The following is a 576716-nucleotide window of genomic DNA, read 5'->3' on the forward strand; positions in this document are numbered from 1 at the left end:
GTGTGAGATGAGGTCCATGAAGTTGATCTGGCCTTCGTTCCAATTACCTGGAGGTCTGTAAAACAGGACACAATTCAGGTGATCTTGTAGGGTTTTGTTACAGATTCTGATTGAGTTAATTTCAAGTAGGGGTGTTATGGACTCGGCAGTGGTTTCGGTGGTAAAGTGGGATCGGTATATTAGTGCTATGCCTCCGCCTCTCTTTTCTTTCCTGGTCCAGTGTGTGATTTTGTATCCTGGAGGGCACAGGTCTAGGATTATGGGGTCCTTTTGGTCGTGGATCCAAGTTTCAGTGAGGAAGAGAAGGTCATGGTTTTCTGACATGATCCAGTCTGTTAATATTGCTGTTTTATTTACAGCGGATCTGACGTTGACGTAGCCCACTTGGATTGTTTGGAATGGGTCATCTGTATTTGGTGTTGTGTGGACTTTTGTTAGTTGTTGTTTCTTTGTTAAGGTGAACTTGTTTGGGCCCTTCTTTCCCTTCTGTTGTAGTTGTTCGCATGTAGGTGTTCTTCCTTTGTTTAGGTTATCATCAGTTTGATGGGGTGTGGTGTGTTTGATTGGTCTATGGTGATCATGTAGTATGGGAGTGGATTATTAGGAGTAGTTTGAGGGTCTTCATTATGGTGTGTATTCCCTGTGGTTGCTATTAGGACCATGTTCTGATGATTGGATATGTGGTAGGGCTATGCTCTTTGGTGGGGGAACTGGTGTTCTGGTCTTTGTGAGGTGTGCAACTGGTTGTCTATGGTAGTTGGTAGGTTGGCCCAGGGGGGGAGGTTGCTCTTAGTTAGGGAAAGGTATTTGCGAGACAATGTTAGGGTATTTGGCTGAATTGCTCTTTGGAATGTGGAGAGAGATGAGTGCTGGTGTTTGAGCTCTGGGTTTGGGCTTCCACAAAATCTTTGCATTTGTCAAGCCTCTCTTCTAATATATTCACTTCATTAGACTCAAATATTGCTTTCTTAGTTAAAAGCTCGTTTGAGGGCAGACCAGTTAGCGTATAGGCTGATTTAGTCCTTTCTGGTTTGATCAGCTTGCACCAATCTGCTCGCTCACAAGTCTGAATTCTCTTGTTAATCAAATGCAGTGCAAAAGGCTCCTTTTCAGGCATGCCTGTCCTGCTGAAGGCGTCTTCAGATCACTAGCGATTATTTGGTTTTTACTTTGTTTTTGACTGTCAGACCTTTCAAGCCTTGTCAGTTGTAGAGTCTCTGCCCCCACCCCCCCCCCCCCCCCCCCCCCCCCCCCCCCCCCCCCCGCTCCCTTCCACCACTATCTCTTCTTGCCAGGGCCAGCTCCAGGGATAGTGGCACCCTGAACCAACTTGATTTGGTGTAATCCCCATCCCCATAGCATCACTTCTGGCATCCTCTCCCCCTGTGGGGTTCGACATCTCTCCCTCTTGTGGGCTAGCCGAAGGCAGCCTGTCATGCTTCTGCTCCCGCTGGTGACCAACATAAATTTTACAAGATGACGGGGGAGTGAGAGAACTGTGCCAGACCCACTGGGAGGGGGATAAAAGGCTTAACCTATAGATCAAGTGAGGTCAGAGGCTGGGTGTTTTAGCGCCCAGGCTTGTCTCTTGCACTCTTGCTCTCTCTGGGTCCTAGCTCCTACACCGGACTGCTGTTTCTCAAGTCTGCATACTGGCAAGGACAACAGCAGCAAATAAAAGGCAAGTGCATGGAACACTGTCTTACAAGAATCACTTCAGGCTCTTCTGGTCCCACCTGTCTGATGTAACTTCTACTTTTGGAAGGGTGGAACCATCAGAACCAGCAGTGGCACACACAGGGCAATGCTGTTTGCACATGCCATCTGTTTGTTGCTGCCTGCGTGTAGATCTGGGGAAGCAGGTTTAGAAGAGAGACTAGGACCAAGTGAGTACGGGAGGATTTTTTTTTCTTTTGTTACATTTGTACCCCGTGCTTTCCCACTCATGGCAGGCTGAATGCAGCTTACATGGGGCAATGGAGGGTTAAGTGACTTGCCCAGAGTCACAAGGAGCTGCCTGTGCCTGAAGTGGGAATCAAACTCACTTCCTCAGTTCCCCAGGACCAAAGTCTACCACCCTAACCACTAGGCCACTCCTCCACTAGGATGAGAGAAAAGACAGAAACTGTCAATGCAGGATGGTAGTGGAAGGGGGAGAAGAGATGGGCAATGCTGAATGGTTGGGGATGCAGACCTGGTGAGACAGTGGGCCAGGCAGATAGCAGAAGGTTGGGGCCATTAATCGTGTTAATTTTTTTAAACACAAATTAAAATTTTATGCTGGGGTTTACTAAGCTGCTAGCGTAGCTGGCTGTGTGCTAGTGCCAACACAGCCCATTCACTTTGAATGGGCTGTGTCAGCAATAGTATGTGGAAGCCACTTGCATGGCTTAGTAAAGAGACCCCTAAATGCTTTAATTGTATTATTAACACGTTATTTATGCAGCCCTTTTGTTTATATTTCTGGTTCCTGGAATAAGGCCTGCCGTAACTGTTCAAAAACCCTCTTTTCTTCCTCCCTTAGCCCAACTGATTAGGTCTATTATTTTTAAGCATATCAGACAGGGGAGCAGAGAGAGAAGCAAAATGAGGTATAAACCTTCTATAATACCCCCTTAGCTGCTTCTTTACAATAGGTAGCTGAAACTCCCTGATGCTCTTAACCTTATCTGGAAGTGGCCTCACTTCTTCTTGCCCTACCCTATATCCTAGGTATTTAACTTACCTTTGGGCAAAATGGCACGTCTGTGGGTTCAAGGTTAACCCTGCCTTCCTAAAGGCATTAAGAATGGTTCTCACTTGAAATGTGAGTTTCCCAGTCTGAACTATGAATTATTACGTCGTTCATATAAGCTGCAGCATATTCCTGATTAGGTCGTAAAACCCGATCAAGAAGGCGCTGCCAGCTAGCCGCTGCTAACTTTAACCCGAAAGGCAGGCGTACGAATTGGTACAACCCAATGGGCGTGCTAAATGTGGTTCCATATCATCAAGCTGATCAATCCATAGACTGGTGGGTTGTGTCCATCTACCAGCAGGTGGAGATAGAGAGCAAACTTTTGCCTCCCTATATGTGGTCATGTGCTGCCGGAAACTCCCCAGTATGTTCTCTATCTCAGCAGGTGGTGGTCACACACAGCAGCAGCTCTGGCTAGGCCTCCAAGCCTAATTTTTAGGTTTTGTTGAGTGCCTGGGGTTGAGGGCTCTTTTGAGCAAGTGCAAACCTGGTGGTGCCAGGTCCCTCCTTTTCTCCCCCCTCCCGCTGGCTCTGTTAAAAAAAAAAAAAAAAAAAATTTTTAAACGTCCTTAAAGGCGTTTATTTCGACGTTTATTTAAACGTTCATTGCAGCTACTCACTGGGACACCAGTTCGTTACAGCTCGGAGCGGACAGCAGGTAATTTTTACCTTTTTATAGCGGGCAGGGGGGTTCCCCGATTCTTCTCCTCGTGGCATATGGCGTCGGAGGGCGAGGGCGCAAAGGGTCGCTCCCCGGATCGCTTGAGCGCTTCTAGAGGGGATGCGGGGGTCTTACAGCCTGATTCGCCCTTGTTGGGTGACAGTTTCGTGACCGATGAATGTCCCGATCCTTCCTCCGGCGTGGCGGTTTTTCCCGCCATTAACGCCCATCCCCCGCTCCTCGCCTCCGCCATCTTGGCCGGCCACGCGGCTCGGACGGCTTCTTCGTGGGCCGCCCTTGAGGTTGGAGACATTAATGCCATGAACGCCCTTAATTTGGGCGACGGCACAAAGCGGCTAAAGTTAAGCGCCGTTCTTCCCGCGCGGCTCCTTCGCGGAGTGTCGCGCCGGACGCCATTTTGGATGCGCAGTATGTCTCTCCCCCGCTCTTGTGAGCGCGGTTGAGGGTGCGTCTAGGGCTGTTGCCCAGGCTGCGGAAGTGCACAGTCTGGGGGGTTTTTCCCCCGTGTTGTTTTGCTGCTGCATCAGGCTTCCTCATCATGCAAAACGCTGCCCCCTTGCTCCCTCGTCTGGTAAAGGAGGTTGAGGTTCCCAGAGGTAAAGGCCCTCGGGTTGATTCCCAGGCCTTGGAGGACTTTGTCTCCTCCGATGTAGATGAGGGCAGCGTGTCTGAGGTCTCCCAACGGTCCTTTGCGGATTCCTTGGAGGAGACGGATCCCCGCTCGCATGGAGCGGATGACCCCTCTGCAGCGGCTCTTTAGCTCAGAGGTTTTGCCCAACCTGTTAGTGCAGGCCATGGGCATTTTGAAGATTCCTCTCCGGAGGACGTCCTCTCCCTCAGCCCCTGTTGGCTCTGCCATTATGCTGGGGACGAAGCGCCCGCCTAGAACCTTCCACATGCATGATGCCATGCACTCCTAAATTTCGGCTCAATGGGATGTCCCGGAAGCGAGCCTTAAGTGGCTAGGGCTATGTCCCGCCGCTATCCTTTGCCTGAAGGTGAACGTGAGGCCTTTCTGTGGCCTACCGTGGATTCTTTAATCACTGCGGTGACTAAGAAAACGGCGTTACCAGTGGAAGGTGGCACGGCCCTAAAGGACCGCCCAAGACAGAGGATTGGAGGCGGCCTTAAGGTCGTCCTTTGAGGCGGCTGCTTTAAGTTTGCAGGCCCTCAGTTTGCGGCTCCTATGTGGCCAGGGCTTGCCTGACTATGGTGCAGCGGGCTTCCCCCTCGGATCATTCCTTGAGGGCTGTTTGGCCGGCCCTGGAATCGGGCTTAGCCTATTTGGCAGACTTGCTGTATGATGTCTTGAGAGCCTCAGCTAAAGGCATGGCTCAGACAATCTCTGCGCGGCGGTGGCTTTGGCTGAAACATTGGTCTGCTGACCATGCCTCTAAATCCCGCCTGGCTAGATTGCCCTTTTAAAGGCAAGCTGCTCTTTGGGGTCGAGCTGGACAAAATCGTGACCGATCTCGGCACATCTAAGGGCAAGAAGTTACCAGAGGTCAGGGCTCGGGCTAGTACTCGCCCTGGTACCTCCAGAGGACGGGCCCAGGAAGCCCGTCGGTACCGCCCGGGCAGGTCGGGCTCCTCTGCCCTCTCTTCCTTCAAGAGGAACTTCTCCCCCAAGCAGCATTCCTTTCGCAGAGACCGCCGTCCCGGAGGTGCTCCCTCCGGTCCTCCCCCAGGGTCTCGTACCCAATGACGGGGCCCTTGGTCCACGCCTCAGTGCAGATTGGAGGACGGCTGTCCTCGTTTATGGGCGAGTGGACCACAATAACTTCAGACGCTTGAGTGCTGGAAGTCATCAGAGACGGCTACAAGCTAGAGTTCTGCCGACCCTTAAAAGACGGGTTTGTACTCTCTCCCTGCAAGTCTCCGGTCAAGCTGTGGCAGTGCAGCAGACCTTGGACAATCTGTTCCGCCTGGGGGCGGTCGTTCCGGTGCCAGAGAATCAGCCTGGCAAGGGACGTTACTCCTTTTTCTTTGTGATTCCAAAGAAAGGAGGGTTCTGTACGGCCTATCCTCGACCTCAAGGGGTCCATTGGGCCTTGAAAGTTCGGCACTTTCGCATGGAGACCCTCCGCTCTGTTATAGCGGCAGTGAAGGCAGGAGAGTTCCTGGCATCCTTGGACTCAAGGACGCGTACTTGCATATTCCCATCTGGCCTCCTCATCAACGCTTTTTGCGTTTTGCAGTACTGGTCGACACTTCCAGTTCAGAGCCCTCCCGTTCGGGTTGGCTACTGCTCCGCGGACCTTCTCCAAAGTAATGGTGGTCATCGCGGCCTTCCTGTGGAAGGAAGGAGTTCAAGTCCATTTTTATCTGGACGACTGGTTGATCCAAGCCCCCTCTTAATGCAGAGTGCGGCAAGCTGTGAACCGGGTTGGTTGCTCTTTTGAGCTCCCTGAGGTGGATCATCAACTGGGAGAAAAGCCAGCTGCGCCCGACTCAGTCCCTGGAGCATCTGGAGTTCGATTCGACACCCAAGTGGGCAGAGTGTTCCTGCCAGACAATTGGGATTGTCAAGCTTCAGGCTCAGGTGGACTAGTTCCTAGTAGCCTCTCCTATTCGGACTTGGGACTATGTGCAGCTGTTGGGCTCTATGTCGGCCACGATGGATGTAGTGCCCTGGGCCAGGGCTCATATGAGACCACTTCGACAATCTCTGCTGCTGCGCTGGACTCCGATGTCGGAGGATTATGCTGTGCGCCTTCCCTTGGACCCAGCAGTGCGCAAGGCGCTGAGCTGGTGGACGCAGACAGACAAGTTGTCTGCAGGAATGCCTCTGGTGACCCCGGAGTGGATTGTCGTCACGACGGACGCCTCTTTGTCGGGCTGGGGAGCCCTCTTCTTGGGAAGCACAGCGCAGGGGCTCTGGTCTCCTGCAGATGCAAAGTGGTCTATCAACCTCCTGGAACTCAGAGCCATTCGGTTGGCGTTTTTGGAGTTCCTCCCGGTACTGGCGTTGAAGCCAGTACGGGTCCTGTTGGACAAATGCCACGGCTGTGGTCTATGTCAACCCGCCAGGGAGGTACCAAGAGCGCCCCTCTAGCCAAGGCAGCCGTGAATCTATGCCAGTGGGCGGGTAGCGAGCCTGGAGCAGCTGTCCAGCAGCCCACATTGCCGGAGTCATGAATGTCAAGGTGGACTTTCTCAGTCCGCCATTCCTTGGATCCCGGAGAGTGCCAGTTATCGGCTCAGGCGTTCTTGGATATCACGAAGCGCTGGGGCCAGCCGAGCCTAGATCTATTGGCCGTCATCGGCCAGTTGCCAAGTGCCCGCGTTTTTTTAGCAGAGGACGGGACCCTCGATCTCTGGGAGTCGATGCTCTCCTCTAACAGTGGCCAACACAAGAGCTTCTCTATGTGTTTCCCGCCCTGGCCCATGTTGGGCAGGGTGCTAGACCCGATTGGCAAAGCATCCGGCTGGATAATCCTGGTGGGGCTGCCAGTGGAGCAGGGTCTGTTACATCAGGGTCCCGTGGTGATGGAGGATCCCTCCCCCTTCGGGCTTACGGCCTGGCTATTGAGCGGCAGCGTCTGAGGAAGAAGGACTTCTCAGACAAGGTCATCGCCACTATGCTGAGAGCGAGGAAGCGCTCTACTTTTACTGCTTACGCCAGGGTTTGGCGTACCTTTGCAGCGTGCGAAGCAGGCTCATTTCTTCATTCGCTGCTCCAATTCTTCAGTGTTGGCATTCCTGCAAGAAGGTCTGGAGAAAGGCCTGTCGCTCAGTTCCCTTTAAGTCCAGGTAGCGGCCCTGGCTTGCTTCAGGGACCGCCTGAAGGGTGCTTCCCTGGCTTCGTAGCCAGATGTGGTGCGTTTTCTCAAGGGAGTTAAGCACCTGCGCCCTCCTCTGCACTCAATGGTGCCTGCATGGAATTTTAACCTGGTGCTCAGAGCATTACAGAAGCCGCCTTTTGAACCCTTGTTGAGGGCATCTCTGAAAGACCTGACGTTGAAAGCAGTCTTTTTGGTGGCTATCCTTCAGCCAGAAGAGTTTCCGAGCTCCAGGCACTCTCATGTCAAGAGTCTTTTCTGCAGTTCACTGAGGCAGGAGTGACTATTCGCACAGGGCCTTCCTTCCTGCCCAAGATTGTTTCTCGCTTCCATGTGAATCAGCAGCTCGGTCTCCCTTCCTTTCGTAGGGAGGACTACCCAGAGGAGTACTCTGCTCTTAAATATCTGGATGTGAGACGAGTCATCATCAGATACTTGGAAGTGACCAATGATTTCCGGAAGTCGGATCATCTGTTTGTCCTGTTGGCAGGTCCTCGTAAGGGTCTGCAGGCTGCTAAGCCTCCAGTGGCAAGATGGGTCAAGGAAGTCATTGCCGCGGCTTATGTGGCCGCGGGGAAGGTGCCGCCTATCCAGCTGAAGGCTCACTCCACTAGAGCTCAGGCGGCCTCGATGGCAGAGGCCGGGTCCGTCTCCTTGGAAGAGATATGCAAGGCGGCAACTTGGGCATCGGCCCATACATTCTCCAAGCATTACCGCTTGACTGTGGCGGCACGGGCGGAGGCCCGGTGTGGAGCTTCAGTGTTGAGTTCAGGGATTTCAATGTCCCGCCCTGGGTGAGTACTGCTTCGGTACATCCCACCAGTCTATGGATTGATCAGCTTGATGATATGGAAGGTAAATTATGTATAATCATACCTGATAATTTTCTTTCCATTAATCATAGCTGATCAATCCATAGCCCCGCCCAGATATTTGTATGGTTTCTATTCTGGTTGCATTTCAGGTTCAAGTTTAGTCTTCAGTTGCTTCAGGAAGACTTCGGGTTCAAGTTTTTTTCACTTGGATTCTTCAAGAGTTGAGACGAGTTTGTGTTACAGTGAGCTGCTGCATTCCTCTCCCCTCCGTTTTACGGGGCTGGATTGAGACATAAATTCTGCCGGCACTCCCTCCCGCTTCGTGCGGTTGTAGGGCAGTTTTGTACCCCTCCCGCTTCGGCGGTGCTAGGGTCAGTCAGCTCCTCCTGCGGTTGCGGTTGCAGGATAAGCCAGATCCCCCCGCATCGGCGGGTGTGGTGTCCCTCCCCCGCTCCACGGGGATGAGCTGGACGGATTCCCCTCCCCCACTTGTGTGGGGATGAGCTGGGTTAATTCCCCTCCCCCACTTTGTGGGGATGAGCTGGGTTAATTCCCCTCCCCCGTTTCGGCGGTGGTGAGCTGGGCAGAGTGTCCCTTTGTGGGTGTAATTCTCTAAGTGCTGAGTCCTGCAGATGGAGCTTTGATATCGACATACTGAGGAGTTTCCGGCAGCACATGACCACATATAGGGAGGCAAAAGTTTGCTCTCTATCTCCACCTGCTGGTAGATGGACACAACCCACCAGTCTATGGATTGATCAGCTATGATTAATGGAAAGAAAATTATCAGGTATGATTATACATAATTTTACCTTTTTGGACGTGCTTCAGGAATGAGGGGAATCTGCCAGTAACCTTTACTTTAGTCGAGCATCATAAGATATTGTGCTGGCCCCAATCTATCCAACAGCTCATCAACCCTTGGCATCGGATAAGCATCCAAGGTAGAGATGGCGTTAACTTGCCAGAAATCATTGCGAACCGCAATGTTTCCATCGGACTTGGGGTCCAGGACTAAGGGCTCAACCAAGGGCTATAGGATTCCTCAATGACCCCAAACTTCAGCATTTCATGCACCTACTACCTCCTGCTTTTTCTGGGAGGATAGCTTATAAGGCCGCTGTCTCACCACCCTCAGCTCAGTTATAATTTCATGGAATAAGAGGTGGGTTTCCCCAGGACAAGGGGTTAACACATCCTTAAATTCTTCTAGTATCTGTTTTAAATCCTCTTGCTGCCCCGTGTTTAGATGTGGACTAATAAGTGGCTTCCTCAGTTTAAAAATTTCAGATATCTCAGGGCCTAATTTTTCCTCCTGTTCTTCTCTTGTTAGCTAGGAGTGCTCTCCTTTCATGCAAAGGCTTCATTAAATTTATGTGGTAGGTTTGTTTTTTGCCCCGATCATTCCCACCTCGTAAGTGAATGGGCCTAATCTTCTCAGTGCTGTGAGTGGTCCCTTCCACCTAGCAGTAAACTTATGGGAGAACTCAACACCATGATTAGAACCTTATCTCCTACTTTTGAATTAATGCTGCCCTGCGCCCTGGTCATAATAAGCCTTTTGGCGCTCCTGACTTTGCTTCAGCTTCTCTTGCGAATATTTCCTACTCTTGTGAGGTGCCCCCTTAAGTTGTAGGTAATATAACTGTTCTATCCCCTGGTTCTGGAGGAACCCATTGCTCCCTCAGAATATCCAGGAACCATTGAGGCAGACGCCCATACATCAGCTCGAAGGAGACATCCCCAATGATACTTGCACCTTTCTCTATACGCGTACAGCACAAAGGGCAGGACTTGGTCCCAGTTTTCATAATCTTGTCCAAACCCTTTCCTGAGCATGGATTTTAATGTCTTATTGAATCTCTCTACAAGCCCGTTAGTTTGTGGGTGGTAGGCAGATGTATGTATGTGCTTAATATTAAACGCATCCCAGACTTGCGTCAGTGTGTGGGACATAAAGTTGGAACCCCTGTCTGTTAATATCTCTCTTGGGAAGCCCACCTCGCAAAAAATGCAAACTAATTCGGCTGCGATTAGCCTGGCAGAAATGTTACGCAAGGGTACAGCCCATGGAAACCGGGTGGCCATATCAAAAATGACCAAATATACGAATACCCCCGGCTGGATCTAATATTAGGTCCTACTATATCCATAGCTAGGCGCACTATGGGCTGACTCAAGCCTTTTGGAGGAGGAAGTGATGTCACCACACGAGATGGCAGCCTAGTTCTTTCGTTCCTTATCCACTCACACTACTAACAGCGATATATCTGGCCATCGGCTAACATTCACACCGTTAAAGTGCTAAGGACTCGTGACGAAGCTGCAAATATGAGTAAATTTTACTACTCAGAAAAAAGATGGGATGGCTGTCGGGCTGATCAGCGAGTAAAGCCCAGGCTTGCTGCGTGTCGCCGACACATCTTTCCCAACCTGATTCTGATTCGGCCTTGTCTTTGGCAGAATCATGGCTACCTCCCTCCCAAAAGAAGGGTATTTCTACTGAGCTTAAAAAATTACTTTCATCTATACAAGCGGACATAAAAGCTTCCAAAGAAGAAATTCTAGAACGCATTGAACCGCTCAGCTTTGACCTTCATGAGCTGAGGGGGTGGGAGGGTTGAGGACATTGAACTGAAAATGGATGAGCATGTGGACTCACTCTCAACACATGCTTCCAAAATTTAGGAGTTAGGAAAACAGTATGACGAACTTTCCTATAAACTAGATGATCTGGAAAATAGAGGATGCCGGAACAATCTGTTTTCGCAGTGTACCGGAGGGCGGAGCAACAGAGGATGTTCTGGCCATTGTTAAAGATCTCTGCATTACCTTGGTGGGGTCTGAACCGGGTGCTGCGCCAATTGGAACGTGCCCACTGCTCGATAGCCCAGTGTATGGATGGGAGACCAAGAGACATCATTGCACGATTCTTTAAATATGTGGATAAAGACTTGGTCTTAACACGTGCTCGCCAGATGCAGGATTTGGAATTTAATGGCGCCCGCGTGGCTGTGTACCAAGATATCTCTCAATTTACTTTGCAACAGCGGAGGGTGATGAGACCCGTTTTGGAGATTTTGAACAAGGAACAGATTCGCTATACATGGGGATTTCTGTTCTCCCTAAATTTCACTTGACAAGGATAGAACCATCGCGTACATTCACTGACAGGAGCTTGGAAACTACTGCAGACGGCGGGATTGCCTACTTCATCGGTCGCTCAGACCAGGCTGGCTCCTGCAACTAAAGCTAACTCCAGAACTGGCATAGAGAGTTTTCGGAGGCCTCTAAAAAGCGCTCGTAAAATGATGTTATCTTGCTGGACTGGAGTTGACTCTGGTTGCCTTTTTAGGGGGGAGAGGGTTTTCATTTTCCTTCTCCCCAAATAGGGGTAGAAAGGATTTATGCGTGAGTGTGAAAGCTGAGTTTGGTTTGGTTTTGGGTGCCAAGCATAGGGTGAGGATATGTAAAATGGATGTATGTTTTGGTAAGGGGAGAATCTGCTTTGATGGTTGGGGAAGAGGAGGAAGAGGGGGGGGGGGTGTAATGGACGGTGGTGCTTTCAGAGAGTGGATGTGTTGGGTTGAGATTGGAGTATCATAAGCTGACATTTTGATCTATTTGGGTGAGATATTATTTGGAGTATGCATATAGGGATGTGTGCGGGGGTGGTGAGGTTTGTGGATGGGGCTGCTGGGAGAGTGGGGGGTTGGTTCCTCAATATCCCATTTGGGGGGGTCTACCTCTTGATTGGTGTGATTTATGTGGAGGGATGAGAGGGGTAGGAGGGTGGGAGGGTATCTGAGTTTGGGAGGAGATGGGGAGATTGGGTACAGGACTTATAGATATTTAAGGGTTCCCACAGGGTTAGAGTTCAAAAACGTCAACACTGCTATAATTGTTACTTATGTGCTCTTATCCTCTTTTAATGACAGCTGACATAAAGGTTTTATCTTACAATGCTAAGGGTGTCAATATGACTCAGAAGCGTCAAAGGTTTTTTAAGGAAATGGCACAACATAGACCATATATATAATCTTTTACAGGAGATACACCTGTGTCGGGTCCATGAAAAACTTCTCTCTCATAAAAGTTACCCTGCGGTTTATTTTGCTTCTTCCGTGGATTCTTCTAGGAGGAGGGGAGTAGCTATCTTGGTCCATGCATCGTTGCCAGTTCGGGTTATTAAATCTAAACGGGACCAGGAGGGGTGATTCACCAAATCCTGTTTGGTCAAGTCCTATCATATATGAATAATCTTATTGAATTACCCCTTCGTAATGCTGTTTCATCATCTAGAGAAAATCTTGTCTTACATTTCCTTATCTGTAAGAAGGCTCTATGGATTGAGGAGCTCGTGTAGTCACGTACCCGAAAATTCAGCATGTCCTCTCCCCATCCTTCCAGTATCTTCTTTCTCTCCCTACCCTTCCATCATTTTCCCTCTTTCTGCCCCCTCCTTCCAGCATTTTCCCTCTCCCTCCTTTCATCCAACATTTCTCTGTCTGACCAGCTAGAGTCTCCCCATGTTTCTCTCCAGCAGCTTCTCTCTCTCCCTCCTGCCATTTTATATGGCCCCTCTTTCCCCATCTTTCCACTCATCTCTCTCTCTGTACCCCTCTTCCATCCATCATCTTCCCTCTTTCTGCCCCCTCTTTCTAGCATTTTTCCTCTTTCTCTCCCTCCTTTCATCCAGCATTTCTCCTCTTTCTCTCTCCATCAGACCAGCCAGGGTCTCCCCCTTGGTCCCCTTCCTTCTCCCCAGCAGCTTGTCTCTCCCCTGCCCTTTTCCATGTTCCCTCTTTCTCTCCCCATCTCTCTCTCTGTAACCTCCAGCGTCCTCATTCTTCTTTCTTTCTCCCTTCTGCTCTCTCCATTTATCACCTCCTGCCTCCCTCTGGACACCCTTTCCCCCTTCCCCTACCCTTTCCACCCAGTACCCCATGTTTCCTCTCCCTCCCTATGTTGCAGCAGCGGCACCAGCAAAACAAGAAAAACAAGTGCAGGGCCACAGCAGCCTTCAAGCATGTGCTGTCAATTCTGCTGTCCTCTGCCCCTGCTGTCATCATTTTCTGTTCCGGGGCAGAGGACCGGTAGAGCCGACAGCGCATGCCTGAAGGCTGTTGCAGCCCCATGTTTGTTTTTCTTTTTTTGATGCGGCTGTAGCTGCTCGAGAGAAGCAGCAGTGGCAATGGATCTCAGCAGGAGACTTTCCTGCTTTGGCGGGACTGTGGGAGATGACCCGCTGAATGTGGGAGACTTCGCAGGTATGGGTTCCTGTTCCTGCCAAGTCAAGCCCTGTTCCTGATTTTTGTTCCTGCTAAGTCAAGCCCTGTGCCTGTCAAGCCAAGTCCTGTTCCTGGTAGCTGTTCCTGCCAAGCCCTGTTCCTGTACATAAGTAATGCCACACTGGGAAAAAACAAGGGTCCATCGAGCCCAGCATCCTGTCCATGACAGAGGCCAATCCAGGCCAAGGGCACCTGGCAAAGCTTCCCAAACGTACAAACATTCTATGCGTGTTATTCCTGGAATTGTGGATTTTTCCCAAGTGCATTTAGTAGTGGTTTATGGACTTGTCCTTTAGGAAACCCTCTAACCCCTTTTTAAACTCTGCCAAGCTAACCGCCTTCACCACGTTCTCTGGCAACGAATTCCAGAGTTTAATTACGCGTTGGGTGAGGAAACATTTTCTCCGATTTGTTTTTAAATTTACTACACTGTAGTTTCATTGCATGCCCCCTAGTCCTAGTATTTTTGGAAAGCGTGAACAGATGCTTCACATCCACCTGCTCCATTCCACTCATTATTTTATATGCCTCTATCATGTCCAGAGGTGTATCTGAAGTTTGGCGGTAGGAGGGGGCCAGAGCCAGAGTGAGGGGGCACATTTTAGCCCCCCGCGGCCGCCGACCCCCCCTGCCGCCGTCACCTACCTTTGCTGGCGGGAGACCCCAACATCTACGTTGTACGTGCAGGACGTCAGACTCACAGAAACAAGAGTCTGACGTCCTGCACGTTCAAAGCGCAGCGACGTCAGACTCCGAAACTGGATTCAGCAGCTTTGAACAGCATGGAGGACGATCGAAGAAGAACTTAAAAGACCTTGGCTCGGCTGGCGGGGTTGGGGTCCCCCGCCAGCTGAAGGAATATTTTTAAAGGCAGTGGCAGGAGGAAGCGGGCCTTGGCTGGCAGGGGTTGGGGTCCCCCGCCAGCAAAGGTAGCCCACGGCGACGGCGGGGGAGGATCGACGGTAGGGGGTCCAGGGCAAAATCTGCGGGGGCCCAGGCCCCCGTGGCCCCACGCAGATATGCCCCTGATCATGTCTCCCCTCAGCCGTCTCTTCTCCAAACTGAAAAGCCCTAGCCTCCTTAGTCTTTCCTCATAGGGAAGTTGTCCCATCCCCGCTATCATTTTAGTCGCCCTTCGCCGCACCTTTTCAAATTCTACTATATCTTTCTTGAGATGCGGCGACCAGAATTGAACACAATACTCAAGGTGCGGTCGCACCATGGAGCGATACAACGGCATTATAACATCCTCACACCTGTTTTCCTTACCTTTCCTAATAATACCCAACATTCCATTAGCTTTCCTAGCCGCAGCAGCACACTAAGCAGAAGGTTTCAGTGTATTATCGTCGACACTACTACTACTACTACTTAACATTTCTAGAGCGCTACTAGGGTTACGCAGCGCTGTACAAAATAAACAAAGAAGGACGGTCCCTGCTCAAAGGAGCTTACAATCTAAGTAACGAAATGTCAAGTTGGGCAGTCTAGGTTTCCTGGGCAGAGGTGTAGAGGTTAGGTGCCAAAGGCGACATTGAAGAGGTGGGCTTTAAGCAGAGATTTGAAGATGGGCAGGGAGGGGGCCTGGCGTATGGGCTCGGGGAGTTTGTTCCACGCGTGGGGTGAGGCGAGGCAAAAAGGGCGGAGTCTGGAGTTGGCGGTGGTGGAGAAGGGTACTGAAAGGAGGGATTTGTCTTGAGAGCAGAGGGTACGGGGAGATGAGGAGATGAGGGTAAGGGGAGATGAGGGGAGATGAGGGTTGAGAGGTGCTGCAGATCGAGTACATTTGTAGGTTAGTAGCAGAAGCTTGAATTGAATGCGGTACCTGATCGGAAGCCAATAAAGTGACTTGAGGAGAGGGGTGGTATGAGTGTATCGGTTCAGGCGGAAGATAAGACGTGCGGCAGAGTTCTGAACGGACTGAAGGGGGGATAGGTGGCTAAGTGGGAGACCAGTGAGGAGCAGGTTGCAGTAGTCAAGGCGAGAGGTAACGAGGGAGTGGATGAGAGTTCGGGTGGTGTGCTCAGAGAGGAAAGGGCGGGTTTTGCTAATGTTATAGAGGAAGAAGCGACAGGTCTTGGCTATCTGCTGGATGTGCGCAGAGAAGGAGAGGGAGGAGTCAAAGATGACACCGAGGTTGCGGGCAGAAGAGACGGGGACAATGAGGGTGTTGTCAACCGAAATAGAGAGTGGAGGTAGAGGAGAAGTGGGTTTGGGTGGGAAGACAAGAAGTTCGGTCTTGGCCATGTTCAGTTTCAGGTGGCGGTTGGACATCCAGGCAGCAATGTCGGATAAGCAGGCCGATACTTTGGCCTGGGTTTCCGCAGTGATGTCAGGTGTGGAGAGATAAAGCTGGGTGTCGTCAGCATAAAGGTGATACTGGAAGCCATGAGATGAGATCAGGGAGCCCAGGGAAGAGGTGTAGATAGAGAAAAGAAGGGGTCCAAGGATAGAACCCTGAGGGACTCCAACAGAGAGCGGGATAGGGGTGGAGGAAGAACCATGAGAGTGTACTCTGAAGGTACGATGGGAGAGATAAGAGGAGAACCAGGAGAGGACAGAGCCCTGGAACCCAAAAGAGGACAGTGTGTCCAGAAGTAAGTTGTGATTGACAGTGTCAAAGGCGTCGGATAGGTCGAGGAGAATGAGGATGGAGTAATGACCTTTGGATTTGGCGAGGAACAGGTCATTACAGACTTTGGATAATGCCGTTTCTGTCGAGTGAAGTGGGCGAAAGCCAGATTGAAGCGGATCGAGGATGGTATGAGAAGCGAGAAAATCAATGCAATGGCTGTGAACGGCGCGTTCAAGTATTTTGGAAAGGAAGGGTAGGAGGGAGATGGGCGGTAGTTGGAGGGACAGGTGGGGTCAAGTGAAGGTTTTTTGAGGAGAGGTGTGACAACAGCATGCTTGAAGGTGTCGGGGACAGTTGCGGTGGAGAGAGAGAGGTTGAGGATATGACAGATGGGAGGGGTGATAGTAGGAGAGATGGTGACAAGTAAGTTGATGGGAATGGGGTCTGAGGAACAGGTGGTGCATTTCGAGGAGGAGAGAAGATGGGCGGTTTCCTCTTCGGTGATATCAGGAAAAGAGGAGAAGGAGGCATGGGGTGATTGGTTGAGTGGGTGATAGGATGAAGAGGAGGAGAAGGTTTAGAGGTGAATTCGAGGTTGATCTTCTGGATCTTGTCGCGGAAGTAATCAGCCAGTGATTGAGGAGAGAGTGAGGGGGGGATGGGAGCAGAGGGCACTTTGAGGAGGGAGTTGAGGGTGGCAAAGAGATGACGAGGGTTAGAGCTGAGGGAATTAGTCAAGTGAGTGTAGTAGTCCTGTTTGGTGAGGAATAGGGAGGACTAGAAGGAGGATAGCATGAATTTGTAGTGAATGAAGTCAGTATGGGTGCGAGATTTCCTCCATAGGTGTTCAGCCGATTGGGAGCAGGAGCGAAGGTAACGGGTGCAAGGGTTAAGCCAGGGCTGGGGAGTAGTGCGCCTTGTGGGACGGGAAACTGATGGTGCAAGGGTGTCTAGGGCGGAGGAGAGAGTGGCATTGTAGTTGGAAACAGCCTTGTCGACGGACTCGGAGGACGTGATGGACGGGAGGAGATCAGAGATACTAGCAGATGAGATTCCTGGAGGTAGTGGTTAGTGTTGGGCGGGACTGAGGGGGAGGGTGATGAAGTGTGAATGTGATCAGGTGATGGTCAGAAATGGTCAGAGCAGAGACGCAGAGATTAAAGGGCGAGCAGGTAGAAGAGAGGACGAGATCAAGACAGTGACCAGATTCGTGAGTAGGGGTGGTGGAGCTCAGTTGGAGGTTGAAGGAGGAGGTTAGGGTGAGGAATTGAGAAGTGTATGAATTGTATGGGTTATCATTGTGTATGTTGAAGTCACCAAGAATGAGGGATGGGGATGAGGGCTCAAGAAAAACGGAGAGCCAGGCATCGAACTCAGTAAGGAAGGAAGGGAGGGACTTGTCAGGGGGGGCGGTAGATGACTGCAACTCGGAGTGGCAGCGGGTAGAATAGATGGATGGAATGGACTTCAAAGGATGAGAAGCAGTGAGACTGTGGTAGGAGGAGGGGTTGAAAACTGCAGGAGGGCAAAAGTAGTAGGCCAACGCCTCCACCGCGGTTGGCTGTGCGGGGCGAATGGGAGAAAAGGTAGCCTCCGTGGCAAAGGGCTGCGACTGAGGCAGAGTCGTCGGGGGTGAGCCAGGTTTCAGTTAGGGCGAGCAGGTGGAGGGAATGGGAGATGAAGAGATCATGGGTGAAGGTAAGTTTGTTGCAGATTGAGTGGGCATTCCATAGGGCACACGAGAAGGGGAGGGAGGAAGGGGGGAGGAGGGGAATGGGGATGAGATTGGAGATATCGCGGGAACGTTTGCATAGATGAGACGAGGACGAGGACATGTGTGGTGGACCTGGGTTGGGATTGATGTCTCCCGCGGATAGCAGGAGAAGGAGCAAGAGAGAGCGGAGAAGGGTGGGGGAGGTAGGGCGACGAAGGCGGGATGCGCTGAGGCGGAATGGGGAAGGGTTCATGGCAGGAAGGAGGTGCTGGAGGTTGAGAGCTAGGAAGGAGGAGGAGGACAGTAGGGATGGTGAGGTGGTGGGGGATAGGGGTAGGTAAGGTATTGCAGTAGTAGGCGAGACGGGTGGGGATGGGTAGTGAGTTCGTGTGGTAGACAGTGGAGGGAGGGGGAAGAGATTGGGGAGGGATAGGGTGAGGAATAGAATGTGAAAGGGGGCCATAGGTAGTGAGGGAGGTAGGGAGGGAGGTAGGTAGTGAGAGAGCAGGCAGGTTGGACAAGCTGGTGGGGTGGAGCAGCTGATGTAGAAGGACTGGGAGCTGGATCGGTGGGCTGGAGCAAGCTGGTGCAGATTGACTGGATCCCTTTCTTGGTCTATAACTCCTAACGTGGAACCTTGCATGACTGGAACTGCAGGTAATTTTAGAAGGAGGAACAGGGCACTGGAGGAGGAAGGCATGGACATCGCTGCCACCGACCATGACACTTTGTTCCCACAACCTGAATACTGTTCAGGACTCATAACATCTCTGATTCTGGAGCTCATCATCTCTCATACCATTAGGGCTAATGAAAACTTTCAGAATCAAAATATCATGTTCTCATCTAGGAGTTGTCTCCAGACTAAAGAAAAGGCACACTAAAACTGGTTAGGAAACTAATAATTGGCATTTTGGGATCTTTAAGGAACAGCTAACAATTAATAATCAGATATCTCTATACAAAATTTCTCTCCAGCTACAATTTTACTATAGATTGAAACTATACAGAGTATTCACTTTTGTGATCTTTGGAGTATAAGCATTTGTGTCCCTTGGAGATGTTACACCCTCATCTCCCCAATGAGTTTTTCCTTCAGGGCCTCTGAACCAGCTGGAAATTCTGCAGTACCCATTCATGCCTGCCTAGACTATACATGTATGAAATTGTTGGATGTTCATTCTGCCTCCACTTGCATAGACATCCTACAAGAAACAGCTGACCATAGAAACAGATAAGTATCAGTCAGCTTCTTCCAACTGGCCCTGAAAAAGGTTCAGGTTTCCTTTGGTTTCAGCCAGCAGAGAGATTCTCATGGTGGAAGGCTCAGCTCCCTTATCAGCACATACCTCTGTTGTGCTATTCATAGGCACCAGACACGTCACAAGTGTGTGTGTGTTCTAGGGCTGGTAAGGGTGGAAGAAGGGAGGTATTCAAAGCAACATGAACTCATGCCAGATATGACTATTCACATATGCCCTGTAAATTTGTCTATTTTAAAAAATGAACTTTCTTTTCTGATAGAGGAGGTGGCATTGTCATAGTCTAATGGCATGCATGAATTTGTAGTTTTGATTTTCCTATTGATTTGTCTTTGGCTGTCACAGACACGTATAAAGATGTTTCTAACCTCTTTTCTTATCTGATTTTGAAGTGGGTGTGACCTATTGATGTAGTAAGCCTCAGTTGGTAACCCCTGGGTGTGATTGGTGTATGGCTGGCACTTGCCCACCCCATTCTTCCTTTTATGGGCAAAACTTAATCCCAGACTGCCAGGCTGATAATACTTATTGAGGACCAGTCACGTGGACCAGTTTTGACCAGAAGCTCTGGGCTAGAGAGCAGCAGCAGCCACCGCTGTGAAGACCATCAGGTTTTGACCCCCCCCCCCCCAATCTCTCACACAGGCACACAGTATATTGCTGTCATTAGCCAGCCTGGGACTTCTGGAGACAGACAGAGACAGTGGCTTAAGAGGAAAGTGTGACAGCTCTTAAAACAAGGAATCAGCAATCAAACACCTCAGGAGAGGAAGAAGAATAGAGAGAGAAAAAAATGACAACCATCATTGAAAGTCATACACAGTATCACCAGTCCTATGCAGTGACCGAGGACCACTATATGGCCCAGGAAGAGGACTGGGACAGGGACCTACTTCTGGACCCAGCCTGGGAGAAGCAGCAAAGGAAGGTGAGGAGGAAGGGTGAAACTGGGAATTGAAAAGGACAGTTCTGTCTCAGAGATGCCAAGTTTCCCAGTTCTAGGCTGGAGATTTTGGTACAGCCCTGGTTTTGAATTTATATCCCAAAGCAGTGTGGGATTTGTAGTGCCTGATCCTATCCATTGAAATCAGTACTGCAAGTCCAATAATGTACCAGGATGGGGTGGTCAGAAATCCAGGACTGTCCCAAAATCTGTAGCCTCGAATGGGGTAACCTGGCATCTCTGCTGTCTCTGTCCTGTATAACACACAGATCCACCCACATTCACACTTCATATTCTTTATGCTGTGTGCTGCTAGGCTTTGCAGCACAGAGCTCCAGTAGTGTGCAGTGTCTTTAATTAAACCAGTGTTATAAAATCTGCATGGACTTTCATGGATACATAGGTGCCATCATTAGAAGGGAGGTTTGTGGTGGATTTTGAAACAGGAGTTCATTGTGCACTGTCATCTCAATGACTCCTCTTTAAAATGATTCCCCCCCCCCCCCTCCCAATTCCTTCCTCTCTCTTTCACACTCGCATACAAACACAATACTGACTCACCTAACTGCCTGTCTCATAGAATTTTGAAGGGGAGTTTTGTGCCTGAGGTCTGGATTCTGCTCTATGGACAAGAGAGGGATTGGCAGTAAGAAAGATGATCTGGTTGGGAGGCAAATGCCTTTCAGCTGGTCTTCCAGGATAATTGACACCAGCTTGTGCAGCAGCGGCTTAGGGATGAGATTTCAGATGCTGAACTTGGTATGGGGTTGAGGGTGGGGGGAAGAGAAGAGTGACATTTTACTTAGATGCCTTACCAGTTGGAGGAGAGGTATTAGATTTCCTGCTGAAAAGACACTTTAAAAAGCAAAAAAGAATTATCTCCCAGAATTAAGATGAACTACTTTTCATCCTAGTTTTAATACTAATGGACTGAGGATCAGCTAGAAAGTTGCTGAGGCTGGAGGATTGCTTAAGAAGCTCTAGTAGATAACCTGAAATATGGGAAGGCCTTATATATATATATATATATATATATATATATATATATATATACACACACACACACTCATTATGTATGCCTTTCTGTATCTTCAATCACTTCAGAACATAAGTAAATGGTCTCGTCACACCAGTGGCATCTTTTCTGTCTGATTTAACTTAGTATTTCTAGTCATGAAGGACTTGCCCCTCCCTCACCCATGGGCTAAGCTTATTCAGTTGCATGCCATGATAAGTTTAGAAGAAGGTGGGGTTGGGGAACCAGTTTATTTTAGGATATGAATCTACCTAGGAGCAGTGACTGCTTCTTAGTAAATGTGTTCTGTTCTGTGTGTGGTTCAGTGGCGTAGCCAGACTGCCAATTTTGGATGGGCCTGAACCCAAAGTGGGTGGGCACAAAATTTTCTCTCTACCCCCTCCCCCAGCAAAATTTAGTCACGCTAATCAGATGCATTTGTCACACAGGGTAAAGTGCTGCTTTTCAGTGCATCAGATTTCAGAAAATTTATTTAATAGCCTAACACCCTTTTCAGTGAGCTTTCAGAGGCTAAAACCTCCTGCCTCAGGTCAGTATAATGCTGTTACGCTATCCTCTCCTGACCTAAGGAAGGAAGTATTGGTCTCTGAAACTTTATTAACACAGGTACCATATTACTTTATCCTAAATTAAAAATAAAATTATTTTCTTTACCTTTCTTGTATGGCCATTTACTTTTTCTCATTGTGTCGCTCCCAGTCTCTAGATTCTGCTTTCCTTCGTTTTCGCTTAACTCTTCTGCCACGGTTTCCTGGCCATTTCTCATTTTTCTCTCCTTTTTCTTTGCTTTCTTCAATATTTTTCTGCCTCTCTCTCTCTCTCTCTGTCCTGATTTAATTCATTCTTACCATCCATTCTTTAATTTCCTTCATCTACTTATGGCTTTTCATCTTTTTCTCACCCTTGTTCTCCCCATGCCCCTTCCTCTTATTCTCCAGTCTTTCACTACTCTCCTTTTCCATCCAGCAGCTCTCTTCTTTCTCTCCCCATCCTTCCAGTCTCCCCTCTCTCTCCCCATCCTTCCAGTAGTCTCCCCTCTTTCTTTCTGCATCCTTCCGTCCAGTGTCACCTCTTTCTCCCTACCCTTCCATCCAACGTCTTCCCTCTTTCTCTCCCCATCCTTCCATCCATTTACCCTCTCTCCTGATCCTTCCATCTAATGTCTCTCTCTTTCTAACCAGTGTCTCTGTATCACTCTACCCTTTTCTGTTCAGTGTCCCTTCTCTCTCCACATCCTTCCAGTCTCTCCCCTTTCTCTCTGCATCCTTCCAGTCTCTTCCCTTTCTCTCCCCATTCTTCCATCCAGAGTCTCTCTCCCCATCCATCCGTTTTCCCTCTTTCTCTCCCCATCCTTCCATCTGTTTTCCCTCTTTCTCTGCCATCCTTCCATCTGTTTTCCCTCTTTTCGCCCCATCCTTCCATCTGTTTTCTATCTTTCTTCCCATCCTTCCATGTTTTCCCTCTTTCTCCCCATCCTTCCATGTTTTCCCTCATCCTCTGCCATCCTTCCATCTGTTTCCCTCTTTCTCTGCCATCCTTCCATCTGTTTTCCCTCTTTTCTCCCCATCCTTCCATGTTTTCCCTCTTTCTCCCCATCCTTCCATGTTTTCCCTCATTCTCTGCCATCCTTCCATGTTTTCCCTTTCTCTGCCATCCTTCCATCTGTTTTCCCTCTTTTTCTCCCCATCCTTCCACCTGTTTTCCCTCTTTTTCTCCCCATCCTTCCATGTTTTCCCTCTTTTCCTCGACGAGGCCCGCCCTGCATGCCAGCGCCAGCCCCAGCTCCCATTGCCGGCCACTGCTGCTTTTCCTGTTGAGCAGCAGGGCCGGCGCTACAAAAAGAAGAAACGCTAACGGCGCTAAGGATGAAAAATGTTTTTAAAAAAAAAAGCGCGGCACCGGCAGGCACTGTCTAGGCAGCCTTGAGGCATTGGCTGCTGGCTCGCAGGCTCCTCCCGTCTCCTACATCACTGCCCCTGCAGGGGCAGTAACGTAAGAGACAGGAGGAGCCTGCGAGCCAGCAGCCAATGCCTCAAGACTGCCTAGACAGTGCCTGCCGGTGCCGCGTTTTTTTTTTTTAAACATTTTTCATCCTTAGCGCCGTTAGCGCTTCTTTTTGTAGCGCCGGCCCTGCTGCTCAACAGGAAGAAGCAGCAGTGGCCGGCAATGGGAGCTGGGGCTGGCGTTTGGCGGGCCTGGGCTGAAATTGGGTGGGCCTGGGCCCAGCCAGGCCCACCCGTAGCTACGCCCCTGGTGTGGTTTATATCACTTTAAAGGTTATCAATAGAAATCAAACAAAATAAAACATGGTAAAGAAAATAAGATGATATCTTTTTTATTGGACATAACTTAATACATTTCTTGATTAGCTTTCGAAGGTTGCCCTTCTTCGTCAGATCGGAAATAAGCAAATGTGGTAGCAGATAGTATATATAAGTGAGACATCCAAACATTACTTTGACAGTCTGACGAAGAAGGGCAACCTTCGAAAGCTAATCAAGAAATGTATTAAGTTATGTCCAATAAAAAAGATATCATCTTATTTTCTTTTCCATGTTTTATTTTGTTTGATTTCTATTGATAACCTTAAGAGTGGACTAACATGGCTACCACACCTCTCTATCACTTTAAATAAACTCTGGCATAAAATATTCCTGCTAGTTGAAACTCTTCTTCCACTCCCCAGCATTCCACTAGCTTTCCCAATTGCTTTATCATACAGTTTGTGAGTCTTAAGATTGTAAAGTATGATCTTCTAGTTCCTCTCCTGTTTGACACAAATCAGTATCTCAGCCCCTCTCATGTATTAGTCCTGTGGGAATGCTGAGTTGCTGGATTCACCTGGAAATGCCAGGATGCTATACAAAGGAAGAGCAGAAATAGGAAGTTTGCCATTTACTGATTTTTTTTTTTGTTACATTTGTAACCCATGCTTTCCCACTCATGGCAGGCTCAATGCAGCTTACATGGGGCAATGGAGGGTTAAGTGACTTGCCCAGAGTCACAAGGAGCTGCCTGTGCCTGAAGTGGGAATTGAACTCAGTTCCTCAGGACCAAAGTCCACCACCCTAACCACTAGGCCACTCCTCCACTCCTATAATGTTCAAATTTAAAGTAATGATATAGGGCATAAAGTGCATCTTGTTACTGCTCTTAAAACTGATATACCATTTGTGTAGTCCTTTATGTACGATGGAATAAGAAAAAAGGTCTTCCATGAGGGCTGTAACTTAGTTCATTCTTCAGGGGTTATTTTCTTATTTTCTCAAGTGGTTTAGCATATGATCTTGCCTTTTAGCTATGGCCATGCTTCTATGAAGAGTGCTTCAAAGTCCATAGACTTTGGAATCTTTGTTTCCACAGTTTCTCTGAAAGAAGGCATGCTCAGTAGAGTAATGTTCTTTAAATTGTGCTAGGACATTGTTTCAATTCATGCTCAGAGCTGGTACATTGAGAGTCTGATGTAATAAGCTGTGCAGAACATAGTTCCTTAGTGCACGTTAAAATAAGTTTTACTTCTGATGCAAATTACTGCAGCTTAAAAAATGAGAACAAAGAACTGTGCATACTACAGTTTTCTGTACTGGCAGAATTCTTTTTCTTTTTCCTTTCTCCTTTCCCACCACACAAGCCAGTCAATTTTCAGTATTGTCATGCACTGTTAAGTAAGGACCCCACTCTCCCTTTAAGGAGGAAATTAGGTTCAGGGAACCCAAGCCTGGGACCCTGCACAGTTAGGTCCTCAGCCAGAGAGTCCCCAAGGTTACAACACTCCACATGAGTGGACCAATAATACTTATTTTGTATTGGAAAAGCATACCTGCAGCATTCTCTTCTTACAGTGCTGCATCCTGAAAACTGGGACATCTGACTCTTGGTGAACATCAGAATGTACCACTAGAGGTCAGCCTGCCAACTTAGAGAGCAATTGCCTACTGTGCACTGGATCATCTGCTAGTTAAGAGGAAAGCATTCTCTCTAAATACTAGGGACCAGATGATAGAAAACCCCGTGCTGTTCCGAACAGCTCTCTAAAATTAGCGCCGGAACAGGGCAGGACAATAATGTCCCTATGACCAAAGCTAATAACATGCAAATTCATGCATGCTATTAACTCTGATAATAGGGGTATTTCTGCAGGAGGACTGTGCATTGGGCATGTGCCCAAGGCACAATCCTCATGCAGAAGTTGTTTCAGGTCTGGGCTGTCAAAAAAAAAAAGCCTAGACCATATCAGTATGTTATGGGCTGTAGGTCCGCTGGACCTCCAGAACCCCCAAACCCTCCCTGCACAGAGGCCCCAGAGGTCTAGCACCCCCCCCAACCCAACTAGACCCCCACTGACTGACAGACCCAACAGAAGAGAGGGCTGGAGGTCCAGCTGACCTCCAGCTCCCAGCTTCTTTTCACAGCAATGCATCCAAAATGGCAGCACCCTGCCCAGTGCATCCTAGAATGTGCTGGGCAGGGCTTCTCTACCATATAAGGGAGTTTCACCTTTATATGGTAGGGAAGCCTCACCCAGTGCATCCCAGGATGTACCTGGGCAGGGTGCCGCCATTTTAAAGGTGGCATTAGAAGGAGGAGGGAGTGCTACTTCCTCCTCCGTCATCTGAATGTATGGGGGGTGCGGGGCCACTAGATCATCAGGTGGGGGCCAGAGGTCCACCAGACCTCCAGCCCTCTCTTCTGTCGAGGGTGATGGTGGGGGGTCGGGTCTTTTGTGAGGGGAAGGGTTGGTCGGTCAGTCAGGGGGCCTCATGTCAGGGGGATGGGGGAGCTCTGCTAGCATGCAGATGCATGCTAGACAGGGCTCCCCATTCCTTCCCAATGATTTGTAAACCCTAACACCAGCTCCGAGCTGGCGTAGGGTTTACAGCAGTAGCCATACCCTTATTTGGCACGCTGCCTGCTGAGCTTTGGGAAGGAATACAAATGTCCCTGTTTAGCATGCATTTGCATGCTATTAGCATTCAGAGCCAGCGAGCGCATTGTTACATGCGCTTGCTGCCTCTGAACCTAGTCCTGTGCTAATAGCCTCTAGCGCCCGTGTTTGCTTTTGATCATCTGGTACTAGGTGGGGTATTGGATTAGGGCTGGCTAAGAGGGAAGAATGTCTCTTAACTTGTGCTGAACCATTGCATGAGTACTGGTTCAAACCAAAGAGCAGAAGAGCAGCCTAATGGTTAATGCAACAAGTGGAGAACCAGGAAAGCTAGAGTTCTAATCTCACTTCTCCAACAGATGTTCCTTGTGAGTTTTGGAAAGTTTATTCACCCTCTATTACATGTTTTCATGGTGAACCAAGGTTTTGTCTTCTTTTTTGTTATTTAAGATTACAGGGCACCCTTTGAAAGATACAGATGTTAACCCTAGTCTCCTGGTTAAATAAAGCACTTTCTGATGCAATTTTCTTATTGCCTGCATAGCTCTAAAAGGTCTGCAGTTACTTTTCACTAGTTTTTAAAGTACAAGTATGCACATACTTTTTCCTTCAGGAATTTTTTAAAATGTTATTTATTTATTAATTTTCAATGATTACAAACAAATACTAGTTTGTAAGGCAATACAGAGAAAGTATTAGAAGAAAAAAAAGGAAAATTCAACAGAATTATCACAAAATTTTTAACTCTTCCTTAGACCACAAAAGTTCCTGGGGGGAGTGGTACGAAAAAACTAAGGAGATTATTAACTTAGAAGAAAAAATTAAAGTCCAAATTGGCATAGTCCTGTTCTTTATCCCAATATCTTTAATTTATCGCTGATTCAGTTGTTCCCATCAATCGGCTAGATAGTTTTTTGAAGTCCAGGAAAATCCTTAACTGGTTTGGCTCGAAAAATACATATTTAATTCCTGACATATGGATCAAACATTTGCAGGGGTATACCAGTGTAAACGTTGCACCTAATCCTTTAACTTCTTCTTTTAAAGACAAAAATTGTTTCCTTCTTTGCTGTGTCATCTTTGTAACATCCGGGTAAACCCAAATTTTCTGACCGCAGAATAATGCAGAAGAATATTTAAAGTAGATAAAAAACAACAAAGCAGTGGAATCAAATGCATTTATTGGAACAATACCCGACGTGGCCGCGTTTCGCCCTCAGGCTGCGTCAGGGGTACAAACTATAAAAACAAAACATAAGTATAAAAACATGTATAACCATACATATTAACAATGTCATAAGCATGATTCAACTAATAAAAGGCAATTATTAAAATTCAACATATATAAAACAATCCTTTAAAAGTTCTAAAAAACATGTATAGACAAGATGCATATCTAAATGTACACAAAACTTTTATTTTTTATTGTCTGATGACACTTTTATTTTTTGTTTTTATATCTGTATAGAACTAGATTTTTGAAACTACTAGTGTGTATGATATATTTACATACACTTTTGATAGGTATGTATAAAGAAATTTCTTCCCCTCTTCATTGAATTGTTTTGATTCTAATTGTATGATTTTAACATTTTTTATTGAGAGTTATAAATGTGATATGAGTAATTGTAGATGTTCTGATAAAAATTTTATGTGATGTATGATTTTAATGATAATTATAAATATTTGTTTTACAGATGATATCATGTATGTCTATACATGTTTTTTTAGAACTTTTAAAGGATTGTTTTATATATGTTGAATTTTAATAATTGCCTTTTATTAGTTGAATCATGCTTATGACATTGTTAATATGTATGGTTATACATGTTTTTATACTTATGTTTTGTTTTTATAGTTTGTACCCCTGACGCAGCCTGAGGGCGAAACGTGGCCACGTCGGTATTGTTCCAATAAATGCATTTGATTCCACTGCTTTGTTGTTTTTTATCTACTGTTTTGTAAGCAGTTGTGTGCCTTTTTGTTTTTTTTGAAGAATATTTAAAGTACAATTTCATTATCATATTTAAATCCTGCTCGAATACCAAGGACACTATCAGAGTTTCTCTGGATGATATTTTAATCATAGAATCTTCCAATATTGCGGTTAAATTCTGCATATATACCAGCTTGTGATGGCATATTCACCAAATTCACTGATTCTGAAGCTTCTCCATTTTTTTTTTTCAAATATTCGGTAAATAATAAACTTTGCTACATGGGGGAATTTCTGTTGGAGATAGTTTCAAAATTTCTTGTAGGTATTTTTTGAGGAAATCCCGAGGGGTCAAAGCTGGTGATATAGGAAAATTCAACAGTCTAAGTGTAAGTCGTCGATTGTAATTTTCTATTTGCTCTATTTTGCGAGCCATTAACACTTTATCTTTAACTAAAGCATCAACAGTAGTTTTCACTGTATTAACATCTTCTTTTAACTGAGATATTTGGTTAGTAGATTCTTTTCTAACATGATCCAATGATTCTGACATTATTGTCAATTTACTCACAATTGTAGTCATTTCTATAGTTGACGTGCTCAGAAGTCAATCTCTGGACCGCTTTCCATATAGCTTCCATGATCACCTCCTGGGGTGTCTCTTGCTCCAGAATATTCTCCTCTGTCTGACCAGGGGAGATACCACCAAGCAGGCTCAAACTATCAGACTCTTTGGTCTGAGTTTGGCCTGCTATCTCCACTCTGGCAGCAGCAGGACATGGAGGTGGATTCAGCTCCGGCTGCGAAAGGGTGGTATCTGGCCCCAAGATTGGCATCACTCCTTCCACGTCAGTCAACACGGGGCTCGCCAATCCGTATTCCGAGGGTAAGCTCACAAAACGATCCAAAGTTTGCTGGATTGGGGACGATGTTATGGCTAACGGCGGTTGCCCCTTTGTCATCCCTTTCCTTTTTGTATGAGGCATCTCGAAAAATAGAAGAAAAAACCCCCCAAGAAAAATCGCCAGCAAGCAGAGGAATTGTTTGCGAGACCAGCTAGGACGCCATCTTGCCACACCCCTCCTTCATGAATTTTCAAAGTAAAAGTACTTGCAGACACTTAAACCCCATTTTTTGCAGATAATTTTTTCAACCAAAACCATATAAAAATACTAGGACTAGGGGGCATGCGATGAAACTACAGTGTAGTAAATTTAAAACAAATCGGAGAAAATATTTCTTCACCCAATGCATAAATAAACTCTGGAATTCGTTGGCAGAGAACGTGGTGAAGGCGGTTAGCTTAGCAGAGTTTAAAAAGGGGTTAGACAGTTTCCTAAAGGACAAGTCTATAAACCACTACTAAATGGACTTGGGAAAAATCCACAATTCCAGGAATAACATGTATAGAATGTTTGTACGTTTGGGAAGCTTGCCAGGTGCCCTTGGCCTGGATTGGCCGCTGTCGTGGACAGGATGCTGGGCTCGATGGACCCTTGGTCTTTCCCAGTGTGGTATTACTTATGTACTTATATGGATCAAGGAGGTTTTATGACAGGAGACAGCATGATATGAAAAAGCTGAAGCTGTCTCCCCCGGGCTGCTGTATTATTGGTGTACTTTAAACAAACTATCAGCTAACAGTTACCGAGAAGAAAAATCCAAATACCTGACTCCGTAAACATGCTAATATAGAATATATCTGGTGGCATACATTACCCATAAGTTTGAGCTAGCCAGTACTTTTGGTACTACGAGGCATCCCATGGTGTTATGCATGTGGTCTCCTTTTCAGACTTATTTACATTTATAAGAATGCACCTGTTCACTGGATAAGATATATCCCTCCCATGTTATTGTTTGTGTTTTGATTGTTATTCTCTTGTTCTGTTTTGAAACATGTTCAAAAACCAAAAAAGCTGTAAAAAAAAAAAAACACACATAGGCAATCATAAGTGTTTGCTATTGTTTTTTATATATGTTTTTTGTTATCATAAACAAAAATAAAGGCATATTGTGCAGCACTGAAATACACAATACAGCATTGCAAATAACAAAGCAAGCTCTGAACCATGGCAAACATTTTGGATATAATCCTGCCCCCTCTCCCTTCACAGACCCTTTGAAAATTCCCCAGCCCCCCGATCCCCTCCTAGCAGAAAGAATGCAAAACCAAGGAGCTTTACTAAAACAAAATAAACCTCACAAGTTTGCTATTGTTTTCAATATCTGTGAATGTTTGGGGTCACTCAATATGCCTTCAGCCCCAGATAATGGACCAGATAGGCTCATGCTGTCTCCTGTCATAAAACATCCTTGTTATGGATATTAAAGACAAAAATGTGCAAGTTTTTCAATTCCCACCCTAATTGCATCCTCAAGAACACTAAATATGGGTATAATTATGCAAATTGTCCAATGTCCACACAGAGGATGGGCATTTTTCAAATAGCCAATTACTGCTGCTGAAAATTCAGGAAAATGGGGTTTATTGGTTAGCAGCTGCTGTTAAACGTATACTTTTGAATATCCATCCCTGGGTGTTTTGTTTCATTTTATTTATCTTCAAAGCCCTGAATGATAGTGCAGACCTACCAAGTCTCCCGCACTCCCTCCAGAGCGGGAAAGTCTTCTGCCGAGACACTTCCTGCCACCAACGCACTACTGCCGCTGCTGCCACTGCTGATTTTCCCAATGAGCGGCAGCGGCCATGACAAAACAACAAAAAAATGGAAGCGCTGGGCCGCAGCAGTAGCCTTCAAACGTGCTGTGCTGTTGGCTCTGCCGGTCCTCTGCCCCCATCAGAACGTGAAGTTGATGTCAGTTGGGTCTGAGGACCGGCAGAGAAAGACACTGACTGTGAAAGAGAGTGTGTGTAAGAGTGAGTGTATGTGTGACAGAGATACCTCCCCCCCTCTGGTTTGAGGACCCCCTCCATCCCCACCCTCTCTGGTCTCAGGACCCCCTCTGGGGGGGGGGGGTACTGCTGAATTGGGAGGGGGTGGAGCTGCCGATAGGGGGGGCAGGGTTTAATTTCTTTCTTTTTCCTTCATCTACCTATGCCCCTTCCTATTATTCTCCCCGCACTTCCATTTTTTTTTGTTTTGCCACATCCGCTGCTGCACATGGGGAGAAGCAGCAATGGCCAGGAAACATACTTGGGGGAAAGGATGCGGAAATGGAGGCAGGAGGTGCTAAAAGGGAGCAGAGGGGAGAAAATGGTAGAAGAGTGGGGTGCTGGATGGAAGAGAGGTACAGAGAGATGAGTGCAAAGATGGGGAGAGAAAGAGGGGACATAGAAAACAGCAGGAGAGAGAGAAGCGGCTGGGGAGAAAGGGGGAGACCCTGGCTAGATGGATAGAGAAAGACGGGAGAGAAAGAGGGAAGATACTGAATGGAATGGTAGGGGGAGAAAGAGGAGATACACTGGAAGAAGGGAGAGAGGGGGACATGATGAATGGAGAAAAATAGGGAGAGAGAATGGGAACATGCTGTTCATACGCTGTTCAAAATTCTGCTGCACGACTAATATTCTGCCAGTGTCGTTATGCTCATATTACCCTCTCCTCAAGTCACTTCACTGGCTTCTTATCCGTTTCCGCATACAGTTCAAACTCCTCTTATTGACCTATAAGTGCATTCACTCTGCAGCTCCTAAGTACCTCTCCACTCTCATCTCTCCCTACATTCCTCCCCGGGAACTACTAGTACTACTATTTAGCATTTCTATAGCGCTACAAGGCATACGCAGCGCTGCACAAACATAGAAGAAAGACAGTCCCTGCTAACTCCAGACTCCGTTCCTTTTATCTTGCTGCACCATATGCCTGGAATAGACTTCCTGAGCCGGTACGTCAAGCTCCATATCTGGCCGTCTTCAAATCTAAGCTAAAAGCCCACCTTTTTGATGCTGCTTTTAACTCCTAACCCTTATTCACTTGCTCAGAACCCTTATTTTATCATCCTCACTTTAATACGCCCTTATCTCTTGTTTGTCCTGTTTTTCTGTCCTAATTAGATTGTAAGCTCTTTCGAGCAGGGACTGTCTCTTCATGTTCATGTGTACAGCGCTGCGTACGTCTAGTAGTGCTTTAGAAATAAGTAGTAGTAGAGACACACACACACTGGATGGAAGGATTAGGCGAGAGGGTAGATGTTGGATGAAAGAGGGAAGGTATTGGAAGGATGGGGAGAGAAAGAGGGAAGGCGCTGGATGGAAGGGTAGGGAGAGAGAGGGGAGATGCTGGATAGAAGGATGCAGAGCGAAAGGGAGAGTCACTGAAAGGGATGGGGAGAGGAAGAGGGGAGATGATGGAAGGGTAGGGAGGGAAAGAAAGAGGAGAGCTGCTAGATGGAAAGGGAGAGAGGATAGAGTTAGTGAAAGACTGGAGAATATGAGGAAGGGGCATGGGGAGTACAAGGGTGAGAAAAGGATGAAAAGTCATACGTAGATGAAGTAAAAAGAGGGAAATTGAAGACTGGATAGTAAGAATAAATTAAACCTGGAGGCAGAAAAAGAAGTTGAAGAAAACAAAGAAAAAGGGGAGAGAGAGAAAAATGACAAATGGACAGGAAACGCTGGCGAGAGAGTTAAGAGAAGACGAAGAAAAGCAGAATTAAGAGACTGGGACCAATACAATTAGAAGAAGTAAATGGATAGACAACAAAGGTACAGAAAATAATTTTTATTTTGAATTTAGGATAAAATAATGTGGTAGCTGTGTTAATAAAGGTTAATAAATGCAAATAAAACATAAAATAGAAAATAAGGTGATACCTTTATATTGGACTGGTTTTAATACATTTTTGATTAGCCTTCACAGACCAACACTTCCTTCCTCAGGTCAGGAGAGGATACCATAACAGCAGTATACTGTCCTGACCTGACTTGAGGCTGGAGGTTTTGGCCTCTGAAAACTAATTGAAAAGGGTAGTAGGCTGGTACAATAAAAAGGTATCATCTTATTTTCCATTTTCAAGTGCCTGAACAGAGCATATGCAGGAGGGCCGGATTTGGCAGTTGAAGCACTCTGCCGAGTGCTGAACTGCTCAAACAACACAGTATGAGGCTCATATAGTGAACCTCTTCAAACAGTGGAGCTTGGGCAGCACTGCCAGCGATTCAACCAGTGCCACAATTTTGGAGTGGCTTTAAGCTCAAAGTGGGGGGGGGGGGGGGGAGCTGAGGCCCCCTCATGGTTATGTCCCTGGGGGGGAACAGATGTTGGATAGGGGGTTTAATAGAATGAACAGAAACACTCCCTCTTATCCATCCCTGCAGTTACTGGTGTAAATAAAATATTTTCTGGAATGGCCAGCAGGTGGAGCCACGATGTACAGTGAGTGGAGCCAAGGCAGAGTGTGGTGGGGCTGGGGGCATGTACTAAAATCTCCCTCTCAAAAATCGTGACCCTTTGGCAGCTCTGATGCTTCTGTTTTGTCGTTGTTTTTTTGTTTTTTTGCAAATTGACTGTTCCCACTGTACATGTTGCAAAATACATATATTTTCCCCACAGCCGTATAAATATTTTACTAAAAGAGCCTTTTGTGAAATACACTGCAAATTGTGAATATGTTGCCTTTTTGAAGCTTATTTTATAAAACCAAGCTAGGTGTCTACGTGCTTTTATAAAACAGGCTCTCAGATCCAGTTCCAATAGCACACAAACACTAACACATAAATTTACATGAAGGTATAAATTTTGTGTATATGCCTGTGACACCTTGTGTAGAGGGTTGGGTGTGACTGGTGAAATAATGCAGTCAGACAAATGGATGAAACACAAAAATATTTATTTAAAGAGATTCTTGGGCCTGTTCCTTCATAGGATCCAAGATATAGGGTGGAAAACCCTCTGCAGTACAGCAACAGAGTCTTAGGATGGCCTCTGGCAGCAGGCCAAACACAGTCCATAGCTGTTGGTGTGGTCATGCCCAAAACGCAGCCCACAAGGTTCCGGGTTCCTCCATGGACTCCAGGTCTGCCTCCTGCCAGACTGCAAAACAGGCTTGCAAAGTCAATTTCAAAAGTAACAATGGCTTACCTCAGCCAGATAATGATTGTCGAAGGGGGCGCTTCAGCAGCACACAGTGGGGATTCATGTCTTTCCTCTCTGGGCCTCCTTAACTTCTACCTTGCCCTGTCTTTTGAACTTTCCAGTAGTGACTCCACCTCTCCTGGCTTGCTTCCTCCTGGGGTGGGATCTGCATTCTTAAGTTGGCTCAGGCTAATTAAAGGGAGACTTTTCTTAAGGGTGAGAGGCAGTGTCCTATAAACCCTGTCACATACCCTCCTCCTCAGCTCAACCGTACCCGGTTAAACGCCTGCCAATTCAGGGTCCACTTCCCTGGACAAAAAGTCCTCATTCACATGTTCTTGGCCCACCTGGCGTTGTACCTGATACTTGAAGAGGTGAAGGCTGAGGAACCATCACATTACATGTGCACTTGAATCTTTATGGTGGGCTATGCACTACAGGGGTTGATGATCAGTGACCAACATGAAGTCACGGCCCAGTACATAATACAGGAACATCTCCAGGGCCCATTTGACCACATGAGCCTCCTTCTCAATTACCGCATAGTTCTTTGCCCTTGGGAACAGCTTTCGGCTAATTAACATCACCGGGTGGTCTTCCACTTCCTGGGCCAGAACAGCCCTGAGCCCAACCTCTGATGCATCCATCGGGACAATAAAGGACCAGTTAAAATCTGGGCTGACCAGCACTGGTTTCGAGCAAATAGTCTTCTTTAGAGTTTGGAAGGCCACATTCAACTGTTCGGTCCAGTGTACCTTTTCACAGGCCTTCAGGAGGCGGGTTAGTGGCTCTGCTTTCTCTGCAAATCCTGGAATAAACTGGCAATAATACCCTACGATCCTGACGATGGCTCGTACTTGCTTCTTTGTCTGAGGGATTGGCACCTGGATGATGGTCTCTACCTTTCAGATCTGGGGTCTCACTTGTCCTCTCCTGACCGAGTATCCCAGGTACTGTACTTCCTGTCCTCCCAAGAACACTTCTTGGGATTCACTGTTAATCCAGTGGTCCATAGACTGTCCATTACTGCATCTACTTGGATAAGATTGGCTCTCCAATCTTCACTGTAGATGACAATGTTGTCCAAGAAGACAGCTGCGTAGTCACCATGGGGTCTAAGTAGGCAGTCCACAAGGTGCTAAAAGGTAGCTGGAGCTCCATGGAGGCCAAATGGGAGCACCATGAATTGGAACAAATCTTGAGGTATTGAAAAGGCTATCTTCTCCTTGGCATCTGGGGTGAGAGGTACCTACCAATATCCCTTGGTCAGGTTTAGGGTTGAAATGAATCGGGCATCTCCCAGTCGCTCAATGAGTTCATCTACCCTTGGTATTGGATAGGCCTCTAACTTGGAGACAGCATTCACTTTCCTGAAATCAATGCAAAACCGGATACTTTGATCCAGTTTTGATACCAACACAATGGAAGATGCCCAATTACTGGTGGACTTTTCAATCACTTCCCATCTTAGCATCTCTTCGACTTCCTTCACCACCGCTTGCTGCTGGACTTCTGGGATTCGATAGGGATGCTGCCAAGCTTATGGGATTTGATAGGGATGCTGCCAGACCACCATTCCTGGTTCGATGATAGTGTCATGAGTTGCAAGGTGAGTACGGCCTGGCACGCCAGAAAACACATCTTCATTTTAGCGTATCAACTGCTCCAGGTCAGCCTTCTGCAAGTCAGAGAGCTGGTTGCCAAATGGAACTTGCATAGGTCTGGAGTCTATCGGGACCTCTGGGCCAAAGTCATCTCTTTGGACTAGGGCCGCCGTCATGGGGACCCACTTCTTCATTAAGTTGACATGAAAGATTTTTGACAGGTCCTCTCTTTCCATGACTTCATAAGGACCCTGCCACTTGCATAACAACTTACTTTGGCAGAGCGGATCCTTGCCAATGCTGGGGGTTGGGTTGGGGGGGCGGCGGCGGCCACTGGACCACCAGGGACCATTTTTGGGGGGTTTGGGGGGGCTGGAGACCCACCGGATCTCCAGCCCTCCCTGAACCTGGGGGGGAGGGGGTGGTGGGATCGTCGGGAGGGACCTTCACTCCCCTGTCGCTGGGGGGGGGGGTGGTTTGCATCTTTGGGGGAATGGGGGCCTGCCAGCATGCAAATGCATGCTGGACAGGGCTCACCATTCCTCCCCAATGATCTGCAAACCCTAACGCCAGCTTAGAGCTGGCGTAGGGTTTGTCGCGGCCAGTGACCCAATCTTTGGCGCACTGGTCACTGATCATTGAGGATGAATGCGTTAAGCCTCGTTTAGCATGCATTTGCATGCTACTTGCGGTAAGAGCCCTCGAGCGCATTGTTTCACGCACTCGAGGGTGCTGATCATGCAGGGTTAGCAAACACCGGCGCTAGTATGGTGCTAACAGCCTCTAGCACTGGCGTTTGCTTTTGATCATGAGGGTACCAGAGCACTTTTCTGTAATCTGGACATTCCTGAAACAGGTCTAAATAAGGACGTCCTTCTTTTTAGACATGAACATTTCAACCCAATCTGTTATCGCTGTTGGACATCCAGATTTCAGGCCCTCCCTAGTCCCTCTCAAAACAAGCCCCCTTGCTATTTGGAAATTCTGCAGTGTTGGACATCCCTATTCTGCCTTTGCATAATTGGAATTTGGATGTTTCAAGCACACGGACATCCATTTCGGCCCTTTGAAACATCCATATGCTTCGAAAATGAGTGCCAAAGTCTCACAGTTTAAGATTCTGCTCCTAGCTGTGGGTTGCAGAGTGTCCCAAAAGTTCGCCCACATCTTCTGGAGATGTTCCCCTTCCGTAGAGGACATGTCAAATTCCACGTCTTTCCAGTTTCAAAAATTCTATCATTTGAGTTCTCCATGCTCTCACAGATGGTCCTTTCTTTTCTCGCCAGTGCAACAGTATGGTTCTCTTTCCCATCAGCATGGTTCTCTGCAGGAATGTGCAAAAGCCTGGAGGGACTGGTCGCGCATATTTGTACACCCCAATGTGGCTGGGGCTTGACTACACCACGGGCATGCATCTGAGTCTCCAAAGCCTGCCTTGAAGGCTCGTGCTGGCGAAATGTACAGCCTGAGAGTAAATTTGTATTGCATCTCCCAATATCGACTGAAGACGGAGCGTTTCTGTATGGAGGTCAGAAATCTGCACAGAATCTCTTCTGTTACTGCTGGTGTCAAATCTTTGGCCCAGTGCTGCGCTCCCGTGCGGAAGTCTGTATCCTCAGTCGAGTCTTGTAAAAATCTATGATGGAATTTGAGAGGTATCGAGTTCTGTGCCTCCAATGTCAGTGCTGTATTTAATGTATCCTGAACATCTTCACTCAGGTTGGTCCAGCCCAATGCTGAGACATAATGGCACATCTGAAGACATGCAAAGCGATCAGCCTCTGTGAGTCCAAACTCCTGCTGCAGATCTGCGAAGGGCCGCGCTCTCCCCTCATCCGACACCAGCTGGTAAACATACTGTATCCCAAGCTTCCGCCAGTGATGAAACGCCACCGAGGAAGATCCCTCTAGGAAATCTGGGTTATGAAGCAGCGGTAAGAAAGGGGTAGCTTTCCAATCAAATCTGTGCCGCTTGCAGAGCCACTTCCAAGCTGCCCTTGCTGATGCAACTAGTGGGTTCTGTTCTTTCCCGGTTCCTAGCCCCCCTCCCGGAACGTGTAACCTCCATCCTAAATGTACAGTAGGGACAAGAGCCCTCTCTAGCTCTATCACCGAAAAATCACCTGTCCCCACCAGCCAGTCTCTGATATGTCGCATGGAACATGCTATTGTGAGATATCGTATATTGAGCAGCCCCATCCCCCCCTGCGGTCTTGGTTTCTGTATAACATGGATTGGGAGCCTAGGTCTCTTCCTGTTCCACAAAAAGGTCTGTATGGAACGATGTAATGTCCGCTTTTCCCCCCTCCTCAGGTATAGTGGCAACATCTGAAACAGATACAGCCATTTGGGGGCTATCATCATGTTAAACAGACCTATGCGGCCCGAGAGGGATAAAGGGCAGGCTCCCCACAACTTCAACAGTCGCCTAGTGGTGGCCAATAAGGGTCTTACGTTTGCCTTATATAGTGTCTCCATGGCCCTGGGGATAGTTACCCCTAAGTATCGAAGCTGACCATCTGCCCATTGTAAGGGGAAATGACCTCTCCATTCTGATTTCAGTGTGTCATCTAGGGCCAGTGCCATTGATTTTGACTTGTTAAGCTTATAGCCCGAAAGATCACCATAGTCAGTAATAGTGTGCAGAAGGCACCCCAAAGAGGTCTGTGGGTCACTCAGGAGCACCATCACATCGTCTGCGTAGGCGAGCACCTTAAGCTCTCTCCCACTGACCTTAATCCCTTTTATGCTGTCCTGTGCACGAATCTTCATTAGCAGGGGTTCCAGCGTTAACAGAAAAAGTAACGGGGATAAAGGGCAACCCTGGCAAGTGCCTCTACCGATGTCAAATCCTGCAGTTTTAACCCCGTTGACCCGAATCATATCTTGCGGTTGCGTATAAAGTGTTTCTATAGCACTGAGAAACCACCCGCTTAACCCTATGTCTTTCAGAGTTTCAAACATAAATGGCCACTCTACCTGATCAAATGCGGGTTCTGCGTCTAGGCTCACCACCAATCTCTGAGCACCATGGTGTGGGCTAGCCAACATTGCAAGGATCAGTCTGTGTATGTTCAACACAGATTGGCTGCCCCGGACGAAGCCCGCTTGGTCCTCTTTAATAAGACGCGACATCAGGGGCGCTAGTCTCTCTGCCAGAATGCGTGATAACAGTTTGATCTCAACATTGATCAGAGAGATGGGTCTATAGTAGTTGGGTTGTAACGGATCTCTATCTTTTTTGGGGATCAAGCTAATTAGCGCCGTGTTGGCATGTGGGGGAAAGTGTCCAGTCTCCACCACAGTGTTAAGATACTCAGTCAGCGGCCCTACGATCTGTGTGTTGAGCATTTTATAAAATTCTCCAAAGAGGCCATCTGGCCCCGGCGCTGAATAGAACCTCAACGCTCCAATCGCCTTTTGAAACTCTTTGGCCGATACCGGAGCGTTGAGGGAAATTAATTGGGCTGCGGGTATTTTCTCTAATCCTACATCTTTCAGATACTGCTGTATAGCCTCTCGTGTTCCTACACTCTCCCGTTCCCTCCTGTACAAGGTGGTGAAGTGTTGATGGAAAGTCTGTGAGATCTCATGAAGGTCATGTGTTATTCCCCCCGCCGATGTGCGAAGCGCTGTAATGAAGTGGGCTTTTTGCACGCCTTTCACGAGTCTAGCAACCATCCCTCCCGCCTTGTCTCCATATTTGTGCAACTTATATTTCTTGTACAGGAGGGATCTCGTTACTCGTTCGTGCAGTAAACTATTAAGTGCTACCCTGGTGGACATGAGTGTTTCATAATTTGTCTGGGTCGGTGCTCTAGCATATGTTCACCTCGCTGCTCTGAGCTGCCGTTCTAGAGCTACAACCCCTTGGGCGATTTGCCGATTCTGCTTACTGACATAGGCTATAATCTTGCCCCGGAGCACGGCCTTGGCCATGGACCAGAACAAGACTACATCCTCAAGATGTTCCTGGTTATGCGAAGCAAACTCCTCCCATTTCTTTTGTAAATACGTTGTGAAGTCTTTAGATGAAACACTTTAAATGCTTTACCTCCTATCCATCCACATGGGACTGTTAGAATGGGTCTAGAGGCAGCACAGCAATACTGCTGAAGATATGTGAAGTGAGTGCCATGCTCACTTCCCTTTAAAATTTTTTATCTGGCCTGACTACCATGTTAAATGTGAGGGGAGGCGTAGTATTAATAAAGATAGGGAGAAGGAGGGGGGGGGGGGGGTCTACTGTTTGGTTTTGATTTCTGCTTGAGGAGTTTATTGCTTTGGATAATGGCTATATGGAGAAGGTTTGTAGTGAGGTATTTAATGAAGCATGTTCCTGCTTGGACTTCTCAAAATGGTTTTGATTGCTGTTAAAATAAATAAAAAGTACTAAAATTTTAAAAAATGTATGTGCTTGGAGGGAAAGGGAAGACAGAAGAGGAAGGTGTGGGGAGGGGAGTGTTCCCTGAACCCTCTACTGCATTTACCAAATGTTGTCTGCAGACTTACCTCAGTCTCCCTGTTCCTACTGCATTCTAGATCTCTGTCTGCAGACCCACCTCAGAGTCCCTCTCCTGCACTGCGCCACTGACCCAGAAGCTTTTTTCAGAACATTCTCCCCTGCACACACGCAATATGCACCCAACATCCCTTGACTTGCTCTCTTACACATATATGTACACCCCCTGCCTCACAAATCGCCACTGCCCCACATACCCTACCAACAACTGATACCCCTAATAGACACTCACTCTCACACATTACACTCTACTGTGCTCCCAACATACACAAATCTCTTCTCCCACACCTTATACATGTCACCCACAGCAGACAACTCCCCCATATATCTCTATTGTCTTAGGTATCCACCTGCAGACCACATATCAAAACCTTGCATCCATACTCATTCCACCCCAGATCCCCTTCAATTTCCATACAACCACTCTCCTCTGCTCTCTGACTGTATCTCAAGGGGTCATGTCCCTGGCCTCCATTGCCTTGGGGAAACATGGTATTAGGGGGCCATCTTTCCACTTGCTTCTGTGTCTTTCTAAAATTATCTCCATTTCCCCCTTAAGTTCTTTTCCTTAGTGTTCTCCCAGGGACAATGTCTCCATATAGGTTACTTTTTCACATACCAGTCATACTGTGACAGTTATGAACCTCTCTTCTTAGCCAAGGTATGTGGAGTATAATCTCTGCTTCTCAAATGTATTGCTAACACTCACCAAAGTACTTGCATCATGCCAAAGAGAGCTTCCTCCTGGAGTTCCTATGAGGTATATAGGTTTATTTATTTATTTTAGGACATTTATACCCCGCCTTTTGCCACAGGTTTGCAGCTCCAAAGCGGCTTACAATGAACCAATAAAATAAATTAAATACAGTTATATTTCAATAGTTAGGGCGGGAGAGCAGAATGAGAAGGGAAAGGGAAAGGTAAGGGAGACAAAGATGGGCAGCAGAAGTCCAGGTGGACCAAGAGGGATGATGGAAATCCAGCCTAACAAGAACAGGTCCAATGAAGATCTGAAGAAACAGCAGCAGCATGCAGAGGCAGGACGACACTGGAGGCAGGCTTCCTCTGCAACGGAGCCAGTAGCACAGGAGTCATGATGGCGGATCAAACGGTCGTCCTCCGCAGCACCAACCGTCAGACCTCCTCCACTGCACCTCCATCAGGCCAGCTGAAGAGAAGAGCCGGGGTACAAATCTGACAGGCGGGAAGGAGGATGCGAAGGCAGCAGGGGAGAGGCAACAGCGCAGCACCCAGCAGTCAACTGTCTGCCCGGCAGCAACAGGGCTCAGGCAGAGCACGGCGGGCCAGTCCCACAGAGCGGAGGAAACTGGCGGCACGGACGAACCGAGGGAGCCCAAAGACAGAAATCACCAGCTCAATCGAGCACCCCGCCCGACCTGGCACCCGCAACTGCTCCGGCAAAGTGAACAGGCCGTCCACTGGCACCGAAAACTTGAAGATCGCCAGCGGCCCCTCGACACAGCTTGCTCCAAGACAGGTGGTAAGAGGAGCCCCAGATCTTCACGGACCCCAAAGATCAGATTCGGGCCAGTGCCCTGCTAGACAACACAAAATGCCTAGCCACCTGCCTGGGATTGCCCTGCGGCCACTTTCCCCAGCACAGCTCAGGTCCTCCTTCACCTGCCGCTTGTGCTCTACACTAGCACCCTCCTCCCACCGACTGGGTCACAACCACCTCAGGGCGAGTCTCCCAGGCTCAAATTATCCCTAGTGATTTCTAGGCTACTGGGGCCACATTTCCAGTGGTCCCATGGTTCCCAGAAAGCACTCACAGACCCAACACAAAAATCACCAGGATTCTTTATCAGTCCAGACAGGCAGAACAAACAAGCAATTGTGTTTATTCTCAAAACAATGGACAAAAATGCAATTGGCAAACAATAACAGGTAATTGAAATAATAATAAATTATAACACTAACTAAACATTTGCATACTGGCTAAACAGTACCTGGGAAGATCAGGACATATAATTGTTCACACAGCCTTAGCAAAAAGATCTATCTCTTTATCCAGGCTAAAGCTGAAGCAACAATCAGCACTACTGGGTAATTTCAAACTCCAGGCCAGTCAGAAACCAGTCAACAAGTTTTAAACGTATACTGCTTCTTGCTTCCTGTTCGTGTCTCTCAGTTCAGTTCTCTGTAGCAGCTTTACAGCAAAGAAACACCACCTGCTGACCAAATAGGAGAAATACACTTCAGAACATAATCAGTGGAGGAGTGGCCTAGTGGTTAGGGTGGTGGACTTTGGTCCTGGGGAACTGAGTTCAATTCCCACTTCAGGCACAGGCAGCTCCTTGTGACTCTGGGCAAGTCACTTAACCCTCCATTGCCCCAGGTACAAATAAATACCTGTAAGCCGCATTGAGCCTGCCATGAGTGGGAAAGCACGGGGTACAAATGTAACAAAAAAAAAATCAATGCAGGAAAATATCCAATACATTTTACAGGCTTAAAACACACTGTTTCTTCACCCCCCCCCCCCCCTTAAGAGAGAGACCTGAACTGTGGCCTTCACAGATCGCTGATCGGGTCTCAATAGTCCAGTGTCAGGGTGGTTCTGGCTCTTCCTTTCTGAAGAGGCCATCAGCTTTGCAATGCTCATTGCCTTTCCGGTGCTTATAACATAAGTTTTTACCACACTCAGCACATGCTAATAGTTTTAATCCTGTATGCTACAATTAGTATCTTCTGATAGAAGCTTTTACTACACTCAGCACATGTGAATGGTTTTACTCCTGTGTGTATTCTCTGGTGTTTTGTGATTTATGAATAAAGTGTCAGGCTCGCCCAGTGGAGGTGTGAGCTCTTGTGCCCGATGGTGGAGGATTCCTCACCGAGCTGTTGGCCAACCCCGAGTTCCCCCTGTGTCCCCCTCCATTCCCCAGGGGTTGAGCCCCCAGGTGCGGGAAGCAAACAGCAGAGAGAACTGAGTCCAGAACAAAGTCCACGGGGCAAGGCCACGCAACGGCCAGAAGCAGGACCAGGAGCCAACAGAAGTCAGTACCGGGCAGCAAGCAGTGGCAGATCCAGGAACAGGCAAAGGTCAATACCAGGCAGCAAACAGTAGCAGATGTAGGAACAAGCAACTGTCAATACCAGGCAGCAAACAGTAGCAGATCCAGGAACAGGCAAAGGTCAATACCAGGCAGCAAACAGAAGTAGATCCAGAAGCACTGCAGCTACCCAGGAAACAGAGTAGAAGCCAAAGCATGGGAGGACAGGAGGCAGGGGACAGGAATTAGCCCAAACCTGCACAGCTGCCTTCAAGATGGCTGCCCCCACCAGAGACGTCCTCAAGCCCAAATATGGACTTTCTTCCTGAGGCTGCCCAGCTCCAAGATGGCTGCCCCATCCTAAGACGCCCACCTCTAAGATGGCCTCACTATCCTGGAGATGCCCACATCCAAGATGGCTGCCATCTCCTCAGATGCCCATATCTGCGCAAGCGGGGAACATGACAAAGTGTTTTGTAAATTCTGTGCATGTAAACCTATTCTTCCGTGAATGGATCCTGTGCTGCTTTGACAATAATTTCCGGCAACTGAAACTTTTCTTACACTCCTTACCTGAACCTAGTCTCTCTCCTGGGTGAAATTTTGCATTTGTTGTGGAGCTTTCTTCCTGGTTGAAGCTACTGTCATAACCAGGACATGAAGATATTCTATTATCGGTGTTTTTCTGATGTTCTGTAATGTTTACTTTATTGTTATAGCTTTTCCCATATTATATACTTTTACATAGTACAGTTTCTTTATTATTTTTCAGGTGCTGCATTAGCTCCTTTTTCATACTAAAATCTTTCTCATACTCAGGAAAAAGGAGCTAATGCAGCACCTGAAAAATAATAAAGAAACTGTACTATGTAAAAGTATATAATATGGGAAAAGCTATAACAATAAAATAAACATTACAGAACATCAGAAAAACCACTGATAATAGAATATCTTCATGTCCTGTGCTTCTTCATGTCCTATATCAGTATTCATATCTGGAAGGGTCTCTGCTGGTGACTCTGACAAATCAGGGTCATCAGTCTGATCAATAGGTGTGTCAGTTAAGTCAGGCTGTTCCATACTTACGGCCCTGGTCAACTGGTAGTGCTGGAAGCACTGGAGCGCTGCCTCCTGTCAGTCAGCTGGTCCCACCTTGACTAGCTCAGGATCTGGAACTGGAGAGGTGATCTTTGCTGCTTCTGCTTGTTGGGCCACCCAGGCCTTGACTACGGGTCACCATAGCAGAAATGCTGACTCTACTATCAAGAGTAATGTTCATTGGACCCATGTCGGTCCCACATAGCATTGGTACTGGCATGTTTTTCATTATGCCTACTTCTCTGAATCCAGGCTTGGTACCCCAATCCAGAAATACTAGAGCAATGGGTACATTCTCTCTGGATCCATTGGCTAGCACTACTTCTGCAGTGCACCCTGGTAGAATAGCATTTTCCGGCACTAGCTCTGGTTGTAACAAAGTTATGCTAGAACCAGTGTTCACAAGACCAGCCACCTGGGTCTGGTTCACACTTACTGGAATGCTGTAGTGTTAAGGAAACACATCGTCTTCCTTGCTTGATTAATGGCCAATAACTTTTGTGTTGCGGCAACTGTGTGGGTCTCCTTCATGGTACTGGAGCCACCACAAAAGCTGCCAGCTTAGGTGCAGGAACTGGAATGCTCTTTAGTACAGGCTTGGGATTATCTAGGCAATCCGCTTTGAAATATCCTGTGCGCCCACACTGGTGACAAGGACGTTCATGCTTGAAGTCTTTAGGTTTTGGGGGAACACTGGAGAGGTTGTTGAGAGTCTCTGAGGTTGCAAGAATATTTGGCTTAGGGCAAGATGACATTTAATGTGAGCAAGTGCAACGTTCTTGTGTACCCTGTTGCTACCTAGCCAAGTGCTGTTTCTGTTGCTTTGTATTTGCCTGTGTGCACTTCTTGTCTGTTCTTGCCTGTGTGCTTATTTCAGTTCTAGTTTGTTCCAGTCCTGCCAGTTCAGTTCATGTTTTCTGTGATTGGGTGGTTCACCTGCTGCTGACATTCACTAGCAGTGGTCCAAGGGCTCACTTTTCCTTGAGCTCATGACACATATGCACTGTGTATAGTCATTCATAGTTATTAGTATGTTGGACTTCTATAGCTTGATATACATTGCATAAAAACATAAGAATAGCCATACTGGGTCAGACCAATGGTCCATCTAACCCAGTATCCTCTTTCCAACAGTGGCCAATCTAGGTCACAAGTACCTGGCATAAAGCCAAATAGTACCAACATTCCATGCTACCAATCCCAGGGTAAGCAGTGGCTTCCCCATGTCTGTCTCAATAGCAGACTGTGGACTTCCTCCAGGAACTTGTCCAAACATTTTTAAACCCAGACACACTATCTCTCCATAGCGGAGAGATTAAATGAATTCTTTGTTTCGGTCTTCACCGAGGAAGATTTGGGTGGGATACCGGTGCCGGAAATGGTATTCGAAGCTGCTGAGTCGGAGAAACTTAATGAATTCTCTGTAAACCTGGAGGATGTAATGGGGCAGTTCTACAAACTGAAGAGTAGCAAATCTCCTGGACCAGATGGTATTCATCCCAGAGTACTGTTAGAACTGAAAAATGTTGCTGAGCTATTGTTAGAAATATGTAATTTATCCTAAAAAATCATGCATGGTACTAGAAGATTGGAGGGTGGTCAATGTAACGTCAATTTTTAAAAAAGGTTCCAGAGGAGATCCGGGAAATTATAGACCAGTGAGTCTTGATATCAGTGCCCAGCAAAATGGTAGAGACTATTATTAAGAACAAAATAACAGAGCATATTCAAAAGCATGGATTAATGAGACAAAGTCAACATGGATTTAGTGAAGGGAAATCTTGCCTCACCAATCTACTACATTTCTTTGAAGAGGTGAACAAACGTGGATAAAGGGGAGCCGGTTGATATTGTGTATCTGGATTTTCAGAAGGCGTTTGACAAAGTACCTCATGAAAGACTTCAGAGGAAATTGGAGGGTCATGGGATAGGAGGTAGTGTTCTATTGTGGATTAAAAACTGGTTAAAAGATAGAAAACAGAGAGTAGAGTTAAATGGTCAGTATTCTCAATGGAGAAGGGTAGTTAGTAGGGTTTCCCAGGGCTCTGGGAAACCCAGAAACTGAGACTGCTGCTTTTTAACATATTTATAAATGACCTAGAGATGGGAGTAACTAGTGAAGTAATTAAATTTGTTGATGACACAAAGTTATTCAAAGTCGTTAAATCACGGGAGGATTGTGAAAAATTACAAGCGGACCTTACGAGATTGGGAGACTGGGCATCTAAATGGCAGATGACGTTTAATGTGAGCAAGTGCAAAGTGATGTATGTGGGAAAGAGGAACCCGAATTATAGCTTCATCATGCAAGGTTCCACTTAGGAGTCACGGACCAAGAAAGGGATCTAGGTGTCATCGTTGATGATACATTGAAACCTTCTGCTCAGATCCAAGATGGCCGTCTGACCAGACGTGCTTGTCGGAGCTCCTGAAACTTACCGCCGTGAGTTGCTGACACGGAGCGCTCCCCAAGAGCAATGGGGAAGAGGAAAGGTAAAACTGCAGCTCTTGCCTCCCCGAGCGCAGTTGGAATACCCGCCATGTCTCAACCAAAGCTGGAAAGTTTCGGAATCCGAGCACTGAGAACGCCGACTCAAGCTTCTGGTAGCTCCATAACGCCAACATCAGAGCACAGCGCAGAGGGCGTCACATTGAGCCCTCCCTCTGGTTTGACTCCTCTGCAACCAGGGCGAACTAGCGGAGCTGAAGGGGAGTCGTTTGAGGGAGCATCCGAAGTTGATGACTTCCCAACAACGGTGGGAGGCCCAGCTTCTGCTTCTACACCAGGTACTTTAACAACTGAAGGGGGTTATTTACCCCCAGCTATAATCCAGGGAGGAACAGCTACTGGATTAGGAAGAGGTATGTTAAAGCCAGAAAAAGTCACTTTGGACAATCTCTGGGAGGCCATACAGGGGCTGAACACATCTCTCCAGCAAATGTTTAACTATACTCAGACGGAAATAAATCATTTAAAAGTTACTGAATCACAGATCTCCACCAGAGTTGAGAAGTTTACATCTAAAATTGAAAGTGTCGATTCTGAATTAAAAACTTTACAAACTTCAATGGTCTCTGTAATTAAAGACAATAATTTCCAGGCACGTAAATTAGAATATATGGAGAATCAGCTTAGAAGATGTAACCTAAGATTTCTAAACTTTCCATCTTCTATTTATTACATCTGTTGAACTTTTGAAAAAATATTTTCTTGAGATACTAGATATTCCAATGGAAAGTCACCCTTTAGTGACTAAAACAGTTTATCTTAGAAAATCGATGAAAGTACCTAATGTGGTTCCAGAATCTCCACAAAATGACCTGACTGATTTTCTTGAAAGATCTGAAATTTCAGATAGAGCTACATTGCTTGTTACTTTCACACTGGAATCGGACAAAAATTTAATATTGCGTACTTATTTCCAGAAAATGAATGCTGTCTTTATGGGCGCTAAAATCCAGATTTTTCCTGATCTTTCTAAAGAATCACAAGCCAGGAGGAAGGAAATGATGGTTTTTAAACCAAAAATCCTTTCACTTGGGGTTACTTTTCTAGTTAAATTTCCCTGTATGATTACTATGCATGGTGTTAATTACCTTTTTACATCCCCTAAAAGACTACAAGAATTTGTTTTGGCTCGAGAGATTGTAAGGGATACCCCTGTATCAGTATCTCCTAGTTAAATGTGCTGACTAGGCTGCTTGATTCTAACTTCCATCTGGTCGTTAATTTAAGTTGATTAAGTTTATTGCTTTGTATTATTTTCTCTCTTGGATCCTCTCCATTGTGGACTAATTATTTTGGTAGTTTCTTTTATTTCTATATAAATAGAACAATTCTGCTGGATTGTATATATTTTGTGAATTCCATGCATTTTGATGTAATATCATCTTTATGTATTGTTGAAAATTATAAATAAAAAAAAAAAAAAAAGAAACCTTCTGCTCAGTGTGCTGCTGCGGCTAAGAAAGCAAATAGAATGTTAGGTATTATTAGGAAAGGAATGGAAAACAAAAATGAGGATGTTATAATGCCTTTGTATCGCTCCATGGTGCGACCGCACCTTGAATATTGTGTTCAATTCTGGTCGCCGCATTTCAAAAAAGATATAGTGGAATTAGAAAAGGTGCAGAGAAGGGCGACGGAAATGATAAAGGGGATGGGACGACTTCCCTATGAGGAAAGGCTAAAGTGGCTAGGGCTCTTCAGCTTGGAGAAAAGGCGGCTGAGGGGAGATATGATAGAGGTCTATAAAATAATGAGTGGAGTTGAACGGGTAGATGTGAAGCATCTGTTCACGCTTTCCAAAAATACTAGGACTGGGGGGCATGCGATGAAGCTACAATGTAGTAAATTTAAAATGAATCGGAAAAAATATTTCTTCACTCAACGTGTAATTTAAACTCTGGAATTCGTTGCCAGAGAATGTGGTAAAGGCGGTTAGCTTAGCGGAGTTTAAAAAAGGTTCGGATGGCTTCCTAAAGGAAAAGTGCATAGAATGTTATTAAATGGACTTTGGGAAAATCCACTATTTCTGGGATAAGCAGTATAACATGTTTTGTACATTTTTGGGATCTTGCCAGGTATTTATGACCTGGATTGGCCACTGTTGGAAACAGGATGCTGGGCTCGATGGACCTTTGGGCTTTCCCAGTATGGCAATACTTATGTACGTTCTCTGGCAATTGGTTGTAAAAGTATTTCTATGCACCTTCATTGAGTGTCCCCTAGTCTTTGTACTTTTTGAAAGCGTAAAGAATCGTTCACTTTTACCCGTTCTACACCACTCAGGATTTTGTAGACCTCAATTATATCTCCTCTCAGCTGTCTCTTTTCCAAGCTGGAGAGCCCTAAGCTCTTTAGCCTTTCCTCATATGAGAGGAGTTCTATCCCCTTTATCATTTTGGTCGCTCTTCTTTGAACCTTTTCTAATTCCGCTATATCTTTTTTAAGGTACAGCGACCAGAACTGAACGCAATACTCAAGGTGAGGTTGCACCATGGAGCAATACAGAGGCATTATAGTATTCTTGGTCTTAATATTCCTTTCCTAATAATTCCTAGTATCCTGTTTGCTTTTTTGGCCACCGCCACACATTGGGCAGATTTCAGCGTATTGTTTACAAGAACACCTAGATCTTTTTCTTGGGTGCTGACCCCCAATGTGGACCCTAGCATTAGGTAACTATAATCTGAGTAATTCTTTCTAATGTGCATCACTTTGCATTTGTCTACATTAAATTTCATCTGTCATTTGGATGCCCAGTCTTTCAATTTCCAAAGGTCTTCCTGTAATTTTTCACAGTCCACATGTGTTTTAACAACCTTGAATAGTTTTCTGTCATTTGCAAATGTAATCACCTCACTTGCCATTCCAATTTCCAGGTCATTAATAAATATTGTTAAATAGCACTGGTCCCAGTACAGATCCCGATCTGAGAGATGGGAAACAAAGGGAAGGTCTATTAACATTTTATAGTGCTACTGGACCTAGAGTGGAGGAATAGCCTCATGGTTAGTGCAGTGTGCTGAGAACCTGAGGAACTAGCTTTGATTCCCTTTGTGGCTCCTTGTGACCCTAAGCAAGTCACTTGGCCTACCAAGGCCCCAGGTACAAAATTTAGATTGTGACTCACAGTCAGACATAGCCAGCCAACAGGCTGCAGCTGCTCCCTCTTCCTCTTGCAACCCATTGGTCAATTGGTCCAGTCATAGGCTGCAGGAGGAGGAGGGAGCAGTAGCTGGGATACAGAAGCACCCATGATCTCTTCATCTCCCGTTCCCTTCAACTGCTCGCCCTAACTGAAATCTGGCTCAACCCTGATGACTCTGCCTCAGTTGCGGCCCTATGTCATGGAGGTTATCTTTTCTCCCATTCTCCCCGCCCAGTTGGCCGCGGTGGCGGCGTCGGGTTACTACTTTCGCCCTCCTGCAGTTTTCAACCTCTCCTCCTACCGCAGTCTCACTGCTTCTCATCCTTTGAAGTTCACTCCATCCGTCTATTCTACCCGCTGCCACTCAGAGTTGCAGTCATTTACCACCCCCCTGATAAGTCCCTCTCTTCCTTCCTTACCAACTTCGATGCCTGGCTCTCCGCTTTTCTTGATCCCTCATTCTTGGAGACTTTAACATACACACTGATAACCCATCCGATTCATACGCTTCTCAGTTCCTCACTCTAACCTCCTCCTTCAACCTCCAACTGAACTCCACCACCCCTACTCACCAATCTGGCCACTGCTTTGACCTCGTCCTCTCCTTTACCTGCTCACCCTCCAATTTCTGCGCCTCTGCTTTTCCTCTCTCTGACCATCACCTGATCACCTTCACACTTCATCACCCTCCCCCTCAGTCCCGCCCAACACTAACCACTACTTCCAGGAATCTCCAGGCTGTCGACCCTCCCACCTTATCCTCTAGTATCTCTATCTCCTCCCTTCCATCATGTCCTCCGAGTCTGTCGACAAGGCTGTCTCCACTTACAATGCCACTCTCTCCTCTGCTCTGGACACCCTTGCACCATCCATCTCCCGTCCCACAAGGCGCACTAATCCCCAGCCCTGGCTGACCCCTTGCACCTGTTACCTTCGCTCCTGTGCCCAATCGGCTGAACACCTCTGGAGGAAATCTTGCACCCATACTGATTTCATTCATTACAAATTCATGCTATCCTCCTTCCAGTCCTCCCTATTCCTTGCCAAACAGGTCTATTACACCCAATTGACTAATTCCCTCAGCTCTAACCCCCGTCATCTCTTCGCCATCCTTAACTCCCTCCTCAAAGTGCCCTCCACTCCCACCCCCCTCACTCTCTCCTCAATCATTGGCTGACTACTTCTGCGACAAGGTGCAGAAGATCAACCTTGAATTCACCACCAAACCATCACCTCCTCTTCACCCTATAACCCACTCCCTCAACCAACCAACCCAGGCCTCCTTCTCCTCGTTTCCTGATATCACTGAAGAGGAAACTGCCCATCTTCTTTCCTCCTCGAAATGCACCACCTGTTCCTCTGACCCCATCCCCACCAACTTACTTAACACCATTTCTCCTACTGTCACCACCCCCATCTGTAATATCCTCAACCTCTCTCTCTCCACTGCAACTGTCCCTGACACCTTCAAGCATGCTATAGTCACACCACTCCTCAAAAAACCATCACTTGACCCTACCTGTCCCTCCAACTACTGCCCCATTTCCCTCCTACCCTTCCTCTCCAAGATACCTGAACGCGCTGTTCACAGCCGTTGCCTTGATTTTCTCTCCTATCAAGCCATCCTCGATCTGCTTCAATCCGGCTTTCGCCCCTTACACTCGACAGAATCGGCACTATCTAAAGTCTGCAATGACCTGTTTCTTGCCAAATTCAAAGGTCACTACTCCATCCTCATCCTCCTCGACTTATCCGCCGCTTTTGACACTGTTAATCACAATTTACTTCTTGCCACACTGTCCTCATTTGGGTTCCAGGGCTCTGTCCTCTCCTGGTTCTCCTCTTATCTCTCCCACCGTACCTTCAGAGTACATTCTCATGGTTCTTCCTCCACCCCCATCCCACTCTCTGTTGGAGTTCCCCAGGGATCTGTCCTTGGACCCCTTATTTTTTCAATCTACACCTCCTCCCTGGGCTCCCTGATCTCATCTCATGGTTTCCAATACCACCTTTATGCTGATGACACCCAGCTTTATCTCTCCACACCAAACATCACTGCGGAAACCCAGGCCAAAGTATCAGCCTGCTTATCCGACATTGCTACCTGAATGTCCAACCGCCACCTGAAACTGAACATGGCCAAGACCGAGCTCATTGTCTTTCCACCCAAACCCACTTCTCCTCTCCTTCCACTCTCTATTTCAGTCGACAACACCCTCATCCTCCCCGTCTCTTCTGCCCGCAACCTCGGAGTCATCTTCGACTCCGCCCTCTCCTTCTCTGCCCATATCCAGCAGACAGCCAAGACCTGTTGCTTCTTTCTCTATAACATCAGTAAAATTCGCCCCTTCCTCTCCGAGCACACCATCCGAACTCTCATCCACTCTCTCATCACCTCTCACCTTGACTACTGCAACCTACTCCTCACTGGCCTCCCACTTAACCATCTATCCCCCCTTCAATCCGTTCAGAATTCTGCTGCCCATCTTATCTTCCGCCTAGACCGATATGCTTGTATCACCCCTCTCCTCAAGTCACTTCACTGGCTTCTGATCAGGTACCACATACAGTTCAAGCTTCTCCTACTAACCTACAAATGCACTCAATCTGCAGCCCCTCATTACCTCTCTATCCTCATCTCCCCTTACGCTCCTACCCGTAACCTCCGCTCACAGGACAAATCCCTCCTCTCAGTACCCTTCTCCACCACCGCCAACTCCAGGCTCCGCCCTTTCTGCCTCGCCTCATCCTATGCTTGGAATAAACTCCCTGAGCCCATACGCCAAGCCCCCTCCCTGCCCATCTTCAAATCCTTGCTCAAAGCCCACCTCTTCAATGTCGCTTTCGGCACCTAACTATTGTATCTCTATCCAGGAAATCTAGACTGCCCCCAATTTGATTGACTGCACTTTTTTGTCCTTTAGATTGTAAGCTCCTTTGAGCAGGGACTGTCCTTCTTTGTTAGATTGTACAGCGCTGTGTAACCCTGGTAGTATAGGCAGTCGGTGGCCCAACTGTTTGGGGAGGCTAAAGGGGTGGGGTTAGGGGCGGAGCCAGGGGTGGTGCTTAAATCCATTATTGTCTGATAACACGCAGAAAAAAATAAAAATAAAAGTCACAACTAATAACTTTTATTAAATTTAGATATTAGATATGTATCATATTTCAAAGGATAAAGTGGTTGCTCAAAGCATATACTAACCACAATCGCTCAACTGCAAAACACTATGCACAACTTTGTGCAGAAACACACTCAGAACCTTACTGTACCATAAATATTACACCGGGCAGACCCTAATAAACCATATACCACCAAAACAGACAACATCACAGACCATTAACAATATGAAACAAGGGATCATATCACAATTCTCATGTCATATACAGCCACAAAACATCCTAAAAGGATGAAAATTTTAGGGTGGAAATTCACAATGAGCTCCTTTTATTAATGACCAGATAGAGAAAACAGTTTTCAAATTTCAATTTTGGCACAGTATAAGTCATCACAAACAAAAGGAACCCAAAGCATTAGGGGCTTATAGCCCATTTAGTTATGTTTAAACAAAGAGATCTGCATGAAACAAAATATTATTTTTTTTATTTTGACTTAAACCTTCAGAGTCAGCACCTACCTCCTGAAATCCAATGTGCGCTGCGTGCCACAGTTTCCTCTTCTTGAATTATTATGGTCTGGCCTGGGTCTGGGAAGGAAGTGGGAACACCTCAGACAACCATTGTAACCAGCCTTGAGCGTTGAGCCTTCCCTTCCATACTTTGATGGCCCCTCCCGTGGGGAACAGGAAGTTGCATCGCTCTCGCGTAGGGAAGGCTGACTGGCTGAGAGCCTGCACATCATGAATATCCCACCCGCTCCGCCGATCCATCTCGCCCCTTCCCCGTGCGAGCTCTGACTGTCCCCACGATCCCCGGCCTGCGTCAACGCAAGAAGAGGAGGAGGAGAGACGCAGCGCACCGGAACTGGGCATGGCGCTCAGCTGATGGTGAGCCGGCCAGCAGTGCTCAGATCACTGCAGAGAGGACGGACGGAAGGTGAACGGATCAAGAAAGATGGCGTGTCGGGCTGGCGTCGCGTCGGAGAATGAGACTGCTGCGGGTGGCTGGGGAGGTTTAGCCTACCCAAGCCTTTTATACTGGGCGCCTATGCCTGGTAGCGCTTTAGAAATGTTAAATAGTAGTAGTAGTAGTAGTAATGTGTCTATCAATCCTGATCATTATTCTGTCATGACCTCACTTTGTATTTGTTCATGCCGGTACTGGCGACTGCCACTACTGTACTATGTAAGCCACATTGAGCCTGCAAATAGGTGGGAAAATGTGGGATACAAATGCAATAAACAAATAAATTTATAATATGGTGCTTTTAAAAAAATAATTTAGCACCTTATAAAATTATACACTTGCCCTAAGAATATTAATTTCTTACTACTTCTCCTTTGGTAATTATCTTTGAAACTATGAATAGGCCAGACGACAAACCTCGCACTCCATCCTTCAATGCATGGGAAAGGGAAAACACAATCAAATATAAACACCATTATACAAATAATTTACCTTTTCAGTTGGACAAAAATCCTTTCTAGATATACAATTTCCTAAAACAAAAGGAATGAAGGAAGAATACTATGAGAGCTTATGATATATACAGTGGTGTGCTGGAGCAGGCTCGCACCAGCTCGCAAGAGCCGGTTGTTAATCTTTCTACCGGTTGTTAAATATCGCGAGCTGGCTCTGGCTCTCCTCCCTCCCTCCGGATCCGGTCCCACTCACCGATTCCTTTTTCTTCGAGGCGGCCTCGCGAGACTTCTGCTGAAGTCTCAGCGGCCATTTTGAAACGCAAATCGGCAGCGGGGGAGAGACAAGAGTCAGCTGGCAAGACTGCCTGCCCCAAAGAATTAGAAGAACAAGGAGTCGGTGAGGGACTGGATCCGGAGGGAGGGAGGGAGGAGAATTCACTGACAACTCGGGAGGGGGTGGCAGGGGAGAGAAGGGAGTCACTGGGCATGGGTGGAGGGAGGGGAGAGAACTAAGAGTCACGCTGGGTATGGGTGCATGCAGGGCAGGGGAGAGGAGAAGGAGGGTCACTGCTGGACATGGGTGGATGGAGGGCAGGGGAGAAGAGGGGAGAGAGAAGAAATGCTGGACATGGATGGAGGGGAGAGAAGAGTGAGGAAGGAGATGAGTTGAGGGGAAAGGAAGAGAGGAGAAAAACTGCACATGGATGAAGAAAATAGGCAGAAGCTGAGGACCAGAAATGAAGAAGAAAGGAGGAAAGGAAAGAAATAAATGGAAAGGAAGCCCTGGAAACGGAGTTAAGAGGACAGATAGCAGCAGAATCGGATACTGGGCCAGCATGATCAGAAAAACAGTCACCAGACAACAAAGGTAGAAAAAAATCATTTTATTTTCATTATAGTGTTTGGAATATGTTCACTTTGAGAATCAGGTGCTCAACATTAAAAGTTTATATTTATTTACTTATTTATGGCATTTTATCGCACATTAAACATGAATTAGATTGGAACCTGGGATCATTTATTTTTTTTTTCCTGGAGGAATGCATTGCCACCCCCCAGGCTCTCTCCCCGGCTATAGCCAGCTCTGTAATTTGGGGGGGGGGGGTGCAGAGGGGGACCGGGGAGAGAGCCTGTTGTTAAACATTTACCAGCACACCACTGTATATATACAGTGGTGGAAATAAGTATTTGATCCCTTGCTGATTTTGTAAGTTTGCCCACTGACAAAGACATGAGCAGCCCATAATTGAAGGGTAGGTTATTGGTAACAGTGAGAGATAGCACATCACAAATTAAATCCGGAAAATCACATTGTGGAAAGTATATGAATTTATTTGCATTCTGCAGAGGGAAATAAGTATTTAATCCCTCTGGCAAACAAGACCTAATACTTGGTGGCAAAACCCTTGTTGGCAAGCACAGCGGTCAGACGTCTTCTGTAGTTGATGATGAGGTTTGCACACATGTCAGGAGGAATTTTGGTCCACTCCTCTTTGCAGATCATCTCTAAATCATTAAGAGTTCTGGGCTGTCGCTTGGCAACTCGCAGCTTCAGCTCCCTCCATAAGTTTTCAATGGGATTAAGGTCTGGTGACTGGCTAGGCCACTCCATGACCCTAATGTGCTTCTTCCTGAGCCACTCCTTTGTTGCCTTGGCTGTATGTTTTGGGTCATTGTCGTGCTGGAAGACCCAGCCACGACCCATTTTTAAGGCCCTGGCGGAGGGAAGGAGGTTGTCACTCAGAATTGTACGGTACATGGCCCCATCCATTCTCCCATTGATGCGGTGAAGTAGTCCTGTGCCCTTAGCAGAGAAACACCCCCAAAACATAACATTTCCACCTCCATGCTTGACAGTGGGGACGGTGTTCTTTGGGTCATAGGCAGCATTTCTCTTCCTCCAAACACGGCGAGTTGAGTTCATGCCAAAGAGCTCAATTTTTGTCTCATCTGACCACAGCACCTTCTCCCAATCACTCTCGGCATCATCCAGGTGTTCACTGGCAAACTTCAGACGGGCCGTCACATGTGCCTTCCGGAGCAGGGGGACCTTGCGGGCACTGCAGGATTGCAATCCGTTATGTCGTAATGTGTTACCAATGGTTTTCGTGGTGACAGTGGTCCCAGCTGCCTTGAGATCATTGACAAGTTCCCCCCTTGTAGTTGTAGGCTGATTTCTAACCTTCCTCATGATCAAGGATACCCCACGAGGTGAGATTTTGCGTGGAGCCCCAGATCTTTGTCGATTGACAGTCATTTTGTACTTCTTCCATTTTCTTACTATGGCACCAACAGTTGTCTCCTTCTCGCCCAGCGTCTTACTGATGGTTTTGTAGCCCATTCCAGCCTTGTGCAGGTGTATGATCTTGTCCCTGACATCCTTAGACAGCTCCTTGCTCTTGGCCATTTTGTAGAGGTTAGAGTCTGACTGATTCACTGAGTCTGTGGACAGGTGTCTTTCATACAGGTGACCATTGCCGACAGCTGTCTGTCATGCAGGTAACGAGTTGATTTGGAGCATCTACCTGGTCTGTAGGGGCCAGATCTCTTACTGGTTGGTGGGGGATCAAATACTTATTTCCCTCTGCAGAATGCAAATAAATTCATATACTTTCCACAATGTGATTTTCCGGATTTAATTTGTGATGTGCTATCTCTCACTGTTACCAATAACCTACCCTTCAATTATGGGCTGCTCATGTCTTTGTCAGTGGGCAAACTTACAAAATCAGCAAGGGATCAAATACTTATTTCCACCACTGTATATATATATATATATATATATATATATATATATAGATATAGATATATATAGATATATATAGATATATGAAAGAAGAACACTATCTATCTATCTATCTATCTATCAAAACCTCTCAATTAGAACCTATACCACACAATACGTATATTTTTTTCTAAATGCCCTCTATTATCAGTCAGTGTGGCAATCATTATTTACACCTATCACTAAAGCAGAATACATTAATTCACAAACTAACTTTAATCTAAACAAAAAGTTTAAAGTAACATTTCATTTATAGAATAGCAACATTGAAAAAACAACTACTGTACCATTTATCTGTTACACACATAAAAACTACACTTGAAACAATAATACAGGTTATCCAGCAAGTTAAAGGTTGAGTCTAACGCCTGTGCCATTACATATTTCAGACGAAGGGCTGAAATCCCCTTCCCTTTTCCTTCCTTTCCTTCCTCCCATGACAGTAAGTGTAAAAGGAACACTTTACTCTTTCTTTACCGTTTGGCATCCCTAACAATTTAACTAAGGGAAGCAAGGCATCTGGGAACAGCATCTACTTAGCAACAGTAAAGAATGTTATACTAAGGTAGTTTAGCTTCTTAAACATCATAAAGAATGCCTTGACATGTGAAGGTAGGGGGTGGGGAAGGTCTGCTAGACCACCAGGTGGGGGGATTGACCTGCAGCCCACTGGGCCACCAGGGACATCTGAGGGATGCTGGGGGGGTTAGGGGGCTGGAGACCCCCAGATTTCCAGCCCCCCGAACTTGTGTCAGGGAGGGTCAGAGGGACCATAGGTTTGCTGGACCTCCAGCCCCCATTTCGCTTAGCTCAGGGCGGGGATAGTTGGGTCTGGTGGTCCCATGGACCTCCAGCCCCTGTGTTAGACAAAGTCCAGACCTGTCAAACAAGTATGGGAGGATTGTCAAGTGCGCTGAGGTACAATCCTCCCACGCTTCTACCCCATGATCAGAGAGAATTGCATGCTTAAATTTGCATGCAACTATCTCTGATCATAGGTGCGGTAAAGCCCTGCGCTGTTCCAGCGCTATTTTTAGAGCACTGTGGAACATCTGCCCATGAGGTTTATTGTCTCCATGATAGTTTCCTTCACCTCTTGACCATCAGATTATCCATAATATATTGGAGTCATAAATTGCAACCAATGTTTTTCCATTCCTAAAGGTCCCTAGGTCACTTAACACTCTGATCACTCTGTTCTTTATAGTTAAACAGTGAAGTAATACTCATTCAGAAAGTGATCATACTTACTAAATTCTAACCTATTATTAAAAATATATTTCTAAGGTAGAATATTTTCCACAGTACCATGGATGATTTTAATGACAATTTACAGATTTTCAATGGCAGATCTGCAATTTCATTTTTGAGTTCTTTCAGTATCCTAGGGTGTATTTTATCTGGTCAAGGTGATTTGCAGCCCTTTAATTTGTTGATTTGGCTTACAGCATCTTCCAAGTTCACCGAGATTTGTTTCAGGTCCTCCATATCACTCTTAAATACCATTTCTGGCAAAGTTAACTCTTCATCTCCTCATCTGCTGTTCCTAGGCCCTGCAGGCTGATGTTGGTCCTGGTACTCCTGCTTCCAGCCTCCATGGCTGCTTCTCTTCACATCTTCACTGCCAGTAGTGCTGGCCCCATCTCTTGATCGTTTCTGTTTCCAATCTGCGCAGTCACCTCCAATCCCACTTCCACAGCTGCTGCTTCTTCCAGCTTCAATGACTATTGATGTTGCTATCACCATCCCCCCATCCACTGCTGATGCTGCCTCTAAAGCAGCCTCTGTATCCTGCTTGTACAGATTATAGCTTCATGAAGTTTTATTTTTATCTCTTAATTGTGCCCTGTAATAGCCTAACAGAACCTTGAGGTCCAAAGACCAGAAAGTGGGAATCGCTGCACAAGGCTGTTCCATTTTAGATGCTTCTAGTCTTACAAGATCATTTTTGAATTCCTCACAATCCTATGCTGCTTTATTGACTTTGATTTTATTTTGTGTCATCTGCAAATTTGATCAGCTTCCCTCATTGCAAGCAGTTAGCTTAGCAGAGTTTAAAAAAGGTTTGGACGGCTTCCTAAAGGAAAAGTCCATAGACCATTATTAACATAGTAACATAGTAGATGACAGCAGAGAAAGACCCGCACGTTCCATCCAGTCTGCCCAACAAGATAAACTCATATGTGCTACTTTTTGTGTATACCTGACCTTGATTTGTATTTCAGGGCACAGACCGTAGAAGTCTGCCCAGCACTAGCCCCGCCTCCCAACCACTAGCCCCACCTCCCCCACCAGCTCTGCCACCCAATCTCTGCTAAGCTTCTGAGGATCCATTCCTTCCGAACAGGATTCCTTTATGTTTATCCCACACATGTTTGAATTCCGTTACCGTTTTCATCTCCACCACCTCCCACGGGAGGGCATTCCAAGTATCCACCACTCTCTCTGTGAAAAAATACTTCCTGACATTTTTCTTGAGTCTGCCCTCCTTCAATCTCATTTCATGTCCTCTAGTTCTACTGCCTTCCCATCTTCGGAAAAGGTTCATTTGCAGATTAATACCTTTCAAATATTTGAACTTCTGTATCATTTCACCCCTGTTTCTCTTTTCCTCCAGGGTATACATGTTCAGGTCAGCAAGTCTCTCCTCATACGTCTTGTAACGCAAATCCCATACTATTCTTGCAGATTTTCTTTGCACCGCTTCAATTCTTTTTACATCCTTAGCAAGATACGGCCTCCAAAACTGAACACAATACTCCAGGTGAGGCCTCACCAACGACTTATATAGGGGCATCATCACCTCCTTTCTTCTGCTGGTCACACCTCTCTCTATACAGCCTAGCAACCTTCTAGCCCACCGCCTTGTCACACTGTTTCGTTGCCTTCAGATCCTCAGATACTATCACCCCAAGATCCCTCTCCCCGTCTGTACATATCAGAATCTCACGGCCTAACACATACGTCTCCCGTTGATTTCTACTCCCTAAGTGCATCACTTTGCATTTCTTCGCATTGAATTTTAATTGCCAAACCTTAGACCATTCTTCTAGCTTCCGCAGATCCTTTTTCATGTTTTCCACTCCCTCCCGGGTGTCCACTCTGTTACAAATCTTAGTATCATCCGCAAAAAGGCAAACTTTACCCTCTAACCCTTCAGCAATGTCACTCACAAACGTATTGAACAGAATCGGCCCCAGCACCGATCCCTGAGGCACTCCACTACTCACCTTTCCCTCATCCGAGCGAATTCCATTAACTACCACCCTCTGGCGTCTGTCTGTCAGCCAGTTCCTAATCCAGTTCACCACGCCGGGTCCTATCTTCAGCCTGTCAAGTATATTCAAGAGCCTCCTGTGGGGAACCGTGTCAAAAGCTTTGCTGAAATCTAAGTAGATTACGTCCATTGCATGTCCATGATTCAATTCTCCAGTCACCCAGTCAAAGAATTCAATGAGATTCGTTTGGCACGATTTACCTTTGGTAAAACCATGTTGTCTCGAATCTTGCAACTTATTGGCTTCCAGGAAATTCATTATCCTTTCCTTCAGCATCGCTTCCATTACTTTTCCAATAACCGAAGTGAGGCTTACCGGCCTGTAGTTTCCAGCTTTTTCCCTATCACCACTTTTGTGAAGAGGGACCACATCCGCTGTTCTCCAATCCCACGGAACCTCTCCCATCGCCAAGGATTTATTAAACAAATCTTTAAGAGGACCCGCCAGAACCTTTCTGAGCTCCCTCAATATCCTAGGGTGGATCCCGTCTGGTCCCACGGCTTTGTCCACCTTTAGATTTTCAAGTTGTTTATACACACTCTCTTCCGTGAACAGTGCTATATCCACTCGATTCTCATTTGTACTTTTGCCAGGCAATCACGGTCCTTCTCCAGGATTTTCTTCTGTGAAAACAGAACAAAAGTATCTATTTAGCAAATTTGCCTTTTCTTCATCATTTTCTACATAGAGGTTTGCAGCTTCTTTCAGTCTCACAATTCCCTTTTTAGTCTTCCTCCTTTCACTAAAATACATGAAGAAAATTTTGCCACCCCTCCTTACATTTCTAGCCATTTGTTTGTCTGCCTGCACTTTCGCCAGACGTATCTCTCTCTTGGCTTCTTTCAGTTTCATCTGGTATTCCTCTCCGTGTTCCTCTTCTTGAGTTTTTCTGTATTTCAGGAATGCCAACTCTTTAGCCTTTATTTTCTCGGCCACTTGCTTGGAGAACCATATTGGTTTCCTTTTTCTCTTGTTTTTATTTACTCTCCTTACATAAAGGTTTGTGGCCCTATTTATAGCTTCTTTCAGCCTGGACCACTGTCCTTCCACTTCTCGTTCGTCCTCCCAGCCCATCAGCTCCTTCCTCAGGTATTCCCCCATTTTACTAAAGTCAGCATGCTTGAAATCCAGGACTTTTGAGTTTTGAGTGGCCACCCTCCACTTCAGCTGTCATATCAAACCAAACCATTTGATGGTCACTGCTGCCCAGGTGGGCACCCACTCGGACATTTGACACACTATCCCCATTTGTGAGCACCAGATCCAGCATTGCTCCCTCCCTCGTGGGTTCTGTCACCATTTGTCTGAGCAGAGCACTTTGAAAAACATCCACAAACTCTCTACTTCTTTCCGATTCTGCAGATGGAACCTTCCAATCTACATCCGGCAGATTGAAATCTCCCAGCAACAGCACCTCTCTCTTCTTTCCCAACTTTTGAATATCTGTGATCAGATCTTTATCTAGTACCTCCAATTGTGTCGGAGGTGTGTAGACAACACCCACGTGGACAGAGGTTCTATCATCTCTTTTTAAGGTGATCCATATCGCTTCTTCCTTTTCCTAGTTCCCTGTCATTTCAGTCGCTGCGATATCATTTCTCACATACAGAGCTACTCCTCCACCTTTACGACCATCTCTATCCTTCCTAAATAGATTATAGCCTGGTATGTTTGCATCCCATTCATGGGAACCATTTAGCCATGTCTCCATGATTGCAATAACGTCTAAGTCTGCCTCCAACATCAGGGCTTTGAAGGTCATGAACTTTATTTCTTAGATAGCGAGCATTTGTGGTCATAGCTTTCCATCTACATTTCCTAGTATGTGTTTCAACTTTAGTGATTTGGGGGTGTCTTTTCTCTTTGGGTACCTTTGATGCAGGAATTACCACTATTGTTAGCAGAATCTATGGTACTTCAGGAGTCAAATACCACACACCAGAATGAGAGAGAAATCTTCTTTATTTGCCAGCAAACAAAGTAGGACATCAGCGCTAACTCTCTCCTTCTCTTGGCTCTCTGTGTCTCTTCTTCTGAGCTCTCTCATCTCTCGGCTCCTTCTCTCTGTGTCTTGGCTCCTTCTCTAACGTAAGCTGCTTCTGTTCTCATTTATATATTGTTCTAAACCCCTCTAGCCCCCCTTTCTCACCAGATGGTAAGGAATAGATTGATTACCTTGTCTTGAACTAATTATCTCTATACATTTACTCCAAATATCAGTTACATAGGTTTCAGATATTTCCTAAACTGACCTACGACCTAGGGCCTCTCAAACTAGACAATGCGGCACCTATCTCCTGCATTTTATTATTATTAAATTCTCAGATTCCCAGTTAACTTCATAACTTAAAATGCTAACTGGGTTCATTAAGGGGCTAGTCCTACACTTAGCTATAATCAATCAAGGAAAAGAGTTGACTTTTCCTGACCTCTTTCACCTTTAGCTTCATACACAGAACTAGCTAGGACTGTGGATAATTCAAACCAGATGACCTCTTAAACTGCAGACAAAGACTGAATTAAAAATATATTTTACAGAGAGAAATAGAACTTATTAAATAAACAGAATAAAACATATTTTAAAATAAGCAGAGATCAGAATTCCTTAGAAGACAGAATCTAAATTATCAAGAAATTATTTAAATCTAAACTATCTCCTTCTCTCTAAACAGCATTCAGCCTAATCTTTTAAAACTGCCTGCTTGCTGATCCCCTCGAGACTGTCCAGTATGCCTTGCTTAGAATGGCATCCAGATGTGGTTTATTATTATGCCTATGAACTAGCCTTAACAATCCATCACTCAAAAAAGGACAAAGAAAGTTTTATTTCTCGCTGACCTTTCTAACCTCTAGTCTAGCAAAAGCTAGACATTTGAGTAATTAAAACCAGATGGCATTCTACCACTTACAGGACTGAACCAAAGTTAAACAGAATTAACAAATTAATATGATTTCTCTGTCCAGGCTGCCTCACCTTCATATCTTTTTGTTCCACCTTCATTGCTTTTTTTCTTCCGCCTTAGTTCAGGAACATCACAGTGCTGTAATGGAGCAAAAGAATTCAGTAGGGGCAACACTTGTGAAGGCAGATGCTTCTGTGTCACATAACGAAGTCTGCCTGTGGAATGTGTTTGCTGTAACCTATTGCTAGAGCTGCATTAAATTGGACTTGGGGAAAATCCACTATTTCTGGGATAAGCGGCATAAAATGTTTTGTAATTTTTTGGGATCTTGCCAGGTATTTGTGACCTGGATTGGCCACTGTTGGAAAACAGGATGCTGGGCTTGATGGATCTTTGGTCTGTCTCAGTATGGCAATATTTATGTACTTATTGCTCCTTTTTCTAGATCATTTATGAATATGAACTAAAACTCTATACAGGTAATGGAGCAAAATCAGAGACTGATAAACTTCTCCAGGCTGACCTGTGTGAGGTGGTCACCAGAGGTCAGAGAATTTCTGCTGAGATTGCTGCTTTGACAGAATGGGCTGGATCACATGTCTTACAGCTGCTATTCCAGACCTCTTGACCTTTTAAGGCAGTTTTGGAGCCAGGGTGCCTTCTGAGGAGGCAGGATGAGAAGCTGTGTTTCTATGTGATCTCACATGCATATTCTGAGACAGGAGGCAGCAGTTAATTAGGGTGTATGTGTGAGTAGAAAGTGTAGTGTTGACAGATGGATCCTGAAGGGGAGTGCCAGGGAATTGACAGGAAGGAGGAGAATGAGTGGTATGTATAGCCTTTCTAAACACTGTAGAAAGCAGGATGACCTGTTACCGAGCTACCCTCAACCGCCTATTAGAAAGGCAAAGTATCTTCAATGCTGCTATTTAAAGCATGCAAATTACACTTCATAAATTTCACAGGGCTGGGAAAGGAAGGAGCAAGGATGTGATTTATGTCCCTGCAGATACGGGAGAAAATGCTGAGCCTGTTTTAGTTTTCCTCTCACTGTATGTTGGGGCTTGTAGTTCTGATTTTGCCTCAGGCAGTAGAAACTGAAGGTCCATGCATGCATGTAGACCAGACACCACCTGTTGTGTGTAGGTATCTCTAGCTGGCTCTCTGTCTTCATTTATTTATTTTATTTATTTGTTACATTTGTATCCCACATTTTCCCACCTGTTTGCAGGCTCAATGTGGCTTACATAGTACCGGAGGGGCGTTCACCATCTCCGGAATGAACAAATACAATGTTGTATTATTGTAGGATAAGGTTCATGTGAAAAGACACATTAGGAATAGTAGAGCGGAAGAGTTATGTTGTGGGCAAAATGTGCTTTGGTTTCGTTGTGTTGCAGAGTTCAAGTATTTAGGTTACATAAGTACATAAGTACATAAGTAGTGCCATACTGGGAAAGACCAAAGGTCCATCTAGCCCAGCATCCTGTCACCGACAGTGGCCAATCCAGGTCAAGGGCACCTGGCACGCTCCCCAAACGTAAAAACATTCCAGACAAGTTATACCTAAAAATGCGGAATTTTTCCAAGTCCATTTAATAGCGGTCTATGGACTTGTCCTTTAGGAATCTATCTAACCCCTTTTTAAACTCCGTCAAGCTAACCGTCCGTACCACGTTCTCCGGCAACGAATTCCAGAGTCTAATTACACGTTGGGTGAAGAAAAATTTTCTCCGATTCGTTTTAAATTTACCACACTGTAGCTTCAACTCATGCCCTCTAGTCCTAGTATTTTTGGATAGCGTGAACAGTCGCTTCACATCCACCCGATCCATTCCACTCATTATTTTATACACTTCTATCATATCTCCCCTCAGCCGTCTCTTCTCCAAGCTGAAAAGCCCTAGCCTTCTCAGCCTCTCTTCATAGGAAAGTCGTCCCATCCCCACTATCATTTTCGTCGCCCTTCGCTGTACCTTTTCCAATTCTACTATATCTTTTTTGAGATACGGAGACCAGTACTGAACATTTCTGATTTTACAAATAATATGCACAGAAATGTGCCTTGTTTTTCATTGAAAAACTAAAATTGCATGTCTATAGATGCAATAAGACCAGATCAACCTTTCCCAGATTTTATTTTATTTATTTAAAAATATTTATATCCCGCACCACCAGAAAACCAAGATGGGTTTACACTTAGGGTACTAAAATCTCTATTTTATAAAGCACTGATGGAAACATTCAGGCAATAAGATTGTTTGACTGGCTGACAAAATCACTTTCTCCCACACTTTTCTTACTACACCTCTTTTTCTGGTACAGCAGCAGCTGGATTCAGTCAACTATGGGGTATCCCACCATGCATCCGATTTTAGGGGGTACTTCCATCTCAATTAGCAATGGCCTTTTTTGGGCTATGGTGCCATTAGCCTTCATTTACTGTAGTAGTGATTCTCAACCAATGTACTGTGGCACATTGGTATGTGTTCGGAAAGTTCTTGGTGTGCCATAGTGGTGACTGCCTGAGACATAGCTATGAGGCACCTATCCCATCTCTGTTAGTGGTCCAAAGAACAGCTTTCTCCTTTTAGTTCCAGCCCCATCTCCTCCCAGGCAAAAAGCAGAAACCAGGAGTGGAGGGGGTGAGCATGGAACAGATAAAGAAAAGCAATTTTGCTTCCTAATTTTATCTTTTTAGCTATCTGGTTAGCAGTCTGAATAACTCTGCTAACTGGATAGCATATCCAGCCAGGCAGCGCTGAGTCTGGATATTCAGCACTGACTGGTTCTTTAACTGTGGCTATCAGTGTTTAAAGAAAAACGCTGTCTGCTTCAAGTCATTGTCAGTGCTCTATTCTGTGCACCCATAGGCCAACATGGAGTGGAGGAGTAGCCTAGTGGTTAGGGCACCAGTCTTGATATCCAAGGTGGCTAGTTCAAATCACACTACTGCTCCTTGTGATCTTGGGCAAGTCACTAAATCCTCCATTAGATTGTGAGCCTTCCAGGAACAAAGAAACACTTAGTGTACTTGAATGTAACACACCTTGAGCTACTACTGAAAAAGGTGTGAGCAAATAAATAAAATATAAAAACATTGCACTCAATGTTTTTTTAAAATGCCAACCACAATGTTTAAATTAGTCACATATATATCCAGATAGCAGCACTGAATATATGTATAGAGCAGTCAGCAATATCACTATCCAGAAAGTGGTGGTAAGAACATAAGTATTGCCATACTGGGACAGACCAAAGGTCCCAGGCATCCTGTTTCCAACAGTGGCCAATCCAAGTTACAAGTAAGTGGCAAGATCCCAAAACAATACATTCTATGCTGCTTATCCTAGAAATAAGTAGTGGATGTTCCCCAAGTCCATTTTAATAATGTCTTATGGGCTTTTCTTTTAGGAAGCTATCCAAACCTTTTTTTAAACCCTGCTAAGCTAAGTAGTTATTTGGATAAATTTAGGACAGCTTTTTTGCTGGAACTATGATCCTCAAGCTATTTTCTGTGTCTTTACAGACATTCACTGCCTGGTGTAACTCCCATCTTCGAAAAGCTGGCACACAGATCGAAAACATTGAAGATGACTTTAGGAACGGACTGAAACTCATGTTGCTGCTGGAGGTCATCTCTGGTAAGAAAAAGGCTTCTCTTTTTACTACTACTCCAAATTATTATGTACCAGCCACCTGCAATTTAGAGAGATAAAAGACTAGAAAGGCCACGCGTATGAGAAAAGCAATTCTTTAATTTCTTACCAAGAGAAATTTACAATTACAAATGCTAGTTTCTCATGTGGAGAGCAGGGAACATAAACATGTGGTCTGCCTCTGCCTGTCCAACGTAATACTCTGATTCAATTGTTTATATACCTTTTGTGTTAAGCAAGGCTTCACATACTTTAGCACTTATCTTCCTGAGAGATCATTCTGTTCTCACCATATATTTTCCTTGTTGCTAAATCACACTCTTCTGTCCATCCATAATTGCACCTTTCCCACACCAGCTGTAAGGGTATCATAATAGATCATAAATGCCTGAGTTTACACAGGCTCATGTTCTTTAATAAATTACAGGCTTCTTAACCTCTGATAGATTCCAGAGTTGCACTGGCTTGTCAGACTCTGCCCTTTTTGACCTGTGCTGGGTGCTGACCTGTGCTCATGATTATACAGAAAAGAAGCCATCAATGAGCTTGTCGGAAAAAGGGCTAGGGAAGGGAAATGTAATGTGTCTCTATTCTGGGCCTGGCAAGGGCTGCTGAATAAAATCAGACTGGAAGCATAGGAGGCAGTTTTAGAAGAATTGCATGCCATTTGTACTTGCAAAAAGAGTATTTATATATGTAAATCTGCATGCACATGTAAGTTAAAATTTCCAGAAAAGGCATAACATATATATTTACACCTGAGGCATGCAGAGATTTGAAGAAGGCATATTCTGGACATGTTTTCAGTGGAACTTCAAGGTATTTGTGCATTTTGTACACAAATATACCCAAATTTCCCCATTGGCATTTCCAATGGCAAAGCTATGGGTGGACAGGCCCACCCCAGTCTGGTAGCCAATGAACACCCCAGAGCACCTCAGGTTGCCTCACTCCCCTGTCTCCCTCTCCTCTATCTCCAGATCTGGTATCTGCCCCTCCCTCACCCACGGCAACTCCACCTTGCTCTGACCCCTCCTTCCCTCCCCATTCTACCTGAGAACTGCAGGTGACAGCAGCAATTCACAAATGCAGCCTAAGCAGGCCCTGCAGGCTTGTTTCTGCCACATCCCAACAGAAAGGAAACAGGAAGTGATGTCATGAGGGCATGACGTGGCAGAGGAAAACCTGCAAGGGCTGGGACAACCTGCAGATATGAGAGTTCTTACCTGCAATGGTAGTTCTCCTTGGACAGATGGTCTTGTAACCACACAAATTGAACAACGTCCACGTGACAGATTTGACCTGGACCAGCGCCAAATCTGTGAAGCTTCTAGAAAAAGCTTTTACGCATATGCAGAGTTTCCCACCTTACTGTCTGTATTGTATGTACAGTTACCCCACCTACCTCTTAGTTACATCCGAAAGCTAGTGGCAAATCTGGGAGGACAGGGCGGGTTTGTGTGACTGCAAGACCATCTGTCCAAGGAGAAGCACCATTACAGGTAAGCAACTCTCATTTCTCCCTGGACAGAAGTGTCTTGCAGCCCCATAAACTGAAGACTCCCAAGCTGAACAGGTAACAGACATGTTAAGGTAAATATAGTACGTTACATATCAATGGGGGACTACCCCAAAAAAACAGTATATAGAAAATTAAAATGTCTGGCACCTGATAGTGGAAGAATGTAGGTGCAATACAGATAACACACTTTTGAGGTATTATTGGGATGCCTGACACTTAGTATAAATTCTGAAATAATGAATCCCAAACAAGACTTACATTAGTGAGTGAAGTGTCAGAAGCAAATGTGTTCCCCTTATCCTTAGATTCAAGCCCACCATGCCCAAATAATAGAAAGAACTAGCTCCACAACTAGCATCTCTCTCCTTGTCCCCTCTCTCCCCATCCAACATCTCTCCCCTTGCCCCATTTCTCCCATTCAGCATTTTCCCCTTGTCCCCTCTCTCTCATCCAGTACTCTCTCCTTGACCTCTCTCTCTCATCCAGTATTTCTCCCCTTCCCCCTCTCTCCCCATCCAGGATCTCTCCCCTTGCCTTTTCTTTCCCCATCCACCATATTTCCTTGCCTTCTCTCTCCCCATCCAGCATTTCTCCCCTTGCCTCCTTTCTCCCCATCCAGCATCTCTCTCCCTTTGCCCCCTCTTTCCCATTTAGCATCTCTTCTGTGGCCACTGCTGCTTCTCCCAATGAGCAGCAGCAACAGGCAAATCAATGAGTAAAATGTGCGGGCCTGCAGTGCTCAGATGCAAACTCAGCTCTGCTGATCCCCTGCCCCTCTGACGTCAGATTCCTGTTCTGGGGCAGGGGATCGGCAGATCCAACAGCGCGTGTCATAGCACTTTAGCCCTGCTACTCATTGGGAAAAGCAGCAGTGGCCATGGGAGAGAGGCAGGAGATGGGAGGATGAGCGGGCAAGGAAAAAAAGGTACTGGTATGCCATACCAGCACATACCGGCACAAAAAAAGCCCTGGTTATTATATTGTACCAATCCAAATTCCTAGGTAAATTACAATATAAAAACATACATATTTCATGCGTACAGATCTGCAACTAAAGTAATTTTCATCTGAGTATTCAGAAAAACTTGGGATGGAGATAGCCAGGAACAAAAGTATGTCAAAGAGTTGAAGACAACGTCACAGAGCTCAGGAACCTTATTTGCTTGATATGTTTATTACTCCAATGAATCCCATACACTGTGGTTAATTAGTAAGCTTAGTAACTACCTAGACTTCCTTCCAAAGTATCTTAATGTACCTGGATACTCAGGTATCTGAGAATTTGTTGTCTAATAGGCCTTATTGAAGCACCACAGATGTTATTCTGGATGTGAGCCCTTGAGCCCAGGCCGAGGCCTAGTATAGGATTTTGGCCAAGGCCTAGGGTAGACCAAACAGGCCTTATGCACCACCCCAGCCACAAAGCCCCGCACACACACAACAGTTAACAGGCACCACCAGAAAATGGGAGATAGAGCATGCAAGTGGGCCTCACGGCCGACCGGGAACCCAGTCACATTCTAGGAGGGGAGAAAGAACAACAAAGGGTCCCCAAGGGACTTAGCACAAGCAACGCACAGAGGAAAAGGGTGAGAGACAGAACCTCTAAAGGTAAACCCCAGGCTATGCCACAGGATGATCAAGAATACAGGAAGCCCCAGAAGGGAACACTCTAGGCTGTACTATACAGCACTCAAGGGAAAAAAAAGGGAACCAACTATAGGAATACACTTTAGGCTGAACCATTCAGCACTCATGGAAAGGGGAAGCCACTCAAGGGAATACTCTAAGGAATGCTACTAGGCACTCAAGGAAAAAAGGGAAACCACTCATAGGAATACACTAGGCTGTGCCCCACAGCACTCAAGGGAACTAGGCTGCACCTTACAGCATACAAAGATACAGGAAGCACTACAAGGAACACACTAGGCTGTACCATACAGTGCACAAAGGAAAAGGGAAACTACCTATAAGAATACACAAAGCTGGCCCCACAACACTCAAGGGAAAAGGGAACAGTAAGCAAATAGAGGAAGCTGCCTTGACACACATAGACCAGAAAAGCAGCACTGCTCACTGGGAACAGGAGACAGATTCAGCAAACAAAGAGAACTAAAACCAACAAACAGGTGCAATATATAAGGACAGGGGGACTGCCAAACGGAGGCAGAACCACAGGGAGCAGAGCAACAGCTCAGCAAAACAAAGGGAACACAGAGAGAGAGAAAACTAAAGAAACAAACTGGAACAATAGAAGGCATAAGCTTACCACAGACAGCACAACGTTAGAGCAGCAGAAAGCAGACCAGGTGTAGGGTAGTGAGGCAATCAAGGTCATGCTGGGAATACCCAGCACACACACACACACACAGAATAAACAAGCACCAAGGAAAACTAAACTCCAACGTGAACACAAGCGCCCAAGCACAGGCTGGCTTCAGTTGAGCAAACAAAGCAATCAAACGCTAAAGCAAGAATTGTAGGGAAAGGTAGGCTTAAGTAGATCAGGCTTCTGACGTCTGCTGCATCAGACATCAGCTCAGCCCCTGACCAGCCAATCAGGAGTGAGTCCCAAACATTCCCCTGCCATAACAACAGAAAGTTACAATGGAACTTTGTAAATGTATACTTGGATAAATCATCCATAAATCTCACTCATTAGGGCAGTTCATCCTTGGCACCTTTGTACTAGTGTTGCAGGAATGGATGCATGAATTACCCCTATTGTTAACAGAATCTGTGGTACTTCAGGAGTCAAACAGCACACATCAAAATGAGAGAGAAATCTTCTTTATTTGCCAGCAAACAAAGCAGGACATCAATTCTAGCTTTCTTCTCTCTCTCTCAGCTCTCTGTGTCAGCTCTCTGGATGTTATGGCTTCTGTCTGTCCTCTTCAGCTCTCTTCTCTTCTCTTCTGAGCTCCTTCTTCTTCTGTCTGTTCCTTCTGACGTAAGCTGCTTCTGCTCCCTCTTATATACAGTTCTAACCTCTAGCCCCCCTTACTTTCCAGATGGTAAAGAATAGATTGGTTACCTTGCCTCAGCCAATCATTACTTTAAAAATATCAGTTACATAGGTTTGATATTTCTCAAACTGACCTATGACCTGGAGCCTCTCATGCTAGACATTGTGGCTCCCATCTCTTACATTTTATTATTATTCACATAATCCCAGCCATAGCTTAAACTGCTAACTGGACTCTGGCATTCATTAAGGGGTCAAGGGCCAGTCTTACTTAATAGCATACAGCTATAGTTTGTTATTACTTTCAAGACCATTCCTATACTTAGCTAATCAATCAAGGAGAAGAGAGCTGACTTCTCTGACCTCTTAGCTTCATACACTGAACCAGCTAGGACTGTAGCTAAGTCAAACCATATGCTGACCTTTTCACTACAATCTTACTCAGAACGTAAGGCAAAGAGTTGAACAGACATTCCACACAGAATTATTAATTTACACAGAATACAGCATATTCTAAAGTAAGCATCCTTATAAGACATATCTAAACATCAGGAATATCTAGAATTATTTAGAATCTAACTATTTCCTTCTAAACATTTTAAACTAATCTTAAAACAAACTGCCTGCTTTTAAACTACTGTATGTCTGGCTCATTCCTTTGTTCATTCATAATAGTATCCCCTCAAGATTTAATAGTATACAGATGTGCTAGCATTAACAATCCATCATTCACAAGGGACAGAGTTTCATTTCTCACTGACCTTTCTAACCTTTAGCTTAGCCAAGCTAGACATTGAAGTAAATTAAATCCAGCTTGCATTCCTTCACTTGCAGGACTGAGAATTTAAAATAGTATTTGAGCACCTTTAAACAGAATTAACCCTTAATATGATTTCTCAGAATTAATCAATTTCTTTTGCCCACTGCCTCACTAGAAGCGATAGTTAGTGAAAATGACTTGCCCAACTTCCCTGGTTTTCACCCCACTGCTCCAGAGCTGCCCAGTTAACAGGTCCACTTGGGAGAATTTTTGGCCAGTACTGTGTTTTGAACTTATATCCCAATTCAGTGTGCTATTTGTAGTCCTTAATTCTACCCATTGAAATCAACGCTGCAGGTTCCGTAATGCACCAGGATGGGGTTGTCAGAAATCAAGGCATAACCTAAAATCTCTGTCCTGGAACTTAATGGTTCTCATGCCCTCCAGAATAAGAAATCCATTCCATTTGAAGCATGTTTTTGCCTTATCTCCATACTCACTCACAAATTATTACTGCTGCCATATCCACAGCTAAACTCTGCACTTTCTCTGCTACTTTTGGAGAGGTAAAATGTGGGGTAAGGACATGAATGGAGATTTTGGAGACATCAGGAAAAAGTGAATGTGACTCAGGAAGGGGTGAACCTTAATAAATAGCCGGGGGGGGGGGGGGGGGGGGGGAGAGGAGACACATGATAGGAGGGATCCACAAATATATGTTTGCCTAGGGCCCAATATAGAGTTAATCTGACCCTCATCACTGGCCATGGATGATTTTATACACCATAGTGCAAATCTTGAAGGGTATGCGTTCTTTTATAGGTAGCCAGTGTAGTTTTTCACGAAGGGGTTTTGTGCTTTCGAATCGTGTTTTGCCATAGATGAGCCTGGCTGCCGTGTTCTGAGCAATTTCTAGTTCTCTTAGGGTTTGTTCTTTGCATCATGCGTATATTCCATTGCAGTAATCTACATGGGATACCATTGTTTGAACCATGGTATGAAATGTTTCACTCGGGAAAAATTGTCTTATGCGTTTGAGTTTCCACATTGTGTAGAACATTTTCTTTGTAGTGATTGCGGCTTGAGTCTCTAGTGTTAGGTTGCTATCTATGGTAATGCCAAGGATTTTCAGATTATTTGAGATTGGGAGAGTATAGTCCCGAATGATTATGGTTGAGGGGTGGTTTGAGCAATGTTGGGAGGATAGTATGAGGCAGTGTGTTTTTTCTTTGTTGAGTTTTAATTTAAATGCTGTCGCCCAGGAATCCATGATGTTCATGCTGTTTGTGATTTTGTTAGCAATTTCCAATGGATTCGATTTGAAAGGTATTAATATAGTGACGTCGACTGCGTATAGAAAACGGTTTAGACCTTGATTGGATAGGGACTTAGCAAGTGGGGTCATTATTAAATTAAATAGGATGGGTGAGAGAGGTGATCCTTGTGGTACTCTGCAATCAACTTTCCAAGGTGGTGAGATGTTATCATTCGACTTTACTTGGTATGATCTTGTTGTTAAGAATCCCTTGATACATTTGAGTATATTCCCTTCAATTCCTATCTTGTCGAGTATTCTTATGAGTATATTGTGATCTACCATATCAAAAGCACTCGATATGTCGAATTGGAGCAGGAGGATGTTTTTACCTACTGCTATTTCCTGCTTGAATTTGGCTGGGAGTGTAACTAGTACAGTTTCTGTATTGTGGAGGGGTCTGAACCAGGGGCGTATCTGCGTGGGGCCTCAGGGGCCTGGGCCCCCGCAGATTTTGCCCTGGACCCCCCTACCGCCATCAACCCTCCCCCGCTGCCGTTCTTACTTTTGCTGGCGGGGGACCCCAACCCCCGCCAGCCGAGGTCTGCTTCCACCTGCCGCTGCCGTAAAAACTTCTTCTTCAGCCGGCGGGGGACCCCAAACCCCCGCCAGCCGCCCCGCGATGTTTAAAATTCATCTTCGGCCTCCGTGGCCGTGCTGCTGTGATAGGCGCTGTTGAAATCCACTTCGGAGTCTGACGTCGCAGCACGTACAACGTACAACGACGTCAGACTCCGAAGTGGATTTCAACAGCGCCTATCACAGCAGCACGGCCACGGAGGCCGAAGATGAATTTTAAACACCGCAGGGCGGCTGGCGGGGGTTTGGGGTCCCCCTCCGGCTGAAGAAGAAGTTTTTACGGCAGCGGCAGGTGGAAGCAGACCTCGGCTGGCAGGGGTTGGGGTCCCCCGCCAGCAAAAGTAAGAACGGCAGCGGGGGAGGGTTGGCGGCGGGAGGGGGGTGGAGAGAGTCATTGGTGGCGGTGGGGGCTCGGCGGTGGGGGCTCGGCGGCGGCGGGGGGGGGGGGCTAAAATGTGCCCCCTCCATCTGGCTCTGGCCCCCCCTACCGCCGGAGTCCAGATACGCCCCTGGTCTGAACTCAGATTGTGATTCATGTAATATTGAGAATTTATTGATGTATTCTGTGAGATGTTTTGCTACGATGCCTTCCATTAGTTTGGTCGTCAGTGGGATGGATGCTACTGGACGATAATTGGTGATGACCTCTTTCTTTATCTTGGAGTCTTTTGGTAATGGTGTGAGTAAGATGTTGCTTTTAACCTTGGGAAATAGATCTTGCTGGAACATGAAGTTTATGTGGGATGTAAAATCTGTAATGAATAGTTGAGGGGGCATGTTCATTAAGTAGTTGGGGCATACGTCCAGTGACCAGTAAGTGGAGGGCAACTTTCTGGTCGCTTGTGCAACTGTTTCAGCTGTGATCTGGGAGAAGTTTAACCAAGTGCGGTCTGCTGGGTTTTCTCCTAAGTATGGGTCTAGTTCATCGATGAAAGTTTCGAGGTTAGTGTCATCCTGAGGAATGGTGCTGCGTAAGTTGACGATTTTTTCTTTGAAGTATTTGGCAATTTTGTCTGCTGGTGGGGTGCCCATGTTTGATGATGGCACTGATCCGGTGTCAAGTAACTTGTCCAATAGCTTGTATAGTTTCTTCATGTCTTTAAAATCAGTACCTACCTGTGTCTTAAAGTAGTTCCATTTGGATTGTTTTATCTCATGTTTGTATTTATTTTTTGTGATTATTTCCACATGTTTAGGTTTTGTGTGTTTTTATTTTTTCTCCACGCTCGTTCAGATCTTCTGGATATTGTTCTTAGTTTTTTCAGTTCATCATTGAACCATGGGGTCTTATTGTGTTTGCATGAGGTTTTTGTTTGAATGGGGGCTATTTTGTTAAGGACAAAGCTACATCTTTCTTCCCATTCCATAAGGTAGTTTGTAGAGTTAGTTGGAGCAGACCGATTGTCATCATATATTGATTGCCAGAATATTTTCATGCCCACATGGCCTCTGGTGCTGTGTGATATATGTTTGTTTGTTTGGTGATAACCTTTCTTTAGCCATTGTACAGTCATGTGAAGTTTAAAGTGATCAGACCATGGTGTTTCTGACCAGTTATGTTCTATTATTTTGAAGATGGTGAATTTGTGTGCTATTATGTCAAGTGTATGACCTTTTATGTGTATTGCCTTTAATTGTGGCCATTTGAAATCCCATAGTTGTAGGAAATCCTTGCAGTCGCCTGCACAGTTTGAGTTCGGGTCTTCTAAGTGGAGGTTGATATCTCCTATGACCATCACATTTGAGTTAGATGCACATGTGGTTGATATAAAGTCCATGAAGTTTGTTTGGGCTTCATTCCAGATGCCTGTGGGTCTGTAGAATATGACGCAGTTCAAGTGGTCGAGAAGGGAATTGTGTTGAATCCTGATTGAGGCAATTTCAAGTAGAGGTGTTATTGACTCGGCGATGGTTTCAGTGGTGAAGTGTGATCTGTGAATTAGAGCGATGCCTCCACCCCTTTTACCTTTTCTGGTCCAGTGTGTGATTTTATAACCTGGGGGGCATAGGTCCAGTATTATGGGATCTTTTTGGTTGTGGATCCAAGTTTCATTGATGAGAAGTAGGTCGAGGGCTTCCATTGTGATCCAATCTGTTAGCGTTTCTGTTTTGTTTACTGCAGATCTGGCGTTGACGTATCCCACTTCGATTGTATGATGAGGTTCTTCTATGTGTGAGGTTATGTTGATTTTTATTAGTTGCTGTTCGTTCTTAGGTTTGTTTGTATTCTTTTGGGTAGTTTGAAGAATGTGTCCATATGTTGTTGGTTTTTCATTGAAGGTTCTGTTGATAGTTTGTCAGACAGTGGTATATTTGATTGGCCAGAATGGGTTGTGTAGTGTGGGTATGATGGTATTTCCATTGTGAGGTATCCCATAATTGCCTGGATCAGGGTTATGGAGTACATTGCAAGGAGTATATTTATGGTGTTCATTTTGGATTCTTCTGTAATGTTGTGAGTGTCTGTGGCTGTGGTCTATCTTGTGGTGTCTACACTTGCAGTCAGGACACAAGTTGAATAAGTTTAAGCGATGTTAACGTGTGCTGTCCAGCGCTATGAATTGGTTCAGGCAGTAATGCTGTTGGTGTTGTTTGTTGAGCTGCTTCTCTCTGTGTTTTTATTTTATTTTAATTTATTTATTTATATTGAGACGATATATGTGTGTAGGTGTTTGGGGTCTGTGCTATTTGTGTGAGTTATTGGGTGTCTCTTTTATCTGATTTTGTTTCAGATAATACTTCTCTATTTCTCCTTCTTATTGATTTCCCGAAGGAGGCTGGTGTTGGTGTGTAAATGTTGTGTTGTTTTTGTGGTTGAGTACTGGGTCTTCAAGGGTTCTAGAGCTGGAAGAAGAAATGTTTGTCTACCCTTCTCTGATGGTGGCCTTTCCTTTTGCCAATGGGGAACCCTCTGCCTGGTTAGCGGTTTGTGGTCATGTCTAAACCTGTGTCCTCTTCTCCTGCTGGATTCTCCTCTTGCTCAGCCTGTGATATTTGGTCCCAACTAAACTGGGGAGCTATGGATCCTCCTTTCAGTGTTGTGGTCCGATGTACCCTTATCTCCTGCTATCTCACAGGTCTTGGGATGAGTTGGGGCCGCGTTGAATTTTAACATCTGCCGTTCCCACTGCTGGCTTCTCCCCCAGTCAGTGGGGGGCCCCCTCCTAACAAAAAGTGACCAGTCTCATCAGGAGTCGGGCGCTGCAGGTCTCCTCTCTTTTCGTTTGCCACGCCGGAGCCTCACCTCAAAAACTCTGGTAGTGTGCTTGCTCCTTTGGGGCTGTGACTCCCGCCCACCACTGAATACAGGCTGTGTCGGAGCCGCGCTGACCTGTGTGCTTGCAGCAATCTCTCCTTCGGCCGGTGTTCTTTCATTGGAAGGTAACCGTCTCGTCACCTGGGCGTTAGGTTCGGCTGGAATCTCAGGCCCCTCTTTTTGCCTGGGTGACTGGCTGGACTGGCGCTTCGGTCCATGTGGCCTTCCCTCGCCCGTGTGGGCCACCCTCTGTCAGCTCCGGCGGTTTGCTGATTCCAAGTGGATGCGATCCTGAACCTCGGTTCCTTGTCCACCGAGAACCCCCCCTTCTGAGGTAGGTGAGTCTTAACCTCTGGGGACTCAGGAATTGGGTCTGCTTGGTCAGTGATTAGGAGCTATCTATAGGTGCATCCAGCCTGGACTGCCATCTTGGAAAATTCAGCAGCAGAATAGTTATGTGCTATTCTATAAACTTAGCACCTAAGTTCTATAAGCACAGAACTCTAAAGGGGTTCTGTGCTTAGAGGTTATTTTACTTTATTATAAAAAAAAAGAAAGGGGAAAAAATAGTAACTGCACCAGGATTAAAAGAGGAATACTTTACCGGGGTCATAAGAGAAAGACTACACTTCATATTCACTACATGAGATGACCCAAAGACCCTGACAAGAGACATACAGACAGAAACATGACACAAGGGAAAGGCTGACCAAGCCTGACTCCCGCTGGACTTTTCTTTTTTCTTCGCAACATGAGGTGGCCTTTAATAGTCTGCTTAGCCCTCTTGGACTTTACGATGGGCAACCTGCCTGAAGGCCCAAGCTTCAGTCAAATCCCAGCCTTACACAAATCACCTAGAAAACCAAAAGCTTGTAAACAACTAAGAGGCATATTTTCAAAGCACTTAGCTTTCCAAAGTTCCATAGAAACCTATGGAACTTTGGAAGGCTAAGTTAAGTCTCACTGCCAATTACACACTAGATGGTTCCAACGCTTGCTCGCAGAGTGCTATGATTATGTCAGGCCACAGGGGACCAACCAAGCCCAATCCCAGGCAAAACACACTGAACCCCCCTCTGTGGCCTAAAACTCGCTCCCTTCAGAACCTGACCAACAATCTTCTTACTCAGGGCCGGTGCTAGACATGATAGGGCCCAGGGCAGATGCTAGGGAGGGGGCCCCCAAAGGTTGCTTGCAGATTGTCCCTCTTTCAATGTTAAGTAGGCTTGGGGCCTCTAGTTATATGGGGGGCCAGGGCAATTGCCCTGTTTGCCCACCCCTAACTCCAGCCCTGCTCTTACTTAGAACACACAACTCACCCAACTGCTGCACCAGCAATTTATATCAACGCAAGATCCCTGATGAACAAGGTCTTATTAATAAGAGATCTTCTAGAATCTTAAGACCTGGGCTTTCTGTTCATCTTCGAGACATGGCTTACAGAAGCCAGTAGCCCGACACTACCCCACATGCCCACTTGGATATAACATTCTTCACTCTCCAAGATTAGGTAAAAAAAGGGGGCGGTCTCACCATCATCTACAAGAGCTTTCTACACGTATACTTAGTCAGCTCAGGGGTGTTCCCAGAACTGTAATATATGTTATGTAAATTCCATGACAGCTCTAAAGAAGCCAGTCAGATTGCTCTACTCCTCACTTACCTTCCACCAGGAGCCTGGACAAAGGCTGAATCAATTATATCGGAAGTTATCTCATCTGCCATGTCCTAATTTGGTAGAACAGTTGTCCTGGGAGATCTAAACATACATCTAGAGAATGAAGCTCATACCAAAGTTCAGAACTTTAAATCAATGGAGAAAAAGCAAAACCACTGACGATAGATCCAAATGGAAACTTGCCTTTTGTCACTATAAGCTAAAAGTAGCTGATTCCAAACGAAAATACTACAGCAGTTTAGTAGGACTGGATAACCTTGACAATAAAAAATTATTCACTCTAGTTAGAAGTCTAACCACCACCTACTCTGCTGGCAAAACTCAACAAGCTTGCCCTTCCACTTAGGAACTAGCGGACTATTTCGAGAACAAGATCAATCAAATCAGATTAGACCTAGCTAAAGGCAACCCAACAGAGGAAAACCCAAAAATCTCTAACTAGCGAGCTTGTTCTGCCCCAGACCTAATACAGGAAACTACAGCAAATCAAATTTGGGAAGTTTTCCAACCGCTGTCAATTGAAGAATTAAGATGACTACTACTGAAGTGCTCACACTCGCACTGCTTCCTGGATCAATGCCCAAAATTCCTGTTCCAAACTACTCTGCCAGAGGTGATTCAATGGCTAACAGACTGCCTTAACAAGCTACTTCCTTTAGACATGGGCAAAATAATTCTTACACTTCTATTGAAGGGCTCAGGGTTAGATACAATCTCAACAGCAAACTATCACCCAGTGACGACATACCCCTCTTTACAAAAACTACTACTACTACTATTTAGCATTTCTATAGCGCCACAAAGCTTACGCAGCGCTGCACAAACATAGAAGAAAGACAGTCCCTGCTCAAAGAGCTTACAATCTAATAGACAAAAAATAAATAAAGTAAGCAAGTCAAATCAATTAATGTGAACGGGAAAGAAGAGAGGAGGGTAGGTGGAGGCGAGTGGTTACAAGTGGTTACGAGTCAAAAGCAATGTTAAAGAGGTGGGCTTTCAGTCTAGATTTAAAGGTGGCCAAGGATGGGGCAAGACGTAGGGGCTCAGGAAGTTTATTCCAGGCTTAGGGTGCAGCGAGACAGAAGGCGCGAAGTCTGGAGTTGGCAGTAGTGGAGAAGGGGACAGATAAGAAGGATTTATCCATGGAGCGGAGTGCACGGGAAGGGGTGTAGGGAAGGACGAGTGTGGAGAGATACTGGGGAGCAGCAGAGTGAGTACATTTATAGGTTAGTAGAAGAAGTTTGAACAGGATGCGAAAACGGATAGGGAGCCAGTGAAGGGTCTTGAGGAGAGGGGTAGTATGAGTAAAGCGACCCTGGTGGAAGATAAGACGGGCAGCAGAGTTTTGAATCGACTGGAGAGGGGAGAGGTGACTAAGTGGGAGGCCAGCAAGAAGCAGATTGCAGTAGTCTAAACGAGAGGTGACAAGGGTGTGGATGAGGGTTTTGGTAGAGTGCTCGGAAAGAAAGGGGCAGATTTTACGGATGTTGTAAAGAAAGAAACGACAGGTCTTGGCAATCTGCTGGATATGAGCAGAGACGGAGAGAGAAGAGTCAAAGATGACCCCAAGGTTTCGAGCTGAGGAGACAGGGAGAATGAGAGAACCATCAACAGAAATAGAAAACGGGGGGAGCGGGGAGGTGGGTTTGGGGGGGAAAATGAGAAGCTCGGTTTTGGTCATATTTAATTTCAGATGGCGTTGAGACATCCAGACAGCAATGTCAGACAAGCACGCTGAAACTTTGGTTTGGATGCAAGGTGAGATATCAGGGGTAGAAAGGTAGATTTGGGAGTCATCAGCATAGAGATGGTAGGAAAAGCCATGGGATGAGATTAATGAACCAAGGGAAGAAGTGTAGATAGAAAAGAGGAGGGGACCAAGAACAGAACCCTGAGGTACGCCGACAGGCAGAGGGATAGAAGTAGAAGAGGATCCACCAGAGTGAACACTAAAGGTGCGGAGGGAGAGGTAGAAAGAGAACCAGGAAAGGAGAGAGCCCTGGAATCCAAGTGAGGACAGGGTATCGAGAAGTATGCTGTGATCGACAGTGTCAAAAGCAGCGGAAAGATCAAGAAGAATGAGGATGGAATAGAGACCTCTGGATTTAGCCAGTAATAGGTCATTGGAGACTTTAGTAAGCGCAGTTTCGGTTGAGTGGAGAGGGCGAAAACCAGATTGTAGTGGGTCAAGAATAGCATGTGAGGAGAGAAAATCAAGGCAGCGGTGGTGAACAGCACGCTCAAGTAATTTGGAGAGAAAAGGAAGGAGGGAGATGGGTCGGTAATTAGAGGGACAAGTAGGGTCGAGTGAAGGCTTCTTAAGGAGAGGTGTGACCACAGCATGTTTAAAGGCAGCAGGGACAGTCGCAGTGGAAAGTGAGAGGTTGAGAATGTGATAGATAAAAGGAATAAGAGCAGGAGAGATGGCATTAAGAAGGTGGGTGGGAATGGGATCAGAGGAACAGGTGGTACATTTTGAGGAAGAAAGGAGAAGTGTAGTTTCCTCAATAGTAACTTCAGGAAAGGAGGAAAGGGAATGAGGGGAAGGAGAGAGAGGGAGAGGTGGTGAGGTAGAGAAAGCAAGGTTTATCTTTTGAACCTTGTTGTGAAAGAATTCAGCAAGGGTCTGAGGAGATAATGAAGGGGGAGTTGGGGGAGGGGGCACCTTGAGGAGAGAGTTCAATGTGGTGAAGAGAAGTCGAGGATTAGAGCCAAGAGAGTTGGTCAGTTGGATATAATAGTCCTGTTTGGCACGTAAAAGAGCAGATTGAAAGGAGGTCAGCATGAACTTAAAGTGTAAGAAATCAGCAAGGGCCCGAGATTTCCACCAGAGGAGTTCGGCGGAGCGGGTACAGGAACGTAGGTAGCGGATATTAGAAGTCAGCCAAGGTTGTGGTTTTGCACGCCTTACAGGGCGGGTCATCAAAGGTGCAAGAGTGTCTAAGGCAGAGGATAGAGTATTGTTGTAAGAAGAAACAGCCTCGTTGACAGACGTGGATGGTGCCACAGTAGAGAGGAGGTTAGAAACATGGGAGGATAGAGATGAAGGGTCAATATCGTGAAGATTCCTAGATAAATTAGATAAGATAGGACGGGACTGGGAGGGAGGAGATTTAAGTGTGAAAGTTATAAGATGGTGATCAGAGGAGGGAAGATCAGAGGCAAGGAAACTAGAAGGTGAACAGTTGGAGGAGAAGATGAGATCAAGACAGTGACCATTTTGATGAGTGGGGGAGGTGGAGCATAGTTGGAGATTAAAGGAGGACGTTAAAGCGAGTAACTTGGAAATATAAGAGTTGGAAGGATCATTAGCAGGAATATTAAAGTCACCAAGGATGAGAGAGGGGGAGGAAGGATCATGGAAGAAGGCAAGCCAGGCGTCAAAGTCACTGAGAAAGGATGAAAGGGACTTATCAGGGGGACGATAAATGACCGCTATTCGAAGAGGCAGAGGAGAGAAAAGGCGGATAGAGTGGACTTCAAAGGAGGAAAAACAGTGAGATTGAGGTGGAAGAAGGGGTTGAAATCTGGAGGAGGGAGAGAGAAGTAGTCCAACACCGCCCCCACGGCCAGCAGGGCGAGGAGTATGTGAAAATAGATAACCGCCATGGCACAGGGCTGCGACTGAAGCAGAGTCATCAGGGCAGAGCCAGGTTTCTGTTATGGCGAGCAGATGGAGGTGACGCGAGATAAAGAGGTCCTGGATATAGGCGAGTTTGTTACAGATAGAGTGGGCATTCCATAGGGCGCAAGAGAAGGGCAGAGAAGAGGAGGGGAGTAGAGGAATAGAGATGAGGTTAGAGAGGTCACGGTGAGATCTGTAGAGTCTGGATAATAGTTGTTGAGGAGGGCCAGGATTGGGATTGATGTCACCAGCTGAGAGTAAGAGAAGGAGTAAAAGAGAGCGGAGGAGAGTAGGAGAGGTGTGGCCACGAAGGCGTCGAAGGCGAGAGGTATTTAGGTGGAATGGGGAAGGCAAAATGGAGGGAAGAAAGAGACGGAGATTAAAAGCCAAGAGAGAGGAAGAGGGTAGGAGAGAAGGTGAGGTGATGAAGTCAATGGATGAGAAGTGAGTTCCTGTAGCGGAGAGAGGTAGGGGGTGAGGGAAAAGATTAGGAAGGGACAGAGCAAAGAAGAGAATGTGAATAGGGGCCATAAACGATTAAGGTACTTTAGCAACTGGAAAAAGATTAGATACAAAGAGAAAAATGCCCCGCGCGCAGCACCTAGAGCGGAGGCCCCGAGTGGATCGGAGTGGACCTGGGTGTCACCCCGGAGAAGGCTGTAAGGATATGCAGATGAGCTGCAAGTCCTCCACAGCACCTGAAAGGCAGCCGGTGGTAGAGCTGGGCACCTCTCAGCTGAGGAAAGGCTTACCAGGGGTTTAGGCCGAAGCCAGCATTCCTCCCCCTGAGGGTCACCTGATCCTAGCCAAAAAGCACCTGGAAACTCTGTGCACTTGGAGAGAAGGCCCTGGGAAGATCGGGGTGGAACTGGAGTCACCCCGGATATAGCTCTGAGGAAATGCAGAAGGGCTGCAAGTCCTCCACAGCACAAAAATGCTGGAATCCTACGTTAGCAAACAATTTTCTGAATATCTGGACACATTCTCTATGTTATACCAGTCCCAATTCAGATTCAGAACTGCACACAGTACCGAAACTCTGCTTCTAGTTCTAACAACACATGTCAAACAATACCTGTGAAAGGGGAATCAGGTTCAACTACTTCAATTTGACATTTCGGCAGCCTTCGATGCAGTGGATCACACCATGTTACTTGAAAGGCTGAATCAGATTGGAATAACAGGTCAGTCTTCAAATGGTTCAACAAATTCCTCTCAAACCGATGTTACTCTGTAAAACAAAACACCTTTCCATTACCGAAAAAACTCTTTCTGAAGCAGCAACAAAGATTGTGAAACAAGACGTGCTTGTAGAAGAAGAATGTTTGTAGAGGAATGAAAAATGAAGAAAAAAGAGGAATAAAAAATTTGAATTGAAACTAGGAAGCTTCAGTGGATGGCAAGAGGCATAACGGGACATCATGGAGAAATACACCCCAACTGGTTGGAGGGTTTGTACCGAGGCGAACAATAACACAAGTACAAGATAAGTACAAAATATGTTGAAGAGGAGTACATAACACCGGGGGGGGGGGGGGGGGGGGGGGGGGGGGGGTGTAGCCAGTGTTGTTCAATATGAGAATAGAAAATTACAACTAGTGGAATATATTTTGTCTAAGGTTTATATGAGATACCTCTCTCACAGCATGAGTGTTTTGACATGACAGGTAGACTCAATAAGCAATGTTTTTTTCTTATTATTGAGTTTTTTTACATTGGCTGAGGAGAGCTCCTGTCAATAAATATATAAAAAATTACAAGACCAATGATAAGAACATAGCTCCAATTTAAAAGCGGTGGTGCTCTCAAATGAATATAAGAAAGAGAGCAAGTATTCCTTGCGGAATAGCCAAGCTTGGTAGCGTTGAGGTCTGGTGTTGGTTAAATAGTAAGATAATTTATATGCTGAGAGAGCGATATCCTATTACCACTTGGTAAAATCAGAGTGCAAGATATTTAGAACCAGTGGACCCTAGAAGATTAAAGTTGGACTAATAAAGTAGTATACCATGCCATACTTTGTATTGTTACTTGAATATTTTTACTGCTGTAATTGCCTATTGCTCATGTTTGATCTATTCTTACTGTACAACGCTTTGAGTGAATTCCTTCAAAAAGGCGATAAATAAATCCTAATAAATAAAATAAATAAATAAATAAATAAATAAATTGCATTGGCTACCCATAGCTGAAAGAATCAGGTTCAAAGCGGTCTGTCTAATCTTCCAGATTCTACAAGATACTACCTCTGAACTGCATGGGTGGGTTAGAGGCATGTTAGGCACTTACACATAAAGTTTACAGAATACAGTAGATTCCGGATAATTGGGACACCAGTTAATTGGGGCGGCCGTTTATTTGGTCCAAAACCAGGAGAATGAAAACAAAGCACATTTATAAGGAGGAAAAGTTTTGCTTATTTGGGCCAGTAGCGTACACAGAACGTCATTGATGCTGTCACTTTCTCATTAAGTACACTTTCTCATTAAGTATAAATGGGCAGCTGCATTTGTGTATACATGCTATTGCAGGGGATGTCATATTCTGCCTGTGACATGTGCACTTAAAATGCCAAGGAAAGATCTAACACTCGCAGACGAAACTGGCTTGCTTGAACAATTGAAAAAACAACCACCAGGCACTTGAAGCCTGTTAACAGCACAAGACCAGCTTCAACTGGCAGAGATTACTGGAGTGCCAAAATCTATAACAGCATGCATTGTACAACATCAAGTGTAATTGAAAAATGAATGGACATTACATGAGAGACAACAGGGAGTTTCCCAAAAACAGAAGCGTGAAGGTATGGATCCTGATGCTGAAGAGGCCCTGAATCAATGGTTCTCAATTGTAACTGGATGAGGTGTTTGTGTGAGTGGACCAATGTTAAGAAGCAAGTCAGAGGAGTTAGCAAGAAAACTTGGTCACAATGATTTTAAAGCAACAGATGGCTGGTTGTCACTGTAGAAATGCAGGTTCAGGATAAAGTTCAAGACAGCACATAGTGAGAAAGACAGTGCTGATGCTATAAGTGCTGAGCAATGGAAAGCCCCAAAACTTCCAAGTTTGCTTTGGAAATTTTGTGTGGATGATATCTACAATGCTGATAAAACAGGGTTATTCTATTGTGCCACACTAGATGGTTCCCTAACCTATAAACACAAAATACTGTTAGGCTCAAAGAAAGCGATGTATCTTGTCACAGTGCTTTGTTATTCCAACATATTGGAAAGTGATAAATGTAAACTACTAATTATTGGAAAAAGTGCAAAGACTCTTTGTTTTAAAGGGATCAGCATGGAAAGTTTACTTGTTCTGTATCAAGCTAAAAAATATGCATGGATAACATCTGAGGTTTTTAGGAACTAGTTAATGAGCTCTGACATAGGGTGGGTTGAGTCAGGAACAGAGAGCTGTGTGTCGCGTTCTCGAGGACCTTGGCATACTGTCAGGCTTCTTCCCCGGGAGCACTGGGTTCGTGAGTCCTTGGGCCACTACCGTGGAGCGGCAGTGGCAGGCAAGATCACCTTCACGGTAGAAACGAGACAAGACTGGACCGGAACCCCGGACTGGAGTTCTACACAGGAATACATGGGACTGGAATGCACCGGACGGGTGCGCACTGGAGTGGAGCCCGCTGGACTGGAACACACTGGAGTGGACCCACTGGACTGGAGCACACTGGAGCGGAACCCACTGGACTGGAACCCACTACTACTACTACTTAACATTTCTAGAGCGCTACTAGGGTTACGCAGCGCTGTACAATCTAACAAAGAGAGACAGTCCCTGCTCAAAGAGCTTACAATCTAATAGACAAGTGAACGGTCGGTCCGATAGGGGCAGTCAAATTGGGGCAGTCTGGATTCACTGAACGGTAAGGGTTAGGTGCCGAACGCAGCATTGAAGAGGTGGGCTTTAAGCAAAGACTTGAAGACGGGCAGGGAGGGGGCTTGGCGTAAGGGTTCAGGAAGGTTGTTCCAAGCATAGGGTGAGGCGAGGCAGAATGAGCGGAGCCTGGAGTTGGCGGTGGTGGAGAAGGGTACTGAGAGGAGGGATTTATCCTGTGAACGGAGGTTATGGGCGGGAACGTAAGGGGAGATGAGGGTAGAAAGATAGTGAGGGGCAGCAGACTGAGTGCATTTGTAGGTAAGAAGGAGAAGCTTGAATTGAATGCGGTATCTGATCGGAAGCCAGTGAAGTGACCTGAGGAGAGGGGTGATATGAGTATATCGGTTCTGGCGGAATATGAGAACTCTGCTGACTGGAACCCACGGGACCGGAACCCGCTGGACAGGAACACACTGGACCTAGGCTTCACCTACGCTTAGCCACCTTTCCCCGAGGGTTGAGCCCTCAGGTTTGGGCAGCCGGCAGGGCTTACAGGACAAACCGGAACTGGAACTTGCAAGCAGGAACAGCAGGAATCAGGATACAGAAGTGCCCCCAGGCACCTAGGCAAAAGCAAGGCAGACAGGCAGGGAATGTCCGGGTTCCGGCAGTAGGCAGGTTCAAAGCAATACACTAAGCAAACACAGGAGAACTGGTAAAGCTGTACATATTGGAAAGTCTTAATGTCCCTGCTAGCATGCTGTTTCCAGTGATGGGTGATTGGTCGAGCATGTTGTGCAATATCTCTTCTTGTGTACATCTAATTGAAAATTGAATTTCATGTAACCATTTAAAATTGAATTGCAAAAAGACCATATTTTTATGGCTAGGTCCTACTAACTCACCTGAGTTTTCTCAACCATTTTCTATTGGCACATTGAGGAAGTGAGTAGTGTAGGGGCAGGAAAAACTCCCTTGGGGGTCACGTGATGACTGCTTCCTGAGCAGCAGCAGGAGACGAAAGCTCCCCCGAATCCTATGCAAAAACCTGCTTTTAAAACCACTTCTTGTACCTAGAGGTGCTGTGTGATAGCGTGAAGGGTTGAAGAATTCAAAGCAAGTATCGGATCCAAATTTAAAATACCGGGACGAGCGGTATGCCCACAAGAAATCAGGGCGCCATAAAAAATAAAAGAGCTCCCGCGCCGAAACATACCAAGATGGCGTCGCCTCCAGTCTCTGAGCCCGGGATAGAGAAAAATGTGGGAGACTGGGCAAAGGAGATTTCCTCGACAGTGACTGCCACGCTGGAAGACCGCCTAAATAAGATTCACTCTGCAGTCGAGGAGATTCACGAAAAATTTGACACACAGGCTCGCAGACTAAGTGAAGTAGAGCAACGTGTGCAGGATCAAGAGGACGTAACGTCGGGCATGGCGGCACAGATAACAGCTTTGAAAAAGGAAGCGGCAGCACTCAAGGAACAGGTGGAAGAGCAAGAAAACAGAAACCGTCGCAACAACTTACGTGTGGTGGTGCTCCCAGAAGAGGTGAGAGATGGGGAGCTCTACAAGTTTTTCAGCGAGTGGCTGCCCAAAACCCTGGGCCTTGGAGGCGGAGCGGGAAACTGGCAGTGCGACCGGGCGCACCGCATAGGAGCCCGGAAGGATGGTGCTACTAAACCTAGAACCGCCATCGCTCACTATCTTAACTGGCGGGAGAAGGAAATGTTGCTGAAGCAGGGTCATGATCGAAAAGTGCAGCTGGAATATGAAGGACATAAACTTTTGTTATTTAATGACTATTCCATGGCGGTGGCACAACTCTGTCGAGCAATGGCTCCCACGTGCTCCCAGTTGTACAGCAGGGGTATCCGTTTTTCGCTCCTCTATCCTGCAAAGCTACGAGTGTGGCACGAAGGGAAGATACTGCTGTTTCAGGAAGCGTCGGAAGCCAAAGCGTATATGGAACGTATGAATAGAGAGGAGCCGAGGGAGAATGTTTAAAGCTGGAGGAGTGTCCAAGCAAGAAGGCTCGGTTGGCCCACACAGGTTTGCAGTTTGTTTATTTGTTTTCCCTCGGAGCATGGTTCTGGTCTGAAGGATTTACTGCTATAAAGAGAATCGCAGGGCAGCGGGCAGCTGCTAGACTGAACTTGGATCTGGCCCTTGTGCTGTACAAAGGGGCTGAACTCTTAAGCTCCATAGTGGCAGGGGAGGACTTTATGTTTTTTTTTTTTTCTCCCTTTCATCTTTGAGCTGGAGGTCAACTGGGCCAATGGAACAGTGAGACCTATAGTGCATGAACAGGAGAGCGCGTGAGGCCGGCAGGGAATCGCTATGACAATGCAGTGGAGATCTGACCAGATTTGATCGCAGCAGACGAGGCAGAGTTCTTACTTAGTGCCCTGGTTTTGTGAACTCAGCAGCCTTCAAGGACTCTATATAAATGATTAATGGTTTGTTTGTATTTGTTGTGAGGGTTAAGGTACTGGAAGAGGGGGTGTGTGTTAGAGTACGGATGCAGGGGGGGGGGGGGTTGTTGTCTGTTATTGCTGTCTGTTGGGGGAAGGGGCAGGATGGTGAAGTGGAAAATGCAACTAGTTTATGGGGGGAGGGAGGATGGGCAGGGGAGGGGGGGAGAGAGTGATGGAGTGGCCGGTAGGGAGGGGGGTCCTGAGGGAGGGGTGGGAGGGGGAAGGGTTGGAAGAGGGGGGGTTGGGATAGAGGAGCTGTTAGGGACAAGAGGAGACTATTCTATGAAGGGACTGCCGCGATGGGAGCTAATAGATGCTGGTGGGTTTAGCTGGGAGACTCGCTGGCTTGAACGAATGCATTGTGGGAACTTCTTAATCATTTGCATGTGGGATGGTTAATTTAAAGATAATATCCTTGAATGTGGATGGTATACATTCCCCTGTTAAACGCACAAAAATTTTATCCTGGTTGAAGAGAGAGGGGGCAGACGTTGCCTTCCTTCAGGAAACACACTTGTCCAGTTCTGAACACGTGAAAATGAAGAGAGGATGGGTGGGAGAAGTGGCGTACTTATCCTTCAACAGCAGGAAAAGGGGAGTTGCCATATTAATTCACAAACAGCTCCCTTTGGTCATCCATAAGGTGTTACAAGATAAGGAGGGCAGGTTTGTCATAGTGATGGGAGAGCTCTGGGGTCGAAAGCTCAGCCTTTGTAACATATATGGACCTAACGTATATAGCCACAAATTTTTTTCCGATATAGTAGCGCGGATGGCAGTCTATCCAGAATATCAGATGATTTTGGGGGCTGATCTAAATACATCTGCTGACCCCACAATAGATTGTAAACCAGGTAAACCTAAAAGCAAGGGGTGGGAACACAAGGGGGTTAATTTTCTGTTACACCAACTAGGGTTGGTGGATGTATGGAGAATCTTGCATCCACATGACGCAGACTATACCTTCTTTTCTATCCCGCACAACACATATTCTCGAATAGATTATTTTCTCATATCACAGGCTCTCTTCCCAGTGGCGAGGGCAGCACATATATTAGATAGCGTATTGTCTGACCACTCAGCCATTTCGTGTTCTATAGAGTATACTGCAGGAGGCACGGAGAGGGTGTGGCGGTTTCCCCCCTCTTTATATAGAGATGCTGCATTTCACACCTATCTGAGGGAAAAATGGGCAGAATACTAGAGCTATAATGAAACCCTGGAGGTAAGCTCAGCTATATATTGGGAGGCGGCTAAAGTGGTGTTGTGCGGGCATATTTTGGCCTACACTGCAGGGAAAAAGAAACAATTAGAGGCGGAATTGCTAAAATTATCTGCTGAATATAAACAAGCCCGACGACAGCATGTGGGTAGCATGGTTAAAGAACACAGGGAGACCTTGGGGCGGCTTCGAAAATGTATTGACCAACTGCATAATACAAGGGCGGAGCGGGATATATATTTTCAGAGATTTAAATTATTTCAGTGGGGAAACAAGGCGGGCAGGCTTATGGCGAATTTAGTACGGCCCTATAGGAAGAGACAGATTGTAACATCAATTCGGGATTGTGCAGGCCATGTGCACCATCAAGAGGCCCAAATACATAAACAATTTATTATCAGTCTTTGTATGCTGTGAGAGAGTTGGATCTGTTGCAGAGGGATGCCTTCTTTGAGGGTCTCTCTATGCCGCAATTTAGTGACGACCAGATACAAAGACTGAGTGCTCCTATCTCAGAACACGAGGTCAGACAGGGTATTAAGGCATTAAAGCTGACCAAGGCCCCAGGGCCAGATGGGTATGGACCTGAATATTATAAAATTTTAATAGATGATATAACAACACCTTTGGTGGAATTCTTTAATAGTCTTATAGGGGGTGGGGATAGGAGGCAACATGCTAAAAATTTGGCGCATATTATTTTACTTCCTAAACCAGGGAAAGATCCGGGGCAGGTGGGGGGTCATATCACCCCATTTCCTTATTAAATCAGGATGTGAAATTGCTAGCAGCTATTTTGGCCCACAGAATGAATCTATCATTATCCAAGGTTATACAAGAGGACCAGGCGGGTTTTGTTCCCGGTTGATATGCATCCATGAATATCATCAGGGCTTTGGCGGCGATACACACTTATAAAGGAACTGAGGGGAGAGAGGCAATAGCAGGGCTAGACATGGAGAAAGCCTCTGACAGTATATCATGGCAATATCTCTTTTGGGTGATGGAGAAGTACGGGATAAAGGGCAGGTTCATTGAGTGGATACAGGTTTTATATACGGAGCCCAAGACGAGGTTGATGATTAATAATACACTAACAGATAGCTTTGAGCTACAGAGGGGCACGAGGCAGGGATGCCCGTTGTCGCCACTCCTGTTCCTCTTGGCAATTGAACCGTTGGCGATAAAAATCCAGCAGAGTGACAAGATTAAGGGTTTGAAGGTGGGAGGGCAGGAGATCCGTATGAATTTATTTACGGATGACATTTTATTATATCTAGAGGATGCATCCCTACATTTGGAACAGGCTCTATCCTTAATAAAGAAATTCGGGGAACTTTCGGGCCTAAGGGTTAATTGCGACAAATCTGAACTACTTCCAATGTTGGGTACTCAAGCTAATTCAAGGTTTGGGAACCTGCCGATCCCACCGGTGACACAGGCAATGCGATATTTAGGTATTTACTTGAGCACTAACCCAATAGTGATGTATAGGAGAAATATACTAGATCAAATCGATAAGATCAGACAAGCATGTGCGAGGTGGAGGGAACTCCCTATATCGCTATTCGGTAGAGTAGCCCTGGTCAAGATGATTCTGTTGCCCAAACTGTTGTATCCCATGCAGGCAATGCCCATTTGGATTAAGAGACAAGATGAGCGATTTTTTAGGTCAACTATTAGATCATTTATATGGAGGCAAAAAGGTACTCGTATAGGACATTCAGAGTTAATACTCAACAAAGATAAGGGCGGTATTAACTTGCCAGACTTACGATTATATAACGTGGCTGCATTGATGCGTTTCATACATGAAGGTATTACTGATCAAGCTAAATTTACCCCAGCCCACTGGTGGGAGGATTGGTGCAAGCCATACAAGCTTATAAATCTAATTCATACACCTCCGGGGTTAGGAACCATTGCAAATAGACAGCTTAGCTTTCTCGCACCGCTCCGTGCAGCATGGAAGTGGTGGCGAGCACGACAGGATAGAAGTCTGTTTGCTTCGCCCTTTCAAAGACCGGTAGGGATGGTAAGATTCCCGGCGGGTCTGGGTCCTTCTGTATTTAAAAGTTGGGCAGAAAATGGCTGTGTAACATGGGGAGACCTGATATCCCCAGAAGATGCTAGTTTCCTCTCCTTCTCACAAGTGAAAGAAAAATGGCGAGTATCAAACAATCATATGTTACACTATTTACAAGCACGTCATTATTGGCAGCAAATGTGGGGGAAATATGGGACTCAATGGACATATGGGGGAATGGATGAGTTGGTGCTGCGCTTGCCACCGGGGGGAAACAGATTATCCACATGGTATAAGCTGACGAAAATGGTCATATCAGTCAAGCGAAGGGGTGGGAGTAGTATCTAGATGGAATAGGGAGATGGGGTCCGATTATACTCCTCCCCAATTTGATTTTCTGTTCGTAACACTAGCGGATTTCGTTAAAGCTGCAGACTGGCAAGAAACGCAATTTAAATTGCTACATAGGGCATACATCACCCGTGAAAGGGGGAAGAGAATGAAGTTGTGGGAGACAGACATTTGCCCTAAATGTCAGATAGGAATTGGTTCTTACTTGCATAGCTTTTTGGAATGCCCCAAATTGTCTTTATGGAATGATATTTTCCAGGTACTGAATACTGTTCTTCGGGTGGTCATAGAATGGTCGTATCCCTCGTTGTTGCTGGGAGATCAGACTGACCTTATCGAGCAGGGGCTCTCTCAACCACAACGGAGATTCTTATATATGACAACACTAGCTGCAAAAAAAGCTATTTTGCAGTTCTGGACAGGTGCGGAACCTGTACCTTATAATTGTTGGGTGACAAAGGTCAAAGAGTTGGCGCAGTATGAGAATCTACTATATATGCAGTCCTCTAATTTAGACAACAGGCAGTATGCCATGTTGTGGCAGAAGTTAAAGGAAACAGTGTGACAGCAAAGTTCCTTAATGGCTCTTTTGTCCAGGTGGGGGGGGGGGGGGTGGCAGGCTGGGGGACAACAGGTGGGAGGGAGGGAGGGAGGGAGGGAGGGCTGGGGGGGGGGTGAATATCCCTTGTTTCCTTTTGAAGAGTGTAGCTATTGGGAGAGGAGGGGGAGGGGTTCTACAGGTGGGGGTTTAAAAAGAAAATGTCAGTGCACACATGTGTCGTGGGCGGGCTCTGTTTGTGTTACTGGATTATATGTTTGGGTTCGCTTTTGGATTGCAAGCTATGTTAGCACAGGCATTGTTGGTCTGTTTCAGTTTTTTGTAGCCTAAGGGCATGTACTGTACTGATGACAATAAAAAGAAATAAAAAAAAAAAAAAAGGAAAAACTCCCTCACTGATGCAGTTCAGCCCCCTTTCAGCAGATGGCGTTATTCTGCCGAGGCTGAGGCTGACCCAGTTCAGCCACCTGGCAGTAGGTGGTGCTAGGCTGCAGAGCCTGAGCCTCAGCCAGAGGGGTGTGGCTCAGGCCAGGAGGGAGCTAAAAGCCCACAGGAGGTACAGAGGTCCCTATACAGAGGCTTACAGAGAAGAAGGAGTTGATGCTCCAAGGTATTATTAAGAATTGTGACCCGGCTGAGGTAAGCTGCTTTTTGCTTGGAACTGACAAGCCTTGCTCTGAGGTCTGGCTGGAGCCAAAATCTAGTAGTTGTAGAAGAATTGAGAAAGACTGTGTATTGAATTGCAAGAGGTGTTTTCCCTATGTTCCTGGCCCTGTGCTGTTAACAGGCCTCAGGATTCATGTAAATTAATACTTGTTTCAGTTATATCCCCTTTGTCCAGCTTGGAGTGCACAGGAGGGTCCAGACTGAGAAGTGCAGCAGAGTGTACATAAGTACATAAGTAATGCCATACTGGGAAAAGACCAAACGCCCATCAAGCCCAGCATCCTGTCCCCGACAGCGGCCAATCCAGGTCAAGGGCACCTGGCAGCTTCCCAAACATTCTATACATGTTATTCCCGAAATTGTGGATTTTTCCAAGTCCATTTAGTAGCGGTCTATGGACTTGTCATTTAGGAAACCGTCCAAACCCTTTTTAAACTCTGCCAAGCTAACCGCCTTCACCACATTCTCCTGCAACGAATTCCAGAGTTTAATTACGCATTGGGTGAAGAAAACTTTTCTCCTATTTGTTTTAAATGTACTACACTGTAGTTTCATCGCATGCCCCCTAGTCCTACTATTTTTGGAAAGCGTGAACAGAGTGTGTTTGGGTCTGTGTACAAGCCACTCCTAGCCAGGAGAGTTGGCAAGGTAGAAAGAAAAAAAAAAAAAAGAGTGCCAGAAAAAGAATTAAAAAGTGTACCTTGGAAGCTGTTCCCTGTTGAAAGCACAGTGAGAGAAAGTGTGTTGTGGCTTCAGATTGAGTGACAAACATCAGATTGCTGGAAGCTTGGTTGAGCTGCTGAATACACTTAGTGAAAAGGAAGCACAGTGTGTGAGCAGTACATGTGAGAGAAAGTGCTTGGGCTGGAAATGCTTCCCTAATTAAGCATAGTGATTACAGCTGAGTATAGCTGTCAGAGAGCTGCTCAGAAGCAGAGAAAGCTTCTGTGGAAAGGTGATACTAAGAATTGCTGCTGGTGCTGGAGCAGCCAAGAAAAGCCGGTCCAGACTCCAGGAGTGGAACTGGAACTCGAGCTACTATTGAGCAGCTGGATCTGGGAGACTGCAGAACAAAGAAGTATAAAGTTAAAAGCTGTGCACAGAGGAAAGCATTAAAGTCTGAACTGCTGCCAGAGAAGCTGCAGCTGGGGCAGTTTAGGAACTTAAGTTGGAGTGGAAGTTACAGCCAGAACTGCAGCTAGGTGTCCTGATACAAGGCAAGCTCCTGAATACACAGCAAACTAGAGGGAGTAAGACTCTCCAAGCTGTGGGCTAAAGCTAGAAGCTGCTGTAACTGGAGCAGTGGAAATCCTTGAGTGGAGTAGTTCCAAGACATTACTCCAGCATATACTGGTGGGGGACCAGTGAGTGTGTATTAAGGATTAAAGAAATAAAACTCCAGGATGGGCATTTGGGACCAGGAGTGGCAGGAAATCTTGGTTAGCCCTGCAGTAATGCTCTGTAAACTCAGACAGTTACCGGCCCTAGGAGTGGGGAATGGCTGAAGAACAGAGAAAGGCCAAGAAGAGGGCCATGGAACAATCACAAGGGGTGACTGGAAGAGAACTTACTGGGTTAGCTGAGAAATCCCCAGGAGGAAGGAAGATAACGACGTCTCCAAGAGGGAGCAAGATAAATGACCTGCCAGAAGTAAAAGGGCTTAAGAAGGTTAAGTGCTGTGACAAAAGCAGGAAGCCTGGAGCCAGAAATATGTCTGGACAGGAAAGGAGAGTGTTGCCTGAGTGAGGGAGTGAGTTACAACCCAAGCCCGGAAGTCCCAAAAAGAGAAAAAGAGGGCCTGTCATGCAAAACAGGTAGAGGTTAAGTGCCTGGCTCATGTGCAGCCCAAGAAGTGAAAGGAGACCTGGATTGGTTGTCTGCCATGGTATCTCAACCAGGGGAAGAGAGAGAACCCCTTAAAGATGACCCTATAGCCGTTCAGGACTCACCACGGGAGCTAACTAGTGAGTTGAAGGAGGCCGACCGCTATATTAAAATGCTGGAGGAAGAATTGCAGCAGGCCGCTGTGTATGTGCATCAGTTATGGGAGGAAAAGAAGACCCTCCAACAGCAACTGGTAGAGGTTAAGGACCTGTTGCAAAGTCAAGGAGAAAAGTGGAACGAAGACCAGGCCAAGCTACAGGACCTGGCAAAAGAGAAAGTGGAGCTAATGCAGCTCTCACACAGCAAACAGAAAAGTATGGGGAGGAATTACAGAGGATCCGTACTGCTGCGGAAGCAGAACAGAAAGGATTATGTGAAACCATTGAACAGCAAGCGGAAGAGATAAGACAACTAAGTGCCAAGTCTCAAGGAAGGGACCTACAGAGACAGGAATACAAGCAAGGCTGAAAGAGCTAGAGGTTTTGGAAATCTCCTTAGCTACAGAGAGGGGCAGCTGAAGAAAGAGAGAGAGAGTGGTCACAGAGCCAGTTTGCATGGCTGAGAGTTGAGTTGAAGGCTAAGACCCAGGAAGTATTGTCTTTTTTTTATTTTTTTTTTAAATTCTTTAAACATTTTAAATTTACATCCAAAGACATAAATGAAGAAATTCAGAAATATACAGAGAGGAATATTTCCCTACTAACAATAATAAATCTAAAGAAAACTTTATTAAATTTGACCACCACTTTAAAATTGAAGGTTAAAGGTGGATCAAGATACTAGGAAAAAAAAACATTCATAGCAATTCAAACTAATATTAACGGAAGTGTAGAGCAGAGTAGGAAGTATTGTCTTTAAACTGTGACAGAGAGCAGGAGATCACATAGTTGAGGAACTGTCTGAAGCAGAAGACAGAGGAGGTTACCCAGCTGCATTAACAGGTAACCTGTATGAAATTCTCCACTGAGACACTGCAGAAGCAGGCAGTAGTAGTAGAGGGTCTGCTTTCTGAAGTGGAGAAGGCAATGGAACTCTCCCAGGTTGCAGAGGAGCAATGGGAGAATGCCTTGGCTGAATGTAGCCAGTCACCTGAGCGGTGCCGGCTGCTAGAACATCAGGTGGAAGGGCTGCACTGCAAGAAGTCCAGCTCAAAAGAGAGTACCACATGCTGGCAGAGGAGAAAGCCAGTTGTGCAAGAGTAAAGGAGGAAGTAACCTTCAAGAACTGCAAGGACAGCTGGAGAGGAGTGTCCCAGCTGACCAGTTCACAGAAATGCGGAAGAGGCTGACTGAGGAGATAGCCAAGAAAGGCAAGCTACTGGAAGCCAAGGATAGAGAGCTGATACATCAGCAACAAGTGGTACAGGAGTTAAAGGACCAACTTAGCCTATTGACAGTCCGGACTGAGGGCTATCAGGCTAAAGCAGAGGCTGCAGAAGCTGAAGTAAAGCAGCTGCAGCAAGAGTTGGCAACAACAGTGCCATGGAGACAGTATGCTGAGCTGCAGGGGCAGCTAACAGAAGTCTTGCAACGTGGCGAGGAGCTGAAAGCAAGGACACGGACTCTGGAGGACCTGAGTGATAAGCTCCAGAGTAGACTGCAGGAGATGTGCCTCTGGGGGGGGGGGGGAGTGCATTCCTCTCTCCCTCCCCCCCCTCCATGTGGGCACACTAGGCATACCTTTGCTGGCAAGGATGCTGAGCCCCACCACCCAAATAAATGGACTGCTGCCTCTCCCCACTGCTTGTTTTTGGCTCTGAGCAGCATACCGGGACTTCGCGAATATTCAGTACAACACTAGTGCTTTTTTGGGCAATCTTCAAAGTATTTTCAATTTGAAAACTATTTTAAGTACTACAGCTAACAAGCACCCACTGGTTTGCACTTTTGGGTTTATGTTTCAACTTTTTTATTGATGGCTCCAGACAATAAACATATCCATTGCATTAATTGTCCAACAATGCAGGCTACAAACCACATTTCACAAGTAATGGAAAGAATTTTTTAACAAGAGAAAAAAGAAAACATTTCTCCCATCAACAGTTTTCTCCCCTTTTTTTCCCCCCTCCTCCTCCCTCCCTCCCCCTTCCCCTACTGACACCCACCTCCCTGCCTCCCTTCCCATTCCCATCTGCTAAACTCCCTCCCCCCCACCTTGTGATCCCTCTCATAGTCCCAGGATCCACCCTCCCCCCCACTCTCCAAAGAATGTCCCCTGGTGGAGCTCTATGTGTCTCGGGGGTATTCGCAGGGCTTTTGTTTAGTTCATATTACTTTTTATTAAGAAGCAGACTATGCCCTCTAGGGCTCAACACCAGCAAATATGAGCCCCAAATCTGTGTGAAAAGTGCCAAACACTTCAGGGATCCCCTTGCCTCCCTCGCCTCCTGTCATGTTCCCTGCCTGCCCAAGGTATGGGCATCTGAAGAGATGGCGGTCATCTTGGATTTGGGCATATCCAGGAGAGGGCGGCCATCTCAGAGGTGGGCGTCTTAGGATGGGGTGGCCATCTTGGTGTTGGGCAGCTGCAGGAAGGAAGCCCATGTTTGGGCTTGAGGGCATCTCCATTTGGGGCAGCCATCTTGAAGACAGCTGTGCATGTTTGGGCCTAATTCCTGCACTATTTAAAGCCAATCCTCCCACACTTCGGCTTCTATTCAGTTCTCTGGGCAGTTGCAGTGCTTCTAGTTCTTCTTCTGTTTGCTGCCTGGTATTGACCTTTGCCTGATCCTGGATTTTCTACTGTTTGCTGCCTGGTATTGACCTTCGCCTGATTCTGGATTTGCTTCTGTCTGCTGCCTGGTATTGACCTTTGTCTGATCCTGGATTTTCTACTGTTTGCTGCCTGGTATTGACTTTCGCCTGATTCTGGATTTACTTCTGTCTGCTGCCTGGTTTTGACCTTTGCCTGATCCTGGATTTTCTACTGTTTGCTGCCTGGTATTGACTTTCGCCTGATTCTGGATTTACTTCTGTCTGCTGCCTGGTTTTGACCTTTGCCTGATCCTGGATTTTCTACTGTCTGCTGCCTGGTATTGACCACTGTTTGTGCCTGGACCTTCTTTGTCCACTGCCTGGCTGTGCCCCATGGACTCTGGTCTGGACTCAGTTCTTCCTGCTGTTGGCTTCCCGCACCTTGGGGGCTCAACCCCTGGGGAACAGAAGGAGACACAGGGGGAACTCGGGGTTGACAGACAGCTCGGTGGGAATTCTTCCTCCATCGGGCACAAGGGCTCACATCTCCACTTGGCGCGCCTGACAGAAAGCCGAAGCCATGAGCTCGTCGGACAAGTCCGAGATGGCCGAGTTGACCCGAATTGTACAACAGCAGCAAGGACAGCTGAACCAACTATCCATGGCGCTGCAGAATGTCTGCTCCCAGATGCAGACCATGCAGGTGGGCCGCCAGGTTGTTCCTAGCCCTTCGGAGCCGGGGGGATCTCCCTTGGGACTCCGGCTGCCGGACCTGCCACGCTTTGATGGCACACCTTCTGCCTGCCGAGGTTTCATCAACCAATGCAGATTTCTATTTGAAATGCAACCTTGGGCCTTTCCATCTGACCAAGGTAAAATTACATACATGATGACTCTCTTGTCTGGACTAGCCCTGGCGTGGGCCACTCCCCTTTGGGAGCAGCGGCATCCCATTGTTAACTAATTTTAAATGAGTTCCTACGCCAATTCCGGATGGTGTTCGACGTTCCCGGAAGACCATCCTCCGCCGCTGGGGAGCTGTTGTGAGTGCAACAGGGTACAGACTCTGTGGGGGTATATGCTATTCGCTTCCAGACGCTAGCTTCGGAACTTGGCTGGAATCAAGAAGCCTTGACTGCCATATTCTGGCAGGGATTAAATAGCCGCATTAAATACGAGTTAGCCGGACGAGAGGTACCTGTATCCTTGGATGCAGTGATCTCCCTATGTACCTGAATGGATGTCCGGTTTCAGGAGAGAGCCCGGGAATGGGCAAATCAGCGTTCAGGAGCCCGGTCCACCTCGAGGTCACAGTTCCATCATTCCCCTCAGCGGGCACAGGGGTCTGTGGTGGAGAGTTCCGAAGAACCAATGGTAATGGGCCGATCACGACTCTCCGAGAAGGAGCGAGCTTTTCGTTGAAGGAATCGACTCTGTTTCTACTGCGGGAAGACCGGCCATATAGTGGCTTATTGTCCTTGAAAGGCGGGAAATGACCAGACCCAGGACCACTAAGGCAGGTGACCCTGGGTCATGTGTTTGCTAAGCCTGAACAAGTATCCCCATTACATGAAAAAAATTGGTTATTGTTCCATTGACTCTGCAATATCAGGATTTCACAGTGTCCACCTCGGCTTTGATGGATTCAGGAGCTGGAAGTAATTTCATCGCCGCCGCACTCTTGACGAAGTTAGGTAATCCTTGTGTAACCTGTGGATCGCCATTGCAAGTAACCTCAGTGCAGGGGATAGCCTTGCCTCACACTATCAAGAAAATCACCAAACCGTTACAGATGAGGCTGGGAGTAAGTCATGATGAGACGATCCAATTGTATGTTCTTCCTTAGGCTATTCACCCCGTGATCCTGGGCATGCTCTGGCTACGCCAGCACATGCCTCAGATCAACTGGAAGACCGGTGATGTGGCTAGTTGGAGCCCTCGGTGTCAGGATATCTGCCTTAAACTCAGGGTCTCCTTTGGAGGTAATGTGAAGGTGGCAATGGGAGGTTTGAAGGCTTGCTGTTCCCAGCTCCCCAGTGAGTATCAGACATTCCGGGACATGTTTGATGCCAGGGAGGTGGATGTTCTTCCCCCTCATCATCCTTTCTGGCGGGGCGCAGACAGAGAGGGCAGGGAAGCGAAGCGGACGGAGACGAGCGTGCCTGCTTGCTTCTTTTACTTCTGGTGCCACGGGTAAGTCGTTGTCGTCATTTGGGGGGGCATTGCCCCCTCTCGCCCCCCAGTCTACGCCCATGTCTGCCCCGGTTCTTCACAGTCCAGATACCCAGCAACCATTCATTTTGGAGGTGGACGCCTCGGCCTTAGGAGCTGGAGCTATCCTATCACAGACTTCAGGTGCAGGGAAAAGGCACCCTTGCTTTTTCTTCTCCAAACAATTTACAGCAGCAGAACAAAATTATACGGTTGGGGATCAAGAACTGCTGGTCTTTAAACTGGCCTTTGAGAAATGGCGATATCTCTTGGAGGGGGCAGTTCATCTGATCTCTGTTATCACTGACCACAAGAACTTATTGTATCTGCAGGAGGCGAAGAGACTTAATCCTCGTCAGGCCAGGTGGTCCTTGTTTTTCGCCCATTTCAATGTTCGTCTCAGCATCTGCCTTGCAGTTAAAAATATACAGGCAGATGCCCTGTCCAGAGCCTTTGACCCGCTGGAGGAGATTGAGGAGTGGAGTCCTATGTTGAATCCGGCCTGCATCGCCGTCTCCGCGCTATCTACTCAAAGCCCTTCCAAGATCCTCGTGTCCCCTCAGTTCAGGAGAAAGATACTTAGATGGGGACATGTTTCCAGGATTGCGGGACACCAAGGCTACCATAAGACGTTACAACTCATTTCCCGGTTTTACCAATGGCCTCGTATGGCCCAAGATGTCCTGCAGTTTGTCACCACTTGCCCTAGCCTTGAGGGTTGACCCAACCTATACCAGTGCCACAAGCGCCATGGCAAGAGGTCTCCATGGACTTTATAACGGAGCAACCCCCCTCTCAGGGTTGTATGGTCATTTGGGTGGTGATTGACCGATTTTCACGTATAGCACACTTCATTTCGTCAGTGGCAGTGCTACCCAGCAGTTTATCCTGCATATTTTTCGCCTCCACGGGTTACCCATACGTATTATCAGTGACCGAGGGCCACATCCAGATTCTGGAGGGCCTTATGTACAAGCTTTGGAATCACGAACCACTTCTCATCGGCATATCATCCCGCAAACAATAGTATGGTGGAGCGGGTGAATCAAACGCTGAAACTGTATCTGAGGATGCATGTTAATATTCGGCAGGATGACTGGGCCTTGTTGTTAACATGGGCAGAGTTCGCTTACAATAACAGTCTTCACTCGGCCTCTCACACCTCTTCGTTCTTCGCGGCTTATGGATGGCACCCACGATTGCCTCTCCCCATGCCACAAGTGATCGGAGATGTTTCAACCGCTACTCCACCTCAACTTCAAAGGACCTTAACTGACCTCCGGAAAGTTTGGGATGAAATATAGTCACACCTCCAACAAGCCACGGAGACATATCAACGATTTGCAGATCAGAAGAGGCGCTCAGCACCACTACTCTGGCTGGGACAACGGGTATGGCTCAACACCAAATACCTCAAACTCAAGACTGCCTTTTTAAAATTTTTCCCCCAGATTCATTGGATCGTTTGCCATTACTGAGCGAATAGGGGCCGTGTCCTGTTCCGGTAATTGGTGAGCCCTTAGGTTCCCTGAGGCCCGGTGAGACCTCAGAGGACCGCCGCGCACCCCGAATCTTCACCCGCGGCGACCGCCGTTCACCGAGGGTTGAGCCCCCAGCTGCAGGCGGCCAGCAGGACTGCTGGAACCACGGGGTGACGGCCGGCCTGGCTGGTAGTCAGCAACACAGTCTCTGAAGGGCAGCTAGCAAGGACGGCTAGCACTGAAGAGGAACACAATCCCTGAAAGTGGCTAGCAAGGACGGCTAGCTGGAAGAGGAACACAGTCGCTGAAGGTGGCTAGCAAGGGCGGCTAGCTGGAAGAGGAACACAGTCTCTGAAGGTGGCTAGCAAGGACGGCTAGCTGGAAGAGGAACACAGTCTCTGAAGGTGGCTAGCAAGGACGGCTAGCTTGAAGAGGAACACAGTCTCTGAAGGTGGCTAGCAAGGACGGCTAGCTGGAAGAGGAACACAGTCTCTGAAGGTGGCTAGCAAGGACGGCTAGCTTGAAGAAGAACACAGTCTCTGAAGGTGGCTAGCAAGGACGGCTAGCTTGAAGAGGAACACAGTCTCTGAAGGTCAACACTTCCTGATCCACTGCGTCGGCTTCTGACATTCGAAACGGAAGCACTGGACTCTTCCCGTTCCGTTGCTTAAATCTCCCGCCAGTCCATCCCCTCTCAACAGCTGGAGCCAATCCCCCCGGCCTAGGCAGGCAAGGGACGCCTGGATTGGCCAGCCTGCCTGGCAGGCGGAGTCTCCCCATCAATGCGCCAATCCGGCGCGAGTAGGCGGAGCTGGCTCACTGGTCCGCCCCAGAGCAGGGAGACGACGACGCCGGCGCCGCCATCTTGGCCGGCGTATCCCCCTCTCCGAGGCCGGCGCTCGCTCCAGCGGATCGCCGGCCTCGGACCGACCCGCGGCAGCGCCGGCCCCGTCGGCGGCTCGTCTTCGCCGCACTGGATCCCGCGGGCTCCGTCGACCATCGCTCCCTGCTGCGGGAGCCCAGGTAAGGGCCCGGGACGGGACAGTATCCTCCCCGGATGCCCCCTTCTCCCTGGGCCCGGGTTTGGAAGGCGACCGGGCGTGGAAAGCTTTGATCAACTCCGGCGCATGTACATTCGCCGCGGGCTCCCAGGAGTTGTCCTCGGGACCAAAATTCTTCCAGGACAATAAGTAATATAGCTTCCCCCGCCATCTTTTTGAATCCAGGTCCTCGTCCACTTCATACTCCGGATCGGGATCTGCTTCTAGATCTTCGGTTTCCTGTCGTTGGGGATGCCATCGAGACCCTCGAAAACTCTTCAATAAGGAAATATGGAAGGCGTTATGCACCCGCAGGGTACTAGGTAACCGCAACCGATATGTCACAGCTCCAAGTCGGGATTGGATTGCAAACGGTCCAATGTACCGAGGTCCCAATCTACGGGAGGTCACCCGGAGTCGGAGGTATTTCGTGCTTAACCATACCTTCTGCCCTGGTTGCAAGACGGGAGCGGTTCTCCGATGACGATCTGCGAAGACCTGTATTTGGTAGCTGCCCTCTGCAGTTGTTCTCGGGCCATCTCCCAGACTCTTTGCAGGTCTGCTAGAGTTACATTAACCATGGGGGTCGGAGATCCAGACGGGAAAGGTGCTGGAAGTCGAGGATGTCGTCCATACACCAAGAAGAATGGAGAGTCTCCCGAGGCTGAGTGGACACTGTGGTTATATGCAAACTCGGCCCAAGGAAGTAGGGAAACCCAGTTATCTTGGCGTTTGTTGACAAATGCTCGTAGGAACCCTTTTAATGTTTGGTTCGTCCTCTCAACCATGCCATTGGTTTGGGGATGGTATGCTGATGAGAAATGGGTCTTCACCCCCAATGCTGTACACAAGGCCCTCCAGAAACGCGAGGTGAATTGGGGGCCTCGGTCACTAATAATCCGAAGAGGCAGCCCATGAAGTCGAAAAATGTGTTGAATGAAGAGTTGGGCTAAGGCGACCGCCGAAGGAAGTCCCGGCAGGGGAACAAAATGGGCCATCCGGGAAAAACGGTCAATTACCACCCAAATCACCGTGTGTCCCCGGGAACTGGGGAGGTCGGTGATAAAATCCATGGAAAGCTCCGTCCAGGGGCCTGTCGATACGGACAGCGGTTGTAACTTCCCCATGGGGGTCCCGATTACCGGTTTAGTCCGGGCGCACACAGGACAGGTGGTGACGAATTGAAGAATGTCCCGCCTCATCTGAGGCCATTGATACTGTCTGGCAATGAGACGCAGAGTCTTTTGATACCCAAAATGTCCCGCCCATCTGGACGAATGCCCCCATTGCATTACCTTCGCTCGATCAGCGGCCGGCACTAGTTCTTTCGTAGGAGCGACCTCCCCCATGGCCGCGCTGAGGCATGCCGGATCCAACATGGAATGGATCTCCCTTGTCTCCTCTGGAACCTCAAATGCTCTGGAGAGAGAGTCCGCAGGGGTATTTTGAGCAGCAGCCCGAAAGACCAGTTGAAAATGAAATCTGGCGAAAAACAATGACCACCGGGCTTGTCGGGGATTGAGCCGTTGAGCCTCTTGCAGATACAGTAGATTTTTGTGGTCAGTGATCACCATGAACCGATGTTCCGCTCCCTCCAGCAGATGTCTCCATTCCTGCAGGGCTAATTTCAATGCTAAGAGCTCTCTATCCCCTACTGTATAATTACATTCCGCCGGGGAGAATCTACGAGAGAAGAAAGAACAAGGCTGGCGCCGGCCCTTGGAATTCACTTGCGAGAGGACCGCCCCGGCTCCCAATGCGGACGCGTCCACTTCCACAATAAAGGGTTTCTCTGGATCCGGGGCTAACAAAATGGACGCTGAGTTGAATGCCTCCTACACCTGGCGAAAAGCCACCTGCGCCTCGGGCGGCCAGTCCCGGACCTTCGCGTTTTTTCTAGTGAGCGCTGTCAACGGCGCCGTCAGTTGTGAATACTGAGGAATAAACTGGCGATAGTAGTTTGCGAATCCCAAAAAACGTTGTAGTGCTTTCAATCCCAGCGGTTGCGGCCATTCTCGAATTGCCCGGAGTTTGTCCGGCTCCATCTGTAGCCCCCCGGGTAACAGAATGTGTCCCAAAAATGGTAGCGACCTTTGATGAAAAGCGCACTTGCTGAGCTTAGCAAACAGGCGGTATTGCCGTAACCGCTGCAGCACTGCGCGAACATGACTCACATGTTCCGCGGGGTTTTGGGAAAAAACCAAGATGTCGTCCAGATATTCGATCACCGTGGAGTTCAGCAAATCCTCGAGCACAAAATTAATAAGTCGCTGAAACACCGCAGGGGCATTACATAGGCCAAACGGCATCACCCGATACTCGAAATGTCCCTCGTGGGTGTTAAAAGCCGTCTTCCATTCGTCCCCTCGCCGGATTCGAACTAAATTGTAGGCCCCCCGCAAGTCCAACTTGGTAAACATCTGGGCTCCTTGCAGCCTGTCAAAGAGTTCGGGAATGAGCGGTAGAGGAAAGCGATCCTTTACCGTGATGGCATTTAACCCCCGATAATCAATACAGGGCCTCAAGGAGCCATCCTTTTTAGTAACAAAAAAGAATCCGGCCCCGGCCGGGGACGTAGAGGGCCGGATGAAGCCTCTTCGCAGATTCTCCCGGATGTATTCCTGCATTGCCTTGGACTCCCCCCGGGACAGGGTATACAGTCGGCCCCGCGGTGGCATGGTATCTGCCATCAAGTTAATGGCACAGTCGAACGACCGATGAGGCGGTAGAACCTCCGCCTCTACTGGACTAAACACATCTGCAAAGTCTCTATAGTCCATAGGCAGGGAGCCCAGCTCAATCCGTCCCCCCCCCGGGCACACTAGCTAAGGCAGGGCAGCTGCCAGTCCGGCCCTTACAACAGTTCTCCCGACAGGAACTACCCCAAGCTCGGATGCTTCCCCCGGTCCAGTCAATAACCGGGCTATGACTCCGTAGCCATGGCAATCCTAAGACCACCGGATGAATGGTCCGGGATAGAACCAGGAATTGAACTTCCTCCTGGTGATCCTCCCCCACCTGTAATTCCAAAAAGGGGGTGATCTCTGTGACCGGCTGCGGTAATGTAGTTCCCTGGATGGAGGTTATTTGCAGCGCCGGCTGCCGCGGGAGCGTGGGCCAGCCCATCTGTTGCAGTAGTTCGTGCCCGATGAAGTTGCCCCCCAACCCAGAGTCCACTAGGGCCCGGGTCTGGATCATGGTCTCGTGCCACCGTAGTATTACTGGCAGTGTGATCAGGGAATCCGGCAGGGGAGCGGAATACCCCAAGACCCCTCCCCTCAAGGTGCCTTGGGGGAGACGTTTCCCGCCCGGGAGGGACAGGCTCAGATAAAATGTCCAGCCTCACCACAATAGAGACACAGTCCGTCCCACAAGCGTTTCTTCCTGTCGGAGGGAGCTAGCCGTTGACGGCCCATCACCATCGGCTCCTCCCCATTCTCCTTGGAGTCCCGGTTCCCACGGCGAGGGGACAGCCCCTTGGCAGTCCGGGACGTTCCCCGCGCCCACTTCTGCCGTTCTGCCCGGGCTCTAGCTCGCTCCTGGAACCGGGTATCTACTCGGATACAGAGCGAAATCAGGGCATCCAATTGGCCTGGGACCTCCCGTCCTGCCAATTTGTCCTTGATTCGTTCTTGTAACCCCTCCATAAAAATTGCCATCAGGGACTCCGGGTTCCAACGGAGCTCCGTGGCTAAAGTCCGGAAACGAATGGCATAATCGGCCACCGTCCCCCTGATGAATTCGCAGCAGTTCCGACGCCACGGAAGATGGTCTCCCAGGAAGGTCGAACACCATACGGAACCGGCGCTGAAATTCACTATAGTCATCCAAGATGGGGTCCTGTTGTTCGTTTAGTGGGGCCACCCAGGCTAGGGCCTTCCCTTCGCATAGGCCCATGATATATCCCACTTTACTTTGGTCCGAAGCAAATGTCTCCGGTTGCATCCGGAAGGCCAGGTTGCACTGATTGAGGAACCCCCGGCAACCTCCGGGGGCCCCATCGTATCGTGCCAGTTCAGGGAACCGAGGTCCCGTGCGGAACCCTCCCGAACGAGGAGCTGCTGCGGCCCCCTGGACCGCAGCGGCCTGGTTCTGTACCTGAAGCGTTGAAAGTTGAGAGCATACGTTCTGGAGCGCCCCTGACAGGGCGTTCAGCTGCTCCTGCTGCTGCTGAAGTACCTTGGCCAGGTCCCGTAGATCAGGCTGCGTAGGCGAGCTCATGGCTTCCGTTTCCTGTCCTGTTCCGGTAATTGGTGAGCCCTTAGGTTCCCTGAGGCCCGGTGAGACCTCAGAGGACCGCCGTGCACCCCGAATCTTCACCCGCGGCGACCGCCGTTCACCGAGGGTTGAGCCCCCAGCTGCAGGCGGCCAGCAGGACTGCTGGAACCGCGGGGTGACGGCCGGCCTGGCTGGTAGTCAGCAACACAGTCTCTGAAGGGCAGCTAGCAAGGACGGCTAGCACTGAAGAGGAACACAATCCCTGAAAGTGGCTAGCAAGGACGGCTAGCTGGAAGAGGAACACAGTCTCTGAAGGTGGCTAGCAAGGACGGTTAGCTGGAAGAGGAACACAGTCTCTGAAGGTGGCTAGCAAGGACGGCTAGCTGGAAGAGGAACACAGTCTCTGAAGGTGGCTAGCAAGGACGGCTAGCTGGAAGAGGAACACAGTCTCTGAAGGTGGCTAGCAAGGACGGCTAGCTTGAAGAGGAACACAGTCTCTGAAGGTGGCTAGCAAGGGCGGCTAGCTGGAAGAGGAACACAGTCTCTGAAGGTGGCTAGCAAGGACGACTAGCTGGAAGAGGAACACAGTCTCTGAAGGTGGCTAGCAAGGACGGCTAGCTTGAAGAGGAACACAGTCTCTGAAGGTCAACACTTCCTGATCCACTGCGTCGGCTTCTGACATTCGAAACGGAAGCACTGGACTCTTCCCGTTCCGTTGCTTAAATCTCCCGCCAGTCCATCCCCTCTCAACAGCTGGAGCCAATCCCCCCGGCCTAGGCAGGCAAGGGACGCCTGGATTGGCTAGCCTGCCTGGCAGGCGGAGTCTCCCCATCAATGTGCCAATCCGGCGCGAGTAGGCGGAGCTGGCTCGCTGGTCCGCCCCAGAGCAGGGAGACGACGACGCTGGCGCCGCCATCTTGGCCGGCGTATCCCCCTCTCCGAGGCCGGCGCTCGCTCCAGCGGATTGCCGGCCTCGGACCGACCCGCGGCAGCGCCGGCCCCGTCAGCGGCTCGTCTTCGCCGCACTGGATCCCGCGGGCTCCGTCGACCATCGCTCCCCACTGCGGGAGCCCAGGTAAGGGCCCGGGACGGGACAGGCCGTTACCTACAGACTACGATTGCCTCCTCACTTCAAGATACATAATGCGTTCCATGTATCTTTACTCAAGCCATTGGTATCCTCCAAGTGGCACCCCAAACCCAAAGTGGGTCTAGTCCCGGAGGTCTCCTCAGAACCTGAGTTTGAGGTACAAGAGATACTGGATTCAAAGTTTAAGCGGAGACGCCTGTACTATCTATTGACCTGGAAACACTATGGGCCTGAGGATAACTCATGGGAACCAGCGAATCAGATTCATGCTCCCAATTTGCTACGAGACTTTCATGATCGATACCCCTCTAAACCAGGCCCAGGACGGAGGGGGAGGCATTAGGGGAGGATACTGTCATGTTCCCTGCCTGCCCAAGGTATGGGCATCTGAAGAGATGGCGGCCATCTTGGATTTGGGCATATCCAGGAGAGGGCGGCCATCTCAGAGGTGGGCGTCCTAGGATGGGGTGGCCATCTTGGTGTTGGGCAGCCGCAGGAAGGAAGCCCATGTTTGGGCTTGAGGGCATCTCCGTTTGGGGCAGCCATCTTGAAGACAGCTGTGCATGTTTGGGCCTAATTCCTGCACTATTTAAAGCCAGGCCACCAGTCCTCCCACGCTTCGGCTTCTATTCAGTTCTCTGGGCAGTTGCAGTGCTTCTGGTTCTTCTTCTGTTTGCTGCCTGGTATTGACCTTTGCCTGATCCTGGATTTTCTACTGTTTGCTGCCTGGTATTGACCTTTGCCTGATCCTGGATTTTCTACTGTCTGCTGCCTGGTATTGACCATTGTTTGTGCCTGGACCTTCTTTGCCCACTGCCTGGCTGTGCCCCATGAACTCTGTTCTGGACTCAGTTCTTCCTGCTGTTGGCTTCCCTCACCTGGGGGCTCAACCCCTGGGGAACGGAGGGAGACACAGGGGGAACTCGGGGTTGACCGACAGCTTGGTGGGAATTCTTCCTCCATCGGGCACAAGGGCTCACATGTCCACTTGGTGTGCCTGACACCTCCCATGATGCCAGCAAATGTACCTGGTTCCTCCAGTGCCAGTAAGCCGGTGGCTCCGATACTGTCCAGTACTGTAGTATACACTTTTGGGCCACCAGGCTCAACTTTCGACTCAAGAGTTGAGCTCCCATGGGTTGATCACTGAAGGCCCCTTGTGTATCCAGTACAAAGTGGTCCCACAGGGGTCTCCCACGATTGAGACATGAATCTCCTAATGTCCCCCCAAAAAACCTTCACTCCTGGTTAGTCCCAAAAAGCATGAAAAAGTGTGTGAGGGAATTGACCGCATTTTACACAAGTAGCCCCATGCAAGAAGTCTGCGTGGGCTAGTTGCTGCCCCGACATGTATGCCCTCATAATTACCTGATACCCACATTCCCGGAGCCTCTCATCAGAGCTAAGAGTTGGAATTCTCTGCAGTGTGCGTCCAACATCCCATCCCGTTAAAGGGGCCCCCGATTCCTGTTCCCATCTTCTTTTGATATCTACATAGCTTTTTGAAGGCCTCCTTCGAACTAGTGCCTTGTGGTGTGCTGACACTGACATTCCTGTGGCCTCCATTTCCTGAAAGAAATCTCGTAGCCTATTTCCCAACTGCAGCCTCAGCATAGAAGGGTCCAATGATGAGATGTAATGTTTGACCTGAGCATACGCAAACCAGTCCCCCCAGGATGCCCCTATCCGAGCTTGCAACTCCTCATATCTTATTATATCCCCTTCCACCTTTAGCTACATGTTCGATCTTTACAATTCCCAGCCTTTCCCATAAAAGGAACACCGGATTATCCTGATCTGGTTCGAAGGCTGGGTTCCCCCGGAGGGTCAGCTGATCCGATGTTGTGGGAATCCCCCCCCCCCCCAGTGCCTTCACCAGCCCCCTCCATGCTTCCCTCCTTGAATTAAATAGTATACTATTTCTAAGATAACACGGGAGATGCCTACATGTCTGATGCAACAGCGAGAAAAACTCAAAAGAGGCAAGATACTCCCGTTCCATGTCTATTGGGGTGTAAACACTAGTTTGACTGAACCAGTCTCCTAGGTGACGCAACAAGCAGGCTTGGTTGTATAAGAACAAATCCGGTAGCCCTAGATCTCCCTGTCTCCAGCCCCCCAACATGTATGAGTACCCCAATTTAGACTTCTTCTTTGCCCAATAGAACTTGCTGAAAATCCCATACACGCTTTTCAAGTCTTTCTGTAGCAAGTGGAGTGGCAGTGTCTGCAGCACGTATAGCCAGCGAGGAAATATAATCATTTGTACCAGGTTCGCCCAACCCCGCAAAGACAACGAGAGGGCCCTCCATCTCTCCAACTGCCTCTTTGTTTCACCTATAAGGACTTATATGTTAATTGCATGCAACAACCTCAGATCCAAAGTCAGCCAAATGCCTAGATATTTAAAGAAACCCTCAGCCCAGCTCAATGGGAAGTCCAAGCCCATCATTCGCTTCACTTCCGGGGAAGATGCCAGTGCTTCTGATTTAGTCAAATTTAGCCGTAATCCTGCAAAATCTCCATATTCCTTCAATATTTCCATTAGGGCCTCAAAAGAGGCTCTCAGGTCCATCAGCAGCACAAGAAGATCATCAGCAAAGGCCGCTATCTTGAATTGGGATGCACCCATCCCTTTTACCGAAGGGCTATCTATGATATCTCGAATTAATGGGTCTAATGAAAGTACGAATAGTAGAGGGGACAGCAGGCATCCCTGTCTTGTTCCCCTAAGTATAGGAAAACTCCGAGACTCTATACCATTTACCAAGACCCTGGCCTGCGGGGAGTGATAGAGGGCTCTAACCGCTGACAAGAACCTTCTCGCAAAGCTGTACGCCTCCAGGGTTGCGAAGAAGAAGTCCCACTGTACCCTATCAAATGCCTTTTCAGCGTTGAAGCTTATGAGTAAAGATGGTACCTCTCTTCTTCTCCTAAACTCCAGTGCCGTCAGAATCTTCCCAAGATTCTTTGCTACTGTTCTCCCCTCCACAAACCCCACTTGCGCCTCATGTACTAACCCAGGTAATGCACCCGCCATACGGTTGGCCATGATCTTGGCTAAGATTTTCGCCTCCACATTTAACAACGAGATAGGGCGATAAGATTCCAGCTTAGCTGGGTCTTTGCCTGGTTTTGGCAGGACTACAATTTGCGCCAGAGCCAAATTAGACGGCAATTCCTCCAAGTCGACCACCTTATTGAGGTACCTAGTCAGCGTTGGCACGATCTCCTCCCCCAGCGCTTTATAAAACTCTATCCGTAATCCATCCGGACCTGGGGCTTTTAACAATGGGCTCCTCGCCACTACCAAAGCCATTTCATCCTCTTGCACCGGCCAATTTAGCTTCTCCACATCCTCCTGTCTCAGGGAGGGTAAGTTAACATTATTCAAGAAAAGGGTCCCCAGGAGCCCCTGATCTATAGGCTTTCCATACAATTGGCTGTAAAACTTATAGAAAACCTCGTAAATGGCCTCATCCGTCTGTACCATCTCCCCGTTACCATCGTTCAGCTGTAGTACCCTGCCTCTTCCCCCCCTTGGGCCACGCCAATCGAGCCAACAGCCGACCCGTTTTATTCCCATACTTGTATAACTTATATTTATAATAAACTAGCAATTTAGTGGCTCTTTGATGTAATAGCTCGTTAAGCACCACCTGCAGCTCCATTAAACAAGATCTACGGTATGTTCCTCCTTATGAGTCCGCCCAAAAAGTTTACGGGCTTTGCATACTTGGGCACTCAATCTCAAAATCTCTCTATTACGGACTGTATGAACGAAATGTGTGTAACTAATTATTTCACCACGGAGTACCGCTTTCGCAGCATCCCAGTATAATATCGGGTTTATTTATTTATTTATTGTGAACATTTATATCCCACATATTCCCACCAAGGCGGACTCTATGTGGCGTACAAGGCAGGAGAAAGTACAACAAATAACAGTAGCGTGAAGCAGAAGAGAAGAGAGAGAAAAGAAAAAAAAAAAAAAGGAGAGCAGGGGAGGGAGGGAAAACTGAAGGGAAAAGGAAGGAGGGGATGTAAGGATCAAGCTGCTGAGGAGAATGAACGATCACATAGGTAGGTCTTCAGGGATTTCTTGAATAGGCTATGATCCGTGGTCTCTTTTAACAATGATGGGAGAGCGTTCCAATAACGGGGACACTGGAAGCAAAATGAAGATGCAAAGAAAAGAGCAGCTTGTAACGTAAGTTCTTGCAGGAAGGAAAGTGGAGGTTGAGGTAGGTGCGGGAGGACTGCACAGCGTTCCTAAGTGGGAGGTCGACCAGGCTGTACATGTAGGAAGGAGCATCCCCATGAATAATCTTGTGTGTAAGGGCACAGACTTTGAACTCAATCCACTCCTTGTCTATATGTCCCTTATTCAAGACCGCATAATCACGCCAGCACTCCACAAGCTTCTCCTTGAAGCCCATATCCCCATACAATTCAACCGGGAACCTCCAAGAACTGTTCTTATAGGTCCCTGGGCCCACTTCCCAGTCCATACACACCCAGGCATGATCCAAAATTGTATAAGGCCCAATCTCCACCTTAAGTATTTTACCGAACAATTCCCTTGACGTTAAAATATAATCGATGAGTGCCTGAGTGAGATGAACCCGGGAAAGGTGTGCATAGTCTCTTTCCATAGGGTGTAATATACGCCAAGCGTCGACTAAATCCAGGAGTCCCCCCCAACCTTTTCAGGCCTCTATTGGAGGCCCCCAGATCCCGCCGGACCCCTTGCGAACTATCCATCTGGGGATCCCACATTGTGTTGAAATCTCTTCCCACCACCAACGGAGTCCCCGAATAATCAATTAGATGTCTTATCACTTCCTGGTAGAACTTTTTATCATACTGGTTAGGCGCGTATATATTACACAGCAGGATTTTTTGACCCTTACTTTCCACTTCCACCAATACATATCTCCCCCTACTATATATATATATATATGGGCTTGATTGCCGCTGCCACCCCCTTTCGAAATAACACTGCCACCCCTCCTTTCTTCCCTTGGGCTGCCGCCGCCACACACTCCCCCACCCACCATGTTTTCAGCTTGGCGTGCTCCACTTGACTAAGGTGAGTTTCTTGTAAGGCAATGTCAACTTTGTGTCTGTAGGGTCTGTAATATTTTCGTTCTTTTTATCGGGGAATTAATTCCTCCGACATTCCATGTTACCAGCTTTACCATGTTCTATATATTTATTTATTGCATTTGTATCCCACATTATCCCACCTCTTTGCAGGCTCAGTGTGGCTTACAATATATAGTGGATAGTGGAAATGAGAGGAGAGTTGACATTAGTGTTACAGAAGTATTTTGGGTTGCATGGTAATGGAAAATATAATAAAGGTATAATATGAGGCGCTTTTAACAATGCTTGCTAGATATATGTGGGGATTTCATATGTTTTAGTCATTGTGGTATGTCTTGTCGAAAAGATGGGTCTTCAGCAGTTTTTGGAAGTTGGTCAGTTCATAGGTCGCTTTTAGGTTACGTGGCAATGCATTCCAGAATTGCGTGCTCATATAGGAAAAGGTTGATGCGTGCATTAGTTTATATTTTAGGCCTTTGCAGTTTGGGAAGTGAAGATTAAAGAATGTGCGAGATGATCTTTTGGCATTCCTGGGTGGTAGGTCAATCAGGTCAGACATGTAAGCTGGGGCTTCGCCGTGGATGATTTTATGTACTAGGGTACATACTTTAAACGTGATGCGTTCTTTGAGTGGTAACCAGTGTAGTTTTTCTCGTAGGGGTTTTGCACTTTCGTATTTTGGTTTTCCGAATATGAGTCTGGCTGCTGTGTTCTGGGCTGTTTGGAGTTTTTTGAGTATTTGCTCTTTGCAGCCAGCGTATAGTGAGTTGCAGTAGTCTAGGTGACTGAGTACTAATGATTGTACCAGATTCCGGAAAATGGTTCTTGGGAAGAATGGTTTTACTCTTTTTAACTTCCACATTGAATGGAACATCTTTTTGGTCGTAATTTTCGCGTGATTCTCAAGTGTTAGGTGCCGGTCAATGGTGACTCCAAGAATTTTCAGGGTTTCCGAAATTGGTAGAGTTAGTTTTGGGGTATCGATGGTGGTGAATTTGCTCGTGTTGTGTTGGGAGGTGAGTATTAGGCATTGGGTTTTTTCTGCATTGAGTTTTAACTGGAAGGCATCTGCCCAGGAGTGCATGATATGTAGACTTTGGTTGATTTCATTGGAGATTTCTTTTAGGTCTTGTTTGAATGGGATGTAGATCGTTACATCATCAGCGTAAATGTATGGGTTGAGGTTTTGCTTAGATAGTAGTTTGGCCAAGGGTGTCATCATTAGGTTAAATATGGTCGGTGAGAGGGGAGAGCCCTGTGGAACTCCACATTCGGGTGTCCATGTGGCTGATGTAGTCGAATTTGATGTCACTTGATACGAGCGTGTAGTTAGGAATCCTTTAAACCAATTAAGGACGTTGCCTCCAATACCGAAGTATTCAAGTATGTGTAGTAGGATTCCATGATCAACCATGTCGAAGGCACTTGACATGTCGAATTGTAGAAGTAATATATTCTTGCCGGTTGCAATAGTTTGTTTGAATTTATTCATGAGCATAACTAGTACTGTTTTGGTACTGTGATTGGAACGAAATCCTGATTGGGACTCTTGTAGTATTGAGAACTTGTTTAGATATTCTGTGAGTTGTTTGGTGACCATCCCTTCTGTTATTTTGGTTATTAGGGGAATGGATGCTACTGGTCTATAGTTGGTTAATTCATTCACATTTTTCTTTGCATCCTTGGGTATGGGGGTGAGTAAGATATTTCCTTTCTCCTTTGGGAAGAGTCCCTTTTGTAGCATGTAATTCACATGTATCATTAGATCTGTTATAAAGTGTTGGGGGGCCGATTTCATAAGGTTGTTTGGGCAGATGTCTAGTTTGCAGTGAGATTTGGCAAATCTTTTAAGTGTTTGGGAGATGAGATCTTCCGATAGTGGCTCGAATTCGGTCCAGGTCCTATCTGCTGGGTATACTCCAGGTTCTGGGTCCAGGCATTCTAGAAGAGCTGTGTATTCGATAGGGCTGGCAGGTATTTTTAGTTGCAGTTGTACTATTTTCTCTTTGAAATACTTCGCGAGGTTATCGGCTTCTGGTATGTCTTTGCTGTTGTTCGTGACTGGTTTGGTGTCTATTAGTTTGTTCACAAGTTGGAGTAGTTTGTGTGTGTCCTTGTAATTTGGTCCAATTTCGGTTTTGTAGTATAATCTTTTGGTTTGTCTTATGGTGTATTTGTATTTTCTTTGGATTTGTTTCCAGGCATTGAGTGTGGGTTCATCTTTCTTTTTATTCCATGCGCATTCTAATTTCCTAACTTGTGTTTTGAGTTTTTTAAAATCTTCGTTGAACCAAGGTATTGAGTTTTTTCTGTGTGAGGTTCTGATTTGAATTGGGGCGATGTTGTCTAATATTGTTTTGCATCTTTTGTCCCACTCTTGGAGGAAGTTGATTGTGTCTGTCTTTGTTGTCCATTCGTTTTCGTAAATCTGTTGCCAGAATATTGCCGGGTCTATTTTTCCTCTAGTGGTGTAGGTTTTTCGTTCTTGTTTTTTGATTGTGGTTTTTGTCCTCCATTGGAGGGAGATGTATGCTTTGTAGTGGTCAGACCATGGTGTGGGTATCCATTTTGTATCTTCTAGTATAAGGTTTAGGTCTGGATCGAATTTGTATGTGATAACATCTAGTGTGTGTCCTTTCTTGTGTGTCGGTTGTGCATTTGGTATGTGAAGATCCCATAATTGTAGGAATTTCTTGCATTCTTGGGTACTTGTTAAGGTAAGATCTTCCAAGTACAGGTTGATATTGCCTATTATGATAAGGTTTGATGTTGAGATGCATGTGTTCGAGATGAAGTCCATAAGGTGTGTTTGAGTGTCTTGCTAGCTCCCTGGCGGCCTGTAGAGTAGGATTGTGTTCAAGTTTTCCTGTAGGTTTCGAGTTGAGGTAGGATGGATTCAGCTGTGGTGGTAATAGTGAATTCGGATTTGTATATAATGGCTATACCACCTCCTCTTTTCCCGTTTCTTGTCCAGTGGGTAATTTTGTATCCTGGTGGGCATATGTCTAGGATTATGGGATCCTTAAGGTCGTGGATCCAGGTTTCAGTGATAAATAGGATGTCAAGTTTGTCCGTGGTGATCCAGTCTATGATATCTGTTTTGTTTACTACTGACCAGGCGTTGACGTATCCCAGTTGGATTGGATGGTACGATTCAGTCTGGGTCGCAGATGTGTTGATTTTTATTAGTTGCCTGTTTTCTTGATTTTTAGTTTTGTTGTTTCCTTTCTTCTCTTTCTGTTGATTGTATCCGTATGTATTTGTTTTTCCTTCTAGTTTATTATTCTTTTGTTCTGGTGAGTTGTAAGTGGATTGTCTGTAGGGTTTGTGTATTGTGGGTAGGTTATTATTTACGTTGGGGGTGGTCAAAGCATGGTAGATTAAGGGGAGGAAATAGATTATCATGAATAGTTTTTTGGTGTTCATGTTGTGATTTGTGTGCAGTTTTGACAGTAAACAGTACAGTATGCGCAGTACAGTGCTAGCGAAATGGTTCAAACATTGCAGTATAACAATTCAGCTTAGGCAGTAGGCAGTCTGGTATACGTGGTACAATTTAAGCAATACAGTGGTTGTAATTTGTGTGTAACCGTTATAGTATCAGCAGTGCATTATAAGCAATACAATTTTAAACCGTAAGCAGTGCATTATAAGCAATACAATTTGAACAGTAAGCAGTACATAGTGCATTCATTAAATGCAGTGCGATGTGAGCAGTATAGTGTACACAGTGCAGTGTTATTAAAGCAACGTGCTCAGTGAACAGTACAGTATGCGCAGTATAGTATAAGTAGTGCAGCTTAGACAATAAGCACTGCAATTGATGGGGGATTGTAATCTGCATAAGTTATAGAAGAGAGATACTGGGCTGGAAAATATTGAATAATTCAATTCTTGTACCCTAATAGCTTAGGTAGAATGCTGATCTGGACAGCTATTTCAAGTATCTAGTCAGTGTGTAGCAAAGCATGTAACTAAACAAGGAGTTAACTTGAATAGCGATTTTAGTTACCATTCAAGTGAGGTTTATTCATCCTTCAACTCTTTTCTCAACAGTTCAGCTTAAGCGTCTGCACAGGCTGAGTACCTAGTCCGCGTACTGGGAATTAGATGAGGCTTTGTCACATCTCCAAGTGGTAACTAGAAAGGTTGTTAGTAGGTCACTCTGCATGCAGCAAACAAAGAGTCTTTTCCCTCATGTGGTGCCTTTCATGGGTTTCTGCTGTGCCTGCTGTCTGTTGCAAGATCTCTTCTCACCACCGCTAGTCCAGTTGGCTGGGTAGCGAGGTGGGGTTGAGGCGGGTAGGGGCCATCTTGTCTCTATCCTGGGACGGTCTCCCGTTTCTTTTCAATTCAGGCTGATGAGTTCCCAGGGTCATCCCATTGCATTCAAAACAAAGCTAGCAAGTAGATAAAGAGCATAGAGCAGGCAAAACAGAACAAAGGTTGTAGTGGGAGTGAGTCTACCCAGTTCACTGCAGACAGAAGTACAACCACCTCCACCACTCCGCACAACCGTTCCCCCAGTGCACTCAAAACAAAGCAAGGAAAATCGTGGTCACTTTAGCAGCAGCAAGCAAAAAAAAAAAAGAGTCATAGGGAGTCTAGTAGCAGCAATGCATCCCAATGCATTTAAAGTGAGGCAGTAAAATCGCTTGCACCCTAGGTCAGGCAAAGCGGCAGAATCGCAGGCAGCCCGGCGGCAACATACCATCTGGTCTTCGGCTCGAGGGTCTCCCATGCTGGAATGCTGCGCTCGGGCAGGTCCACCGGCAGTCTCAATCTGCCTGGTGGCCTGTAATTCAGTGCGTGGTCGACCATGCAGCACTCCCTCCACCTCTGATCGATCTGGTGTCTCCCCATGTCGCACACCCCCACGGGCGCACATGAGGCTTCGGGGGTTCTCCGCGGTACTCCGACGGACTAGGGAACTTGTAATATGTTTCGTGTGCCAATGTCCCTCCAAATACGCCCGGGTAAGTGTCCCAGTTCCCGCCTCCTCGAGTCAGACCCACTCCCACCAATCATACTCCATTCACTCTTAAGCCGCCACCCAGTTTGTTCTTCCCCCAAGCTCCTATTTCCAGTTGTTAACCTACCCACTATAGCTCCACCCTTTCCCCATCCCTCTCCCCCCACCCCCTCCCTCCATCCCTGCACCCCCTTACCCCATATTTTGGAGAAAAAGGAGGACTGTCACGTATGAACACCATCCCATTCCCTCCCCCAAAAGTCTGCCCTGCTAACTCCCATGATCTCAACCTCTACCTCTCACGAAGTATAACTCTTTTCATAACATAACTGAACAATTTTAAACATGAGCCTCTTTACTTTTTCCTAACCATTTTCCCCCCAACAAATAAAAATCTCACATCCAGACTTAAGTCCTTTGCAGAACGCTTACTTGCATATACCCTGCCGGCTGTTTTATTGCAAGTCAATGTCCAACCACTCTTCCAGCTTAATTGCCGATTCTTGAGATGATCCTGTCCTGCAAACTCTCCCCTCAAGAGACAGTCCTTGGAGAGGTCTGAACAGGACACTTCGCCGTTCTCACTCAACTCCATAACACTCAACTCGAATCTGCAGCTGTTTCCACCATTATCTGATCCACGTATCCTTGTGCCTCCGTCGCCGATTCGAACGAACGAACCGTTTCCTTGTAGGTAATCTTCAGCACAGCAGGATACAACAGGGTGAAGCGTATTTTCCCAGAGAATAGCTTAGCACACAGCGGTGACAAGGCACGCCTCCATCCTGCCACTCCTGCTGAGTAATCCTGAAAGCAGAGGATCCGTTTGCTTTCAAACAGTAGCGGCTTATCTAGGCGTGAGGACCTCAGGATGTGCTGTTTATGTGCGAAATTTAACACTCGTAGGATAACTGCTATGGGTTTGTTAGAGTCAGTGCGGAGGGGCCCCAGTCTGTGGGCCCTTTCCACTCACAGCAGCCCCAAATCCACAGGAAAGGCAAGTGTCTTTGTGAGCCATTTTTCCAACATGCCAGCCAGATCCCTCTCGCCCGCATTTTCCGGGAGCCTGATCAAACGCAAATTGTTCCTCCTGGAACAATTTTCCAAATCTTCCACCTTTTGCTCTAAAATCTCCAGCTTTTTCCTGAGATCCTTTTGTACTTCCTCTACTTCAGTCACCCGGTCTTTGACTTCGCTCGTTCGAGTCTGGAAATTCACACATTCGTGGGTCAGCTCTTCCATCCGTGTCTGCAGCTGCTCCAACTTAGTATCTATGGGCGTCAATCGCCTTTCTAGCAGCTCCTCCAGCACTGCAGTCATCTCTGTAGTTATTTCTGCAATCCACGCAGAGGAAACCGACGGGCCCGCGGGACTCGGCAATGACGCCATCTTGGATTCCGCCGTTCTGCTCCAAGGTTTATATTTATGTGCAGATTTCATCACCATCATAGCCCCTAAGCATATATAGCACAATGCCCGGCCTTACTGCTTGCTTCCCATCACTGTAACAGGCGTTGAAAGGGTCCGATAATCAATTTGGTTCGCTGGGAGAGGAAGTAGAAGCCGGAGAGCTGATCACCTGTGACTGCTGTCCCGCATAGTGTCACGTGACCCCCCGCACCTTTGAGTTTAAAAAGCAAAATCATATGCATGTAAGCTCTGGATAAATTAAAACAATCAAAGTTTAAAGCAAATGCCCATAATATGTAATACGTGGTGTAGCAATAATGAAACAATGATGAAATATTCACATAGCAGGCAGCCTGAGCCAACAGATTTATTTTCCACTGAACATAATTAACTTTGTATGAACTTGGCGGCTAATAGTGTCCTGAACTGGACAATGTTGGTGCATGAAGGAAGCCCTTCCCTCATTATTCAATACCTCTCTGTGAAATAGTAGTAATAAAAAGGAAAGTGCATTTTTATAATATACCACTGCAATCCACAAAAGAAAAGGAGCACGTTCCCACATGCCACCTTTTTCTGTTAATGTAGGCACAGGAAAAAAAAAAGATTTAAAATCCTCCCAGGTTTCAACCTAATTCATGTTTAATGTGGGATATAAAAATGTCATAAATAAGTAAATAAATAGAAACTCCAAATGTTGAGCACCTGATTTTCATAACATGATGCTATATAAAGTTTGAGTTTTTATAGTCTGTTCCTTTCCCACAAGGGACTTGAATTAGCTTACAATATGAAAATAATTCATGAACAGTATCAGAAACAGATCAAATACAATCTATTTTCAGCAGAGTGACCTAATGGTTAGTGCAGCGGGCTTTGATCCTGGCAACCTGAGTTCGATTCCCACTGCAGCTCCTTGTGACCTTGGGCAAGTTACTTAACCCTCCATTGCCCCAGGTACAAAAACTTAGATTATGATCCTTCTAGGGTCAGAGGAAGTACCTGCATATAATGTGTACAGCGCTGCCTACGTCCAGTAGCACTATAGAAATGATTAATAGTAGTAGTAGTAGCAGAAAATACAGTATCCACACAGAGTTAGATTTAGCTCATGCCTTTTGGTAGCTCAGGATGAGTTACTTACAGGTAATTATAGCCTAGAAAGTCAGAGTAAGGATTTTCAAATTGTTCACACATACCCCTCATTCCTTCCAGTCTGGGAAAAGTTCTTCCAAAGCTCGTGGTTCAAGACAAGCTCCTGAGAATGTGTGTACTCCAATTTGAGCAGCTTTCTCCAGCAGACAAACTCCAACTGTTTGATGCGAACAGCTGCTGACAAACCAGTGCCGGCCGGCACCATCAGAAAAAGCAGGCTCCTTCAGCCAGTTCTGGGGGCTTTACTTCAGCCTGTCCCAAGGTGTGGGGCAGGCTGAAGAAAAGCCCCCGGGATTGACAGATGAAGCCTGCTTTTTCTGACGGTTCCTGCCGGCTGGCACTGCTTTAAAAAAAAGTTAATCGCTGCATGAAGAGGAGTTGTATTGGGTAGGGGGGCAGTGGGGAGAGATGCCTGAGTGAGCCACAGGGAAGGAGGACATCAAGAGGAGGCACGGCAGCCTAAATTTTGGGAGCCGGTTGTTAAAGTAGCTACTTTAACAAACGACTCCCAAGATTCTTAAAAATGAACAAACGGCTCTCATGAGCTGGTGCAAGCCGGCTCCAGCACACCACTGGATGTCTCTCCAAGTGGAAGCCTTAAGGAGACAGAAGAGTCAGACATTATGAAGCGCATGGTGGATGTCCTGCAGGTGGCCAGTTAAGAGCTTGAAAGAGCTTGTGCACTGGAAACAAGAGGTCAATGCCAGGGGATGCTGGTTCGATTGGTCACTGAAGTGGTTCAGTGGCAAACCAAGAGTGCACTGAGTGGGCAACAGAGATCAGAAAGGGCACACTGGATAGAAAGTGGCTTGACCAGTACTGAGAAGGAGGGCCAGTCTAGTGTCCTTGAGTTCTGGAGAACAGTTACCACAAATGCAGGTGTCCTAAGTGAGCTGTGGCAGGCCCATGAAGAAGCCACCAGGAAGCGGTTGAAGGACATTACAGTGCAGATCGCAAAGAGTGGGGACCCCATGGGTTTCAGACTGGAATTTTACCCAGAACCCATACAAGAGGTGGAGAGTTGGAGAGCCCAGCTCAACATGGAGTTCAAGCAAAGGCTATGTTGCAGGAGTATAACGGCACACTTGAGGAGTGGCTGAGAGAGGCCTGGAGGAAGAAGCAAGGGCAACTGGAAGAGGTTTAGATTGCTCACCCTGAGTTTCCATTGCCTCAGCAGCGCTGGGGATTGGAACCCTGAGAGCCAAAGACAATATGTAGACTAGCAGGGGTATTTTCGAAAGAGAAGGGCGCCCATCTTCCGACACAAATTGGGAGATGGGCGTCCTTCTCTCAGGGTCGCCCAAATCGGCATAATTGAAAGCCAATTTTAGGCGTCCTCAACTGCTTTCCGTCGCGGGGACGACCAAAGTTCCCGGGGGCGTGTTGGCAGTGTACCGAAGGTGGGACAGGGGCGTGTTTAACAGATGGGCGTTCTTGGCCGATAATGGAAAAAAGAAGGGCGTCTCTGACGAGCATTTGGCCGACTTTACTTGGTCCCTTTTTTTCAGGACCAAGTCTTGAAAAAGTGCCCGAACTGACCAGATGACCACTGGAGGGAATTGAGGATGACCTCCCCTTACTCCCCCAGTGGTCACCAACACCCTCCCACCCAAAAAAAAAAAAAATTAAAACATTTTTTTCCAGCATCTGTGCAGCCTCAAATGTCATACCCAGCTCCATGACAGCAGTATGCAGGTCCCTGGAGCAGTTTTTAGTGGATGCAGTGCACTTCAGGTAGGCGGACCCAGGCCCATCCCCCCCTACCTGTTACACTTATGGTGGTATATTTGAGCCCTCCAAAACCCACCCGAAACCCACTGTACCCACATGTAGGTGCCCCCTTCATCCCTAAGGGCTATGGTAGTGGTGTGCAGTTGTGGGGAGTGGGTTTGGAGGCTCAGCGCCCAAGTTAAGGGAGCTATACACCTGGGAGCAATTTGTGAAGTCCACTGCAGTGCCCCATAGGGTGCCCGGTTGGTGTCCTGGCATGTCAGGGGACCAGTGCACTATGAATGCAGGCTCCTCCCATGACCAAATGCCTTGGATTTGGTCGTTTTTGAGATGGGCGTCCTCGGATTCCATTATCGCCGAAAACCAAGGTCGTCCATCTCAACATTTAGGTCAACCATCTCTTAGGTCAACCTAAATGTTGAGATTTGGACGTCTTCGACCGTATTATCGAAACGAAAGATGGATGCGGAGCTACTGTTAGAAATATGCAATCTGTCCCTAAAATCGAGTGTAGTACCGGAAGACTGGAGGGTAGCCAATGTTACTCCGATTTTTAAGAAGGGTTCCAGAGGAGATCCGGGAAATTATAGACCGGTGAGTCTGACGTCGGTGCCGGGCAAGATGGTGGAGGCTATTATTAAGAATAAAATTGCAGAGCATATACAAAACATGGACTGATGAGACAAAGTCAGCACGGATTTAGTGAAGGGAAGTCTTGCCTCACCAATCTAATGCATTTTTTTGAGGGGGTAAGCAAACATGTGGACAATGGGGAGCCGGTTGATATTGTATATCTGGATTTCAGAAGGCGTTTGACAAAGTGCCGCACGAAAGACTCCTGAAGAAATTGCAGAGTCATGGAATCGGAGGTAGGGTATTATTATGGATTAAGAACTGGTTGAAAGATAGGAAGCAGAGAGTAGGATTGCGTGGCCAGTATTCTCAGTGGAGGAGGGTAGTTAGTGGGGTCCCGCAGGGGTCTGTGCTGGGTCTGTTGCTTTTTAATGTATTTATAAATGACCTAGAGATGGGAATAACTAGTGAGGTAATTAAATTCGCCGATGACACAAAATTATTCAGGGTCGTCAAGTCGCAGGAGGAATGTGAACGATTACAGGAGGACCTTGCGAGACTGGGAGAATGGGCGTGCAAGTGGCAGATGAAGTTCAATGTTGACAAGTGCAAAGTGATGCATGTGGGTAAGAGGAACCCGAATTATAGCTACGTCTTGCAAGGTTCCGCGTTAGGAGTTACGGATCAAGAAAGGGATCTGGGTGTCGTCGTCGATGATACGCTGAAACCTTCTGCTCAGTGTGCTGCTGCGGCTAGGAAAGCGAATAGAATGTTGGGTGTTATTAGGAAGGGTATGGAGTCCAGGTGTGCGGATGTTATAATGCCGTTGTATCGCTCCATGGTGCGACCGCACCTGGAGTATTGTGTTCAGTACTGGTCTCCGTATCTCAAAAAAGATATAGTAGAATTGGAAAAGGTACAGCGAAGGGCGACGAAATGATAGTGGGGATGGGATGACTTTCCTACGAAGAGAGGCTGAGAAGGCTAGGGCTTTTCAGCTTGGAGAAGAGACGGCTGAGGGGAGATATGATAGAAGTGTATAAAATAATGAGTGGAATGGATCGGGTGGATGTGAAGCGACTGTTCACGCTATCCAAAAATACTAGGACTAGGGCATGAGTTGAAGCTACAGTGTGGTAAATTTAAAACGAATTGGAGAAAATTTTTCTTCACCCAACGTGTAATTAGACTCTGGAATTCGTTGCTGGAGAACGTGGTACGGGCGGTTAGCTTGACGGAGTTTAAAAAGGGGTTAGATAGATTCCTAAAGGACAAGTCCATAGACCACTATTAAATGGACTTGGAAAAATTCCGCATTTTTAGGTATAACTTGTCTGGAATGTTTTTACGTTTGGGGAGCGTGCCAGGTGCCCTTGACCTGGATTGGCCACTGTCGGTGACAGGATGCTGGGCTAGATGGACCTTTGGTCTTTCCCAGTATGGCACTACTTATGTACTTATGTACTTATCTTGTTTCGATAATACGGGATGCCCCGCCCCTTCGCGGGGATGTCCTCAGAGATGGGCGCCCTTAGAGATGGTCATCCCTGTTCAAAAATGCCCCTCTTGGCATATCAGGTCAGGAAGGCTGTAACCTGTCTGATACTGAAGAGGATGGATGGTCTGACATAACATAAGGAGTGGAGGATTAGCCTAGTGGTTAGAGCACCACTCTTGACATCCAGAGGTGCCCAGTTCAAGTCTCATTTCTGTTCCTTGTGATCTTGGGCAAGTCACTTAACCCTCTATTGTCTCGGGTACAAATTTAGATTGTGAGCCCTCCAGGAATAGGGAAATACCCAGTGTACCTGACTGTAACTCACCTTGATCTGCTATAGAAAAAGGTGAGCAAAATCCAAATAAATAACATAACATAGACTTCCTTTGTAATTCAAGGAGGATTGTGCTAGTCCTAGATAAACTGTGCAGGACACCTACACATTGATTCTTTGAAAAATATCAAGGTGGAATTTCTGTCTCCCAACACCACATCTCTGGTGCAACTGATGGACATGGGAATCATAAATTTTCACAAAGGAATTTTGCTTGAGGCTATGGGAGAAAACACCTTGTTACTGCAGGACAGAATTTTAACAAAACTTGGAGCCTCAACTACTCAGGGGAAAGTTGTAGACTTTTTAACCAACCCCGATTGGGTTTAACTATCATAGGCTTCCTTAATTGACTGTAAAAACAGCAATGGAAAACAACTCCACTCCCAAGAAAAAGACACTGCTGAAAAAACAGTCCAACTGACAAACAGTAAGTAAGCAAAGTATTTTCTCCACACAGTCTCTCATAAATTGTCTCTATTATTCGATCACCACACTACAGTTCCAAAATACTGTGCCTCATTCAAAAACTCCACATTGGCACTTATCTGCTCAGACAAATCACTTCCACGTTGAACTCAGATGTCCAGACTTGCAAAAAAGCTTAGAAAGATGGCACAGACTTGACAATCCCCAACAAGGACTTCCTTGTTTTGCCTAGGGGCATCAGGAGAAAGAATCTGATTCCTGGGAATCATAAAAAATTTGAAGACCTTATGCCGCACTAAACTGGTAACTTACATCCTTGAAGCTATCAAAGAAAATCTGTTCACATCCTCTTCAACAGCAAAGGAGGTCAGTGCAAAGATTAATCTTTTACAAGCAGTGCAGTTTATTGCAGATAGCTGGTGAAATGTTAGCATCACAACCATTCAGCATGTTTTTGCTCACTGTGGTTTAAGCACCCTGAATCAGACACATAGGATATGGCTGAAAATAAAAATGTTATGGAAAATGTTATTGAAGCACACCACATTGAAAACTGTGAAGAGTTTTCATCCATTGACGACAATCTTCAATGTTACAATGAAAAAGAAGATTGTGAGGATGAAATCGTTGAGCAAATTTCAGCCAGACATCTGAAGACATCAGAAAATCAGGAAACTGAAGAGGATGACATAACTGAGCGTGAACAAGTGACAAACCAGGATGCCAGGAGATTTATTTCTGGATTAAAACTTTTTTTCATGCAGGAAGGCAATGAAGGCTTCTCTAAAGACCTGTGCTGATCTTGTTCAGTTGTAGATAATGAAGAGAGATCGTCAAGGTATGCTCGATCGATACCACCAACGTTAATACTGTACTGTTTTTAATGTGCAACTTTTGTTTTTCTTTTGTTCCACTTTTGTGTTCCAGAATAAATGAAATTTTTTTACTTTGGTGCTTGTACTGTACTCCCCCCCCCCCCCACGGTACCCTGACAACTTTATTTGGGGCAGTTGCTTAATTGGGACAAAGTACTGGAGTCCTGATGTGTCCCAATTAACCGGAATCTACTGTACTCTCAGTTACACACAGAACTAACAATGTTTTAGGTGTGAGGATTTACACCAGCCTTTGACATAGCATACATGCTCACAACTAAAGATTGGCACTCAAATATCGACTTGTGCTAGTATTCTATAACGGCTTCAGTGTCCAACTTTGCTGCTATAGAATACTTGCTTAGCACTCAAATTTTTTGTGCCTAACTTTTGACCCTTTTTCTTGATTCTACCCCAGTGTGTGTGCTACCCAAATTTTCTAAGAGAAATTCTGCAGGGTTTGCTTATTACCCTTCCAGCTAAACTTACTTTTCCACAGTTCATATTTTACTGTTCCCACCATAAATACAGGAGCCTTTTTCATCCTATAGTTTTGACTTTGATATATTTCCTTTGATATGTCCTTCTAGGTGAAAGGTTGCCCAAACCAGACAAGGGAAAGATGCGTTTCCACAAAATTGCCAATGTGAATAAGGCCCTGGACTTTATTGCTGGCAAGGGGGTGAAGTTGGTGTCCATTGGTGCTGAGGGTAAGTCTGTTTAATGTGGGTAAGACCATATCTGAATGTTTTTGCTAGCAAGGGGCAAAGCAGATACATCAGAGTTTACAGGGCAGTGGTTCCCAATCTTGGTATGAATAAAAATAAGGACTGTATCAAGCTATAGTTGTCTAATGTGTGACTTCCCATGGGTGCCCCCTGCCCCACACACTTTACTAATGCTACCATTTTCTTTAATACTGGAACTGGAGGGGTTGCTTGCAGGCTAGGTGCCTGGACAGACCTTCCTGCTTGGGCCTGAGAGCTCTGTTGTAGTTCTACCAGCTTCTGCAACTGTTGTTGTTGCTGCTGTTGATATTGCTCAAATTACACCTGAATAAACTGTTGCTGTTGGCCCTCCACCAAGGCCTAGAGTAGCCTCTCTGTGTTTCTGCTGTAGCAGCCTCGGCCAGAAAAACGTACTTTGGGGGGAAAATAAAATAAAACCTGCCTGTCCGGCACTAACTATATGCCCCCCTAACTAAGGCAGGGCTAACCCCTTTTGCCCGATGTACAGATGTGGTATCTTCAATAGGCCCAGCTCCCTGGGGTCAAGGATCTGGCTTCCTTGAGCAGGACAAGCTCAGATCCCACTTCTGACACCACATGTGATACTGCGAGCGAGGGTTGAGGGTGGGCCTGCACAATAACACAACTGGACTAAGATGTAAAACTGAAAATAAGTGCTTTATTTACAGAAAACCTGAGGCTTGTTGTATCACAGGGCCAGGAACACAAGGTGAAAAGTCTCGTTGGTTTAACGAATACAGTCTTAATCAGGTCTGTGGCTGACAGGTTCTAACCACAGTCTGAGGCTGTTGGTTGCCATGCCCCAAACACAGTCAGTAATTTCTTCTCTTTCTCTGAGTTCCAGGTCTGGTTCACAAGTCTAAAATCAAAAGTGACTTACCTCAGCCAAGTCATGGTCACTAGACATGTCTGGCCCTTTTATATTCTCTTTCCTGTACCTTTGGCTCTACCTCTCCCGTCTAACTTCCTCCCTGGTGGGACGAATGGGTTTAAGGTGATTCAGGCTATCTGAGGGACTATCCTTAAGGGTGAGAGGCAGTATTCTGTATACCCCCTTACACAGTCCCTGCTTGTCAAAGCTAATAATCTATTCAAGACAGACAATCAAGGGATTAGGAAGTTTCATTTATTATGGTTGAAACACCCAGAGTTAGGATGGTTGCAGGCCCTGGTGTTTTTACATACCTAAATCTCTTAATTTCAAGCTGTTTTGCTGGTTGAATTGATTGACAGCCCAAGTCTTTGAACATCTACTAGCAACAAGAGATAAGCATAGAGGATCCTTAGAGGCAAAAAGATGAGGAGAGGGCCAAAAGCTGGGTGCTATGGCACTGTGCATGAAGTGGTATTGGCACATGAGGTGGGTCTAAATGGTTCTTACCTTCCATCATAATCTACGGTACTGATAGGGTTGGGAGGAACAGTATTTCAAACAACCTGCTCTGCACTTTCTCAAGTAAGCTAGAAAGCATTGACAATGTGAGATTTGACTTGTAATGCAATTGCAGACTGAGATACTGAGGTGTAAAATGTTTGACGTGACCTTAGAGGTGCGAGGCATTAGCACTATGAGATATTCAAGATGCAAGCTGCTTACAGTGTGGTATTTGCAGTCTATCAAATGTGACATGTACTCTCCCTGCAGAAATTGTTGATGGAAATCTGAAGATGACACTGGGTATGATTTGGACGATTATTCTGCGTTTTGCCATTCAAGACATTTCTGTGGAAGGTATGTACCAGAGGACATTTAAGCCCACAGTCTGTGCAAGGGGCTCTCTGGGATTATTGGGGGGGGGGGGGGGGAATGCTGGGTCAGAGGTATCAGTAGTGTAGCCCTGGGTTCTGGTGATCACCTAGGCAGCTGCCTAGTACATGCCATGAATGGTGAGCTCTAGGTACACAAACAAACTGATTGATTGTTTGGACCAAGACCAGGTCTGAAATGCTTCAAGAGACTGAATAACTAGGTTAGAGTTTTGCATAAATCCACTCAATAACTCAGCTGACTTCGGATATGTTGTTCTGAAACCAAACGTTTGCTTGATACTTTTAAAGTCCTTTGCAAAAACAATGGCAGAGACAACAAGAAACTGTAAATATCTATACACCAAGTTTATCAAATATTTATCAAATATCTATACACCAAGGCCCGGATGCACTAAACCTAACGAGCCAGCAATGTGGTTTTTATAACAGTTCTAACCGGTTTAGCGAGCAACAAGTACAACGAGACATGCACAAAAGGGTTCTCCAAGCTCTTTTCCTATCATGGTAGCAGCTAACAAAAACGGAGTGGAAAGCTATTATAATGAGCTAATTACTATACAAATGTGCATGCAAAGTGATGCTCAGTGGTTTTCTGAACATTGCACAGAAGCAAACCCTACCTTTTTAGCGCTGAAATTTTAACAGGAGGTCTGAAAAACACGGTCCTAACAGTTCTTGCTAGTACTCCACAGCTGCAGGGTCCTCTTGTGCAGAAGACGTGAGAGCAAAGCACTATATAACTCCCTAGCAGATGTTGGCAAAGGCTGCAGCCTGCAACACATTATTGTAAGAGCCCAGCGATCTGTGCCTACAGCACACCTTAAGAACCAAGGGGAGGAGCATAGGCGCCCGGTATAAGAGGCTTGGGGAGGCTAAGCCTCCCCTGCTGCAGCAGGATGGATCAGCTGTGGAGTTCCGCTGCTCTGGGGGGGGGGGGGGGGTTAAATTGTTGATTTACCTCCATCCTCACAGCAGGAGCTGTCTCTAGCCTTGTGTAACCAGTTGTAGAAATTGGTTTATGGTTTAATTTGTTTACCTTACTGCTGGGAGAGCAGGGGGATTGGCTAGAGGTGTCCTGGGTTGCCATGGAGATATTTAACGAGGGTGACTTCCTGACCTGCACATGAGCAGTTCATACCAAAGAGACTTGCACTGACACCTGAGGACAGATAGCAGCAGAATCGGATACTGGACCAGCATGATCAGAAAAAGTCACCAGACAACAAAGGTAGAAAAAATCATTTTATTTTCATTATAGTGTTTGGAATATGTCTACTTTGAGAATCAGGTGCTCAACAAGTTTATATTTATTTACTTATTTATGGCATTTTATCCCACATTAAACATGAATTAGGGTGTTTTGTGGCTCTACATGAGAATTGTGATGATATGATCCCTTGTTTCATATTGTTGACGGTCTGCATTTTCCGTATGGGTGATATATTGGTGTATTAGGTTCTGCCCAGTGTAATATTTATGGTACAGTAAGGTTCTGAGTGTGTTTTTGCACAAAGTTGTGCATAGTGTTTTGAAGTTGAGCGATTGTGGTTAGAATATGCTTTGAGCAACCACTTTATTCTTTGACATATGATACATATCTAATATCTAAATTTAATAAAAGGTATTAATTGTGACTTTTATTTATTTTTTCTGTGTGTTATTAGACAATTATTGATTTAAGCTCCATCCCTGACCCCACCCATATCCCCGCCCCCCTTAGGCTCCCCAAACAGTTGGGCCACTGACCGCCTATGGGTGCTTCAGTGCCCCTCAGAAGAGAATCACCAACAACCACTACTTTTCACTTCTTATTGGCCACCGATCCAGCGGCTTTGGGATTATTGATCATTGTCTCCTCTTGTTCTTGAGATGTTTTCAGTTCTTCTGCCTCCAGAGCTGCAAACCGATTCTTCAGTACAACAGAATTTGGAGTTGGGGGGATTGATTTTGCAGGATCTGGTGACTTATGTCCAGCTGTCCTCTTTCTGCACAAGATCTTCTCTCCCTTTGCTGGAGTTCCCCAATTTTTCACAATGCATCTCTGGGATGAATTTCCAGTTGTCACAGATGCTTCTTATTTTTGCCACTTCCTCTCTTAGTCCTTGTACTTCTTTCATGAGGGATTCAATGTGCATACATTTATTACATGAAACCAGAATCTTGCCTTGGACCAAGTCTTCAGTCTAGACAGAGGCAATAGCTGTAATGGGAGCTGCAGCTTTAGGGGCACAGTGTTGCTTTGCCATATTTCAAGTGTAGGAGCTTTTTGTGCCTGTGGATCAAAGAAAATGAAAGGGCTACCAAGTCAAACTCTTTTTTTTACACCTATGACAGTGTCCTCATAGCTAACTTGCCACGTTTGCTATTCAAATGCTAGTACTGACTATAAATTGGCACCTGCATAATTTCTGGGTCCACAGATGACTTGGACATTCGAAGCCAGAACTGGTAGTGGGCTGAATATTGGGGAATATAAATATTTTTAAATGAGTTGGTCCTTATTATACAGAAATTTTATGAAATTGCTTTAATATACGAGATCAAAATAAGGAACAAATCAACTTATTTCAAATTAGTTTCCTCAAGCTCAAACAACATTTACACTTTGGGTGCTAAAATACCATCAGGGGCATTTTTGAAAGAGAAGGACGCCCATCTTCCGACACAAATCGGGAGATGGGCGTCCTTCTCTCAGGGTCGCCCAAATCGGCATAATCGAAAGCCGATTTTGGGCGTCCTCAACTGCAGTCCGTCGCAGGGACGACCAAAGTTCATGGGGCATGTCGGAGGCATTGCGAAGGCGGGACTGGGGCGTGCTTAAGAGAATGGGCATCCTCGGCCAATAATGGAAAAAAGAAGGGTGTCCCTGACGATCATTTGGTTGACTTTACTTGGTCCATTTTGTTTCACGACCAAGTCTCAAAAAGGTGCCCAAACTGACCAGATGACCACCGGAGGGAATCGGGGATGACCTCCCCTTACTCCCCCAGTGGTCACCAACCCCCTCCCACCCTAAAAAAACATAAAATTTTTTTGCCAGCCTCTATGCCAGCCTCAAATGTCATACCCAGCTCCATGACAGCAGTATGCAGATCCCTGGAGCAGTTTTAGTGGGCGCAGTGCACCTCAGGCAGGTGGACCCAGGCCCATCCCCCCTACCTGTTACACTTGTGCTGGTAAATATGAGCCCTTCAAAACCCACCCGAAACCCACTGTACCCACATATAGGTGCCCCCCTTCACCCATAAGGGCTATGGTAGTGGTGTACAGTTGTGGGGAGTGGGTTTTGGGGGGGCTCAGCACCCAAGGTAAGGGAGCTATGCACCTGGGAGCAATTTGTGAAGTCCACTGCAGTGCCCCCTAGGGTGCCTGGTTGGTGTCCTGGCATGTGAGGGGGACCAGCGCACTATGAATGCTGGCTACTACTACTACTATTTAGCATTTCTATAGCGCTGAAAGGCATACGCAGCGCTGCACAAACATAAAAGAAAGACAGTCCCTGCTCAAAGAGCTTACAATCTAATAGACAAAAAATAAAGTAAGCAAATCAAATCAATTAATGTGTACAGGAAGGAGGGTAGGTGGAGGTGAGTGGTTACAAGTGGTTATGAGTCAAAAGCAATGTTAAAGAGGTGGGCTTTCAGTCTAGATTTAAAGGTGGCCAAGGAATGGGGCAAGACGTAGGGGCAGTAGTGGAGAAGGGAACAGATAAGAAGGATTTATCCATGGAGTGGAGTGCATGGGAAGGGGTGTAGGGAAGGACGAGTGTGGAGAGATACTGGGGAGCAACAGAGTGAGTACATTTATAGGTTAGTAGAAGAAGTTTGAACAGGATGCGAAAACGGATAGAGAGCCAGTGAAGCGACTTGAGGAGAGCGGTAGTATGAGTAAAGCGACCCTGGCGGAAGACGAGACGGGCCGCAGAGTTTTGAACCGATTGGAGAGGGGAGAGGTGACTAAGTGGGAGGCCAGCAAGAAGCAGATTGCAGTAGTCTAAACGAGAGGTGACAAGGGTGTGGATGAGGGTTTTGGTAGAGTGCTCGGAAAGAAAGGGGCGGATTTTACGGATGTTGTAAAGAAAGAAACTACAGGTCTTGGCGATCTGCTGGATATGAGCAGAGAAGGAGAGAGAAGAGTCAAAGATGACCCCAAGGTTTCGAGCTGAGGAGACAGGGAGAATGAGAGAGCCATCAACAGAAATAGAAAACGGGGGGAGCGGGGAGGTGGGTTTGGGGGGAAAAATGAGAAGCTCGGTTTTGGTCATGTTTAATTTCAGGTGGCGTTGAGACATCCAGACAGCAATGTCAGACAAGCACGCTGAAACTTTGGTTTGGATGCAAGGTGAGATATCAGGGGTAGAAAGGTAGATTTGGGAGTCATCAGCATAGAGATGGTAGGAAAAGCCATGGGATGAGATTAATGAACCAAGGGAAGAAGTGTGGATAAAAAAGAGGAGGGGACCAAGAACAGAACCCTGAGGTACGCCGACAGGCAGAGGGATTGAAGTAGAAGAGGATCCACCAGAGTGAACACTAAAGGTGCGGAGGGAGAGGTAGAAAGAGAACCAGGAAAGGACAGAGCCCTGGAATCCAAGTGAGGACAGGGTATCGAGGAGTATGCTGTGATCGACAGTGTCAAAAGCAGCGGAAAGATCAAGAAGAATGAGGATGGAATAGAGACCTCTGGATTTAACCAGTAATAGGTCATTGGAGACTTTAGTAAGCGCAGTTTCGGTTGAGTGGAGAGGGCGAAAACCAGATTGTAGTGGGTCAAGAATAGCATGTGAGGAGAGAAAATCAAGGCAGCGGTGGTGAACAGCACGCTCAAGTAATTTGGAGAGAAAAGGGAGGAGGGAGATGGGTCGGTAATTAGAGGGACAAGTAGGGTCGAGTGAAGGCTTCTTAAGGAGAGGTGTGACCACAGCATGTTTAAAGGCAGTAGGGACAGTTGCAGTGGAAAGTGAGAGGTTGAGAATCTGACAGATAAAAGGAATAAGAGCAGGTGAGATGGCATTAAGAAGGTGGGTGGGAATGGGATCAGAGGAACAGGTGGTACATTTTGAGAACGAAAGGAGAAGTGTAGTTTCCTCTATAGTAACTTCAGGAAAGGAGGAAAAGGAATGAGGGGAAGGAGAGAGAGAGGAATGGACTAGTGGAGGGAGAGGTGGCAAGATAGAGAATTCAAGGTTTATCTTTTGAACCTTGTCGTGAAAGAATTCAGCAAGGGTCTGAGGAGATAATGAAGGGGGAGTTCGGGGAGGGGGCACCTTGAGGAGAGAGTTCAATGTGGTGAAGAGAAGTCGAGGGTTAGAGCCAAGAGAGTTGGTCCTCCCACGACCAAATGGCTTGGATTTGGTCGTTTCTGAGATGGGCGTCTTCGGTTTCCATTATCGACAAAAACCGGGGACGACCATCTCTAAGGTCGACCTAAATGTTGAGATTTGGACGTCCCTGACTGTATTATCGAAATGAAAGATGGACATCCATCTTGTTTCGATAATAGTGGTTTCCCTACCCCTTTGCCAGGACGTCCTTAGAGATGGGCGCCCTTAGAGATGGTCATCCCCGTTCGATTATGCCCCTCCATATGTAATTACTATAGAGGCAATTCTATTACAGGGCATTAACATTTAGGTGCCATATTCGGGTGGGCAGTGAGCCTATTTTATAAGAGCACACGTGTAAGTGTTCTTATAAAATACTAGCATAAATTGGCCTTGTGTGCCTAAATGTAGGCATATACATTTAAGCCAGGTCTGGGGCTACGGGCTTTCTCTTATAAATATAAATGACTCCAGCATGTAAAACAGTTTTTCATACACTCAAGTAGGCACTTATAAAATTGCCTTGGCATACGTACACATAAAAAGTAAAACCATGCAGGTCAATATTCAGCCACTGTGGTCAGCAGTTTTTAAAATGTCAGCTGCACTAGTCAAAACACACCCAGATATTTAGCACCACTTTCCAGACAGTGGCCGGCACTAAATATCAGGATAAGGTAGATAGTGCCGGAACTTGTCCAGATAGTGGTAATATTCAGTGTACTATTTGGATAACTTAGGACAGCATTCTATCTGTCCTAAGTTATCTGGATAGCCAACTGAGGGTTCCTTTCATGAAGCTGTGGCAAAGAGGGGCCTGCGCTACCAATCCAACATAAATGCCTGATCTTTGCAACACAACAAAACTAAAGAACGTAATGGACATAACACAGCTCTTTCATTGTACGATTCCCTAGTGTGGCTGTGGCACATTAACTTTATCTTAGCACATGATCACTTTGTATTTGTTTACACCGGAGTCTGTAATGCCTCTCCGGTTCTATGTAAGCCACATTGAGCCTACAATTAGGTGGGAAAATGTGGGATATAAATGTAACAAATAAATAAAATAAAATTGGTGTGTGTTTCTGACGTGCTCCAAGGCCCCCTTATACTGCAGTGGGTAAAAGGCAGATCTTTAGTTTTTTTTTTCAAGAAATGACCATGCAGCAAGTGAAACACTTGCCACGTGGCTATTTTGGGAGTGAGCATTTACTGCCACCCACTGAGGTGGCGGTAAGGACTCCCGCGCCAACCCGGCAGTGCATGGCACTGCCCAATTACTTCCGGGTAAACACCAGTGCTACAAAAATTGAAATATTTTTGCAGCACTGGAAATGGCACACAGTGGGGGAGGGAACTACCGCCGAACTACTGTGGTAGCCCGGCGGTACTGCCCTTTGTAAAAGGGCCTCTCAATATTGCCACTATCTGAATAAGTTCCAGGAGTGGCCATGCTTCGCCCTGGCACTATCTGCTTAGCGTAGAGGTGGTGTGTAAGGATATTCAGAGGCACTATCTGGATAGCCTGATCAGCAACACTTATCCAGATAGTAGGTGTTGTTATTCAGTTAAATGCTTTTGAACATTAAGCCAATGGTGCCTATATTTATGTAATATACCTAATAAGTGATGGCAGATAAAGACCAGCATGGGTTAGGACTATAACTGGGCTACGGTTGTAACTGCTGCTCCAGGCGGGTTCGTCTACCATGTCTTACTTTTACATTTACTTTACACTGGGCTTATAACCTGCAAAGAAATAAGCATGAACCAGATGTTCAAATGATACATCAGCCACATTAACAACAACATAGGAATCAATACAAATCTGAATTATGTATTAAAATATTTCTCAAATAAGCAAATTCCTAATATGTAAATAATTACTTATCTTTTGAAAGTCTAATGGTAATGAATTCCAAAATGATACTGACTTACAAGACATAGAAGTGGTCAACAATCTCTTAAATCTAACATTGCGTACTGACGGATAGTACAATAAACAGTGTTCCTTTAAATGATCAGATTTATAACTAGTAGAAATATTAACCAATTTCACAAGATAGTACAGAGCTTCTCCATGCAAAATTCAAAAAACTATAGTCTCTAATTTAAACTGGACCTGCAATTCCACCATCAGCCAATGCAAATCGGACAAGAAAGATTATATTGAATCAAATTTCATTAAAGAAAAAAATTAACCTGGCTGCGGTGTTTTGAACAGTGTGTAAACTTTGCAAAGAAGTGGAGGAGTGGCCCAGTGGTTAGAGCACAGGTCTTGCAATCCAGAGGTAGCGGGTTCAAATCCAGCTGCTGCTTCTTGTGATCTTGGGCAAGTCACTTAACTCTCCATTACCTCAGGTACAAACTTAGATTGTGAGCCCTCCTGGGACAGAGAAATATCCAGTGTACCTGAATGTACCTCACCTTGAGCTACTACTGAAAAAGGTGTGAGCAAAATCTAAATAAATAAAGAAGCTTTAGTGCAACCTGAACAAACACTGTTACAATAGTCAATTCTAGAAAGAATTAAAGACTGGACCACTAATCTAAAGCTGGAAGTATTGAAGTATTTTTTAATGTAATGCAACATTAAGCATGGTAAGCATACTGTCTAGCTCCACACCAAGCACCCTGGTTGACTTATCAAAATGAAAATAATTCCCAATATTGAACTGCAAACAACTGAAAAGGGTGATCAACAGATCCCAACCAAATCTTATTTTGTTTTCTCCTTATTTAGTTTAAGCCTATGAATCATAATCCAGTTTTCTATTATAGTAAAACAATTTGTTGTACCAGCAAGCATTTCAGACCAATCGGAGAAAACAGGAGAAAGAATCAAAATATTGTCTGTATAAATAAAAAAAAGATAGGTTAACTTGTTCCAAAAGAACTCCCAATTATTGTAATAAAACATTAAATAAAGTAGATGAGAAACCCTATGGAACACCGCAGGGCGATCTCCAATAAGTTGATATTCCCTCATTCCACTTCACTGAATAGGACCTGCTGGCAAGAAACCTTTAAAACCACTTTAAAACTGATCAACCAAATCAAAAGCACATGAAAGGTTGAATTGGACCAAGATAGCACATTTTGCGTGGCTCAACAAGGTTTTACCTAAAGGAACAATTGAACCTACAACAGTCTCTGTACTATATTGCTTTAGAAATCCAGACTAGGAAAAATCTAAGATACTAGGAGGCATATTTTCAAAGCACTTTGGGAGGCTAAGTTCCATAGGTTTCTATGGAACTTTGGGAGGCTAATTGCTTTGAAAATGAGCCTCCAAATATGTCTGAAGTTGCTGAATGGCAAGACCCTCCATTAACATTGTTATGAGTGGTATGGAAACAACAGGTATATAATTATTAGCCTCCTTTAAGTTTCCATTTGGGTTCTTAGGAATTGGAGTGAGGGCTTTGTCAGATGGAAAATCGCCCTCCTGAAACTGAATATTAATCCTCTTCATTAATGAATGTAAGTATAGTGGAGATGTCATTAGATATGCAGGACAAACATCCACACTACATGAAGATTTAGCATATTTCTGTAATACTTTCTTGGTGTCTTCAATTGTGATTTAATCAAATTTCAACCATACCCTTGTCTGCTGAAATGGCAGCATTAGGTGAAACTATATCCATGATAAAATCATTATGCATTGGTAACTGTACCCTTATTTTCTCAACTTTGCTTTTAAAATATTGAGCTAGTTCCTTAACAGTTGGTACTTGCTGTCTACTAGACTAAACTAAATCTTCTTTAGTAAAGGAATCAACCAAATTAAACAACTTTTTAATATCAACATTGTCTTTGCCTACTAACTTTGATTAAAACTCTTATTTCTTTCCAGATATTGTCCTCTTATAAACACAAACTGCAGCAGGCCAATTATGTTTATTTACCTCTGTAGGAAATTTCTGTCATAACCTTTTTTGCCTACTCTCCCTTTTTAAAGAGAGTAATTCCTAATCAAACCATTTGTTGGATTGTCTGATTAGTTTAACCTTCGTAATAGTAGGGGCTATATTGTCCAAAATAGCTCTGCTTACAACATTCCAATTAGAAATAAAATCTTCTCATAAACCTGAATAGTGAATTAGAACCTCAACCACTCTATGCCAGAAATTAGAATGCTCTGTTTTACCCCTTAAAACCCTAACTTGCTTATTCTTATTATTTTCTGGCTGAACTTTTTCTCCAGCAAAACACAAAATCAATGAGAAAATGGTTAGACTAAGACACTGGTGTACATGAATTGAATTCTAAAGAACAATAATTATTTGAACTATTGGACAGTGCGAGTAAATCCAATTGGTAACCTTTCTCATGAGTTTAAGCCTAGGCCAGGAAAAACTAGAAAAATCTAAGAATTCCATAACATCCCCTACTTTACATTATCATCAAGATGTAAATTGATATGACCAATCAATAGAACATGATCGTTTCATATTAATTGCTTTGCAATCAGCTCATAAAACGAATCTCTACAATCATTCCATTTGCCAGGTGGGCAATAGAACAAAACACAGTTAAGTGAACCCATGAAAACATCATCTCTAATTTCACCTGACATTGGCTCTAAAGAGGGAGAACTAATTGTATCTAACAATTTTATATTGAAGAAAGATTTATATAACATTGCCAACCCGCCTCCCTTCCTATCCATCCTTGGCAAATGAGCAATTTTATAACCTGGGCAGTCTAGGGTCTTCCTTCATCATGTTTCTGTTAAAAAAAAAAAAATCATAATTGTTTATCCCATCAGGGGGAGGAATGCTGGCTTCAGCCTAACCCCTGGTAAGCCTTTCCTCAGCTGAGAGGTGCCCAGCTCTACCACCGGCTGCCTTTCAGGTGCTGTGGAGGACTTGCAGCTTATCTGCATATCCTTTCAGCCTTCTCTGGGGTGACTCCCAGGTCCGCTCCGATCCACTCAGGGCCTCCACTGTAGGTGCTGCACGCCTACATTTTTCTCTTTACATCTATTTTTCTCCCAGTTACTACTTATGGCTCCAGTACACGTTTTCTTCTTGGCACTGTCCCTTCCTAATTTGTTTCTCCATTTTAAACCACTGTACACTGCAGGAACACATTGTCCACCATCTGTATTCATCATCTCACCATCTCTTTTTTCCTCTTCCTTTTTCTCAGCTCTCAACCTTAAACATTTCCTTCCTTCTGTTCATCCATCTCCTTTCTATCTGAGTACATCTCGCCTTCGTCGTTCTCGTCGTACCTCTCCTACTCTTCTCCGTACTCTCTTACTCCTTCTCCTGCTCTCCGCTGGGGACATTAATCCCAATCCTGGTCCTCCACATCAGCCCTCATCCTATTTCTGCAGGTCATACTGTGATATCTCCAATCTAATTTCTGTTCCTCTCCTCCCCCCTCCTTCCCTGCCTTTCTCTTGCACTCTGTAGAATGCCCGCTCTGTCTGTAACAAACTGTCCTACATCCATGACCTCTTTGTCTCTCGTACTCTCCATCTGCTTGCCCTAACTGAAACTTGGCTTTGCCCTGAAGACTCTGCTTCAATTGCGTCCCTATGCCATGGAGGTTATCTTTTCTCCCATACTCCTCGCCCAGTTGGCCACGGAGGTGGTGTTGGGCTACTACTTTCACCCTCTTGTAGATTTCAACCTCTTCTTCTACCTCAGTCTCACTGTTTTTCTTCCTTCGAAGTCCACTCCATCCATCTATTTGCTCCTCTGCCTCTCCGAGTAGCAGTCATTTATTGACACCCTGATAAGTCCCTTTCTTCCTTTCTCACTGACTTTGATGCTTGGCTTTCCTTCTTTCTTGAACCTTCATCTCCTTCCCTCATTCTTGGGGATTTTAACATTCATGCTAATGATCCCTCTGAAAGAGGATGTTAAAGCAAGAAATTGTGAAGCATAGTCAATCTTCAACTGTGCTCCACTGCCCCCACTCACCAGAACGGCCACTGTCTTGATCTTATCCTCTCCTCAAACTGCTTACTCTCCAGTTTCTGTGCCTCAGCTCTTCCCCTCTCTGACCATCATCTGATAACTTTCACACTTAAACACCCTCCTCCCCAGTCCCGTCCAATCTTAACCAATACATTACGAATCTTCAGGCTATTGATCCTTCTACTCTGCCTCCAATGTTTCAAATCTCTTCTCTACCACTATGCTATCCAAGGCTGTCAATGAGGCTGTCTCTTCCTATAATACCATTCTCTCCTCTGCTCTGGATACCCTCGCTCCTCTCATTTCCCGTTCTGTAAAACATACCAAACCCCAACCTTGGCTGACCTCTAGAATCCGCTACCTACGTTCTTGTGCCCGCTCTGCCGAACACCTTTGGCTGAAATCCCGTACCCATGCTGACTTCATACATTTCAAATTCTTGCTGACTTCCTTCCAGTCTGCTCTTTTACTTGCCAAACAAGACTATTACATCCAGTTGACTAATTCTCTTGGCTCAAACCCTCGTTGTCTCTTTGCCACACTGAACTCTCTCTTCAGAGTGCCTTCACCTCCAACCCCTCCCCCCCCTTCACTTTCCCCCCAGACTCTGGCTGAGTTCTTTCATGATAAGGTTCACAAGATTAAACATGAATTCCATATCATCATGCTGATCAATCCATAGACTGGTGGGTTGTGTCCATCTACCAGCAGGTGGAGATAGAGAGCAATCCTTTTGCCTCCCTATATGTGGTCATGTGCTGCCGGAAACTCCTCAGTATGTTCTCTATCTCAGCAGGTGGTGGTCACACACAGCAGCAGCTCTGGCTAGGTCTCCAAGCCTAATTTTTAGGTTTTGTTGAGTACCTGGGGTTGAGGGCTCTTCCTGAGCAAGTGCAAACCTGGTGGTGCCAGGTCCCTCCTTTTCTCCCCCCTCCCGCTGGCTCCGTTGAAAAAAAAAAAAATTTTTGGACGTCCTTAAGGGCATTTATTTCAACGTTTATTTAAACGTTTATTGCAGCTACTCACTGGGACACCAGTTCGTTACAGCTCGGAGCGAGAAGCAGGTAATTTTTACTTTTTTATAGCGGGCAGGGGGTTCCCCGATCGATCTCCACGTGGCCTATGGCGTTGGAGGGCGAGGGCGCGAGGAATCGCTCCCCGGACCGCGTGTGCGCTTCTAGCGGGGATGCGGGGGTCTTAAAGTCTGTTTCGCCCTTGTTGGGTGTCAGTTTGGAGGCCGGACAGTGTCCGGGTTCTTCCTCCGGTGCGGCGGTTTTTCCCGCCATAAACGCCCATCCCCCGCTGCTCGCCTCCGCCATCTTGGCCGGCCACTCTGCTCGGACGGCTTCTTCTTGGGCCGCCCTTGAGCTGGGAGACGTTAATGCCATGGCCGCCCTTGATTTGGGCGACGGCAAAAAAGCGGCTAAAGTTAAGCGCCGTTCTTCCCGCGCGGCTCCTTCGCGGAGTGTCGCGCCGGACGCCATCTTGGATGGGCAGCATGTTTCTCCCCCGCTCTTGCGAGCGCCGGTTGAGGGTCCGTCTAGGGCTGTGGCCCAGGCTGCTGAAGTGCACAGTTTGAGGGGTTTCTCCCCCGAGTTTATTTTGCTGCTGCATCAGGCCTTCCTTATGCAAAACGCTGCCCCTGCTCCCTTGTCCGATAAAGGGGTTGAGGCCCCCGGAAGTAAATGCCCTCGGGTGGATTCCCAGGCCTTAGAGGACTCTGTCTCCTCTGATGTAGATGAGGGCAGCGTATCTGAGTTTTCCCAACGGTCCTTTGGGGATTCCTTGGAGGAGACGGATTCCCGCTCAGATGGAGCGGATGACCCCTCTGCAGCGCGGATCTTTCGCTCAGAGGATTTGCCCAACCTGTTAGTGCAGGCCATGAGCATTTTGAAGATTTCCTCTCCAGAGGACGTCTCTCCCTCAGCACCTGTTGGCTCCGCCATTACGCTGGGGACGAAGCGCCCGCCTAGAACCTTCCACGTGCATGATGCCATGCACACCTTAATTTCGGCTCAATGAGATGTCCTGGAAGCGAGCCTCAAAGTGGCTAGGGCTATGTCCCGCCTCTATCCTTTGCCTGAAAGTGAACGGGAGGCTTTTCTTTGGCCTACCGTGGATTCTTTAATCACTGCGGTGACTAAGAAAACGGCGTTGCCGGTGGAAGGTGGCATGGCCCTAAAGGACGCCCAAGACAGAAGATTGGAGGAGGCCTTAAGGTCGTCCTTCGAGGCGGCTGCCTTAAGTTTGCAGGCCTCAGTTTGCGGCTCCTATGTGGCCAGGGCGTGCCTGACGATTGTGCAGCGGGCTTCCCCCTTGGATCCTTCCTTGAGGGCTGATTGGCTGGCCCTGGAATCGGGCTTGGCTTATTTGGCAGACTTACTGTATGATGTCTTGAGAGCCTCGGCTAAAGGTATGGCTCAGACAGTCTCTGCGCGGCGGTGGCTTTGGCTGAAGCATTGGTCTGCTGACCACGCCTCTAAGTCCCGCCTGGCTAAGTTGCCTTTTAAAGGCAAGCTGCTCTTTGGGGTCGAGCTGGACAAAATTGTGACCGATCTCGGCACGTCTAAGGGCAAGAGGTTACCAGAGGTCAGGGCTCGGGCCAGTGCTCGCCCCGGTAACTCCAGAGGACAGTTTCAGGAAGCCCGTCGGTACCGCCCGGGCAAGTCGGGCTCCTCTGCTCCCTCTTCCTTCAAGAGGAACTTCTCCCCCAAGCAGCATTCCTTTCGCAGAGACCGCCGTCCCGGAGGTGTGCCCTCCGGTCCTCCCCCAGGGTCTCGTACCCAATGACGGGGTCCTGGTCCATGGCCCAGTGCAGATTGGAGGACGCCGGTCCTCGTTTCTGGGCGAGTGGACCAGGGTAACTTCAGATGCTTGGGTGCTGGAAGTCATCAGAGATGGCTACAAGCTAGAGTTCTGCCGACCCTTAAGAGACGGGTTTGTACTCTCTCCCTGCAAGTCTCCGGTCAAAGCTGTGGCAGTGCAGCAGACCTTGGACAATCTGATCCGCCTGGGTGCGGTCGTTCCGGTGCCAGAAAATCAGCTTGGCAAGGGGCGTTACTCCATTTACTTTGTGGTACCAAAGAAAGGAGGTTCTGTACGGCCTATCCTCGACCTCAAAGGGGTCAATCGGGCCTTGAAAGTTCGGCACTTTCACATGGAGACTCTCCGCTCTGTTATAGCGGCAGTGAAGGCAGGGGAGTTCCTGGCATCCTTGGACATCAAGGAAGCGTACTTGCATATTCCCATCTGGCCTCCTCATCAACGCTTTCTGCGTTTTGCAGTCCTGGGCCGACACTTCCAGTTCAGAGCCCTCCCGTTCGGGTTGGCTACTGCTCCGCGGACCTTCTCCAAAGTAATGGTGGTCATCGCGGCCTTCCTGCGAAAGGAAGGAGTACAAGTCCATCCTTATCTGGACGACTGGTTGATCCGAGCCCCCTCTTATGCAGAGTGCGGCAAAGCTGTGGACCGGGTGATTGCTCTTTTGAGCTCCCTGGGGTGGATCATCAACTGGGAGAAAAGCCAGCTGCGCCCGACTCAGTCCCTGGAGTATCTGGGAGTTCGATTCGACACCCAACTGGGCAGAGTGTTCCTGCCGGACAATCGGATTCTCAAACTTCAGGCTCAGGTGGACCAGTTCCTAGTAGCCTCTCCACTTCGGGCTTGGGACTATGTGCAGCTGTTGGGCTCTATGACGGCCACGATGGAAGTAGTGCCCTGGGCCAGGGCTCATATGAGACCACTACAACACTCTCTGCTGCAGCGCTGGACTCCGGTGTCGGAGGATTATGCTGTGCGCCTTCCCTTGGACCCAGCAGTGTGCAAGGCGCTGAGCTGGTGGCTGAAGACAGACAAGTTGTCTGCAGGGATGCCTCTTGTGACCCCAGAGTGGATTGTCGTCACGACGGACGCCTCTTTGACGGGCTGGGGAGCCCACTGCTTGGGAAGGACAGCGCAGGGGCTCGGGTCTCCTGCAGAGGCAAAGTGGTCTATCAACCTCCTGGAACTCAGAGCCATTCGGTTGGCGCTTTTGGAGTTCCTCCCGGTACTGGCGTTGAAGCCAGTACGGGTCCTGTCGGACAATGCCACGGCTGTGGCCTATGTCAACCGCCAGGGAGGTACCAAGAGTGCCCCTCTAGCCAAGGAGGCCATGAATCTATGCCAGTGGGCGGAAGCGAACCTGGAACAGCTGTCAGCGGCCCACATTGAATGTCAAGGCGGACTTTCTCAGTCGCCATACCTTGGATCCCGGAGAGTGGCAGTTATTGGCTCAGGCGTTCTTGGACATCACGAAGCGCTGGGGCCAGCCGAGCCTAGATCTGATGGCGTCATCGGCCAATTGCCAAGTGCCGCGCTTTTTCAGCAGAGGACGGGACCCTCGATCCCTGGGAGTAGATGCTCTTCTCCAACAGTGGCCGACAGAGGAACTTCTCTATGTGTTCCCGCCCTGGCCCATGTTGGGCAGGGTGCTAGACCGGGTGGCAAAGCATCCGGGCCGGATAATCCTGGTGGGTCCAGACTGGCCCAGACGTCCCTGGTATGCGGACTTGATCAGGCTCTCAGTGGACGACCCTCTGCGGCTGCCAGTGGAGCAGGGCCTGTTGCATCAGGGTCCCGTGGTGATGGAGGATCCCTCCCCCTTTGGTCTTACGGCCTGGCTATTGAGCGGCAGCGTCTGAGGAAGAAAGGCTTCTCAGACAAGGTCATCGCCACTATGCTGAGAGCGAGGAAGCGCTCTACTTCTACTGCGTACGCCAGGGTTTGGCGTACCTTTGCAGCGTGGTGTGAAGCAGGCTCACTTTCTCCCTTCACTGCTCCAATTTCTTCAGTGTTGGCGTTCCTGCAAGAAGGTCTGGAGAAAGGCCTGTCGCTCAGTTCCCTTAAAGTCCAGGTAGCGGCTCTGGCTTGCTTCAGGGGCCACCTGAAGGGTGCTTCCCTGGCTTCGCAGCCAGATGTGGTGCGTTTTCTCAAGGGAGTTAATCACCTGCGCCCTCCTCTGCACTTAGTGGTGCCTGCGTGGAATCTCAACCTGGTGCTAAGAGTCTTGCAGAAGCCGCCTTTTGAACCCTTGTCGAGGGCATCTCTGAAAGATCTGACGTTGAAAGCAGTCTTTTTGGTGGCTATCACTTCAGCCAGAAGAGTTTCCGAGCTCCAGGCACTCTCTTGTCGAGAGCCTTTTCTGCAGTTCACTGAGGCAGGAGTGACTATTCGCACAGTGCCTTCCTTCCTGCCCAAGATTGTTTCTCGCTTCCATGTGAATCAGCAGCTCTGTCTCCCTTCCTTTCGTAGGGAGGACTACCCAGAGGAATACTCTGCTCTCAAATATCTGGATTTGAGACGAGTCATCATCAGATACTTGGAAGTGACCAATGATTTCCGGAAGTCGGATCATCTGTTTGTCCTGTTTGCAGGTCCTCTTAAGGGTCTGCAGGCTGCTAAGCCTACAGTGGCAAGATGGGTCAAGGAAGCCATTGCAGCGGCTTATGTGGCCGTGGGGAAGGTGCCGCCTATCCAGCTGAAGGCTCACTCCACTAGAGCTCAGGCGGCCTCGATGGCAGAGGCCGGGTCCGTCTCCTTGGAAGAGATATGCAAGGCGGCAACTTGGGCATCGGCCCATACCTTCTCCAGCCATTACCGCTTGACTGTGGCTGCTCGGGCGGAGGCCCGGTTTGGAGCTTCAGTGTTGTGGTCAGGGATTTCAATGTCCCGACCTGGGTGAGTACTGCTTCGGTACATCCCACCAGTCTATGGATTGATCAGCATGATGATATGGAAGGTAAAATTATGTATCATACCTGATAATTTTCTTTCCATTAATCATAGCTGATCAATCCATAGCCCCTCCCAGATATCTGTACTGTTTATATTCTGGTTGCATTTCAGGTTCAAGTTTAGTCTTCAGTTCCTGTTCAGGAGGACTTCGTGTTCAAGTTTTTTCAATTGGATTCTTCAATAGTTGAGACGAGTTTGTGTTACAGTGAGCTGCTGCATTCCTCTCCCCTCCGTTTTATGGGGTTGGATTGAGACATAAATTCTGCCGGCGCTCCCTCCCACTTCGTGCAGCTGTAGGGCAGCTTTGTACCCCTCCCGCTTCGGCGGTGTTAGGGTCAGTCAGCTCCTCCCGCGGTTGCGGTTGCAGGATAAGCCAGATCCCCCCGCATCGGCAGGGTGGTGTCCCTCCCCCGCTCCGCGGGGATGAGCTGGACGGATTCCCCTCCCCCACTTGTGTGGGGATGAGCTGGGTTAATTCCCCTCCCCCATTTTGGCGGTGGTGAGCTGGGCAGAGTGTCCTTTTGTGGGTGTAATTCTCTAAGTGCTGAGTCCTACGGATGGAGCTTGGATATCGACATACTGAGGAGTTTCCGGCAGCACATGACCATATATAGGGAGGCAAAAGGATTGCTCTCTATCTCCACCTGCTGGTAGATGGACACAACTCACCAGTCTATGGATTGATCAGCTATGATTAATGGAAAGAAAATTATCAGGTATGATACATAATTTTACCTTCTCAACCAGGTCACCTCCACCTCGCCTTCCCTTAGTCCCTTCTCTCAATCCTCCAACCCTTGCCTCCTTTTCTGAAATCACTGAAGAGGAAACTACACATCTTCTTTCCTCCTCGAAACTAACTACCTGTTCCTCTGATCCTATTCCCACCCGTCTACTTAACACCATCTCTCCTACTGTCATCCCGTTTATCTGTCATATCCTCAATCTTTCACTGTCCACTGCGACTGTTCCTGATGCCTTCAAACATGCCGTAGTCACACCACTCCTTAAAAAAAACCCCTTCATTGGACCCTACTTGTCCTTCCAACTATCGCCCCATCTCCCTTTCCTATCCAAGATACTTGAACGTGCCATTCACTGCCATTGCCTTGACTTTCTTTCATCTCAAGCTATTCTTGATCCACTTCAATCTGGCTTTCGCCCCTTCATTCAACTGAAACAACACTTGCTAAAGTCTCCCATGATCTGTTCCTAGCCAGATCCAAAGGTCTCTATTCTATCCTCATCCTTCTCAATCTATCTGCTGCTTTTGACACTGTTAATCACAGCCTACTCCTTGATACGCTGTCCTCACTTGGATTTCAGGGCTCTGTTCTTTCCTGGTTTTCTTCTTATCTCTCCCAGCGTACCTTTAGTGTATACTCTAGTGGATCCTCTTCTATCCCACTGTCAGTTGGTGTACCTCAGGGATCTGTCCTGGGACCTCTTCTCTTCTCCATCTATACTTCTTCCCTTGGTACTCTGATCTCATCCCATGGTTTTCAGTATCATCTTTACGCTGATGACTCCCAGATCTACCTCTCCACACCAGAAATCTCAGCCGAAACCCAGGCCAAAGTATCAGCCTGCCTGTCTGACATTTCTGCCTGGATGTCTCAGCACCATCTAAAACTAAACATGACCAAGACTGAGCTTCTTATCTTTCCCCCTAAACCAACCTCTCCTCCTCCCCCATTCTCTATTTCTGTGGATAACACTCTCATCCTTCCTGTCTCATCAGCTCGTAACCTTGGGGGTCATCTTCGACTCCTCCCTCTCCTTCTCTGCACATATTCAACAGACTGCTAAAACCTGTCATTTCTTTCTCTATAATATCATCAAAATTCGCCCTTTCCTTTCTGAGCACACTACCAGAACCCTCATCTACACTCTCATCACCTCTCGCTTAGACTATTGCAACTTGCTTCTCACAGGTCTCCCACTTAGCCATCTCTCTCCTCTTCAATCTGTTCAAAATTCTGCTGCATGACTAATATTCCGCCAGGGTCGTTATGTTCATATTAGCCCTCTCCTCAAGTCACTTCACTGGCTTCCTATCCGTTTCCGCATACAGTTCAAACTCCTCTTATTGACCTATAAGTGCATTCACTCTGCAGCTCCTCAGTGCCTCTCCACTCTCATCTCTCCCTACATTCCTCCCCGGGAACTCCGTTCACTGGGTAAATCTTTCTTATCTGCACCCTCCTCCTCCACCGCTAACTCCAGACTTCGTTCCTTTTATCTTGCTGCACCATATGCCTGGAATAGACTTCCTGAGCCGGTACATCAAGCTCCATCTCTGGCAGTCTTCAAATCTAAGCTAAAAGCCCACCTTTTTGATACTGCTTTTAACTCCTAACCCTTATTCACTTGTTCAGAACCCTTATTTTATCATCCTCACCTTAATATTCCCTTATCTCTTGTTTGTCCTGTTTGTCTGTCCTAATTAGATTGTAAGCTCTGTCGAGCAGGGACTGTCTCTTCATGTTCAAGTGTACAGCGCTGCGTATGTCTAGTAGCACTATAGAAATGATAAGTAGTAGTAGTAGTACATCCCTAACTGTATCAATTTTATTTCCCACAGATCTGACATTAATATAAGCAGAAGGGATTGAAGTGCAAAATTAATTAATTTTTGTTTCCAGACGTGGGGAATGGGTGAAGCGGTGACTAATTTAGCACTTGTGCATGCATCTTGTAAGATACATACATAAACTGCCACCAACGAGCAAGTGTAACTTTGTGTAGGAACTTTTGGGAGGCTATTTTATAAAAGTAAATAGGGTAGTAGGGAGATGGTGTGAGAGGGAAAAGGATGGCTAAAATTAAGAGGAGGAAGGTTATGAGACGCTGATTCTGATGATTCACTCTGGATGTTTTTGATTCCCCCATCTCAGAAACATCTGCTAAAGAGGGGCTGCTGCTGTGGTGTCAGAGGAAGACCGCCCCTTACAGGAATGTCAATGTACAGAACTTCCATATCAGGTACTTCTCCTAGACCACTCTCCTCTGTATTTTACCTTTCCTTCCCCTCTCTCCACTTCAAATTCTTGCATTTCACCCCTCCTTACACCTCCCTTCTTTCCCTCCCTTTATTTCTCCCCCCACTGTCCCTCTTCCCTCTATCCTTTCTCGCTCTCTTTTCCCCTCCCCTCCAAAATTTTCACTTCCTCTTATTCTTTCATCTTCCCTTTCTTATATGCCCTTCTTCCATGTGCCTTCCTTTTCTGTTCATTTTCCTTCCCCTTATCTCCCGCCAACCTGTTTGCTCACCCTTTTCCCCATTTTCTTTTCCTTGTCTCTTTCCCTTTCTTCATCTTTCTGTCCTCCTATCCCTCTACACCCTTTATTCCTCTAGACTCTTCTCTCTTCTCCTCTAATTTCATTCCTATATCACTGTATCTGGATTTTAAGAAAGCATTTTACAAAGCACCTCATGAACAACTCTTAAGGAAATTAAAAAGTCATGGGATAGAAGGCAGTGTCATACTGTGGGATTTCCCTAAGGACTGTGCTGGGACCACTACTTTTTAATATATTTATACTTGACCTGGAAACAGGAATAATGAGTGAGATGACCAAATTTGCTGATGACACGTGGAGGGGAATAATCGAACGGGGATGACCATCTCTAAGGGCGCCTATCTGTAAGGACAGCGCTGCGAAGGGGCGGGGAAAACTGTATTATCGAAACAAGATGGGTGTCCATCTTTTGTTTCGATAATGCAGTCGGGACGCCCAAATCTCAACAATTAGGTTGACTTTAGAGATGGTAGACCTAAATGTCGAGATGGGCGAACTTAGAGATGGTCGTCCCCGGTTTTCACCCATAATGGAAACCGAGGATGCCCATCTCAAAAACGACCAAATCCAAGTCATTTGGTTGTGGGAGGAGCCAGCATTCGTAGTGCACTGGTCCCCCTCACATGCCAGGACACCAACCGGGCACCCTAGGGGGCACTGCAGTGGACTTCAGAAATTGGTCCCAGGTGCATAGCTCCCTTACCTTGGGTGCTGAGCCCCCCAAAACCCACTCCCCACAACTGTACACCACTACCATAGCCCTTATGGGTGAAGGGGGGCACCTATATGTGGGTACAGTGGGTTTCTGGTGGGTTTTGGAGGGCTCAACATTTACCACCACAAGTGTAACAGGTAGGGGGGAATGGGCCTGGGTCCGCCTGCCTGAGGTGCACTGCACCCACTAAAACTGCTCCAGGGACCTGCATACTGCTGCGATGGACCTGAGTATGACATTTGAGGCTGGCATAGAGGCTGGCAAAAAAAAGTTTTTAAAGTTGTATTTTTGAGGGTGACAGGGGGTTAGTGACCACTGGGGGAGTCAGGGGAGGTGATCCCCGATTCCCTCTGGTGATCATATGGTCATTTCGGGTGCTTTTTTGAGACTTGGTTGTGAAAAAATATGGACCAAGTAAAGTCGACCAGATGCTCGTCAGGGACGCCCTTCTTTTTTCCATTATTGGCCGAGGACGCCCATCTCTTAAGCACGCCCCAGTCCCGCCTTCGCTATGCCTCCAACACGCCCCCGTGAACTTTGGTTGTCCCCACGACGGACTGCAGTTGAGGACGCCCAAAATCGGCTTTCGATTATGCCGATTTGGGCGACCCTGAGAAAAGGACGCCCATCTCCCGATTTGTGTCAAAAGGTGGGTGCCCTTCTCTTTCGATTATGCCCCTAAAAGTTATTCAAAGTTGTTGAATCTTAAGAGGATTGTGAGAAATTGCAAGAGACTGAGAGACCTGGGTATCCAAATGGCAAATGAAATTTAATGTGGGCACATGAAATTTAATGTGAGCAAATGCAAAGTGAGGCACACAGAGAAAAGCAATCCAAACTATAGGTACATGATAGGTAGGGGTAGTTCCACATTTGCATAACAACCCAGGAAAAGAATCTAGGTTTCATCAATGATGATATGTTGAAATTCTCTGCTCATTGTGTAGCAATGGACATGAAAGCAAATACAATTTTTGAATTAATAGGAAAGAATTGGAGAATAAAACAGAGAGTATAATAATGCCTTCATGTTGCTTCACGGTGTGACTCTACCTCGAATATTGTGTACAGTTCTAGCCACCAAATCTCAAAAAAGATATAGCAGAATTACAAAAGGTACATAGAAGACAACCAAAAATGATAAAGGGGATGGAATGACTGCTCTATGAGGAAAGGCTAAAGAAGTTAAGGCTCCAAATTGAAGAACAGACAGCTGAGGGGAAATATGATAGAAGTCTATAAAATCATGAGTGGGGTGGAACAGGTAATCATGAATTGCTTGTTTACGCTTTCCAAAAGTACATGGACTAGGGGGCTAACAATGAAGCTACTAAGTAGTACATTTAGAAAAAATCAGAGAAAAAATATTTCTTCATTCAATGTGTAATTTAAGCTGTAGAATTTGTTGCCAGAAAAGTGGTAAAAGCAGCTAGATTAAAGTGTTTAATAAAGGTTTGGGCAAGTTCTTAGACCATAAATTATTATTAAGGTGGACTTTGAAAAATCCACTGCCTACTATTTTGGGATTGCCAGGTACTTGTGACCTGCATTGGCCACTTTTGGAAACAGGATGCTGGGCTTGATGGGCTTTTTTTCTGTCCCAGTACGGTGATGTGTATGTACATATTCTCTCCTTTCCTTCTTCTTTCCCCTCCCCATCACTCCTATCCTACCTGTCCTATCTCCTCGCTTTGTTTTCACGTCTATCTTCCCATATCTATCCTTCATCCTCCTCTTTCTACTACTACTACTACTACTTATCATTTTGCCCTCCTTTTCTGTCTTTCCCTTGCTCACTTTCCATGTCTCCTCTTTTTGATATTAATTGTCAAAATTATAACAGGAGAAAATAAAAATGTACCCTACCCATAGACACTGCCTCTTCCACTGACCACCTAGCATCTATAGCATATATAGACCATATAACACCCATTCCTGGATCTTGGTACATGAGTTATAGAGGGTTACTCATTTCCTCAGATACTCGAGGCTGCATACTGGGGGTCCCCCCGCCCCCCCCCCCCCCCCCCAGGTAGTATGTTGTGTGCTTGAGTGTTCCCTGATGTGGGTGGACATATGAGGTATGTGCATGTATAGCTTACATAGCTTCTGGTCCTGTGTAATGATGTGTTCCAGGGATATGTGAGTACAGATCAAGGCAGGACCAGGTGAGCAGAAGGTAAATTATTTTCAACTCAAGTTATCAGTGCCTTCTTTTCCCTTTTCTCCTTGAAGCTGGAAGGATGGCCTTGCACTATGCGCCCTTATCCACAGACACAGACCTGATCTCATTGACTACTCCAAGCTGCGAAAGGTGTTCTAGCTCTGCCTCTTATTATTCTTCCTGAGTTACCTTGGCATGCTCTACATTGCATTGCTGTCATTGCCTTTTCCCTTCATATACAATAATGCAAGTTTTTTCCTCCTCCTTCCCTGCATGCACTGCTGTCTTTCACCGCATACATTGTTGCCGGTTCCTCGCTTTTTGTATGCACTGCTCTCTCTCTGCCTGAATGTATTGCAAATACTTTACCTTTCTTTGCATGAACTGTCATTGAGCACTCTCCTATCCTTTGGCCCCTTGTAGTACGCATGTCTGCTTCTTCCAGCTTCTCTTGTCTTTCCATGCATTGTTGCACCCTATGCCTGCTTTTCCTCTGATTCCATCTCCTCTTCCTCAGTCTGCCTGGCTCCTGGTCTCTTTGTATTGCTAGTGTTACATCTTGGTTTTTCTTGTCATGTCTATCAGTACATCTGGCTCTGTCCATGACATTTATCTCTCTGAAGTAAGCAATGAGCAGGCATAGTCTGAATCCAGCTTTGAAAAGCAAAAGTGCCTCTCTGATAGTGGTTCATTCATTTTGTGACTGTTGTTGAGATTCCACTGAATACTATAGGTATATAAATTGCTAAAAGAAGCTGGCTTTGACTAGTCTTCTTATTGCTGACTCTCTTTGAATAAGCAGTAGCTATGAAGGATAATTAGGGCTTTCGTTTTTAGCTTGTAACCAATAATCATCAAGAAAATACCTAGTTCAAAATTTAAAAAACCTGGATAAATACCAATAACTCTGACACTCTCAGTACTTTTGTAGCACCCTCCACCCAGCTGAATTGCCCCAGATCTACTGTTCCTTCTTGGTGGATTTAGCACATTGATGACTCTTCAAATTCTCCTCCCACTAGTTACCTGTGCCTGACATTGGGACTTTTTAGACCACTGCTGTCTGTCTCTTCCCCTCTTTATGGAGATGGAATGGTGTGGTGTGGGAGAACTGGTGAAAGGGAAAATTTCTGAAAACAGTGGTTTTATGTATCTACTAGTAAAACAGGCCCGTTTCTGACACACATGAAATGGGCACTAGCAAGGTTTTCCTCGGAGTGTGTATGTTTTAGAGAGAGACAGACAGAGTATGTGTGTGTTTGTGTCAGAGAGAGTGTGTGAGAGACAGTGTATGTGTGTGTGAAAGTGAGTGTGTGAGAGAGAGAGATAGAGAGTGTGTGAGAGTGAGTGTGTGAGAGAGACAGTGTGTGTGTGTGTGGGAAAGATGTCAGGAAGTATTTCTTCACGGAGAGGGTGGTGAACGCTTGGAATGCCCTCCCGCGGGAGGTGGTGGACATGAAAACGGTAACGGAATTCAAACATGCGTGGGATAGGCATAAAGGAATCCTGTGCAGAAGGAATGGATCCACAGAAGCTTAGCTGAAATTGGGTGGCGGGGGGAAGAGGGGTTGGTGGTTGAGAGGCTAGGATAGGGGAGGGCAGACCTATACGGGGTCTGTGCCAGAGCCGGTGATGGAAGGCGGGACTGGTGGTTGGGAGGCGGGAAATACTGCTGGACAGACTTATACGATCTGTGCCCTGAAAAAGACAGGTACAAATCAAGGTAAGGTATACACATATGAGTTTATCGTGGGCAGACTAGATGGACCGTGCAGGTCTTTTTCTGCCGTCATCTACTATGTTACTATGTGGGGCTCCGAGTTCCATGACCCCCTCCTTCCCTCCCTCTCTCTCTTCTCCTCTCCCTCTCTCTCCTCCCTCCCTCTCTGTCCTCCCCTTCGAGTTCTTGGCCCCCCTTCCCTCCAAGTTCCATGCCCCCCTTTCCTTGGAGTGTGTATGTTTGAGAGAGAGAGAGAGTGTGTGGGTGAGAGATGGAGTGTGTATGTGAGAGAGAATGAGTGAGAGAGAGAGAGAGACAGAGTGTGTGTGTGTGTGTTTGTGTCAGAGAGAGAGAGTGTGTGAGAGACAGAAAGTGAGTGTGTGTGTGTGTGTGTGTGTGTGTGTGTGTGTGTGTGTGTGTGTGTGTGTGAGAAAGTGAAGCCTTCAAGCTTTGAAGCATTCGTGTGCTCTGTAAGGCTCCATCTCCTCAATTGACGACAAGTAGTTCCAGAACGTTGCAGGAATGCTTCAAGGCTTGAAGGCTTCACTTTCTCGGCTTCAGAACGTTGGAGGTGCATTTTGTTATACAGGATATCAAACTCTACAATAGCTAAAAGAAAAAACACATACTGCAGGGGCCAATTCTATAACTGGGCACCAAAAGTAAGCAGGTAGTGCACCTGTTCTATAACAGCAAGTATGTGTGCACTGTCCATTATAAAATACTGGTGTAAGTTGGAATCAGTGTGCCTACATTTAGGTGCACCTACTTACACCAGGTCTGTGGCTGTTGTAAATGTTAGCACTTAAATGCCCCATTTTAGTGTATAACATACAGTATTCTGTAAGTTACATGCATAATTGGCAACCCACCCATGCACTGCCCACATTTACACCCCCTTGCAGTTATGGGTTAAGGCAGTTGTACTTTATTATCACTTATTATCATTTGTTATTTTACTATACCGTAACTTATTGCACAGCAAATCAGAACGGTTCACAAAAATTATAATATACAATAACAACAATTACTAAAAGGACTCCATTTAAAATAGGAAAGAGAAACTAACATACGTTTCATACAAGAGAAGCATTAAACAACATCCTAACATTCATAAATCAAACACACCAAATCAGACAGGTAATGCAAACACACCAAATCCGACAGGATAAGACTTTTCCAGTCTTATTTTATTTATTTATTTATTTATTTGTTTGTTGCATTTGTATCCCACATTTTCCCACCTATTTGCAGGCTCAATGTGGCTTACATAGTACCATGAGGCGATCGCCTTTACGGTATGACAAATACAGAGTGATAATATGGTATAATAGAGTGCATGTGTGACAGACACATAAAGGAATAGACAGGAGGATGCGTTATGTTAAGTCCAGTTCGAGTATTAGTATCGTTGTGTTGCAGGATGCAGGTGTATAAGTCGGGTCGTTAGGGTATGCCTTTTTGAACAAGACAGTCTTTAGTGATTTCTGGAAGTTGGTAGGTCAGACGTTGTTTTCGTGGCGATTGGTAGTGCATTCCAAAGTTGCGTGCTTATATAGGAGAAGCTGGATGCATAGGTTGATTTGTATTTGAGACCTTTGCAGCTTGGGTGGTGAAAGTTTAGGAATGAGCTTGTTGATCTTGTTGTGTTTCTGGTTGGTAGGTCTATGAGGTTTAACATGTATCCCGGGGCTTCGCCGTAGATGATTTTATGAACCAGAGTGCAGATTTTGAACGCAATACGTTCTTTGATTGGGAGCCAATGCAGTTTTTCTCGTAGGGGTTTGGCGCTTTTGAATCTTGTTTTGCCAAATATAAGCCTGGCTGCGGTGTTTTGAGCAGTTTGGAGTTTCTTTATGATTATTTCTTTGCTGCAATAATGAGTTCCATAGTGATGGTGACAAAAAATAGAAAGCTGATGCTCATGTAGATTCCCATCTTGCTCTAGAAGGAGTCTATTGTCAACAAGTGAGCGCAGCGTGCAAGCAGTTGTATAAGGAATGGTTAAGGCAGCAAAATATGACAGAGTTAGAGTATGGAGTGCATTATGTGTTAAGATTAAGACTTAAAATTTAATCCTGAATTCAATGGGGATCCAATGTAACATAGTAACATAGTAGATGATGGCAGAAAAAGACCTGCACGGTCCATCCAGTCTGCCCAACAAGATAAACTGATATGTGCTACTTTTTGTGTATACCCTACCTTGATTTGTACCTGTCCTCTTCAGGGCATAGACTGAATAAGTCTGCCCAGCACTATCCCCGCCTCCCAACCACCAGCCCCGCCTCCCACCACCGGCTCTGGCACAGACCATATAAGTCTGCCCAGCATTATCCCCGTCTCCCAACCACCAGCCCCGACACCAGCTTTGAAGAAGAGGAGTGACCCTGTTGTACTTTTATGTTGTATGATCACAATGCATTATTGAATATATCGAAAGTTGTCAATTTAGTGAAAAATAACAAGTGTTTTACACATGATTGATAATACCAGCAGGATCAGGATTTGGAATAGTATATGCTATAGGAGATCCAATAGCCTGGTTATAAAGTTTATTTGATGCATTTGCTTTACCTTAGTTGGTTGCTTGAATAGTGGCCATGTTAATTAGACTCTCCCTTTTTTCTTTGTACTTAGAGGTACCGCAAATCATATGAGCTATGGTATTCTGCATAGCTTGTAATTGTTTTATATTGGCCTTTGTATTACTGGCATAAATAATGTTGCAATGATTATAACATATAGTGATATATACATATGATAATGTATACTATGAATCCAAGTCCAGCGTATTTTTGACCGATCGCAGTTGACGAAGGAAATAAAAAGATTTCTTTACTACATCTGAGATCTGAGGACTAAAGGAAAGTGCTGAATCAATGGTAATTCCAAGATATTTAAATAAAGACACAGATGTAATTTGTCTATCAAACAATGTAGAAACTAGCGATGGTATTGGATGAGAGCCTGTAATCCATGAGGCTACTGTTTTTTCAGGATTTAAGACAAGACAATATTCCGTAAGCAAGTTAGCCACCTCCTGGAGACAGATCTGATCAGGTGTCAAGTTGATGGAGAGTGGGTCTGTGTTATATACTAGTAAAAGGTCATCTGCACAAGAGTATGAACTGATCCTATGTGACTGAATAAGCAATGCCAGAGGACTTACATACAAGTTAAACAATAACAGAGACAGAACAAATCCCCTTAGGACACCACACGAAAGAGAATGGGGCTGAAGAACCCTGAATGAACGATCATCAAGAAATGAAGAAAACTTTATAGAATACTGCTGAGTGCTCTGCTAGCATTTTCGCGCATTAACTGCTGGATTTTATATAGCGCACCTAGAGATCCGTGCTGAAATCCAGGTATATTCTATAACAACATGTGTAGCTTAATTAGCTTAACAAGCTAATTGGCATTGATAACAGCACTTAACAAGCAATAATGAACATGAATTGGCAATAATTAGAATTTACACGCAGAACTTGCTAAGCGTATTCTGTAATGAACTGCACCTAAATTCTAATGTGTGCAGTTCAAAAGGGGTGTGGCTATAGGTGGGGAAATGGGTGTTTCATGGGCATTCCAAAATTTACATGCATAGTTATAGAATATGGCTCAGTGTGTGTAAATCTACACGCAGGGGTTTATGCCACATTTTCATTGGTGTAAATGGAGGCGCATAGTTTTAGGCGCTGGGATATCAACTAAGTGTATTCTATATACCACGCCTAAATCTTGGCACCACTTATAGAATATGCTTAGGAGGAAATGTTTACTACGCGGATCTTTTAGGTATCTAATGTAGAATCTGGCCCTATGTGTGCTTTCATCCATGTAAATGCTAGTTTCTATAAATCTAAGCATGAAAGGGGTGCTTAAATTTAGGCAGTCTGTTGTACAATTCAAGGGGGAGAGGGTACAGTGTATAAATTATAAGCAACTAAAATCAAACTTCTAGACATTAGTTTACATTATTATCCCTGCCTGTTCGTTCCATCCCTCACCAGAGACTGATGCGATGTGCTCTGTCCTGCTGCTGTGTGTATAAAAAAACTGCTATCAAAATCAAGCAATATTTAAGGCCTTCATTGCTTGCCAATGGGATTTGGATAACATATAGAATAGGTCAGTGTTAATACAGCCAGGTATAATATAAAAGGGAACCAGCCCAAGGTTATCTAACCAAGCACAACTAAACAAGAACTGGAATTTTTAGGACTGTAAATTGGAAGAAAAATATCTCAGAAGCTTCAGAACTGCCCAGCTCAGGGTGCTTGGTGTTAGCCACACTTCAATCACTGGTCTTGAAAACCTCCAATAAATTTTCAATTTTAAAGTCAAAAACTATTTCTATTTTGTTTTCTTTTTTCATCATTGCAACAACCTATCTTTTCATGGCCAATGGAGGCCTGCTGTTTCATTTCTTGTCTTCATCAAGGGCTTTTCATTCACTGTATTTGCAGCTTACTTCTAACTCATTGCTTTCTTTCTCCTCCAGTTTACAGTCCTAATAATTCCAATGCTTGTTTAGTTGTGTTTGGTTGGATAACCTTGGACTGGTTCCTTTATATATTGTACCTGGTTGTATTAACACTGACCTATTCTATATATCATCCAAATCCCACTTGCAAGCAGTGAAGGCCTGGACATACCATTGATAAGATAGACCAACTCCCTTCATCTGCTTTCCCCACAGGACGATCCCATTGGAAACCTGAACACAGCCTTCGATGTGGCTGAGAAGTACCTGGACATACCCAAGATGCTGGATGCTGAAGGTGTGCAGCATTTCCAATATGTGCTACTGGGCATGTGGTGACTGGGCTGAAAGGGGTCAATATCAAATATTAAAAAGAAGTGAAAAAATGTCACCAGCATTGTGCTAATGCCAGATATCTATTGTGATCATAATCTGTGTGCAGTGTTAAAGGAGACCTGCTCTTAGACTGGAATCAACTGGGCTGATATCAAATGAAATTATGCATTCACTGACAGCCAGTGAACCTATAACTTCACTATCTGTATATTGTCAAAACCTATATGGACAGCATTGGGCTGAAAAATTGACCGAACAGCCCATTATCATCTGTATAAGAAAGTGGTGGAGGGAGAAAGCAGCAAGGGATGGTGAGAAATTATCTAGATAGCAACAATATTCAGCTGCTGTTCACATAAGTTATGATTTAGTGTAAGCCTGATGAATAGTAGGCCTAAAATAAGCATATGGAGGGTAATTCTATAAAGTGCTTACAGCTATACACTGATTACATGTGTAGAAAACATTAAAATAGTGGCATATTTGTGGATATATGTCCACATACATGTGTATATGCCAAAAGTCTACCTAAGTGCTATTCTGAAAAGATGTGCATCTCTTAGGGCATAATTTACAGGTAGGCATATGCATAAGTGGAGTTTGGGTGGAGCATAGGTAGGTCTCACAGATGTGTAACTTACAGAATACTATAAGTTATGCATATATCTCCAGAATATGGGTGCAAACATGCTAGTTGTATGGCTGTTTAAGGGTCCCCTTTACTAAAGCCGTGGTAGGCTCTATGCGCATGCAGCGTACGTCCAAATGAGACTACCACCAGGCCAGTGCATCTTCCTGGCGGTAATTTCAGATTTGGCATGCACCCATAATGTGTAGATGAATTATTTATTTCCTCCTACACACGCCAGTTCCGGTGGTAATCAGCATGTGGTGCACTCTGACTGGTCACCGCGCGTGTAGTGCATGAGGTTTTACCGCTAGATCAATGGGTGGTGTTAAGGGCTCAGGCCCGTTTTGGGCGCGCGCTGGTTTCGTTTTTACTGCAGGCCCTTTTCCCGTCCCATAAAAAAGCCGTTTTTCGTAGTTGCAGTAAAAACTGGCCCAGTGCGCGCCCAATATATGTGCCTACACTACCGCAGGCCACTTTTTACTGTGGCTTAGTAAAAGGGTCCCTAAGTGTTCATGCCTAAATTACAGGCGTGCATTTTTGCTGTTATGTTATGCTGCTTATATGTATAGTGGTACTGAATATCTAGATTACCTTAAGCACTGGGCCCAGCAGTTAACTTAAGGTACTCATTGTGATGGCTTAAAATCTACTCCAATGTGTACATTGTTAAAGGAGACCAGGAGCGTATCTGCGTGGGGCCACAGGGGCCTGGGCCCCCTCAGATTTTGCCCTGGCCCCCTCCCGCCGCCAGCCCTCCCCCGCTGCCGTTTCTTACTTTTGCGCCGAGGTCTGCTTCCTCCTGCGTCTTTAAAAATATTTCTTCAGCTGGCGGGGGACCCCAACCCCCGCCAGCCAACCCGAGGTGACATCTTTCAAGTTCTTCGTCCGCCGTGGCCGACGTGCTGGAGTTGAGCGGCTGAATCCAGTTCGGAGTCTGACATCGTGGAAGTGCGACGTCAGACTCCGAACTGGATTCAGCCGCTCAAATCCAGCACGTCGGCCACGGCGGACGAAGAACTTGAAAGACGTCACCTCGGGTTGGCTGGCGGGGGTTGGGGTCCCCCGTCAGCTGAAGAAATATTTTTAAAGGCCCAGGAGGAAGCGGACCTTGACGCAAAAGTAAGAAATGGCTGCGGGGGAGAGCTGGCGGCGGGAGGGGGGTGGAGAGAGTTGTTGGTGGCGGTGGGGGGGGGGGGGGTCCGGTAATGGCGGCGGGGGGGGGGGGGGGCTAAAATGTGCCCCCTCCCTCTGGCTCTGGCCCCCCTCCTACCGCCGGAGGCCAGATACGCCTCGGAGACCTGACCTTTTCTTGATGTGAAATCAGTTTGTGCAGTTTAAAAAAAGGAGGTGCACTTCCCTAAGGATGTTAAAATGTTGGGACATTGTATCAATACTGACTGAGACAGAAGTGCCCCTTAACACCATGCTGGAATACTATGTTGAAGAAAAGATAGTCCCCTAGTGCCATGCCATATTGGGTCATTACTGGTTTAAAGGAAGAGTGCCCTTAACACAATCCTGGGACACTAGCTACTATAGTAACACCTTCCTCTGATCCAATATGACCCAATGTCTAAGCATGAGGTTAGGGGATGTTTTGCTCTCTAAGGGGTCCTTTTAATAAGGTGTGCTGAAAAATGTCCTGCACTGTTGTAGGCGCATGTATTGGATGCGCACATGTCCATTTTTCAGCACACCTGCAAAAAAGGCCTTTTCTCTGGCCAAAAATAGATATGCGGCAAAATAAAAATTGGCATGCGTCCATTTTGGGGCTGAGACCTTACCACCACCCATTGACTTAGCGATAAAGTTTCACACGTTAACCATGCAGTAATCGTCAGCATGTGTACATTGCCGATTACTGCCCAGTTAGCGCCACGCGGTAGAAAATAAAAAAATATTTTCTGCTGTGTGTATTGGACGCACGTAAAAAATAGAATTACCGCCTGGGGCTCACGGTAGCTGAGCGGTAGTTCCATACTGATGCGTGTTGGATGCGCATAGGTGCCTACTCGCCTTCATAAAAGGGTCCTTATCTAGTTCTGACCCACTACAGAAACTCATTTAGATAGAAAACACTTTGTCATCCTTCTGATCCCGCTTACTCAGTATTATATGGAGATAATAATTGTTACTGAGAGCCACTCCACTTTTCTTCTTTCTGCAGATATCGTTAACACCCCAAAGCCTGATGAGAAAGCTATCATGACTTATGTGTCTTGTTTCTATCATGCCTTCGCTGGGGCTGAGCAGGTACCAGAAATGAGACACCATCAGCTTCTGCCTGCACTTGGGGGAATGTTATTGATCTGTCACCACTGATCCTTCCTCTAGGAGTAGCCTAGTGGTTAGTGCAGTGGACTTTGATCCTGGGGAACTGAGTTTGATTCCCACTGCAGCTCCTTGTGACTCTGGGCAAGTCACTTATCCGTCCATTGCCCCTGGTACCAAATAAGTACCTGAATATATGTAAACCGCTTTGAATGTAGTTGCAAAAACCTCAGAAAGGCGGTATATCAAGACCCATTTCCCTATTCCTTACTTTCAATGGCTCTAATGCTTTGTTGCTGTGCCTCAAATGCCATACACTGACTCAGGGCCGCCGAGAGGGGGGGCAGGGGGGGCAAAATTCCCCGGGCCCGGGCCTCCAAGGGGGGCCCGGCGCCGGGGCAGGCCACCGGCGCTGCAGTTCCCGGTCTCACCTGCCTGCCTCCTCGGCTCCGGGCCCCCTGCATTCGAAGCGGCAGTCACAGATCGCCTTTCTTCGGGCCTTCCCTCCCTGTGTCCTGCCCTTGCGGAAACTAGAAGTTACATCAGACGAGGGCGGGACAAAGGGAGGGAAGGCCAAAGAGAGGCGATCCGCGACTCAAGTGAGGCAATCTGCAACTGCCGCTTTGAAAGCAGGGGGCCTGGAGCCGTGGAGGCAGGCAGGTAAGACTGGGGACTGCAGCGGCGGGGAAGCGACAGGGAGCGGCAGTGGCAGGGGGAGCGATGGGGGGCAGCAGCGGCGGGGGGGGGGGGGGGGGGGGGGGAATGTCCTTTAATGGATCCATATAGGAAGCCTGTAGTTGCAACCCATTTTAAAGTCACTTCCAAAGTCCAGAATCACCTCTGACAAATTAGTTCTAGGTTTCCAGTTGAGCTGGATCCTGTTTCCATCCCGCATGCTTGGGTGACCCCTTAGCACCATAGTCAAAAGGATAGGTTGATCTGGTCCTGCTGGTAATCCCACAGTTCCTAGTGCTTTACTTTGGGAAATCAATGGAGTAAATCAAAGATGTTAACCCCTTCCCCTAGTCTCTATGTGACCTTCCTGTGCTTCAGTTCTACTCCCTGTCTCCGATGCTAACTCTCTTTAGGCAGCCAAAATCCTTGTACCACAGTTTCTCATGTATAACTGAGTATAAATATCATCAGCGTGAGTTCCAGACAACAAAAATGTGCTGTCCTAGAAATGGTAGGATGCTTGTGTTTACAAATAGCAGTGTGTGGTGGGATCCTATTTGGGTAAGACACTGTACGAGTCCAAATTTCTTATATTATTTCTCCCCTTACACCCCACCCTCACCCCCTTCTCTTCTGCTCCTAGGCTGAGACTGCTGCAAACAGGATCTGTAAAGTGCTAGCTGTGAACCAAGAGAATGAGAAGCTGATGGAAGAATATGAGAAGTTGGCCAGTGAGGTAACATACCCAAACCCCCAGGGACACATCTGGAACTCAATATTCAGAATGATTTATGGGGATTGCACCATAGTCAGCTGCATCAGTCATTACTGCTGAAATTTCAGGGACCAGCTAGCAGATGCATGTTGTGGGAGAAGAATAACCAGAAAGAAAAAGGCACCTCTGTATAACTCTCTGAGACCTTATTTAGAGTACTATGTAGAGCTCTGCACCATCAGTCCAGAGAATAGCTACTAAAATGGTCAGTGGACTTCATCATAAAGCATATGGGGACAGATTTAAAGCTCTCAATATGCGTACTTTAGAAGAAGTCACAGTTTTAAATGGGTAGATTTAGTCATTTGTCTAATGAGTTGAGCTACTGTATGTAAGCTAGAAGATTGCTATTTCTAGTTGTGGATTTTAATGTTTTGAAGTTGTGCTCAATAAAAGCTAGGAAATATTCTTGCGGAGTTTCTATCTACCAATTGGGATCTCTATCTATTTTTGTATCCTTTATACAGGGGCCCAGGGCAGGTGCCCCTTTTCGCCATTGCTAAAAGTGGCCCTGGCTAAGTTGTCTGGATAACAGCTGAATATCACTACTGTCTATATAACTTTAGTCCCAGCCCTAGTACTGCTCCAATTCCACTCCAGTTTAGACATATACCCCCTAATTCTATAACCGATACCCTAAAGTTGAGCACTGTTTGTGCATTAAATTGTATAGAATACTGTCATCCACACTTGAAAATGTAAACTTGTGTGTCAATTGAAATTGCATACTTAGCACTATTCTATAATGTAAGTGCACATATGGCTTAGCATGTAATTGCAAGAGGAGCATTCACAGAAAAGGGACACAGGCAAGGCTGTTCTTTACATGCTTATAGAATACTAACATAAGAACATAATAAAAGCCATACCTTCTGTTTTCTGTCCAATAGCTAATTCCTAATCCACACCAGAACATTGCCTACTATCCCATGGCTCTAATTTTTTCAGGAGTCTCTCATGAGCAAATTTGTCAAAAGCTTTCTGAAAATCCAGATACACGACAACAACTGGCTCACTTTTATCCACATGTTTATTCACACCTTCAAAGCAATGAAGGAAATTGGTGAGGCAAGACCTCCCTTGGCTGAACCCATGCTGACTCTGTCCCATTAAACCATGTTTATTTATGTATTCTGTAATTTTATTCTTTATAATAGTTTCCACTATTTTACCTGGCACTGATCTCAGGCGTACCAGTCTGTAATTTCCCAATCATCCCTGGAACCCTTTTAAAAAATCAGCGTTACATTGGTCACCCTCCAACCTTCATGTATTACGGATGATTTTAATGACAGATTAGATATTACTAATAGCAGATCAGAAATTTCATGCTTGAGTTCTTTGAGTACCCTTGGATGTATGCCATCCGGTTCAGGTGATTTACTACTCTTTAACTTGCTGATTTGACTCAGTACGTCTTCCAGGTTCACTGATATTTCTTTCAGTTCCTCTGCATCATCGCTCTTGAAAACCATTTCCAGTACAGGTAGATCTCTTATACCTTCTTCCATAAAGACTGAAGCAAAAAAATTCATTCCGTTTCTCCGTTACGGCCTTGTCCTCCCCGAGTGTTCATTTTGCTCCATCGTGGTCTAACAGTAATTTATGTGCATAGATGTCACATATAGGCCTGCCACAGATCTGGAGTAAGCGCACATGTCTAAATGCAGATGTGCCAATGTTGGTTTACTCTAGTATTCTATAACAAAATCTGGGTGCCCAAATGCTGTTAAAGAATTGGTTCTCAAAGCACCACTATTGGCACACATAACACATGGTGCACAATTATTGAATTGTCCTCATAACACTTGGGTGACTAGTGACTTATATAACCAAAAGGTATACACTATATAAATTGAGATGTTAAGACACACTATATGAGCTTTATAGCTTTACAAATGAGTTCCTTTATTTTACTGCAAATGGTAATAATGGCACAACTGTATCAATAAAATCAACATGATTTTTTTAAAACTGTTGATATCTTAAAGGAAGGAGGAAAAGACCTCAGTTAACATTTTGTAGGGAATTTAACTTTTCTAGACTGTAATAACACATAAATAATCGGAAAAACCTCCTTTCCCTCTATATTTTTACTTCTTTATAAACACAAAATTGATCTTATCCTGGATTTATGTAAAACATCAACTTAATCTGATTGGGAATAGTGCCTCAACAATATTCATTTCCAAAAAGGAGGCTTCATATGTATTTCATTCATTCAGTGCTTAAGACCAATGATGCTTTCACTGCCAAGCCATACCCACTGTTTCACCTTCTGTAGGCTACTTCAGGGCACACTATATTCAATATTCATTTGTCAGTTTAATTTAATTACCCAACTCCCTTCCTCTTTTTTATGTGAAATTTATTTATTAGTTAATAAAGCTACAGCCAGGTGGAATCTACCAATTATTTAAAAAAAAAAAAAAAAAACTTCTTCATAGTATTACTTTTTAGTATAACCACAAAGGCGTCTTCTTACTCAGCTGCAGTAAAAAGTAGCCTTAGAAAACTCTTACACGGATCTTTCCCACGCTCTAACATCAATTTTACTGTGGCTGTATAGTGGCCAATTTTCTATTTTTTGTATTATGGCCCTGTACTAATGTTGCATTAGAGTGTGGTCCTTTTTAAAAATTATTGTGTGAACACTTACTGCTATCCATTTTGTAGGCAGTAAGGGCTCAGTGGCATTCCAGAGTTAACCAGTTAGTATGCAGTAATGTAGAAGCACCAACCGGTTAGCGCAAGAACATCTACTCTCCACCAATGACATGGCACCTCATAATAATTCTAAATATGTTTTAGCACACAGTGCTTGAGCGCATCCCACAATACTCCATTTTTAGCTGTGTTAGGCATATTTTAGGGCATAATGCAGCTTAGTAAAAGGGCTCCATAAGAAGCAACTTATGCACCTCAAATCTGAAATATATTTATATTTTTCCCTCACATAAACAAGCTTATTTTCTCAACATTTACACTTGCTTTTCATTGTGTACATTTAGCTAAGCTCACTTTGCTGGTACACAAGCTGACATTCAATTCAATACATTGTCACCTTGAATAATACCATTTTGATTATATCACTTTTCAAAATAAATTAGCCTTAAAATCATTCATCCATTAGAAAAAATAACTTACCCGTTAGAAAAAATTATTAAGTGCTACAAGCTTTCTCTTTCCATTTACTTCTCACAGCATTCTGGTTGCTTCTGCTAGTACTTCAAGATTCAAAGATGGCACTTACTATTTATCCAAGACACCAACTTTGAATCACATGAATTTTCTCAGCCACTCTCCAGAAGAAGTCCCTTTTAACACTAAAGTGTTCACTAAAGTGAAATAATGCTATTACTCAAGTTATGATGTGTGGAACAGAAGCATCCATCCTCACAACTGTTGCCTCTAGATAATTCTTTTGCTGCTTTAGAGCACTGTGATACTAATAAAAAAAGAACTGAGGTGGAAACAGAAACCATGAAAGTAGGTCAAGACAAAAGACACCCCCAAAGCACTGACAAAGCTCAAAACCGAAAAATATTGCTGCTAGGAGACTCCATTATCAAAGGCATTAACTCTGGAGCACAGTTCAAGAGGCCCAACAAAGTGAAATGCCTTCCAGGATCCTCAGTTACCAGGTGTATCAGCCAAATACTGACTGTGATCAGAGAAGAGTGTAAGGATTCTAACAATGATGTTGTAATCCACCAGTGCAGAGAGCTTTCTAGAAGCTGAGAGAGGGGATAAAGTCTTTGGCATGGACTGTAGCTTTTTCTGAAGTACTACCTACCTATGGAAAGGGAGAGGAAAGACTAGCCAGCTCATAATCAAAAGAGAAAAACGCCGATTTTGGGCGTTTCCAACTGCAATCCGTCACGGAAACGGGTAAAGTTGATGGGGGCGTGTTGGAGGTGTGGTGAAGGTGGAACTGGGGTGTGGTTATCGGCCGAGGAGAGATGGGCGTCTTTAGCTGATAATCAAAAAAAAAAAGGCGTTTTTACCACGATTTTGGGTCACTTTTTTTGGAGCCTTTTTTTTCACGAACAGGTCCCAAAAAAGTGCCCCAACTGACCAGATGACCACTGGAGGGAATCGGGGATGACCTCCCCGGACTCCCCCAGTGGTCCCTAACCCCCTCCCACCAAAAAAAAAACCACTTTACAAACTTTTTTTCCAGCCTCTATGCCAGCCTCAAATGCCGTACCCACCTCTATGACAGCAGAATGTGTTCTATCCTGTGACAGCCTTTCCCTGGTTCTGATGTGGCTCTCGGGTGAGTGTGACACCTTTTCTGTTATGCGCACTGTTGTAGAGTCACATCAGCAATGCATTGTGGTGGGTGTAGGGTATTGGGCTCCTTGATTCCACTAGCTTGTGGCAAATGCTCACAATGTTGGTAGTTGGTAGGCTCTACTCCCATGGTGCTTTTCCCCCTGCTTACTGGGTCAGAGTGTGCCCTGTTTTGTTTCCAGTAGTCCATGAGGTAGTGGCCATTTTTGTAAGCCAGTTTTAGATCCCTTTCACGTGTTAGCCAGGTTACAGAACTTAGTTCTTACCTTGAATTTGGCTGAAAGAGGGCATTGTACAGCATTCTGCCAGCTCGGACCTAGTGGGGCACAACCTCTGATCTGCAGTTAACTGTGAGTTTGCGTGGTTATTCCAATAAAGGACGTTTTCGGAGAGATTAGTCTTCAGGTGTCAACTGGTGTGCCAATGTTATATAGCAGCAACAAGTCCTAGAGGCCTGCGTGTATGCAGGTCCCTGGAGCACTTTTAGTGGGTACCGCAGTGCACTTCAGCCAGGCGGACCCAGGCCCATCACCCCTACCTGTAACACTTGTGCTGGTAAATGGGAGGCCTGCAAAACCCACTGTACCCACATGTAGGTGCCCCCTTTACCCCTAAGAGCTATGGTAGTGTTGTACATTTGTGGGTAGTGGGTTTTGGGGGAGGGGGGTTGGGTGCTCAGCACCCGTGGTAAGGGAGCTATGCATGTGGGAGTGTTGTCTGAAGTCCACCGCACTGACCTCTAGGGTGCCCAGTTGGTGTCCTGGCATGTCAGGGGGGCAAGTGTACTACGAATCGTGGCCCCTCCCACGACCAAATGGCTCGGATTAGGACGTTTTTGAGCTGGGCGTTTTTAGTTTCCATTATCGCTAAAAAAAACAAACGCCCAGCTGAAAAACGTCCATTTTTTTCGAAAGTACGATCTGTCCCGCCTCTTCACATACCCGTTTTCGGACATAGACACCCATAGAGATAGGCGTTCGCGTTCGATTATGCCCCTCCACGTAATACTGAGAACTTCAATTGATGGCTCAGAGTCTGTGACACCAAACAACAAGGTTTTAGATACATAGGAGGATGGGGCAATACATGGAAAAAACAAAACTATACTGCAATGATGTCCTACATCTTACTGTGGCAGGAAAGAAAATCCTTGGTAAGAAATTCAGACAATGTGTTTCTAGGCATTTAAACTAAAAGGTGGGGGTGGTGTATTGAAGAACAAATGGCTAGAAATGTAAGGAGGGGAGACAATTTTTTTCAGGTATATTAGTGAAAGGAGACTAAAAATGGAATTGTGAGACTGAAAGATGCTGTGAAACGCTATGTGGAGAATGATGAGGAAAAAGCAAACATGCTAAACAAATACCTCTGTTCTGTATTCATGGAAGAAAATCATGGAGAAGGACCATGATTGACTGAGAAAGGAGTGGATATAACACTGTTCATGGTAGAAAGTTTTTATGAACAACTTGAAAAACTGAATGTGGACAAAGCCATGGGACCAGACTGGATCCATCCCAGGATATTGAGGAACTCAGAGACGTTCTGGTGGGTCCTCTTAAAGATTAGTTTAATAAATCCTTGGAGATGAGGGAGGTTCCTTGGGATTGGAGAAGAGCGGATGTGGTCCTTCTTCACAAAAGTGGTGACAGAGAAGAAGCTGGAAACTATAGGCCAGTAAGCCTCACTTCAGTTATTGGAAAAGTAATGGAAGCAATGCTGAAGGAAAGGATAGTGAATTTCCTGGAATCCAATAGGTTACAAGATCCGAGACAACATGGTGTTACCCAGTGCTTTTTTTGTAGGAAAAAAGGTACCGATACTCATTATGGGCGGAGTCACCATTGATGGCTCCGCCCCTATAGTAGCCACACCCCTTATCCCAGCCGTGGCGCATATAAGCAGTATCATTGAAAATACTATACCAGTATAGGAGAAAAAATAACTTGTGATTTTTTTTCATTATAAATAATTTCTATAAGCTGTTACAGCTTTAGTATACCCAGTGCAAAATAAGACAGCAGATATAAATTTTCAAATTGGACATCTTCCAAACACTAAAATGAAAATGATTTTTTTCTACCTTTGTTGTCTGGTGACTTTGTTTTTCTGATCATGTTGGTCCCAGTCTATGATTCTACTGCTCTCTCTCTCTCTGTTCCCTTAACTCCGTTTCCAGGGCTTCCTTGCCATTTATTTCTTTACTTTCCTCTTCTTCATTTCTTGCCCTACATCCATAGGTAAAAACTGGGTCCTCTGCGGACTTGACTGGAGGAGGTATAGAGTGGATCCAGCTTTTGCCTATTTTATTCATCCATGTGCAGTTTTTCTCCTCTTTTCCCTTTCCCTCATCTTGTCAGTATGCATCTCATTCCTCTTCCATCACGTCCAGCATTTTTCCTCTCACCCTCCATCCATGTCCAGCATTTCTCCTCTCTCCTTCCCTCCATCCATGTTCATCTCACTTCCTCTCTCTTCCCTCCCCTCCATCCATGTACAGCATTTCTCCTCTCCCCCTCCACTCCATCCATGTGCATCTACTTCCTCTGTCTTCCCTCCCCTCCATCCGTCCAGTATTTCTCCTGCCCTTCCCTCCATCCATCCATGTCCAGCAACTCTGCTCTCTCCCCTGCCCTCCCTTCCCATCCATGTCCAGATTCTCCTCTCCTCTCCTCTTCCCTCCCCTCCCATCTGTGTCCAGTGATCCTTCTTTGCCCATATCCTCCCCTCCCAACCATGTCCAGTGATTCTCCTCTCTCCCCTGCCCTCCATGTCCAGCAAATCTCCTCTGCCCTCCCCTCCATATCCAGCGATTCTCCTTTGCCCCCTATCCTCCCCTCCATGTCCAGTACCTTGCCCCAGCCTGCACCTGCCTCCCTTTTAATCCCCCGTCGAGTTCCAGTACCCCAGCCCCACCTGCCCGCCCTTAGATCCCTGACAGCCCTGCTTTCTGTTCCTGCCACCCCTCAACGCGTTTATTTTTTTTTTTCTGAAGTTGCAGTGCCGGTGTTAGTGAAAGGACCAGGCTCGCCTCCTCCAGCCTTCCCTTCATTCCCTCTCAGGGTCTCGCCCTCGCGGAAACAGGAAACTACACCAGAGGAAGGCGGGACACTGAGAGGGAACAAAGAGAAGGCTGGAGGAGGTGAGCCTGGTCCTTTCACCGGCTGTGACTTCAGGTTAAAAAAAAAGATTTAAACGCGTTGCAGGCAGCAGAAACAGAAAGCAGGGCTGGAGAGCTAAGGGCGGGCAGGTGAGCTGGCCCTAAAAAAAAAGGTGCCATTACGCTGTACCTGTGCGTACTGGCACAAAAAAAGCACTGGTGTTACCAAAGGTAAATCATACCAAACAAATCTGATTGAATTCTTTGACTGGGTGATGAGAGAATTGGATTGAGGACGTGCGCTAGATGTAATCTACTTAGATTTCAGCAAAGCCTTTGACACGGTTCCTCATAGGAGGCTCTTGAATAAACTTGACAGGCTGAAGTTAGGATCCAAAGTGGTGAACTGGATTAGGAACTTGTTAATGGACATACACCAGAGCGTGGTGGTTAATGGAATTCACTCGGAGGAAGGAAAGGTGAGTAGTGGAGTGCCTCAAGGATAATGTGCTGCGGCTGATTCTGTTCAATATATTTGTGAGCGACATTGACAAAGGTCTGCCTTTCCGCGGATGATACGAAGATTTGTAACAGAGTGGATACATCAGAGGGAGTGGAAAACATGAAACAGGATCTGCAGAAGTAAGAATGGTCTAATGTTTGGCAATTAAAATTCAATACTAAGAAGTGCAAAGTGATGCACTTAGGGAGTAGAAATCCAAAGGAGACATATGTGCTAGGCGGTGAGAGGCTGATATGCACAACCAGGGAGAGGGATCTTGGGGTGACAGTATCTGAGGATATGAAGGCAACAAAACAGAGTGACATGGCTGTGGCTGAGCCAGAAGGATGCTAGGCTGTATAGAGAGAGATGTAACCAGCAGAAGAAAGGAGATGTTGATGCCCCTGTACAAGTTGTTGGTGAGGCCCCACCTGGAGTATTGTGTTTAGTTTTAGAGGAAGTATCTTGCTAAAGAAGTAAGAAGAATTGAAGCGGTCTAGAGGAAGGCGACAAAGAACGATATGGGGCTTGCACCAAAGGACATATGAGAAGAAACTGGAAGACCTGAATATGTATACTCTAGAGGAGAGGAGGGACAGGAGAGATATGATACAGACGTTTAAATACTTGAAAGGTATTAATATAGAAAAAAATTTTGGACATGAATTGAAGTTGTAGGGGTGCTAGACTTAGGAGTAATGTCAGAAAATTCTTTTCATGGAGAGGGTGGTGGATGCCTGGAATGACCTCCTGAGGGAGGTGGTGGAAAAGAAACTGTGGCAGAATTCAAAAAGCGTTGAGATGATCTCTAATTAGAAAATGAATGATATAAAAAACAAAACTTAAAGGGTTGCATATGTGTTTGCATATCAAGTGGTTCTTAGATAGCAACTCTGGCTGCATCAACTAAGGCCAGTGCTGGGCTGGCTTGAGTCCCGCATATGGTGATTCAGTTTAGGATGAGCTTGAGAGAGCTTTGGCAGAAAATCCAATGGTTTGGAACATGAAGATAATGTTGGGCAGACTTTTAAGGTCTTTGTCCCGCAAATGACAAGACTGATTTGGATAGGTTGGAATGGGCTTTGACGGCAACTCCAGTAGCTGGAACATAAGGACAGAGGCGGGCGGACTTCTATGTTCTATATCCCAGAAACACCAAAGAAAGACCATGATCAAGTATATAATATTACGTTCATTGTTGATTTAATTCTTGAATTGATAATGAATGTGACTGTTAGGCAGACTGGATGGACCATTCAGGTCCTTGTCTGCTGTCACTTACTATGTTACAATGTTACTTCAGGTAGCTACCCCCAGCATAAGTAAAAGCATGACAACAGTGCGGTAAATAACAGCTTAAAAAACCATCTTAGCAATTCACTTCTTAGCAACATAATAGAAGGGGAGATTACGCAAACAACTATAGAGAAGATGAGACTGCCATTGAAAATAATAACAAATGCTCACAGTATAAGTAACAAAGTTCATGATTTCCAAGTTGTGATGTTAGAGGCAGATTTAGATATTGTTGCTATTGCAGAGACATAGTTCAGCAATGCCTCACTGAGCTATAATCTATTTTGGAAGGATAGAAATGGTGAAAAAGGCGGAGGAGTATCTCTGTATGTGAGAAACAATATTAAAGTGACTAAAATACAGCAGGCCTGGGTTATCAATAGAAATCAAACAAAATAAAACATGAAAAAGAAAATAAGATGATACCTTTTTTATTGGACATAACTTAATACATTTAAAAAAGGTATCATCTTATTTTCTTTTCCATGTTTTATTTTGTTTGATTTCTATTGATAACCTTAAGAGTGGACTAACACGGCTACCACACTCCTCTACTTAAGCAGGCCTGGGGAAAGGAAGAAGCAGGGTCGGTCTTAGCAATTGCGCGGCCCTGTCCAGACCAGTTTGCCTAGCTCCGCCCCTTGCCCAACCCTGTCCTGCCCTTTGCCAACCCCACAAACCCACCCCAACCCTGCCTAGTCATGCCCCCTGATGACTCACTTCTACCCTGTGTACTCACCATCCTCTTCTCACTCATCTCCCCTGAGAACCCTGATGGTCTCTACCACAGGGTTCCACCATGCCAAGTATCTCCCTTCCCTCTTCCATCCTACACTCTTCTACCCTAACATTTCCTCTCTCTCATTCTCCACCCACACTTGTAGCCCATCTCCCTGTTCTGCTCACCCCTCTCTCCCTTCCACCCCTAGTCCAGCATTTCCTTGTCCCCTCTACCTTCCCCTCAGCCTCTATGATCCAACAATTCCATCTCCTCTCTCCTTCACCGCTAAGGTCCAACAATACTCTCTCCCCTCTCCCTTCCTCTCCATCCCAATGGTCCATCAACTCTATGTCCCTTCTCCCCAATCTTCTCCCTTATGGTCCAGCACTTCTTGTCTCCTGTCTTCCCTTCCCCCTTATAGCCCAGCAGCTCTGTGTTCCCTGTGTTTCCTTTTCTCTCCGGCTACGCATCCAAAGCCTCTCTCTTACCTCCCCTTCAGTCCAGCACCTCCCAGTCCCCAATCCCCATAAACCTGATTTCTTTGCTTTGCTGGGGCTAGTACCAGCAGTGGCAATGGAAACAGGCTGTATGGGCCGGCCAGTCCTTTCTTCTGCAGCGTCCCACCCCTCTGATGTAACTTCCAGTTTAAGCGCGGGCAGAACGCTGCAGAGGGAAGGACTGAGTCGGTCCAGACAGCTTTTTCCCTTTACCGCTGCCAGCATAGCAAAGAACCTGACTGCTGGTTTAATTCCATGATCTAGCACTCCTCTTCTGCTTTTTCTGCCCCCGCGCTCTTCTGCCTTTTGTGAGCTGTCTTGCTGTCCACCGCTGAAGAGGACCAACTCTCCTCTCCGGCAGCGGTTCTTTATTCCTAGCTCCCCCCTCCCCCGGCTTCACCAATCAGCACTGAGATTTCCAATGACATCATTATGCCCAAGGGAGGAAAGCAAAACACAAGCCAGGAACTCCCATGCGGTAGGTTTTTGTGGACGGGGAGGGGGGAAGGTAGTGGACTTACAGGTTGGGAAGGGATCAGATCGATGCTTTTCATTGGATCTGCCCTGAGAGAGGAAACCCCATTATGAGCAGGTCTCTAGTTGGCACAGCAGTGTGAGGCCCCTGGGAGTGTGAGGCCCTGTGCGACTGCACCGGTTTCTCCTGCCTAAGACCAGCCCTGGGAAGAAGCAATATAGATTACCTTGAAAAGAGAAGATGGAATCTCTATTCACATGGGCGGATGTTGTCTACAGACCTCCAACACAAACGGAGAAACTTGACAAAGATCTGGTTGTAGATATCCAAAAGTTGGGAATGGAAAGGGGAGGAGCTGTTGCTGGGAGATTCAACTTGCCAGATGCGGGTTGAAAAGTTCCATCTGCAGAATCGGAAAGAAGTAGAGAGATTGTGGATGCCTTTCAAAGTGCTCTGCTCATACAAATGGTGAAGCAACCCATGAAGGAAGGAATGACACTGAATCTGGTGCTCAAAAATGGGGAAAATATGTCTAACATCTGAGTGGGCGCCCACCTGGGCAGCAGTAATCAAACAGTTTGGTTTGATATAACAGCTAAAACAGAGTGCAGCCACATGAAACTAAAAGTTCTGGATTTCAAACATGCTGACTTAGAGTACCTGAAGAAAGAGCTGATGGGTTAGGAAGACATAAGAGATGTGGAAAGACAGTAGTCCAAGCTGAAAAGAATTATAAAAATGACAACAGACCTTTATATAAGGAGAGTAGATAAATGCAAGAGAAAAAAGGGAATGGATATGGTTCTCCAAATAAGTGACCGAGAAAATGAACGCCACCTCTTTTGCTTGTATGAAATACAGAAGAACCCAAGAAGAGGAACACAGAAAAGAATACCAGATGAAGCTGAAGGACGTGAAGAGAAATATACAGCTGGCAAAAGCACAAACGGAAGAAAAAATGGCTAGAAATGTAAAGAGGGGTGAAAACATTTTTCAGGTACATTAGTGAAAGGAGAAAGACTAAAAATTGAATTGTGAGTTTGAAAGATGCTGTGAACTGCTATGTGATGAGGAAAAAGCAGATATACTAAACAAATACTTTTGTTCTATGCTCATGGAAGACGATCTTGGAGAAGGATCATGGTTGGCTAACAAAGGTATATATGAGAATGGTATACATAGTAACATAGTAGATGACAGCAGAAAAAGACCTGCACGGTCCATCCAGTCTGCCCAACAAGATAACTCATATGTGCTACTTTTTGTGTATACCTTACCTTGATTTGTATCTGTCTTTTTCAGGGCACAGACCGTATAAGTCTGCCCAGCACTTGCCCCGCCTCCCAACCACCAGCCCCTTGATTTGTATCTGTCATTTTCAGGGCACAGACTGTATAACCCAGCACTAACCCCGCCTCCCAACCACCGGCCCCGCCTCTGCCATCCAACCTCCACTAAGCTCCTGAGGATCCTTTCCTTCCGAACAGGATTCCTTTATGTTTATCCCACGCATGTTTGAATTCCGTTACTGTTTTCATCTCCACCACCTCCCACGGGAGGGCATTCCAAGCATCCACCACTCTCTCCGTGAAAAAATACTTCCTGACATTTTTCTTGAGTCTGCCCCCCTTCAATCTCATTTCATGTCCTCTAGTTCTACCGCTTTCCCATCTCCGGAAAAGGTTCGTTTGCGGATTAATACCTTTCAAATATTTGAATGTCTGTATCATATCACCCCTGTTTCTCCTTTCCTCCAGGGTATACATGTTCAGGTCTGCAAGTCTCTCCTCATACGTCTTGTAACGCAAATCCCATACCATTCTCGTAGCTTTTCTTTGCACTGCTTCAATTCTTTTTACATCCTTAGCAAGATACAGCCTCCAAAACTGAAAACAATACTCCAGGTAGATATCACACCGTTCATGGAAGAAAATGCTTATGAACAATTTGAAAAACTAAAGGTGCACATAGCCATGGGACAGGATGGGATCCATCCTAGGATACTGAGGGAACTCAGGGAGGTTCTGGAGGGACTTCTTAAAGATTTGTTTAATAAATCTTTGGAGACAGAAGAGGTTTCGTGGGACTGGAGAAAAGTGGATGTGGTCCCTCTTCACAAAAGTGGTGACAGAGAAGAAGTGGGAAACTACAGGCCGGTAAGCCTTACTTCAGTGACTGGAAAGTAATGGAAGCACTGCTAAAAGAAAGGTTAGTGAATTTCCAGGAATCCATTGTCCTATGGTTTTACCAAAGATAAACCGTGCCAAACAAATCTGACTTCTTTGACTAGGTGACCAGAGAATTGGATTCAGCACACATTCTAGATGGATTTTAGTAAAGCCTTTGACATGGTTCCTCATAGAAGACTCTTGAATAAACTTGATGGGCTGAAGTTAGAGCCCAAAGTGCTGAACTGGATGAGAAACCAGTTGACTGACAGACATCAGAGGGTAGTGGTTAATGCAGGGCCGGTCTTAGCAATTGCGGGGCCCTGTGCAGACCAGTTCACTGGGGCCCCCTACTACTACTACTATTTAGCATTTCTATAGCGCTACAAAGCATACGCAGCGCTGCACCTCCCACCTAGCCCCACCCCTTGTTGACAAGATGTGCTTTAAGTATTTTTTTTATTTCAAATAAAGACAAATCAAGCAAAACTTGTACAGAGAAACTAATTCAAATATGTAAAATGCTATCATAGGAAACCTTTGGGCTTAAAAAGCAAAAGCATGTACATGTAAGGACTGGATAAATGAATTAAAATAAATCTCCTTAATATGTAATACTTGGTAGCAATAATGAAACAGTGATTGAATAGTCACATAGCAAGCAGCCTGAGCCAACTTGGCTGATAATAGTGTGCTGATCTGGGCAATGTTGGCACATTTAGACTGACTCTGGACAAAAGAAACCCTTCCCTCATTAATCAATACCTTTTCTTTGAAATAGTAATAGTAATAAAAAAAGGAAAAGCACATCCTCCTATATAATAATTTGCACCTCCAACGTTCCATGGCTGGCTGGCTGGCTGGCTGGCTGGCTGGCTGGGTTCGTAACATCTCCTGACGTCAACCAGCCTCCAGCGTTCCATTCCCCCTCACTGTCCCGCCCTTGCGTCAAGACATAATGATGTCAGAGGGCGGAACAGTGAGAGGGAAGGGAACGCTGGAGGCGAGCTGACATCAGGAGGGCTGTTACGAATGGAACGAAAGCCAGTGCCATCCAGCCAGAAAACCTTCAGGTACAAATCGAGGGGAGGAGAGAATCGTGGAACATCGAGGAGAGGGAGGGGAGGGCAGGGCAGAGGAGAATTGATGGACATGGAAGGGATGGGAGGACAGTAGAGGAGAGAATTGCGGGACATGGATGGGAGGGCAGGGAAGAGGAGAATCGCTGGACACGGGGCTACATACAGGATGTGCATGCAGGAAGTCTGAAATCAGGAATGACAGAAACAGATTAGCAAAGGCAACAGAGACTGGCACTGAAGAGGACTTTGGATTGCGGGGGTTGGGGACCCCCAGCCAGCAAAAGTACCTGGCAGCGGGAGGAGGGAATCGAAAGTGGTGGGGGAGGGTTGAAAATAGAGGGGGCCAGGGCTAAATCTGTGGGGTCCCATGCCCTCATGGTCCCACCTAGCTACGCCCCTGATGTATACCCTAGAGGAAAGGAGAGATAGGGGGAGTAACATAGTAACATAGTAGATGACGGCAGAAAAAGACCTGCACGGTCCACCCAGTCTGCCCAACAAGATAAACTCACATGTGAAATTTTTTGTGTATACCTTACCTTGATTTGTACCTGTCTTTTTCAGGGCACAGACCGTATAAGTCTGCTCAGCACTTTCCCCACCTCCCAACCTTATACATCTTTAAATATTTGAAAGGTATACAAATAGATTTTTCCAGAGACAGAGAAACAGTAGAACTAGAGGACATGAATTGAGGTTGCGGGGTAGTACACTTAGGAGTAACATCAGGAAATACTTTTTCATGGAGAATGTGGTCAATGCCTGGAATACCCTCCCCATGGAGGTGTTGGAGGCAAAATGGTGATGGAATTCAAAAAAAGGTGTAGCATGAACACAGAGGATCCCTAATTAGAAAGAGGAGATATAAAAGCAAAAATTAAATGACTGCATGCATGTTGATGTGTTAAGTGACATGTCAGCATGTGGACGTTTATCTCACAGAAATGTCCAAATCAGTATTATCAAAACCTTTTTTTGGACGTCTTTCTCTGAAGTCCATCAGAAGGACGTCTAAATCTCAAGGGGGCATGCCAGGAGTGTGTTCAAGGTGGAACTTGGGCATTCCTAAGACATGGACGTCTTTCAGCAATAATGGAACAAAACAAAGACTTTTGAGCTAGACCTGTTTTTTTTTTTTTTTTTTTAATATTTTTATTAAGGTTTTTACATATTTATAACAAATGCTGATAACCACAACTTAACCATGCTTCAATTGGATTACCCCCTCCCCCCCACCCTTCCTTTAATATAGCTGATAACCAGTATAGTTACATGATATATCTTTACTCTATAGCTAAATCATGGAGCTGTCATTAACCTGGGCGCATCCAAGTCCACTCCATCCCTCAACCTCCAGGCTGTATATTTGTCCCATTGTTTGTAGAATTGCGTAATCCTTCCTGTCTTTATTGCTGTCAACTTGGTCATTTGATAGATGTAGTCCATTTTATGTACCACCCTTATCACCGGTGGCAAAAAAGGTTGTTTCCATGCTGAGGCTAGCACGATTTTTCCTGCTACTAGCCACATTGACGCCAAGCGATGGGCTGTTGATGTTATGCCTGTCGGTTGGAATTGCAATAGACATGTCTCCATCCTCAGGGGATAATGGCTCCCTAAGAATTTTTCTAATGTCTTAATTATTTCTAGCCAGTATGCCTGTGCTTTAGGGCATATCCACCAAATATGAGCCATATCTCCAGTCTCTTTGCATCCTCTCCAGCACCAGCTACTTTCTTTCTTATACATTCTTGCTACCTTATTGGGTGTCAGGTACCACTGGTACAACATCTTATAACCATTTTCAATTAAAGAGCTAGAAATTGATACTTTAAGCAAGTAACTCAACGCTTTTTCCCAACTGTTGCTGTCATACTTCTGTTGCATAACTTTTTCCCACCTCTGGGTGTAACGTTCTAGTGGGTTTAAATAGGATCCCAACGCTCTGTATAAACGGGAAATACACCCCCTCTGACTCCCTCCTCCCATTGCCTTTTCTAGTGCCGTATCCTCAAGGGCAAGCTCTTTTTTAGCTCTTCGTTGTATGTAATCCCTAATCCTATGGTAGTGATATAGGTGGGACACAGGGAGTTCGAATTCCTCTTGGAGGTCTGCAAATGGTATCATGCTCCCCTCTTCCCAAATTTGATATAGTGCTACCAGCCCTTTCTGCTTCCAGACTCGGAACACATTGTCTGCTGCTCCTATGGGACATCCCATAGCTGTCTGTATTTTCATTCGCCTAAAATGTTTCCTGCCTGGTAGCAGCTTCTGTCGCAATGTATTCCAAGTCCTAAGGGGAAAACGTATTGCGGGGGGCGCCTGTCGAATGCATGTTAGCAGTTGGTTCTGTGGAGCCCATAATATGGCATCTGGTCTCTCCATCTTTAACCAGTATTTCTCAATTTGTATCCAAGGAGTTGAGAGATTGGAACCCCACACCGCTAATACCCGCAGCTGAGCTGCTTGATAGTATTGTTTAAGTTAGGCACCCCCATACCCCCCTTATCCTTTGGCTGAAACATAATGTCTGCCCTCACCCTAGGCGGTTTGTGTTGCCAAATGTATGCGAATACTTTGCGCTGCAGATGACGAAAGAAGTGGTCTGGAATCGGTAGGGGCAGCGCCATGAATAGATATAAAATCTTTGGTAGGAGCATCATTTTTATTGCTGAGATCCTTCCTATCCATGATAATTCTAACCCTTCCCATCTCTCCAATTCTCTTAACAGTTCCCGGACTTTTGTGGGAAGTTAGCCTCATACAAATCTACTAGTTTGGCTGTGAGATTAACCCCCAAATATCTCAAATATCGATTGACCCAACGAAAGGGATACTTTTGGCTCAATGCCAGTGTCATCTCATTAGAGAGGCCTACCCCCATGATCTCTGACTTATCCATGTTCACCCGGAACCCTGCCATCGTCCCATACTGTTGTAAACACTGCATCACCCCCGGTAGTGACTCCTGAGGACATGTCAGTGTAAGCAAAATGTCGTCTGCAAACAACATAATCTTATGTGTCTCCTCACCTATGGTCAGGCCATGTATGTCTACGTGCTGTCTAATATGTTGAGCCAGCGGTTCCATTGTAAGTGCGAATAACAATGGAGACAGCGCACACCCCTGTCGAGTTCCCCTCTCAAGGTGGATTAGATCAGATCTGGATCCATTAATTCGTAAAAAGGCTATAGGGTTCATATATAGTAATGTAAGCCATGAGATGAACCTTCCCGAAATACCTATCTGTTCCAATACTGAAAACATAAATTGCCACTGAACCCGATCGAACGCCTTTTCGGCGTCGAGAGATAATACCAACATCGGTTGTTCTGTATCTCCTGCCTCATGGATCAAGTGTATGGCTCTACGAATATTATCGAAAGTCTGTCTCCCACTTATGAAACCCGTTTGATCCCCATTCACCAATTTTGGCATGACCCGTTGCAGTCGATGGGCTAGAATTTTTGTGAAAATTTTATAGTCCGTCCCCAGGAGAGAAATCGGACGATATGACCCACAGCTGCAGGGATCTTTGCCTGGCTTCAAAATGAGTGTTATGCTTGCTAGCCGCCATGAATATGGTAACTCCAAATGGGGATCCATTTCATTAAATACTCGGACTAATAGCGGGGCCAGAAACTTACTATATTTTTTATAAAACTTATTTGTGTATCCATCGGGCCCCGGGGCTTTCCCATTCGGTAGGTCCTGGATAGCCCATTGTACCTCTTCTAAGGTGATTTCTGCGGACAAAGCCTCTGCCTCCCCAGTTGTCAGTCTTGGGAGTATCACCTGTGCTAAATATTCCTGGGTGGCTTGTGGGGTTGCTATTTCTTCAGCCTGATATAACCGCTGATAGTATTTATAAAAAGCAGCCTTTATGTCCTCCAGTTTAGTGCCCATTGTCCCCTCTTCTGTTCGAATAGTATGTATATAAGAACTTAGAGTACGCTTTTTAAGTTTATGTGCTAGCAGTCTTGAGGGCCTATTACCAAATTCAAAATAGGCTTGCCTAGCTTGCTGTAAATGTTCTGCCACTTCTGCTAACTGTAATTCTCTAAGCACTAGCCGAATAGCATGTATCCTATCTTGAGATTGTTGTGGTAAAGGGTGTTGTTGAGCTTGTAGGGTTAACCCCAACAGTTCCGCATGTAGTGTTTGTGCGTGAGCATTTGCTTGCTTCTTCATATGCGTCTGTATCGCTATTATTTTCCCTCTAACCACTGCTTTTAGACCCTCCCAAAGCGTCTGTGAAGTTACCTCCCCATTATCATTGAAGTCTAAGTACTCCTTTATCTCCCCTTCCAACTGCAGAAGCATCTTAGGGCTAGCCAGCAGCTCATCCGGGAACCGCCAGGATGGAATCTCTGGAGGTCTGACTGCCCATTCTATTTCTAACAAAACCGGTGCATGGTCCGACCACGTCCTTGGGAGTATCTGTATCTCCACTACTTTAGAAAATATATTTGGTGGTCCCAACCACATATCTATACGGGAATGGGAGTCATGAACCGCCGAATAATATGTACAGCCCCTGGATTTTGGATGCACCTGTCTCCAGATGTCTGTTAATTGCCAAGTATCTATAAATGTATGTAGTTGCGCTCTATCAGATTGGGCATATCGTATCCCTCCTGTCGTGTTATCTAATACTGGGTGTAGTGTCATGTTGAAGTCTCCTCCTATTAATAGAGTACCCTTAATATATTTGCTCAAGGTCTTAGATACTTCCTTATAGAAGGTGCCTTGCTGGGCATTAGGAGCATATACGTTTAATAGGGACAGTATTTCAGTTCCTAACTGGACTACTAACAGTAGATAACATCCCTCTCTGTCCCTTATTATTTCCTGTACCTGCCATGGCTGCCTGTTAGTCAGTATTATAAGGACTCCCTTTTTCTTTTTCTCTTTATAGTTTGATGCAAAGTATATAGAATTGTTTTTCCCCCCCTGACATAGGTGTTCTTTGGCTGGCAGCAGGTGTGTTTCCTGTATGAAAGCCACATCTGCTTTTAGGTGTCGCATCTCTTTAAATAACAGCTGTCTCTTCATAGGAGAGTTTAATCCCTTAACATTAAGGGTCACATAGACTATGTTATTCATTGTTTTTTAAGTAAACAGCCATGTCCAATATTTATATATGGATAGCTCCCAATTAGCCCAATCTTTCTTCCTCCTATTCCGGTCATCAATATTTTCTGCTTATCCCTTTTATTACCCGCCCCTTCCCCCCTCCCTCCCCCCCTCCTTCCTCCCTACTATTGGACACATCTGTAGTTATTGCACAGGTGTGTTTTTGGGGAAGGGACCTCACCCCCCTGTTTATGCTTGCAAACTGTTATTATATTCCCGCCGCTAACTGGTAACATGTAAGTACATTCATAAAACATTCCCAACTTTACTCTTTTCACAGAATAACAGTGTATAACTTTCTATTTCTTATAACATATTAATTCTTCTAAACATTTCCTAATCAGAAAGTCTCACTCTGCAGATGACCCTCTCGTTTCAATTTCGGATCTTCTTTTAAATCTGGTGTTGTCTTTCCAATTCCTTGTTCAAGTTCCACTGGCACCCAATTCAGGCCTGAGTCGGGAGTCTGACTGTTGTCGAAGGAGACGTCCCTTGCCCCGGTTACTCTTTGCCAACGTGGCTTTGGTAGATTGGTCTTAGCAGATTGATGCGCTGTATTGCCTTCTGTGTTGTCAAAAGCTTCTGGTAATTGTTCTTTTGCGTCTTCAAGATGTCGTATTTGATGGAGTTTCCCATCCTTATAAAAGCGTAGAGCAAAAGAATAACTCCATCGGTAACGAATACCTTCTGCCTGTAAGAATTGAGTGAAAGGCTTTAGCTCCGCCCTTCTTTTCAAGGTGCCGGCCGCTAGATCTTGATAGCAAGCAATATTATAGGACTCCCATTGAAAGTCCGGTGACGCCCTGGCTGCCTGCATAATCTGTTCCTTTAATTTGAAGTCCCCAAAACAAGCAATGAGGTCTCGTGGTTTATTAGCTCTTGGCGCTCCCAACGCCCGGTGGGCCCGTACTATTTGAATGTCTGAGGGGTCTTTATTGACTTTTATTGTTGCCAGCCATGCACTTGCTATTTTTTGCACTACTGCCTCACAGTCTGAGTATAATGGCACTTCTGGTAATCCTCTGAATCTCAAGTTATTTCTTCTATTACGATTCTCAAGATCTTCCAACTTGTCCCACACTTGCTGGAACTCTTGTTTGGATTTAGTCGCCTGCTCGTTTAGACTCTGTATGGCCTCCGCTTGTTCTTCTATCTTGTCTTCATTCTCTGCCACGCGGACTCCCAGGGCCCCGATCTCACCTCTCAGGTCCGCCCCCAGCATCGCAAGGTCAGATCGCATGGCTTTAAGATCTGCCTGAATTTCCTTTACCCAGGATCCAATGTCTTGTAGAGTTGTCTCCTCAAGCTCCGGGGCGTCTACCGTTTCAAATAAAGGTGGGGAGCTGTGCAGTTGCTGTTTTGCGGAGAGGTTGGGCCGTTGACCCGCCGGGGTGTCGCCATGTTTTTTCGCCGATGCATTCTCGAACGCGAACGCTGATAAATCTACCGCGGCGGTTTGGGATGACATTGTTATTCTCCCAGATGTTACTTTAACTCGCTAATCCATGCTTTCTGCTTCAAATAAAGCCACTTTAGCGGGGTTAATATGCTTAATTTGCTCAGGGTGCGACGGAGCTCTCAGCTTATGCTGCCATCTCCGTCGATGACGTCACTTCCTCTCTGAGCTAGACCTGTTTTTATAAAAAAAAATAGCTGCAGTGGGAATTGAACCAACTTCCCCAGGATCAAAGTCTGTTGCATTAACCACTAGGCTACTCCTCTACTCCACACAAGATGTGCCCCAAATGACCAGATGACCACTGGAGGGACTCAGGGATCACCTCTCCTTACTCCCCCAAATCACAAAACATTTTTCCAAACAGCACCTTTCAAAAGGAAAAGAGAGACTTTTTATAGAAAAATGACCCTTTCTTGTTCTGATTTTGGACGTTTTACAAAAAATGTTCAAATTCAGACTTAGACGTTTCTTTCGAAAATACCCTTCCACAGCTTTCATTTTCAAGCATATGGATGTCTCAAAAGACCAAATGGAATTCTGATTTTGCAAAATTCAGCAAAGTCCAACACTGCAGTACATCCAAATAGCAAGGGGGGGGGGGGGTGCTCTGGGCATGTTTTGGGCAGGACTAGGGAGGCCCTAAAATCTGGATGTCCAACAGTGATTACTGAAAGGGAAAAATGTTCATGTCTAAAAAGGATGTCCTTATTTAGACCTGCTTCAGGATCAACTATGTTATGTTATGTTTAATGTTTTATGTTATGTTATAAAGGACTTGTTTCTTGCCAACTCTCTCATTTGAGAATAGAGGTGAGTTATATAAAGCAAACTAAGTACTGATACAAAACATCAGGAATTACAAAAAAGAAAAGAAATTAAAATTAATTACAATATAAAATCTATAAATTGGTATACAAATAAGTTTTCATAGCTTTACGAAATGAATAGTAATTTCTCATTAAATGTAGCTCAACAGGAAGCTTATTCCATAAACGGATAGCTAAGAAGAAAAAGAAGTAAGAAAACAAAGATTTAAATCTCACACTTTTAGTTGATGGAAAAGCCAAAAGAAGATGATTATAGCTCCTAGATGTCGTTTTAACATTTTTTATTTTGTTACATTTGTACCCCACGCTTTGGCTTACACGGGGCAATGGAGGGTTAAGTGACTTGCCCAGAGTCACAAGGAGCTGCCTGTGCCGGGAATTGAACTCAATTTCTCAGTTCCCCAGGATCAAAGTCCACCACCCTAACCACTAGGCCACTCCTCCACTCAACTCTCATCAATTGGTGAACATCTTCTGGACATGTGCCATCTAAAATCTTAGAAACCAAACAAAGCACCTTATAACTTGGAGCCAATGCAGCTCTCCCAGTAAAGGAGTAACATGATCCATTTGAGATTTTCAAATAATCAATTTAGCAGCCAAGTGTTTGAATCATTTGAATTTTTTGAAATCCAATTTAGATGTTAAAATCATTAATTGCATAATTATTCTAAATGATCTTTTATAAAATAAGAGCGCAACAGACACAGTTGTTTTTAATTTAAATGGGCTTTCTGAACTAGATTATTAATCTGTGGCTCCATAGTCAACGAGTAATCCAAAAGTATTTCCCAAGACTCTGCACACACTCTCAACATTCAATTGAGTCTCTTCACTGCTAAAAAAAAAAAATGCAGAATACTTGACAAATTTAGTGTAAACCGTAATCAGCTGGTTTTGTCAGCATTCAATTTAAGTCTAACAGAAACGCATAATTTCTTAATCCTATCAATACACCCACTAATAGCAGTAGAAAAAGAATTTTTGCTCTTACCAACAGGAACCAAGAAAGAATGATCAGCATAAGATAGCCTAAGCAGCTCGCCTGGATTCAAAATTATTCGACCAAACGAACTCATATAGAGGTTGTACAAGAGTGGAGATATGGGGAAGCCTTGGGGACTCCACAAGGGGGTACCCACGGAGATGAAAGCTACTGTCCTTTAAACTAGATACTGCCTGTTCTTTTAAAGGACTCAAACCAATTTAATACAAAGCCATAAGTCCATAGTTGGATAACAGATGTAATAAATATCATGATTGACAGTATCAAAGACAGCAGAAATGTCAAACTGCAGCAACACCATCTCTCCACCACTACACAAAAACCCTCTTTACCACAGAAGCTAAAACAACAATAAGGTTTTCAGTACTATGAAAGGCATGCAACCCATGCTATGAACTATGCAACAAACTGTTTGTCCAAATAGTCTGAGAGCTGGGAACCTGCATCAAAGTCAACTAACTTTGCAAGAAAAGAAATATTTGCAATTGGCCTAAAATTAGAGACTTGAGATAAATCACCATCCAGTTCCTTAGGGATTGGGGTTAAAACAAATTTTCCACTTGTCCTATGAAAACCATTTCAGACCTAAAGCAGAGTTAACAAATACCACAAGCCACTTTAATAGATTTAGTGGAGAATCTTTTAGCAGATAAGGTATAGCATCTTGCGGACAACCAGATCTAGACAATCTATTTAGCAGAGGACAGGGTAGAGGAAGAAACAGATTCTAAGCTAGACCACATTCTATCGGTTATATTTGCAAAATCAGCATGATGAGGGGATGCAGGCACGATGGCAGTAAATCCCCGGACTCCCTGGCACAAGCTCACATCAATGCCTTTTCTCCAGCCAGCCCAAGCTCAGGCACCTCCCTAAGTAGAGTTTGCCTCCAGGAGCTAACACACTTTTGGAAATAGTATGGCCCTATAAGAGAATGCTCTGTCTATCTGGCCCTCTTTCCCCTAAGTAAAAGGCCTCTTCTCCCCATCTTCAGCACAAGCCACCAAGAATCCAAGTACCAGACTGTACTCTGCAGGGCTTCTGTGCGTCTGACATCCTGCAGGTCAGACGCACAGACGCACAGAAGCCCTGTAGAGTACAGCGAAGATCAGCTGAGAGGAGCACGTCTGTGTGGGCCGCGCACGCCGGAGTGGAAGGGGCCCGGTGGCGGGTGGGACTGCTGCGCTGGGCCCCCCTGGAGGCCCGGGCCCTGGGATTTTTGTCCCCTCTGTCCCCCCCTCTCGGCGGCCCTGCTCTGCTCACTTGTAGAGAACTACAATTCCCAGAGTACTCCTCTGTATTCCCCAAGCTGTGTGCCTGGCCATTTTCCTGGGCTTTGCTTTCTGCCTATTCCTCCTCCCAGGACCTCTGTTCCAGGGTCGATGCTGGATCTAGTGCTCACAAATGGAGGAAGTGTTTACAATATCCAGGTGGGTGCCCACCAATGTAATAATGATCATCACACCATATAAGGACGAAGGCGGAGTGCAGACACAGATAAAATGGGGGAATACCTGAAGAAGGAGCTGTTGGCGTGGGAAGGCATAGGAGATGTGGAAAAACAGTGGTCCAAGCTAAAGGCTGCTATAAATATGGTGACTGATCTTTATGTGAGGAAAGTAAACAAAAACAAGAGAAGCAGGAAGCCTATATGGTTCTCCAAACAAGTAGCTGAAAAAAAATAAGAGCAAAAGAGGCGCTGTTCAAGAAATACAAAAGAACGCAACAAGAGGATCACGGAAAATATTATCGGATTAAACTCAAAGAAATGAAGAGGGAAATATGACTAGTAAAAGCGCGAGTGGAAGAAAAAATGGCTAAAGATGTAAAGAGAGGTGACAAGACCTTTTTCAGATATATTGGAGAAAGGAGAAAAGATAGGAATGGAATTACGAGACTGAAGGATAATGAGAATGGCTATGTGGAGAGTGATGAAGATAAGCAAATGTAGTAAACAATTATTTCTCTTCGGTGTTCACGGAGGAAAATCCTGGAGAAGGACTGCGGTTGGCTGCCAAGGGAACATCTGGGATTGGAGTGGATACTGCGCCATTTATAGAAGAAAGAGTTTATAGACAGCTTGAGAATCTGAAGGTGGACAAAGTTATGGGGCTGGATACATCCCAGGATACTGAAGGAGCTCAGAGAGGTCCTGGCAGTACCTCTTAAAGATTTATTTAAAAGAGACGGAGATTGGAGACGAGCAAATGTGGTCTCTCTCCACAAAAGTGGAGACAGGAAAAAAGTGGGAAACTACAGACCAGTAAGTCTCACATCAGTGGTAGGAAAAATAACTGAGTCGCTGCTGAAAGAAAGGATAGTTAACTTTCAAGAAGCCAATGGGTTACAGGACCCGAGGCAACATGGCTTTACCAAAGGAAAATCCTGTCAAATGAATCTTATTGACTTCTTTGACTGGGTGACCAAAGAACTGGATGAAGGACGTGCACTAGATGTAATCTACTTGGATTTCAGCAAAGCCTTTGATATGGTCCCCCACAGAAGATTCGTGAATAAGCTAAAAGGGTTGAACTTAGGACCAAAAGTGGTGAACTGGATAGGAAACTGGTTGACTGACAGGTGGCAGAGAGTGGTGGTAAATGGAATCCGTTTGGAGGAAAGGAAGATGAGCAGTGGAGTTCCTCAGGGGTCTGTTTAATATATTTGTGGGAGATATTGCTGAAGGGTTGGAAAGAACAGATTGCCTTTTTGCGGATAAAACAAAAATAGCCAATAGAGTGGATACCGTGGAGGGAGTTGAAACAATGAGTAGTGATCTCTGAACATTAGAAGAATGGTCGAGGGTCTGGCAGTTAAAATTTAATGCACCATCAATCACAATTGCTAACCTTTATTATTATCAAATACATAAACATTATCCTCCTACTTGCATACACAATACTCCAAACACATTCCACTCATACACCACTCATCCAAACATGCATCAGCTTGTGTCATTAAATACTATAACAGTACTATGAAATAAATCTGATTGTATAATAATAGACACAACTGACAGTGCAACACAGAGAGACTTATACTCTATCAATAACAATTGTCCAGCCTATGGTAGTGTACTTGCTGGAATACTTTCAGTGCGTTACCGATTCCTCTTTGTTTATCTGTAAACTTGTAGCCAATCAGGCAGTTCTTAAAAGTCCCGCTGTCAGTGTCATGAACTCCACATGCTGTACCCCTCACACGGGGCAGCGTCAGATCACCACATCGCTTGAGAATATTCTATAGCTGCTAGCAACGTGTCTCCAAAAATAGCTATTTATAATAATAAAGCCATAAAGTTCTTCAAACTATTGTAATGTTTCTGGCATCCGATATACCACACCTCTCCTCTATGACCCTACACGGTCCATGTTTCACTCATACGAGCATCATCAGGGGTCTGTGCAGATAAAACACAATTATTAGATGACCCATACACCACCACATTCACACTAACAATTAAATATCTTAAATATCTAAGAACCTGCATACTAAAAGGTGTTATTGACCTGAACGAGTATCCAAAAAGCCAAATCAGGGTCCCATACTGGGTTGCGAGCGAAACGCTCAAGAACGCCCGCACATGCACATGAAAGCAAAGCAGGAAAATTCTCATTAAATACCCTACATGTCACATGACTAACCACTCTATTTATATATACCAGAATACTGTATTTTAAATTCTGAAGATAGTGACTATGATAAGAGCTGGTGGTAAACTGGCCACCAGAGTAACAGCTTTTGTAGGTGCGTAGATTATGTAGTTTATGTCTGGTTTATCAGCAACAGGCAGAGTTGATGGTAACCCGCTTTAAGCAGAGAGGGTATCCATCTAAAATTCTGCGCAAAGCGGCAAAATGAGCATTTAATGTTCAGCCAGAGTGGTTTAGTCAAAGTCCGCCAGTGAAGTCCCCTTCTCGCCTCACCTGTGTGTTACCTTATACACAAGTATCCACCTCCATTATACAGATTATTAGAAAACATTGGGGAACTTTGACAATACATCCACAATTTCAGCAATTTCCCATGTTTGCCTTCACAATAGGGCGGAATTTAGGGGAAATATTGTTTTCTCTTATAAGGGATTCTAGTGTACATGCACAAGATAATCAGGGTATGATTGGTCATTATAGATGTAGTGTATTTACTGCAAACATGTTTTACAAACTAAGGAAGTGGTCATTCCCCATACACAGGGGCATGTATTCCATTTGCATAGTTGGACCGATTGTAATTCGACCCAATGTGTTTATGGGATTACATGTCCCTGTGGTTTATGGTAAATTGGCCAGACTATGCGCAAGATTAAGTCTCGTATTGCGGAGCATTTAAGTAATATATGGTCACAGCGCATGGAGGCTCCTCTCATTTCTCATTGGCAGCGAATGGATCATGAGATACAAGAGCTAAAGTTTGTAGTTTTGCAGATGGTATCAACTCCTAGGGGTGGCAATGAACCATTAATATCGGTGAGAAAGAAACAGCGGATGATATTTCAATGGAACACTGTGGCCCCCTATGGATTAAATAGGGAAATAGAGTGGTTAGTCATGTGACATGTAGGGTATTTAATGAGAATTTTCCCCGCCTTGCTTTTATGCGCATGTGCGGGCATTCTTGAGCATTTTGCTCGCAGCCCAGTATGGGACCCTGATTTGGCTTTTCGGACACTCGTTCAGGTCAGTAATACCTTTTAGTATGTAGGTTCTTAAGTATTTAAAATATTTGTTAGTGTGAATATGGTGGTGTATGGGTGATCTAATAATTGTGTTTTAACTGCACAGACCCCTGAAGACACTTATATGAGTGAAACATGGACCGTATAGGGTCATAGCGGAGAGGTGTGGTGTATCAGATGCCAGAAACATTACGATAGTTTGAAGAACTTTATTGCTTTATGATTGTCAATAGCCATTTTTTGGAGACACGTTGCTGGCAGATATAGAACATTCTCAAGCAATGTGGTGATCTGATGCTGCCCCGTGTGAGGGGTACAGCGTGTGGAGTTCGTGACACTGACAGCGGGACTTTTAAGAACTGCCTGATTGGCTACAAGTGTACAGATAAATAAAGAGGAATCAGTAACACACTGAGAGTATTCCAGTGAGTACACTACCATAGGCTGGACAATTGCTGGACAATTGTTATTGATAGAGTATAAGTCTCTCTGTGTTGCACTGCCAGTTGTGTCTATTATTACATGATCAGATTATTTCACAGTACTGTTATAGCATTTGATGACACAAGTTGATGCATGTTTGAAGTTTGATGAGTGGTGTATGAGTGGAGAGAGTGGAATGTGTTTGCAGTATTGTGTATGCAAGTAGGAGGACAATGTTTATGTATTTGATAATAATAAAGGTTTGCAGTTGTTCATAGCTGTGATTGATGGTGCATGTATTAGCAAGTTCTACAGCTATATTGGAATATATTTACCCAGTTTTTTGATATTGAGTTAAAATGTAATGCCAAGAAGTGTAGAGTGATGCACTTGGGGTGCAGAAACCCAAAAGAGAGATACCAGATAGGAGGGGAAAGATTAGTAAGCTCGACTCAGGAGAGAAACCTTGGGGTGTTGGTGTCTGAGGATCTAAAGGTGAAGAAACAATGCAACAAGGCGACGGTCATTGCCAGAAGGATGCTAGGCTGCATACAGAGGGGATAACAAGCAGAAGGAAGTGTTGATGCCCCTCTACAAGTCGTTGGTGAGGCCCCACTTGGAGTATTGTGTTCAGTTTTGGAGGCCGTATCTTGCTAAAGATATAAAAAGACTGGAAGTGGTGCAAAGAAAAGCTACAAAAATGGTATAGAATTTGTGTTGCAAACTGTACAAGGAGAGACTTGCTGACCTGAACATGTATACCTTGGAGGAAAGAAGAAACAGATGTGACATGATACCGACGTTCAAATATTTGAAAGGTGTTAATCCACAAACAAACCTTTTCCAGAGACGGGAAGGCAGCAGAACTAGAGGACATGAATTGAAGTTGAAGAGGGCAGACTCAGAAGTAATGTCAGGAAGTATTTTTTCACAGAGAGGGTGGTGGATAAGTGGAATGCCCTCCCGTGGGAGGTGGTGGAGATGAAAACGGTAATGGAATTCAAACATGCGTGTGATAAACACAAAGGAATCCTGTTTAGAAGGAATGGATCCACGGAATTTTCGCGGAGATTAGGTGGCAACACCGGTAATTGGGAAGCAAAACTGGACTTCTACGGTCTATGCCCTGATCGTGGCTGAATATATATGGATGGGCTGGAGTGTAAATTTTAAGGGGTGTCGACATTAGCTTCAAAACTTAGTACAAGAACTGTGTTGGGCAGACTTCTACGGTCTGCACCCTGAGAATGGCAAGGACAAATCTAACTCGGGTATAAAGTATCACATACCATGTAAAATGAGTTTATCTTGTTGGGCAGACTGGATGGACCATACAGGTCTTTATCTGCTGTCATTTACTATGTTGCTATGTAATCCGTTTTCTACTTCAAAGATATTTTTCTTTGAGCACAGTCTATGACCATAAACTACACCAATATTTTGAGACATGACCATGGAACAGTCGATTAAAGACTTCGGGCTTCTGACAGTCCGCCTACTAGATCTGAATTGATAGCTTTCAGATATAACTGGAATAAAGGCAGAAGCAGCCTCCATCTGAAACTACCTACTTCTTCACCTACCTAACTGTTGAAATATAACGTTCAAATCTATTTACATGGCTGGCTTCAACTATCTGGGTTCCAAACGGTGAAACTCAATACCAAAGACCACAAGAAGCATCACGAGCTATCTACACTTTAGGAAATAACTGAAAACATACCTCTTAAAAAAATTCTACTATAAATTACTTAGTCATCGATAACCACCCAAATTACAAATCACAAATCAACACTACAAGCCCAAACCAAAGTGCACACAGAAAATGTAAATCATCAACACAAGTATCAATACTAAATATGTAATGTAAGAACAAAATTGTAACAACCAATCAGAACATAATTTGTAAGCCACTTTGAACCGAAACCTGTTTTTGGATAACAATGGGGTACAAGAATGTAAAAATAAATTACAAGCATTCAGTTTGGAGACTGCCAAGAGACCCAAGGTCAAAATCTGGAGCCAGGCCATTTTCTTTTTAAATGACAACATAGAAAAATAAAATATTCAGTATTTATATATTGCTTAGTCCTAAGTGGTTTACAGTTTCATTTTACGGGTGCTAGGTCTGTCCCTAGTGGGCTCACAATCTAAGTAGTACATTATACTACTGTTGTACCAGGGGAAACAGAGGGTTAGATGGCTTGCCCAGGGTCACACAAAGCTGCAGAGTGAATTGAACCTGGTTCCCCAAGATCTCATCCCACTGTTAACCATCAGGCAACAGCAGGAATCAAACCCAGTTCCCCAGGTCCACAATCGGTTGCACTAACCATTAGGCCACTCCTCCACTCCCCAAACCCAGTCAGACCACTATAAAATAAAAATTTTATCAGCATCAGCAATTCACTAAGTCACACACAAAGTTGTGCACGAAGGGGCGCAAAAAGGGGCATGACCTGCCCATTTGTCACACCGCTTCAGCGCAATGCCTGAGGCGTCAGCATCATTAAGGCCTGGCAGTGTCTGATGTGATCCACATCCACATGCGCCTTTCTGAGAAGTTCTGAGAGAAGAGGACATTTCTCTGGTAAGTGAACACTATTTTGCTTTGTGCTTTGCGAACTTAAAGATTAGGGTTTAAAGGCGGAATTGTAGTTAAGTGATAGGCAAAATAAAAATATAAAAAAGCAAATTTTATCAACTAATCTCCATAGTTTTTCCCCTTAGTTTTTAAAACTTTAACTTTGTACCACAGCATTAACAGATAGACTCTAGAAGGCACTGCAGGATCTAGTTTAGTCTTCCCACCCACCCCTATGACAACTCTTCATTTATAGTCAGTTATTGTAATTAGGGTAACAAGCAAGGAGTGCTCTTACAGAGTTTTTTAAATACATTTCATTACCATCTAAGAAGGAAACACTAAATAAATCACACAATATACTATATAAACTAAAAGACATTTTTATATTAGGCTAATATCCTTAATACTGTAGCAAGTTTTAAATTATTGAAAAACTCAAAAATACTAAGATGGAGTCAGCAGTCCAGCAGCGAGAGGGATGCTATCCAGTCTTTTGCATTGATTGACACATGTATGATTATCTCCCAGTTGGTGAGTTGTCATATGTGTGTGCCTGATGAAAAGGGCTCCTAGCTCTCAGAGAACATGTCCGTTCTCTTGAGGCTAGAGTAGCAGACTTGGTGGAGCTGAGGGAGAGAGGTACATAGAGGAGACCTACAGGGATGTTGGAGAAGTCCCACCTCCAGTCTGGTAGCCCCTGTGCTACCTTGGAGGAGGGCTCCTAGAAGGAGAGCATCACCCTGGTGAAGTAGGAAGTACTCCTTTAGCCAGGACCTGCCCACCAGAGGATGTACTATCCTCTCGCACCGAGGATGTCTCCAAGTGCTGCCCAAAAGGGAAGGGTTAGGACAGCTGTTGTAGTTGGTGATTCGATCATTAGGCATATAGATAGCTGGGTGGCTGGTGGACGTGAGGATCACCTAGTGACTTGCCTGCCTGGTGCGAAGGTGGTGGACCTCACGCGTCACCTAGATAGGATTTTAGATAGTACTGGGGAGAGCCGGCTGTCTTGGTACATGTGGGTACCAATGACATAGGAAAATGTGGGAGAGAGGTTCTGGAAGCCAAATTTAGGCTCTTAGGTAGAAAGCTCAAATCCAGAACCTCTAGGATAGCATTTTCTGAAGTGCTACCTGTTCCATACACAGGGCCCAAGAGACAGGCAGAGCTCCACAGTCTCAATATGTGGATGAGACGATGGTGCAGGGAGGAGGGTTTTAGATTTGTTAGGAACTGGGCAACATTCTGGGGAAGGGGAGCCTATTCCGAAACCACCTTAACCAGGGTGGGACCAGGCTGCTGGCATCAGCATTTAAAAAGGAGATGGAGCAGCTTTTAAACTAGAAACTGGGGGAAGGCTGACAGTCGCTCAAAAGCGCATAGTTTAGGATAAGGTAGCTTTCAAATATATCACCAAAACAGGGAAGACAGGGTATCCTGATAGTGAGGTTGCAAAAGAGACCGTAGTAGATCAGGAGGCATATTTTCAAAGCACTTTGGGAGGCTAAGTTCCATAGGTTTCTATGGAACTTTGGGATGCTAAGTGCTTTGAAAATGAGCTTGCAGGTGTCCTTAAATAAAAATAAAAATCAGACAAAAGATTGCAAATTAATACTGTCAAGTACTGAGCATGATGTAAATAGGAAAAACAAACATAGTTTGAAATGTGTATATGCGAATGCCAGAAGCCTAAGAAATTAGATGGGAGAGTTAGAATATATCTACATGAAAAATCTACTATAATAAAACTCACCCTCAACGTTCTGAAGACAACATTCTGAAGTCACTCAGTCAGTCACTGAAGCGTTCATGGATTCATGGTGGTGAAGCCTCAACACTGACCATGTCTCACTGCCCCGCCCTCACATGACGGACCAATCAGAAAAAACACCCTCAACATTCTGAAACACAAAGGACCATCACAACACCGTTCCCAGGCAACACTAGGCAACGTAAGACGGACCAATCAGAGGAAACTACGTGACAATAAGGGAGGAGCATTCCCCAGCAGAATGGCTCATTATCTGTGCAGCACGGAGAGCACAGAACCACCGCTGGAACGAGAGAAGAATATTCCTACTGTGGGTATGTGCAAAAATTTACATTTACATTTCACCAACAGAAAGACCCCCCTCCACAAACCTCCTTGACAGACAAAACCACACACACACAATACAACAGAAACACACCCTCAAAGCCACACACCAATCCAACCCACTGTGCCAGCACAGCACAGCACATCCCCCAACCCCCAAGCAAAAAACAAAACAAAAAAAGAAACACATCAACAACCTGCACACACACCGCACCCTCACACACTCACACACACACACACACACACACACACACACACACACAAAATAACTCTGTGACACATACACACACACACAAAAAAAACCACATGCTAGCGCCCGTTTCATTGGTTTTGGAAACGGGTCTTTTTTACTAGTTAGATATAATAGGCATCTCGGAGACCTGGTGGAAGGAGGATAACCAGTGGGACACTGTCATACCGGGGTACAAATTATATCGTAGTGATAGGGTGGATCGAATTGGTGGAAGGGTAGCAATGTATATTAAGGAGTGCCTTGAATCAAATAGATTGAAAATTCTGCAGGAAACAAAACACATCTTGTAATCACTATGGATTGAAATTCCATGTGTAAAGGGGAAAAGGATAGTGATAGGAGTGTACTACTGTACGCCTGGCCAGGATGAACAGACGGATGCAGAAATGTTAAAGGAAATTAGGGATGCAAACAACCTGGGCAACACAATAATAATGGGTGATTTCAATTACCCCGATATTGACTGGGTAAATGTAACATCGGGGCACACTAGGGAGGTAAAATTCCTTGATGTAATCAAGGACTGCTTTATGGAGCAGCTGGTACAGAAGCCAACAAGAGAAGGAAAAATTTTAGACCTAGTCCTTAGTGGAGCGCATGATCTGGTGCGGGAGGTAATGGTGCTGGGGCTGCTTGATAACAGTGATCATAATATGATGAGATTAGATATTAGCTCTGAAGTAAGTATACATAAGAAATCCAATATGTTAGCGTTTAACTTTAAAAGGGGAGACTATGATAAAATGAGAAGAACGGTGAAAATAAACTTAGAGGAGCGGCTGCGAGGGTCAAAAATTTACATCAGGAGTGGATGCTGTCCACGTATTAAAAAAGAAGGACGGAAGACCAAACTACAGTCGGTATGGTTAAAATGTGAGGTGAAGGAAACTTTTAGAACTAAAAGAAAATCCTTCAGAAAACAGAAGAAGGAACCGACTGAAAATAATAAGAAATGGCATAAGGAATGTCAAGTCAAATACAAAGTGCTGATAAGGAAGGCTAAGAGGGACTTAAAAAAAAGATTGCGTTGGAGGCAAAAACACATAGTAAAAAGTTTTTAAGGTATATTAAAAGCAGGAAGCCAGCAAAAGAATCAGTTGGACTGCTAGATGACTGAGGAGTAAAAGGGGCGATCAGGGAAGACAAAGCCGTAGCGGAGAGATTAAATGAATTCTTTGCTTCGGTCTTCACCGAGGAAGATTTGGGAGAGATAACAGTGCCAGAAATGGTATTCGAAGCTGACGAGTCGGAGAAACTGAATGGATTCTCTATAAACCTCAAGGATGTAATGGGGCAGGTCTACAAATTGAAGAGTAGCAAATCTCCTGGACCAGATTGCATTCATCCCAGAGTACTGATAGAACTGAAACGTGATCTTGCGGAGCTATTGTTAGTAATATGTAATTTAGCCTTAAAATCGAGTATGGTACCAGAAGAATGGAGGGTGGCCAATGTAACGCCGATTTTTAAAAAAGGTTCCTGAGGAGATCCGGGAAATTATATAGACCGGTGAGTCTGATGTTGGTGCCGGGCAAAATGGTACAGACTATTATAAACAACAAAATTACAGAGCATATTCAAAAGCATGGATTAATGAGACAAAGTCAACATGGATTTAGTGAAGGGAAATCTTGCCTCACCAATCTACTACATTTCTTTGAAGGGGTGAACAAACATGTGGATAAAGGGGAGCCGGTTGATATTATGTATCTGGATTTTCAGAAGGCGTTTGACAAAGTACCTCCTGAAAGACTCCAGAGGAAATTGGAGAGTTATGGGATAGGAGGTAGTGTTCTATAATGGATTAAAAGTGGTTAAAAGATAGAAAACAGAGAGTAGGATTAAATGGTCAGTATTCTCGATGGAGAAGGGTAGTTAGTGGTGTTCCAGGGGTCTGTGCTGGGACCGCTGCTTTTAACATATTTATAAATGACCTAGAGATGGGAGTAACTAGTGAGGTAATTAAATTTGCTGATGACACAAAGTTATTCAAAGTCGTTAAATCGCAGGAGGATTGTGAAAAATTACAAGAGGACCATATGAGACTGGGAGACTGAGCGTCTAAATGGCAGATGACGTTTAATGTGAGCAAGTGCCAAGTGATGCATGTGGGAAAGAGGAACCCGAATTATAGCAAGGTTCCATGTTAGGAGTCACAGACCAAGAAAGGGATCTGGATGTTGTCGTTGATATGTTGAAACCTTTTGCTCAGTGTGCTGCAGTGGCTAAGAAAGCAAATAGAATGTTAGGTATTATTAGGAAAGGAAAGGAATGGAAAACAAAAATGAGGACGTTATAATGCCTTTGTATCGCTCCATGGTGCGACCGCACCTCTAATATTGTGTTTAATTCTGGTTGCCGCATCTCATAAAAGATATGGTGGAATTACAGAGAAGGGCGACAAAAATTATAAAGGCCATGGGATGACTTCCCTATGAGGAAAGGCTAAAGCGGCTAGGGCTCTTCAGCTTGGTGAAAAGGTGGCTGAGGGAAGATATGATAGAGGTCAGTAAAATAATTAGTGGAGTTGAACGGGTAGATGTGAAGCGTCTGTTTACACTTTCCAAAAATACTAGGACTAGGGGGCGTGCGACGAAGCTACAATGTAGTAAATTTAAAATGAATCGGAGAAAAGTTTTCTTCACTCAACGTGTAATTAAACTCTGGAATTCATTGCCAGAGAATGTGGTAGGGGCGGTTAGCTTAGCGGAGTTAAAAAAGGTTTGGACGACTTCCTAAAGGAAAAGTCCAAAGACCATTATTAAATGGATTTGGGGAAAATCCACTATTTCTGGGATAAGCAGTATAAAATGTTTTGTAATTTTTGGGGATCTTGCCAGGTTTTTGTGACCTGGGGCCAGATTCACTAAACTTAACGAGCCTTTAACGAGCCATTAACGAGCAAGTAGATTACCCTGGCATGCACTAAAGGCCCTTTTCCAATGACGGTAGCAGCTAACGAAAACGGAATGCAGATGAAATCGTGTAGAAACCCTATTATAATGAGATGCACTAACATGTTCCGATTGCCTTAACGCTGGAAAATCTAGCGAGAGGTCTGTACCTCTCGTTGGGGCTGCGCAGGATTGAAAACTTCATAAAATGCAGTGGTGTACCAAGGGGGGGGGGGTGGTGGTAGCGGTCCGCCCAGTGTGCACGCCGCTGGGGGGGTCCGCGCGCGCCTGTCCTTCGTTCGTTCCATGCTCCCTCTGCCCCGGAGCAGGTTCTTCCACGGGGGGGGGGGGTCCGTTCACCGGGGGGGGGGGGGGTCCGCGCTGCATCCGGGGGGAGGGGCGCATCGGTGATCCGCCCCGGGTGTCAGCCCCCCTAGGAACGCCACTGATAAAATGTAACAAAAAAACCGGGAGGGGGGGAAACGGCGAAGTGCGCGTCATGGACGTCCATTATGGGTGGTCTTCACCCAAAAAAACACCCAAGTGCACCCTTTATGGACGGTCTTCACTATAAAAAAAACCCAAACATAACCCACCCTTAAGCTTTATTAAGCTCCGCTTCAAACAAGACGTCCATTTTGGCCCCCCCCCCCCCCCCGCCACAATATTAAAACTTTCTTTTTGGCCGCCCTTCACTCAGCTGAGAGACCCGGAAGTCTCTGAGCCAATCACAACGCATTTAGCACAGCTAAATGCGCTGTGATTGGCTCAGAGACTTCCGGGTCTCTCAACTGAGTGAAGCACGTCCAAAAAGGACGTTTTTATCATTGCGGGGTTGAATGATGTCCAAAAAGGAGCCTGCAGCAGGCCGTGGAGGGGGTGAGTGGTGCAGCGTCTTCGGGCGGCACAGGAGGCGTATTTGGCATGCGCAGAGCAGCCAGCATAACGCTTTGCTGCTCTGCGCATGCTCGACCGGCCGATTGGCCAACTGTTTAGCGATGGAATAGAGAATGCAAGTGAGCTGCAACAAGCAGCTCATTTGCATTCCCTTTCCTTGATGATTAGCCGTTCCCTACCGATTCGCTATGGAATCGGTAAGGGAAAGGCTGTTCCGAGGATTTTAGTGCATCTGGCCCCTGGTTTGGCCACTGTTGGAAACAGGATGCTGGGCTTGATGGACCTTTGGTCTGTCCCAGTATGGCAATACTTATGTATTTATTTTATTTATTTAGATTTTGCTCACACCTTTTTCAGTAGTAGCTCAAGGTGAGTTACATTCAGGTGCACTGGATATTTCTCTGTCCCAGGAGGGCTCACAATCTAAGTTTGTACCTGAGGCAATGGAGGGTTAAGTGACTTGCCCAAGATCACAAGGAGCAGCAGTGGGATTTGAACCGACCACCTTATGTACTTATGCCTGCCGGTGTCAGGCATTGGCTTCTCCCACAAGATGGTCCGCTGCTGATTCTGTGCAGGTAATTGCTCTCCTGAGCAGTGGCGTTCCTGGTTGGGGGGGGGGGGTGCGGTCCGCCCCAGGTGCACGCCGCTGGGGGGGGGGGGTGCCGTGCGCGCCTGTCCTTCGTTCGTTCCATGCTCCCTCTGCCCCGGAACAGGTTCCTGTTCCGGGGCAGAGGGAGCATGGAACGAACAAAGGACAGGCACGCGCGGCACCCCCAAAGCGGCGTGCACCCGGGGGGGGTTACTTCACGGGGGGGTGTCCTTTTGCCGGGGGGGGGCTGTCACGCTGCATCCAGGGGGGGTGGGCGCTGCACCTAGGGGGCGGAGCGCATCGGTGATCCACCCCGGGTGTCAGCCCCCCTAGGAACGCCACTGCTCCTGAGCAATCAGATTCTCAGCTTTGGTGGCAGATAGTGGGTAATAGTTTAGCAGATGGTAAATTGCCTCAGGAGTAAGCATCCTTAAGACTTAGAAGCATCTGTAGCAGACGGTAAATTGCCTCAGGAGTGAGCGTCCTTAAAACTCAAAAGCATCTGACGTCATCCATGTGCACTTCTTGGGGTAGGGCATTGGCTCCTCCCACAAGATGATTCGCTGCTGATTCTGTGCATTGCTCTCCATAGCAGACTCTCAGCTTTGGTGGCAGTTAGTGGGTAATGGGTTAGCAGATGATTAGAGAAAGGTGCTCTGATTGAGCAGCTGTCCACTGGAGAGAATAAGGCATGACATCTCCTTAATCCCCCAGTGGTTGCTGTCCCCATCCCTCTCTCCTGAAAGTGAAACTAGAAGGGAATACTAGGCTTTATGACAGCTTGAGGTATTATATGCATTCTTAACAACATAGAAAGCAGGTCTGAGGACTAGCCTAGTGGTTAGTGCAGCAGGCTGTAAATCAAGCAACCAGGTTCAAGTCTTTTTTTTTTAAACTGTGAGCCCTCCAGAAACGGAAAAATACTTACTGTAACTAAATATATGTATTTATTAAAAATTGTATCTATTTATTTATAAAACAATTTATTCTGCACTATCGCAAATGTTCTAGGCGGATTACAATTCTTCACATTTTTAATACAATAAAAACAAAATGTTAAAAAACAGCTACATACATGGAGGGGCATTTTCAATATGAAGTCTAAGTCCGACTTTGGACGTTTTGCTTAAATGTCCAGAATCCAGGAGACAAATATAGCGATTTTGAAAACAGCAAAATGTCTATCTTTTTTTTTTTTCCGAAAATGACCACTTGCTAGATGTCTTTGTGCTCTGTGCGCTTATATCTTTTTTGGGGAAAAAAATCCAAGTGAAAAACACATAAAATCAAGCCATTTGGATGTAGGAGGAGCCAGAATTCTTGGTAGTCTGCCACACAGACATCCCAGCAGAGCAGTGGGGCACTCTAGGGTGCACTGCAATTGACTACACATAAAATGTCCCAGGTACACATCTCATCATTACCCCCTTATATTGTATGGTGAGCCCTCCAAACCCCACGAAAAACATACTTATTCAACTGTATACCACTACAATAGCCCTTATGTTTGCAGGTGTCACCTATATGTGGACACAGTAGGTTTTTGGTGGGTTATGGGGGGGGGGGGGGCTGACACTTTCCACCACAAGTGTACCAGTTAGAGTGGGATATGGGACTAGGTCCCCTTCTCTGGTGCACTGCACTGACCACTAGGCTACTCCAGGGACCTGCTTGCTGCTCTAATAGGACTGGCCATAACATATGATGCTATCATAGAGGCTGGTATGTACTGTTTCTTTCACGTCTTTGGGGGTGGGAGTAAGGTAGAGGGGTCATTCCTTTCTCCCAGTGGTCGTGGTCATTTAGGACACTTTTTTATGGCTTAGTCGTTATTAAAACAGGTCTAGCTCAAAACATCTTAGTTTTAGTCCTAGACATTTTGGTTTTGTCCCATAATGGCAGAAAAACATTCAAGTGTTGGGAACACCCTAATCTCACCCCAGTACACCCTGACACATGCCCTTATGATTTGGACGCACTGCAGACAAACTGCGTAGATAAAAATGTGCAAAATAGGTTTCAAAAATAGCAATTAAAATGTCAAAATGCTTCATTATGCCTCTTTTAAACATTTTTTTCTCTTTTGAAAATGAGCCCCAAACCCTCTGCCACATAACAATTCATCATCATTCAATCATCATTTAATACCTTGACGTCATCTATTTAACCTTCATCAGAGGTTCCCCACATCTTCATAACTTTAACAAATGAATTCCATCAAGACATTTCATATGCTTGAAAAAACAAAACCTGGATCCCTCTCAGTCTATGTACAATGTATTCCAAAGTAGAGGTCCTGTAATATAGCATATAAGACACTTGCAAGCCTGAAGGTACAGCATGTAGTTTTCTGTTCCTGGAGGGCTCACAATGACAGGATTTGAACTTGGGTCCCTTGTTTTACAGTCCACTGCACTAAACACTAGGCTGCCCCTCTGCTCTGCATGGACATCTATGTGGCCATTTTCTATGTCCCTTGTTTTTCCCCGTTCAAAATTCGGATGTTTCAGTTTGTAAAATGGATGTGGATGTTTCCAGTTTATGGACGCCAATCTCATATATTTTCGAACAGGTTGTATCCTGTTCAAAAATTCATGTGAGATAGGTGTCCATTTGGAATGTTCTGACTTGGACGTCCTTTTGAAAATACCTCTTCATGTTACTGTGTTACACTGACCATGCGGGCAAATTCAAACAAAACCACTTTATGACTACCCCCCGGTGCTGGCTAAATAAGTGGCTTTGAATATTAAGCCAAAGAATTTTAATTTTAAAAAATGTATAAACCACAATTCCTGGACTGGGCTTTGGTTCTTGTACTTCAGAGTGAGTGCTGGTTAATGAGGGGGTACACGTGGAGGGGTATAATCGAACGCAAACACCCATCTCCATGGGCGTCTATGTCCGAAAACGGGTATGTGAAGAGGCGGGACAGACCATATTATCGAAAAAGATGGGCGTCCATCTTTCATTTCGAAAATATGGTTTGGACGGACCAAATGCCATGGATTTGGTCCCTTCTGAGATGGGCGTTTTTTTTTTTTTGCAATAATGGAAACTAAAAATGCCCAGCTCAGAAACGTCCCAATCCAAGCCATTTGGTCGTGGGAGGGACAAATGTACAACACTACCATAGCTCTTAGGGGTGAAGGGGGCAACTACATGTGGGTACAGTGGGTTTTAGAGGCCTCCCATTTACCACCACAAGTGTTACGGGTGGAGGGGATGGGCCTGGGTCTGCCTGCCTGAAGTGCACTGCAGTACCCACTAAAAGTGCTCCAGGGACAGGACTTGTTGCTGGTGTATAACCTTGGCACAGCAGTTGACACCTGAAGACTAATCTCGCTGAAAATGTCCTTTATTTGAATAAGCACCTTTACTCACAGTTAACTGCAGATCAGAGGTTGTGCCCCACTGGCAACAAGTCTCGCTGGTACTGAGATTAGCAGTAGGTCCGAGCTGGCAGAATGGTGTACAATGCCCTCTTTCAGCAACATTCAAGGTAAGAACTAAGTGCTGTAACGTGGCTAACACATGAAAGGGATCTAAAAGTGTCTTACACAAATGGCCACTACCTAATGGACTACCGGAAACAAAACAGGGCACACTCTGACCCAGTAAGCAGAGGGAAAAGCACCATGGGAGTAGAGCCTACCAACTACCAACATCGTGAACATTTAACACAAGCTAGTGGAATCACGGAGCCCAATACCCTACACCCACCACAATGCATTGCTGATGTGACTCTGCAGTGCCCTTAACAGAAAAGGTGTCACACTCACTCGAGACCCACATCAGAACCAGGGAAAGGCTGTCAGAGGATAGAACACATTCTGCTGTCATGGAGGTGGGTACGGCATTTGAGGCTGGCATACAGGCTGGGAAAAAAAGTTTGTAAAGTGGGTTTTTGTTGGTGGGAGGGGGTTAGTGACCACTGGGGGAGTCAGGGGAGGTGATCCCCGATTCCCTCCGGTGGTCATCTGGTCAGTTGGGGCACTTTTTTGGGACTTGGACCTGAAAAAAAAGGGTCCAAATAAAGCGGACCAAATTCTCGTCAAAAACGCCCTTCTTGTTTCGATTATCAGCTAAAGACGCCCATCTCTTCTCGGCCGATAACCACGCCCCAGTCCCGCCTTCGCCACGCCTCCGACACACCCCAGTGATCTTTGTTCGTGTCCGTGACGGACTGCAGTTGAGGACGCCAAAAATCGGGTTTCGATTATACCAATTTGGGCGCCCACGGGAAACGGACGCCCATCTCCCGATTTGGGTCGAAATATGGGCGTCTTTCTCTTTTGAAAATAAGCTGGATAATGAGCTTTTTTTAGTGAAGACAAGAAAGGAATGGAGCCATAAGAAGGCAGTGTCTACTCCTTGGCCAGTACAATGGCAGATATGTAGCTGTCCTGTGCCAAGCATGATAGAGGAAGATTATGATGATTTGCCTCTGATGCTAATCTACCTATTCCCCCTCCTTCATTCATAGAAACAGAGAAATTGATGGCAGCTAAATACCATATAGTCAATCCAGTCTGCCTTCCACATAATCTACTCTCCCTTAGAGATCCTCTCCCCTTGTCCCATGTCTTCTTGAATTTAGATACAGTTCTTATCTACCACCTGAACTGGGAACCACCACCCTTTCCACAAAGAAATATTTCTGTAGATTACTCTTGAGTGTCTCTGCTCTCACCTTCATCTTCACCATGCTGGCTTCCAAGCGGACATTAAAGATGTGCACAAAGCAAAAATCTTCAGTTTGTTTTCAGTTCTTTTCGTCTTTTAGCAAATTTTGGGGCATTTTTTCCAGTTTGTTTCACATATTTGTTTGAATAGAAACTTTTTAATATGCATTAAAACATTTAAACATGCACTAATCAACTTAGTGTTAATTTGTAGGTTGATTTCTGACTACTTCCACCTTTTTGCCACTTGCAGCTGCTGGAATGGATCCGCCGTACCATACCCTGGTTGGAGAACCGCACACCTGAGAAGACCATGAATGCCATGCAGAAAAAGTTGGAGGACTTCCGGGACTATCGCCGCGTGCACAAGCCGCCCCGTGTGCAGGAGAAATGCCAGCTAGAAATTAACTTCAACACACTGCAAACCAAGTTGAGGCTTAGCAACAGGCCTGCCTTCATGCCCTCTGAGGGCAAGATGGTTTCGGTGAGTAAGTGAGTGACTAACCTTAGCATTACCAGAGACTTAGAAAAACATGCTCTCTCTATTAATGAAAATTTGCTGGTTATTTGGATACATTGGTTATTGGAGGAGTGGCCTAGTGGTTAGGGTGGTGGACTTTGGTCCTGAGGAACTGAGTTCCATTCCCACTTCAGGCACAGGCAGCTCCTTGTGACTCTGGGCAAGTCACTTAACCTTCCATTGCCCCATGTAAGCCGCATTGAGCCTGCCATGAGTGGGAAAGCGTGGGGTACAAATGTAACAAAAAAATAAATACATATATGGCCCTTTCATTACTGGTATCTGGTACACATCTGCTGTGGGCATTTGTGAAATGCTGCTTTCTTACTCTTTTTATATAGGACATTGCTAATGCCTGGAAAGGCCTAGAGCAAGTGGAAAAAGGCTATGAAGATTGGCTGTTAACAGAGATCAGAAGGCTTGAGCGCACGGAGCACCTGGCTGAGAAGTTTAAGCAGAAAGCTTCTCTGCATGAGTCCTGGACACGAGGTATTTACACGAAAGGAAGGGCACCCACTGAGGGCTATGAGCTGCACAAAAGACTTGTTTTCTCGAGTCCCAGTCCAAATCATAGCATTGTCATTATTATCACACTGCGTGATGGTGTTTCAAACATCATGTGAAGTGAAATGCCTTCAAGTCAATATTACGATATGTTGATTGCTACTGCAAAATCTTGAAAGACAACCTAAAATCTTTGTTGAATCAGAATTCAAGTAATTTATCCAGGCTCTGTGAACCTATTTAATCACCATGGGGATAATTTTATAAAGCACTTCCCATGATGCAGGTGTAAAATGTCTATTATAAAATTATACAGACTTATACATATGTATAAGCACGTGTAAAAGAACACACATATTTTTATGTGCTCTGTGTGTAGGTGTTTTTAGGAGGGTGGTGTAAGGGTGGAGTTTTTATTTATTTAGATTTGGCTCATATTCATTGTCCTCGGAGGGCTCTAAGTTTGTACCTGAGGCAATGGAGAGTTAAGTGACATACTCAAGGTCATAAGGAGCCACAGTGAGATTTGATCCTGGCTTTTGTGGTTCTAAGCCCACTGGCTCTAACCATTAAGCTACTCTGCATATACTTACTGTCTGTATTTTTATGTTTCAGTTTGATTTTAGATGTACTTACCCACTGCTAGTTTCATCCCAAGATCCCTGATGCCAAAAGTGAGATTTCTCACTAGTTATCCATGTTGTTAGTGGCATGCTGCTGCATCTGGTGCTCACCAAAGGAGGGCAATTAAGGAGCATGTCTTGCTTGTGTGCCTCCTGAGTGGGCCTTCAATGTTTACATTTCTCTCCTTTTGCATTGTGGCTCTTTTTTTTACTCCGTGTTTTTATTACAATGGGAGGGTTGCTCATTCTTCATTGATTGGTCGAAAGCCGTGTCTCCCTTATTGTGGAATACAGGCCCACCCAACACAGCATTGGCCATTTCTAAAACTGGTTCCATTATTCTTAGCAGAACAGACTCTGCATGTTCACTGTTTTCTTCTACTTCACTTCAGGTAGGTCTTTAAATGTATGTTCCTTATGCAGTAGGCCTATTTTAGTTTGTGACTTATTTCAACAATATTCCTTGGATATTTTGATAACTGAAAGAGACATGGCTGGACGGGGTGACTTTCGCTACATAATCTAATCGAATTTCCCCTCTCTCCCCTTCCTCTTTTCCTTTGCAATGGTATGAATGTGTTCTTTCCTATAGATTATGGTGTTTCTTTCTCTAAATTTTAATTTAATGATTTGTTATTTGTTAGCATTTCTAGTCCACTTTACCCAAAAGGGCTCAAGGCAGATTACAATATAAAAGGGAATAATGGAACAAAAAAATCAGTTGAAATATAAAATAAAAGCATAAAAGCATCACTTAGGGGGAGTCACGTGATGCGTTGTGAGTGAAGGGCGCGTTGCTGCTTCTCTCCGAGGTCGCCGCTCTGTTTGCCATCAAATGTGACTGACTGCTACCTATACCGGCGTAATTTTACCTTCGATACGCTGTGGGAACAGCGTATGGAACAATATTTGATCTCAATGCCTGCAGGGAGCTCTAAAAAGACCGAGAAAGCGGAGAAGGAAAAGGTGGTGCCGACGGGCGGAGAATCCAAGATGGCGAGCGGCACAGTGAGCGCGGGCGAAGAATTCTCCGCTAAACAAATGGATCAGATTACAGCTGCGATGGGAGCGGCGTTGGAGCCGAGATTTGTCGCGCTGAATGGGCGCTTTGAGAAGCTGGATGCCTTATTGCTGGAATCCAATAAGCAGCTGACAGAGGCAGAGTGGAGAGTATCTGACATGGAAGACACATGGACCCGTGTGGCGCCAGAGCTCGATCAACTGAAAGAGAAATTGCAGGCGCAGCAAGACAAGATCAAGGACCTAGAGAATCAGGCTCATAGGAGTAAATTAAGGATCGTGGGCTTACCGGAAAAGTTGCCGGAAAAGAATTTAAGTTTCCTCCTAGAGCAGTGGTTAATTAAAGAATTTGCCCTATCAGACAGTTATGGCCCACTGTGCATTGAAAGGGCTCACAGGCTGGGCCGAATGAAAGTGGAGAATCAAAAACTGCGAGTTGTGATTATTAAAATCCACAATTACTACTTGGATATAGAGCAAAGAGGGACACATTGCGGTACGCAGATCCGGATTTTTCAGGACTATTCAGTGGGGGTACAGGAGATTAGGTGCCGTATCCACCCTCTCTGCACTTCTTTGGTAGAAAAGAAAATCCGATTCATGTTGCTTTATCCTGCCACTTTAAAGGTACTGCATGAGGGCGCATGGTCCTCCTTTGATTCGGTACAGGCATAGGCGCCCCATATAAGAGGCTTGGGGAGGCTAGCCCAGTTGTGACCTTCGCCGCCTGCCTCCCGCCCCCCCCTCCGAAATTTAAAACTTGATACCTTCTCGGGGTTAAGGGAAGGCGGCGTCAGAAGCGACACAGCACGTCAGCACCAGTGAAACGCGTGCTGGCTCGGCGCGCCTTCAGCTTCCCTTCGTTCTGTCTCTCAAGCGCTGGTCCCGCCCTCGACCAGTGCTTGAGAGACAGAATGAAAGGAAGCTGAAGGCGCGCAGAGCCAGCATGTGTTTCACTGGTGCTGACGTGCTGTGTCGCTGCCGACGCCGCCTTCCCTTAACCCCGAGCAGGTATCAAGTTTTAAATTTCGGAGGGGGGGGGGCAGGAACTGGACCTGGTGCTCGGTGGGAGGGAGGGAAGGAGGAAGGCCTGATGCTGGGTGGGTGGGAAGGAGGAAGGCCTGATGCTGGGTGGGAGGGAGGGAGGGAGGAAGGAAGGAAGGCAGGCAGGCAGACCTGATGCTGGGTGGGGTGCCTGGCGCTTGATGATGGGTGGGTGGGTGGGAGGGAGGGAGGGAGGGGTGCCTGCCTGCCTGCCTGATGCTGGGTGGGAGGGGTCCCTGGTGCTAGGTGGGTGGGAGGAAGGGGTGCTTGATGCTGGGTGACAATTATGGGTTTAAGCTCCGCCCCAACCCCGCCCCAACCCCACCCCCTTTAGCCTCCCCAGTTGGGCCACCGACCGCCTATGGGTACAGGGGGCAACGGAGTTTCTTAATCGTACTGGGAAGGTGGCTCCAACAGAGGATGCAGCTAGGAGATGAGTGGTTATTGCTTTGGAGGATTTGGTGGTTTTGTGCACGAGAGATAAGTATTGCAGATGTTGGGAACGCACACTAACTGAACTATGAACAGTTTTTGAGTGACTGGGTACCCGATGGAGACCAGAGTGGAGGATGATGGTGCGGGGACTTCAGCATTTTGTGACTACTTCTGGGATAGACATAGTTCCATTCAAGTTACTGGTGGAAGTAATGGGAAGTTGGGGGGGAGGGGGAGGGGGGATGAAGTACGTGGAGGATGCTGCTGGGCAGGAGGTTGGTTGGAGGAGGAGATATGGGAATGGATGTAAAGGTATCTCTGTGATATGGATGTGGAGGTTATTCTGTGGGGTTTGGTGGTGGGGAGAGTGACATGTGTGTATTGTGCTTCTCAGGGGGATGTTGTACAGGTCGGTTCTTGTATCAGCTCTGGGGTACCAAATGGCTTGTATGTGTTCTTTGTATGGTATCCAGGGGGAGGCTGGGCCCCTGGATTCAAGGAAGTGAGTGGCTGTGGTTTGTGGCACATCATTGGCTGGGATGTCTAATTGTAGAATAGTTACTTGGAATGTGGGGGGAATCACGTCTCGATAAAAGAAGTAAAATGCTGTCTCATTTGAATGCCTTAAGGCAGATATAGCATGTCTTCAAGCAGTGGCGTAGCTATGTGGGGCCTGAGGGGGCCGGGGCCCCCGCAGATTCGCCCCCGTACCCCCCTCCTGGCGAACCCGCCGCCGCCTACCTTTACTTTTGCTGGCGGGGGATCCCCACTCCCCGCCAGCCGATGTCTTCTCAGTCCTTCCTGCTCTTCAATTTGTTTGCTGACGTCAGACTCAGAGAACAGTTCTGTTCTCTGAGTCTGACGTCAGCAAACAAATTGAAGAGCCGGACGTCGGCTGGCAGGGAGTGGGATCCCCCGCCAGCAAAATTAAAGGTAGGCTGCAGCGGGCGGCGGTTTCGCGGCGAGAGGGGGGGGCGGCAATGTCGGCGGGGGGGGGGGGGGGGCGGCGGGGCCAGGGGGGGGGCTAAAATGTGCCCCCTCCCCCGGGCTCTGGACCCCCCCCCCATGGGAGGCTGGCTACGCCCCTGTCTTCAAGAGACAAGACTGAGGAAGAACATGCTAAGCTGTGCAGATCCTGGGTGGGACAAGTTCACTCTGTATCATCGGGAGGTAGAAGGAGTGGCGTGGCTATTCTATTTATTAAGAAGCTGGTGGTAACAACTGAGGTACTTTTGCAGGATCTCATGGGCAGATATATATTAATAAAGATGTGGTTGCAAGGAAGGGAAGTGTATCTACTGTCAGTATATGCTCCAACCCCCTATGATAAGAAATTCTTCCCAGAGTTATTAAGGGCCCTTGTACTATATCAGGGTAACAACCTTATTCTTACAGGTGATATGAATATTCTTTTAGATCCTGAGATTGATTGTACAGGTTCTCGCAGCTCCGGGATTTTGGGAGGGACGGAACAAGGGATGCTGGAGGAATTTGCAGCCTCACTAGATTTAGTGGATGCGTGGAGGGTATTACATCCTGGGGAACGAGACTTCTCCCATAGGTCTCGGGCCCATGGATCTTGGACAAGACTAGATTATATTTTTATATCGTCATTGCTCTTTCCTTATGTACTGGAATCCCAACTGGAGGAGGTGGTCGTTGCAGATCATGCCCCTGTTTGGGTAGAATTGGAACCGCCCTGTAGTTTTAGACCTGTCCTGACTTGGCGATTCCCAGGCTACCTGGTTAAAGATAAAGATTTTCAGGATTTTTTGAGGGGACGATGGGAGGAGTACGTTTCACACAATGAGCAGCACAAAACCAACCCTTAATTGTTTTGGTGTGCAGTGAAGGCTGTACTGCGAGGCGAGATAATATCATACATGGCTGCTCGCCATAAGAAGGTAACAGCTAGCCTCATAAATTTACAAGGACAATTGAGAAAGGCCAAGCTTTTAAGTCTTCACTCTCCGACTCAAGCTAACAAAGACACATACGTGGCACTGCAAGTGTCTATTAATACTTTACTGCATGAGCAAACACAGCGTAGGTGGTTGTTCCAAAAATGTCGTTTTCACAGATTTGGGAATCGCACAGGAGGGTTGCTGGCCCGCTTTGTTAACAATAAGGGGGGTTCACGGACTATCACGGCCTTGAAAGATAACACGGGAGTGGTGGTAAACCGACCTGAGCGCTTACTGCAGATATTGCAGGAGCATTTTCAGACTGGTTACAGAGGGGGAGAACCGGTATATAAAGATAAAGTGAATGATCTTTTGGTTTGGGCGGGAATGCCTCAACTGTCAGTGCAGGCGGTGACAGAGTTGGATATGCCGTTTCAGATGAGAGAGCTACAGAAAGCGATTAAGGGATTGCAACCCCTAACTGTGCCAGGTGAGGACGGCTTCTCGGGAGAGTTCTTTAAATTGATGCAGGCTCACATTGGAGGGGCATTGCTTGACTATCTGCAGGCGATCATACAGGCGGGCACAGTCCCAGGCAGGGAAAACACGGCTCTCATTTCACTCATACTAAAGCCGGGTAGGCCATCAGAAGACCCGACATCGTATAGGCCGATCTCTCTGATCAATGTGGACATTAAACTCCTTGCGAAGGTGATGGCCAACAGACTGGTTAATTTGATTACAGAGTTGTCAGTGTTGCGCAGGTAGGATTTATTCCTTGCAGGCAGTCAGTCTTGCATGTCCGCAAAATTCTATTGGCTATGGCACAGAGCAAACATATTCAGTCACCGTTGTTAGTGGCAAGTCTGGATACTGCTAAGGCTTTTGATCAGGTGGACTGGGGATATTTGTTTCAAGTCTTAGAATGGGTGGGGTTCCCCAAGGGGTTTCTGAGGGCAATAAAGGCGCTTTATTCTGGCATGATGGCGTAGGTTGTGGCGAATGGGAGTAGGTCAGCACCATTTGCAGTGCAACGTGGCACATGACAGGGCTGTCCTTTATCACCGCTCTTATTCGATCTTTCCTTGGAACCCTTGTTGCGGATACTTAACAAGATGCCGGAGATCCGGGGCATTAATGTTGGAGGGGAGGAGTTTAGAGCACTGGTGTATGAGGATGAAATCATGCTTCTGCTTGTGGATCCTCAGGCTTCCTTAGAATATGTCTTAACTGTGATGGAACACTATGGAGCAGTGTCTGGGTTTTCCCTCAATCTTCAAAAATCATACGCGATGGCGTTGGAGGATGATGTCTTGCAAACATGGAAAGGTCAATTTCCGCTTCGATGGGAAGCTGTAGCATTAAAATATTTGGGGATTGTTATCCCTAGAGACTTAACTTTATTATATGGGCATAATATTAACATGCTCTTGGAGATGACGAAAAAACAGTTGCTGTTGTGGCAAGCGTTGCCTTTGTCGTTATGGGGAAGGATAGCGCTGTTTAACATGATGGTTGTACCGAAGTGGGTGTATGTTTTTCAACAGCTCCCGCTATTTCTTAAAAAGAGTGATGAGAGGAAGTTGGGGAAAATGTTGCAAACATATCTGTGGAAAGGGAAACGCCCAAGGCTTAAATTATCTATGATTTCCACCCCTAGAGAATATGGCGGTATGGGACTTTTAGATCTTCGTTCGTTAACAGTGGCATGCTCCATGCAGCATATAAATGATTGGTTTCGAGGCTCTTCGAACTTTTCTTTGACGGCCGTGGAGACTTCTCTTTTTCTGGAGACCCACTTTAGTCATCTGTTGCACTCTGGGGGCAGATTGCCGAGGGATGCTTTGAGACGCCATCCACTGTTGGGATCTCTGAGAGCGACCTGGAGGTGGTTATGCTGACGTCATCAGCTATCAGCTAAAGTCACACCGTATCTTTCAATTTGTAATAATCCGGATTTCCCACCGGGCCAGGGAGCTAGTATGTTTAAGCAATGGGAAAAGAAGGGTATTATATACTTGGTACATGTAATAGATGAGGAGGGACAGGTTCAGCCTTTTGTTAACTTGCAGTAATAATATGGGATTCCAGAGGGGCAATTTTTTGCTTATCTCCAATTAAGACATTATGTTAAGACTTTAACCTGGACGGATTTGACAGAGGATGTTTCCGACATTCTTTCTGAGGCTTATACATTGGGAGCTCAGCTGTGTGTGCCTTTAAAATTTCATCATCAGCAGTTAAAGGATACGACCACGGAGTTACACTGTGCGTCTTTGGAAGCAGACTGGTCGAAAGATTTAAACTGTGAGGTGACAGAGGAGGTGTGTAAAGCATACCTAAAACATTTATATTTGCGGCGCTTGTCGGTAATACAGCGTGAAAAACTATATAGATTCCTATTACGATTACACATCTCTCCACTTTGCGCATTTAAAGCAAAGATTTCCAGTTCGGGAGTTTGCCCAAAGTGAGGAGAGGCTATGGCCTCCTTGGGGCACATGTTCTGGCTCTGCCTGCAAGTGCAGAGCTTCTGGGTGGCAGTGCTCAGGATTATAGATTCATGGTGGGGATGTACTCTGACCTGTGATCCCTTGTTGTTATTCAACAGTTTTAAATTTATGGCACGACCTCCAGTGGGATTTAAAAGATTTATACAATTGGCTATTTTTTTCGGAATCAATGCCATCTTGACTTCCTGAATGATGCCCCAGGGTCCTAATATTTTGATGTGGAGAACACAGTTAATTCACCAAATGAGAATAGATAGGTGTGGGGTAACGAAAATGGACAGTATTCCAGGAACCCGGTTTAGAGAAATGTGGGAGCCATTATTGGTTACATTACCAACTAAAAGGAGAAGTTACATCTTGAACATTTAGCTATCACACATGTAGGGAGGGATGGGGGGTTGGGTGGTACGGGATAGAGTGGGTGAGTTATAACGTTGTAATTGTTTAGAGGAGGGGGGGGGGTAGGATGGGGGGAGGGGAGGGGAATGTTGGATTTACGGAGCATTTGGCTCTGTGCTTTCATTAGTTTATTTGGTTGACGGGGTATACCTCCTACATTCGGGATAGAATGTATGCTTTTTGGCTTGCCTGGCCAACATGGTCTAGCCACTCTCATTCTGTGATCTGGAGGGCGGACTGGAGGCTATAAGAGATATAGCCTCTGATCTGGTCTGGATTCTGGCGGGATGGTGAGGCTTCTACATTTGGTATATTATGAATGCTATAACAGAATGATGGCCCCTTGGATCACAGAGTCCAAATGATTATATATGTTTCAGCTTGTGTTATTCTTTGAAGTGTTGACTGTTGAGGACATTTGGAAGTTGGGGAGGATAGGGGCACAATTAGGGGGCGTTGGAATACATGGGGAAGTGGAGGAAATGACGGTTTTGATATTGCTTAGGTTATCCATTGAACTAGTTATATTTTGTTAGCTATTTTGCTATTTTATTATAACACTAGTGAAAAAGGCCCGTTTCTGACAGAAATGAAACGGGCGCTAGCAAGGTTTTCCTCGGAGTGTGTATGTTTGAGAGAGTGTTTGTGAGACTGACTGTATGAGAGAGAGTGAATGTGCGAGTGTGTGTGTGTGTGTGAGAGAGAGAGAGAGAGAGAGTGAGACTGGGTGTGAGTGTGTCCGTGAGAGAGAGAGAGAGAGTGTGTGTGTGAGAATCAGAGTGTGTGCCAGGGGCCCCTCCCTCCTCCCTCCCAGTTCCAGGGTCCCCCCTCCATCCCTCCCTCCATCCCTCCGAGTTCCAGGGTCATCCCCCCCTTCCTCCAAGTTCCAGGGTCCCTTCCAGTTTCAGGGTCCCCCCCACCCTCCCTCAGAGTTTCAGGGTCCCCACCCTACCAGTTCCAGGGTCACCTTCCCTCCCTCCCTCCGAGTTCTAGTCCTCCTCCCAGTTCCAGGGTCCCCCTACCAGTTCAAGGGTCCCTCCCCCTCCCTCCCAGTTCCATGGTCCTGTCCCCTCCCTGCTTGGTGGGGGGGGGGGGGGGTTGCTATTTGCTGTCAACCTAAGGAGACACTGCTTCTGGCATCCAGCAGCTAAGTCCTGTCCTGACCCACAGGCAGCTGGAGCTCCCTCATACTCTTTCAGTGACACACATTGACAGGCAACGGCGGGGCTGACACAGCCACGGGCACTTACCTGGATAAACTTTGTATTATTGACAAATGATCTGAAAATACAGAGTTTAAAATTGCTGTTTCTACCAGGTAGAATAATTTTTAAAGCTGTTTTAGTGATATTTAATTTAGATTTCATGATATTCATATGTACAGATGGGTAGCTTTCAAATACATTAAAAAGGTGTGCAGTAAGAAACCAAAACCAAAAACCTTTTGCCTTTTACCTGTTAAGGCGCAGTTTATCCAGTAGAAACAGCTTTAGACGTGTTTCAGATGGGAGAAGAAAAAAAATGACAATGTGGATCAGCAGCTCCTAGGTGTGCTTGGTTTTGAGTATATGGGAATGACGGCTGTGTTAGGGAGTGGAAACAGAGATTAAACAATGGGCTTCCTTGCTTACATTGTAGTTGATTGGGTCACTTCCACTCGTGTGTTGTAATTGTCCTGCTGCATGGCCAGAGTCGGAGAGGAGAGGGGGGTGCGGCGGAATGGTGAGCGAGCGGCTGCGGGAGGGTGGGTGAGGGGGACGGGCATAGGCGCCCGGTATAAGAGGCTTGGGGAGGCTAAGCCTCCCCTGCTGCAGCAGGATGGATCAGCTGTGGAGTCCTGCTGCTCTGGGGGGTTTAAATTGTTGATTTACCTCCATCCTCACAGCAGGAGCTGTCTCTAGCCTTGTGTAACCAGTTGTAGAAATTGGTTTATGGTTTAATTTGTTTACCTTACTGCTGGGAGAGCAGGGGGGTTGGCTGGAGGTGTCCTGGGTTGCCAGGGAGATATTTAATGAGGGTGACTTCCTGACCTGCATATGAGCAGTTCATACCAAAGAGACTTGCACTGACACCTGAGGACAGATAGCAGCAGAATCGGATACTGGGCCAGCATGATCAGAAAAAGTCACCAGACAACAAAGGTAGAAAAGATCATTTTATTTTCATTATAGCGTTTGGAATATGTCCACTTTGAGAATCAGGTGCTCAACATTAAAAGTTTATATTTATTTACTTATTTATGGCATTTTATCCCACATTAAACATGAATTAGGGTGTTTTGTGGCTCTACATGAGAATTGTGATGATATAATCCCTTGTTTCATATTGTTGATGGTCTGCATTTTCCGTATGGGTGGTATATTGGTGTATTAGGTTCTGCCCAGTGTAATATTTATGGTACAGTAAGGTTCTGAGTGTGTTTTTGCACAAAGTTGTGCATAGTGTTTTGCAGTTGAGCGATTGTGGTTAGAATATGCTTTGAGCAACCACTTTATTCTTTGACATATGATACATATCTAATATCTAAATTTAATAAAAGGTATTAGGGGGGGTCACGTGATGCTCTGAACGGAGAGGACGTGATTCTGTGCTCTCTGAGGCCCCTGCTCATTCAAAGCAATTATTAACCCATAAACTTGCAAGAAGACGATTTAAAACCACCTTACCTGTAAGAGAAGATTACATGGAAAAATATCTGGGCACGCCAGCTACAAATATGGCTAGCAGAAGCGCTAAAAAAGAAAAAGAAAAAGCGAAGGCGGTGAGCGCTGTGGGAGAAGGCCCGGTGCAAAATGGCAGCGTGCAGTTCACAGAAGAACAACTAAGGCAGCTAACGGAGGCGGTCGGAGCAGCGCTGGCGCCGAAGTTCGAAAAACTAAGTGAACGGAGCGCGGAATTTGAAGCGCTGCTCACAGATACAGTCAGAAGAACAACTGAACTAGAGGCAAGAGTATCTGCAGCGGAAGATGAGATCGGCCCCGCCACGCGGCAAGTAAGCGTGCTCGAAGCTAAAGTAGAGGCGCTAACGGCAAAGCTAGATGATATCGAAAACAGATCGCGGCGTGGCAATCTCGGGTTGGTGGGACTGCCCGAATCTGTCAGCGATCGGGTGCTTGCCTCTGTGTTGGAAACTTGGCTGGCAGCTGAATTCGCGCTATCGGATCAAGCGGGGAAAGTTTGTCTAGAGAGAGCGCACCGAATGGGACGATTTCAAGATGGAAGACGGACACCCCGCACAGTAATTATTAAGGTGCATAATTACGTGCACAAAACAGAAATTCTGCGAGGATACAGATTAAAACTAAATGAAGTACGCTATGATGGACATCAGATCAGAATATTCCAAGACTACTCAGCCGCATTGCAGGAGAAGAGGAAAACATTTACACCTATATGTCAGCAACTTCATGACCACCATGTTCCATTCATGCTATTGTACCCGGCACTGCTGAAGATTAAAATGGATGGAGCATGGAAGCAGTTTGAAAATGTTTCTACAGCACAACAATGTGTACAAGAAATAAAGGAGAACAGACAGAATATTGAGCAAGAAGAAGGAGGCGTCTGATATCTTTATAAAAGAGCAGAACTGTTGGTTTAAAAAGCTTATGGTAAGATGTTGTTAACATGTTCAATGTAAAATTGCAAGGGAAACTGTTACTTGTAAGAGCGGGGGCCCGGAAGCACTGAAAACCCCTAGAGCCTATCCTTTGTGATGGGCGGGGCACCAGGGGAGCCACAGGGCAAGGAAGAAGGGAGGGTAGAAGGGAGGGGGGAAGGGAGTAGCTGGGGGGGGGGGGGAAGGGGTAGAGGGAGGTTAGAGCCCCAGGATTTGAGGGAAATTAGAAGGCAGAGCTATAGAAAAAGAGACCACACTGCTCGATACAATATGAGAAGACACCAGGTGGTAATAGAAGCCCGAGGGGGGAGGCTGGGCTCCCTGAGGGATGTTAGAACAGATTTTGCTGAAAGGAAGGCTACAGACGATGAATATGGTTAAAGGGACCAATACGGGGACACGAATAGCCTCCTGGAACGTGGGAGGGATCACGTCCCCGATAAAAAGAGCAAAGATACTAGATACCTTGAAGAGGCAGGGGGTGGATATAGCCTGTATCCAGGAAACGCACTTGCCACAGGAGGAGCAGGATAAACTTAAACGGCACTGGGTGGGAGAAATTTTTGGGTCTCCATCTAGCGGCAGAAGGGGAGGAGTAGTAATCTTGCTGCACAAAAGCTTGGCGGCCAAAGCTAAAATGTTGTTCGCAGACACTGAGGGCCACTATGTGGGAATTAGCCTGAACCTGCAAGGACAGCTGCTTACGCTGGTGGCAGTGTATGCACCACAAACAGGTGGAAAAAAGTTTTATGCCCAATTGATGGCGGAATGCCAGAGACATGGAAGGGACCCTTTAATAATTGCGGGTGACATGAATCAGGTACTGGACGTCCAGCTGGATAGGTCAAACCCTAGAGGCGTGAGAGGAACTGATGAGGTCACATTGCTGGCGGAGTTCTGTGATTCGCTGGGTTTGGTGGACCCGTGGAGGCTTTTGCATGAGGAAGAGCGTGATTACACGCACACGTCGCGGGCCCACCGAACCCAGTCACGAATAGATTATATCTTGATGACGCAGGACTTGCTCCCCCAGACTTTCAAAGCGGAGATAGGCACAGAAGGGGTATCCGATCATGCGTTAATATGGGTGGACCTGGAGATGCAGCCGTACTACCAAGAACCCAGGGGGTGGCGCTTCCCGGCCTACTTATTCTCTTCACCCGAGTTCAAATCTTTCCTAATAGGCAAATGGGAGGACTTTGCAGTAAATAACAAACAGCATGCAGATAATCCTGGCCTGTTCTGGTCGACCACAAAGGTGGTGATCAGGGGAGACTTGATAGCATACACCAGTCTTAGGAACCGGAAAATAGCGCAGAAAATTATAGAATTAGAACGGCGGGTTAGGATGATGAGAAGGCGGTACACCAGGGACCCCACGCAGGTGTCTTTTGAAAATCTTATAAACGCAAGGACAGAGTTAAACAGCTTACTCCATGAACGAACCATGAGATCCATGGTGATGCGGAAATATGCTCTAAAGAGTTTTGGAGACAGACCTGGGGGGATGTTGGCGCGCTTGGTAAAAGGAGCCCGTAAGCCACATTTTATAACACGGCTCCGTGGGAGAGCGGGGGAGATTGCCACCCACCCAGCAGATATTGCGGAAATATTTAGGAAGCATTTTGAAGAGTTATATAAAGGGGAGCCCGAGGGGGATTTTAAAGAGAAAATTCGGGAGTACTTGCTAAGATCCAACATGCCAAGACTCACTGATGCACAGATAAAAGAACTAGATTTACCTTTAACAGCTAAAGAGGTGGGGGTAGCGATCCAGAAATTAAAATTGCACTCGGCGCCCGGTCCGGACGGCTTTTCCAGTGAATTTTATAAACTCTTAAGAGCTCAAATAGTGGGGCCCCTAGTTAATCTCTATGAAGAGGCCGCGGAGGACGGCAGATTCCCTAAATATGCAAATGAGGCCATGATTAGCTTAATACCAAAGCCGGGACGAGATTTATTGGATCCAGCCTCGTACAGGCCCATATCGCTGATTAACGTAGACGTTAAGATATTGTCGCGGGTCCTGGCGGAGCGTTTGGCGCCGGTATTGCCATTTATTGTGGGAGCTGAACAGGTAGGATTTGTCCGTGTGCGGCAAGCTGTGATGAATGTGCGTCGGTTGGTTGCGGCCTTGATAAGAAGCCCCTGCCAGGGCACCCTCGAGTTTGGTAATAAGCTTAGATGCGGAACGCGCCTTCAACAGGGTGCTTTGGCCTTTTATGTGGGAGACATTAAACTGGATGGGCCTGCAGGGATGGTATTTTCACGCAGTGCAGATGCTTTATGTGGACCCGACGGCATGCTTGTTGGTAAATGGGGTGAAAACACAAGGATTTAAGATAGAAAGAGACACGAGACAGGGTTGCCCGTTATCCCCCTTACTGTTTGTGATCACCCTGGAACCCCTGATAAATGTAATAAGAGAACATCCGGATATAGTGGGAATTGAGGTGGGAAATGAGATTTTGAAAATCTTAGCATATGCAGATGATTTGTTACTGGTAGTGGATAAGCCACAAGTATCAGTAAGCCACCTGATGATGGAACTGCAGAGCTACGGGGTACTATCGGGATTTAGATTAAATTATAGCAAGTCTCTGGCACTCCCAATATCAGAGTCCACAAAAACGCAGTGGAAGGGATCATTTCCATTTCAGTGGGTCGCAGGGCAAATAAAATACCTGGGAGTTATAATACCCATTCAGCTGGACACGATATATGATAAAAATGTGGCCGCCCTGTTGGCAGAAACTGCACAGTTACTGGGATTGTGGGGGTCTTGCCCCCTGTCTCTTGCGGGGCGAATAGCATTGTATAATATGGTGGTGGTGCCCAAATGGCTTTATAAATTTCAAATGTTGCCATTATACCTGGGGGGACGGGAAGAGAGGAAATTGCAGGCTGTGCTAAGGCGATTCTTTTGGAAAAATAGGCGTCCCAGGCTTGCTTTAAACATCATTTATAAGCCAAAAACACATGGGGGAATGGGACTGCTCAATATAAGATATCTTACTGTAGCGTGTGCCATGCGCCACGCAAGAGACTGGCTAGTGGGCAGCCAGCAGTTCACAAATGTACGGTTAGAGGCCTCCATGCATCCCAACATACATCTTAGCTGGCTATTACACACGACCGGAACAGGATCCGGCAGTCGTCCACGGAGGAATCTGTTTGTTAACTCACTGAGGGCAATGTGGCGGTGGCTGTGCCGTAGGCACGGATTCTCAGCGAAGGCCACTCCATTTCTGTCCTTAAACCTGAACCCGGATTTTCCAGCGGGAACTTTGCAGAAGACCTTTGTAAGGTGGCGGCAACAGGAGATACACTATCTTTATCAACTCTTAAATGAAGACGGACAGATAAAGCCGTTTGAGGAGCTGCAACAAGAATACAGGTGGCCACAGACTGATTATTTCGCCTATTTGCAGTTACGACACTACACAGCATCCCTGGGGGCAGTAAATCTCAGTGAAGATGTGCAGGAGGTCCTGGCCACGGCACTAACATTGGGGTCACAAAATGTGGTGCCTTTACGTTATCACCACAGATATCTACTTGACTCCACAGAAGATATAGACTATTGTGGACTAGCTAGTAGCTGGCAGAAAGACATTGGAGGAGAGATTACGGCGGACGCGCTACAGGGATACCTTAACTCAATACTACAAAGATCAACCTTTATCCGAGACTGGGAACAACAATACAAATTTGCGGTGCGATTTTATATAGCACCGGCCCGCGCAAAGAAAGCTGGATTTGGCACTGGTGAGTGTTTGAAATGTGGCGCTGCCCAAGCCTCGCTGGGTCATATGTTTTGGGCTTGTCCCCACATTCGCCAATTTTGGACCTTAATCTTTGTGGAAATCACACGGTGCTGGAGCAGACAGACGTTGGCTGATCCTCTGATTTTGTTTGACATTTTCAATATCAAAAGACCTGCCCCAGCGGGATTAATAGGGTTTCCGCAGAGAGCCTCAATGATCGGGAAGAAAGTAATATTACTTTTGTGGAGAGAGGAAAAACCCCCATCCAAAGATTTGTGGCGATCTAAGATGATAGAACTCTTGCACACTGAACTTTGTGGGATGATGGAGGCTACAGCACAAGACATCAGTTCCTTTAGGAAAGTCTGGAGAAGATTTTTATATACTTTACATCCAAGCGCCCAGCGGCGGATCCACCAACGACTGCGAACCAGACTTGGGCAGTTGGAAAACTATGGATCTTGGACAAAATAGCCTGTCTTGGACATTAGTATGAACCTGGTAGCGGGGGGGGGGGGAGGGTGGAAAAAGAGAATGTTAAAAACTGCACAGTTAACAAGTGTTTATTGCATTTATATGATAAGAGAAATGTTTTAAGAGACGTTTATGCTATATATTTGTTAATAAAAATGATTTAAACATAAAAGGTATTAATTGTGACTTTTTATTTATTTATTTTTTCTGTGTGTTATCAGACAATTATGGATTTAAGCTCCACCCCTGGCCCCACCCCTAACCCTGCCCCCTTTAGCCTCCCCAAACAGTTGGGCCACTGACCGCCTATGGGGACAGGGTGCAGAGGCGATTTTGTTTGGCTTTGAGTGTATGGGAATGACGGCTGCATTGTGGAGTGGAAACAGATTAACCAATGGGCTTCCATGATTCGTTGAGTGTCAGTGCTCCGCCCTCGACGTCATAACGTTTGACGCGAGGGCGGGGCAGACACATGGGCAAACTGGATATCTACACCACCACAAAGGGAGACGTTTCCAGCTTGCAGGTGAGGCTTCAATAGAACGTTGGAGGTGCGTTTTATATAGATAGATGTTGGAAACAATGGGTAGTATGGGGGGAGGGGGAGGGGGGGGAGAAAATGAAAAAAACAAAAATTTCTACAATTGTAATTTATCCAATGGTTTTAGCTTCTTGAATGACATTTGGTTTTTTATTCTATGCTGAGAATTGTATCTAAAAATTTATGTTGTCATTTACCAATAAAAAGATTTAAACATAAAAGCATCACTTAAATAACAAAATATCAAACTAAGGAAGCATTCAATATTGAGAAAATAGAATAATCCTGTCCTTCTTACTTATATATTTCAGACCATCACATTTCAAACATGGTGGTGATGTTTTTCTCTTCTCAAACTACTTATCATATAAACTTCTTCCAGTTCAGTCTCCAATCCATTCAGATGTGCTTCTGGTCCAACTGAGCAGTTCATTGTTTATTCACTGTTTAATTATCCACCCCCCCCCCCCCCCCCCCCCTCCTGTTTCTCAGAGCACCTGTGATGAACTTCTATTTTTAATCACTGACATTTGTCTACTCACTGGTTATTTTCTTCTGCTTGGGGACCTAAATATCAATGCAGATAATCCCTCATGTTATTTGAAACAGAATTTCTATTGTAGCTTTGGCTCTCTTGGGACTAAATGTGCTATTATCTTCTCTCACGTACCAGGGAGGCCATTTTCTGCACACCTTCTTCTTTGATTGTTTTGCTACTCTGGACTTATCATTACCTAATAAAGTTTGAGCTTAGCTTGCCCCAAACTTTACTCTTGTCTTTACTCCCTCCACTCCCCTAGCTTCCTGGTGAGAAACCACCGTTCAATCGAGCTTGATGGTTTTGGCTGTGAAAGCTCTCTTTTTCCTTGTTAACTCTTGACCAGAAAACAGTCACCTGGAATTTGATATTACTACTACTACTACTACTATTTAGCATTTCTATAGCGCTACAAAGTGTACGCAGTGCTTCACAAACATAGAAGAAGAGAGGAGGGTGAGAAAGACATGAGCATGGTGATGCCCTCTACAAGTCGTTGGTGAGGCCCCACTTGGAGTATTGTGTTCAGTTTTGGAGGCCGTATCTTGCTAAAGATGTAAAAAGACTGGAAGCGGTGCAAAGAAAAGCTACAAAAATGGTTTGGGATTTGTGTTGCAAACCGTACGAGGAAAGACTTGCCGACCTGAACATGTTGGAGGAAAGGAGAAACAGGGGTGACATGATACAGACGTTCAAATATTTGAAAGGTGTTAATCAGCAAACCTTTTCTGGAGACAGGAAGGTGGTAGAACTAGAGGACATGAATTGAGGTTGAAGAGGGGCAGACTCAGAAGTAATGTCAGGAAGTATTTTTTCACGGAAAGGGTGGTAGATACGCGGAATGCCCTCCTGCGGGAGGTGGTGGAGATGAAAGTGTTAATGGAATTCAAACATGCATGGGATAAACACAAAGGAATCCTGTTTAGAAGGAATGGATCTATGGAATCTTAGCGGAGGTTGGGTGGCAACGCTGGTAATTGGAAAGTAAAACCAATGCTGGACGGACTTCCACAGTCTGCACCCTGATCGTGGCTGAATAGCTATAGATGGGCTGGAGTGTAAATTTTAAGGGGCTTTGATGTTAACTTCAGAACGTTTAGTACAGGAACAGTGCTGGACAGACGTTTACGGTGTGTGCCCTGAGAAAGACGGACAAATCAAACTCTGGTATAAATTTAAAGTAGCATATACCATGTAAAATGAGTTTACCTTGTTGGGCAGACTGGATGGACCATTCAGGTCTTTATCTGCCGTCATTTACTATGTTACTATGTGTGGATGGACTGATAAGGAAGAAAGACTGCCGAGGACTGACTGAACTGGGAGGGGGAGATTATGGGTAGTATGGATGACACAGTCTGACTGGAAGGGATGCAAAGAGTGTGTGCAGATGGGCTGTGATGAGAAGGGGAGAGAGAAGTGAAGAAGGGTGAGGTAGGGATAAACTGCTGGGGATGAATTTGATTTGGGGAGGAAGAAGAACTGGTGGAACTAGTTCTAGCTCTTCTTTTGGCCATGAAGTAATCCACTGGTTGATGCTTGAGCCATTGAAGTTAGGTACACTTCTACTGGATATGGGTAAAATTGTTCTTACCCCTTTGTTGAAGAGATCTGGGTTTGATGCATCTGTGGTGGCAAATTATCGGCCAGTCGCAAGCATCCCACTTTTTACCAAGATGATTGAAGTTCATGTTAGTAGACAATTTTCTTGTTACTTGGACAGTTTTTCCACTTTTCATTGTTCACAATTTGGTTTCAGAACTGCTCATAGTAAGGAGATTCTTCTGCTCATTTTAACTACTTATGTAAAACAATATTTATGCATAGGTAATCAGGTTATATTATTTCAGTTTGATATATCCGCCACGTTTGACGTAGTGGATCATGTTTTGCTATTGGACTAGTTGAGTCAGATAGGAACTACTGGAACTATATTTAAATAGTTCCATGTGTTCCTATCTAATCAGTGCTATTCTGTAAAACAGAATATGCAGAAGATATTATGTTGCTATTACCAGTCCCAGCCTTACATCAAGATTTAGGGGACCTTTTACAGAACCCCTAAATCTTGCAGGCTTACCGCTCACTATTCTGGGACTACTGCTGGCCCAACATAGACACCGACAGTAGTTCCGGGTTAAGTGTACACCATTTCCGGAAGGAAAAACTCCCAGAAATGGTTAGTGCAGTGGTAACCCAGCGGTAATCGGGCTTCTCCACGCGCTGTCCAGTTACCGCCGGGTTATCTCGGGAGCCCTTACTGCCACCTCAGTGGGTGGCAGTAAGAGCTCCCCACCACATGGCCATGAGGTAAGAGTTTTCTTACCGCATAGCCATTTTGTTTTGTGGACTTTTTACCCACTGCGGTAAAAAGCGCCCTGGTGCACAGGAAAAATGGCCCCCGATGCTACTGCAGGGCCCTTTTTCCTGCAGTTTGGTAAAAGGACCCCTTAGTTAATTCTGTAACCGCTGGAATGAATGCTATTCAGAACTGGGTTTTGATGAACAGCCTAAAGTTAAATTCTCAAAAAAACAAGGTTTTGTGGTTTAGGAATCAGGGTATAGACGTCCCTATTTCTCTAACTTTGTTTATTGATAAAGTATTTGCTGTGGAATCTGAAGCTAAAGTATTAAGGGTACTCCTTGATTCCTCTTTATACTATACTTCACATATCAATAAACTTTGGGGGAAAAAACACTGTTCAAAATGAGGTAGTTATGATTAATTAGACCATATTTTGACCAATCAGCTTTTGCCTTGCTGGTACAAATGTAATTTCTGCCCCATTTAGATTACTGCAATGTTTTATTTTTTGGTATATTGAAAAAAACATCTGGGGAAATATTAGCTCATACAAAATACAGCAGTAAGATTGATTTTCAGATTGAATCGATACAGCAGTGTTTCTTCATATCTGAGCAAGCTACATTGGCTTCCCATAGCTGAAAGAATTAAGTATAATAAAGCTTTTGTTTGCTTTTTTAAATTTTACATGGATTTACATAAGAATTGTTGATTAAGGTAACATCAGTATGTATTAGTTGTTCTGTCAGATTATGTGATCAATTAACCTTATGTCCGCCTTTTTAGAAGGTTTGGTTTCAAAAAATTGTCAATTTTATATTCTTAGTTTTAGGAGTCTCTTTATGGAACTCTTCACCTCTTTCTATTAGATCAGACTATAATTATCTCAGGAAAATGGTAAAAACTTTTTTGTTTCCAAAGGATGATATGTGACGATGATAGTCATTTTATGAATTGTTTTATGGATTTGTGCAATGTTTACTTATGTATGATTGTGTGTACACCACACTGAACCCTGGAAAGGGGAAATTGCAGTATACAAGATTTGTTTTGATTTGATTTGATGAGTCCTCCCAGTGTGTACACTACCTTCTGTGCTCAATTCTTTAAAAACAGCCTAGCCTGTGATTTAGCTACATAACCCATCATATTTTGTTTTTCTTTTTAAGAACATGGTAATGCATGCTGAATTGAGCACCCCCAATCATTTTGAAAAGTTGGTTTTTATGCTATGCTCAATAATATTCTTAGTCATTTGGATGCAGGAATAACCACTCTTTTGATCCATCTCTATCATAGTTCTGCGTGTGATATTGTAGATCATTCTTTAATTTTGACAAGTCTGGGAGATTTTGGACTAGCTGGCATGGTTCTGAACTGGTTTTACTCCTAGCTTACATAGCATTTCTTTCGGAGCCTGACTGTTAAGGACAGCTCTGTGGCCTTTCAGTTATTTTGTGGTGTTCCCCAGAGTTTAATCTTAGCACCAATCCTGTTTAAAATCTTGGTGCCTTTGACTACTCATCCAGGATTTGAGCATGAGCGCTTTTATTTATGCAGATGTTATTCAATTTCTTGTAGCAAGTGATTCTTGGAACCTAACCTTTCAGCATAAGATGGCCATTAGCCTGTCACATGTTAGTGCAGGGCTTGCATTATCAAAACTGAAGCTAAATTCTAAAATTTCAGAGGCTATACGGTTCATTAGGGATTAACTGCCTCCAATTTATTGTCCCACTATTGCTAGGTCAGAGATTCTATACAAAGATGTCCTTTGTTCTCTGGGAGTGTGGTTTGATCATCTTCTTTCCTTCACCACACATTTCAGATGTTGTATGGACATCCATTTTTTACTCTTTGCAAAATTAATTTCTTGTGCCTTTTCCTGGATCTCAAAGCTCTCATGTATTAGTTGACCACCACTAAGGCTATTTTGAAGCATCTTCAACTTATACAAAACACAGCAGTAAAATTGATTTACAAGGGAAAGGAAACAGACCATGTTACCCTCTTTCTAATGGAACAACATTGGGATCAATATTCAAAATGATTTAATTGACCAGAAACAGCTCCTGACCAGTTAAATCTCTTGTGCAGGGCTATCTGCTGATATTCAGTGGCACTTAACTGGTTAGTACAGCTGAATATCACCACAGACCGCTGAAGTGAAAGCTGGCTATTTTGTGTGTAGTCTGGGGGCAGAGTCGGCACTGATGTGGTTAAGTGCAAACATTCTATGGTTTACTGCTTAAGTTAAGCGGCCATACTGGACCACATAAAAGTTAGTCCTATCTTTATGTGGTGTCACTTAAGTGGTTAAGTGCTGAGGCATATTTTCATAGGTTTCATGGTAACCTATGGAACTTTGTAAGTCTAGTGCTTTGAAAATGAGGCCCTTAATGGAATAAGAGATAGCTGTGTGCATAAACCTGGATATTCAGTGCCATTGCCTTGGCATGACTCTGCATTGAATATCCAGGAATTAACCTTGGTGGTAGCGGCTAAAAAACTGCTGAGTATCTACCTCATTGTCTTCCCACAGTTGTCGGCACTGAATATCCAAGCATATCTGCTGGCCTGGAAGTTAACTAGGCACTAGCTGATATTCAGACCGAACTTGCCACATAAAGTTAGGCAGCTATTTTGTTATCCTAACTTTATGCAGTTACTTAGCCGGTTAACAGCGATATTCATATTGACACTTTGCCCATAACCCACCCCTAACCTAGCCGGTTAGGGGATGGCAGTTAGTGGGGATATTCAGCAGTACTAACTAGTTAAGTGCCATTGAATATCCGGTAATGGCAAGCTTAGTGGAGTTTAACAAGGCAGGAGCCTCTCCTGCCCAGTTAAACCCTTTTGAATATCATCCCAATGTATTTTTGACTGTATTTTTCCTGAGCATGAATTTTTCATTTGCAGGGAATGGCAGCTTCCTTTCCCTTCACTACTTCCTTCCCTTTGTTTCTTGATGCCTTACATTGTTACTAGGTTATTATGTTGTCCTATTGCCCACTCCCCTCCCCTTTCTTGGATGTCCCCTTGATCTTTGTGTTGTCTATTTCATATGTGTTTGTCATGAGTAGATTATATTATGGTATTTTAAACCACCATGCTGTTATTATATATTGATCAAATACTGGAAAATAAATAAACAAAATACATTTATACATGCCTAGAGTGCACATACATTTGCACCTTCCTTGGAGCAGGTGTACCTTGTACAAGAATACATGTGCTCTGTTTGGGGAGTAATTGTATAACAGAGGGCCAGAATTATCCCATGTGTGTACAGTCTTTAGGATCCTTATAGGTAGGAATCTCCCAGCGGATGCACAGTCAAGGTTCTTCCCTACTACTCAGGCCTACCTTTCTCTGTAGGTAAAGAGGAGCTGCTGAGCCTGAAGGACTACGAGTCAGCCTCGCTAATGGAGATCCGGGCCCTGATGCGCAAACATGAGGCATTTGAGAGTGATCTGGCTGCCCACCAGGACCGTGTGGAGCAGATTGCTGCCATAGCACAGGAGCTCAAGTAAGAACTTAGTGCTGCATGGCACTATACTACAGCAAGTGCCCTTCTCTGCAAAAGAAGAGATCAAGTAGATAAATCAGAGTGAAGCAAAAAAAAGCAAGGCGAGAAATGTTAATGGAAAAGAGAGGTAAATAGCTCCAGTGGCCAAAAGAAACCTTGATAAACAGTTGGTTGATATTCAGCTAGCACTATCAGTTAGGACCCACCTGACTTTAAAATAAAAATAGTAACAAACAATCCCCCTCCCACCTACCCCCACCAATTCAGTTTCCCTTCCCCCAGCCTGCAAGAGTCACAATCCCCCCTCCCCTCCCAGACCTACCTTTCATCTTTGGTGGTTCAGTGGAAGCAGGAATGAAGCCCACTCATTTAAAAGGTTGTCTTCTTCCCTTTTGACATTGCAGGAGGTTCCACTGAAAACAATCTTTTGCAGATTGGTAGGGTTCTTCTGACTGTAATGGTACCTCCTGCAATGTCAAAAGTGGAAGGAAAGGACACTTTAAATCTTGGCAAAAATCCCACCTTGCTGTTTGCACAATAGAATATAGAAAAACAACATTTCGCAGCATGCTGTAGAAAACCTGATGCTCACGACATATTCCTTGTGTTACAGTGAGTTGGACTATCATGATGCTGCTTCTGTGAATGCTCGTTGTCAGTCAATCTGTGACCAATGGGACAACCTGGGTACCTTGACCCAGAAACGGAGAGATTCTCTCGAGGTAATGGCAGTAGGAACTTGGTGAATGCTGACATGTTGCATGAAGGCCCTGCAGAAAACTCAGGGCCATGCTGTGGGAAGAGGACAAATGGGAGTAGATGATCTTCTGGGGGCTGAGACTGGGGGCTCAGGGTGCCATGTGTGGGCTGAGGCAGTAACACACCACCACACATTCCTTTCCCCAGCGTGTGGAGAAACTCCTGGAGACCATTGACCAACTGTACCTGGAATTTGCAAAGAGAGCTGCTCCCTTCAACAATTGGATGGATGGAGCCATTGAAGATCTGCAGGATATGTTCATTGTACACAGCATTGAGGAGATTCAGGTATGGACAGTGATGCATCCGCACATCCAAATACGAATACACACAGAGAGCAACAAGGAGATTTAACTATGGGTGGCGAAGCATAAACACACCCACACATACCCACACACACCCATCCCCACAGTATCAAGAAGATCCAAAGATATGGCTGTGACTTGCTGGTTACACATACAAATACAGAGACACACAGCATCTGAAAGACTGAGGGACAGGCAGTGAATTTTTCATTATGTGCATACACACACATACGTGGAGGGGCATAATCGAACGGGGCCGGCCATCTAGAAAGGTGGCCATCTGTAATGACGGCCCCGTAAAGCGGCGTACCCGACTGTATTATCGAAACAAGATGGCCGCCCATCTTTCGTTTCGATAATACGGTCAGGGCCGGCCAAATCTCAACATTTGGGCCACCCTTTAATGATCGCTGGCATTAGAGAATAGCTGCCATTGGTTTTCACCGATAATGGAAACTAATGGCGGTCATCTCAAACCCAGCCAAATCCAAGCCATTTGCAGCCAGCATTTGTAGTGCACTGGTCCCCCTGACATGCCAGGACACCAACCGGGAACCCTAGGGGGCATTGCAGTGGACTTCACAAATTGATCCCAGGTGCATAGCTCCCTTCTCCCTTACCTTGGGTGCTGAGCCCCCCAAACCCCCCAAACCCCCCCAACCCCCCCCCAAAACCCACTACCCACAACTGTACAACAGTACCATAGCCCTTAAAGGGTAACGGGGGGCACCTAGATGTGGGTACAGTGGGTTTTGGGTGGGTTTTGGAGGGCTCCCATTTACCATCACAAGTGTAACAGGTAGGGGGGGGATAGGCCTGGGTCCACCTGCCTGAAGTGCACTGCAGTACCCACTAAAAACTGCTCCAGGGACCTGCATAGTGCTGTGATGAAGCTAGGTATGAGCTGGCATAGAGGCTGGCAAAAAAAAAATGTTTTTTATTTATTTTTTTTTTTTTGGGTGGGCAGGGGTTGGTGATCACTGGGGGAGTAAGGGGAGGTGATCTCCGATTCCCTCCGGTGGTCATCTGGTCAGTTCGGGCACCTTTTCAAGGCTTGGTCGTGAACAAAAAGGGACCAAGTAAAGCCGGCCAAATGCTCGTAAGGGCTGGCCTTCTTTTTTCCATTATCAGCCGAGGCCAGCCATCTCTTAACCACACCCCCGTCCCACCTTCGGTACACTGCCGACACGCCCCCTTGAACTTTGGCCGGCCCCGCAACGGAAAGCAGTTGAAGCCGGCCAAAATCGGCTTTCGATTATACCGATTTGGCCGGCTTTAGGAGAAGGCCGGCCATCTCCCAATTTGTGTCGGAAGATGGCCGCCCTTCTCCTTTGAAAATAAGCAGGAAAGACACACAGCATCAAGGATATTTAAGGACAGGCAGCAACACATTCACTAAAATCACACAGCATCAATTAGATCCAGTCACTGCGCATTCCCTACAGTTTTTAAAATAGTTCTTTGTCTTTTTTTGCTCCTGTTCCCCTGCAGAGCCTGATCACAGCTCATGAACAATTTAAGGTTACACTACCTGAAGCAGACAAAGAGAAAAATGCCATCCTGGGGATCCAGGCTGAGATTCAGAAGATAGCTCATACCTATGGGATAAAACTCTCTGGTATCAACCCTTATACCAACCTCACTCATCTGGATATCTCCAACAAATGGGAGACTGTGAGTATGAGGCAGAAAGTCTGATACTACAAGTACAATAGGGTTTCTGCTTGTTTATAGTCTTCAAAATCTTCCATGTTGTATGAGCAGATTATTGAAGCAAGTATTACATTTTCTAAGCTAGTAATCTTAGGGGATTTTAATTTACATTTTGATAATGTGTCTGATGTTTCTGCAAGGGATGTTTTATCATTTTTTTTTCAGATTTACAGTTTTTATTACCTGTTATAACAGTTACTCATGAAAAAGGTCAAATGCTGGATTTGTAATATGCAAACCACCCATCTTCACTGACCTTTTTTTTAAACTGGGGACCAGTAGTTTGGTCAGATCATATTGTCTGTACCTTTACCTTGAATTATTTTTCTTCCCAGTTATTGCAACCTCCTCTTTCTAAAACTCAAAGAGGCAGAGGAAAAATAGACAAATTATTTTATTGATCATCGGTAATACCACTTTTAGATAACTCTGAATCTAATCCTGATGTTTTACTCTCATCATGGAATTCTACAATGGTTTCAGTTCTTGACTCTATTGCTTCTGAACAAGAATTAAGAGTTAACAGAAGATCTAAAATTCTCTGGTTTTCTGTTGAATTACTAGCTTTAAAAAGACAGTGTCATTGTTTAGAGCACAAATGGAGAAAATTAAAGAATGATACTTGTAGAGAAGAATGGAAACAACTATTAAAACGGTATAAAAATAGCTTAAATATGGCTGCAAGACACAAAGATATGAAACAGAGAAAAAAAAACCTTGATGAAGTAGACAAAATAAGTACGCAAGTATTGCCATACTCGGAAAGACCAAAGGTCCATTGAGCCCAGCATCCTGTTTCCAACAGTGGCCAATCCAGGTCACAAATACCCGGCAAGATCCCAAAAATATACAAAACATTTTATACTGCTTATTCCAGTGGAGGAGTGGCCTAGTGCTTAGGGTGGTGGACTTTGGTCCTGAGGAACTGAGTTCAATTCCCACTTCAGGCACAGGCAGCTCCTTGTGACTCTGGGCAAGTCACTTAACCCTCCATTGCCCCATGTAAGCCGCATTGAGCCTGCCATGAGTGGGAAAGCGCAGGGTACAAATATAGCAAAAAAAAAAAATAGTGGATTTTCCCCAAGTCCATTTAATAAGTCTATGGACTTTTCCTTTAGGACGCCATCCAAACCTTTTTAAAACTCCACTAAGCTAACTGCCTTTACCACATTCTCTGGCAACGAATTCCAGAGTTTAATTACATGTTGAGTGAAGAAACATTTTCTCAGATTTGTTTTAAATTTACTACATTGTATCTTCATTGCATGCCCCCTAGTCCTAGTATTTTTGGCAGGGCTTTTTTTTGAGGGGGCACTTGGTGGGTACTGAGTACCGGCACCTTTTCCATTGTCTGCTAAAATTGACCCATGGTCTCCAAGTTTTAATGAAAGAGCTCAGGCTCTACACAACAATTCTGCCTTAACATAGGTTCTGTGACTGGTTGCAGGGGGCCTGGCTATTGTGGGGTGGCACTCTCAGTGATCACTCCCACCCCTGAAGGGCTGCCTGCCATTTGAGTACCGGCACCTTTTTTGCTAGAAAATATACACTGATTTCTGGAAAGAGTGAACAGATGCTTCACATCTACCCGTTCAACTCCACTCATTTTATAGACCTCTATCATATCTCCCCTTAGCCGCCTTTTCTCCAAGCTGAAGAGCCCTAGCCGCTTTAGCCTTTCCTCATAGGGAAGTCGTCCCATCCCCTTTATCATTTTTGTCGCCCTTCTCTGCACTTTTTCTAATTCCACTATATCTTTTTTGAGATGCGGCGACCAGAATTGAACACAATATTCGAGGTGCGGTCGCACCATGGAGCGATACAAAGGCATTATAACATCCTCATTTTTGTTTTCCATTTCTTTCCTAATAATACCTAACATTCTATTTGCTTTCTTAGCCACAGCAGCACACTGAGCAGAAGGTTTCAATGTATCATCAACGACGACACCTAGATCCCTTTCTTGGTCCGTGACTCCTAACGTGGAACCTTGCATGACATAGCTATAATTTGGGTTCCTCTTTCCCACATGCATCACTTTGCACTTGCTCATATTAAACGTCATCTGCCATTTAGACGCCCAGTCTCCCAGTCTCGTAAGGTCCGCTTGTAATTTTTCACAATCCTCCTGCGATTTAATGACTTTGCATAACTTTGTGTCATCAGCAAATTTAATTACCTCACTAGTGACTCCCATCTCTAGGTCATTTATAAATATGTTAAAAAGCAGCGGTCCCAGCACAGAGCCCTGGGGAACCCCACTAACTACCCTTCTCCATTGAGAATACTGACCATTTAACCCTACTCTCTGTTTTCTATCTTTTAACCAGTTTTTAATCCACAATAGAACACTACCTCCTATCCCATGACCCTCCAATTTCCTCTGGAGTCTTTCATGAGGTACTTTGTCAAACGCCTTCTGAAAATCCAGATACACAATATCAACTGGCTCCCCTTTATTCACATGTTTGTTCACCCCTTCAAAGAAATGTAGTAGATTGGTGAGGCAAGATTTCTCTTCACTAAATCCATGTTGACTTTGTCTCATTAATCCATGCTTTTGAATATGCTCTGTAATTTTGTTCTTAATAATAGTCTCTACCATTTTGCCCTGCACCGACTCAGACTCACCGGTCTATAATTTCCCGGATCTCCTCTGGAACCTTTTTAAAAAGTCGGCGTTACATTGGCCACCCTCCAATCTTCCGGTACCACGCTCGATTTTAAGGATAAATTACATATTTCTAACAATAGCTCCGCAAGCTCATTTTTCAGTTCTATCAGTACTCTGGGATGAATACCATCTGGTCCAGGAGATTTGCTACTCTTCAGTTTGTAGAACTGCCCCATTACATCCTCCAGGTTTACAGAGAATTCATTAAGTTTCTCCGAATCGTCAGCTTCGAATACCATTTCCGGCACCGGTATCCCACCCAAATCTTCCTCAGTGAAGACCGAAGCAAAGAATTCATTTAATCTCTCCGCTATGGCTTTGTCTTCCCTGATCGCCCCTTTTACTCCTCGGTCATCTAGCGGTCCAACCGATTCTTTTGCTGGCTTCCTGCTTTTAATGTACCTAAAAAACATTTTACTATGTGTTTTTGCCTCCAACGCAATCTTTTTTTCGAAGTCCCTCTTAGCTTTCCTTATCAGCACTTTGCATTTGACTTGACATTCCTTATGCCGTTTCTTATTATTTTCAGTCGGTTCCTTCTTCCATTTTCTGAAGGATTTTCTTTTAGCTCTAATAGCTTCCTTCACCTCACTATTTAACCACGCCGGCTGTCATTTGGTCTTCGTCCTCCTTTTTTAATATTTGGCCTGGGCTTCCAGGATGGTGTTTTTGAACAGCATCCATGCCTGATGTAAATTTTTGACCCTCGTAGTCGCTCCTCTAAGTTTTCTTTGCACCATTCTTCTCATTTTGTCATAGTCTCCTTTTTTAAAGTTAAACACTAACGTATTTGATTTCCTATGTGTACTTACTTCAAAGCTAATATCAAATCCGATCATATTAGGATCACTGTTATCAAGCGGCTCCATGAAATAATCTACAAAAACTAAAGACTGATGACTGAATGCTTAGCAGTTATGTTTTAATGTGAAGTAGGACTAAGTGATGCATTTGGAGTGCAAAAATCCAAGGAGCTGTGTGCAGTAGGAGGAAGCAGGGGCATAGCCAGACATCCAATTTTTGGTGGGCCTGGGCCCAAGATGGGTGGGCAGAACTCCTCCTTGTCCCACAAGTGATATGGTCTCGTCCTCTGTCGCCTGCATCCATATGGTCTCTCACACATTTCCCCCCCCCCCCCCCCCCCCCCCGCATACCTTTTAAATAGAAGATTTTCATTGGCAGTGAGCAGCAACTAGTACACACTGCTCATGTTCGCCCCACAGCATGTATCAGTTGCTCATCACTGCAGGTGAAGATCTGCTATTTACAACGTATGCAGTTGTTGAGAGTTTTTAGCTGGTGGGGCTTGGGATTCCTGCCAGCCACATCATAGGTGTGCTGCTACTGATTGGGCCTGAGCTCAAAGTGGGTGGGCCAGTGGAGGGTAGCGTTTCAATATTGTGTTTTCAGTTACTTGTGACAGGCAGGTTCCCTGAAGTCCTACAGAGCTTGCCTGTCAGCATCACCCACTGACAGGACTGTAGGTGGAGGACTCATGCTCAGCTAAGAGGGAACAGTGATCTCAAGGTACTAGTACTACTACTTATCATTTCTAAAGCACTACTAGACATACGCAGTGCTGTACACTTGAACATGAAGAGACAGTCCCTAAGGTAGTGAAACAATAGAGCAATGTGGTGGCCAAAGCCAGAAGGATGCTAACTTGCAGAGAGAGTGGCATAACAAGCAGAAAGGAGGAAGTGATAATGACCCCATACAAGTCATTGGTGAGGTCTCACTTGGAATACTGTCTTCAGTTTTGAAGGTTGTATATCAGTAAGGATATAGAGAGGCTAGAGGTGGTTCAGTAGAAAGGAACCAAAATGCATGGTCTGCGTTAGAAGGAGGAGACTTGAGAATCAAATAGTACACCTTGGAAAAGAAATGAGACAGGGGAAATATGGCACATATATTTAAATGCAAATGAACCCTTTACAAAGGAAAAAAAGTTTGGAATTAGGGGACATAATATAATATCAGAAACAACTTCAGAAAATCTTTTCACAGAAAGGTTGGTGGTTGCCTGGAATGGACCTCCTAGAGGTGCAACAAACTTTCCTTCACCCACGATCTCTTCATCTCCCGCTCCCTTCATCTGCTCGCCCTAACTGAAACCTGGCTCACCCCCGATGACTCAGCCTCAGTCGCGGCCCTGTGCCATGGAGGTTATCTTTTCTCCCACACTCCCCGCCCAGTTGGCCGCGGAGGAGGTGTCGGGTTACTACTTTCACCCGCCTGTAGTTTTCAACCCCTCCTCCTACCGCAATCTCACTGCTTCTCATCCTTTGAAGTTCACTCCATCCATCTATTCTACCCGCTGCCACTCAGAGTTGCAGTCATTTACCGCCCCCCTGTTAAATCCCACCCCTCCTTCCTAACCGACTTCGATGCTTGGCTCTCCGTTTTTCTTGAACCCTCATCTCCGTCCCTCATTCTTGGCAATTTTAACATACACGTTGACGACCAATCTTACGCTTCTCAGTTCCTCACTCTGACATCCTCCTTCAACCTCCAGCTGAGCTCCATCACCCCCACTCACCGAACTGGCCATTGTCTTGACCTCATCCTCTCCTCTACCTGCTCACCCTCCAATTTCTGCGCCTCAGATCTTCCTCTCTCAGATCATCACCTGATCACGTTCACACTTCATCACCCTCCCCCTCAGCCCCGCCCTACACTAACCACTACTTTCAGGAGTCTCCAGGCCGTTGACCCTCCCACCTTATCCTCTAGCATCTCTAATCTCCTCCCCTCCATCATGTCCTCCGTCGATAAAGCTGTCTCCGCTTACAATGCCACTCTCTCATCTGCTCTGGATACCTTTGCACCATCCATCTCCCGTCCCACTAGGCGAACTAATCCCCAGCCCTGGCTAAGCCCCTGCATCCGATACCTTCACTCCTGCGCCCGATCTGCTGAACGCCTCTGGAGGAAATCTCGCACCAATTCAGACTTCATTCATTACAAATTCATGCTATCCTCCATCCATTCCTCCCTATTCCTTGCCAAATAGGACTATTACACCCAGCTAACTAATTCCATCAGCTCCAACCCTCATCGTCTCTTCCCCACCCTTAACTCCCTCCTCAAAGTGCCCTCCGCTCCCACCCCCCCCCCTCACTCTCTCCTCAATCACTGGCGGACTACTTCCGCGATAAGGTACAGAAGATCAACCTCGAATTTACTACCAAACCACCTCCTCCTCTAACCCATCCCCTCAACCAACCAACCCAGGCCTCCTTCTCTTCTTTTCCTAATATCACCGAAGAGGAAACTGCCCGCCTTCTTTCCTCCTCGAAATGCACCACCTGTTCCTCTGACCCCATCCCCACCAACTTGCTTAACACCATCTCTCCTACTGTCACCCTCTCCATCTGCCATATCCTCAACCTCTCTCTCTCCACTGCAACCGTCCCTGACACCTTCAAACATGCTGTAGTCACACCACTCCTCAAAAAACCATCACTTAACCCTACCTGTCCCTCCAACTATCGCCCCATCTCCCTCCTACCCTTCCTCTCCAAGATACTTGAACGCACCGTTCACAGCCGCTGCCTCGATTTTCTCTCCTCTCATGCCATCCTTGATCCGCTTCAATCTGGTTTTCCGCCCTCTACACTTGACAGAAACGGCACTCACTAAAGTCTGTAATGACCTGTTCCTTGCCAAATCCAAAGGTCATCCTCATCCTCCTCGACCTATCCGCCGCTTTTGACACTGTCAATCATAACTTACTTCTTGCCACACTGTCTTCATTTGGATTCCAGGGCTCTGTCCTCTCCTGGTTCTCCTCTTATCTCTCCCACCGTACCTTCAGAGTACACGCTCATGGATTTTCCTCCACCCCCATCCCGCTCTCTGTTGGAGTTCCTCAGGGATCTGTCCTTGGACCCCTTCTCTTTTCGATCTATACCTCTTCCCTGGGCTCGCTGATTTTATCCCATGGCTTCCAATATCATCTCTACGCCGATGACACCCAGCTTTATCTCTCCACACCAGACATCACTGCGGAAACCCAAGCCAAAGTATCGGTCTGCTTATCCGACATTGCTGCATGGATGTCCAACCGCCACCTGAAACTGAACATGTCCAAGACAGAGCTTATTGTCTTTCCACCCAAACCCACCTCTCCCCTTCTTCCACTCTGTATCTCAGTAGATGGCACCCTCATCCTCCCAGTCTCATCTGCCCGCAACCTCGGAGTCATCTTCGACTCCTCCCTCTCCTTCTCTGCGCATATCCAGCAGATAGCCAAGACCTGTCGCTTCTTTCTCTATAACATCAGCAAAATTCACCCTTTCCTCTCTGAGCACAGCACCCGAACTCTCGTCCATGCTCTCGTTACCTCTCGCCTTGACTACTGCAACCTACTCTTCACTGGCCTCCCACTTAGCCATCTATTCCCCCTTCAATCCGTTCAGAACTCTGCTGCGCGTCTTATCTTCCGCCTAGACCGATATACTCATATCACCCATCTCCTCAAGTCACTTCACTGGCTTCCAATCAGGTACCACATACAGTTCAAGCTTCTCCTACTAACCTACAAATGCACTCAATCTGCAGCCCCTCACTACCTCTCTACCCTTATCTCCCCGTACGCTCCTACCCGAAACCTCCGCTCACAGGACAAATTCCTCCTCTCTGTTCCCTTGCCCACCATCGCCAACTCCAGGCTCCGCCCTTTCTGCCTTGCCTCTCCCTATGCTTGGAATAAACTTCCTCAGCCCATACGCCAAGCCCCTTCCCTGCCCATCTTCAAATCCTTGCTCAAAGCCCATCTCTTCAATGTCACCTTCGGAACCTAACCATTTCACCTCTACCCAGGAATCTAGACTGCCCCAATTTGTCTGTCCGCACATACTGTCCATTAGATTGTAAGCTGACTTCACATGTTGTCCATTAGATTGTAAGCTCCTTTGAGCAGGGACTGTACTTCTTTGTTAATTGTACAGCGCTGCGTAACCCTAGTAGCGCTTTATAAATGTTAAATAGTAGTAGTAGGTGTGGTGATGATAGAAAATGGTGATAGAATTCAAAAAGCCATGAGATAAACAGGATCCGTAAATGGCATGAGGTTGAAAACCAAGGATTGAGCTCAAAGCAACAGTGAAATTGATTTTGCATAGGGGGAGAGGAGAAGATAACCCGCATGGACTAGCAGTTATAAATGTAACTACCATATTGAGCAGACTAGACAGGCCACTTTATCTTTGTCTGCTCTCATTCATTATCTTACTATGTAAAATTCTTGCCTTACCTCCACAACTGACCCCAGTTTCAGACCCCATCAGCAATTTGGTCTGAAACTTAAGTATTCAATAAATGTTTAGTGTTCATTGTTCCTACCAATTGTGATCCTGCAGTCATTCATGAGGAGTGGGTCTAAGAAAGAGCGAGTAGGGGTGTCACCACTTCTTTGTGCCAATTAACCTGACACCTCCTTCTTTGTGTTGTGTTTTTTACACTCCCTCCCAACTCTGTTTCAGGTGAAGCGTCTGGTACCCCACAGAGACCAGACACTGCAGGAGGAGCTGGCACGTCAGCAGGCCAATGAGCGTTTACGTAGGCAGTTTGCAGCCCAGGCAAATGTCATTGGACCCTGGATTCAGACCAAGATGGAGGTAAGAGAAAGGCATGTTTATAAGGCGTGTAGTATCTGGGATTAAATTAGAGTGAGGGAATGAAAAAGGTGTCAGCTACAACCCTCTTCATTTTATTTTCAACTCCCACCACAGTTTCTCTCTTTTTCTCTTCTACTTGGCTCCTCTTCCCTCCGCTATCCTTCCTTGTCACTCTTTTCCTCTTGGCTACTTTCATCTTTCTCTCTAGTCCCTCTTGCTCCCCATCCCCTCCCCTCTTTTCACAGTACCCAAACTTAAGAAGTGTCATGCTGAGTTAGACCAATGGTCCACTGAGCACAACTTTCTGCCTCCAACAGTGGCCAATTTGAGCCACTTGGAAGTACCTAGAAGATTCAACAGGGAAGATTCCTTCCCTGTTACTTATTCTAAGAATAAGAGGTAACAATTCCTGTGCTAATACCTGATCATGAATCTGTCCTCTAGAAACTAAAACAATACTACTTATCATTTTTATAGCACTATTGTATATACCGTGGTCCCAAAAGGTCTTCAGTTTAGGTGGGTATCTGATTTAATGGAAGATAGTAACTTACCCAAGGTCACAAAAGTGTCAGAGGCAAAAGCAGGACTTGAAATGTGGCTTCCCTGCTTCCCAGCCCATTACTCTAACCAACAGAACACTTTATCAGGCTTTTGTTAAGCTTAGCTATACTGTTAACTTTGATCATGTCCTCTGGTACAAATTCCAAAGCTTAATTGTACACTGACTGAAAAAAATATTTATTAAATTTGTTTTAAATCTGCTATCTGTTAGTCTCATGGAGAATCTCCTAGTTTTAATATTATTTGACAAATAACCATTCCCTATTAACCTGTTCCATCCCACTCATGATTTTGTAACCCTCCCAACCTCAGACTCTTATCAAAGCTGAAGAGCTTAATTTGTATTGTCTTTCATTATCGTTTATTTGGAATTATTTATAATTCACAATGCAAGTCTAGGCAGGTTTCCAATAAAATTGTATTCTAGAAGCAGAAAAGAACTCCATTGTTAGACAGTAAAGTACACATTTAGTCAGAATGCCCTCTCATTCAGATTTTAGAGTGGCTCTGAAGACTTACTTTTTTAGGAAAGTTTACGGACTATCTGTTGGTAACTGAGTTTTTAATTCTCCCCTCCTGTTGGACTTCCTTCTACCTCCTTACTAATTTTGTTGTATTACATGTAGACCCTTCCACCTTTCTCTTCCCTTATTTTCTCTGCTCTGGTCTTTCCTTCCCTCATATCCAATATGAATTGTAGTTCTTTTCTGTTACCCTCTACTTGAGATTATGTTATTGTTAACCACTATGATGGTATTGTTCTTTGGCAGTATATCAAATTAAAGAGAACCTGAACCTAAAGAGAGAATACAAACATGCAATTATTATTTCCCACAGTTGGATTCCACCCATATGCCTTCCTGCATTTGCTCACCGACCACATTAAACAAATGTAGAGAAAATGGATTAGTTTTCTGAATTGTCTCCAAATGCTATTCTAAATAAATGTGTCTTAAGAACTGACCTAAATTGTGTCAATGAGGGTTCAGACCATAAGCAAAGGAGCAAACTATTCCATAAAGCAAGGACAAGAAAAAGGAAAGCAGAATTTCTGGTCTCTTTTCATCTAGCATGCTTTGGCCATGGGAGGGCCAATCTATGATCATTTAAAGAGTGCAAAAGACGTGATGGCACATATGGAATAGCTAATGATGCTAAGTAGCTGGAGTTACCCATATGAAGAGCCTTAGCTAAGACCACAGTTTTAAACCACCCTATATTCCACTGGCAACCAATATAACTGCTTCAAAAGAGATGCCACATGGTTCCAACATTTTGATTTACAAATCAGACTGTTTTGAAGAATCTGGAAACGTTTAAGGTTGGCCTTAGTAATGCCCGTATAGATGACATTACATTAATCATAACCAGAGTGGATAGAGCCCTCCACATTTCAGTCCTTTTATAATTTTTGTTGCCTTTTATGTACCATTTCCAGTTTTGTGATATAGTTTTTTTCAGATGGGATGGCAAGAACCGAACACAGTGTGGTCACAGAAACATTGTGATATTCTCTGTTTTATTCTATATTCTTTTCAAATAATTCCTAACATTCAATTTGCTTGTTGACCACTTTTGCATACTGAGCTGAGGATTTCAACATATTGTCCACAATGGGAGCAATTCTATAAGGTGGGCCAAAGGTTAGGCACTAAATTGCAGTGTGCTAAGTACTTATTCTGTAACGGTATCTGGCACTGTTCCCTCTAGGCTGAGCAGGAGTCCTCCACCTATAGTCCTGCCAGTGTGAGGTGCTATCACATTTTCAATAGTGGGAGACAGACAAGCTCTTAAGGACTCCAGGAAACCTTCCTTTCGCTAGCAACTGAAAATACAATAATAAACAACCACCATCCACTGACAGCAAAACAATTGGAGGACTCTCGCTCAGCTTAGAGGGAACAGTCCCCAGATTTCCATTATAGAATAGTAGTATAAATTGGCATTATGTGCCAACATCTAGGCATGCCCCCTTATGCCATGTCAATAGGCATAAATATGCACACCTAAATGTGGCACTTTAGCTCATAACTTACAGTATTCAGCGAAGATACTTACCTGTAGCAGGTATTCTCCGAGCATAGCAGGCCTTACATTCTCACAGATGGGTAACGTGGGTCAGCATTGCTGGTCTGGAGCTTGTAACAAGCTTAAAAATAGGTCTTTGAACATGAGATGCAGTGCCTTCCCACCCGCCATGAGAGTGTTGTACCAGCAGTACAATATAAAGATTACTTTGATAATCTAGCATTAGAAGAGCAGATGTCTACTTGGAATCAGGTGCTTGCAACGGCCTTGGATATCATTGCTCCCAGCAAAATAATTAAACAGAGAATAAAATCCTTCAGCCATGGTATCACGGCGGTTTAAAATTATGTAGACAACAGGTGTGTAGAGCAGAGCGTTTGTGGAGAAAAATAATTCAATGGAATTGAGAAATAATTGTAAACGATGCCAGCGATACTATGTATCGCAGATAAAATTAGCTAAAATTTCGTATTTTTCAAAACAAATACAAACGGCATCAAATTCATCTAAACAATTATTCTTTATAATGAATCAACTGACAAGTAAACCTAAACTGGCTATTGAAGAGTGTTTTATAGAGTCCGAACTATTGGCCAAATTCTTTTTATCTAAAATAGACACACTAAGAGCCAACTTAGTTAGTAGTACCAGAGACGGTATGTACTACATTATTGCCAGAACAATGGACTACATTTGAGATTCCATGTTTAACCTCTTTTTTAGTTACTATCTCGCAACTTTCACTAACTCATAACTCATTAGATCCAATACCATCACCCTGGTTAAAAAACTCCTCTCTAGAAGTGCAAACTTATCTTTATTCGATCATTACTAAAAGCCTCATAGAGGGACTAGTCCCCCAAGCTCTTAACATAGTAACATAGTAGATGATGGCAGAAAAAGACCTGCATGGTCCATCCAGTCTGCCCAACAAGATAAACTCATATGTGCTCCTTTTTGTGTATACCTTACCTTGATTTGTACCTGTCCTTTTCAGGGCACAGACCATGTAAGTCTGCCCACCACTATCCCCACCTCCCAACCACCAGCCCCTCCTCCCACCACTGGCTCTGGCACAGACAGTATAAGTCTGCCCAGCACTATCCCCACCTCCCGCCACCGGCTCTGCCACCCAATCTCGGCTAAGCTCCTTAGGATCCATTCCTTCTGAACAGGATTCCTTTATGTTTGTCCCACACATGTTTGAATTCTGTTACCATTTTCATTTCCACCACCTCCCACGGGAGGGCATTCCAAGCATCCACTACTCTCTCTGTGAAAAAATACTTCCTGACATTTTTCTTGAGTCTGCCCCCCTTCAATCTCATTTCACGTCCTCTCGTTCTACCTCCTTCGCATCTCCGGAAAAGGTTCGTTTGCGGATTAATACTTTTCAAATATTTGAACGTCTGTATCATATCACCCCTGTTTCTCCTTTCTTCCAGAGTATACATGTTAAAGAGTCTTTGGTAAGGCCGATATTAAAGAAACCTACATTAGATCCCCAGTCTCCGGGAAACTATCATCCAGTTTCCAATATACCATGCATATCTAAAATATTGGAAACAGTCGTGTTTAAACAACTGCAATCCTATGTTGAGACGAAGAATTTATTACACCCCAGACAATCAGGCTTTAGAAAAGGTTACAGCACAGAAACAGTCTTAACATCATTTTTAAGTGAAATTTATTCCAGATTAGAGCAATTATATAGCGCATTAGTTGTTTCACTAGATCTGTCCGCAGCTTTCAATCTGATAGATCATACTTTACTACTACAATGGTTAAAGGAAATTGGGATTTCAGGTACAATTTATAACTGGTTTGCTTCCTACCTTACAAATCGTTCGTTCAAAGTTACTCAAAACCAATCTACCTCAAACTCATACTTCAGTTTGTGTGGGGTACCACAAGGATCAGTTTTGTCTCCTATGTTATTTAATTTATGTTAGTCCGCTTTCATTGCTCATCCAATCTTACGGTATTAGTTTTTATTCATATGCGGATGACTTCCTCCTAATTTATTATGTGAAGGCAATAAACATAGATCTAACGCCAATCCAAAACTGTCTTGAGAAGGTGGCTGACTGGCTAGTAAAGCATAAACTAGTATTAAATCCAGAAAAAAACGATAACATCATGGATAACGGATTCGGGACCTATTCCAACTTTAAAATCTAGGTATGATTATTGATTCCTCTTTATCTTTTAATGAGCAAATTTCCGATGTGACAAAGAAATCTTTTTATCAACTACGATTAGAAATTCCTTAGATAAATCATCCCTGCGTACTTTAACCTATGCCTATATTCTATCACGATTAGATTATTGTAATATAGTGTATACAGGTCTTTCAAAATTTAATTTAAAACGCCTACAGATGATAGAAAACACAGCAGCTCGTATCATCTGTAGAGCGTCAAAATATGATAGGATTACTCCACTATTATATCAATTGCACTGGCTACCAATGGAAGCAAGATTAAAATTTAAAGTTTTGACACTAACACACAAAGCTTTTTATTCACTCAGTCCATCATATTTGTCTAACCTTATTATCCCTTATACTCCAACTCGGACACTTCAATCGTTGACAGATAATAGACTTGTAATTCCTTCCCCATCTAAAGCTAGATGGGAATCAACACGGACATTGGCATTTTTCTTTCTAGCTCCATCTCTTTGGAATTGTCTTCCTAAAGAACTTAGGCTTGAGGATTCTTATACTCATTTTCGTAAAATTTTAAAAACATATCTTTTTCGAGAGTCAGTTGAAACAAACATTTAAAATAGAAATAAAGGATAAACTAAGAAAAAAAATTCATTAGTTTTGTGTTTTTACTAATGTTTTTATTACTATAGTCTGTGAAATCTGCATGTGTATTGTCTTTTTGTAGTGCTTTCCTATCACAAATGGATTTCAGAGTATGTTTATCTACTGTTTTAATATTATTTTAATGTTATTTTATATTGTAAACCGTTCTGATTTACCTTTGTAATAAGTGACGGTCTAGTAAATGAATAAACGATAAAGCATAATAAAAATGAGACAACTCCAAGGGGAGGTGGGAGGGTATGTGAGAATGTAAGGCCTGCTGTCTTGAAGAATACCTGCTACAGGTAACCATCTCCAAGGACAAGCAGGCCTATAATTCTCACAGATGGGAATCCCTAGCTGCCAGACTCACCAAAAACAACAACCAGTGGTCAACTGGACCTCGAAATTGCAAGGGCAAATAAATAATTAATCTGAAACTATATACAATCTGAGTGAAAGTGCAGCCTGGTTAAAACAAAATGGGCTTAGGAGGGTGGAGTCAAGACCACAAACAAATTCTGCAGAACTGTCTGTCCAAACCAACTGTCGTGTCAGATATCCTGCTCTAGGCAGTAATGAGATGTGAATATGTGGACTGAAAACCACGTTGCAGCCTTGCAAATTTCTTCAATGGAGGCTGACCTCAGATGGGCCACTGATGCAGCTATGACTCTGACATTGTAAGCCCTGTCATGATCCTCAAGGGTCTTCCCATCCTGGGCATAAGTGAAAGAAATGTAATCTGCCAGTCAATTGGAAATGGTGTATCTCCTGATGATGACCCCCCATCCTGTTGGGATCAAAAGAAAGAAAAGGTTGGGTGGACTGTCTGTAGGGCCTAGTCTGCTCAAAGTAAAAGGCCAATGCTCACTTGCAGTCCAAGGTGTGCAGTGTGCTTTCTTCAGGATGGGCATGAGGTCAGGAAAGTAGGTCGGGAAATCGACTGGTTCAGATGAATCTCCAACACAACCTTAGGTAGGAACTTAGGGTGCATGGGAGAACTACTCTGTTAGGATGAAACTTCATTAAGGTGCCTCTGCCACTAAGGCATGAAGCTCACTGACCCTGTGAGCTGAATTAACAGCCATCAAAAATATAACCTTCCAAGTCAAGTACTTCAGATGACAGGAATCAAGTGGCTCAAAAGGAGCTTTCATCAGCTGGATGAGAACGACATTGAGGTCCCATGACACAGGTGGAGGTTTGACAGTGGGCTTTGTTGACAGCAAACCTCTCATGAAGATAACATCTATAGGTTGTCCAGAGATGGGCTTACCCTCTACACACCAGTGATAAGCACTAATTACACTGAGGTGAACCCTTACGGAGTTGGTCTTGAGACCAGACTCAGGGAGGTGCAGAAGGTATTCAAGCAGGGTCTATGTAGGCAGGAAATAGGATCTAGGGACTTGCTCTGACACCAAATGGCAAACCTCCTCCATTTGAAAGAGTAACACCTCATAGTGGAATATTTTCTGGAAGCCAGCAAGACCCTGGAGATACCCTCAGGAAGCTGCAAGGAAGCAAATTCTAAGCTCTCTGCATTCAGGCTGTGAGGGGCAGAGACCGGAGGTTAGGATACAGAAGAGATCCCTTGTTCTGCCTGGTGAGAGTCGGAAAACACTTCAATATCCACAGTTCTTAGAAGGATAACTCCAGAAGACGAGGGAACCAGATCTGTCGTGGCCAGTAGGGAGTGATCAAGATCATGGTCCCGCAGTCTTGCTTGAGTTTCAGCAAAGTCTTCCACATAAGAGGAATGAGAGAAAACACATACAAAAATCCTGTCCCCTACTGAAGGAAAGCATCTGAAGTTAGTCTGTCATGGGCCTGGATCCTGGAACAGAACTGAGGGACTTTGTGATTGGATTAAATGGCAAAGAGATCCACCGAGGGGATCTTGCAGGCAACACCCATGCTGAGGGACCACTCTTGAGGTTGCATGTTCCTGCTAAGTCTGTTGGCCAGGCTGTTGAATTTTCCCACCAGGTAAGAGGCCTTGAGGAGCATCCCGTGCTGGTGCACCCAACACCACATCCAGACAGCCTCCTGCACAGAAAGTGTGATCAGGTGTCCCCCTGCTTATTTGTGTAGTACATGGCAACCTGATTGTCTGTTTGAATGAGTACAATTTGGTTGTTCAGCTGATCCCTGAAAGCCTTTAGAGTGTTCCAGATTGCCCAGAGCTCTAGAAGATTGATTTGGAGATCTGTTTCCTATGCTGACCAAGCACCTTGATTGTGAAACCCATCTAAATGAGCTCCCCATCTGAGGCAGGATGCATCCATCATTAGCACTTTTGTTGGCTGTGGAATTTAGAATGGGAATCCCAGAGTTAAATTGGATCAAATTGTCCACCAAAGTAGCAGTGAACCAGCTCTGGCAGAACTCCGATGACATCCTCTAGGTTCCCCGTGGTTTGACACCACTGGGAAGCCAGGGTCCATTGGGCAGTTCTTATGTGAAGACGTGCTATGGGTGTTACATGAACAATAGAGGCCATGTGGTCCAACAACTTCAACATCCGCCAGGCTGTGACCTGCCAAGCTGTTCGGACGTGAGTGGCGAGGTCGACAAGATCATCTGCCCACCCCACAGGGAGGAAAGCCCGCGCTGGCTGAATGTCTAGCAGGGCTTCATTGAACTCCAATCACTGGACAGGGAGCAAATGGGACTTGGGGTACTTTAAGATGAACTCTAGTAGCTCTAACACCCGAATAATCCTCCGCATAGACTCCTGAGCACCGTCCCGCAACATGCTCCACAAGCCAGTTGTCGAGATAGGGTACACATGGACTCCCAGTCTGCGTAGCAACACTGCGACTACTACAAGACACTTGCTGAAAACCCTGGGAGCTGACGTGAGACCAAAAGACAAAACGCTATACTGTAAGTGATATGTTCCCAGCTGAAACTGAAGATACTTTCTGTGAGCTGGCATATCGGGATATGAGTATAAGCACCTTTAAGTCTGAAGAGCATAGCCAATAATTTTCCTGAAGCATGGGAAGCAGGGTGCCCAGTGAAACCATCCTGAAGTTTTCTTTGACCAGGAATTTGTTCATGCCCCTCAGGTCTAGGATGGGATGCATCCTCTCTGTTTTCATTTGCACAAGGAAGTACTTGGAATAGAATCCCTTCCCTTCTTCCCCTGGTAGAACAGGTTCAGCTACACAGGGCTTGAGAAGGGCAGAGAGTTCCTCTGCAAGTACCTGCTTGTGCTGAGAGCTGAAGTGATGTGCACTTGGTGGGCAATCTAGTGGTCTCTGAAGCCAATGTAGAATGTAACAGAGATGGACTATTTGAAGAACCCACCGGTCGGAGGTTAAAAGGGCCACCTTTCTTGGTAAAACTTCAGCCTCCCCCTGACCGGCAAGTCTTTCAGGATTGTCACTTGTACAGCGGCTATGCTCTGCTGGAGCAAGTCAAAAGCTTACCCTCTGCTTTGACTGGGGAGCCGTCTGGGCCTTAGGTGCATGCTGTTGACAAGAACAAGCATGCTGGGGCTAAGCCTGTTGAGGTTGGCGAGAAGGGGTGTACCTACCTATGTGAGTAATAAGTACTCTTTGACTTGCCAAAAAGACTCCTAGAGGAGGAGACAGGTGCAGAATGTGCCTGGTGGGAGAAAATCGATGGTATCAGTTGTCAGCATTCATTGTCCAGTTATGGTCCAGGGTCCAGTCCGCAGAGGCAGGGGTTTGTTTATATATATATACACAAATATATAAGGTATATTGTATTTACATATATAGGCTTACAGCACTTAGTAGGTAAATATTACAATGCTGTATCGGTGTGTGTGTGTAGATGGGAATCAAGGAGACAGAGGTAAGGATAGGGGTGTTCAGAGGAAAAGGGAGAGGGAGAGCCTTGGGGTAGGGCTGAAGGAGAAGGGGAGCCAGAGCCAGGTGCTCTGGTGGCTAGAGATGTGGGGGTGTAGAGAAAGAAGAACGAGTAGAGCCATGTGCTCTGACTTATATACCTAACAGGAACAGAGAGGAATCAAATAACTTCTTTCCTTCCCAGCCTTTGTTATCAGCTATTTCCTTTACAAACTCCAGTTTAATTTCCTGATGTAAGGAAGGTACGCACTTTCACAGGTTTTAATCTTTGAAGTCCCTAGTTTTGGAGCCTATCTGTCTGGCCTTCATTGTTCTCAGAGAGCCCTGGTCCCCGATGCCCAGAGAGGACAAAGGTGTCTTAAGTAGGGGTACTTGAGAAACAAAGTGCTAGCAGGCAGCTAGGCAACATTTGGTCTATCTGTCATCCTCAGGGATTCCTGAGGGAGGGGGGAGTTATCAGAAGCTGATTTCATATTAATCTAAGTATGTCCAGCAATCCTTACATCCCCACCACTTCTTTTTTTTTGTGCATGGAGGCAAGATGGAAGCAAACCTGGATACCTGATTTGTCACTGTAGTGACGACTGTTCATGTTCCCATACCTCCAGTTATATTGCTCCTGCTAGTTCTAGCAGGTCCCCTGTCCTGCTCATTCATATCTCCACAGTAGTGAGCTGTTTAAATCCCATTATGAGTCCAAGCCTCATGCCTTAGGTTGGGCAGTCATTAGTGGGCGGGGCTAACCCAATATGCCACCTCTTACCCATCTTGGAGCAGAATGGACAGTGCATAAGGGATGCAGGCATTTTGGAGGTTAAGGCCTACAGGTACCAGGATGCCAGGTATAAAAAGCCAAAATTAACCTGCCAGACTAGGGTGGTTCCAAGGTAGATGATGGGACTATTAGAAAAAGTCCAATTAACATGCCAGATTAAAATGTAAATGCTGGGAAGAAAGTAGTGTGTGTATTTGTGTGTATGGCTGCCTTACAGGGGTGAGAGTATTTTATAGGTTAAACTTTGCAAAGAGTTGTACATGTGTCTAAGTTTACAGCACATGAAGTTCATAACAATGCAATACTTGCACACCAGTTAAAATAATGATAGGGTGAATTAAAACATTAAAGACATGATCAGCTGTAGGTGAATATCCAAATAATATTTCCCATGCTCAAACATGGGAGTCTTGTAGCAAATTTTGAACAGTTTGTCTAATTTGTCCATTCTCATAGGTGATGGTATGATTCTATGCAGGTTGTTTTCAGATGGTCCATGTACACATGGAGTTCAGTAAAGCTCAGTAGTTTGTGTAAAGTCTCTTCTCCCGTGCCCAGAGGGAGTGGATGTACAGCGTATGGAATAAAATCTGGAATGTCAAGAGAGTAATCAGAGGTGCAGAATATGTTGTCTCATTAATGGTGATGGAAACCAGCAGTGTATGACTGTACCAAGTATTGTTCTGTACATAGTTCAAACTGTACAGCAAAGTGTTCTTAGGGAGGTGGATGTCATGTAATTGGGGAGCAATGGAAAAAGAAATATTTTGAGGAAAGAACAGATTAAAACAAAAGTGTCCAGCTCCAAGGTAGTACACCCTATGTGAGACAGTGGGTGAATACAAAAGTTTGGTAGTCAAGTACAGGAGGATGAATTGTTCCAGCAGGAGCTGTCCCTCTCTTCAAACTGATGTGGTTCACACTGGAAATGAAAGGGCGTCCGCTGGCACAGGCTAGGGTCCATTGGTTTGAATGATGTCCAATTATTGTCCAGGGGCTGCACCCATGCGAGATGGTCCAAAGGATACATTATCACATTATTAACTTGCACACCAATATTAACAACAGGGTAAATAACTGTATGTTGTCCTGACCATGGGATCAAAGTACAGATAGAGCATCCTTGTTGTGAACAGATTGGAACACTAACCATCCACCAACCAAGGTGAGCTATAGCAAATTCCGGTAATTTGGTGCTAGCCATCTGAACAAGAGATGGTGGCCAGTGGCCTAACTTAGTGATCAGAATTTCCTTTAAGACAGTAATAAGCTTGATCTGTATTTGATCACAGGCCGTAGCCCATGAAATATTCTTTCCCACCCTGTATTCTTCATGTGCTAAAGTTACAATTTTCTGTTCTATAATGGATGATATAAGAGTAAAGGTATCTACAATTACATTAGATAGTTTAGCTGATGCCTCATTAATAATATGTTGTGAGGTAAACCCTTCAGAAGCATGTTGAGCTGTGGATCCCATCTTATTCCGGAGCACCTCTATATCAATTGTATTAAGGGCTCCCAGTGCAGTTCCTGTGCCCCCTAAAATGGTGTCCAATAATTCCCGCTTGTATCTAGAGGGATTGGCTGGGGGTGTGACTGACTGCATATCCAACCACGTATTAAGCATATGTATGTGGTTGGCAACAAATTGAGAGCAGTTTGGATATTTGGTAGTGACTAGAAATACTTTAGGAAACAGATGCCAAGTAAGAAAGTGGTATTCTACATCATATAAAACATCATGGGGTGCATTGTATTTAATCTGAAATGGTTCCTCCACTCCCATCCCAGCAGGGTATCAGGGGCCGGCAGGAAACCTTCTCCCCTTGCTCGCCCTCTCCCGCTGGGTCTATTTGCGCAGGCCTGTCAGGGCACGGTGCCATGTTATGGTCGGCTCCGTGCACCCGAGGGCACTACGCCTCGCTTAAATCGCTCACTGCCTCCCCCAGGCACAGTTTAAATCACTCACTGCTTCCCCAGCATGGCATGACTTCTGGGCACAGTTTAAATCACTCACTGCTTCCCCCGCATGGCATGACTTCTGGACATAGTTCAAATCACTCCCTGCTTCCCCAGCATCGCCAGGTTCCTGGACACAGTTCAAGTCACTACCTGTTTCTCCCGCCAGGTCTGACTTCTGGCCACAGCTGAAATCATTCACTGCTTTACAGCACCTCTCTCCCCCAGCTTTGAAGAAGGTTTGTTATGAATCCTTTCAACTTCTTCCCTTGTACCTGAGCTAGAGCAGCAATCTCCATGGGCTCACTTCCCCAGTCATCTTGGGCTTGGATCTCCTCTACAACTTCTTTCTCCACCTCCCATTCCATGGGCTCCTCTCCCTTTATGGTCCCCAACTGGTCCTCTCCCTCCTGAAGATTCCTCCTCAGCCAGTCCCCCTCCTCTCCCTCGGGATCCTGGGACTTGTAGTTTCCTTTGCTGCTCCCGTTGCTTGCCCCCAGGGCATTGCAGGGTTTCTTGGGAACTGTAGTCTACTACTACTACTACTACTAATACTACTTATCATTTCTATAGCGCTAGTAGACGTACGCAGCGCTGTACACTTGAACATGAAGAGACAGTCCCTGCTCGACAGAGCTTACAATCTAATTAGTCCTCCTCCCTTCTCCGGCTCTTGGGAAATTTATGCCTCTGTGGGGGTGTGGCTTCCCAGCCCCTAGGATTCTGGGACTTGTAGTTGGAATCCTGGGTATAAAACCTACCCATCTTGCTCCTCTCCCGGATCCCTTCTTCCCTGACCCTCAGGGGTTCCTCACAAAACATAGCAAAAAACAAAAGATTTGCCAGAGCCTTCTGGCACTCGTGCATGTGTAGACTGATTTCCCACCCGCCGCGCGAGTGCATATCTCAGTTTTTTTTCCTTCTGAGTGAGGAGCAGCAGCAGCAGCAGCAGCAGCTTTTGTCTGTGGCTCCTATTTGTGCCCGGGAAAGAGCCTTTGCCTATTTTTGACCTTTGGGTTTTGTTTGTATTTCGGTTTGTAAAAAAACAACAACACCTTTTTCTCCTTTATTTCCTTAGGTTTCCTTTTTGAAGTTTTCTTTCTTTTTCGTAGCGGCTGCAGTTTAGGCTGTGCGGTCGAGTCTCTCCATTTTTATGTCTCTTTTTATAGACACAATCGAGCCATTTGATTTTGACGGTGCAGTCTTCCCTTCCATGCCATTGAAGACTCCCAGCGGCTTCAAACATTGTACTCGGTGCAACTGGACCATCTCAGGTACAGATACTCATTCCTGGTGTATTCAGTGCCTTGGGCCCAACCATAGCCCAGCTCATTGTACCCTTTGTCTTCATATGACGAAAAGGACCCAACTTGCTCGAGAAGCCCAGAGAGAGAAACTTTTCGGGGCTCAGTCCGGTCCTTCGACATCGGCATCAGTATCGGAACAGACATCGAGGAATGCATCGACGTTGAGAGCAGAGGTACGCATGGCTCCTGAGAGGCCTCGACACGCTGGGAGCAGTGAGGCATCAAGTGGGTCTCCACTTGTCTTGAGGCCTCCTGCTGTGCAGGCCCCCCCCCCCCCCCGGGACCGTCCATCGGACCCAACCCCAAGGCAACGTGAGGATTCGACGTCGTCCTCGTCGGCACTGAGGAGCCTCGGTGACGTGCATCAAGCTAAGGCAAAGAAGCACCATCACCATTCCCCCTCAACACACAGTGCCGGGAGCTCTGGGACGCCAAGGGATTCGGCACCTGAGAAATGTCGGCGCTGAGAGGACCGCTCCCCCCCCCCCAGGACGCCGAGGGATTCGGTACCTGAGAAACATCAGTTCTGGGAGGCCCATTCCCCTTCCATACAGCAGGTGCTGATGCATCGGCCTCCCAGCAGTCTTGTTCCTGCTCCCGAGCCTCAACCGATTCTGCCACCATCTGCTCTGCTGGCCCCGTAGCCTTCTCCGATGGCGGCTCTCGACAAGCGCATCCGGGCCTTACTTCCAGAGCTCCTGGAAGGACTGCTGCACCACTTGCGGAACTCGGTGAGACAGCTGTCCCGTTTGGTTGATGCCCTCCCACCGGAGCAGGCCAAACCTTTTCACCAGGTGGTCAGGCAGCAGAAGGCGTGTTGTAAATTCCTGGCCAGGGGCGCTTACGACACTTTTGATGTGGCATCCAGACTCTCTGCTCAAGGTATATCGATGTGCAGACTCTCATGGCTGCGCATCTCTGACCTAGACCTTTCGGTCCAGCAGAGAATTGCGGATGTTCCTTGATGGGGGAATAATCTTTTTGGAGAGAGGGTAGAGGATCTTGTTGAGCAGATCAAGAAGCATACGGATTCTATGGCTTCTTTCTCCCACCGGGCGCCTTCTGCTACAACCGCCTCCTCCATGAGGTTTTTTGGCGGGATGCAGAGTGCTCCCTATTCTTTTTCAAGGTGTAGGTACAATCCAACGTCTTGCCAGCCTACTCAGGCTCAGCCCCAGCACGCTCTTTCTCATCAACAGCATGCGGCCAACGCCCCTGCTACTCCCCAGTTATAAATGTTCCATAGCCAATAAGAAGATGTTGGACTGAGTGGCAAGTGCTGAGTTAGAGCCAAGGTTAAAATACTTGCATATATTTCCAGAATACAGCAAACATTATAGTTTAACTTGTATTATGTTGCTGTTCATTATTTTCATTTTTTTGGCACATAATTCACTGGAGTATGTTCAATGTACATAATACCATCAGTAATGGATCTGTCTGGCTGTTCCGAGAGAAGACAGGAAGGAGGAAGAACATCGTGGAGCGTTCGGAGAATCGGAGGTGGCGACCTGCGTCGTTGGTCTCCGGTGCGGCTGGATGGTCCGGGTCGACTGCGGCCTGCCCGGCCGCTCAGGGCTCCCGCGGTCTCTCTGCCTCGGCCCGTGCAGTCCGGGGGAGCCTGGAGTGCTCGGGCTTCCTGCGCAGAGGGGTCGTGCGGGCCGTAGTCTGCCGCGCTGGTCAACCGTGGTCCTGTGCACTGCCGCCGCGCTGCCCGGCCGGAACGGCCTGGGCGCGTACTGCAGTGCTGACCACGAGACCGAGTCGCCTAAAGGTCCGACCATCTGGACAGGAAGTCACAGCGCCGACGGGAGAGTCCACCAGCCCCAGCCCGTTCCAGCCCGCCGATCCAGCGTCTGAAGTGACCATCTGCCTGCCTGCTCTGTTCCTTCCGCTCCATCTGCCTACTCCAGCTCGCTCCACTTTGCTGACCCAGCTTTTCCCTGCCCGTCCTGATCCATCTGCGGAATCCGGACCATCTGCTGAATCCGAACCATCTGCTCAGCTTGCTCCAGGACACCTGAACCAGTTTCTACCTCCTTCCATCCACTCCGCACGTTCCAGCTTCTTCCTGCGTGTTCCTGTCCACCTGCTCCAGCGTTCTGCTCGCTCCAGTCCATCTCCACCACCCTGTTCCAGTCCGTCAGATCCAGCTTCTTCCTGCTTGCTCCAGCTTGGTCCAGCCCACCTGATCCAGCTCGTCCAGCTTGTTCCACTCCATCTGACCCAGCTTCCCCCTGCTCGTCCATCTGCACCACCCTGTTCCAGTCCGTCGGATCCAGCTTCTTCCTGCTTGTCCCAGCCACCTGCTCCAGCAGTTCCAGCTCGCCTAATCCAGCTTCCACCTGCTCGTTCCAGCTTCTCCAGCCATTCCAGCCCGCCTAATTCAGCCTGCTCCAGCCCGCCTGATCCAGCTCCCCCTGCTCGTCCCAGTCCATCTGCTCCAGCCTCCGTCGGATCCAGCTCTTCCTGCTCGTCCCGTCCATCTGCCCCAGCCCCCGTCGGATCCAGCTCTTCCTGCTTATTCCAGCCACCTGTTCCTGCTGTTCCAGCCCGCCTAATCCAGTTTGTTCCTGTCCGCCTGATCCAGCTTCTCCCTGCTCGTTCCAGCCCGCCTAATCCAGCTTGCTCCAGCCCGCCTGTTCCAGCTCCCCCTGCTCGTCCTAGCCCATCTGCTCCAGCCTCCGTCGGATCCAGCTCTTCCGGCTAGTCCATCTGCTCCAGCCTCCGTCGGATCCAGCTCTTCCTGCTCGTCTCAGTCCATCTGCTCCAGCCTCCGTCGGATCCAGCTCTTCCTGCTTGTTCCAGCCACCTGCTCCTGCCGTCCCAGCCCGCCTATTCCAGCTTGCTCCAGTCAGCCTGATCCAGCTCTCCAGCCATCTGCTCCTGCTGCTCCAGCCCGCCTTAACCTGCTTGCTCCAGTCAGCCTGATCCAGCTCTTCCTGCTTGTTCCAGCCACCCGCTCCTGCCGTTCCAGCCACCTGCTCCTGCCGTCCCAGCCCGCCTAATCCAGCTTGCTCCAGTCAGCCTGATCCAGCTCTCCAGCCATCTGCTCCTGCTGCTCCAGCCCGCCTAAACCTGCTTGCTCCAGTCAGCCTGATCCAGCTTCCCCTGCTCGATCCAGTCCATCTGCACCAGGTTGCTCCAGCCCGCCTGATCCAGCTTCCAGTCCATCTGCATCTGCTTGCTCCACCCCACCAGCTTGTCCAACTTGCCTGCTCACCCACTCCCTACCTCTCTTACTACTATGGCCCCCTTTCACATTCTATTTCTCGCCCTATCCCTCCCCAATCTCTTCCCCCTCCCTCCGCTGTCTACCACACAAACTCACTACCCATCCCCCCCCCGTCCTGCCCACTACTGCTATACCCTACCTACCCCTAACCCCCACCACCTCACCATCCCTACTGTCCTCCTCCTCCTTCCTAGCTCTCAACCTCCAACACCTCCTTCCGGCCATGAACCCTTCCCCATTCCTCCTCAGCGCATCCCGCCTTCGGCACCTTCGGCGCCCTACCTCCCCCACCCTTCTCCGCTCTCTCTTGCTCCTTCTCCTGCTATCCGCGGGAGACATCAATCCCAACCCAGGCCCACCACACATGTCCTCGTCCTCGTCTCATCTATGCAAACATTCCCGCGATATCTCCAATCTCATCTCAATTCCCCTCCTCCCCCCTTCCTCCCTCCCCTTCTCGTGTGCCCTGTGGAATGCCCACTCAATCTGCAACAAACTTACCTTCACCCATGATCTCTTCATCTCCCATTCCCTCCATCTGCTCGCTCTAACCGAAACCTGGCTCACCCCCGACAACTCTGCCTCAGTCGCAGCCCTTTGCCACGGAGGCTACCTTTTCTCCCATTCGCCCCGCACAGCTAGCCGCGGCGTTGGCATACTACTTTCGCCCTCCTGCAGTTTTCAACCCCTCCTCCTACCACAGTCTCACTGCTTCTCATCCTTTGAAGTCCATTCCATTCGTCTATTCTACCCGCTGCCACTCCGTGTTGCAGTCATCTACCGTCCCCCTGATAAGTCCCTCCCTTCCTTCCTTACTGACTTCGATGCCTGGCTCTCCGTTTTCCTCGAGCCCTCATCCCCATCCCTCATTCTTGGTGACTTCAACATACACACTGATAACCCATCTGACTCATACACTTCTCAATTCCTCACCCTAACCTCCTCCTTCAACCTCCAACTGAGCTCCACCACCCCTACTCACAAATCTGGTCACTGTCTTGATCTCGTCCTCTCTTCTACCTGCACGCCCTCTAATCTCTGCGTCTCCGCTCTTCCCATTTCTGACCATCACCTGATCACATTCACACTTCATCACCCTCCCCCTCAGTCCCGCCCAACCCTAACTACTACCTCCAGGAATCTCCAGGCAGTTGACCCCCCCACCTTATCCGCTAGTATCTCTGGCCTCCTCCCGTCCATTACGTCCTCCGAGTCCGTCGACAAGGCTGTCTCCAACTACAATGCCACTCTCTCCTCCGCCCTTGACACCCTTGCACCGTCTGTTTCCCGTCCCACTAGGCGCACTAATCCCCAGCCCTGGCTTAACCCTTGCACCCGTTACCTTCGCTCCTGCTCCCGATCGGCTGAACGCCTATGGAGGAAATCTCGCACCCATACTGACTTCATTCACTACAAATTCATGCTATCCTCCTTCCAGTCCTCCCTATTCCTCGCCAAACAGGACTACTACACTTACTTGACTAATTCCCTCAGCTCTAACCTTCGTCGTCTCTTCGCCACCCTCAACTCCCTCCTCAAAGTGCCCTCCGCTCCCACCCCCCCTTCACTCTCTCCTCAATCACTGGCTGACTACTTCCGCGACAAGGTCCAGAAGATCAACCTCGAATTCACCACTAAACCTTCTCCTCCCCTTCATCCTATCTCCCACTCCCTCAACAAATCAACCCAGGCCTCCTTCTCCTCTTTTCCTGATATCACCGAAGAGGAAACTGCCCATCTTCTCTCCTCCTCGAAATGCACCACCTGTTCCTCAGACACCATCCCCACCAACTTACTTACCACCATCTCTCCCACTATCACCCCTCCCATCTGTCATATCCTCAACCTCTCTCTCTCCACCGCAACTGTCCCTGACACCTTCAAGCATGCTGTTGTCACACCTCTCCTCAAAAAACCTTCACTTGACCCTACTTGTCCCTCCAACTACCGCCCCATCTCCCTCCTACCCTTCCTCTCCAAAATACTTGAACGCGCCATTCACAGCCGTTGCATTGATTTTCTCGCCTCTCATACCATCCTTGATCCGCTTCAATCTGGCTTTCGCCCACTTCACTCGACAGAAACGGCATTATCCTGTTCCTCGCCAAATCCAAAGGTCATTACTCCATCCTCATTCTCCTCCACCTATCCGCCGCTTTTGACACTGTCAATCACAACTTACTTCTGGACACACTGTCCTCTTTTGGGTTCCAGGGCTCTGTCCTCTCCTGGTTCTCCTCTTATCTCTCCCATCGTACCTTCAGAGTACACTCTCATGGTTCTTCCTCCACACCTATCCCGCTCTCTGTTGGAGTCCCTCAGGGTTCTGTCCTTGGACCCCTTCTTTTCTCTATCTACACCTCTTCCCTGGGCTCCCTGATCTCGTCTCATGGCTTCCAGTATCATCTCTATGCTGACGACACCCAGCTTTATCTCTCCACACCTGACATCACTGCGGAAACCCAGGCCAAAGTTTCGGCCTGCTTATCCGACATTGCTGCATGGATGTCCAACCGCCACCTGAAACTGAACATGGCCAAGAACATGGCAACCTCGGTGTCATCTTCAACTCCTCCCTCTCCTTCTCTGCGCATATCCAACAGATAGCCAAGACCTGTCGCTTCTTCCTCTATAACATTAGCAAAATCCGCCCTTTCCTCTCTGAGCACACCACCCGAACTCTCATCCACGCTCTCGTTACCTCTCGCCTTGACTACTGCAACCTACTCCTCACTGGTCTCCCACTTAGCCACCTATCCCCCCTTCAATCCGTTCAGAACTCTGCTGCACGTCTTATCTTCCGCCTGAACCGATACACTCATATCACCCCTCTCCTCAAATCACTTCATTGGCTTCCGATCAGGTACCGCATTCAATTCAAGCTTCTGCTACTAACCTACAAATGTACTCGATCTGCAGCCCCTCCTTACCTCTCAACCCTCATCTCCCCTTACGTTCCTACCCGTAACCTCCGCTCTCAAGACAAATCCCTCCTTTCAGTACCCTTCTCCACCACCGCCAACTCCAGGCTCCGCCCTTTCTGTCTCGCCTCACCCAACGTGTGGAACAAACTCCCCGAGGCCATACGCCAGGCCCCCTCCCTGCCCATCTTCAAATCTCTGCTTAAAGCCCACCTCTTCAACGTCGCCTTCGGCACCTAACCTCTACACCTCTACCCAGGAAATCTAGACTGCCCAACTTGACATTTCGTTCTTTAGATTGTAAGCTCCTTTGAGCAGGGACCGTCCTTCTTTGTTTATTTTGTACAGCGCTGCGTAACCCTAGTAGCGCTCTAGAAATGTTAAGTAGTAGTAGTAGTAGTACTAGGGGAGGCAGCTGGTACCTGAGTTATATGTTTATTTTAAAAAATGATTGAAGTCTTATTTGTTTAGGAACTATTATAAGATTGCTGAAATATGAAACGATTTTTCTTCTAGGTTATATGTTACTTTTTATTGGTAGTTTTGTAATTTTACTGGTTGTTATCCGCCTTGAACCTGCCACTGCAGGGATTTGGTGTACTATAAGCACAGCATAGTATAGTACATCTGCTCCATGCCCAGCTTGCTCCAGTCCGCCTGATTCAGCTCGTCCAGCCTCTCCCTGCATACTCCAGCTACCTGCTCCAGCCTCTCCCTGCTTGTTCCAGCAACCTGCTCCAGCTTGCCGCAGTCCGTCGGATCCAGCTTCTCCTTGCTTGTTCCAGCCATCTACTCCAGCTTATTCCAGCCCGCCTGATCCAGCTCATCCAGCTCGTCCCAGTCCATCTGCACCAGCTTGTTCCTGTCCGCCTGATCCAGCTCCTCCCTGTTTGTGCCAGCCATCTGCTCCAGCTTCTTCCAGCCCGCCTGATCCAGCTTATTCCAACCTGCCTGCTCAGCTTCTCCCTGTTTGCTCCAGTCCTTCTGCTTCAGCTGTGCCAGCCCGCCTGATCCAGCGTGTTCCAGTCCACCTGATCCAGCCTCTCCCTGCTTGTTCCAGCTACCTGCTCCAGCTTGTCCCAGTCCGTCGGATCCAGCTTATCCCTGCCTGTTCCAGTCATCTGCTCCAGCTTGTTCCAGCCCGCCTGATCCAGCTCGTTCAGCCTCTCCCTGCCTGTTCCAGCTACCTGCTCCAGCTTGCCGCAGTACATCGAATCCAGCCTCTCCCAGCTTCTCCCTGCTCGTTCCAGTCCATCTGCACCAGCTTGTTCCAGCCCGCCTAATCAGCTACCTGTTCCAGCTTGCCGCAGTCCATCGGATCCAGCTTCTCCCAGCTCCTCCCTGCTCGTTCCAGTCCATCTGCACCAGCTTGTTCCAGCCCGCCTGATCAGCTACCTGCTCCAGCTTGCCGCAGTCCGTCGGAACCAGCCTCTCCCAGCTTCTCCCTGCTCGTTCCAGTCCATCTGCACCAGCTTGCTCCAGCCCGCCTGATCAGCTATCTACTCCAGCTTGCCGCAGTCCATCGGATCCAGCCTCTCCCTCCTCGTTCCTGTCCATCTGCACCAGCTTGTTCCAGCCCGCCTGCTAGCTTGTCAGCCATTGACTTACTTGCCTACTAACTTGTCAGCCATTGACTTACCTGCTCTCCAGTCCATCAATTTTCCCTGCTCGTTCCTGTCCATCTGCACCAGCTTGTTCCAGCCCGCCTGCTAGCTTGTCAGCCATTGACTTACCTGCTCTCCAGTCCATCAATTCCACCAATTCCAAGCCTCCAATCCAGCTTTTCTGCTCTATCTATCTGCTTCACACCCCACTCACTACACATACACCTGTTACACCTCAATCACTACTTATGGCCCCTGTCCACATTCTCTTCCTTGCCCTGTCCCTTCCTAATCTTTTTCCCCTCCCCCTACCGCTGTCTACCGCTGGAAATCATTGCCCACCCATGTCCCCTCCCGTCCTGCTCGCTACAGCAATACCCTATTCATCCCCATCCCTCACCACCTCACCATCTTTCTTGTCCCCCTCCTCCTTCCTAGCTCTTAACCTTCAACACTTCCTTCCTGCTATTAACCCATCACCATTCCTCCTAAGTGCATCCCGTCTTCGTCGCCTTCGTCGCCCGACCTCCCCCACCCTCCTCCGCACTCTCTTGCTCCTCCTCTTGCTATCCGTGGGAGACATTAATCCTAATCCAGGCCCCCCTCACCTGTCCTCCTCCAATCCATGCAAACGATTCCGTGATGTCTCCAATCTCATCTCTATTCCCCTCCTTCCCCCCTCTTCCCTCCCCTTCTCATGTGCCCTGTGGAATGCCCACTCGGTCTGCAACAAACTGCCCTTCACCCAAGATCTCTTCATCTCTCGTTCCCTTCAACTGCTCGCCCTAACTGAAACCTGGCTCTCCCCTGATGACTCTGCCTCAGTCGCGGCCCTTTGCCATGGAGGTTATCTCTTCTCCCACACTCCCCGCCCAGCTGGCTGTGGTGGAGGCCCTCCTGTAGTTTCCAACCCCTCCTCCTAAAGCAGTCTCACTGCTTCTCATTCTTTGAAGCACACTCCATCCGGCTATTCTACCCATTGCCACTCAGAGTGGCAGTCATTTACCGCCCCCCCTAATAAATCCCTCTCTTCCTTCCTCACCGACTTTGATGCCTGGCTTTCCGTTTTTCTCGAACCCTCATCTCCGTCCCTCATTCTCGGAGACTTTAACATACACGTTGATGACCAATCCGACCCTCACGCTTCTCAGTTCCTCACTCTAACTCGGTGAGTAGGGGGGGTGGAGCATAGCTGGAGGTTGAAGGAGGCTTCAACCTCCAGCTATGTTCCACCCCCCCTACTCACCGAGACGGCCATTGTCTTGACCTCATCCTCTCCTCTTCCGGCTCTCCCTCCAATTTCCACGCTTCAGCTCTTCCTCTCTCCGATCATCACCTGATCACCTTCACACTTCTTCACCCCCCCAGCCCCATCCAACTTTCACCACTACCTCCAGGAATCTCCAGGCTATTGACCCTCCCACCCTATCCTCTAGTATTTCTAATCTCCTCCCCTCCATCATGTCCTCCGAGTCTGTCGACAAGGCTGTCTCCGCTTACAATGCCACTCTCTCCTCTGCTCTGGACACCCTCGCACCATCCACCTCCCATCCCACTAAGCGTACTATTCCCCAGCCATGGCTGACCCCTTGCATCCGTTACCTTCGCTCTTGCGCCCGACCTGCTGAACGCCTCTGGAGGAAATCCCGCACCCATTCAGATTTCCTTCACTACAAATTCATGATATCCTCCTTCCACTCCTCCCTATTCCTTGGACACCCTCGCACCATCCACCTCCCATCCCACTAAGCGTACTATTCCCCAGCCATGGCTGACCACTTGCATCCGTTACCTTCACTCTTGCGCCCGACCTGCTGAAAGCCTCTGGAGGAAATCCCGCACCCATTCAGATTTCCTTCACTACAAATTCATGCTATCCTCCTTCCACTCCTCCCTATTCCTTGCCAAACAGGATTATTACACCCAATTGACCAATTCTCTCAGCTCCAACCCCCGTCGTCTCTTCGCCACCCTTATCTCCCTCCTTAAAGTGCCCTCCGCTCCCACCCACCCCTCACTCTCTCCTCAATCACTGGCTGATTACTTCCGCGACAAGGTGCAAAAGATCAGCCTTGAGTTCACTACCAATCAACCCAGGCCTCCTTCTCTTCCTTTCCCGACATCACCGAGCAGGAAACCGCTCGCCTTCTTTCCTCCTCGAAATGCACCACCTGCTCTTCTGATCCCATCCCCACCAACCTACTTAACATCATCTCTCATAGTGTCACCCCCTCCATCTGTCATATCCTCAACCTCTCTCTCTCCACTGCAACTGTCCTTGACACCTTCAAGCACGCCGTAGTCACACCTCTCCTCAAAAAACCATCACTTGACCCTACCTGTCCCTCCAACTACCGCCCCATCTCCCTCCTACCCTTCCTCTCCAAAATACTTGAGCGCGCCGTTCACAGCCGCTGCCTTGATTTTCTTTCCTCTCATGCCATCCTCGATCCACTTCAATCCGGTTTTCGCCCTCTACACTCAACAGAAACAGCACTCTCTAAAGTCTGTAATGACCTGTTCCTTGCCAAATCCAGAGGCCACTACTCCATCTTCATCCTCCTTGATCTATCCGCCGCTTTTGACACTGTCAATCATGATTTACTTCTTGCCACACTGTCCTCATTTGGGTTCCAGGGCTCTGTCCTTTCCTGGTTCTCCTCCTATCTCTCCCACCGCACCTTCAGAGTTCATTCTCATGGATCCTCCTACACCCCCATCCCGCTATATGTTGGTGTTCCCCAGGGATCTGTCCTTGGACCCCTTCTCTTCTCAATCTACACCTCTTCCATGGGCTCCCTGATCTCATCTCATGGTTTCCAGTATCATCTCTATGCTGATGACACCCAGCTGTATTTCTCCACACCAGACATCACCGCGGAGACCCAGGCAAAGGTATCAGCCTGCTTATCCGACATTGCTGCCTGGATGTCCAACCGCCACCTGAAACTGAACATGTCCAAGACCGAGCTCATTGTCTTTCCACCAAAACCCACTTCTCCTCTTCCTCCACTTTCTATCTCAGTTGATAACACCCTCATCCTCCCCGTCTCATCTGCCCACAACCTCGGAGTCATCTTTAACTCCTCCCTCTCTTTCTCTGCGCATATCCAGCAGATAGCCAAGACCTGTCGCTTCTTCCTCTTTAACATCAGCAAAATTCGCCCTTTCCTCTCTGAACACACCACCCGAACTCTCGTCCACGCTCTCATTACCTCTCGCCTTGACTACTGCAACTTACTCCTCACCGGCCTCCCACTTAGACACCTATCCCCCCTTCAATCTGTTCAGAACTCTGCTGCACGTCTTATATTCCGCCAGAACCGATATACTCATATCACCCCTCTCCTCAGGTCACTTCACTGGCTTCCAATCAGATACCGCATTCAGTTCAAGCTTCTCCTTCTTATCTACAAATGCACTCAGTCTGCTGCCCCTCACTACCTCTCTAACCTCATCTCCCCTTACGTTCCCGCCCGAAACCTCCGTTCACAGGACAAATCCCTCCTCTCATTACCGTTCTCCACCACCGCCAACTCCAGGCTCCGCTCATTCTGCTTCGCCTCACCCTATGCTTGGAACAACCTTCCCGAGCCCGTACGCCAAGCCCCCTCCCTGCCCATCTTCAAGTCTTTGCTTAAAGCCCACCTCTTCAATGCTGCGTTCGGCACCTAACTCTTACCTTTCAGGAAATCCAGACTGCCCCAATTTGACTGTTCCAGTCTGCAGTCCCAACTTTCAGACTGACTGTTCACGTGTCCTTTAGATTGTAAGCTCTTTGAGCAGGGACTGTCCTTCTATGTTAAATTGTACAGCACTGCATAACCCTAGTAGCGCTTTAGAAATGCTAAGTAGTAGTAGTAGTAGTAGTAGTACATCTGCACCAGAGACATGGTGAAGGTATCCTTTTCTGCTGTGTTCAAAAGTGCTCCCATTGTCCCTTTCCTGCTGATATAGGTGCCCCCCCCCCCCCATCCTAAGAATTTTTAACTGGCCCTGCCCCAATCCCATCCTAACCCTGCCCTAGTCCCACCCTAGTCCCCTTGTAGCCCCACCCCACTTTAGCCTCCCCAAACAGATGAGTCACTGACCAACTATGCACATATTTTGTGTGCAAAATTTTATGCCTGCTCCCAAGCAGGCATAAATGTTCACAGCTTCAGTCTAGACACACTTTCTGCCATTTTTGACCCTAGCATTTTGTAAAGATACATGGGCACTTATATGTATTTATAAAATAAGCTTAAAGGAAGCCTGTACACATAGGTGTCCTGTTATAAAATTACCCTTTTAGTGCTGCTGCTAAATGCTAAAAACCCCTTTGAACTTTCCGTCCTATGTTTGTTTCAAAGCAGCAGATTTAAATAGCCAATAACAGAGGAAAGCTGCAAATTAAAAACAGCACAAATTTCTCTCTCTTTCTCCCTATATATTGTAAGCTCGCTCCTCCTTAACTCCTCCGTCACAGCTCCAAAAATCACAAACAAATTCAGGTACAGTTCAATTTAAAAAAAAAACACAAAGAAAACTGTTCAGGGGACAGAAAGAGAGTCTCTCGTTTGGTCTGGCTTTTTATTCAAGTCCCAGTCCGCAACACTTTTACTCTCTTCAAGCCGGGCGATACACAGCCCTGGCTTCAGCAGCTACTTCCCCTCTACCTCTTAGAAGAGGAAAACTTTGCCAAAAAAACAAATCAATAATACAGTCCCGTGTTTCTCGGCTGCTTCCCCTCTCCCTCTCCTGGATAGTTGTAGTAAAAAAAAAAACACCCCACATTAAACTTCTGGCCTGTTCTCTCTTCACAGGTAAGTGGCTCTTGTGAAACAAAAACCCATGAGCCACAGCCCAGTCCTTCTTTAGCTTTTCAAACACGTAACAAGTCCTTCACGCCGTACCTCTCTCTCTCTCGCTCTGGCTCTGCGCGGGAACAAAGCCAAGGGCCTCCACCCTCTTGGTCAGTCACACTCTCACCTGACCTCCTCCCGCTTGGACCCACTTTGGCATCCGTTATCTCCTGGGCTTTCGCTGAGCCAGTGCTGAAAAGTCCATCGGCTCTTCCTGGGCGTTCTCCGGTTCAGTCAGTTCCATAGGGCATGGGTCCGCCTCCTCCTCCCCCTTTTCAGGAGCCCAGTCCATATTCTCCTCACCCCGCCCTTCCCTCAGCTGCCTCCCCTTTTCTTCATTAAGGATCTTTTGTATCTTTTCTTTCTCCGCCCACTTGTCCCACCACCTCCTCCACCAGGTTGGAGACTCGGCCTTACTCCTTTCCCTGCAGCCCTCCTCTGGTGACTCTCGGGAATGCACGTACCCTCTCCTCCCACTGGGTTCCTTTAATGCATGTTGGGATTTGTAGTCTCTTTCTCTCCTTTTCTCTTCTTGTCCCCTAGACCGTTCCACCTCCTCTTTACAATATATATACACAGTGCACTCCATTTAAGTGCACGTTGGATAAGAGCATGCTCTGTTGACCTGCATGCCGTACTTCAGTCCCGTTTTTGGCACCATCAATTTCTATGGGGACAAACTACGTTTTAGCGCACCACTGATAAGTGCAAGATTCGCTTATATGTATGGTTCAAGACCGCTGCTCTGCAGGAAAGACTCCGCATAAGCTCGCTCATGTAATATGGAAGCCGATTGGCGCGTGACAACCAACGAGATTTCAAATTTACTGCCTCTTTAACTGCCACAGGCAGAATAAGTGAAAGAATGTTGTTAGGGCGTACACCGGGGTCGTCGTCACGGCGGAACTGTAAGACTTTAACACTGGCTGAACGAATAGAAGTTCTTAAAAAATTAGAAAACAAAGTCAAGCATCTATTGCTAAAGAATATGGTGTCAATCCCAGTCAAATTTCACGTGTCTTGAAGCAGAAAGACCAGCTTCTGGAAGATTGGCAAAACAATACAAATCCACAACGGAAACGAAAACGGGAGGAGAAAAGCTGAGGAGGTAGAAGATGCTCTTCGGTGGTTTTCTCGAGTCAGGAGTAGACAGTTTCCTGTCAGTGGTCCACTGCTTATGGAGAAAGCTAACCAGGCAGCAGAAAGTCTTGGACTGACTGAATTCAAAGCCACTGTTGGATGGTTGGAAAGATGGAAGGAGAGGAGCAGCATAAAATTCAAGAAACAGCATGGCGAGAAACAAAACGCTGATGACTTTGGTGCTGAAAATTGGGTTGTTTCAGTTCTTCCTACCATCTTGAATGAATTTGCACCTCGTGACATTTTCAATGCTGACAAAAATGGTCTCTACTGGTGAGCGATTCCTGATGGAACACTTGCATTCAAACATGCCAAAACTACTGGAAGTAAAACATCGAAGGACCGACTGACAATCCTCCTTTGCTGCAATATGGATGGGAGTGAGAAGTTGGAACCCCTCGTCATTGGAAAGAGCAAACAGCCCCGTTGCTTCAAGAAAGTTAAGCGACTTCCTGTGTCATACGAGGCTAACACAAATTCATGGATGACTGGGGAAATTTGGAAGCAGTGGCTATAGAAGTTAGACACTAGAATGAGGGCACAAAAGCGTCAGATTTTGCTGCTTTGTGATAACTGTGCTGCACACAGGGATGATGTCAGGCTGTCTAATGTCAAGGTGGTCTTCCTGCCACCAAACACTACCTCTCTGATCCAACCTATGGATCAGGGCATAATAGCCAATTTCAAACAACATTATCAGGCTCTTGTGCTACGTCGTCTGATGAGTGTTATGGATGACCAGACTGGGAAGGATAAACGTGCTGTTGAACTAGCTCGTAATCTATCACTGTTGAATTTCCTACATATGCAGAAAGAAGCCTGGAATCATGTTACATAGGCAACCATTGTGAACTGCTACAAGCGGGCAAGCTTTGTTAAGGTTGTGGAGAGGGACGAAATAGGTGCAGCTGTTGCAAATGCGTCAGATGAAGAGGTTATTGACATCCCAGCCGGTTTTACTGAAGAGGAGTTCCATCGCTACGTAGCTGTTGATTACGATCTACAAACAGCTGAAGACAGCACTGATGTTGAGATATGTGCCTACACGCAGGCAACAACAGCTGATGATGGAACAGATGAAGAAATGAGCAGCGAGGCACATGCTGATGAAATTCAACAACCTCCTCCTGTCACTTTTGCAAGAGTGCTGGAGAGTCTCAACACCGTGCGGGCCTATCTGGAGGCCACTGGATGTCAGTGGTATGACAGTTTTTACCGTCTGGCAGACGTAGTCTATGGAACTCACAGACCCAAGAGTGTACAGAGGACTATAACTGATTACTTCAAGTAAGCCTAACGTCAGTTAACGGAGACTGTATACTGTACGTATAATAATAAACAGTACTGTACATATGTTTATCAGATGTCAAGCTTCTTTGGGTCACAACGGTTAAGTGCACGCTCTGGTTAACTGCGTGCATTTCTTTGGTCCCAGACCCTTGCACTTAAGCGGATTGCACTGTACATATATATATATATATATATATATATATATATATATATATATATATATATATATATTCAGGGATTGAGGAACGGATGAAGGATGAACCTATGGTTCCTCCTGCTCGGGGCTGCAGGGTAGCAGAGAAGGGAATGGGGCCTAGCCAGGCCTAGGGTCAATTCAGACCAGTAGTGGCCAATTTCAGCATTGGTTTCATTTTTCCTCTATATTTTATACATACATATATATATATTTTTTTTTTTAAATTATATTTATTTATTTATTGTACAAAAACACACAAACATATACATACAGCTTTTCTCTCTCTCTCTCTCTCTCTCTCTCTCTCTCTCTCCTCTGTAGGAAATTGGCCACATATCTGTGGATATCAGTGGGTCCCTGGAGGACCAGATGAATCATCTAAAACAGCATGAACAGAACATCATCAACTATAAGTCCAACATTGACAAATTGGAGGGAGACCACCAACTTATCCAGGAGGCCCTCATCTTTGACAACAAACACACCAATTACACTATGGAGGTGAGTCACTGCCCCTCACATACAACCATATGATTTCACTGAGTGCCTCCTACATTCACATATTCTGTTTCTTCCCACAGCACATCCGTGTGGGTTGGGAACAGCTTCTGACAACAATTGCCAGAACCATCAATGAGGTGGAGAATCAGATCCTGACACGTGACGCCAAAGGCATCAGCCAGGAGCAAATGAATGAGTTCCGCGCCTCCTTCAACCACTTTGATAGGGTGAGATACTCATGTTCCGAACAGTTTCCCTTCCTTACCTGGTTTCATTGGTGCAGTGGTCTATCTCACATAACTATAGGTGTACCAGCTTCTCATACAAAGGAGAGATAGCTTGGTTCAGTCCAAAATGTGGGAAGATAGGGAGTAGAATTGTTTTTGAGACGGCTGTCAAGATGAGTTCTTAAATGTTGTTCAGCATGAAGATTACAATTTAGATGTTTTGCAAATGGGTAAGTTTCAATTTTAATGGCACTTGAAACCCTAAAAAAAAAAATCCTAGAGGTTATAAATAGTTTTCTGGTGGTTCAAGGGAAAAGCAGGAATGGTGCGGGTTTCTTGGGACAGCTCTGGTGTAGTGAGACAACAGGAGAGGTGTGGACTACCTAAGACAGCCTGGAACTGTGGCTGATACCTGACACAGCAGGAATGAAATGGGGTCCCTGGGGGGTAAAAACCAATGTGGAGCACATGGGATAGTAGGGATAATATAGGACACCTGGGATGATGGGATTAATATGGGGAACTTGGGACAGCAGAGATGAGGACTGGAGTAGACTAGTTAAGAAAAGTAAAAGAATATTTAGATAGGAAAATATGTAGCCGTCCTTTGGGTCTTCATCTTTGACTAGGGACTTACATAGTTATAGGTCGCAGCCTTGACCTATCTGCAAGACCTGGCATAGATTTTCTGATGGGGGAAAGGGAGTCTCCACTTCAGGCCCAAGATATACCATTTCTAGATCAAGGAGACATTGCAAACAAGATTGGGGTATTCTGAAATGAAAATGCTTACTGAATACATCTTTTCAAAGTAAATAATAATCAAGTGTAACATAGCAGACAAAGGTTTAGATCCTTTCTTCTAAACATTTCTGTGACACCCTCCTTTCCTTCATTTAAACATTGAGTTGCCTGTGGACCTTTACTGTGCACCCTTAATTCCCAAGAGCTCAGTTGATATCTGATATTCCAAATGCTTGAATTTCTCTCTACCTTTGGATTGCTAAGGACTCCTTGAGTAAGTTGAGCAGTTTTCTCCTAGCTCCTCTCCAGAAGCCATACAGATGGCACCCTCAAGAACACTAAATTACTGGATACCACCACAGGAGCTCTTCTGCATCCATACATAAAGGAGGCATGTATTGTCTCTTCAACTCTGGAACAAGAGACCAAACTTCTCCTTCTCTGCTCCTTTTTATGCAGAGAGGATAGGGTATTCCACCTGCCCTCCCCAACCCAGAAGTGTAGAGAGACAAGAGATAGAATTCTCCCTTTGTTATTCCAAGTCAACTCCCCAAAATATTCTCACTATAATCTCCTCATAGACACACTTCCTAGGCTATATTACTGCAGTCACTTCTGGAGGGGAGTACCATAGTGGAGGGATCAGTTCCACTTACTCTCACTTCTGTTCATATGTCTCTGCTGGAAGAAGTACATATCTGGTAAAGGAAGCTAAGGCCCATTTACAAATACTTTTGCCCTTCACATGTAGCCTTTATTGTGCAAGCAAGGTGAAGAAGCCAAACCTGAGCCGATGCTCTCAAGGCAAGCAAGGTAAAGAAGCCAAACCTGAGCTGATGCTCCCAAAGTAGAAGACTCAACGGCCCTGCACAGCACCCAAGGGCCAGGATCAGCCCATGCAGACCCATCTGTGCTCCAAGCACCGCTCCCGCGTCCAGAGATACCTCGAGATGTGGCCTCAGCCTCTGCACCTGCAGCATTCCCCATCATCCAGCTCACACAGTCCCAAACACAGCACAAAGCCACTAGCTGCATACAGCGAGTAAGGACTCACAGTGGGTGACTGGAATCTCAACTGAGGCACGGGAGGCTCTGGACTCACAGCCCTGGCAGCAGGCTTCCCTGGACCCAAGCAAAGTTGAAAGCCGAAGGCAGAGCTATACTCCTCAGTACTCCCCGGCTTGGAGGCAGACTTCCACTGGAACACAGCACAAGGTGAAAGCTGTTGGCAGTGGCCTGACATTTTGGCTGGGCCCAGAGCTAATATGGGCGGGCACTATATATATATATATATATATATATATATATATATATATATATATATATATATATATATAGGTGGGCTTCTGGGTGGGGATGGGCTCTTCACTGCAGGGCAAAAAAAAAAGGTATATTTTAATCATTAAATATATACATTTTTTGCCCTAGGCAGTGAAGTGCTTACCCCACCCAGAAATTCCACAACAATAAATTTTAATAGTGCCCACCAGGCCCCAGCTAGCTTAATTTTAAAAACAAATTACCATGATAATGTTAAAAATAAGATGCAAAAAAACCCAAAAAGCATTTTATTACCTACTGCTGGGCTGGGCTGGGCTGGCAGCTGCTGCTTGGCAGTAAGTTACCTGGGGCCGGGAGACAGGAACTCGACTTCGACCAGACCTTTCTTCTGTTTCTTTTCTTTCCCAAATTCAATTTCCACGTTTCCAGGCTAGGGAGGGCAGGGCCAGGCTGAACCCTTCGTACGTGCATGTGGCCATGTGCAGCTTTAGCCTTACCCTGCCCTCCCTCAGATGCCACGTCACGTCGAGCGAGCGGAGCCGAGCGAAAGCGAGGCTGAGGCACACCGTCGCACACAGCCACGTCCGGGATGGGTCATACCGCTACTGCGATCATGCGAATGCAGTGCGACCAACAACAACGACGCCACCGACGCGCTGCCTCTCTCTAAGCCCGAAGGTAGGTGGGCGTGGGCTGATGATGTCTTCTGAGCCTGCCCTGAGCGCGGGTGCCCGGGATGTATGCTAGGGTGGCCAGGCTCAGCTGCTGCATACGGTGTGTGTGTGCGCTTGGGTGGTGGGTGGGCCTGAGGAAATCGGATGGAGCCTGAGATCAGCTGCCAGAGCGCCGCAGGTCGGGTGCTGTCTCTCTGCTGTCACGCTAGGCTGCTAGGCTGCTATGCTGCTGCTGCAGTTGTGTGTGCGCTGGGTGGGCGGGCCTGGGCTGAAATTGGGTGGGCCAGGCCCACCCGTAGCTACACCCCTGGCTGTTGGCCAAGCTTTACTCCTCAGGACTTCCAAGCTTGAAAGCAGGCTTCACAGGAACACAGCATAAGGAAAAGCTGTAGGCCAAGCTTTTACACCTCAGGACTCCCTGGGTTGAAAAAACAGATTTCCACAGGAACACAGCATAAGGAAACGCTGTAGCAAAGCTTCAGGCCACGGCCTCACAACGAAACAGAGCTGAAACTAGCAATTCAGGGTAATTGCCAAAACCCTGAGCACTCTCAGAGACCAGTTTAAGAAGTGCTCAGTGCTGATGACATCACCAGCTTGGCTCCACCACTCTACAGAGACCCCACAGGTCACTGACTGGAACTGCAGGTAATTTTAGAAGGTAGCACACAGACAAGGCACGGACGTCAGCGATGACGACTGTGACAAATGCTGCTGCTGTGTTCTATATCAACTGCATTTTTAGAAAGCAAGCCAAAAAAACAGGACATTGCAATAGTCTAAATGAAGTAGTGTAAGCGTTCGAACTAACAGAGCATAAGCACACTGATCAAAGAAAGACCTTTCTAAACATAACTGCCTCATTTTATTTATTTATTTATAGTATTTATACCTCGCTCTTTCCCGCTCGATAGCAGGTTCAGCGCGGCTTACAAGGTATGGTACAAAGTATCACAGAGATAACACAAAGAATGGTGCAAAGTATCACAGAGATAACCCAATTATATAGAGTAGGACAATAGGAAGAGACGTGGGGGAGAGGATTGGGGTATGGGTAGTGCTAGTGGTGTGGATTAGGTTCGAGAATTAAGTTGGGTTGTTTGGGTAGGCTTGTTTGAAGAGGTAAGTTTTCAGCAGCGTTCGGAAGGGTAGGTGTTCATTGGTTGTTCGGATGTGTCGAGGTATTGCGTTCCAGATTCGCCATGGAGGATCTTGTGGACCATTGTGTGGGCTTTGAAGTTTATGCGTTCCTTGATAGGGAGCCAGTGAAGTTTTTCACGAAGTGGTGTTGCACTTTCAAATCGTGATTTGCCAAAAATGAATCTGGCTGCTGTATTTTGGGCGGTTTGGAGTTTTTTCATGATTTAGGCTTTGCAATCGATAAGATGCTGTTGCAGTAGTCGGCATGGGTGAGTACTGTAGATTGTACTAGATTGCGGAAAGTTTTCTGTGGGAGGAATGGTTTTACTCTTTTCAGTACCCACATCATGTTGAACATCTTCTTCGTCGTGGCTTTTACATGAGTTTCCAAAGTTAGGTGGTTGTCTAATGTTATTCCTAGGATTTTTAGATTGTCGGGGGTGATCAGGGTGGTTGGGAGCAGAGTAGCGTGTTGTGATGAAAGGATTAAGCACTGAGTTTTTTCTTTGTTCATTTTCATCTTGAAAGCGTTGGCCCAGGATGTTAGGATGTTCGTGGCAGAGATTATTTTCTCTGAGATTTCTGTAAGGTTGGATTGGAAAGGGATGAATATTGTGACGTCATCAGCGTAGATGAAGGGGTTAAGGCCAGATTTGGATAGGGATTTGGCCAGAGGAATCATCATAAGGTTGAAGAGGATTGGGGATAGAGGTGAGCCTTGGGGGACTCCGCATTTTGATGACCATGTAGGCGATATTGATGAGGTTGATTTGACCTGATATGATCTGGTGGTGATAAAACTTTTTATCCACTTAATGATGTTTCTGCCGATCTCTAGTTTGTCCAGTAATTTGAGAGAATATTGTGGTCTACCATGTCAAATGCACTGGATAGGTCGAACTGCAGAATAAGTATTTTGTTGCCAATTGAAATTTCCTGTTTGAACCTGGATATCAGGGTGAGCAGTACTGTTTCTGTGCTGTGTGCAGGTCGAAAACCCGATTGTGATTCATGTAATATGGAGAACTTTTGAATGAATTCGTTAAGTTGGGAGGTCACTCTATTTTCCATCAGTTTGGTTAGAAGAGGGATGGAGGCCACAGGTCGATAATTAGTGATGTCATTCGCTGGTTTCTTGAGGTTTTTCGGTATTGGTGTAAGTAGAATATTGCCGTGTTCGGAGGGGAAGGAGCCTCGTTGAAGTAGGAAATTTAAGTGGGTGGTGAGTTCTGTAATGAATCATTCTGGGGCATTTTTCATAAGATAATTGGGGCTTGGGTCCAGGTGGCAGTGATACTTGGAGAGTTTGGATAGTGCTGAGGAGATTTCCTTAGTGCTGAGGGGGGTGAAATTTGTCCAGTAGCGATCTGCTGGGATCTCTTCAGAATCGGGGTCCAGTTCATCAAGGAAAGTGTCAATATTGGTATCATCATGGGGAATTGTGTTGCACAGATTAGTGATTTTATCATTGAAGTATTTGGCCAGCTGTTCGGCAGATGGACAATTTGAGGGTGAAGTTGTTACTGGGTTCGTGTTGAGGAAATTCTTTATGATATTGTATTGTTTTTTTATGTCTGTTCCGGTGGCTGTGCTTTGTTTTGTGTAGTATGTTCTTTTGGCTCGTTTAATTTCATTCTTGTGTTTCTTTTGTGTTTGTTTCCGCGTATTCAGGGTGAGATCCTCTTTTGATTTGCTCCAAGTTTTTTCTAGTTTTCTGGTTTCTTTCTTTAGTTTTTTAAATTCCTCGTTGAACCATGGAGAGGGTTTTTTCTTTGTGTGTAGGGTTTTGGAGTGTAGCGGAGCAATTTCATCCAGAATGAGTTTGCATCTGTGGTCCCAATCTGCAAGGAAGTGGTTTGTGTTTGGGTCTATCGACCAATTGTTGTCGTAGATAAGTTGCCAGAAGGTATCCTTTTCGATTCGTCCTCTGGTTTTAATTGTTATGGGTTCCGGTGATTTGGGTTGGTCTTTTTTTCCGCCATTGTACAGATAGGGTTGCTTTGTGGTGGTCGGACCAGGGAGAGGTGACCCAGTGGATGTCTGATAGGAGGAAGATTTGATCTGTAGAATGTTTGTGTTGTCTGTTGTGTTTGTGTAGACTGTTGCCTATCAAAGTTGATTAATATGTGGTCCATAGGTTAGAGAGGAATCAAGAAAAAACCCCAACACCCTAGATTCTGTTTCCACCTTCAGAACTTTATCAGTAGACAAAAGCAAAGAGGTATTTATTTCAATATCTTGATTTCTAAACCACAGTACCTTAGTTTTTTGGGGATGCAGCTTCAATTTATTATGTAAAGCCCAGTCCTGTATTGCATTAATCCCAACCATGACACAGTTTACCAAATCATGATGTAAGCCTGGGACTGGCAGCAACAACATAATATCATCAGCATAGCATAAGCCCAACTGTATTCTGCCAAGAGACACCATAAAAAAGTTAAAAACAACTGGAGAGAGTGGGGATCCCTGAAGGACCCTGCATCCTGGAAACCAATAATCTGATATTTTTTTTTGTTACATTTGTACCCCACACTTTCCCACTCATGGAAGGCTCAATGTGGCTTACATGGGGCAATGGAGGGTTAAGTGACTTGCCCAGAGTCACAAGCAGCTGCCTGTGCTAGGAATTGAACTCAGTTCCCCAGGACCAAAGTCTACCACCCTAACCACTAGGCCACTCCTCCACGCCAATTGTTTATTCTGTTTCATAGAGTAACTCTGATTAGTTAAAAATTTATGGAACCACTTATATTTTATTTATTTATTTGTTGCATTTGTATCCCACACTTTCCTACCTCTTTGCAGGCTCTGTGTGGCTTACAATACATCATGAGTAGTGGAAATGCATGAGAAAGTATACATTTAGTAATAACAGAAGGATTTTGGGTAACATGATAATGATAGAACATGATAGTATTTTTCAACAAACATAATAAGAGATATATAAGAATTATATAAGAAAATATACATTTAGTAATAGCAAAAGGATCTTGGGTAGCGTGATGAGAAAACATGTTAATATTTTGGCAGGTAGACACAGTGCCAGATATTCCTATTTGTCTCAAATGTTCCAACAGCAAAACATGATCATCTGCATCAAATGCAGCTGATATCTCAAACTGAATAATAACTTGAATATCTCTGCATAGCTTTTCCTTAACATATGTAGATTCCCACCTAACGATATCACTGCAAATAAATAATGTCATATGAAAATGCTTCTATAAACTCAAACTTCTCCATCATTTCAAACATCTACTGGATGCCAAACTCTTCCAGATCATTGTCCAAGCTTTAGTCATAATGGTCCTAGGTCTTCCAGACAAGCTATTGAGGAAGCTACAAATAATCCAAAATGCAGCAGCCAAACTAATAGGAAGTGGGAACTGGAGAGACCACGCCACTCCGTTTCTGTATAAACTACACTGGCTTCCATGCAAAGCAAGGATAGAGTTCAAACTACTCACCATAATCTTCAAATGCTTGTATGGAATAGCCCCAAACTACCTCCAAATGTTCATACAAGTTTATCAACTTAAAAAGAATTATTAGATCTTTAACCGACATTAGACGGGTATCTCTAAACAAACAAACTTGCCACCTCAAAAGAACATCCAATTCGACTCTGATAGGCAAGGGAGCAGAACTATGGAATACACTCACAATAAAGCTTAAACAGATACCAAACTATCTGTCCTTCTGAAAAGAATTAAAAACCTGGCTCTTCCACAAACACTGTGGGCCACAAATGACCACAACCCAGAAATTGTAGGAACATAGAATTCACATTCAAAGACCTCCCAAGGGTATTAACACGAGAACTCAGACAATCATATTGAAGTAATGACACGGATTTCTACACTAACCTCAAAACTACCTTTAGTTATCTGGTGTGAAAACACACACACACTTAGTCTTAATTATAATATTACTCCCTTATGTCTTATGTATCAACATCTACCTTATATTCTATGTACCAATATTTACATTGTTTTAATTGTAACGAAGTTTGGTTTAATTGCGTTTCAATGTACAATTGTTCTCCTTAATTTGGATTTGTCATCCGCCTAGAACTACAAGGTTAAGCAGACCATAAATGCCAAAATTAAATTAAAATTAAATTAAATTAGTTAAAACAAGCAACAATGTTTCTGTTCTATGTACAGCCCTAAAAACAAATTGCAACTGTTTTTAAGCCAAAAAATCTGTCCAAATAACAGGTAAGTTGTCTGCTAACATAAAATTCCATCACCTTGGTAAATACTAGCTACTGGGCGGTAGTCCAAATTACTTGAACGTGCTGTCCACAGCCGTTGCCTTGACTTCCTCTCCTCTCAGGCCGTCCTCGACCCGCTTCAATCTGGCTTTCGCCCACTACAATCGACAGAAACAGCACTCTCTAAAGTCTGCAATGACCTGTTCCTCGCCAAATCCAAAGGCCATTATTCCATCCTCATCCTCCTCGACCTATCCGCCGCCTTTGATACCGTCAATCATAATTTACTTCTTGACACACTGTCCTCATTTGGGTTCCAGGGCTCCGTCCTCTCCTGGTTCTCCTCGTATCTTTCCCAACGCACCTTCAGAGTATCTTCTAATGGCTCCTCTTCCACCCCCGTCCCGCTCTCTGTTGGGGTTCCTCAAGGATCTGTCCTTGGACCGCTTCTCTTCTCGATATACACCTCTTCCCTAGGCTCGTTGATCTCATCACATGGTTTCCAGTACCATCTCTATGCTGATGACACCCAGCTTTACCTCTCCACTCCCGACATCACAGTCGAAACCCAGGCCAAAGTTTTAGCCTGCCTTTCCGACATCGCTGCCTGGATGTCCAACCGGCATCTGAAATTGAACATGGCAAAGACTGAGCTCCTTATCTTTCCACCCAAACCCTCTTCTCCTCTTCCCCCACTTTCTGTCTCTGTTGACAATGCCCTCATCCTCCCCGTCTCTTCAGCACGCAATCTCGGAGTCATTTTCGACTCCTCCCTCTCCTTCTCTGCCCATATCCAGCAGACAGCTAAGACCTGTCGCTTCTTCCTCTATAATATTAGCAAAATTCGCCCATTCCTCTCTGAACAGACCACCCGAACCCTCGTCCACTCGCTCGTTACCTCTCGTCTTGACTATTGCAACCTTCTCCTCGCTGGCCTCCCGCTTAGCCACCTATCCCCCCTTCAATCTGTCCAAAATTCCGCCGCACGTCTTATCTACCGCGTGAACCGATACTCTCATATCACCCCTCTCCTCAAATCGCTTCACTGGCTCCCAATCCGCTACCAAAGCCATTTTACTTTCCATGTCATCGAAGACTCCCAGTGGCTTCAAATGTTTTACCTGGTGCAACTGGACCATCTCAGGTACTGACACACATTCTTGGTGTATTCAGTGCTTCGGACCCAACCATAACCCGGCAAATTGTGTCCTTTTGTCTAAATATGAAGAAAAGGACCCAAATTTCCCAAGAGGCTCAACGCAAGAAACTTTTTGGAGCTTGGTCTGGTTCTTCGATGTCGGCGGCATTGGCGTCAACGTTGAGTGAGGCACTGGTATCGGGAGTCGAGGTAGGAATGGCTGCTGTGAGACCCCGAGACAATGGGAGCAGTGAGGCATCTAGTGGGTCTCTACCTGCCTCGAGGCCTCCTACTATGCAGGCCCCCAGGACCGTGGAGGAAGCTTTGGCGGAGTCGAGGTGGAATCTGACTCCATGATGCTGTTCTCGAGGGCATGGATCCTCGATGTCGAGGCGGGCCCAGTCTTGGACGTCCCTCAGGGAAGTGCTGTCCAATACCGAAGAACGCTCATGGGAATCAGAGGAGAATCCCAGGTACTTCTCCTCCAATGAGTCCTATGGGATCCATTCTGAGCCTTCCCATCCACCTGAGGGGAGACTGTCTCCACCACTCTTTCACCTCTTTTGTACGGGAAATGGCTGAGGCTAGGGCTTTTCAGCTTGGAGAAGAGACGGCTGAGGGGAGACATGATAGAGGTATATAAAATAATGAGTGGAGTGGAACAGGTGGATGTGAAGCGTCTGGTCACGCTTTCCAAAAATACTAGGACTAGGGGGCATGCGATGAAACTACAGTGTAGTAAATTTAAAACCAATCGGAGAAACTTTTTCTTCACCCAACGCGTAATTAAACTCTGGAATTCGTTGCCAGAGAACGTGGTGAAGGCGGTTAGCTTGGCAGAGTTTAAAAAGGGGTTAGACTGTTTCCTAAAGGACAAGTCCATAAACCACTACTAAATGGACTTGGGAAAAATCCACAATCCCAGGAATAACATGTATAGAATGTTTGTACATTTGGGAAGCTTGCCAGGTGCCCTTGACCTGGATTGGCTGCTGTCATGGATAGGATGCTGGGCTCGATGGACCCTTGGTCTTTTCCCAGTGTGGCATTACTTATTTTCTGCTCTAAGGGGTCCTTTTTCCAAGCTGCAGTGAATAGGGCCCTGTGCTAACGGCAGGGTCCCTTTTTGCCGGGTGCTGAGGCCCATTTTACTGCAGCGGGTAAAAAGGCTGAAATAAAGGAGGACCTCGCGAGACTGGGAGATTGGGCGTCCAAGTGGCAGATGAAGTTCAATGTTGACAAGTGCAAAGTGATGCGTGTGGGTAAGAGGAACCCGAATTACAGCTATGTCAGGCAAGGTTCTGCGTTAGGAGTCGCGGACCTAGAAAGGGATCTGGGAGTCATCGTGGATAAGACATTAAAAACTTCTGCTCAGTGTGCTGCAGCGGCTAAGAAAGCGCACCGAATGTTGGGTATTATTAGGAAAGGGATGGAAAACAAACACGAGGATGTTGTAATGCCGTTGTATCGCTCCATGGTGTGACCGCACCTCGAATATTGTGTCCAATTCTGGTCGCCGCATCTCAAAAAAGATGTAAAGGAACTGGAGAAGGTGCAGAGAAGGGTGACGAAAATGATAAAATGGATGGAACGACTTCCCTACGAGGAAAGGCTGAGAAGGTTAGGGCTCTTCAGCTTGGAGAAAAGGCGGCTGAGGGGTGATATGATAGAAGTCTACAAGATAATGAGCGGAGTAGAGCGGACAGATGTGAAGCATTTGTTTACACTTTCAAACAACAATAGAACCAGGGGATACAAGATGAAGCTAGAATATGGTAGATTTAAAACAAACAGGAGAAAGTTTTTCTTTACTCAGAGTGTAGTTGGACTTTGGAACTTGTTGCCGGACAATCTAGTGACAGCAGCTAGCCTTATGGAGTTTAAAGGGGGTTTGGACAGATTCCTGCAGGAAAAGTCCATTGAACATTATTCAAAAAAAAAATTGGGGGGGGGGGGGGGGGGTTGCCGGGTGCTTGAAGCCTGGATTGGCCGCTGTCGGAGACAGGATGCTGACCTTGATGGACCAGTGGTCTTTTCCCGGTATGGCGGTGCTTATGTACTGAATCCCCGTAGAAGTGGAGGATGAGACCAGGGCCAAGATGCTCGAGGTCCTGGACTACACCTCTCCACCTAAGAAGGCAGTGATGGCTCCTCTCCATGAGGTACTCAAGGCAGTCCTCGTCAGGAACTGGGCGTCCCCTCAGTCTGTCCCTGTGGTCCCTATGAAGATTGACACACAATATTGGATCCATGGGGAACCTGAGTTGGTGAGGCCTCAGTTAACTCATGACTCCATGGTGGTGGATGCCACTCTCAAGAGAGCCAGGAGTACTAGGAACTATGCCTTGGCTCCCCCAGGCAGAGAAGCTAGAACCCTGGAGTCTTTGGGGAGAAAGATGTATCAGGCTGCTATGTTCATCACCCATATTCAGTCTTACCAGCTGTTCACGAGGGTTTACTTGTGGAACTCGGTGAGGCAGCTGTCAGACTTGGTCGATGCACTCCCTCTGGAGTTGGACAAGTAGTTTTGCCAGTTAGTCAAGCAGCAGAAGGCGTCGCAAGTTCTTGGTCGGGGCACTTATGACACTTTTGACGTGGCATCCAGAATCTCTGCTCAAGGTATAGAAATGCGCAGACTCTCATGGCTGCGTGTTTCTGACCTGGACCATTCTGACCAGGATGGTGGATGCCTTTGCCGGGGGGATAATCTTTTCGGAGAGAAGGTCGAAGAGGTCGCTGGCCAGATCAAGAAGTACACTGATGCTAAGTTTTCTCTCTCCCACAGGGCATAGGTACACTTCTGCGGCTCGCCAGCCTACTCAGGCTCAGCCCCTGCATGCTCATTCTCATCAACAGCATTCGCCCAAGGCCCCTGCTGCTCCCCAGCAAAAGCAAGGGATGAGCTTTTGACTGGCTCCAGCAGAGCATTGCCGCGATCAAAGTGTCCGTCCCAGACGACTTGCCGGTCAGGGGGAGGTTAATGTGTTTTCACCAAAGATGGCCTCTCATAACCTCCGACCGGTGGGTTCTTCAAATAGTCCTTCTCGGACACACCCTCAATTTGCTTTCCAAACCTCCACATTGCCCACCGAGAGCTCATTCTTTCAGCTCTCAGCACAGGCAGGTACTTTCAGAGGAACTCTTCACCCTTCTAAAGGCCCATGCAGTCGAACCCATTCCAGCAGGGGAAGAAGGGCAGGGATTCTATTCCAGGTACTTCTGTGTGCAGAAATAGACAGGGGGGATGTGTCTCATCCTAGACCTAAGGGCCCTAAACAAATTCCTAGTTCAAGAAAAGTTCAGGATGGTTTCCCTGGGCACCCTTCTTCCCATGATTCAGGAAAATGATTGGCTGTACTTTCTGGACTTGAAGGATACATACACTCACACCCTGATACTTCCAGCCCACAAGAAGTATCTTCGATTTTGGCTGGGAACACATCACTTTCAGTACCACAGTTGCCTTTTGGTCTCGCGTCAGCCCCCAGGGTTTTTACAAAATTTTTAGTAGTAGTCGCAGCGTCACTATGCAGACTGGGAGTTCATGTGTTCCCTTATTTTGACAATTGGTTGGTGAAGAGCACCTCGGAGGAGGGTGCTCAGGAGTCCATGCGGATGACTATTTGGGTGCTGGAGCTACTAGGGTTCATTGTAAACTACCTCAAGTCCCATCTTCATCCGGCTCAGCAATTTGAATTCATAGGAGCCCTACTCAATACCAGGACTGTCCTGGCATACCTTCCAGAGACGCGTGCGGACTACCTTCTCTTCCTTGCATCCAAGGTTTGGACGTTGCAGCTGGTCACAGCTCGGCAGATGTTGAGATTATTGGGCCACATGGCTTCCACAGTCTATGATACTCCCATGGCACATCTCCACATGAGGTCTGCTCAATGGACCCTGCTTTCCCAGTGGTTTCAAGCCATGGGCAGGCTAGAGGACGTCATTCAAGTGTCCCTGGAGCTGGTGTGCTCTCTTCAGTGATGGACAATTTGACCCAATTTGACCTTGGGACTCCCATTCCAAATTCCTCAGCCAAGGAAAGTGCTGACGATGGATGCATCTCTCCTAGGTTGGGGAGCTCATATAGATGGGCATCACACCCAAGAAGCTTGGTCCCTTCAGGAAAGAAGTCTTCAGATCAATCTCCTGGAGCTCCGAGTGATCTGGAACATTCTAAAGGCTTTCAGAGACCGGCTGTCCCATCAAATTATTCTAATTCAAACAGACAATCAGGTTGCAATGTATTACATCAACAAGCAGGGTGGCACCGGATCTCACCCTCTGTGTAAGGCAACCATCCAGATGTGGCTTTGGGTGCGCTGTCACTGCATGTTTCTCCAAGCCACCTATCTGGCGGGCGTAAACAATGGCCTGGCCGACAGGCTGAGCAGAATAATGCAACCACACGTCTTAATATGGGCGTAGCCTGGAAGATCTTCCGATCATGGGGCACCCCCTTGGTGGATCTTTTTGCCACTCAACTCAATCACAAGGAACCTCAGTTCTGTTCCAGGCTTCAGGCCCACGTCAGACTAGCATCAGATGCCTTTCTTTTTCATTAGAGGACAGTCCTACAGTATGCGTATCCTCCAATACGTCTGGTGGGAAAGACTTTGTTGAAACTCAGGCAAGACCGCAGAACCATGATTCTGATCGCGCCCTATTGGCCGCAGCAGATTTGGTTCCCTCTTCTTCTGGAATTATCTTCCGAAGAACCGTGGAGATTGGAGTATTTTCTGACCCTCATCACACAGAATGAGGGGTTGTGTCTACATCCCAACCTCCAGTCTCTGATTCTCACGGCCTGGATGTTGAGAGCCTAGAATTCGCTTCCTTGGGTCTATCGGAGGATGTCTCCCGGGTCTTGCTGGCTTCCAGGAAAGATTCCACTAAGAGGTGTTATTCTTTTAAATGGAGGAGGTTTGCCATCTGGTGTGACAGCAAGGCCATAGATCCCCTTTCTTATCCTACAAAGACCCTGTTTGAATACTTTCTATACTTATCAGTCTAGTCAAGACCAACTCCTTAATGGTTCACCTTAGTGCAATTAGTGCTTATCATCAGCGTGTAGGAGGTAAGCCTATCTCTGGACAGCCTTTAATTGTTCGCTTCATGAGAGATTTGCTTTTGTCAAAGCCCCCTGTCAAACCTTCACCAGTGTCATAGGATCTCCACGTCGTTATTACCCAGCTGATGAAAGCTCCTTTAGAGCAACTGAATTCCTGCCATCTGAAGTATTTGACCTGAAAGGTTGCTTCCTTGGTGGCTGTTACTTCAGCTTGTAGGGTCAGTGAGCTTCAGGCCTTAGTAGTGGATGCACCTTATACTAAGTTTCATCATAACAGAGTAGTCCTCCACAGGCACCCCAAGTTTCTGCCGAAGGTGGTGGTGGAGTTCCATCTGAACCAGTCAAATGTCTTGCCAACATTCTTTCCCCATCCTTACGCCCATCCTGGAGAAAGCAACTTGCATACCTTGGACTGCAAGAGAGTGTTGGCCTTTTACATGGAGCAGACGAAGACCTTCAGACAGTACGCCTAGTTGTTTGTTTCTTTTGATCCCAACCGGAGGGGAGTTGTCATCTGTAAATGCACCATTTCCAATCGGATAGCAGATTGCATTTCCTTCACTTATGCCTGAGATGGGCTGACTTTGGAGGGTCTGTGACGGCTCATAATGTTAGAGCCATGGCTACGTCAGTAGCCCACTTGAAGTCAGCCTCTATTGAAGAGATTTGCAAAGCTGCGACGTGGTCTTCAGTCCACACAAAAATTTTATTGAAGGTTTGAAGACTCGACACAACGTCGTGTTTCAGCTGTCAGGCCTGCATCAGGAGTCTGCTGTGCAGAGTGCTGCAGAGCAATGATGATGGAAATCCTCTGAAGATCTTACAGCAGTCTCTTGCACGGAGAATTGCTAAATAGCAATGAGGTTGATTCTTCAAAAATGACGTAGTAGTCTTTAAAAAGACTATTTAAAAAAAGTCCGTCAAAAGCGCTGCACGCACTATTGGCAATGCAGATGAAAAAAAAAAGACTCAACCTCATTGCTATTTAGCAATTCTCCGTGTGTCGAGTCTTCAAACCTTCAATAAAGTTTTTTATTTAAGAACATCCTCCAGTGTCGCGGTCCCACTCCACTCAGTCGAGAATTGACTATATTCTGACATCACGTCAGATGTTTGGGGAAGTGACAACAGCGGAGATAGGACCGTACATGGTGTCGGACCATGCCTGGGTTAAGATAGAATGGATACCAAGCGGTACAACCCCACAGGAATATAAATGGCAATTTCCCCTGGAGTTCAGCTCAGATCCAATGCTTAAAGGCAGATTACAAGCTCGCTGGGCGGAATATAGCACTCATAATCAAGAACACATAGAAGACCCAGTTTTGTTTTGGGAAGCGGCTAAGGCGGTTCTTAGAGGCGAAGTGATAAGTCACACGCACTTTGTGAGGAAGACACGAGATAGAAAGATCTTGCGTTTAAGTAACCAACTTTGTAAGACACGGAAGAGATATGGGGAGACACACGCGATAGGTGATAAACAACAAGTGTTAGAGCTTCAAACCGCCTTAAATGTACTTTTGCAAGAAAGGGCACACAAGTCACAGCTCTACTATAGATATATGCTTTATAAACATGGTAATAAAACAGGCAAGTTGATGTCAAAAATAATTAACCCCCGGGGAGGGACTAAGAACATTTTGGCACTGAGGCAAAGGGGGGGAGGGCTCCACACATCAGACAAAGCAATATGTGAAACTTTTCGGGCCTTTTATCAAGGGCTGTACGCTTCCCCAGAGGAAGACGGTCTGTTAAATCAGATGTATTTAGAAAATCTGGCTTTACCAAAGCTTACAATACAAGAGTTGGACAGTCTCAATCAATTAATTACTGAGGATGAAGTCAGTCTAGTTATTGCCCGCAGCCCGCGACTGAAAGCCCCGGGACCTGATGGTTTAAGGGGAGAATTCTATAAATTAATGGAAGGAGGAGTTATACCTGCAATTACTAGATTTTTGAACCAACTGATAGAGAGACAGAGGTTACCCCCAGACTTGAATAGGGCTCAAATAATAGTCTTGTTGAAACCGGGGAGGGACCCTCTAGAGCCGACATCGTACCGGCCTATCTCCCTGTTAAATTATGATACCAAGTTGTTGGCAAAAATCTTGGCTAATAGACTGGCGAGGCTGCTCCCAAGGTTGATTCATGAAAGTCAGGTGGGATTTGTGGGAGGTAGAGCAGTGAGTAAAAACTTGAGAGCAATATTGACATCACTAGAACACAGCTCGCAGGCGAAGGTAGCATCATTGCTGATCAGCTTTGACGCGGAAAAGGCCTTTAATAAGGTTCACTGGAAGTTTCTTTTTGATACGCTGGAACATTATGGATTTTCAGGGAGATTTGTTGAGGCAATTCATGCTTTATATGCCAACCCATGTGCCACTCTGAGATAGAATCGGATAGTTTCTGTATTAGGAGGGGCACAAGGCAGGGGTGCCCATTGTCCCCTCTTCTCTTTGTTTTGGTTTTAGATCCCCTTATCAGAGATATCATGGCAAACCCTTTGATCCGGGGAGTTGGCTTAGGGACCCACATGTTTAAGATTGTAGCATTTGCGGATGACATTTTGGTACATCTCACAAACCCAAGGGAATCCTTAGACACGTTATTGGAAACCTTTCGTGAATATGGCGACTACTCAGGTTTCCGTATTAATCTAGACAAGTCAGAAGCGCTGGCTTCGCCAGAGGTGAACCAGAGGGACTGGGTTCCTGAATTTCCGTTGAGATGGGCCAGAGAGTCTTTTAAATATTTAGGAATCCGACTCACAATGAATACATTAGATTTATATCAGTTGAATGTTAAAATCTTACTGGAATATACTAAAACTAAATTGGACTCTTGGATGAGTCTGCCACTGTCATTAATGGGACGGATACATGTAGTACAAATGGTGTTGTTTCCACGCTGGTTGTACGTTCTTCAAACTTTACCCATACGCCTATCGCGGTCTGATTTGAAGCGGATGATGCGCCTTTTTAGTAGATTTTGTTGGGCAGGCAAAAAGCCTAAAGTTAGCCAAAACCTGTTAATAGGGAGCTGGAGACAGGGGGGAATGGGTATCCCGGATGTGTTCCTATATAATCAGGCGTGTTTGCTGCGCCACTTAGGAGATGTGGTGAATGCCACGCAGTATTACACACCTATGGGCTTGGAGGAAGCTTTTTTTGCTCCCTATGATATATTAGCATTGCTCCATTTACCTCGTAGTCAGCTCCCTTCTAAATTTAAAAAAAGTATAATACTACAGCCCCTTCGGGAGGCATGGCAGTGGTGGATGCGGCAAATGGGGGGCCAACCACACGTTACAGATCAAATCCCAATCGTAGGCAATCCTGTTTTTGAAGCAGGGATAGATAACCCGACATTTGGCAGATGGCAAGGGCTGGGCATCACAAGATTGGAACACCTATTATTGGACAATGGGGAAATGATAACATTTGACGCTCTTCAAGATAAAGTGGGATCAGCTTGGGGCAATAGATTTGCCTATGCACAGGTCCGACACTATGTGAAATCCCTGAGCCAAGTACCCCTGAGAGGGCGGATGGGGGAGCTGCTAAGGGTTTTCTTTGAGGAGTTGCAGATAGAGAAACAATCTGTATCAGCATTGTATGGGGCACTGGCTAGGCGTAGGTCCCAGAGGCAATATGTTGATCTTAAGCGAAAATGGGAACAAGATCTGGGGACCTCCCTGGCAACATGGGATGTGTCAGCTACCTTGAAGGGCATACGGGCGTTGGTAACAGATGAGAGGCTGAGGGAGTGTGGTTATAGAGTGGTCCTACGGGGGTATATGTCTAGAACACAACTGGCTCATATGTTGGGGCCGGACATCTCGGGGTGTTCTAAATGCGGAGGGGGTCCCAGCTCGTTATATCATGCATTATGGCAATGCCCCAAGGTGCGCATGTTTTGGCAGAGGGTAAGAGGGTTTTTGATTCGATTGGGGAACAGAGTTCAAGGAACGGAGCGGCAGTTTCTGTTGGATCAACCAAGAGTGTTTGCCCCATTAGGCGCCCCCGCTATAATGTTATGCAGGAAGCTGAGCTTGGTAGCGCGGAAATGCATTATGCAATACTGGGTCTCATCGGAAGGGCCAGCTTACTGGCATTGGCGCAATCAGGTGCATCTCCTGGCCTCTTGGGAGGCTAGGGATTCAAAACAATCGCCTAAACGTAGAGTGCGCTTTCTGCAGATTTGGACACCATACCTGCAAATGCTCAGCCCAAGGGGACGTAGTCTGCTTGTCAATGCCTGATAAATAGTGGAATAATGGAGAGTATGGGTAGCCTGGAGTAGTAAATTTAGTCTAGAGTGGAATTCTGCTTGCAAGGGGGGGAGGTATTGGGTGGGGGGTTGGAGGGTTTGAGTGAGATGTATATGGCTAAAGCTTGGCAGTGCTCTAGAGCTTTGATGTTTAGTTTTCTGATATTTTGTGATAAGCACTATTTTACCTAATAAAGTATTCAAGTGTATGATATTAGGAACAAGAGTCATTTAAAACCTAATGTTAGCATGGGCCAAGGAATCGTTAAGAGGGGAGGGGGGAGAAAAATGGGGACGAAAAGTGTTTGGCGAAGTTGAATATGTTGTAAGAATGCTGTTTTGTATATCAAGCAATGCTATATGCATATTCTACACTACTTTGTATTGTGAGAATCGTTAATAAAACAGTTTAAACATAAGAACATCCTCCAGTTTCTGGTATCCTTGGTCGTACTCCCACTTTTTGTACATTATTGTTTTTACCGTGGGGTGTTTGAGTTCTCCGCTTGCTGGCGGATCTTCTCTCACCTTCAGTCCACACATTCACATCTCACTACTGCCTTGAGCAGGATACCCGATGCGACAGTCAGTTTAGGCAGTCAGTGTTGCTTGTTTTGGGTGAGCTTGGATGCTAGGGATTCCCCACTTGTGAGAATGTAAGCTTGCTTGTCCTCGGAGAAAGTGAAGATATTTACCTGTAGTACGTATTCTTGAAGGACAGCAGGCTTCACATTGTCACAGTCCCGCCCACCTCCCCTTGGAGTTGTTTTTTCTTCACTTTTTATTTCATTTTTTGTTTTTGTATTAAACTGAGAGGCGCAGTCATGCTGCAGGTGGGAAGGCACTCATGCATGCGCATTGGAGTGCTGCTTGCGCTCCAGAAAGCTCTCGTTCTTTTTTTTTTCTTTGGTATTCTACCCACCCGCGCAATGCAGGATTGTCTACCCATGTGAGAATGTGAAGCCTGCTGTCCTCGGAGAAATACCTGCTACAGGTAAATATCTTTGCTTTATACCAGACCTTCTTGGTGAATCATCTAAAAATCTGCATAACATATATTCCAATTCAGAAGAAGCCTCTGAAGTAACTAACACAGGATGGAAAAAACTCTTACAAGCCCATGCTAGGCCACCCCCTCTTTTATCCCGTCTAGGAGACTGAAGTAACTGATAGCCTTAAGGGAATAATTAGGGATTACAGGACTATCTGTTTGTTAGCCAGCCATGTTTATGATATAAACAAAAATCCCAAATCCAAAGAGTCTAAAATATCACTGAATATCAATATTTTGTTGTTAACAGATCTTGCAATGACATAGATTGCCAGCACAGAAGTCAAGGAATTGTTAAACAGATTAATATTCTCATTTTTGTCTAATTCTGAAAGAAAGCAGTTGTCAGGTTGCTGAAATTGTTTGGCCTTTATTTGATCAACATTCTTCCTATTGCTGACAATCACATCACTGCTATGAGGACAAATCTCATTACAAACCAGCAAATTCTTATAATTGGCATTAATCATAGCTCTAGATTTAGGTTTGCTAACAGTGGTATACTGAACTAGTATAGAACTCTGTTCAATCACATTGCTCAATGCACTGCTAAAAATGCCCAAAAGAGCTAAACTTAAAAACAGTAACTACCACATTTTAAGACAATTAAAACTATTAACTATCAATGCTAATATTACCCCTCATTAACAGTCCAGCATGAAAGATACTCTTAGAATTTTATCCAAATTGTCCACCAAGGTGCACACTAAGGTCCAGGACATGCCCCTTGAGTGTGCCCCTTCGGTGGCACACCTCAAACATGGCATGATTATATGCCTCAGTGTCAGCTGGAACTGGTGATGTCAGCAGAGTAGGCAGAGTTTACAGCTGCTCTATGGAGCCTCCAGCAGCAACAGAAGCAGGATGGAGTTTAAAAAACAAAGCAGAACAGTCTTACTCTGGTCACTAAAGCACTCTAGACCTTCTCTTTGGTTTGCACAGAGCCCTTTAATTGCTAAGGCTGGCACTGATCTTTGTGCTCCAGGCTTATTCTTTAATGTATTCTACTTTAAATCCCACAGAAGAGGAATGGCATGATGGACCCTGACGACTTCCGTGCCTGCCTTATCTCCATGGGATACGACTTGGTAAGCCACCCTTTTCTTTTCTATAGAGAATGCCTGTCACCAACTGCTGAGCACAAAATTTCAATACCACAGGGTGGGAGGGAGACTGTGAAACTAAACCCATCTACAAGCTCTTAGCGAAGGTGTTGCGCCATCTTTTTGCACCTCAGTTTACTGATGTGCCTGGTGTAGAAATATTCTCCCAAAGGATGGCTTAAGTTCCTATTTTTGGTTGGTTCTAAAAGACATTGGAATAGTTTTTGGAAGATAGGCCTTAGAGTAGTACTTCTCAATCTTTTTATTTTGTTTCACACTTCTGAGTTTCATGAGTCTTCAAAGCAACAAACAACATTTCTAATGATCTCCACTCCCAGACTCTCCCACCGACAGAAGGGGAAGAGCACTTTTTACATGTGTGTGCCTTATTCTTCTGGCTTCAATCTGAGGTTTGAACATGCAAAGCTAGTTGATCATGTGAGATGACATGACTCCACCCTTTCAGACATCAGGCTGGAGCTAACAGAGGAGGCACACAAGTGAGAAGCAAATGAGGAAAAACAAGTAACAAATGCATAAGTCCAGTGGGAAAGATACTTTTCAATATTCAAAGTTATTTAAATGGGCAGGAGAGCCTCTGACCATTTAAATCACTTGTGCCTGCCTAGTTGCTGATATTCAATGGCACTTTAGCAGCCATTTTTACTATGGAGCTGCTAGGGGCAGGAACAAATGGGGTTCAGTCCTGACCCGATTGTTCCGTTAGACCACCAAGGAGTAAGATAGGTCTGGGGGGGCCTCCTCTAACTGGGGAGGAGGGGCAGGCTGGTCTTTGTGCTGGGGAGCTAGGAGGAGGATCGGAACTGGTGTTGGGTGTTGCAGAGGACATGCACACTCCACTAATGCGGATCCCTGATGATATTCAACTTGGACCCACATAAACGTCTTATGCGGGTCTCAGATGAATATCAGCTGGGACCCACATAAAAGGGTCAAAAACTAGTATTCAATGCCGGTGCCTGGGCATGGCCCAGCACTGAATTTTGGGACCTGAATCTGATCGCAGCAATCAGCATTTAAAAAACATATGACCACTACCAGCTGAATATCGACCAGAAAGTGTTCATTTAGGAACCATTCCTTGATCAAACATGGAGAGCATTAGACTCATGTGGGTTCTATGGAGAGGGTTTGGGATGTTAGGATTGTGGAATATGGTTATCAGTGCAACTCTTGAGTTGGGCGGATGTAGCGTTCTCGGTAATGCTTGTGCGTTGTTGTGTCAGAAGAATAGAGGGTGAGATATGGGATGTGGCATAGAAAAGGGGGAAGAGGAAGCGGAGATAATGGCTTGCTAATAAGATCAATTATGGTTCTAAAGGATGCTGAGTGACCCTGGACGCCTGGAGGGCTACATGTTAGGCAAGTACTTTCATATATATTTAGCAATTCAAAAACAGGGAATTGGTTAATTTAAAGTTCCTGATAATCAACATAGATGGCAATCATTCTCCCATTAAAGGATCAAAATTATTATCAACTTGAGAGGGGACAGTGGATGTTGCCTTCTTACAGGAAACACACTTAAGTGCAGGAGAACACAGAAAACTGCAAAAAGATTGAGTTGGAAAGGTCATATTTTCATCTTACATAGTAACATAGTAGATGATGGCAGAAAAGACCTGCATGGTCCATCCAGTCTGCCCAACAAGATAACTCATATGTGCTACTTTTTGTGTATACCTTACCTTGATTTGTATCTGTCTTTTTCAGGGCACAGACCGTATAAGTCTGCCACTAGCCCCGCCTCCCAACCACCAGCCCCTTGATTTGTATCTGTCATTTTCAGGGCACAGACCGTATAAGTCTGCCCAGCACTAGCCCCACCTCCCAACCACCAGCCCCTTGATTTGTATCTTTTTCAGGGCACAGACCGTATAAGTCTGCCCAGCACTAACCCCGCCTTACAATTCTTGACAAAGGGGGGGTGGCTATTTTATTAAATAAATCTCTGGCACTGGACACCCATAAGATCATACAGAATCCCCAGAGCAGATTTGTTTTTTTTCATGGGGACATTACAAGGAAGGAAAATAGCTTTACAAAATATATATGCCTCAAATGTTTATAACCACCAATTCTTTTCTGATATGCTGGCTAAGCTTTAGTGGAGGATTACCCCCTTTAGTCCGACTGGAGACTTCAATGTAGTTCGGGACACCATTCTAGATTGTAAGCATCCTAGACCATTTAAAAGCACTGATTGCCATAAAGGTGTCAATTTTCTTCTCTGAGGACAAGCAGGCTGCTTGTTCTTACATGTGGGTCGACGTCCGCTTCGGCCCAGGAATCGGCAATTTTGCAAGCAAAATATAAAAAAACGTTTTGTCAGAGTCTTCTGGCGCGCGTGCAGTGTGCACCGTGCATGCGCAGCCATCTTACCGCCCGTCGCGTGAGCGTTCCCGCTCAGTTATTTTTTTTCCGCGGTGATGTGCGGTCAAGTTTTTCCCCACTCCTCGCAAGCCCGGGAAAGAGTTTTCTCACGTTGACTTTTTGACCTTCTTTCTTTCTTTTTTGTGTAGAATTTACAGTTTTAAAAAAAAAACTCCTGTAGTTTTCTTACTTTTTTGCCCCTTTTTCTTTTAACAGGTACGATTGCATCTTTTGATTTCACCGAAGCCGTTTTTTCTTCCATGTCATCAAAGACACCCAGCGGCTTCAAACGTTGTACTCGGTGCAACCGGACTATCTCGGGTACCGATACCCATGCTTGATGTATCCAGTGCCTTGGGCCCAACCATAGCCCAGCGGCTTGTAGTCTGTGTCTTCGCATGAAGAAACGGACCCAAGCGTCTTGAGAGACCCAACGTGAGAAGCTTTTTGGGGCTCAGTCTAGTCCTTCAACATCGACATCGGTACTGAGGTTGGCGGCGTCGACATCGAGGGACGCATCGACGTTGGGAGCGAAGGTAATGGCTGTGGACCGACCAATTCGTGCTGGGAGCAATGAGGCATCGAGTGGGTCTAAATCCCCTGGGACTGACCTTTGTCGGACCCGGCCCCGAGGAGACATGAGGATTTCACGTCTTCCTCATCGGTACCGAGGAGTCTAGATGACGGGCATCGAGCAAAGGCGAAGAAGCACCGTCATCGTTCTCCTTCGACACACGGTGCCGGGAGCTCTGGGGCGTCGAGGGATTCAGACCCGAGAAGCATCGGTGCGGAGAGGATCGCTCTCCCTCTATTCAGGAGGTGCCGATGTGTCAGTCTAGCAGCCCGGTACCTGCTCCCAAGCCTCGACAGATTCTGCCGCCGGCTCCTACGCTGACCCCGCAGCCTTGTCCGACGGTGGCTCTCGACGAGCTTCTGGAAGGGTTACTGCACCAGTCTGCTTCCGTACTGTCAGCTACAGTAGTTTCTGGCCCTTCGCCTGTGGTGAGGTCCCCGACCTCTGTGCCGCCTGCGGCATCGGTGTCGGCTGCCACCCAGGTCGACTCTCCCTCGATGTCGGTGGAGGAAGCTTCAACTTCTCGGCACCACCATCGAGGATGTCGTTCCTCGGCGTCGAGCAGGCTCAGTTTCAGATTGCTCTGAGAGATGTCTTGTCCGATACTGAAGATGAGCGTTTGTGAAAAATTGGATAAAATAGGCATTACTGAGACTTGGTGGAAGGAGGATAACCAGTGGGATACTGTCATACCGGGGTACAAAGTATATCGTAGTGATAGGGTGGACCGGACTGGTGGAGGGGTAGCATTGTATATTAACGAGAGCCTTGACTCAGATAGATTACAAATTCAGCAGGACACAAATCACACCTTTGAATCATTGTGGGTTGAAATTCCATGTATACAAAGGAAAAGGACGGTGATAGGAGTGTACTACCGTCCACCTCGCCAGGATGAGCAGGTAGACGCAGAAATGATAAAAGAAAAAGAGACACAAACAAAATGGGCAATGTGATAATAATGGGTGACTTCAATTATCCAAATATATACTGGGTAAATTTATTTATTTATTTATTTATTTTATTTTATTGCATTTGTATCCCACATTATCCCACCTATTTGCAGGCTCAATGTGGCTTACATAGTTTTGTAAGTTGTCGTTACAGGGTAGCAGATACATTTAGTATTGTGCAGGAATTAAATGAGGGAAGAAAGAAGAAGGAAGGGAGTGATTAGGGTAGTTATAGAAGGTGTTTTTTTTTTTAATTGAGTGGGTTGGTGAGGTGTACAGGTGTGATTATCGGTTCTCGTTGTAGGCTTTGCTGAAGAGATATGTCTTCAGAGATTTGTGGAAGACAGTTGTTTCGTCGATTGTTCTCAGGTCTGTAGGCAATGCATTCCATAATTGAGTGCTTATGTAAGAGAAGGTGGTGGCATGCGTCTGCTTGTATTTTAGTCCTTTACAGTTGGGGAAGTGTAGGTTGAGAAATTTGCGGTATGATCTTGTGGCGTTTCTTGGAGGTAGGTCCACAAGGTTTAGCATATAGCTTGGGGCTTCCGCGTGAATGATTTTGTGTACAGTCGTGCAGATCTTGAACGTAATGCGCTCCCTAAGTGGGAGCCAGTGGAGTTTCTCTCTTAAGGGTTTTGCACTTTCATATTTAGTTTTTCCAAATATGAGTCTGGCGGCAGTATTCTGGGCCGTTTGGAGTTTTTTGATGGTCTGTTCTTTGCAGCCCATGTATAGTGTATTGCAGTAGTCCAGATGACTTATTACCATTGACTGTACCAGGGTACGGAAGATGTATCTCGGGAAGAAAGGTTTTACTCTTTTAAGTTTCCACATGGAGTAGAACATCTTTTTCGTCGTGTTTTTCACGTGGGCATCTAGAGTGAGGTTCCGGTCAATGGTGACTCCAAGAATTTTCAAGTTTTGTGAGATAGGAAGAGAACAATATGGTGTGATTATGTTGGAGAAGTGTTTTGTGTTATGTTGAGAGGTGAGTACAAGACATTGTGTTTTTTCTGCGTTAAGTTTTAGTTGGAATGCATCTGCCCAGGTGTGCATTATTTGGAGGCTTTAGTTGATTTCATTGGTAATTTCAATTAGATCATGTTTGAACGGGATGTAGATTGTGATGTCATCTGCATATATGTAGGGGTTGAGGTTTTGGTTGGCTAGCAGTTTGGCTAAAGATATCATCATCAGGTTGAATAAGGTTGGCGAGAGGGGGGATCCTTGTGGGACACCACATTCAGGTAACCATGGGGGTGATCTGTCCACGTTCATTGTTACTTGGTATGATCTTGTGGTCAGGAATCCTTTGAACCATTTGAGAACTGTCCCTCCTATTCCAAAGTATTCTAGTATATGTAATAGTATTTCATGATTAACCATGTCAAAGGCACTGGACATGTCGAATTGTAAGAGGAGTATGTTGTTTCCAGTTGCAATTGTTTGTTTAAATGAGTTCATTGCGGACACTAGGACAGTTTTAGTGCTGTGATTTGACTGAAATCCTGATTGAGACTCGTGCAGGATTGAGTGTTTATTTAGGTATTCAGTAAGTTGTTTCGTCACTATGCCTTCCATGAGTTTAGTTATAAGTGGAATAGAAGCTACTGGGCGATAGTTGGTTAAGTCCATTGTGCTTTTCTTAGCATCTTTTGGTAGCGGAGTTAGTAAGATATTTCCTTTGTCTGTGGGAAAGAGACCATTTTGAAGTCTGTGATTTACATGATTTGTGAGGTCTTTTTTGAATTGTTTAGGGACAGATCTTATAAGGCTGTTAGGGCAGATGTCTAATTTGCATTGTGACTTGGCGTATTTACTGAGCCAATGTGAGGTTTCTTCTGACAATATTGTGTCAAAGTTGGTCCAAGATCGGTCTGCTGGGTATTCTCCAGTTTTTGGGTCTAGACATTCAAGGATGCTTGTGTATTCAGTGGTGTTGGTAGGTATCATGAGTCTGAGCTTTGTAATTTTTTCATTGAAGTAGTTCGCAAGGTTGTTTGCGGATGGGGTGTCTGTATTATTAAAGGTGACCGATGTAGTGTTTAGGAATTTGTTTACGAGTGAGAAGAGTTTGTGTGTGTCCTTGTAGTTTGGTCCTATTAAGGTTTTGTAGTATGTTCTTTTAGTTTGTTTGATAGTGTATTTGAATTTTCTTTGTAGTTGTTTCCAGTCTTTGAGTGTGTGTTCATCTTTTTTTCTTGTTCCATGCTCTTTCTGATCTTCTAACTTGAGTTTTTATTTCTTTCAGTTCTTCATTAAACCATGGTGTTGAGTTTTTTCTATGTGAGGTTCTAGTTTGAAGAGGTGTGATGTTGTCTAGTATTGTTCTGCATCTGTTGTCCCATTCTTGGAGAAATTGGGGTGAGTCTGTAGGTGTTATCCATTCGTCAGTATAGAATAGTTGCCAGAATGTTAGTGGGTCTATTTTGCCTCTCGTAGTATAGGTTTTTTTTCCTTGTTTTTGTTGTGTCTTTTTTGTTCTCCAATGAAGGGAGAGGTTTGCTTTGTAATGATCGGACCATGGCGTGGCAGTCCATTTTGTATCTATAATTGTGAGGTTAGGTTCTGATGCGACTTTGTGGGTGAAAATATCTAGTGTGTGTCCTTTGTTGTGGGTGGGTTGCATGTTTGGCCAGTGGAACTCCCATAGTTGGAGGAAGTCCTTGCATTCACGTGTGTTGCTTGAGTTAGTATCTTCAAGGTGTAGATTGATGTCTCCTGCTATGAGGAGGTCCTGGCTGGAAATGCATGTATTCAATATGAAATCCATAAAGTGCGATTGTGAGTCTTGCCAGTTGCCTGGGGGTCTGTAAAATAGGATTAGGTTTAGGTGTTCGCATAGGTTGGGGTGATTGATTCTAACTGAGGCTATTTCAAGTTGGGGAAGCATAGTTTCTGCTGTTGTTGTGATTGTGAATTGAGATTTATAGATTATTGCTATGCCTCCTCCTCTTTTTCCTTCTCTTGTCCAGTGAGTGATTTTGTATCCTGGAGAGCAGAGCTCTAAGATGATTGGATCTTTGGAGTCATGGATCCAAGTTTCGCTGATAAGTAGGAGGTCTAGATGGTCATCAGTAATCCAGTCTGTTATTATTGTGGTTTTATTAACTGCTGATCTGGCATTAATGTAACCTATTTGTATTAGTTGGTGGTGTGCAGTTGGGTTCGAGGTAGTAGTGATTTTTATCTTCTTGATATTTGAGTTTGTTATGTTCTTTCCTTCCTTTCTGTTGATGATGTCCGTGAGTAGTAGGTTGTTCGTGGCCTTTTTTGATTTTTGGGGTAAGCATGTTTTGTATGGGTTGTGCGGGTGGTTTATGAATTGTGCGCACTGTGGGACTGTTGTTGTCTGTGCTAGGAATTATGAGTGCATGTTGGATTAGGGTGAGACAGTAGATAGTTAGGAGGAGGTTATTGGCGTTCATATCAGTGTTAGTTTGTGTGTTAGTATGTGTGTTTATAGCGTTAGAAGATTTGGTTGTTAAATCGTGGTGTTATTGCTTTAAGGTTTGAAAGCAAATTACAGTTCTAGATGTGGTACAAAGCATATTACAGTACTAGATGTAGTGTCATGCTATGAGATGCAAATTACTATAATTTAAAACAGATTACAATTCTAGGTGCAGATTTCAGGTATTTAAATCAGTCTTTAAATTAAGTCTTTTGACCTGTAGCAAGGTGTATATAGAGCTTTTGAGTCTGTGAAGCATTTAATCATTTAAAGGAAGTCTTTCACTGTGTTGCAGAGCATATAAATCATGTTGCAAAGTATGTACCATGTTGTACCATGTTGCTAGGTATGTATAAATCTTTTTTAAAGCCTGTAGTGCATTTAAGCATTTAAAGGAAGTCTTTTCCTATGTTACATAACATATAAAGCATGATGCAAGGCAACTAGACAATTGAAGCTTATGTTGGGCATTATTAAGGCATTTAGAGAAGGTCTTACAATGTGTTACAGAGCCATGCACATAAAGTATGTTGCAAAGCATAAGCAACAAAGCAAATTCGAGCATATAGAGAATGTTGTAAAGCATATACAGCAATTGATGCGTATGCTAAAGTTGTTAAGGCATTTAAGAAGGTCTTACAGTATGTTATGGAGCATCGCTAGCTGCTGGCAGTTGATTGTTATTCCCTCGTTTGCAGGGTCGAGTCACCTGGGAGGATCGTTGGATGAAGTCTCGTCTTTCCGCTCACAGGCTTGCTCCTCACTCCGATAACAGAAAAGTCTCTCTTCTCTGCTCACGGCTTGCTTTCCTCTCCGATAGCGGGTGGGGTTTGATCGGGCCGGATTTAGCAGGGTCTTGTCCCGTTCCGGGGCAGATTGCCTCACTATTCACCGGTTGGCCCTCTTTCTCGATAGCGGGTGGGGTTCTATCATGCAGGATCCCGGCAGGGTCTTATCCCATTCACGAGGTGGTCGTTCCGCTTTCCGCAGATTGGCTCTTTTTCCGATCGTGTGCAGCGGGACACGCTAGAGAGGTACAATTCCTTGATGAAATCAGGGACAGCTTTATGGAGCAGCTGGTGCAGGAGCCGACGAGAGAAGGAAAAATTCTAGACTTGGTCCTTAGTGGAGCGCATGATCTGGTGAGGGACGTTATGGTACTGGGGCCGCTTGATAACAGTGATCATAATATGATCAGTTTTGATATCAACCTTGAAGTAACTATACACAGGAAGTCAAATACGTTAGCGTTTAGTGTAATATATAGTAACATATATTAAATGCTTTTTTTCTGGGGCTCTGGGGGGGCTGTTCCAGCATTTTGGTGGATGCTTCTGGCTGAAAAAGTTAGTTTGGAAATTATTAATGGAGTTAGATGAAGAAAGTGTGAGATGTTTCTTAAATATGGTTTTATTTTTCAAGGAATAAACCATGATTAAGTGGGGATTGTACTATAAAATGTTCCTTGCTGTTTTGGGTACAAGTCAGGTTAAAATTTGACTTTAAAATGCTCTATATAGGAAGTTTTGCAGTAACTTTTATGGGGGGAAGGGTCAGCCAAGATTCTAAACCAAACAGATCAGAGAAAAAAACCCTGTCTTTTCCTGACAAGCTGATTGGTTGAGTGATGTCAGATGTTCCTCTAGGGAGGGTGAGTTGCTAGGGTGACTGGTGAGCTGAAGACCAGGGCTGTGAACATGGAGAGTGAGACAGAATAAAATGTTTGCTGAGTGTGAAATGTAAGAAATGAAAGTATATATTTTATGGTTTTACAGTGAACTAAGTGATTGGAAGAGTAATTAAGACCTATGCTTATGTGTACCAGTTTGAAAGTGAGTACTTAAATAAACAAGACTGCCTTTTTCATGGCTGTATTGCTGAATTCATGTGGGGAAAACTGATGTGTTTTGGGTGAGAGAGAGCTGTACTAATAGAAAGCTGTGAGAAAGTTTAAACCATATTTAATTTGGTTTTGAGGGGAGAAAAGGTATGTTTCTGCATACAGTGAATGGATGGTTAATCTATAGGGAATTTAAGGTAATGGAAGTTTGAATGAGAGTCTGTATGCTAAGGTATTAAGTGGACACATGGCTGCTTTACTCTTTATAGAATAAGGAAAAACAGTTGAGACTCAGGTTGTGAGGTTGAAGATGAATTTGATATTTGGAATACAGGGTTTGGAACCTGACTGCATATTAAAGAAAATCCAGCCCTGCTTTTGCATGAGTGCTGTATTCTCCAGATTGATCTGATAGCTGTGAAGGGAAAAGTTATGGTTTTATGTGAAGTCTGTGAGATGGAATGTTGAATCACCATTTGAATTTGGAATGGGTTACTGTGGGATGGTTCTGAATGCAGTGCTGAAGCCTGCTGGATCATTTTAGACTAGGGAAACAACAGTGAGAAATAGGCTGTAAAGTGAGTACTCCTTTAACTTATTTTATTTCAATTAGAGAGTGTGGCCACAGTATTGAGAACTGATTAATTGTCACCAGAGTGGAGTCAGTTCCTGGACAAGCAGGGAGTTTTAAGGGCTTTGCCTCCATTTATTTTCTTTATAAGTGAGGTTTTAGGAAGAAGAATTCTGTAGATCATCTGCTGAAGAATTTCCAGATGAGCTTCAATGCAAGAAAAACATCATCTAAGTAAATTCAACTACAGCTAAGTGACATTGCCAAGGGTGTTGAATGGAATATATTATTTTTTTCACAACACTTTAAGGGAAAACAAAGGAAAAGACCATCAGATATTAAAAATCCATGAGATCCCTGCAAAAACACCAATAGTGCACACAAAGAGGCATATTTTCAAAGCACTTTGGGAGGCTAAGTTCCATAGGTTTCTATGGAACTTTGGGAGGCTAAGTGCTTTGAAAATATGCCTCAAAGAGACCAATTTTTACATCAGGATAGAGAATAACCACAAATATCTGATTTTGATAAAAGACAATTTAAATACTTATCTGAAAAGGTTCTTTTCTGCCTTTTTAGGTGAAACAGACAAAGTTAAGGGTATACATGTAGTTCTACATTTGAATGTTGAATATGTTATTGCAGTTCTATTAAGCCTCACACTAATTGTGAATTTGAGTTTATTTGAATGAAAATTTGCTTGCATTTGTATTCAATAAAGAAAAAGATAATTTGCAAATCTGAATGTGCGGTTCTTCCAGTTCAGGAACAAATCCTAAATTTAGCTTCTTTTCCTCCTTTATTCTTTGAGAGTAAAGGACGAGGTTAGTTTATTTGTTCCACTCCCTCGGCTGTGAGTGTGTGTTCCCTGGATATTCGCCACGACTACAAACATCAGGTATCTGGGAGCACATCACTACAGTCCAGCCGAGAGAGGTGGTAAAATGATAAAATGAGAAGAACGGTGAAAAAAAAAACTTAGAGGGGCAACTGAGAGGGTAAAAACTATACAACAGGCATGGACACTGTTCAAAAATACCATCCTGGAGGCCCAGGCCAAGATGGAAGTCCAAAAGACAGCCGGCGTGGTTGAAAAGTGAGGTGAAGGAAGCTATTAGGGCTAAAAGAAACGCCTTCAGAAAATGGAAGAAGGACCTGTCTGAAAATAACAAGAAGAAGCATAAGGAGTGTCAAAGCAATAAAAGGCGCAGATAAAGAAGGCCAAGAGGGATTACGAAAAAAGATAGCATTAGAGGCAAAAAAACATAGTAAAAAATTTTTCAGTATATTAAAAGCAGGAAGCCGGCAAAAGAATCAGTTGGGCCGCTGGATGACTGAGGGGTAAAAGGGACAATCAAGGAAGACAAAGACGTAGCAGAGAGATTGAATGAATTCTTTGCTTCGGTCTTCACCGAGGATGATTTGGGTGGGATACCGGTGTCGGAAATGGTATTTCAAGTGGACGAGTCGGAGAAACTTACTGACTTCACGGTAAACCTGGAGGACATAATGAGGCAGTTCAGCAAACTGAAGAGTAGCAAATCTCCTGGACCGGATGGTATTCATCCTAGAGTATTGATAGAACTGAAAAATGAGCTTGCGGAGCTACTGTTAGTGATATGCAATTTATCCTTAAAATCGAGCGTGGTACCGGAAGATTAGAGGGTGGCCAATGTAACGCCAATTTTCAAAAAAGGTTCCAGGGGAGATCCGGGAAATTATAGACTGGTGAGTCTGACATCGGTGCCGGGGAAAATGGTAGAGGCTATTATTAAAAACAAAATTACAGAGCACATCCAAGGACATGGATTACTGAGACCAAGTCAGCATGGCTTTTGTGTGGGGAAATCTTGCCTGACCAATTTACTTCAATTCTTTGAAGGAGTAAACAAACATGTGGACAAAGGGGAGCCAGTTGATATTGTGTATCTGGATTTTCAAAAGGCGTTTGACAAGGTACCTCATGAAAGGCTACAGAGGAAATTGGGGAGTCATGGGATAGGAGGAAATGTCCTATTGTGGATTAAAAACTGGTTGAAGGATAGGAAACAGAGAGTGGGATTAAATGGGCAGTATTCACAATGGAGAAGGGTAGCTAGTGGGGTTCCTCAGGGGTCTGTGCTAGGACCGCTGCTTTTTAATATATTTATAAATGATTTAGAGATAGGAGTAACTAGCGAGGAAATTAAATTTGCTGATGACACAAAGTTATTCAAAGTCATTAACTCGCGACAGGATTGCGAAAAATTACAGAAGGACCTTACGAGACTGGAAGACTGGGCAGCTAAATGGCAGATGACGTTTAATGTGAGCAAGTGCAAGGTGATGCATGTGGGAAAAAAGAACCCAAATTATAGCTACGTCATGCAAGGTTCCACGTTAGGAGTTACGGACCAAGAAAGGGATCTGGGTGTCGTCGTCAATAATACACTGAAACCTTCTGCTTAGTGTGCTGCTGCGGCTAGGAAAGCTAATAGAATGTTGGGTATTATTAGGAAAGGTATGGAAAACAGGTGTGAGGATGTTATAATGCCGTTGCATCGCTCCATGGTGTGACCGCACCTTGAGTATTGTGTTCAATTCTGGTCGCCGCATCTCAAGAAAAATATAGTAGAATTGGAAAAGGTGCAACGAAGGGCAACTAAAATGATAGCGGGGATGGGACGACTTCTCTATGAAGAAAGACTAAGGAGGCTAGGGCTTTTCAGTTTGGAGAAGAAACGGCTGAGGGGAGACATGATAGAGGCATATAAAATAATGAGTGGAGTGGAACAGGTGGATGTGAAGCGTCTGTTCACGCTTTCCAAAAATACTAGGACTAGGGGGCATGCGATGAAACTACAGTGTAGTAAATTTAAAACAAATAGGAGAAAACGTTTCTTCACCCAACTCATAATTAAACTCTGGAATTCGTTGCCGGAGAACGTGGTGAAGGCGGTTAGCTTGGCAGAGTTTAAAAAGGGGTTAGACGGTTTCCTAAAGAACAAGTCCATAAACCACTACTAAATGGACTTGGGAAAAATCCACAATTATTCCAGGAATAACATTCCCTTTCCTCCTTTCCTGAAGTTACTATTGAGGAAACTACACTTCTCCTTTCTTCCTCAAAATGTACCACCTGTTCCTCTGATCCCATTCCCACCCACCTTCTTAATGCCATCTCTCCTGCTCTTATTCCTTTTATCTGTCACATTCTCAACCTCTCACTTTCCACTGTGACTGTCCATGCTGCCTTTAAACATGCTGTGGTCACACCTCTCCTTAAGAAGCCTTCACTCGACCCTACTTGTCCCTCTAATTACCGACCCATCTCCCTCCTTCCTTTTCTCTCCAAATTACTTGAGCGTGCTGTTCACCGCCGCTGCCTTGATTTTCTTTCCTCACATGCTATTCTTGACCCAATACAATCTGGTTTTCGCCCTCTCCACTCAACCGAAACTGCACTTACTAAAGTCTCCAATGACCTATTACTGGCTAAATCCAGAGGTCAATATTCCATCCTCATTCTTCTTGATCTTTCCGCTGCTTTTGACACTGTCGATCACAGCATACTTCTCGATACCCTGCCCTCACTTGGATTCCAGGGCTCTCTCCTTTCCTGGTTCTCTTCCTACCTCTCCCTCCGCACCTTTAGTGTTCACTCTGGTGGCTCCTCTTCCACTTCTATCCCTCTGCCTGTCGGCGTACCTCAGGGTTCTGTTCTTGGTCCCCTCCTCTTTTCTATCTACACTTCTTCCCTTGGCTCATTAATCTCATCCCATGGCTTTTCCTACCATCTCTATGCTGATGACTCCCAAATCTACCTTTCTACCCCTGATATCTCACCTTGCATCCAAACCAAAGTTTCAGCGTGCTTGTCTCACATTGCTGTCTGGATGTCTCAACGCCACCTGAAATTAAATATGACCAAAACCGAGCTTCTCATTTTCCCCCCCAAACCCACCTCCCCACTCCCCCCGTTTTCTATTTCTGTTGATGGCTCTCTCATTCTCCCTGTCTCCTCAGCTCAAAACCTTGGGGTCATCTTTGACTCTTCTCTCTCCTTCTCTGCTCATATCCAGCAGATTGCCAAGACCTGTCGTTTCTTTCTTTACAACATCCGTAAAATCCGCCCCTTTCTTTCCGAGCACTCTACCAAAATCCTCATCCACACCCTTGTCACCTCTCGTTTAGACTACTGCAATCTGCTTCTTGCTGGCCTCCCACTTAGTTACCTCTCCCCTCTCCAGTCGGTTCAAAACTCTGCTGCCCGTCTCATCTTCCACCAGGGTCGCTTTACTCATACTACCCCTCTCCTCAAGACCCTTCACTGGCTCCCTATCCATTTTCGCATCCTGTTCAAACTTCTTCTACTAACCTATAAATGTACTCACTCTGCTGCTCCCCAGTATCTCTCCACACTCGTCCATCCCTACACCCCTTCCCGTGCACTCCGCTCCATGGATAAATCCTTCTTATCTGTTCCCTTCTCCACTACTGCCAACTCCAGATTTCACGCCTTCTGTCTCGCTGCACCCTATGCCTGGAATAAACTTCCTGAGCCCCTACGTCTTGCCCCATCCTTGGCCACCTTTAAATCTGGACTGAAAGCCCACCTCTTTGGCATTGCTTTTGACTCGTAACTACTTGTAACCACTCGCCTCCACCTACCCTCCTCTCTTCCTTCCCGTTCCCATTAATTGATTTGATTTGCTTACTTTATTTATTTTTTGTCTATTAGATTGTAAGCTCTTTGAGCAGGGACTGTCTTTCTTCTATGTTTGTGCAGCGCTGCGTATGCCTTGTAGCGCTATAGAAATGCTAAATAGTAGTAGTAGTAGTGTACGTTTGGGAAGCTTGCCAGGTGCCCTTGGCCTGGATTGGCCGCTGTCGTGGACAGGATGCTAAGCTCAATGGACCCTTTGTCTTTTCCCAGTGTGGCATTACTTATGTACATATGTGGGAGGAAGAGGAGGATCCCAGGTACTTTTCTTCTGACGAGTCCTATGGAATTCCTTCTGAACCTTCCCCTCCACCAGAAAGGAGACTGTCTCCACTGGAGTCTATCCTTTACCTCCTTTGTCCGGGAAATGGCTGCGGCTATTCCCTTCTCTATGGAGGTTGAGGATCAACCCAGGGCAGAGATGATCGAGGTCCTGGATTATCCTTCTCCACCTAGAGAGGCTGCAATGGCTCCTTTGCATAATGTACTGAAGGAAGTCCTTATGTGAAACAGGTCGTTCCCTCTGTCTAACCCCATGATCCCGAAGAGAACTGAATCCCAATATAGCATCCACAGGGAACCTGGATTGATGAAGTCTCAGCTACCTCACAATTCCATGGTGGTGGAGTCCGCTCTCAAAAGAGCCAAGAGTACTAGGGGACTATGCCTCGGCGCCCCCAGGAGGTTTTTTGGAGGGAAGAGGAGTGCTCCCTATTCCTATGCTAGGCGTAGGTACACTCCTGCTTCTCAGCAGCCTGTCCAAGCTCAGTCCCTGCACACTCATTCTTGTCAACAGCGTGTGCCTAAGGCCTCTGTGGCTCCCCAGCAAAAGCAAGGGACGGGCTTCAGCATAGCCTCAGAAAAAGTATTCATACCGGACTACTTACCGGTCGGGGGGAGGTTGATATTTTTTCACCAAAGGTGGCCTCTCATAACCTTCGATCGGTGGGTTCTTCAAATAGTCCGGTCAGGATACACCCTCAATCTGGAATCCAGACCTCCAAACTGTACACTGGGAGTTCATTCTTACAGTTCCCAGCACAGGCAGGTATTTGCAGAGGAACTCTCCGCCCTTCTACAGGCCCAAGCGGTCAAACCCGTTCCACCAGGGGAAGAAGGGCTGGGATTCTATTCCAGGTACTTCCTTGTGCAAAACAAAACAGGGGGGATGCATCCCATCCTAGACCTAAGGGCCCTGAACAAATTTTTAGTCCGAGAAAAGTTCAGGATAGTTTCCCTGGGCACCCTTCTTCCCATGATTCAGGAAAATGATTGGCTATGCTCTCTGGACTTAATGGATGCTCTCTGGACTTAATGGATGCTTGCACCCACATTTTGATACTCCCAGCTCACAGGAAGTATCTTCGATTTCAGCTAGGAACACAGCACTTTCAGTACCGTGTACTGCCCTTTGGCCTGACGTTTGTGTCCAGAGTGTTTACCAAATGCCTAGCTGTAGTTGCAGCGTCACTACGCAAACTGGGAGTGCATGTGTTTCCTTATCTCGACGATTGGCTGGTGAAGAGCACCTCGAAGGAGGGTGCTCTGGAGTCTATGCAAATGACTATTCGGGTGCTAGAGCTACTGGGGTTCGTCATAAATTATCCCAAGTCCCATCTCACCCCAGTCCAAAAATTGGAATTCATTGGAGCCCTGTTGAACACTCAGACAGCTCAAGCTTATCTTCCCGAGGCAAGGGCGAACAACCTTCTGTCCCTGGTGTCCACGGTTCGAGCGTCCCAGCAGGTCACGGCTCGGCAGATGTTGAGACTTCTGGGGCACATGGCCTCTACAGTTCATGTAACTCCCATGGCACGTCTACATATGAGATCAACTCAATGGACCCTAGCTTCCCAGTGGTTTCAAGTTGCGGGGGATCTAGAAGATGTAGTTTAACTGTCCACCAGCCTTCGGAATTCTCTTCAGTGGTGGGCGATTTTATCCAATTTGACCATGGGGCGCCCATTTCAAGTTCCTCAGCCACAAAAAGTGCTGACGACGGATGCATCTCTTCTGGGGTGGGGAGCTCATGTAGATGGGCTCCACACTCAGAGAGCCTGGCCCTTTCAGGAAAAAGATCTGCAGATCAACCTCCTGGAATTAAGAGTGATCTGGAACACTGTAAAGGCTTTCAGAGATCGGCTGTCCAACCAAGTCATCTTAATTTAGACAGACAATCAGGTTGTCATGTACTACACCAACAAGCAGGGGGACACCGGATCTCACCCTCCATGTCAGGAAGCTATCCAGATGTGGCTTTCGGCACGCCGTCATGGCATGTTTCTCCAAGCCACTTATCTGGCAGGTGTAAACAACAGTCTGGCTGACAGACTGAGCAGGACAATGCAACCTCACGAGTGGTCACTGAACATTGGAGTAGTCCGCACGATCTTCCGAGCATGGGGCACCCCCTTGGTGCATCTTTTTGCCACTCAGATCAATCACAAGATCCCTCAGTTCTGTTCCAGGCTTCAGGCCCACGACAGGCTAGCATCAAATGCCTTTCTCCTACATTGGGGACAGGCCTCCTGTATGCATATCCTCCCATACCTCTAGTAGGGAAGACTTTGCTGAAACTCATGCAAGATTGAAGGTCCTGGATTTCAAAGAAACTAACTTTGCCGAGATGGGGGAATTTCTCAAGGAACAGTTAGTGGGATGGGAACAGCTGAAGGATGTAGTAGAACAGCAATGGACGAGACTGAAAGGAGCTATATTAAAGGCAACTAACCTTTATGTTAGAAAAGTACATAAAAGGAAAAGGAAAAGAAGGCCTCTCTGGTACTCAAATGTAGTAGCTGAAAAGATAAGGGAAAGGAGGCTAGTCTTTGCTCGTTATAAGAAGACTCAGAAAGATGAAGACAGGAGAGAATACCTAAATAAGCGAAGAGAAGCTGGAAAAGCTATCAGGAAAGTGAAGCGGCAAATGGAGGAAAAGATAGCTAATACGGTAAAATTTGGGGACAAGACCTTTTTCAGATATGTAAGTGAGAAGAGGAAGTGCCATAATAGCATTGTGAGGCTCAAAGCTGAGGGAGAAATATGTGGAAGAGGATAAAGCTGAACTGCTGTTAAAAGTATGCTTGTCCTAAATTAAGCAAGGATGTTTTTTGGCTTTTGAAAACTAGTTAAAAACTGTAATAAGTTAGTAAAAAAAAAGTATTATCTTATTTTCTGTTTTCATTTTGTTAATGTATAATGCAGCAATTGGACTATGACAGTTTTTGAAATTTACATCTGCTCTTTTTATATTTGCATAGTACAGAGGGACATGTGTCACTGTTCCTATTTTTCTGGTGTTGCACCATATGCAGAATGTAGCTTCTTGGGGGTTCAGTGTAATTTTTGTCTACATATTTCTGTTTTTAGTTTGTGGTTACTTATTCTATACTTGAGGGTCTACCTGTATTTGAAAAAGGCTGGGTATTCTGTTAGTACTGATTCTGTGTAGGATTGATCTGTACTAATCCAGCTTTTTTAGTTTTACATTAGGTGTATTAATGTTCTACTGCCTACTGTAATCCTTATGATATGTCATGATACATAAATCCATTTTTACATGCACATGAAGGCGTTTATTACTTGTCAATACCTTCCTTAGGACTCAATCTCTTCTCCATCTTGACAAATTGTATACACCGAATGCACTGCAAGAAAACCCTCACTCACTAGCCTTTAATCTCACTAATCTCACTCTTCAATGTTTGGGAAAGACATCTCTGCACTTTGGTCCAGCATCTTCCTTCCCTCCCATTTTACTTTTTGTTTCTGCGTGTTGTAAGGCAATTATGGAGTAGGCCTATCCCTGACCCCACCCCCTATCCTGCCCCCTTTAGCCTCCCCAAACAGCTGGGCCACCGACCGCCTATGGATGTAGTTTTTATTGATCATTCAGCAGTTTGGATGCAATTAAAGTGGTTAGGGGACACGTTCAAGCAGAGAGAGAATTGTGGGTGGGGTGGGGAAGGAAAGGAGAGATGGTGCAGGAGGAATGAGAGACATAAGTGTTGGACATAAGTTGGAAGGGGTGAAATCTTGTATCTGAGGGTCAAAGGGAGGGGGAGATGCTGCATGGAGACCGGAGAGGGGCCAGAGAAGGAGAAATGTTGGACACAGATGTGGAGGGAAGGGAAAGATGGTGCATGTGGGAGAGAGGGAGAAATATTGGACATGATGTGTAGCGGGAGGAAGGGGGCAGTAGAGACCTGTGTGGCTGAGGGGGGGGGGGGGGGGGGGGGAGTGCTGCAAAAAATTTCTTGAACACTAAGGATGCCGTGAACTGAAAAAGTTTGGGAACCACTGTCTTAAATTGTTTTGCTAAGTGAGCAGCGTAACTTAAATAAAGTCCCTGAGATTACCTATTTAATTCTACCTTTCCCCACCACAAGAAATAAACATTTCGTAAACCTGGCATATATAAATTTATTAAATTTAAAAAATATATATTTTCAAACCCCCCCCCCCCTCCTCCCCCATATTGATTCCACAGTGGTCAACATTTTTTTTTTTTTAATGTGAGATGCAGTGGGCAAAAAAAACCTGGATATTCAGCTACAATATCTGCTGCTTTATATTCTGAGAGGAATGAGATGCCAGCATTATTCAGAGAGTAGCAATGTTCAGCTGCTCTCTGAATAGCTTATTCAGATAGATTTAGGACAGCCTTTTTGCTGTCCAAAGTTATCTGGACAGTTGTCCAGGTAGTGACACTGAAAATTGCCACTACCCAGATAACTACTCCTAGACCACCCAGTACTATCTGGATCGTGCCAAGGTGATAAAGATATCTTGGAGGAACTTATCTGAGTGGTAGGTGCCCCTACCCAAGTCCTTTTAAATATTGGCCCCTTTATTTTTGCATTAATGCTGTTCTCAACCTCTGTTTTCTACTTTCCTGTTTGTCTTCTTGTATCTCTTTCCAAGATTCTCTGCCCAGTTTCCATTTCTCCTTCTATCTTCTTTTCCTCCCCTACATCTGTCTCGACAATGATCTTCCTGTTTTAGCTCTTTGATCCATATCTTTCTTTGTTTCTTCTCTATAAATTCCAATTTCACCCCTCATTTTCATCTTCTAGTCCTTAATCTCCTTCTTTTAATCTTTCACCCACCTACCAGTTTTACCACCTATTCCTTCTTAGTTCATCTCCCTACTTACCCTATGCCTAGTTCCCTTCTCCTATCCTGAGACCCTGCATCAGTCCCCCAGATCCCATCATGTCCCCAGTATCTGCCATCCTGCTTTCTCCCATGCTCTGCCCCTGCCTCAGTCCCCAACCCTACCATCAGATCTTTCTTCAAGCCTTCAACCATAAGAGTCAGCTCTATGGGTGCTTGAGCACTCCTAACATTGAACAAACTCCTTGACCATGTCCAGGGAGAGGTAATTTCCATTGGGTTTAGCACCCCTAATAATTTTGAAAAGTTGGCTCCTAGGCCTTCAGCCTCTTTCTTTTTTTTTTCTCTCTCTCTCTCTCTCTCTCTCTTCCCCTATGTCTAGCATCTGCATTTTGTTTCCCTATTCCCCACATCTTTTTCTCTTCCCTCTTCCTCCCACCCTATGTCCATACCTCATTATTAAAAGGGACTTGAGAAAATCCACTGCTTATTCCTAGAATAAAGAACATGAAATCTATTTCATTTGTTTGGGATCCTGCCCAGTATTTATGATGTGGATTGGCCACTGTAGGAAACAGGATACTGGGCTTGATGGACCTTTGGTCTGTTGCAGTATGGTGATGCTTCTATATTTATGTAGTGCCTTTTGTCTCCCTATTCCCTACTCTCCCTCTGTATTTCCAGCATCTGTTTTCTATCTCTCCATTTCCCACTCTTCCATCCCCAGGTCCAATATCTCCTCTCTCTCTCTCTCTTTCACACTCCCCCCTCCAGTATCACCCCTCTATCTATTTCACACCCCCACATGTTTAACTTTTGCCTTGTCTCCCTATTCCCCATTCTCCCCATGGTCCAGCATCTGCCTCTTCCTCCCCCCCACCCCCACCCCATGGTCCAGAATCTCTATTAACTTTTGTCTCCCTATCCTGTGGTTCAGCATCTCCCCTTTCTCTTCCCTCTCCTTCCCCACCCCCCCCCCCCCCCAACTCTGTGGTCCAGTATCTCCCTTTTCTTAACCTGTGGTTTAACATCTGTCCTCTAGCCCCCTGCCCATGTGGTCAAGATCCTTCCCTTTTCTCTCCCATCCCTTTCTATGCCCCCTCTTCCTTTCTCCTGCCATGGCCCCTTTCTTTGGCTGAGCCAGTGGCAGTGTAATAGACGGAGGGAGTAGTAATAGTAAGAAAATGAGCTGTGAGGTACCTTCATGCTCCCATACTCTAAAAAATCTGGCCATGTCCAACCCCCTCTTTAGTATTCTTCCTGTTGGGGGTGTGCCGTGGCAGGTGATAGGGATAGGCCTGCCAGGCCTGTATGCTCTTCTCTTTCCAAGAAATAAACAACAAACATGACTCACTGTTGAGGCAAACAAATAAATGTGAAAATAGAGCACATTGTGTTTGAAGGAAGGAAAAAGCTTCAAGGAGCACCAGACTAATTGGCCTAAAGAGCTACAAGTGATCAATATGATCTGTTCCTCATCATTGGCTAAAAAAACCTTCCTCTATAAAATATTGTACACAAATGTGCAAAACTACACCCCACTAACTTCAAGCAGTAGGTGCTCAAATATCTACAAAAGCATACTCAGTTCAAAACTTTAGAGTAGAGTACTTAGCTTCAATGCAGTCATCATTCTGCAGTCACATACTCTGCTCCTAACAACCCCTCGGACCGACGTTGGCCAGCATTTTGCTCCAGCTTAAATGAGCTATGCTGCTTCAAGGTCCATATAGTCGAGGCAGCAAAGAGAAGAAACATATGCAAAACAACTGCAACCAAAAAAGTTCATCACATCCTATATAATAAAACACACCTCCAACGTTCTGAAGCCGAGAAAGTGAAGACTTCAAGCCTTGAAGCATTCCTGCAACGTTCCGGAACTACGGCTTCAGAACATTGGAGGTGCGTTTTATTATATAGGATGTGCTCGGTGCTTTTCTGTAGCACATGGGGGAATTTAATATATGCTGATTAAAGTGGAGGAGTGGCTGGAGGGGGGCAGGGGACACAGGAGAATCGCTGGGTGGCTGGAGGGGGGGCAGGAGAGAGAGGAGAATTGCTGGGTGGCTGGAGGGGGAGCAAGGGAAAAAGGAGAATCGATGGGTGGCTGGAGGGGGGCAGGAGACACAGGAGAATCGTTGGGTGGCTGGAGGGGGGCAGGGGACAGAGGAGACTCGCTGGGTGGCTGGAGGGGGAGCAGGGGAGAGAGGAGAATCGCTGGGTGGCTGGAGGTGGGACAGAGGAGACACACTCGCACCCAGCAGTCTCACTCTCTCTCTCTGTCACATACACACACACTCGCACATTCACTCTCTCTCTCTCACACACAGTCAATCTCACACATACTCTCTCAAACATACACACTCCGAGGAAAACCTTGCTAGCACTCGTTTCATTGGTGTCAGAAACGGGCCTGTTTTACTAGTGAAGATATATAGGTCATTATATATATATATATATATATATACGTATATAATTCGCACCTCCAACGTTCTGAAGCTGGAAGCTGACTCCGTGGCAGTGAAGCCGTGAAGCCCTGTAGTGTTCGTAGGCTCTCAGCACCAGTCATAGAGCCACCCTCAGCCCCGCCCCCCCAACACACAATTCGCACCTCCAACGTTCTGAAGCTGACTCCGTCACAGTGAAGCCCTGAAGCCGTGAAGCCCTGTAGTGTTCATAGCCTCTCAGCACCAGTCAAAGAGCCGCCCTCAGCCCTGCCCCCCACACAGTATGTCACTCACTACACAGCCCTGCTTCATGCCACACAGCCACTCACAGCACCCCTCTCACTCCCGCTCCAGCCAACCCACCAGCACTCAACGAAAGCCAGCAGCCAATAACCTGTGAGTGAGGAAGTATAACTGTACTATCTGCTCTGGTCTACGGTAAGATTTCGGGTGATGCTGAGAGACAGAGGAAGAAGGAGTAGGCTGGAACTCGAAGAGGGGGGAAAGGGGGTCCTGGAACTCGGGGAGGGGGGAGGGGGCCCTGGAACTCAGAGAACAGGGAGGGAGGCAGGTAAGGGGGCATGGAACTCGGAGGGAGGGAGGGAGGGAGGGAGGGAGGGAGGGAGGGAGATTACCTTGCTAGTGCCCGTTTCATTTCTAACAGAAACGGGCCTTTTTCTCTAGTATTAAATACTGTGTTCTTACAATAACGACAACGTTTCAGCTAAACCTCGCTGTCCAAGGACACTGCAATCCAAAAAATATGGCGCCCTTATTAAACTAGGTGTGACGTAGGACGCTGAACCTGGACATGACCAATAGAAAAATAGTTAGAAAAAATGACACCATTCAAGATGGTGGAACCCCTCCGGTTCCAGAGTTCTTAACCAAAAGATCCACTTCTGTTCTCTTTGAAGCAAAAGTCTCCCAATATCACCCCCTCTCTTCAGGGGTTGCATGAGTTGTAGTACCACACACCGCAACTCCTGAAAGGTATGTTGATAGGTGATACAATGCGCCACTAAGGGTAAGTTCATTTTGCCAGTCTGAATGGCACTCCGATGCGCAATCAGATGGACCCGCAAAGTTCTGGATGTTTGCTCAACATAAATTTTCTTACAAGGACATTGTAAACAGTACAATAGGAGATATATTGATATGAGATAACGAGGATAATAGAGATTTTGAAACTAAAAAATAATCTATCCTAGAAAAACTATTATGGGATGCTAAAAAGAAAGTATAATTTTTGTCTGTGGATGTTGTAATCTCCATGGATCTTGCAAATGGAATTGAGAAATAAGATATTTCCGGGAGGTAGATGCCTTGGCAGGTGAAAGTTTAGTTCTAGAGTGTCTGTCCATCCGTATATCTAAAGGTAAATTGAAATCCCCTGCCATAATGATAGGTAATGAATCATACAATTATAATTTCTGACATAGAGAAAGAAAAAACTCAGGAGAATCACTCACACATGCTGGTTGCACTGGCTCCAGAGCCTTTCCTTTGACAAAACTTCCTGTTTCCCCATAGGTGGGACCATGTCAGAGGGAAGTTCTGGGACTGGCATGAACAGCATGTGTGAATTGCTGCTCACTGCCAGCAACCTCTGGAATTGAAGAAAAGTTTAAACAATACTCTGGGGGGGGGGGGGGGGGGGGGGCGGGCGGAGGAGGTTGAGAGACCAGAAGAGATGCAGGATTGCCTGTAGGGGAGGAGAGGGAAAGATGCCAGATCGTGGGCAAGGAGTGGGAAGAGAGAAAACATTCACTACTTTGGTTTCAGGCCCACTCGATATTGGTCGTCTAGCTACCCCAGTAGTTCAGATTCTGCCCTTTTGCAAGACGGTGGCAACAGAGGCAGGGGCGGATGGTTGTTGCTTCTGGACCTTCATGGGAGGGAGCTACGGAAATACACTTGAGCCACCAGGGTCTGCCTTTGGGTTGTCTGGGGAAGGGGGACTGGCTCCTGGTCCCATATGAGCCACCAAGGCATTTTTGCAGGGTGGGCTGGGCTGGGGTCTGAGACAGGAGTCGGGGGCTCTGAGCTGTGTTTTATTTTATTTTTTTATATTATGTATATCTATATATGATCTCCCTTTATGCCAGTGCATGAACCAATCCTCATTCATGCACTGAGAGGAAGGAAGATATTTATTCGCAATGCAGGAAGTGGCTGCATATTACCAAAGCATTGTGCACTGTTTATTTCTGACAGTGCACACTTTTTATCACTGCAGTAATTTGCATGCCATTAGTTAACTGCATTGAGAGTAAAAATTTATTTAGCATGTGTATATGTTAGAATGCTGTATAATGAAGCTTAACATAGTGCTTGTTGCAACGAGGCCTATGTGAGGTTCTATTTCTAAGAGGTATTAGATCTGCTATCTATGTGTGGTGTGAGATTTGCTAACTTCACACAATACAAATAAATTACCAAGTGGTTTACTATCTGTCTGCATCTGGCCTTTTGGCTGTCAGTCTCTCATGCTTTCCACATATCTCTGCTTTTCTCTTTGCTTCTCAGGGTGAAGTGGAATTCGCTCGCATCATGGCTTTGGTAGATCCCAACAACACAGGAGTTGTGACCTTCCAGGCTTTCATTGACTTCATGACCCGGGAGACTGCTGAGACGGACACATCAGAGCAAGTCATGGCTTCGTTTAAGATCTTGGCATCAGACAAGGTCAGTTCTGATAGCTCTCCTCTGACCAGCACTTCTTCAAAATTTCCAGAAGGGTAGCCATGTTAATTTTGAATAGTAAAAATAACAGTCTTGCTGCACCTTATCCGTGGTATCTCTAGCCAGAAATATTTGGGAAACAAGCAAGGTATGAAAGGGGGAAAGCCAAAATGGCATTTCCACACATCATGCCTACCACCACATCACAGACCACTCCCCTCACCTGCCTTTAAATGAGCTATATAAGACAGTGGCGTAGCAAGGGGGGGCGGTCCGCACCGGGTGTCAGCTCAAGGGGGGAGCTCCCTGCCATCTCCCCCCCCCCCCCCGGGTGCAGCACGATGAAACTCCTCCCCTTGGCGCATCAACACCCCCAGACACAGTGCCTACCCTCAGCTCCGTCCAACCAGCTCCCGCACCCTACCTTTAAAGAAATCTCGGAAGCCGTGGCGAGGCGCGGTGCATGTAAAAGAAGTGTGGATCGTCTCATCGGGCCTTCCCTCACTCTGTCTGTCCCGCAGTCCACTGACGCAACTTCCTATTTCCGCAAGGGCGGGACAGACAGAGCGAGGGAAGGCCCGATGAGATGATCCACACTTCTTTTACATGCAGGCACAAGGCGCTGTGCCTCGCCTCGCCACGGCTTCTGAGATTTCTTTAAAGGTAGGGTGCGGGAGCTGGTTAGACGGAGTTGAGGAGGGTAGGCACTGGGTCGGGGGGGGGGGGGTCATCGTGTTGCACCCGGGGGGGGGGGGGTGCAACGGCGAACCGCCCCGGGTGGCAGCCCCCTTGCTACGCCACTGATATAAGATACTATAAGAAAAAGTCCCCAGGGTTCACCCTTCCCTCCTTCTCTCACTCTCTCTCTCTCTCTAGAAATGCTTCTCTCCCTCTTTTTACCCCCTGCCTTTCTCTCTCTCTCTCTCTCTCTCTCTCTCTCTCTCTCTATGCTTCTCTTCCTCTTTTCACCCCTCCCACTCATTCTTTCTTCCTATTCTTGCACGTTGTACTAGGAATTCTCCTTCTTCCCTTCCTTCCCTCCTCCTCCTCCTCCTCCTCCTCCTCCTACTACTACACACACACACAACATTTCCTCCAGTTTTTGTCCTGTCTTCTTACTAGAAGTGCTTCCCTTTTCCTCTCACTCACACTCTCCCTCTCTGCTCACTTCCACTAAAGGCTTTTTCTTCCCTTCCTTTCTCCCTCCCTCCTTCCACAGATGCTTTCCTCTCTGTTTTTACCCAGTCGCTTCTTGCATGTCTCCATCCAACTAGACTCTGTTTTCTCTCCTTTTGCTCCCTCCATAGGGGTCACTATGGGGCAGCAAGTGCCACCCCCAAAAATGGTTTGCCACCCAGTTATTGCGGATATGGCTCCTTCGATTTTTCAGAATCATAACTCTCTTCTACCCACTGCTTCCTCTGCCACTACTTCTTTCTATAACATGCAGCAGCAGCAATAAAGCATAGAGAAGCCGCAGGGCCTTCCATCTTGCCTGCGTTGCTACACACTTTGCCAGTGCTGATTTCAGTCCTGCTTTCCTCTAAAGTCACTTCCTGTTTATGAGGGATGGGACCGAGATAGGCACCGGCAGAGCATGTAGCAGTGCAGGCAAGATGGAAGGCCCGTGGATTCTCTCTGCTTTATTGCCACTGCTGTGCATTGAAGAAAGCAGCAGTGGCAGAGGAAACAGCAGGTAAAAGAGAGGTATGATTCTGAACTGAGGCCAGGGAAGGAGTGCAGATGCTAAATGAGGAGGGGGAAATCAAGCAGATATGCTTGCACATGATGGGGGGGAGTGGGATGCCAGATATGGGCTAGGCAGTAGGTGAGATGATGAATTATGATGGGGAAGGAAGATAGAGGTCGACCGAAACTGCTACACGCTTTCGGTCAAAACCGAAACTGCAGCTGAATCTTATCGCCTAGTTTTGGTCAAAAATGAAACTAAAATTTGGTTGTGTGAATGTGAACCAATGAGCAGACCCTACAGAGATTATGAGTGGTGGTCTATTTGCACTTGTCCTCCGAACTGCTTCACCTAATTACAGCTCTACGATTTTATATATGCGGAGTTGAATATCAGTTCTTTGGATTTGAGTTAGTAACTTTACCCTGATGTGGGCATTCATATACGCCGAAACATGGACTGTATCGGGTCCATTCATATCTTCATTAATAAAGGATTGTTGGATAACATCTCCAGTGTTGGATTTGTCCTTGTTCAGCCTCTACTTTTGTCTAGTGTGACAACTGGGAGAGCCATTTTAACAAGGACGTCTCAACAAGTCTGGCACATTTAGGTTCCCAATTCAATACTGATGTAGTTAAATATCATCTGAGGCAGCAACTTTGTGAAAACATGTTTTAAAAAAAATTATGATTACTAGTATTTTATGCTTACCCAAACTGTGCACAAGTAACAAGAGAAAGTAGCATTGAGATGTTTCCCATTTTGTATTTAGTTATAAAACTGATTAAGAACAAGTATGCTATAGATTCTTCTTAATATAGGATAAAGGACTCCAGACACTGGTCTACATTGTGGACATTATACCAGCCTGATGCACAATTCAGAATAAAAAAGCACACTGATATTACTGAATGCGAGGACTATATGCACTGAAAAATTACAATTAAGAGCAATACATTTCTCAAATTTATAGTGTTAGTAGGGAAATGATATTACAATGAAATGAAATGTATATATTAGAAATTTTCTAATATATAAATTTCATTTCATTGTAATATCATTTCCCTACTAACACTATAAATTGTTGAATATTTGTGTTTGAAAACAATCACCACAGAATTCCTTTCTCATAGAATCTAGCTTCTGGGTATGCTGCATCTTCATCATACCCAATAGAGCCTGGAAATTCTTTAGAATTACCCAAATAGTATCCAAGCCAGAAATATATAATAATTTAAATAATCAAAAAACATACTTTATCTCCAAGAAAAATAGCCTCTGCAGTCTGCACACATGATCCAGTGGCATAGCTATGGGTGGGCCTTCTCTTTTTGCTAACTCAACTTTGTTGCGTGTTTTTCCTTTTGTTTAATTATTTTCTTTTAAAAAAAGAGTCCTTTATTTTATCAAGTTACCTTATTCCCCTGTAAGTTTTGGAGGAGTGGAGGAGTGGTTAGGGTGGTGGGCTTTGGTCCTGAGGAACTGAGTTCAATTCCCACTTCAGGCATAGGCAGCTCCTTGTGACTCTGGGCAAGTCACTTAACCCTCCATTGCCCCAGGTACAAATAAGTACCTGTATACAATATGTAAGCCGCATTGAGCCTGCCATGAGTGGGAAAGCGCAGGATACAAATGTAACAAAAAAAATAATATATTAGGGGGTTTCTGGGTCCCCTAAATTTAGGCTTATGTGGGGAAGGCTGTTAACAACCCCATCTGACACCAATCATTGGACCCACTACCTTACAATCTAAACTAATTAACCATGGATCAATCATGGACCAGACAATTCTGTCAAGGGTCTGTCTAGGGGTGTACATTTCCCCAGTCAGATCCAGAAGTCTTGTCATTTTATTCTGGTTAATCTTTTCACTGTCCATATCAAAGTAACAATTTCCCCATAAGTAAGAAATAAGGAAGATGAGAGACAGATTCAAGTTTGAAGTTTTATTACTCACCCAAATCAGTTTACATAGACACAGAGATGGAGCAAAGTATTCTTGTGAAGAGATCTTTTGACAGAGATGACACAGGTCAGCCTCTAGTCTCTAAGTCTTCTGTTACATACCAAATGCCAACCATATTTATACCCTTTTCTTTCATTAGGTTCTATGGAGCTCCAAAAAAACCATTCCTATGTAAATGGCCCAGGTGGCCAAATGACGCTTAACAGCAGATTTTGATAATTTTATTCCTGGAACAAACCCTCCCCCTTTTCCGGCAGATGGCCAGTCTTCTTCTAGCCACAATGTTTTTTCACTTCTCCTTTTTTCATGCACCTGTTATGAAGTCAGAAACTATCAAGCTAAAGTCAGCTTAGAAAATGTACTTTTTTTTTTTTAACCAATTCGTCCCTTGGCCTGTTTTACCCAGAATCCCTTAGGCTGGGCAAAGCTCTTCCAGCAGGTCCCAGGCTGGGTAGTAGGCAGTGTTGTGCTGGTAAATTTTTAACAGGCTCTCTCCATGGTCCACCTTGGCGCCCCCCCCCCCCCCCCCCCGTCCACCACTGCGCCCCCCATCCACCTCTGCGCCCCCCGCCCACCTCTGTGCCCCCCCCAAAAAAATTGCCGAGCTGGCTATAGCCGGGGGGGGGGGGGGGGCAATGCATTACTCTCTCCAGCAAAAAAAAAAAATTTAAATGATCCCCGGTTCCAATCTAATTCATGTTTAATATAGGATAAAATGCCATAACTAAGTAAATAAATATAAACTTTTAACGTTCAGCACCTGATTCTCAAAGTGGACATATTCCAAACACTATAATGAAAATAAAATTATTTTTTTCTACCTTTGTTGTCTGGTGACTTTGTTTCTCTGATCATGCTGGCCCAGTATCTGCTTCTGCTGCTCTCTATCTGTTCCCTTGACTCCGTTTCCAGGGCTTCCTTTCCATTTATTTCTTTCCTCCTTTCTTCTTCTTTTCTGGTCCTCCACAGACTTGATTGTACAGTGGATCCAGCTTCTGCCTATTTTCTCCATCCATGTGCAGTTTTTCTCCTCACTTCCTTTTCCCTCATCTAATCTCCTTCCTTTATCTTCCCTCCATGTCCAACATTTCTTCTCTCTCCCTTCCCTCCCCTCCATCCATGTCCTGAAACTCTCCTCTCTCCCCTGCCTCTCTCTATCCATCCATGCCCAGCAATTCTCTTCTCTCCCCTCCCCTGCCCCTCTCTACCCATCCATGCCCAGCAATTCTCTCCCCTGCCCCCCTCTACCCATCCATGCCCAGCAATTCTCTCCCCTGCCCCCTCTACCCATCCATACCCAGCGATTCTCCTCCCACCTGCCCTCCCCTCCCGCTCCCATCCATGTCCAGCGATTCTCCGTCTCCCCCATCCTCCCCTCCCGCTCCCATCCATCTTTTTCTATTACCTCCATCGAAGCGCCACATTATTTAAAGCCCTGCTGCCCGTCTCCAGCCTTCCCTGCTTGCTTCGTGATGAGTTCGTTCCCCTCAGTCCCGCCTTCACGGAAAAAGGAAATGACGTCAGAAGGCGGGACTAAGGGAACGAACTCATCACGAAGCAAGCAGGGAAGGCTGGAGACGGCAGCAGGGCTTTAAATAACATGGCACTTCGACGGAGGTAATACAAAAAGACAGATGGGAGCAGGAGGGGAGGGTGGGGGCGAAGGACATCGCTGGACATGTTTGGGAGGGGAGGTAAGCATGGCCTGTGATGGTGCCCTCCTGCCATGCTTACCTTGTGTAATGGAGCCAGCTCGCCCCGAAGAACAACCGGCTCGCAAGAGCTGTCAAAATTTAACAAGCGGCTCTTGTGAGCCGGTGCGAGCCAGCTCCAGCACACCACTGGTAGTAGGCCTCAGGCTCGTACTATATTTATACAGCTCCCCTCTTGCTGTCCCCGCAGCGGGGGCAGCATAAAAAAAAAGAATATCTAGATTACTACCGTCTTTTCCAGAAGGTGTTAAGACTGCAATGTGGGGGGTAGGTATTGATCTCTGAGAACTTCAGTGAACCTGTACTGTGCAGGGTGCATGAAAAACCAGAAGTTATATGCATAGGTGTTATATGCATAACAGTGGGAAGTATGGTGTTCCCTTTACTTTACCCAATCCGTGGTCTGTTCCTAAGCCCAGATGTAACCCCTCTTGAAACTTTTTCAAATCTGTGGTAAATCACACAAATATGTTCATCCAATTACATTAAAGCTATTTCTACAAATCTACAAGCATGATTATATATGATAATGCATAAGAAAAAAGATATATATGATTGCTATATTCTTAAAAATGTTCTACTATAAGCTGATTAAAAAAAAAATATATATATATATATATATTCTTTGCAGATATATTGATTACATATTTGTTTGTTTCTCTTAGCACTCAGCAATCCTATATGTTCTACTAAGTAGCTGCAGAACTTTCTAATGCATCAAGTAATGATTGACACAGGAAAACAAAATGTGTAGCTTAGGGCTGAGCAAACCCATGAAAGGGATGTGAGGCTTGCTAGGTTAAATGACTTAGATAATATTGTATCCTTTGGTGAAAGTATAGAAACCAATTAAGGGCAAAGATTATAGAGAATGTAAAGCAAATGATGGAAAGAATTTCAGCCACAATTTTCCAAACAGTCAATTCGGGAATGGGCCACGCTGGGTGAATCATTAGCATCAGGGTAGGGTAGAATTAGGTACCTTATTGGTTACGGTAGAGCTTATAATGGAAAGTGGAGAAATATCAGCCAAAGCAGAAGGCTCAGGAGAAGTAGAGGGAAGTTCAGATAGGGTATGGTTCTCAGTAGAAAAGGTAGTAGTTGCTGTGTTACTATCAGGAGAAGAGGAGTTAGGACGAAGTACAGTGTAATTGTTAGTGGGGAGAGAACTGAATGTAGCATTTTCAATAGGTAATATGGAATTATCTGTGGAAAATGTTTCCAATTCGGAAGTTCCATCTGGCAATGTGGGGACGTCTGTGGTAGGGGAAATAGAAATTTCAACAGGAATTCCAAATAGCAGTGGAGCTTTCAGTTGACAAGGTAAAGTTGTCAGTGAAAACGATATCAATACAATTACCCTTCAATGAGGTGTCTGACTTAACAGGAGCCACACCTAACAGTGCAATTATTAAAAATGCAATACCCACACACAAGACAGTAAAGCATACAAGTCCAATAATACTCAAACGAGCAGTTGGAAAACAAAAGATGATGGAGTCATCTTGCACCAAGCACTGAGAGGTCAGCAACAGTAAGATTCCGTTGAAGAACTGTAGGTGGTGGCGCTAAACAGATGATCTCTTGCAAGGCAAATGTCATTAGTGACTGGAATTTGTTGCATGTAAATAGTCTTGTGAGGGAAAGGAATGATGCAAACTGCTAAGTAGGTTGGAAACTTCAAGGTGTATGTTTTGAAGGACGTAGAAAAGATTAGAAGCTTCAAGATATATGTTCTGAAGGACATAGAAATCTGGGGATTCAGGAACAATCAATTGTCCGAATAGAACCTGTATGTTCACAAGTTGGTCACATAGATCAGGCAATGGGATGAGTGGTGGCTGGGGAATCAGTGTAGGTGGAGATTCTGGAGTTTCATGATGACTTGGTGTTGGTGTTGGTGTTGGTGAGCAAAGGAGCAATAAAGGTGGAAGCTGTTGGTCTGTCAAGGGAAGTGGATGGTTCTGTGGTGAATGGGCTGGAAACATCTGGTATATCTTTCAAGTGGACCCAAGACGTGTGGTCCTGTAGCTTGACAGTTGTAGCAGATAGTGCCTCAACCTGGAAGGGTCTAACGTAAATTGGGCCTGTAGCAGTCTTGTAATACTTGTGCTGTACAAAATTGGGTTTTTCCATGTCTTTATCCTATATCCCCCTCTTATGGCTTGCGCAATCTGAATGGAGCAAGACATATATGTTATCTCAAAACAGATAAATGCCATGGTTATCATGTAGAAAACCCATATACTAGATGTGTCTTCTAAAGTTAGCATTGCTCTCTGATATTCGGAATGCGGTGTGGGCACTTAGTTGCAATAGAGTCTACATTTGGTCACACTTGAAAAATGGCATGAAGATTTTGGAAAAAATTATTTCTCATTGGAGTTGTTGAAATGGCCAGGTATTCTCTTGTCAGAGTTCAGGCTGTATCGAGGCTGAAGATTAGGTATAAGTAGTCTTCACCTGTGTTTGATCACCTTTCCCCAAGGGTTGAGCCCCTAGGTTCGAGCGGCCTGCAGGACTTACTCGTTTGAAATGGTGGACAAGTAATGATACAACAGATAGAGTAGAACCGGGATATGGGTTGACTCTCGTAGCCCAATCTTAGTGAAGGATCCCTGCATTTAGGGCACATCTTCAGTCTTGATATTGCTGATTAGGCTTCAGCATTCTGTATGGACAGTTCGGAGATCAGTATATTCAGGATCATCAAGACAATCTAAATAATACAGCAGTAAACAAAGAATTTCTCATGCGAGTGAACATATTATAAAGATATGTTGCAGGTGGTTATTTAGGTTCCAAATGACCATTTCCATAGGGAGATAAAGAATAACATAATGGACTGTTAAACAGAACCAGGAAGGGAGTAAATTCCGTCTACCCCAAAAATAATGAGCAGAAAAATTTAAAATATTTAGAAGAAACAAATCCAGAATATTGTAGAAAACCAAATGTAGTACAATGGACAAGTGTCCAAGAGGATTTTGAATCACATTTTACATTGGTGTAATAGCTAAGGAACACACAATTTAGAATAAACTCGATCATATATAGCATTAATTTTTAAATGTAAAATATAGTGGGAAGCATGTTGCAAAAGAAATAAAATGTACTGCGAGACAGGATTAATAGAGCATCCTGAAAGTTTCTACTGGTTAAGAAAGTATGGAACCAGCAGATTAGATCAGAAATGATACCTTAACTGTTCGGAAAGCCCCGCTTGTCTGGCCAGGACAAGAGAAATTTCCTTGCAAGAAATGGTACTGAAATACGCAGAGTAACATTATGAAAATTTCAGATTTTACACCCACCATAAGGTGACTTCAAACATAAATGATTTATATTTCTTTACAATATTATACATTGAAACCAAAAAGTGACTGTCTCATTAATTTATAACTGAACAATGCATTGTTTTTATTGAAATGATCCCATATCAAATTAAATAACATAGCTATTCCCGAGACAATATACGCTCATAGTCGATTTCTTGTCTCTGCAGTTGACAGGGAATCCCATGGAATTAACAATAATCATCTGGTTTAGCTATGCCATTTCCAAAGAAATACAGATGGATACATACAGACAAACAATTAAAAGTGTAGTCCAATCTTTACAAATCACAGGAGCAGGAAAAGAAAGACCACACTCATACACATACACACAGAAAGTGGACATAGCAGCAAATGTAAAGGGTGGGGTTTCTAGGTAGCCTAGAACAATATTCCAGGGCAACTATAGTCTAGAACTTAATTTTTAATGACCTTGATTTATAATGTAGAGATAGTGTAGGTGACTAGTGCAACAAAATATTAAGAAAACTAAACTAATAAGCTACCAAAGTATGCAAGGACTAGCTTAACAGGTAAAGAAAGAAAAATACACCCTGGCAATGACAAATTCCAGCGCTGAGGGTTACAGGGTATTTCCATAGAGGTAGGAGCCTATTGCTGAGTAAGGAGCTTATGCTGTGGTGAGGGTCTAACGCGGGGTTGTGGGCATTCACAGACAAAGTGGCCAAGGACACAGCAGCGGTAGCAGCGAATAAAAGTACGTCCATCAGGGTTAACAGGAGCACCGGGAGATGATCTTTGTCTTCATATATCCTGGGAATTGGGGAGGTAAGTTCCATTGAAATGAACTTATTGAAGTCATCAAAACCAGCTGGGGTTCGGACTACACCTAGTCATTGTGATTGGCGTTGGTCTGGGTTCCATAGAGGGAATTATTGGCAATCAGGAGGGGGTGGACGCATCTGTTTTCTGGGCCAGTGGTGTGGTGGGTCATTACACTCAGCGGCAAAATGTCCCTTTTGTCGACAGCGAAAGCATACAATACCTGCATGGCAATTTGGACTAGCCTCATTATTACCGGGGGTGCCTCTTTGGAAGCCCATCTGAGGCTGTCTTCCTCGAGAGTCAGGGTAATCAGTTCTGCGGTCCGGACCATAAGGCCTGGGACCTTGATTTCTAGCATTATTGCCTGTGCGATTGTCAGCATACATAACCAGACCAAGAGGGTTATGCCGTTCGCAATCTCGAAAATCAGGGCAATCACGGGGGCAGTTAGAATCCCTAAATGGGTTATGTACCTTGGGGAAGTATTTTATGTTGTCACCCTCATATGACTGATGATTATGGGGTCTGGCATCATGATTAAAGTTGCCAGGTGGAAAAGGAGCTCTGGTATAGTGGCTTGTGCTCTGAGCAACACGATCGGACCGGTAACTATCCCTGCATTCATAAGCATAGTGGCCAAATTTAATGCATTGGCAACACTGAACTTTGGAACGACGTCCATTGGGGCAACAGGAACTAGGATAGTAGCTAGATTGTGATGGGTTAGGTCTGTTGGGGTATGATGGGTCAGGCTCTTGGCAACTAGGGGTGGCTTCTACAGGAGGCCGCGCAACGGGCAGCTGTTTCAGATTAACCTTACCAGAGATCTTTAATGATGTCAGATCAATAGCATCCGGAATCACTTCGTCAATGACAGTGGAAATCCATCTACTGATAATTTGATAATGTAGTTCACAGGTAGAATCTGGTGTGTATGTTCTTACAAAGGCAACTAATCTTTTGAGAATGTTTACATTAAAAGTATCATTTTTAGGCCAACAAAGACCTGCCCAAACTTTATTCCATTTATACCAAATTTTGCAAAATTTTATAAGATTCTTGCGGTCTCCTGGAAAGTGACTTATTACTCTCTCAAGAGGCAGCATAATAAAATGAGTAGTGGAACCCTAGGATTGTGAAACACTTATATATAGGTTGTGGCAAATTCTAATAACAAATCCAGTCCTATAAAACACCTATTTCACTATTATTTCAAAAAGAATTCTTAATATAATATTGAAACCCAAAAACTAGATGATAACACCAACTCTGAAGTATTACCACTACTAACGTGGTAACGATCATCAGGTACACAGGGAGAATGTTAGAGGCTGACCAACTCTTGGAAAGCACAAAAATGACTCAACCTCTCTACTGCCTTACCCTGCGTATGTGGGTAGACAGATAGCATCAGCCAATAGCGTCAGAACGAGGATTGGCACTGTGCAAATCTTATCTAACTATCCAGCTCATAATCGAAAATGATCGCTGGCCATTTTCCGACACAAATCAGGAGATGGCCGGCGATCTGGGAAAAGCGGTGAAATCGGTATAATCAAAAGCTGCTTTTTTTGACAGCATCGCCGCTTTCCTGTCGCCTCGCCAGCGAAAGTTCAAAGGGGTGTGTCGGCGGTGAAGCGAAGGCAGGACATGGGCGGGTACGGGCGTGCCTACCAGATAGCCGGCTTTCGCCGATAATGGAAAAAAAATACGGCGTTAAGCAGTATTTCGCCGGGTTTACTTGGTCCTTTTATTTTCACGACCAAGCCTCAAAAAGGTGCCCAAACTGACCACATGACCACCGGAAGGAAGCGGAGATGACCTCCCCATACTCCCCCAGTGGTCACTAACCCCCTCCCACCCAAAAAACCCCACTTTAAACACTTTTTTCCAGCCTGTATGCCAGTCTCAAATGCCATACCCACCTCCATGACAGCAGAATGTGTTCTGTCCTCCAACAGCCTTTTCCTGCTTGTGATGTGGCTCTGGGGTGAGTATGACACCTCTGTTATTTTTCACTGCAGAGTCACATCAGCAATGCATTGTGGTGGGTGTAGGTATTGGTAGTTGGTAGGCTCTACTCCCCTGGTGCTTTCCCCCTGCTTACTGGGTCAGAGTGTGCCCTGTTTTGTTTCCTGTTGTAGTCCATGCGGTAGTGGCCATTTTTGTAAGCCAGTTTTAGATCCCTTTCCTGTGTTACCCACGTTAGAGAACGTAGTTCTTACCTTGAATGGTGCTGAAAGAGGGTATTGTACACCATTGTGCCAGCTCTGACCTACTGCTTATCTTAGTACCAGGGGACTCTTTGCCAGTGGGGCACAACCTCTAATCTGCAGTTAACTGTGAGTAAACGTGCTTATTCAAATAAAGGACTTTTTCAAAGAGATTAGTCTTCAGGTGTCAACTGATGTGCCAAAGTTATACAGCAGCAATAAGTCCTAGAGGCTATAAGCAGGTCCCTGGAGCACTTTTAGTGGGTGCAGTACATTTGTGGGTAGTGGGGTTTTTTTTTGGGGGGGGGGGGGGGTTGGGGGGCTCAGCTCCCAAAGTAAGGGAGCTATGCACGTGGGAGCTTTTCTGAAGTCCATCGCAGTGACCCCTAGGGAGCCTGGTTGGTGTCCTGGCATGTCAGGGGGGCCAGTGCACTAAAAATGCTGGCTCCTCCCATGGCCAAATGCCTTGGATTTGGCCAGGGTTTGAGATGGCCGACATAACTTTCCATTATCGCTAAAAAATGATGCCGGCCATCTCAAACCCCGGCCAAATCCAACGCATTTGGCTGGCCGGAACCGTATTATCGAAACAAAAGATGGCCGGCCATCTTTTTCGAAAATACGGGTCTGGCCAGCTGTTTGTGGCACTGCCAAAATACATCACCGGCCATGTATTTCGCCAGGGCCGTTCGATTATTCCCCTCCACATGACTCAAATGTCCATCATTCCCTAAACTATACCTAACCATATCTCCAATATACCCTAAGCTATATCTAGCTATATCTCCAATAGTCCCTAAACTGTATCTAACTATATCACCATTATCTATATCTGCAATGACTCAAATATCTGTTATGTATCTACTATGACTCAAATATCTCTTAATGTCTAGACCTCATACAGCCTCTCCAAAGAACTGGCTCCTCCCATGGCCAAATGCCTTGGATTTGGCCAGGGTTTGAGATGGCCGACATAACTTTCCATTATCGCTAAAAAATGATGCCGGCCATCTCAAACCCCGGCCAAATCCAACGCATTTGGCTGGCCGGAACCGTATTATCGAAACAAAAGATGGCTGGCCATCTTTTTCGAAATACGGGTCTGGCCAGCTGTTTGTGGCACTGCCAAAATACATCACCGGCCATGTATTTTGCCAGCGCCGTTCGATTATTCCCCTCCACATGACTCAAATGTCCATCATTCCCTAAACTATACCTAACCATATCTCCAATATACCCTAAGCTATATCTAACTATCTCCAATAGTCAATCACTTATAATCTGGAGAGGTAGACCATGTAAATGAAAAATATGCTGGATGAAATTCTTGGCAAGAGTAGCGGCCGAGGGGAGAGATTTCATGGGAATGAAATGGGCCATACGGGCGAATCGACCCACCACAACCCAAATGACCGTGTGACCTTGGGACGGTGGTAAATTTTTATTTTATTATATATTTGTTGCATTTGTATCCCGCATTTTCCCACCTATTTGCAGGCTCAATGTGGCTTACATGGTACCGTGTCGGCATTCGCCAATTCCGGTATGAACAGATCAGTGCTTTTTTTGTAGAAAAAAAGGTGCAGGTACTCATTATGGGCGGGGCCACCACATATGGCTCCACCCCTATGATAGCCACACCCCTTATACCAGCCATGGCGCATATAAACAGACATCATTGAACATATTATACTAGTATAGAAGAAAAAAAAATAACATGATTTTTTTCATTATAAATAATTTCTGTAAGCTCTTACAGCTCCAGTATACCCAGTGCAAAATAAGACAGCAGATGTAAATTCTCAAATTGGACATATTTCAAACACTAACATGAAAATAAAATGATTTTTTTCTACCTTTGTTGTCTGGTGACTTTGTTTTTCTATCCATATTGGTCCCAGTCTCTGATTCTGCTGCTCTCTATCTGTTCTCTTAACTCTGTTTCCAGGGCTTCCTTTCCATTTATTTCTTTACTTTCCTCCTTTCTTCTTCATTTCTTGCCCTGCATCCATAAGTAAAAGCTGGGTCCTCCTCCATGGAATTGACTGGAGGAGGTATAACGTGGATCCAGTTTTTGCCTATTTTCTCCATCTATGTGCAGTTTTTCTCCTCTTCCCTTTCCCTCATCTCCATCCATGTGCATCTTCTTCTTTTTTCTTTCCTATCCTCCGTCCATATCCAGCACGTCTCCTCTCTCCTCCCCTCCATCCATGTCCAGCACTTCTCCTCTCTCTTCCCTCCCCTGTATCCATATAAAGCAATAATTCTTTCTCCCCTCTCCTCCATCCAAGTCCAGCATTTCTCCTCTCCCTGCCAACCCCTCCATCCATCCATGTCCAGCAATTCTCCTCTATCTCCTGCTCTCCCTCTCCATCCTTTTCCAGCATTTCTCCTCTCTTCCCTGCCCTCCCATCCATGTGCATTTCCTTCCTCTCTTCCATCCCCTCCATCCATGTCCAGCATGTCTCCTCTCTCCCCTGCCCTCCCATGTCCAGTGATTCTCCTCTGTCCCATCCTCCCTTGCCATCCATGTCCAGCAATTCTTCTCTTCTTCCTGCCATCCATGTCCACCGATTCTCTCTTTCCTGCCCTCTCCTCCCATTCATGTCCAGCGATTCTCTCATCCCTGCCCTCACCTCCCATCCACATCCAGCGAGTCTCTCAGCCTTACCCTCCCCTCCCATTCATGTCCAGCAAATTCTCTCTTCTCATCCCTGCCCTCCCTTTCCATTAATGTCCAACAGTTCTCTCTTCTCTTCTCTTCCCTGCCCTCCCCTCCCATGTCCAGCAATTCTCTCTTCCCTTCCCTGCCCTTCCCTCCCATGTCCCTTCCCTGTCTAGCTCATACTGTAAGATTCTCCTCCCCCTTTTTACATCTTGTATGCTTTTCTGTGCTTTTACCTTTGTAATTTTTACATAACTTTCTGTAAGCCACATTGCGCCTGCATGAGTGGGAAAATGTGGGATATAAGCAACCCATAAATAAATAAATAATAAATAAATAAATAAATGTCCAGCAATTCTGTTCCCTTCCCTGCCCTCCCATGCCTAGCAATTCTCTGTTCCCTGCTCTCCCTTCCCAGCAATGTCCAGCAATTCTCTGTTCTGTTCCCTCCCCTCCCAGCAATGTCCAGCAATTCTCTGTTCCCTCCCCTCCCCTCCCCGCAATGTCCAGCAATTCTCTGTTCCCTCCCCTCCCAGCTATGTCCAGCAACTCTCTGTTCCCTGCCCTCCCCTCCCAGCGATGTCCAGCAATTCTCGGTTCCCTGCCCTCCCCACAATGTCCAGCAATTCTCTGTTCCCTCCCCTCCTAGCGATGTCCAGCAATTCTCCGTTCCCTGCCCTCCCAGCAATGTCCAGCAATTCTCTGTTCCCTTCCCTGCCCTCCCATGTCCAGCAATTCTTTTCCCTTCCCTGCCCTCCCATGCCTAGCAATTCTCTGTTCCCTGCTCTCCCCTCCCAGCAGTGTCCAGCAATTCTCTGTTCCCTCCCCTCCCAGCAATGTCCAGCAATTCTCTGTTCCCTCCCCTCCTAGCGATGTCCATCAATTCTCCATTCTCTGACCTCCCCTCCCCTCCTAGCGATGTCCAGCAATTCGTTCCATGCCCTCCCCTCCCAGCAATGTCCAGCACTTCTCTGATCTCTCCCCTCCCAGCGATGTCCAGCAATTCTCTGTTCCCTGCCCTCCCCTCCCAGCGATGTCCAGCACTTCTCTGTTCCCTCCCCTCCCAGCAATGCCCAGCAATTCTCCGTTCCCTGCCCTCCCCTCCCAGCAATGTCCAGCAATTCTCTGTTCCCTCCCCTCCCAGCCATGTCCAGCAATTCTCTGTTCCCTCCCCTCCCAGCTATGTCCAGCAATTCTCCGTTCCCTGCCCTCCCCTCCCAGCATGTCCAGCAATTCTCCGTTCTCTACCCTCCCCTCCCAGCAATGTCCAGCAATTCTTTGTTCCCTGCCCTCCCCTCCCAGCATGTCCAGCAATTCTCCGTTCTCTACCCTCCCCTCCCAGCAATGTCCAGCAATTCTCCATTCCCTGCCCTCCCCTCCCAGTGATGTCCAGCAATTCTCCGTTCCCTGCCCTCCCCTCCCAGCAATGTCCAGTACTTCTCTGGTCCCTCCCCTCCCAGCAATGTCCATCAATTCTCCGTTCCCTGCCCTCCCATCCCAGCGATGTCCAGCAATTCTCCGTTCCCTGCTCTCCCCTCCCAGCAATGTCCAGCACTTCTCTGTTCCCTCCCCTCCCAGCTATGTCCAGCAATTCTCCATTCCCTGCCCTCCCCTCCCAGCAATGTCCAGCACTTCTCTGTTCCCTCCCCTCCCAGCAATGTCCAGCACTTCTCTGTTCCCTCACCTCCTAGAGATGTCCAGCAATTCTCCATTCCCTGCCCTCCCCTCCCAGCAATATCCAGCAATTCTCTGTTCCCTCCCCTTCCAGCATGTCCAGCAATTCTCCGATCCCTGCCCTCCCCTTCCAGCATGTCCAGCACTTCTCTGTTCCCTCCCCTCCCAGCTATGTCTAGCAATTCTCCATTCCCTGCCCTCCCCTCCCAGCAATGTCCAGCACTTCTCTGTTCCTCCCTTCCCAGCGATGCCCAGCAATTCTCCGTTCCCTGCCCTCCCCTCCCCTCTCAGCAATGTCCAGCAATTCTCTGTTCCCTCCCCTCCCAGCGATGTCCAGTAATTCTCCGTTGTCCGTTCCCTGTCCTCCCCTCTCCCAAGTCCAGCAATTCTCAGACTCAGCAGCGCGAACGATGCAGGCAGCGATTGAAAGAGGCTGTCTGCGTCGGAGCTTCCCTCTGCGAGTCCCGCCTACTTTGTTACAACTTCCTGTTTCCGCATAGGCGGGACTCGCAGAGGGAAGCTCCGACGCAGACAGCCTCTTTTTTTTTTGTTACATTTGTACCCCACGCTTTCCCACTCATGGCAGGCTCAATGTGGCTTACATATTGAATACAGGTACTTATTTGTACCTCTGGGCAAAAGTGATTTGCCCAGAGTCACAAGGAGCTGCCTGTGCCTGAAGTGGGAATTGAACCTCAGTTCCCCAGGACCAAAGTCCACCACCCTAACCACTAGGTCACTCCTCCACTCAATCGCTGCCTGCATCGTTCACGCCTCTGAGTCTTAAAAAAAAAAGTAAGTGCAGGACTCGCCAGGAGGGTCGCCGGGGGGCAAAAAAAAGGTGCCGGTACGCCATACCGTTGCATACCGGCACAAAAAAAGCACTGGAACAGATACAAGGTGATATTATGGTTGAGTAAGGATCGTATATGATATACACATTGGTGATCTTAGAGAGGAAGAGTTAAATATGTCCGTTACATGCTTTGACTTCGTTGTGTTGCAGGTGTTCAGTCTTTATATTGGGTCGGTGGGATATGCCTTTTTGAACAGGTTTGTTTTTAGTGATTTCCGGAAGTAACAAAGTCCATGGATACTTCCTGCCAAGGGAGCTGTGGAACTGGCAGTGACTGTAAGAATCTCCATGGCTTGCCAGGAGAGGATTTCTTTTGGGCACAGATGGGACAGGTGGAAACAAAATGTAAGACATCTTGAGCCATGCGTGGCCACCAATAGTACTGAGAGATTAAATGAAAAGTCTTGGGGAATCCGGAGTGACCAGCAAACGTGGAGGAGTGTCCCCATTTCAGAACCTTCTTCCTGGACCGGGGTGGAACAGAGGTCTTCATGCTGACGGAAGAAACTACAGTCGTGGAGGCAACATAGGCAGGATTAAGCATGGTGTAGGATTCCTTGGGTTCTTCGGGAGGGTTGAAGGCCCTGGATAGCGCATCAGCCTGAATATTCTTTTCAGCAGGTCGAAATACCAGGCGGAAGTTAAAACGGGCAAAGAAAAGAGACCAGCGTGCCTGTCACGGGTTTAGTCTCTTAGCATCCTGAAGGTATAGGAGATTCTTGTGGTTGGTGATTACTGTGATGGGGTGCAAGGCCCCCTCCAGGAGATATCACCATTCCTGGAGAGCCAATTTAAGGGCCAACAATTCCTGGTCCCCAATGGTGTAGTTACGTTCTGCTGGAGAACATTTTTTGGAAAAAAAAGAAATAGGGATGACGTTTGCCAGAGTCTGAGGTTTGAGACAGAACGACCCCTGCCCCCAGCGAAGAGGCATCCACCTCTAAAATGAATGTTTTTTTTATATCTGGGCTTCAATGCACAGGAGCAGAGAGAAAGACTTGCTTTAAGGTGGTGAAAGCCTCCTGGGCCTCCGGTGTCCAGTTCCTCACATCCGCACCCTTCCTGGTCAGTGCGGTAAGAGGGGCAGTGATAAGGGAGTATTGATGGATGAACTGCTGGTAGTAGTTAGCAAACCCAAAAAACATTGCAAGGCCCAGAGACCCTGGGGCATGGGCCAATCCCGGATGGCTCGGAGTTTGGTGGGGTCCATTTGGAACCCCTCTGAAGAGACGATATATCCCAAGAATGGAATAGACCGTTGATGAAACGAACACTTCTCTAGTTTGGCGAAGAGACGGTAGTCCCGGAGGCGTTGAAGAATGGTGCAGACATGACGAGAGTGGTCTTGAACAGAAGCAGAAAAAAACAAAATATCATCCAGGTAAACTAGGATTGAGGAGTACAGGAGATCTTGAAAAATTAAGTTAATGAATTCCTGAAAGGCCGCAGGTGCATTACAAAAGCCAAATGGCATGACTATTTTATTTATTTATTTATTTATTTATTGCATTTGTATCCCACATTTTCCCACCTTTTTGCGGGCTCAGTGTGGCTTACAATATATTGTGAATGGTGGAAGTACAATTTGTTGCATTACAATTATAGGTTACATAGTGAAGAGTTATGGGAAGACAAAGTCAACGTCAAGTATAGTATGGGGAGTAGAACAATGTAATCTAACAATGGGGAATTGATGGGGTGATAAAACAATAACAAGAGGGTAGAGATTTAGGTGTGGTGAGAATATGGGGGAAGAGAACTCAGAAGAGAGTGTACTGATACATTTCTCTTAGTGTGTGTAGACTTCATGTTTTTTGATCCTTGCAGTTAGTTTTCTCAAAAAGATGAGTCTTCAATAGTTTGCGGAAGTCGGTTAGTTCGTAGATCATTTTCAAGTTGCGTGGTAGTGTATTCCAGAGTTGCGTGCTCTTATAAGAGAAGGTTGATGCGTGCAGTACTTTGTATTTTATGCCTTTGCACTTAGGAAAGTGGAGATTGAGGAGAGTTCGGGATGATCTTTTAGCGTTTCTGGGTGGCAGGTCTATTAAATCAGACATGTATGCAGGGGCTTCACCGTGGATGATTTTGTGGACTAAGGTGCGTACTTTAAAAGTGATACGTTCCTTGAGTGGGAGCCAGTGTAGTTTCTCACGTAAGGGTTTTGCACTTTCGTATTTTGGTTTTCCAAAGATGAGTCTGGCTGCTGTATTCTGGGCTGTTTGAAGTTTCCTCAGTATTTGTTCTTTGCAGCCTGCGTATAGTGAGTTGCAGTAGTCCAGATGAATGAGTACGAGTGATTGTACTAGACTGCGGAAGACAGATCTTCGAAAGAATGGTTTTATTCTTTTCAATTTCCACATGGAGTAGAACATCTTTTTGGTTGTGTTGTTCGCGTGATTCTCGAGTGTCAGGTGGCGATCAATAGTGACTCCAAGGATTTTTAAGGTTTCTGAGATTGGCAGATTTAGTTTAGGTGTGTTAATAGCAGTAAATTTATTCGTGTTGTATTGGGAGGTAAGTACAAGGCATTGGGTTTTTTCTGCGCTCAGTTTCAGTCGGAATGCATCTGCCCAGGTGCTCATAATGTGTAGACTTTGGTTGATTTAGTTGGAGATTTCGTTAATGTTTTGTTTGAAAGGAATGTAAATCGTTACATCAACGGCATATATGTATGGGTTGAGGTTATAGTTTGATAGAAGTTTTGCTAAGGGGATCATCATTAGGTTGAAAATGGTTGGTGAGAGGGGGGATCCCTGCGGTACTCCGCATTCCGGTGTCCATGCAGCAGACGTGGTTGAATTTGATGTGACCTGATATGAGCGTAATGTTAAGAACCCTTTGAACCAGTTTAGGACATTGCCTCTGATGCCAAAATATTCAAGAATGTGTAGTAGGATTCCGTGGTCAACCATATCAAAGGCACTTGACATGTCAAATTGTAAGAGAAGTATATTGGTGCCGGTTGCAATCATTTGTTTAAATTTGGTCATTAGGGTAATTAATACTGTTTCTGTGCTGTGATTAGACCGGAATCCTGATTGGGCATCGTGCAGTATGGAGAACTTGTTGAGATAGTCCGTGAGTTGTTCGGTTACCATCCCTTCGGTTATTTTGGTTATTAGTGGTATAGATGCTACTGGTCTGTAGTTAGTTATTTCGCTTGCGTTTTTCTTTGTGTCTTTGGGTATTGGGGTGAGTAGAATGTTTCTTTTTCCTTTGGGAAAAGTCCGTTTTGTAGCATGAAATTCACATGGTTCGTTAGGTCTATTATGAATTGTTGAGGAGCTGATTTCATGAGGTTGTTAGGGCAGATGTCTAGTTTGCATTGGGATTTGGCAAATCTTTTGAGCGTTTTAGAGATACGAAATGTCCTTCATGGGTATTAAAGACGGTCTTCCATTCATCCCCATGTCGGATTTGGACCAGATTGTAGGTGCCTCGGAGATCCAACGGTAAAAATAGATGCTCCCTGCAGATGGTCGAAAAGTTCTGGAATCAGAGGGAGCGGATATCGGTTCTTAATGGTTATTTCATTAAGACCCCGGTAGTCTATACAAGGTCGCAGAGAGCCATCCATCTTGGCTACAAAGAAGAAACCTGCCCCCGCCAGAGAGGAGGAGGGTCTAATGAAGCCCTTTTGGAGGTTTTCTTGAATGTATTCCCGCATGACTTTAGATTCCTCCTGGGAGAGGGTATACAGCCGACCCTGAGGTGGTGTCTTGCCTGGAAGTAATTCGATAGGGCAGTCAAAAGGACGATGTGGAGGAAGGGAATCAGCCTCCTGGGCATTGAAAACATCTTGGAAATCTCGATATTCCACAGGAAGGGAAGCATCATAGGAAAACAGGCCCCTGGGGGAGGCAGAAATAGTCCTCAAAGGAGGAACCACCGACGTGAGACAGGAAGCAAAACATTGGGAACCCTAACTGTCGATATCGCTAGTGGTTCAGTTGATACTTGGTGTGTGTTGTCGTAACTAAGGCAGGCCTAAAATAACAGGATGGATGGCCCGGGGAAGAACAAGAAGCTGACTCTCTTCCTTATGTAAAATTTCTGCTTGCATCTGCAACGGCCGAGTGACATGGGTAATGGAGTAGGGTAGAGTCAGTCCCTGAATGGAGGTCACTTGTAACGTAGGTTTACAGGCCATTGAGGGAGTTCCAAGCTGGACTAGGAGACTGGCATCAATAAAATTCCCTCCAGCCCCTGAATCGATCAAAGCCATGGTGCTAATACAAAGTTCCTTCCAGCGCAGAAAAATAGGGACGGAGACAAGATTATCCGGAAGAGGTGAGAATCGACCCAGGGCCAACCCCTTCAGAGGCCCTGGGTCAATGCATTTCCCGGTTTATTCGGGCAATATCTCAGGAAATGGCCAGCCTGCCCATAATAGAGGTAGAGTTAATTGTCCCGACAGTGAGCCCTTTCCTTCGCAGAGAGGCTATGCCGCCCGATAACCATCGGCTCTTCGGAGATTCCAGAAGTGGTGCCAATAGCTGCTTTAGGAGAAGAAGGACACGACACCCGAGGAGATGGTCTCTGTGATTGACGCTGAGCAGAACGTTCCTGTGTCCTCTCTTGAAACTGCACGTCGATACGGACGCAGAGGGTAATCAGGGCATCCATTGTGGTCGGAAGTTCCCGGTTTGCCAACTCATCTTTGATTCAGCCCGTTAACCCCTGCCAGAAGATGGCCGTGAGGGCCTCCTGGTTCCATCTCACCTCGGAGGCTAGAGTTCGAAAAGGTACAACATATGCCCCTACAGAGCAATTGCCTTGTTGAATCCGTAGAAGTTCTCTGGCTGCCGAGGAGGGACGTCCAGGTACGTCAAAAACTAACCTAAAGAGACGAAGAAATTCCCAAAGATCAGTGAGTAGAGGATCCCGCTGCTCCCAGAAAGGAGAGGCCCAAGCCAGGGCTGGTCCGGAGAGCAGGGAGATTATATAAGCGATCTTGAGTTTATCGGAGGAAAAGACTCCGGGTTGTATTTCAAAAAACATAAGACATTGGTTGAGGAACCCTCAACAAATGGAAGAGGTACCGTGAAACCGGGGAGGCTCATGGAGCCTTAACCCAGGGGTGGGTAAAACTGGTCCAGATGGGGCAGCAGGAACTTGCCATTGGGATCAAAAAGTAAACAACTGGGAACAAACGTCCTGCAGGACGATTCAGCTGGGCCTGTTGTTGCTGAAGAACCTGGGCCAAATTCGCCAAGTCGGGTTTGTCCAGCGAACTCATGGCTTCAGCTTACTATCAGACCTGGGAGTTCTTGTACCAAGTAGAGCACTGCCAAGCACGGTACTCGGACCAGGTTCTGCTTGGCGGCCGGACAACCCCGGGTTTCACCTGCGCTGACCGCCGTTCACCAGAGGTTGAGCCCCTAGGTGCGGGCAGCCTGCAGGGCTTACGAGATGGAGCAGGAAGCAGGGTGATGAATGTGATGGCCAGACAGGCAGCAGGCAAGAGAGTGATCCAGGTACAGGCAGTCAGTAGGCAGGCAGCAGGTCAAGAGAGTAATCCAGGTACAGGCAAGGTCAGGAGGCAGGCAGCAGCAAAAGAGTAATCCAGGTACAGGCAAGGTCAGTAGGCAGGCAGCAAACACGAGAATAATCCAGGTGCAGGCAAGGTCAATAGGCAGGCAGCAGACACAAGAGTAATCCAGGTACAAGCAAGGTCAGTAGGCAGGCAGCAGACACAAGAGTAATCCAGGTACAGGCTAAGTCAGCAACGAAGAACAAAGTAGAGGAGAAGCACACTACTGAGCAAGTAACACCTACCAAAGTAGAAGCCGAAGCAAGGAGTCTAGGGAGTGCTCAGCTGATAAAGTGCTGGCATCTGACATCAGCAAGGAGAAGGGGCACAGCCATAGGACAAGAGCAGGGGAAGGAGGAACCGGAAAACCAATAGCAAGGGAAGCCAGGAAGCAAGGGAAGCCAGGCAGAGGAAGAGCAGACCCAGGTGGGTGGAAGCAAAGCAATCAAGGAGCCTGGAAGCCAGGCAGAGAGAGAGCAGAGCCAGGTGCATGGAAGCAAAGCAATCAAGGAGCCTGCATCCAGAGAAGAACTACTACACACACATGGCTCAGGGCTGTGCTAGTCAAGTCTGTGTGTCGACGGGACCCTGCGCAGCCTGAGGACGCCGCTTGCGTTGAGGTAGGGGACATGATAGTATGACAGTGTTCCACTGGTTATCCTCCTTCCATCAGGTCTCAGAGATGCCTATTATATCTAATTTTTCATTTAGTGCAATATATTCTAACTCCCCCACCTTATTTCTTAGGTTCCTGGCATTCGCCTATAGACATTTCAAACCATGTTTGTTGTTCCTATTTACGTCATGCTCAGTACTTGACAGTATTAATTTGCAATCTTTTGTCTGATTTTTATTTAAAGATACCTGATCTACTATGGACTTTTTTGCAACCTCACTATCAGGATACCCTATCTTCCCTGTTTTGGTGATTTATGTTTGAAAGATACCTTATCCCGAACCATGTGCTTTTCAGCGACTGTCGGCCTTCCCCCAGTTTCTAGTTTAAAAGCTGCTCTTTTTAAATGCTGATGCCAGCCTTTTGGAATAGGCTCCCCCTTCCCCAGAATGTTGCCCAGTTCCTAACAAATCTAAAACCCTCCTCTCTGCACCATCGTCTCATCCACACATTGAGACTCCAGAGCTCTGCCTGTCTCTTGGGCCCTGCGTGTGGCATGGGTAGCACTTCAGAAAATGCTACCCTAGAGGTTCTGGATTTGAGCTTTCTACCTAAGAGCCTAAATTTGGCTTCCATAACCTCTCTCCCACATTTTCCTATGTCATTGGTACCCACTTGTACCAAGACAGCTGGCTCCTCCTCAAGACAGCCAGCTCCTCCTTCTGGAAGGACTGCTGCGCCAGTCTGCTTTGGTGTCAGGGGTGCTTGCGCCTGCCGTGCCATCAGCTGCAGATACGTTTGGCCTTCACCTGTAGTGCGGTCCCTGTCCTCGGTGCTGCTTGTGGCTCCGATGTCGGCTGCCACCAAGCTCGAGTCCCCATCAATGTCGGTGCAGGAAGCTTCACCGCAGTCCATGTGGGCATTGGCCCCGCGACATCGCCATCAAGGATGTCGGTCCTCGGCGTCGAGGCAGGCTCAGTTTTGGAGCTCCCTTAGAGAAGTGCTTTCCAATACTGAGGAGGAGAGCTCGTGGGAGTCAGAGGAAGATCCCAGGTACTTTTCCTCCAATGAGTCTTTTAGCATTCCCTCTGAACCTTCCCTTCCACCTGAAAGGAGAAAGTCTCCTCCTGAGAGCCGCTCATTTTTATCGTTTGTGCGGGAAATGGCTTAGGGCATTCCATTCCCTATGGAAATGGAGGATGAGCCCAGGGCTGAGATGCACCAGGCAGATAAGCTAGGACCTTGGATTCTTTTTGGAGAAAGACGTATCAGGTTGCTATGCTCGCTGCTTGTATCCAATCTTACCAGCTCTTCATGAGCATTCACATGCAGAACTCCATGAGGCAGCTGTCTACCTTGGTTGATGCCCTCCCTCCGGAGCAGGCTGAGCCTTTTCTCAGGGTGGTCAGGCAGCATAAGGTGTGTTGTAAATTCATGGCCAGGGGCGCTTATGACACTTTTGATGTGGCATCCAGAATCTCTGCTCAAGGTATAGCAATGCGCAGACTCTCATGGCTGCACGTCTCTGACCTAGCCCATTTGGTCCAGCAGGGGATGGCGGATGTACCTTGCCTGGGGGATAACCTTTTCGGAGAGAAGGTGGAAGATCTGGTCAACCAGATCAAAAAGCACAATGATGCTATGGTTTCTCTCACCCGCCGGGCACCTTCTGCTACAGCCTCCTCAACCAGGAGGTTTTTTTGGGGGGGATGCGAAGTGCTCCGTATTCCTACGCTAGGCGTAGGTACACTCCGGCATCCCGACAGCCTATTCAGGCTCAGCCCCAGCACGCTCGTTCTCATCAACAGCTTGTGCCTAAGGCCCCTGCTGCTCCCCAGCAAAGCGTAGCCACAGTAAAACTGTCCGTACCAGATGACTTGCCGGTTGGAGGGAGGTTAATGTTTTTTCACCAAAGGTCCTCTCATAACCTCCGACCGGTGGGTTCCTCAAATAGTCCGGTTAGGATGCACACTCAATCTAGAATCCAGACCTCCAAATTGCCCACTGGGAGCTCATTCTTACAGTTCCCAGCACAGGCAGGTACTTGCAGAGGAACTCTCCACCCTTCTAAAGGCCCAAGCGGTTGAACCCATTCCATCAGGGCAAGAAGGGCTGAGATTCTATTCCAGGTACTTCCTTGTGCAAATGAAATCAGGGAGGATGCATCCCATCTTAGACCTAAGGACCCTAAACAAATTCCTTGTTCAAGAAAAGTTCAGGATGGTTTCCCTGGGCACCCTTCCCATGATTCAAGAAAATGATTGGCTATACTCTCTGGACTTAAAGAATGCTTACATACATATCTTGATACTTCCAGCTCACAAGAAGTATCTACGATTTCAGCTGGGAACATAGCACTTTCAGTACCGTGTACTGCGCTTTGGCATGGCGTCTGCGCCCAGAGTGTTTACAAAGTGCCTAGCAGTAGTCACAGCGTCGCTACGCAGGCTGGGAGTGCATGTGTTCCCTTATCTTGACGATTGGCTGATGAAGAGCACCTTGGAGGATGGTGCTCTGGAGTCCATGCGCATGACTGTTCAGGTACTAGAGCTACTAGGGTTCGTAATAAATTACACCAAGTCCCATCTCACTCCTGTTCAAAAATTGGAGTTCATTGGAGCAGTACTGGAGATGAAGACAGCTCGGACTTATCCCCCCGATACACGGGCAGACAACCTCCTGTCCCTGGTGTCCGTAGTTCGAGCGTCTCAGCAGGTCACAGCTCAGCAGATGTTGAGACTCTTGGGGCACATATCCTCCACAGTTCATGTAACATCCATGGCATGTCTACATATGAGATCAGCTCAATGGACCCTAGCTTCCCAGTGGTATCAAGCTGCGTGGAATCTCGAGGATGTTATTTGATTGTCCACAGACTTTTGCATCTCTCTTCAGTGGTGGACAATCCAGCCCAATTTGACCATGGGATGATCATTCCAAATTCCTCAGCCACAGAAAGTGCTGACAACAGATGCATCCCTCCAGGGGTGGGGAGCTCATGTAGATGGGCTTCACCCTCAAGAAGCCTGGTCCTTCCAGGAAACAGGTCTTCACAGCAACCCCCTGGAGCTACGAGTGATCTGGAACACTCTAAAGGCCTTCAGAGATTGGCTGTCTAACCAAATTATCTTGATTCAAACAGAAAATCAGGTTACGATGTACTATACCAACAAGCAGGGGGACACCGGATCTCGCCCTCTGTGTCAGAAAGCCATCCAGATGTGGCTTTGGTCATGCCGTCAGGGCATGTTTCTCCAAGCCACTTATCTGGCAGGCGTAAACAACAGTCTGGCCGACAGGCTAAGCAGAGTAATGCAACCTCACGAGTGGTTGCTGAATATGGGCATTGCTTACAAGATCTTCTGAGCGTGGGGCACCCCCTCGGTGGATCTTTTTGCCACTCAAATCAATCACAAGGTCCCTCAGTTCTGTTCCAGGCTTCAGGCCCACGACAGACTAGCGTCAGATATCTTTCTCCTACATTGGGGAATAGGCCTTCTGTATGCATATCCTCCCATACCTCTAGTTGGGAAGACTTTGCTGAAACTCAAGCAAGACCACGGAACCATGATCCTGATTGCACCCTACTGGCCGCATCAGATTTGGTTCCCTCTTCTTCTGGAGTTGTCCTCCGAAGAACCATGGAGATTGGAGTGTTTTCCAACACTCAGAATGAGGGGTCGCTTCTGCATCCCAACCTCCAGTCTTGGCCTGAATGTTGAGAACTTAGAATTCGCCTCCTTGGGTCTTTCAGAGGATGTCTCCCAAGTCTTGCTTGCTTCCAGGAAAGATTCCACAAAGAGGTGTTACTCTTTCAAATGGAGGAGGTTTGCCGTCTGGTGTGACAGCAGGACCCTAGATCCTCTCTCTTGTCCTACACAGACCCTGCTTGAATACCTTCTACATTTGTCAGAATCTGGTCTCAAGACCAACCCCCTAAGGGTTCATCTCAGTGTTCGCTTCATGTGAGGTTTGATTTTGCCAAAGCTTCCTGTCAAACCTCCACCAGTGTCATGGGATCTCAACATCGTTCTCACCCAGCTGATGAAAACTCTTTTTGAGTCACTGAATTCCTGCCATCTGAAGTATTTGACCTGGAAGGTCATTTTCTTGGTGGCTGTTAGTTCAGTTCATAGGGTCAGTGAGCTTCAGGCCCTAGTAGTGGATGCACCTTATACTAAGTTTCATCACAACAGAGTAGTCCTCCACACGCACCCTGAGTTCTTGCCGAAGGTGGTGTCGGAGTTCCATCTGAACCAGTTGATTGTCTTGCCAACATTTTTTCCACGTTCTCATGCCCACCCTGGCGAAAGCAGCTTGCACATCTTGGACTGCAAGAGAGCATTGGCCTTTTACGTGGAGTGGATGAAGCCCTTCAGACAGTCCGCCCAGTTGTTTGTTGCTTTTGATCCCAACAGGAGGGGAGTCGCCATTGGAAAACGCACAATCTCCAATTGGATATCAGATTGCATTTCCTTCACTTATGCCCAAGCTGGGCTGACTCTGGAGGGCCATGTCACATGTCATAATTTCAGAGCCTTGGCTGCATCAGTGGCTCACTTAAAGTCAGTCTCCATTGAAGAGATCTGCAAAGCTGCAATGTGGTCTTCAGTCCACACATTCACTTCACATTACTGTCTTGAACAGGATACCCGATGCGACGGTCAGTTTGGGCACTTGGTGCTGCAGAATCTGTTTGGGGTTTAGACTCCAACTCCATCCACCTAGGCCCGTTTTATTCTGTTCTAGGCTGCACTCTCAGCTAGCTGTATATAGTTTCAGGTTAATCCACATTATGTCCTCGCCGTTGCGAGGCCCAATTCACAAATGTTTATTGTTTTGGGTGAGCCTGGATGCTAGGGATACCCCACTTGTGAGGATAATACAGCCTGCTTGTCCTCGGAGAAAGCGAACATACTTACCTGTAGCAGGTATTCTCCAAGGACAGCAGGCTGATTCTCACAATCCCACCCACCTCCCCTTGGAGGTGTTATTTGTTTATGCTTTAGACTTAACTGAGGTACGCACTCGTGTGGCGGGGGAAGTCAGTCCGCGAATGCGCGGTGCGAGCTGCACATGTAACATAGTAACATAGTAGATGATGGCAGAAAAAGTCCTGCACGGTCCATCCAGTCTGCCCAACAAGATAACTCATATGTGCTACTTTTTGTGTATACCCTACTTTGATTTGTACCTGTGCTCTTCAGGGCACAGACCGTATAAGTCTGCCCAGCACTATCCCCGCCTCCCAACCACCAGCCCCGCCTCCCACCACTGGCTGTGGCATAGACCGTATAAGTCTGCCCAGCACTATCCCTGCCTCCCACCGGCTCTGGCACAGACCGTATAAGTCTGCCCAGCACTATCCCCACCTCCCAACCATCAGTCTCCCACCACTGGCTCTGGCACAGACTGTATAAGTCTGCCCAGCACTATCCCAGAAGGCTCTAGCAAAGTTTTTCTTTTTGCTATGGCAAATGCCGGGCCGACATGGACGTCGACCCACCTGTGAGAATAATCAGCCTGCTTTCCTCAGAGAATACCTGCTACAGGTAAGTATCTTCACTATCTCAGCTAGGGTAGGAGTGGATAAACATGTCCTGCTGCAGTATGTGGAGCTCGAGTCACTCCTTTTGTATGTGAGTGAGACTAACAAGTTGGCTCTTCAACCAGGCCTTTAATGGAAGAAGTAACTAAGATTTCACATGCTTCCTGAAGTAGAGAGAGTCTTGTGTTAAACGGAGCCTTTCAGGCAGTGCATTCCAGAGTGTGGGGGCTACTCTGGAGAAGGCTCGCTTGTGGATATCACATCGTGTAATGTCTTTTGGAGATGGTGTGGTTGGTGAAAGTCCTTGGGAGGGCCTTAGTGTCCTTGGCAGTGTGTGGAGGATCATCCTATTTTTCAGGTACTCAGGGCCATTTCCTTTCAGGGCCTTGAAGATCAGACATAGAGTTTTAAATTTAGCCCTGTATTGTACTGGTAGCCAATGAACTTTTTGCAAAAATGGTATGATGTGGTCACATCGCTTGCAACCTTCTATGAGTCTTGTTGATGCATTTTGAATCAACTGGAGTTGTTGCAGGCCCTTTGTAGTCAGACCATTGTATAGTGCATTGCAGTAATCCAGTCTTGATGTTATCATGGCATGCACAACTGGGATAAGATTTACCTTCTTGATGTAAGGAGAGAGGCAGCGTAGCTGTGGCAAATAGTAGAAGAAGGTCTTGAAGGTTGCTTGGATTTGGGGAATCAGAGTAAGTGTTGAATCTAACTGTATTCCAAGGTTCCTGACTTGTGATTTGAGTGGGAGTTCATACTTCCCAAAAGGGATTTTGATGTCAGGTATGTATCCACATGTGTTAGGGACCCAGAAAAGCTCGGTTTTACTTAAGTTCAGGCAAAGTTTGTTGTGTTTAGCCCATTCTTGAATTGATGTTAGACAGGTAATCAGTTTATTCAAGGCTGTAGGTAAGTCAGGTTCAATGGGTATGAGTAGCTGCACATCATCCGCATAGATGTAGAACTGAGTGTCCATTGACCGAATCAGCTCAGCTAGTGGCTTGAGCTAGATATTGAACAGAATAGGTGACAGTATCAATCCTTGTGGTACCCCGCAGGTTAGTGTCCATGGTGGTGATGAGTTGCTGCCAAACATTATGGATTGTTGCCTGTCTGATAGATAGGATCTGAACCAGGCAAGTACTGTTTCATTGATACCTGTTTTTGTCAGTCGTACCAGCATGATATCATGATCCACAGAGTCAAAAGCTGCTGAGAAGTCAAGCAGTACTAACATCGAGGCGAATCCCTTGTCTCGGTTTCTGTGAAGATCATCTAGTAGGGATTTGAGGACCGTTTTTGTTCCATAACTGGGTCTAAATCCAGATTGACATGGATCTAGCCAGTTTCTCTTTTCTAGCCAATCATTAAGTTGAACACAGACTGTTTTGTTCTATGAGTTTCCCTAGAAATGGGATGTTGGATACTGGCCTGTAACTTTCAAGTTTGTCATGGTCAAGGTTGTTTTTCTTCAGCAGACGGCGAACCACTGCCCTTTTTAATGCTGTTGGTAGCTGCCCATTAGAAAGAGAGGTGTTCACAGTTTTTGTGGCGCCTTCTATAAGGCCCATACTTGCCTGCTGTACTATCTTTGATGGGCAGGGATCGAGGGAGCAGGTAATTGGTTGAAGGTCTTGTAGGATTTTGTCAAGGCTCTCCTCTGTCATTGGGTTAAAAGTGTCCCATCTGTCTCTGTCAGTAGGGGGCGAGTTTGTGCACCCCTGGTTAACTGGTTGGAGACTGGGTGGGATTGCCTGTAAATCCTGGTGGAGACTTTTAATTTTGTTGGCAAAGTATGCAGCAAAATCATTGCAGTTCAGTTTAGACTGGGCAGGCTGGTTCTGTTGTGGGGGCTGCAGTAGGCTGTTTACTATACTGAACTGCTTGGTTGAATTGGCAGCCTGTGCAATGCATTGAGAGAAATACTGTTTTTTTGGTTGCTGTTAAGGCTTGGCGGTACTTTGCCATGTGCTTCCTACAGTTTAGTCTGTCTTCATCCAGGCGAGATTTGCGCCATCTCCTTTCCAGTTTTCGACCTTCGCGTTTAAGGATCCGAAGTTCTGGAGAAGACCAAGGTGAGCATTTGTGAGTGGGGCATAAGACCTTTTTTTAGTGGTGCTGTTTTCTCTAAAGTTTTGGCTAAGTGTGTATTCCAGATGTCAACATGTTCTGACACTGTTGTTGTCTTTTCATCTACATGTGGATAGTCCAAGGCCTCTAGGAAATTCTCAGCAGTCAGCTTTTTTTTGTGTCTGATCTCCTTCCAAACTCTGGGAGTTGCCATTTGTTTCAGGTGGTCACTTAGGGAGAATTTAATTAGAAAATGATCTGACCATGATAGGGGTGTTATTTCAATACTGTTATCCCAGAATCCTGGGATATCCACCCCTTTGTAGAATACCAGGTCTAGTATGTGACCCTTTTCGTGGGTTGGAGAATTGATTACCTGTGTAAATCCTAGTGCTGTCATTATGTCCAGAAAGGCAGCTTTGGTGGTATCTGGGGTTTCGATGTGTAGATTGAAGTCTCCTGTGATCACCAGCCTAGGGTAATTCAGGGTCACTTGAGTAATCAGGTCTAGGAGTTCTTGCACAGATAATGTGTTGTTACGAGGTGCTCTGTATACCATGAGCAACCAGATTGGATTAAAAGAGATTCTGATTCATATAGCTGGGGGATGGATATTCTGCGCAGTTTGATTGTATCCCGAATCAAGACTGCTACCCCTCCACCCCGTCTTTCTGGTCTTGGCTGATGTTGGATGTTGAAACCTGTTGGGCATAGTTCAACCAGTGGTAAACCCTCAATTTCATCTAGCCAGGTTTCACTTATTCCTAGGATGTCAAGATGCTGTTCATTTATGGCATCATGGATCACCGAGGATTTCTTTGCAGCTGATCTGGCATTCATCAATCCTATAGTTCCCAAGGGTGGTCTGGGGGTAGCTTTGGTGTGGCAATGAGGTGATCTTTTAAGTACTGTTATGTAGGTGTTTGACCTCTTGCACTTTTGCCTTCTTTTTGGTTGGTGGGGATTAGGTTTCCTCTCCCACACACCACTGGGATACTTGCATGATCTTTGGGACCAACGCACATTTTTTATGTCAGAAACTAGTTGGGCAAAATTTCACTGGATGGCACTACAGTCCACTTTGTGGAGTTCACCCTATAGATCAGCAATCTTACTGGTTGGCAAATGCAGGGTTAAGGCATTAAATATTCTGAAAGAAACAGACCTTTTAATGTTGTAAATTCAGACCAGACTTGTGAGATCAAAGGCTTCCAGCAACAGAGTAACAAATGGCTTTACTTAGCACTTCTATGTGAATTTCTTTGCAGAGGGGATTGGTGATATTTGCCTTTAGTTTTAAGGAATCTAACAAATTCAGAATTTTAGAAATAGATTATACAGTTAAATTACATTTTTAACTCACAGATTGCAGATTTTTAAACCCAGATACATTAACCACTGTTACCACATCCTTTGGTAACGAGTTCCAGAGCTTTACTATTCTTTGAGTGAAAAAATATTTCCTCCAATTTGGTCTTTGTACTTTTTGAAAGAGTAAAAACTTGATCTTGGAAAAAAAGCCCATTGATTCACTTCTAGTCATTCTACACCAAGATTTTGTAGACCTCAATCATATCTCCCCTCAACCGTCTCTCCTCCAAGCTGAACAGCCCTAACCTCTTTAGCCTTTCCTCATACGAGAGGAGTTCCATCCCCTTTATCATTTTGGTCACTCTTCTTTGAATCGTTTCTAATTCCACTAGATCTTTTGTGTGTTATGGCGACCAGAATTTAATACAGTATTCAAAGTGAAGTTGCACCATGGGGCAATACAGAGGCATTATAGTATTCTTGGTCTTATTTACCATCTCTTTCCTAATAATTCCTAGCATCCTGTTTGCTTTTTTGGCTTCCGCCACACACTTGGCAGATGGGATGGGAAAGAGAGGGGGTACTAGAACAGGATGGGAGAAGATGTTAGCATAGAGGAGGAGGAAGAGAATCAGAGACTATTACTCCCACACTGCTTTAGTGTGTAAGTTCAAAACCAGGATTTACCAAAAAGTCTCCCTCCTGGAACTAGATAACCCGGCATGTGTGGTTCTAGTCTATCTCATATAGAATCCAGATTTCACTGCCATATAGAATGGTGAAATAATGTCATTCATAATGGTAGTTTTCTGGGTGGCTGACACTAGCTGGCAGGATTCTTTATGCATAGAAGTCTCTTGGGACATACAGTGTCTTTCATAGCTTATATAAAGGTATAGGGGAATAATTATGATTTCCTTAGCATATGCAGCAGATGAATCCAGGAACTGATGGGTTGTGTCCATCTACCAGCAGGTGGAGATAGAGATTACAAAGCTGAAGGCAGTGATACCAGACGGTCAGCTTTGCCTTCACTTCAGTATATCTCTATCTCTAGCAGGTGGTAGACGGTGTCTCTGTAGCTCCTGGATTCTTCTCCTGGGCCTGCTCCTGGGCCTTTTGGCCAGTTGAGCTTAGGGGGTGTTTGGGTTCTGTGCCAACTTTAGGGGCATACCTGGTGGCCTGGGTCCCTGCCTCACCCCATGATCCCTTTCCTTCCAGAGTTTGGACTGTTGTTTGAACTGTAGCCTTCCTCCCTAAAAAAAAAAAAACCCAACAACGTCTAGTCCACAACAGACCTCTGTTTGCTGCTATCAGCTGTTAAAAAATAAAAAGAGTGATTCGGGACACAGGCTCTGCAGCTGCAACAGGGCAGCAGGTTGCTACGAGGTGCCTTGGGGGCAGTATCTCTAGAGTGGCTGTTTGTGTGTGTAGCCTGCTGAGCCAGTTTGGTGGCAGGCTTGTCTGGGAGGTCCCACTGTCAGCGGAAAGTCTGGCTGCGTGTTTCTGGTGAGTGCATTTTTCTCTGCCATTGGGGGATGTGCAGTATTGGCGGCAGAAGCCACCATAGGAGGTTCGTGTTCTGAGGAAGCGTTGGCGGCAATGGGGACATGTGTTGCCAGGTGCACAGAGGCACAGGCAGGCTCCAGGGATTTCTTTCAAATGTGATTGGTTGTCTGTTGCACGTGCCATTTTCCTTTGGCGCCTCCCAATGCTGCATCCGCTTTCCGGCTGTTGGCTGTGTTGGCAGCTTCACCTCTGCTATGGGGACCCCTTCAGGCTATGTACCAACCTCGCCTGATTCGGGGGGAATTGTTTTATGCCCAGATTTCATCCTCCTTTTTCTCCACATCCACTGGTTGAAGTGGCTTTTGCCCCCTCAGCATTTGTCTGTAGTCCGCCCCTTTTGAGGGTTTCTTCGGGTACAGTAATGGCTTTGCTACCCTCTGTGGTAGATCTGGTGTTCCAGGAGAGGCGGTTGGGTGCCTTTTTGGAGGTGGGGTCATTGGGACCGCTGTCTGGTTCCCCCTTGATAGCTTTGGGCTCGGTGGAGTTTTTACGCTCATCTCGGGCGGATGGGTTCTAGATGGCAAGAGTTTCCAGAAGGTCTCTGATGGCCCTTCTGCGGTGCGCCTTATTTTTCAGGATGCACGTCAGCCAGCCAATCTGGGGACTTCTCTGGGGCTGGGGGCTTCTGACCTCCCCCCCCCTCCCCCACCCCCACCCCAAGTTCATTATGCTACTCCATATGCCTATATGTTGCAGAAGTCTGATAGGGGAACTGACAGTTCCTTTTTAGTTTAGCCTTTGGAGATTTCTGACTTGTTCCCTAAGTCTCCACTGATGAACCCTGCCCTGAAGAAAGGGATGTTTACTCTCTAGCTCAGCAGTAGGTTCCATTGCTCCCCTATCTTCCTTTATTTGGAGGGAGTCATTTCAGGGCAGTCTCTTTCGATACTGGGCAGCAGGAATCACCTGAGCTGGAAAGCCATGTTTGCCTAAGTGGGTGCATTGATGACAGCAGTCTCCAATAGGCCTTACTGTCTGTGGTGAGTTACGATTTTCTTATAGTTTCTGCGTTGGCTAAAAGGCAGTTCTTGGTGTGAGAACAGTGAACAGCATCCGAGCAGGACTCCTTGTGTGTTGGACCTCTGAAAGGGCCTATTTTATATTTTTATTTACAGACTTTTTGGTCCCCTCAGTTTTTTCTCTGAAGGCAGTTGCTTAAACACCCTAAAAGTTTCCCTCACTTCCTTTGTGGAAAACTCTTTATTTTGGCAATATAGATATTGTCTACGGGCATACCACCACCCTGAGTGTGCCTGATCTCCTCTGATCTCTGAAGCTCAGCAGAGTTGGGCCTGGTTTCTGCTGGGATGGGAGATTGCCTGGGAAATACCAGGTGCTGTAGGTTTTCCTCCCCTCAGGGGGAGGAATTCTGGCTTCGGCCTAACCCCTGGTAAGCCTTTCCTCAGCTGAGAGGTGCCCAGCTCTACCACCGGCTGCCTTTCAGGTGCTGTGGAGGACTTGCAGCTCATCTGCATATCCTTACAGCCTTCTCCGGGGTGACACCCAGGTCCACTCCGATCCACTCAGGGCCTCCGCTCTAGGTGCCCAGCGCTCCCACCAGGTGCTGTGGAGGACTTGCAGCCCTTCTGCATTTCCTCACGGCTGTATCCGGGGTGACTCCAGGTCCACCCCGATCTTCCCAGGGCCCTCGCTCCAAGTACACAGAGTTTCCAGGTGCTTTTTGGCTAGGATCAGGCGACCCTCAGGGGGAGGAATGCTGGCTTCAGCCTAACCCCTGGTAAGCCTTTCCTCAGCTGAGAGGTGCCCAGCTCTACCACCGGCTGCCTTTCAGGTGCTGTGGAGGACTTGCAGCTCATCTGCATATCCTTACAGCCTTCTCCGGGGTGACACCCAGGTCCACTCCGATCCACTCAGGGCCTCTGCTCTAGGTGCCACACGCCTAATGGCACGCGGGGCATTTTTCACTTTATATCTAATCTTTTTCCGGTTGCTAAAGTACCTCAATCGTTTATGGCCCCTATTCACATTCTCTTCCTAGCTCTGTCCCTTCCTAATCTTTTCCCCACCCCCTACCTCTCTCCGCTACAAGAACTCACTGCCCATCCATTGACTTCATCACCTCACCTTCTCTCCTACCCTCTTCCTCCCTCTTGGCTTTTAATCTCCGTCTTTCTTCCCTCCATTTTGCCTTCCCCATTCCACCTAAATACCTCTCGCCTTCAACGCCATTGTGGCCACACCTCTCCTACTCTCCTCCGCTCTCTTTTACTCCTTCTCTTACTCTCAGCCGGTGACATCAATCCCAATCCTGGCCCTCCTCACCAACTATTATCCCAACTCTACAGATCTCACCGTGACCTCTCTAACCTCATCTCTATTCCTCTATTCCCCTCCTCTTCTCTGCCCTTCTCTTGCGCCCTATGGAATGCCTGCTCTATCTGTAACAAACTCCCCTATATCCATGACCTCTTTATCTTGCGTCACCTCCATCTGCTCGCCATAACAGAAACCTGGCTCTGCCCTGATGACTCTGCTTCAATCGCAGCCCTCTGCCATGGCGGTTATCTTTTTTCACATACTCCTCGCCCTGCTGGTCGCGGGGGCGGTGTTGGACTACTTCTGTCTCCCTCCTCCAGATTTCAACCCCTTCTTCCACCTCAATCTCCCTGTTTTTCCTCCTTTGAAGTCCACTCTGTCCGCCTTTTCTCTCCTCTGCCTCTTCGAATAGCGGTCATTTATCGTCCCCCTGATAAGTCCCTTTCATCCTTTCTCAGTGACTTTGATGCCTGGCTTGCCTTCTTCCATGATCCTTCCTCCCCCTCTCTCATCCTTGGTGACTTTAATATTCCTGCTAATGATCCTTCCAACTCTTATATTTCCAAGTTACTCGCTTTAACATCCTCTATCCTCTGCCTTAGACACTCTTGCACCTTTGATGACCCGCCCTATAAGGCGTACAAAACTCCAGCCTTGGCTGACTTCTAATATCCGCTACCTACGTTCCTGTACCCGCTCCGCCGAACGCCTCTGGCAGAAATCTCGGGCCCTTGCTGATTTCTTACACTTTAAGTTCATGCTGACCTCCTTCCAATCTGCTCTTTTATGCGCCAAACAGGATTATTATATCCAACTGACCAAATCTCTTGGCTCTAACCCTCGACTTCTCTTCACCACATTGAACTCTCTCCTCAAGGTGCCCCCTCCCCCAACTCCCCCTTCATTATCTCCTCAGACCCTTGCTGAATTCTTTCACGACATGGTTCATAAGTACATAAGTAATGCCATACTGGGAAAAGACCAAGGGTCCATCGAGCCCAGCATCCTGTCCATGACAGCAGCCAATCCAGGCCAAGGGCACCTGGTGAGCCCCCCAAACGCACAAACACTCTACACATGTTATTCCTGGAATTGTGGACTTTTCCCAAGTCCATTCAGTAGCGGTTTATGGATTTGTCCTTTAGGAAACCGTCCAATCCCTTTTTAAACTCTGCTAAGCTAACCGCCTTCACCACTTTCTCCAGCAACGAATTCCAGAGTTTAATTATACGTTGGGTGAAGAAAAATTTTCTCCGATTTGTTTTAAATTTACTACACTGTAGTTTCATCGCATGCCCCCTACTCCTAGTATTTTCGGAAAGTGTGAACAGACACTTCACATCCACCTGTTCCACTCCACTCATTATTTTATATACCTCTATCATGTCTCCCCTCAGCCGTCTCTTCTCCAAGCTGAATAGCCCTAGCCTCCTTAATCTTTCTTCATAGGGAAGTCGCCCCATCCCCGCTATCATTTTAGTTGCCCTTCGCTGCACCTTTTCCAATTCTACTATATCTTTCTTGAGATGCAGCGACCAGAATTGAACACAATACTCAAGGTGCGGTCGCACCATGGAGCGATACAACGGCATTATAACATCCTCACACCTGTTTTCCATACCTTTCCTAATAATACCCAACATTCTATTCGCTTTCCTAGCCACAGCAGCACACTGAGCAGAAGGTTTCAGTATATTATCGACGACGACACCCAGATCCCTTTCTTGGTCTGTAACTCCTAACGTGGAACCTTGCATGATGTAGCTATAATTCGGGTTCTTTTTTCCCACATGCATCACCTTGCACTTGCTCACATTAAACGTCATCTGCCATTTAGCCGCCCAGTCTCCCAGTTTCGTAAGGTCCTCTTGTAATTTTTCACAATCCTGTCGCGATTTAACAACTTTGAATAACTTTGTGTCATCAAAAGATTCAAAAAGTTCAAAAGATAAACCTTGCATTCTCTACCTCGCCACCTCTCCCTCCACTAGTCTGTTCCCCTCTCTCTCCTCCCCCTCATTCCCTTTCCTCCTTTCCTGAAGTTACTATTGAGGAAGTTACACTTCTCCTTTCTTCCTCAAAATGTACCACCTGTTCCTCTGATCCAATTCCCACTCACCTTCTTAATGCCATCTCTCCTGCTCTTATTCCTTTTATCTGTCACATTCTCAACCTCTCACTTTCCACTGTGACTGTCCCTGCTACCTTTAAACATGCTGTGGTCACACCTCTCCTTAAGAAGCCTTCACTTGACCCTACTTGTCCCTCTAATTACCGACCCATCTCCCTCCTTCCCTTTCTCTCCAAATTACTTGAGCGTGCTGTTCACCGCCGCTGCCTTGATTTTCTGTCCTCACATGCTATTCTTGACCCACTACAATCTGGTTTTCGCCCTCTCCACTCAACCGAAACTGCGCTTACTAAAGTCTCCAATGACCTATTACTGGCTAAATCCAGAGGTCTCTATTCCATCCTCATTCTTCTTGATCTTTCCGCTGCTTTTGACACTGTCGATCACAGCATACTCCTCGATACCCTGTCCTCACTTGGATTCCAGGGCTCTGTCCTTTCCTGGTTCTCTTCCTACCTCTCCCTCCGCACCTTCAGTGTTCACTCTGGTGGATCCTCTTCTACTTCTATCCCTCTGCCTGTCAGCGTACCTCAGGGTTCTGTTCTTGGTCCCCTCCTCTTTTCTATCTACACTTCTTCCCTTGGTTCATTAATCTCATCCCATAGTTTTTCCTACCATCTCTATGCTGATGACTCCCAAATCTACCTTTCTACCCCTGATATCTCACCTTGCATCCAAACCAAAGTTTCAGCGTGCTTGTCTGACATTGCTGTCTGGATGTCTCAACGCCACCTGAAATTAAACATGACCAAAACCGAGCTTCTCATTTTTCCCCCCAAACCCACCTCCCCACTCCTTCCGTTTTCTATTTCTGTTGATGGCTCTCTCATTCTCCCTGTCTCCTCAGCTCGAAACCTTGGGGTCATCTTTGACTCTTCTCTCTCCTTCTCTGCTCATATCCAGCAGATTGCCAAGACCTGTCGTTTCTTTCTTTACAACATCCGTAAAATCCGCCCCTTTCTTTCCGAGCACTCTACCAAAACCCTCATCCACACCCTTGTCACCTCTCGTTTAGACTACTGCAATCTGCTTCTTGCTGGCCTCCCACTTAGTCACCTCTCCCCTCTCCAATCAGTTGGATTGCTACCCGTCTCGTCTTCCGCCAGGGTCGCTTTACTCATACTACCCCTCTCCTCAAGTCGCTTCACTGGCTCCCTATCCGTTTTCGTATCCTGTTCAAACTTCTTCTACTAACCTATAAATGTACTCACTCTGCTGCTCCCCAGTATCTCTCCACACTCGTCCTTCCCTACACTGCTTCCCGTGCACTCCGCTCCATGGATAAATCCTTCTTATCTGTTCCCTTCTCCACTACTGCCAACTCCAGACTTCGCGCCTTCTGTCTCGCTGCACCCTACGCCTGGAATAAACTTCCTGAGCCCCTATGTCTTGCCCCATCCTTGGCCACCTTTAAATCTAGACTGAAAGCCCACCTCTTTAACATTGCTTTTGATTCGTAACCACTTGTAACCACTCGCCTCCACCTACCCTCCTCTCCTCCTTCCTGTACACATTAATTGATTTGATTTGCTTACTTTATTTTTTGTCTATTAGATTGTAAGCTCTTTGAGCAGGGACTGTCTTTCTTCTATGTTTGTGCAGCGCTGCGTACGCCTTGTAGCACTATAGAAATGCTAGATAGTAGTAGTAGTAGTAGTGCACCTTTATAAGGGAGTTTCTAAGCTTAGTGCATTTGGCTCCAGGTTTCTGTGGGAAATGTTACATATTATTTTCTGGGGATAGTGCTCTGGTCTCCATGGTAACCATGGAACCTCAGTGCTGCCATGGGGACATTATCTCCAGGTGCAGTAGTTTCAGCAAATAATTGTTTTTTTCTGGAAGATGGCTGGCTTTCAACCTAGAGGTCACAGGTTTAAAGCTGGTTTGTGCATCATATTAGAAGCTGTGGCCCTCGGCTCCTTTTCATATGGGGCATATTTTACTTCACTCTCCCATATTGCTTGCCTTGACAAGCAGTTCATTGCATAGCTGGGACAGCTTACACTATGCTACAGTGCCAAAGGTTAGTTATGGTGGTTTCCTACAGCAGTTCTGCTGTTCTAGTATTGCACTCTGACACTGGTCAAACTTGTGGTACCTCTAGCTAGCTGTATGTTGCATTGTCTCTAAGGCTTTTATTGCACTTTTGCATATTTTCTTTGTATTGGACAGCTAGCTATATTGCAGACCTACTTCAATTTAGCATTCTTCCCTGCACTTCTCCTCTAGGAAGCATTTCTGCTCTTTCCTCTTTGGCCCCCTCATCTGCGGTTTCTCTGGTTGGCTGTTCTGGACCCTCATGTTCAGTTCCAGGCTTTGCCTTTCGGCATGGCTATGGCTCCATGCACCTTTACCTCGGTTTTGAAGTGTTGCAGCGTTCTCCGCAAGGACGGCATCAGAGTGCACCCTGCTCTAGACAAGTATAAAGAGTTAATCTTCCCGGGTCTTCTTGCTCTTGGAATCCTTGGGTTGGATGGTCACCCTTCAAGTGAGCCACCTCATCCCATCCTAGACAGCTCTGGTATGATTTTTTTTCTTTACCAAGGACTGGAGGATTTAGCTTCAGACTCGGATGCGCAGTCAGGTCAGGGCGCAGAGTCCTTGGGCCTAGCAGTGCGTTCATGTCTTGGGCTTTGTGACGGCTACTTTGGAGGTATTGCAGTGGGCTGTGCTCACGTGCGACATCTACAGCTCTCGCTTCTCGGCAGGTGGTCTCCTGTGTCCCAGGAGTGTCAGTGGCGTCTTCCATGGCTGTTCTTGGCACAACTGCGCATGAACTTGTGGATCCGCAATTCCTCCCTGTGCCTTGGCGCTTCCGCAGTGGATGGTAGTGGTCACGGAGGCAAGTCTTTCGGGCTGTAGAGCCCTTTGCCTCCTTCCTCCGCCTCCTGGAATGGTGGATAGTACGGAAGACGATGTGGCCAATCACCCGTCTGGACCTGTTTTTGGTGCTGTTCGTCTTCTAGCCTTTCAGGACTTGTTGCGGGCCAGGCGGTGCTTGTGCTGTCATAGAACATGATGGCGGTGGTTTATTCTTCGACAAGTTGGGACAGAGTCGGGCCCTGGCCTCCAGGGTGTGTCACCCCTATGGAGTGGGCAGAGGACATTGTGTTCCATTTCTTCGCGGCCCACATTGCGGGCTTTTCCTATGGTGAGCTCTCTTTTTCTCCCGTCTTCTGGTCTCGGTGGAATGGTTATTATTTATTTATTTGTAGCATTTGTATCCCACATTTTCCCACCGATTTGCAGGCTCAATGTGGCTTACATTTGCCATAATGGCGATTGCCATTTCCGGGTATCAGAATTACAGATGGTATTGCATTAAGGTACATAAATATAGAGTAACATACATTGTGCATACATAAATGGTGACATACATGTAGCATAATAAATATTGAACAGAATGTGGTGTAAATTTATACCATGTTCATACATACATGGTGAAGAAGGATAAATTATGGTATTGCAAAAAGGTTCCTGAGTAATACATTAAGTTGTAAGAGATATTAGGTCATCGATTATAGAGAGACCTTATTCGGTATGAGGTTTAAAGTGGTGGTGCTTGATCATTACTAGTAGAGAGGTTAGGCAGTCTTGCAATAAAAGTTTGGTTTTTTATGGATCGTGTATAATGTTATTATTTAGTATTTAAGATGCGAAAAGATGGCCTCAGGTAGAGAGCGGAGGTAGACCTGATGGTGCCCGGCTGGACGCTGAGGTGCCTTCTGTCATCGGAGAGAGGACGATTCGGCAGGGCTGGTTGTTCAGCTGCTTCTTTAGTCAGAGGACGTTCTTCGATAATGTTTCCACCATGGTCTCTCTGCAGCTGAGTTCTTTTTGGATCGCTTGCCACTGGGGTCGAGTCATTCTGGTAGCTCTGGATTGGCCATGGCGCCCTTGGTATGTGGATCTGGTGTTGCTCCTGGTGGTGCCTCCATTTCGAATTGTGCTAGACTCCAGGCTCTTCCTTCAGGGTCCGTTTCAGAGTGAAGGATCCCTCTTGCTTTGGTCTTACGGCCTGGGTTTTTTGAGAGGTTGACTCTGAGGAATAGAGTTCTTCGGACACAGTGATTACTGCTCTGTTGCGAGCTTGTATGCGGTCCACTTCAACCATGTATTCTCGGGTGTAAAGGATTTTTTGACGCATGGTTGCAGCCCACGCTTGGTCTCCGTTGCGGGCATCTGTTCCTCAGCAATTGATTTCTTTTTGCAGGACAGGTTGCAGAAGGGCCTGGCCTCTAATTCGCTTTAAGTACAGGTGGCGGTAGCCTGCTTCTGGGAGAGAGTGTTGGGCTTTTGTCTGGCTTCGCACCTGGATGTGGTGCATTTCTTGCAGAGTGCTTTGCTCCTCCACTGCTGCAACCTTGTTCACCGTGAAACCTCGTTCTTGTTCACTGAGCCTAGCTTAGGGCTCCTTGTCTACCGAGCATTGCTTCAGACACCTTTTGATCCTTTGCAGAAATCGCTTAGGATCTTAGTCGCAAGCGGTGTTCTTGGTTGCCAATTCTTCGGCACGCAGAGTGTCTGAATTTTTAGCGCTGCCGTGCTGAGCTGCTTTTCTGCATCTTTCTGACTCTGGAGTGACCTTGCATACGGTTCCTCCTTTTCTTACCAGCTATGGTTTGGCTTTTCTTCTTTATCAGCCTCTCTTTCTTCCCTCCTTTTGGGAGGGGGATTTTCACATGGAATACACGGTGTTTTGTCTTCTGGATGTTCAGAGGGTTCTCCGGCATTCACAGATGTTGCATGTTTTTGAGCGTTCTGATCTTCTCTTTGTCCTACTCATTGGTTCTTGCCGTGGGCCAGCAGCCTCTGATCCGGCTTTTTCTCATTGGAATGCAGATACTTTGTTTCCATGGATTTTTTGGAAAGTCGCATCCTGCCGGTGATGTTGCAGGCTCATTCCACGAGGTTGCTATCTACCTCGTGGGCAGAAGGGGTGTGCTTTAGCTATTCAGATGCTGTCTTTGCAGCGGCTGTTCTGTCTCGGGGAGCAGCGACTTCCCATCCTAATTAGGGATTGCTTTGGTACATCCCATCAGTTCCTGAATTCAACTGCTGCATACGCTAAGGAAGGTAAAATTATGCCTTAACTGCTGATAATTTTCTTTCCTTTAGTAGCAGCAGATGAATCCAGGATCCTGCTGTCTATCAGTCGCGTTTGTTTTGCCTGTCCTTGTCCTGGTCTTTAGTTTAAAAAAAACCCAAAAAAACAAAACAAAGGAAAATAAAAAAAGAGAGAGCAGAAACCACTGAAGAGGAGTCTATTGTGGTCATGGTTTCTCTAAGTCAGACTGACAAGTTTCTGTTGTGTTTGGTTGGTGAGGAAGGCTTCCTGGTTTCTTGTCTGATTCTGCTTGGTGATGAGACATATACTGACTGAAGTGAAGGAGGAGCTGACCATTTGGTATCACTGCCTTCAGCTTTGTCATCTCTATCGCCACCTACTGGTAGATGGACACAACCCATCAGTTCATGGATTCATCTACTGCTACTAAAGGAAAGAAAATTATCAGCAGGTAAGGCATAACTTTACCATATCAAAATGTCTCTTTGCTTGCCCCTCTCCCCTAATCTGGCTGTCCTCCTTGTTGCCACACCAAATATTTCTGTCTATAGACACCACTGGCTACCTCCCTTAGCCCCTCTGGATCTTTTCCCTTCCTTTCCTGCTCCCTTCTTTTCTTTCTTCCCTCCCTTCCTTGCCATTCAAAATGTTTTCTTCCAGACCCAGTACCTGAGCATCAGGAGCAAGAGAAACAGTAATAAGATGTGCTGCCACAGGACCATTCTTTGCTAAAAGCCGCAAGAATTTGTAGCTACTATCATGAGACTAGTTCAATGGCAGCAGGAGATGACATTTACTAACACCTCTCCTGTTGATGATGGGTGGGGGGGGGGGGGTAGGGAGGAAGTGATGTTATCACATCATCACCACAGAAGAAAATGTGACACTAGCCTGGGCAGCAAGCCATCGGATTGGGCAGGGTTTGGGTTAGCCCAGCCTGATCTGATGGCTAAGCTTAGGATGGTAAAGGTGTGACAAACCATTTTTGGGTGGCAGTGTCACACTTATACACCATATAGACTAACCAATTTACTGTGGCATAAGCATTTGAATGTGTATCACACAAACTATACAAGGATACATGCAGCTCAGACACAAAGATATACTTGTGCATATGCAGAGTGGACACAGACACATAGTGGTCTCTTCTCTGGTTTATGAACAGTGGAGACATAGGGCACATTTTGTAGGAAAGGAGCCATATATCCCCCATGTCAAAGACAAGGGTCTGCATCCCATAGTCCAGACCCCTTTGTGACATATAAGTACTTTTTTTCTTCAAATTATTCTTTATTGAATTTTCAAGAAACATTAAAAAGCAGTACATAAAAGTACTTAACATGAGTTATAAATAAATGAGAAAAATAGAAAGAACAGGAGCAAAGCAAGTTATAGTAGGTATGCTGATTTTGTAAAACATGGGTGAAATGAAATTGTCATCATAAATTATCACAATAAGAGTAAAATGGAGCCCAAAATGTTTTGATGTTGGTGACATTGTATATCTTGAAAGCTGAAGCTTCTTCTAATTTCCTGATAGAACATAAATAACTCCACCATTTGTGAACATTGAGACCATAATTGTTTTTCCAGTAATAGACTATAAGACAGGTAGCAAGAGCTAACATTGCATCAAACTGTTTAGTGTATGAATCACCAATTTGTAAGCCTGGAGTGGAAGAATGAAAGATGGTCATTTTAAAGGAGATGGTGATATTGGAATCGATAGATGAAATAGCTGAGATTATATTCCAAACCAAATGCAAAAAGTATATACACAGTAACAATAAAAAAACGAGATGTGAAAGAGAACCATCTTATTTGGAGCAAGACCAGCATGTCAGAGGATGATGACTTCTAGTAAGTTTTGCCAATTTGGCAGGAGTCCAATCATCTTTACAAGCAATGAAAAAAAGAGGATTGTGTGATTCCAGCTGACAGTGTGGGATGGATAATCAGTCTATTATTGAGGCTTACAATTCCAGTTCTGATTCCCAAGCTCTTTCTATTTTATATGGTCAGGTTTGTTAGAGTTTCATGTAACTTTTTGTAAAGTTTTGAAGCTTTCTTATTGCCTAGAAGTAGGGCTTGGCATATTGAAAAAAGTGCTGAGTCCGTAGCAGAATATGTGGATATTATTGTTTGTTAGCAAGCAATTTTTCAGTTGAAGCCAAGAGTCATATGGCTGTGGAAGGGTGATGATGCAGAGGAACTGAAAGTAATCTCAGTGAACCTGGAAGACGTACTGAGCCAAATTGACAAGCTAAAGAGTGATAAATCACCTGGACCAGATGGTATACACCCCCATGGTACTGAATGAACTCAAACATGAAATTGCTGATCTGTTGTAAGTAATCTGTAATCTCTCATTAAAATCATCCATTGTACCTGAAGATTGGATGGTGGCCAATGTAATGACGATTTTTAAAAAGGGTTCTAGGAGTGAAATTACAGTCCGGTAAGCCTGACTTTAGTGCCAGAGAAAATAATGGAAACTATTATAAAGAATAAAATTACAAAACACATAGACAAACATGGTTTAATGGGTTGGAGTCAGCATGGGTTTAGCCAAGGGAAGTCTTGCCTCTCCAAATTGTTTCATTTCTTTGAAGGCTTAATTAAACATGTGGATAAAGGTGAGCTGGTTGATGTAGTGTATTTGGATTTTCAGAAAGCTTTTGACAAAGTTCCTCATGAGACATCCTGAGAAAACTAAAAAGTCATGGGAGGCGATGTCCTTCTGTGGATTAGGAACTGGTTAGTGGACAGAAAACAGAGGGTAGGGTTAAATGGTCATTTTTCACAATGAAGGAGGATTAATAGTGGAGTGCAACAGGGATCTGTACTTGGATCAGTGCTATTTAACATATTTATAAATGATCTGGAAAACAGAACGGCCGAAAAAGCAAACAGGATGCTAGGAATTATTAGGAAAGGGATGCAAAATAAGACCAAGAATATTATAATGCCTCTGTATCACTCCATAGTGTGACCTCATCGTGAGTATTGCATTCAATTCTGGTCGCTGTATCTCAAAAAAGATATAGCAGAATTAGATAAGGTTCAAAGAAGAGCGACCAAAATGATAAAGGGAATGGAACTCGTCCCATATGAGGAAAGGCTAAAGAGGGTAGAGCTCTTCAGCTTGGAAAAGAGATGGCTGAGGGGGGATATGATTGAGGTCTATAAAAATCCTGAGTGGACTAGAACATGTAGAAGTGAATCAATTTTTCACTCAAAAAGTACAAAGACCAGGGGACATTTAATGAAATTACATGGAAATACTTTTACAACAAATAGGAGGAAATATTTTTTCACTCAGAGAATAGTTAAGCTCTGGAACTCATTGCCAAAGGATGTGGTAACAGTGGTTAGTATATCTGGGTTTAAAAAAAGGTTTGGACAAGTTCCTGGAGGAAAACTCCATAGTCTGCTATTGAGATAGAAATGGGGAAGCCACTGCTTGCCCTGGAATTGGTAGCACCCCATATTATCATACGCTTGACAAGCTATATTAGCTCAGAGTTTTGTGCGCAATACAATGATTACTCCATTACGTTTTGGTGGGAAGCCGAGTAGACAGCTACAACAAAAAGGTTGTCATTGAGTTTTTTAATGTCTTTCTCGAAGAGATGAATCTCTTGTAACAGTGCAATATCAGCATCTAAATTTTTAATATACAGTGGTGGAAATAAGTATTTGATCCCTTGCTGATTTTGTAAGTTTGCCCACTGACAAAGACATGAGCAGCCCATAATTGAAGGGTAGGTTATTGGTAACAGTGAGAGATAGCACATCACAAATTAAATCCGTAAAATCACATTGTGGAAAGTATATGAATTTATTTGCATTCTGCAGAGGGAAATAAGTATTTGATCCCCCACCAACCAGTAAGAGATCTGGCCCCTACAGACCAGGTAGATGCTCCAAATCAACTCGTTACCTGCATGACAGACAGCTGTCGGCAATGGTCACCTGTATGAAAGACACCTGTCCACAGACTCAGTGAATCAGTCAGACTCTAACCTCTACAAAATGGCCAAGAGCAAGGAGCTGTCTAAGGATGTCAGGGACAAGATCATACACCTGCACAAGGCTGGAATGGGCTACAAAACCATCAGTAAGACGCTGGGCGAGAAGGAGACAACTGTTGGTGCCATAGTAAGAAAATGGAAGAAGTACAAAATGACTGTCAATCGACAAAGATCTGGGGCTCCACGCAAAATCTCACCTCGTGGGGTATCCTTGATCATGAGGAAGGTTAGAAATCAGCCTACAACTACAAGGGGGGAACTTGTCAATGATCTCAAGGCAGCTGGGACCACTGTCACCACGAAAACCATTGGTAACACATTACGACATAACGGATTGCAATCCTGCAGTGCCCGCAAGGTCCCCCTGCTCCGGAAGGCACATGTGACGGCCCGTCTGAAGTTTGCCAGTGAACACCTGGATGATGCCGAGAGTGATTGGGAGAAGGTGCTGTGGTCAGATGAGACAAAAATTGAGCTCTTTGGCATGAACTCAACTCGCCGTGTTTGGAGGAAGAGAAATGCTGCCTATGACCCAAAGAACACCGTCCCCACTGTCAAGCATGGAGGTGGAAATGTTATGTTTTGGGGGTGTTTCTCTGCTAAGGGCACAGGACTACTTCACCGCATCAATGGGAGAATGGATGGGGCCATGTATCGTACAATTCTGAGTGACAACCTCCTTCCCTCCGCCAGGGCCTTAAAAATGGGTCGTGGCTGGGTCTTCCAGCACGACAATGACCCAAAACATACAGCCAAGGCAACAAAGGAGTGGCTCAGGAAGAAGCACATTAGGGTCGTGGAGTGGCCTAGCCAGTCACCAGACCTTAATCCCATTGAAAACTTATGGAGGGAGCTGAAGCTGCGAGTTGCCAAGCGACAGCCCAGAACTCTTAATGATTTAGAGATGATCTGCAAAGAGGAGTGGACCAAAATTCCTCCTGACATGTGTGCAAACCTCATCATCAACTACAGAAGACGTCTGACCGCTGTGCTTGCCAACAAGGGTTTTGCCACCAAGTATTAGGTCTTGTTTGCCAGAGGGATTAAATACTTATTTCCCTCTGCAGAATGCAAATAAATTCATATACTTTCCACAATGTGATTTTCCGGATTTAATTTGTGATGTGCTATCTCTCACTGTTACCAATAACCTACCCTTCAATTATGGGCTGCTCATGTCTTTGTCAGTGGGCAAACTTACAAAATCAGCAAGGGATCAAATACTTATTTCCACCACTGTAGGTTGACTGTTTTTTGTGTTTGATAGGGTTATTTAACCCTCAGACATTTAAGGATATTATATGCATAATTTATCCTGAGTATGCAACATTTCTGGAACTGAGCATCAACGGAGACAGTAATCACTAAAGACTGTGAATAATCTGAGAGATAATAATTACAAAACTTAGGAGGTATCCAGCAAATATAAAGGTTAAACCAATTAGCATTGCTCCTACTTAACAAGAAAGCTATAGAGTACCAAAGTGAATGAACCATGGTAATAGCTACAAGAAATAGTGTGGGTATTGAAGGAATGAAAACATGTGAAAGCGATCTGAGAAACAGTACAAGTAATCTTAAAGTTTTGAGATATAAAGACAAGAATATTGAAAAGGCAATGTACCATAATAGACTTATAAAACACAGGCACAATTCAAAGTTTAGCCTATATAAGCATTCTTTCATATATAGAATCAATGAGGCAATACATATTGAACAGTGATAACTGTTAGGAGACTTATCCTGCTTATTTTCAAACGAGAAGGCCGGCCATCTTCCGACACAAATCGGGAGATGGCTGGCCATCTCCTGAAGCCGGCAAAATTGGTATAATCGAAAGCCGATTTTCACCGGCTTCAACTGCTTTCCGTCGCAGGGCCAGCCAAAGTTCAAGGGTGTGTTTCAGCAGGGTATGGAAGGTGGGATGGGGGCATGGTTACGAGATGGCTGGCTTCGGCTGATAATGGGAAAAAGAAGGCCGGCTCTGACGAGCACTTGGCCGGCTTCACTTGGTCCATTTGGTTTTAGGACCAAGCCTCCAAAAAGTGCCCCAAAAGCCCAGAGGACCACCGGAAGGAATCGGGGATCACCTCCCCTTACTCCCCCAGTGGTCACCAACCTCCTCCCACCCAAAAAAAAAAAATTAAAAATTATTTTTTTCCAGCCTCTATGCCAGCCTGAAATGTCATACCCAGCTCCATGACGACAGTATGCAGGTCCCTGGAGCAGTTTTTAGTGGGTGCAGTGCACTTCAGGCAGGTGGACCCAGGCCCATCTCCTCCCTACCTGTTACACTTGTGGTGGTAAATGTGAGCAAACCCCTCCCCCCAAAACCCACTGTACCCACATGTAGGTGCCCCCCTTCACCCATAAGGGCTATGGTAGTGGTGTACAGTTGTGGGGAGTGGGTTTTGGGAGGGATTTGGGGGGCTCAGCACACAAGGTAAGGGAGGTATGCACCTGGGAGCTATTAATGAAGTCCACTGCAGTGCCCGCTAGTGTGCCCGGTTGGTGTCCTGGCATGTCAGGGGGACCAGTGCACTACAAATGCTGGCCCCTCCCACGACCAAATACCTTGGATTTGGCCGGGTTTGAGATGGCCGGTATTGGTTTCCATTATCGGCAAAAACCGATGCTGGCCATCTCTGACATTTGGCCGGCACCAACCGTATTATCGAAACGAAAGATGGCCGGCCACCTTTTTCGATATAGATGGCCGGCGCCATTCAATTATGCCCCTCCACATTTCAAGATTTTAAAGAGTCAAGAAAATATTGTAAGGCCTCTAGTTTATCGAAGGAGCAGGTTGAATTGCAGGTGGTGACCCTCATCCTTGCAGGATAATAAAGGCCATACTGCACGCTGACATGCTTGAAGTGATCTCGAAATGAGAGGAATTTCTTTCATTTTTGAACTGTTGTTGTATGTAGATCAGGAAAGATCTGAAGTTTCATTCCTTCGTAAAAGAGAGGGGCTTTCAGTTTAGCCTTCTGGAGAATTGAGAGGGCTTGAGAATAGCACATCAGTCTAGGAAACTTCTGCGTGTCAGACCACATGGAGAAGACGCGATGTGCCCTTTCTGTTACCAACAGTTTATCAAAGGAGATGTCTAGAATGTTAGGGAGTAGAGATTCGAGGTACCCAGTTGGATTATTACCTTCTGCTCCTTCACGAATGCCAAGGATTCTTATGTTGTTCTTCTGAGATTGGTTTTGAAGATCTTCAATTTCTTTCTGCATGACATCCCTATCTTTGGCCTTACATTGCAGAGAAGCAATGGCCACAGAGTTGGCACTGAATTTATTTTCCAAAACTTCCATGCGGGTTGTAATTTCCAAAAGATGGGATTATAGATCAGATAGTTCCATCTTCAGTTCAATAAGGGAGTTTTGATTGTCTTGCAAGATCTCTTTCAGGGATAATAATTTGTCCATTAATGTTTGTAGAGACATTTCAGTGTTATTAGCGTCTAGCAATTGTGCTGGTGAGGTTGGATCTTGTTTATGTCATTTAGAGGCAGGTAGTAGATTAAAACCAGCTTCAGATGAGATTTTTGCTAGACATAATGACATAAAAAAAGGGAAGGCAAAAAAGGTGATAAATGTTGTGCATGAGGATTTGCCTTCAAAGGATTTTTAGCCAAGGATTCGGGAGCAGAGGAATCAGGTGTCCATATTCTTCCGGGCTCACTAGTGCCCCCCATATAAGGAAAATTATAATTAAATTATATTTGTGTTTTCTGACACAGCCATGAATTTGAGTGGAAAATACAATAAAATGTGTTTTGTTTTGTTTCCATCCAAAATAACATAAAACGAAATGGAATTTTGTTTGCTTTGTGCCCTTTTTGTTGTGTTTCTAATGCAACACCCTCGTGGCAGCTTTATTACCCCATTCACACGGCTTCTGATCCTGCAAGCTGCCTGTCTACCTGAGCAGGAGGAGGTTTCTCTCTTGCTCCTCACTCCTGTGCTGGTTGCTAAGGACACTGCCTCACTGCCATACTATCTACTATAATAAAACTCACCCTCAACGTTCTGAGGACACTGACGTCAGTGAAGCCAAGCCCTGACTTCCTTCAAAAAGGTTCGAAGGTTTGTGGTGGTGAAGCCACCAAAATCGCTCCGGGCCCCGCCCTCGAGGGAGGAGCAATGGCAGAACAACGAAGGGGTTGGCAGGGAGGGAGGCGGGGAGGCGGGGGAATTGCTCCGGGCCCCACCCTCGCGTCAAACGTCATGACATTGGGGGCGGAGCTATGGCAGAACAACGAAGGGGTTGGCCAGGGAGTGGGGGGGGGGAGGTGTTGGCGACGAAAACCTTGCTAGCTCCCGTTTCATTTGCTCTGAAACGGGCCTCTTTTACTAGTTTGGTAATGATTTAATAGGCAGTGCTGTACCTATCAGAACTCCTTACCAACCAGCACAGGAGAGAGACACCTTCTCCTGCTTGGTGAGATAGACTTGGCAGGGAACAAAGACTGTGAGGAGGGAAGGCTGAGGTTGGGAGGGTGGTTGGGTGGCTAGAGGAAGGGGATGTATTAGCGCTGTTTGGAGGATTGCTGCAGCTTTGATTGGAAAGTTTAAAACAATTGAAACAACAAAATAAAACTGAAACTTTCACAAATCAAAAACAAATTAACAAAATGAGTATTTTTTCCAGGCTCATCCCTAGTCAATTATATGACTCCAGATTGATTGATTGATTGGTGTATTTTAAAAAAACTTATAACCTGCAACTCTACAAACCTGAGCAGGGAACAATTTACAGTCATAATAATAATACACATTTCACAGACATATATCAAAACATTATTCAAACAGTCCAGAACTAACCTCTAAGAAAAAAAAAAAGATTGCTGAGTATGAAATGTTCTTTTGGTAACCTCTGTGCCTTCTAGGATTTATAATCTTAATTAAATAGATCTTTTCTGGTTCTTGGTATGCACTCCAGGGGCATAGCCAGATATGGTATTTTGGGTGGGCCTGAGCCCAAGTTGGGTGAACACACTATAAATACCTGAGCTGGCGGGGAACCCCAAGCCCCGCCATCTAAAGAGAGCCTCTTCCGGCAGCTGGAACAATCCTGTACTCTGCAGCCTGCGGCCAGAACACTCCCATAGTACTCTCTATGTGCCCCTGCTGCCACCCCGCCTCCCCTGTGTATGCACACAAACTAAGCATGCACAGAATTGGGGGCAGCATGGCAGCAGCACATAGAAACATGACGGCAGATAAAGGCCATATGTCCCATCCAATCTGCCCATCCTCTGTAACCCCTAACTCTTCCTTTTGCTAAGCGATCCCACATGCTTATCCCATGCCTTTTTAAATTCTGACCCAGTCCTCGACTCCACAGCCTCCACCCGGAGGCCATTCCATGCCTCCATCACCCTTTCCGTGAAATAATACTTTCTTAGATACTCCTGAGCCTGTTCCTTCTTAACTTCATCGTATGCCCCCTCGTTCCAGAGCTCTCCTTCAGTTCAAAAAGGCTCACTTCCTGTACATAAATTCCCTTGAGATATGTAAATGTCTCTATCACGTCTTCTTTCTCTCAGCGTATACATGTTGAGGTTCATAAGACTGCCCCTATATTTTTTGTGTTCAAGACCACTTATGAATTTTGTAGCCGCCCTCTGGACCGATTCCATCCTGTTTATATCTTTTCATAGGTGCAGAAGGAAGGAATCCTCAGGAGCTTAGCCTAGAATGGGTGGCAGAGCTGGTGGTTGGGAGGCGGGGCTAGTGCTGGGCAGATTTATACGGTCTGTGCCGGGGCTGGTGGTTGGGCGGCGGGGATAGTGCTGGGCAGACTTATACGGTCTGTGCCAGAGCCGGTGGTGGGAGGCAGGGATAGTGCTGGGCAGACTTATACGGTCTGTGCCAGAGCTGGTGGTGGGAGGCGGGTTTGGTGGTTGGGAGGCGGGGATAGGGCTGGCCAGACTTATACGGTCTGTGCCCTGAAGAGGACAGTACAAATAAAAAAGTAGCACATATGAATTTATCTTCTTGGGCAGACTGGATGGACCGTGCAGGTCTTTTTCTGCCGTCATCTACTATGTTACTATGTCTTCAGAACTGCACACAGTACTCTAAATGGGGCCTCACCAGAGACTTATACAATGGCATTATCACCTCCTTTTTCCTGCTGGTCATCCCTCTTTTTATGCACCCTACCATCCTTCTGGCTTTGACCGTCACTTTTTCTACCTGTTTGGAAGCTTTAAGGTCATCAAACACAATCACCCCCAAGTCCTACTCTTCCTTCATACACTGAAGCACTTCACCTCCTATACTGTACCGTTCCCTCGGATTCTTGCGACCCAAATGCATGACCCTGCATTTTTTTGGGATTAAATCTTAGTTGCCAAATATTGCCCATTCCTTCAGCTTCACTAGGTCCTTCCTCATGTCTACCCTGTTGCAGAGTTTGGTATCATTCACAAAGAGACAAATCTTACCAGACAGCCTTTCCGCAATATCGCTCACAAAGACGTTAAAAAGAGCCAGCCCAAGGACCGATCCCTGCGGTACTCCACTGACAACATCCTTTTCTTCAGGACAAGGTCCATTTACTGCTACCCTCTGTCTCCTTCCATTCACCCAATTTTTAACCCAATCAGTTACTCTAGGTTCTCATATCAAGGGCACACAATTTATTTATCAGTTGCTTGTGTGGAACCGTGTCAAAGGGAGTAGTATGGGAGTGTTCTGGCTGCGGGCTGCAGAGTACAGGATTGTTTCAGCTGCCGGAAGAGGCTCTCTTCAGCTGGCGGGGCTTGGGGATCCATGCCAGTCTTAAGAAGGGTGCCACAATTTTGGCCCACCCAGGCCCACCCATGGCTACACCACAGATGCACCCCCTACCTCCACCAGTCTGTCTGGTTTTCAGAATATATGAATAAAATCATATATAATGGCAATCTAGAAAGCCAGACCAGCATGGAGTTGGGGAGGGGGCACCTGGTTGAGAATCACTGGTATAATAGACTAAAAATTCTGCAGGACACAAAACACAGCATGGAATCTTTATGGATAGAAATTCCATGTGTAAAGCAGTGGCGTAGCCAGAAGTCAATTTTTGGGTGGGCCAACAGTTTGGATGGGTGGGCACTAGACAGTGGTGTGCTGGTAAATGTTTAACAACAGGCTCTCTCCCCGGTCCACCTCTGCGCCCGTCCACCTCCCCCCACCCCCCTCAAAATTGCAGAGCTGGCTATAGCCGGGGAGAGAGCCTGGGTGGGGGGGGGGGGGGGGGGGGCAATGCATTACTGTCTCCAGGAAAAAGAAAATTAAATGATCCCAGGTTCCAATTTAATTCATGTTTAATGTGGGATAAAATGCCATAAATAAGTAAATAAATATAAACTTTTAATGTTGAGCACCTGATTCTCAAAGTGGACATATTCCAAACACTATAATGAAAATAAAATGATTTTTTTCTACCTTTGTTGTCTGGTGACTGTTTTTCTGATCATGCTGGCCCAGTATCCGATTCTGCTGCTATCTGTCCTCTTAACTCCGTTTCCAGGGCTTCCTTTCCATTTATTTCTTTACTTTCCTCCTTTCTTCTTCATTTCTTGCTCTATATCCATAAGTAAAAGCTGGGTCCTCTGCAGACTTGACTGTCTAGTGGATCCAGCTTCTGCCTATTTTCTTCATCCATCTGCAGTTTTTCTCCTCTCTTCCTTTTCCCTCATCTCATCTCCTTCCTCATTCTTCCATCCCCTCCATCCATGTCCAGCATTTCTTCTCTCTCCCTTCCCTCTCTTCCATCCATGTCCAGCAACCCTCCTCTCCCCTTCCCTCCATCCAGCAACCCTCCTCTTCCCTTCTTCCACCATGTCCAGCAACCCTCCTCGCCCCTTCATCCAGCAACCCTCCTCTCCCCTGCCCTCTCCTCTCCCCTTCTTCCACCATGTCCAGCAACCCTCCTCTCCCCTTCCCTCCATCCAGCAACCCTCTCCCTGCCTCTCCTCTCCCCTTCTTCCACCATGTCCAGCAACCCTCCTCTCCCCTTCCCTCCATCCAGCAACCCTCCTCTCCCCTTCTTCCACCATGTCCAGCAACCCTCCTCTCCCCTTCCCTCCAACCAGCAACCCTCCTCTCCCCTGCCCTCTCCTCTCCCCTTCTTCCACCATGTGCAGCAACCCTCCTCTCCTGTCCTGTCTGCCCTGTTTCCTTCCTGCCACCCCCGCCGTACCTTTAAATATTATAGTTTTGCTGGAGTCGCGGGCAGCCGGCATTGAAGACATCGGCAGGCTTACGCCGGTTCCAGCAGCCTTCCCTTCCCTCGTTGCAAGTCGGATGATGGCTCCGCCCTCTTCTGACGTATTTCCTGTTTCTACGAGGGCGGAGCCATCATCCGACTTGCAACGAGGGAAGGGAAGGCTGCTGGAACCGGCGTAAGCCTGCCGATGTCTTCATTGCCGGCTGCCCGCGACTTCAGCAAAACTGTAATATTTAAAGGTACAGCGGGGGGCGGGCTGGGGAGGCAGATGCGGGATCGGAGCTCAGCCTGCTCCCTCCGCTCCGCTGCCTCCACTGCTGGGTGGGCCTGAACCAAAACTGGGTGGGCCTGGGCCCACCCAGGCCCACCCGTGGCTACGCCCCTGGTGTAAAGGGTAAAAGGTAGTGATTGGAGTGTACTACCATCCACCTAGCCAGGATGAGCAGATAGATGCAGAACTGTTATCAGAAATTAGGGAAGCTAACAAACTGGGCAACATAATAATAATAATAATAATAATAATAATAATGGGTGATTTCAATTACCCTGATATTGACTGGGTAAATGTAACATCAGGGCATACTAGGGAGGTAAAATTCCTTAATGAAATCAAGGACTACTTTATAGAGCAGCTGTTTCAGGAACCAGCAAGAGGGGGAACAATTCTAGACCTATTCCTCCTTAGTGGAGCGTATAATCATGTGCAGGAGTAATGGTGCTGGGGCCACTTAATAACAGTGATCATTACATGATCAGATTTGATATAATCTCTGGAGTACATACATGAAATCCAATACATTAGCATTTAACTTTCAAAAAGGAGACTATGATAAAATATAAAATGAGGAGACTGGTCCAAAAAAATAAAATAAAAGTAAATTAGAGGAGCAGCTGCAAAGGTCAAACATTTATATCGGGTGTGGATGCTATTCAAAAATACTATTCTGAAAGCCCAGACCAGATATATTCTATGTATTAAAAAAAGAGGAAGGGGGGGGGGGGGGGGTCACATGATGCCATGCCCGAAAAAAGCCGCTAGTGAGAGCTTCTCCGGCCCCCGAGTGTTCTCTCCGGGACTTTTAAGCTTGATTGGATCCCTTAGTAGTTTTGGTTTTTGGACTTTAGTGTTAAGGATCATCACTGCGACCTGTTGGTAGATTTGAGTGACACGGGATGGTGGCAAAGTATCTCATAAAGAGAAATCCAGGGGGAGACACGTGGAGGATAGGATGGCGGCACCCGTGAGTCCTGCGGGCCCCTCTGTGTCATCGGCCTGGATCGCAGAGATAACTACAGAAATGACCACAGTGTTGGCGGATTTATTGGAGCGTCGTTTGGCTCCCATCAATACAAAATTGGAGTGGTTACACTCTCAGCTAGAGGAGCTGGCCCGGGACTGCGTAGCGTTCCAATCGTGCATGAGTGTGTTGGAGGATAGGGACTCGACTGTCAAGGGGTCCCAGGAAACGTTAAAGTCTCAAGTGGCGGCTCTGGAGGGAAAAGTAGATGATCTGGAAACTAGATCACGGAGGAATAATCTATGTTTGGTGGGATTACCTGAAACGATTAGTGACAGAGAGCTTGGAAGCTTTTTGGAACGCTGGCTCCCTAAAGAGTTACAACTTCAGGACTGTTATGGCCCATTACGGGTAGAGCGGGTTCATCGGGTGAGCCTTCGGCGTTCTTATACAATTAGACCTCAAGTGGTCATCCTTCAGGTGTTAAACTTTGCCCACAAGCAGGCTATATTGCAATGTCTACGATCTGGCAAAGTCCTGACCTATGAGAATCAGAAGATTCTGTGCTTCCAGGATTATTCTTCAACCGTGGCAGCAAAACGCAAGCCTTTTGCACCTCTCTGTTCCAAACTTTTTTCTATGAATGTTCGGTTTGCTTTGTTGTACCCTGCCACACTGAAAATTACGCATAATGGGTCAGTGAAGTTATACGAGATAGTGGAAGAAGTGCAGAATTTTATGTCACAACTTGAAAATGTAGGGATCTGATAGATCATATTGTTGATTGTTATCTGGAGGGAACACGGAGAGGTGTCAGATGTGATGGTTCCCATAAGGGGAACATTGGGTTTGAGTCTACAGGGTTGTGCTGGGGCTAGCTGGGATGTGAGGAGCTGGGAAGAGGATCGTGGGAGAAAGAAGATCATACTGAATGCTGCTGATCTCACCGGGGAGGGACGCTGGCTGGGATGTCCCTCTAGGCACTTAAATATGTGTTCTGTTCTTATAGACTTTTTCTTGGACTGTTTTCAATGGTGAAAATTGTAACATGGAATGTAGGAGGGATTAATTCACCCATTAAGAGGTCAACAATTTTACAATATTTACACAGACATAAAATTGATATTGCTTTGCTACAAGCGACACACCTTAATCAGCTAGAACATGCTAAATTACAAAAATGGTGGGTAGGAGAATGTGTGGTGGCTGCAGCTTAGGGGAAGAAGAGGGGGTAGCAGTATTAATTAGAAATGGTGTAGCAGAGGCCATGAAGCCTATCTGGTTGAAGTGGTAGTAAACCGCTAGAAGCTAATTTTATGTAACCTATATACTCCTAATCAATATGATAATTTTTATCAGGGGGTGATTAATCTTTTAATACCATACCAACATAGTGCCTTGGTGATAGGAGGAAACTTTAATACAGTATTGGATCCTTCTCTTGACAGATCTGGGGCTGGGTGGGCTGCACAATATTATGGTAATAAAGGTTTACTCCACATGGGTCAACTGTTTGATATGTTGATGTTTGGAGGGTGTTACACCTGCTTGATAGAGATTATACTCATCTCTCACGGGCGCAGTCCACTCAGGCTCGAATAGACTACCTCTTAGTATCACGCCAATTGTTTGGGCCAGTTTTGGGGGCGGAGCTAGGACCTTACACTATCTCAGACCATGCATGGGTATGTATGGATTGGGTGGTGGGTTCCAGGTCCAATGGTAGGCAACGATGGGTGTTCCCGTTACACTTGCAAAATAACTCAGCATTTAGAGAAAAACTTTTAAAATGTTGGGAATCATTTGAGCTCTGCAACATAATACATATTGAAGAACCTTTCTTATATTGGGAAACTGTGAAAGGCTGTGCTGAGAGGTGAAATTATAAGCTATTCTCATTTTATTAAAAAGGTACGGGATAGAGAGATTTTGCGATTGAGCTCACAAATATGCAGCGCTTTTTTTGTAGAAAAAAAAGGTGCCAGTACTCATTGTGGGCAGGGTCACCACATGACTCCACCCCTATTATAGCCACACCCCTTATAACAGCCATGGTGCATATAAGCAAACATCATTGAAAATATTATACTAGTGATTTTTTTTTCATCCTATATAATAAAAAGCACCTCCAACATTCTGAAGCTGACTCTGTGGCACTGTGGCAGTGTAGGGTTCATAAGACTGTAGTTCAGCGTTTCATTGGCTCTCACTGTCCCCGCCCTCACGTCGAGGAAACGGAATGCTGCATAGTTGCCAAGCAAACAAACGTGACGTCACAGGAACGAAGAACCAATCAGACAGAACGGAACTTGGAGGGAAGTGGAGTGGATTGAATCTCTAACAAAAAATCATATACAGGGAGGTACGAACATCAGTGGAGGCAAGTGCACAAAACAGAAGGGAAGACAAACATTTAATCACTTTGTCACTCACACACATACACACACACACAGACATCACACATACACACACACACACACTCAATCACTCTGTGTATCTCTCTCTTACACTGTCTGTAAAACACACTCACTCTCAGTCTCTCACATGGGCAACTGTATGTTCCATTCTCACGAGTAAGGAGCTCTTCAGATGTGATTGTTAAACTGATTGAAGGGCCTGAACAAGGAAAACTTTTACCACATTGTAACACAGTTTACACAAAAAATATTGTATATAAAGAAATCTTACACATGTAAACAATTATATTCAGAATACAACCGTGGAAACATTAATGGCAGGAACTCATTACATTCCTAGAGCCCGTTTCATTGCGTTAAGAAACGGGCCTTTTTTACTAGTTATAAATAATTTCTGTAAGCTGATACAGGTCCAGTATACCCAGTGCAAAATAAGACAGCAGATGTAAATTCTCAAATTGGACATATTCCTGACACTAAAATTAAAATAAAATTATTTTTTCTACCTTTGTTGTTTGGTGACTGTTTTTCTGATCATGCTGGCCCAGTATCCAATTCTGCTGCTGTCCTCTTAACTCCGTTTCCAGGGCTTCCTTTCCATTTATTTCTTTACTTTCTGCCTTTCTTCTTCATTTCTTGCCCTACATTCGTAAGTAAAAGCTGGGTCCTCCGCAGGCTTGACTGTCCAGTGGATCCAGCTTCTGCCTATTTTCTTCATCCATGTGCAGTTTTTCTCCTCTCTTCCTTTTCACTCATCTCATCTCCTTCCTCACTCTTCCCTCCTCTCCATCCATGACCAGCATTTCTTCTCTCCCCCTGCCCTCTCCTCCATCCATCCATGTCCAGCAACCCTCCTCTCCCCCTGCCCCCCCCTCCAGCCACCCATACCCAGCGATTGTCCTCTCTCCCCTGCCCCCTCCAGCCACCTATACCCAGCAATTCTCCTCTCTCCCCTGCCCCCTCCAGCCACCCATGTCCAGCAACCCTCCCTCTCCCCCTGCCCTCCCCTCCAGCTACCCAAGCCCAGGGATTCTTCTCTCTCCCCTGCCCCCTCCAGCCACCCATGCCCAGCGATTGTCCTCTCTCCCCTGCCCCCCTCCAGCCACCCATGCCCAGTGATTTTCCTCACTCCCCTGTCCCCCCTCCAGCCACCCATGTCCAGCAACCCTCTCCCCCTACCCTCTCATCCAGCCACCCATGTACAGCAATTCTCCTCTACCCTGTCCCCCCTCCAGCCACCCATGCCCAGCAATTGTCCTCTCTCCCCTGCTCCCCCTCCAGCAGCAATTGTCCTCTCTCCCCTGCCCCCCCTCCAGCCACCCATGCCCAGCGATTCTCCTTGCACCCCTGCCCCCCCCCCCTCCAGCCACCCAGGTTGTCGTGGATTCTTCGGGGCAGGCAGTAAAGATCCCCAGTCTTTCCTGCCCGCTGCCGGCGCTGACTCTCCCGCAGCGCTACTGCATCGCTCTTCAAAATGGCCGCCGAGACTTACAAGGGCGGCCTCCAATATTTCAGAAGAAGTCTCGGTGGCCATTTTTAAAGAGCGATCCAGCAGCGGGGGAGGGTAAGCGCCGGCAGTGGGCAGGCAAGACTGGGGATCTTTCCTGCTTGCCCCGAAGAATCCGTTGTCTTCTTCAGGTATGGACCCTGTAGCTCGTGGGAGGGAGGGAGGAGAGCCGACTCACCCTGAAGAACAACCAGCTCTTGCGAGCCGGCTCCAGCACACCACCGGACGGACAAAAAAGGTGCCGCTACACTGTACTGGCGCATACCGGCACAAAAAAAGCACTGCAAATATGTAAAGCTAGGAAGCAATATGGATTGACCCATGCAGAGGTACATAAACAACAGTTATTGAATTTGCAGACAGCACTCAATGAAAGTTTACATAGGCAAACTCTCAAATCTCAAACTTACTATAGGTATAAGTTGTACAAACATGGCAATAAGGCGGGCCGCTTATTAGCCAGATTGATTCGTCCAAAGGGAGGAGCCAGAAACATTATAATGCTTAAAGATGACGGGGGGGGGGGGGCATGTATGTTCATTTGGATAAAGCTATTTGTGATACTTTTTATGATTATTATACACAACTCTATGCCTCCCCTCCCAGTCAAGGGCTGCAAGGATAGTTATACTTTGATAACATGTCTTTTCCTACACTTAATCAAGCTGACAAAGATTTTTTGAATGCTCCTATTCGGTAGGAGGAGGTGGAACTAGCAATAGCGTGTAGCCCCCTACTCAAGGCTCCAGGACCTGATGAGTTTAGAGTAGAGTTCTATAAGCTTCTGGGTAAAGCAATCATACCATCACTTACTAATTTTTTGAACCATATTGTAGATACAGAATTGCTCCCCTCTACTCTGGCACAGGCACAAATTATCGTGTTATCTAAGCCAGGTAAAGATCCTTTGTGACCAGAATCCTACCGTTCCATATCTCCTCTGAATTTTGAGGCTTAATTGCTTGCGAGAAGTTTGGCTACCAGAGCTAGTGCATGATGTGCAAGTGGGTTTTGTGGCCGGTAGATCAGAAAATCTTGGCCTCACTGGACTACGGTCGCAGATGTAATACACATTGCTCATCAGCTTCAACGCAGAAAAGGCCTTTGACTGAGTCTGGTGGGACTTTTTGTTTGACACACTGACGTCCTACGGGTTCTCAGGACATTTTATTTCGCTGTAAGGGCGCTATATTCTTCACCCAGTGCGCAAGTAATGGTTAATAGGATGGATTCTCTGGCCTTTCCTATATTGCATGGGACGAGGCTGAAGTAGTCCCCTGTCTCCCCTATTGTTTGTGCTGACGCTGGACCCCCTTATTCGGGATGTTGTAACAAATGCTTCGATTTGTGGGGTCCAGATAGGCACACACAGTTTCAAGATCACAGCTTTCGGAGATGATATTTTAGTGCGTCTCACAAAACCACAGGAATCTCTCTCAGCTTTGCTTGATACATTCTGGGAATATGGGGATTTTGCAGGATTTAGATTGAATTTGACTAAGTCGAAGGTGCTGCCCTCGTCCCCACAGGTATGACAGATGTGGGGTCGAGCCTTTCCTTTGGGTGGAGAATTCCTTTAAATACTTGGGTATTTGACTTTCAATGGATGTATCAGCCTTATATCACCTTAATACAGATGCTCTCGTGATGGAATCTAGAAGGCAGTTAAACTATTGGAGGGACCTCCCATTATCCTTAGTAGGCAGGGTGTGTCTTCTGAAAATAGTCTTGTTTCCACGTTGGCTATATGTCTTGCAAACATTGCCTCTATGTGTTCTACATAAAGATCTAACCACCATTTATAGACTGTTTAGTCATTTTTGTTGGGCTAGCAAAAAAACAAAAGTTTGTTTAAATTTTATGATGGGCAGCTGGAATAGAGGGGGTCTGGGGCTTCCCAATCTGTATTTATATAACCAGGCGTGCCTTTTACGCCATTTGGGGGATTGGTTTGGTAATTCTCAAAAATTCACACCTCTAGAATTAGAGCACACATTTTTTGCTCCATATAATTTCTTTTCATCATTACATCATACAATACGTCAGCTGCCTAGACATTTATGAACCTGTATATTGCTTAGACCTCTGCAAGAAACGTGGAGGGTGTTGGCAAGGAAATTGGGGGATTGCCCTCTTGTTTCTGATCAGTTATCTCTTAAAGGCAATGTTGCATTTGAACCAGATTTAGATAATTCTGTTTTTAATAATTGGGAACAAAAAGGAGTTACATTACTAGAGCACTTGTTGAGGAGGGGAGGCGAGTTAATCTCATTTGAAGAACTGCAAGCCCAGCTAGGGACTACATGGGGGAATCGGGTCGCATATGCACAAGTTAAGCATTATGTTACATCTTTGGACAAGTCATTGTCTTCCCGTGCTCTGAGTTGATATCCCAACAATTTTTGCAGGAGACCTTGGATGGAGATTTGTCTATTTCGGGGCTACATAAATCTTTGGCCAAAATAGAACCCCCCCCCCCCCCCAATGATTATACAGCTTTGAAGGCATGATGGGAAGGGAAACAGGGATTTTCTTGGCAGACTGGGACATGGTGGCCATGCTACAGGGCATTCTGACCATAACTTCGGATGAAAGATTGAGAGGTACTTCGGGCTTATATGACGAGGGGACAATTGGTGCATTTGGGGAGACTAGAAGATAATGCTTGCACTAAATGTCAGTGACCTCATTCATTCAGTCATGCCTTTTAGTCATGTCCAGGTATCCGGGCTTTTTGGATACAGATTAAGAGGTTTCTGATTAAATTATTGGGGAAGAATATTCATGGATCATTACAACAATTTGTTTTAGACAAACCTAGAGCTTTTTATCCCCTATCTAAACATGCTAGTCTTATTTGTCATAGCCTGGTTCTCAACTTAATACATACCTAGCATGCCTTAGTTAACATAGCTAGTTTCTAATCAGCTCACATTGTGGGGAAGTGGGGGGGGGGGGGGAGTCCCAGGGGCTATCAGAGTACAAGTCACTGGGGCTTGTTGGGGAGGTAAGGGAGGGGATGGGGACTTTGGGAGGTGGTGGGTTGAGTTGTTATGATCTGTTGCTAGGTATTTCTTAATTAGGGATAAGGAAACCAGTTTTGTCATTAGTTAGTTGGGGGTTAATAGATGGGGGTGGGAAGATATTAAAAGGACAACTAATGATGCTCTGTTGGAATGTTTTGGAATATGTGGTTGTTGCAAGTATATTAGACTGATGATTCCACACTGGTGATAAGGGTGTTGTTGTCAATAAAATTGTTGGAACTATAGAGAGGGTAGGAGTAGGGGGATAAAACTGTTAAAAGCTTGATGACTGCCTTTATCATTCTGTCTTTATTGTATATGCTTTGATTTGAATTGCTGTATATCCATATTGTTGGATGTGTTTATTTTGAATTGTCATCAATAAAAATGTTGAAACATAAAAAAAGAGGAAGGTCAAATGATTGAAAAGTGAGGTGAAGGAAGCTCTTAAAGCTAAAACTAACTTGCGTGACATACACACACACACACACACAAGGAATGACACCGGCTGCACATATCATAGCAGGACTTGTTTATCCACTCTTACCCTAGCTAAGATAATGTTCAAGAACCTTTCTGACCTCATTTGCAACTTTTGTTTGCATTAGTCCCTTATTTTCTTACCCCTGTTAATCTATCTTCAGGCTTATTTTCGAAAGAGAAGGGCGCCCATCTTTTGACACAAATCGGGAGATGGGCATCCTTCTCTCAGGGTCTCCCAAATCGGCATAATCGAAAGCTGATTTTTGGGCATCCCCAACTGCTTCCCATCGTGGGGGGTGACCAAAGTTCCCGGGGGGGTGTCGGAGGCATAGCGAAGGCGGGACTGGGGCGTGCCTAACAGATGGGCGTCCTCAAGTGATAATGGAAAAAAGAATGGTGTCCCTGATGAACACTTGGCCGACTTTACTTGGTCCTTTTTTTTTTTACGACCAAGCCAGAAAAATGTGCCCTAAATGACCAGATGCCCACCGGTGGGGATCGGGGATGACCTCCCCTTACTCCCCCAGTGGTCACTAACCACCTCCCACACTGAAAAAAATCAACTTTAAAAACTTTTGTCTTCTTTTTATGAGTATGGGTGAAGGATGTCCTTTGCTATGCCTCCGTCCCTGCGATGGCAGTTGAGGATGTCCAAAATTTGGCCGTCCCTGTGTGGAAGGAGGTGTGTGTGTGTCAGCAGAGGCATAACGAAGGCGTGGACGTCCTTCTTTCAAACATTTTGGACGTCCTGAACTGCCCCCCCCCCCACAGGGACGGCCAAATTTCAAGGGAGTGGAGTGGAGGAGTGGCCTAGTGGTTAGAGCACTGGTCTTGCAAGCCAGAGGTGGCCAGTTCAGATCCCACTGCTGCTACTTATGATCCAAAATCCAAATAAATAAAGGGGGTGTCAGAGGCATAGCAAAGGTATGGATGTCCTCACAGAAACATCCACATTTTGGACGTCCTCAACTGCCATCGCAGGGACGGAGGCATAGGAAGGACGTCCTCAACTGCCGTCGCAGGGGCGGAGGCATAGCAAAGGATCTCCTTCACCCATACTCTTAAAAAAAAAAAAAAGACATCCCTGACAAGCATTTGGATGTTTTCACCTGGACTTGTTTCTAAGGTTGTAGACGGCTATTATACACACAGCTTGTCTGCACGTATGAAGCCGTCCACGCATAACGCATGGCTGCTCTTCACTGGCAAATGAGCTAACAGCGAGCAGCTCATTTGCATGCGATTTCCTTCATGCATGCCCGTTCCTTTCTGAATCGCTAAGGGATCAGTAAGGGAAGGGCTTTTTCCATTCAGTTAGTGGGACCAGTGCATTACGAATGCTGGCTCCTCCCACGACCAAATGGCTTGGATTTGGTTGTTTCTGAGATGGGCGTCCTCGCTTTCCATTATCATTGAAAATCAGAAACGACCAAGTCCTGGGGACAACCATCTCTAAGGTCAACCTAAATTTGCTGATTTGGGCGTCCACGACCGTATTATTGAAATGAAAGATGGCCGCCCATCTTGTTTCATTAATACAGGTTTCCCCGCCCCTTGCTGGAGCCGTCCTGCGAGGACGGTCCCAGGAAAACTTGGGCATCCCTTTCGATTATGCCTCTCCGTATCTATCTATATGTTCTATCTTTGCTTACACCCTATGCTGTCTATTAAAATGTTTTATTGTATATTGTGTTAACATTGTAATGTAATATACTATGCCATGCTTGTACTGTTATTTGAAGATTTTTTTACTGCTGTGTCTATTGCTTATGTTTGACTTATTCTTGCTGTACACACCTTGAGTGAACTCCTTCAAAAAGGTGGAGGAGTGGCCTAGTGGTTAGGGTGGTGGACTTTGGTCCTGGGGAACTGAGTTCGATTCCCACTTCAGGCACCGGCAGCTCCTTGTGACTCTGGGCAAGTCACTTAATTTTACCTTACATGGGGCAATGGAGGGTTATGTATAATCATACCTGATAATTTTCTTTCCATTAATCATAGCTGATCAATCCATAGACTGGTGGGTTGTGTCCATCTACCAGCAGGTGGAGATAGAGAGCAAACTTTTGCCTCCCTATATGTGGTCATGTGCTGCCGGAAACTCCTCAGTATGTCGATATCAAAGCTCCATCCGCAGGACTCAGCACTTAGAGAATTACACCCACGAAGGGACACTCTGCCCAGCTCACCACCGCCGAAACGGGGGAGGGGAATTAACCCAGCTCATCCCCACACAAGTGGGGGAGGGGAATCCGTCCAGCTCATCCCCGCGGAGCGGGGGAGGGACACCACACCCGCCGATGCGGGGGGATCTGGCTTATCCTGCAACCGCAACAGGAGCTGACTGACCCTAACACCGCCGAAGCGGGAGGGGTACAAAGCTGCCCTACAGCCGCACGAAGCGGGAGGGAGTGCCGGCAGAATTTATGTCTCAATCCAGCCCCGTAAAACGGAGGGGAGAGGAATGCAGCAGCTCACTGTAACACAAAGTCGTCTCAACTCTTGAAGAATCCAAGTGAAAGAAGAACTTGAACACGAAGTCCTCCTGAAGTAACTGAAGGCTAAACTTGAACCTAAAATTCAACCAGAATATAAACAGTACAGATATCTGGGAGGGGCTATGGATTGATCAGCTATGATTAATGGAAAGAAAATTATCAGGTATGATTATACATAATTTTACCTTCCATATCATCAAGCTGATCAATCCATAGACTGGTGGGATGTACCGAAGCAGTACTCACCCAGGGCGGGACATAGAAATCCCTGACCTCAACACTGAAGCTCCAAACCGGGCCTCCGCCCGTGCAGCCACAGTCAAACGGTAATGCTTGGAGAATGTATGAGCCGAAGCCCACGTTGCCGCCTTGCATATCTCTTCCAAGGAGACGGATCCGGCCTCTGCCATCGAGGCCGCCTGAGCTCTCGTGGAGTGAGCCTTCAGCTGGATAGGCGGCACCTTCCCCGCGGCCACATAAGCCGCTGCAATGGCTTCCTGGACCCATCTTGCCACTGTAGGCTTAGCAGCCTGCAGACCCTTATGAGGACCTGCAAACAGGACAAACAGATGATCCGATTTCCGGAAATCATTGGTCACTTCCAAGTATCTGATGATGACTCGTCTCACATCCAGATATTCAAGAGCGGAGTACTCCTCTGGGTAGTCCTCCCTACGAAAGGAAGGGAGACAGAGCTGCTGATTCACATGGAAGCGAGAACCAATCTTGGGCAGGAAGGAAGGCACTGTGCGAATAGTCACTCCTGCCTCAGTGCACTGCAGAAAAGGCTCTCGACATGAGAGCGCCTGGAGCTCGGAAACTCTTCTGTCTGAAGTGATAGCCACCAAAAAGACTGCTTTCAACGTCAGGTCTTTCAGAGATGCCCTCGACAAGGGTTCCAAAGGCGGCTTCTGCAATGCTCTTAGCACCAGGTTGAGATTCCACGCAGGCACCACTGAGTGCAGAGGAGGGCGCAGGTGATTAACTCCCTTGAGAAAGCGCACCACATCTGGCTGCGAAGCCAGGGAAGCACCCTTCAGGTGGCCCCTGAAGCAAGCCAGAGCCGCTACCTGGACTTTAAGGGAACTGAGCGACAGGCCTTTCTCCAGACCTTCTTGCAGGAACGCCAACACTGAAGAAATTGGAGCAGTGAAGGGAGAAAGTGAGCCTGCTTCACACCATGCTGCAAAGATACGCCAAACCCTGGCGTAAGCAGTAGAAGTAGAGCGCTTCCTCGCTCTCAGCATAGTGGCGATGACCTTGTCTGAGAAGCCCTTCTTCCTCAGACGCTGCCGCTCAATAGCCAGGCCGTAAGACCAAAGGGAGAGGGATCCTCCATCACCACGGGACCCTGATGTAACAGGCCCTGCTCCACTGACAGCCGCAGAGGATCGTCGACTGAGAGCCTGAACAAGTCCGCATACCAGGGACGTCTGGGCCAATCCGGACCCACCAGGATTACCCTGCCGGGATGCTTTGCCACCCGGTCTAGCACCCTGCCCAACATGGGCCAGGGCGGGAACACATAGAGGAGCTCTTGTGTCGGCCACTGTTGGAGAAGAGCATCTACTCCCAGGGATCGAGGGTCCCGTCCTCTGCTGAAAAAGCGCGGCACTTGGCCATTGGCCGATGACGCCATCAGATCTAGGCTCGGCTGGCCCCAGCGCTTCGTGATGTCCAAGAACGCCTGAGCAGATAGTTGCCACTCTCCGGGCTCCAAGGTATGGCGACTGAGAAAGTCCGCCTTGACATTCATGACTCCGGCAATGTGGGCCGCTGAAAGCTGCTCCAGGTTCGCTTCCGCCCACTGGCAAAGACTCATAGCCTCCTTGGCTAGAGGGGCGCTCTGGTACCTCCCTGGCGGTTGATATAGGCCACAGCCGTGGCACTGTCCGACAGGACCCGTACAGGCTTCAACACGAGTACCGGGATGAACTCCAATAACACCAAGCGAATGGCTCTGAGTTCCAGGAGGTTGATAGACCACTTGCCTCTGCAGGAGACTAGAGCCCCTGCGCTGTCCTTCCCAAGCAGTGGGCTCCCCAGCCCATCAAATAGGCGTCTGTCGTGACGACAATCCACTCCGGGGTCACCAGAGGCAATCCTGCAGACAACTTGTCTGTCTGCGTCCACCAGCTCAGCGCCTTGCGCACTGCTGGGTCCACGGGAAGGCGCACAGCATAATCCTCCGACATCGGAGTCCAGCGCAGCAGCAGAGATAGCTGTAGTGGTCTCATATGAGCCCTGGCCCAGGGCACTACTTCCATCGTGGCCGTCATAGAGCCCAACAGCTGCACGTAGTCCCAAGCCCGAATAGGAGAGGCTACTAGGAACTAGTCCACCTGAGCCTGAAGCTTGACAATCCGATTGTCTGGCAGGAACACTCTGCCCACTTGGGTGTCGAATCGAACTCCCAGATACACCAGGGACTGAGTCGGGCGCAGCTGGCTCTTCTTCCAGTTGATGATCCATCCCAGGGAGCTCAAAAGAGCAACTACCCGGTCCATAGCTTTGCCGCACTCTGCATAAGAGGGGGCTCGGATCAACCAGTCGTCCAGATAAGGATGGACTTGTACTCCTTCCTTTAGCAGGAAGGCCGCTATGACCCCCATTACTTTGGAAAAGGTCCGCGGAGCAGTAGCCAACCCGAAAGGGAGGGCTCTGAACTGGAAGTGTCGTCTCAGGACTGTAAAACGCAGAAAGCGTTGGAGAGGAGGCCAGATGGGAATATGCAGGTACGCTTCCTTGATGTCCAAGGAAGCCAAGAACTCTCCTGCCTTCACTGCCGCTATAACAGAGCGGAGAGTCTCCATGCGAAAGTGCCTCACTTTCCAGGCCCGATTGACCCCTTTGAGGTCGAGGATAGGCCGGACAGAACCTCCTTTCTTTGGAACCACAAAGTAAATGGAGTAACGTCCCTTGCCAATCTGATTTTTTGGCACCGGAACGACCGCACCCAGGCGGATCAGGTTGTCCAAGGTCTGCTGCACTACCACAGCTTGACCGGAGACTTGCAGGGAGAGAGTACAAACCCGTCTCTTAAGGGTTGGCAGAACTCTAGCTTGTAGCCGTCTCTGATGACTTCCAGCACCCACGCGTCTGAAGTTATAGTGGTCCACTCGCCCAGAAACGAGGACAGCCGTCCTCCAATCTGCACTGGGGCATGGACCAAGGCCCCGTCATTGGGTACGAGACCCTGGGGGAGGACCGGAGGGAGCACCTCCGGGACGGCGGTCTCTGCGAAAGGAATGCTGCTTGGGGGAGAAATTCCTCTTGAAGGAAGAGGGGGCAGAGGAACCCGACTTGCCCGGGCGGTATGGAGGTATCGGGACGAGTACTAACCCGAGCCCTGACCTCTGGTAATTTCTTGCCCTTAGACGTGCCGAGATCGGTCACGATTTTGTCCAGCTCGACCCCAAAGAGCAGCTTGCCTTTAAAAGGCAATCTAGCCAGGCGGGATTTAGAGGCGTGGTCAGCAGACCAATGTTTCAGCCAAAGCCACCGCCGCGCAGAGACTGTCTGAGCCATGCCTTTAGCTGAGGCTCTCCAGACATCATACAGCAAGTCTGCCAAATAGGCTAAGCCCGATTCCAGGGCCGGCCAATCAGCCCTCAAGGAATGATCCGAGGGGGAAGCCCGCTGCACCATAGTCCGGCACGCCCTGGCCACATAGGAGCCGCAAACTGAGGCCTGCAAACTTAAAGCAGCTGCCTCCAAGGACGACCTTAAGGCCGCCTCCAATCTTCTGTCTTGGGCGTCCTTTAGGGCCGTGCCACCTTCCACCGGCAACGCCGTTTTCTTAGTCACCGCAGTGATTAAAGAATCCACGGTAGGCCACAGATAGGCCTCACGTTCACTCACAGCCAAAGGATAGAGGCGGGACATAGCCCTAGCCACTTTAAGGCTCGTTTCCGGGACATCCCATTGAGCCGCAATTAAGGTGTGCATGGCATCATGCACGTGGAAGGTTCTAGGCGGGCGCTTCGTCCCCAGCATAATGGCAGAGCCAACAGGGGCTGAGGGAGAGACGTCCTCCGGAGAGGAAATCTTCAAAGTGTCCATGGCCTGTAACAACAGGTTGGGCAAATCCTCTGGGCTAAAAAGCCGCGCTGCAGAGGGGTCATCCGCTCCATCCGAGCGGGGATCTATCTCCTCCAAGGAATCCGCAAAGGATCGTTGGGAGACCTCAGACACGCTGCCCTTATCTACATCGGAGGAGACAAAAGTCCTCCAAGGCCTGGAAATCAACCCGAGGGCGTTTACCTCTGGGAACCTCAACCTCTTTATCAGAAGAGGGAGCAGGGGCAGCGTTTTGCATGAGGAAAGCCTGATGCAGCAGCAAAACAAACTCGGGGGAGAAACCCCCCAGACTGTGCACTTCCGCAGCCTGGGCAACAGCCCTAGACGCACTCTCAACCGGCGCTCGCAATAGCGGGGGAGAGACATGCTGCGCATCCAAAATGGCGTCCGGCGCGAAACTCCGTGAAGGAGCCGCGCGGGAAGAACGGCGCTTAACTTTAGCCGCTTTTGTGCCGTCGCCCAAATTAAGGGCGTTCATGGCATTAATGTCTCCAACCTCAAGGGCGGCCCCGAAGAAGCCGTCCGAGCCGCGTGGCCGGCCAAGATGGCGGAGGCGAGGAGCGGGGGATGGGCGTTTATGGCGGGAAAAAACCGCCACGCCGGAGGAACGACCGGGACATTCATCGGTCACTAAACTATCACCCATCAAGGGCGAATCAGGTTGTAAAACCCCCGCATCCCCTCTAGAAGCGCTCCAGCGATCCGGGGAGCGACCCTTTGCGCCCTCGCCCTCCGACACCATTGCCACGAGGAGAAGAATCGGGGAACCCCCTGCCCGCTATAAAAAGGTAAAATTACCTGCTTGCCGCTCCGAGCTGTAACGAACTGGTGTCCCAGTGAGTAGCTGCAATGAACGTTTAAAGAAACGTCGAATTAAACGCCTTTAAAGACGTTTAAAAATATATATTTTTTTTTTTTTTAAACGGAGCCAGCGGGAGGGGGGAGAAAAGGAGGGACCTGGCACCACCAGGTTTGCACTTGCTCAAAAGAGCCCTCAACCCCAGGCCTCAACAAAACCTAAGGATTAGGCTTGGAGGCCTAGCCAGAGCTGCTGCTGTGTGTGACCACCACCTGCTGAGATAGAGAACATACTGAGGAGTTTCCGGCAGCACATGACCACATATAGGGAGGCAAAAGTTTGCTCTCTATCTCCACCTGCTGGTAGATGGACACAACCCACCAGTCTATGGATTGATCAGCTTGATGATATGGAAGCCGCATTGAGCCTGCCATGAGTGGGAAAGCATGGGGTACAAATGTAACTAAATAAACAATATAGTAGATGATGGTAAAAAAAAGACCAAGTTGGCCCATCTAGTCTGCCCAGTTGATAAGTATACACATCCTATACAACCCAATATCAAGCAACTTGCCCACAATATTTTTTTTATCTGCTCCTTCATTGATTTTCCTACTGCTTTCTTTCATATCTATCCCAGGCATGCCAAGAATCTGTTGAAGTACTAACCTCTACCAATCTCTTCTGATTCAGGCCTTGTTACTTTCCTCTTTGATTCTTTACAAGACCAGCACTTAATCCAGTATCCAAGCTTTCTAACAAGCCACATAGCCAGTTCAAACTTTAAAACCCACATGAGCTTGGAAAGGCTGGAATCACAGTCATTCCATACAGGTTTATCCCAGCCTTTATAGAAGACCCATGCAGGTTCTTGGAAGCCAGATGCAGTCATACAACATTTTATGGAAAATGCCCAGTGTACCTGAATATAACTCACCTTGAGCTACTACTGAAAAAGGTGTTATCTAAATCCAAAATAAATGTGTGTCATTTTATAAGGGTACAGCACAGACAGACTTAAATGTTTCCAACTCCCTTGTCCTAAATCCACCATCCCCTGCTGACAATTGTAGACCTGTCTCATGTGCACTATCCTCTTTCCACAGAACTACATCACAGCAGAGGAGCTTCGCCGTGAGCTGCCACCAGATCAGGCTGAATACTGCATCAGCCGTATGACAAAGTATGTGGGAGCTGATGGGGTGCCAGGGGCCCTAGACTATGTCTCCTTCTCCTGCGCCCTGTATGGTGAGAGTGACCTGTAATGTCCTTGCCTCCCCACCAAGGCCCTGTCCTCTGATTTGGTCACACAGTAGAGAAGAGGATACCCATATTGAATTGCCTTTTGTCACCCCCTCCTTACCAAACTGAACCTGCCATACGGTGGGAAAATGTGGGATACAAATGCAATAAATAAATAATGCATGCCTGAGCCACTGCATGAAAGAGGATCTGCTGCTCTCTTGAGAAAGGTTTAAAACAAAAAGTAAAAGGAAAGAAAGAGGAGCTTTTCTGTGTTTTTTTTTTTGTTTGTTTAAGTTTTCTTCTTCCTTCTATCATGGGGAAGGCAGCTGGAGCTTTATTTTTTTTAATTAATTTCCAGAGTGAAATGGAAGTCCATGTCCTGTTGTGCATTCTCAGTTTGGCCCTCTTCACAAAAGGGCAGCTTCCTCTCTCTCTCCCTCTAAATTTTGTAATGGGAGTAGACTGAGCTCACAATCAAAATCCAGCAAGCTCTTGAGCTCCTAGCTACCAACAGAACAGTAGAAGGGATGGGACAGTTTTTTTTCTTGCTGTATGACTTAACAGTACCTGATGCAACATTAGAATGGAAAGCTGAACCAACTACCCTGTGGCTGTTAGTTGGTCCATGCTCCTACTTACCTTTTACTTCTTAGAACAGCTTCCTCAAGCCCCCAACTGTAATGGCTGTATTTTTGTATTGGCCTCTGGTCCTGAGTGCATATGCACTGCCTTCAAAAAGTGTCCATTCTTTCACAGTCCTTTACTGCTGCTTGAAAGCCTGACCCCAAAAAGACTCTTTAATAAACACTTGAATAAAGTACAGCATTTTGTTTGGTGTCATTACAGTCCATTGTCTTTATTTGTTTATCCTATGAAATATTGGTATGCTTATTACTCGTTTATATGTGGATAATATGCAGTGCTTTTTAAAGCAAAAAAGTGTCAGTACTCAAGTACCTTTTCAGCCATAATGAAACAAAACAAAACTGTCCAGGACTAAAACTAAGATGTTTTGAGCTAGACCTGTTTTTATAACAAATAAGGCACATAAATGACCACTAGAGGAAATCAGGGATGATCTACCCTTACTCCCCCCAGTGGTCACTGTCCCCCCACCCCCCAAAAAATATGATTAAAAACATTACTTACCAGCCTCAGATGTAATACTCAGGTCCATTAGAGCAGCATGCAGGTTCCTGGCGTAGGCTAGTAGTGGGTGCAGTTCACTGCAGACATACCTCCCCCTACCTGTTACACTTGTGGTAGAATCTGTGAACCCTCCAAAACTCACCAGAAACCCACTGTACCGACATTATAGGTGCCCCCTTCATCCATAAGGGCTAGTGTACTGGATTTGGGGAGGGGGGCTCAGCAGATAAAGGAGCAGCAGTGAGATGTGTACCTGGAAGCATTTATTTGAAGTCCAGTGCAGTGCCCCCTAGGGTGCCCCACTGCTCTCCTGGGATGTCTGTGTGGCCAGTCTACTAATAATGCTGGCTCCTCCTACATCTCAGTGGCTTGATTTTGTGCAGTTTTCAGTTGAACATTTTTTTTTTTAATGGACCAAAAAGATAAACAGAGCACAAAAGCATCTAACAAATAACCACACCCCCTGCAACAAAGCACAGAACCTATGAAAAGGCAGAATCTATGAAAATATTGCTTGAAAAGCTAGACTGCTAAAAAAAAATCCCACATGCTCTCCTTGGTCACAACTGCAAAAATATGGATAGAGCTTTGCCAAATACAGAATAAATAACCATGTAAGCCTTGGCCCCTTTATTTGCCCTGTAACTACAAGGAAAGGGGATCCAAAGTCACATTCAGGTGTGGGGGGGAAAAAGCTGTAAGACAGTAGTTTTCCCTTCACCTTGGAAATCAGAGTTTGATGACCTGTGTGAGCTTTCTGGTGTACTGTGTGAAAGCTATGGAGCTCATTTTCAAAGTAGATAAACATCTCAAAATGTCCACAAAATCGTCCATTTGCAGAAAACGTCTAAATTGCAATTTTTTAAAAGGCAGAATCTGGAGTTCATCCAAACAGCAGAGGGGTGTGGTGGAGGCATGTTTACTTTGGTGTATCTTCTTTTCAAATGAAATGCAAACATAGAACATATATACAAATAATATTATTAAAGCATACATGGGTAGATAACAGTGAGTGTGTTTAAAAATGTTCTTGAAGTCTTTAACTCAGGCAGCAAGTGCTGACCAGATGAATTTATAAGATTCTCGGTGTCTCTAAGTTTCTGTGTGAACAAGGGAGAAACAGCTTTGTTACCTGATACTGACAGTTTATATACCAAATGCAGCTTTGTTTTGGGGATGTAACTTGACTGCAGGCAGCAAACAAGGATCTGTGTCTGAAGAACTGAGTTCAGTTTAATCTCAGTTTTTGCAGAATTTACTCCTGGGATGCAGAAACTGCAACAATTCACCAGCAGTGCTTGTTCCCCTTTCTCCCAGTCAGCTACCCTCTCTTCTCTGGATTCCACCTTTCTGGACCCTTGCACAGCCAAAAAGTCAAAGTGCAACCTGATGTTTCTCCACTTGACTTTTTTTTTTCCTCTTGTCCTGTTTTCCCCTGAAGTTCAAAATGTACCAACTGGGGCTGGCAATGTCATCTTTTGGGGGGGGGGGGGGGGGGGGGGGGGGGGGGGGAGAGAGAGGCTAAATCAGTCTTGCATTTTCTGATATAGGGTTCAGTTTCTTTACACAATCCTTCTATGATCAGTTAGAGGAATACTCATACTGATGGAGTGAACAGTACGGACAGGAAGATGCTTTCTCCAACTTCACAGGAAGGAGGTAACTGGAACTGGAATTTCACTGGGAATTTGGAGCTTGGGGTTCATAATACTGGGGGCAATTCTGGTCGCTTTATCTCAAAAATCATACAGCGGAATTATAACAGGTGCGCAGAAGGGGGACCAAAATGATTAAGGGGATGGAATGACTCATATGAGGAAAGGCTAAAGAGGTTAAGGGCCCTATTTACTAAGTAACCCTTGTTCACAAAATCATTTACTTGTCAGACCTCATAGACTTACCACCCAGGAACACCAAAAGATCAGCACGCACATTCCTGAATCTCCATTTCCCCAGCTGCAAAGGACTAAAATACAAATTAACACATGCATCCAACTTTTCATACATAAGCACACAGCTATGAAATGCACTACCATTTGGTGTGAAAAAAAAATTCTTGCCTGCCTGCCTGCTAAATTGTCAGCCCTTGTCTTACCTGCTCTCCAGCATCTCCCTGCTCGTTCCTGTCCATCGGCTCCAGCATGCCCCAACCCGCCTGCTAGCTTGTCACCCATTGATTTACTTGCCTACCTGCTAACTTGTCAGCCATTGACATCTCCAATCCCCAGCCTCTCCCGGCTCGTCCTTGTCCATCCGCACCAGCTTGCTCCAGCCCGCCTGCAAGCTTGGCAGCCACTGCCTCACTTGCCTGCCTGCTAACTGCTAACTTACCTGCTCTCCAGTCCATCTATCCCTCCAATTCCAAGCCTCCGGCTCTCCGCTCTATCTATCTTCTCACCCCAGTCACTACACTTACACCTGTTACACCGCAATCACTACTTATAGCCCCTGTCCACATCCTCTTCCTTGCCCTGTCCCTTCCTAATCTTTTTCCCCTCCCCTTACCGCTGTCTGCCGCTGTGTTCCCTCCCGTCCTGCCCGCTGCAATACCCTATTCACCCCCATCCCTCACCACCTCACCATCTCTCTTGTCCCCCTCCTCCTTCCTAGCCCTTAATCTTCAACACCTCCTTCCTGCCATTAACCCTTCACCTTTCCTCATGAGTGCACCCCGCCTTCGTCGCCCGACCTCCCCCACCCTCCTCCGCACTCTTCTGCTCCTCCTCCTGCTATCCGCGGGAGACATTATTCCTAATCCAGGCCCCCCTCACCTTTCCTCCTCCTATCCATGCAAACGATTCCATGATGCCTCCAATCTAGTATCTATTCCCCTCCTCCCCCCCTCTTCCCTCCCCTTCTCATGTGCCTTGTGGAATGCCCACTCGGTCTGCAACAAACTGCCCTTCACCCATGATCTCTTCAACTGCTCACCCTAACTGAAACCTGGCTCTCCCCTGACGACTCTGCCTCAGTCGCGGCCCTCTGTCATGGAGGTTATCTCTTCTCCCACACTCCCCCGCCCAGATGGCCGCGGTGGAGGCGTCGGGCTACTTCTCTCACCCTCCTGTAGCTTCCAACCCCTCCTTCTTCCGCAATCTCACTGCTTCTCGTCCTTTGAAGCTCACTCCATCCGGCTATTCTTCCCATTACCCCTCAGAGTTGCAGTCATCTACCGCCCCCCTGAAAGCCCCTCTCTTCATTCCTTACTGACTTCGACGCTTGGCTCACCGTCTTTCTTGATCCCTCATCTCCATCCCTCATTCTTGGTGATTTTAACATTCACGTTGACAACCCATCCAACTCCTATGCTTCTAAATTCCTCACTCTGATATCCTCCTTTAACTTCCGACTATGCTCTACCACCCCTACTCACCGTGATGGCCATTGTCTTGACCTCGTTCCCTTCTCTTCCTGCTCACCTTCCAATTTCTGCACCTCAGTCCTTCCTATCTCGGATCATCACCTAATCACCCTCACACTTCATCACCCTCCCCCTCAACCTCGCCCAACTATAACCACTGCCTTCAGAAATCTCCAAGCTGTCAACCCCCCTACCCTATCCTCTCACATCTCCAATCTCTTCCCTTCCATCTCGTCTTCTGAATCTGTCGACACGGCTGTCTCTACCTACAATGAAATTCCCTCCACTGCTCTGGATACCCTAGCACCATCTGTCTCTCGCCCCACTAAGCGCATTAATCCTCAGCCCTGGTTAACCCCTTGCATCCGTTACCTTCGCTCCTGCACCTGATCTGCTGAACGACTCTGGCGGAAATCTCGCACCCTGTCAGAATTCACCCATTACAAATTCATGCTATCCTCCTTCCAGTCCTCCCTATCCCTTGCCAAACAGGAATATTATTCTCAATTAACCAATTCTCTTAGCTCCAACCCTCGTCGCCTCTTCGCCACCCTCAACTCCCTACTTAAGGTGCCCTCCGCTCCCACCCCCCCTCACTCTCTCCTCAAACACTGACTTCTTCCGCGATAAAGTGCAGAAGATAAACCTTGAATTCACCTCCAAGCCTTCTCCTCCCTATGACTTCTTAACCCACTCCCTCAACCAACCTAACCTGGCCTCCTTCTCCTTCTTCCCCGAGATCACCGAAGAGGAAACTGCTCGCCTTCTTTCTTCCTCTAAGTGCACCACCTGTTCCTCTGATCCCATTCCCACCAATCTGCTTACCAACATCTCTCCTACAGTTAATCCCTCAATCTGTCACATCCTCAACCTCTCTCCCTCCACTGCTACTGTCCCTGACTCCTTCAAGCACGCTGTAGTCACACCACTTCTCAAAAAACCATCACTTGACCCCATCTGTCCCTCCAATTACCGCCCCATCTCCCTTCTACCCTTCTTCTCCAAATTACTTGATTCCGATTGGAGGGGGATGCCGTGGACGTCACCCATCAGTGAGAACAAGCAGCCTGCTTGTCCTCGGAGAATGGATTTTCCCAAAGTCCATTTAATAATGGTCTATGGACTTTTCCTTTAGGAAGCCGACCAAACCTTTTTAAAACTCCGCTAAGCTAACCGCCTTTACCACATTCTCTGGCAACGAATTCCAGAGTTTAATTACACATTGAGTGGAGAAAAATTTTCTTTGATTCGTTTTAAATTTACTACATTGTAGCTTCATCGCATGCCCCCTAGTCCTAGTATCATTGGAAAGCGTGAACAGACGCTTCACATCTACCCGTTCAACTCCACTCATTATTTTATAGACCTCTATCATATCTCCCCTCAGCCGCCTTTTCTCCAAGCTGAAGAGCCCTAGCCGCTTTAGCCTTTCCTCATAGGGAAGTCATTCCACCCCCTTTATCATTTTCGTCACCCCTCTCTGCACCTTTTCTAATTCCACTATATCTTTATTGAGATGCAGCAACCAGAACTGAACACATTATTCGAGGTGCGGTCGTACCATGGAACGATACAAAGTCATTATAACATCCGCATTTTTGTTTTCCATTCCTTTCCTAATAATACCTAACATTCTATTTGCTTTCTTATCCGCAGCAGCACACTGAGCAGAAGGTTTCAACGTATCGACAACACCTAGATCCCTTTCTTGGTCTGTGACTCCTAACGTGGAACCTTGCATGACGTAGCTATAATTCGGATACCTCTTTCCCACATGCATCACTTTAACTTGCTCACATCAAACGTCATCTGCCATTTAGACGCCCAGTCTTCCAGTCTCGTAAGGTCCTCTTGTAATTTTTCACAATCCTCCCACGATTTAACAACTTTGAATAACTTGTGTCATCAGCAAACTTAATTACCTCACTAGTTACTCCCATCTTTAGAACATTTATAAATATGTTAAAAAGCAGCGGTCCCAGCACAGAGCCCTGGGGAACCCCACTAACTACCCTTCTCTATTGAGAATACTGACCATTTAACCCTACTCTCTGTTTTCTATCTTTTAACCAGTTTTTAATCCACAATAGAACACTACCTCCTATCCCATGACTCTCCAATTTCCTCTGGAGTCTTTCATGAGGTACTTTGTCAAACGCCTTCTGAAAATCCTGATACACAATATCAACCGGCTCCCCTTTATCCACATGTTTGTTCACCCCTTCAAAGAAATGTAGTAGATTTGTGAGGCAAGATTTCCCTTCACTAAATCCATGTTGACTTTGTCTCATTAATCCATGCTTTTGAATATGCTCTGTAATTTTGTTCTTAATAATGGTCTCTACCATTTTGCCCAGCACCGACGTCAGACTCACCGGTCTATATAATTTCCCGGATCTCCTCTGGAACCTTTTTTAAAAATCGGCGTTACATTGGCCACCCTCCAATTTTCAGGTACCACTCTCGATTTTAAGGATAAATTACATATTTCTAGCAATAGCTCCGCAAGCTCATTTTTCAGTTCTATCAGTACTCTGGGATGAATACCATCCGGTCCAGGAGATTTGCTACTCTTCAGTTTCTTTACAGGTTTACAGAGAATTCATTAGGTTTCTCCGACTTGTCAGCTTCGAATACCATTTCCAGCACCGGTATCCCACCCAAATCTTCCTCGGTGAAGACCGAAGCAAAGAATTCATTTAATCTCTCCACTACAGCTTTGTCTTCCCTGATCGCCCCTTTTACTCCTCGGTCCAACCGATTCTTTTGCCTGCTTCCTGCTTTTAATATACACAAAAATGATTTTACTATGTGTCTTTGCCTCCAACGCAATCTTTTTTTCGAAGTCCCTCTTAGCTTTCCTTATCAGCGCTTTGCATTTGACTTGACATTCCTTATGCCGTTTCTTATTATTTTCAGTCGGTTCCTTCTTCCATTTTCTGAAGGATTTTCTTTTAGCTCTAATAGCTTCCTTCACCTCACTATTTAACCATGCCGGCTGTCGTTTGGTCTTCCGTCCTCCTTTTTTAATACACGGAATATATTTGGCCTGGGCTTCCAGGATGGTGTTTTTGAACAGCATCCATGCCTGATGTAAATTTTTGACCCTAGCAGTTGCTCCTCTAACTTTTCTTTTCACCGTTCTTCTCATTTTATCATAGTCTCCTTTTTTTTTTTTAAAGTTAAACGCTAACGTATTTGATTTCCTATGTGTACTTACTTCAAAGCTAATATCAAATCCGATCATATTATGATCACTGTTATCAAGTGGCCCCAGCACCATTACCTCCCGCACCAGATCATGCGCTCCACTAAGGACTAGGTCTAGAATTTTTCCTTCTCTCGTCAGTTCCTGTACCAGCTGCTCCATAAAGCTGTCCTTGATTTCATCAAGGAATTTTACCTCCCTAGCGTGTCCCGATGTTACATGGGTAATTGAAATCACCCATTATTATTGTGTTGCCCAGTTTGTTTGCGTCTCTAATTTCCTTTAACATTTCTGCATCCGTCTGTACATCCTGACCAGGCGGACGATAGTACACTCCTATCATTATCATTTTCCCCTTTACACATGGAATTGCAATCCACAGTGATTCCAAGAAGTGTTCTGTTTCCTGCAGAATTTTCAATCTATTTCATTCAAGGCTCTCGTTAATATATAATGCTACCCCTCCACCAATTCGATCCACCCTATCACTACGATATAATTTGTACCCCAGTATGACAGTGTCCCACTGGTTAGCCTCCTTCCACCAGGTCTCAGAGATGCCTATTATATCTAATTTTTCATTTAGTGCAATATATTCTAAATTATATCAAGTTTCATCATAACAGAGTAGTCCTCCGCACTCACCCTAAGTTCTTGCCGAAGGTGGTGTTGGAGTTCCATCTGAACCAGTCTATTGTCTTGTCAACATTTTTTCCCCATCCACACACCCGCCCTGGTGAGGACAAGTTGCACACCTTGGACTGTAAGAGAGCATTGGCCTTTTACGTGGAGCGGACAAAGCCCTATAGACAGTCTGCCCAGTTGTTTCTTTTGATCCCAACAGGAGGGGAGTCACCATCGGAAAACGCACACTCTAATTGGCTAGCGGATTGCTTATCTTTTACTTATGCCCAAGCTGGGCTGACTCTGGAGGGCCATGTCACGGCTCATAATGTCAGAGCCACGGCTGCGTCAGTGGCTCACTTAAAGTCAGCTTCTATTGAAGAGATTTACAAGGCTGCAACATGGTCATCAGTCCACACATTCACATCTCACTACTGCCTTCAGCAGGATACCCGACACGACAGTCGGTTTGGGCAGTCGGTGCTGCAGAATCTGTTCGGGTCCAACTCCACCCTCCTAGGCCCATTTCTGTTCTGTTCCAGGCTGCACTCTCACATAGTTCTGTTTCTTTTCAGGTCAATCTTTATTATGTCCTCGCCGTTGCGAGGCCCAACTGACCAATGTTTCTTGTTTAGAGTGAGCCTGGGGGCTAGGGATACCCTAATCGTGAGAATAAGCAGCCTGCTTGTCCTCAGAGAAAGCGCAGATACATACCTGTAGCAGGTATTCTCCAAGGACAGCAGGCTGATTGTTCTCACAAACCCACCCTCCTCCCCTCTGGAGTTAATTCTCTCTTTTGCTTCCGCACCCTGGTAAAGTCAATGGTACTAAGTCATCTGGACTACTGCAATGCACTCCATGCTGGCTGAAAGAACAAACTATCAAAAAACTCCAAACAGCCCAGAATACCGCCGCCAGACTCATATTTGGAAAAACTAAATATGAAATGGCTAAACCCCTAAGAGAGAAACTTCACTGGCTCCCAATTAAGGCATGCATTGCGTTCAAGATCTGCACGATGGTACACAAAATCATCCACACAGATACCCCAACCTACATGCTAAACCTTGTGGACCTGCCTCCCAGGAATGCCAAAAGATCATCCCGCAAATTTCTCAATCTGCACTTCCCCAGCTGTAAAGGACTAAAATACAAACTGATACATGCAACGGCCTTCTCTTACACGAGCATGCAGTTGTGGAATGCATTACCTACTGCCTTGAAAACTACTGACGAAATAACTAACTTTCGTAAATCCCTGAAGACATATCTCTTCAACAAGGCCTACAAAAAGAACCCATAACCTACTAAACTACCTCGCCAACCCACCCCAGTCATGAAAGTTTACCTTCTGCACTTATCCGCCTAACTCTTTTCCTTCTCCTTGACTAAACCTTTTATATTATTAATTGTATCTGATATCCTGGAATGGCAATGCCATAACAGGACTCTGTAAGCCACACTGAGCCTGCAAATAGGTGGGAAAATGTGGGATACAAATGCAATAAATAATAAATAAATAAATAAACTGATGAGGACACGCTCGCGCTGCGGGTGGGAAGCCGTTCGTGAATGCGCAGTTCACTCTGTCCGCACGCCGGTGTGTTCTAGAAGTTTTTTTTGTTTTCTTACGGATTTGCCGGTCTCCTGGGCTGTCGCGGATGACGACCCAATCGTGAGAACAATCAGCCTGCTGTCCTCGGAGAATACCTGCTACAGGTATGTATCTACACTACGGAGGTGCTTGGTCGCCGAAATATGGACCATGTTGGATCCACCCAATAAAGAGCTTCCTTTATCCTGTTCCTGAAGGTCCACTTGTGCTTCTTGCTCTGTTTTGTGCCTCCTTGCCTTGCAACAGATCATCCTGCTTCCAACTCTGGCTTCAGCCCCCAGCACAGCTCCTGTTTCCAGTCCTGGTTCCAAGTCCCAGCACAGCTCCTGCTTTCAATCCTTTTTCCAGCTTCCAGCACAGCTCCTGATTCCAATCCCGGTACCAGCTCCCTGCACAGCTTCTGCTTCCAACACAGTTCAATCTTCATTGAGTGCCCCATAATCCTAGTATTTTTGGAAACAGTAAACAAGCGATTCATGTCTACATAAGTACATAAGTATTGCCACACTGGGACAGACCAAAGGTCCATCAAGCCCAGCATCCTGTTTCGAACAGTGGCCAATCCAGGTCACAAATACCTGGCAAGATCTCAAAAAAGTTCAATACATTTTATGCTGCTTATAAGCAGTGGATTTGCCCCAAGTCAATTTAATAATGGCCTTTGGACTTTTCCTTTAGGATGCCGTCCAGACCTTTTTAAATCCCCGCTAAGCTAACCGCCTTTACCACATTCTCTGGCAACAAATTCCAGAGTTTAATTACACGTTGAGTGAAGAAAAATTTTCTCCGATTCATATTAAATTTACTACTATGATTCACGTCTACCCATTCCTTTCCACTCATTATTTTATAGATCTCTATCATATCTCCCCTCAGCTGTCTCTTCTCCAAGCTGAAGAGCTCTAGCTGCTTTAGTCTTTCCTCATAGGGAAGTCGTGCCATCCCCTTTATCATTTTTGTTGCCCTTTCCTGTACCTTTTCTAAATTCCACTATATCTTTTTTGAGATGCTGTGACCAGAATTGCACACAATATTCAAGGTGCGGTCGCACTATGGAGCGATACAAAGTCTTCATAATGTCCTCATTTTTATTTTCCATTCCTTTCCTAATAATACCTAACATTCTATTTGCTTTCTTAGTCACCGACTCCACACATTGAACAGAGGGTTTCAACATATCATCATCGATGACACCTAGATCCCCTTCCTGGTCAGTGACTCCTAATGTGGAACCTTGCATTATATAGCTATAGTTTTGGTTCCTCCTTCCCACATGCATCACTTTGCACTTGCTCACATTAAATGTCATCTGCTATTTGGATGCCCAGTCTCGTAAGGTCCTCTAATGTTTCACAATCCTCAGCTCTTCCAGCCCTGGTTGCAGCTGCCAGCAGGGCTCCTGCTTTCAGTCCTGGTTCCAGCTCCGAACAAAGCATCAGCTTCCAGCACAGCTCCTGCTCAGTCCTGGTTCTAGCTTCCAGCAAAGCTTATGCTAACATTCCAGCTCCTGCTTCCACTCCTGGCTCCAGATTCCAGAACAGCTTTTGCTTCCATAACAGCTCGTTTCCAACCCTGTTTTGTTTATTTGCTAGGTCTGCCATCCCTATCTGGGCAGCGGAAGCCATGGCCCTTCTACTAGCCTGGAAGGAACTGCATATCCCCTCTAGATACTTAATTACCCCAACCCTGTATCTGCTCATGGCAGTTCAGCACAGACTAAGCTGTAGCTAGGTCTGTAATTAGAAAGGAACCCAGTATTCAGTAGATATAATAAGATAGTTTATTACAATCTTACCAATGGTAGTACAGGCAAGTCAAGCATTCACATAGTGGAGCAGCACATCATGGAACGACCTCGCTCTCTAGCCTTCTGGAGTCTTCTGCTCTAATACCCCTCAGACTGCTGCTTATATACAATTCTGACTCCATTGGTTCCAATGGACCCCAGTCTTTCTCACCAGGGCTCTTGGTTCTTATCAGTTGATCAGAATGACTTCATAAGTTCCCAAACCTTCCTGTAGCCCCCCCCCCCCCCTTTGGATGTTCTCACCCGGGGTGCAGCTGACCCAGTACTATCTCTACATAACCATAGCAACTCTTGCTCATGACATCTTGCAGGTGCCAGTCCCAGAGCAAATGCCCCCCCTCCCTTGCCAGCTCTCAATTACCTAATCTCAGCACTTGCCACAGTGAAATGTAACTGTGTCAAAGGTGATCTCTGATTTTTACAGGCTAGCTCTCTGGGAACTCATTTCAGCTTGAGCTGCAGTGAAATATATTTTGTATCAGAGGTGATTTTTGGATTTCAAGAGGCCTAGCTCTTAGCCTGGGCCATTGGCCTGTATTTTACTGAGAGCAAGGGCTAGCATAACTCTTCATTCCCCTCGCCGGGCCTGCAAAGGCCAGCACACATGACTACTAGTGGGTGTGGCCGTCCTTTCCAGAGGGCAATGTATAGGGTTGAGGTGACAGGGGTGCTCTGGCACAATAAGGGACAAGGCCATAGCAAGAGTCAGTATGTGGATATATAATTATATGCTGGATGAAATGCAGCATTAGGTTTCCCCTTTTATCATAACCAAGGGGCCTAACTATGGTGGAGGAGTGGCCTAGTGGTTAGGGTGGTGGACTCTGGTCCTGGGGAACTGAGTTCGATTCCCACTTCAGGCACAGGCAGCTCCTTGTGACTCTGGACAAGTCACTTAACCCTCCATTGCCCCAGGTACAAATAAGTACCTGTATATGTAAGCCGCATTGAGCCTGCCATGAGTGGGAAAGCGTGGGGTACAAATGTAACAAAAAAAACTATCCTAGACCTACCCCTCTAGGGCAGAGCTAGACTTGGAAACATGAGAAGTCAATTAAGTCTAGGTACCATACAATGGAATCAATAAGGTTGAGTGTATATGATTGTAATCAATATATCATGATTACAAAACTGATGTTGGGAGGCTGGGAGGCGGGGGAAAGGAAATTTTCAATCAAAGATTATCATTAGTCAAACTTTGAATGTGTAACTACAGCTAAAACTGGTGTTAAGAGGGCATAAATATTTCATTGTATCATTTAAAAAGGGTTAATATTGGCCAAATAATGAATAACTACTGCAAACTCATGAGCATTATAATTACAAGTATTGCAAAGACTAAGCTATGGGTGTCATAGGCCTACATTATATATGAAGGGCCTGCTGCTTAACTTGCAGTAGTCTTATAATTATGGACAATAGTTTTGCCATTATCTTACTTCTGGGTGTAATAGATCTAGATCATATATGAAGGCTCTGTTGAGTTATAGTGTTTTTTGAAAATACATAGGAACATAATCTTCTTCCTTTGTACAGAAAATTAAGCAAATATGTGTTAAAGAAATGAATTGATTTGCCTCACTTTCTCTTGATGATTAAAAAATCATCAACAGTAGAAAGCAGTCTGCTTAGTTACTATTTGAAGTCCAGTGATGAAAGGTACAACAGTTTAAAAATGGAAAGAAAACAATCTAAACCTGTCTATACAAATTAGCAAAATGTAACAAACTGAAAAGAAACGTATGATAGTTCAATTAAACAGCATAAGCAAAATAAATATCTTCCTTAATAAAAGAGGTGTGCTTGCGTTACAGGCATTAATAGGTAAAATAAATAGCAATGGTCCTACACAAAATTTATGATGGAAATATAGTTTGTCTTGTACTGAGAGTAGTAACAAGGAGGCTTAAAACAAACCTCTTAACATAGGGAATAATGCACCAGACAACAGTATCAACACCTACTAATTTTGTAGGCTAAGGCAAAAAGATCTTGTAATACCTTTATAACAGAACCATCAGTGTCAGTATTACTGGGAATGTAAGTATAACAATGATTTCTGGCTTTAAATTGATCAAGTACCCCTCTTGACACTCCTATAGCATTTATAATGATAATAGAGGTACAGCACCTGTTAATCTGTATGCAGAGTAAAGTTTATAAATTTCAACATATCTGTTTCCAATTTTCCGGACAAAAAACCAAGGATGCCACCCACTGTGGACAATGTTATAAGAGACATACCAAATGTAAAAAGGGCAAGTAATGATTAGATATAGGTTTTCAATTAAAACAGGGTAAGTCAACTGTTGGGGTACCTAGGGTACCTTTATAATAACCCCAAAATGAATGGGATTCTCACATCCATCAACTGTCCTCCGCAACTTAATCAAAACTATACTGGATATCTGTATCATGGTAGCCCTCATGGTAGCTAAAAAGAAGGAGAAAAAAACAGTTTGCAAAGTCAGAAAAATAAAAATAAAAATAATTTAAAAAATAAATAAAGTTGAATGGCAGGCTTTGAACCTATCAACTTGGTCATATGGAATGAGTGCAGTAGAAAAGAGAGTATGGACTGAGTAAATGATCAGGATTGAGAAAGCAGCCTGTTCGTTTCCATTGCATAAGTTCTGCTGGTGTAACTGAAGACTGTAAAATAGAGAAAAAAAAATAAAAAAAATCTTGTGAAGGGGTGGGGGGGGGCATCAGGGGAAAGGGTGTGAGAGTGGAATGAGGGGTGGAGGAAGGGGGGTAGGAGGCATAGAGGAAGGAGGGGCTATGCAGGGAGAGGAGGGAGGGGTAGAGGGGGAGAGGAGGGAGGGGCTGTGGGGTGGAGGGGGGAGAGGAGGGAGGGGCTGTTGGGAGAGAGGGAGGGCTGAGGGGGAAGAGAAAGGGAGGGCTGTGGAGGGAGAGAAAGGGAAGGCTGATGAGGGAGGGGTGGAGAGAAGAGAGGAAGAAGGGGGGCTGAGGGGGAAGAGAAGGGAGGGGGCTGGAGGTGGTTTATAGGGTGGGGTTAATGCATCCGGGGTGTGCAGTGGCAGGGTGAGGTCAAGACCAAAGGACACTTGACCTGCTTTACCTGGTGTGCCAGGTCATCAGCTAAATTGCTGTCATTAATTGCAAAAGGGGGGGGTAGCAGAGCGAGCGGTGAGAGAAAAAAAAAGTTCAAATCGTAATGAAGTAAATAAGCCTGCATCCTTGATTGATCTGTACAATATATAGATTAAATAAGAATGAATCTATAATTTGGAAATTAAAAGTTGTAGTGCATTTTAAATATTTCTCTGTATTGTGAATCAACTGTTAACATGACATTATTTTTGTGGCAGACGAATCTGCGTTTGCTAAGATTAAGACAGTTCACAAATCTTTACACACACAATGACGTCGGAGAGCAAATAGAAGTTCTCCAGTAGCAGAAAATATAGATATAAATCAAAAGAGAGTTGGACAGAAAGCAGTAAACGGTGAGAATTTATTAAAAATCAAAAGTGAGAAATAATGAGTTTTATCTTGTCAGCAGCATTGCTTATCTTTAGAAGTTTAAAGAAAACTGTTCAGTGCTATAGACAAAAATGTTAGACAAGCCAAAGCGAGAGATAATCTTTTCGAAAGCATTATAGACAAGTAGAAGAAAATACAGCTGTTAATCAAAAGAGATTTTGTCAGAAGGCAGTGAACAGTGAGACATCATTATTCAGATGTTTGAAGTAAGGGAAAAAATAAACCGAGGATCTTTTTTTTTCCCTTTTTGTTTCCAGTCTGTGAATAACAAAGTAAGGAAAAAAATCTAAGTGCAACAGAATAGCTAACTCTATCTGTAAATCACTGGGTTACGGGAATTCATAGTGAATGTTTAAAGAAGCAGGCTAGGGGCTTCCGGTGGCTTTAGGGGGAAGTACCTTATAATTCTGTTTCAATCAGGTAATAAAATACAGTTTAACTAAATCATTACAGTGCTGGAAGCAGGATGTGAAAAAAAAATTAAAAAACAAACGTAAGAAATAATGAGCTTATCCTGTTATAGAAGTAGCGGCACGGCTGCTGGGGGGGGGGGGGGGGGGGGGAGTGCTCCTACCGGGTCAACATGACCTCGAAGTACAGAAAGATTAAACTGACAGGCTTTCCAAGTGTAAGCATTTACACAGAGAAAAGGAGAGATGCAGCTGTAAGCATACAGAAAATGCAGACACAAGACCATTCTGTTTCATTTTCTTAAAAGAATGAGTTGCACAATATATTTAAAAATTTAGCTACAAACAAATCTATTACATGGGATTCTGGAGTTGAAAAGCCTGATGAACTGGGACCATTTTATTCCCACGTAAATATCAGATAAAGTAATGGCATTAAAGCAGGGCATGTCAGCACAAGGTATGGTAAAACAAACATATATGGATAATATAGTAATTCAAGACAGTATAGGAAGTAACCACTATTTAGAATTAAGTCAGAAGAGATAGTAGGACTACACTACTAAAACTAGAATATTACCAATCACACTCAGGATAACTTCTAATCTTTAATCTAATAGTTTAAGCATTGTTCTCCACAAAATTACAGTTGAGCAGAGTGACCACAGGGTGCTTATAATCTGCTCTGGTACAGGCCATGCCTAGTTACAGAGAACGGCGTGGGTCAGGGAACAATTGCTGGATAGGATTAGCACGCCGGGCATACCTATGAAAGGTATGTGGATTTCGGCGACATTCTGCAGCAAAATGACCTAGCCGATGGCATCTCCAGCACCTAATATGTGCACGGTGATCTGGGCAGGCAATTTCTGGATGTCGCAAGACATTAGGAGCCTGGTCCATTTTGTCAAGTGCAGTCTCTGCGTCAATTGGTGACTGACCTGGACAAGCATTGCCCGAAGGGATGGGGAATAACTGGGAATTCACTGGTTTAGAGGGCTGGGTAAGAAGTTCATTGGAGAACCCTGACTCATATGGCGGAGCCCCCTCACATGGAGTTGGGGGTACGGCTGCATCCAAAGGTGGATGTGCCGGGCCTTGGGAAGGGTGAAGAGATTGGGGATTACCTTTCTGCGCCCCAATAAGGAAGAGTATCGCATTATGATATTTATCAAAAGGGAAGAACTGTAGAACATTCTCTAGGGGCATGGCCATGGTAAGAAAAGTATATGGCAGTAAAAGTGGCACTAATGGTGTTGTGTAATTATATGCTTAACTTTTATTACAGTGTGAAAGGAGTCTAACAACGTAAATCTGCATTAAAAATTAATTAAAGTGAATTAGATACTTACCTGTCTTCAGAACCTTCCAGTGTTCAGGGAGACATCACAAAAGGAAGGAAACCTGTGAATATATCTTAGTAAAAAGAAAGGGTTGCCTACGGCAACGTCATAAAGGTACAATTTTAGCTGAACCGGACAAAAACACAAAAACTTCAATATGTACGCAAGCAAAAAAATCTCAATGTGTATATGTGATAGCTAAGGTAATTAGCACACCCCGCGGTCTAAACCCGGCCCATCAATTAGTGCGTCCACTTATTGTGAGTTCTCTCAGGAGGCATCACAAGACGAAGTGGCTAAAGGTTACCTGTATCACAAAAACCCCGCGGTCCACTAGAACCGGAAAAACCCTCAGCCAATCGTTAGGCTGGCTAAACACTCGGTCACCTGTAGACTGGACAAAAACCCCTTGGTCAATCTGTAGACCAGGACACCCAAATCCTCGGTGAATCATCACACCGGACAAAAGAACCCTTATCTCTCGGTGAATCTTAACACCGGGCAAAAAAAAAAAACTCTTGCAGTTGGATGACTGCAAAACCTATAAAAGAACGTAATGGTCAGCTAAAATTATAGTACCTAAATGAGGGCAAACCCAAAAACCACTTGTTGGTATTCACAAAGGGGCAGAGGGTCGCAACAACGCTCTGTAAAGAAGAGGGACCCCAAGAGAAGCCCACAGCTCTGTGCAAGGGACAGTAAGTTCCCCAAAATACAAATGTGTAATGCAGAAAAAGGTAGCGAATATATTTCAAAAAGTGAATGCTAGCACTCGTGGATGGCAGAGCAGAAAGGACAGCAAAAAGTGATTTTAAAATCAGCGTGTCTATTCTGCTTCAGCAAGTGTCCTTGGACAGAACAATTAGGACTGTATTGGAAAACAATGTAGAATTGGCCACCTACCCAGAGGCAAGAAACATAAAATACAAAGGAAATGTGCCGTGCGATGGCCAGTCTCAAATATTGTCTTGCACAATGCCTAGAACCCTAAAAAGTACCTTGGTAGAGGTTAGACAGGTGCTTCTTACTCCCTTTATTAGTACTGGGGAAAGCGCAGCAACCCACACAGACTTTAATAAGTCTGGAACCTCTACAAAGGGTGGGGTCAGTCTCCGGTAATTGGGAACTGGCTGACAAAAAGGTTAACCCAGCTGAAGGTGGTAATCTTGGGGAAACAGCTGGGGGTGAGGCTGTGAGTGTATCAGAAATTGCTGCTGAAGGGGGCAGACTGAAAATGTAGAGATAGAGAAACATACATCTCATCGCCGTTAAGTGGGAGGTCCACTAGCATCAGTCCGGCCGTCGAGAATATGTTGATAACACAGTTTTTACCAGTTCCGGGAGATAGGACTGGAGTTTAAAAGGGTGAAGATATAAGAAAGTTTGTGAGTTAGGGAGATTTATGAGCAATAAAGAATAACAGAAGACAGACAGCTAGAGATTAAAAGAAAACACTTGTAAGGACTGTTTTAACTTTTACCACTTTAGCATGGGACATGAAGAAAAAACGAAAGAAAAATGGCTTTTAAAATTCAGTGGAACTGCAGCCGTGCTCTGCAAAAGCGGGGCTGAATTGATAAGCCAGCTAAGCTTGGCTCGGCTCCCAGCTTGACCTTGAGACTTAGTTATAGTAGCTTGTTAGGGAAAATATAAAATGAAGGAGAAAAAATAAATAAATAAATGCAGTTCCGGGGCCAGGGTGAATCAAATTTACAGTCCGGTGCCCAATGTTAATTAAATTTAGGGAGGCCAATCCTAATCCACAGAGGGAGAGAAGAGAAAAAAAACCCATCCTCTGACTACCAAATATGTTTATTTGCTAGGTCTGCCATCCCTATCTGGGCAGCGGAAGCCATGGCCCTTCTACTAGCCTGGAAGGAACTGCATATCCCCTCTAGATCCTTAATTACCCCAACCTTGAATCTGCACATGACAGGCTTACACCGTCAGGCAGTAGCAACCTCCCCAATTAGAAAGGAGCCCAGTATTCAGTAGATAGAGTAATATAGTTTATTAGCATTGATATCTTACCCAAAGATAGTACAAGCAGTTCAGTCGCTCAGATGGTTGAGCAGCAGTTCAGGACACGTCTGTCACCAGCCTTCTCTGGTAGCCTTCCTTCTCGTCTGATTTAATACCCTCCAGACTGGTCCTTATATACCATTTTGGCTTCATTGGTTCCAATGGACCCCAGTCTTTCTCACCAGGGCTCTTGGCCCTTATCAGTTGATAAGAATGACTTGACAAGTTCTCAAGCTCTAACTATAAACAAGATATGTTCAGAGCGCATCTGTGAGATGATCTCACAGGTCATTTTGCTCTCTTCAGTTCCCCCCTCCCCTTGGGTATGCTCATCCTACATACATCTAACCCTTTATCAACTTCTATTAGCCAAAACATCTTTCTCATGACTTCTCACAGGTGCCAGTCCCAGAGCAAGTGCCCCCCCCCCCCCTCCCTTGCCAGCTCAGCACTTGCTACAGTGAAATGTAACTGTGTCAAAGGTGACCTCTGATTCTTACAGGCCTAGCTCTCTGGGAACTCATTTCAGCTTATGCTGCAGTGAGATATACTTTGTATCAGAGATGTTTTTGATTCTAAGAGAGGCCTAGCTCTTAGCCCGAGCCATTGGCCTGTATTTTACTGAGAGCAAGGGCTAGCATAACTCTTCATTCCCCTCTTGCCGGGCCTGCAAGGGCCGGCACACATAACTTCTAGTGGGTGTGGCCGTCCTTTCCAGAGGGCTGTTAGAGTTCTGGGGGGGGGGGGGGGGGGAATGTATATATCTGTGAGGGGACGGGAGCACTCTGTCATGATGTGGGACTTTGGCCTCAGTGAGAATCAATCTTTGAGCACGTAGATATATACTAAGTGAAGTTCTATATGTTCCCTCATAAGGTAAACCACCCAAAGAAACCTAACTACGTATACTATGGTTACCCCTCTAGAGAAGTGTGAGACTCGGAAACATGAGAAGTCATTTAAGTCTGGGTGTCATACAATGGAACCAATAAAGTTGAGTGCATATATGACTGAGACAAACTAATATATCATTGTTACAAAAGTAATCAGTAGTCAAACTTTGATTATGTAAATATTGCTTAAATTGGTATTAATGAAGCAGACATGTTTCATTTAAAATTAATAAAAACTATGGTGGTTACATAAAAAGCTAATAATATGAATAAGTACTGCAAAACTCAAAAGTATTATAATTGTGAATGTTGTAATACCTTAACTTTAACAGGCCTAGAATATATAGGAAGGCCATGCTAGCTTCTAATGGCTTGAAAAATACATAGAAGCATATGATCCTTCTCCTTCTGTTCCAGCAATAAGCTCAATAATAGGCATCATGTGTTCATACAGGGCATAATGACCTGCAGGTTCTCTCTTGCTTATAGCAGCAGTAACTACGCGTACCACTAATTCTCTAAGGCATGGGATGATACAACATCCTACAACTATGAAAATAGAAATGCAAACAATAGCAATTGCAGCTGAAACAAAAAGATTTTTTCATTTTCCAAAGGTTTTATCCAGCCATCCTGTCCAGGAGGTGTCAATACCAGAGTTGCGAGCCAGTTCCTCTGAAAGTGAGGTGAGGCCTTTCAGAGCTCTGGAAATTGACCCGTCTGGAGCAGTGTTATTGGGGATAAAAGTACAGCACTGAGTACCTAGATTTACACACACTCCACCATCCGATGCTGTCATCATATCAAGAATCATTCGATTTTCCATTGTCATTCTACTGGTGGCATCTAATTGGGCTGCTATACCTTGAATGGCATCTCTGCTATAATTTACAAATCTTTGATGACTGTAATAGATGTAATTAATCCAATCTACATTTTTGTTAATTGTAGCCCAAGGAAAGAAAATGACTCAAATCCTGAGGCAATTTGATTGCGGGCCTTGAACTCATCAGGTACCCCTCTAGGAACTCCAATTGAGTCAATATAGACATGATCATCAAATGAGCCTGGTACAGAAGCCTGTCTCTTAAATCGGTGTGTGGAAGGTGAATGGGGTGAACTCAGGGAGGCAATTGTTAGTGGAATTACCAATTTAACAAGGGCACAAGTTCCTTTCCAACTTCTGTGTAGGGTGTGATACAGAGCATAGGTTCCACAATACCACCATACATCAGTACGGGCTTGAGAAAAGGCAGTAAAATTTACCTGTTCAATACTGTATTAAGTAGTTTTGCAGGAAGTCAAGTTACCCACAAACTTTGAATTTCGGGTTGGGTACCTGGCCAGGCAAGTCTGGAACATGGTAGTGGGATCAGGTTTTACGAAGGTGGGGGGAATTCTCTGTTGTAGGGGCAATGCAGGATAGCTTTCTGCTAGGGCTTGACAAGACTCATTAATAGGCTCTAACACCTGGAGTAACTGTAACATGCACAGGAAACTTTCTGGATGGTTGGAGAGGTCAAAAGGGAAGGGAACTGCTAAGGGATCTGCACAGGCATGGGCGCAAAAGTAGCAGATGGAGACATTCAAACTGGCTGTGGTGAAATGGGCCCATTCTAGCCAAAGGTTCCGTTCACCAAATCCAGTTTCCAGAACAACCCAATCCTTAGCATTCTCAATTCTGCGAACCTGATATGGCATCTTAATTGCAGGGGCTAAGGTTGGCATTAATGGGTTTTTCTGTACTCGGTGGGTGAGAAAGGCAATGTGATAGTCGGTAGTATTTGTGTCCTTATTGGGAATATCAATTCCGAATAAAGAACTGGCAGGAGAAAGGATACAGATTGTGGCGATAGGATCTCTGCCTGCAGCATCTATTCCTAGGGAATAGGTCTGATAGGTACTGGCGGTTACACCTGTAAAGGTGATGGCAACAGGGTTACAATGGCCTATCTAGCAATACTGGACATCTGCTTTTAGCTTGAGAATGGTAATACTCTTTCTTAAGGGATTGTCATTACCCTGGTATGGACCCTGACCTGATTTCCACCATACTTTAGACCAACTGTTACAATTGGAACCTGGACACATGTACATATCATATGCAGAGTAATATCGTTGCCAACTTAAATCCCCACAGTTAACATAAGCACAAACATCAAGTGTAACTACTAGTGTACCATTTGTGGGGGACAAAATGATAGAATGGTCAGGTCCTGTCATTACCTGAGGTATGGGAAGGGTAAACAGGAAACGGGTTAAGAAAAAAATAGCAGTCATGACTGTCTTGGTTTAGAGAGCTGAAATAGGAAGACAGTGTATAAAGGTTAACCCTGGAGTTTCTGCTGAAAGGGAAAGTGTCTCAGGAAAATGATTAAGTCAGCTCTTATGGTACCTGGGGTAGAGTCTTGTTGCTCCAAGTTGTTGTTCTCCACCAGGGCAAAGGGAATAAATCTCAAGATCTTGACTCCCTCTTGTCCTAATGAAGAACCAGGGTTGCCAACCACTGTTGACAATGTTACAGGTGACAAGCCAAAATTCAAACAGTTCTTCTGTGTTAGGTATGGTTAATGGTGCTTCTGGTCGTTCAACTCTCACAACGCCACATCCTTCAAATATGTCAAAAACGTCTACTACTTCTCTATCAGGGCCTACGGTCCAGGTGTCAAACAATGTGGAACACAGTATCTGATACCTGGTTAGGGGATCCCAGGTAGGGTCATCGTCGGGGGCGGGGTCATACAGTGGGAAGTACCACCCTGAAGCAGGAGGATGAAAGAGTCAACAGTCAGGTAACAGTAAGAAGGATAGGGAAATAGGGGTATAGGGACAAAACAAACAAAAAAAGGAATTCAATAGCAATCCCCTGACAATCTAGGCACAGGTGATAATAACCTTAATGTCTGCATTGGAGAAACTCATGAAGTTTTTCAAATACATAAACAATGAGTCCAACCATCAAAATTATAAGGACTATGAGAACAATCTCTAGTGCAAGTTTTGGTGTGCAAAATTGAGTGTCCTCTGGTGCGCTGGTCTGAGCTTCAGACAAACAGGGTGGACTTGCGTCACACTGTTCCGGTGGAAGGATAGCAGGTGCAGGCTCAGCAGTAGGTTCAGCGGAGGTCAAATCAACAAGGGTGGACTCTTGAGGATGGGCAATGTTCCGTGCAGGTACAGGTGGTGCGTCCTGGTGGATATTGTCTGTGGTGGCTAGATACTCGGTCATGGGGCAGAATTTTAGTCCATCAGCAGAAAACGGCGGTGGCAAAGACTGTGTAAATTAGAAAGTTCATAGTAAAGATGACAAAGACGGGCAAAGTCAGGAGCATCAGGAGTGATCAAATCCTCAACCAAATCAAGTATATGCACAAGCCTGGCATGTAAGTAAGGGGTGCGCTCTTCAGGTACAGGAACCAGGTATATCAGTAGTGGTGGAGGCTGCAGGGGTGGCACCTGTGGAACTGGTGGAGGTGGCTGGTTGACTTGTGGTGGGTGAGCTGGGATCATCAATGGGCTTGAAAAGGTCGGAATCAGGAGCCTTGTAGATACGGATATCTTTGAGGTGAACCCAGGAAGCGTGATCTCGCAACTTGACTGCAGAGGCTGACAAGGCCTCAACTTGGAAGGGGCCTATGTAGATAGGATCCTTCCACATTTTGTGGGTGTAATACTTCCGGTAGACCCAATCTCTGACTTTGAGATGTGTCGGGGAACCAGGGGCAGGGCTATCATTACCCTCCCCGCTTCTGTCTGAGATTGCCTGTGGAAGCGAAGACAGAGTAGTAATGATGGTTTACAATACATCCCAGTAAACAGAATAGGAGTCAGGCAAGGTGTGGTCAGGATTGCCTTTAAGAAGGTGCATATTGCAACCAGTGCAGAGCTGAAAAGGAGACAACTTTAAAGAGGCAGGGGGGAGGCTTGCAGGGCTAGTAAGGCCAAAGGCAAAGCATCGAGTCATGTCTTAATTTCATTTGCCATATGTTGTCTCAATTTCATTTTCAAAAGGCCATTGTAGCGCTCAACTAGGCCATTGCTAGTAGGTCTGTAAACAGAAACAGTACGGTGGGTAATACCCAAGGAAGGAAGAAAAGACTTGAGGAATTCATTGACAAAATGAGAACTATTGTCTGTCGTGATGCGACAGGGAATCCCAAATCTGGGAATTATTTCCTGACAAAGAGAAAGTGCCATGACCTGTGCAGTTTCTCTGGTACAGGGAAATGCTTCTATCCAGCGTGAATAAGCATCCACGCAGGTACCGTTTACCTCTGACAGGTATCTGCATATCTGTAAAATCAACATACCAGTGAAGGCCTGGACCTTGCACAACGGGCAAGTGACCAGTAGGAATAGCGGGTCCCCGCTTAGGTTTATACAGAAAACATTTGTAACAATGCTGTACAACCGTCTTACACAAAGGCAGAAGTTGTGGAGTCCACACCTTAGAGGAGAGTTGGTTACACAATGTAGAAGCATTCAGATGAAGTGGGTAATGGAGTGAATGTAGGAGTAAAGAGACAATGTACTGTGATGCACATAACTGACCATTAGGGTGTATCCAGACACCATCAGAATTAAGAAAGCAGCCTGCTAATTTCCACTGTTTGAGTTCTGCTTGTGTAACTGAAGACTACAAAGTAAAGGCTAAATCTGGGGAAGGAGGGGGCGGGGGGGGGGGGGGGAAGAGGCCAGAGGGAGGGGGCTTGTGGGAGCAGAAGGGGGGGTAGGAGGCATAAGGGAAGGAGGGGCCGTGGGGGAAGAGGAAGGAGGGGTTGAAGGGGAGAGAAAGGAGGGGCTGCGGGGGAAGAGGGAGGAGGAGTGGGGGGAGAGAGGAAGGAGGGGCTGAGGGGGAAGAGGAAGCACAGCTCCAACTTGCAGCCCTGGTTTCAGCTGCCAGCACTACTCTTGCTTCCAGCCCCGGTTCTAGCTTCCAGCATAGCTCATGTTTCCAGTCCTGGTTTGAGCTTCCAGCACAGTTCCTGCTTCCAGTCCTGGTTCCAGCTATCAGCACCCAGCACAACTTCTGCTTCCAACACAGGTCCAGATTCCAGTAGAGCTTCTGCTTCCAGCACAGTTTCTAGCACAGCTCCTGCTTCAAGCCCTGGTTCCATCTTCCAGCATAGCACCAGATTCCAGTCCTAGTTCCAGCTTGAAGCACAGCTATTGTTTCCAGTACTGGTTCCAGCTTCCAGTCCTGGTTTCAGCTTCTAGCACAGATTCAGATTCCAGCACAGCTCCAGGTCCTGGCTCAAGCTTCCAGCACAGCTCCTGCTTCAAGCCCTGATTGCAGCTTCCAGAAGAGCTTCAGCTTTCAGTCCTGGTTTAAGATTCAAGACAGCTTCAGCTTCTAGCTCAGAACCTGCTTCCCCATCCTGGTTCCAGCTCACAGCACAGATCAATCTTCCAGTCCTGGTTCTAGTTTCCATCACAGCTCCTGCTTCCAGTCCTGTATCCAACTCCAAGAGCACATTCAGCTTCCAGCACAACTCTTATTTCCACTCCTGGTTCCAGCTCACAGCACAGATCCAGCTTCTAATCTTGGTTCCATCTTCAAGCACAACTCTTGCATCCATTACAGCTCCTGCTTCCACCTTCAGCCATGTATCCTGCTTCAAGCACAGCTTCAGCTTCCAGTCCTGGTTTCAGCTGACAGCACAGCTCCAGTTTCCAGTCCTGGTTCCAGTTTCTAGTACAGCTTTGGCTTCCATCACAACTCCTGCTTCCAGCCCTGGTTCTAGCTTCCAGCACAGCTCCAGCTTCCAGTCCTGGTTCCACCTTCCAGCACAGCTCCTGCTTTCACGCTCCAAGAACAGCTCTTGCTTTCAGTCCTGGTTACAGCTAGAAGCACAGCTGCTGCTTCCAGCTTCCAACTCTCCAGCTTCCTTTTCTCTCCAAATTACTTGAGCGTGCTGTTCACCGCCGCTGCCTTGATTTTCTGTCCTCACATGCTATTCTTGACCCACTTCAATCTGGTTTTCGCCCTCTCCACTCAACCGAAACTGCGCTTACTAAAGTCTCCAATGACCTATTACTGGCTAAATCCAGAGGTCAATATTCTATCCTCATTCTTCTTGATCTTTCCGCTGCTTTTGACACTGTCAATCACAGCATACTTCTCGATACCCTGTCCTCACTTGGATTCCAGGGCTCTGTCCTTTCCTGGTTCTCTTCCTACCTCTCCCTCCGCACCTTTAGTGTTCACTCTGGTGGATCCTCTTCTACTTCTATCCCTCTGCCTGTCGGCGAACCTCAGGGTTCTGTTCTTGGTCCCCTCCTCTTTTCTATCTACACTTCTTCCCTTGGTTCATTAATCTCATCCCATGGCTTTTCCTACCATCTCTATGCTGATGACTCTCAAATCTACCTTTCTACCCCTGATATCTCACCTTGCATCCAAACCAAAGTTTCAGCGTGCTTGTCTGACATTGCTGTCTGGATGTCTCAACGCCACCTGAAATTAAATATGACCAAAACCGAGAAACTCATTTTCCCCCCCAAACCCACCTCCCCGCTCCCCCCGTTTTCTATTTCTGTTGATGGCTCTCTCATTCTCCCTGTCTCCTCAGCTCGAAACCTTGGGGTCATCTTTGACTCGTCTCTCTCCTTCTCTGCTCATATCCAGCAGATTGCCAAGACCTGTCGTTTCTTTCTTTACAACATCCGTAAAATCCGCCCCTTTCTTTCCGAGCACTCTACCAAAACCCTCATCCACACCCTTGTCACCTCTCGTTTAGACTACTGCTATCTGCTTCTTGCTGGCCTCCCACTTAGTCACCTCTCCCCTCTCCAGTCGGTTCAAAACTCTGCTGCCCGTCTCGTCTTCCGCCAGGGTCGCTTTACTCATACTACCCCTCTCCTCAAGACCCTTCACTGGCTCCCTATCCGTTTTCGCATCCTGTTCAAACTTCTTCTACTAACCTATAAATGTACTCACTCTGCTGCTCCCCAGTATCTCTCCACACTCGTCCTTCCCTACACCCCTTCCCTTGCACTCCGCTCCATGGATAAATCCTTCTTATCTGTTCCCTTCTCCACTACTGCCAACTCCAGACTTCGCGCCTTCTGTCTCGCTGCACCCTACGCCTGGAATAAACTTCCTGAGCCCCTACATCTTGCCCCATCCTTGGCCACCTTTAAATCTAGACTGAAAGCCCACCTCTTTAACATTGCTTTTGACTCGTAACCACTCGCCTCCACCTACCCTCCTCTCTTCCTTCCCGTTCACATTAATTGATTTGATTTGCTTACTTTATTTATTTTTTTGTCTATTAGATTGTAAGCTAGCGGATTGTAAGCCGTAGCGGAGAAATTAAATGAATTCTTTGCTTCGGTCTTCACCGAGGAGGATTTGGGGGGGACACCGGTGCCGGAAAGAATATTTGAAGCGGGGGAGTCGGAGAAACTAAACAAATTCTCTGTAACCTTGGAGGATGTAATGGGTCAGTTCAGCAAGCTGAAGAGTAGTAAATCACCGGGACCTGATGGTATTCATCCCAGAGTATTAATAGAACTAAAAAATGAACTTGCGGAGCTACTGTTAGAAATATGCAATCTGTCCCTAAAATCGAGTGTAATACCGGAAGACTGGAGGGTAGCCAATGTTACTCCGATTTTTAAGAAAGGTTCCAGAGGAGATCCGGGAAATTATAGACCGGTGAGTCTGACGTCGGTGCCGGGCAAGATGGTGGAGGCTATTATTAAGAATAAAATTGCAGAGCATATACAAAAACATGGACTGATGAGACAAAGTCAGCACGGATTTAGTGAAGGGAAGTCTTGCCTCACCAATCTAATGCATTTTTTTGAGGGGGTAAGCAAACATGTGGACAATGGGGAGCCGGTTGATATTGTATATCTGGATTTTCAGAAGGCGTTTGACAAAGTGCCGCACGAAAGACTCCTGAAGAAATTGCAGAGTCATGGAATCGGAGGTAGGGTATTATTATGGATTAAGAACTGGTTGAAAGATAGGAAGCAGAGAGTAGGATTGCGTGGCCAGTATTCTCAGTGGAGGAGGGTAGTTAGTGGGGTCCCGCAGGGGTCTGTGCTGGGTCCGTTGCTTTTTAATGTATTTATAAATGACCTAGAGATGGGAATAACTAGTGAGGTAATTAAATTCGCCGATGACACAAAATTATTCAGGGTCGTCAAGTCGCAGGAGGAATGTGAACGATTACAGGAGGACCTTGCGAGACTGGGAGAATGGGCGTGCAAGTGGCAGATGAAGTTCAATGTTGACAAGTGCAAAGTGATGCATGTGGGTAAGAGGAACCCGAATTATAGCTACGTCTTGCAAGGTTCCGCGTTAGGAGTTACGGATCAAGAAAGGGATCTGGGTGTCGTCGTCGATGATACGCTGAAACCTTCTGCTCAGTGTGCTGCTGCGGCTAGGAAAGCGAATAGAATGTTGGGTGTTATTAGGAAGGGTATGGAGTCCAGGTGTGCGGATGTTATAATGCCGTTGTATCGCTCCATGGTGCGACCGCACCTGGAGTATTGTGTTCAGTACTGGTCTCCGTATCTCAAAAAAGATATAGTAGAATTGGAAAAGGTACAGCGAAGGGCGACGAAAATGATAGTGGGGATGGGACGACTTTCCTATGAAGAGAGGCTGAGAAGGCTAGGGCTTTTCAGCTTGGAGAAGAGACGGCTGAGGGGAGATATGATAGAAGTGTATAAAATAATGAGTGGAATGGATCGGGTGGATGTGAAGCGACTGTTCACGCTATCCAAAAATACTAGGACTAGAGGGCATGAGTTGAAGCTACAGTGTGGTAAATTTAAAACGAATCGGAGAAAATTTTTCTTCACCCAACGTGTAATTAGACTCTGGAATTCATTGCCGGAGAACGTGGTACGGGCGGTTAGCTTGACGGAGTTTAAAAAGGGGTTAGATAGATTCCTAAAGGACAAGTCCATAGACCGCTATTAAATGGACTGGAAAAATTCCTCATTTTTAGGTATAACTTGTCTGGAATGTTTTTACGTTTGGGGAGCGTGCCAGGTGCCCTTGACCTGGATTGGCCACTGTCGGTGACAGGATGCTGGGCTAGATGGACCTTTGGTCTTTCCCAGTATGGCACTACTTATGTACTTATGTAAGCTCTTTGAGCAGGGACTGTCTTTCTTCTATGTTTGTGCAGCGCTGCGTACGCCTTGTAGTGCTATAGAAATGCTAAATAGTAGTAGTAGTAGTAACTCAGGTTTTGCTTCCACCACAACTCCTGCATCCAGCTTAGCTCTAGCTTCCAGCCTAGCTTCAGCTTCTAGTCCTAGTTCCAGCTTCCAGCACAGCTCCAGCTTCCAGCCCTGGTTCCAAATTCTAGCACAGCTCCAGCTTCCAGTCTTGATTCTAGCTTCCAGCACAGCTCCTGAGTCCAGTACTGGTTCCAGATCACAGCACATCTCCAGCTTCCAGTTCACATTTCAGCTTCCAGCACAGCTTTTGCTTCACCCAGAGATCCTGCTTCCAGCCATGGTTACAGCTCCAGCTTCCAGTACAGCTTCAACTTCCAGCACAGCTCCTACTTTCAACTTCCAGCACAGCATCTGCTTCAAGCGCAGATCCTGCTTCAAGCCCTGGTTCCAGCTTCCAGCACTACTTCTGATTGCAGCACTTGTTCCAGTTTCCAGTCCTGATTCCAGCTTTCAGAAGAGATCCTGCTTCCAGCCCTGGGTCCAGCTTCCAGCACAGCTCCTGCTTCCAACCCTGATTCCACCATCCAGCACAGCTTCATCTTCCAACACAGCTCCTGCTTCCAGTTCTGGTTCCAGCTTCCAGCACAGATTTTGGTTCCATTACAGCTTCTTCTTCCAGCTTTTGTGCTAGCGTCCAGCACTGTTCCTGTTTCCAATCCTGGTCCCTGCTTCCAGCACAGCTCTTGCTTCTAGCCCAGGTTGCAGCTTCCAACACAGCTCCTGTTACCACACCTAGTTTTAGCTATCAGCAGAACCTGCTTACAGCACAGCTCCAGCTTCCAGCACAATTTTTACTTCTAGCACAGCTACAGCTACTAGCTCAGCTGCAAGCAAAGATTTTACTACCATCATAGATACAGCTTCCAGCCCTGGTTCCAGTTTCAGCACAGCCCCAGCTTCCGGTCCTGGTTCCTTCTTACAGCACAGCTCCTGCTTCCATCCATAGTTTTAGCTTTCACCTCAGATTCAGTTTCCAGCAAAGATTCAACTTCCAGTCCTGGTTCCAGCTTTCAGCACAGTTTTTGATTCAATCAAAGCTCTTGCTTCCAGCACTGAATAAAGCATACAGCTCAGCTCCTGCTTCCAGTTCCAAGCACAGTTTCTGCTTCAGCACAATTCCAGCTTCCAGTCCTGTTCCCTCCCAGCACAGTTTCTGCTTCCAGCACAGTTTTTGATTCTATCACAGCTCCTGCTTCCAAACATAGATCCAAGCTTCCAGCAAAGCTCCTGATTCCAGCCCTGGTTCCAGCTTCCAGCACAACTGCTGATTCCAGTCCTGGTTCCAGCTTTCAGCACATATCCAGCTTCAAGTTCTGGTTGCAGCTTCCAGTATGGTTTTTGCTTCCATCACAATTCCTGCTTCCAGCCCCAGATACAGCTTCCAGCACAGCTCCTGCTTCAAGCACTGCTCCAGCTTCCAACCCTTGTTCCAACTTCCAGCAAAACTTAAGCTCTCAGCACAGCTCCTGCTTGCAGCCTTGGTTCTAGCATCCCGCCTTTTCCAGCTCCAGCACAGCTTCTGCATCCAGTACTTGAACGGCTTTCTAAAGGAAAACTCCATAGACCATTATTGAAGTGGCTTGGGGAAAATTTACCGCTTATTTCTGGGATAAGCAGAATAAAATGTATTGAAGTTTTTTGGGATCTTGCCAGGTATTTGTGACCTGGATTGGCCACTGTTGGAAACCTAATGCTGGGCTTGGAAGGACCTTTGGTCTGTCCCACTGTGGCAATACTTGTGTACTTATTGAAAAACCTGCTTAAATGTTTAGGTCTTTTTACCACCTCTACAAATCTTCATATATCAGTTACCCACAATTTGCAGAGATAAAAGACCAAGTCTACGTGCTTATGAGAAAGTATTTTTATTCACTTACCAAGTATATTGATACAATTAATATTTTCTCATGGGAAGATAAAACTACTGCATAAATATGCTGGCTGCATCTATCACTCCAAAATACTGGACTAAAGCGAATGATACATACCTGTAGCAGGTGTTCTCCGAGGACAGCAGGCTGATTGTTCTCACGACTGGGTTGACGTCCACGGCAGCCCCCACCAACTGGAAAAAAGCTTCGCGGACGGTCCCGCACGCAGGGCACGCCCACCGCGCATGCGCATCCATCTTCCCGCCCATGAGTGACCGTTCCCGCTCAGTTGAATGACAAGCAAAGGAATGAGTAAAACGTAACTCCAAAGGGGAGGAGTGAGAGTAGGTGAGAACAATCAGCCTGCTGTCCTCGGAGAACACCTGCTACAGGTATGTATCATTCGCTTTCTCCGAGGACAAGCAGGCTGCTTGTTCTCACAACTGGGGTATCCCTAGCTCTCAGGCTCACTCAAAACAATAACCTAGGTCAATTGAACCTCGCAACGGCGAGGGCATAACAGAATGACCTACGAAGAACAACTAACAGAGTGCAGCCTGAACAGAATAAATCAGGTCCTGGAGGGTGGAGTTGGATTCAAACCCCAAACAGATTCTGCAGCACCGACTGCCCGAACCGACTGTCGCGTCGGGTATCCTGCTGGAGGCAGTAATGTGATGTGAATGTGTGGACAGATGACCACGTCGCAGCCTTGCAAATCTCTTCAATAGTGGCTGACTTCAAGTGGGCCACTGACGCTGCCATGGCTCTAACACTATGAGCCGTGACATGACCCTCAAGAGCCAGCCCAGCCTGGGCGTAAGTGAAGGAAATGCAATCTGCTAGCCAATTGCAGATGGTGCGTTTCCCCAACAGCGACCCCCTTCCTATTGGGGTCGAAAGAAATAAACAATTGGGCGGACTGTCTGTGGGGCTGTGTCCGCTGCAGATAGAAAGCCAACGCTCGCTTGCAGTCCAATGTGTGCAACTGACGTTCAGCAGGGCGGGTATGCGGTCTGGGAAAGAACGTTGGCAAGACAATTGACTGGTTAAGATGGAACACCACCTTTGGCAGGAACTTAGGGTGAGTGCGGAGTACTACTCTGTTGTGATGAAATTTGGTACAAGGAGCATGAGCTACTAGGGCCTGCAGCTCACTGACTCTACGAGCTGAAGTAACTGACACCAAGAAAATGACCTTCCAGGTCAAGTACTTCAGATGGCATGAATTCAGTGGCTCAAAAGGAGGTTTCATCAGCTGGGTGAGGACGACGTTGAGATCCCATGACACTGCAGGAGGCTTGACAGGGGGCCTTGACAAAAGCAAGCCTCTCATGAATCGAACGACTAAAGGCTCTCCAGAGATGGCTTTACCATCTACACGATAATGGTAAGCACTAATCGCACTAAGGTGATTCCTTACTGAGTTGGTCTTGAGACCAGACTCTGATAAGTGCAGAAGGTATTCAAGCAGGTTCCGTGCAGGACAAGAACGAGGTTCTAGGGCCTTGCTCTCACACCAAACGACAAACCTCCTCCACTTGAAAAAGTAACTCTTTTTAGTGGAATCCTTTCTAGAGGCAAGCAAGACGCGGGAGACACCCTCAGACAAACCCAGCGAAGCAACATCTACGCCCTCAACATCCAGGCCGTGAGAGCCAGAGACTAAAGCTTGGGGTGCAGAAGCGCTCCGTCGTTCTGCGAAATGAGAGTCGGAAAACACTCCAATCTCCACGGTTCTTCGGACGACAACTCCAAAAGTAGAGGGAACCAGATCTGACGGGGCCAAAAAGGCACTATCAGAATCATGGTGCCATGGTCTTGCTTGAGCTTCAGCAAGGTCTTCCCCATCAAAGGTATGGGAGGATAAGCATACAGGAGGCCGGTCCCCAATGAAGGAGAAAGGCATCTGACGCCAGTCTGCCGTGCGCCTGTAGTCTGGAACAGAACAGAGGCAGCTTGTGGTTGGTCTGAGAGGCGAAAAGGTCCACCGAGGGGGTGCCCCCACTCTCGGAAGATCTTGCGTACCACTCTGGAATGGAGCGACCACTCGTGCGGTTGCATGACTCTGCTCAGCCTGTCAGCCAGACTGTTGTTTACGCCTGCCAGGTATGTGGCTTGGAGAAGCATGCCGAACTGGCAAGCCCAACTCCACATCCCGACGGCTTCCTGACACAGGGAGCGAGATCCAGTGCCCCCCTGCTTGTTGATATAATACATTGCAACCTGATTGTCTGTCCAAATTTGGATGATTTGGTAGGACAGCCGATCTCTGAAAGCCTTCAGTGCGTTGCAGACCACTCGGAGCTCCAGGAGGTTGATCTAAAGATCTTGTTCCTGGAGGGACCACAGTCCCTGGGTGTGGAGCCCATCGACATGAGCTCCCCATCCCAGGCGAGATGCATCAGTCGTCAGCACCTTCGTGGGCTGCGGAATTTGGAATGGACGTCCCAGGGTCAAATTGGTCTGAAGTGTCCACCAGTGCAGCGAATTGCGGCAACTGAGGTCCAGGCGGATGACATCTTCTAGATTCCCGGTAGCCTGACACCACTGGGAAGCTAGGGTCCATTGAGCAGGTCTCATGTGAAGGCGAGCCATGGGAGTCAAATGAACCGTGGAGGCCATATGACCCAGGAGTCTCAACATCTGCCGAGCTGTGACCTGCTGAGACGCTCTGGTCTGGGAAGCGAGGGACAGGAGATTCTGCGCCCTTGCCTCGGGGAGAAAGGCCTGAGCTGTCAGAGAATTCAGCAGAGCTCCTATGAATTCCAGAGATTGGACTGGCTGGAGATGGGACTTCGGGTAATTTATCACAAACCCCAGCAGCTCCAGAAGGTGAATAGTGCACTGCATGGACCGAAGAGCTCCTGCTTCTGAGGTGCTCTTGACCATCCAATCGTCAAGATACGGGAACACATGCACCCCCAGCTTGCGTAGATACGCCGCAACCACCAAGAGACACTTCATGAACACCCGTGGTGCAGAGGCGAGCCCAAAGGGCAGCACACAATACTGAAAGTGCCGTGTCCCCAGACGGAATCTGAGATACTGTCTGTGAGCTGGCAGTATCGGGATGTGAGTGTAAGCGTCCTTTAAATCCAGGGAACATAGCCTATCGTCTTTCTGAATCATTGGCAGAAGGGTGCCCAAGGAAAGCATCCTGAACTTCTCTTTGACCAGATATTTGTTCAGGCCTCTAAGGTCTAGGATGGGGCGCATCCCCCCTGTTTTCTTTTCCACAAGGAAGTACCTGGAATAGAATCCCTGCCCTTCCTGCCCGGGTGGCACGGGCTCGACCGCATTGGCACTGAGAAAGGCGGAGAGTTCCTCTGCAAGTACCTGCTTGTGATGGGAGCTGAAGGATTGGGCTCCCAGTGGGCAATTTGGTGGAGTGGAGACCAAATTCAGGGTGTATCCACACCGCACTATTTGGAGAACCCACTTGTCGGAGGTTATAAGAGGCCACCTTTGGTGAAAAACTTTCAACCTCCCCCCGACCGGCAGGTCGTCCGGCACGGACACTTTGATGGCGGCTATGTTCCCATGGATCCAGTCAAAAGCCCGTCCCCTGCTTTTGCTGAGGAGGCGCAGGGGGCTGCTTAGGCACACGCTGTTGACGTGAACGAGCGCGCTGGGACTGTCCCTGTGCCTGAGGAGGCCTTCGGGCCGGCTGGGTGTACCTACGCTTGCTGTATACGTAGGGTGCAGCCTGCCGGGCCCGGGAAAAACGTCCACCTGCAGAGGTGGATGCTGAAGGCGCCCAGTGGGAGAGCTTGTCGAGAGCGGTTTCCCGCTGGTGTAGTTGGTCCACCAACTGCTCGACCTTCTCACCGAAAATGTTATCCCCCCGGCAAGGGACATCCGCCAGTCGCTGCTGGGTGCGGTTGTCCAGGTCAGAGGCACGCAGCCATGAGAGTCTGCGCATCACTATACCTTGGGCCGCAGCTCGAGATGCCACATCACAGGTGTCATAGATACCCCTGGACAGGAACTTTCTGCACGCCTTCAGCTGCCTGACCACCTCCTGAAAAGGCCTGGACTGCTCCGGGGAGAGCTTGTCGACCCGGTCCGCCAGTTGCCTCACATTGTTCCGCATGGACGATTGGTAGGCCTTCCTCCCAAACGAGTCCAGAGTGCGAGACTCCCGCCCAGGCGGTATCCCTCGAACTCCGTGCTCTCTTGAGAGCAGAGTCCACGACCGCCGAGTCATGAGGCAATTGAGGCCGCATCAACTCTGGGTCTGAGTGGATCCTGTATTGGGACTCCGCTTTCTAGGGGATGGTGGGATTAGTGGCTTCAGCCAGTTCCGAAGCAGTGTCTCCTTAAGGACATTCTGCAACGGCACCGTGGAAGACTCTGTAGGTGGTGATGGATAGTCGAGGACTTCGAGCATCTCCGCCCTCGGCTCATCCACAGTGACCACGGGAAAGGGAATGCAAATAGACATATCCCTGACAAAGGAGGCAAAGGAGAGGCTCTCAGGGGGCGAGAGCTTCCTCTCCAGCGAAGGAGTGGGGTCGGAGGGAAGGCCCACAGACTCCTCTGAGGAGAAATATCTGGGGTCCTCCTTCTCCCCCCACGAGGCCTCCTCTTCCTCGGTGTCGGACATGAGCTCTTTCAGCTCAGACCTCAACCGGGCCCGTTTCGACTGTGAGGAACCACGTCCTCGATGATGGTGTCGAGCGGTGGACTCCCGCGCCGGCGGGGACGAAGCTCCATCAACGTCGACGGGGACTCCACCTGCATGGCGATCGACACTGGTGCCGCAAGCGGCGTCGGAGGCCTCGGCATCGGGCCAGAGCACACCAGCGCCTCCATCAACAGCGACGGCAGAGCCTGGCACATCAGCCCTTCCAGGATCCCAGGAAGGATGGCTCGGAGGCACTCGTCGAGGCCCGCTGACGGAAAAGGCAGGGGGGGCCGGTACCGAAGTACCCGCGGACTGATGCAGCGACACCTCTTCAACTGAGGGGGAACGCTCCTCTCGGCACTGCCGCTTCCTGGGTGTTGAGTCATCCCTCGAGGTACCGGAGCTGGCAGTCCTGTGCGCTGTGGGCGACCGATGACGGTGTTTCTTTGCTTTCTTTCGATGCCCGTCATCGGCACTCGGTGGAAGAGACGAAGAGGAGGTAGAACCCCCCCCCCCCCCGGCCTCGAGGAATCGGATCCGACAGGGTTCGGTCCCGATGGCTCTGGGTAGAGGGAGTGGCCGGGGCCGACTGCCCGCGCGGCCACTCACCCCCACCGTCACCGGCAGGCCAGCGGGCCAACGGTACCTGTACTCCTGGGGTCGGTGCCAGGGTCGGCGCCGATTTCGTCAATATCGGTACCAGTACCGAAGACCCAGCCGTCGACACTGATGCCGTCGAAGGGCCGGCGCAAGTTCCGAAAAGACGGTCCCAAACAACTTGCCTCGCCACCTGTGTCCGCTTCCTCAAGCCGAGACACAAGGTGCACGTCTTGCAATTATGCTCCGGCCCGAGGCACTGGAAGCACCAAGCGTGAGTATCGGTCTGCAAGATCTGCGGCCGCACCGACCACACTTTTTGAATCCGCTCAGGACCTTCGAGGACATCGATGGAAAAATCGCGTCGGCGAAGTCAAAGTCGTCGATGGTGGCGGTGAAAAGCACACCCGAAAAAGAAACGACCGCGCGGCCACAAGGCCGTGATGAAGCGCCCTCGCGGCTAAGAACGAGGACACTTTTTTTTTCAATTCGATAGAAAAAATACTCGAACGCGTACGCGAAACAGAAAAAAGGCCACGGCTAGGCCGCAATCCGGTTTCCGGGGCTGACAAAGAGAGAGACGATAACACGTCTCTCTCCAGCGCGGAATAGAAAAAAACTGAGCGGGAACGGTCGCGCACGGGCGGGAAGACGGCCGCGCATGCGCGGTGGGCTTGCCCTGCGTGCGAGACCGCCCGCAAAGTTTTTTTCCGGTTGGTGGAGGCTGCCGTGGACGTCAACCCAGTCGTGAGAACAAGCAGCCTGCTTGTCCTCGGAGAAAACTAGCTATCTTTATACACTTGTGTTTAACAATGATTTACAATGCTTCAACAAGTTATCTTACCCAGGATCCTCCAGTCTTCTTTCAAAGCCATCTGGTTTCTCTTACCTGCTAAACCACATTCCCATATTTGTTTAGGCTTTCCTCCTTTCCCAGGCCTGTTCTGCACGTAAGGATATCATATCAGATCATACGTTCCTGGGCCTCACGATTTATGGACTTTGCCTCCAGGGTGCATAACTGTGTTTATTATCTACTTTATGGTTCCAAATCCCAGCACATCTTCACCTTCCAGTTCTCATTCCAGCTTCTAGCACAACTTTTACTTCAACCACAGATCCTGCTTCCAGCTCTGGTTGAAGCTCACAGCACAGCTTCAACTTCCAGCACAGCTTCTGCTTCCAGCCCTGGTTCCAACAGCTACAGCTTCCAATCTTGATTCCAGCTTCCATCCCTGGTTCCAGTTTCCAACACAGCTCCTGCTTCCACTCCTGGTTCCATTACCCAGCACAGCTTCTGATTCTAGTCCTGACTCCAGCTGCCAACCATTGTACATCTCCCAGCACAGCACCTGCATGCAGTCCTCGTTCCAGCTCCCAGCACAGCACCTGCATCCAGTCCTGGTTCCTTCATACAGCACAGCTCCTGCTTCCAGCCCTGGTTCCAGCTTTCAGCTCAGCTTCCAGCACAACAGCTGATTCCCATCATGGTTCCAGCTTGCAACACAGCTCCAGCTTCCAGCACAACTGCTTCTTCCAGTCCTGCTTTCAGCTTCCAACATGGTTTTTGCTTACATCATTGCTTCTGCCAACCCTAGTTCTAGCTTTCAGCACAGCATCAGCTTCCAGCACAGCTCCTTCCAGTCCTTTTCCAGCTTCCATTCCTGGTTCCACCTTCCAGCACAATTCCTGCTTTCAGATCTAGTTCCAACTTTCAGCACAGCTCCTGCTTCCAACCCTAGTTGCAGCTTCCAGCACAGCTCCTGTTTCCAGCTTCCAGCACAGCTCCTGCTACCAGTCCTGCCTCATGCTCCCAGCAGAACTGCTTCCAGCACTGCTCAAGATTCTAGTCCTGGTTCCCATTTCCAGCACAGCTCCTGCTTCCACTGCAGTCCTCATTCCAGCTCCCAGCACAGCACTTGCATCCAGTCCTGGTTCCTTCTTACAGCACAGCTCCTGCTTCCAGCCCTGGTTCCAGCTTTCAGCTCAGCTTCAGCTTCTAGCACAACTCCTGATTCCAGCTTACAACACAGCTCCATCTTCCAGCACAACTGCTTTTTCCAGTCCTGCTTTCAGCTTCCAACATGGTTTTTGCTTCCAATCCTAGTTCTAGATTTCAGCACAGCATCAGCTTCCAGCACAGCTCCTTCTTCCAGTCCTTTTTCAGCTTCCAGTACAGCTCATGCTTCATGCCCTGGTTCCCACTTTCAGCTCAGCTTCAAGCATAGCTCCTGCTTCCAGCCATGGTTCCAGGTTTCAGCACAACTGCTACTTCCAGTCCTGGTTTCTGCTTCCTGCACTGTTTCTGCTTCCAGCACAGCTCCTTCTTCCAGCATTGGTTCCTGCTTCCAGCACAATTTCTGATTCCATTCCTGATTCCAGCTTCCAGCACATCTTCCAGTCCTGGTTGCAGCTTCCAGAAGGTTTTTGCTTCATCACAGCTCCTGCTTCCAGACCTAGATCCAGCTTATAGCACAGCTTCTGCTTCTATCCCTGGTTCCAGCTTCCAGCAGTTTTAGCTTCCAGTCCTTGTTCCAGCTTCCAGGACAGCTTCTTGACTCCATCACAGCTTCTAGCACTACTCCAGTTTCCAGTCCTTGTTCCAGATTCCAACACAGCTTGTTAAATAAGTACATTACATAAGTGTTGCCATACTCGGACAGACCAAAGGTCCATCAAGCCCAGTATCCTGATTTTGCAGGATCTGATGACTTGTGTCTAGCTGTCCTCTTTCTGTACAAGATCTTCACTCCCTTTGTTGGAGATCCCCAATGTTTCAACATGCATCTCTGGGATGAACTTCTGGTTGTCACAGATGCTTCTTAGTCTTGCCACCTCTTCTCTTAATTCTTGTACTTCTTTCATGAAGGATTCAATGTGCATATATTTATATGAAACTAGAATTTTGCCTTGGACCAAGCATTCAGTTTGGACGGAGGCAGTAGCTATAATGGGAGCCGCAGCTTTAGGGGCACAATGTTTCTTTGCCATACTTCAAGTGTAGGAGATTTTTGTAGATGTGGACCAAAGGAAATAAAAAGGGCTACCAAAGTCCCAACTTGCCTGTTAGCGCATGCTAATCACACTTTTTTTGTAATTTTTTTTAGGAGGGGGGTATGTCATGGGTGGGGGAATGGGCACGAAGTATCATCCAGCTAGTGTGTTCCGATTAGCATGCACTAACTGGATAATGTGGACTTAACATAGGAGCACCTAGCATCTCCTTAATAGAAGGCAGTGTTTTCACATTAATATTTTTAATTAAAAAATTAGAATGGGAGTTGTAAAAAGCAATTATTTAAAAAGCCCTCAATACCGCCATGGAAAATCTGGGTTTTATATGCTGGAAAATCCTGTATTAAGCCCAGATCTTAAAACATCTTAGTAAAAAGTGCCCCTAAGCTAAGAAGCTCCAACCTTTGAAAGCTTGGCTATTTATGCAGCCAAATAGAGTACAGGACACTTATGGGTATAATTACATATGTATATATTTATTGTTATTTCAATTTTTTTACTGTGCTATAATATGGAATATAGAATAAGAAGCAAAAAAAGTCTAAATATAAAACAAACTTCCAAGTATCCACACCTTTAATAAAACTTATTACCCCTCTGTACCTTTTCTAGTTCTGTTGTATCATTTTTTTTTAATAAAGGGAAATTCTGTATAGGGTGCTTAAAAGTTAGGTGTCAGGATGATATGTGCTAAGTAAATTTTACAAATCCACCCAAATAGTGCAAGAAAAATATTTTTGTTGGAAAGCAGAAAGTATATCGAAAGACAAATGCCATGCAGTTATCATCCAGATATCTCCACAGATGTATAAATATGATTCAATATAGAAGTTCATAAAAAGGTTAGGAGGCTGCCACGATCCAAAAGGATTCAAGGACATAAATCTCCACACAATATAATCATTGAACTAATTTCAAAGTCACTACATAGTTCAAAGTGAACTTCTGAACTGTGTACTTACCTTAAAACATCTTAAAACTATAATCATTGCACTAAATTCAATAGGTAACTACCTATTGAATTTAGTGCAATGATTATAGTGTGTGGAGATTTATGCCCTTGATCCTTTTGGCCCATGGCAGCCTCCTAATGTTTGTTTCTATGTTTATTTTTTTTTAAATCTGTTGCATCACCAATCTTAGTAACAGCCAATTCAAGACGATTATATGGTTAAAATAAAAGGGAAAAATAGAAACAGAACTCCATAGGAAAGAGTCAGTAATTCCAAAGAAACAGAGAACAAATTTAACAATATATATGGAATCATATTTATACATCTGTGAAGATATCTGAATAATTTTGTTGAGTAGCAAAGTTTTTTCAAATTCTATAAAGTCAGTACCTCGTAGATCTTTATAGAATACTAGGCTGTCATTTTTTAAGCTTAATTTTAAGCACGGACATGAAAGTATTGTATAAGTCCATGCATAAATCATGGGAATGCCCATGACCCACCTATGACACTCCTTTGGCCACACCCATTTGGAGTTGCATGTGAAATGAATTAGGTGCATAGATTATAGAAAAGGGGTGCAGAACAGATACATGCATAACCACCAGTAATTACTGCCAACTAACGCTTGTTGAGGCCAGTTATTATCACCAATTTAGCCAAGTGCATATCTGTGGTCCATGCCCAAAACTGCATGCCTAATTTTAGACAACCTATACAGAATCTGAGGGATCATGACCAGAACTGCACACAACATTCAAAGTGCTAATATTTATTTTAAAAGGAGCACCACACATTGAACATTGTTTCATACAGTCTCTTCTCTAAGGGTCCCTTTTGCTAAAGGGTACTAAGCCCAAACATTGTTTCATACAGTCTCTTCTCTAAGGGTCCCTTTTACTAAAGGGTACTAAGCCCAAACATGTGGCTAGTGTGCCAAAAAAGATTTACTGCAAAATACCCTAAAGCCTTTTACGTAGGGTTACCATATGTCCAGTTTTACCCGGACATGTCCTCTTTTTGAGGACATGGCCGGGCAACCGGGCAGGTTTTGCCAGCCTGCCCATTTGTCCAGATTTCCAGACAAACAGGTGGGTCTAGTGGTGTCCTATCCTCCATTCCCCTTACCTTATACTGCCCTGGTGGTCTAGTTACCTCTTCGGGGCAGGAAAGAGCCCCCTCTTTCCTGCCCCCAGTGCCTGCATACTGTTCCTTGGTGACGCTCCCGGCACCAATTCAAAATGGCCACCGAGAGTTGAAGTCTCACAAGGCCGCTTCAACTCTCGGTGGCCATTTTGAATTGGCGCTGGGACTGGAGCAGCAAGGAACATTATGCAGGCACTCCGGGCAGGAAAGAGGGGGCTCTTCCCTGCCCCGAAGAGAGGCCATTAGACCACCAGGGCACTATAGTAAGGTAAGGGGAGGGGAGGATAGGACACCCTTAGGGGTGTGAATGGGAGGGGATGGGGTGGATGGGTGTGAAAGGGGTAGGATAGGGACGTGGCGTGGGCGGGGTAGGGATGTGGCCAATATGGTAACCCTACTTTTACGGTAACTTAACAGTTTTAAATTTGAACTCCATGGGGGCGGTATTCAAAAGGGTCTAACAGAGCAGGAGAGGGGCAGTCTGGAGACATAGCATAGGCAGAACCAGCACTTAACCAGTTAGCGGCAATACTCAGTCCTTTCCACCCCAACTTTAATGCCTCTGTCTGCATCCAACAGAGACAAAGAAGCTGCATCATGTGACCATCTGGGTCAACACTATTTGAAAAGGACTGTTTTCCCATCACATTTGACAATAAACTGAAACCATAGGCACCTTCCTGTTCTAGCTTCAAACTTCTCCCTAAGAAAACAAATATGTTCAAAATCTATAGCCCAACAGTACCATGGTATATTATAATGCATTAAATCATGTTCATAAACAGATGCCACCCATCTCAATAAACCCATTTACTGTTAAATAGGATAACGCATTGTTCCATATTAATAACTATGGGGTCAATATTCAAAGCGCTTTAACTGGCCAGAACCAGATACTGGAAGGTTAAATCACCTGTTTAGAGCTAGCAGCTAATTTTCAGCGGCACTTAACCAGTTAGTGCCAAAGTGAAAACTGGCTATTTAAGGGCATTCCGAGGTCACAGTCAGCATTTGGTCAGTTAAGTCCTATCTTTATAAGGAAACCCATAGCCAGTTAAGTGCCAAATATCACACTTAACCAGCTATGCATTAGCCGGCTCAGGAAACCCAGAAATTCAATGCCAGTGATCGGACATGGCCTGGCACTGAATTTCTGGGTTTAATGCCAGCAGCAGTCAGCAAAATGCTGATCGCTACTGGCTGAATATCAGGTCCTAAGTAAATAGATGCCATTTATGTCATTAAAACACATTATCACATTTTGATAAGCAGACCCCATAAATTTAGCCCCTGGAAATTTTAAGGGAAGTGCTAGTAGATTCCAGCTTGTGTTTTATGCCTCACTGCCTGGCCACCCTTCTGGCTTATAGAAGCTGGATTTCCAATTTTTTTATTTTTGCCTAGCTTGGCCCTTCTACCAACATAGTGATTTGCTGGCTGCAGTTTTCTGTTGCTCAGCCCAGTCTTTGTAACATAAGACTTCTTTATGACTTGGTTCACACCAGGTTTTCCTGCCACTTTCTCTTTTCTTGCACAGCGCTTGACCCTCAGCTTCCTCCCAAGTAGATTCGCACCATCCAGTCCCAGGGCCAACTGTACAGCATCTATGTCTTTAAAAAGGATATATCCAAAGCCCTTGCCCATGCCAGTGTCCCTATCCCGGATGATCCTCACTGCTGCTACCTGGCCACAGTCAGAAAAGAGTTCTCGCAGACCCTCCTCCTCAACTTCATAGGGCAGGTTCCCAAGAAACACTGATAGCCTGTTGTCATGAGAGGCAGCCTCATTTGCTAGGTCCACACGGATGTGGAAGCCACTGGCCACCTCCATTCCATTCTTGACCAGGGCCTTGGCAGCAGAAGCCTGCTCACAGAATACCACATAGGCATTTATGTTATTCCTTTTGGCATGTGTCTGCCGCTGGATAGTGGCTAGCTTGCGGGAGAGGGTGGCTTCTGCTCGGGCTATGGACCGGAAGCGCACAGACTCAACTGTGCCAAACTCTCTGAAGAGGGCCTTCAGCATCTGCTTAGTGAAGGTGACAGGCAGATTACCCACAAACAATGTTCTCTTGTTTCGAATGCATTCCTCTTCCTTGCTGAGCCTGGCACAAATCTCACCCCCTTCCTTGGTACTAGGTCTCTGGCAGGTGGATGTTCTCTTCCAGAAGGCACCTCCCCTGGAGATCCTGCTCTGTGATCCCCTCTCCTCTTCCTGATCTGTGGAGACCAGAGCATGTTTCTTCTCTGCTCCCATCAGAGTCCTCTCCTTGCTCACTTCTGTTTTCTTGAATACCTGAGGCCATGATGGGGGCTGCCCCTCAGACCTTCCGGTCCTCTTCCCTCCCAAAGCATCTTTTTGTTTCCTGGCTGCACAATCCACAGGAACAAACACTGGCTGCATTGCTGGGGCTGCAGTACTGAAAAGGGAGATGAGTGGACTTGAGGTCACATTAGTAGCCGATGTCTGGCACAAACTGCCAAGCACTTGGCCCACAACATAGTTCTCAGATTTACTCTTCTGATGGTGTTCAACTGCACGGTTTTTCCTTTCTCCTTTTAGCATCTGTTTTCTCCCTGTTGAGCTTTTGCTGAGCTGCTTTTCTTTAGGCATTGTAACTGCACATTAAACCAAGAAATAAAATTAAGAACATATTCTGCACATTAAACCAAGAAATAAAATTAAGAACATATTCAATACAAATGTCAGTAGCAGAAAGTATGGTATAATACTGTTACAGATTTAACCCATCCACAAGAGGGAATTTAGGGTGAAGGAAAACTCCTGGAAATCCTAACTTCAATCATGACAGTATTTGAGCGGAGATGTAGGACTTGGCCCAAAATGTTCCCAGGACATAGGGCCCAACAAGGAAGATATTTGTTTCAAGCGCAGGGGAGCCCCTAGGGGAGGGCTGACGTCCATGGTAGCTCTAGTCAAGATATTAGATGACCCAAGAATGTATGTGTACCCATAATCTAAGTCTTTCAGTCATGGACTGTGGGAGATAAATGTAAATGAGAAGACTCCTGGAAGCCTATACAGTGGGGGAAATAAGTATTTGATCCCTTGCTGATTTTGTAAGTTTGCCCACTGACAAAGACATGAGCAGCCCATAATTGAAGGGTAGGTTATTGGTAACAGTGAGAGATAGCACATCACAAATTAAATCCGGAAAATCACATTGTGGAAAGTATATGAATTTATTTGCATTCTGCAGAGGGAAATAAGTATTTGATCCCCCACCAACCAGTAAGAGATCTGGCCCCTACAGACCAGGTAGATGCTCCAAATCAACTCGTTACCTGCATGACAGACAGCTGTCGGCAATGGTCACCTGTATGAAAGACACCTGTCCACAGACTCAGTGAATCAGTCAGACTCTAACCTCTACAAAATGGCCAAGAGCAAGGAGCTGTCTAAGGATGTCAGGGACAAGATCATACACCTGCACAAGGCTGGAATGGGCTACAAAACCATCAGTAAGACGCTGGGCGAGAAGGAGACAACTGTTGGTGCCATAGTAAGAAAATGGAAGAAGTACAAAATGACTGTCAATCGACAAAGATCTGGGGCTCCACGCAAAATCTCACCTCGTGGGGTATCCTTGATCATGAGGAAGGTTAGAAATCAGCCTACAACTACAAGGGGGAAACTTGTCAATGATCTCAAGGCAGCTGGGACCACTGTCACCACGAAAACCATTGGTAACACATTACGACATAACGGATTGCAATCCTGCAGTGCCCGCAAGGTCCCCCTGCTCCGGAAGGCATATGTGACGGCCCGTCTGAAGTTTGCCAGTGAACACCTGGATGATGCCGAGAGTGATTGGGAGAAGGTGCTGTGGTCAGATGAGACAAAAATTGAGCTCTTTGGCATGAACTCAACTCGCCGTGTTTGGAGGAAGAGAAATGCTGCCTATGACACAAAGAACACCGTCCCCACTGTCAAGCATGGAGGTGGAAATGTTATGTTTTGGGGGTGTTTCTCTGCTAAGGGCACAGGACTACTTCACCGCATCAATGGGAGAATGGATGGGGCCATGTACCGTACAATTCTGAGTGACAACCTCCTTCCCTCCGCCAGGGCCTTAAAAATGGGTCGTGGCTGGGTCTTCCAGCACGACAATGACCCAAAACATACAGCCAAGGCAACAAAGGAGTGGCTCAGGAAGAAGCACATTAGGGTCATGGAGTGGCCTAGCCAGTCACCAGACCTTAATCCCATTGAAAACTTATGGAGGGAGCTGAAGCTGCGAGTTGCCAAGCGACAGCCCAGAACTCTTAATGATTTAGAGATGATCTGCAAAGAGGAGTGGACCAAAATTCCTCCTGACATGTGTGCAAACCTCATCATCAACTACAGAAGACGTCTGACCGCTGTGCTTGCCAACAAGGGTTTTGCCACCAAGTATTAGGTCTTGTTTGCCAGAGGGATTAAATACTTATTTCCCTCTGCAGAATGCAAATAAATTCATATACTTTCCACAATGTGATTTTCCGGATTTAATTTGTGATGTGCTATCTCTCACTGTTACCAATAACCTACCCTTCAATTATGGGCTGCTCATGTCTTTGTCAGTGGGCAAACTTACAAAATCAGCAAGGGATCAAATACTTATTTCCCCCACTGTATATGAAAACTCATGGCTTATGGAGTACCAAGAAGCTGGTAGACACTCAACAGAATTTGGGAGGAAAGAAGAAGGAAAGGGAAATGGGACTTGATATACCGCCTTTCTGAGGTTTTTGCAACTACATTCAAAGCGGTTTACATATATTCAGGTACTTATTTTGTGCCAGAGGCAATGGAGGGTTAAGTGGCTTGCCCAGAGTCACAAGAAGCTGCAGTGGGAATCGAACTCAGTTCTCCAGGATCAAAGTCCACTGCACTAACCACTATGCTACTCCTCCACTCCATGCTAAAACATGCTCTTCGTAACTATAATATGGATCAATTGTTTTATGTTTATTCAGTCTTAATTACTGCTCTTCAGCAGGACAATCAGAACAATTCACTCTTCTAGCTGTTAACCAATTCACCGTAATAGCCATTTGTTGAACATATCCCCCACATCTGTTAAAAAAGTAAACTGGCCCATTCTGCCCCTCCAAATACAAAAAATATCTCAAGACAACAACAGTGAAAGTAATTAACTTCAGCAGAGATGTGGGCATCTTGAAACCTTATAAGTTTGTTGGCTCATTAAAAGAGTATTGCAACCTATGAAGATAACCTATGAACCTAATGAAAGATATCTGACAAGGGAAAATTAGGTTTTTACCTTGGTAATTTTCTTTCTTTTAGTCACAGCAGATGAATCCATTACGAATGGGTTGTGTCCACCTACCAGCAGGGGGAGACAGAGAACACTGAAAACCATAGTGCCTCTAGGACGGCTAGCTCCATCTGCCTCTCAGTAGTTTGAAGCTTCAAAAGCAGTGTTAAACCGCAAAGTAGCATAACATGAACTTTCCTCACAGCGAACGAATGCCCCTGAATAGGAGCAATAACACAAAGGAGGGACGAACTCAAACTCCTGTAGTAGAACAGAAATCCTGAAGACTGTTTTCCAACTTCTCCCAATGAGGGAACATATCTGCAGGAAAAACTGAACACAAAACAGAGTCAATCAGGGAGGGATCATGGATTCATCTGCTGTGACTAAAGGAAAGAAAATTACCAAGGTAAAAACCTAATTTTCCTTTCTTTGTCATCAGCAGCAGATGAATCCATTACGAATGGGACGTATCAAAGCAATCCCTAGATAGGGCAGGAACAAGCCACACCACGCGCAAGCATTTGTGCTCCAAAAAGCGAGTCCCTCCTGGCAGCCACATCCAACCTGTAATGACGGGCAAAAGAGAGCTTAGAAGCCCAAGTAGCTGCATTACATATCTCTTGAAGAGAGAGTGCTCCCGTCTCAGGCCAAGAGGAGGAAATAGCTCTTGTGGAATGTGCCTTAAAGGCATCAGGCGGAGGCCAGCCAGACAGCAGATATACAGAAAAAATGGCTTCCTTAAGCCAACGGGCTGTAGTGGCTTTAGACGCTGGAGACCCTCTGCGAGGACCTGACAACAATACAAAAAGGTGATCAGAGGTCCTGAAAGCATTTGACATCTGCAGATACTGCAACAGAGCCCTGCGCACATCTAGAAGGTGCAACTGCCCAAAGGATTCCGGAAACTCCTCCCTAGTAAAGGAGGGCAGAAAAATAGGCTGGTTTAGGTGAAATGCTGAAACCACCTTAGGCAGGAAGGAAGGCATAGTACGTACCATAACTCCAGACTGAGAATTGCAGAAATGGGTCTCAACAGGACAGCGCCTGAAGCTCAAGACACCCATCTAGCTGATGTAATGGCCACCAAAAAGACTGTCTTTAGAGTCACATCCTTCTCCGAAGCTCACCTCAGCGACTCGAAGGGCAAACACTGAAGAGCCTTTAATACTAGCCTCAGGTTCCAAGTCGGACAAGGGGCACGGCCGCACGGGAGGCCGGAGCCGAAGAACCCCTCTAAGAAACCATGCAATGTCCTGATGTGCAGCCAGGGAGAGGCCAGAGACCTTCCCCCGAAAACATGCCAACGCTGCCACTTGAACACGCAGGGAATTATAGGCCAAGCCTTTTTGTACACCATCCTGCAAAAAGTCAAGTATCGGTGAGACAGAAGCCCGCATGGGTGTGAACGCTTTAGAAGCACACCAAGCCTCAAACTGGCACCAGATCCGAGCATAGGCCACGGAAGTGGAACGCTTGCGGGCCTGCAAGAGAGTGGAGATGACCTTGTTAGAATAGCCCTTGTCTCTCAATTGCGCCCTCTCAATAGCCATGCCGTAAGACCAAAGCGGCATGGATCCTCCACGGTCACCGGACCCTGCATCAACAGGTTCAGTACCAGAGGCAAGGGAAGGGGAGCCTCCACCAGCATCCACATACCATGGCCGCCTGGGGCAATGAGGATCACCACTCCTTGATGCAGCCAAATTCGCAGGAGTCGCCGCCCTATTAAGGGCCAAGGAGGGAACACATACAGGAGGCCCGGAGGCCAGGGTTGAGCCAAGGCATCCAACCCCGCCGAGCGAGGATATCTCCATCTGCTGAAAAAGGATGGGACTTTGGCATTTGTGCTTGAGGCCATAAGATCTGCTACGGGTGTTCCCCATTTGGAACACAACTGAAGGAACACTTCGTCTGCCAGTTCCCACTCCGCAGGGTCGATTTGATACCTGCTTAGAAAATCGGCTTGCACGTTGCTCTGACCTGCTATGTGAGCTGCTGACAGAAGCTGCAGATGTAGCTCGGCCAAGTGGCATATCTGAGCGGCCTCTGCAGCCAGTGCTTGGCATGAGTGCCGCCGTGACGATTTATGTAGGCCACTGCTGTCATGTTGTCCCTCCAGAGTCTTGTGAAAGGCCAGAAGAGCCTGGCATATCGCTCTCAGTTCCAAGCGATTGATGGACCACCCCGTTTCCCTGGGTGTCCACAGACCCTGGGCATAGCTTCCCTGGCAATGTGCTCCCCAGCCCTTCAGGCTGGCATCCGTTATCACCAGGCACCAATCGGGAAGCGCTAGTGGCATTCCTCGCCGCAGCATGCTGTCTGAGAGCCACCACTCCATACTGAGTCGGGCCGCAGGGAGCCACGCGAGTCTGCATTAATAATCCTGGGACATAGGAGACCATCGTTGAAGCAGGGCAATCTGCAGAGGTCTCATGTGCACTCTCGCCCATGGCACCACTTCCAAGGTGGCCGTCATCGACCCCAACAGCTGGACAAAGTCCCAAGCTCGGGGCGAGCAATCCGCAGGAGCAGACGGACCTGATTCTGAAGCTTGCACCGCCTTTGGTCGGGTAGAAAGACAAACCCCGAGGCCGTGTCGAACCGGACCCCCAAATATTCTACAGATCGAGAGGGGGTCAGGTGACCTTTGGGTATACTGACGACCCAGCCCAGAGATTGCAGTACTGAGACCACTCTGGCTGTTATGTGACGCTCTGATGAGCCAGTCGTCGAGGTACGAGTGAACCCGGATACCCTCTCGCCTGAGAAATGCAGCTACCACCACTATTACCTTGGAAAAGGTTCAGGGAGCTGTGGCGAGGCCAAAAGGCAAGGCCCGAAACTGGAAATGTTTTCCCAACACCGCAAACCGGAGGAACCATTAGTGCGGGGGCCATATAGGAATGTGCAAGTAAGCTTCTTTCAGGTCCAGAGACGTCAGGAACTCTCCTGGCTGAATGACAAAGCGCAGGATTTCCATGTGAAAATGCAGCACTCTTAGTGACTCGTTGACTTTCTTTAAGTCGAGAATGGGCCGATAAGACCCACCTTTTTGCAGCACCACAAAATAAATGGAGTAACGACCGCAGCCGTGTTCGGCGGGAGGCACAGGGATCACCGTTCCAAGGTGCAACAAGACTTGTAAGGTCTCCTCTACCGCTGCCCGTTTAAAGGCAGTGCCGCATCGGGACTCCACAAACACGTCTCTCACCAGGGCACCGAATTCCAATCGGTAACCTTCTCTGATGAGGTCCAGGATCCACTGATCTGAGGTAATCTTGGTCCACTCCTCGAGAAAGAGGGAAAGGCGTCCTCCTACAGTTGTAAAGGAGGCGTGGACCGGCGTCCCATCATTGTGGAGGACGGCCCTGAACTCATGGCCTTGAGCCTGCCGCTGTGAAGCGTTTGTCCGAGCGAAAGGAGTTCCTCTGCTGAAAATGGGCACGTTGAGTAAACCCAGCAGAGCACCCCGGGCGATACCTTCTAGCTTCACGGAAGCGAGGTCTGGAGGAGGAGGGAACCACCTGACCCTTGGAAGAAGGCCGCGGCCTATCCTTAGGTAATCTCTGGGGTTTAGCATCCCCCAGGTCTTTAACAATCTTCTCCAACTCCTCTCCAAATAACAGAAGGCCCCGAAAGGGCAACTTAACCAGCCTTTGCTTAGAGGCCATGTCAGCTGCCCAATGCCGTAGCCATAGAAGGCGGCGGGCGGATACCGCCACAGACACCTGTTTAGCCGAAGCTCTGACCATATCATAGAGAGCGTCAGCTAAAAATGACAAGGCTGACTCCATTCGTGGTGCAACCTCAGCGAGGGACTCTGCACCATCCACGGGCTGTTCCACTGCCTGTTGAAACCAAGAGAGGCAGGCTCGAGCAGAATAAGAACTGCAAACAGACACCCTTAAGGCCCGAAATCTCAAAGGACCATTTTAGCGCTGATTCCAGCCGCCGATCCTGAACGTCCTTCAGGGCGACCCCTCCCTCTACTGGGAGGGTGGTCTTTTTTGTCACCACCGTGACTAAGGCATCCCTTTTAGGCATCCCAAAACGGGCCAAGTGCTCCTCACTCAGAGGGTAAAGATGCCCCATCGCCCTGGCCACTTTCAAGGGCCCCTCAGGGTCAGCCCATTGAGCAGAAATAAGCTCTTGGATGGAGTCATGCAAAGGAAAGGCTCGAGCAGGCTTCTTAGTACTTGCCATCCTCGGATTACTAGAGGAGGCCTCTCCTTTAACAGGATCATCAATAGAGAGGGCCTGTAAGGCATCAGAGATAAGTGCTGGCAGCTCATCGTGGTGGAAACTCCGAACCGCAGTGGGATCATCTAGATCCAGTGGCAAACCGGCACCTTCCTCTGGCTCCTCAGACCACGAAGGCCTGCCAGATCCCTCAGAGTCCCCACAGCCACTTTCCAATGGGGAATTTAACCGTCTATGCTTAGCGTGCATCCAACGCTCAGGGGAATCCATGTCTGATATCAGCCCCGGGCCATCATCAGTCAGAGGGGGACCAGGTAGCAACGCAGTGTCAGACACCTGCGGCAGAGCTCTTTTCAGCATGAAGGCTTTATGTAAAGTAAGCACAAACACGAGAGAGAAAAACACACCCTGACCTCCTGTCTCCAAATTAGGAGCCACGGGGAACGGAGTTCCTCTGGTAGCCTCGGCCCGAGGCGCCCCTCTGCTCTCAGACTCCTCCGCAACCGCGGGGGTCGAGCCATGCGGCGCTTCCAAGATGGCGCCCGCTGCCAGCTCCATCGAGCGGGAAGAATCATCGCTCGCCATGCTCGTACTGGCTCTACCGTCTAAACAGCACGTTTTACAGAGCCCCGCTGCTGATCTGCGCTTGCCACAACGGGAACAGCGCTTAACTCCCTCAGCAGCCATCGCCGAAAACCGGAGGAATAAAATTCAAAATGGCGGCTTCGCACCAAAATCACCCCGATCGGAACGCCGTCCGCGGGCCCTCCCTGGAGGAGCTGAATACCGCTCTTACCTCAAAGAACCGAGTCCACGAGCTCTGGTCACGCTGCACAGTCAGGAAAAGCCTCAGAAACAGCAGCGCTGTCAAAGCGCAATTTTTTTTTTTTTTAACGCTGTGAGGAAAGTTGGAGGCAAACAGCTACAGAGGTACTCCGGAGGCAGAAGAGGGTGGGAAAGGCAGGGAAAGGGCGAACCTATATGCCTGCATCCACACAGGGGAAGGGGAAGGCAGGGGAAGGGGAAACCTATGTGCCTTCAAAGTGGGCTCCACTTAGCCACAACACCCCTGCTACAACTGGCCAAAGCACAGGAGCCACCCCAGGCAGAATTTTCAAGGAGCTGAACAAGCTGCGTTCAACCCTGCTGGGAGATAGAGAAATACTGAGAGGCAGATGGAGCTAGCCGTCCTAGAGCACTATGGTTTTCAGTGTTCTCTATCTCCCCCTGCTGGTAGGTGGACACAACCCATTCGTAATGGATTCATCTGCTGCTGATGACAAGGAAACATTGCTACAGGCCTTCAATCACATTCTATCTCTATATGTATTTGTAAAGAAAGCATGAGTTAGACACACGAGGACTCCTTAGACTAAGACATGCAGGATGAGATCAGCAATATGGGTTTCTCCATAGAGAGTAGGATAAGAGTCACATACTCCACATAAAATGTAACCAACATTCAGCTGGAGAACTTATTAAGTCATTATATTGCCACCTCACCTGCATGCAAATCAAGCTTTTCTTACAAATGCATTCACGCTGCAGCACCTCATTACCTATCTTTTACTTTCTCTCCAAGGCTCCCCTTAAAGCAAGTTTTCCTGGTACTCCATACTGTTCCGGTTCACAGGTCAGATCCATCCACTAGAGCAAGCCTTTTTTGCTTTCTCTCCCTCTCTCCCTTCTACGGTTCAAGAATTGACTCAGTGTCTTTTCCTGTATTCTTCCTTACTGTTCAAGTCTTACTCCTCTTTCTCTGAGCCATGAAAAGTAGCAATAACCCTGGAATAAGGTAAAATAAAATGAGCTACAATAAATATCTCCAGAGTTTGGGACAAAAGTCAGCCAATCATCATAACTGTTTCCAAACCCCCACAATAACTATTTAGCTCTGCCATACACCACCTCTCATAGGGTGGGCTAGTGGGGGGGGGGGGGGGGGGGGAAAGAGTGCTGATGCAGGGCTCGGGAGTATGAATTTGTGTATCATAAGTACATAAGTACATAAGTAGTGCCATACTGGGAAAGACCAAAGGTCCATCTAGCCCAGCATCCTGTCACCGACAGTGGCCAATCCAGGTCAAGGGCACCTGGCACGCTCCCCAAATGTAAAAACATTCCAGACAAGTTATACCTAAAAATGAGGAATTTTTCCAGTCCATTTAATAGCGGTCTATGGACTTGTCCTTTAGGAATCTATCTAACCCCTTTTTAAACTCCGTCAAGCTAACCGCCCGCACCACGTTCTCCGGCAATGAATTCCAGAGTCTAATTACACGTTGGGTGAAGAAAAATTTTCTCCGATTCGTTTTAAATTTACCACACTGTAGCTTCAACTCATGCCCTCTAGTCCTAGTATTTTTGGATAGCGTGAACAGTCGCTTCACATCCACCCGATCCATTCCACTCATTATTTTATACACTTCTATCATATCTCCCCTCAGCCGTCTCTTCTCCAAGCTGAAAAGCCCTAGCCTTCTCAGCCTCTCTTCATAGGAAAGTCGTCCCATCCCCACTATCATTTTCGTCGCCCTTCGCTGTACCTTTTCCAATTCTACTATATCTTTTTTGAGATACGGAGACCAGTACTGAACACAATACTCCAGGTGCGGTCGCACCATGGAGCGATACAACGGCATTATAACATCCGCACACCTGGACTCCATACCCTTCCTAATAACACCCAACATTCTATTCGCTTTCCTAGCCGCAGCAGCACACTGAGCAAGGTTTCAGCGTATCATCGACGACGACACCCAGATCCCTTTCTTGATCCGTAACTCCTAACGCGGAACCTTGCAAGACGTAGCTATAATTCGGGTGTCCTTGCTTTAGTTCCATTTCCCATGACCAGTAAACTCTTTACTGAGTGGGAAACCACTGTCTCAAATGCTCTCAGTGATTTGGAAATGTCTTATGTGGCCCTTTTAATGAAAGGTTTGGGGATTCCTGCCAATTAACTTTTCCCATAAACTCTATCAGATATGTGCCCTTTTCCTCACACTACCAACTCCACTTTCCTGGAACAAATTTCCAGACTCTATGCATCATGATCCACCTTGCCATATTCTAAACTAGCACGGTATCGCTTGAACTGTCTGTTGAAGTCTCACGAGGTACACTGACTGACAGTGGGAGGAGCAGTTGAGGATCTACCAGGACATACACTAAAAGTGCGATTGGAAAGAAGAAGAAAACCAAGACAGAACAGCGCCCCAAAATCCAACTAAGGACTTTGTATCAAGGAACAAGTGATGATCAGCAGTGTCAAAAGCAGCAGATAGGTCAAGAAGGATGAGGATTGATGCATATCAGAGAGCTAATGTCTTGAAGGTGATGGATAAATGGGCAACATTCTCCTTGTCTTCAGGGGAAAAAAAAATCAGATATTTGATAGAGCTACAGAGGAGAGCGAGAGAACAGACGCATATCATACAGCTCCCTCGGGCTGATCACTTAGGAAGCAAACACAGTAAACCATGGTAGCTTTCACTTCCTCATTCATGTACAGAATTTGTAACATACAGACATTTAAACCCATTATAAGAGACTTGCAGACCTTGAAATTAATTTAATTTTAGTTGACATTGTTCTGTCCTCCGACAGCCTCGCACTAGTTTATAACGTGATCCTAAAATGTGTGTAATGCTTTTACTGTTATTCTCAGTTCCAAGGACTATCATTGCTGCAGTTTCTCACTGCAAAAAATACAGTGGGTAATGTAGTTCACAGGCAGTGCAACCACACTTGTTTGGCTGTGTAAGAACTGTTACCACTGGTTGTGAGGCTGCCCAGACCTCTCTCTCTCTGCCAAGCTTGGCTCTTTTGTCTTCCTGCTGTCACTTCCTGTTCAGTCTTACTATCTCTGTCCTCAGAGGTCAGCCAGGTATGACCTTTCCCTCCTATCTCTAGGACTACCCCTTGCTACCCGATGGCAGGCTCTGTTCCAATTGGCCTCTATCTGCTCCTCCCTGAGCCTGTGGAAAGCCCCAATACCTCTTTGTCCTTTCAGCCACGAGGCATTCCAACACCATCTAGCCAGGGACATGGAGCTAACACCATCTTGCTCCAGACAGCTCTGTCCTGCTGAGAACTCCCTGTAAAGAACCTGGATTTTTACCCTGAGAATATCTCCTTCCAAATGAGATATCGCACATTCCAGTCACCCAGCTTTGGACTATTTCTACCTGTTCAAGTACCTTCCCCACCCCCTGCAATACAACTACCTCTCTTCAGATCTCCACCTCCCACAGCCTCCAGATTAAGAAGTCTCTGTATCCTGAACATCTATCTGTGAGTAAATTATCTGTGATTTATTCAATAAAAGAGACTTCATAAAATAATAGAGACTTCAGGTGATTGCTGTGCCAGGGTTATAACTCCATGATATTGGGGCTTCTAATTACCAAGCTCCAAGAGTCATGACAGACATGTTTCTTGATTGCAATTCATGCTTATTCACAGCTTTAATCCTTTAGAACAGTGGTTCCCAAACCTGGTCTTGGTGGCACTCCAGCCAGTCAGGTTTTCAGGATATCCACAATGAATATTCATGAGATTTGCATGCACTGCCTCCACTGCATGCAAATCTCTCATGAATATTCATTGTGGATATCCTGAAAACCTGACTGGCTGGAGTGCCACCAAGACCAGGTTTGGGAACCACTGCTTTAGAACACTCCTACTGTGTGTTAATCAAATCTTGTGTACAGATCAAAGGTTTGTGACTATCTATATATATAAAAGGCAACCCCAACGTTCTGAAGCCTCCACGGAAGTTGAGGCGCCCGAGATATCCGGTGTGCCCTGGAGTGTCTGCACCGCCCTCGCGTCAAAACGTCATGACGTCGAGGGCGGAGCTATTGACACTCGAGGGCCGAAACGGTCCACAGCGAACAAGGCAAGTAGCTTCGAAGGACGGAGAGAGGGGGCCCCTTGCTAGCGCCCGTTTCATTCCGCTCAGAAACGGGCATTTTTTCCTAGTGTCAGTATATCTGTACTTTCACACTTGCCGTAAAACTGTCGGCCAATCCGCCGGTCAAGCATGCGCAGAGCAGCAAAGCGTTATGCTGGCTGCTCTGCGCATGACAAAAATAATCCAAGTGCTCATCTTTTTTTTTTTTTAATAAAGCTATTAGTGGGATTTGAACTGACCACCTCTGGATTACAAGACCGCAGCTCTAACCACTCAGCCACAACTGTACGTACTTGGATGTCCCTCCCTTACTTCCAGGTCTCTGAGCTGAGTGAAGCACGGCAAAAAAGGACGTTTTTATTATTGGGGGGGGGGGGGGGGGCGCACAAAATGGACTTTTTTTTTGTTGTTGTTGGACATTCAACCCCGCAATAATAAAAACGTCCTTTTTGGCTGTGCTTCACTCAGCTCAGAGACCTGGAAGTAAGGGAGGGACATCCAAGTACAGTTGTGGCCGAGTGGTTAGAGCAGCGGTCTTGTAATCCAGAGGTGGTGGGTTCCAATCCTAATAAGTTTTGTTTAAAAAAAAAAAAAAAAAAGGACAAGAACTTGGATTTTTTTTTCCACTTTTTTAAGTTGTATGAAATCCTTATTGAACATTTATCAATAAAGTGACGAGCACTTGGGCGGTTTTTTGGGTGTAGAACGGCCATAATGGCCGTCCATGATGAGCACTTGGCCATTTTAGCCCCCCCCCCCCCGATTTTTTTTTTTTTTACATTTTAATAATTTTTCCAATCCCGCACAACCCCAACAAGAGGTACAGACCTCTCGTTAGATTTTCCTGCGTTAAGGCAATCGAAAAAGGTTAGTGCATCTCATTACAATAGGGTTTCTACACGATTTGCTCATCTGCATTCCATTTTCGTTAGCTGCTACCGTCGTTGGAAAAAAGTGTTTAGTGCATGCCAGGGTTTACTACTTGCTTATTAATGGCTTGTTAAGGGCTCGTTAAGTTTAGTGCATCTGGCCCTGAGTTCTGGGAAATATTGCAGTCATCACTTAGAACCACAACAGTACACTTCATATGGTACAAAAAATGAGAGAGAAAAAGCACTACCTATCAATTCTTCCCTCTCTCTCCTAGAAGGAAGTGTGCAACACTGACTCAATCTATGCTCTCAGACGGGACAATCATAAGGCCCAATGTTTGCTGCAACAGTACATGCAAAATTTACCCCCCCCCCCCCCCCCCGGAGAGATGCTTGAGAAAGTATGTTAGGAATAGAGCAGGCTGGATAAGGTAACTGTTATGGTGATGACTGCTTACATCACGCATTATTACCCTGGATAGGAGGTTTGCTGGAGACAAACTACCTCTTCCTCAACATTGGGGGGGGGGGGGGGGGGTGAACTGGTATCCATTCAGGGAATAAAAGGATCCCCTGGAGATGGGACAAGGTGGTGACTTGAGGACCCCTTAAGATTTTACAGAGAAGTTCTAGTACTAAAAGCAGTCATATATAGAGAGAGAACAAAGCCGCGGATGCAGGACCAGAGGGAGACAGCGAGAGAAGGGAAAGGACCCTGAAGGTTGACCACTAGCTCGAAGCGTACTAGCGAGGATCAAAGATAAAACAGGAGATGGATTACCACTGGATACTGCAGATACGTTCCTATGGGGTGGCCGCTTTATCCGTGTCAACAAAGTTAACTCCACCGAAAGACCTACTGAAACTTTGGAGAGCAAGGCTCCTTCACACCACGCACTGAGGAAGTAGCCACAGAAAGAATCCTTAAATTATGAACCAGGATAAAAGCAGAGAAACCAAAATGAAATCGTTGAAAGGGAAAGGTAATGCATACAAATGCAATCGTGAAAAATTTCAGTGCAGAGACTGATAATTTATAAATTCACTTAAAAACCTAAATAAGAATACAAGAGTGGGCTCATATACGAAAATATTTTTTTAAGAAGAGGGAAAATCATATATTTACATACACACGTCAAAAGAAAGAGCATCCAAACATACGCCACATACTTACTCGCTGCCAGGTGGCGTAAAACTTCGCAGCCCAACTAATACCCAAGAAAAGCAACACAACGTGAGGTGCGGGAGAAGGGGCGATTCTGCCTCCCGATGATGGAGAAGAAGACGTCACTTGATTCACCTAAAACATTCTCTCCTATTGGAGCCCCAGAATGGTATTGAACAACGAGAGAAGCTATTGGAACCCTAGCACGAGGCTTGAATGCGGAGGGAGCTGTAGCTAGAGGTGGAACCGGAAATAACAGTCTCGGCGTGGTAGGTTTAATAGCAAGGAGTCGGACGTTTAATAAACAGGAGTGGAAGTGAGCTTATCTAGTCCACTGTAAACAAGGAAGCCAATTAGGACTATCTAAGTTTCCCCTTTCCAGCGCATCCATCATCCACATTCACTAAAAACAAAGCAAGCAAACCTATGAGCTTCTGCATCCACATTGTCGGTTTTGTTGTTTTTTTATTTTATTGTTGGTCCATCTGTAACAACTCTAAAGCTGTTTCAGTTGGATAGGCAGTGCCTTAAAAGGTGAAGGACAAAATGTTTTTGTTTTTTTTCATTTATTGGACAGCTTTTTAATTTATTTGAAAGCTTCCCATATCCTATATAATAATTTGCACCTCATAAGTACATAAGTAATGCCATACTGGGAAAAGACCAAGGGTCCATTGAGCCCAGCAACTTGTCAACGACAGCGGCCAATCCAGGCCAAGGGCACCTGGCAAGCTTCCCAAACGTACAAACATTCTATACATGTTATTCCTGGGATTTTGGATTTTTCCAAGTCTGTTTAGTAGCGGTTTATGGACTTGTCCTTTAGGAAACCGTCCAACCCCTTTTTAAACTCTGCTAAGCTAACCGCCTTCACCACATTTTCCGGCAATGAATTCCAGAGTTTAATTACACATTGGGTGAAGAAACATTTTCTCCGATTTGTTTTAAATTTACTACACGCTAACATTCTACGTGTGGATGCCTGGGTTCGTAACATCCATTCCCACTCATTGTCCCACCCTCACGTCAAAACTTAATGACGTCAGAGGGCGGAACAATGAGGGGGAAGGGAACGCTGGAGGCGAGATGATGTCAGGAGGAGAGAATCGCGGGACATCGAAGGGAGGGAGGAAGGGGAGGGCAGGGCAGAGGAGAATTGATGGGAGGACAGTCATAGGCGCCCCGTATAAGAGGCTTGGGGAGGCTAAGCCTCCCGAGCCCAACCTTGACCTTCCCCTGGCTGCTGCCCCCCAAACGCACCGCCTACCTTTCCTACTCCTTGCTTTGTGCAGCAGCACTGCAGCCAGGCAGCTCTCGGACGGTCCCTCCACTCCTTCCCACCCTCAGCTCCCCGATCGACAGCCCTCCTCTCCGTTCCTCCCTCCCCCTCCCCATGTTTAACCCTTTTTCAGGCACAGCGACGGCAGTGAAGAGGACCTTTTTTACTAGTGTAGATATAAATATCATGAAATAACAATTGAATATCACTTAAAAAATTATTATAGCTGGTAGAAACAGCAATTTTAATGTTCTATGAGAACGCTCCAGTATAATCGCAGCTGAATCGATCACCGTTCCTGTCTCAGCAAGTAGCGAGCCAACAGGTTGCTTTACCGTTGCCTCACAATCTTGATATAGCAGCACTTTAGGCAGTCCTCTGAACCTCAAATTACGTTTATGGCTTCGATTTTCAAGGTCCTCAATTTTCTCAGTAAGCTGCTGAAGCTCTGTTTGTGTTTCAGAAAATCGCCTATTCATCACACTCATTTCCTCCGCATGCTCATCTATACGATTTTCTGCTTCTTCCATCCTTGCTCCTAGCTCTTGGATATCACTGCGCAGATCCACCCCTAAGGACGCTAGATCGGCGCGGACCGCTTTAAGATCTCCCCTGATTTCTTGCAGCCACTCTTTAAATTCAGAGAGAGGCATTACCTCCGTGCGATCCAGCTCCACATTTGACCCAAACAGGTCTTTTGGGGATGAGCTCCCAGAACGCGGAGTTGGCTGCGGGGCCTCTGGCATAAGACTCACCATGCGGTCCGCAGTTGTATTCGAGAACTCAAATTGGGATAAGTTGGGTTGCTGGCTCATCCTCCGATTATAGAAAAATCAATTCCTCTAGCCTGCCTATCACCTCTCCAGCTGTTATTTCTTGGGATATAAGCACGCTTAAAACCGAAGGGGGGCAGGAGCTCGTTGTTCAAGTGACCATTGCTGTCGGTGACGTCACTTCCTCCCCATCAAACAGCAATTTTAAACTCTGTATTTTGTGCTAATTTTTCTGCACTCAGAACTAAATAGATACACTGTATACAATACAGATGGCCAAATTTCAGGGAGGATATCCTATTTCCTGATGGGTTCATCTTAACTGTTGTTGAAATCTGCCTTGGGAAGCCTGGTGTTATAAAGATGATGGAATATATTGAAATTAAATGGGAGTAGAATTAAGCTCTCCTTTCATTGGGGCACATGGAATCACATCTTCATCTGTTTTGTAGAAGATTACCTTTTAGATACACAAATGAATTATTCTGTTGTTTGAGCATGTTTCAGGGACAAGGGAAGGGGAATTGGGACTTGATATACTGCCTTTCTGAGGTTTTTGCAACTACATTCGAAGTGGTTTACATATGTTCAGGTACTTATTTTGTACCAGGGGCAATGGAGGGTTAGGGGGTTAGGTGACTTGCGCAGAGTCACAAGGAGCTGCAGTGGGAACTGAACTCAGTTCCCCAGGATCAAAGTCCATTGCACTAACCACTAGGCTACTCCTCCACTCAAGTGGTTTATAAGTCAAAATAATACAAATATTTTCTGTCAAACAGAGCTCTCATTTGTTGAAACATAATTAAATGGGCTATAAGCCCCCATAATGCAGTCCATTGGTTTTCTTACATTTTGTTCTTGTGTGCCAAAACTGGAATCACAGTGAGACAGAATAATAGAATTCAGTAACATCCAAAACTTATTTTTTATGTTTTAATCATCTTTATTAAAAGCAAAACATGTTGGTTGATAAGCTTCATACAGAATCTGAAAAAACAGTAAACCATCCAAAATGACACAATAAAAACTTTTACAGAGGACATACCCCAAGAACCCTTCTCCTTCCTCCCTATAAGCCCACTGACCATTTCCACCTGCCAAAATAATAGATGTACAGATCAGTAGAAAAAGCATTTCATAACAAGCACTGCCTCCACTGTATGCAAATCTCTCATGAATATTTATTGTCAATATCCTGACAAACCAGATTGCCTTGGGACCAGGTGATCCTAACTACCATAAGAGGCAGACACGGTCATATAATTAACATCATAATTTTATTTGTGTTTGGGTAATAACTGACAAAATGTTATTAAAAATTATATTACAAAGCATGAAATTGACTTGGTCAACTTCTACTGTATATCAACCAGTAGTAAATAATAGTAATAAACAATATTAAGTGCATTTTTATAATATATCACTGCATTGTTCAAAACAGAAGGAGCAAGTTCCCACATACCACCTTTCTCTTTTGATCTAGGCACAGGAAAAAAAAAAAAAGCTTTCAAATACTCCCTGGTTTCAACCTAATACATGTTAAATGTGGGATATGAATGTCCTAAATAAATAAATAGATAGAAACTCTGAATGTTGAGCACCTGATTCTCATAACATGATGTCTGTTTTAGTGGCCCATTACCAGGAGAAAAAAAAATCTGTGCATGAATATAACACGTGCTAAGGTGTCCCTGTAACCAGCCCCTCCAACTGACCACTGATAAAATTTATAACAAATTACTAGTCTACCTATGAAAAGTTATTCCATTATTATACTTCATCTGTGTACATCTGTATGCTGCACAAGCTGGCATGTTTGAAAATATAAGTAAGATTCAGTGCTTTTTTTGTGCCGGTATGCACCGGTACAGCGTACCGGCACCTTTTTGGGGCTCACCTGCCCGCTCCCTGCTGTTTGCACCTGGCCGTGATCCCTGCCTTGTAAAACTTTTCTTTTTTACCGAAGTCGCGAACCGGCAGCCTGAAGAATGAAGAAAGCAAACAGCAGGCAGGCTCGCCTCCTTGCATTGCGTCACTTTGTTTCCCTGCATTCTCAGCACATCCCGCACTCCTCTGATGTCATTTCCTTTCCTCGAGGGCGGGACGCGCTGAGAATGCAGGGAAACGAAGCGATGCAGACCGTGCAGGTCTTTTTTTGCCGTCATCTACTATGTTACTATCCTCCCCCTCCCTTCCATGTCCAGTGACTCGCCCCAGCCTCCACCTGCCCCCGAGATCATTCAAACCCCAGCCCCACAAATCAAGGTAAGGTATACACATATGAGTTTATCTTGTTGGGCAGACTGGATGGACCATGCAGGTCTTTTTCTGCCGTCATCTACTATGTTACTTGCCCAGCCCCCCCAGCCCCACTTGCCCAGACACACACACACACACACCCAGCCCCACTTGCCCACACACACACCACCAGCCCTACTTGCCCATATACACCCCCAGCCCCACTTGCCCACACACCCCCCAGCCTCACTTGCCCACCCTCCCCTGCCCGCTCCCTTCCGTTTGCTCCTGGCTGTGTTCCCTGCCTTACAAAACTTTTCTTTTTTACCGAAGTCGCGAACCGGCAGCCTGAAGACTAAAGAAAGCAAACAGCATGCAGGCTCGCCTCCTTGCATCGCATCGCTTCGTTTCCCTGCATTCTCAGCGCGTCCCGCCCTCGAGGAAAGGAAATGACATCAGAGGAGTGCGGGATGTGCTGAGAATGCAGGGAAACAAAGTGACGCAATGCAAGGAGGCGAGCCTGCCTGCTGTTTGCTTTCTTCATTCTTCAGGCTGCCGGTTCGCGACTTCGGTAAAAAAGAAAAGTTTTGTAAGGCAGGGAACACAGCCAGGAGCAAACGGAAGGGAGCGGGCAGGGGAGGGTGGGCAAGTGAGGCTGGGGGATGTGTGGGCAAGTGGGGCTGGGGGTGTGTATGGGCAAGTAGGGCTGGTGGTGTGTGTGTGGGCAAGTGGGGATGGGTGTGTGTGTGTGTGTGTGTGTGTGTGTGTGTGTATGTGTGTGTGTGTGTCTGGGCAAGTGGGGCTGGGGAGGCTGGGCAAGTAACATAGTAGATGACGGCAGAAAAAGACCTGCATGGTCCATCCAGTCTGCCCAACAAGATAAACTCATATGTGTATACCTTACCTTGATTTGTGGGGCTGGGGTTTGAATGATCTCGGGGGCAGGTGGAGGCTGGGGCGAGTCACTGGACATGGAAGGGAGGGGGAGGATAGTAACATAGTAGATGACGGCAGAAAAAGACCTGCATGGTCCATCCAGTCTGCTGAGGTGGAAGGAGGTGTTCCAGAGAGCTCTGCAGACTTCCAGTGGGAAGGGAGTGAGGTCTAGCTCCCTCCCTAAGGATGAGGAGGACCTCTGGGGAGCGTTCCCCAGGACATGCCCTGGCCATGGGGCCTCTTGGGCTCAGGGACCAGAGTGTCAGGAAAAGCAGTCCCCTCCCTGGCAGTGCCGCAGGGAGGAGGGAAAGGAGCCCTGTGGATAGAAGAGGGCCAGACTCCAAGGGAGGAAGCCAGACTGGTACCCCTCTCGCGGCCGCACGACATCCAGCAGGTGAGGGGGGGCGAGAGCTGGCGGAGGCCCTAGAGAAGAGCTGGTCTGAGGAAAGAGAGGTAATGGAGATCTGTCAGGAGGCCCTGCCGGAGGTGGAGGAGGAAGGCAGTGAGGACAGTGACGATCTAGAGGAGGAAGAGCTTGTGGACTACTGCCAGGATCCAGAGGACCCAGCCAGTGGCATAATTAAAAGGGTGAAGAGAATTAAAAGTACGGAGAAGGAGGTGGTGGAGCTGGGGAAGCGGGTCAAAATGGCAAAAGCCCTGAGCAGGCTGGCCCCAGAAGAGCATCGCAAGACCTATATGAAAGAGGAAACCAGGCTACTTAAGCTTCTCCAGAAAAAAGAACAGCTGCTGAGGGCACTGAGGAAAGGCCCTGGAAACCCTCTGAGAGAACTCTATATCAACAGAGACAGGATGGCCTCGGGGGGACAGGCCCCGTCAGCCTCGGTACAGTGGAAGCAACAAACAGAGCAGGAAGGAATCAGCCCAGGCTTTGGACCCCAGAACATTGAAGCATCAGGGGAGCTGCCAGGAACAAGCACCCAAAATACATTAAAATTCATGCAATACCTTGCTAGTCAGTCGGGGCCTCTGGGTCTGTGGAAGCCTCATTGAGAGCACCTGAGTGTGGGAGAGCAGACCAGGAAAAAAACTTTACCACCAAGACTTTTCAAATTGTTGAAACAGAGGTTGGAATTTCAGGAGAGAGATTTTTTTCCACAGAAGTGGGGGTGGAAGTTGAAACAGAGAACTTACCTGGAAAAGAGGCAAGGGGTAGGCAGAGGCAGTTGCAGCCACAGGTTGTCCTGTTCCCATTGCCTGTAGTAGGAGTAGACGGCAAGGAAAAAATGCCTGCCCCAGCACAGCCTGGGAGGCCTCACCCACAAAGCTCTGAGGAGCAGGATGTTCCAGCCAATCAGCCTGCAGCAGGGCTAAGGACTGAAAGTGGAGATGTTCCAGCAGGGAGCTGCCTCTTAAAGGAGAATGCAGGAAGAAAGGCAGGTGAAGACGAGGAGCGGTTTTCGATAGAGAAAGCACAGGAGGATACACAGTGTTCCCCACAAAAAGGTTCAGAATTGCAAGGCACTACGCTGCCGGGTGGCGGGATGCCACGCCCGCCCAGCACATTGGAGCAGAAGGCGCCAGCCAATCGGGCTGGAGGAGCAGGGACGGCCGCAGAGGAGCTGCAGTGGCCGGTAGGGGAGAATGCTACAGCGCAGGAGGATTCCCCAAGTTTGGGAGAGCGAGCGGTGCTGGAGTGCGGGAAGCCACGCTTACTTGGCAAAACAGCAGAGCAGGAAGTCCCGACGAAGCAGGACGCCAGATGGGAGACCAGTTCCAAGGAAAACAAAGGGCCCGCACAGGGAAAGCTGGAGCAGCACGTTGCAAGGAGGGACCCAGCACAGAGAGCAGGTTCCTGGGGGGAAGGAGGGGGGGGGAGGAGCGGCAGGTGTTTGCCTTGCAGTGTGCGCCAGAAGGAAACTTGACTGGTACCTTTGACTTTGCAGTTGGCCAGGCTGCGGGGGTGCGAGCCAGGGGGGAGTGTTCGGGCCAGGGGGGGGAGGGTTGGCTCGGTGGGGGGGGGGAGGGGGTCAGGGGCATTGGGAGGGGAACAAGTATTTAGGGGAACCTGCTCTCACTGTCTCTAGCGAACGTGTTGAAGGGGACAATGGCAGGTTTTTTGCTGCAGGGGAAATGGTACAGAAGGACACTGTGAAGGCAGGGGATGTGCAAAGTCTGCTGATAGAAGAGAGGGAGGGGAGAGAGGCTGAGAGGGGGGGCGAGAGAGAGAGGGGGGTACGGCGCAGCAGGAGCAGGGGGGTCTCAGTGCAGGAGATGGGGGAGGGGGACGGTGGGGGGGTGCTCCATCCTTTGCGGCGGTAGTAGGTGGGAGGGGTGGGCGCAGGGGGAATGGGGGGGCAGGAAGCAGTGGGGAAGGATGAGAGGGAGGGTGGGGGGGCAGGTTCCCAAAAGGAGGAATGTGGTTCAGTTAAGGTGGGTGGGGGAGGGGGATGCCAAGTAGGGATGAGGCCCTGAAGTTGGTCCTGGGTTTAGGATTTCTCCCAGAGGACCTCTATGCCTGTATCCACCCGGTGAATATCCCAGAATATGATGTTAGTTTTCTGACCCAGCGAGGCATGGAGGTCTTCTGGGAGAAATACGAGGGGGTAAGGGGGAAAGGGGGAAAGGGGATTGGAGAAACTTTAGGGCCGTACCGATCAGCAGACCTGACCTGGTGCAGGTAACCCTGCTTGTCCAAAACGAATCCATCTCGGGGGCGGACCTGGCCTTCTGGCTACAGCGGTACGCAGAATTGCGTACCCCCTTGTCCAAGCTCCCTGACCCCAGTAGGGTGTGGGCGGGAGGATGTGGTGCACAGGTTAGACTGAAGCAGGCAGGGCACGTGACCCAGCACATTCCCTCCGCGGCGTTCATTGGCAGGGATCAGATCCTCTGCTTTTATAAGGGGCAGCCGCGGCAATGTCACAAGTGCGGGTCATTCAGACATTTTAGTATGTCGTGCCCAGTACAGCAGTGTGGGAAGTGCGAGTCTAAGGAGCATCCTACGGAGTCTTGTGCATCTATCCGGTGTAATTTGTGTGGGGGTCTGGGGCATGCATTCAGAGCTTGCCCTTGGGCCTCCCATAACGGGGGAGAGGAGGACATGGGAGGGGGCAGTCCAGTTCAGAGGGAGAGGGGGGAGGGGATGTAGGGCGAGAGCAGTTTCCTGGGGTGGGGGGGAAAGGGGCTGTGGAGGGACAGGGAGTGGGAGGTGGGGAAGTGTTGGGGGAAGGGCTGAAGCGGCAGGAAGGGGCAGATGAGGGTTGGACACGGGTGTCAAAAAAACAACGGAAGGGGACAGGGGTACAGGAGGAAGGGGGAGGGGGGGCAGGAATGGGGATAGAAGTAGAGAACAGATTTAGGGGACTGGAAGATGAGGGAGGGGGTGAGGAACTGGCAGGAGAGGAAGGAGAGGATGGGGTGAGCCAGCAGGATGGGTTGGAAAGCATGGCAGATGCTGAAAAGGGAACAGCAGGTAAAAGGAAGAAGATGAAGAGGGAGAAGGCTTTGAGGGACGAAGAGGAGGAAATGGTAGTGGAGGAGGTCGGGGAGGTGGGGGGCGGATTGGGGGGGGCTGAAGGGAGGGTGGGGGAGAACAGGAGGGTAGGACAGGAGGCAGGGATGACGGCAAGAGAAGGGAGGGAGGATGGGCTGGAGGCAGGATTGACGGAGGGGGTCGAAGAAGGGGTAGAAGGGGCGGGAGAGGGGGCAGGGGGGAGGGGGGAGGGTCGGTGGACGACTCCCAAGGAGGGAGGGAGGTGGGCGGATGAAGGGGGGGAAGAAAGTAAGGAAAGGGGGGGCTTTTTGAGCTAGGGGTCCGGGACTGGGCGGAAGAGGAAGGGGAGGGGGAAGGGGAAGGGATCCCTGGAGGTAGTATGGAGCAGAGGGAAGGTAGCCAGGAGGGCGGGGGGTATGGAATGGCACAATGATGGCGGGACTGCTGTTAACATTCGCCACACTTAATGTGGCTAGTGTCGCCTCCCAGAGGGCGAGATGCTTGGTGTTCGATGGCCTCTCTGCCATGGCGGCAGACTGTTTTCTTCTGCAGGAGACCAGGCTGCGAATGCTGGAGGAGGTTCGGCGGGCAAAGCAGGCCTGGAGATGGGGGCCCTCTATTTGGGGTCTGGCAGGGGAACGGTATGGGGGGATAGGCATCCTCTTCAAAACCTTTAAAGTAGAGATCCAGAGGGTGGTGGAGCTTGGAATTGGGAGGTGTCTGGTGTTAGATGTGAGATTGCGGGGGGTGGCTTTGCGGGTGATTAACATCTACAGGTCGCAAAGCAAACGGGGAAGGGCGGCACTGTTTGGGAAAATTCGGCCGTACCTTTACACCTCACGGCAGCTGGTGGGGGTGATTTTAACACAGTCCTGAGGAAGGAGGATGGGGGGGGGAGGGCGGCGCAAGTAGGTTACGATGGGGTACGGCTAGCAGGGATCATGAAGGGAGCGGGATTGGTGGACGCGCACATAGAGTTTGGTGGTGAGACGCAGGGTTTCACTTTTGCCCGGGGCACTTGTAGAAGTAGAATCGACCGGTTTTTAGTTCAGGGAGGGGCGTGTGGGAAGGCACCAAGGGTGGTACAGGTTGATTTCTCAGTCCACAAGATGGTGCTGGTCGAGCTGGGGGGAGGGGGGATTCACGGATTGGGGAAAGGATTGTGGCATTTAAATCAGAAATGGTTGAGGGAGGGGGTGTTGTACCAGGAGTATCTGGAGTTTCTGGCAGACCAGGTATCCATTCAGGGTGTCTTCCCTTCCCTAGGGGACTGGTGGGAAGTTTTGAAACACCGCACCAGGGGGTTCTTTCTCTGTCAGGCGAGGAGGCAGGGGAGGGAGGTCACCCGGCTAGGAAATGTTGTGAGGAAGCGAAGGGACAATTTGATTTCCAGGGGAGGGAGGAGGGAGGACATTGAGGCCTTGCAGCAGGAGGTGGAACGGGTACAATACAATCGGTACTCTTCCCTCGTCTATGAGCGGGACTTCGGGATGCTGCTCAGCCCGAACCCGTATGACTGCTGTAAGGAAAGAAGGGAGAGGAGGGTGGTAGAGGGGTTAAGGGATGAGGGGGGGACGCTCCAGCAGTCTAGGGAAGGTATCTTGCAGGTGGTGGGGACCCACTTTGGGCGGGTCTTTTTGGACCAACGGTTAGGGGAGGAGGCCATGGCGAGGTACATTGAGGAAACCCCGGGGTGGGTAAGGGGGGGGCCCTCATCTTCGAGCCTTGCTGCGGCCGGCAGAGTTCTACCAGCGGTTTAGGGATCAGTTGGCGCCGGTCTTGTTGGCAATCTGGGAGGCGGCACGAACAGGGGGATCCTTGCCTGAGTCGATGGGGGCATCAGCTTTGGTCCTCCTTAGCAAAGGCAAGGACCCCCAGGATGTGGCAAATTGGCGGCCGATTGCACTTCTGAACACCGACCGGAAGATTTTCGCTCACATGCTCCTTGCCCACATGAGGAAGATCTCCGGGGAAGTGCTGGCGGCCCCGCAGGGGTGTGGGGTCCTGGGAAAGGGGGTGCTGGAGGCAGTGGCCTGGGTGAGGGAGGGCCTGGAACGTAGTCGGGTGGGAGAGGGCAGGCTGGTCATGGCCTTGGACCAGGACAAGGCTTTCGACCGAGTGCAGTGGGGCTTTTTATGGAAGGTCCTAGACCACTATGGATTCCCGGGGGAATGGATTGCGCAACTGCAGTTATTGTATGTGGGGGCGCGATTCTTTCCCCTGGTGAATGGATGGAGGGGGGCGGAGGCAGGGGTGCGGCAGGGGTGCCCGTTGAGCCCCCTGCTGTACGCTTTCGCCATTGATCCCCTGGTGAGGAGGCTGGAAAGGGGGGGGAGGACGGGCTCAGAGGGGTGAGGTAGGCAAAGGGAATGTGTTGCGAGTCATCGCCTATGCGGATGATGTCACTGTCTGGGTGGCGGATCGCAGGGAGGGGAGAAGGCTGCGGGAGACCCTTGCAGAATACTCCCAGGCTTTGGGGTCTCGGGTAAACCTGGGAAAGAGCACCAGCTTGTGGGTGGGGGCGGAGGGACGGCGGTTTAATTTAGGGGGTGGGTTCCCGGATGGGATAGAGAAAATGAGGGTTTTGGGAGTGTATTTTGGGGGAGGGGATTACGGGTGGGAGAATTGGGAACACAGGATAGCAGAGGCGAGGGAGAAGGTGGACCGCTGGAAGGGGTGGCAGATGCCCATGGAGGACTGGGTCCGGTTGCTGAAGAGCCAGGTGGTCCCCATGTTCCTCTTTCTGAGCTACATCTGTCTCCTGCCGGAACGCTGTTTCATGGCAATTTACAGCGTGTTCTTTCAACTCCTCTGGGGGAACAGAATGAACCCGGTTAGACGTAATATTACTTACCGGTCGTGGGAGGAAGGGGGGGGTGGGAATGGTAAACCCGGTCTTGCTATTCTCCTCCCGCTTCATCCAGTTTAACCTGGGGCGGGCGGGGGGTCTGGATGCCCCAGGATGAGTACACAGTGTTGTCCAGTGGTGGGAGGGATTTTGCGGTCCTTGGTTGGGGGGAGGTAGGGTGGGACAGTTGCGGAAAGGTTTCCCAGAGGGGGTAGGCTAATACAAATCCTTGGTAAAGCTGGTTCGGCTGTGGGACATTACATGGGAGGAAGTTAGGGCAGGGCAGAGGGAGATCTGGGTGGAGCGGGTTCGCTCCCAATGCTTCTCCTCTCCCCTGGCTCTTAGGGATGCTCCGGAGCCCGTGCTGAGGCAGGGCCTGTGTTTTATTTCGTCCAAACGCATCCCACACAAGTACAGGGACATTGCCTGGCTGTCCCTACATGGCAGGTTGTATGTTAGGGCAAACCTTCGGTGTAGGAACCAGCAGGACCGAGACTGCCCGAGGGGGGAGTGTGCTGGCCGGCTGGAGACCATGGACCACTTCCTGAAGGAGTGTCCATTCTCCGTAGCGGTTTGCCGGAGAGTGGCTGCCTTGCTGGCCATCCCCAGCTTCACGTCCTACACCTATGCGGACTGGGTGTATGGGAGGCAGGGGGAGATGGGGCGGCTAGAGCCAGGTACCGCCTTTCTAATCTCAGGGGTGTCCCTGGGCTAGGAGTGCAGGTCTGCTGAGCAGGTCTCCTGGGACGTTGTCCGAGCTGTCCAGGAAGTGGCCCGATGGGAACGGGTGGAGGTGGGGGTAAAGACCTTTGGGGTTTGGTGGAAGCATGTACGCTTGAAGTTGAGTTGAATGTTTGGGGGGGGGGGTTGGGGGGGGACTGTTTTTTGTGTAAATTTTGCATTTTTGTATAAAAGTAAAGAGGGGCTGGCTTTATAACTGCACAATGTAATGTATTGAAATATGATTTTCCGCTTTCATTTAATAAAGGAATTCTCCAGTCTGCCCAACTTATATGTGCTACTTTTTGTGTATACCCTACTTTGATTTGTACCTGTGCTCTTCAGGGCACCGACCGTATAAGTCTGCCCAGCACTATCCCCTCCTCCCAACCACCAGCCCCGCCTCCCGCCACCGGCTCTGGCACAGACCGTATAAGTCTGCCCAGCACTATCTCCTCCTCCCAACCACCAGTCCTGTCTCCTACCACCGGCTCTGCCATCCGATCTCGACTAAGCTCCTGAGGATCCATTCCTTCTGCACAGGATTCCTTTATGCTTACCCCACGCATGTTTGAATTCCGTTACCGTTTTCATTTCCACCACCTCCCACGGGAGGGCATTCCAAGCATCCACTACTCTCTCCGTGAAAAAATACTTCTTGACATTTTTCTTGAGTCTGCCCCTCTTCAATCTCATTTCATGTCCTCTCTTTCTACCGCCTTCGCATCTCCGGAAAAGGTTTGTTTGCGGATTAATACCTTTCAAATATTTGAACGTCTGTATCATATCACCCCTGTTTCTCCTTTCCTCCAGAGTATACATATTTAGTTCAGCAGGTCTCTCCTCATACGTCTTGTAACGCAAATCCCATACCATTCTCGTAGCTTTTCTTTGCACCGCTTCAATTCTTTTTACATCCTTAGCAAGATACGGCCTCCAAAACTGAACACAATACTCAAGGTGGGGCCTCACCAACGACTTATACAGGGGCATCAACACCCCCTTTCTTCTGCTGGTCACACCTCTCCCTATACAGCCTAACAACCTTCTAGCTACGGTCACCGCCTTGTCACACTGGTTCGTCGCCTTCAAATCTTCAGATACTATCACCCCAAGATCCCTCTCCCCATCCGTACCTCTCAGACTCTCCCCGCCTAACACATACGTCTCCCGTGGATTTCTATTCCCTAAGTGTATCACTTTGCATTTCTTCGCATTGAATTTTAATTGCCAAACCTTAGACCATTCTTCTAGCTTCCTCAGATCCTTCATCATGTTTTCCACTCCCTCCCGGGTGTCCACTCTGTTACAAATCTTAGTATCATCCGCAAATAGGCAAACTTTACCTTCTAACCCTTCGGCAATGTCACTCACAAATATATTGAACAGAATCGGCCCCAGCACCGATCCCTGAGGCACTCCACTACTCACCTTTCCCTCCTCCGAGCGAATTCCATTCACCACCACCCTCTGGCGTCTGTCCGTCAACCAGTTCCTAATCCAGTTCACCACTTCGGGTCCTATCTTCAGCCCATCCAGTTTATTTAAGAGCCTCCTGTGGGGAACCGTGTCAAAAGCTTTGCTGAAATCTAAGTACATTACGGCCATAGCTCGTCCCTGATTCAATTCTCCTGTCACCCAATCAAAGAAATCATTGAGATTTGTTTGGCACGATTTCCCTTTGGTAAAACCATGTTGTCTCGGATCTTGCAACTTATTGGCTTCCAGGAAATTCACTATCCTTTCCTTCAGCATCGCTTCCATTACTTTTCCAATAACCGAAGTGAGGCTTACCGGCCTGTAGTTTCCAGCTTCTTCCCTATCACCACTTTTGTGAAGAGGGACCACATCCGCCGTTCTCCAATCCCTTGGAACCTCTCCCGTCTGCAAGGATATATTAAACAAATCTTTAAGAGGACCCGCCAAAACCTCTCTGAGCTCCCTCAATATCCTGGGGTGGATCCCGTCCGGTCCCATGGCTTTGTCCACCTTTAGCTTTTCAAGTTGTTGATACACACTCTCTTCCGTGAAAGGTGCTCTATCCACTTCATTCTCATTTGTACTTTTTCCAGTCCATCGCGGTCCTTCTCCAGGATTTTCTTCTGTGAAAACAGAACAGAAGTATCTATTTAGCAAATTTGCTTTTTCTTCATCCTTTTCCACATAGCGGTTCGCAGTATCTTTTAGTCTCACAATTCCCTTTTTAGTCATTCTCCTTTCACTAATATATCTGAAGAAATTTTTGTCACCCCTCCTTACATTTCTAGCCATTTCTTCTTCCGCTTGCGCTTTCGCCAGACGTATCTCTCTCTTGGCTTCTTTCAGTTTCATCTGGTATTCCTCCCCGTGTTCCTTTTCTTGAGTTTTTCTGTATTTCTGGAACGCCAACTCTTTAGCCCATACGCCGTGCCCCCTCCCTACCCATCTTCAAATCAATGCTCAAAGCCCACCTCTTCAATGTCGCCTTCGGCACCTAACCACTACACCTCTTCTCAGGAAAAATTATCTACCCCAACTTGACATTTGTACAGTGCTGCGTAACCCTAGTAGCGCTCTAGAAATGTTCAGTAGTAGTAGTAGTAGTAGTATTTTCTCAACCACTTGCTTGGAGAACCATATCGGTTTCCTTTTTCTCTTGCTTTTACTTTCCTTACATAAAGGTTTGTGGCCCTATTTATAGCTTCTTTCAGCCTGGACCACTGTCCTTCCACTTCTTGTACTTCCTCCCAGCCCATCATCTCCTTCCTCAGGTATTCCCCCATTTTACTAAAGTCAGCATGATTGAAATCCAGGACTTTGAGTTTTGAGTGGCTGCTCTCCACTTTAGCTGTTATATCAAATCAAACTGTTTGATGGTCACTGCTGCCCAGGTGGGCACCCACTTGGATATTTGACACGCTATCCCCATTTGTGAGCACCAGATCCAGCGTCGCTCCCTCCCTTGTGGGTTCCGTCACCATTTGTCTGAGCAAAACACTTTGGAAAGCATCCACGATCCCTCTACTTCTTTCCGATTCCGCAGATGGAACCTTCCAATCTACATCCGGCAGATTGAAATCTCCGAGCAACAGCACCTCTCCCTTGTTTCCCAACTTTTGAATATCTGCGATCAGGTCTTTATCTAATTCCTCCAATTGTGTCGGAGGTCTGTAGACAACACCCACATGGACAGAGGTTCTATCATCTCTTAGGGGGCAAAAGAGAATCACTGGACATGGAGGGGAGGGGAGGGAGGAGAATCATTCTGGATATGGATTGGATGGGATGGCAGGGCAGGGGAGAGAGGAGAATGAAGAATTGGTGGACATGGATGGAAGGGGAAGGCAGGGAAGAGAGAATTGCTGGACTTGGATAGGAGAGGAGGGGAGGGCAGGGGAGAGAGGAGAATCACTGGACATGGGAGGGGAGGGCAGGGGATAGAGGAGACATGCTGGACATGGATGGAGGGGAGGGAAGATAGGAAGGAGATGCACATGGATGGGATGGCAGGGGAGGAAGGAGAAATGCTGGAAATGGATGGAGAGGAGAGCAGAGCAGGAGATAGAGGAGAATTGCTGGACATGGATGGATGGAGGGGTTGGTGGGGAGAGAGGAGAAATGCTAGACATGGAAGAAGAAAGGAGGAAAGTAAAGAAATAAATGGAAAGGAAGCCCTGGAAACGGAGTTAAGAGAACAGATAGAGAGCAGCAGAATCAGACACTTGGACCAGTATGGATAGAAAACAGTCACCAGACAACAAAGGTAGAAAAAAATCATTTTATTTTCATTTTAGTGTTTGGAATTTGTCCAATTTGAGAATTTACATCTGCTGTCTTATTTTGCAATGGGTATACTGGAGCTGTAACATCTTACAGAAATGATTTATAATGAAAAATAGTCACAAGTTATTGTTTTTCTCCTATACTAGTATATTTTCAATGATGTCTGTTTATATGAGCCATGGCTGGTATAAGGGGTGTGGCTAATGTGGGTGTGGCTACCATAGAGGTGGAGCCATACGTGGTGACCCCGCCCATAATGAGTACCGGCACCTTTTTTTCTACAAAAAAAAAGCACTGGTAAGATTAAATGAAAATGCTACCAACAATAAAGAACAACAAGGTGGATGCAGCAGCTCATAGGTTTACTTGCTTTGTTTTGAGTGAATGGGGATGACAGCTGAGCTGGGAAAGGGAATCACACTGACCTAATTGGATTCAGCATTCTGACATCATTTCATCTCCTGTCTATTAAAACTCATTGGGTTTAATAGACAGGAGACCAAGTGACGTCAAAACATTGAAACCAATCAGGTTGATCTCAGTTTCCTCTTCCCTGCGCTGCCATCATCGCAGTACCCTCATGGACTGCAGCATCCACATAGTCGCTCTTTATTGTTGGTAGCATTTTTATTTAATCTCACTTATCAAACATGCCGGCTTGTGCAGCACACGGATGTACACAGAGGAAGTATACTAATGGAATAACTTTTCATAGGTAGAGTAGTTATTTGTTATAAATTATAATCAGTGTGTCATTTGGAGGGGCTAGTTATAGAGACACCCTAGCACGTGTTATATTCGTACAGAGGGAGTTTTTTTTCTCTTGGTAAAGGGTCACTAAAACAGACATCATGTTATGAGAATCAGGTGCTCAACATTCAGAGTTTCTATTTATTTATTTATTTACTAGTAAAAAAGGCCAGTTTCCGAAACAAATGAAACGGGCGCTAGTGTAGGGGTGAGGTTTTGCACTCATTGAACTTGAAGGACTGTTGAAGGACTCTTTATACTTAGACTTTGCATATACTTTTGTGTTTGAACCAAAGAATCACAGTTTCTCTAATGAACCTAAACTAAAACCCTCACAGCTTGAATTTGTTAATAGTAGAACCTGTTTGTGAACCAGCAGCCAGATAACAAGTTGTAGTAGTCAGCAATTGAGGCTTGGAAGGGAGACAGCCAGCTCTGTCAGCGCAGTCTCGTGATCAATACACAGAGGCTGTATTATGTGAATGTGCTGATACAATACAATAAGTAACATTTTCTACATCTTCTTGCAAAGTAACATTTTCTGTGAAACTGACGTATTCTTTCTCTGTGAGAACTACAGAACTACTATTGTATTGCGCATGTGCTTGTACTGCGCATGTGCTTGTGTGATGTATGGGGTGTGTTTAGGGTTACCATATGGCTCCAGAAAAAGAAGGATGGATTGCCAGCCGGGTTTTACTTCCATTGCTTTCCATTGAAAGCAATGGAAGTAAAATCCGGCTGGCTCAATTACTTCCATTGAAAGCAATGGAAGTAAAACCCGGCTGGCTCAATCCGTCCTCCTTTTTCTGGAGCCATATGGTAACCCTAGGTGTGTTATACGCATGCTCACTAATGATGTATAAAAATGAGTGTCAGGTGACGCTCGGGGCGCAGTATCCTGAGTCTGAACTTAGTACTGTGTCAGCTAGCTAGTAAAAGTTGCCTTGCTTTGGAAATCAGCGTCTCAGTCTCCTGATTTACTTGCCGGTCTGTCCGGTTACATTTGGCGAGCCAGCCAGGAGGCGGGGCCGAGGACGAGGATATTTCCTCCCCTCCCTGATAGTGGCACAGCTGAGCCGAGACTGACGGTTCTCTCCAGCTGACCGGAGAGTGCGCACCGCTGAGTTCAGCGTCTGGCCGCTGTGAGAGAGCTGGGCAGGGCTGGGTAGCCTGCACAAGGGGTGCGCGATCCTAGCAGGACAACTTTTTGGGTCTCCGGAGACTTTTGAATCCTGCAGCGGAATCAGGCGAGTATACTCGGGGTAGCAGCTGACCGACCCGGTAAAGGGTCACAGAGGGGCTTGATCACCCCCTTTGCCAGTGCCGACTAGGGACTAGGTCCCGAAACCCACTAGGCTCTGGGCGGAAACGGGAGGACGGGTTTCCTGTAAGAATGAAAGCAGAGTGATTGGCCCTGCAGTTTCAAGCCGGGCGACCGGGTCTTGGCCAGGGCGAGTGATGAACCTTTTGTGTCTGGTGGAGTGGGACCCCTTACCCCTCTGCTATCCTTTACCCTCCTTCTGTCTGTCTACTATCCTTTGGCACCGTCGGATAGGATGGGCGGGGGTGGGTCTACACCTTTGGATTTAATGACTGAGCACTTTAGCGAAGTGTTCGACCAGAAACAATGTTCCAGGGCAGGGATGATACAGCGTTGTCAGTTTATGTGGCCTGGGTTAGGTCAGTCTGTCGACTGGCCGCCAGAGGGCACCTTTGCCTATGAAAAAGTTGCTGCTGTTCAGAACATTGTTATAGTTGACGGTAACACCGGCTGTCAGGAGGATATCCCGTACATAGAGGGGTGGGCGGATGTGGTTCGGAACCCACCAATATGGGCCCAAAGGAAGGTGGAGAAGGCAGCCTTAATGGTGGTGGCCCAGAGAAGAAGCAGAGGCCCAGGTTGAAATCCAGATCCCAGTCCCTACCTACGGCAGTTGGGGGAGGTGCTGATGGTCGCTGCAAGGCTAGGCCCACCATTTCAAAGAAAGTAGTCCCCGTCTTGGAGAAACCGGAGGAGGAGGACCCCATGCCCTTATAGCCCAATCTATCCAGACCTTACAGAATTAAGAAAGGGGGGAGGGGACACGGGGCCTGCATCCCAGGAAGTGGATTTAGACAGCCCACCTTCACCTGATCAGATAGAGTTCCCAGTAGACCAAAGGCCCACTAGGAAAAGTCAGAGAGTTCTCAAGGAACCCACCCGCTATCCTGCCATGAGTCCAGTTATAGTTTCATCGGACCGCAGAACTGCGGCTGACTTGTATCCCATCAGGGAGGCCATGGTACAATTACCTGAGGACACTGACCATCCGATTGAGTCAGTTGTTTATAATCATGTTCCCTTCTCGAGTTCGGATCTCCTGAATTGGAAAAATCACGGGCCTACATATGAACAGAAACCTGAGCAGCTTATCAAATTAGTGGAGGGCATAATATTTAGCCATAATCCAACCTGGTCTGACTTGAGGCAACTGAGTTCCCATATATTAACTACTGAAGAACGCCGACAGTTGCAACAGATTATGGAAGAGGCAGTTCGGCAGGCACATCCGAATGAACCAGATTTGGCCAATCGTGTCGCTGCCCTGGTGCCCACTACCCAGCCCGAATGGAATCACCGAACCCCAGCAGGCCGAGAGTCCTTACGTCAATATCAGCAGGCCTATTTGGCAGCCTTGAAGAAGGGAAAGCGAAAATTACCAATATGGGAAAGATTCATGACATAATACAAAAGAAGCATGAAAGCCCAAGTGATTTCCTGGAGTGGCTTATGGATGCATATCGAAAATATAGCCCAATAGACCCTGAGGATCCAGCCAACCGTCCGATGATAGTAATGAGCTTTGTTACCCAAGCAGCCCCAGACATTAGGAAGAAGTTGCAGAAGACCGAGGTGTTTGAGGGCATGAGTATAAGTCAATTGAAGGCGATGGCCGATCGTGTTTTTGGATATCGAGATCAGGAGGAGAAAAGTGAGGCCCGAAGAGAAGCAAGCAGACAGATGCGTGAGAATGCTACTCTGTTAGCTGCTGCACTGGAAGAACACCGGGAACAAAGCAGAGGAGCGGCCGCACCGGAAGAACGTAGGGGCCAGTACAGGGGCAGGGGCCGGAGGTTTCCCCTAGGGAGGAACCAGTGCACGTACTGCAGGCAAGAAGGCCATTGGAAAGCGGAGTGTGGAGAAAGAGGGCGAGGCCGGGGACGCTCGGAGCAGCAGGAGTGGCAGATGGCAGTGGATGCTGTTCATACACATACAGCATGAAGACACCGGGAGGGGAGAGTCCCCACTGACCCTCTGGTGGAAATTCGAGTGGGGATGCAACAAATGAGAGCCCTGTTAGACACAGAGGCTCAAAGATCTGTCATCACTACAGCAATAGCCCCCGAGACTAAGGAAGCCATACCGATAGTGGAACGCCAAGTCCAGATTGGAGGGAAAACAGTCTCTCACCAGTTCATACATATACCTGGGTGTCCCGTTCCTCTTATTGGACGGGACTTGCTATGTAAATTGCAGGCCACTCTGAAATTTAAATCCACTGGGGAAGTTGAGGCCACTTTTGAAGAGCAGCCAGTATCCCTTATTTGTCCTGTCCAGGAAGAGTGGCGATTACATGCTCCTCTGGTTGTTACTGTCGCTGATAGTCGATACACAGAAGAAACTGCATTTGCACAGCAGAGGAGGACTCTTATGGCGGGAGTACCTGGGATCTGGGCAGAATTGAATCCCGGAGGGCTGGCTGTAAACGCCACCCCTATCTGGATCGAATTGAAACCCAGTGCTCAAATTGTTAACCAGGGCCAATACAGTATACCTTATGCTGCTCGACATAGTATGCAATCGCATTTGCAGAAACTCCTCCAACAGGGAGTCTTGAAACCTACCAGATCAGCCTGGAATACCCCCTTACTGCCAGTCAAGAAGCCAGGGACCTCTGAGTACCGACCTGTTCAGGACCTGAGGAAAGTCAATAACCAAGTTGTGGACATAGTTGCTCTTGTACCTAACCCTTACTCCATTCTAGCCCAAGTGCCGGCCCAAACCAGGTGGTACAGTGTCATTGACTTAAAGGATGCTTTCTTCTCCATACCTCTTGCTGAGGAGAGTCAGCAGTTCTTTGCATTCACATGGGAGGATTTACAGACCGGGACTAAACAACAATTTACCTGGACCCGATTACCGCAAGGTTTCAAGAATTCGCCCACTCTGTTCGGGGAACAACTCGCCCATGATTTGAAGATGTATCAGACTGAGCATGGGCCTGTTGTCCAGTATGTGGACAATCTGCTGATAGCCAGGGAAACATACACTGATTGTATCGTGGCCACTCCCGGTTAGTTAAGTATCAGGCCCTAATGTGTGAGAACCCGGAGGTGCAGATTCAAGATACCACCAACTTAAATCCTGCCACTCACTTACCAGCTCCCGAACCCAGGCTACACGATTGTGAAGAAGTGATGGGCACTGTCCATTCTAGCAGACCTGACCTTAAGGACCAGCCGTGGCAAGGGGGAGTCACACTATTTACAGACGGGAGTAGTCAGGTGATAGCAGGGGTTCGACGAGCAGGTTATGGAAGTCAGCGTCTCAGTCTCCTGATTTACTTGCCGGTCTGTCCGGTTACACTAGCAAGGTTTTCCTCGGAGTGTGTATGTTTGAGAGAGAGTGTGTGTGAGAGAGAGAGAGAGTGAAGTTGCGAGTGTGGGTGTGTGTCAGAATTTAAGAAAGCATGGGATAGGCATGTGGGATCCCTTATGAAATGAAGAGTTAGTGGTTACTGAGGATGGGCAGACTGGATGGGCCATTTGTCTCTTATCTGAACCCCACCCTCTTCTTCCCCATTCCTTTGCTGCAGTCAGGGGACGAGGATAAAGGGTTTCTTCAACAGGAACTGGTTTGTAATGCCCCCTGGCTTCTTGTATTCCAGGTACTTGAGGTTTGCAGCATCATCTCTGTCTAAAAACTGTCCACCTCAAATAAAACAAAATATTACCATTGTTATTAAAATGTCACACATTCTCTTCATATGGTTTTCACGAGGGAGATCTGAACATTAGAGCATGGACTCTCTCATAATCATAAATTAAACTTGCCTTTCTTCCCCCATCACCAGGCTCTGTAGTGCAGAAATTATAGAATCCCTGAAAGTTATCAAAGCTTGGAATCTGTGCTGATATGAAGAACAAACTAAGGTCAGGATAAGAAAACAGAGATGAATGGGAGGAGCAGGGGGCTGTACTTAAGTTTCAGGAAGGAAAACGTTTTTTGAACAGAGCAAAACAACCAATTGTTTCCCCTCAGTAAAAGGCTGAGAGCATAACTTGGGGAAGGGAAGGAAGAGTGCCTGGGGCACAACTCCTCTAGGATCGCGACTTTCGATCTGCTACTTAGTGGATAGGGGATGTTAAACCCTAGGAGAAATAGCTCTGCTTCCTTTCGTTGTACTTACACTGAAATTCAGTCTGTATTTCCGATAGGTTTGCGTAATGCACGTGTGTGCAAATGTTTTTAAAGAACTGGAATGGCAGTGATATTAACTGTGCTTGTGCTTTACAGTGCATGATTGTAAAAAAAAAGTTTGCTTGGATCAGGCCAGGGATAATAACACCGGCAGCCCAAGTCCGGGACTCGAGAGCAGAAAGTTAGCGGCTGAGCGCTTCACTGTTCTTTATATCTGCCCTTCCCCATCTTCTTTGTGCTTCACCGAGGTCAGCGAAGAAAACAGATACAGCCCTTGTCTCATTACTTTATGCTGCTTGTTGTTGCATGCCTGTGGTTGTGCTGGGGGGGAGCAAGTTTCCCCTCTCCCTCCAAATGATTTCTGCAGACAGCGTTTGCTCAGCGGGGGGGGGGGGGGGGGGGGGGGGGGTCAGCGTTTGCTCAGTGGTGGATAGATGTTTCTCTTTTTTTTAAGTGTCTTAGGTGTTGTGCTGAGGCAGCAGTGTTTGTTTAGGTGGGCGGAAGGGAGGCTCATTCTCTTGGCGTTGGTTTTTTTTGCCGTTTTAGGGCTGCTGTAGGTTTTCGTTTCAAGAGAAATGCGCTGCGTGAAGCGGCGCTGTCTTTTTCCGTGGTGAAGGAGGTCGGGGAATCCTCGAGGTGGGTTAGGGGTTACCTTATGCCAGGGATGGTTTTTGTAGGTTGGCGGGAGAGGAGCACTGTCTGGGGCCGTCGGTTGTGTTAGCGGTATTTTCGGTGTGTGTTAGTGCGACTGGAGGGGAACGGTTGAAGAGGGAAGCGTTGTGGGAAGCAGCGGCGTCTTGTTCTGGGTCGTGTGGTTTGTGGAAGGGAGAATAGGGCGCTCTGGGGACGTCGGGTGTTGAAACGGTATGTCCAGTCCATTACAGGCCAGCTGCCTTTGAACGATGGAAGACGAATGCGCTGCGGGAAGCAGCGCGGTGTTGTGCCGTGTGCTCGATGCATCCCCGAGGTGGGTGATGGGTTTGCTGAGGCGGGGGATAGTTTTGCTCGTCCTTGGTCGGTTCGTGAAAAGGGGAAGGGGGGTGGAGTTTCCTGCATCGGCGTGAGAAATAGTGGTTTTTTCTTTATGATGTTTGGTTACTCCGTGGTTTTGTATATTTTGCTTTAATGTCATTTTTTCGGTAATGATGGAGGTTGCCTGCCAGTCTCCAGCGATTCCTAGGCTCCGCGTGTTTCCCTACTCCTCCCCCCCGCCTGGGTCGGTCTTTGATGCTGGCTAGGTTGGGGGGACTGTTTGCAGGCGTCGCTTAGGTAGTCCTAGCCGCCCACGTCCCAGATGGCGAGGGGCACGCTGTTCTCTTGCTCCCCCAGCTCCACGTCAATAACAATATAGTGTATTTCTGTACATACCCACTGCTTGGTTATTCTCTCTTTCCAGCAGTGTTCGTCTGCTCTCCGTGCTGCACAGACAATGAGGCGTTCTACAGCTGAATGCTCCTCCCTTCTTGCGCTGTTTGTTCTTCTGATAGGTCCATTCTATGTCGCATTCCGTTGCCTGGTAACGTTTGTGGTTTCTTAGTGTGCACTGCTACTCCCTTCTTGCCGTGTACTTTCTTCTGATAGGTCCATGTTATGTCGCGTTGCGTTGTTTGGCAACGTTTCAGCTTTGTTCCATTTTTCCGCCCTCGTCGTCATCACGTTTGACGCGAGGGTGGGGCAGGGAGGCATTGTCAGTGGAATGGCTTCACCACCATGAACTTACGAACCCTTTCTCGTTGTGGTGTGACTTCAGAACCTTTGTCTTCAGAACGTTGAGGGTGCGTTTTATTATAGTAGATGACATTTATATCCCATATTAAACATGAATTAGGTTGAAACCTAGGAGCATTTTAAATCTTTTTTTTTTCATGTGTCTAGATCAAAAGAAAAAGATGGCATGTGGGCAAATGCTAGAATATAAATAACTACATAAATTCCATCAGTTTGGGATAGACTCAAGCCTGAAATTTAGACCTCAAGGGTTTCCTTGTTTATTATTTTTTTAAATGTATTTAGAAGGAAAAAGGCCTCAAAGAGCTCTGGGATATGTTGTATCTACAGAGCTGACTGGATCAATAAGATCCTCTCTTCATCATCGGCCATAAAAAACCTTCCGAAGTGGGGTAATGTCCAACACTTTCATTCAGGTGTGGTTTTTAGATGTGCTATTAAACATCTCCAAAATTATCTCCACTCACAAAAACGTTTTCATAATAATGTTCTCAGGCTTGGCTATCAATTGGTGAGCCTAAATAGAAAGAAGGACACTTATCTTTTTCTAGTGCCGGTTGGCTTTTCCTGTGCCTGTTTATTAAATCCGTCATCCATACAGCTGATTCGCTGCTCCCTCTATTTGCAGTCTTCACCCTTCTGCCCCAAGCCGACGGTGGCCAGCGTTTCGCGCTGCTGCTTCAGGGTCTTGGTGGCAGGGTTACTGCTGAAAATGAAGCAAACACACTTGTTCTTACTTAGCTGTTATTTTATTGCTCACTCCATTTCACAATTACCTTTGCAACCACAGATACACGCTGTACGGCATCGTTCACGACATCTTATGCCCTCCCACTCTTCCCTATATATACTGATCGTGATGTCAGACGCTGTCAGATTCCTAGCCAACCACTGTCAATCACTGTTCTAGTGATTTGTTAATCCCAACCCCAATTGAACGTTATGTGGGCCAGGGGCATAGCCAGAAACCCAATTTTGGGTGGGCCTGGGCCCAAGATGGGTGGGCAGAAGAACCTCCCTGTCCCACAAGTGATTTGGTCTCTCCCTCTCTCGCCTGCATACCATAGGGTCTCTCAAACATCCCCCTCCCCCGAATACCTTTTAAATAGCAGATTTTCACCAGCAGTGAGCAGCAACTAATACACACTGTTCATGTTGGCCCCACAGCCTTCTCACTGATGCAACTTCCTGTTTCCGCATAGGCAGGAATACGTCAGAGGGAAGGCTGTGGGGCAAGTGTAAGCAGTATGTATCAGTCTTTGCTTGCTGCAGGCAAAGATCTGCTATTTACAAGGTATGCAGGAAGGACAGTTGTTGGGAATTTTCAGCTGGTGGGGCTTGGGGATCCCTGCCAGCCACATCATAGGTGTGCTGTTAATGGGTGGGCCTGAACACAAAGTGGGTGGGCCAGGGCCAACCCGGGCCCACCCTTGGCTACGCCACTGATGTGGGCATATGATCCTACTGTTTTGTGGATTGCAGAGGTATATTATAAAAATGTACTTGATATTTTTATTACTATTATTTAAAAGTCAGATATTGAATAATGAGGGCAGAGCTACCTTCATGCAGAAGTCCATAGTCAGTCTAAATGTGCAGTTCAGTACACTATTAGCAGCCAAGTTCATACAAAATTAATTATGTTCAGTGGAAAATAAATCTGTTGGCTCAGGCTGCCTTCTATGTGAATATTTCATCATTGTTTCATTATTGCTATCACAGGGTATTTGCTTTAAACTTTGATTGTCTTAATTTGTTTATCCAGACCTTACATATAGGTTTGCTTTTTAAAAACCCAAAGTTGAATCCTAAGGGTGGTTGAACAATCCAATTAGGTATAAACTGTGTTGTTCTGACTTTACTTCTTTTGGAGTGCTTTGGGTCCTGCTGATCTGTACATCTGCTGTCTGGAATTTTGGAAGATGGAAATAAGGAAATAAAAATTAAATTTTGGATGTACTCTGTAGAAGTTGTTGTTTACTTTTGCAATGTGATGGATGCCTGTTCTGGTGTGTGCGTGTGATAATCTTTGAATAACTTCCTATACTTATGGCTATGATTTCTGAACATGTGGTGTCATTAAAGGACAAATTTTAAATACCCAGTTGGGTATATATACTAATCTCAACTTTGTTAAGTGTTTCAGACATATCCATCTATTTCTTTCCATTATATAACTTGTACTAGCTGCGTTTGAATGCCATTCTCTAAACATATTACAACATATTACAGAAAAATTGGACAGGAATTAGAGAAAAATGTATTTTATTACTCACCAGCACAGGATCAGATATCAGTTACAAGTTGTGGAAAAATAATAACAAACTTACAAAATCTAATATCAGTAGCTTTGGTAATTATAAGTAATCAGACTAATTATATAAAGAACAGCTGTAAAGAGGAGAAAGAAAAAGAGAGAGAAAGGCACCACTAACAGGAAATATCATGAATCCTGAATGGAAATACAATATAAGGAAAAAAGAGAAAAGTACATAGTTATCTGTTATAAAGAAATAGTTCTTACCTGAAATAAAGGAAAATAATATATTTCCTGGAGAATAGCCAATTAACAAGGACAACGCCCTGAATCAGAACAGAAAACTCTCTTGCAAAAAGGCTCATTCTAAGGATTTCTTTGTCTGCGGGTGTTTTCATAGTAATAATTACGTCATGACCCCTCCACTACACCAATCATAGGGCTTGTATAGGTGTCCTGCAAATACATCATTGGGTCCTTTGCCCTTACCATCTCGTAACTGAAAACGTTATGTGTAACAAGACACTGGGCTGCCATAGTAACGGGGATCTTATCAGAGCTTGTGATCAGCCAGAAATTCCTGCATTCCTGCATATGGCTGACAGCAAAGACCAACAGCCACATACAGAAAAGAAAGATGGGGGGTGGGAAGTAATGCAGCATACCTGAAGTAGAACATTTTCCCTCTTGGCTCCAGGTAAAGGGAACAGGGAGACAAAACCAGAAACTAGGAGATGGTAGGTTCTTCAGCAGGAAAAGGCGGTAGGGTGTGGGAGTGGCGAGAGGGCGCAAAAATCGGAGAAGTAGAATAATTTGGAAGCATAATTTTGGTAGTAAATGGTGTAGAATACAATTTCTTACACACAGAGAGAAAACAGGGAAGAGAGCAAAACAGAATAAGGAGGAAAGCTAGGATACCAAGGAGTCCAAGAAGGAGACCTCGAACAGAGGAAAGAAGATTAGAAAACCAGGAAGTGATAGAAGACCACCAAGAAGAGGCATCAAGAGGAGAAGAGTAATCAGAAACTGAAATTTTAGCCAAATTAATTTTTTCCATAGCATTTCTAACAATATGCGCGCAATTAATAACTACAGTACAACAGTCAGATCTATTTAAAACAGTACATAAGCCACCTTGTGCTGCAAGCAAGTAATTTAAACCCATTCTATTATAGCGAGTAAAAATAGTAAGTTCATCAATTTGGTCTTGTACAGCCGAAAAGGCAATATTCAATTCATGAGTCAATACATGTAAATTAGCTTGAAGTCGTCTAATAGACATTCCTAATTCGACAGTGGAAGCAGGAGGAGCCAAGATTGGAATCCAAGAAGTAGCAGAGAGGGCATCAAGTCTAACTTTAGTCAAGGGATAAGTAGAATTAATATATTTAAGGGATAAGTAGAATTAATATATTCCAAAGATTTTTGAATAGCTTCATGTTCAGGGGCTACAGCAGAAGGGACAAAGAGGGAACGTTTAGAACGAGTGGGGAAGGAGAAAGAAGTATTAAGAGGAACAATAACAGAAAAATAATTGAGTGTAGAAAGTACACAAAAAGAATAAGTGGAAGGTAAAGTCAGGTAAAGGAGATTGTCACAAATCCAATAATGACCAACAAGGGGATAGTGAAAGGTATAGAAAGTAGGAAAGCGATGGAGATAAGTTTTGGTGGAGGACAAGGATGAGGAGAATGATAATGAGATAAAGGAAAGAGAAAAGAATGGAAAACACAGGGGTCTGGAACACCTTGAAGATGGGGCAGGTTAATAACCCGAAAAGGAGGTGTATAAGAAGGGGCAACAAGGTAGGCCTGAGGGATGCATCCAGACACCTTAAATTTTAGTACAACCCAAATTAATCCACTGTTCAATCTCAGTTAGAGAAGCAAGATTCTGAGAATCACGGACAGATTCTAGAGAGGCACTAGGGGAAACAGAAACATCAATAGGCAAAGTAGAATGAGTTGTGACAGGAAATTGGGAGGTAGGAGGGTAAATAGAAAAGGCTTCTGTTGCAAGAAACTCAGCTAAGGAATTTCCCTCTTGTACCCAAGTGTGAACATGCTGATGTGCACGGACCCAACATATAGCAGTAGGGAGGTCACAGGAGTGACGGTCAGCTAAAGCAGAAAGAATGGTATCCCATGTATGATGGTGAGCAATGGGTTCACCAGTAGCAGAAACAAAACCACGGCGATTCCATTTACAAATGTGAGAAGATAAAGAGGAGAAAACATAATGTGAATCAGTAAAAATAGTAACAGGCTCAGAAAAGTTCTGGGAGAAAACAAAAGCAACAGCAGAAAGTTCAGCGAGTTGTGCAGATGATTCAGGAGGCAAAAGAAACTGATGTAGGGAGGATATTTGTCCCTCATGAGAATAAGAGACAGCTGCAAAGGGAGAAATTCCAGAAGTGGAAGAACCATCAGTAAACCAATAGGAGCCAGTAGAAAGGGGAGTAAAGGAGAGTGTGAGAGCATCGGGCAGGGGCAATGGAGTGACCTCACAAACATGGGACAAGGGTGGTGAAGAAAGGAATTGAGACTGAAGGGCAGAAAAGAAATAAGGAACATCAGAGGTACGACGGGTTAAAGTTACAGCAGAGAGAAGAAGAAAACCAACATAAGAACCTAGAGGCAGATGCAGCAACCAAACGTAAAAAAATCAAAATCGTTAAAGTCCCTAATGATTTTTAAAAAACGGTTACTTACGTCAGAAGGAGGCGGGGCCTGGGCCAGGGAAGAAGAGACGTCATGGAGACTCTACAACCAACACAATAGATCTTCCTGCCCGTGCAGCGCTTCTGAAAGAGGTGAGAGGCGCTGCTCGGGTCGTTAATAGGGAGGGGGGTCTCGGTGGAGGGGGGGAGCGGCGTAGTCGACCTCAGGGGGGGCAGCGGGGGCGGGGCACAGGGCGAAAGAATGACGGGAGGCGGAGTTAGCTCTGCAGAACACAGGAACAGGAAGGGAGGGGGACCGGGGCAGCTAGCATTTTGCTTTTTCGGGGAGGGGGGAGCGGCGGAAAGTGGGGAGCAGCGGGGGGGGGGGCAAGGCCGTCCATACAGGACGCTCCTGATGAGCGCCCTTGCCCCCTCCCGATCCTTTTTTTATTTTTTTTATTTGATGTGTTTGCTGACGTCCTTTGGACCAATCACAGCGCTTTTAGCTCTGCTAATGCGCTGGGATTGGCTCAAAGTTTGTTTATTTTTTCACTTAATGATTTTTCCTGGCACAGAGCTGTCCTAACGAGAGGTCCAGACCTCTCGTTAGATTTCCTGCCTTTTTCCTGCGTAAAGGCAATCGGAAAAGGTTAGTGCATGTCGTTTCAATGGGGTTTTCACACTAATTGCTCATCTCCATTCCGTTTTCGTTAGCTGCTGGCTTCCTCGGTAAAAGCCCTTTGATGCATGCAACGGATCGAATTTTCCTCGTTGGAGGGTCATTAAAGGCTCATTTAGCTTTAGTGCATCTGCCTCCTAATCGTGGAGGAGAAAATGTAAGAGAAGGATTTTTCAAAAGGGAAGCTACAGAGTGGTCAACATACAAAACAACAGGACAGTGAGGGGCAAACAATTTCTGAAGAGCAGCCACAGCAGCGACAATGCCCTGTTCACAGGGGGTAAAAGAAGCTTCAACGGGGGTAAAAGAAGCAGAGAGAAAAGCAATGGGTAAAAGATGAGGCTCTTGAGAAACAACAGCAGACCAGTCAGAGGAAGAAGTTTGGACCCAAATATGGGCAGGCTAAGTAACATCAAAGAGAGCCAGTGGAGAGGACAAGGAAACATCATTAATAAGATCATTAAGAATCTGTTTATCTTCAGAAGATAGAGAGATAGACTTTTTCCCCACCGGATTTCCTTTAAGATGCCAGCGCAAAGAATGGGAACGGAGAGAAAAATTAGGAATCCAGAAACAAAAAAAATTGAGTAGGCCTAAAATGGCACGGAGTTCAGTCACAGTAGAAGGCACAGGGAATGAAGACAGATAGTCATTTACCTCAGGGGGCAAACCACTGACAGCATCACCAATAGTAGTACCCAAAAAGGTAGCCTGCTGTTGAGCAATCTGGGCGTTCTTAGCATTGACTTTATAGCCTTTCTCTGCAAGAAATTTAAGAAGTGAAGCAGTAGCATCATGACAAGCAATTTCAGTAGGGGCACACAACAAAAGATCATCCACATACTGCAGTATCTTAACAGAAGGGGGCAGTGTAGGATATAATTGAGCCAGATCAGCAGCGAGATATCGAGAAAACGCAGTTGGACTATCATGGAACCCTTGGGGAAGGCGAGTCCATTGATAGGATTGGCCCTCGTGGCAAAAGGCCATTAGGGGGTGACTAGATGAATGGAGTGGGATGGGGAAAAATGCATTAGAGAGATCTAGGACTGAAAAAAAGCCAGACAAGGTAGTACGCTGTATCTTTTTAATATATTTATAAATGATTTAGAGATGGGAGTAACTAGCGAGGTAATTAAATTTGCTGATGACACAAAGTTATTCAAAGTCGTTAACTCGCGACAGGATTGTGAAAAATTACAAGAGGACCTTACGAGACTGGGCGGCTAAATGGCAGATGACGTTTAATGTGAGCAAGTGCAAGGTGATGCATGTGGGAAAAAAGAACCTGAATTATAGCTACATCATGCAAGGTTCCACGTTAGGAGTTACGGACCAAGAAAGGGATCTGGGTGTCGTCGTCAATAACACACTGAAACCTTCTGCTCAGTGTGCTGCTGCGGCTAGGAAAGCGAATAGAATGTTGGGTATTATTAGGAAAGGTATGGAAAACAGGTGTGAGGATGTTATAATGCCGTATCGCTCCATGGTGCGACCGCACCTTGAGTATTGTGTTCAATTCTGGTCGCCGCATCTCAAGAAAGATATAGTAGAATTGGAAAAGGTGCAGCGAAGGGCGACTAAAATGATAGCGGGGATGGGACGACTTCCCTATGAAGAAAGACTAAGGAGGCTAGGGCTATTCAGCTTGGAGAAGAGACGGCTGAGGGGAGACATGATAGAGGTATATAAAATAATGAGTGGAGTGGAACAGGTGGATGTGAAGCGTCTGTTCACGCTTTCCAAAAATACTAGGACTAGGGGGCATGCGATTAAACTACAGTGTAGTAAATTTAAAACAAATCGGAGAAAATTTTTCTTCACCCAACGTGTAATTAAACTCTGGAATTCATTGCCGGAAAATGTGGTGAAGGCGGTTAGCTTAGCAGAGTTTAAAAAGGGGTTGGACGGTTTCCTAAAGTACAAGTCCATAAACCGCTACTAAACGGACTTGGAAAAATCCAAAATCCCAGGAATAACATGTATAGAATGTTTGTACATTTGGGAAGCTTGCCAGGTGCCCTTGGCCTGGATTGGCCGCTGTCGTGGACAGGATGCTGGGCTCGATGGACCCTTGGTCTTTTCCCAGTATGGCATTACTTATGTACTTATGTACAATGATCCAACGTAAACCCCTTCATCCAGCAACACAGCATGACCAATGATCGCACTGGACAATATACAATCTTCATTCTTTTACCCTTACAACTACCTCATTCAATCACTATATAACCTTGTATTTGTTATCAACCGACTTGGCGAACGCCTTTGACGGTACTATGTAAGCTACATTGAGCCTGCAAATAGATGGGAAAAGGTGGGGTACAAATGTAACATATAAAAATAAATAAATTAACAGGGTAAGACGGAGAATAGAGCAGCGTGTGTCCATGAAATGACATCGTGACAGGATGGGTGAGGGGCACAGTTTTGTTGACACCCTCATAGCCCTGAGTAGAAAAAGTATGTGAGGAGAGGGCCACAGAAGGTGGCAAAGAGTTAAGAACAGAACATGTAGCTCCAGTATCCAAAAGGAAGGGGCATAAGTTCCATTAATTTTCACTTGAACCATGGGTTCAGAGGTTCCCACAGTTATGTGGAGATTAGCCATTAGTCATTGTGGCTGTTCGGCAGATCTCTGACGAAACTCTTGCACTCTCCGAGAAGGGTCCCACTGTGGGTAAGAACGAGAGGTAGTAGAATTTCGATTAAATGGGGGAGCTTTACATTCATCCTGGTAGTGGCCCAACTTGCCAAAGTTTCAGCATTCTATATTGGCTCTCCGATTAGGACTTTTGAGAGGTTGGCCTCGCATAGGGGGCAAAGCTCTCCCTCTAACAACTGGGCGTCCTCTACCGGTATAATAAATGGCAGGAGCTTCAAGTACAGGATATTGTCTTTAGACAATTGCATGGCATAGAATCTTTGCTGGGTTTTTAGCATGTCGTCTTGGGGCTTCTTACATTCTTTCTCAAAAAGACAGGCAAAATGATAAATGTGCATGGAAATCTCTGACCATGGCTTGAATTCCAGAGCAAGGATGGAATCAAGTTTAGATTTAACAGGAGAAGGAAGAGTGTCTCGCAAGGTTTGATAAAATAAAGGTGAGACATTCGGGTCCAAATAATCAATTTCTGTGTCAGACTTCCAGTTGTCAATGAACTGGGACACGTATACTTCAATACTGTCCTTCGAGGGGTCCCAGTGCATGCTCATAAGACGGGAAAAATCCCTCTGGGTTGGAAACAAGAGACGCATGGTATCCCAAATAGCATTTCGATGTGTACCAAAGGAGACACCATCATAATCAGAGTTTCTCATAGAAACATGATTCAATCTTGCACGGGCAAATACAGTGTCCACGTCAACACCAGGCAGCTTGGCCAGAACTGCTTTGATGTCACTGAGACAAAGTTTATAGTGTCCGGCAAGTCTCTTAAAAATAGTAATCCATGGGGCGGCACCCTTACTTCTCCATTGGCAGGATCGGGTTTGCTGTAAAACAGAGGACAACATTGAACAGGTTTGGGCTTTTGTTCATATTTTTCCCAAAGCAGGAAACACTTCTGCATATAGGCCTAGTCCCACTTGGGGTCTCCCAAATCTTGATGAATACATTTACGTGCCAAAGTCATATGAGAAGAAGCAAGCGATCCTATTCTGGGATAGGGATCGACCTGTGGGTATAACTGTTCTGACCATCTGGCCAGATTACCTACCCAGGGGTCCACATAAAAAGCGGTGGGCAATATATTGTTTAGGAGCAAGGTGTGTGGGTAACATTAATGCCTCAAGTTCTGGGAGATCATTTTTCAGTTCCTCTTGTGAAAGATCACTTCATTTAGCCGCCTGGAGGCGGGTAAAGTGGAGAGTACTACGGACTTGCTCATTGATTTTCTTGAATTCCTCAGGTTTTGGCAGGTCCTCTGAAAGATTTGTTTAATATATCCTTGCAGACGGGAAAGGTTCCGAGGGATTGGAGAATGGCAGAGGTGGTCCCTCTTCACAAAAGTGGTGATAGGGAAGAAGCTGGAAACTACAGGCCGGTAAGCCTCACTTCGGTTACTGGAAAAGTAATGGAAGCGATGCTGAAGGAAAGGATAGTGAATTTCCTGGAAGCCAATAAGTTGCAAAATCCGAGACAACATGGTTTTACCAAAGGGAAATCGTGCCAAACGAATCTCATTGACTTCTTTGATTGGGTGACAGGAGAATTGAATCAGGGACGAGCTATGGATGTAATCTACTTAGATTTCAGCAAAGCTTTTGACACGGTTCCCCACAGGAGGCTCTTAAATAAACTGGAGGGGCTGAAGATAGGACCTGAAGTGGTGAACTGGATTAGAAACTGGTTGACGGACAGACGCCAGAGGGTGGTGGTGAATGGAATTCGCTCGGAGGAGGGAAAGGTGAGTAGTGGAGTGCCTCAGGGATCGGTGCTGGGGCCGATTCTGTTCAATATATTTGTGAGTGACATTGCCGAAGGGTTAGAAGGTAAAGTTTGCCTATTTGTGGATGATACTAAGCAGGGCCGGTCTTAGGCAGAGGCGACCGAGACGGCCGCATAGGGCCCCGCGCCTAATGGGGCCCCACGCGGTGTGCCTCGCCTCTGCCTCGCCGACCACGCTCGCCTGCCTCTCCACCCATGTCCCGCGACGCAAGTCTCCTCGTTCCCCTGCTGCTCCCCCTCCCTCCAGCCACCTGAGACATCTCCCGTCTGACCCCCCCTCCTCGACCCGCCAAACGACCCTCTTCTGCCGCCCGCACCTCACCTGACCCGACCCAGCATTTAAAAAAACCCTCCAAGCAGCGGTGCCGGTGCCTCGCGTCTCAGAGAAGAAAACTCGCTTCGTCGTTGGCCGGCCTTCCCTCAAGTCCCGCCCTCTGATGGAACTTCCGCAAGGGCGGGACTTGAGGGAAGGCCGGCCAAAGACGAAGCGAGTTTTCTTCTCTGAGACGCGAGGCACCGGCACCGCCGCTTGGAGGGTTTTTTTAAATGCTGGGTCGGGTCAGGTGAGGTGCGGGTGACAGAAGAGGGTCGTTTGGCGGGGAGGGGAGGGGGGCTCAGACGGGAGGGGTCTCAGGTGGCTGGAGGGAGAGGGAGCAGCAGAGGAACGAGGAGACTCGCGTCGCGGGACATGGGTGGAAGGCAGGGGGGACGGGGGGGTTACTGGACATAGGTGGATGGCAGGGGAGGGTAGGGGGCACAGGAGGGTCGCTGGACATGGGTGGATGGCAGGGGAGGGCATAGGGGACAGGGGGGGTTGCTGGACATGGATGGCAGGGGGGACAGGAGGGTCGCTGGACATGGGTGGATGGCAGGGGAGGGGGTTTCTGGACATAGGTGGATGACAGGGGCGGGCAGGGAGGACAGGAGGGGCGCTGGACATGGGTGGGTGGCAGGGGAGGGCATAGGGGACAGGGGGGTTGCTGGACATGGATGGCAAGGGGGGGCAGGAGAGTCGCTGGACATGGGGTGGATGGAGGGGAGGGGGGCTTCTGGACATAGGTTGATGGCAGGGGAGGGCAGGGGGCACAGGAGGGTCGCTGGACGGGTGGATGGCAGGGGAGGGCATAGGGGACAGGGGGAGTTGCTGGACATGGATGGTGGGGGGGACAGGAGGGTCGCTGGACATGGGTGGCTGGCAGGGGAGGGGGTTTCTGGACATAGGTGGATGGCAGGGGAGGGTAGGGGGCACAGGAGAGTCGCTGGACATGGGTGGATGGCAGGGGAGGGCATAGGGGACAGGGGGAGTTGCTGGACATGGATGGTGGGGGGGACAGGAGGGTCGCTGGACATGGGTGGATGGCAGGGGAGGGCATAGGGGACAGGGGGGGTTGCTGGACATGGATGGCAGGGGGGACAGGAGGGTCGCTGGACATGGGTGGATGGCAGGGGAGGGGGTTTCTGGACATAGGTGGATGACAGGGGCGGGCAGGGAGGACAGGAGGGGCGCTGGACATGGGTGGGTGGCAGGGGAGGGCATAGGGGACAGGGGGGTTGCTGGACATGGATGGCAGGGGAGACAGGAGGGTCGCTGGACATGGGTGGATGGCAGGGGAGGGGGTTTCTGGACATAGGTGGATGGCAGGGGGCACAGGAGGGTCGCTGGACATGGGTGGATGGAGGGGAGGGGGTCTCTGGACATAGGTGGATGGCAGGTGAGGACAGAGGGGACAGGGGGGGTTGCTGGACATAGATGGATGGCAGGGGGGACAGGAGGGTCGCTGGACATGGGTGGATGGAGGAGAGAGAAGAAATGTGGACATGGATGGAGGCGAGGGAAGAGTGAGGAAGGAGATGAGGTGAGGGAAAAGGAAGAGAGGAGAAAAAGTGCACATGGATATAGAAAATAGGCAGAAGCTGGATCCACTGGACAGTCAAGTCTGCGGAGGACCCAGCTTTTACTTACGGATGTAGGGCAAGAAATGAAGAAGAAAGGCGGAAAGTAAAGAAATAAATGGAAAGGAAGCCCTGGAAATGGAGTTAAGAGGACAGATAGCAGCACAATCGGATACTGAGCCAGCATGATCAGAAAAACAAAGTCACCAGACAACAAAGGTAGAAAAAACTATTTTATTCAGGATTTATTAATTGGAATATGTTAGTTTTTGGAAATGTGCATCTGTGATATTTTTCATGTAAGTTTTAATTTTTGTAGTATTGCTACATACTGAGTCTGACTTCTTGAGGTAACTTTCCAGTTTGGTATTTTGCATTCATGTGTTTTTCAGGTGTGATCAAGGAAGGTGCAGTATTCTGCTAGCGTATAGTTTGCAGCCCTTTTTGTTTGTTTTTTTTCACTAGGTTGTGCACTGGTGTTTTAGAGCCTGGTGTAATTACAGTTGCCTTTCCACGCCACGCATAAGGTTGTAGCTCGTCCTGTCCTTGGAATTAGTGCTGTTTATGGTTTGTTAAGGTTATGAGTGTGTTTTTGCACACATTTGTGTATAGTGTTTTGCAGTGGAGAGATTGTGTGTTGGCCTTACTAAGGTGGCACCAAACATCGGAAAGGGTGTAGAGCCTAAATCATGACACACTATCTCTAAAAGGGTGTTTTGTGGCTCTACATGAGAATTGTGATATTATGATCCCTTGCTAGCTTCATATTGTTGATAATCTGCATTTTCCATATGGCTGGTATATTGGTGTATAAGGTATTAATTGTGACTTTTTTTTTTCTACTTATTTTTTTTCTGTGTGTTGTCAGACAATTATGGATGACAGAGTCGGAGTCTTCTTGAGTCAGAGAGTTGTGGTATATATTTTAAAACAATTTTAATACCTTGGTGGTCTATATGTTTTTATATTGTACATTATATTTTACATATCACTTTATTTTATTGTATATCTTTTCATTTCATTTTTATTTTATTGCATATATGGGTTACAGAGTAATAGGGGAATTTGAAAGTACTGAATCTTTTCTTAATATTTTTCCTTTATTCTCCTTTGTTATGAGAATTGGAACTACTAATTGTAGTGGACTTGAACTGAATAATTTCTGGGGAGGGGAGGTTTCATGATAGCATTGTACTTATTATTTCAATCAGTTTTTTGTGCAAGTTTAGCTTCATTTGTCTTTATTTGAAATTTCATAAATAAAAAATGTTCTAAAAATGGAATAATTTTATCAATGGGGTGGAGCTAGGGTGGGGCGGGGCAATGGTGGGGGTGGGGCTAGGATGGGGCCCCACCAAATTGGTCAGCATAGGGCCCCGCACTTGCTAAGACCGGCCCTGATACTAAGATCTATAACAGAGTGGACACCCGGGAGGGAGTGGAAAACATGAAAAAGGATCTGAGGAAGCTAGAAGAATGGTCTAATGTTTGGCAATTAAAATTCAATGCGAAGAAATGCAAAGTGATGCACTTAGTGAATAGAAATCCACCGGAGACGTATGTGTTAGGCGGGGAAAGTCTGATAGGTACGGGCGGAGGGATCTTGGGGTGATAGTATCTGAGGATTTGAAGGCGACGAAACAGTGTGACAAGGCAGTGGCCGTAGCTAGAAGGTTGTTAGGCTGTATAGAGAGAGATGTGACCAGCAGAAGAAAGAGGGTGTTGATGCCCCTGTATAAGTCGTTGGTGAGGCCCCACCTGGAGTATTGTGTTCAGTTTTGGAGGCCGTATCTTGTTAAGGATGTAAAAAGAATTGAAGCGGTGCAAAGAAAAGCTACGAGAATGGTATGGGATTTGCGTAACAAGACGTATGAGGAGAGACTTGCTGAACTAAACATGTATACTCTGGAGGAAAGGAGAAACAGGGGTGATATGATACAGACGTTCAAATATTTGAAAGGTATTAATCCGCAAACAAACCTTTTCCGGAGATGGGAAGATGGTAGAACGAGAGGACATGAAATGAGATTGAAGGGGGGCAGACTCAAGAAAAATGTCAGGAAGTATTTTTTCACGGAGAGAGTAGTGGATGCTTGGAATGCCCTCCCGTGGGAGGTGGTGGAAATGAAAATGGTAACGGAATTCAAACATGCGTGGGATAAGCATAAAGGAATCCTGTGCCGAAGGAATGGATCCTCAGGAGCTTAGTCAAGATCAGGAGGCGGGGCTGGTGGTTGGGAGGCGGGGATAGTGCTGGGCAGACTTATACAGTCTGTGCCAGAGCCGGTGGTGGGAAGCGGGACTGGTGGTTGGGAGGCAGGGATAGTGCTGGACAGACTTGTACGGTCTGTGCCAGAGCCAGTGGTTGGGAGGAGGGGCTGGTGGTTGGGAGGCGGGGATAGTGCTGGGCAGACTTATACGGTCTGTGCCCTGAACAGCACAGGTACAAATCAAAGTAGGGTGTACACAAAAAGCAGCAAATATGAGTTATCTTGTTGGGCAGACTGGATGGACCGTGCAGGTCTTTTTCTGCCGTCATCTACTATGTTACTATGTGAGAAACTGCAGAAATTGCAGAATGTAAATTAGTTAAAGGTTGTTATAAACACAGGCTGCCCTACCCTGAGGAGGCCGCTAGAGGGTGCTCTCCTACCAGCAATAGGAAAATGGACATCAGGGTAATGACCTGAAGGGGCCAGCAGGGGGAGCTCCAGCTAAGGCCTGAACATGGGGACCAGGAAGGATCTATAGCAGAGGGTCCCTGTTAAGAGACGGGCACCCAGAAGGTTCTGGACTCTTCCAGAACTAGGAGGAGGAGCCCAGAGAGGGTGTGGTGGGCTAGTAGTAGCCCTATATAAACAGTACCTCCTGAGGAGCTAAGGGGAGAAGATGGGGGGGGGGGGGAGGAGGGACCAGCAACGCCTGGAGCCTGAGGATTACAAGCCAGGAGGAAGTGAAGGAAGAAACCTGCTGAAGGAGAGCTCAACAGAAGGGTTAAGAGAATGTTCCCTCCAAACCCTAAGAGGTACTTACCTGGCTGTGGACAGGATTTGGGACATTATGTATGGTGTGAAGTGCAACTAACAGCTGTGGGGTGGAGGATAGGACGATCAAGTTGTGGAGAGTGAAGAGTGTCCTATCTAGGGGTGGAGGCTGTTAGACACTGAGACCCAGGGTCTCCCAAAGGACAATGGGCTCAGTGAGTGGATTTACAAAGTGAATAACTTGTTCCCCACAAGACTGAATCCAGGTTCTAACAATAAAGTGAATTTGCATATGTTGACTGTCTGAATTTGCATATTTCTGAAGGCTGGAGAAGCAGAGTTATAGTCCCAGGGAAAGTGCAGTGGGTCACTGTCCGTGAGCAAGAGGAGTGACCGGGGCACGTTGGACATAACTGGAAGGAGTACCAGGGGGAAGGAAGGTCCGAGCAGTCACCCTGAGTGAAACAGGAACCCAGGATATTGAGGTGGGTGCCTGCAAGCCACTAGGGAAAAAAAAACCAGCTGGAGTCTTGCTCAAGAGTCATGGGCCAGTGAGGCTGGGAGAAGAGCAAGAAGTACATGCATCTTTCAAGCTGTTCAGAAGGTAAGCGCAGGTGAACCTGGATGGGAGCCACTAGAGGGCCTCAGCACACATGAGAGTACCACTGGGTGTTTACAAGGTGTTTGTTCTTTCTCAGAAAAAGAATTGAATAAGGCATCAGGCAGGGTTTCCAGCAGACCCCCCCCCCCCCCCCTGTTTAAGTTCTGCAGGTACTTGAGAAACTGCACCAGGAGCGGTGAGGATGCGATCACCATACATATGATGATACTTAGGATTGTGAAGGGCTTCATTTTCCAGATGGGAAAAATAACTCGCAGGGTCTGTAAGGGGCTTAAGAGCAACAGCACCAGAAAGGTAAATATAAGTTGTCTCTCTTTGTGGCGCAGCAGGCAGAGACATAAAAGGATTATTAGGCTGACAAGGCATGGGTGTAGCAGGGAGGTGCACCAGAGTAGACTCAGATGGTGCCAGTGTAGAAACCTTTTTCTCTTGTACAGTAGTTTTGGGTGGTAAGGCTTTATACCCAACAGCTACAGTTGACAAGGAGTCGATAACTCTGGCTTGTAGGTCTGGATACAGTTCCGGAGTAACCTCAGTAGGTTCAGTGGGACAGGTAGGAGTCAAGGGGTTATATGGCAGCGGTAACCCAGAAGTATCTGGAGATGCTATAGATGTGATTTGTGGGGTTGCCATATCAGCAGCTTTGAGCCACATATCCAAAATTTGTAAATGGGTAATTTTATTTTTACTCTTTTTGTCATCTTTTAGTGACAAAAATTCACAAAGGCATTTAAGAGTACATGGATCAAGGGATCCCTCTTGTGGCCAAGAGAAGGTAGCATTTTTCTTGGCAGCCTTATGCCACTTTTTATTATAAAGGTTAATAGACTTAACTATCAGAGGATTCTGAGCACATACAACTTTCAAAGGGGATTCTGGCATGGTGAGAATAAGCAAAAAATACAATAAAGAAGTTGGAAAACTAAAGTAAAACAGATTCAGAAAGAGAACTTGCCACCCTTATAAGAAAACGGTCTTAAAACATAATAACTTTCAACAGAAGAATAGCAATTATATACTTACTAATTGTGGTGAAACTGGGGGACAAAAGGGGCTTGGGCACAGTTGATCAGACAGATTTCACTTCACTTACACTCATAAAAGACAATTCTTGATCTCCACTGCAATAGCTACAAACAGCAAATGCAAAACTTGGAACAAGAAAAAGGATATCATTAAAAATAGATTCCTATAAATTAAACTACAATCTCCTCTCTGACCAGCAGATGGAAGCAGAGTTCCAGTAAACGTCATGGGTCACCAATTGTACTAGCTGCGCTTGAATGCCATTCTCATATTACAACATATTACAGAAAAATTGGACAGGAATTAGAGAAAAATGTATTTTATTACTCACCAGCACAGGATCAGATATCAGTTACAAGTTGTGGAAAAATAATAACAAACTTACAAAATCTAATATCAGTAGCTTTGGTAATTATAAGTAATCAGACTAATTATAAAAAAAAAAAAAAAAAAGGCACACAACTGCTTACAAAACAGTAGATGAAAAACAACAAAGCAGTGGAATCAAATGTATTTATTGGAACAATACCCGACGTGGCCACGTTTCGCCCTCAGGCTGCGTCAGGGGTATAAACTATTAAAAACAAACAAAACACAAGTATAAAAACATGTATAACCATACATATTAACAATGTCATAAGCATGATTCAACTAATAAAAGGCAATTATATAAAAAAGAGATTCAACATATATAAAACAATCCTTTAAGAGTTCTAAAAAAACATGTATAGACATACATGATATCATCTGTAAAACAAATATTTATAATTATCATTAAAATCATACATCACATAAAATATTTTATCAGAACATCTACAATTACTCATATCACATTTATAACTCTCAATAAAAAATGTTAAGATCATACAATTAGAATCAAAACATTTCAATGAAGAGGGGAAGAAATTTCTTTATACATACCTATCAAAAGTGTATGTAAATATATCATACACACTAGTAGTTCCAAAATCTAGTTCTACACAGATATAAAAACAAAAGATAAAAATATCATCAGACACGAAGTATATCTAAATGTGCACAAAACCTTTAAAAGACTCTAGACATTCTAGTTTCTCCACTGATATTCTTAACACAAAACCAAAAAACCTCCTTAGAAATAAATAACCAGTCCACATTACTGCTAGAGGCAGGAAGCAGTTCACTAAATAAAAGACTTCTCACAAAAATATAACAACAGAGGAAGCACTGCAAGCACTCAATCTTCAAAACAACATCTAGTAGGTCTCCATCAGATCACAGCTAGACTCCCTACATATTCCAAAGATGTGCAAGATGAACAGAAATAAAGCAAACACTTACCCACTTATCTGCTACTTCCAACTAAACTGATATGCATTAGCATTACTAGCTTCTGAGACCCATGACTCATATAGCATCATCATAAGGTTAAAGGTCATCTCCAAGCACATTGCAAGTATCTTAAAGGGCCAGATAGCTATTTTACATTGGAGAGCCAGATTTTAAAATAAACAGTGCTTAATTGTGAAATGTTCATAAAGATTACAAAACTGATGATCTAAATCAATAAAAGCTTACAAATGGGTATAAACACAATGCTTTCAAAACCGAAAACTCTAGGAATAAGTAATGTCCACATTACTGCTAAGGCAGGTAACAGTTCACTGAATGAAAAATTTCTCACAAAAATGTAACAGCAGAGAGAGCACTGCAAGCACTCAATCTTTAAAAACAACATCTAGTACGTTTCCATGAGATCACAACTAGACTCCCTACATATTCCAAAGGTGTGCAAGATCAACAGAAATAAAGCAAACACTTACCCATTTATCTGCTACTTCCAACTGAACTGATATGTATTAGCATTACTAGCTTCTGTGAGACCCATGACTCATATAGCATCATCATGAGGTTAAAGGTCATCTCTAAGCACATTGCAAGTATCTTAAAGGGCCAGATAGATATTTTACATTTGAGAGCCAGGTTTAAAATAAACAGTGTTTAATTGTAAAATGTTCATAAAAATGGTGATCTAAATTAATAAAAGCATATCTAAACAAATGGCTTTATCATAGAAAAACCGAGTAGTCACTCTCTTGATTTAACCCATATGGTTTCACTGTATTAAATTTAAAAATAAGCCTCTGTTCTGCCTTTAACAGCAATTTGTTGACATCTCCACCTCTCCAATGTGTTTTGATTCTCAATAATACAAGAAATCTCAATTCTTCAAAGGAGTGCATAAAATCATGCATATGTTCTACCAGTGGTTTTTCAAACATCTTGTTTTTTATGGCACTCTTATGTTCTGCAATACGTTTGTTGAATATACGTACTGTTTTACCAATATATACAAGTCCACAAGGGCAAATAATTGCATAGACAACCTGAGATGTTTTACAATTCGAATATTGTTTTAGTTCAAATTTTTCTCCTGTCTTTGGATTTTCAAAAACTTTTGCTTTCAGATTTACTGTACAAAAACAACAATTCAAGCATGGGAAATGCCCCCAAACTGGATCTTTCCTTACAGGTACTGGTAATGCTGATGGTGCTAAGAAATCTTTTAAATTTCTATTTCTCTTAAATGCTATCATCAGTTGTTTCTCAGAAAAGCTCGGTATATTCTGAACAAGTGTCCAATGTTTTCTAAGTATTTTAATAATATCACGTGACACATGGTCAAAATAAAGGGTACACACAATTTTATCTGTATTCTTATCAGGAATATTATTATTTCTATGGAGGAGGTTACCTCTTTGATGTTCTTTTGTTTTTAGCATCCCTTCCTCTATGTATCTATGTGGATATCCCCTCTGTTTAAATCTATCAGCCATTACATGCATGTAATGGCTGATAGATTTAAACAGAGGGGATATCCACATAGATACATAGAGGAAGGGATGCTAAAAACAAAAGAACATCAAAGAGGTAACCTCCTCCATAGAAATAATAATATTCCTGATAAGAATACAGATAAAATTGTGTGTACCCTTTATTTTGACCATGTGTCACGTGATATTATTAAAATACTTAGAAAACATTGGACACTTGTTCAGAATATACCGAGCTTTTCTGAGAAACAACTGATGATAGCATTTAAGAGAAATAGAAATTTAAAAGATTTCTTAGCACCATCAGCATTACCAGTACCTGTAAGGAAAGATCCAGTTTGGGGGCATTTCTCATGCTTGAATTGTTGTTTTTGTACAGTAAATCTGAAAGCAAAAGTTTTTGAAAATCCAAAGACAGGAGAAAAATTTGAACTAAAACAATATTCGAATTGTAAAACATCTCAGGTTGTCTATGCAATTATTTGCCCTTGTGGACTTGTATATATTGGTAAAACAGTACGTATATTCAACAAACGTATTGCAGAACATAAGAGTGCCATAAAAAACAAGATGTTTGAAAAACCACTGGTAGAACATATGCATGATTTTATGCACTCCTTTGAAGAATTGAGATTTCTTGTATTATTGAGAATCAAAACACATTGGAGAGGTGGAGATGTCAACAAATTGCTGTTAAAGGCAGAACAGAGGCTTATTTTTAAATTTAATACAGTGAAACCATATGGGTTAAATCAAGAGAGTGACTACTCGGTTTTTCTATGATAAAGCCATTTGTTTAGATATGCTTTTATTAATTTAGATCACCATTTTTATGAACATTTTACAATTAAACACTGTTTATTTTAAACCTGGCTCTCAAATGTAAAATATCTATCTGGCCCTTTAAGATACTTGCAATGTGCTTAGAGATGACCTTTAACCTCATGATGATGCTATATGAGTCATGGGTCTCACAGAAGCTAGTAATGCTAATACATATCAGTTCAGTTGGAAGTAGCAGATAAATGGGTAAGTGTTTGCTTTATTTCTGTTGATCTTGCACACCTTTGGATTATGTAGGGAGTCTAGTTGTGATCTCATGGAAACGTACTAGATGTTGTTTTTAAAGATTGAGTGCTTGCAGTGCTCTCTCTGCTGTTACATTTTTGTGAGAAATTTTTCATTCAGTGAACTGTTACCTGCCTTAGCAGTAATGTGGACATTACTTATTCCTAGAGTTTTCGGTTTTGAAAGCATTGTGTTTATACCCATTTGTAAGCTTTTATTGATTTAGATCATCAGTTTTGTAATCTTTATGAACATTTCACAATTAAGCACTGTTTATTTTAAAATCTGGCTCTCCAATGTAAAATAGCTATCTGGCCCTTTAAGATACTTGCAATGTGCTTGGAGATGACCTTTAACCTTATGATGATGCTATATGAGTCATGGGTCTCAGAAGCTAGTAATGCTAATGCATATCAGTTTAGTTGGAAGTAGCAGATAAGTGGGTAAGTGTTTGCTTTATTTCTGTTCATCTTGCACATCTTTGGAATATGTAGGGAGTCTAGCTGTGATCTGATGGAGACCTACTAGATGTTGTTTTGAAGATTGAGTGCTTGCAGTGCTTCCTCTGTTGTTATATTTTTGTGAGAAGTCTTTTATTTAGTGAACTGCTTCCTGCCTCTAGCAGTAATGTGGACTGGTTATTTATTTCTAAGGAGGTTTTTTGGTTTTGTGTTAAGAATATCAGTGGAGAAACTAGAATGTCTAGAGTCTTTTAAAGGTTTTGTGCACATTTAGATATACTTCTTGTCTGATGATATTTTTATCTTTTGTTTTTATATCTGTGTAGAACTAGATTTTGGAACTACTAGTGTGTATGATATATTTACATACACTTTTGATAGGTATGTATAAAGAAATTTCTTCCCCTCTTCATTGAAATGTTTTGATTCTAATTGTATGATCTTAACATTTTTTATTGAGAGTTATAAATGTGATATGAGTAATTGTAGATGTTCTGATAAAATATTTTATGTGATGTATGATTTTAATGATAATTATAAATATTTGTTTTACAGATGATATCATGTATGTCTATACATGTTTTTTTAGAACTCTTAAAGGATTGTTTTATATATGTTGAATCTCTTTTTTATATAATTGCCTTTTATTAGTTGAATCATGCTTATGACATTGTTAATATGTATGGTTATACATGTTTTTATACTTGTGTTTTGTTTGTTTTTAATAGTTTATACCCCTGACGCAGCCTGAGGGCGAAACGTGGCCACGTCGGGTATTGTTCCAATAAATACATTTGATTCCACTGCTTTGTTGTTTTTCATCAGACTAATTATATAAAGAACAGCTGTAAAGAGGAGAAAGAAAAAGAGAGAGAAAGGAACCACTAACAGGAAATATCATGAATCCTGAATGGAAATACAATATAAGGAAAAATGAGAAAAGTACATAGTTATCTGTTATAAAGAAATAGTTCTTACCCGAAACAAAGGAAAATAATATATTTCCTGGAGAATAGCCAATTAACAAGGACAACGCCCTGAATCAGAACAGAAAACTCTCTTGCAAAAAGGCTCATTCTAAGGATTTCTTTGTCTGCGGGTGTTTTCATAGTAATTCCTGCATATGGCTGACAGCAAGGACCAACAGCCACATACAGAAAAGAAAGATGGGGGATGGGAAGTAGTGCAGCATACCTGAATTAGAACATTTTCCCTCTTGGCTCCAGGTAAAGGGAACAGGGAGACAAAACCAGAAGCTAGGAGATGGTAGGTTCTTCAGCAGGAAAAGGTGGTAGGGTGTGGGAGTGGCGAGAGGGAACAATCCTCTGCCAGCAAGACACTGGCTAGTCCAGCCAGGGCACTGAAGTGGAGATCACAGTGATGTCTATACTGGAAGATAAGACACCTACCCTGCTGAAAGCCTGATGCCATGACCCTCAGACCAGAAAACCAAGAGGTGGGTGAGCCACAGTAAATCTCCTTGGAAGGAGCAAGTATTCTCTACATGGCAACTGAGAGTGCCAAGAACCATTGTCATCGAATGTGAAGATACCCACACTCCAGTGACCATTTGCTCAGTTTGGATCAAAAACCACCAACAGGACGAAATATGCCAGGTGACTACACCTCCAGCAGATGAGATGGAACCACGTATGATGCCCATGTGGGTCCAGACAAGGCCTGAGCAAACAGGAGAAGAGAAGACTTGTCAGAGGGCCATGAGAAGAAGGGATGTGTCTACCACTAAACTACACTCCCCAAAACCAGTCGTGTCCATCATCACAACACTTGCCACAGAATCACTGCCAAACTGCAATCTTTGTGCTACAATGAAGAAGTGGCTGTTGGCACTGCAAAACACCCATGCAAACAAGACCTGGCAGACAGACACCACTTGGATTCTGCCAGAAGATGACAAGAAGTCATGCGATATAACAGCCATGGATCCATATCTCGGATCAATTGCAAAATGTTCCCTGAGGTCACATATGACCAGAAGAGCACCATGAAATTTTGGTTAAGACAACTACAAAGTATGGAGCAGGGGCTTAGCCACAGGTGGGCCTGGGCCCACCTAGTTTGGCTGAGGTCCACCCAGCAGCGGTGCATCCTTGCAGGTGGCATTAGGGAGCAAGCTAGGCTCCCGCTGCTGTTTTTTATATCATTTGTTGAAAGGGTCACCAGCAGTGTGTATGAATTGCTGCCTCTGCTGTCAGTTGACCCAGAAGCCTTCCCTCTGCCACTCTCCCCCCCCAACTCTGACACAAATTCCTGAGAGGAATGCGACAGAGGGAAGGTTTCCGGGTTGTCTGTCAGCAGCGGCAGCGATTCTCACACATGACGGTAATCCTTTCAAAGATGCTGCATGGTGAGGGGGTAGGACTAGAGAGAAGGAAAATTGTTGGGCATGGGGTGGAAGGGAGGGAGAGAAGGAGGGATGCTGCATGGGGGGGTAGAAGAGAGGGAAAATTGTTGGGTATGGGCATGGGGGGGGAAGAGAGAGAAGGAGAGATGCTGCAAGGGTGGGTAGGAGAGAGGAGAAATTGTTGGACATGGGGATGGAGGGGAGGGAGAGAAGGAAAGGTGCTTCACAGGGGTGGGTAGGAGAGCGGAGAAATTCTTGGACATGAGAGTATAGGAATGTTGGATAAGAGGGGGAGGGAGGAAAAAATGTTGCTATGGGGAGAGAGAGGGATAATTGTTGGATGTAGGATAGGGTAGGATATGGAGGGAAGGAAAGGAAAAATGCACAGAAGGGAGTGAAGGACAAGAGAGGAAGAAATGTTAGACCTGGAAGGGAGGGAGAGATGCTGCATAGAAGGGGTAAAGGACAAGAGAGGAAGACATTTTGGACCTGGGAGAGTGGGAGAGATACTGCACAGGGGAAAGAGGTATGAGGGAGAAATGTTGGACATGGTGATGGAGGGAAGGGAGATGCTGTGGAGGGAGAGAGAAATTAGACTTGGGGTGCAATGGAGAGAGAGAGATGGTGGACAATGTAAGAGAGAGAAGATGAAAAAGAGAGGGAACAATGTTGGACTTGGTGGAGAAGAGGGAAGGAGAGATGCTGCACAAGAGGGGGTAAGAAGGAGGGAGATGTTGGATCCAGGGCAGAAGGGAGTGAGGGAGAGACACTGGACTAAGGGTGGGAGGGAAGAGAGAGGGAAAATGCTGGCTCCTGGGGGAGGGGGAAAGAGGAAAGAGAGAAGGGATGGGAAGATGCTGGGAGGGTGTGGAGGGTGAGGAGAGGAGAAAGGAAGCAGATGCTGTACTAGAAGGGTGGAGGGAGGGAGACTCTGGGAATAGAGAAACCATGTGGAAGACCACCAAGAGGGATGGCTAGAAAATGAATGAGAGGAGGATAGTGATTACAGTGGGGTAGAAATATGATAATGGGGAGCAGATTGAAGATGGAAGGGAATGGAAGGCTGCAGAATCAGCGAGATGGGGAATAGGAGAGCTATTAGGTGAAAGAAGGAGATAGAAATCTGATAGGTATCTGAAAAGTAAAAAGGGGTTAGAAAAAGGAAGGAATCTGAGTGGACAGAGAGCAGAAAAAAGAGGAAAGAGCTAAAATGGAAGATCAATATGTCAGAGGCAAGTGTAGTGAGGGAATGGAATGAGAGAGGAGAAAAGACTAATGGACAGCAGCTGCTTGAAGGAGAATTAGCAGAAAGACAGGAAAATGGAAAAGAGAAACTGGAACCAACATGATGGAAAAATAAAATGACTAAATCTGAATAGAAACCTATTATTGCTTATCATAGTGACAAAACCCCCCTATATACTTAGTGTCAAACAATATAGCTATATAGCTATATTAGATATATTTAAACAGTGCTCAGAACTGGCTGCATGGGTGAAGCTAAAAACCAGCTTATATGCACACCACCACTTCCTGCATCATCGCACCGTCAGCCCTTCCTTCCTGCCTTAATTGCATGCAAAGTCCAATGATATAAGTGATTTTTAATTATTTTGGTAGGAAAAACTGTTTGTACTTAGCTTGGGCTGGCTGGGAGCAGTACACAGTGGAGTGCGCTGGATACTATATTAGGGTGCCAAGTGATATAATATTATATCTTCTTCATTTTTTATCCTTTTTTTTTTTTGCAATATCAAAACTTTTCACGCTCTATTTTCTTCTCTTTCACGCTCTCAACATGTAGTCACATGTTTCGCCAAACAGGCGTCCTCAGGAGAACGGAATTCAACCCAAAAAGACCGCAGGATGGAAAACAGTCAGCAGTCCCGACACTGTGTCTCCTGAGGACGCCTGTTTTGCGAAACATGTGACTACATGTTGAGAGCGTGAAAGAGAAGAAAAGAGAGCGTGAAAGTTTTGATATTGCAAAAAAAAAAAGGATAAAAAAATGAAGACGATGTAATATTATATCACTTGTTGGCACCTTAATATAGTATCCAGCGCACTCCACTGTGTACTGCTCCCAGCCAGCCCAAGCTAAGTACAAACAGTTGTTTTTCCTACCAAAATAATTAAAAATCACTTATATCATTGGACTTTGCATGCAATTAAGGCAGGAAGGGAGAGCTGACGGTGCGATGATGCAGGAAGTGGTGGTGTGCATATAAAGCTGGTTTTTAGCTTCACCCATGCACCCAGTTCTGAGCACTGTTTAAATATATATAATATAGCTATATAGCTATATTGTTTGACACTAAGTATATAGGGAGGTTTTGTCACTATGATAAGCAATAATAGGTTTCTATTTAGCTTTAGTCATTTGATTTTTTGAGAAACCTGAAATTTTATAGGTCCCCAGATCAATTGTGTTTAGGAAAAATAAAATGACCAGACAACAAACGTAGAAAAGGCATTTTATTTTGAATTTATTAATTTTACCCCCCCCCCCCCCCTGGTGGCAGCATGTGGTATTACATCAAATAACAGCAATTGATGTTAAAGAGTCATGACCAAAGGGTAAGGGTTCCCAGACAAATTTGACACCCACCAGGGAATTAAACATTGAAATAGGTAACATTTCTCTCATGAATAAATAAAGATGAAATTGTTAAACCATTTCCGATTATCAAAAGGAACAGTATTTCTATTTTTCCTATTACAGGGTTTGAGACCAAAAGACCTTATCACAACTTTCAGATAAGTACACACAGTTTAGAAATTACATTTTTACATCCTTCTTTTTCATTTGTTTGGCTAACTTAGCTTTCATTAAGAACTTGACTCTTTGTTGTCACTTCTTGTCTTTCATAACAACCAGGACCTTTGAAGCAGGATCTCAAACAGGTAAGTATGTATTTTCTTCTCCCCCTCTCTCTACAGGACAAATACCTAATTATTTAGTCCCAGTCCAATTCTCTATAGCAGGCTATGTTGGCTGGCTTCAAAAATCTTCAGCGCCACAGGTCTTATCTTCTTTTGGTATCTACTCCCTACCTTAACAAACTAAAAAATAATTAATCCTAATCCCTAACTAGACCTGTACAAATTACACTTTTTTATGGTGCAGCCACTTCCTTTTCCCCCAAAATCAACAGAATAATTAGTAAACCTGCCTACACCAACCAACCCTATATATCAAGTGTTAATTCACACCTGGCATATTTCCCACAGGACACAAACACACAGAACGTGAAGCCAAAACACCAGTTCAAAGGTTTAGTTACTTCTGCAGACAAACCATTACCAGAAACACTTACAACATGCTTTTCTCATACAGCACTCAGGCACACAACTTTCCTTCACAGCACTGCCCACCCACGTTTATCAATGGGACTTAGCAATCACTCACACTGGTATTCGTTATTGTTTCTCAGTTTTATAGAACTACCAATCAAATTTTTAAAAAACAACTTAAAATACTTCATAGTGTCACGTACCTGGAACATCAGATGTGGAGGCAGGAGGTTTCCACTAACATACACTTCTCTCTTCAGCTCCGGTTGTACGCGTCCATATTTTTGACGCGCCTACACTTAGGCGAGCCTACACTTTGGGCATGCCTACACTTTGGATGCGCCTACTCTGATGTCAGACGTCTTCAGTTTAAAACTAAGAGTTTCCCTCCTCTCTTTGCCTCAGCTGCTTCTTCCTGGTATCTGGTGCATTCCTGCTGTGATTACTCCTGTTTAACCTGGTTTTGACTCTCTGCCTAGACCTGACCTTGGTGGATTGCTGCCTGCCCTGACTCTGTGCTTAGACCTGACTTTTGCTGGATTGCTGCCTGCCCTGACTCTGTGCTTAGACCTGACTTTTATTTATTTTATTTATTTGTTACATTTGTATCCCACATTTTCCCACCTATTTGCAGGCTCAATGTGGCTTACATAGTGCCGGAATGACATTTGCTGTTTCCGGTGTGAACAAATACATTGTGCTATTGTGGTGAGATGAAGTTTATGTGGGAAAGCCACAGAATAGTCGTGATGCGGAGGAGTAGTGTTGTGATCATACGTGCTTTGGTTTTCTTGTGTAGCCAAGGTCTGTCTTTTAAGTTGGGTCGAGATGGTATGCCTTTTTGAACAGGGTGGTTTTTAGTATCTTCCGGAAGTTTAGGTGGTTGTAGGTTGTTTTCACTGCTTTTTGTAGCGCGTTCCACAGTTGTGTGCTTATGTAGGAGAAGCTGGATGCATAAGCAGATTTGTATTTAAGACCTTTGTAGCTTGGGTAGTGTAGATAGAGATATGATCGTGTTGAATTGGAGGTGTTTCTGGTTGGTAGGTCGATTAAGTCTATCATGTATCCTGGGAGTTTACCATAGAGAATTTTATGAACCATGGTGCAGATTTTAAAGGCAATGCGTTCTTTGATTGGGAGCCAGTGCAGTTTTTCTCGGAGGGGTTTTGCACTTTCGAATCGCATTTTTCCAAATATGAGTCTAGCTGCCGTGTTTTGAGCGGTTTGAAGTTTCTTTAAGGTTTGTTCTTTGCATCCTGCGTAGATTCCATTGCAGTAGTCTAGTTGGCTTATTACCATTGATTGTATCAGGTTGCAAAAGGTATCCCTCGTGAAATATTGTTTCACGCATTTGAGCTTCCACATTGAGTGGAATATTTTACTTGGCTCTCCAGTGTTAGGTTGTGGTCTATTATGATGCCAAGGATTTTCAGGTTGTCTGAGATGGGGAGGGTGTGACCTGGGGTGTTGATGCTTGTGGGTTGTCCGTATTGTGTTGGGACGAGAGGACAAGGCAGTGTATTTTTTCTTTGTTGAGTTTTAGTTGAAATGCATTGGCCCATGAATCCATGATATTTAAGCTTAGCTCGATTTTGTTGGTGATTTCTTGTAGTTTGGTTTTGTAAGGGATGTAAATTATTACATCATCTGCGTAGATGAAAGGGTTGAGGTCTTTATTGGCTAGGGACCTGGCTAGTGGGATCATCATTAAGTTGAAGAGGATCGGTGATAGCGGTGATCCTTGTGGTACTTCGCAGTTTGCTTTCCACGGTTGTGATATGTTTGAGTTCAACTTTACTTGATATGATCTTGTGGTTAGGAAACCTTTAATCCAGCTGAGTATGTTTCCACTGATCCCAGACTTATTAATATACTGTGGTTTACCACGTCGAACGCGCTCGACATGTCGAATAGAAGGAGGAGGATGCTTTTGTCTATTGCTATTTCTTGTTTGAATTTGGCTAGGAGAGTGAGTAGTACTGTTTCAGTGCTATGGAGGGGGCGGAATCCTGATTATGATTCATGTAATATTGAGAATTTATTTATGTAGTGTAGAAAACTGATGTTACTTGCCTTTGGGGAAAAACAGGTCAAGGCTTACTTTTGATAAATAGGCCTCAATAATAGAAATCCAAAAGCCTGCCTGACTCAAAGATTACAGCAGATTGCAGTAACACAAGTTATGACAGCCTGAGGCAGTTACTGAAACTGGGCACTGATGAAAGAATTGGCAAAGAAGATGTAAGATGCCAGGTGGACAGGCCGAAATGAGAAGTTTGCAGTTAAAGTTTTCTGTAAATGATAGAAATCAGTGGGCCAGGTGCAGAGTTGTATGGATGTGGCAATATGGTGGTAATAGATGTTTTGGTGAAAAGCAGAACCAATTAACTCCACAGGAAGATGACTTAGATTTCCAGTAAGAGCTAGTCTATTGTTGACCTTTCCAGTAAATATTGACCAACTTATTACCATAACCAATCAGTGTTAACCATTATATTAGCATAGATTCAATAAGGTGTGATTACTGTCATATTACCTGTATCCTGAATGGACATATAAAAATGAGTGTACTTCCTACTTCAAACCAGAGAGACAGTGTCACGATTGTGACTATGTTCCCGGTTGGACTTGCTTTGGGGTTCCTCCAGCCACACCAAGTCTATGTGTAAATCCTGAAGCCTGGGGGGAAATCCTGAAATCCGATCCAGTCCAGGCTAGTCCATTCCTGGATCCTGTTCTTGCCAAGCCGTGCTTTGCTGTTCCTGCAATTAAGCCTCACCCTTATTCGTGACCTCAGCTGGGATTGCCTTTATCAAGCACCCGGGAACTTTCTGGTTTGCCTTTGCAACAGAGGTCTCGTCGGTGAGTGTTGTTGCAGTGCTACCTTGTTACTTCTTATCCTGCCTTTGACCCTGCCTGTTTGCTGGAGTATTCTACTGTTTGCTGCCTGCCTTTGACCCTGCTTGGTTCTTGGAGTATTCTACTGTTTGCTACCTGCCTTTGACCCTGCCTGTTTGCTGGAGTATTTTTTTTTGTTACATTTGTACCCCGCACTTCCCACTCATGGCAGGCTCAATGCGGCTTACATGGGGCAATGGAGGGTTAAGTGACTTGCCCAGAGTCACAAGGAGCTGCCTGTGCCTGAAGTGGGAATCAAACTCAGTTCCTTAGTTCCCCAGGACCAAAGTCCACCACCCTAACCACTAAGCCACTCCTCCACTCTACTGTTTGCTACCTGCCTTTGACCCTGCCTGTTTGCTGGAGTATTCTACTATTTGCTACCTGCCTCTGACCCTGCTTGGTTCCTGGAGTATTCTACTATTTGCTGCCTGCTTTTGACCCTGCTTGGTTCCTGGAGTATTCTACTGTTACTGCCTGCATCTGTTCCTGCTTGTTTCCTGGGCTACTTGTCTGTTTGCTGGCCGCCTGCTGGACTCTGCAGTTCTGGGTTTTTCCTTCTGTCTCATAGTCCTGCCGGCCGCCCACCCACACCCGGGGGCTCAACCTCTGGGGAACAGCGGTCAAGCGCAGGTGAAGCTTAGCCATTCCTGCCTTGCCTGTTCCAGTCTGCTCTACTGCAGCTCCAGTCTGGCGGTTCCAGTCCTGTCTCTACCAGTCCATCTGAGTTCTGCCTTGTCTCTTGTTTGGGTAGTTCTCCTGCCGCTGCCGCTCCTTGGCAGTGGCCCAAGGGCTCACGAGTTTGGATTTCCTTTGAGAGTCTGACAGACAGCCACAGAGCTGCTCTCTCATGAGAAACCAATTTATTGTATCTGAATTGACAAGTAATCTAATTGCTTTCTCATAGGTAGCTTTGAGTCTTTTTTATCTACTAATTGGCTATTGAGTGGTAAAACAAAACATTAGAGACTCAGACCCAGAAAACACCTATGTGTAGCTGTGGTATTATATTCCCATAATTGACTGTACCTGGTGCTTGCATATTCTTTGGAGTCTCAGATATAGAGGTAACTTTATGAAGCAATACTCTGTATTCTCAGTGAGATCTGTTAATTGTACAAATACTCAATGAGGTATCTAATAAAGAGCAATCTGGGAAGTGTTCAGATACCATGCTACCTAATTTGGTCATGGTCTGTTACTTCCTATGAGAAATCCTATGCTTATATTGCTTTACCTATTGATCCTGTATTGCATTTATTTGGTGGGTAATAACAACTTTATAACATTATTTCTCATATTGTATATTTTCTAACTGTATTTCCACTTATCACGATGTATTGTAAGCCACATTGAGCCTGCAAAGAGGTGGGAAAATGTGGGATACAAATGCAATAAATAAATAAATATCTGTAGATTTCTCTTACTTACTTAGTTTCTGTATTACTCAGAGTGCGTGCACTGCTCTGCTGAAGCAGAAGTCTGGGTATCACAGAGAAATAGATGTACTTCCCATAATAACGGACACATTAAGGCAGCCTTGGGTGTATTGTTCCTTCTAAGGTATTGTGGCTGAACCACAGAGCTGGGAGGAATAGATACACCCTAAATTATACAGTAGTCTGTGAGTTGTTTGGTTACCATACTTTCCACCAGTTTAACTGCCAATGGGATGGATGCTACTGGTCGGTAGTTGGTGATGTCATCTGTTTTTTTCTTGGTGTCTTTTGGTATTGGGGTGAGTAAGATGTTACCATTTTCTTTGGGGAAGCGACTTTGTTGTAGCATGTGGTTTAGGTGGGATGTGAGGTCTGTTATGAAGCGTTCCGGGGCAAATTCCAATAGGTAGCTGGGACAGGTATCTAGTTTGCAGTGAGATTTGGAGAACTTCTTAATAGCCTGGGTAACTCTTTCGGCGGTCAGGGGGGCGAAATCTGACCAGGTTCGATCAGCCGGGTATTCACCAGGGGTTGGGTCCAGCTCGATGAGGAAGTTTTCGATGTCCATATTGCCTTGTGGTAGCGTGTTGCGTAGGTTTATAATTTTTTCATTAAAATATTTGGCAAGCTTGTCTGTGTCATATTTGTGACCGTTTCCTTGTCTGTGCTCACCTCACCCTCTGGTGGCCAGAACCGGTGGCTGCTATGAACTGTCACCTGTTCCAGACTTCAGCCCAGTCCAGCCCGGATCTTCCGGGCTGCCAGACTTGCTTCTCTTATTTGTGCCTGAACAGCACCCGTAGCTGCCTTGTGATTCCTGCAGCTGAACTTCAGCAGCTGATGGGCTTTATTAATCACCTGGAAACTTCTGTGTTTGCCTTTGCATTGTCTAAGGTCCCTGGTTTGTTGGTGCTTTGTTGCACTTCTGCCTAGTCTGGTTTCTTGTATAGTTCCTTGTCTGATTCTAGTTAGTCTGTGTGTAGTTTAGCTTAGGTTTATTGCTTATTTCTTAGTGTTGTTTCTGGTTTGTATTCTTGGTCTAGTTTCTGTTTGTCTGTGTCTCTTGCTTAGTGGCTGCTCTGCAGCTTTCAGTCCTGTCTCTTGTCTGTCAGTATTTGTACACTGTTTCAGTGGCTGCTTGGCAGCTTTCAGTTCCTGTCCTTTAGCTTGTTCTTTTTCCTGCCTTGTGTAGTATGGTCTGTCTGTGAGTCCCAGCCCAGTTCCTGCCTTGCTGCCCATGTATATTTCTTTCCCCTCTGACCCTCAGTCCCTGTTCAGCCTAGTTGGTATCCAGTTCCTGCCCTGTCCGGTAAGTCCTGCCGGCCACCTGCACCCAGGGGCTCAACTCCTGAGGAACGGCGGTCAAGTGCAGGTGAAGTCTAGCTGTTCCTGTCAGAGTTCTGCCTTGTGCTGGGCAGACTTATACGGTTTGTGCCAGAGCTGGTGGTGGGAGGCGGGGCTGGTGGTTGGGAGGCGGGGATAGTGCTGGCCAGACTTATACAGTCTGTGCCCTGAAGAGGACAGGTACAAATAAAAAGTAGCACATATGAATTTATCTTGTTGGGCAGACTGGATGGACCGTGAAGGTCTTTTTCTGCCATCATCTACTATGTTACTATATGTTACTATGTCTCTGGTGTGGGGTGGTTTTGCCTGCCACTGCTGCTCCACGGCAGTGGCCCAAGGGCTCACGAACCTAGTTTCGGCCTTGAAAACGTGACAGAATGCAAAGGCCATGAGCTCGGCAAGATCATCGTTCCAGCTGGGTGTACAGCCCAAGACTTTTTTCTCGGTTGGCAATCTGGGTTCCAGCCCTGGTTTAGCTCCTAATTCCAGTTCAGATTCCAGTTGCAACCCAATGTTTGCTTTAGATCCGTTTATGACGCTCCATGACTACCGTGTTAAACTTTTGTCTGATCCAGCTCTGAAGAATACTCCTGAAGCTGCAGCAGAGAGAAAGTGTGTCTTGTTGCTTGGGGTCTTTGAAAACCCAGTTTCTGCTATTGATCCCTCTATCAAGCTCTTCTTTTACCGCCTCAAACTTCTCTCGGTTCCAGCCCTGTGGGATACTCCTGAAGCCCAGGCTGAAGGAAGGTGGCTTGGTAGTCCCGAGGTCCAGGCTTACCGGCAGTCCATCCTGAGGGACGCGCTCAGCCGAAGAGCTGCTGAGTCCACGCCGAGTTCCAGTTCCAGCCAAGATGCTGAGTCCGGATCGAGTTGCAGTTCCGGCCAAGATGCTGAGTCCACTCTGAGTTCCAGTTCCGGCCCCGATGCTGAGTCTACGCCGAGTTGTGAGTCTAGTCTGAGTTCCAGTTCCAGCCAAGCTGCTGAGTCCAAGCCGAGTTCCAGCTCCAGCCAAGATGCTGAGTCCAAGCCGAGTTCCAGTTCCAGCCAAGCTGCTGAGTCCAGGCCGAGTTCCAGGTCCAGCCAAGATGCTGAGTCCAAGCCGAGTTCCAGTTCCAGCCAAGCTGCTGAGTCCAGCCCAAGTTCCAGTCCGACTTCCAGTTCAAAGTCAAGTCCAGCTCCTCCTGGTCATGTTTTGAAGCTCCTCCGTAGGTTTCACCATTGTTACCCATGGAGACCTGAATTCCTCATGAAGGTCGGGGGGGGGGGGGGCCTTGAGGGGGAGGTACTGTCATGTTTGTGACTGTTTCCTTGTCTGTGCTCACCTCGCCGTCTGGTGGCCAGAACCGGTGGCTGCTATGAACTGTCACCCGTTCCAGACTTCAGCCCAGTCCGGCCCAGATCTTCCGGGCTGCCAGACTTGCTTCTCTTATTTGTGCCTGAACAGCACCCGTAGCTGCCTTGTGATTCCTGCAGCTGAACTTCAGCAGCTGATGGGCTTTATTAATCACCTGGAAACGTCTGTGTTTGCCTTTGCGTCGTCTAAAGTCCCTGGTTTGTTGGTAATTTGTTGCGCTTCTGCCTAGTCTGGTTTCTTGTATAGTTCCTTGTCTGATTCTAGTTAGTCTGTGTGTAGTTTAGCTTAGGTTTTTTGCTTATTTCTTAGTGTTGTTTCTGGTTTGTATTCTTGGTCTAGTTTCTGTTTGTCTGTGTCTCTTGCTTAGTGGCTGCTCTGCAGCTTTCAGTCCTGTCTCTTATCTGTCAGTATTTGTACCCTGTTTCAGTGGCTGCTTGGCAGCTTTCAGTTCCTGTCCTTTAGCTTGTTCTTTTTCCTGCCTTGTGTAGTATGGTCTGTCTGTGAGTCCCAGCCCAGTTCCTGCCTTGCTGCCCATGTATATTCCTTTCCCCTCTGACCCTCAGTCCCTGTTCAGCCTAGTTGGTATCCAGTTCCTGCCCTGTCCGGTAAGTCCTGCCGGCCACCTGCACCCAGGGGCTCAACTCCTGAGGAACGGCGGTCAAGTGCAGGTGAAGTCTAGCTGTTCCTGTCAGAGTTCTGCCTTGTGCTGGGCAGACTTATACGGTTTGTGCCAGAGCTGGTGGTGGGAGGCGGGGCTGGTGGTTGGGAGGCGGGGATAGTGCTGGCCAGACTTATACAGTCTGTGCCCTGAAGAGGACAGGTACAAATAAAAAGTAGCACATATGAATTTATCTTGTTGGGCAGACTGGATGGACCGTGCAGGTCTTTTTCTGCCATCATCTACTATGTTACTATATGTTACTATGTCTCTGGTGTGGGGTGGTTTTGCCTGCCACTGCTGCTCCACGGCAGTGGCCCAAGGGCTCACGAACCTAGTTTCGGCCTTGAAAACGTGACAGAATGCAAAGGCCATGAGCTCGGCAAGATCATCGTTCCAGCTGGGTGTACAGCCCAAGACTTTTTTCTCGGTTGGCAATCTGGGTTCCAGCCCTGGTTTAGCTCCTAATTCCAGTTCAGATTCCAGTTGCAACCCAATGTTTGCTTTAGATCCGTTTATGACGCTCCATGACTACCGTGTTAAACTTTTGTCTGATCCAGCTCTGAAGAATACTCCTGAAGCTGCAGCAGAGAGAAAGTGTGTCTTGTTGCTTGGGGTCTTTGAAAACCCAGTTTCTGCTATTGATCCCTCTATCAAGCTCTTCTTTTACCGCCTCAAACTTCTCTCGGTTCCAGCCCTGTGGGATACTCCTGAAGCCCAGGCTGAAGGAAGGTGGCTTGGTAGTCCCGAGGTCCAGGCTTACCGGCAGTCCATCCTGAGGGACGCGCTCAGCCGAAGAGCTGCTGAGTCCACGCCGAGTTCCAGTTCCAGCCAAGATGCTGAGTCCGGATCGAGTTGCAGTTCCGGCCAAGATGCTGAGTCCACTCTGAGTTCCAGTTCCGGCCCCGATGCTGAGTCTACGCTGAGTTGTGAGTCTAGTCTGAGTTCCAGTTCCAGCCAAGCTGCTGAGTCCAAGCCGAGTTCCAGCTCCAGCCAAGATGCTGAGTCCAAGCCGAGTTCCAGTTCCAGCCAAGCTGCTGAGTCCAGGCCGAGTTCCAGGTCCAGCCAAGATGCTGAGTCCAAGCCGAGTTCCAGTTCCAGCCAAGCTGCTGAGTCCAGCCCAAGTTCCAGTCCGACTTCCAGTTCAAAGTCAAGTCCAGCTCCTCCTGGTCATGTTTTGAAGCTCCTCCGTAGGTTTCACCATTGTTACCCATGGAGACCTGAATTCCTCATGAAGGTCGGGGGGGGGGGGGGGGCCTTGAGGGGGAGGTACTGTCATGTTTGTGACTGTTTCCTTGTCTGTGCTCACCTCGCCGTCTGGTGGCCAGAACCGGTGGCTGCTATGAACTGTCACCCGTTCCAGACTTCAGCCCAGTCCGGCCCAGATCTTCCGGGCTGCCAGACTTGCTTCTCTTATTTGTGCCTGAACAGCACCCGTAGCTGCCTTGTGATTCCTGCAGCTGAACTTCAGCAGCTGATGGGCTTTATTAATCACCTGGAAACGTCTGTGTTTGCCTTTGCGTCGTCTAAAGTCCCTGGTTTGTTGGTAATTTGTTGCGCTTCTGCCTAGTCTGGTTTCTTGTATAGTTCCTTGTCTGATTCTAGTTAGTCTGTGTGTAGTTTAGCTTAGGTTTTTTGCTTATTTCTTAGTGTTGTTTCTGGTTTGTATTCTTGGTCTAGTTTCTGTTTGTCTGTGTCTCTTGCTTAGTGGCTGCTCTGCAGCTTTCAGTCCTGTCTCTTATCTGTCAGTATTTGTACCCTGTTTCAGTGGCTGCTTGGCAGCTTTCAGTTCCTGTCCTTTAGCTTGTTCTTTTTCCTGCCTTGTGTAGTATGGTCTGTCTGTGAGTCCCAGCCCAGTTCCTGCCTTGCTGCCCATGTATATTCCTTTCCCCTCTGACCCTCAGTCCCTGTTCAGCCTAGTTGGTATCCAGTTCCTGCCCTGTCTGGTAAGTCCTGTTGGCCGCCTGCACCCAGGGGCTCAACTCCTGAGGAACGGCGGTCAAGTGCAGGTGAAGTCTAGCTGTTCCTGTCAGAGTTCTGCCTTGTCTCTGGTGTGGGGTGGTTTTGCCTGCCACTGCTGCTCCGTGGCAGTGGTCCAAGGGCTCACGAACCTAGTTTCTGCCTTGAAAACGTGACAGTCTGCAGGTGGGATGTCTGTATTCGTTGTAGTGACCATGTTGGTATCTAGGAGTTTATTCACGAGTTGGTATAATTTTTTCGTGTCTTTGTGATCTATCCCTATTTTGGTATTGTAGTATGATCTTTTGGTCCGTCTTATTGCGTATTTGTATTTTCTTAGTGCTTGTTTCCAAGCGTTGTGTGTGAGATCATCTTTTGTTTTATTCCATGCTTGTTCAAGTTTCCTGTATTGTGTATTGAGTTTTTTCAGCTCTTCATTGAACCATGGTATTGCGTTGTGTTTGTACGAGGTTCTTGTTTGTAAGGGTGCTATTTCATCTAATATTTTTTTTGCATCTATTGTTCCAGACTGTGAGGTAGTGTATGTAGTCCGTTTGTATTGTCCAGTCATTATTGTACATCATTTGCCAGAATATTTTCATGTCTATTTGACCTCGTGTGCTGTAGGATGTGTGTTCTTGTGCTTGTTGTGGTCTTTTCTTCCGCCAGTGTAAGAACAAGTTTAGTTTATAGTGGTCGGTCCAGGGTTTTTCTGCCCAGTTAATATCTGTTATTGTTATGTTCAGGTCTGTAGAGAGTTTTTGTGATATGAGATCAAGCGTGTGCCCTTTGATGTGGGTCACTTGCAGTTGTGGCCAGTTGAAATCCCATAAGTGGAGGAATTCTTTAAATTCTCTTGCATTAGTGGAGTTTGTGTCTTCAAGGTGTAGGTTGATGTCTCCTAATATTAGTATATTTGAGTTGGTTACACATATGTTTGAAAGGAAGTCCATGAGGTTTGTCTGGCTTTCGTTCCAGTTACAAGGAGGTCTATAAAACAAGACATAATTCAAATGATCGCGTAGGGTTTTGTTGTGAATTCTAATTGAGGCAATTTCGATTTGAAGTGTTATGGACTCAGCAGTGGTTTCCGTGGTGAAGTGGGATCGGTGGATTAATGCTATGCCACCGCCTCTTTTCCTTTCTGGTCCAGCGTGTAATTTTATAGCCTGGTGGGCACAGGTCTAGAGGTCCTTTTGTTCGTGGATCCAGGTTTCAGTGATGAAGAGTAGATCAAGGTTATCTGACGTGATCCAGTCAGTGAGTATTTCTGTTTTATTTACCGCGGATCTGGCATTTATGTAGCCCACTTGGATAGTTTGGAATGGGTCTTTTGTGTTTGGTTTTGTGTGGACTTTTATTAGTTGTCGTGTCTTTGTTACGGTGGGCTTGTTGGGTTCTTTCTTTCTTTTCTGGTGTGCTTGTCCGCATATTAAATTTCTTTGTTTGTTTGAGCTGTTGGTGTGATGGGGTGAAGTGTATTTAGTTAGGCTTTGATGGTGTTGTAGTATTGGTATGATGTTGCTTTCTGATAGAGGGGTGGGTTCCGTTAGGTGGAGCAGTGTTAGGGAGTAGATTGATAGAAGTAGTTTTAGGGTATGCATGTTGTTTTCAGCTCTCTGTGGGCTCCTGTTGGGTCGTGTTGTAGTGCTATGGTGTGTGTTAGATCTTAGGATGGGTATTAAAATGGATGTTGAGACTATGGTCCACTGCGGTGACTGGGATAATTAACACAATCCGTTTTAATCCTTGTAGTGTAGTCAGGCATTCGTGGCCCGGACTGGCCCCTATTGGGGTCGGGATCTTGGTCTCAAGGTTTGGTTGGACTGCAGCCTGTTAGTATTGGTTCTCTACTGTTGTGTGGGGCTGGATCTAGTTCGTAACCCTCCGATTTAGGTGGAGATAGGAGAGGCTATAACTTAGGCACTCTTCTCCTGCTTTGGGGACCTTCCTTTCTCTTCCCTGTCCGGTTCTAACCTGGATCTCCTTTGTCGGGTTCCCATGTCTTCTTGTTGCTCGGTCCTGGTCTCCTGTGGTTCGCTGGCTGTTTAATCACTTTTCGCCAAGTGAGGTGTTTCTGGTTCCATTGCTGCTTGTCTCTCTTCCGAGGACACTGGCAGGTCACTCCCCACGCAGCCGCCGGCTCATGTGGGAGAGAAGGGGTCCGACTGAGCACGGACCTCTAGGTCTCTCGCTGCATGGTGCGATCATTGTCGCTGAGTGCCGCCTTGATCGTCTGCCCCCTGCCGTCTTCGGCGTCGCCCACTCAGTGGGATGTCCACTCAACACCTCTCCTCTCAGTTCGGGTGGGCAGTCGTCCGACCGGTGCACTTTTCAGCGTACAGCCGGGGTAGGGGTCTCCCACCACCCGACCAGCGATATGCCGATGCAGGGATGGGCACTCACACTACGGTGCGCAGAGGCAGGGATGGACGCCATACGGCGTTCACATGGTGTGCTGTTGGTAAGCGGGGCCTCGATTCCCATTCGGAATGTCGGGAGGTGCAGGTGAGGTGGTCGGGGTCCGGACAGCACTGGATCTGGGGCGGTAGGGGCCAAGATTGGCACTCAAGGGTCGCCCGGTCTGGGTGGGATTACCTGGGGACCTCTTGGGTGTATCAGCATCCACTGGTGGGGTTGTCGATCTCTGTTCAGCTCTGACTCAAGCCAGGAGTTAGGCAGTCCTGAGTGGACCCACTCTTCGGCCGATCACCAACCCAGGTCCTCGGAGCTGCCTACTCATGCGTCCTTCTAGTCGGCGGCCATCTTAAAAGGATTGCTGCCTGCCCTGACTCTGTGCCTGGACCTGACCTCTGCTGATTAGTTGTCTGTCTCTGTCATCTCCTGAGTCCTGCTCTTGTCCCACTTCCAAATCCTGCTGGCCATCTGAACCCAGGGGCTCAACTGCTGGGGAACGGTGGTCACCGCAGGTGAAGTGTGGGGATTTCTGACTGCTGATCTTCGGATCGGCACAAGGGCTCACTCCATTCCTGGACATTGTGACAGACAGCTGAGGCTATGAGCTAGTCAGATAAACCCAACCATCCTCATCTTGCACAGATGGTGCAGCAATAACAGTCTCAGCTGCATCAGTTGTCTGTTCTCAGCTCTCGGCTATCCAAGCTCAGCAGCGGGCTGCACCTTCACAGGCAGCTGCATCTGTCTCCAGTTCTGCAGGTATGCCACTTTGGGTTCCTGAACCACCTCGCTTTGATGGCTCTCCTGTGGCCTGTCGGGGATTTCTGTCACGCCCAGTAACAACAAGATGTGAGCTCCTGTGCCAAACAGCGTTCGGCGGCCGAACAATCCTGGTCTTACCTGAGGAAGCAGGTCAGGGAACTTCGGTGGAGGTCCGTTCCGGAATCAGGATAGGAACCAGGCTCACCAACGGTCAGATCAATGCCAGATCACAGGGACAAGCAGCGAGCAGAACTCTGTCCAGGTCCATGCTGAAGTACAAAGGCAAGCGGCAAGCAGAACTCAGTCCAGGTCCAGGCAAAGGTTCAAAGGCAGGCAAACTCAGTCCAGGTCCAAGCAAAGGTTCAAAGGCAAGTGGCAAGCAAAACTCAGTCCAGGTCCAAGCAAAGGTTCAAAGACAAGCGGCAAGCAAAACTCAGTCCAGGTCCAGGCAAGGGTTCAAAGGCAGGCGGCAAGCAAAACTCAGTCCAGGTCCAGGCAAGGGTTCAAAGGCAGGCGGCAAGCAAAACTCAGTCCAGGTACAGGCAAGGGTTCAAAGACAGGTGGCAAGCAAAACTCAGTCCAGGTACAGGCAAGGGTTCAAAGGCAGTTCCAGAACGATAGAAACACGCGCCCAGGAGTCTACAACAATAGAAGCCGAAGCAGCGAGTGTCACAAAGTGCTGCTCTTAAATAGCCCTCCCCATCAGGAGGGCAGGGAACAGCCGGTATGAGGCAGAGCACATCATCGACGGCCAAACAGTCCCGGATTGGCCGGCCAGAAGAGAGAGGCGGCGTCAACCACGGGTGGCCAATCCGGGCATCGAGAAGAGCGTCTCCATCTTCTTGGGCTTTGCACCCAGAACAGACTTCTTTCTTCGGGGACGCTGGCACTGCCAACATGGCCGGTGATCCCCAGCCGCAACTGCAGCAAAACGGAGCGCCGGAGCCACCCAAACGGCCGACAGCATGCCTCTGGGGCGCTGGCGACACCCAGTGTTGGTCCGATTCTCCTGCCCCACGCCCCTTCCAGCAGAGTCGCAGGTGAGGAATGCGGCAGTACCCCCCCCCCCCCAACCCCGGAAGCCCCCCTCCTCCATCTCGGCCCAGGTTTCAAAGGACAGCGAGAGTGAAACTCCTGTACTAAGGTGCGTGGACATTAACAGTCGGTTCCCAAGAATTATCCTCAGGACCAAAGTTCTTCCAAGAAATCAAATTAAAAAGCCTCCCCCTTTGGAGTCTGGAATCTAGAATCTCTTGCACCTCAAATTCGGGGTCAGGCTCAGAGTCAGGAACAGTAACCTTCTTCGGTTCAGGATGCCATCGGGAGGCCAGGAAAGGTTTGAGCAGAGAGACGTGGAAGGCATTGTGTATGCGAAGATTACCAGGTAAGTGAAGACGATAGACCACCGTCCCCACTCTGGCTTGAACCACAAATGGACCGATAAACCAAGGAGCAGACTTCAAGGAGGGAAGGTGAAGTCTCAGGTACTTTGTGCTGAGCAAAACCCTTTGTCCATGTTGGAAAACAGGAGCAGGCCGGCGATGTCGATCAGCAACCCTTTTATACCATGCAGCAGCCTGCCGCAAATGACACTGAACCGTCCTCCACATGTCCTGAATAGTGGTGAGAGTCGGATGAATCAGTGAAGGAGCATGATCCAAAGGAATTGGTGGAGGAAGGACCAGATGATGCCCAAAAACAGTAAAAAAGGGCGAAGTCTGGGAAGCAGAATGAAAACTGTTGTTGTAGGCGAACTCAGCCCATGGCAGGAGATCCGCCCAATTATCCTGACGGGCGTTAGTAAAAGCCCGAAGAAATGTCTTAAGGGTCTGGTTAGTCCGTTCTGTCATGCCATTAGTCTGAGGATGGTAGGCCGAAGAAAAAAGTGTGGAGACTCCAAATGCCGAGCACAACGATCTCCAAAATCTGGAAGTGAACTGTGAGCCTTGGTTGCTGAGGATGCGTTGAGGGAACCCATGTAGGCGAAACACATGCTGAACAAAATGAGAGGCCAGAACACCAGCAGATGGTAGGGCCCGCATAGGAACAAAATGTGCCATACGGGAAAAATGATCCACCACCACTCAGATGATGGTTTATGTAAGATATGTGGGGGAAGTGAGATCAGGGTGTCATGAATTAGCATATACCTCCTTTAGGTTCAAACAAATGTTGTAGTGTACAGTGGTGGAAATAAGTATTTGATCCCTTGCTGATTTTGTAAGTTTGCCCACTGACAAAGACATGAGCAGCCCATAATTGAAGGGTAGGTTATTGGTAACAGTGAGAGATAGCACATCACAAATTAAATCCGTAAAATCACATTGTGGAAAGTATATGAATTTATTTGCATTCTGCAGAGGGAAATAAGTATTTGATCCCCCACCAACCAGTAAGAGATCTGGCCCCTACAGACCAGGTAGATGCTCCAAATCAACTCGTTACCTGCATGACAGACAGCTGTCGGCAATGGTCACCTGTATGAAAGACACCTGTCCACAGACTCAGTGAATCAGTCAGACTCTAACCTCTACAAAATGGCCAAGAGCAAGGAGCTGTCTAAGGATGTCAGGGACAAGATCATACACCTGCACAAGGCTGGAATGGGCTACAAAACCATCAGTAAGACGCTGGGCGAGAAGGAGACAACTGTTGGTGCCATAGTAAGAAAATGGAAGAAGTACAAAATGACTGTCAATCGACAAAGATCTGGGGCTCCACGCAAAATCTCACCTCGTGGGGTATCCTTGATCATGAGGAAGGTTAGAAATCAGCCTACAACTACAAGGGGGGAACTTGTCAATGATCTCAAGGCAGCTGGGACCACTGTCACCACGAAAACCATTGGTAACACATTACGACATAACGGATTGCAATCCTGCAGTGCCCGCAAGGTCCCCCTGCTCCGGAAGGCACATGTGACGGCCCGTCTGAAGTTTGCCAGTGAACACCTGGATGATGCCGAGAGTGATTGGGAGAAGGTGCTGTGGTCAGATGAGACAAAAATTGAGCTCTTTGGCATGAACTCAACTCGCCGTGTTTGGAGGAAGAGAAATGCTGCCTATGACCCAAAGAACACCGTCCCCACTGTCAAGCATGGAGGTGGAAATGTTATGTTTTGGGGGTGTTTCTCTGCTAAGGGCACAGGACTACTTCACCGCATCAATGGGAGAATGGATGGGGCCATGTACCGTACAATTCTGAGTGACAACCTCCTTCCCTCCGCCAGGGCCTTAAAAATGGGTCGTGGCTGGGTCTTCCAGCACGACAATGACCCAAAACATACAGCCAAGGCAACAAAGGAGTGGCTCAGGAAGAAGCACATTAGGGTCATGGAGTGGCCTAGCCAGTCACCAGACCTTAATCCCATTGAAAACTTATGGAGGGAGCTGAAGCTGCGAGTTGCCAAGCGACAGCCCAGAACTCTTAATGATTTAGAGATGATCTGCAAAGAGGAGTGGACCAAAATTCCTCCTGACATGTGTGCAAACCTCATCATCAACTACAGAAGACGTCTGACCGCTGTGCTTGCCAACAAGGGTTTTGCCACCAAGTATTAGGTCTTGTTTGCCAGAGGGATTAAATACTTATTTCCCTCTGCAGAATGCAAATAAATTCATATACTTTCCACAATGTGATTTTCCGGATTTAATTTGTGATGTGCTATCTCTCACTGTTACCAATAACCTACCCTTCAATTATGGGCTGCTCATGTCTTTGTCAGTGGGCAAACTTACAAAATCAGCAAGGGATCAAATACTTATTTCCACCACTGTATGTTCTATTATCTATGTATTGGATGGTACTTCGCTTCTTCTGTCTCGCTGCATCCTACGCCTGGAATAGACTTCCTGAGCCCCTACGTCTTGCCCCATCCTTGACCATCTTTAATTCTAGATTGAAAGCCCACCCTTTAACATTGCTTTTGACTTGTAACCACTCGCCCCACCTACCTTCCTCTCCTCTTTCCTCTACATATTAATTGATTTGCTTGCTTTATTTTTGTCTATTAGATTATAAGCTCTTTGAGCAGGGACTGTCTGTGTAGTGCTGCGTACGTTTTGTAGCGCTATAGAAATGCTAAATAGTAGTAGTAGTAGTGTTGCCCTTGGAGGGAGGAAGATCTGTAATAAAGTCCATAGAAGCCTCCTGCCAAGGGTGCTGGGGCACAGGCAAGGGCTGAAGATGACCCCCATTGCTTACCGGAAGGAGACTTGGTACGAGCACAGGCAGGACAAGTGGAGATGAACTGCAGAATGTCCTGAGCCATCCGAGGCCACCAAAAGTAACAGGAGATAAGATGATAAGTCTTCCGGAAGCCAAAGTGTCCAGCAAAAGCAGAGGAATGACCCCACTGAAGAACCTTGCGGCGGGATCGAGCAGGAACAGAGGTCTTAAGGGAAGCGGAAGGCACCACCATAGAAGGAACACAAGCAGGATTGAGCATAGGACAGACCTCATCAGGTTCTTCGGGCACATCGAAAGCTCGAGAGAGGGCATCCGCCTGTACATTCTTCTCTGTAGGTCGGAAAACCAAATGAAAGTTAAAGCGGGCAAAAAATAGTGACCATCGAGCCTGCCGCGGATTTAGTTGTTTGGCATCCTGCAAATAGAGTAGGTTCTTGTGGTCAGTGATGACTGTAACCGGATGTGCAGCCCCTTCTAGAAGATATCTTCATTCTTGAAAGGCGAGTTTCAGCGCCAGTAATTCTCTATCCCCAATAGTATAATTCCGCTCCGCAAGAGAAAGCTTTTTAGAGAAAAAAAACCAAGGATGCCTTTTCCCAGAAGGAACAGTCTGAGACAATACAGCTCCAGCTCCAAAAGCAGACGCATCCACTTCAACAATAAAAGGTTTTGCCTGGTCCGGAGAGTAAAGAGATGATGTAGGTTATCTTCAGATTATCAGTAGGAAATGAAGCAGGTCGCATGTCAAAAAACATTTGACATTGGTTCAGGAAGCCCCGGCAGGCAGAGGGGGTGCCGTTGAATCGGGGAGGCTCTGGTACACGAAAAGTAGGAAGAGATGGAGTGGATCTACTAGGTCCAGGGGGGAGGATCGCTGGGTCTGGAGAGACGGTCGATGGCCAAACAGCCCCAGATTGGCCAGCCAGAAGAGAGAGGCGGCGTCAACCGCGGGTGGCCAATCCGGGCATCGAGAAGAGCGTCTTCATCTTCTTGGGCCCCGCGCCCGGAACAGACTCCTTTCTTCGGGGACGCCAGCACTGCCAACATGGCCGGCGATCCCCAGCCGCAACTGCAGCAAAGTGGAGCGCCGGAGCCACCCAGACGGCCAACAGCATGCCTCTGGGGCGCTGGCGACAACCAGCGTCGGTCCAATTCTCCTGCCCCGCGCCCCTTCCAGCAGAGTCGCAGGTGAGGGACGCGACAATTTCTTAATCAGTGTCTCATGCACTTTGAGCTCCAGCCCATGTCTTTTCCCATGGACCGTGTTAAGGTGGTCTACATTATTTATCTCCTTTCTGGGCAAGCCCTGGCCTGGGACTCTCCCCTGTGGGAGCAACAGAATCCCATCCTTATGAATCTGGGGGCTTTTCTTCAATGCTTCAGGATGGTGTTCGATGAACCTGGACACCCATTCTCGGTAGCCAGCGACCTTCTCTGGCTCCAATAAGGGAACCTTTCCGTGGGAGCCTATGCCATCCGCTTCCGGACTCTGGCCTCTGAATTATGCTGGAACCAAGAAGCCCTTACTACTATGTTTTTGCAGGGATTGGCCGAGTGTATAAAGGATGAACTGGCAGGACGAGATAGGCCTACCACCCTTGATGAACTGGTAGCTCTCTGTATCTGAATCGATGTATGTTTCCAAGAAAGAGCACAAGAAGCGGCCTCCTCACCTAGCCCCCTGCTTCCAACAGCCCCTACTTCCTTCACCAACTCCGGAATCACCACTGGAGAAATCTGATGAACCCATGATGGTGGGGCGTTATCACCTATCGGAACAGGACCCATGGGCGGCTTAATAATCTTTGTTTCCACTCTGGATAAGTGGTTCATTTCCTCAACAAATGTCCTCAGAAGTCGGGAAAATGACTAGGCCTGGGATCCTCAGGGAATGTGTTCCTGGGCCGATCTTCTAACCTCCCCAACTCATTGTTGACTTTTCCGGTTACCCTCCAGCGAACTGGAATTACCATTGAGACTATTTACCTCATTGACTCTGGGGCGGCAGGTAATTTTATCAGTGCTGAGCTTCTGCACCAGTATAAGATTCCTATGCAGTCCCTGGACATAGCATTACAGGTCACCTCAATCCAGGGAGAGGTTCTCTCTGGAGTGGTTTCTCAGATATCAGTTCCTCTTCGCCTCCAACTGGGAACCTTACACTGTGAGTCCATCCAGCTCCTGGTCTTACCTCAGGCCATTCATCCTATTGTGCTGGGGTTCCCTTGGCTTCATCTGCATTCACCTAGCATTGACTGGGGAACTGGTGACATTACAAAGTGGGGTCACCACTGTTTTCGTAACTGTCTGGATTCTATTCAGCCCGTGCCTACGCTAGACAATCATGCCATGCTCCCCTGAGCCATCCAGGCCTATCATCTGCCTCCTGAATACATCAACTTTGCTGACGTCTCCCACCTGATAGGGAATTTGACTGTGCCATCGATCTACTCCTGGGGAAGATGCCTCCACATGGACGACTCTACACTCTCAGGTTGAGTCCCAGGCCAAGAAAGATTACATTCAAGAAAACCTGAAAAAGGGGTTTATTCAGCCATCTACTTCACCAGCAGGGGCAGGGTTTTATCGGTAAAAAGGATGGAACCCTCCGACCCTGCATAGACTATCGAGGCCTTAATGACATCACTATTAAGAACCATTACCCGCTGCCCCTGATACTGGAGTTATTCGATCGTTTACAAGGTGCCACTATTTTCACCGTTAGATCTCCGGAGTGCTTACAACTTGATTTGGATATGTAGCAGTGAAGAGTGGAAAATGGTCTTCAATACTCACGATGGTCATTATGAGAAATCACACAGGCCTCGCTGGGCTCAGTGTGTATGGGCGGGGAGGTGCTGGAGATGACCCTCGGAGATTTGGCTCACCCATGTGGCAGTCCAGAGTGTCTGGTCCACTATAGAGGGTGAATGGGTTTTTTTTCATTCACTGGGTCTTAATGCACCGTGGCCACTCTTGTAACATACACATAAGACTCCATATAATCTTGAATATGGTCTACCAATACAGCAGTCAGACTAATCTTCGGAAAACCAAAATACGAAAGTGCAAAACCCTTACGGGAGAAACTACACTGGCTACCACTCAAGGAACGCATCACTTTTAAAGTATGCAACTTAGTCCACAAAATCATTCACGGTGAAGCCCCTGCATACATGTCCGACCTAATTGACCTGCCACCCAGAAACGCTAAAAGATCATCCCGAACCTTCCTCAATCTCCATTTCCCTAAGTGCAAAGGCATAAAATACAAAGTACTGCACGGATCGACTTTCACATACATGAGCACACAATTCTGGAATACACTACCACGCAGCCTGAAAACGACCTACGAACTGACCGACTTCCGCAAACTACTAAAGACATCTCTTCGAGAAAATCTACGGCAAGGATCAAAACACATGAAGCCCATACAATCTCATAGACACGCACCAATACACTCTCTGAAATCTCTTCTCCCGCGCTCTCACCACTCTTAAACCCTACCCACAGATAAAACTGTCAGACCTCCCTGTTCCCTCGATACTGTTTTGTCCCCCTCTCAACTCACCACTGTTATATTCCACTGTTCTGAGTGCGACTTCCGGTGACGTCATGAGCTCGAGTGTAGCTCGATACTGAAGCTCCGAGCCTAATCCCCTTAAATCATCGCTATCCACAATAAGAAGCAAGGCAGGGTACTTACTTTATATGGAAAAATTCCTAACAAGTTCGCCCACAACTATGGCGCAAAAAACATTAAAAAAAGATAGAAGTAAAGCGAGTAGCGGCGACGCTAAGACGCTGGAGGAAACCGCGCCATCAGGACCTATATTTACGGAGGCCCAACTCCACCAGTTGACACAAGCGACCGAGAAGGCCTGGGAACCCAAATGGATAAGTCTGAATAGCAAACTAGAGGCCTATCAGACGACTTTGGACGGCTTCAGTATCCGGCTTGGAGATCTAGAGACGAGGGTCTCGGCAACGGAGGATGATTCGCGAGGGTATGGCCCCGATATTGCAGAATTAAGACAGCAATTGGCGGAACAACGCAACCTCCTAGATGACTATGAAAATAGAGCAAGAAGGAACAACATACGTATTATTGGACTGGATGAATCTGTCCCTGAACGCAACCTTGAAACATGGTTGGAATCTTGGCTATCTAAAGAGCTAGCGCTCACGGACACGATGGGCCCAATGGTTATTGAAAGGGCACACCGCCTGGGCAGAAAAACGGAAGATAGAAATAGACCACGTGCAGTCATAGCGAAGCTAATGAACTACCGCCATAAAATAGAGATAATACAAGGCTTCAAAATTAAACGGGATTCGCTACAATATAATAAGAGGAACATTTTGATATTTCAAGACTACTCTACTGCTGTCCAAGAAAAAAGAAAGCAATACCATCCGCTCTGCTCAGAGCTGGCACAGAAAAAAGTCCGATTTCGACTACAATACCCAGCTCAACTAAAAATATATATACAGGAGAAATGGCAGTCATTTTCCACGGCAACTGAAGCCAGAAAACATCTAACGGACAATAAAATCCTGGAGGCAGCTTGATTTAGACTCCTTGCATAATAGAAATAATATGCAACTCACTGCAAGTATTACTGAATATGTGGATAGCAAGATTATTGTTTACTGTTTAAAATTTTGGGGAATTGGGAGCTTCAGGTGATCACCGAAGTCACAGGACATCCACCTGGAATATCCAGGCGGCTGTACAAAGGTTACATGTGTGGTTGGGAAGATTGGGGGAGGGGGGGGACAGGGAAAGAAGAACCTACTCCAAATATGGTAAAAGGGGGACAAAAGTTGGATCCTTTCAGAGACATTGTTGTAATGGTAAATAATGGGAATTTGTCGACCAAGATATATGCAGGGTCCCTTGCGGGCACAACTTTTATGGATCATAAGCGTAAGGATATATGTACACCCATACAATTATGCCACTCAGAGTTATAACATGGAATGTAGGGGGCATAACATCCCCTGTAAAACGGAACAAAATACTTACAGCCCTCAGGCGACATCGGGCAGATATAGCCTGTATACAGGAAACACGATTAAATGATATAGAACACTCTAAACTACAAAGATTATGGGTTGGTGAATGTTATGCGGTAAATGCTCAAGGGCGAAAGGGAGGAATTGCAGTCCTAATTCGTAAAGGGTTGGCCTGTAAAGTAACAGTGGTAGAAAAAGGGAAACAGGGTCGATATATAGTGCTGCGAATATGGTTACAAGGGTTTGAATTCTACCTGATCGGGGTATACGGGCCTAACGAATATGACAAAGAATTCTACCGGACGCTGGGAAGTAAATGTCTCCAATACCAACAGGGTAAGATTTTAATACTTGGGGACTTTAACTTAGTTCTAAACCCAAGAGAGGATACCACTAACCCGCAGTCGGCACACTACTCAGGACAACGAGCAGGAGAATTACAAATGTTTCTAAGGACCTTAGACCTGGTGGATGTGTGGAGAACACTACATCCTGGGGAACATGACTATACACATAGATCAAGGGCGCACGGCACACAATCGAGATTGGACTATATTCTTCTAGGCCGAACCATGTTCCACCAGGTGAGGGGGGCAACCATAGGACCGGAGGAGATCTCTGACCATACACCGGTATGGCTGGATTTAGAATTACCGGGCGACAGGGTGAGAGGGGTAGGGTGGAGATATCCGGCATATCTGGACGGGGATCCTCAATTCCAAAAATATCTATTGGATAAATGGGGAGATTACACATTTCATAACAAAGAACATGCAGAGACAGATCCAATCTTATTTTGGTCCGCATTAAAGGCGGTTCTTAGAGGGAACATTATTGCTTATTGTAGTACCCAAAAGAAACGCCGAGCGGCGACAATACTACAATTGGAAAAACAACTTTCCAAGGCTAAACGCATACACATTTCAAGACCCACCCAGGTCACATTGGAACATTTAAAGACCATACAGGTCACACTCAATACTCTGCTCCATGAAAAAGAACAAAGGTCCGCAGTGTATTATAAATATAAATTACACCGATTTGGGAACAAAACGGGACGTTTACTGAGTAAAGTAATAAAACATTGGGGGGGTTCCCGGACGGTGGCGGCCCTGAGGGATGAACACGGCAAACTTAAAGTTACACAAAGCGAAATTGGGAGAATCTTCACTAAACATTTTACACAACTGTACTCCACAGAGAACCAAGTAAATAAGCAATCGATACAGGACTACCTAATTCAGGTGGGTCTGCCAACTATAACACCTGAAGACCTAGCTATACTTAATGCTCCGCTAACCCTAACAGAACTCCAACAGGCTATAAAAAAATTAAAGAACCGATCGGCGCCAGGGCCAGACGGATACACTGGGGAATTTTATAAGACTCTACCCCTAGAAGCCCAAAAGACACTGTTGGAGTATTATGAAGAGGTGATTACCGCAGGAACATTTCCCAAATATGCTAACACAGCTTTAATTACATTAATTCCTAAACCGAGAAAATCGCTGAATAAAGCAGAAGACTTCCGCCCAATCTCCCTAATAAACGTTGATACCAAATTATTAGCAGGAATGTTGGCAGACCGTATGGCAAAATGCCTCCCTAACTTAATAAGCCCCGAACAAGTTGGATTTGTTAGAAATAGACAAGCAACACACAATGTTCGTCGGTTATTATTAGCTATAGCGTCATGTCAGGGGCAGGAAACCCCATCGGTAATAATGAGTGCAGACGCAGAAAAGGCATTCGACAGGGTGGGATGGGAGTATCTCTTCCAGACCATGAGGACGATGGGGATTGAGGGCTGGTTCATGCAGGCAATTGAAACACTATATTGTAGGCCTGGAGCGAGCATTCTTGTCAATGGTATAAAAGAGACTGAATTTAAAATAATGAGGGGAACTAGACAGGGGTGCCCTCTATCTCCTGCCCTTTTTGTGATATCATTGGAACCACTGCTACATATATTGAGAAATCAGGCAACTATCTCGGGAGTGCAAATAGCAGGCCAAAATATAAAGGTACTAGCTTTCGCAGACGATCTAATGATGACCATAACAGACCCTCCTAGATCCATGGCCCTGTTGATACAGGAGATAGAACGTTTTGGACAAATCTCAGGATTCAAATTAAACTTGACCAAGACAGTAGCCCTGGAAATAGTAAAATGCCCGCACAAGGGATGGACTGATGAATTTCCACTTACCTGGGAACTGAACTCTATTAAATATTTGGGAGTGCATATACCGGCAGATCTTTCCCAGTTATACGATCTTAATGTAAATAACTTACTCACAGAGACTATACAGACTTTGCGGGCTTGGGGCGCCCTTCCAGTGTCCCTATTGGGTAGGATTGCACTCTTTAATATGGTTATTGTCCCAAGATGGACATATATATTCCAAACTTTACCTTTATACTTGAAAAAAAAAGATGAACGCACATTACACCGCCACACACAGCGATTCCTCTGGCGGGGAAAGAAAGCACGACTGCCGATCTCTATATTGACTATCCCGGTGGAATATGGGGGGCTGGGACTACTGAACATTCGCTTTTTGACTATAGCTAATGGCATGAGACATATAAATGACTGGTTCAGGCAAACCAGCGATTATACTAATACAGCCCTGGAGCTGGGTGTGTCCCCGGGGATGCACTTTGGTAACTATCTGCATGGTACGGGAGCGGAGGTTCCATATCCCCTGAAGCATTCTGGGATAATGACAGCTGCCAGGGCTGTCTGGGAATGGGTGTGTCGCCTTCACCATTTCTCACCTAGGGTGACACCATATTTGCCTATCTGTAACAATTATTCCTTTGTACCTGGACAAATGTACACTGTATTCAAGAGGTGGGAGAGGAAAGGTATAGTGTACCTTCTTCAGGTGGTGTCTACCGAGGGCAGACTTAAACCATTTAATGAGCTGCAAAATAAATATGGCTTGCCTGCCAGTGATGAATTTTACTACAGACAGCTGCGACATTATATGTCATCTCTACCATGGACATCATTAACAGAAGATGTACAGGAAGAAATTTCCTCAGCTTATTCTCTGGAATCCCAACAAAAAGTGCCCATGGCATATCATCATAGACACATACGAGACACGGCTTTGGAACTGGACTATGTTAAATTAGCACGTACCTGGACTCTGGATTTACAAATTACAATAACTGCACAGGTGTTACAAACCCATATATTGCAGATCCGGAAGACTACAAATGCAGCTGCACACTGGGAATTACAATATAAGGTGGCTCTGCGATTGCATGTTCCACCGAGAAGGGCATTCCACATGGGACTATCACCTTGGGGCGAGTGCCCAAAATGTGGAGCCCCGGGAGCTACAACGGGGCACATGCTTTGGCAATGTAAACATACGCAAAGCTTTTGGCGGCAGATTGTGACCCAGGTGACCAATATGTGGGGACAAACATGGCACTATGATGTCCAATTATTATTTGGACACCCAAAATTGGGAAAAAGACCTAAACGAGGATATACAGCATTTGTGATGCGAGCCATACTTGCAGGTAAACAGACAATACTGTCGGAGTGGATATCCCATCAGCCTCCCATGGTGCAGCAGTGGAGGACACGCATGATACATATGATGCGCATGGAACGTATGGCTATAAGGGACCTTGACTCCACAGAAGGAACACAATTTCAACAACGTTGGAGCCCGTTTTGGACTACCATGACAACAGCAGCGAGAAGTCATATATTAAACCCCTGATAGTAAGGTTTTGAAAACAGGAGGATGAAGGAGTAGGAAAGGGAGAGGGAGGATAGGGATGGGTGGGAGGGAGGAAGTTAAGGGCAGGGGGGGTGAAAATTAAAACCATTGTTTAACACAGTATGGTCCAATGTGAACAATAGTGGAACTGGAAGAAACTATGCAATGTATACTTTCCATATGTTGTTTGCTAATAAAAAAAAGATTTAAACATATTCCACTGTTCTATCCCCTAATAATATCCTGAATTTACTCTGTCTTATATAACTCTTCACAATGTAACCTATAATTGTACTGCAACCAATTGCACTTCCATCATTTACAATGTATTGTAAGCCACACTGAGCCCGCAAATAAGTGGGAAAATGTGGGATACAAATGCAAATAAATGTGATCACAAAAATATACTGCACACAGAATACAGCTTAACAAACCTCTACTCCACTCTGTAAAGTACTTAAACATTCATACATGTGCCAATAACGGTCCTTATACATACACTGTGTTTACTTATATACAATATAATACAGCATAGCATATGTGAAACATCATGTTCATTTTCATATCCATGTTCAGTTGTCAATACAGTCAGCGATTAAACTTTTTACTTATCTCAGTGCTGCCAGGTAGAGATTTGCATACCCAGCAGCACTGTAGCCAGCGCTCTTCCGTGAATACCGAGCCAGTGTCCAGCTGCTAATGCTGAGAGTAACTTCCTGCAGCTCCCCTGTATGCCTGGTGCCACGAGTTTCTATAGCGACTGCTTCAGGGACACGGATGTGATCATGTGACTGTTGCAATCTAAAAATCATGAAAGCAAGACAGAACAAGAACGCTGAGAATTTTAGAAAAAAAATTGTCGAATCCTCTGTAGCGGACCACATGTTCTGGGTCGCCGCATGGGTGAGTTTAAAGATTCTGGGGGTAGGACTAACTCATAGATTTGAGATTAAGTTGAGGGAGTTCTTGGAAGGGGATGCGTTGGGACAGGTCTCTGTATCTTGGTTTTTTAGAGAGCTAGAGAAAGGGCTACCGGAGAGGCGGGTAACTGAGGTGGCGATGAAGTGGGAAACTGAAATTCATAGGAATATCTCTGAACACCATTTACAACACTCATTGAGGGGCATGCAGAAGGTGATACATAGTGCAGAGTTGCAAGAGTGCCAATATAGAATAATACATAGGGCATATCTCTCTCCCAGAAGGGCATTTCATGCACGGGTGACAGAGACGGATGGGTGCCTAAAATGTGGGCAGGGCGGTGCTAATCTAACACACTGTATATGGAAATGTAAGACCATAAAGGCATTCTGGGGGAGAATAGGCCAATTCGTAAGGGAGGTCACGGGCTCCCAAGTTCTTATTACGTTTGAAAGAATGCTGCTGAGTGTGCCTGAACAATGGGATGCAGGGACCCAGGGAGAAAGAGTGTTCCTGAGCAAATCTTGTATAGTGGGGGAAAATGTATTATGAATCACTGGATATTGGACACACACCCCTCTTACTGGTACTGGCGGAATAAGATGCACCAACTGATGTTATGGGAAGCGAGAGGGGCGAGAGTGACACCAAAACGGCAGGTGCGGTTTTTGACGATTTGGGGACAATACATAAATATGATTTCACCGAAAGCAAGAAGCCAGGTGCTCAATGGGTTGCCATGGGGAAATGGAGAGGATAGGTTGAGATAAGGCTGAACCATGCCAACAGGAAAGGGGGGCGGGGGGGGAGAGGGGGAGAAGCATAAGATTTGGCCAATAAGATTGAGACTAAGGTATGGTTGGTGATAAGGGGCTGTAACAGAACCGTCGAATCATCAGAACGTTATATTAAGGGAATGAAAAGGGGGGGTAGGGAGGGGAGAAAAGTGATTGTTGATAATTCAGTTCATGTTATTACAATGTTGATAGCATTATTATAGGAAATGTTGTACAACTGGACTATGTGTTGTATTATTTTGGAGTATATTTAATAAAAATGTTTGAAACATCAAAAAAAAAAAAAGATTCTGGGGGTCTTCTTTGGCATTTCCCTGCACATGCACGCTGAGTTTGGTGAGATTTGCACAATTCTTTTTTCCCTGGCTTTTGTATAGTGATCTTGAGTAGATGAGCATACAAGAACCCCTATTTAGTTGATGCCCGATACCTCTCCCTTCCCAGCTGCCAATACTGGTGTGCTCAGAGGCATAGCCAGGTTTTGATCTCAGGGGGAGCAGACTTTTATAAAATAGGCGCTGGTTGGTGTCAGCTAGACAGCAGTGTCTTGTGTTGTTGCTCAGGGGCTGTGGCGGGCAACAATTAATACAGACTGTCTCGGTTACATCCTGCCTACAAGGAAACAGTAAGTTACATCAGGAGGCAGGACACAGAAGAGGTCCCTGGACTGGCCAGAGCAGGCAACCTGTCTTCTTAACTTCAAATAAAAATATTCAAATTGTGACCATCACCTCAGGAATAGCACACCCAGTCCTTCCACTGCTAGACACCTTGTTTAAATCAAGATGGACTTTTGTTTGTGTGGTGACTCTACAGGATGTGAAGAACACTAGTCTTGAGAATTTTTATCTTGGGTGACCTTTGGTGGCCCTTGCCCCAGAGCCTACTTTCAAATAGGGCTAGACACTTTGTGAAATAACACAAACCTCTGCAAAAAGACACCCAAAACCTATACTGAAAACTTACCACACCATAACAGCTCTAACCCATCTATGAAAAGACAGTGCTAGAAATATTACAGTGGGACCTTGAGAAGTGTTTCCCTAGGTGGTCCTGGATTACCCCCTTGCCATTCAGGTTTTCAGGCTATCCACAATGAATCTACATGAAAAAGATTTGCATGTAATGGAGGCAGTATATGCAAATCAATGTCATACATATTTATTGTGGATATCCTGAAAACCTGACTGGCAAGGGGGTACTCCAGAACTGCCCTAGAACACAAAACTTACCACACCATAACAGCCCTAACCCACCTATATATTACACTGGGCTCTGGAGCACCAATATACCTACTATTTGGAAACTGGAACAAGCTGCACTGTTGCACATTCCTACACAGATACTACATGCTAGCAGAATCCTTCACCTCAGTCACACATGCAGAACATGGACAGACCCTTATCTATATAACATAAGAGTAGCCATACTGGGTCACACCAATGGTCCATCTAGCCCAGTATCCTGTTTCCAATGTGGCCAACCCAGGTCACAAGCAACTGCCAGAAACCCAAATTGTGACAACATTCCATGCTACCAATCTAATGCAGAATAGGGAGCTACGAAAAAAAAACCCCAACAACATCAAAAATTGAAATAGAGACCCCCCCCCCCCCCCCCCCACAAGGAAGCCAGACTAAACAGTGCAATACTGGTAAAAAAAAAAAAAAAAAGAGACAGAAATGCATTTTCTCCTGTACATTTTACAAAGCAGGTACATCTCAGTCCTTACAAAGTATTAAATAAAAATAATTTTTTCTACATTTGTTGTCTAGGAATTTGGCTGGTCCCAGTCTTTTTTTCCATGTTCCATGAGTCAGCCTTACAAATTCTTTTCCAGGTTGCCTTTCCATTTCTTCTCTCGCCTCTTGTCTTCTGCCTTTCCTTCTCTACATCTGTCTCCAAGTGCACCATCCTTTTTTCCTCTGCACCACTATTTGTCCTGTCCAGCATCTCCCTTCTGTGTCCCTTGTCTCTATCCTGCCCCCAAGTTTAGCATCTGCCCTTTCTGTGTCCCCATCTCCCCCCCCCCCCCTTTTCAGCTAAAGCCTACCTGGTCCCCTCATCTCCCCCTTTCTAGCATCTGCCGTCCTGGTGTCCCCACCTCTCCTTTTTTCTAACATTATCCTGTGTCCCCATCTTCCCAGCATTACCCCTGTTACCATCTTCCCCCTTTTCCAGCATTACCTCTTTGTCCCCATTCACCCCTTTTTCACCATTGTCCCCATATCCCCCTTCCAGTGGTGCCCCTCTGTGTCCCTATCTCCTCCTCCCCTTTCCAGTAGTGCCTTCTCTGTGTCCCTATCTACTCCCCCCTTTCCAGTAGTGCCCCTGTGTCTCTATCTCCTCCTCCCCTTTCCAGTAGTGCCCTCTTTGTGTCCCTATCTCCTTCCCCTTTCCAGTAGTGCCCCTCTGTGTCCCTATCTCCTCCTCCCCCTTTCCAGTAGTGCCCTCTCTGTGTCCCTATCTACTCCCCCCTTTCCAGTACTGCCCCTCTGTGTCCCTATCTCCTTCCCATTTCCAGTAGTGCCCTCTTTGTGTCCCTATCTACTCCCCTCTTTCCAGTAGTGCCCCTGTGTCCTTATCTACTCCCCCCTTTCCAGTAGTGCCCCTCTGTGTCCCTATCTCCTCCTCCCCCTTTCCAGTAGTGCCTTCTCTGTGTCCCTATCTCCTCCTCCCCTTTGTGTCCCTATCTACTCCCCTCCTTTCCAGTAGTGCCCCTGTGTCCCTATCTACTCCCCCATTTCCAGTAGTGCCCCTCTGTGTCCCTATCTCCTTCCCCTTTCCAGTAATGCCCTCTTTGTGTCCCTATCTACGCCCCCCTTTCCAGTAGTGACCCTGTGTCCCTATCTCCTCTTCCCCTTTCCAGTAGTGCCCCTGTGTCCCTATCTCCTCCTCTCCCTTTCCAGTAGTACCCTCTCTGTGTCCCTATCTACTCCCCCCTTTCCAGTAGTGCCCCTCTGTGTCCCTATCTCCTTCCCCTTTCCAGTAGTGCCCTCTTTGTGTCCCTATCTACTCCCCCCTTTCCAGTAGTGCCCCTGTGTCCCTATCTCCTCCTCCCCCTTTCCAGTAGTGCCCCTGTGTCCCTATCTCCTCCTCCCCCTTTCCAGTAGTACCCTCTCTGTGTCCCTATCTACTCCCCCCTTTCCAGTAGCGCCCCTCTGTGTCCCTATCTCCTTCCCCTTTCCAGTAGTGCCCTCTTTGTGTCCCTATCTACTCCCCCCTTTCCAGTAGTGCCCCTGTGTCCCTATCTCCTCCCCCTTTCCAGTAGTGCCCCTGTGTCCCTATCTCCTCCTCCTCCCCCCCTTTCCAGTAGTGCCCCTATATCCCTATCTCCTCCTCCTCCCCCTTTCCAATAGTGCCTTCTCTGTGTCCCTATCTACTCCCCCCTTTCCAGTAGTGCCCCTCTGTGTCCCCATCTCCTACCCCTTTCCAGTAGTGCCCTCTTTGTGTCCCTATCTACTCCTCCCTTTCCAGTAGTGCCCCTCTGTGTCCCTATCTCCTTCCCCTTTCCAGTAGTGCCTTCTTTGTGTCCCTATCTACTCCCCCCTTTCCAGTAGTGCCCCTCTCTGTCCCTATCTCCTCCTCCCCTTTTCCAGTAGTGCCTTCTCTGTGTCCCAATCTCCTCCTCCCCTTTGTGTCCCTATCTCCTCCCCCCTTTCCAGTAGTGCCCCTGTGTCCCTATCTCCTCCTTCCCCTTTCCAATAGTGCCTTCTCTGTGTCCCTATCTACTCCCCCTTTCCAGTAGTGCCCCTCTGTGTCCCTATCTCCTCCTCCCCCTTTCCAGTAGTGCCTTCTCTGTGTTCCTATCTCCTCCTCCCCTTTGTGTCCCTATCTACTCCCCCCTTTCCAGTAGTGCCCCTCTGTGTCCCTATCTCCTCCTCCCCCTTTCCAGTAGTGCCCTCTCTGTGTCCCTATCTACTCCTCCCCCTTTCCAGTAGTGCCCTCTCTGTGTTCCTATCTACTCCTTCCCCTTTCCAATAGTGCCTTCTCTGTGTCCCTATCTACTCCCCCCTTTCCAGTAGTGCCCTCTTTTGTATCCCTATTTCCTTGCTTGTTTTGAACCGAACGGTGCCGGGGGGGGGGGGGGGGGGGTGGATTACTCAATTGGCTTCACCCCCTCTTCTGCCTGTGTCTCCCGTCTGTATGAGTCACTTTTTACTTCCCGAAGCGTTCTCTCTCCCTCGGGCACCGGCGATTCACAGAGTCAGCCTTGTGTCAGCATCGGACCTTCTTCTCCTCAGGCGCGTCGCCGGTGCCCGAGGGAGAACACTAAGGGAAGTAAAAGTGACTTATGCAGATGGGAGAGACAGGCAGAAGAGATAGGGAAGGATTACGGATGCGGGAGGGAGCAGAAAAATAAAATATTTATCGGGTTGAGGTGCATAGGCGCCATTTTTTTAAACAGCTGTTTAGGGGAGCAACCGCTCCCCCTGCACCCCACCTGGCTACACTTCTGAGTGTGCTGCTTGACAAACATCTAGTCTTCTAGGTTTCAAATAGTTCCTGGCCACCACCAGCCTACTTCGGTGATCCATCCATAGTTTTGGAGGTAATTTTATAAAGCATTTTCCACATGTAAAGCATGTTGTACATGTTCAAAAAAATACATGTTTATCTGCAGATACAAGTATGCATGCTGACAACAGTTCAGTACCCAACACTATTAAAGTCTCAATAAGCAACGTGACTCTTGAACATCTAAACCTCAGCAGCAACTTTTTTCATGTAGACTACACAGGACTATAACTCACCTGCCATCAGTTTAGATCACACTACCAAATATGAAAATATTCTCAAATCTATAAATCATTTCAGGCTGCAGCAAACTTCTTCAATTTCCATTTTTATAAAGAATTAAAATCCAAACTTATCTTTTCTTGATGAAATCAACTGGACCTGCCACCAACACGGGCCATGTTTCGCCATTGGCTGCATCAAGGAGTGGTACTAATACTGCTGTGCTGACTTAATCTTCATATGGAGCATTCACATTTCAAAGCCCCCACTAACTCAAATAGATTGATGGTTCTTTAAAGTGCTGACATGTACGTGTTCTCAGGGAAGTATTTGGCAGGGCATTTGTGGAGTTGTCAAGTAAATGCATACTTTAGGAAATATGCCAGTACACACACACATTTGCATCTGCCTTAGAGCAGCATTTGTACGCTGCTGGGGCTCATTCTGGAGTAAAAGAAAGCCCAAATATACTTACTATATAATCAAACCAAATCAATAAATGAGGATAATTAAATCTTCAAAAGAAAACATAGCAAGAGTAGTCATACCTGTGATCATTTTTAATGCATCAGATTCCATTCTGTTGTTACCAGTTATCATCACCCATTGACCACATCTTAATTATTTTAAAAAATATTTTTGAATAAACTTCTCTGTTGAGGATGATGTAATAGAGAGTGAAAACATGGGAAAAAAATCATTCATGCAAGCATAGTATTTATTATCTTTCTTTAAATATGTGCTCAAAATACTCTCGATGAAATTGGAATGAAGACTGGAGATTCAGCTTTGTTAATTCACTTCCTCTCAGCGAGGTAACTTTTTTTGAACATGTATTTATGAATGGTTGTGTTTTTGTGGTTGCATGACTGATTTGTTTCATCTTTTCAGTCTTTATTTTGTCATTTTCATTGGAGAGATGTATTCAAGAATATTTAAAAAATAGCTAAGATGTGATCAACCAACCAGGGATGATGATATTGACATGGGTGTGGTGTTTGAAGCACATAAATAGATATTACTACCCTCACCAGGTCTTATTTTTCAAATTTTTAATAGATACCTACATAAAATTACCCCCCCCCCCCCCCAATGTATGGTATAGAATTGCAAACTAACCAACTTCCGCACACTATTGAAGACCCACTCTTTAACAAGATATACCACAAAGACCAACAAATATGAACTCCTTCACATATACCTAGAATTGTCTTTACTATTTACTTGTTATATTAATGCATGCTTTATCACTATCATGTTACCCAATATCCTTCTATAATACTAAATGTTTATTTCTTATATATCTCCACCATTCATGATGTATTGCAAGCCACATTGAGCCTGCAAAGAGGTGGGAAAATGTGGGCTACAAATGCAATAAATAAATGTAACTGACATCAATTATCTTCATGGCACATATTGTGTTCCTTTTTTCTATATTATGGTTGGGACTCCACTTTGTAGTTATTTCTACATGGTCTAAGTCCACTTGATTACTATGAGTTCTACACAGCCTGCCTGATAAATTCATCTGGTGTTGACCTGACAGCCAGGCTCAGTAGATCATCTAATTTGTGGTCTGCTTCCATCCTGGCTACCACTTTTATTTTTGCTTTCAGGTTGTAGCCCGCTGATACCAACTTGCTTTCCCCCATGGTTTTAATTATTACTAGGCTGTGCTGTAACTTTCACTTAATTTTCTTTGCAACAAAACACTTCTGTGTTTATCCCTTGCTTTCCTAAAATCCATTGCTGTTGTAGCCTCCACCACAAACTGTGGGAAGGCATTCCATATACTTACCATCCTTTCCATTAATAATATTCCTTCCAAGTCCATCCTTTTGGAGTCTCATGTTATGGCCCCTGTTCTCCTACTTGGGCATTATTAAATATATGTTAGATATGGTTTTCTCTATTTTCTCTACCCTATCTTCTAGATTATGCCTGTTTCAATCTTGTAGTTTTATCTCATAGTGCTTTGTTTGCAGACCCCATATCAGTTAGGTTATCCTTCTTAGGACCACCTTCATTCTATGTCCTTCCTGAGTTAAGTCCCCTAGAAATATGAACACAGTACTCCAGATGAAATCTCACCAGTGAGACAATGTACATAATTAATACTTTCCTCTAGTAGTTGTGCTCCTCCCTAATTATCCTAGCTTCCCTCTGATAGAAGAACCCTTACAGAGCAATTTCTATAGTACAAAGATCCAGTAACTGAAGTAGATCTCTGGAAACGTAGCATTAGTAGGATCAGTGTCCAAATAATACAAGATCATGTATTTCATGAGCTTTCAAGACCACATAGGCTCTTAGATGAGATTGTCAAAGAATGCAGTGCCTTTGTGCCACCAGCATACAAGATGGTAGGTTTGAAACCCAAGCTTCTACATTCTGTAGACTTGTACTGCAATAATACACCAACACTTATCATATTTATTAGTCAGATATCTTCTGCATCTTGATTGTTTATTCAACATATGTAGAATGCTTATCACCCTTCAACTCCCTGCTGTGTTAAGTGATTACATTTAGCATTGAGACGATCTCCCTCCCCTCCTCACCCAGTCTAGTGGATTTTTAAGTACTTTTACTTTGCAAACCCTTTAATAATTTACTAAGATGCCATTTAAAAAAAAACTATTTATTTTCATGGCCTTATTTTCCAGTGATTGCATTTTTGTCATGGGTGCATCTAGAAACTTTTAGTGAATGAGACACTATAGCATTTTTTATAAAGCCAGGAAGGAAATGAAGTGTTTTTGTAGATTGCCAAAGGGTTGCAGATACAGTGGAGATTAGGTAGAAATATATTTGTATATATTTTTATTTTATTTTTGTTACATTTGTACCCCGTGCTTTCCCACTCATGGCAGGCTCAATGCGGCAGGCAATGGAGGGTTAAGTGACTTGCCCAGAGTCACAAGGAGCTGCCTGTGCCCGGAATTGAACTCAGTTCCTCAGTTCCCCAGGACCAAAGTCCACCCTAACCACTAGGCCACTCCTCCAATGTATATATATACCATTGGGGATGCAAAATACTAGTCAAGGTGGTACTTTCGGAGTTAACTGAATCAGATTGTGGTACTTTGTTTTGCATTAATTTAAGTATGATCTACTTTAACTCTATCTTTGAATTAGTGTTGCATTTGTTTAATAAAAATAAATCACATCCTGCAAAGATAACGTTTAGGATAGCAATTTGCTCTGTCAGATTGGCCACAAACCATACCTTGTGTACTCAATGAAATCTATATGTATACATAATCTGTGAATATATACATTAGAAGACATGTATATATGTATGGAGCAAAAGTTTATCTGCATATATAATTAGTATACAGTACATCAGTTCTTTCACATGGTTTTTATCTAAAAAAAACAGCAGGATTCTTGTATACACCAGGATTGAATAGGGAAGAAAGGATAATGCAGGTGAGCGTACGTGCAATTTGCCTTTTGATTCAATTATGCGTTCTTTGTTAAACAGAAAGCATTAAGGTGAGAACATGCCCTTCCATCAGAAAGAACTCTTGAAAGAAAGTGCACCTTTCCAGAAACATTAAGCTTAGGGACATCAGGGAGATACAGTATATACAGATGAGCAGTTTCAGTTTAATTTACATAAAACTACATATAGACACACATAACGGTAAACATATGTAGGGGAGAGGAAGTTCTTTGCATTGTGTATTTGTTGGTAGCTAAATGACCTAAATGACCAGATGACCACTGGAGGGAATCGGGAATCACCTCCCCTGACTCCCCCAGTGGTCACTAACCCCCTCCCACCAAAAAAAACCCACTTGCAAAAACCTTATTTCCCAGCCTCTATGCCACCCTCAAATTCCATACCCACCTCCATGACAGCAGAATGTGTTCGATCCTCTCACAGCCTTTCCCTGGGTCAGATGTGGCTCTCGGTTGCACTGCAGGGTCACATCAGCATTGCATTGTGGTGGGTGTAGGGTATTGGGCTCTGTGATTTCACTAGCTTGTGTTACAGTCTCACGATGTTGGTAGTTGGTAGGCTCTTCTCTCATGGTGCTTTTCTCCCTGCCTACTGGGTCAGAGTGTGCCCTGCAGGGCCGTGCCGACCTGGTACGCAGGGGGGCGCCGACCACTAGAGGGCGCCACTCACTTGCAAAATCTTTTACCTGAAGTTGTGATTCTCCTCTCTCCCTTGCCGTTCCCGCATCAGGAAGTGAAGGTAGCCCAGCAGTGCTGAGACAGACACGCTGCTCTGCTAAAGCTGCTTCAAAGAGTATAACCAGCAGCTATTTATGGCTTTGGTGTGTGAACAACTTTCATTCAGGGTGAGCTGGAACAACATTCAAATTAAAGAGAACAGGTTTGGAGGCAGGTGTGCAAGTGAGACTGGGGAGAAATAAAAAATAAATAGTGTAATTGTTATCTGTAAGTGGTTCAAAGTTTTTGTTTTTTGAGCATGTACACTGAGAGGAGGGCATGACTGCAATGATGTGTACATAATTATCATAGCTACAGCTAAAATCCATTTAATTGGCTGAGGTTCAAAGAGGAAGTTTAGCTGACGTATAGTGTAGAATAGCTGGTAAGTAAAAATCTGATTGCTTTTTTGTGTGTTTGTTTTTATATAAAACATTCTGCTTGGATAGGGAGAGTTTGTGATATTTGAAAATACATTTTGCTTTAATGAAATTGCTAAACTTTAGAGTCAGAGACTTATCAATGAGGGATACATACAGTGGAAACAGAGTTAAGAGGACAGATACCAGCAACAGAATCAGATACTGGGCCAGCATGATCAGAAAAAGAAAGTCACCAGCCAACAAAGGTAGAAAAAAATCATTTTATTTTCATTTTAGTGTTTGGAATATGTCCACTTTGAGAATTTACATCTGCTATCTTATTTTGCAATGTATAGCAGTCTCCAAGAGACTGGGCTCCCAGTGAGCCAGGGAGGTCTGACTGTGTATATGAGATGAAGAGACCCCCTCCCCACTGTAACAAAGACAGGAACATGCATAATCAAAGCTTAGGTCTCTGCAGTTACAAGGGCTGGCCATTCCTAATTATGCTAATAGTTTTTAATAGGCTAAGTCCCACTGAAAAGCCTCTTTATAAAGGCAGTGCTGAGAGCAGTGTTAAGAAACAGCAGGAATTGTGTTTATTTTTTTAAACTGCTTTCCTGTGTAAGCTAATTTACAGTTTTCTAGTATATGCTTGACATTGAAGGGTGTGGTAGACCCTTTTGTCAGGTCTGGCTGGGCCTGTAGTTTTCAGTCTAAAGGAAAGACAGGTAGCAATGGAGAAACATCTAATGAAGAAGCGAGATGGGGGGGGGGGCACCAACTGATAGTCTGCAGGGGGGCACCAGAGACCCTTGGCACGGCCCTGGTGCCCTGTTTTGTTTCCGGTAGTCCACGAGGTAGTGGCCATTTTTGTAAGTCCATTTTAGATCCCTTTCGTGTGTTAGCCACGTTACAGAACTAAGTTCTTACCTTGAATGTTGCTGAAAGAGGGCATTGTACACCATTCTGCCAGCTCTGAGCTACTGTTAATCTTAGTACCAGGGAGACTCGTTGCCAGTGGGGCACAACCTCTGATCTGCAGTTAACTGTGAGTAAACACGGTTATTGAAATAAAAGACGTTTTCAGCGAGATTAGTCTTACGGTGTGAACTGCTGTGCCAAGGTTATACAGCAGCAACAAGTCCTGTCCCTGGAGCAGTTTTAGTGGGTAATGCAGTGCACTTCAGGCAGGCGGACCCAGGCCCATCCCCCCTACCTGTACCACTTGTGGTGGTAAATGGGAGCCCTCTAACCCCCCCCCCCCAAAACCCACTGTACCCACATGTAGGTGCCCCCCTTCACCATTAAGTGCTATGGTAATGGTGTTGAGTTGTGGGGAGTGGGTTTTGGGGGGGGGGGATTTGGGGGTCTCAGCACCCAAGGAAAAGAAGCTATGCACCTGGGAGGTAATTTAATTTTTTCCTATTTTTTAAAAGTGCCCCCTAGGGTGTCCTGGCATGTGAGGGGGACCAGTGCACTACGAATCCTGGCCCCTCCCACAACCCAAAGCCTTGGATTTGGTCGTTTTTGAGCTGGGACGCTTCGGTTTTGATTATCGCTGAAAAACGAAAACGCCCAGCTCAAACAAACGCCCACATCTCAAAAACGCCCACATCCAATGCATTTGCCTGGCACAAACCGTATTTTCGAAACTAAAGATAAACGTCCATCTTTTTTGAAAATACGATTCGGCCCACCCCGTCACGGACCTGTTCTCGGAGATGGACGTTCTTACACATGGGCGTTTGCGTTCGATTATGCCCCTCTTGGCCTGATAATAGGTATTATTCTTTCATAGTAACATAGTAGATGGCAGCAGATCAGTGGCGTAGCTAAGGTAGTTGACACCCGGGGCTGGTCATTTTTTAACACCCCCCTCCAAAATCCAGTACTAGGCATGCCGAGAATACAAAACACTCAGGACCTATAGAGAAATTCTACCATACCATAAGCAGTCATTTCTACAAATCACACAAGGAAAAGGAAAGCATCTTAAACAGTACATTGAGCACTAGAACATCAATTCACCTATTGTAAAATGAAACCAGACAGAATAGTACAGATCGGCGATCCTGCACAGTCAATGCCAACTGAAAGCCATGTCTTTTTCACAAACACAGATACACCCTAATCCACTATAGAATAAGTACTACTACTACTTAACATTTCTAGAGCGCTACTAGGGTTACGTAGCGCTGTACAATTTAACAAAGAGAGACAGTCCCTGCTCAAAGAGCTTACAATCTAATAGACAAGTGAACGGTCGGTCCGATAGGGACAGTCAAATTGGGGCAGTCTGTCCCTGTCTGCCCTCTCTCCTCCCCCTTCCATTCACTGTCTGCCCTTTCTATCCCTTCCATCCACTGTCTGCCCTTTCTCTCTGCCCCTTCAATCCACCATTTGCCCTCCCTCTCCCATCCATCCAGGGTCTGCCCTCCCTCTCACTCCCCCTTCCATCCAGGATCTTTCCCCTCTCTCTGCCCCTTTTTTCAGCACCCAGTTCCAGCCCCATTATCCCACCAGTCCCGAGCTTCAGCACTCCAGCCACTTCTCCCTGTCCCCTCTTCAGCCCCCAGTTTCAACTCCAGCCCTTGTCTCCCACCAGTCCTGAGCTTCAGCCCCAGCCACTTCTCCTTGTCTCCTTTTCAGCCCCCAGTCCCCACCAGTTTCAGCCCCTGCCCATTTTCAGCCCCCAGTCCCGGTACTAGCCCCCTTATCCCACCTATCCTCCTTTTCAGCCCCCAGTTCCAGCCCCCTTCATCCACATGCCTTGTATTAGGGCCCCTCTTTTCAGCCCCAGACCCATTCTCCCACCTGACCCACGCATGCCCCATTTTCCCACCAGCCCCAGGCATGGCCCCTTCTCAGACCCCAGTTCCAGTCCCCTTCTCCCATCCGAGAACCCCCTCCCCTCCCCAGTCCCCTTCTCCCATCCAAGAACCCCCTCTCCACCCCACCCCAGTCCCCTTCTCCCATCCGAGAACCCCCTCCCCTCCCCAGTCCACTTCTCCCAACCGAGAACCCCCTCTTCACCCCACCCCGGTCCCCTTCTCCCATCCGATAACCCCCTCCCCTCCCCAGTTCCCTTCTCCCATCCGAGAACCCCCTTCCCCTCCCCAGTTTCCTTCTTCCCCCACTCCACCCACGTCCCCTTCTTCCATCCGAGAACCCCCCTTCCACCACCCTGCTTAAAAAAAATTGTGAAACTGAGTCACAGGCAGGCAGCGCCTCGCGTCTGCCCTGCTTGTAAAACAAGTAAATCTCCTTGTCGGCATCGAGCCTTCCCTATTGGGTCCCTCCCTTGTGGAAATAGGAAGTTACCTCAGAGGAGGGCGGGACCCAATGAGGGAAGACCCGACGCTGACAAGGAGATTTACTTGTTTTACAAGCAGGGCAGACGCGAGGCGCTGCCTGCCTGCGACTCCGTTTCACAAATTGTTTTTTGAAGGCAGGGTGGGAGGGAGCAGCAGGAGCAGAGCACCCCCCGACCTGCTGACACCTGGGGCGGACCGCTCCCACCGCCCCGCCCTTGCTACGCCACTGCAGCAGATAAAGACCAGTATGGTCCATCCAGTCTGCCCAACAAGATAAACTCATTACATATGGTATTGTAACGGGTCCGAAAATCAGAAAACAAAAGACAAATTTGGTTCCAAAGGCAGGACAGCTTTTATTGCTAGCAATTGAACAGTACTGAGTAATCTCAGGATACTGCTCTCTGAGCGTCACCTGACACTCGTTCTTATACACTCTTATCAGTAGTCATGCGCAGTTACAGACAGAGGATCTTACACAGAACCCAGGAAACGAAACTTATCTTTGGCTTTGCACACAACCCTCTATTTCCAACACTGGTCTCTAGTCTATCCACAGTTATTTGGCATTGCATATACCATATAAGGCAATATACTGATAAGCAGCACAAGTTCCAGCTGGTTTCTGCAAAATCTAACTTCTAGTATAAACTGCAGCAAAACAGTAACTTATTTCAGTGTTCCAGCCCATTTACACAATACAGCCTCTATGCAGGGATCACGAGACTGCGCTGGCAGAGCCAGCTGCCCTAAATTGCTGACTACTACAATTTGTTATCTAGCTGCTGGTTAACAAATACATACTACTAGTAAAAGTCTAAACTGCACAGGTTTTGGTCTTAGTCTAGGCTCATTATATGTAAGGCACAAAAGGTCCAGTGCATTAATAAAGTATGGCTAAAAGGCCAAAAGCAGAGTTAGAGTCCATAAGTATAAGTCCATCAGTAGGCACAAAACACATGAGGTTGTTCTGGTAGTCAGTAGTATTCATAGTATTCGAGTAGTACCCGGCGTTCCACCCCTTCATTCCCCCCTTTTGATACTTGAACATCCATCTGATGGAGAGTATCATCTCCAGAAGCCCTGAAAGGGAAGAGAGAGACAAGAAGCATTAGCAGGGAGGCAAAAAGCGAGCCCTAAGCCCTTGCGCAGCCGTTGGTTGCTTCGCCGGGGTTGAGACGGAGGGCCCCTAGTGGAATCCCCCCCCCTTTGTATCCGGTCTTATGCTGACACAAGGGTACTGGCCCATTAAGTGACTCAGGAGGTGAAAGGTGCACGTCAGCCACAAGGTGCTTCATCGTCAGCTTCATCAGACTGGGGAATGGGGGAGTACATCTGGAGAGCCATAAGTTGGGCAGCAGCACGGCGGTCAGCGATGCTTTCCATGGTGGAGCGGAGACACCTGAAAACTAAGGGGAGAGACAAGGGTATTAATAAGCAGGACAACAAGAACAGGCCACCCATGACGAAGATACTCTTGAGGCTCTCAGAGGTCGGTAGCCAGTTGGTTAAAGAGGGATTGGTTAGCTCTCTCCACTGTTCCACTGCTCTGGGGTCTCCATGCACAATGTAAGGCGATAGGGTCCATCCGGCCTGTGTGGGCCCTGCAGTGCATTACAGCTACCTTCTTCGGTTTCCATACTGGAATGCACAGTGGCCATTACCTCTTCACAGTCGTGGAGTGGTGGTTCAGGGGCCGGGAGGAGGGTGGCAGGATTGAGGTTGGTCGTGTTCAGGATCCGCACCTCCGGATTTTCGCACAGGAGGGCTTGGTATTTGACCAATCGGGAGTTGGTCATCCATCTGGGTCCGTGGCTCTCGAGTAGGCCGCGGATGGTGTGGGGTTTAGTCACAAAAAGTGTTTGGCCAAACGTGAGTTTATTGGCCTCGTGTATCAGCAGACAGGCCGCCGCAACGCTTCGGAGACAGCCCGGCCATCCTCGTGCCATGTTGTCCATTCCCTTGGAGAGATATGCTACAGGGCGTTGCCAGGTGCCGACCAGTTGGGTGAGGACTCCAAGTGCCAATCCCTCCTTTTCGTCGATGAACAAGGGGAACGGCTTAGTCACATCTGGCAGTCCGAGCGCTGGTGGGGCCGCAAGGGCATCCTTAAGGTCCTGAAGGGCTTTCAGTTCGCTTTTCTCCCACCGGAGATCTTGGCCCTCGAGTTCAGGTCCTTTCAGTTTGGCGTACAAGTCTTGGGTCAGGACAGCAAAATTGATGATCCAAATGCGGCAATATCCAGCGGCTCCGAGGAGTGCCCGCAGTTCCTTCTTATTTGCAGGAGTGGGTTGGTTGCGGATAGCTTGGGTTCGAGGGGGTACCGAGACTCCGGGTTCCTTCTCGGAGGCGAAACCCCAGATACTCGACTTCGATCTCGCATATCTGGGCCTTTTTCTGGCTGGCTCGGTACCCCTGGGCTTCCAGGGTCTTCAAGAGGTAGAAGGTAGCTTCAGCACATTCGGTGAACGTTTCACGGGCCACCAACAGGTCGTCCACGTATTGAACGACCGGCCCATACTCGTCCTGATACGTCTTCAGGTCCTAGGCGAGTTGGTCACCGAAGAGGGTAGGTGAGTTCTTGAACCCCTGGGGAAGCCGGGTCCATGTGAGTTGCTGTTTATTTCCAGTCTGTAAGTCTTCCCACGTGAAGGCAAACAACTTTTGGCTGTCGACAGCAAGAGGGATGGAAAAGAAGGCGTCCTTCAAATCAATGACACTGTACCACTTGGTCTGGGATGGCACTTGGGCTAGGATGGAGTATGGGTTTGGTACGAGGGCAACTATGTCGGCCACCTGGTTGTTGACCTTCCTTAAGTCTTGGACGGGCCTGTACTCGGGGATTCCTGACTTCTGGTAAATTTCAAGACTCCCTGTTGGGGGAGTTTCTGTAAATGCGGGGGTTTCTTCAGGGAGATGGATGAGGAGTAGGTTCAGGAGGATAGGGTTCTTGACAGGCTTTCTTGGCTGCCTCGTCCGCACGTCGGTTGCCCCGGGCTATGGAATCTGTCTTCCCTGTGTGGGCCCTACAGTGCATCACAGCGACTTTTCTTGGCTTCCACACAGCTTCAAGCAGGTGACAGATTTCAGGGGCATTTGCAGCCCGCTGTCAAGAACCTTCAGGCGAACACTACACAATCAACAGGTCACCAACGTACTGGACAACCGGTTCATATTTGATCTGGCACATCATCAGATCTCTGGCGGGTTGCTATGTCGAGCTGCATAGGGTATACTGTGTGTGTGGGTCTGGATGAACTTTAGGATCTTGTGTTTGCAACATGAGACAATACATGCGATCTTGGAACAATATCATACAGGAAACAATCAGTGGCTTCAGAGGCGTTAGTGATGATGCCTATACCAAGTAAGCAAAAAGAAATCATTACAATTGAGAATGTATAGCAATATTCCTATATGGACCACCAGTTTAAATGCTGGCCTAGAGTTTAGCAGTCTATCTAACAAAATGAGTTCAACCAAAATCCCCTTCCAGCATTGGTGCAACATTAACAGAGTTGTTTGGGGATATAAAGGTTACAATTCTAGAAAGTTCATTGCAGTAATAGGCAACAACCCTGAGAACAGAGGAGAATGCGGTGGCCAAGTCTGTTTCAGGAATGGTGGACAGCAGGCCTCAACACAGACTGGTGCCATCAGTGATCACAGTCAAATGATGTCACGTCCTGCCTGCCAACTAAGGTGAGAGGACAATTTGATGAACCTGAAAAACAAGAAAGAGGACTCCAAACGATACAGGGCCTCTATGTAGGCCTCAGGGCATAAATGATAATAATTCCCTCAATATCTGGTCAAACCCTTAACAAAATGCCATTAGCTTACTTCTATACTCAAATTTCATGCTTCTTTTGATAGGTAATACAGAATAAAATGAATTGCTATTCTGTGGCCTATCCCCAAACAGTATAGTCCTGTTGAAACACTCCCACATATATCCACTTCCACAACCCTTCTATCTGACTTACAAGTGTACTTTCATAGCACATAATCATGTACTCCTGCCATGTGGTTATTCACACTATTCACACAACTTGCACATTGGCAGTATATCTTTTACAAGCTTCAAACATCTCAGTAACCTTTCAATGACTGGGAACCTGCTTCCATCTTCTTCACAATGTGATTCATGGTACACCTCACCTCTCTGGACAACCTAGTTTAAGCGTCCAGCTAAAATCATGAGACATATGATTTATGGAGAAAAGTTAGAACAAGGATGATGTCAGCACGTAGGCAGGTGCCTAGAAATGTTCTATAGCAGCACAAAGCATTCTCATTCAAGGTACATTAACAACTTCTTAATCTGAACATTCAGCTAAATTCCTTTACCCTAGAGGGGGCAAGATCTCTGGAGTCACAATTGCCCAAGGTAAAGTAACACAGATATATTTATCACAAGCATGATGAATTAAACACATTAAGTAGTTTAGTAGACAAACGGTTCTTTGCATAAATCACATTATTAAAAACAAAAGTCTGTAATTGTGAGTCTTATCTGTCTGCCCTAGTCTAGACCGCAAGCTCCTCTGGGCAGGGACTGTCTTCTTTTTTTTTTTTTTTTTTTTTTTTCCTTTCTTTCTTTCCCAAAGCAACTTGTGCATGTAATACACACAAAGATCAGCAGAGGGAGCAAGTCATCAATAAAAGAAAGAAGAGTGACGTCATAAGCAAACAACTGAACACTGAAAATCCACATGAAACCTTATCTCTCTGAAATCTCAATTACCTGGGGTACAGAACATACACGTGGGATATTTCACCAGACAAACATTTATTGTACAAATCCTACTGAGGTATGTACAGAGCATAGGCAAGAAATAGTCTGCAAGTCTCATGAATAACTTAGGAATTTGCATCCCTCCTCTGCAGTGGAGGAAAACAAATTTAGTGCAATACAATTAAGCAGCTGTGATTTGCACTGCCTACGAGACTCATAAGGTTTGCATAAAAGGCAACTGCTCATGGCTACAGGCAGCTGATATGTCCCTGAAGAAAAGCACAAACTGGACCCTTTTTTTTTTTTTTTTTCTTTTTTTTTTTTTCCGAATGCAGGGTTTGTTGTTTAAACTGAATGTATCTGTGCAGAAGTGGGGAGGAAACAAGCTGCAACAAGCTCTCTCGGTAACTTTGACATAAGCTACAAATCTGAGTTTTAAAATCCAATGTTTTAGCTTTTGGGGTGTGGGATACCTTCTGTGGTTTTCTTTACATTCTTTAGGGACTATGGTCAGTAAATGAACACGATACCATAAATCTCACAGTAAATTACAACAGATGCACCGTGCTTTGAACCCAAGTGCAGCATGGAGCTGAAAATGCCATCATGCACCTTTCAGTAAATCACAAAGTTGAAAGTTAACATAGCGTGACAAAAACAGCTGGAGGAACATCAAGGCTGCATTCCTGAAGGGAGGCTTTATATTTAACCTCCGTAATACTATACCCATTAGACTTAAAGAAAAGCATGAATTGTCATACCCTTTTTAACAACCAGATTCAAGAAAGATAAACAACATTATCCCCAGCAACGAAATCCTGGTGCTGCATATACAAAGCTTGCACCGTCTGCTGTAGAATACATAGTTCTCCTGTTTCAGAGAAACAAAATCTTATCTCTCTATGAAAAAACAACACGTCAAAACGTCATGACGTCGAGGGCGGAGCTATAACACTCGAGGGCCGAAATGCGAGGCAAACGCGAACCCCGAACAAGTAACGCGAGTAGCTCCGAGGGACGGAGGGAGGGGGCCCCTTGCTAGCGTCCGTTTCATTGCACTCAGAAACGGGCATTCTTTCCTAGTATCTTATAATAACTTCTAACATGATGCAACAGTTAAGTTCAAAGGCTCATATCACTCTGTTAACATGCACCCGGAGTAATTATTTCCTCGAGCCCACCCCCACCACCGGCTGTGGTCTTATGAGTGGGTCCCAAACCCTGGACTGCTTTTACGCTATAGCAGCCTGAGACAAAAAAACCTGCACTCCTCAGCTGCTGAACAGTTCATCTGGTTCTCAAGCACGTTATCTAAACACATTCCATTCTACGGCTCATGCAGCTCGTGTACACAAGGTCATGGAATCTGCAGTTCAGAGAAGCCTGAGAGTCTACATTTTCATACGCCACAAGAAACCTTCCCGTTCGCCGCTCGGTTTCGTCGTCGGAGCCTAGTGAGTTTCGGGACCTAGTCGTATACCAATAGTCCGTATTAGTCACTGGCTAAAAGAGGGTGATCACGCCTCTTCTTCGGTCCTTACTGGGCCGGTCACTACGTAGAGTATACTCGCCTGTCCGCCGGGGTCGCAGGCTGCGCCGTCGTACGCTTCTTTCTGAAATAGAAAAGGTGTCTTGCCGGAACCTCACAGCCCCACTTCCAGTCAGCCGGAATCAATCGGCCCTCTGCCGGGAGGTGAACACTGAAATCAGCGGTGGCCACTTATCATCTTCTCGGGAGGGGGTCGATGAGCCGACCTGGCTGCAGTGGGGAGGGGGAAGAATATAATCCATTTCCCTTTTGTTGTCCCTTCGTGGTCGCCAATGTAACGGGTCCGAAAATCAGAAAACAAAAGACAAATTTGGTTCCAAAGGCAGGACAGCTTTTATTGCTAGCAATTGAACAGTACTGAGTAATCTCAGGATACTGCTCTCTGAGCGTCACCTGACACTCGTTCTTATACACTCTTATCAGTAGTCATGCGCAGTTACAGACAGAGGATCTTACACAGAACCCAGGAAACGAAACTTATCTTTGGCTTTGCACACAACCCTCTATTTCCAACACTGGTCTCTAGTCTATCCACAGTTATTTGGCATTGCATATACCATATAAGGCAATATACTGATAAGCAGCACAAGTTCCAGCTGGTTTCTGCAAAATCTAACTTCTAGTATAAACTGCAGCAAAACAGTAACTTATTTCAGTGTTCCAGCCCATTTACACAATACAGCCTCTATGCAGGGATCACGAGACTGCGCTGGCAGAGCCAGCTGCCCTAAATTGCTGACTACTACAATTTGTTATCTAGCTGCTGGTTAACAAATACATACTACTAGTAAAAGTCTAAACTGCACAGGTTTTGGTCTTAGTCTAGGCTCATTATATGTAAGGCACAAAAGGTCCAGTGCATTAATAAAGTATGGCTAAAAGGCCAAAAGCAGAGTTAGAGTCCATAAGTATAAGTCCATCAGTAGGCACAAAACACATGAGGTTGTTCTGGTAGTCAGTAGTATTCATAGTATTCGAGTAGTACCCGGCGTTCCACCCCTTCAGTATGAAGTGACATCATATGTATACCTGATCTTGATTTATCCTTGCCTTTTTTAGAACATAGATCTTAGAGGTCTGCCCAGCACTGTGTGTTCCCTGCTTGCGCAGGTATGGGCATCTGAGGAGATGGCGGCCATCTTGGATGTGGGCATCTCCAGGCTAGGGCGGCCATCTTAGAGGTGGGCATCTTAGGATGGGGCGGCCATCTTGGAGCTGGGCAGCCTCAGGAAGGAAGTCCATATTTGGGCTTGAGGACGCCTCTGGTGGGGGCAGCCATCTTGAAGACAGCTGTGCATGTTTGGGCCTAATTCCTGTCCTATTTAAAGCCCTGTCTCCAGTCCTCCCATGCTTCGGCTTCTACTACTGTTTGCTGCCTGGTATTGACCTTTGCCTGTCCCTGGATCTGCTACTGTTCACTGCCTGGTATTGACCTTTGCCTGTTCCTGGATCTGCCACTGCTTGCTGCCCGGTACTGACCTCTGTTGGCTCCTGGTCCTGCTTCTGCCCGTTGTTTAGCCGTGCCCCGTGGACTTTGTTCTGGACTCATTTCTCTCCGCTGTTTGCTTCCCGCACCTGGGGGCTCAACCCCAGGGGAATGGAGGGGGACACAGGGGGAACTCGGGGTTGGCCGACAGCTCGGTGAGGAATCCTCCTCCATCAGACACAAGAGCTCACATCTCCTCTGGGCGAGCCTGACACACTGGCCTTGTTCTAAAATTTCTGAAGTTGTTGTCATAGCCCCTGAAAAGCTTCACTCCAGCCCATCCAAGTCTATTCAGCCTTGATCAGAGCACAGACCATAGAAGTCTGCCCAACACTGGCTTTCCTATTTAATCTCTCCTATGCTTCTTTGGATCTGATCCTTCTAACCAGGATTCCTTTGTGTTTGTTCCACACATTTTTGAATTTCATTACAGTTTTCATATCTACCATCTCCCATGGGAGGGCATTCCAGGTATCTACCGCCCACTCTGTGAAAAAAATACTTCCTGATATTATTCCTGAGTCAGCCCGCTTTCAACTTCAATTCATACCTTCTAGTTCTACCACATTCCTATCTCTGGAAAAGGTTTGTTTGTGGATTAATACCTTCAAATATTTGAACGTCTATATCATATCACCCCTGTTTCTCCTTTTTTCCAGGGAATACATGTATGTTTTGCTATGTAAACCCCCTACCATTTTTGTCACTTTTCTCTCAACTGCTTCAAGTCTTTTAACATCCTTAGCAAGAAACAGAGCCAGATCGTCAAGATCATACCTAAACCTACACTACCCAAATTGCAAAGGGCTGAAATACAAAACAACTCATGCATCCGGCTTCTCCTACATATGCGCACAACTATGGAATGGCCTCCCAAAAGCGGTGAAAACAATCCATGACCACCTGAACTTCAGGAAATCACTAAAAACCAACCTCTTCAAAAAGGCCTATCCCAATGACCCCACGTAAACCTCTTCACCCAGGAACATAACATGACTAATGATCGTACCGGACATCACGCAATCTTCATCCCTTCTGATACTCCACTTATACCTCATTCGATCACTATACAACCTGTATTTGTTATCAACCGACTGGGCAAACGCCTTCGACGGTATTATGTAAGCCACATTGAACCTGCAAATAGGTGGGAAATGTGGGGTACAAATGCAATAAATAAATTAATGAGTATTGCGTCATGCCCTCTGGCATATACAATGCGCCTGCAGTCTTCCAAAACTTCATTAACCACATTCTCTGGGACTTCCTGTATTCCTCTGTAATTGTATACCTGGACATAAGTAATGCCATACTGGGAAAAGACCAAAGGTCCATTGAGCCCAGCATCCTGTCCCCGACAGCGGCCAATCCAGGTCAAGGGCACCTGGCAAGCTACCCAAACGTGCAAACGTTTTATACAAGTTATTCCCGAAATTGTGGATTTTTCCCAAGTCCATTTAGTAGCGGTCTATTGACTTGTCCTTTAGGAAACTGTCCAACCCCTTTTTAAACTCTGCTAAGCTAACCGCCTTCACTACGTTCTCCGGCAACGAATTCCAGAGTTTAATTATGCGTTGGGTGAAGAAACATTTTCTTCTATTTGTTTTAAATTTACTATACTGTAGTCTCAACGCATGCCCCCTAGTCCTTATATTTTTGGAAAGCGTGAACAGATGCTTCACATCCACCTGTTCCACTCCACTCATTATTTTATATACCTCTATCATGTCTCCCCTCAGCCGTCTCTTCTCCAAGTTGAAAAGCCCTAGTCTTTCTTCATAGGGAAGTCGTCCCATCCCCGCTATCATTTTTGTTGCCCTTCGCTGCACCTTTTCCAGTTCTACTATATCTTTCTTGAGATGCGGCGACCAGAATTGAACACAATACTCAAGGTGCGGTCGCACCATGGAACAATACAACGGCATTATAACATTTATTTATTTATTTATTTGTTACATTTTTATCCCACCTTTTCCCACTTATTAGTAGGCTCAAAGTGGCTTACATAGTTCCAGAGAGCTGGTTACTAACTCCGGTGTGAACAAATACAGTATAGGGGTATATTACAGTAACAAGTACAGTAAAGAAGTATCGGTAAAAAGGTTTGGGTGATTCAGACAAAATGTTAGGGTATCATCATGCCTCTGGGTTGAAAACTGTCCATTTCCTGATTATTCAGTGTTTATGTCAGATACTGTAGGGTATGCCTTCTGGAACAGGTGAGTTTTTAGTTTTTTTCAGAATTCTAGATGATTATTTGTGGATTTCAGGTGTTTTGGTAGAGAATTCCAAAGCTGTGGGCATATGTAAGAGAAATTTCATGCATATATTGATTTATACTTCAGGCTTTTACAACTTGGGAAGTAAAGAGTTAAGTACGTTCTGGCTGACTCAATTGTGTTTCTAATTGGTAAGTCAATTAGTTCAGACATATAGCTCGGGGCTAGACCATGTATTATTCTGTGAACAAAGGTACAAATCTTGAAAGCGGTACGTTCCTTGATTGGTAGTCAGTGTAGTTTTTCCCAGAGAGGTTTTGTGCTTTCAAATTTAGATTTTCCATAGATAAGCCTGGCTGCCGTATTCTGAGCAGTCTGTAGTTTCCTTAGGATTTGTTCCCTGCAACCCGCATATACTCCATTGCAGTAATCGACATGTGTTAATACCATTAAGATCACTTGGTGCAGCAGTGGGATTTGAACTTGGCTTACCTGGGTTTGAACCCATTGCTCTAACCATTAGGTCAGTTTGCCACTATTTCTAATAATTTAATTTCAATTCTGTGAAAGGACTTTGGATGGGGATTCTTTAGGCAATATTTATTTTCATATTTATATCCCGCTTTTAACAAAGTGGATTACAGTAAGCACATCCATAAAATATAACATATAGATCAGGGCTATGGAGTAGATACACCAAACCTTTGACTCCAACTCCTACTTATATTAGGCATTAGATTTTTTTTGTTCTAGATCTATTTACCAGTAATTTAGATCCAGCACAAAAATATATATATTTAAGTATAAAATGACAACTTTACCATACGTTATAATGTTGTAAGTTTTTATTCTGAAGCTGGAATTGTAATTGTTACGTCCTCACATTTGTTCTCCATACCTTTCCTAATAATACCCAAAATTCTATTCGCTTTCCTAGCCGCAGCAGCACACTGAGCAGAAGGTTTCAGTGTATTATCAACGATAACTCCCAGATCCCTTTCTTGGTCCGTAACTCCTAATGTGGAACCTTGCATGACGTAGCTATAATTCGGGTACTTTTTTCCCACGTGCATCACCTTGCACTTGTTCACATTAAACGTCATCTGCCATTTAGCCGTCCAGTCTCCCAGTCTCGTAAGGTCCTTCTGTAATTTTTCACAGTCCTCTCGCGAGTTAACGACTTTGAATAACTTTGTGTCATCAGCAAATTTAATTACCTCGCTGGTTACTCCCATCTCTAAATCATTTATAAATATATTAAAAAGCAGCGGTCCTAGCACTGACCCCTGAGGAACCCCACTAACTACCCTTCTCCATTGTGAATACTGCCAATTTAACCCCACTCTCTGTTTCCGATCCTTCAACCAGTTTTTAATCCACAATAGGACATTTCCTCCTATCCCATGACCCTCCAATTTCCTCTGTAGCCTTTCATGAGGTACCTTTTGCGAAGACCTGTTCTTCTGTTTTTTTGTAGTACCTTATCAAACGCCTTTTGAAAATCCAAATATCAACCGGCTCCCCTTTGTCCACATGTTTGTTTACTCCTTCAAAGAATTGTAAATTGGTCAGGCAAGATTTCCCCACACTAAAGCCATGCTGACTTGGTCTCAGTAATCCATGTCCTTGGATGTGCTCTGTAATTTTGTTTTTAATAATAGCCTCTACCATTTTCCCCAGCACCGACGTCAGACTCACCGGTCTATAATTTCCCAGATCCCCCCTGGAACCTTTTTTAAAAATCGACATGCTTATTTTTTTTCATCCCTTCGAGAACATCTTACCATGTCAGAGCGGTACTTTAACATCTTAGGGATAATCAGTTATATGCCAAGCTGGAAAAGTGTCGTTTTCACCAGATATCTATTCCCTTTTTGGGGTACATTGTTTCCGCAACAGGTCTGCAGAAGGATCCTGACAAGCTACAGGCTATCCAGAAGTGGCCGTAGCCACAAACTCTGCGGGCCCTACAATGCTTTTTGAGCTTCACCAATTATTATAGACAGTTTATCAACCAGTATTCCTTCATCGTTGCTCCCCTTACTGCTCTTACCAAGAAGGGGGCGGATGTTAAAAATTGGACTTCCGAAGCCCTTCAAGCTTTTGGTCAACTGAAGCAGGCATTTCTCTCTGCGCCAGTTTTATGCAGCCCGGATATCCATCTAACATTCATTGTAGAGGTGGATGCCTCATCTCTAGGAGCCGGAGCCATCTTGTCTCAAGCGTCTACAACCGGAAAACTCCATCTGTGCTTCTTTTTCTCCAAGAAATTTACTCCAACCGAACGTAATTATACTATTGGAGATCAGGAGCTTCTAGCCTTAAAACTTGTCTTGCAGGAATGGCGATACCTCCTTGAAGGAGCCAAACACCCATTTACAGTCATCACAGACCATAAGAATCTTCTATATCTCCAAGATGCCAAGCGCCTAATCCTAGACAAGCCCACTGGTCCTTATTCTTCGCCCACTTTAATTTCCACTTGACATTCCAGCCTGCAGAGAAGAACACCCAGGCGAATGCCTTATCTAGAGCTTTTGAACCTCAGGAGGAGGCTGAGGAACCCTGGCCTATATTAGACCCTGCATGTATTGTCACCTCTGCTAGCCTCCCCATTCCTCCCAGACTCACTCCAGTTCCTGCCAGGCTTCGCCGTGCTGCGATGCGATGCGGGCATTCATCACGTTTGGCTGGGCATCCTGGTTTCCGTAAGACCCTACATCTTATTCAACTGTAAGGAGGTTGGAGGGTCTAAGCAGGTCAGGAGGAGGTATGGGGCCAGACTACATTCCCCACAAGGCCCTGGGAGAAGGAATCGGGGGGGGGGGGGTAGGTCCCAAAACCCGGTAGGAACACCACGGGGAAGGGAGGGGGAAAAGGACTGGAGAGAACTGCTGCTATGGCAGACGAGGGCCAGAAGGGGGAGCCGTGATGACAGAGCTCAATTCCCTTGGGTCAGAAATCAGTACAAGATTCCTTCCACCTGGGACGAGGAGGAGGTCTCTAACCAACAAACTAGCAGAGAAGCAGAGTTAATGGAGTGCTTGGAGGAAGGAGAGTCTGGAGGGCCCAGCACCCCAGGTTTGGAGGAACCGGTTGACATGGACTGTAATTGTACTTTGGGGCAGAGTTGCAGGGATTGAAGGCAGTGGGTGGTCACAGGAGTCAAGTAGCTGTGTTGTGGGAGGTGTACTGCCATTCTGCAACCACCCAAGCGGAAAGACTTTTAAAACTGAAACCCAGGCGGTTGGACCTGGCCGAACTTGGATTTAAAGGGAGGGTTTTTCCTGTTTTGAAACTAAATGAGACCTTAACCCCTTTGAACTGAAATTTGGGGAGGAGGGGAAATAAACTGCTTTGAACTAAAACTGTGTCGTCTGGAAGGACTTTGTTTTTGGACTGCTGAAGGGAGCCTACCATTCCCCTGAGGGTTTGCTACCAGGATTACAGTTATTACACAACGCTATTATTGATGGCCACAGATGATTCAGGACATCCGACATTTCGTCACTACCTGCCCCACACGTGCTCGAAACAAGATTTCTCAGACCAAAACTTGGGGTCTGCTACAACCCTTGTCCATTCCTGATGCTCCTTGGCAGGAAATCACCATGGATTTCATCACAGATTTGCCTGTTTCCAATTGTAACACAGTGAGTTGGGTGGTGGTGGTGGATCGCCTTTCCAAAATGGCTCATTTTGTGCCCATGTCTTCTCTTCCTGCTGCAATCAGATTGGCTCAAGCATTCATTCTTCACATCTTCCATTTCCATGGTTTTCCTAAATGGATCATAAGCAACTGGGGGTCCCAATTTACTTCCTAATTCTGGAGGGCCCTTTGCTCCACCTTTGGAATCACAACACATTACTCTTCGGCATATCATCTCCAGACCAATGAACTCATTAAGCGAACTAATCAAACCCTTAAAAGTTGTCTGCGTATGAATGTTAACAGTAAACAAGACAATTGGTCCACCCTTCTTCCCCTGGGCTGAATTCGCATATAATAATAGCCTACACAAATCCTCAAGAATGTCTCCTTTCTACGTGGCCTATGGTCGCCATCCGCACATGCCTAGGCCCATTTCGGGAACCCCGCAACTTCCAGCAGTCGGTCAAACCATTCAAGAGATCAAGAATATCTGGAGGCAAGTTCAGACTCATCTTCGTCAAGCGTCAGCTCGTCATAAGAGATTTACTGACTGACCCGATGACCAGCTCCCATCATCCAACCTGGACAAAAGGTTTGGTTGAATACCAAATACCTTCACCTTCGGCTTCCCTCTTATAAATTTGCTTCTAAATTTATTGGACCTTTCATTGTCCAGTGTCAGACTTGTGAGTTCTTGTGCCAAGTAGAGTGCTGCTGAGCCCAGCAGCCGGACACCCTCGGTTTCACCTGCGCTGACTGCCGTTCCCCAGAGGTTGAGCCCCTAGGTGCGGGTGGCCTGCAGGACATGAGATGGAGCAGGAAGCGAGTGGTGAACGTAACGGCCAGACAGCAGGCAAGAGAGTGATCCAGGTACAGGCAAAGTCAATAGGCGGCAGCAGGCAAGGGAGTAATCCAGGTATAGGCAATGTCAATAGGCAAACAACAGGCAAGAGAGTAATCCAGGCACAGGTAAAGTCAATAGGCAGGTGTTATGTTTCTGCTATATTTTGCTAGCAGGCTGAGGGAGGCTGGTATCCACTCTGCTAGGGCTAGGGAGGGGCTAGGATCTCCCTGCTAGGGTAGCTGGGTGGGACTTGCTTGCTATTGGTCAGCTGGGTGGTAGCTGAAGTCTGCAGCTACTGACTTCAGTATCCAGGAGCTATTTTTACCTGCAGTTTCAGGTAAACAGTGCTTAGCGTTAAGGATTTTTTCCCCGCTGTAGCTCACCTGCCTTTTTCCCCGTGAACTTGCTTTATGTGTGGGAGGGATCTGTTCTCTCTCTCTCTGTGTCTTGAAGTGCTGGCTGTCGGCATTTCTTCTGTGTTCATTGTTTGTGGTTGTCTCAGTGTGGGGTTAATTGTCTTTCTCCTGCGGTGTTCTCTGGTTGAGGTTAGTGCGTGCCTTCTGTGTTATGTCAACTTGTTGGTTTAGTTAATTTGTTTGTTTTAGTTCAGCTTGTTGTTAGTGGGCTGTGTTAACTCCTCGGTCTCTGTGTCTGCTGTATGTGGGTTTCTGTGCTTAGTAGTCTGTGTTCTGGCTTGTACTCTTTCTTTGTTCAGGACTCTTTGCCCAGCCGGGCTGGGTCCTGCCCCACCTGTCAGTCTGGTGCAGCTTTGCCGGATACTTCTGCTGCTAACCCCAAGTCCTGCTGGCCGCTTGAACCCAGGGGCTCAACTTCTGGGGGACAGTGGCCAAGTGCTGGCGAAGCTGTTCCGGTGTCTGTGTTCCTGCATCAACTGGGTAGTTCCTGTGGGAGCCAGCCATTCCTGTGGCTCCGCATCCGGTAGCTGGATGCAGCCGGGTCGTTGAGTGCAGGCCCTACGTGTCCTGAAGTTCCCTATCCTTAGAGGGGTTCTGCACCTCTTCTCGAGAGCCTGGAGTCCGGGGTGAGTACCCTAGTCTGTTACGGTGTTAGTGGTGGTTCGGTCCACCCCAGGCCTTCCCTAGATTCCCTTCCTGTTTTTGGCCTGGGCTCAAGGGCTCACGATCCAGGAGCTAGTGACAGACGTAACAGAATGCTAAGCCATGAGCTCGACCAAACCCTCTGCCATGCAGCTACTCCAGCAACTGCATGCTGTGGTGGCATTAAATCAATGGGTGGACATTCTTACTGAGACTGGTGGGGATCCCCCAGCCCCTAACCCCCTGGGAGCCAGGGGAGGGGGACTAGGTGTTCGGGTAGCCCAACCCCCTCGTTATGATGGTGATAGGACTTGTTGGGGCTTTATAAATCAGGGTCAGATAGTGTTCGAGTTGCAAGCCAGGGACTTCCCCACAGATCGGGTAAAAGTAGCATACATCATCTCCCTGCTCTCGGGACCAGCTCTCGCCTGGGCCTCTCTGCTATGGGAGAAGAAAGATCCCATACTGGATCACTTACCAGAGTTCCTGAGGCAGTTTTGTCATCTTCCAGGAACCCGGGAAGGCCTCCTCAGCCGCAACTCAACTCCTGAATTTACACCAGGGTCGGCTCTCCCTGGGCGAGTATACCATTCAATTCCGGACCCTATCAGCGGAGTTAGGATGGGATAATCAGAGCCTCACAGCTGTGTTTTGGCATGGAGTATCCCCTACTATCAAAGATGAGCTTATGGGTCGGGAGCTCCCCTCCAATTTTGATGACCTTATTCGTCTTTGTACACAAGTGGACATCTGCTTCAGGGAACGTGCCTGTGAGCACCTGCCACAGTATAGGAAGACTGACTCGAAGATCTCTTCTAAGAGCCCTTCAGGCTGCCTGCAGGTTTCCCAGGATGGGTCAGAACCCATGCAGGTTGACAGGGTGGTCACATCTGCACAGGAGAAACAGCGGAGACGCTCCGAAGGCCTATGTTTATACTGTGGAGCCAAGGGACTTTTTGTCCGTGGATGCCCAAGTCTCAGGAAGTCGGGAAACCAGCAGCCCTGATTCTGGCCAGGGAGACGGTATTGGGGATGAGATCTTGTTCTCCCGGGATGCAAGTTTTGGTTCCAGTTTTGTTTTCTACTCAAGGAACCCCTTGTCTTGAAGCATTAATTGATTCTGGCGCTGGTGGCAATTTCATCAGTGAGAACTTAGTTCAGACCCATCGGATCCCTACTGAAGAGCTATCCCGTCCTATCTCCGTGTCCGCAGTGGTGGGCCTAATCCAGGGAGTGCTGCGGTTTCGGACAGTACCTATGACGATACAAATGGGAGTTCTTCATAAAGAAATGATTTCCTTTTTCGTTCTTCCCTCTGCCACTGAGTCTATTATTCTAGGAATGCCATGGCTTAGTCTGCATAATCCCTGCATCGACTGGGAGCGGGGTCAGTTGGAGGCTTGGGGCCCAGCCTGCCATAAGATCTGTCTAGACAAAGTCCTCCCAGTTCCTACATACACTACTCCCCTTGGCTCAAGCTAAGATAGTGCTGTCCACTATGAATCAGCCATTTAAGGATGTTTTCTCCAAACACCGAGCAGAGACATTACCATCTCATCGCCCCTACGACTGTACCATAGAACTAGTGCCAGGAGCCGAAGTCCTATGGGGTCGTGTGTATCCTTTGTCTCATCCCGAAACAGAAGCCATGACCCAATATATCCAGGGTAACCTTGCTCGAGGGTTCATTTGCCCATCTAAGTCCCCAGCGGGGGCTGGATTTTTTTTTATGGAGAAGAAGGATGGGAGCTTGCATCCGTGTATAGACTTGGAAGGATAAATACCCATTACCCCTGATCTCAGAAATGTTCGATCGTCTTCAAGGAGCCCAGATATTTACCAAACTGGACCTCAGAGGGGCGTACAATCTTGTGCGGATCTTAAAAGGTGACGAATGGAAAACCGCATTTAATACCCACGATGGGCATAGGCGCCCGGTATAAGAGGCTTGGGAAGGCTATGCCTCCCCAGCCACAGCAGGATGGATCAGCTGTTTCTATAGAAATGCTAAATAGTATTAGTAGTAGTTCTCCTGCCAGTCCTGCTGCTCTGGGGGGTTTAAATGGCAGCAGCTGCAGTGAAAGCCGTCTCTAGCCTTGTGTATAACCAGTTGTAATTTGATTATCTTACTGCTGGGAGAGCAGAGCAGGGGAGTTGGCTGGAGGTGTCCTGGGTTGCCAGGGAGATATTTACCTAGGATCATGAATTCCTGCACATGAGCAGTTCACACCAAAGAGACTTGCATTGACCCCTGAAATTTTAAAAGTGCTAAAAATAAGTTTTAAAAGTATTTGCATTAAATCTAATTGCAGAATTTAGGTGCTAGGAAGTGGGATTGGTATGCTATGTACTCAAATTTGCTCAAGCCATATGTAAATTAGTCTGTTTTTGGGAGGTTCTCATTTGCATATTTATGGGTAAAAATTGTTGGAAATGTTTACAGCCTTAATGTTAGGGCATGGCTCTGATCAAAAATGTGAACTTTGATCTAAAAACGAAGGGTTTAGCTAGTGTTTTTGACTAAAAATTCCCATTAGAGTGTCTGTATGTTAATCTGCATTCAAATAGAGCTCTCTGATTGGATGAGCAGCTCCTGTTAGAAAATCTGCCCGGGAACAGAGAGGAGAGGAGAGAATCAATGGGTGGGTGAGTGTGGATGGCTAGGGGGGGCAGGGGAGCGAGGACAAGAAATGAAGAAGAAAGGCAGAAAGTAAAGAATTAAATGGAAAGGAAGACCTGGAAACGGAGTTAAGAGGACAGATAGCAGCAGAATCGGATACTGGGCCAGCATGATCAGAAAAACAAAGTCACCAGACAACAAAGGTAGAAAATATCATTTTATTTTCATTATAGTGTTTGGAATATGTCCACTTTGAGAATCAGGTGCTCAACATTAAATGTTTATATTTAGTACATATACATAAGTAATGCCATACTGGGAAAAGACCAAGAGTCCATCGAGCCCAGCATCCTGTCCACGACAGCGGCCAATCCAGGTCAAGGGCACCTGGCAAGCTTCCCAAACGTACAAACATTCTATACATGTTATTCCTGGAATTGTGGATTTTTCCCAAGTCCATTTAGTAGCGGTTTATGGACTTGTCCTTTAGGAAACCGTCCAACCCCTTTTTAAACTCTGCTAAGAGTTTAATTATATGTTGGGTGAAGAAAAATTTTCTCCGATTTGTTTTAAATTTACTACACTGTAGTTTCATCGCATGCCCCCTAGTCCTAGTATTTTTGGAAAGCGTGAACAGACACTTCACATCCACCTGTTCCACTCCACTCATTATTTTATATACCTCTATCATGTCTCCCCTCAGCCGTCTCTTCTCCAAGCTGAATAGCCCTAGCCTCCTTAATCTTTCTTCATAGGGAAGGCGTCCCATCCCCACTATCATTTTAGTCGCCCTTCGCTGCACCTTTTCCAATTGTACTATATCTTTCTTGAGATGCGGCGACCAGAATTGAACACAATACTCAAGGTGCGGTCGCACCATGGAGCGATACAACGGCATTATAACATCCTGACACCTGTTTTCCATACCTTTCCTAATAATATCCAACATTCTATTCGCTTTCCTAACCGCAGCAGCACACTGAGCAGAAGGTTTCAGCGTATTATCGACGACGACACCCAGATCCCTTTCTTGGTCCATAACTCCTAACGTGGAACCTTGCATGACATAGCTATAATTCGGGTTCTTTTTACCCACATGCATCACCTTGCACTTGCTCACATTAAACGTCATCTGCCATTTAGCCGCCCAGTCTCCCAGTCTCGTAAGGTCCTCTTGTAATTTTTCACAATCCTGTCGCGATTTAACAACTTTGAATAACTTTGTGTCATCAGCAAATTTAATGTCCTTGCTAGTTACTCCCATCTCTAAATCATTTATAAATATATTAAAAAGCAGCGGTCCTAGCACAGACCCCTGAGGAACCCCACTAACTACCCTTCTCCATTGTGAATACTGCCCATTTAACCCCACTCTCTGTTTCCTATCCTTCAACCAGTTTTTAATCCACAATAGGACATTTCCTCCTATCCCATGACCCTCCAATTTCCTCTGTAGCCTTTCATGAGGTACCTTGTCAAATGCCTTTTGAAAATCCAGATACACAATATCAACTGGTTCCCCTTTGTCCACATGTTTGTTTACTCCTTCAAAGAATTGAAGTAAATTGGTCAGGCAAGATTTCCCCACACAAAAGCCGTGCTGACTTGGTCTCAGTAATCCATGTCCTCGGATGTGCTCTGTAATTTTGTTTTTAATAATAGCCTCTACCATTTTCCCCGGCACTGACGTCAGACTCACCGGTCTATAATTTCCCGGATCTCCCCTGGAGCCTTTCTTAAAAATCGGCGTTACATTGGACACCCTCCAATCTTCCGTACCACGCTCGATTTTAAGGATAAGTTGCATATCACTAGCAGTAGCTCTGCAAGCTCATTTTTCGGTTCTATCTGTACTCTAGGATGAATACCATCCGGTCCAGGAGATTTGCTACTCTTCAGTTTGCTGAACTGCCCCATTACGTCCTCCAGGTTTACCGTGAAGTCAGTAAATTTCTCCGACTCGTCCGCTTGAAATACCATTTCCGACACCGGTATCCCACCCAAATCTTCCTTGGTGAAGACCGAAGCAAAGAATTCATTCAGTCTCTCATCTACGTCTTTGTCTTCCTTGATCGCCCCTTTTACCCCTCGGTCATGCAGCGGCCCAACCGATTCTTTGCCGGCTTCCTGCTTTTATATACCGAAAAAAAATTTTACTATGTTTTTTTGCCTCTAATGCTATCTTTTTTTCGTAATCCCTCTTGGCCTTCTTTATCTGCGCCTTGCATTTGCTTTGACACTCCTTATGCTGCTTCTTGTTATTTTTAGACGGTTCCTTCTTCCATTTTCTGAAGGCGTTTCCTTTAGCCCTAATAGCTTCCTTCACCTCACTTTTCAACCAGGCCGGCTGTCTTTTGGACTTCCGTCTTTCTTTTCTAATTCGTGGAATATGTATGGCCTGGGTCTCCAGGGTGGTATTTTTGAACAGCGTCCACGCCTGTTGTACAGTTTTTACTCTCTCAGTTGCCCCCCTAAGTTTTTTTTTACCGTTCTTCTCATTTTATCATAGTCTTGTTTTTAAAAGTTAAACGCTAACGTAATTGACTTTCTGTGTACAGTTACTTCAAGGTCAATATCAAAACTGATCATATTATGATCACTGTTATCAAGCGGCCCCAGTACCATAACGTTCCTCACCAGATCATGCGCTCCACTAAGGACCAAGTCTAGAATTGTTCCTTCTCTCGTCGGCTCCTGCACCAGCTGCTCCATATTTACTTATGTATGGCATTTTATCCCACATTAAACATGAATTAGGATGGTTTGTGGCTCTACATGAGAATTGTGATATTATGATCCTTGTTTCATATTGTTGACGGTCTGCATTTTCCGTATATGTGGTATATTGGTGTATTAGGTTCTGCCCAGTGTAATATTTATGGTACAGTAAGGTTCTGAGTGTGTTTTTGCACAAAGTTGTGCATAGTGTTTTGTAGTTGAGCGATTGTGGTTAGTATATGCTTTGAGCAACCACTTTATTCTTTGACATATGATACACATCTAATGTCTAAATTTAATAAAAGGTATTAATTGTTACTTTTATTTTTATTTATTTATTTTTTCTGTGTGTTATCAGACAATTATGGATTTAAGCTGCACCCCTGGTCCCACCCCTAACCCTGCCCCCCTTAGCCTCCCCAAACAGTTGGGCCACCGACCGCCTATGGCGATGGGCACTATGAATATCTGGAGATGCCCTTCGGCCTTGCTAATGCCCAAGCGGTTTTTCAGTCATTCATGAATGACATCTTTAGAGACCTCCTGTATAAGTTCATGATGGTATATCTGGATGACATCCTCATATTCTCCAGGTGTTACGTTCCTCACCTGGTTCCAGATCTGCGCGGCCGATTCGCCGGCGAGGCATGGTCCGGCAGAGATAGCCGGCTATTTTGGTAATGGTTCTCCAGGATAGGTCGGCCATCTTGGGATGGGCATCTCAGCTTATGGCAGCCATCTTGGGGTTGGCCGGCTGCAGGAAGGAAGCCTGTATTTGGGCGTTGGGTTTCTCTGCTGATGGGGGCAGCCATCTTATTTCAGCTGCACATGTTTTAGCCTGATTCCTTCACTATTTAAAGCACTGCCTCCAGGCCTTCATTGCTTCGGCCTCAATTGTTCTGAGGAGTTGCTGACGGAGTGCTGTTCGCCGACCATCTTCTGTTCCTGTTTTCCTGTGTACCGGACCTTGGCCAGTTTTCTCGGATTACGCTTGTTTGCTGCCTGCCTTGACCCTGGACTGATTTTGACTATTTTTGCCTATCGGAGTTCTGGTTCTGGACTGTGTTTGTTCCCTGCCATCCTGGTCAGCGGCTGTGCAACCCCGCCAGTTCAGAAGTCCTGGTGGCCACCTGCAGCTGGGAGCTCAACTCTCGGTGAACAGTGGTCGCTTCCCAGGTGAAGCTAGGGGTTGTCTGGCTGCCTGACCGAGTGCGGCATCTCTCCATCTCAGCCGTGCTCAGTCGGGGCACAGGGGCTCACTACTACCAGGTCATAACACCAGGTCGGTGGAAGAACATCATGACCATGTTAAGATTGTCTTACAAAGCTTGAGAAAGAATCAGCTCTATGTAAAGTTGGAAAAGTGTGAGTTCCATCAGTCTGAACTACCCTTCCTGGGGTATATCATCTCCAACCAAGGACTACGGATGGATCCCAGTAAAGTAACTGCAATCTTGCGGTGGCAGCAGCCTTCTGGACGTAAGGAGCTGCAACGGTTTTGTGGATTCGCAAATTATTATAGGCAGTTCATCCTCAATTATTCCTCCCTGACTGCACCTCTTACAGCCTTGACTAAAAAAGTGCGGATGCTTGTAACTGGCCATCAGAAGCATGCAGAGTGTTCGAGAATCTGAAGCAGGCCTTTGTCAGGGCACCAGTGTTACGACACCCTGATCCGACTGGGAAATTTTTTGTGGAGGTGGATGCCTCATCGGTGGGCGTTGGGGCTGTGCTGTCACAAGCCCACTCTGGAGGTAAACTCCTTCCCTGCGCCTTTTTCTAAAAAAAGTACACTCCGGATGAGAAGAATTATGCTATAGGAAACCAGGAGTTGTTGACCATTAAACTTGCCTTGGAGGAGTGGCGGCATCTCTTGGAAGGGGCACAGGAACCCATCACAGATTTTACTGACCACAAAAATCTGGTTTACTTGCGGGAAGCAAAAAGACTGAACCCCCGACAGGCTCACTGGGCACTATTCTTCTCCCTCTTCAATTTCACCTTGACCTATCACCAAGCCGCAAAGAATACTAAGGCAGACACGCTCTCCAGGTCCATGGAGTCTGATCTGGAGGAGGAACCCCTGCAATATGTAATTGAGCCTGCTGTTATCCTTTCTGCCATGACGCTTGACATCCCTCCGGGACTGACCTTTGTAGCCTCCCGTTGGAGGGAAAAGATACTTCAGTGGGGCCATGCCTCTCATATGGCTGGACATCCAGGTGTCCAGGGAACTAAGCACTTTATTGCAAGGAAGTATTGGTGGCCTACGCTGGATCAGGATGTACAAGAATTTGTTGCGCCCTGTCCGGAATGTGCTCAGCATAAAGCTGATAGTCGGAAACCCCAGGGTCTCCTCATGCCATTACCAATTCCTGAGAAACCTTGGACTCATAGCCATGGATTTCATCACTGATCTCCCTGATTTGGAGGGGCATACCGCCATTTGGGTGGTGTTGGATCGTTTCTCTAAGATGGCTTACTTTGTGCCCTTATCAGGACTCCCCTCGGCTGTGAAACTAGCTCAGTACTTTATCCAGTGTATTTTTCGGCTGCACGGCCTACCAAAGTCCATCACGTCGGACCGTGGTGTACAGTTTGTGTCTAAATTTTGGCGAGCTCTGAATCAGGCTTTAGGGGTGAAGCTTAACTTCTCTTCTGGGTACCATCCTCAATCCAACGGTCAAACTGAGTGCACCAATCAAGGTCTGAAGCAGTTCCTTAGATTGTATGTGTCTGACCATCAGGATGACTGGAGTCAACTGCTTCTGTGGGCGGAATTTGCTCATAACTAGAAGGAGAGCTCAGCCACAGGGACTTCCCCATTCTACATTGTTTATGGACGAACCCCTCGCATACCTTTTCCGGTGAAGATTAACCCCGATGTTCCTGCAGCTACCACGGCAGTCGCCTCCTTCCAGTCTATTTGGTCAAATGCCCGGAAAACCCTTCAGTTAACATCCTCGCGTATGAAACAGCAAGCAGACAAGCATCGCAGAGTGGAACCCCAGTTTCAACCAGGCGATCTAGTTTGGTTGTCCACTCATAATCTTCGCTTGAAGACTCCTTCGTCTTGGTTCGCGCCTCAATTTGTGGGCCCTTACCCCATTCTAAGGCGAATCAATCCAGTGTGCTACCAGCTGAAGTTACCACCCACTCTCCAAATACATAACTCCTTCCATGTTTCCTTGCTGAAACCGGTGGTCCTTAGGAAGGGATCTTTGGCCAATCTACACTCTTCCCCAGCAGTCTCCCTTTCTCAAGAAGAATATGAGGTCCGGAAGATTCTGGATGCCAAGCACATGAGGGGACGACTCCAGTACCTTAATGCATGGAAGGGGTGTAGCTCTGCAGAGAATTCCTGGGAGGATGCTGTTCACGTACATGCTCCGGTGCTGGTGAATCACTTCCACTGTCTCTACCCTCATAAGCCGAAACCACGATCCCAAGGGAAGAGGGAGTCCTTGAGGGGGAGGTGATGTTATGTTTCTGCTATGTTTTGCTACCAGGCTGAGGGAGGCTGGTATCCACTCTTCTAGGGCTAGGGAGGGGCTAGGATCTCCCTGCTAGGGTAGCTGGGTGGGACTTGCTTGCTATTGGTCAGCTGGGTGGTAGCTGAAGTCTGCAGCTACTGACTTCAGTATCTAGGAGCTATTTTTACCTGCAGTTTCAGGTAAACAGTGCTTAGCGTTAATGATTTTTTCCCCGCTGTAGCTCACCTGCCTTTTTCCCTGTGAACTTGCTTTATGTGTGGGAGGGATCTGTTCTCTCTCTCTCTCTGTGTCTTGAAGTGCTGGCTGTCGGCATTTCTTCTGTGTTCATTGTTTGTGGTTGTCTCAGCGTGGGGTTAATTGTCTTTCTCCTGCAGCTGAATGGTGTTCTCTGGTTGAGGTTAGTGCATGCCTTCTGTGTTATGTCAACTTGTTGGTTTAGTTAATGTGTTTGTTTTAGTTCGGCTTGTTGAGGTTTCACCTCTTGCTCTGGGGTTAGTGGGCTGTGTTAACTCCTCGGTCTCTGTGTCTGCTGTATGTGGGTTTCTGTGCTTAGTAGTCTGTGTTCTGGCTTGTATTCTTTCTTTGCTCAGGACTCTGCCCAGCCGGGCTGGGTCCTGCCCATCTGTCAGTCTGGTGCAGCTTTGCCGGATACTTCTGCTGCTGCTGCTAACCCCAAGTCCTGCTGGCCGCTTGAACCCAGGGGCTCAACTTCTGGGGGACAGTGGCCAACTGCAGGTGAAGACTAGCGAAGCTGTTCTGGTGTCCTTGTTCCTGCATCAACTGGATAGTTCCTGTGGGGGAAAGCCATTCCTTTGGCTCTGCATCCGGTAGCTGGGTGCAGCCGGGTCGTTGAGTGTAGGCCCTACGTGTCCTGAAGTTCCTTATCCTTAGAGGGGTCTGCACCTCTTCTCGGGAGCCTGGAGTCCGGGGTGAGTACCCTATAGTCTGTTACGGTGTTAGTGGTGGTTCGGTCCACCCCAGGCCTTCCCTAGATTCTCTTCCTGTTTTGGCCTGGGTTCAAGGGCTCATGATCCAGGAGCTAGTGACAGACGTAACAGCAGGCAGCAGATCAAGAGAGTAACCAGGTTCAAGCAAAGTCAGTAGGCAGGCAGCAGGCAAGAGAGTAATCCAGGCACAGGCAAAGTCAGCAACGAGGGACAAAGTAGAGAAGAAGTACACTACTGAGCAAGTAACACCTACCAAAGTAGAAGCCAAAAAATGGAGTCCAGGAAGAGCTCAGCTGATAAAGTGCTGGCATCTGACATCAGCAGGGACCAGCAGGGAGAAGGAGCACAGCCATAGGACAAGAGCAGGGGAAGGAGGAATCAGAAGACCAATAGGAGAGAAGCAAGGGAAGCCAGGCAGAGAGAGAGCAGACTCAGTGTGCAGGAAGCAAAGCAATCAAGGAGCCTGGAAGCCAGGCAGAGAGAGAGCAGAACCAGGTGCATGGAAGCAAAGCAATCAAGGAGCCTGCAGCCAGAGAAGAACTACACACACATGACTCATGGCTGTGCCAGTCAACTGTGCATGTCGACGGGACCCCGCGCAGGCCCGGAGGACGCGCTTACGTTGAGGTAGGGGACATGACATTGTCTCGGATCAGCACCCTCACTTATCGCTTGCAACTGCCTCCCAGATCCAGGATACATAATGCATTCCATGTATCACTTTTAAAACCTTTTCTACCTTCTAGATGGCATCCTGAACCAGTAAGACCTGCTGCCCTTGACTCTGCTCCTGACCTTGAATTTGAAATAGCAGAGATCCTGGATTCCAAACATCGGGCTGGAAGACTGTATTATCTGATATCCTGGAAACCTTATGGACCTAAGGACAATTCCTGGGAACCAGCTGCCAATGTAAATGCCTCTGATGTGCTCTGGGACTTCCATTCTAAGTACCCTGCTAAGCCCCCATTGGGCCGGAGAGGGAGCCCGTTAAAGGGGGGTACTGTCACGTACCTGGAACATCAGACGTGGAGGCAGGAGGTTTCCACTAACATACACTTTTCTCTTCAATTCCAGTTGTATGAGTCCATATTTTTGACGTGCCTACACTTTGGGCGCGCCTACACTTTGGATGCGCCTACACTTTGGGCGCACCTACTCTGACGTCAGACGCCTTCAGTTTAAAACTAGGAGTTTCCCTCCTCTCTTTGCCTCAGCTGCTTCTTTCTGGTATCTGGTGCATTCTTGCTGCGATTACTCCTGTTTAACCTGGTTTTGATTCTCTGCCTAGATCTGACCTTGCTGGATTGCTGCCTGCCCTGACTCTGTGCTTAGATCTGACTTTTGTTGGATTGCTGCCTGCCCTGACTCTGTGCCTGGACCTGACTTCGCTGGATTGCTGCCTGCCCTGACTCTGTGCCTGGACCTGACCTCTGCTGATTAGTTGTCTGTCTCTGTCATCTCCTGAGTCCTGCTCTCGTCCCACTTCCAAGTCCTGCTGGCCATCTGAACCCAGGGGCTCAACCGCTGGGGAACAGTGGTCGCTGCGGGTGAAGCGTGGGGATTTCTTACTGCTGTTCTTTGGATCCGCACAAGGGCTCACTCCATTCCTGGACATTGTGACACATAGCAACAACTAAAATTAATTATGTTGCAGGCATGGGTGTAGTTTGACTTTTTCATTTGGGGGGGGGGGGGGCAAAGGATGGGGTGGGGCATATTAGAATATTTATTTGCATATTTATTTATTTATTTATTGTTCACTTATATTCCACATTTTCCCACTCATGCAGGCACAATGTGGCTTACAAACATTAAATAAAATACAGAATAGGAAAACTTAGAAGAGTATACAAGGAGTATGCAGGGGGAGAAGCATCTAACAGGGTGAACTAGCAGGGTAGGAGCCAGGGAGGGTGCATCAAGCAGCGGTATAAAGTGAGGAGTAGGTCTTGGCAAAGAAGTAGGTCTTCAACAACTTCTTGTAGAGGGCGTGGTCTGCTTGAGTTTTAAGGTGTTGCGGGAGAGCATTCCAGTGCTTAGGACTCCAATAGCGGAAAGACGAGGCGAAGATCCTCTTGTACTTGACATCCTTACAGTTTGGGAAGTGAAGGTGGAGGAAGGAACGAGCAGCAGGGTTGGCATTCCTGGGCGGGAGGTCAATCAAGGGGTGCATATACTCCAGGGCAAACCCATATATATATATATATATATATATATATATATATATATATATATATATATATATATATATATATATGCAAATGAATATGCTAATACGGAGGAAGGAAGGAAGGGAGAAAGAGCTGGCTGTTTTGGGAATAACCATAATGAATATGTATGAGATCTCATACATATACATTGTGGTTATTCCCAAAAAGGTCAGCTCTTTCTCCCTTCCTTCCTTCCTTCCTTCCTTCCTTCCTTCCTTCCTTCCTTCCTTCTTACCCAGCACTCCCTCTTCCTCTCCAGTAGTATTTCCCCAACCCCTATCCCATACCATACCATGTCTACACTGACCTTAGAAATGCATAAGCTCTATATGTAGATCCTTCACGAGGTAGTGTGTCATGATTTAGGCTCTAAAACCCTTTCTGGTGTTTTGGTGCCACCTCAGTAAGACCAACACACATTCTCTCCACTGCAAAACACTATACACAAACTTGTGCAAAAACACACTCATAACCTTACCAAACCATAACAGCACTAATTCCAAGGACAGAACGAGCAACAACCTTATGCGTGGAAAGGCACCACTGTAATTACACTGGGCTCTAAAACACCAGTACACTACCTAGTGAAAAAAAACAAAAAGGGCTGCAAATACTACACACTAGCAGAATATTGCACCTTGATCACAGATAAAAAACACATGACACAACAGATATGACACATGGAACTAGAAATAAAAAAAATATGAAAGCAAAATACTGAACTGGAAAGTTACCTCAAGAAGTTTGACTCGGCATGCAACAATACTAAAAAAATTGAAACTTTACATGCAAAATATCACAGATGCACATTTCCAATAGCTGACATATTCCAATTAATAAATTCTGAATAAAATACTTTTCTCTACCTTTGTTGTCTGATGATTTAGTTTTTCTATTCGCTTTGGTCCCAGTGTCTTCTATTTTATGCAGTATCTTTTTTCCATTTGATATTTTTTTCTCTCACCATGTTCCCCATCCTCCTGTGTCCTTATGCGTCCTGTCTACCATCTGTAGCCCTGTCTCTATCCTTCCTCAAGTTTAAGTATCTCCCCTCAAAGTGTTCCAATCCAGCCCTTAAATTCAACAGTTTTCCTCCATCCATATCCAGCATTTCTCCTCACTCCCCTACCCTCCATCCATGTCCAGCATTTCTCCTCTCTCCCTTCCCTTCCATCCGTGTGCATCTCCTTTGTCTTTCCTTCCCTCCATCCTTGTTCAACATTTCTCCTCTCTTCCCTGCCCTCCACTCCATCCATGTCCAGCATTTCTCCTCTCTTCCCTCCCCTCCATCCATGTGCATCTCCTTCCTGACTTCCCTCCCCTCCATCCATCCATGTCCAGCAACTCCCCTGCCTTCTCCTCCATCCATCCACATACAACAAATTTCCTCTCTCCTCTGCCCCCTCCATCCATCCATGTCCAGCAATTCTCCTCTCTCCCCTGCCCTCCCCTCCATGTCCAGTGATTTCTCTTCTCTCCCCTGCCCTTCCCTCCATCCATATGCATCTCCTTCCTCTTCCCTCCCCTCCATCCATGTCCAGCAACTCTCCTCTCTCTCCTGCCCTCTCCTCCATCCATCCATATCCAGCAAATTTCCTCTCTCCCCTGCCCCTCCATCCGTGTCCAGCAATTATCCTCTCTCCCCTGCCCTCCCCTCCTCTCCATGTCCAGCGATTTCTCTTCTCTCCCCCTCCCTGTCCAGCGATTCTCCTCTGCCCTCCCCCTATGTCCAACAATTCTCCTTTGACCCCCACCCTCCTCCCATCCATGTCCAGTGACTTCCCCAGCTCCCCCTTTTCAGTCCCTGAGTTCTAGTTCCCTCCTCTCCATCAATGTCCAGCAACTCTCTATTCTCCCCTGCCCTCTCCTCCATCCATATCCAGCAAATGTCCTCTCCCCCTGCCCCCTCCATTCCATCCGTCCAGCAATTCTCCTCACTCCTCTGCCTTTCCCTCCATGTCCAGCAATTTCTGTCCCCTTCCCTTCCCTTCCAGCGATTCTCCTCTGTCAAAGGCGGTCGGTGGCCCAACTGTTTGGGTAGGCTAAAGGGGGTGGGGTTAGGGGTGGGACCAGGGGAGGAGCTTAAATCCATAATTGTCTGATAACACACAGAAAAAATAAATAAATAAAAATAAAAGTCACAATTAATACCTTTTATTAAATTTATATATTAGATATGTATCATATGTCAAAGAATAAAGTGGTTGCTCAAAGCATATACTAACCACAATCACTGAACTACAAAACACTATGCACAACTTTGTGCAAAAACACACTCAGAACCTTACTGTACCATAAATATTACACTGGGCAGAACCTAATACACCAATATACCACCCATACGGAAAATGCAGACCGTCAACAATATGAAACAAGGATCATAATATCACAATTCTCATGTAGAGCCACAAAACATCCTAATTCATGTTTAATGTGGGATAAAATGCCATACATAAGTAAATAAATATAAACATTTAATGTTGAGCACCTGATTCTCAAAGTGGACATATTCCAAACACTATAATGAAAATAAAATGATATTTTCTACCTTTGTTGTCTGGTGACTTTGTTTTTCTGATCATGCTGGCCCAGTATCCGATTCTGCTGCTATCTGTCCTCTTAACTCCGTTTCCAGGGCTTCCTTTCCATTTAATTCTTTACTTTCTGCCTTTCTTCTTCATTTCTTGTCCTCGCTCCCCTGCCCCCCCCCCTAGCCATCCATACCCACCCATTGATTCTCTCCTCTCCCCTGCCCCCCCTCCAGCCATCCACACTCACCCACCCATTGATTCTCTCCTCTCCTCTCTGTTCCCGGGCAGATTTTCTAACAGGAGCTGCTCATCCAATCAGAGAGCTCTATTTGAATGCAGATTAACATACAGACACTCTAATGGGAATTTTTAGTCAAAAACACTAGCTAAACCCTTCGTTTTTAGATCAAAGTTCACATTTTTGATCAGAGCCATGCCCTAACATTAAGGCTGTAAACATTTCCAACAATTTTTACCCATAAATATGCAAATGAGAACCTCCCAAAAACGGACTAATTTACATATGGCTTGAGCAAATTTGAGTACATAGCATACCAATCCTACTTCCTAGCACCTAAATTCTGCAATTAGATTTAATGCAAATACTTTTAAAACTTATTTTTAGCACTTTTAAAATTTCATGGATCAATGCAAGTCTCTTTGGTGTGAACTGCTCATGTGCAGGAATTCATGATCCTAGTTAAATATCTCCCTGGCAACCCAGGACACCTCCAGCCAACCCCCCCCCCCCCCCCCCCCCTGCTCTGCTCTCCCAGCAGTAAGATAATCAAATTACAACTGGTTATACACAAGGCTAGAGACAGCTTTCACTGCAGCTGCTGCTATTTAAACCCCCCAGAGCATCAGGACTGGCAGGAGAACTACTACTAATACTATTTAGCATTTCTATAGAAGGGTAAGTGAAAGAGACAGAGATGAGATACTTTATGGTGGTAGGGGTGAGAAAGAGAGACAAGAGAGGGGATGCAGGATGGCAGGTGTGAGAGAAAGAAGAGAGGTAATGCTGGATGGTGGTGGGAGAGTGAGAGACAGGAAACATGCTGGATGGCAGGTGATAGAAATAGAAAAGGAGGAGATGCTGGATGGCAGAGGTAAGGAGAGAGGAGACGCTGAATGGCAGTGGGAGAGATGAAGAAGCTAGTGAAAGACTGAGGAATAAGAGAAAGGAGAAAGGTAGGGCCAGAGTGAGGAAAAGAGATGAAAACCTGTAGGTAGGTGCAGTAAAAAAAGGGAGATGGAAGACAGGATAATATGAGCGAAATCTGAATGGCTAGGTAACAAAAAATGGAAGAAAGCTGAAAGGAACAGATTAGTGTTGATGTTAGTTGTTATGGAAGAGGTGAAGAAGACAGAAGAGAAAAAATGGCACTTGGACAGGAGACCCATGGAAAGAGAGTTAAAAGAAAACAGAGAAGCAGTAACCAGAGACCAGGACCAACACAATTAGAACGGGCAGACAGCAAAGGTAGAACAATTTTTTTTATTTTTAATTTAGGATGAAGTAATGTGGCAGCCATGTTAGTCCACTTTAAAAGTTAATAAATAGTTACAAAAATTAAAAAAAAAAATAAGGTGACACCTTTGTATTGGATTAAATACATTGTTGTGACTAGCTTTCGGAGATCAAAACCTAATTCTCCAGGTCAGGACAGTATGCTCGTTCTGACTTAAAGGAGTTTTTGGCCTCTTAAAACTAGCCAAAAAGTCAAATAAGAAGGTATCAGCTTATTTTTTGGTTTTGTTTTATTTGCTAATTTTGGTCGATAATAAAAGGAGCTCATTGTGAACACTATCCACCCTAAAAGGGTGTTTTGTGGCTCTACATGAGAATTGTAGTATTATGATCCCTTGTTTCATATTGTTGACGGTCTGCATTTTCCGTATGGGTGGTATATTGGTGTATTAGGTTCTGCCCAGTGTAATATTTATGGTACAGTAAGGTTATGAGTGTGTTTTTGCACAAAGTTGTGCATAGTGTTTTGCAGTTGAGCAATTGTGGTTAGTCAAGGTTTGGCAATTAAAATTCAATGCGAAGAAATGCAAAGTGATGCACTTAGGGAGTAGAAATCCACGGGAGGCGTATGTGTTAGGCGGGGAGAGTCTGCTAGGTACGGACGGGGAGAGGGATCTTGGGGTGATAGTATCTGAGGATCTGAAGGCGACGAAACAGTGTGACAAGGCGGTGGCCGTAGCTAGAAGGTTGCTAGGCCGTATAGGGAGAGACGTGACCAGCAGAAGAAAATAGGTGTTGATGCCCCTGTACAAGTCGTTGGTGAGGCCCCACCTGGAGTATTGTGTTCAGTTTTGGAGGCCGTATCTTGCTAAGGATGTAAAAATAATTGAAGCGGTGCAAAGAAAAGCTACGAGGATGGTATGGGATTTACGTTACAAGACGTATGAGGAGAGACTTGCTGACCTGGACATGTATACCCTGGAGGAAAGGAGAAACAGGGGTGATATGATACAGATGGTCAAATATTTGAAAGGTAATAATCCGCAAACGAACCTTTTCCGGAGATGGGAAGGCGGTAGAACGAGAGGGCATGAAATGAGATTGAAGGGGGGGCAGACTTAAGAAAAATGTCAGGAAGTATTTTTTCACGGAGAGGGTGGTGGATGCTTGGTATGCCTTCCCGCGGGAGGTGGTGGAGAGGAAAACGGTAACGGAATTCAAACATGCGTGGGATAAACATAAAGGAATCCTGTTCAGAAGGAAGGGATCCTCAGGAGCTTAGCCTGAATGGGTGGCAGAGACGGTTGGGAGGCGGGGCTAGTGCTGGGCAGACTTATACGGTCTGTGCCAGGGCTGGTGGTTGGGAGGTGGAGGTAGTGCTGGGCAGACTTATACGGTCTGTGCCAGAGCCGGTGGTGGGAGGCGGGGCTGGTGGTTGGGAGGCGGGGATAGTACTGGGCGGACTTATACAGTCTGTGCCCTGAAAAAGACAGGTACAAATCAAGGTAAGGTATACACAAAAAACTAGCACATATGAGTTTATCTTGTTGGGCAGACTGGATGGACCGTGCAGGTCTTTTTCTGCCGTCATCTACTATGTTACTATGTATATGCTTTGAGCAACCACTTTATTGTTTGACATATGATACATATCTAATATCTAAATTTAATAAAAGGTATTAATTGTGATTATTTTATTTTTACTTATTTTTTTTTCTGTGTGTTGTCAGACAATTATGGATGTAAACCCCGCCCCTGGCCCCACCCATAACCCCGCCCCCTTTAGCCTCCCCAAACAGTTGGGCCACCGACCGCCTATGAGCACATCTGTACCTCCCTGTCCAATTTCCCACATATTATTCTCTGATGTGAAAAATTTTAATACACCTCAGACAGTAAACTGAGAACTAATTTCACGTCAGCCGTGATCTGAGTACAGCTTGCTATCATAATACACATAATACAGACTTTTATTATATTTAGTGCCACCAAATTTCAGCCTAGAACCCAAAAATCCCACAGGGCTCAATGTTTAGCTAAACCTTTAGTCTCCTCAATCACTCTTAAACCTTTCCCCAAATTAACAGGGAAAGAAATATATATATTTTTTTTTTTTTTATTATTTTTTTTTAAATTCTAAATGACAGCCTGTAGTCACACATATCCATCCTTTGCTAATTCTCCCTTCCAACTACCAGGTACAGCAACAGCAGCTTTTAGAATGTTTTGCCCTGGTTACCAGGGCAACCAGCACGCATGTGTGTATGTCTGCAATGAAACAGCTTTCTGTAGCCTCCTGCAATCATAACATAGTAACATAGTAGATGATGGCAGAAAAAGACCTGCACGGTCCATCCAGTCTGCCCAACAAGATAAACTCGTATGTGCTACTTTTTGTGTATACCTTACCTTGATTTGTATGTGCCATTTTCAGGGCACAGACCGTAGAAGTCTTGCCCAGTACTAGCCCCGCCTCCCAACAACCAGCCCCGCCTCCCCCACTGGCTCTGCCACCTAATTTCGGCTAAGCTTCTGAGGATCCATTCCTTCTGAACAGGATTCATTTATGTTTATCCCACGCATGTTTGAATTCCATTACCGTTTTCATCTCCATCACCTCCCGCGGGAGGGCATTCCAAGTATCCACCACTCTCTCTGTGAAAAAATACTTCCTGACATTTTTCTTGAGTCTACCCCCCTTCAATCTCGTTTCATGTCCTCTCATTCTACTGCCTTCCCATCTCCGAAAAAGGTTAGTAGAACAAGAAATCCCTACACCACCACAACTACCAGTGCTTTTTTTGTAGAAAAAAAGGTGCCGGTACTCATTATGGGCGGGGTCACCACATACGGCTCCACCCCTATGATAGCCATACCCACATTAGCCACACACCTTATACCAGCCATGGCGCATATAAACAGACATCATTGAAAATATTATACTAGTAAAGGAAAAAAAATAACGTGATTTTTTTCATTATAAATAATTTCTGTAAGCTGTTACAGCTCCAGTATACCCAGTGCAAAATAAGACAGCAGATGTAAATTCTCAAAAGTGGATATATTCCATATCATCAAGCTGATCAATCCATAGACTGGTGGGTTGTGTCCATCTACCAGCAGGTGGAGATAGAGAGCAAACTTTTGCCTCCCTATATGTGGTCATGTGCTGCCGGAAACTCCTCAGTATGTTCTCTATCTCAGCAGGTGGTGGTCACACACAGCAGCAGCTCTGGCTAGGCCTCCAAGCCTAATTTTTAGGTTTTGTTGAGTGCCTGGGGTTGAGGGCTCTTTTGAGCAAGTGCAAACCTGGTGGTGCCAGGTCCCTCCTTTTCTCCCCCCTCCCGCTGGCTCCGTTAAAAAAAAAAAAAAAAAAAAATTTTGAACGTCTTTAAAGGCGTTTATCTCGACGTTTATTTAAGCGTCTATTGCAGCTACTCACTGGGACACCAGGTCGTTACAACTCGGAGCGGACAGCAGGTAATTTTTACCTTTTTATAGCGGGCAGGGGGTTCCCCGATTCTTCTCCTCGTGGCATATGGCGTCGGAGGGCGAGGGCGCAAAGGGTCGCTCCCCGGGTCGCTTGAGCGCTTCTAGAGGGGATGCGGGGGTCTTAAAGCCTGATTCGCCCTTGTTGGGTGACAGTTTCGTGACCGATGAATGTCCCGGTCCTTCCTCCGGCGTGGCGGTTTTTTCCCGCCATAAACGCCCATCCCCCGCTCCTCGCCTCCGCCATCTTGGCCGGCCACGCGGCTCGGACGGCTTCTTCTTGGGCCGCCCTTGAGGTTGGAGACATTAATGCCATGAACGCCCTTAATTTGGGCGACGGCACAGAAGCGGCTAAAGTTAAGAGCCGTTCTTCCCGCGCGGCTCCTTCGCGGAGTTTCGCGCCGGACGCCATTTTGGATGCGCAGCATGTCTCTCCCCCGCTATTGAGAGCGCCGGTTGAGGGTGCGTCTAGGGCTGTTGCCCAGGCTGCGGAAGTGCACAGTCTGGGGGGTTTCTCCCCCGAGTTTGTTTTGCTGCTGCATCAGGCCTTCCTCATGCACAACGCTGCCCCTGCTCCCTCGTCTGGTAAAGAGGTTGAGGTTCCCAGAGGTAAACGCCCTCGGGTTGATTCCCAGGCCTTGGAGGAATTTGTCTCCTCCGATGTAGATGAGGGCAGCGTGTCTGAGGTCTCCCAACGGTCCTTTGCGGATTCCTTGGAGGAGACGGATCCCCGCTCGGATGGAGCGGATGACCCCTCTGCAGCGCGGCTTTTTAGCCCAGAGGATTTGCCCAACCTGTTGTTACAGGCCATGGACACTTTGAAGATTTCCTCTCCGGAGGACGTCTCTCCCTCAGCCCCTGTTGGCTCTGCCATTATGCTGGGGACGAAGCGCCCGCCTAGAACCTTCCACGTGCATGATGCCATGCACACCTTAATTTCGGCTCAATGGGATGTCCCAGAAGCGAGCCTTAAAGTGGCTAGGGCTATGTCCCGCCTCTATCCTTTGGCTGTGAGTGAACGTGAGGCCTATCTGTGGCCTACCGTGGATTCTTTGATCACTGCGGTGACTAAGAAAACGGCGTTGCCGGTGGAAGGTGGCACAGCCCTAAAGGACGCCCAAGACAGAAGATTGGAGGCGGCCTTAAGGTCGTCCTTTGAGGCGGCTGCTTTAAATTTGCAGGCCTCAGTTTGCGGCTCCTATGTGGCCAGGGCGTGCCTGACTATGGTACAGCGGGCTTCCCCCTCGGATCATTCCTTGAGGGCTGATTGGCCGGCCCTGGAATCGGGCTTAGCCTATTTGGCAGACTTGCTGTATGATGTCTTGAGAGCCTCAGCTAAAGGCATGGCTCAGACAGTCTCTGCGCGGCGGTGGCTTTGGCTGAAACATTGGTCTGCTGACCACGCCTCTAAATCCCGCCTGGCTAGATTGCCTTTTAAAGGCAAGCTGCTCTTTGGGGTCGAGCTGGACAAAATCGTGACCGATCTCGGCACGTCTAAGGGCAAGAAGTTACCAGAGGTCAGGGCTCGGGCTAGTGCTCGTCCCGGTACCTCCAGAGGACGGTTTCAGGAAGCCCGTCGGTACCGCCCGGGCAGGTCGGGTTTTTCTGCCCCCTCTTCCTTTAAGAGGAATTTCTCCCCCAAGCAGCATTCCTTTCGCAGAGACCGCCGTCCCGGAGGTGCTCCCTCCGGTCCTCCCCCAGGGTCTCGTACCCAATGACGGGGTCTTGGTCCACGCCCCAGTGCAGATTGGAGGACGGCTGTCCTCGTTTCTGGGCGAGTGGACCACAATAACTTCAGACGCGTGGGTGCTGGAAGTCATCAGAGACGGCTACAAACTAGAGTTCTGCCGACCCTTAAAGACGGGTTGTACTCTCTCCCTGCAAGTCTCCGGTCAAAGCTGTGGCAGTGCAGCAGACCTTGGACAATCTGATCCGCCTGGGCGCGGTCGTTCCGGTGCCAGAAAGTCAGCTTGGCAAGGGACGTTACTCCATTTACTTTGTGGTACCAAAGAAAGGAGGTTCTGTCCGGCCTATCCTCGACCTCAAAGGGGTCAATCGGGCCTTGAAAGTGCGGCACTTTCGCATGGAGACTCTCCGCTCTGTTATAGCGGCAGTGAAGGCAGGAGAGTTCCTGGCATCCTTGGACATCAAGGAAGCTTACTTGCATATTCCCATCTGGCCTCCTCATCAACGCTTTCTGCGTTTTGCAGTCCTGGGACGACACTTCCAGTTCAGAGCCCTCCCTTTCGGGTTGGCTACTGCTCCGCGGACCTTTTCCAAAGTAATGGTGGTCATCGCGGCCTTCCTACGAAAGGAAGGGGTACAAGTCCATCCTTATCTGGACGACTGGTTGATCCGAGCCCCCTCTTATGCAGAGTGCGGCAAAGCTGTGGACCGGGTAGTTGCTCTTTTGAGCTCCCTGGGATGGATCATCAACTGGGAGAAGAGCCAGCTGCGCCCGACTCAGTCCCTGGAGTACCTGGGAGTTCGATTCGACACCCAAGTGGGCAGAGTGTTCCTGCCAGACAATCGGATTGTCAAGCTTCAGGCTCAGGTGGACCAGTTCCTAGTAGCCTCTCCCCTTCGGGCTTGGGACTATGTGCAGCTGTTGGGCTCTATGACGGCCACGATGGAAGTTGTGCCCTGGGCCAGGGCTCATATGAGACCACTTCAACACTCTTTGCTGCAGCGCTGGACTCCGATGTCGGAGGATTATGCTGTGCGCCTTCCCTTGGACCCAGCAGTGCGCAAGGCGCTGAGCTGGTGGATGCAGACAGACAAGTTGTCTGCGGGAATGCCTCTGGTGACCCCAGAGTGGATTGTCGTCACGACGGACGCCTCGTTGTCGGGCTGGGGAGCCCACTGCTTGGGAAGGACAGCGCAGGGGCTATGGTCTCCTGCAGAGGCAAAGTGGTCTATCAACCTCCTGGAACTCAGAGCCATTCGGTTGGCGCTTTTGGAGTTCATCCCGGTACTGGTGTTGAAGCCTGTACGGGTCTTGTCGGACAATGCCACGGCTGTGGCCTATGTCAACCGCCAGGGAGGTACCAAGAGCGCCCCTCTAGCCAAGGAGGCTATGAATATTTGCCAGTGGGCGGAAGCGAACCTGGAGCAGCTTTCAGCGGCCCACATTGCCGGAGTCATGAATGTCAAGGCGGACTTTCTCAGTCGCCATACCTTGGAGCCCGGAGAGTGGCAGCTATCTGCTCAGGCGTTCTTGGACATCACGAAGCGCTGGGGCCAGCCGAGCCTAGATCTGATGGCGTCATCGGCCAATTACCAAGTGCCGCGCTTTTTCAGCAGAGGACGGGACCCTCGATCCCTGGGAGTAGATGCTCTTCTCCAACAGTGGCCGACACAAGAGCTTCTCTATGTGTTCCCGCCCTGGCCCATGTTGGGCAGGGTGCTAGACCGGGTGGCAAAGCATCCCGGCAGGGTAATCCTGGTGGGTCCGGATTGGCCCAGGCGTCCCTGGTATGCGGACTTGATCAGGCTCTCAGTCGACGATCCTATGCGGCTGCCAGTGGAGCAGGGCCTGTTACATCAGGGTCCCGTGGTGATGGAGGATCCCTCCCCCTTTGGTCTTACGGCCTGGCTATTGAGCGGCAGCGTCTGAGGAAGAAGGGCTTCTCAGACAAGGTCATCGCCACTATGCTGAGAGCGAGGAAGCGCTCTACTTCTACTGCTTACGCCAGGGTTTGGCGTATCTTTGCAGCGTGGTGTGAAGCAGGCTCACTTTCTCCCTTCACTGCTCCAATTTCTTCAGTGTTGGCGTTCCTGCAAGAAGGTCTGGAGAAAGGCCTGTCGCTCAGTTCCCTTAAAGTCCAGGTAGCGGCTCTGGCTTGCTTCAGGGGCCGCCTGAAGGGTGCTTCCCTGGCTTCGCAGCCAGATGTGGTGCGCTTTCTCAAGGGAGTTAATCTCCTGCGCCCTCCTCTGCACTCAGTGGTGCCTGCGTGGAATCTCAACCTGGTGCTAAGAGCATTGCAGAAGCCGCCGTTTGAACCCTTGTCGAGGGCATCTCTGAAAGACCTGACGTTGAAAGCAGTCTTTTTGGTGGCTATCACTTCAGCCAGAAGAGTTTCCGAGCTCCAGGCGCTCTCATGTCGAGAGCCTTTTCTGCAGTTCACTGAGGCAGGAGTGACTATTCGCACAGTGCCTTCCTTTCTGCCCAAGATTGTTTCTCGCTTCCATGTGAATCAGCAGCTCTGTCTCCCTTCCTTTCGTAGGGAGGACTACCCAGAGGAGTACTCTGCTCTTAAATATCTGGATGTGAGACGAGTCATCATCAGATACTTGGAAGTGACCAATGATTTCCGGAAGTCGGATCATCTGTTTGTCCTGTTTGCAGGTCCTCGTAAGGGTCTGCAGGCTGCTAAGCCTACAGTGGCAAGATGGGTCAAGGAAGCCATTGCAGCGGCTTATGTGGCCGCGGGGAAGGTGCCGCCTATCCAGCTGAAGGCTCACTCCACAAGAGCTCAGGCGGCCTCGATGGCAGAGGCCGGTTCCGTCTCCTTGGAAGAGATATGCAAGGCGGCAACTTGGGCTTCGGCCCATACATTCTCCAAGCATTACCGCTTGACTGTGGCTGCTCGGGCGGAGGCCCGGTTTGGAGCTTCAGTGTTGCGGTCAGGGATTTCATTGTCCCGCCCTGGGTGAGTACTGCTTCGGTACATCCCACCAGTCTATGGATTGATCAGCTTGATGATATGGAAGGTAAAATTATGTATAATCATACCTGATAATTTTCTTTCCATTAATCATAGCTGATCAATCCATAGCCCCTCCCAGATATCTGTACTGTTTTTAGTCTGGTTGCATTTCAGGTTCAAGTTTAGTCTTCAGTTACTTCAGAAAGACTTCGTGTTCAAGTTTTTTCACTTGGATTCTTCAAGAGTTAAGACGAGTTTGTGTTACAGTGAGCTGCTGCATTCCTCTCCCCTCCGTTTTACGGGGCTGGATTGAGACTTAAAATTCTGCCGGCACTCCCTCCCGCTTCGTGCGGCTGTAGGGCAGCTTTGTACCCCTCCCGCTTCGGCGGTGTTAGGGTCAGTCAGCTCCTCCCGCGGTTGCGGTTGCAGGATAAGCCAGATCCCCCCGCATCGGCGGGTGTGGTGTCCCTCCCCCGCTCCGCGGGGATGAGCTGGACGGATTCCCCTCCCCCACTTGTGTGGGGATGAGCTGGGTTAATTCCCCTCCCCCGTTTCGGCGGTGGTGAGCTGGGCAGAGTGTCGCTTCGTGGGTGTAATTCTCTAAGTGCTGAGTCCTGCGGATGGAGCTTTGATATCGACATACTGAGGAGTTTCCGGCAGCACATGACCACATATAGGGAGGCAAAAGTTTGCTCTCTATCTCCACCTGCTGGTAGATGGACACAACCCACCAGTCTATGGATTGATCAGCTATGATTAATGGAAAGAAAATTATCAGGTATGATTATACATAATTTTACCTTCCAAACACTAAAATGAAAATAAAATGATTTTTTTTTACCTTTGTTGTCTGGTGACTTTGTTTTTCTGATCATGTCGGTCCCATCTCTGATTCTGCTGCTCTCTGTTTCCAGGGATTCCTTTCCATTTATTTCTTTACTTTCATCCTTTCTTCTTCATTTCTTGTTCTACATCCATAGGTAAAAGCTGGGTCCTCTGCAGACTTGACTGGAGGAGTATAGAGTGGATCCAGTTTTTGCCTATTTTCTCCATCCATGTGCAGTTTTTCTCCTCTTTTCCCTTTCCCTCATCTCCATCAGTATGCATCTCCTTCCAAGAAGCGTAGCCAGGTGTGGCACAGGGGGAGCGGTCGCTCCCCTAAACAGCTGTTTAAAAAAATGGCGCCTATGCGCCTCAACCGGATAAATATTTTATTTTTCTGCTCCCTCCCGCGTCCGTAATCCTTCCCTATCTCTTCTGCCTGTCTCTCCCATCTGCATGAGTTACTTTTACTTCCCTTAGTGTTCTCCCTCGGGCACCAGTGATTCACAGAGTCAGAATTCTGTCAGCATCAGACCTTCTCCTCCTCAGACGCATCCGTCCCGCCTCTAGAGGAGGCAGGACCAGGACGTGCCTGAGGAGAAGAAGGTCCGACACTGACACAAGGCTGACTCTGTGAATCGCCAGTGCCCGAGGGAGAGAGAACGCTTTGGGAAGTAAAAAGTGACTCATGAAGATGGGAGACACAGGCAGAAGAGGGGGTGAAGCCAATTGAGTAATCCTCACCGCCCCCCCCCCCGCACCGTTCAGTTCAAAACAAGCAAGGAGATAGGGATACAAAAGAGGGCACTACTGGAAAGTGGGGAGTAGATAGGGACACAGAGAAGGCACTATTGGAAAGGGGGAGGAGGAGATAGGGACACAGGGGCACTACTGGAAAGGGAGGAGGAGATAGGGACACAGGGGCACTACTGGAAAGGGGGAGGAGATAGGGACACAGTGGCACTACTGGAAACGGGGGAGTAGATAGGGACACAAAGGGGAGGAGGAGATAGGGACACAGAGAAGGCACTATTGGAAAGGGGGAGGAGGAGATAGGGACACAGGGGCACTACTGGAAAGGGGGGAGAGATAGGGACACAGGGGCA

At 46.3% G+C, this 576716-nt stretch overlaps 2 protein-coding genes across 3 annotated transcripts; one reads left to right on the plus strand and one right to left on the minus strand.

The window, feature by feature from the left end:
* The first annotated feature begins 19463 nt into the window (after window positions 1-19463).
* On the plus strand, window positions 19464-387517 carry ACTN3 (actinin alpha 3). Its single transcript, XM_030217755.1, has 21 exons — window positions 19464-19786; window positions 66625-66739; window positions 126879-126998; window positions 128683-128769; window positions 148739-148826; window positions 152095-152173; window positions 158452-158533; window positions 161370-161455; window positions 162792-162884; window positions 204847-205077; window positions 205455-205602; window positions 228181-228331; window positions 228945-229053; window positions 229238-229378; window positions 230887-231069; window positions 239269-239403; window positions 268251-268430; window positions 268511-268657; window positions 289270-289335; window positions 313930-314088; window positions 386539-387517. The coding sequence occupies exons 1-21, from the start codon at window positions 19652-19654 to the stop codon at window positions 386695-386697; spliced, it is 2694 nt and encodes an 897-aa protein (XP_030073615.1). The 5' UTR covers window positions 19464-19651; the 3' UTR covers window positions 386698-387517.
* Window positions 387518-429174: 41657 nt separating this feature from the next.
* Window positions 429175-444606, minus strand: RBM34 (RNA binding motif protein 34). Of its 2 annotated transcripts, none has more exons than XM_030219109.1 (2): window positions 444477-444606; window positions 429175-430650 (listed from the first exon to the last, which is right to left on the minus strand). In XM_030219109.1, exon 2 carries the CDS (start codon window positions 430643-430645, stop codon window positions 429344-429346), a length of 1302 nt encoding a protein of 433 aa, XP_030074969.1. In that variant the 5' UTR covers window positions 430646-430650; window positions 444477-444606; the 3' UTR covers window positions 429175-429343. The 2 variants fall into 2 exon arrangements, with proteins under 2 accessions (XP_030074969.1, XP_030074968.1); XM_030219108.1 differs by having other exon boundaries at window positions 444481-444598.
* Window positions 444607-576716: the final 132110 nt, after the last annotated feature.

This window comes from Microcaecilia unicolor, chromosome 11 (genome assembly GCF_901765095.1).
Source record: "Microcaecilia unicolor chromosome 11, aMicUni1.1, whole genome shotgun sequence".
NCBI classification, from domain to species: Eukaryota; Metazoa; Chordata; class Amphibia; order Gymnophiona; family Siphonopidae; genus Microcaecilia; species Microcaecilia unicolor.

Bases quoted from the DNA above. Each gene is read 5' to 3' on its own strand.
- RBM34 (XM_030219109.1), bottom strand. From the start codon at position 430,645: ATGCCTAAAGAAAAGCAGCTCAGCAAAAGCTCAACAGGGAGAAAACAG.
- ACTN3 (XM_030217755.1), top strand. From the start codon at position 19,652: ATGACAACCATCATTGAAAGTCATACACAGTATCACCAGTCCTATGCA. The intron at 19,787-66,624 runs GTGAGGAGGAAG...GTGTCTTTACAG, and splicing joins GGGAGAAGCAGCAAAGGAAG to ACATTCACTGCCTGGTGTAA. The intron at 231,070-239,268 runs GTGAGTATGAGG...ACTCTGTTTCAG, and splicing joins TCTCCAACAAATGGGAGACT to GTGAAGCGTCTGGTACCCCA.